Source organism: Macrotis lagotis, chromosome X (genome assembly GCF_037893015.1).
Source record: "Macrotis lagotis isolate mMagLag1 chromosome X, bilby.v1.9.chrom.fasta, whole genome shotgun sequence".
NCBI lineage: Eukaryota > Metazoa > Chordata > Mammalia > Peramelemorphia > Peramelidae > Macrotis > Macrotis lagotis.
The window spans coordinates 677,264,371-677,841,086 of NC_133666.1; the positions used below are offsets into that span (position 1 = coordinate 677,264,371).

At 38.9% G+C, this 576,716-nt stretch overlaps 1 protein-coding gene across 6 annotated transcripts; it reads right to left on the minus strand.

Annotated features, from left to right (window-relative positions):
- Window positions 1-137,364: 137,364 nt before the first annotated feature.
- On the minus strand, window positions 137,365-482,342 carry MED13L (mediator complex subunit 13L). Of its 6 annotated transcripts, none has more exons than XM_074205888.1 (31): window positions 288,956-289,029; window positions 281,718-281,918; window positions 270,470-270,496; window positions 269,160-269,243; window positions 205,777-205,922; window positions 200,528-200,722; window positions 199,964-200,152; window positions 195,870-196,032; window positions 193,034-193,147; window positions 186,780-187,511; window positions 185,879-186,101; window positions 184,722-184,827; window positions 184,330-184,454; window positions 183,137-183,236; window positions 174,352-174,572; window positions 173,812-174,017; window positions 170,238-171,160; window positions 164,787-164,966; window positions 162,660-162,883; window positions 161,788-161,980; window positions 160,894-161,326; window positions 159,790-160,009; window positions 159,018-159,206; window positions 155,791-156,014; window positions 155,423-155,565; window positions 151,742-151,900; window positions 149,912-150,088; window positions 147,048-147,202; window positions 143,498-143,659; window positions 142,413-142,525; window positions 137,365-141,751 (listed from the first exon to the last, which is right to left on the minus strand). In XM_074205888.1, exons 4-31 carry the CDS (start codon window positions 269,234-269,236, stop codon window positions 141,619-141,621), a joined length of 6,225 nt encoding a protein of 2,074 aa, XP_074061989.1. In that variant the 5' UTR covers window positions 269,237-269,243; window positions 270,470-270,496; window positions 281,718-281,918; window positions 288,956-289,029; the 3' UTR covers window positions 137,365-141,618. The 6 variants fall into 6 exon arrangements, with proteins under 6 accessions (XP_074061989.1, XP_074061988.1, XP_074061986.1 ...); XM_074205884.1 differs by lacking the exons at window positions 270,470-270,496; window positions 281,718-281,918 and adding exons at window positions 417,491-417,728; window positions 482,185-482,342 and having other exon boundaries at window positions 137,368-141,751; window positions 288,956-289,037; XM_074205883.1 differs by lacking the exons at window positions 270,470-270,496; window positions 281,718-281,918 and adding exons at window positions 417,491-417,728; window positions 482,185-482,342 and having other exon boundaries at window positions 137,368-141,751; window positions 174,352-174,569; window positions 288,956-289,040.
- Window positions 482,343-576,716: the final 94,374 nt, after the last annotated feature.

Sequence of the window (576,716 nt, forward strand, 5' to 3'; positions counted from 1 at the left end):
CCCCAGAAAAGTCTAGGAGGGCAAGCAGAAACACTTGGCTTCAGAAGGGAACCTCTTACCCAGCACCTGATAAAACAAGGACAGAGCTTAATAAAAGCCCATCAGTTGGGCCTTATTTTCAGGAATTAACCACCCCCCTTTTGGCCCCAGTGGAGGGTGATGGAGACAGGGAGACACCAGCAGAGTTAATGCATTGTTGGCCTAGACCCAGTCTCAGGCAATCTAAGATTCCACTGTAATCAGCTAAATTAGCCCATTGATAGAGCAGCTCATCAAATACCTTCCTACTAAGGATGGATTGACCTTTTCAAGGAGCCTGGGGGAAGAGGGTGGGTGATGGTGGTGGAAGGAATAAATAAGCTGTCAATCAATCAATGGATCTATGAGCACTTAGTAACTGGTTTAGGCAAAAGGGAATGAAAAGACAAAGAACAAGATGGTCCCTGCCCTGAAGGACTTACATTCCATCAGGGAGATGAGGACAGATAAGTAGTGACTTTAGCAATATTTTTGAGGGAAAATCAGAGAAGGCTTCATATGGGAAGTGGCACTTAAGCTGAGACAAAGGTGAAGAGAAAATCCATTCTCGTGCCTTTGTTATTAATTGTAGTCATAGTAGTAGTAGTTGTAGTAGAAGTAGTAGTAGTAGTAGTCATAACAGTTGGAGGAGGAGGAAGATGGAGAGGAAGAAGAGGATGAAAAAGAAGAGAAGAAAAAAGATGATGAGGAAGAGGAGAAAAGGAGGAGGAAGAGGAGGAGGAGGAGGACTAGGACAAGGAAAAGTGAAGGGGAGGGATTGTAAGCTTTGATTTCATTGGTAGAAGCTATCTCTTCTGTTGCATCTTTAGCTTAGAGTCTTAGAGAGTTGATCATGGAAATGAATTGAATTGAATCAAGGCTCCAGAGACAAGGTTTCCTGCTTCACTATCTTGCTGAGAGTCAGTCTTTCACCAAAAGTTTGTTACTGGATTTACCTTCCATTGTAATTTGGGGAAATCATTTAATCTAACCATGACTCAGTTTATACATCTAACATAAACAAAAATGCTGTTGTTTAATCCTCATTCTCAAAACAGGATCATGGCATCAGGGATGTGATACCATGATATGCAAGTGCATTGGACTTAGTGAGGGAGGGATGTCCAAAGTCACCAACCTCACTTTTTTCCTACAGAGCTATCTGAGCCCAGTAGGCAGATAAGGGTTCAGAATACTGGAGATAGTCCTGGATGCAGTGGAAAAACTTTATTAGGTCTCAGTTTGACTGAGGCAAGTCCATTCAGTGATTATGACTAGATAAGAAAAAAATGAGACAAAGAATGACCTCTTTAATCTAGTCAAAAAAACATCAATCTGGGTGGGAAAAATCTTCGTTTCCAAGGAGAAATGAAGATAATGTACTATTCAATGTGATGAACAGAAGATCTCTAAGAGCATTGACTTAAAACTATCCAACTCCTATTTGTAGCAGCTAGGGGCTGAACATGGAGTCAGACTCATCTTGCTGAATTCAAATCTGGCCTCAGATACATACTAGCTGCCTGACCCTACTAGATTCATTTCTCAAAGCCAAGTCACTTAACCCTACTTGCCTCAGTTTCCTCATTTATAAAATGAGCTGGAGAAAGAAATAACAGACTCCAATATCTTTACTAAGAAAATCTCAAATGGGGTCACAAAGAGTCAGACATGACTAAAGCAACTGAACAACTCCTACCTGAACTAATTCTAAGGCAGGTTATAGTATGGATTGATCACTTGGATTAGATGAGACTGTGATCCCTGCCAACTGTCCAGTTCCGTGATTTTATGACTGCATATCAATATCATGAGGATAGATGATATACGTTTCTAACTCCACTGTTCCCTGCCTAGAAGGACATTAAGATAATGGATTTATACCTGGAAGAGTTAACAAGCCATGTCATTGTCCAAAAAAAAAAAATGAGACCCAAAAAAAGGTTGAGTAATTTACCTAAGATCACATAGCAAGAATTGACAGGACTGGACTTCAAATCCAGGACCTCTAACTCCAAATGCAGTGCTTTATGGAAGTGAACAAAAGAGAAGCTAGAATTGGTTCCTAATCTACACTTTTGAATCTGATCTTGTCTCACAGTTATGTAATAGAAAAGATATCTGGTCCCAGTTTGTCCTTCTTCTGGATGTTGCATCCCCAGACCAGGAAATTGGGAGACTTATTGCTATTTTGCCTTTTATGGCAAACACAAGCATGATGATTATGATGATGGAGTTGGTGCTAGAATGGAGTATGGAGATGATGATAGTGAAGGTAACGTTGCTGCTGGTGATAAACATGCTGACATTGATGGTGGTGGGGATGCCAGTTATGATGATGGTGGTGGTGGTGATGATTATGGAGTTGGTGGTAAAAAGGGCTATGGAAAGGATGATAGTGAGGGCAATGATGGTGGTCATGATGACAGCGATGACACTGGTGATGTTGGGGATGACAATTATGGTGGTGGTGTCTTTTGCAGTAACACAAATAAGAAACAAAAGATACTTAAACAGTCACTGTCAAAGACCAGGACTTGTACAGAAGACAATATAGGAAGTCAGCCCAAGGTTCTCACCTCATTTGATTGTTCTCTTTTCCTTCCCCTCCCTCATCCTTAATCTTATATTGTCATAGCATTTCAAGTTGGCAAAGGTCTTAGTTACCATCTCACTCAACTTCCTAATTTTACAGATGAGGAAAATGAGCCCAGGAGAAAACATTTGATGTGCCCACAGTTGCACAGCTAGTAAATAGTAGAACTATAATCAGAATCTAGTGTATTTTCTACTTTAGCATACAGAATTAAATTCAGGTTTTTCAATCCAGTTTCATATATACAGGTTTTATACACACACACACACACACACACACACATATACATATATATATATATATATATATATATATATATATATATATATATATATATATATACACATATGATATGCCTTATTTCCCTCATCCATTCTCTGGCTCATATGAAAAGTCATCTGTATCTTGGTATCTTCCTAAACTAGGAGACTAAGGACCACTTTAGAAGAAGAATGTCTTTGATTCAATTTAATTTAATATATCAAGCATGTACTCTATTCCAGGTCCTGTTCTATGTGAACAAAAATAGTTCCTGTCTTCAAGGAGCTTATAGTCTACCTGTTTATTCTTTAATTACTCACCTTGGGCAAGTCGCTCAAGTTCATTGTCCTGCAAAAACCTAAATAAATCATTTTATTTAAAAATCAAAAGCATTTATTAAGTACTTCCAGAAAATATTGTGTTGGCCACTGAGGATATAAAGAGAAATGGTAATTTTGCAGCAAAGACACTAATAGCCTGGAAGGACCAGGAAAACCTCATGTCTCATTTGAACTTCAGGGCAACCCTATGAAGTAAGGTGCTTTAGGTAATATTAATCCTCTTTTTGCATGAAGTGAGATTCAGAGAGATGAATTGCCTGGCCTGGGTCACAGAGGCTGAGTTTGGAGTTCATCTCTATTTTTGCTACTTCTGCCCCTCTTGTAAATCTGAGCTGTTACCGCTTGTCTCATTGTATGACCTTGGCCAATTGAAATGACTTCTCTGTGCTGACAGGACAAGAGGAGCTCCCCTCTGCCCACCCTGCTGCTACTCTCTATCACAGATGCCATGACCATACGTGAGCTAAGAAGCCTTGGCCTTTGAACTCTTGCTGAGAAAATGATGATAGGAATGTGGGGTGTTTCCACCCATCCCAGGAAGTTATCTTATAAATGTCTGGAGCCTTTATCTTTGGAACCACTGGGAAGTCCCAGCAAGCAAGGGTGAAGTTTGTTTCTCTCTCCCTGGCTCCCCAAACTACTGCATCTCCTGATAGGAACAGTAATGCACCATGTCAGATGCCTTTCAGGCATAGATAAAGGCCTCTCCTCCACCTACCATCAATGGCCAAGCTGTCCACAGCACCAGTAAGTGGAGAACTGAAGCTATCTTTTTAAGTTGCTAAGAGAGAGGCCTATTATCCAAAGATAAGAAGGTCTTTCCTCTACCCCCATCAGATCTCATCTCGTGTGCTGTGGTCAGCTGTGTCTTCACAAAGGAGAAGGGCTTTGAAGTATATCATAATATACATGGAGGCATTGGAGGAGTTCAGAAGAGGAAAGACGCAATCATCACATCCAATCCCATCTCTGACAAACCTTGTGTGACTTTGGCAAGTCAGGAATTTCCCTGGGCTGTACTTTCTACATCTATAAAAGTTTCGCCTCTAAAAGTGTTTTTAGCCCTTGGTCTATAGATCTAAAAAGTTGTTAAAGCAAATCCTTTCCGGATTCCTCCTAATTTTAGGTTTCCCAATCCCCCTTAATTTCAGCTATCGCAATTCTCCCTTCATTCCAGATATCCCCATCACTTTCATTCTAGGTATTCTAATCACTTTTAATTTTAGATAGCCCAATTTCCCCTTGATTCTGGATATCCAAGGGGGCAGCTAGGTGGTGCAGTGGCTTGAGCACCGACCTTTGAGTCAGGAGGACCTGAGCTCAAGTCACTTAATAATCACCTAGCTGTGTGACCTTGGGCAAGTCACTTAATGCCATTGCCTTTCAAAAACCAAAAAAATAAATAAATTAAAAAATGTAAAATATTCTAGATATCCCAATCTCTCTTAATTCCAGATACCCCAATTTTGTCCCTTGATTCTAGGTATCCCAATCCCCATTATTCTAGCTATTCTCATTTTTTTGGCTATTCCTTGATAGACTTAACTATTTCTTGTTGTACTGCTCCATTATATATATTAGGAGTTCTTTGAGAGCAGGAGCAGTCTATTATCTTTCTTTGTGTCCCCAGCAGTGTCTGACTCCTAGTAGATGCTTAATTAATGTTTATTGGCTGACTGACAGTTTTATTCTGTTTAGCCCCAGAAGGTAAAACTCGAATCAATGGGAGAAAGTTTCTAAGAGATAAATGAAGACTGGTGAAAGTAAAGCTTATTTTGGGTTTTTTTTTCGGGGGGGGTGTTTTTGCAAGGCAATGGGTTTAAGTGACTTGCCCAAGGTCACACAGTTATGTAATTATTAAGTATCTGAGGCCAAATTTGAACTCAGGTCCTCCTGACTCCAGGACAGGTGCTCTCTCCACTGTGCCCTGGAAACTTACTAATAGTAAAATTTGCATGGGCTGCTGTGGGAGGTAGTGAGTTCTCTGATATTAGTTATCTTGAGGCAAAAGTGAAAATAATCACTTATCAGGTAAGTTATAAAGGAGACATATGGGGAAATACAAATTAAAAACCAAATAATCTTTGTCTCAAGGTGCTTATATTCTAATAGTGGAAATCAACACTTATGGATGGTGGAAATGGTATCCAGGAAAGGCACTTGGGTCCATAATGTTGTTATAGGGATGGAAACTGGGGCAACAGGAAAGTAGATCACAAACCCCCTCCAGGAACAATGGCAGAAATCAGGGTGCCAGAATTGGAGAGTAATGATGGGGGAGGCACAGTAAGACCTTTCCCATTCAACCAAGAGAGATTGTTCTGGATCTCACCCAAGGGGAAATCTCTTATGTTTCTAAAATAGCAAGCTGGAGATAGGAGCATGGTGAAGATTGTCAGCTCTTCTCAGGTCTTCTCAAAGTCTTTTCCTTTAGCAACCTGAAGTAGAATTGATCTCTTCCATATTCTCTCTCAAAGCAGAAAGCCAATTTGACTCTTGAAGAAAACTTGAACCTTGCCCACTCACAAAGAAAGGACTCAGACCTTTGGAGAGTTCTAAAAAGAGGTGGGCACTGATCCTAATGAGCTCCAAATGGGGCTGTCCCTGAGGAATCCTGAATGGAAATTCAAAAGGGAAGTCTTGATTGGAGAGTTTCCAAAGGGAAGGACTGAGAACTTAGCTCTTGTGTCTCCCCAACTCTGCTCTGACCCTTATGTGGGGCTGGGCATTCACCTCCACCATTAAGGAAAGACAGGGGTTAAAGTCCAATATAGAGGAGTTATGTGAGAAACTTGGGACAGGGGTTACAAGTCCAATATAGAGAAATTATGTGTGAAACAACTTTCAGTGTTCCAACCAGAAGATGCCATTCCTTGAAAAATCAATGTGGGCACCTTTGAATATGAGGTGGTCAAAATTTGGAATTGGAATTCAAAAGCAGACTCTCAAAGTTGAAAGAGACATCACATCATCCAGTTCAACCTAAATCTGAAAAGGAGCTTCCCTAAAACCTCCCTGTCTCCCCCCTTGAAGGTGGAGGTCAGCTGCTCTTGAATTTGTAGCCTCAGCACTTAGTTCAGGGTTTGGTACGTAAGAAATGTGAGGACGGGCTGTTTTCATTCATTCAATCATTTATCCTTTCCTTGAAAACTTCATCTTAAGGTATCCTATTCCACTTGGGAAATGCTCAGATTATTAGGAGGTGTTATTTGACATCAAGTTCACTTTGCAAATTGTATGTATTATTGCTGGTTTTGCCCTGGTGGACTAATTTAAAAACATTGAATCCCCCTCTTTCACATGGCAGCCCTTCAAATACATTCAGTCAACTCTCTTCTTTCCCCTCATGGAAACTTTTAAGTCTGAACTCATTGACCTTGGACAAAATCCTTTATTTTTCAGAGTCTCAGTTTCCCCATTTGAATAATGAGGAGTCAGTTCAACAAACATCACCTACTAAGTGCCAGAACCTAGCAACACTTAGAAAAAAATCAGTCTTTACCATAAGACTTGATAACCAATTGGTAAGCACAACATACAGAGAAGTAAATACTGAGGATACCCAGAGAACTACAAGATGGCAAAGATATGTAAGAAGGAGAGTATTAACTGAGGACATTCGGAAAGTCTTATAGAAAAGGAGGCACCCACCCTATACTTTGAAGGAAGCCAGCATCTAATGGGTATAGGTTCAAGAAAGGAACATTCCAGACTTGGCAAGCCACCTCTACAAAGGTCCAGTGGTAAGAGATGGAATGTCCAATAGGGGAGGCAGTCAGCAGGCCAGTCTAACTGGAATAGAGGTTGTGAGAAGGGTGGTAACATGAAATGAATGGGAAAGTAGTTATGGGTTAAGTCCACCATTTCTGCTACTTTATCATCTCCTTTGGGACAGCTTCTCCCCCAAAAATGGCCACCTGGAGGCCCAGCAATTGGTACTGGTAACATTATTAGTAGTGGTTCTAATATTATTTCCATAAGGAACAGAAATCCAATGAAGGCTTTTAAGTGAATATCTGGTAAGGGAACAATCAAGCTAAGAGACCAGGGCAAGGGCCGCCCTGGAAAAAGGAAAGGTCTGGGGACAATTGATTTGACTACACTTATGGGTTTGTGAAATGAAATTCATTTTCTGTACCAAATGAAAATCCTTCTTATAAATCACTGTAGCTCTTAGAGATTAATAAAGGAAATAGGCTTGATTAAGAATTCAGGCTATTGGTTGCCCTGTAGATTTATAGACTCAAAAGTCCTGTTGTGGGGGATTTGCCTCTGTCACACCTGTTCCCACAGTCAGCTGCAGCATTGGAGGGAATTGTGGGATTAACCCTGTAGATGCTGGTTGAGGTTCCAGGAGCAATGCAATGGATGAACTTGCAACCTCAAAGAGTGGGGTTGGAGGAAAGATACTTCGTCATGGTGTCTGACCTCTTTGCCTGAATAAGACAACAAGGTCCCAAAAGTCTGGGACATTCTATAGCTCTTCTCCAGATTCTAGTCAGGTGGAGAATTCTACACTTTTTGTATTTACCAGTTTAAAATCAGATACAACAGACAGTCACATAGACAGACAGACACACAGACAGAGAATGGAGAGAAAGACAGGGACAAAAATACAAAGTCAGACAGACAGAAATAGAAATGGAGACAGACAGGCAGGCAGGCAGGCAACACCAGAGAGAAGAGATAGACAAGCAGGGGCAGTGTCAGAGAGGAGAGACAAGCAGATAGAGACAGAGAGAGATGGAGACAGAGACAGAGAGCTAAGGAAAAAATTATGCTGATCCTAAAATGTCTCTCTCAACCTGCTGCATATCATTGGCTTGGCCTTTCAGAGGTCCCTGGAACATGAGAGAGTATTCTTGGACTTCCTTTTCTGTATCTGTTTTAGAGGTTAGAGGACATAGAAAAATGCTGCAATTTAGAACAGTGGAAAATATTTGGGGTGAGGAATCAGAGGAACCGACTGTCACTTCGGTCACTCCCTGGGCTTGTCACTAATCTTCTTTGGCCCTCAGTTTCCTCGTCTGTAAAATGGAATGCAAATAACCCCCATGTGAGTGATTGTGAGGTTTGGATGAGGTAATGGTTTCTGTAAACCTTAAAGTGCTGTCTAAATGCCCACCATTTTCATCTTTAAAATATGAGATTAGATAGAGGATCTCTCGCTTTTCTTCCAGCTTTAATGGTACCAAACCTACTGAATCTGGGCCAACAGTGTTATGCCAAGGTAATATGACAGGGAAACATGTTATATTTCCATCATATTATAGGATCCTCAGAAATCACATATAGGAGAGAAGTGCCCATGTTTTAGTGTTGGATTTAAAAAGTTGTAAGGATAGTGAGTAGAATCATGGCAGAGCAGATGGAAGAAAAAGTGAGAATGGGGGTTCAGAATCCCATCATCCTTTGTCATGTCTAGGTCCCTTCTGGCAGGTTGTGTCCAACTCTGGGTACCATATGCTAGGGCAGGTAATGTAAAGCTAGGGATTATCTGGGGAAGAACACCTTGGATGGCAAAGTTCCTTGAAACTGTGCCAAAGAAGATTGGTCAAAGGAAGCGAGGATGCTTTTAGACCGAAAAGAATCAAGGGGACCTTTCTTCCCCACCCCCATCCATTTTATTTCCCCTTTCACAGTCTACTAAATTGGCAACTCTTTTGGACTTGGGGCCCAATTCTCTTTGACACGGCACCTTGCTCTTGTTGCCCTCAAGGGGACTAAGAGATTGTTGTGGTCTATTCATAAGCATATTCTCCTTGTAACCTTCATGTAAGTCATTTGAATTCCTTGAGACTCAGATTCCTTATCTCTAAAATTGAGGTGTTACATTAGATAGCCATTAAGGTTCCTTTCAGCTCTGGATGATGATGATGATGATAACAATGATAATAATAATAATAATAAATAATATTTATATAGTACCATAAGGTCTGCAAAGTACCTGCTACAAACATCCCATTTCATCCCCCAATAGCCCTAAGAGGTAAGTGCTACTCTTATCTACATATGACAAATGAGGAAACTGAGGCAGGTGGAGATAAAGTGATTTGTCCAGGATCCCACTTTGTGTGAGACCAGATATGACTTCAGACCTTTTTAACTTGAAGCCCACAGTGACCTGGGCAGTGCCACTAAAGCAAGAGCCCAAAAGAGAAAAAAGAAATATCAGCACTACTAGTTATATCAGGAGAATGGCCTTTGGTTTATTTTAAAACTTTGAAAATCTACTCTTTAGCTAGGGTTTTTGTTCAGTCTAAATATGGCTACAGTTAAAAAAGAGAATTGCAATGTAAATCAGTTCATGGACATTCTAAAATGATTATTCAATGTATTTGTTCCTCCATTCTTGAGAGTTTGATGTGGCAACTATTTTTTTTTAGGTTTTTGCAAGGCAAACGGAGTTAAGTGGCTTGCCCAAGGCCACACAGCTAGGTAATTATTAAGTATCTGAGATCAGATTTGAACCTAGGTCCTCCTGACTCCAGGGCTGGTGCTTTATCCACTGTGCCACCTAGCCGCCCCTTGATGTGGCAACTATTAAGGAATCCATGTATTGGAATCCATTTTTTATGAAAGTGTTCTGATACTGACTTGGCATCATGCTTGATTTTTGTTCTCTGTTTTCTTGCATTACTAGTTTTCCAGTCCCTCTTTCTGGGATCTCCTGGCTTTTCTCATTCCTTGGTCTCTGTTAATTGACCCTCTTTGGTTTTGTTTGCTTAATCTTTTTCTGAGATCTGTCTGCCCCCAAGTTACAAGCTGTATAACTCAAATGATATATATCTCACAGTCAAAAGCCTTTGGATGATGCTGTCCCAGGCGAGTCACTCCTGCCTCAAATTCCCCTTCAAATGAACCTTGACAAGCAGGGCTAGGTCAAAGTCCTCTTTTGGCTCTGAAGAAGTTTCAGAAGAAGAGAACCGTGCCCTAATTTCTGAAAGAATCTGAGGCCCAAAATTGTCTCTGGGGGATATGTTGAAGGAGAAATTTCTGTCTAATTTTTTATATGAAAAAATATTATTTGTGAGTGTCTGGTTTTTCTGAGGGCTTTGCTTAACTCAGATTGTTCAGTATAAACCCCTCTCAGATGTAAATTCCTTCCAATTGTTCAATGTAACTCTCTTGTTAAATGTAAATTCATCAAAATAAGAGCAATCTCAGCCCATCCCTCTACCCCTCCTCCAGTTTCCTGCCTCTCAGTCTTCCAAAGTGGGTCCTTGACCCCATCTTTAACCCCCCTTTTCCTGACTCTTCTCTGCACAAAACTATAAAAGTTTGGCCCACTTTCCCCTCCATGCTGAACATGCTCAGGTCAAGCCTAATCCTCCCTTATGGCTGCTTCCCTTTCGCTCAGGTATCCTTTCCTCAACCCTCTATCCTCAAGTAACTTGTCTCTCCAGATGAAGTGAACTGCTTTCAATTTGTAGGCCTGTAAATTTTACAGAACTGTGAATAAAAAATCTTAGCTTTCATACCTCCAGGGTCAGTCATGAGTTCTTTTCTAAGAACCCTTATTTGGACTCTTTCTCTGGTGGCACTGGCCAATTTCTGGTCATCAACTCTATCCACTGGACTATATCAATGCAGGGCATTCAAAATTCTGACCCAGCACTTGCACAAATCAAGAGCAACTATGAATTCCTGGGGTTCAGGATAGTGGTCTGCTTTATTATCTTGATCTTTGTTATAGAAACTGATCCAGATAGGATCTAAACACTTGGGCTGGAAAGTATTTTATATATCATCTAGTCCCACTTCCTTATTTTATTGGTGGGGAAACTGAGGCCCAGAAATATACTATATTAAAGTTAAAAACATTTTAGTATATTTATGAAAAATAGTTTGCCTCTCAAGAACCCCTTGAAAGTGGCACAGGCACCCCGAGATCATAGTTTGAGAATCACTGGTTTACTGAACAGCAGCTTGGGGAATTAGGTAGAACACCTGACTTGAACAGAAGAAGAAGCATATCAACTGTCTGCTTTTGGCTCTGAGCAAATCACTTAATCTTGAACAGTCTTAATGTTCAGATTTGCAGAATGGGATAAGACCAACACTTCTCATGGGATGTTGGAGAATTAAGATTATTCCTGTCAGTCTGAATTCAATATACAAAAATGAGGTCAGATACTCAAAGGAGTTCATAATCTCCATCAAGAGGTTCCCTTCACAGATGCAGATCACAACCCATAATCCACTTTCCATCCTGGGGGATTGTTACACATATCCTTTCTCATATTTGCCACATTGACTCCCCCCCAAGGATTCCCTTGTCCAGTCATTGAGAAGCAGTTCAAAAGCTAAGATGGCAAATGGGACTGCCAGTTCCTGCTACTATTGCTAGTTCTATAGCTATCACTATTACTATCACACAATTATTATCACTGATACTATTATTATTACTGTTACTTCTACTGAAGATGGCAATGACTGTCTTCATTATATGTTACATATTCCCATTGGAACATGGGCAGAGATTATTCCTTTATCTATAATTGTATTCCCAGGGTCTTGCATGTGGCAATGCCTTAAAATGTTTCTTGAGTGGAATCAAATTATATTGTATGTCTTCTGTTCTAAGATCAACTCCTTTTCTAAGAGTCCCAGAACAAAAGCCCACCTAAGAGATTTGAACCCCTTTTGGAAAAATATGACTTTACAGACCTAAGAAATTCCACTTGGTATTTGCCCCAATCTCCTGACTCATGGTTGGTTCACTGACTGTGTCCCATATCTCAAATTCTCCCTCTCTCTCCTCATCACAGCCTCCTGTCTTCTCTGGATTCCTTCAAATCTACCAGGGTATTTCTCCTGATCATTCTTTTTTGACCAAAGTCACACAGCTAAGTAATTATTAAGTGTCTGACCAGTTCTCCTGATCATTTTTTTTAGGTTTTTGCAAGGCAAAAAGGATTAAATGACTTGCCCAAGGTCACACAGCTAGGTAATTATTAAGTGTCTGAGGTCGGATTTGAACCCAGGTACTCCTGACTCCAGGGCCAGTGCTTTATCCACTATGCCACCTAGCCGCCCCTCTCCTGATCATTCTTAACAGCTATGCCTTCTAAGAACTCCCCCCCACATTGAACCTGCATGTAGCCTGTATATACATAGTTATTCACATGTTGTTCCCCACATTTGACTGTGAGTTCCTTGAGAACTCTCTTTTTTTATTTCTTTACATCCCTAGGACTTCCCATAGTCTCTGTTGTACAGTAGTCATTTAATAGATGTGACTGACACGTGACCTCAGTGAGAGATTCTGTCCTCCTGGTCCTAATTTTGTAACTCTACCCTTGCAATCATCAATGACAAATAATGTTGGATTTCCTGGAAGGAAAGAAGGATGCTAATAGTTGGGCCCTTTCCCCACCTCCACCCCCAAACAAAGGAGTAGAATAACCTCCTGTGATATGACAGTAAGGGGAAAAAGGGGAGGGAGGGTAATTATAGGCATTCATTATGTTGCCTGAGCATCTTGGGGCCAAGCCCTTCTGTTCTGGTTTCAAGGTATGTCTCCGGGGAACCAAGTCTGTGGTGGACACTTCCCAATCAGTTTTATAATTTTGGAGGGGGAGCCAGAAGGGGGTTCTGGGATTTGATTAAACACAGCTGGTCCAGATCAAGGCAGAGGGAGGTCATTTGTTCCAAAAATTAGGGCTGTCTTTCATAGCAACCCCTAAATAGGAGGTGGAGGCTGAGGGGAGTGCAGGGTCAGTTAAAATGATTTCAACATCTAAGGGTCAAATTAGAAGGCAAAGCAAAATGTATAATCTATAATTCAAGAGGCAAGCAAAAGTTAGACAGCCATGTTTGAGGGAAATCATATATAAGACATGATCTATAGCCTGAGGTTTCACCGGAAAACAGACGTGGAAGATTGGCTCTAAGCGGAGGAAATGCCCTGAATCATTTTACTTTTCACAAAAGAAAAATAACTAATCTAGAGAAGTCAGAGATATCCACTGATAATTAACATTCATTTCTGCAGGGACAGTACTGTCTACCCTGGAAATGTATCTCCACTTGAGTCTTCCAGAAGGTCAATAGTCATTATGTGAAACAGAAGGTCCATGAGGTCATCTACACCCACTGTCTGGGCACACAACCACTCTACCCCCCCACCCCAACTTATAGAGAAGGTTGAAATCAGAAGCAAGTGAACTGGGTTTGAGTATTGCTGCTAACAGACTATGTGGCTCTAAGCAAATTACTTCCTGGGTCAGTTAATAAAATGAGAGGATCGTGGGTTTAATTGTGGGAAGTCATCATAAAGGTCATCTAGTCAAGCTCCATCATTTTACAGTGAAGAAGATTGACCCAAAGAGTCTATCTATAAAATGGAGGAGATGGGAGACAAGATAATAGTTAAAGGACTTTAAAGCTCTTAAGTTCTCTGTTCTAAGGCCCCTCCCACCTTTGATAGTCTCTTTTTTCTCTTTCCTTTTAAACTTTTTTCCATTTAAAAAAATTTTTCCCCCAATTTCATGCAAAGATAGTTTTCAACATTCATTCTTTTGTAAGTCTTTCTCCTTCCCTTCCCTCTCCTCTGTCCCCCATGGCAGTTAACAATCTGATATGGGTTATGCATGTACAATTCTGTTGCCCATATTTCCACATTAAGCATGTTGTAAAAGAAGAATCAGAACCAAGAGGGGGAAAAAAGATGATGAGAGAGAAAGAAATGACATAAAAGACATTTTAGAAAGAGAACATAGCACACTTTGTTCTGCATTTGGAGCATTTTCTCTGAATGTTGATGACATTTTCCATAACAATTCTCTCAGGATTTTTTAATATATTTTAATATATTTTTATTTAAATGTGTTTAATATATTTTAATACATTTTCTTTTGTCTTTCTTTCCAAATTTTTAAACAGTTTTATTTAAGTTTTGAATTCCCAGGAGAAAATGACACACAGGAATAAGCAACATTGTATAATGGTCAATTATGATAGTCTTAACTCTTCCCAGCTATGCAATGATTTTAGATAATTTCCAAAAACTCGAATAGAAAATATTATTCACACCCAGAAAAAAAATAAACTATGGATTCTGAATGCAGATCGAAGCATACTATTTTCACTTTTGGGGTTTTTTTGTTTTTTCTCCTGATTTTTCCCCTTTTCTTCTGACTGTTTTTTCACAATGTTACTAATGTGGAAATATGTTTAACATGAATGCACATGCATGTATAAGCTATATTTGATTGCATGTTGACTTGGTGAGGGGGCAAGGAAGGGAGAAAGGGAGAAAAATTTGGAACTCAAAATCTTATGAAAATGAATGTTGAAAGTTGTCTTTACATGTAATTGGAAAAAATAAAGTATTATTAAGTGATAAAGTGTTCTTCCCTCCTCCATGAGACCATAAGCATTTAGATATAAACATATGTGCACTTATGTAAAATATTTCCTTAGTACTCATTTCAAAAAAAATCAAATAAAAAGAAAAAATGAAAAAAAGTAAAAATAGCATACCTCAACCTGTATTCATTTATTATCAGTTCTTTCTCACAAAGCAGATGGCATGCTTCATCATTAGTACTTTGGTATTGTCTTGGATCATTGTATTGCTGAGAATAGCTAAGTCGTTCACAGTTCTTCATTGAACAATATTACTGTTACTGTATACAATATTCTCCTGGTTCTGTTCACTTCACTATGCATCAATTCATGTAAGTCTTTTCAGGTTTTTCTGAAATCAACATGCTTGTCATTTTTTAAAACACAAAAGTATTCCATTACAATCATGTACCACAGCTTTTTTAGCTATTCCCTAATGAATGGACATCTCTTTGATTTCCAATTTTCTTTTTTTTTTAGATTTTTTTTTCAAGGCAATGGGATTAAGTGGCTTGCCCAAGGCCACACAGATAGGTAATTAAGTGTCTGAGGTCAGATTTGAACCTAGGTACTCCTGACTCCAAGGCTGGTGCTCTATTCACTGTGCCACCTAGCCACCCTGATTTCCAGTTTTCAACCACCATAAAAAAGAGCTGCTATAAATACTTTTGTTCAAATAGGTCCTTTTAGGGATGTCTTTGGGATATAGACCTAGAGTGGTATTGCTGGATCAAAACTTGTACAAGTTTTATAACCCTTTGGACATAGATCCAGAATGGTTGGTTTAGCTCACTCCACCAACACTGTATTAGTGTTCCCGTTTTCCCACATTCCCAATTTCAACATTTTTTGTCACATTAGTCAATCTGACAGGTGTGAGGTGGTACCTCAGAGTTCTTTTAATTTGTATTTCTCCAATCAGTTGACATTCGTTGTTTTAAGCCATGCCCCCCCAACTCTGATATCCCCTGTTCTAAGGCCCTTCCACCTGTTCTAAGATCCCTCCCACTTCTGACATTCCCTGTTTTATCTACTCTATCAGACAGTTTCTCTTATTTAACTTATAAGAGATTGGAAAGGAAAGCAGGAGAGAATAATTTGTTCAGTTATAAAATTCATGAGCAAGAAAGTCTTTAAGAACTCCCTGGATCTGAAGGAATTTTATTATTCTGGCTCTTCTTGTTGTGGCTGTGTTTGCTGTCATCTCTTGATCTTTCATTTTCCATTGGCATTCAGATAGGAATAGTTCTAGGATGGCTTGCTCTCCACTAGATTTCCTTTATGTCTCATGTATGGCACACTTTTACTAAGGTAGATAAAATACCTTGGGTCTTTGTAAAATGTTAGCACATCCTCCACAGCCTAACAAAAATTATCTCCAGAGCAACTCTAGTAGCAGGCAGGAGGATATGGAGGGTAAGCATTGCATGTTTCCCACCCCCTATATGATTTAACCATCTTCTAGTTATCCTCTATATTTTGAATGCTTTTCATTCCATGTAGCTTAGGACTTATAAATATTTGATATGACTGAAATCTTTTAAATTGCTATTAAATTTTGGAACCCATGCTGGTGGATTTTCATTTTCCTCCTAGCTCTGCCTCTGACTTCTGGAATTCAAACCATAGCTCCAAATCCAGTACTTTCATCCCCCATGTGCTTTTGAGCTCCCTTTTGTCTTCCTGAATTAGATTGTGAGCTCCTTGAGGGCAGACAATATCTTTTCACTTGTGTTTGTATCCTCAGCACTTAGAACAATGTGTGGCAAATAGTAAATAATGAATAAATTCTTGTTTCCTTCCTTGCATCTTTCCTTTCTTCCTTCCTTTCTTCCTTTTTCCTACCTTCCTATTTTCTTCTTTTCTACCTTCTTTCTTTCCTTCCTTCCTCCATTCATCCTTTCTTTTTTCATCCTTCTTTCATTCTTCTTTTCTCCTTCCCTTCTTCCTTTTTCTTTCCTTCCTATTTTCTTCCTCTTTACCTTCCTTCCTCCATTCATTCTTTTTTTTTCCTTCTTCCATTTTTCCTTCCTTTCCCCCTTCCTTTCTTCCTCCATTCCTTCCTTCCTTTTTGGATTTTTCTATGGCAAAATCTACAATCCCTGGTGGAGAAGGGGAAGGAAGAGGGAAGGATTCATGTAGAAGGTCTATTTGTATGAATCAAAATCTTCTAAGGAGAGGAGAGGAAAGAGAAGCTTGAGGAGAAAGGAAGATGTTTCTAACTATGTTTGGAATGGTCACCATAGTCAATCAGTAGAAAGAAAAGAATTTCTGGGCCGAAAATGAGAGTCCAGGGAAGATAAGATAAAAGAAGTCTATAGTGAGTCCAACTGGCGTGCTTGTGAGGGGGTTTCCAAGGAGTGTCAAGCAATCTAAACTGGAATGAAGAAGGAAAGTAGTCAGGCTAAATGAAGGTTGGGGTTTGACGAGGTGTGGCTGATGATAAGAAGAAGCAAGAGAGACTAGGTTAGCTGATAGTGTAGGAACTGCCCAACCATTGGGAACTGACTGCCAGAGCAGCCTTTAGATGAACTGAAGAACAGGGAGAGATGGAGGCACTGAATGTCTCAGTGAGACTAAAAAAAAAAATATGAATTTAGAAATAATGACAGGGAAAAATAGAAGGATGGGAGATTGAGAGAGAGAGAGAGAGAGAGAGAGAGAGAGAGAGAGAGAGAGGAGTTGGATTGTGAAAGTAGAATAGGAGATAATTGAATCAATCAATAAACTTTTATATTATTTTATTATTAAGGTTATTCTAACAAACCTACTGTGTGCTAAATATTAAACTAATCTTGGAGGATACAAAGAAAGACAAAAACAAAACGATGACAACAGCAAAATAGACCAGTGGGCACCCTCAAGGATTTCACTTTCTAGAAATACTAAGTACATACAAAATATAGGCCAAGAAGTGGGAAGATAATGTTAGCAGAGAAGGTTCCAGAGCTTAGGGAATGGGACAGGTCTCCTGCAAAAAAAAAATAGTACTTAATCATCTTTTAGTGTAGCTGAAGTAGAAGCAACATGAGACTTTCTAACATGAATGCCATCCATTGTGCCTTCAATTGATTAAAGACAAATATGATTTTGCAGTTAAAATAATGGTTTAATGAGAATTCTCAGTCAAATTGTGACTGGGAAAAGACTTAGTTTTTCAAAAGTCAAGGTCTTCCACTGCATCCAGGGCCAGTTCCAGTTGTCGTGATCCGTATCTGTCCACTGGACCCAGAAGCTCAAGAGGAGAAAGTGAGGCTGGTGACCTACCACAACCTTCCCTCACCTTCCTGAAGTCATGGGCTTCTTCGAGAACGAAGGACAAGCATCATAATAACATACAAGACGAATCCTTCTCATCATGAGTCTCCTTGCTCCCTCTTCTTTCCTCCATTAAACATTCTTCTTTCCAAACTTTGATCTCATCGCTTCTTTCTGGATCCATAGACAATTCAACAGGAAAGGACTTAGAGAAAGGAAACAGCATGGTGAGATGAAAAACAACCAGCTCTGGAGTTCTGAGATCTGTGTTGGAATCCTGTTTCTCTTATGTCCTATTTGTACAACTTCTAGAATCCCTAATTTAGAGGTGGAAGGGACCTAAGAGGCTGATTCCTTTTCTCTACTGATAAGGAAGCTAAAAATGAAAGTTTGAATCTTCAAGTGTGACTACAAGTCACCCCCCCCCTTTATATTTCATTTGGCAAAATGTAACTCCTTGCTTTTAAGGAAAGAAAAAATAGCTTTAAAACTGAGGGAGAAAGTTTGGGGGGCATCCAACAGCCCTTTAAAAAATAACAATATTTTGATGAGTTAATTGTAAATGAATCAGAAACACATGGATTAATTAAATTCTCTTTATGCTCACATGGATTTAATCATTATTGGGTAGTGGAAGGAAGGGAGGTTGAAGCCCCTTGTTGAGTTTTAGCAAATCTAAAATTGCTTGAAAAATAATTCAAGACATTCTGCAAACCCCCAAATGTGGCCAAATTTCCTGATGCTGTTTTTGGAGAGACACGCATGATGGTTCTCAGCACGGTCTGAAAGTTCCAGAATCCGGAGTTGTCTCAATCTCATATTGGTTGGCAAGAAGGTTGGGATTTATATGAACTTTCAAGATTTATATATCCCTATTATAACAAATTCCTTCCCAACTGAACAGTGCCCATAGGCAACTTTTATTAATATCTTCCCTTGTTAGAAACCTCTTTTTATTCACAAATCTCCTTTTTCTTCATCACCCTTCCCCCTTTGCCGATAATTCCCTATAGAGTCTCAGGCCAATGAGTGGGGAGGGAATTTATTTTAGCATAACTGAAGTGCATTTCACTTTGGAGGGAGTTAAAAATTACTTGGGTTTTCATAGTTTTCAGGTCAAGGTAAGGTTACAACTAAAACATTTATAAGTTGGCTAGAGTTGGTTGGCGGGGGGTGAAGGAAGGAATGAATTCTATAAATGCTTATTGGTTTCATAAAAAGAAAAAAACTCAGTTGTTTTTGTCCCGAACAGATGCAGGCACCCCATCCATCAGGGCAGGCCATTTCCTTGAGGAAACGTCACTGGGATTCTGTCTTCCTCTACTCCTCTGACATCATCAGAGTGGGACGTCTGGTTAGAATAAGTAACGTCTTCCACATGTCACCCTCTGTGTGTGCCACCCCCAAATAAATTTAACTTTGGTCTCAGACGCTGGAATGTCCTAAATCAAGATCTGTCAAGGGCAGAAGAAAATAAAGGGAAAAAAATGGACAGGAGGAAGAGTTCTGGTTTCCCAGTTCATGACTCCAATCCAGTTACATCCCAGTCTGTGTCTGTGAGAGATTGTAAGGGGTGATAAGAAAAAAATTAAATTAACATGAGATTTATGGACTGGTGTAGAACTGATAGAGCACTGGCCTTGGAGTCAGGAGGACAGGAGTTCAAATCCAGTGTCAGACACAGCTGTGTGACCTTGGACAAGTCATTTAACCCTGATTGCCTCACATCCAGGGCCATCTCCAGTCATCCTGATTCATATCTGGCCACTGGACCCTGATGACTCTAGAGGAGAAAGTGAGGGTGGTCCCTCCCCCTCTTAAATCCAGTTCACTTGTATGTCATGGCATCACCTCCCTGATGTCATGGTCTTCTTTGAAAATGAAGGACAAACATTAGAGATCCTTATTTGACCCAGTACAGGTACTTTGTGGTCATGGTTTCACAATTGTGAAAGGAAGGGAAAGAGACCCAAAAAGGGCATTTTATTCTGGATGTGATTCTCACTGATAGGAGGGGAAACTAGTTGCTAACATGAAAATGATGGGGATTTGGGGCAAAAAAGAAATGAACTTTTGATAGAGGAGAGGAAATGTGGGTGTAGTCTGAAATATCCCTGAGAATTTGGGAAAGATTTCAGAGGGTTCGGGGAAAAGGTAGGTAGGATGCCATAAAATACAAGAACTGGAAAGGGGTGGAAGGGGATAGGTAGGTGGCAAAGTGGGTAGAGCACAGACCCTGGAGTCAGTAGGACCTGAGTTTAAATATGGCCCTAAGATACTTAATAATTAATTCACTTAACTCCATTGCCTTACAAAAAAAACAAAAACAACCCCCCCCCAAAAAAAAAACAGAAAGGGATGGAAGATGTTTAAGAATGGAATTCTGAACAAAGAGAAGGAAGAAATCCTAATGAGAAGAAAAAAATGATATCTATCTGAAGAGACCAATGTGAATATACAAGGCATTCATCAATGTTTATTTTAAAAGAAAAGGTACAGAATAGGAAGCAATTAGATGGTACAGTAGATAGAGCCCTGAGCTCAGTCAAAATCAGGAAGACTCATCATGATGAGTTCAAATACAATCTCATACACTCGACAGGTGTGTGACCCTGGGCATTTTAACAAACCTTCTTTGCCGCAGTTGCTCATCTGAAAAAATGAGTTGGTGAAGGAAATGGCAAACCACTCCCGTACCTTTCCCAAATGGGGTTGGAAATGACTGAAAACAACTGGACAACAATGGAAGGTAGAAGCAAAGTCAGATTCCAGAGGATTAAAATCAGAATATTTTTTAAAAATTGTCATGTGAATTGTGACTAGAGAAAGAATATAGGGCACTCCCTCCCTGAAAAAAAAAGGGGGTTTAGTTTGGTTTGGTTTTTAGCTGTATTGGGAGACAAAGGAAGATCAAAGAAGGAAGAGAACCATTCTCTGACATAGGTGGAATAATGATAACTGACTACAGAGAAAGTACCGGACTGCTCAGTTCCACTTTTGCATGTTTTCTCTGCCAAAGGATTGACCTTTAGTCTGGAATTGACATAACAAAAATGGCAAATGGGGAACTGAAACCCAGGATAAGGAAGGGTATAATAAGAGAACTTCTAGCTTTCTTTGAGAATCTGAGTCCTCTGGCCCTGAAAGATTAGAAGAAAGATATCATTGAGTCCTGAAAGAATGGTCAGCTCTATATTTGAAAGCTCCCGAAAGAGGGAGATGTACAAGATTGGGGATGAGTATATGTCCCAATTTTCCAAAGAGAAACAGAGTGGCCAAACTTGAGACCAGTGAGCTGGACTTTGATCTCTGGGAAAATTCTAAGGCAAAAGATTAGACAAAAATTAGTGAATAATGAGGAAAGGAAGAATTGGTTTCAAAGTGGTTTCTTCAAGACATACAGGACAAACTAATTTCATTTTTGATAGAATTACTAAAATAGGAGATGAGGGAAATATGTGGATACAATTAACTCTAAAATCTAGCAAAACTTTTTTTTTAGATTTTTTTTTTCAAGGCAATGGGGTTAAGTGGCTTGCCCAAGGCCACACAGCTAGGTAATTATTAAGTGTCTGAGGTCGGATTTGAACCCAGGTACTCCTGACTCCAGGGCCGGTGCTCTACCCACTGCACCATCTAGCTGCCCCCCCAAAACTTTTTTTTATTTTTATTTTTTTTTGTTTTTTTTTCCCCAAAAACTTTTGATTAAGTTTCTCACATTATTTTTTGAAAAGGATGGAGAGAAATTGAAGGCATGATAATACAATAAGATAAACTCAGAACTAGACTCAAAGAATATTTGTTAATGGTTCAATGTTAAGGAGCAGCAAGGTGGCGGAGTGAATAGACCACCAACCCTGGAGTTAGGAGGATCTGAGTTCAAATCCTGACTTAGACACTTAATAATTACGTAGCTGTGTGATCTTAGGCAAGTCCCTTAACCCCATTGCCTTACAAAAAAAAAAACAGTTCAGTTTTAATAAACCAGAAGGCAGCTAGATGGAGCAGTGCAGAGAGCACTGGCCTTGGAGCCAGATGGACAGGAGTTCAAATCCAGTCTCAGACACTTGACACTTTACTAACTGTGTGACCTTGGGCAAGTCCCTTAACTCTGACTGCCTCGAATCTAGGACCATCTCCAGCTGTCCTGATTTGTATCTGGTCACTGGATTCAGATGACTCTGGAGGAGAAAGTGAGGCTGGTGACTTCGCACAGCACCTCCTCCATCAAAATCCAATTCACATGCTTGTCATGACATCACCTCCCTGATGTCATGGTTGTCTTCAAAAGAGGACAAACATCAGATCTACAGGGGAGTGCCTTAGAGATCTATGCTTGGTCCTGTATTATTTAATATTATCATTGACTTAGATGAAAGCATGAATAAAAAGCTCATCAAATTTATGGGTAACAAAAAGCCAAAACTGTCAGTAGAGTGAACAACAGAGTCAATATATAGACAAATGTCAACATTGGGCTTAAATTTAAAAGATAAAATTCAATAAAGATAAATATAGTCTCTCTCTCTCTCTCTCTCTCTCTCTCTCTCTCTCTCTCTCTCTCTTTGGTTTTTGAAAGGCAATGGGGTTAAGTGACTTGCCCAAAGTCATTCAGCTAAGTAATTATTAAGTGTCTGAGGTTAAATTTGAACTCAGGTCCTCCTCTGCACCACCTAGCTGCCCCAAGATAAATATAGTCTTTCATTTGCTTACCAAAAGGAACTTCACAAGTATAGATAAAGATGTCAGAGACAGAGAGTAGTTCTGAAGAAGATTTGGGGATCTTAGTATGGGTCAGAGCCGTATGGAGCAGCAGTGATGGAACAGTCAAAAACTAAGGAGATCTGGGATTACATTAAGAAGGATACATAGAGGAGCAGCTAGGTGGCGTAGTGGATAAAGCACCAGCTCTGGAGTCAGGAGTACTTGAGTTCAAATCCAGCCTCAGACACTAGCCATGTGGCCTTGGGCAAGCCACTTAACCCCATTTGCCTAGCAAAAACCTAAAAAACCTAAAAAAAAAAAATTGGAAATTGAGAGACTGTCCATCAATTGGGGAAATGGCTGAACAAATTAGGTTATGTGATTGTAATGAAATATTATTGTGGCTAAAGAAATGAGAAATGGGGGCAACTAGGTGGCACAGTAGATAAGAGTACCAGCCCTGGTACCAGGAGGACCTCCGTTCAAGTCCAGCCTCAGACAATACTTACTAACTATGTGTCTTTGGGCAACTCACTTAACTTTGAAAAATCAAAACAAAAAAATAGCAAGTAGGATGATTTCAGAAAAAAACTGAAAAAATGTACATGAACCGAGGAGGAGGAGAATGAAGAGAAGCAAAGAAGAAGATGGTGACAAATAGAATGATGACTAGTGTAAGGGAGGGACAGCCTGAAAGTTGTCTTCAAGTATTGTAGGGATTTTGATACAGAGGGCAGATTAACTTTGATTCCTGATGGCAGAACTAGGAGAAATGGGGGGAAGATGCAAAGAGATCAACTGAGACTATGTGTCAAGGAAAAACTTTCTTACCAGGAGAGGAATTTCCTAACCAATGGAGGAACTGAGTGTCCTGGAAGGCAGCAGTGCTCCCTTCTTTGGGGCTCTTCAGGGAGAGTCAAGATGAATACTTGTGGTGTAGGTAATTGTAGGGGTTACTTTTGGTGTGGGCTGCCCACTGAGATCCCTCCCAACTTTCCAGTTCTGTGATTTTATGCTAGTTAGGGCCTTGTTCTAGAACTGGAAAGGACTATAGGGCTCATCTGGTCTAACCTCCTCATCATTCAGCTTTGGGAATAGAAGCAAGGGGAATTTCCATCACTTACCAAAGAACACACAGGTAGTAAGTATGAGAGGTAGGATTTGAACTCAGGTCTTCCACCTCGAGAGTCAGTGTTCTAAGAAAATCCTGATGGTTATACTCCGGCTGCGGAATGAGTTTAGATGCATCAGTGACAGGTCCTTATTAAATATCTATTATGCTAAGCAGTGAGTTAACCCTGGGGAAACAAAAAAGGACAAAATTGCAAAGACTTACGAAATATTCTCTTCCTTCGAAGAGTTGATAGTCTAATAGGGTTGAGGAAAGTAAAGCCCCAGATACTAAGATGACTTGTCTATTGAACTACCACTAGAAATCAGAAGAAATGGGACTTAAGCCAGTTTGTTTCAGTTCACTGACATCACCATATTAGGGGACAGGGGCTGGACCTGGACCATTCTCTTGATGTAGAGAACTTCCAAATGAGAGTTCTAGATATTCTCTGGTTGTTCAGGTCACCATCTCCTATGCAATGTAGAGTTTCTGAGAGTTGTCTAGAGCTCTGAGAGTTGAGGTGACTTGGCCAGAGTTACACAATTTGAACCCAGGTCTTCCTGGTTGATACCAGTTCTCTATTTCCTCCACCATGTTGCCTTTCTGCCTATAGCCTAATCACTCTAATGTCTCTCAATAATGCTTCAATTTCGACTCAAGACAACTGATATGATTAAGTAACTACTGCTCGCAAAATGACCAGGCCTCACTACTTAGGAGAATAAAAAATAATAGAAAAAGATCCAGTCCCTGCCCTCATAGAGTTCACAATCTAGTGGGGAAATAGGCTACAGGGATGAAATGACAAATGAGTAGAAAGAACTTAGCAAATCTTAAAGCAAAGTAGAAATACTTGCTATTATAACTATTTATTATTATTAACACAGAAATGGAAAATTATGCATCTTAAGTGGGTTAGAGAGGTGTCCCATAAAGTGTTCTTTGAGATCTGAGTTGAGGGAAGGGGTATTACCAGGTAAGGGATCAGGGTTTGCTTCCTGAAGAAGGTAACAATGAACTTGTGTTTTAAAGGCTGGCTGAAAAATTTAACAAAAAATGGATCAGGACAGAGGACAAGGAGGTACCATGATGAAGAAGAAAGGACACTGAACTAGGAGTCATAAGAACTAAAGTTCAAATCTTGGCTCTGCCAGTATTCATCCATGCGCCCTTGGGGGAAAAAAATGTCACTTTGCCTCTCTAGAGCTCAGTTTCCTCATATGGAAAATGGGCTGTAAAACCTTTTCAGTCATATGGAACAACATAAGCAAGGGTTTAGGGGAAAGAGATTCCCTGGCATGTTCAGAGACCCAGAGAGGAGTTAAGAACAAGAGGAAGGAACATAAGGATAGGTAGGCTAAGTGATGCAAGATTACAAAGAATCTTGAATGCCTAACAATACTTGATGGGTAATCATTTGGAACAGAGGGTATTGCCAGAGTAGCCTCCATCAACTGCTTGCCCCCCTTTACTACCAATATCAGAGGTCCACATAGTAGACATCAATAATCAGAAGGACATCTAAGTCTCTCTGGAGGACCAAAGCTTCATTTTTTTCACTTCCATTTCCCTTGTCATCATTCCTCTACAACAAAGATCCAGGACCCAGGTGCAGGATTGGGCTCTCTCTTTTACTGGAGAAGATAGCCAGTCCTATGTCTCTCTGGAGCACCTCTACCCCACACCAACCCCTCCCCACTTCCATGTCCATGATCTTCAGTTGCATTTTTGACAGTTGAATGATGTGTCCCTGACCAGCTATTCATTCACCAATCCCCCTTTCATTCTCTCTTGATTTGCTCTCCTGCCTCTTGTAAGCTTCCTTATGAGGCAGGTCTAAGCTACTACCCTTGCCAGATTGCTAATGAGTTCCATCTGGGGCTTCCAGTCACTCAAATGACAAGGACTGGACATACTAAAGGACCCAAGGAAGGTTTATTTTGACCCAAGGCAAAATGCTCCAGGAGAGAGAAGAGTTTGGGGGAGGGAAAGGAGGCAAACTATTCCCAGCATCGTGACCAAGGACATTACAGGGGGCCATGGAAGGGTCAATGCTATCCTGAAAGCCAAGTAAAGGTTGTTTACAAATACCACCAAAGGCAGATCAGTGATTGAAGGAGGACTCTGTCTTTGGCCCAGAAAATGGCAAGAATTGAGCAGTTCATTGCCCAGTCATTATATGGATGAGAAGGAAGGTCTTGGCTGAACTACTTAGGAAATTCTATGAACCTCAACTTTACTGGAGACAAAAATAACAATATTTATAACTTTTTTAGGTGATGAAGAATGGGAATCCCCATAAATTGGGGAATAGAATTATGCCATATAAATGTGATGGAATACGATTGTGCTCAACGCCTATGAATACAATGACTAACCAGAATTCCAAAGGACTAGTGATCAAATATACTAGCTACCTCTCAATACTGAGGTGAAGAAATCATAATACACAATGAAACAAAGGGTGTTTTGGGGCATGACCAATATTTTGATGGGCAGCACCTATTTCTATGTTGGGATGGTGATGTTGGGATGAGATAGAAGAAGGCAGGGTTGTCTAAAATAAATAAAAATATTTAATAATATAAACTTTGGTAACTTTACTTAAAAAAGAAGACCATTGGTTGAATGATAGCTTCAGAGTGATATAAAATAACATAAAATAATAATGTAAATAAATATTAAATAACATAACATAATAAATAATAAAGTGTATAAAATAACAATATTGTTTTAAGAATGACTTGGAGCACCTAAGTCATTTTGACTATTATAAATACACAAATTACAAATAAACACTCTATGAAGAAAAACACTAAATTATAAATAGAAGGATATAAAGAATAATTTCAAGGGTGTATACCTGTTTGTATTTAATAATAGTCTTCTTTAGGATGGTTGGGTTGGTAGGGAGGGAGAAGAGAGGGGACAAAAAAAGAGCAAAAAAATTTACATGCTAACTTTGCTATATATTTGAGGGAATAGAAAATTGTTCATGGTAGGCAAATTTGCAGTTTCATGTGTAATCATCTTTTTTAATTGTACTATGTTGTAAAAATGCGTATTTTGTTTCCTGACTTGAAAACAAAATAATTTTTTTTAAAGAGTGAAGAGATAAGAGGGAGAATGTAGGAGCATCTAAGACAGTAGAGATATAGGCTCATATCAAGACAGAAAACAGTAGGATGTTTACTTCTCAAATCATCAATATTATTGCTGCTGATGAAGTTTAATATCACATTAACTTTTATAGTTGTTAACTCCTTATTTTCAGGCTCTCCCTATCTTCTCAACTGCCTTAAAACATGCCAATGACTCTACCATCTTTTTTTGTATATTTTTTCCAATTTATTTAAGGCAATGGGGTTAAGTGCCTTGCCCAAGGTCACACAGCTAGGCAATTATTAAGTGTCTGAGGCCAAATTTGAACTCAGGTCCTCCTGACTCCAGGGCTGGTACTCTATCCACCTAGCTGCCCTTCTATCATCTTCAAAACTCCACCTCTGACTTGATTCTTCCATCCTTGATATGAGCCTATACCTGAAATCTATGTTTAATTCTCCTGATTCCAGATCAGCCTTCTGTGAACTGTAGCACCATCATTGGATTATAAGCTCCTTGAGGGCAGGGACTCTTTTTTTTTCGCTTGAATTTTTATCCCTAACAACTGTAAAGTGCCTAAGTAATACTTCTTGCTGACCTCTCACCGTGAAGAAGCAGAGAAGTGGTCCTAGTTTGGGCATAGGATTATTAAGCTGATGTTTGTCCTTCATCCTTGAAGAAGACCATGACATCAGGGAGGTAATGACATGACAAGCACATGTATTGGATTTGAGTAGGGAGGAGGGGGAACTGTGCTAAGTCACTGGTCTTACTTTCTCCTTCAGAGAAGGTCTGGGTCCTTCTGGGTCCAGTGGCCAGATAGGAATCAGGACAACTGGAAATGGCCCTGAGACAATCAGCTAGATGGTACAATGGGCAGAGTGCAAGGCCTTGAGTCAGGAAAATTTATCTTCATGAGTTTCAATCCCGTCTCAGACACTAGCTGTGTGACCCTGAACAAGTCACTTAATCCTGTTTACTTCACTTCTTCATCTGTTAAATGAACTGGAGAAGAAGATAGCCAAATTACTATCACTCTTAGAATCATTAAAAGAAGGTGATGGAAGTAGGAATGTTATTTGAGGAAAAAGATAAAAGATACATGTGACAATCTAGACAACCAGATGGACAGAGTAGTATAAAGGAAAGGGCATTAGATTTAGAGTCAGAGGGCCTGGGTTCAAATCCCAACTCTGTCACCCTCCCTATGTGACCTTGAATAAGTGACTTAATCTCTCTAAGTCTCAATTTCCTTATCAGTTAAATAAAGAGGTTGGATTTAATGATCTTTAAAATAATCTGCTTCAAGATATAAATGTAAGAGTCCGATGACCCGATGACCTGGGTTTGAATTTCAATGGTTCTGAAAAATACTGCCATGTCACTTAAACTCTCTGTGCCTCAATTTCCTCATTTGTAAAATGAGAGAATTAGGTCTATGGTACATCTCTTAAGGCTTCTATAGGTGTCCCAATGGACAGAGATCTGGAACTGGAGTCAAGAAGACCCGAGTTCAAATTCAGCGCCATAACCATATGCCCAGGGTCACCCCTGGGCATATCATTTAACTTGTCTGCCTTAGTTTCTTTGACTGTAAAACAGAAGTAATAATGGTTGTTCCCAGTGTTCTTTGAGGGTAAAATGAGATGATCTTTGTAAAGCACTTCCCAAACCTTTAACTACTGTATAAATGGTACTATTAAATCTTCTTCTTTCTTCTTTCTTTTTTTTGCAAGGCATTGGGGTTAAGTGTCTTGCCCAAGGCCACACAGCTAGGTAATGATTAAGTGTCTGAGGTCGGATTTGAACTCAGGTCCTCCTGACTCCAAGTCTGGTGCTCCATGGGGTCCCTAGCTACCCCTCTGGAGTCAGAGAAGGAAAGTTCTGAGGCCTGAGCACACCATTTAATCTCTTAAGGCCTCAGTTTCCTAATTTAATAAAGGAAGTGGATGGACTGGATGGGATGATGCTATCTACATTCCTTTACTCACAAGAGGCTTGGGAAGCTCAATCAAGATAATGCACCTTGACCTGAGTTCAAATCTCACCTCAGACACTTCAAAATTACCTAGCTGTGTGGCCTTGGGCAAGCCACTTAACCCTATTGTCTTGCAAAAACAAAAAAGATAATGCACCTAGAGAGCATACTTTAAAGTTCTTCATCTATTGTGATGATTATTATTACTGGTATTATCAGACTTGGGAACAAAGAACTATTAAATGAGGAATCCTGGTGCATTGCATAGAAAACATTACTTCCATCCAGGAAGACTGGCATTCCAAGTCTCTTCAAAATTTTATTAGCTGTGTGATTATGGGCAAATCACTTACCTTCTCTGTTTCCTCACCTATAAAACAGGGATATTCACACCCATAGAAATCAACTACCAAGAGTTGCTTTGAGACCCAAATGAAAGCACCTGTAGGGAACTTTGCAAATCTTCAAGCCCTATGTAAATGGCAGCAATTATTAGACATTATTTGCTATAATAATAAGATATGTTAGTGTCTCTACAAAAGCATAATACCAACAATAGAAAAGTAGATTCAGACATATTTATCCATATGTGTGTGCATATATTTGACATTAGGTGGCACAGTGGGTAGAGTGCTGTTCCTAGAGTTTAAATCCTACCATAGTCACTCATCAACTGTGTAACCAACCCTAAGTCACTTAATCCTATTTGCCTCAGTTTCCTTATATGTAATATGGAGATAAAAATGAGCACCTACCTCCCAGGTTTGTTGCAAAAATCAAATGAGATAATTTATGTAAAGTACTTACATGCCTTAAGGAAAATTTAAATACTGGCTATTATTCCTAGTACAAGTAATTACCACCAATAATTAACATTTCATAGTGCCTACTGTAAGGTATCTTACAGTAATTTTAGTTAAGCTTTACTAGATAGATATTCCCCCATTTTACAGATGAGGGAACTCAGATTCACAGAGCTGAAGTGGCCTAAAGGATCACAGGTATACAGTTGGAAGGGAGCTTAGAGGTCATCTATTCCATGCCCCACATTTTATAGATGAAGGAGGTTTATAGATGTTAAGTGACTAGGTCAGAAGTAGCTGAGACAGGATTCAAACCTGGATCCCTTGACTCTAACCCCAGCTCTGTAGATGGCACAGTAGATGGAGCACCAGTCCTGGAGTTAGGAGGACCTGAGTTCAAATCCAGTCTCACTCATTTGACATTTGCTAGCCATGTGATGATTGCCTCACAACAAGGGGAAAAAAGGAACCCCCCTCCCCAAATGAAGCTCTAACCCCAGCTCTCTTTCCATTTTCTTCCAATGCCCTAGGCTGGTAAGTTAAGTTTCTGATGTTGCTGTTGTTATTAGTACAGTGTCCTATCCTCTGGAAAAAATGATCTTAACCAAGAGCTTTTGTTTATGTAATGTCTTATGCACTCAATCTGTGACATGGGTGGTTGGGTAGAAATGGACGTGCTATTCTTGAACTTCAATAGATATTTTGGGAGTGAGGATTGTCCAAACCCATCTCTTCCTTTGCCTCATCACAAACCAGAGTCAATCCAAATCAACACTTACAGCATGAGGCCATCAGGGGACAGCTAGCCTGGGAAAATTGAGTTTCACATTCTCTTAAAGTCCCATTCCACCCCATCCCCACCTCAACTCCCTTTACTGACATGTCTTTGGAAAACACTCTCTAATATAAACCAGAGAGAAGATCCAGACCAATAAAAGTGGCAGCCCCAAGACTGAGTATTTGAAATGTTATATTACTGACATTCCTACCCAATGATGTCGACTCCCTCTCCTATCACCCTCCCAACTGACCCAGCAGAGAAAGATGCTACAGGAAATGACTCCATGAGTCCCTGATTCCTTGGCCTGAACCATCCTTTCCAGTCAGGATCATTCTCTCTTTCCCATTACTCTGATTTCTCTCACATGGGCAAATTATGATATGAATTGATTCAATTTCAATGTCCTTTTTGGCCTAGTAAATTCAGCCTCTTGTCCCTTGGTTTGAAATTCCTCAGGTTATCTATTCTCTGCCTTGACCATCATCCATCACCTTGATGACACCTTCTTTCCCAAAGACTTTGGTGGGTACAAACAGAAAGTACATGGAGACCACAGTGTTTGTGATGAGAAGGTCACGAGATGCGCAAGTCTTCAGTAGTAGGTGACCATACCTCTTGCTGTTTCCAACTCCATTCTTCCCAAGGACTCCCTGCCATGTATGGTAATTTGAGCCTACTCTAGCATTAGAATCACCCAGAAATATAAGCTGGTCCTCTTTTGGTACATTGAGGATTAGGGTCTCCAGGTCTTCATAAATGTTTTCTTGAACTCCTTTAACTTTCTTTAACTTCATCATTGTTCATCACGTTGGGAGCATAGGCACTAATGATGGTGGCATGGCATTTTCCTGAAAGTGGTAATCTCATTGTCATGAGTTTGTGATTCACTCCTTTTGCTAGGCATTCAAGAATGTTGACTAGTTTTGATTGCAAAACCTTCCCCAGCTTCATGGTGTTCCCATTCACTGTGACCACTCCAGAAAAACACGTATACAGCTCTGACTTCCATAAGTTGGCTTTCATTTGCTAACTTTGCTTCATTCAGGGCTGCTGTTTCGATAGTTGGATATTTGCCAGAACTAGCTCAGTATTTGGAAGGCTCCAAAAGAAAGTATGGGAGATGGGGCAGCTAGGTGGCACAGTGTCAGGCCCTGGAGTCAAGGAGGACTTGAGTTCAAATCCAGCCTCAGATACTTTGTGTGACCTTGGGCAAGTCAGGTAACCCCATTATCTTAAATAAATAAAAATTTAAATATATATGTACATATACATATATTTATATATAATATATATTTTTAAAAATAGAAAGTATGGGAGAGAAAAGGTATTAGACTGACTACCAAAGAAGGTCTACAGAACTGTTGTGCTGACCTCATTTCTATATGCCTGTGAAACCTGGAGAATCTACCAGTCATGGAAACTGAATCCCTTCCATTTAAATTGTCTTAGGAAGATTCTGAATATCAGCTCACAGGAGAAGATCCCAGACACTGAGGTTCCTACTCAATCTAAACTGCCAAGTGTTCCAACATTACTACAGAGAGTGCAAGTACGATGGGCCGGACACGTTGTTAGAATGCCAGATGTACACTTGCCAAAAATACTATTTTATGGAGAATTCACTCAGGGCAAGTGTTCATAAGGGGATCAGAAGAAGTGATACTGAGAAACCCTGAAGGTCTCATTAAAGAACTTTGGAATTGATTGTACAGGATGGGAGATGCTGGGACAAGACCACACAGCAAGGCATACCCTCATCAGTGAGGGGGCTGCACTCTGTGAGGAAGGCAGAATGGAAGCAGCTCAAAGGAAATGTGACATCCATAAATTTGGAGTCCCCACCCCAGGTGTTCCCATGGACTATTTATGACTAACCTATGGCAGAGCATTCTGAGCTCATATTGGTCTGATCAGCCACAGTCAGACACACTGTCATTTGTCTCAAACATAGTGATGTCATTTTGGTCTTCTTCGATAACAAAAGACAAGAACCAACCAACCAACCAGCCAACATAGAGACCGCTAGAGAGTTAGAAGAGAGAAAAATACAATGAAATCACCAAAGGAAGACTCAATAGACAAAGATGTAATCTAGGCCAAAACTCCTCATTTTACCAAGAAGGAAACTAAGATCCAGAGAGGGTGAGTGGTCACCCAACTGATAAGTTGTGGGAGAGGATTTGAGCCCTAAACTTCTGAGCTCTTACTCAAATAGGACATCATTTATGCCAAGATGCTTCATGTTATGTTTCTTTACTAATAGAGGTTAATGATGATAATAGTAATGATGATGATGATGATGATGATGATGACTTACATTTGTAGAATGCTTTGAGGTTTGACCAGCAGTTTAGAAATACTATCACATTTGAGGCTCCAAAGAACCCTAGGAGCAGCTAGGTGGTAAGAGTATTGGACTTATAATCAAGAAATCTCATCTTCTTGGGTTCAAATGCAGCCTCAGATACTTACTAGTTTTGTGACCCTGGATATATCCCTTAAGCCTATTTCCTTTGGTTTCCTCATCTTAAAACGAGCTGGAGAAGAGAATGGCAAACCACATCAGTATCTTTGCTAAGAAAACTCCAAATGGGGCAGATATGACTGAAATTGGGCTGGCACTGATTAAGTGACTTGCCAGGGTATTATAAATGGTAAACCTAATTTGAATTCAGATCATCCTACATCTAGGTAAAGCTATTCATCTAGGTTGCCACCTACAATCATCTTGGAAAAGGCAGAATATTGAAGTCAGGTCTGACGAGGGCTAGGAATTTCATCCTTATTCCTAGTCTCAGACAAGAAGGCTGAGTTATTTTATGATTCACCCCCCAAAAAATTGATAGTGCTCTATCTTTCCTCAGATGGTCATGGTACTAGAGAGAAGGGTCTTGGGAATGATGTGCACCATGTTTGGTGACTTCCATGAAACCCAACCTTGACTCTGATCCTGTACAGAGTAGCCTATGCCACTTGCTTCATTTTGGAAATGGATAGAATTCTGATGGTGCTTCAGAAGCTCCTTTACAGTGTGCTCTGGCCAGGTTGGTCACCCAGTTGAATGGCCTAGCTTCTAAATATAAGGGCGGTGGTGGTTCTTATTTTAATCTATGTCATTGGGCTGGAGGAAGAATCAGTTTCCCAAAGCAGACCAAGTACCTACCATGAGCAATAGAGACCAAATAATACACTGAAAGGAGATCAGGTCCAATATTTGACCCTCCCTGCTTGACTTCAGGAAGGTCAAGGTAAAATGGAAGGGTTGGGCTATACAACCCCTGAGATTTCCTACAGCTGGGAGTTCTCAGGAGCCTCGGGTCGGTCCCCATTTAGTCTAGTTTCCCAAACTATGTCACCGCCAAGGGTGATCTATGAAGGTAACAGTCCCTAACGCATATGGCTCTATTGTTCACTGTTGTTGTTCAGTTATGTCCAACTCTTTGTGACTCCATTTGGGGGTTTCCTGACAAATACTCTGGAGCGTTTGTCATTTCCTTCTCTAGTTCATTTTACAGATGAGAAAAGTGAGACAAATAGGGATAAGTGACTTACCCAGGATCATACAACTAGTAAGTATCTGAGGTCAGAATTGAACTCAGGAAGATTAGTCTTCCTGACTTCAGACCCAGCCTCTAATTTCCTCATCAGTAAAACGGGAACAATGGCAGCAGTTATCTCTCAAGCTTGTAAATGTAGATGTTAATTATTATTATCATTACTTGGTTTTGGAAGTAATTTATAGTATACGAATTAATTCATAGTAATTCAGGAAACTGGAGTTCAGCTAATCCTTCCTCCCTTCTTTTACAGATAAAGAAACTGAGGTAAGGAAGGAGAAATCATCTACCCACAGCTATTAAGTAGCAAAAATAAGATGCCACCCCAAGTTCTTTGAAGATAAACCCAATGATTTTTGCCATTTTCACAGAATAGTCATGGAGAGAATACTAGATTTGGAATTGGGAAGAGCTGTGTTCAAATTCTGAATTCAACACTTCCTGTGTTGGAGAGATTAGAAATCAACAAAATCTGCATTGGAGATCCACCCTGGACACACTTAGTCTGAGCTTTTGACCCTGAGAAAAGCACATGAACATCTCTCAGTCTCAGTTTACTCATATGCAAAACGGGAATAACAGTAGTATCTCCTTCACAAAGTGAGAATTTTATAAGATGATGTGGGCAAAGGATTTTGTAAAACTTAGAGCCATTTTGTCTTGGATCATTAGAGAAAAGTTAAAGATTAAGAGATGGAAGGGATGTTAAGGGTCATCTAATTTTACAAATGAGGAAACTGAGGCCCAGGGTAGTTAGATGCTTCCGTCAAGGACTTGTTATGGTCACTGTCAGCATAGGGAAGTCAGGCAAACATCTCTAAGCCTAGGAGATCCTCTAAGGCTTTAAATTATGAATGATTGTGGTCTATAAGGATGGCACTGGAATGCCCGCAGACCCGGGGCCACTGATATCCGCTTGGTCTTCACTTCTCCCTTCCATTCACTTTGAAACTTTTTGAGAGGAGGGGCTAGGTGGAGTCTTGGCCCTGCCACCTACAAAAAACCACTTAAAGAGGCTAAGCTCCTTGATATGTTTGATACCAAGGATGGTTTCTCTCAATGAATGAGTGAGTTTGCCTTAATGTGGAACAGTCTAAGTTCTAAATCAATCCAGTTCTGATTTTTTCTGTTCTAAGGTTCTTCCCAGCTCTGCCATTCACTGTTCTAATGGTCTTCCCAGTTGACATTTCCTCTTCCAAGACCCCTTTCAGGTCCCCCCACACACACTTCCCCCATTCAGGAAGAACTCCCAGGACCTCAAGTTAAAGCCCCTCTGTTGGTGTGATCTCAGTGGTCCCTTCAACCTGAGGAGTTTTGTTTTGTTCTCTTTTGTTTATTTGTGACATTATCTCCTTTCAGGCAGAACCCTAAGCACCCACAGTGTATGATCCCTGGTTTGGGGTGAGTATATTTTGGTTACCTTAACAAGCTGGCCTCCTCTCTCTCTCTCTCTCTCTCTCTCTCTCTCTCTCTCTCTCTCTCTCTCTCTCTTTCTCTGTCTGTCTGTCTCTGTTATCTCTCCCTTTTGCCCATTCTACAAAGACTAGAGCAGGCAATATCTCGTTATGGATCTGTCTCTGTGTGTGTGTGTGTGTGTGTGTGTGTGTCTCTCTATGTGTCTCTCTATGTCTCTCTGCCTCTCTCTCTGTCTGTCTCTCTCTCTGTCTGTCTGTCTCTCTCTCTCTCTCTCTCTCTCTCTCTCTCTCTCTCTCTCATACACACACACACACACACACACACACACACACACACACACTGACACTGCCCACCACCCACCACCCACCACCCACTGTCTACTTTGATCCAGGAAAGGCAATACCTGAGGTAGGTCTGGCTTTTATGGGCAAAGCAGCAAGGACCAGATTAAGGGAATTAGCCACAGTCTATCACACCAATAAAATGGGGTCTGCCCCACCACAGCGCTGCCTCGGGATATTGGGGGAGATTTAGCAAGGGGAAGAAGAAAAGGGGATATGAGGGGAGCTGGAGGAAGAGCTGCCCTGAGTTGGCCCAGGAACCTAATCAAAGGGATCCGCTGCTCCCAAAGTCAAAGGTGACCTATTAAGGAAACTCTTTAAACTGCCTCTCCTGACCTTTGTAGAATCTCTTCTGTCCCCTGAATGTGGTGGATTCTTGAGTGGTTATTTGCCTCCCTCTTTCCTTACCTCCTTCTCTGCCTCCATCCCTTCCTCTCTCTGCCTTGCTGCTTGCCTTCCTCCCTTTTGGCCTCCTTCTCTGTCTCCCTCCTTTCCTCCCTTTCCTCCCTCCTTCCCTTCCTCCTTCCTCTCTGCCTCCTCCCTTCCCAAGCTCCCTCTTTTCCTGCCTTCCTCCTTGTCTCCCTACCCACCTCCTTTTCTACTTCCATCCCTCTCCATCTGGACTTAGTAATTCTAAAAGCCAAGAAGGAAATTTGTTTTGTCAGAAAAGTCACATTTCTAAAATAGAAACAGAAAGGAGGAGACTGAGAGACAGAGACAGAGACAGAAAAACAGACTTCTAGAGAAAAAGAAAACAGAGACAGAGAGAAAGATGGTGCAGGATCATAGAGAAAATAGTGGGGAGATAGAGAGCACCCTAGAACCTGGGTTCTAATTCCAACAATATCCCTTAAAATCGGGCCATTCACAGAAACTCTCCTTGTCTGTTGTCTCATCTGTAGAATCATGGGTCCAGGCTAGATTGCCTCAGGTTCTTCCCAGTTCCATTTATGAGTCTTTGAGCAAGTCAAGACTGTGCTGAGACAAAGTGTCATGATGCCAGTCTTTGGAAAGCTCTAATGCCAAGGGAGGAGACACAAGATCCAACTCAACCCATACGACCCTATACAGAGTAGAGGAAGGTCATCTTAAAGGGGGAATGCATAAATTCAATTCATCTATGCTATTGTTGTTCACTTGTTTTAGTCAAATCCAACTCTTAATGACCCCATCTGGGGCTTTTCTTGGCAAAGATTCTGGAGTGGTTTGCCATTTCTTTCTCTAGTTCATTTTACAAAGGAAGAAACTGAAGCAAATAGAGTTAAGTGACTTGTCCAGGGTCACACAGGACAGGTAAGAAAGTATCTGAGACCAGATTTGAACTCAGGTCTTCCTAACTCCAGGTCTGACAATCTATCCTCTGCCCCATCTAGTGCTAGACTTCAAAGATATGAAGACAAAATTGAAATTCTCCCTTCCCTCATGGAGATTATATTCTATTCTTCTGGTCTTGTCGTATGTATATTAAGGGACAGAACCAGAATTGATATGGATGGTCCTTTGACCCCCAAAATGAACACGCTGCCTAAAAAAGTCAAACAAAGTGGATTAAAATTCTGACTCTGGCTCTTGCCAAATTAGCTGCAGATAGATCAGAAGTCCAGAGAATAAATAGATCAAAGCACCTGGAGAAAAGGAAGATGAATTCAAATTTGACCTCAGCTATTTTCTAATTGTGTGAAACTGGGCAAGTCACTTAACTTTCATCTGCCTCAGTTTCCTCATCTGTAAAACAGAACCCTGGTAGCATCTACCTTCTAAGGTTGTTGAGAAGATCAAATGAGACAATGTTTGTCAAGGGCTCTGCAAGCTTTAAAGGACCATATTCATAACCATGTGATCTTTTCCTTCCCTTTTTTCTTTGGATACTAATATCATTTTTTTTTGTTTATTTGTTTCTTTATTCGTTCATTCATTGTTTCAGCGGCAATGGGGGGTAAAGTGACTTGCTCAAGGTCACTCAGCTAATGAGTATCTGAGGCCTTGTTTGAAAGCAGGTCCTCCTGTCTCCAGGGTTAGTGCTTTCTCCACTGCCTCACCTAGCCACCCCTTCACTAGTCTCATTTTAGATAAGGATCAGTGAAAGAGTTTTCTTTCCCAGCTAGCAGAGATAACAGAAAGTCCCCAATAGCCCTCAGTTATCTCAATTCTTGAACACGCACAGGAGTTGAGAATGCAACTGTTCTGAAAACCTTCATCTTGGTTGAAAGTCCAATAAACATTAGGTCAGTCTTTTATTAAATACTCCTTGAGACTAAAAATTTTTTCTGTCTTCATTTCTGCATCCCTAGTGGTTCAATAATCCTTGCTCATGTTTGTATATCAATTTACAAGCATTATCTCCTTTGAATCTCAGGATAATCTTGAGGGAATAAGAAAAGGAAATGTTGTTTCATTTTATAGATTAAAGAAATGGAAGTTTAAAAGGATACTGGGGCCAGAGAAGGGGGGATTTGAACCCAGCTCTTGCTGAAACCCCAGTTCAACCATTATTCATTCCTCCCAATGCACCTTCTCCACCTAGCACAGAGCCCAGTACCTGGTGAACATTTGAGATTAATTTGAATAGTAATTCTAGATGCTTCAGAAGAGTCTCCTGTTTAGGTCAGGTGGTACATGTCCTCCAAATTCCCTCCCAGCTTAGTTTCTAGGATTCCAGGATACTGTAGTCAGATAGATATAATGGATCACCCATTGTGATCCATTGTACAGTCTACTTGTAAAGTCTACAATGTTGGTCAATTTATAGGCATTTGATGAGATCTTTTCTTGTTCAGAGTAATGGAGAACATCCCAAAGGGGGGAAAAGGCAATGTTCCTGCAATTGAGGAAGGTGTCAAGGTAGCACCTTCATTGATGTCATTGGTCCTCTTTGAGAAAGGAGGAACAACGCAAAAATTTGTTAAGAAATGGTATAGGTCAAAGAGCAGAAGATAACTTGGGGAGCTTTCTCTTTCCCAGAGGTTTTCAGTGATTTGTTTCTGGTCACACAGCTAAGAAGTGACAGAGATGAGATATAACAACAACAGTAATGATAATTGTATTTATTTCAGATTTTAAGGGTAACCGTTTGCTTTACATCTCATTGGATTCCCACAACAATTCTGTGATGGACTATTATTATTTCTATTTTACAAGTGAGGAAGTTGAGGTTGAGAGAGGTTTCATGACTTGCTCAGGGTCATACAGCAAAATAAGTGCTTTATTCAGGATTTGAACTCAAGTCTTCCTGCCATCAGACCCAGAGATCTATCCAGGTCTTCCTGATTACAAGTATGACACCCTATCCACTATGCTTCATTGCCTCTCATGGATAAACACTAATACTGCATGAAAAAACATGAAGGAATAAATGAATAAACACTTATCAAACATCTACTTTATACAGCGCATTGTGAAAAGTAGTGAAGATACAAATAGAAAATCAGACATTTCCCATTTTATTTGGGGAGACAACACTTTATCTGCAAGTCAGATGGAAGGTTCCATGGTCCTTAGGGTAAAGTGGCAAAAGCAAAGGATAATGCATCTTCATTAATGTCATTTCCACTGATAAAATCACATCCATTTCTGATTTTGAACCATTTGGCAATGTCAAAGATTTTGGTAACAAGAGCCATCTTTTCTCTGGTCTCTGTGACTATAACACCCGAAGGAGGTAGCTGTCCAGCAAGGTAAGGTTGCGAGCATGAGGCTGGAACCCAAGGAACCCAACTGTCTCCATCAGGGTCTGAGTGAAGATGATAGTCAAGGCAGGCATGACCTGAACTGTCCAACATAGTCTGCCTCCTGATTCTTCCCTAGGGTACCTGGCTGCCTCAGTAGACCCATGTCCCTTCAGACTCTCCAACTGACCACTCCATACCAGCTCTTCCTCCAGAGAGTAAATAGGAAAAGAGACCAGAAGGAAAGAATCAAGGTAGACAATTTGGCTTTCTTAGTAGCAGCTTGGACTTTAAAAACATTTTAAAAGAACATTTAGAGTCTTGATTTCTTGCAATTTGAGGAGATTGAACTTGGGAGTAAGAAGGTTTGATAGTCTAAGTCTGTCTTCTTTCTTCCCTCCCTTCTCTTTCTATCTCTGTATATCTATCTCCATCTCTCTCTCTCTCTCTCTCTCTCTCTCTCTCTCTCTCTCTCTCTCTCTCTCTCTCTCTTTAGGTTTTTGCAAGGCAATGGGATTAAGTGGCTTGCCCAAGGCCACAAAGCTAGGTAATTATCAAGTGTCTGAGACCAGATTTGAGCCCAGGTACTCCTGACTCCAGGGCCAGTGCTCTATCCACTGCACCACCTAGCTGCCCTATATCTCTCTTAATATCTGTCTCTCTCTGTCTTTCTGTCTCTCTGTTTCTCTCTCTCTCTCTCTCTCTCTCTCTCTCTCTCTCTCTCTCTCTCTCTCTCTCTCTCTCTCTCTCTCATCCTCTCCCTTCTGCCCATTCTACAAAGACTAGACCAGGCAATAGCTCATTATGGATCTGTCTGTCTCTCTGTGTGTCTCTCTCTCTATGTCTCTGTCTCTGTCTCTCTCTTTCTCTCTCTGTCTCTATCTCTCTGTCTCCCCCCCCCCCGTGTGTGTGTGTGTGTGTGTGTGTGTGTGTGTGTGTGTGTGTGTGTGTGTGATCCTCTCCCTTCTGCCCATTCTACAAAGACCAGAGCAGGCAATATCTCATTATGGATCAAGTCCCATCTCAGTATTTTCTTCCACAGATAATGCATATCTGTGGCCTGACAATATGCTAGCTGAAAAGGAAGAAGGGACATAAAGAATTTGTTAGTCCAGAAGAGGCTCCTCTAGGGATGAAGTCATCCTCATATTGCTAAAGGCGGGGATTGATCAAGCCATCAGATTAATTCCAATCCATCAGACCAATGAGCACACACACTCTACTAAAATCTTTTTAGGAAGGACCTTCCTTCCTGCAGGCGCCTGCCTATGTAGCCAACAGGAAAGAAAATTTGGAAATGCAGCGTATGTGTGACCAATGAGGATTGTTGACTCGGCTCCTGGTGAATCGTAGCTTTTGGGATAACTTTCTGCAGATTCCGTGAATGCAATGAGCTTTCTCACAAACAGACAAAGGGCATGTGTGACATGTTTTTGAATTAAACCTGAATTATTAACGTTTTCCCATTACTTTCTTAAGTCTAGAAAGTAACTCAAACCCTCACTGGTGGTGTTTGCCAACCTCACAGGTGTCAATGCTCACCCCTGAAATTTAACAATTGGCTCTCTCCTCTGCCAACAGGACCTCCTTCCAAAACATATCCCTGTTCCCAGGAAAAAAAAATGCAAATACTCCAGGACAATGATCCCAAAATGATGTGCACAAGGGCAATAGCAAAAGATGGTGGTAAGAGAAATAGACTTTAGGACATTGAATGCCAGCAGAGGTAGAGGGACCTGAAAACAAAGAAAAGTTAGGAGAGCTATAAGAAGAGACAACATCATAATTAGGAGAGCGTTATTGGGTCTTCTCTTTTAACTTGTTTACTTTACTAAACTCTGGAAAAGGAGAATGGTTTGCTCAAAGCCACTAAGCTGGTAAAATAGCCCACACTGGCTTTGAATCCAGTACTCTGTCTCTGGAGCTATGTTATTGTGGTTTCTGCTTCAAACACTCTTTCTCCCTAGGGAGCTGCCTGAGGGCAGGCCAGTTAAGTGCATTTGCTAGTCACTTATATAACTGCACAACTGCAGGTCTTTCATCTCCTAGCCAGGACACCGAGACATTTGTAGAAAAGACCCAGGACAAGGGGCAGCAAAGTGATGCAGTGGATAGAGCATTGGCCCTAGAGTCAGGAGGACCTGAGTGCAAATTCAACCTCAGACACTTAATAATTATCTAGCTGTGTGACCTTGGGCAAATCACTTAACCCCATTGCCTTAAATAAAGTTAAAAAAAGGCAACCACCAATATGCCAAGAGATCTGGGATATCAGTATGTATGGGCATTTCTCCTAATGGATGACAAAGACTGTCTCATTTTTTTTTTGCTTTGTATCCCCAACACCTAGTATGATGGCATATGAAAGTCACCCAAATACTGATGACCCCCGTATGGGGTCCTATAGGATGATAATCCATCCTCTATAGCTCTTATCTATTTCCTCCCATGTTTATTCCATGAAGGGGTCCCTCATGCTGCAGGATGGGGTGGGAGTCTTCCTAAAATTGTACAGTAATTTACAAAGACTTTTACCTCCATTATCTCTTTTAGACTCAAGGAAACCCCGTGGAGAAGGTGATAGAATTATCATTATCATTTTCCAAATGAGGAAACTGAAGCTTAGTGTCAGGAAGCTGGACTCAAAACCAGGTCTTCTAGTGTTCTATCAACTGTACTAAACTATCTCCAATTTAAATTTCAGATATTGTGGGAAAGAATTCAGAATATGGTATCCTCCTTCACATTTAAGAAATAATAAAGGCAGCTAGGTGGCACAGTGAATAGAGCACCAGCCCTGGAGCCAGGAGGTCCTGAGTTCAAATCCAACCTCAGACACTTGATGAGTACCTACATGTGTGACCTTGGTCAAGTCATTTAACCCCATTGCCTTGCCAAAAAATATCCAACAATAACAACAAACAAGAAATAATAGGAGATAGTAGAAAGAAAATGGATCCTTGAAAGCAAAAGCCAAGTTACCCAAATATATGGTGTGATTAGTTACGGGGTTATTTTTGTTTTATCCAGATTTGTGATTCATCAGGGAGCCCCTGGTGCTGAAACTCCTTCCACCATCCTGTATCCTATTTATGGTCCCTTCCTTAAAACCAAGTCACCTATAGGACTTTGTCCTGGTTCTGTTCTACAAATGTCTCGGTGTCCTGGCTTGGAGATGAAAGACCTGAATTGGAATCCTTAATTGGACACTTACCACCTGTGTGACCTTGGTCAAGTGTCTCTTTTGACCCTCAATCTCCTCATCTTCAAAATGAGGCAGCAGCAAGGTTTAAGACAGAGGAAACTATTCATAACATTTTTTCAATTAGAGAAAAAAAAGCAGGAGAGTGTTGGCCCATCTGTTGACCAGAGAGAATGGGTTTATGAATATAATTGTGATAAACATGAGAAATTGAGAGATGCATGAGAAGACTTGCATGATCTGATACAGAAGGAAATAAAATCAAAAGTCAAAAATGTCCACAATTCCCTTAACAATAAAAATGTAACAATGACTATTCCTTAGAGATCAGCGTAGGTGAAGGACAGAACCCTGAGATGGATGTGTCTATCTCTGGAGGGAAACTTCCTTGTAGCTTAGATGGTCTTGACACCAGAAGTGGGTTTGCCAATGGAAGGTGACTTCTGAAACAGCTTCCTGGGGGAAAAATGATCAGTGCCTGAAGAATGAGCTCAAGCCATGCCTTGGTTTGCCAGAAGATATGAACCTTGAATGAGCTGCTCAGGTAGAGATCAGAGCTGAGTAGGAGGCGAAATGCTTTCATAGTAATCCCATAAACTATTCTGTGTTTTTGTTTTAAGTATCAACCATCACTTCAGATTTATAGTCAATCAATAAATATGTATTGAATACATAATATTGTATTAAACCCTCTATGAAGCGCTAGGGATATAGAGAAAGATAAAAGACAGTCCCTGCTCTCAAGGAACTAACCATTTAATGGGAGAGAAAACACCCACAAATAGCTAAAAAATGAGTCGGTAGAGAGGCTGATGAAATTTTTGTGATTGGATGAGGAATAATGCAATCATTGCCCAAGGGGGGCCTCCTTAAATGGAGGATCTGGGAGAAGTTCTCTGACATCCACCCTCTCCAATAAGGGAGAGGGAGAGATTTCAGGTGTAGGAGGCTATTGAAAAGATCCAAATTTCATATCAGATCAACAACTGCTCCTGATAGGTGGCAAAGTGGATAGAGCATTGAGCTTGGAGCCAAGAGGATGGGAATTCAAATCCAGCCTCAGATACTTGTCACTTGCTAGCTGTATGATCCTGGGCAAATCACTTCACCCTGATTGCCTAGCATCCTGGGCTATCTCTAGTCATACTAATTGTTATCTGGCCACTGGACCCAAATGGTTCTGGAGGAGAAGGGGAGGCTGGTGACTCAGCACAGCCCCCTCCTCACTCAAATCCAATTCATGTGCTTGCATTGGCATCACCTCCCTGATGCCAATCCTGATGTCTTCTTCAAAAAGGATAAACATCATCAGGTCAATGCTTGCATTTCTTATATGGAGAAAATAAATAACAGTCTTATATTTGATTTCCATTTCTAGAAGGAACTTTATTCATCCCTTTTGGGAAGACTACAGAAGTGATCCAAAGTTGAACTTTTAAGAGATTTTCTCTGGGGCTCCAGGGTGGGGAAATAATAAGCCAAAGCACTGTGGAAGAAACTGATCCTCTCTTTTAAAGATCAAGATTCCCTTAGATTGAATTTTGTCCTTGTTTTTGAAGAAAATCAGTGACATCATAGGGTGATGGTTTGATTTCTCTGTAAACTGGATTTAAGTGAGGCAGAGGTACACAAAGTCTTCTGCCTCACTCTCTTTTCCAGTCCTCTAAGTCTAGTGGCAAGGCAAAGCCAGAATGACCAGCCAGGACTGCATATATGAATCCAGGGGTTAGAGAAGGAAAAGGAGCTTTGCATCCACCTGGGCCATAAAGAACGAAAATATCAAAAGGTGTCAGAAATCACATCAAGGTAATGGTCTAATTGACTCTAAATAATGCAATACCCTCCCTTCTCTTAAAAGTTGTGATGGACTAACAGCTCAGAATGAAGCTGTTAAATATATAGTCAATACTTTTTGATCATCTTTTTCTTCCATGCAACTATGCTTCTTTGCTACAAAGGATTCCTTTGAAGAGGGACGTAATTTGGGGAAGCATATTGCAAACTTCAAAACATTCTAGAAATGTAGAAGATAGGGGGCAACTAGGTGGCACAGTGGCTAGAGCATAGGCCCTGGAGTTCAAATCCAACCTCAGACCCTTGATACTTAGTAATTGGGTGACATTGGGCAAGTTCCATCGGCTTGCAAAAACCAAAAAAAGAAAAGAAAAAAGAATTGTAATAGATTACCCAACTATCCTGTAGGTAATGAGAATTCATAGCAAGAAGATGCCAAGAGTTCAAATCTAGCCTCAGAGATTTATTAGCAATGCGATCCTGGGAAAGTCATTTAACCCATTTGTCCTTTCCTTATCTATAAAATGATCTATAAAATGAAATGGCAAATCATTTCAGTATCTTTGCCAAGAAAACCCCAAGTGGGGTCATGAAGAATCAGACATGATTGAAAAAAAAAGACTGAAACCACAATGTTGACAGTTTATAAATCTTAAAACTATATGTTAGAGTGAGTTATTATTTTAACTTTTCCTGTCTCCTTTCCATTCTGTATCTTTGGTTGGGTTTCCGCTATAGTATCATGTCGTCTTTTCTTCTGCCTTCTTCGTGTTCGGCTGCTCATTTCCCTTCTTTTTACTGGTAGGTCTGAAAAGAGATTGGACTGCTTACTGTTTCCCATCTGCAGACAAATGGTTCAAATCAAGGATCTTTTAAAAGATTCTTACCCTTTTCAAAGGAGGCCCTCCTCTCTCCTTCTTCACCTCTCCCCTCCTCAACCCCAATGTGCTTCCTGCTGGGGAGACAAGTGCCTTTAATAAACTGTTATTTATTTGGCAAAGTTGCCCCTTTGGAGTATCTGGTTTCCTGCAAGGGAGATGAGTGTAACTTCCAGCAAGTTTCCCTCAAGGTGACTCCCACAAAGGGGCAAAGGTGACTCTATACTTTGTGGTTTCTACTTTTATTCTCTGAGAAGGGAGACAGCCTGAGGAGAGAGAACTGAGTTTTGGAATCTGAGGATCTGCCTTTGAATCCCAGTTCTTCAATTTACTGCTTAGTTGACCTTGGGTAAGTCACTCACTCTCTGACCCTTTTCTATAAAAGGATCAAGATAGCTTCTAAGAGCCATTCCAGATCCAGGGAATAGACTTTTCTGGTTTAATTGCCACCAAAACCCCACTCCCTCCAACCTTTTTTTTTAAAATTCCACCTTCAGTCTTTGGGAATTCATCTTATTTGATATCTGCCCCCCCACTTCCCCAAACCCACAGAGGATCATTTGGGGCCCACACAGACATTTCCTCCATCAAAAGCAGAAGAGAACAAGAAAACTGGAGTATGGAGAATCTCTTGGAGAGGGTCCAAGTGAATACTGGAAGGACTGGGGGCCAGGATTCTAGGAAAGGAATTCGTAGCCAGTATAGGGAGTACTCAAACTTAGGACCTCCCGAGTCAGGAAGGATACACCTCCTTCCCAGAGTTCTCAGAAGAACCACTGAGGGCCATCTTTTTCTGCATCTCTTGGCTTGGGCCCCCTTTCTGCTGTGGTCCCTCCACTGTTTACTGCCCAGCTCGATTTAAACAATTATCAACAAATTAACCTTTACAAAAGGATTTTTAACTTGAATATATCAGAAAGAGAAACTATGCAGACATTTGCCCCAACTCCTTGGGAGGCACACTATCCCATCTGTCACCTTGAATGGAGTTGACCTAATAATGCTTCTCCACTAGGTTTACATTCAAATCACTGCTGAATGACTCCTTGGTTCCTCCACTGGGGGACTGGGCATCGTGATCCTGAAGGTCACATCTCAGGGCCTCAAAGCTGGATTGTACGACTATAGACCCCATTGCAGACCCTGATCCTAAATTGTCTGGTGGGTCACTCTTCTTACTTTTCAAAACTCATGCAATTATTATTTTTAAAATCCTTCACCAAAAATGAAATAAAAAATGAAGAGCTAAGACCAATATTTTCAGGCCAATTTCAACTTCAGCTGGGTTGGGTCTAAGGCCTCCACCCTTATAACAATATCTTTTCTCTTTCTCTGTAGGATCAGACAGGAAGAGATTAAACCAAGAGAAGAGGCAGATTCTGAAGGACTAATGCCTTTTGAAAGGTCCAAGAACCAAGTTCTGCTTATACAGTCAGTCAAAGAAACTTCTCTTTGGTACCCAGCAGACCAGAACCAATTCCAGAATTCTACACATGTTCTAAGTCTATCTAGGTCTAAAATCAGCCAAACACTCTGAACATGCTTAGAAGGATGGAACTCATTGAACATCCCCCTTATAATGGCCATATGCTCTTAGCTTCATGTTGGTTCAATGTAAGAGAGGGTCCATTCTTCCTTACATGAGGAAATCTTGGGAAGTGCCCAAGTATGTCACAGGAATAATTCGGTGAACTAAAAACCACGAGAAAGAAAAGAATGAATTTAAATATGGTCTATATCTATAGACTTTTTTTTAGTTTTTTTGCAAGGCAAATGGGGTTAAGTGGCTTGCCCAAGGCCACACAGCTAGGTCATTATTAAGTGTCTGAGACCGGATTTGAACCCAGGTACTCCTGACTCCAGGGCCACCTAGCCACTCCTGTATCTCTAGACTTTTGATGGATAAGAATAGCTCACATTTCTCTTTGAACCTCAGCTTGGAATAGGAAGAAGGGGAAATAGAAGAAGAAAAAGAAGTAGAAGAACCCTAACCACAACTAGAACGAGAACGAGAACTAGAAGAAGACCAAGAACAAGAAGAACCAGAAGCAGGTGCAGGAGCGGGAGAGCATTCATAGCAAGAAACTGCCAAGAGTTCAAATCTAGCCTCAGAGACTTATTAGCGATGTGATCCTAGGAAAGTCACTTAACCCATTTGTCCTTTCCTTAGCTATAAAATGAGCTGTAAAATGAAATGGCGAATCATTTCAGTATCTTTGCCAAGAAAACCCCAAGTGGGGTCTCTCCTCAACATTTGATCTGAGAGGTGGTTGTTTCTTTTTCAGGTTGATTTTATCCATTTTCCTTCTGCAAATGTTCTTTATCTATTCCTTCCCACAATCAGACTTTTCCCATACCCAAGGGGCAGCACCTTACATAATTATATCTAAAATTAATGAGGAAAATCAATATAAGTCTCCAGCATGTTAAATGAACCCACTGAGTCAATTTGGGGAGGGCATGGACAAGAAAAACACATAAGGGGTATGCATCAATGTGTTGTAAATCGGGGGGGGGGGTGCTGATAAATGTTTAACAACTGACTCTCCAAAGAAAAAAATGCTACAGGGAGTATTTTAAGTTTACGATGCATTATTCACATTTTCTCCATCATTTTTCTTAAGTTTTTCCGGTCAACAGAACACTTCATCAAATGTTCATTTCTAATATTTGCCAGTTTCTAGGTGTAAACGCTCTCTCTGATAATTTAACAATCAACTCCCAAAAGCCAGGATGGTGCAGGATAACTGCGGTTGTGACCTTCATCCCTGGAAGAAGGATTCAAGTCTACGTGATCACAGACGCCACCTTTTAAATACACAAAATAAATATAAAATGATGTGGAGGAGAAGGTATTAGCATGTGGTACAATAAAGAAAGGTTCCAAGTAGAATGAGCTTCGGGACAAAGCATCCTTTGCATCCAGTTTAATTCAGTTCAAGATGCATATATTAATACTTACTATGTGCATCCTATCTTTCTCTCTATTGCGTTCCCATGGCTATATGTGTGCCGAAGAGGCCATCATGGGATCAACAGGAAAAGAAGTTGAGAAAGATGGCAGGAATTGGGTTCATTGATTGATTGACAATTCCAAAGCAGCTCCTAGATGGTACCTGGAACAAAAGATGGCCATCAGAGGACATTTCCAGAAGGGGCATCTGGTTTCTGGGCCACCAGGCAGAAGCCAGGCCCCAAGGGGCAACTCTATCCCTGACCCCTTTCACCTCCTCTTGTTCTGATCTTTATTGGGCCGTCTGCCAGAGAGCATCAAAGGTAAGACACAGGCCCGCGATTTGTCCGACAACAGTTCCATAAAAATGTAATTGCCCCATAACCCTGCTGTCTGCAAAACAAACCATCTTCCTGTTTCTTCTCCCATAAAAGAGTATTTGACAGGCCTGCTCCATCAGCTTATAAAACCTGGAGAGACGTGGCTTAGTCTACCCTCACAAGAAACCTCAGGGGAAAAGTCAGAGGTGGGGAGAAGCACACCTCTGACCCTGCGGCCTAAAGTCAGCTTCAAAGTCATAGTCAGAGTGCCAGGAGAGGAAGCAGGAGCTTCAGCTTCTGCAAGGTGGGGGCTAGGCACGTCCCTTGCTGAATGGGGTTCCCTTCATTTCTTCCTGATCCCAGAAAGCATCAGCTAGGAGCAACTTAAATAGTACAAATCTGCCATGTGACCCTTGGCAAGTCATTTAACCTCTCATGGGTAAAAATGGAGACAAGAATCATGCCTATGTCTCAGGGTTGTTTTGGGGTGTTTTTTGATTTGTGGATTTTTCAAAATAATTTTAGGTTTTTTGAGACATTATAAGTGAAGTGATTCGCCCAGTATCATATAACTAGTAAGTGTCTGAGGTCAAATTTGAACTCAGATCCTCCTGACTCCAGGGCCTGTGCACCATTTTCAAGACTGTTGTGAAGATCAAATAAAATAATATTTCTGAAGTATTTTGAAAACTTTAATGTGCTATGTTGATGTTTGCTGTTAATATTATTCATTGTGAAGAAGAAAATTTAGAATTATGATAAGGAAATACTTCCTTGGCATCTCATGATGAAAACTCCTCTTGGAAATTCTGCTATTCTGAATCGCTGAGGGCTGACTTTCTTGCTTGTCTCCAAACCTGAAAACCTGAAAAGTCCAACCCAATCCAATCAAAGAAATCATTTATTACTATACCTACTATAGACCAGGCACTAGGAAGACAATTAATAAAAAGAAAGATAATCCCTGCCCTCATGGAACTCACAATCTGATAAAAAACAGTTCATCCATCACTACTTGTCCATTATGAAGTGTTCTTCCTGAAGGTTTTTTGGAAATAGAAAGAATATTCCTTGTTTCAGGAATGTGAATTGCCTTGACCGTGACTATTGCCAATACATATGATACCACTGTTTTTTTAATTTCATACCCAATTTCTCTACGCATTCCCACACATTGTTCATAAATTTGGAAATGTCAACCTGTGGCCCTGAATTTGATTTGTGAGAGAATGGACCTCCAATTTGGGAGGGAAAATGTTTTGCAAATTTTGTTCTTGCTTTTACATTTAAGTAAATGTCTTTTCTTTTCTTTTCTTTTTTGTTTGGTTTTTGGTTTTTGCAAGGTAATAGGGTTAAGTGACTTGCCCAAGGTTATACGGCTAAGTAATTATTAAGTATCTGAGACTATATTTGAACTCAGTTCCTCCTGACTCCAGGGCCAGTGCTCTATCCACTATATGACCTAGTTGCCCCTAAATGTCTTTTCTAAAAAAACAAATGGAGAGACTGATTACTAAAAAGAAGCCCATCATTTGGTACCCATGAGCTATATAGCATTAAAGAGATAGTCCCCTACAAAATAATTCTCCATTTTTTTTACTTAAAAAAGTAGCAGTTATCCTTTTGGACATTCAAACCACAATGTCATTGAGGGGTGGGAGAGTAGGCTCAGGGGAGAGCCTACCTGTAAAATAGATGTCCCTTTAGTTCTAGTTCTATGGTCATATGATCTTGGCATCCCACTCCTGACTGTTGGCCCTCTCTCCATTTTAAACTTACATTTTACTTACTTATCAGATATAGATATATATTATATATAATATATATGGAATTTATATTTATCAGATATGATATATTAGATATAATATATGGTATTTATACTTACTTATCAGATATAGATATATTATATATTATATATAATATTTATGCTTACTTATCAGATATAGATATATCATTTATAATATTTGATATTTATACTTATTTATCAGATTGACATATATATGATATATATGATATTTATGCTTATCAGATATGATATATTATATATAATATATGATATTTATACTTACTTATTATATATACATTTATATGCTATATACAGTATCTATCCAGTAGAACAGCCCCTTGAAGACAGACCATTTTATTCTTGCAACCATGCAGAGGATATTCTATGTACCTAATGCTTGTTGGCATGAATTAGCCTGAAACAATATAGATTCTCCTATTACCACTAACAAAGAATAAATGAACGGATGATGCGGTTGATTCAGTGACATTAAGGAAGCAATGACCAGGACCTAAAAGCAGTGAAGGTGCTTCTCAACCTGAGATACAGTCACTCTCCATTCATCTGAAGACTGGGAAAGGACTTTTCTCAACAGTGTTTCTTGAACCATTCAATTTCCCTCATGACTTCATTAAACTTAGTCAATAAGACAAGTTATTTAAGCAAATGGATAAAGGCCATTCATTATTTAGCCTTTCCTATTTGATAAGGGCTTGCCCATTATTTATCCCTATTACCCAGAGCCCTGCATTGTTCATTACTACCATCAGAGACTCTTTGTCGATGACTCTGCACTCAGATGACCATATACCATTTCAGAAAGATTAGCTGTCCACATGTTGTAGATGAAGAGATGGAGGCATGGAGAGTTTGGTTTCCATTTTACAGATGAAGAAATATAGGCTTGGAGAGGTACTTTGGGGGGATTTTTCCCCCATTTTAAATGTAAAAGATCTAACAGACTCAAGGAGATTGGGGCAAGTGCAGATCTGCCCGCATTTTGAAATGAGAAGACTTAGACAAATGTTAAAGGACCTGCTCCAAATCACCCAGTAGGAGACCAGGTCATGGATCACACTATTTAGCACAACCCTTGAATATTACAAATGAGTAAACTGAGGACCTCTGACCTTAGGGGACTTATCTTATGTCATATATGTAGCAGAACTGAGAGTTGGACACAGGTCCCCTGATTAACATCTTGAATCCTTTAATGCTATCCGAGAGGATAACCCTCTTTTCACTGGGCCACCCAAATAGGAATTTGATGATGATTTGATACAGACTGAATCTCCATATCCATAAATGCTGCAAGTGAGAAAATTTCCTGGCATGGAGAACAGTTTCAATTTGAATCAACAAATATTAAATGTCAGCTGTGGGCAGAATCTCATATGCCAGGCCTGTGTGAGCATGCCTTCATTGATTAATGCAGTTTAGTCTATTAAGGGCTTATGAGTTAGGCTGTAACTATAGAACACAGTACAGACTCTAAGGGGACAGCTAGGTGGCACCATAATGCATAAAGCATTGGATTTGGAATCCGAAAGACTCATCATCCAGAGTTCAAATCAGACTTCAGGCGCTTACAAGCTGTGTGACCCTGGGCAAGTTATTTAACCCTAGTTGCCTCACTTTCCTCATCTGTAAATGAGCTATAGAGAGATATGGCAAATTCCAGTATGTCTGCCAAGAAAAGCCCAAATGGGTTCATAAAAAGTCAAACACAAATGAAATGACTAAATAACAATGAAGTTCACCAGGCAGGTACAAATGAAGGAAGCTGAAATTATGGGCAACAAAATAGATCGGAGGAAAAAAACCAAACTTTTTCACTTTGGGCTTCTAGGTGGCTTGGTGGATAGAGTGTAGGTTCTGACACACTATTACAGGCCAGGTCAAGATTAGGCATGCCTCAATTTACCCTCCTCCTGAGCTGCCTTGCCGTCCTATACACAACCTCTGCATAAGGGCTTCCTTTTCCCATTTAGGTGGTACAATGGATAGAATGCCAGTCCTGTTGTCAGGAAGATAAGAGTTCAAATCCAACCTCAGGCACCTATTAGCTGGGTGACCCTGATCAGATCACTTAACCTCTATCTGCCTCAATTTCCTCATCTATAAAATGGGGTGATAATAACAGCAACTACTTCCCAGAGTAATCATGGGGACCATCAGATAATATTTAGGGGCACACAGTAGGCCCTTAATAAATGTTTATTTCCTTTCTTTCAGTTCTGGAACCACTGTCAAATTAATATTGCCATTGTTATCAGAAAGCTAAGTTTATGACTCCACTCATCATCCTGCCATTTGTTATTTGGAAATATTGGGGATCCATGTTTTATAGATCTGTGATCCATAATTTAATTTAAAAATTAAATATAGTTTCAATAACAAAATATATTTTCCTCTTTTTAATCTCCTCCATATGGGGGGAGGAGGGAAAAATTTAATTTTTCTCAGCAAAACAATGATCCAAGATCATTCCAAAAGATTCATGATGGAAAATGTTACAGATATCCGGAGATGTGAAGTCTGAATGAAGATCGCAGCATACTATTTTAGTTTTCTTTGTTTTTTCATGTTTTTACCCTTTTAATCTATTTCTTCTATGGAAATATGTTTTACATAATTATATATATATGTATATATGCATATATACATATATATATATATATATATAAAACCTACATCAAATTGTTTATCATTTTAGGAAGAGGGGAGGGGAAAGAGGGATAAAAATGTGGAACTCAAAATTTTGTAAAAATGAATGTTAAAAATTATTTTTACCTACAATTGGAAAAAATATCATTAAAAAAAGAAAAAAGAAAATCCTGTAATGAATTTGCATAGACAAGCAAATAAAAATCTTACATTAGCCATGTCCAAAAAAAATCTCATTCTGCCCCACAAAACTATCCCTATCAATACATAGGTAGCATGAACCCCCATGAGATCTCTGCAAGCCTAGCTGGCTGACCAATGCATTGGTCAAAGTTCCATCTTTGTACCTTTCTAATAAATTACCAATAATCCCCCCCTGTGGCCACTTCTTCTTTGTAGGGATTTCCTTTCTTATTAGAATACATGATCTTTGAAGTCTCCCTTTGGCTTAATATTTATATCCCCAAGATTTATACATAGTAACCACATAATATATGTTTTTGCATCATTCATTTATTCATTATAAGAGATTAAATTCATTCATTCATCATTCATTCGCATCTATCACCACCTGTGCCACCCCTAACAAGTCACTTCATTTTCTAGGCCTCATTTTCTTCATTTGGAAAAGGAAAGGTTTAAACTGGATGCCCTCTAGGGTCTCTTCCAGTTATAAATATATGATCCTGTGGTTCTATGTGAATGAGAGAGCAGGAGAAGTCATGATCCAGAGAAGATTCAGTAAAACCTCATGGGGGAATGGGGGATTTTTCAATTGGATTTTAAAACTCAGTGGTATTCATCAGGCAAAAAAGGGAGCAGTCCCCCCATCCTTTCCTATCAAATTCATCATATAATTCGTTTAGAAACTGCTTTGAAATCCATAGCTGGAGCCTTCCTTAGATACCCCCCTCCCCAGTACCCCTAGCAATCTGATTGCTCCCAGGCCCACTAAGTCTTAAGTCATCCTCCGATTTGCAGCAGCTTCTATAAAGGAGGGCACCATTCAGGAATGTAAGGAAAGGGCCTGGATGGGGGACTTGAAAAGTCCAAGTATCCCTCTCTTTCTGGACAAGTCATACCCAAGATGTTTTATTTCTGAGAAAAAAAAAATGTGTCACTTGTCAATCGGCGCTTCTGCTCTTCCACCTCCCCAACACCCAGCATGGCCGCCATTTGTTATTTGGAAATATTGAGTATCCATGTTTTGTGGATCCATGATCCAGAATCTTGCCTACTTCAAGGAAATCTCAGCAGACATCCCAGCTTTAGCCTCTCAGTGGCTCCCCGCAGCCCCCAGCCCCCAGCCCCTGCCCTCTGGTCATGCTTGACTCTGTAATTCACCTGCCTTTGGAAACCTGCAAAGTCTCACCTGTCACAGCCCTGCTGATGAACGGGAGTAGAGGGGAGTCCTAAGGGGGGAGATGAGAGTCTTTCATCTGAGTGATGAACTGCCAGCTTGTCAGAACGATGGGCCATTTGTACTGTGCCGAGACACGTTGGAGTCACCGGAGCTGGGAGTGGGGAAGGCAGGAAGGAGGGGGTGGGGAAGGAGGAGAGGCTGGTCTGGATTCTTCCCATAAGAAACTGGCCAAAGATATTTCCCATCCAGAGGAAGGGGTCTGGGGTCCTGAGGGTAGGACCAGCCCCACAGCATCAGTGAACTTCACAAAACTGGTGGATATGCTATATGGAGGGCTTTGTTGGGCTGAGTTGAGATGTATGACCCACCCAGCTCAGTCAAATGAGTTGATCATTGAATATTGCAACATTAGGGCTAGAATGGACCTAGAATGGAAACTGAGGTATACAGGTAGAAAGTAGCAAAACTTGAATTGAAAATCACATCATCTGATCATTGTGTTCATATTTTCTATTGTTTTATTAAATATCTAGTATATTCAAGGTAGGGGGGTTATATAAAGATTGAAAACAGCTAGCCAGTCACTGCCCTTAAGGAACTGGGATTTTCTTAAGAATCAGAACATGCAAACAGGCAAATCAATCCATCATAATCTGAAAAAGGAAAGAATTAGGGAGAACATTGAAAGAATTCATTTGAAAGTAAGATGGAAAGGAAAAAGCCATATTCCAATTCTGTCTTGTGATAATAACGATGATCCAAAATCCAAACAATGGGGAGCATCTTTGTGACGTCATTGGCAAGTCCAAGCAGTCCACAGATTGCTCTCTTTGACTTGTGCCCTCACTAAGGTTTCCACTAGAAATGTCAAAGAGTGACTCATAGCTCGGTTCAGTGGTATTAAATTCTTGTTATTGTTCAGTCATTTTTGAGTCATGTCTGACTCTTTGTGATCCCATCTGGGCTTTTCTTGGAAAATATAAATAGAGTGGCTTACCATTTCCTTCTCTTGCTCATTTTACAGATGAGGCAACTGAGGCAAATGGGATTAAGTGACTTGTCCAGGGGTTACATAGATAGTATGACTGTCTGTAAAATATCTGAGGCCAAATTTTAACTCAAGAAGAGAAGACTTCCTAATTCTAGGTCCAGGATTACAGTTTTATAATGATGATGATGATGATGATGATGATGATGATGATGATGATGATGATGAATATTTATATAGCACTTTGAAGCTTGCAAAGTATTTTACTTGGGGGTGCTTAGGTGGCACAGTGGATAGAGCACCGACCCTGGAGTCAGGAGGACCTGAGTTCAAATCGGACCTCAGACACTTAATGACCTAGCTGTGTGGCCTTGGGCAAGTCACTTAACCCCATTGCCTTGCAAAAACTAAAAAAGAAAAAAAATGAAGGACAAAGTATTTTACTAATATAATCTCATTTGGCCTCACAAGAAGTAGATACTATTACTTTTCTTATTTTACAGATGAGAAAACTGAGACTGAGAGAGCCTATGACTTATCAAGGGGAACTCAGTAAAGTAAGTGTACTATGCAAGGTTTGAACACATCTTTATGACTCCAATTCTAGCACTCAATCCACTGACCACCTTGCCCTTATAAAGAATCTCAGGAATAATCTGACCCAGCCTTTTTACTTTATAGATAAGAAACCAGAAAGATATTTTTAAAAATGACTTAGCCTAGATTATGCAAACCATAAGCAGAAGAGCCCGACATTTGAACCTGGAGCCTCTGACTTCAAAGACAGAGCTCATTTTACTATTCCAGAACAATGAAATAAATGCTCCCCCAGTCTTGTGGCCCTGTCTCTCTCCTTTCCTTACCTTTGATTCTTTCTTGAGCTACTCTAGAAACTTCTTCAGAAAGCTTGATCCAGAAATTCTTACACTGAATGAATTCCCCTCTAAGAACTCTTTCCTACCTCAGGAACTCCCACAAGGTCTAAGGACAGCACTAGCTGTGAGACCCTAGGCAAGTCATTTAACCTCTACCTGCTTTAGTCCCCATCTAAACTACTTCCTAAGTTATAAAATGAGATGATATTTTAAAGCATTTTGATGATCTTAAAATAAAACATTAATGTCAGCTGTTGTTATTATTAAGTAAGCATAATTGGATTAGCTTGGCAGGCATCCACCTGGATATTCAGGGACTGGTCATTAAGACAAGTGGACAGATAAAACTTGTTATGTTTGGACTGATACCGTGGACACCATAAATATGATCTTTGATTCATAAACATCCTCTAAAGATCACAGTTCATTTCAAAAAGCCTTGATAAGACTATAAAGCAGTAGTGGGCGAACAGAAATAATGCTGTTTGGAAATCAAAGACAAGAATTCAAATTCAGATTTTTGCCACTTACTGGCTAGGTGACCTTTGACAAATCACTTATGCTCTTTGGGGCACCGTTTTCTCATCTGCGAAATAAGGGGTATAGTATAACCCAAATCTCCCAGGGTTTCTCTTCCCCATCCCTACCTGGTTAAGCTAACTTTATCCCCAAGACATGACAAAGCCAGAATCTGATCCATTTTGAGAATGCATCAAGGTTCAAGATTCCTGATAGCTCTGACTATATTGACAGGACTTCCTGGTCATCTAAGGACATGAATGGTTGCACCCATGTGGTATCTGGGCTTTTCCAAGTTCTTGGATATCTGCAGATCACTTGAGTCACCACACCCTTCCCTGCGGAACAGATATGTTCCCACATGGAGATGGGGGTAGGGTAGGCAGAGTGGAGGGCACAACTACTGAATGAAATATCACTCTGTCTTTGCTGCATATGCTTGCAGTGGTAGGGTTAAGCATTCCTCCTTTTGTTAACTGTTTAATGACCTGTGTCTCATTTCAACACTTGAATCTGAGCTATCAGAGTGCTAGCATCAGAGTAGCCCCCAAAAGAGGTTCAACCATCTCTCTCGGAAGATATTTCCCTCCTCTAAATCTGTGATCCTCCAGTCCTATTGCTGTTTATCTCTTACCAACAGGAAAACGAAGTAATACCAATTCAAGAAACTCTCCTACTGGCAACTGATGCTGAGGGACACAGGCCAGATAGGATTTTCTGTCTTTGACAAATAAGAAGACTTAGGCATGGAGGCCAGCTGAGTGACCTGACCAAGATTTTTTTTTCAATTAATTTTCCATCATATCTGACTCTTCATGACCCCTTTTGGGGGTTTTCTTTTCAAAGATACCATAGTGGTTTACTATTTCCTTTTCCAATTCATTTTACAGATGAGCAAACTGAGGCAGAGTTAAGTGACTTGTCCAGGGTCTCACAGCTAGTGTTTGAAGCTCGATTTGAATTCAGAAAGATGAGTACCCACTCTATCCACTGTGCCACCTAGCTGTCACGATCATGATTATACAGTCCTTTAGTGGCAGAGACTGAGAACTGGTGCTCCCTCATTCCCAAGAACACCTTCCAGAATCTTCAGAATCATAGTATCTGCATGTTGAAAGGGACCAACCAATTCCTAAAATGGGACATATACTTCTTTAGCAGATGCAGCAAATTTTAGTGCAGCCCACTTTAAGACAGACATCTAACAAGGAGGAGCCAACCTCTTCTTTCCTTTTAGTTTTTTTTATTTTTGCAAGACAATGGGGTTAAGTGGCTTGCCCAAGGCCACACAGCTAGGTAATTATTAAGTGTCTGAGGTCATATTTGAACTCAGGTCCTCCTGCCTCCAGGGCTGGTGCTCTATCCACTGTGCCACCTAGCTTCCCCAAGCCAACCACTTCTTAAGGTCCATACCACTTTGGAATAACTCTGGCTATATGACGTTTTCCCCAGCACCAGATCTAAGTTGACTTCTATGCAATTGCCATCCATTTTTTGGCTTCTGCCCTCTGGGGAAAAATAGTCCAAGTTGAATCTCTCTTCCATGTTCAAATATTTGAAGAACATCTCTCTTGTACTCCTACCCCTCTGAGTCCTCTCTTCTCCAGACTAAATATTTCCATTTCCTTCAGCTGCGTCCTATATGGTATGGAATTAGTGACCTTCACTAATCTGAATGTCCTCCTTAAATCACTCTTCAGATGACCAATGTCTTTTCTAAATTGTGGTAGCCAGAATCGAACACTTTACCCAGGTTGCTATCTGGATAGGGAAGAGGACAACAGATTCTCACCTCTTTAGTCCTTTATAGATTACCTTCTTCAAAAAAAGCTAAAGACGCCATTAGCAATCCATTGGCTTTCACAGCTCATGGCTAGAATTTGGATTTTATGAAAACCCCTAAATTTTTAAATTCCATACCGAAGACAATAGGTCTCAATGACCCAGTATAGATGTCTTAGCACACTGTTGGCCAACCTCCACAACCCATGGCCAACCCATAAGGAGTTCATGAAAACCCCTACATTTTTTAATTCCATCCCTAGGAGTATAGGTTGGAACAACCAAGGAGGGATTGAACTGCAAAGATATATTAGTGAAATTCTTGGACAGGGATGGAAGTATGCTTGGGTATCTTATTTCTGCTGGTTATATCTGTATGTGTGTGTGAGTATGTGTGTGTGTGTGAGTGTGTGTGTGTGTGTGTTTGTGTGTGTGGCCCCAGGTTAGGTCAGAGTGACCCAGGAGCAGCTGGACATTCCTTTTCTATTTTCAATCCAATGCAAATTTCAAGAACTCAGCAATTCCTTCCCTTCCAAGAAATCTCCCAACACAGCAGTTCTGCTCCTATCCCCCTCCTATCACCTTTCTCTGGCTGCCTGAGAAATTGTAAAAAAATAACCTTTTTTAAAAAATTTCCCAGAATGCAGCCCATTGTGGGGTGAGAACCTTGCATGGCAGAATATATCTCAGGAGAGAGAGCAGCTTTATCTCCTACAATCAAGTGGATGTAGCCAGACAGGGCAAATACCAGGCTTAATGATGGCAGAATTAAAAAATTCAAGAGCAATAGGGTCTTTGCCTCACTCAGACTCGCATCCACTTGGCTTGCTTTTGTAAGATACTTTGCAGAGGTCAAAGAACATCTCTTTATTCAATTAGTTAAACTGGATGAGCCTTCCCTATAAACAGAGAATCCAAATTGCAGAATCACAGACTCTGAGTTGAAAGGGATCTCAACAGCAATCTCTTTTTTAAATATAGGGAAACTAAGCCTCAATTAAATTGAGCAAAGGGTCATGGACCCAGGGTTGGAAAGGACCTTAAAGGCCATCTAAGCCAACCCTTCATTTTTCAATGATAATAATGTTTGTCCTTTTTTGAAGAAGACCACGACATCAGGAAAGTGATGCCATGACAAGCATATGACTTGGAATTGAATGACAGGAGTACTGTGATAAGTCACCAGCCTCACTTTCTCCTCCAGAGTTATCTGGGTCCAGTGACCCAATATAAATCAGAATGACTGGAGATGGCCCTGGATGCCCGGCAATCAGAGTTAAGTAACTTGCCCAAGATCACACAGCTGGTAAGTGTCAGAGTTTGGATTCAAATTCCCATCCTTCTGATTCCAATGCCAGTGCTCTATCCACTATGCCAACTAGCTGCCCCCAAAACAAAACAATACCTAACTTTTACATAGCATATATAATGTATTAGGCATTGTACTAAGCATTTTACAAATATTTTCTCATTTTATCCTAATGATCTTGGGAGTTAGGTATTGTCTCTATCTCCATGTTGTTTGTTTTTAATCTGAATATTAAATCTAGAGGGTTTTTCCTTTTCTATTTCAATCCTGGAACACGCTCTCTACTCCAGTTTTGCAGAGGGTACAAAAGGAAAGAGAATCACTACTTCCACCTCTTCCACTCTGAGTCCCCATGTTTTAACTAGAATGTTGGTGCTTGTGGATGTCCTCTGCAGAGTAATGGAATGTCCATATGGCTCCTTGACCAGTCAACTTTGCTCTCCCTAGGATATCTCTACACCAAATGAGGCTAATAATGACACTTACCTCGCAGAGCTGTTGTCAGGATGAAATGAGAGAACATTTGTAAGGCAAAAGTGCCAGGCACATAGGATATAAATTTATAAATGCTTATTCTCTCCCTTTTAAAGCTGAGAAAACTTGAACAGAGGGTAAGTGACTTTCACAGGGTCACATAGCTAGAATATGTGTCTGAGGCTAGAATTCAGGGAGATAAGCATCAGACTTGAGATTTGAACTCTTATCTAGAATCACTAGAATCTCTAGAACCAGGACTCTTTCCATGATGCTACACTGCTTTCCCAAATAATCATGAATCAATCAATCAATGAATCTATAAATATTTGTTAAGCCCCTACTATGTGCCAGCTGATGTAAACTTTGGAGAGAAGATAGAAAATTAAACAATCCCTATCTAAACAACATGCCTATAGAAAAATAGAGAATAAATAGAGAGAGAGGTGTTTATATTCTGGAAGGAGGCAACAGAGTACAGTGGAAAAGTACTAAAATTGGATGCAGGAGATGTGATTAGGAGCACTCTTTCATGTGGTTAATGTTGTTGTTCAGTCATTTTCCAGTTCTTTCCAACTTTCTATGACTCCATCTGGAATTTTTTTTTTGGCAGATATACTGGAGTGGTTTGCCATTTCCTTCAAAGGCTAGTTTTATAAATGAGGAAATTGAGGTATAAAGGGTAATATGACTTGCCCAGGGTCACACAGCTAGTAAATGTCTTGAACTGGATTTGAATCAGGTCTTCCTGACTTCAGGTCAAGCATTCTATCAATTGTGCCACTCATCAACAAAAGACTTTCTACCAAATATAAACCCGTTGCCCTCATGTGGTTAATAATGGCTTGTAATTCTTTTGAGAACTATTTGCTCACATCTTTTATCCCTCTATGTACTAGGGAATGGTTTTTCATCTTATATATCTATATTGGTTGTTCATATATCTTGAAAACTATTTCTTTATTAGAGATCTTGGATATAAACACTTTTCTCCCTAGTTGATCACTTCCCTTCTTATCCTAAAAGCATTAGCTTTGTTTGTGCAAAAGCTTTTCCATTTCATGTGTAATTCAAGTTATTTCTTCCATCTTTTATGATGGTCTCTAACCTGTAAGAATTCATTTCCTCTCCATAGCTGTGGAAAGCATGCTTGTCATCTAATTTTTATGATAAAATATTTAGTCCAGATAATTTATATCTTTTAGCAAGTCTTTGTGAATGAGCTTTTCTTGAACCGAGATATATATTCACAGATTCCTAGAATCTCATAACTGGAAGGGACCTCATAGACTAGCTCATAGGCCATGCTGTTGGCTTGCAAAGCACTCTCCATATGTTAACTCATGTGATCTTCACAACCCTGAGAGGTCAATGTTATCATTATCCTCATTTTACAGAAGAAGAAACTGAAGCACAGATAGTTAGTCACCCGCAGTCACATAGCTAATAAATATCTGAAACTCTTTGAATTCAAATCCTATATTTGACCCGAGTCCCACCTAGCCAAATATAACTCAGAAGTGTAAGATGGGTAAGAAAAAAAAAAGCTAACATTCTCAGGCTCCTGTGGCCAGACCACATCTGAAACTTTATGTTCTGTTATGGGCATCACATTTTGGGAAGGACATGGATAAGCTGAATCATGATCATCTTTAGAAAGACCAGGATGGTGAAGGGTCTTCAATTCATGTCCCATGAAGATCAGTTGAAGGAACAGCAGGTGTTTAGCCTGGGAGAAGAGAAGCTTGGAGGGGGATGAGATAACTGCCTTCAAGTATCTAAAGAGCTGTCACATGGAAGAAAGATTAGACTTGTTTCTGCTTGGCCCCAGAGGGCAGAACTAGAAGCAGTGGATTGAACAGGTAGAGGTGCAGATGGAGGTTCCATAAAAGGAAACATTTCTTGGCAATTAGAGTCATCCAAGAATGAAATCAATTTTTTGGGGAAACAATGAGTTCTCCATCACTGGAGGTCTCCAAGCAGAGACTGGATGACCACTCTTTGGGGATGTTATAGAAGGAATTTCTATAAACAACCACAACATCATGGCGGATGAGTTAGTCTATAGTTTCCTTCCAGTCATGAGATTCTAGGATTCTAGGAATATCTATCTAAGTTACAAGAAAAGTTCATCAAAAGAAGACTTGCTAGCAGGTATTCTGAGACCTATAGTTCATGAAACATAGTGGGGTTGCAGTTTGCACCAGAAGAGGTAATATTCATTTACATACATATTTTCATTGTTTTTTAGGTTTTTTACAAGGCAATGGGGTTAAGTGACTTGCCCAAGGCCATTCTTAAGTGTCTGAGGCCGCATTTGAACTCAAGTACTCCTGACTCCAAAGTTGGTGCTCTCACCGCATCACCTAGCCATCCCTCATATTTTCTTTTTTAAAAAGTGGTTATGTAGTAGTTTCCCCCAGTTATATATGAAAACAATTGTAACATTCATTTTTTTAAAATTCTGAGTTTCAAATTCTCTCCCTCTACACTCCGTTCATTGAAACGACAAATAATTTGCTATAGGTTATTCAATATACACCCATTTTCTATCCAACATTACTCTATATATTGTCTCCCCCAAAATAATAGCTCTTTGAAAGTGGGGATTGTTGCATTTTTTTCTTACCTTTCTCTCCTCACATCCTTTCTCTGCCACAGATCCAGGTACAAGGGAGGCAGATCTTATTTGTTTGAAGATTGATTGATTCCTAACTATTTAGGGGATGTGATATAATGAAAGAGCGCAAACACTGGAGAAGAAAGACCTGAGTTTCATATCTATACCTTTGATGTTTAATACCTGTGTGACCTTGAATATGTCACTTAGATTTCCTTTGCCTCATTTTCCTCATTTATATAGTTATGGGGTTGGATTAGAAAGCTTATGGGGTGTTTTTCAGCTTGAGATCTATTATACTGGTATCTTTCCAGCTTCAAATCCTATCCAAATCCAAATCCCCCAAAAAAATACTATCCAAAGAGGCAGTTCAAGAACTCTGACTAGAGTTGGAGGACTGGGGTTCAAATCCTTCCTCTGACACTTGCCACTTGCACCCCTTTGATCAAGGCACCTGACTCCTTAAGTCAAAACTTTCTCTTCTGTAAATTAAGGAGATTAGGCTAGATAGATGGTCACTGAATTCCCTTCCATCTCTAAATTTTCTTGCTCGGGCCTTCTCAAACCCATCTGCAGTTTTCTTGGTATGGATACGAGAGCAGTTTGCCATTTCCTTCTCCAGCCTTTTACAATGAGGAAACTGAGGCACACGGCCCAGGATCACACAACTACTAAGTGTCTGAGGCTGGATTTGAACTCATGAAGATGAGTCTTCTTGATTCTGGGCGCAGAGCATCTTGGGTTATGGTACTTTTAGCTTCCTGTCTCTAGGTCTCTGATCCTATTAAGGACCTAACATATGTAGGTCTATGAGAACAAATAAAAAAGCAAATTCTCCCTCTCAAGAAGCTTCCATTAAATCTTAGGGAAACGTGTCCCTATAAATATGATTGTGTGTATACTTACTATGCATGCAATGCATGCATATAAACACAATTACATGTGTGTTTCAATACACATGTGTATTCATGTAACACATGTGTCATGTGTGTGTGCCCTGTGCCTGTTGCTTCAATGCACATGTGTGCCATCATCCTAGTGTGCTGCAATGCATATGTGTGTATATAATGCATGTGTGTGTTTGCATGCACATGCATGCATGTTGTATATAACATGTGTTTAAGACATATGGGTTTATATATTTAACATGTCTATAGTAGCTTGGTGCATGCCTTATTATGCATGTAGGCTATAATCACTTGAAGCTTCACATGTATGTGCATAGTATACCTGCATGTAGATGTGTTTCAAAACCTGCATGTATATAAAACACACATATATATGTAGACACCTCCATATGTGTGTGCTCTGATACACACGTGGATGGGTGGGTGGGTGGCTGGATGGGTGAATATTGCACACACAAACATATAGGTGCACATATTGAGACATACATATTGGCATGTGTGTATGTTCTGTTTTATACATATGTGTATGCATGTGCATTGTATAATGCACATATAGACACATATTTGTGTGTGCATATTTATGTGTGTACATCTGTGTTTTGATATATTCACATGTGTATTATGACACACACGTTTATATAAATATCTTTATATGGGTGTGTATGTGTTTTGACACACCTGTGTGCATGTAATACATACTTATGTGTATGCCTATGGGAACAAATCAATATGTGTGAGCATGGACATGCATGTGTGTAACAAACATGTGTGTTGGTATATACATTTAAATGCATGTTTTATTATACACGTATGTGTATAAATATGTGTGTATACATGCATATATCAATATGCCTATTGATTGTGTGTATGTTGATAGATCCATATGTATATATGCATGTGCATGCACATTTATGTTTCCATACACATGTATGTATTACGTGTTACATATATAGGTATCTAATAAATAATATATGCATGCTTATATGCAAATTTTATATTATATATTATTACATAATACATATATATTTATATAATATGTACATATTTACATGCATATCATATATAATACACACATTATTTACATGTCATAGAATATATTATTATGTAATATATATTTATATTTATATGTATTTATTTTATATATTTATATATATTTATTATATTTATATATTATATAATACAGACATATTTATATGCAGAATATATATAATACATGTATATTTATATTATATAATATATATTTTATAGAAAGAATATATTTAAATAATATGTTATACATATTTCTATGCAGATTACATAATACATGTATGTTTATATTGTATAATATATTATTATATAATGAATATATATTTGTATATAATATATAATACACATTTCTATGCAGATTATATATAATACATGCACATTTTATATAAGATATATATTATATATATATCGAGAGAGAGAGAGAGAGAGAGAGAGAGAGAGAGAGAGAGAGAGATTTATATACCCAAGGGAAATAGAAGTAGTTTCTAGTGGGACCAGAGAGAGCATAGTAACTGAGCGCTGGGGGAATCACAAAAAGCCTGGTGTGTAGGAGAGGGCTCCTAGGTTGAGCTTCAAAGTTCCTAGGGCTTCTCCCAGATGGAGAGGAGGGGTGGGGAGCAGTGAAGGGCAGTCTGTTCAAAGGCCCCAAGTCAGGAGAGGGGATGCGGGGGGTGGAGAATGATAAGTAGACCAGTGTGGCTGGCCCAAAGCCAGACCTGGCTTGTCTCTACCTGCTCTTGTCCTTGAGGGCGAGTGTATGTTTGCCTTCGTGTGCGAGTGAATATGTGTATGTATGGGGGAGAGGAGGGAGAAAGAAGGGGGAGGATACCATGGACTTTGGTGAGCTCAGGGCTCTCTTATTTATTCCTCTCTGAATCTCAGTTATCTCCACAGGCCATCTGTGATTTATGACTTGAATGTCATTGTTTGCCAAAGAAGTTGTGATAGAGAGGGCCCACTTTGTAACTAATAAGTGGTTGGTTTTTCCCGTTCTCCTTCACTCTCTTTTTTTTCACTCCTTCCTCAAATATTGTTTTAAGATTTCAGGGCCTCCCAGAGATCCAGGAGGTGCCTGGAGGGTACATCTTTTTTTTTTCCTGTTGCAGAATACCAACTTTAACACTAAGAGAGCTTTTGTAGAATTGGGTTGGAATGAGAACAGTAGATCTCCTGGGCCCAAGAAGTAGGCCATTTGCTATCTGGAGGCGAGATGAAAAAATGTCACGTTCCCAAGTTTCCAGAACTAAAAGGTTCTGAATCACTTGGGAGGTATGCAGAGGGGTCCTCAAGGGTCCTGCTAATTCAGATGAGTTCTCTATTCAGCGGCACACCCAAACTTATTAGGAATGATCACCTGTCACAGCATACCACTGCCCAATACAGTTTCCAAAAAAAACCCAGCTTATACAATATTTTAGTTTTATACTTTGGAAGGAGCAATGATTTTTTTTTTAGGCTTTTGCAAGGCAAATGGGGTTAAGTGGCTTGCCCAAGGCCACACAGCTAGGTAATTATGAAGTGTCTGAGACCAGATTTGAACCCAGGTCCTCCTGACTCCAGGGCTGGTGCTCCATCCACTGCACCACCTAGCTGCCCCAGGAGTAATGATTTTTTTAAAATACTTATTTCTTGATGGTGAAGCCTTTTGAGAGAGAGGTGGTGGGTGCCAGGTCTGCTAAGGCATCTGTTGTCCCAAATAGAGCTAGAGAGAAAGCAAGAGGTTCATTGAATAGATCCTAGGTCAAATGTGACCTCTGACACCTCCTAGCTGGGTGAACCTGGACAAGTCCTTTAACAATTTTCTCCACTATAAAACGGGGATGACAACAGTATCTACCCCTCAGACAAAGATTGCTGTGGGGCTCAACTGAGGCAATATTTTTAAGGTACCCAGCACAGTGCCTGTCACATAGTAGGAACTCGATAAATTCTCTGGCTCTCTCTGTGCCTCTGTGTATGTGTGTCTCTGTGTCTCTGTGTCTCTGTCTCTCCTCTGTGTGCATGTCTTTGTGGATCTCTGCTTCTGTGTACCTCTCTGTCTCTATGTGTCTCTGTCTCTCTCTATGTCTCCCTGTCTCTGTCTCTCTGCGGTTCTCTGTGATTCTGTCTCTCCATGCCCCCCCCCTCTCTCTCACATACACACACACACACAGAGTCAACATTAGAAAAAGTAACGCATCTTTTTCCTCTTGATCAAAGGGGACAAAGCTATAAGGAATAAGTCGCTGTTAGAGACAGATTTAGGCTCAATAAAGCTCATACTAGGTCCGAAGCCATCCAAACATCCAAACACACAGTGGGCTTCCTTTGGTTCCTCCCCAGTGGAGGCCTTCAGGTAAAGGCTTGCACACAGTATTATAGGAGAGATTCCTGCTCAGAGATTAATCAGGTCAGAGGATCTCACAGTTGCCTTCCAACACTGAGATTCAGTGACAAATATAAATCTAAGAAATATGGCATCTCAGACTGAATGGCCAAACCCTTGTTCTTCTAAATGATAATAATAATTGGCATCTTCTTAGCTCTTTTAAGCTTACAGGTAATTTACCTCCTCTTATTTGATCCTCACATCAGCCTTATGCATTTAATATTCTAGGTGTCATCCAGGGCTGGGTACATAATAGCTGTTTGTTGATTGGCTGTTGAAATGATCCTGTTTTTACAAAGGAAAAAAAGTTGATGGCTAGAGACCTTGATTTACCCATCATCACACAGCAATATATTCATAGGTTCCTAGGATCATAGCTCTAGAAATGGAATTGACCTTGTTCAACTCCCTCATTTTATCGATGAAGAAATGGAAATGAGGGGAATTATGTAGCTTGCCCAAGGATATGCTTCAGAAGCAAAATCTGAACCCAGAACCCAAGGCTGTTTTTGCTCCATGGAAGAGGTAAAATTTACATCCAAGTTTCTTTTAATGTGAAGTCCGATACTCTGTCCACTATGACAGGTTACCTTACCTATCACTGAATGGCATTCGGGCTTCTCCTCAGAGAACAAGATCACAAACTTTCCCTGTCTGTAGTAACTCACAAGTACAGGCACCATGCACAAGATTTCCCAACCTGAGGCTTGATGGGCCCAGTGCGGTTTCCACCCATAAATTTGGTGCTAGAGTTGCAGAGCAGGCATCCCCAAGCCTCCACGGAGGTTTCAAGGAAGGCCTCTCTGATCAGATAAATCCGGCTTGATTTGAATAAACAGATGATTTTATCCCACTCTAATCTGACATTCATGTTGGCTCCATCCCTACTGGGTTTCCTGCTGCCATTCACCAGTTAGAAGAAAACACGCCTACAGTAAACGCATTCATTTCTGGCAGAACACCTATTAATATACATTCCCAACACGCCAAGAGGTCAACATTGTCAGCTTTCATTAAGCAAATTCAATAGCCTATGTATAAAATTATTTTGGAGTCTTTGAGGAGAGCTAGTGTGCATGGACATGTGTGCACACACACAAACACACACACACACACACACACACACAATCAATCTGAACAGCACTAAAGTAATTAAAACAGCTGGGATTGATTGAGATTCTGAGTGACCTTTCAGGAACTTACCTATGCTTGCCATTTAGAGAAAGAGTAATTTATGATGGAAATCAGAGAGCAGAAAACCAACATAGGAAGGAGAATTCTGATGAGGCTCCAATGACTTTACTTCAAGACCAACTTCTAAGAATATTTTGCAACTACTCAAAAAATAGGTGAGGTAAATCAAAATCACTGATCCAAGAGACCAAAGGGAGGTCAACGTCCATTGAGTCTGGAAAAAAATTCCTTCTGCAATGCATCCAATAGGTAACCACTTAGTGTGTCATCATGATTATCGACAAACATTTATTAAGCATTTACGTGTAACAATCTCTATGCTAAGTGCTAAGGATACAAAGAGAGTGAAAAAAATCACACAAGCTAATGAGAGGGACAGCACATGACTTATCACAACTCATTACCTACAAGACATAGAATAAGGAGAAGATAACCTTATTCTCTAAATAATTTTAAATTAATTATGTGAGGTGTGGTGAGGAGATGATGAAACGATCTGTCTGTGCCTTTATCTAAGCAACTAATTAAAATGTTTAACAGTACAGAGCCAAGCCTGGGTCCTTAGGACATGCCACTGGAGGAGTGTAGGATCGTCAAAACACAGGAACCTGTATTTACTGGTAGGTGTTTAGATCACTGGCTCAAGAGGGAGCATCCATGGAGATTTCATAGTATTGAAGACCGTTAGAACTTAAGATCATTTGAACCAATTTTATCATTTTTATTTGAAGAAATTGACACCTAGAGAGCTATTTCAAAATCCTTCCCACATCTGAAATTCTATGTTCTAAGTTTTTCCTGCAGCTCTGACATTCCGTGTTCTAAGTTTCCTTCCAGATCTAACATTCTACATTGCTATTATCCCTGCAGCTCTAAAATTCTATGTTCCATGTTTCCCTCCAGCTCTGATAGTCTATGTTCCAAACTTCCCTGCAGCTTTGATAGCCTAGTTTCTGTGTTTCTGTCCAGCTCTGATATTGTACGTGGTTATTCTCCCTGCAACTTTCCTTCCGGTTCTGGTATTCCATGTTGCTATTCTCACTGCTCTGACATTCCATGTTCTTCATGTCCTTCCATCTCGGACATTCTCTATTTAGCGCTTCCTTCCAGTCCTGCAGTTCTGTTATGTTATATTGCGGTCTCCCTTTAGCTCCTTCAGCTCGGATAGTCTACATTCTAAGTTTTCACGTGGCTCTGATTTTCTTTCTTCTATATTTCCTTCCAACTTAGATGTTCTCTGTTCTAAGGCCTCTGCTAGTTCTGCTCCATAATTCAATGATTCTACTCTGGCATACAAAGTTCCATTTTCCTTTGGCAGGGACAACCTATTTTCTCCCCACCCTCCCCTCCTCTCTTCTTCCCTATTTTCCACATGGAGCCTTGGGCCTGAATTTACTGTCATTGAAAGAGGGGGCAGTTACAGTCCCATTTCCTTCGATTATCAATGAAAGGTTAAGTGGCCCCAGTCTCCTCATCCTCAGAAGCCATGCACTTTTCCCTTCTACCCTGGTCCTCCACCTCTCCATTATTACCCATGAAGAGACACGGCGGCTCCCCAGGCGCTCACTCGCCTCTACCTGCCTATCTCGCTATTATAGCGTCAGCCACTCTCACCAGCTTAAAGAGGACCCAACCAATTTAAATGGCCCTGATGATGTCCCAATCTCATGGACTAGTGAGTGGGGCAAGAGACCAGAGCAATAAAAATCCATTATGTGTCCTTTGTCCCTCCTTGTCATGAACTTCTAAGAAAAAGAACTAAGAGGAGCAGTACCGAGAAGGGCTCTGTAATTGCAGCTTTGGAGCACAGCATGGGAAGATTACCTTGGCAACCAACTAATCATCATTGACAAGGGCAGAGGCAGTTTAGTCAAGATGAAGCCTTTACAAACCTCTGTCGTGTGGTAATCATAGACTAACCAACCTTCTAAAAGGCTCTTGTGCAAAATAGGAGCTGGGGGAGATGGGCTAGGGAGGGCGAGGAAGGGAGAAAGAATAAGGAAAAATTAATTTCCTCTTATTTCCTGCCTGTTCCATTGACTGAGGTCCAAGAGCAAATGATGTCTCTGCCCCTTGCACCTGGGGCCATGGGGTCTCACAGCCAGAGGAGGTGGGGGGGGGGGTTGCTCTTGGCCTGGCAGCTGGAATAGAAACATTGCCACAAAAATGACCAAAAACAGCTCAGAAAGAAATCTGATCTCCTAGGTCTACATACAAAGATTTGCCTTGAATCCATAGGCTACTTTGTGCTAAGTCTAGCAGCCAGTGTCCTTCAGAGGAGTGGCCCTCAATAATGGTTGGGGGAAATGATCCCACTTGGACATTAGGACTTGGACATCAGAGGACACTGAATCATAAAACCTTAGAATAGAAGAGTCTCCAGCCACCTTCTGAGCCATCTTTATATTGAAAGAGAGCTCCCACTGCATCAGACCCGATAGGTGGCCATCTGGCTTCGGATTTTAGCCCCCTAGCCCTTAAGGTAACTTCTTCTACCTTGGTATGATCATCATTTTTGAAGCTTTGCTTGACCTTGAGCTAACATTTTAAGGACATTCTTATTTTTTATTTTTGTTTTGTTTTTGTTTTTCTGCACTTAGTATATTCTTATATTCATTTGTACTGTCTCCCCCAATAGAATGTAAGATCCTTGAAGATAAATAGGACTTCCTCTTTCTCTTCTCAACTTTAGAATTTCTATAATAAAATATACTAACTGCTTAATAAATGCTTGCTTGATTGAACCATTTGCAGCTTGCAACTTCTACCCACATAATAGTTGTGTGACCCTGAGCAAGTCACTCACCTCTGTCTGCTGCAGTTTCCCCATCTGTAAGATGGAAGCAATGAGAGCACCCACCCCCCAAGGCTATTGTCAGAATCCAATGAGATTAAATTTATAAAGCATTTTGCACGCCTTAAAATTCTAGATAAACGCCAGTTATTATTATTCATAATTAATAATTTCTTCGTTTTGCTTTCTGGGTTCAGGCAAAAAGAATTTATCACTTCCCTACCCCAATTCTTCACGTACTTGATCCTGGCTATTATCTCCTCTTGAAAATTTGCATTTTTCCAACCCAAACATCCCCAATCTTTTCAACTGAGCCTCCCGTGTTTTGATTTGGAGTCTTAGTTTCTCTCCTTTAGACATTCTTCAGTTTTATCAATGTCCTTCCCAAACTGTTTTGTCCAGAAATGAAGACAATGCCCCCGATGGGATATGACCAGAACAGAGGTCTGTCACCAACTTGTTTCTGGAAGCCAGTCCTCTCTCGATGTAAAGTCCAACCTCTTCTTTTTGACAGGTGAGGAAACTGAGGACAAGATAAGGAAAAGGTCCTGTTCAAGATCACTCTAGTGATATTTGTCAAGAGACACATTCATATCCTGCAGACTGAGGCCTGAAAAAGACATTGAAGGACAACTCATCCAACTCCTTCATTTTACACATATGGGAAACAAAGGAACAGAGGATGTGTTGTACTCGAAGCCACTGAGGTAAGTACATGATGGGAAGATTTGAACCTTGGTCTTCTTAACCTTTAACATTCTTTCCACCATCCCAGGCTTTGTCCCAGTCCTCTTTCCATTGCAGCAAAATGTCTTGCTTTTCCTAGTCTCCAGAGGACTCTGGCTTTCATTTGTCTAGTTATCCAAAGCATCATAATGAACTATGTTGGCACCCAGAGAATGTAGCAGAAACCACCTTGAAATCAATGAGGCAGCATGGCCAGGAGGCATCCAAGGAAGACCATCCAGGAAATGTTAGAGCTGAGTCTGAGACCTGTTTTAGATTCGTACTAGTTGGATGACTCCTAGAAAGTCACTTAAACAGCTTCCACCTCAGTTTCTTCATCTGTAAAGTGAATTAGATGACTTCTAAGGTTTCTTCTTCTTGTAAATGTATGATCATGAGAAACTGAGTAACATAGATATAAAGAGCCCTGCACCTGGACATTTCAAATTGGATATCCCAGAGACATCTCACTTCACAGCATCTATCTCCCACCTCCATGTGTTTGCACTGGGAGATCCCTATGTCTGGAATGTGCTCCTTTCCCTCCTCAGCTTACCTTCTTATAATCCCTTCTTTCTTCAAAACACAGCTAGGCATCACCTTTCCTGCTTCTGTTTTCTCTCTTTAACTACTTTGTATTTTTCCTATATTTATTCTCTTCGTATTTAGTCTGCCTAAAAGTCTCTATTTCCTTATTGTCTCCCTTGTCATACAATAAAGTCCTTAAGAGTGGAGATAGTTCCATTCATCACATTTGTATTTGGTGCATGGTAAAGCCACAATTTTGGGGGGGGGGGATTGTTCAGTTTAATTCAATGAATATTGATATTGAAATCCTCTTTCCTGGTCCTGAGACCAGTAACAAGCAAACCCCCAAATAAGTCCCTGTATCTTCAAGGGGCTTACTCAACTGAGAGAATCTGCAGAGAACTGAGGCACAGTGTGTCTTCCAGACAGATCTGCACAAAGAGAGCTGGTCCCTGCAGCTGCCACAGGCTTTTCAGCTAGGTTTCCTGTTTGTCCTTCAAAAGAATAGCTTTAATGGAAGCATTTCCAAGAAAAAAAAATCATTTGTTAGTGAATGTGCTGTTCTTTATCAGCCCCTCATATCCCTAGCAGCTTGCTACTTTCACAAGATTTGGACCTGAAATGGGTCTTGGAACAAGAGCTGGGAGTGGCCTCAGAACAGGGAATATCAGATATGGAAGAGGCCTTACTAAGAACAGGGAATGTCAGAGCTGGGAAAGGCCATAGAATAGGGAATGGCAGAACTGGCAGGAATTTTAAAGATCATCCAATTCACTCAGTCTTTTTTGTAGCTGAGGAAACTGAGGTCCTTTTGCATCATCTCTTCATAGGACTTCAGCAACAAGCAGCTCTAAGAGATATCAGAATCTCAATCAATTGTAGCCTTTCATGCAATAAAGGTGGACTGGCTTCTAGGTTGTGGGTGGTCCTTTGAAATATGGCCAGATGTTCACACCTGGTCTCAGTCTTTGGAATATGGACTGACATGAGAAATCACATCTATGGGTCTTTAGGAACACCAGTCCTCCAGACCTCAGTCCCTCAGGTTTACCTCCCTAGAATCCTGGAGAGAAAATTAGCAGCCATCCCTCTGAGAAGAGAACTTGTGATTAAGAGGCCAAATTAGGGGAGCAAGCTCCAAAAGGTTGGTATATTAAAAATAAGATATGATTGATAGGAGCAGCTAGGTGGCACAGCGAATAGAGCACTGGCCCTGGAGTCAGGAGGACCTGAGTTCAAATCCAACCTCAGACACTTAATTACTTAGCTGTGTGACCTTGGGTAAGTCACTTAACCCCATTGCCTTGAAAACTAGGCAAAAAAGATATTATTGATAAAGATGTGCTTGAAGAAAGAGAGATGTTCCAAATAGCTTACAAAAGTCACTTCTAATTGGCATTAACAAAAAGAATGAACCAAACAAATTCATAAATCTGGCCCTCCCTCATTGTCTCCAATTCCCCCGGTCTGAGTAAGCTACTTTATTTATGGAGAAACCACTCAGGCATCATATGTAGCCTCACCTTCCCCTGAATTAGGGAAAAATCAGCAAGATCCCAAGACGTAAGGACAAGGTATATATCATATGCAAATATAAGGCAGAAAGCTCATCACCTGATTGAGATAAATTTCCAGGTATGCTTCTATAAGGAAACTGGATTATGGGAGTCTAATTCATTTGAGGAGTTTCTCATCCACATGGAAAAATTCCCTTGGTATCATGCAAAAGGGCCTCAGAATCTATGTGGTTATACCATAGCTGAGCAAGAATTACCTCAGAGACAGCTCCAGCCAGTGGTCACTGCCCTCTACTTGGGGCTCTCCAGCTACAGGGAACTCATCACCTCCCCATTATACTTTGCTCCATGGGCTGTTGCATTACACTCTGGAACAGCTCTAATGGCAGAATCAGCTGAGATAACATTTTTTTCACCTCCCCATTATACGTTGCCCAGTATAATAGGCTGGCCCATTATATTTTGGAACGGCTCTAATTGTCAAATCACAGGAGTTAATATTTTTTAAATGCTAAGCACAGGACTTAGCACATTATAGACACTTAAAAAAATTCTTCCTCCTCCCCCCCTGACCTTTTTGATCAAGATAATTCTACCTATTATTCTTTGTTCTGCTCTCTGGGGCCCAACAGAACTTGTCTAGATTTGAATCCTGGCCCTCTGACATGCCGGTCGTGTGATTTTTGATTTGATTATAGACCCAGTGCTGGAATGTAGTCCAACCTCCTCATCTGATCTATGAGAAAACTGAGACTCCCTTCTTTCATGGGTGAGGGTCCATTTTGGGAAAGGGTCCAGACTTGCCATCCTCAATTCCTCTCCTGGCTCTACTCCTGTCTTCCAGGGCTTCAGTGCATGCCCAAATCACAGACCTTCCCTCCTCTCTTCCTCTTTCAGTTCCTTTCTGGTTAACTCTTTGAAATCAGAAACGTTATTTTTTTCCTTTATATGTGTTTCCCCAGCAATCTGTCCTTGGCCTAGGGAAGCATTTAAATACTGGTTGTTTTGTGGAAAGAGGCACAGTCCTGGAGGGAACTGAAATGTAGATACCAATCCTGCCTCTGACACCAGCTGGGTGAGGTACAGAGGTAAGATACTCAATTGCCATCTCCTTGTCCAGAAAATGAGGATTAATGCTACTCACAATTCCAACCTTGAAGAATAAGGATCAAAAGAGATGATATATGTAAAGAGCTCTGCAAAGTTTAAATAACCCTATTTCAAACAGCAAGTGATGGCTACAGCAGAATCATAGAGTATATCAAAGGACCACCATGTACAAAGAGATGTACAAAGAAAATGAACAGCATTCAATAGGAAATCAAATAATAATTGGCCAGTTTGCATTGATTCAAATACATTTGGATGGCTTGATTCATAACTGATTAGGTGGCCAGACCTAAAAAAAATGGCAGCTAGTGATTCAATTTCTATATGGTAGAAGGTCTCCAGTGGAATAGCAGCTGGGATCTCTGTTTAGTTAACATTGTTAGATTTGGGAAAAGACATATCTGATGGGTCTTTGAGCAGAGGCTGGTTGGTCACATATGTATGTTACAGTGGGGATTCTTTTCATGTATGAATCAGAAGAAACGATCATCCCTGGGCCCCTTGCAGTCCTGATAAATCTGTGGTTCCTGTGATTCAGTCAAACAAAAAAAGGGGGAAATAGAAAGAGAGGGGGAGGAACCACGATACATGAAATATCTTTATTTTCTCTCTCTAAAATAATCAGCCAAAACCTTCCAATCTTTATGAGTGATCCCGGGCTTCTTTGGCTTAAAAGATCTCTTTTTGACTGCACAGTAGAGATGGCTACTGTCCAGGAAAGAAAGAGAATTACACATAACAAAAAAAAAAGGAGACTGTAGACCTGGAGTCTTTCTTTCCTTTATCCACATATCTCATAAAATCATAACAATGTCTTTAAGTTTCAGGGAGATAAATTTCAACACACAATTGATCACAGAATCTAGCAGCTGGAGAGACCTCAGAGGCCATATCGTCCAATTCCTATATAACCACGAATCCCTTCTATATGTCCAACAAGCAGTCATCTAGTCATTAAAGTCATTAATGGAAGGCCTCAGATGGCAGAAAGGGAGGAGAGAGTCACTGCCTCCTAAGGTAGCCCATTCCCAGACATCCCTTTAATAATACACTCTCGACTCAGTTTTACCAAGTATAAACATCAATCTCACCGTTCTGTAAAACACTGGCTCCATTCCCCATCTCCACCCCCACCTTTTCATTGCAGAAAATTTACAATGAAACTCTATGGAACTCGTCTTTTATCCAAGATTTCTCAAACCTCTTTGGCAGGGACTGGATAATATCATTGGCCATTGGAGATATCTAGTGTATAACTTCATCAAAGGCAACTCAGGACTCTTTATTTTTTCTTATCATGGGCACCAATGTTTTATTATCCATATTTGGGCTGACTTTTCAATTCAAAGATCATTCTCCTGGCAAATCAATTATTTTTATTAATGAGGAAAAAACTAAATAAATCACAATTAAGCAACACTGTCTCCTTTCTGTAATCATTCATTCTCTTCCTATTTACACTAAACAATAGCCCAATTACTCTTTGCCCTTCCTTTTTTTTTTACCAAATGGGTTAAATTTTTTTCCATTCTTACTAGTCTCACTTCATTCTTAACACTCTTTTATAAGACCATGTGATGCTTTCATTTCCATCTTCTTCCTGATCTAAACTACCCATTTCCAGCACAATATAGTTAGTTCCTTTGTGTTAGTGAGAATTAAATCCAGAATAGAATTTCCCTCCTTGGTTCTTTCACATTTTGCTGGATGAAATTCTCAATAATGCAAATACAAAAATTATTAGCTGCTCTTTTTGGCTAAGAGAAAGCCCCAGCAGATGTACAGATAAATGAAGTCTTACATCATTGCTACAACATGTCTCTGTGCCAGACTCATAATGTTTCTCAAGCTCCTCATCCATTTCCTCTTTCTTTCAAGGTGTTTTGTAGTAAAATTCTGATGATACTATTACTAGCATTTCTGCCTCCATTGATCTTCACTCAAATGCCTTTCACCATATGTCACTCCTCTCACTCATGGATTTTCTTATATGAGCATATCACTTACTAAGTGATGTTAGTCTGCCATAGTAGTTCATGTAATCCCTGCTCCTGGAGAGGCTGAGGCTGGTGTATCATTTGAGTTTGGAACTTATGAGTTCTCTAACCAGTTATCCCACTGGCTTCTGTCCTGGACTCTCTTCTTTTCTCCCTCTATACAACTTCACTTGGTGATCTCATCAACTCCCAGGGATTTAATTACCAATTCTATACTGATGATTCTTAAATATATCCTTCCTGCTCCAATCTCTCGCCTGACCTCCAATCTCACATCTCCAACTGCCTTTCAGACATCATGAAGTAGATATCCAGTAGACATCTTAAACTCAACATGTTCAAAATGGAACATATTATCTTTCCCTTTCCTCCCCCTTCCTACCTTCCTGTCACCATAGAAGTCGACACCATTTGGGGAAGTTAGGTGGCACAGTAGATAGAACGCTGGCTCTGGAATCAGGAGGACCTTAGTTCATCCAACCTCAGGGACTTAAAAATTAGCTAGCTGTGTTACCTTATGCAAGTCACTTAACCCTATTGCCTTGTAAAAATGAAAGAAAGAAAGAAAGAAAGAAAGAAAGAAAGGAAGGAAGGAAGGAAGGAAGGAAGGAAGGAAGGAAGGAAGGAAGGAAGGAAGAAAGAAAGAAAGAAAGAAAGAAAGAAGAAAGAAAGAAAAAGAAAGAGTTAACACCATTCTTCCAGGCCCTCAGGCTCCCAATTCCTCACACTTATACATATATAAATAATGCTACTCTGCCCCTTTTTTATGTATTATTTTTCTTTTGAATAAGACATTTCTTTGCAATGTCTTCAATAATGCCTGTTTGACCAAACAGATCTCCTTGCATTAGGTTCTCAGCTTCTCCTATTTTGCTGACTGTATCATGTGCCTTTGTGTGGAGACATCTGAGGTGAAGAGGAAGGGAAGAGTTATCATGTACTACTGGCTCTTCCGTGAACTTCAAGGTAACTTTCCTATTCTTTCTATGTTGCAGTCACTCCCTTGGGTTGTTGTCTATAATAACCTTCTTGTCTATAATCCATAGGCAGTTTTCTTCTTCCCCTACCCTTTAAAATTGAAAACCCCTTCCCAGAATTTAGAGTTGGAAGGGACCTAAGTGACAATCTGTTCCTACCTGGATAAGAAAAGAATTCCTACTACCAAATCCTTGACAAATAGGCATCTTGTTCCTGCAAGCTTCCTAAAGCATAAATCTTCACCATGACCATCGGTAGCTGCATGAGGAATGGACTGCAGATGGGAGAGATGAGGCAGAGTGACCAAGCAGAAGGTTACACTTAGAACTGAGTCAATTTTCCTCAAAAATTTAATTAAACAAGTAAACATAACTAACTACTTCCTCTAGGTGACATCAGACCTAGTCCCTGTGCTCAAGGAAGTAAAATTCTTCCAAGTGGAACAAAATGTACACAGATAAACTGATGCAAAGGAGTTAGAGAGGAAGAGAAATCTAACTAGGTTTTAGAGATTGAGTCAGGACAGAGACAGGTGAGGGGAGGATGATGGTTGGAGATCACACCAGAGCCTTGAAGGAAGTTAAGGACTCTATGTATCAGATAGAGGTGAAATGGGAGAACTTACCAGATGTGAGAGTCATCTTGTGCAAAGCCATGGAGGCAATAGAAATGCCAAATTAGAAGCCAAGCTGGAAAAACATACATATTTAAGCCAAGGAAACCAAAAGAAGCTGAATAGTTCGCCCAGGCTTGAATAATTACTGTGGGCCATAAATTATATTTCCCATTGGGTCCAGTCCAATTCAGAGTGTATCAGAATGTATGCACCAAAGCTCAATAAATGTTGAATTTCACCACACTTTCCCGGGAATCCTTGAATCTTTCTGTTATTTTTGATTCACATGTCTTTTCATGTCTCTCCCCCTTTGAATGATCTGACAACTGTCTTTGTTCAAGATGGCCTCACTTGACAACATATCAAAAGTTGTTTGCTGTGCTTGGAGAGGTCACTCTAATTGCCCAATCACCTCCTTAGCTTGGAGGACCACCACTACATTCAACTGGGCTTCATTGTAAATGAAACGATTCCTGAGGGATTATCCTATCTAATGAATTATTTAAAAAAAAAACAGAATTTCAGAGTTGGAAGGAACCTCAGAGATCCTCTAGAACAGAGGTTCTTAATCTGGTATCCAGGAACTTTAAAATTATGTGTTACCTATAATTTCATATATTGAGATGTTTGGGTTTCAATACAATTGGTTTCTTTTATAATATGATGAGTTTTATTTTATGCATTTAAAAATATTATTTTGGGGAGAAATCCGTAGACTTCCTCAGACTGCTGAAGGGGTCTAGGACAAAAAAAGGACCCCAGAATTCTTGTTCCAACTAAAATTTAACATTTCCTTCATTGAGGAATAAAGTCACCTAATATGATTCTGAGAAGGGATCTCTAGGTATGACCAGGCTACTAAGTGGATACATGACAAACAAAAATTTAAAAATAAGAATGTCTACTCTAGAACAATTGTACTTAAACAGGAACGTCTCTTAAGTATTTCCAACAAGCAAACGGTTGATCGGTTTCTAGTTAAAGACTCAAATGAAAAAAAATCCCCCACCTCCAGAGGTAGCCATTTCCATTACGAGACAACTCTCCTTGTGAGGAAATTTTTCCCAACATTGAGTCTCACTTAGCTGCCTTGTAACATCCATCTATCTATCCATGACTCTTACTTCGGTCCACTGGGGCCTAACAGATTTTTCTTTGCTCTACCATTGCCGCCTCACCCATCAAATTGGACCTCCAATGATCATGTACATAGAAGGATGAGCTCTGAATTCTCAAGAATACCCCAAAAATTCCCTACCGAGCTTCAACATATTCATTGTCCCTTCCCTGTCTCCCTGTCCCCCACTTTCCATCTCTTGCTCTGAAGACTATAGTCAAATCACATTATAATTATTTCTTCAAAAGACCCATCAATGAATGGTCCTATTTTTCCACTTGCTGACTTTGTGATTTCTCAGACCCTTATTCACTTCTCTGATCACCATTTTTCTGTGTTATCCCCACTTCCATTAAAATTCAAACTCTTGGGAAGCTAGATGATGTAGTGGATAGAGCACCAGCCTGGAGGAGATAGGACCTGAGTTCAAATCCCACCTCAGACACTTAATATTTACCTAGCTGTGTGACCTTGGGCAAGTCACTTAACCCAACTACCTTACAAAAAACCAAAAAAAGGAAAAAAGACTGTAAGCTCTTTGTGGTCAGGGTCTGTCTTGCATTGGTTTATCTACTTAGCATTATGCTTAACACCTTAATAAATGCTTTTTCATTCTTTCAATCCATCAATAAACATTTATTCTGTTCTACCATGTGCCAAGCCTGCTAAGTATTGATTCTGGTTTTTCTTCTACATGATAGCCTGCCATAGACATAATTCTGAGAAAGCCAGATAAGGCCTAAAGAGACTTTTTCTTGCCCCGGTTCCAGCCCATCCCTGTCCAAATCCCACAAAGATTCTCCCTTCCCTCCAACACCTTTTCCCCTTTCCCTCTTCACTACTAGACACCAAATACTCTCACTTTCCACTCTCCACACTAACTCATGAGTTTAGATTGCCAACTGCACTACTTTTCTCCAAGGCTCCTCCAGATCCTTGGCTCTAAGGTCAATATGGCCACTTCTATCACATTGATGATCATGGAGTCACAACTGGAATCTTTCCAGTAAGTTGCCAGACTACATCCATTCTGCCACCGTGCCCTAAGGACTACCAACTCTTACCATCTACCCTGGTACAAGCACTGCAATTCACCAGCTGATGCACTCTCTGGAACACTGGGCCTTTCCATCAGCCCTTTTCTTTGCAGCAGGAATGGCCCCAGTTTTTATTGGTACAACCAGTACTAAATACAATCTTTGGAACATTTTGAGTGCTTACTGAATATATTGTCATTCATTTCTTCATTCGTTCACAACCAGGTCGCATAGTCTCATTGGCAACTTGCAAAACAAATTGATTTCTGCTCTTTGGGATCCAGCTAAAGCCTTCCCTCCTCTTGTATTGAAACTTTTAAAAATATTAAAATGCCACCTCTAAGCCAGGAGATTAACCACGCGGGAGCCTCATTATCCCTGGGAGGAGATTTAGGTTCTGGTGCTGGGATACGGCCTGGTGTCTGTAACAAGAGACTCACGTGATGGCAAGTAATCAGGGTGAAAGCCTTTGGGGGCAGGGTGCTGGCAGGCAGGGATGGAGGAGGAGAAAAAACTCAGCCATTGGAGCTCAGCTCCAGGTGCCTGGGAAGAAGTTCAAACCAAATCATCTGGCCCCCTTCTTCTACTTATAGAATCCATAGTCTATATCGAGTAGTTACTCTAAAGATAGTTAGACCCATTTCAGAGATGGGGAAATTGAGGAAAAAGACTAAAAGAGAGGGAAAGTGCCATGGGTTCCCTCTGAGAAATCCAAAGCATATAAAACAGATCTAAAAAGCCCTTCCTTGCTCCAGTCCACCTCCTGTCCAAATTCTTTCCCTCCAATCCCTTTTAACCCCTCTCCCTCCTCTCCATTAGATAGCGAATACTTTCTATTTCCACTCTCAACACAAATGAGCCTAGATTACCCCTGTACTGACAGCTCAGGTCCACTCCTTTTTTCCCAAAATGGATTGACTATCTTATTTAGTGGTGTCATCAGCTCCCATGAATGTATTAATCATCTCTAGGCTGATGTCTCTCAGATCTATCTATCCTGTCATCATCTCTAGGCTGACTGATCTCCAATTTTGCATCTCTGATTGTCTTCCAGACATCTCTAACTGATTGTCCAGTAGACATCTTAAATTAGATAGATCTAAAACAGAAATTATTACTTTCTTCCCCCCGCCCCCCCAAAAAAACCCTGCCCAGGTCCTACCTTCCCAATTACTGAAGAAGACAACAGCTCCTTCTCAGTCCCTCAGATTTCCAACCTAGTAGTCAGCCTGGACTCCTCACCATCTCTCATTCCCGTCTCCCTATCCAGGCTATTTACAAATCCATTGAGTTTACCCAAGTACACCCCTTTCTCTCCTCTGACACAACCTCCCTTCTGGTACAGACCTTATCAATTTACACCTGGACCATTGCATAGCTGCCGCAGCCTCTCCCCATACCAATCCATCCTCCATTCTGCCACCAAAGTGATTTTCCTAAAATGCAGGTCCAACCATGTGCCTTCTCTACTCAAAAAGGCCCAGTGCTCCTAATCACCTCCGGGAGCAAATACAAAATGCTTCATCTGATAATCAAAGATCTTAATAATATACTCCATCCTCCCTTTCTAGGCCTGCAGTGGGCAGATGCCCAGAACTTCCTAAAGCAGACCATTCCACCTTGGGGCAGCCCTCCTCATTAGAAAGCTTTTCCTTATATCAAACTTAAATAAGTCTACTGGCATTTTCTCATACTGCTCCCACCGTTGATAGCCCTTTAAATCCTCAGAAGTTACTCTGCTGAATTCTATGAGTTTTCCCATAGCTAAACATGGTTTCTTCAAGCAATGCCCAGACAGGCTAAACTCAAGGTCATTTACCATCTTGCTCCCTTTCTCTGGTCTTTCTCCAATTTATCAATGTCCTTCCTAAAATATGATACCCAGAAGGAAACTAAAATGGTGTTTATGATTAGAAAAAGAGCATGGAATAAGACTAGCCATAGGGAATGGCCTTGGAATTCCTTTAGCTGTTGAGGATGTGCTAAAGAGTGAATGCTTGAGATCCCCTCATATAATTTATCCTGCTAACTGATAAATAATTTTTATTACACAGCATTTCAGAAGAAAATCATTAAAAATAAAGAAAGTATCTATAGTGCTTTGCTGAATTCTTGACTTCGTTAATGACTTTCTTCATTTGAGATATCACAGCATTGGAGAGCAACAAAAGTGTCCACAGTTTAATGGAGAAAAGGGAGAAAGAACTATGAATACTGACATTATCTAGGGAAGGTTTCCTGGGAGTGAGTCTTGAAGAATGCTTAAGACTTGGAGAAATTGGTGGAAATGGAGAAGGTTTTCCTCTCAAGGGAAGCAACCTGAATCAAGGTGTAGACTAGAATGGGCAGGAAACCCATCTTCTGGAAAGAAGAATGCAAAATAATGGGGAAGGAAGTCTGGACAAAGAAAGTGAGGCCAGATTTTGGAGGACATCAAAAACCAGAAGGAAGATTAAACTTGAAGCAAGCTGTTGATTTGGAGTTGAGGCTGTCACACATAAGTGTTATATTGTTGGGACCCAAAACTGGACACCAGAGAGTTTTAATGTCATTAAGACCCTTTCCATGATGTTCAACTTTCTGGGAAATAGCCTCAGATTGTAATTCACTTGTAGACTGTGGGACTGATTCTCTGCCTTATTCCTGGAGGTTATTGGGACTCCAGTAGATGATCCAATGGAATGGCAGCTCTTTGAGGGTGGAGAATACTTGTATCCATGTATCTCCAGTACCCCTATGTCTTCCACATAGCAATTTATTACTATTTGTTGAATTTATAGGTTCATAGATCTAGGGACACCAAAGGTCTTCTGGTCCAACCCTTTCATTTTCAGTTGAGGAAATGGAGACTCCAAGAGATACGTAACTTGGCAAAGGCCATACAGGTAGTTGAGTGTGAACAATGGAATATGAACCCAGTTTCATGTTCTCTTCAGGAGTCATCTGGATCTAGTAGCCAGATATAAATCAGGATACCTGGAGATGGCCCTGGATTTGAGGCAATCAGAGTGAAGTGATTTGTTCAAGGTCACACAACTAATAAGAGTCAAGAGTCTGAGACAGGATTCAAATTCCCATCCTCCTGACTCCAAGGTCAACTAGTTGGCACAGTGTGGACCACGAAGTTCAAGTCTGACCTCAGACACTTATTAGCTCTGTGATCTTGGGCATGTCACCTCACCCTGACTGCCTTGCATCCAGGACCATCTCCAGTCATCCTGATTCCTATCTGGCCACTGGACTCAGATGGCTCTGGTGGAGAAAGTGAGGTGGGTGACTTAGTACATCCCCCCAAATCCATTTAACATGCTTGTTGTGACATCACCTCCCTGATATCATGGTCTCCTTTGAAAATGAAGGGCAAACATGATGATGATGATGATATCCTAACAGGAGGTATTATGGGGCATCTCATCCTACTCCTCTTCCCCTCTCCACCCACCAAAAATCTTGTCTGAAATAAATGAAAACTCATTCACCCTCAGACTCTTTTCCAGAGAGGAGGCTCAGCAAACTTGGTACAGAATTCATCACAGTGCAGAAGGCCACTAATCCCTAGGAAACGGAAGGATTCTCTATATCCCTGCACCCATCTCTAGGGAAGTAACCCTTCAATCATCAGCCTCTGCTGTCTGGCCCAGGAATCTGACCAGCTCCCTGCAAAGAAACATGGCCCAAAGCAAGTCCATGAGGGTGGACCATGAGTCCCTTGACCTGGGATATTGCCCTGGAGGAGGAACAAGGCCAGAACAGATGATTTCAGGGTCATCATCCCATCATATTGCAACCTCGGGCCAATGTTGGGGCCAAGGCTCTAATAGCACCTTGCGTCCTATTTGTCAAGGTTATTACCTCCCAAATTATCATGTTTTGGGAAAAGCCTTGGAGCCAAAGCCCACAGATTAAGGAGTTCTGGTTGGAGTCCCAGGTCAACAACACAATAGCAATTCAACTCATCTCTCCTGCACTTCAGTTTTATAATTGGGACAATTAAGTGGTTGAAATGAAAGAGGAAAAGACTGAGTTCCACGTCATCATCAGTAATTTTGTGGTGATGGAAAGAAAGATGGGAAGGGGAATGGAAGACAGAGGCAAACACAGAGAATAAGAAAGGAGAGAACAAAAAAGAGAGAATGAGAAATAGAAAATAATGAGAGAAGAGGATGAGAAAAGAAAGAGGAGAGATGAAAGGGAATGAGAGATGAGAAGAAGGAAAGAGAAGAGAGAACAGAAGGAGATATTGAAATAGGTGAATAAGCAGGGAGAGAAGGGAGAAAGAATCATGAGAGAGGAGATTAAAGAAAAGAGAATGAATGGGGAGAATGAAAAAGAGGAGAGAGCAAGAGAGAAGAAAGAGAAAAGAGATGGAAGAAAGGAATGAGTAAAGAGAAGAAAGGATGAAAGAAAGGAGAGAATAAGAAAGGAGAGAAAGAAGAAGAGAAAAAAGGAGAGAGAAGAGACTTGGAATGGAGAGAAGAAAAGAGAATGAAAGAGGAGAGAACTTGTCTTAGAATCTTAATCCAATTACTTATTAAAAATACCCAACATGGGGGCAGTGGATAGAACACCAGGCCTGGAATCAAGATGATCTGAGTTCAAATCTGACCTCAGACACTTAATAATTACCTAACTGTGTGACCTTGAGCAAGTCATTTAACCCCACTGCCTTGCAAAAAACAAACAAAAAAAAATACCCAAATGAAGATTTGTAAAACCCTTTCCCTACATTTTCTCATATAGGTCTCACAGCAACTCTCTGAGGCAAATATAACAGAAATTATGCCCATTTAAAGATAAGGAATCTGAGGCTCAGAGAGAAAAAAAAGAGAGACTCTGGTGTCTTCCTACTAACTTGGAGACTGTAAAATCATAGACCTAGAGTTAGACAAACCCTAAGAAGTTACCTAATCCCAATTCCTGATTTTTTCAGGCAAAATTGACAAGTGAAGAGACCTGGCTAAAGTCACATAGAAAGCACCTAGGCCAAGATGGAGCTGTAGCAGGGACCCTGGGGACCAAAATGATATAGAATGGCATCATGAACTGAGGCTTGGTCAGGAATCTCTTCTCTGAGACATCCTAGAGATGGGATCATAGCAAATCCATTAAAATGCCAGGGACTCAGTGTCCCCATCTTTACAATGGGGGTGATCAAACCAAAAACACTAACCTGACAGGATAGTGTGAGGCTCAAACAAAATTTGTCCATTAAAGGGCCCTTGTAAAATTAGAAGCATCTTAAAGGCCAGTAATTATTACTTGGGGGGGGGGGGAGGGTGGAAAGAAATTTTGTAACTTAAAAAAAACTAAATAAATTTAGATAAATCAATAATCAATAAATTAAATAAATTTTTTATAAAACAAAAAGGAAAACAAAAAAATTATTACTGTGTGATCTGGGTAAGTCACCTAATATCCCTGGGTCTCCCAGATTCTTAATAATAATTGACTAACATTTATATGGGTGCTCACTCTAAGAACTTTTCAAAATTCTTTATAAATATGATCTCATTTTATCCTCCCAACAACCATGGGAGATAAATTCTACTCTTCTCCCTATTTTGCAGATGAGGAAACTGAGGTACCCCTTCCCAAAGTATTCCCATTATCTCAGTTTTCTTCTCCCACCTCTCAGGAGGTTGGGCGAGAGGGACTGAGGTCCCTTCTGCTTCTCCTTTCCACCTTCATTTTGGGGGCCTCAGTTTCCTCCACTGTAAAATAAAGGAGCTGGTGTTTGGAAAGATTCTTCACTTTGGGAGGCTCCTGGTTGCCTCGGGCAGCCTGGTGAGGCCTAGGGATCCCTTTAGGCTCAGTTTTGGGAAATAGGTCAAATAAAAGAACATGGGGATCCAAAGGAAACACATGCTATTCAGCTCCAGCAATCAGCATTGGAGAGAGAGAGAGAGAGACAGAGACAGAGACAGAGACAGAGACAGAGACAGAGACAGAGACAGAGAAATAGAGAGAGACAGAGAGACAGAAAGACAGAGAGATAGAGATAGAGACAGAGACAGAGACAGAGACAGAGAGAGACAGAGAGAGACAGAGAGAGACAGAGAGAGACAGAGAGAGAGACAGAGACAGAGAGATAGAGAGAGACAGACAGAAAGACAGACAGAGACAGAGACAGAGAGATAGAGAGAGACAGACAGAAAGACAGACAGAGACAGAGACAGAGAGATAGAGAGAGACAGAGAGACAGAGACAGAGACAGAGACAGAGACAGAGACAGAGACAGAGACAGAGACAGAGGAGAGGATCCAGGCCTGCAGTCCCAGGCCTTGACCTCTGCAGATTGCCCGGGGTGGGGGGCACCTACATCACCTGCCCCCCCCCCCACGGCAAGGCCCTGCTGAAGCCTGCTTGTTTTCGGCTTTGCGGGTTTCCTGGGGGGGGGTGAGGGGCCCCGCCCGTGGGCAGCTCTGGCCCCGCCCGCCCTTGGGCTCCGGGAAGCCCGAGCTCAGGCCGCGGCCCCAAAGCAGCCCCGGTCTCTGGCGGCACCTGCTGGCCACGGCCAAAAGGCACCGCACCTGGCGCTGGCCCCAGCACCGGTCCAAGGGCCGGGAGGGGATGCCAGCTGGGGGGGGGGGGCCTGGGGGGCTTAGACCAGGGGATGCCAGCTGTGGGGGTGCTTAGACCAGGGGATGCCAGCTGGGGGGGCTTAGACCAGGGGATGCCAGGACTGGGAGGAGGGAGACTTAGAGCAGGGAACAGCTGGGGGGGGGGGGGGGGGGGGGCTCAGAGTAGGGACTCTCAGAGCTGATAAGATTTGCTTTGTTCTTTCCCCCACCTCAGATTTCCAGTAATTCCATTCAGCAGAATGGGAAAACTGAGGCAGGTTGGGGGACATCGGGGCACAGGGTGGATCAGATTGCAGACTCATTCCTGGAGAGAAGGTCAGATGTGGAGCAAAGGTTCTCCTAGACTTGGATGGGGCCACTAGGCACCTGGACTGGAGTTAGGAAGACTTGTGTTCTGAGTTCAAATCCAGTCTCCTTCTAGCTGTGTGGCCCTTGGCAAGTGACTTCACCCTGTTTACCTCAACTCCCTCATATGTCAAATGAGCTGGAGAAGGAAATAGTAAACTCCAATATCTCTGGAGAGATAAGTAAACCTCCAATGGGGTCACAGAGAGTTGGGCACCTACCCCTGGAAGAGACCCCAAAAGCCACTGGTTCACCCTTCTCATTTTTTTCAGAAAAGGAAACTGAGGGATAGAGAGGGGAAGAGTCTTGTCTCGGGGCATACAGCAAGTAAATATCAGGGCCAAGATTTGATGGTGCATCCTCGGACTCCAAACCCAACACTGTCTTCCTTCCCTTCATCTCTGTAAACCTCAGTCTCTGCAACTGTAAAATGGGAAGAATAATACCTTTTGTACTATGAACCTCACAGGGAGATTGTAAGAAAAACTGCAGATTTTGAAGCTAGATGAATGGGAAGCTTTTTTATTTGGGATTTAGAGAAGATAATCAGGTTGAAATGACTTACCCAAGGTCACACAGCTAGTGAGTGTGTGAGACTGGATTTGAGCTCAGATTCTCCTAACTACAGGGTCAGTGCTCTATCCACTGTACTACTCACCTACTCCCCCCAAAATGTCCATTTTTATTATGAAATCTTTTTTAAAAGCATCATTTCTAGGGTGGCACAGTAGATAGAGCACCACCCCTGGAGTCAGGAGGACCCAAGTTCAAATCCTACCTCAAAATTTTAACTACTGCCTAGCTGTGGGACCTTGGGCAAGCCACTTAACCCCATTGCCTTGCAAAAAAAAAAAAGGCATCATTTCTAGGTGTGCATCCTCACTCCTCATCCAGCATGTCCATCTCAGGCATAGGACAGTAGATTGAGAACTGGACAGAGACTCAAACCCATCTTTTTTAACCCACTTATTTCAAGGAGGAGGAAACTGAAGTCCTGGGAGATAAAATTACTTGTTCAAGGTCACACAGGTTGTAGAAGAAGTGGGATCTGAACCCAGGTCCCTAGACTTCCGTGCTCTTTCCAATATCTCAGTGCTTCAGAATTGACAGAACATTTTCCTATGCCACATAGTAGCCATTCAATAAAGATTTATTGAATTAAAATAATTTCATGTGACCCTCCCAATAACCCTGAGAGGTAAGTGCTATTATTATCCTCATTTTACAAATCAGGAAATTGAGGCAAAAAGGTTAAAGAACTTGCCTGGCATCATTTGGCTAGTAAGTGATTAAGATTTGAACTCAAGACTTTTCTGAGTCTAGCACCAATATTCTATGTCCTGCACCACCCAACTACCCCATCTCATCCGTGTTCTCCCAAAAGTTTACCACCTAGGGTCCCCCCGTGTACTATTTATTTCTTCCAGTGTCATGCACTATCAGTGAGACATTCTGGCTATTATTCTTACCATGCCACTAGCCTTTCTTTACAGAAACAATCAGATAGGCCAGGGGATAGAGCTCCAGGTCTAGAGTAAAGAAACCCTGGTCTCAGACACTTAAGAGCTGTGTGACCCTAGACAGTCATTGCCTCTTTGAGTGTCGCAATTTCATCTATAAAATGGAGATAATAAGAGTGCCAACCTCCTAGTTTCTTGGAGGATCAGATGAGATAATTGTTATAATGTCTGGCACCCTGTAAGCTTTAGATAAATATTAGCTGCTATCATTATTGCTGTTGTTTCTAACACACAAATCTTGGATTGCCATCTCCCCCCCTCACTGCCCCCCATGTTCTTCTCCAAAATTCTTACACATTCAGTGTTACAGCCAACTCTTGCCCCCCCCATGGACCTCCCCATGCCCTCTGGTGAGATACTCATGCTTAGTCATTTCCAGGGAATGGGGCTACTGCAAAACCTGTGAAGGTCTGGGATTATAAAGAGCAACTTAGTTTATGATATGTCAGTTACTAATATCTGAATAACCCTAGAGCTCCAAGTCAGTGTTCTCACCTCCCTCTCTCCCTTATCTTCCCATCCTCTCTCAGTGAAGCTGCAAAGCCTTCCTATTGGTTAAGGTCTAAGTTAAGATGCCAAAAGATATCCACTTACCCACTGTGTGACTGCTGAGTCTCAGTTTCCTCCTCTGTCAGTCAAGGGAAGACTAACTGGTCTCCGAAGTCATTTCTTTCTCTGGTTCATTTTACAAATGAAGAAACAGAGGCAGACAGGGTTAAGCGACTTACTCAGGATCCCATAGCTGGTAAAGTATCTAAGTCTAATTTGAAATTAGGTCTTCCAGAGTTCAGGCCTGGCACTCCAATCACTGGCACCACCTAGCTTCCCCTTAATATACTACAATACTATAAAAAATACCACAAAATGCCTTAGGAAACAGTAATAATAACAACCCTCGCATACTTTCTACCCATGTGATCTTGGACATGTCACTTAATTTTTCGTAACCTGTTTCTGCATTTTTCAAATGAAAGGATTCTCTAGGCGATGACTCTCAAGTTCTTTTCCTCTCTCAAGCTATTCCCTTAGGAGTCACTTCACTCATAATGGCCTCAGTTTCTTCTATTGGAAAGTGAGAAGGTTGGATAGTTGAATCATGCTCCTAGCTCTGGATCTATAATATTGGAATCCCTCACCTGGTGATCAGCAGGGGTATCTATCTTCCAGAAGCCTCCTAAAATGGCAAAATCCCTCAGTCTCTCCTCAAAGTTTGAGTCCTGAAACTGTCTGGGGCTAAAAGAGATCCATATAAGCCCTTGGCAGAGCTGCCAAAGGCAGGGAAGAAGGAAGGGGGAAATAACTGGAGATCTGACTCTGGGTCATAGACATGTCTCTGTCTCTGCAACCTTTGCTCCTCTCCCATCATTCTTCCTTCCCCTCTGTCCCTGGGTTCCCATCTCCCGTTCTGGGGCACTCAAGATTAGACAAACATGCTCCTCCCCGCCCTTTTTTTGGTTTTAATTATTGTTTTGCAAAGCAAAGGGGTCAAGTGATTTGCCCAAGGTCACCCAGCAAAGTAATTATTTTTTTTCAAGGCAATGGGGTTAAGTGGCTTGCCCAAGGCCACACAGCTAGGTAATTATTAAGTGTCTGAGACCGGATTTGAACCCAGGTACTCCTGACTCCAAGGCTGGTGCTCTGCCCACTGCACCATCTAGCTGCCCTTATGGCAATTATTAAGAGTCTGAGGCCAGATTTGAACTAAGGTCTTCCTGACTCCTGGGCTGGTACTCTACCCACTGCACTACTGCACCACCTAGCTTCTCCCCCCACACACACTTTCTTCCCTTCTGATGTCAAATGAGGAGAACATTCAAGAAAAGGAGTAGGAAGACGCCAAAGACTGACCTTCTCCCAGACCTGGACTGGGTTCCAAGACCCCCCACCTCTCCATTCCTCCCCGGCCCAGTTGTTCTCCACCAGTCTTTCCTCAGACCAGATCTTCCTCAGGGAACATGTTAAGAGAAGGCAGGTTTTGGGGAGGAAGAGATGGAGTTATGGGCCTCCTCTCTTTCTTCTTCCTTGGAACATGTCAGATGTATGGAGCTGATAGAACACCCCAGAGGACTTTTCTTCTCTTTTTTCCCAGTCTGTCTCATCTCCTTACATCTTCCCTTTCCCTAATCTCTGTTGCTAGTTCCTAATTTCCAAAAATGAGTGCTTACATGATGATTTTGTTTCCTGTCTGGGGACCAGAAGGGTAGGAGAGGAAGGGAGAAAAAGGAAGATGTTCCTCCTTCTCCTAGACTCTCCCCTTCTCCCATCTTTTGGCATCTCTGGCTTCCTTTAAGACTCAGGTCTCACACCACCCTCTGCAGGAGAGTTTTCTAGCCCCCACCAACCAGATTTTCACTTCTTTCTACCCTGTGGCTACCTTTCACTTATTTGTGTACCCACTAGGTGTCATTGTTTGGCAAGGTTTGGCGGTTTGGTTCAAAGTAAGAAAAAAAAATTCCATAGGTATGTAGTCTGAACAAGTTTTTTTTTAGATCACACCCTTCTTCTCTCACATGGGCAGTATAAGAAGCATAACTTTCCCTTAGTCCAAGTCTCTACTCCACCTTCCCTCTACTGCCTTTGAAAACTAAAGCTTCCCTGAAATGCTATCTGGTATACCAATGACTCCATTAGCTTAAGGGTACCATGGTCCCAAGTCACAAAGTTCATCTATTTCCACTATTTAGAAGCTTATAAGAATCATTATTAAAATAGAAGCTATACAATTCAATCCTCAGATAGAAAATTCCAAGTGCTCTAGACAGAGGTTTCAAAATTTGAGTGATTGGGTTCTATGTGAACCAAGCTTAGTCACTGACATCAATCAATTCTTTCTCCTTCCCATGTTTTAATTAACACAAGTGAGTCACAGATCATTTAAGATGGCCATTATTTTCAAAAGACAAAGAAAAGCAGAAAATAGAAATAGCTCAAATAGAAAAACCAAATGGATAGCATCTGATTGGTAACGGGTTCTCATAAAGGAAACAGACTTTTACTGACCCTTTGGAAGAGGAATATTAGTCTTTTCTGCCTGTCCCCACCAGAACCTCTGAATCCCAAGCTGCCATATTTGGGTTCCTGACTCTCTGGCCTTGCATAAGAAAGAAAGAAAGAAAGAAAGAAAGAAAGAAAGAAAGAAAGAAAGAAAGAAAGAAAGAAAGAAAGAAAGAAAGAAAGAAAGAAAAAGAAAAGAAAAAAGAAAAGAAAAGAAAAGAAAGAAAAGAAAAGAAAAGAAAAGAAAAGAAAAGAAAAGAAAAGAAAAGAAAAGAAAAGAAACGGTGCTTTTCCTCTCTAACACACGACCATCTCAGTATTGTCCACTCCCAACCCAAAGCAGCCAAATCTTTAAACCAAACTCTTCTAAAGCTAATGCTGGTTGCTCTGACTCATTGGCCTCCCAGTTGAAGTCCAATTCAGAACTTCCCTTTGTGGTTGGGTCCATTCCAACTTATGGCTCACAATAGCCTCTCTACAGGGGGAGGGGAGAAATATTGTTTGACCAGGATTACAAAAATCTTGAAAGTCACAGTTAAAATTCAGGACCTTTTAGTCTCTCCCAAGATAAGAGAATGGGAGTTGGGGAAACCTGTACTTTTAAGGCACAACATAAAAAAATTATCTTTTTAAAAAGATTGCCACACACCTATGATCCCTGTTACTGAGAAGCTGAGGCTGGCAGATTCTGAGTTACACTAGGGCCAAAGTCAATTGGATATCCAAACTAAGTCTGATATCATTATGGGGGATTAGTGGTGGGGCAGGGTGAATGGGGGTACCAGACTGCCTAAAGAAAGGTAAATGGGGATGGCTAGGTGGCACAGTGGATAGAGTCAGGAGTACCTGAGTTCAAATCCAGCCTCAGACACTTAGTAATTACCCAGTTGTGTGGCCTTGGGCAAGCCACTTAACTCCATTGCCTTGCAAAAAAAAAAAAAAACCTAAAAAGAAAAAGAAAAAAGGAAAATTAATTTAGGTCCTAAACAAGCAGTGCAAAGCCCTCTTGCTGATTAGCATTTAGATAATGCACACGAGTTGAATAGGAAAGATGAAGAAATCAGATCTTTTAAAAAAAATTAAATTAAAATTTTAAAAGCTATAACCTTTCCTTCCTTCTTGGTACAAAGGTATTTCTCCTCTGCTTGTAATTATTTAGTCATTTTTTAGTTGTGTCCAACTTTTCATGACCCCATTTGAGTTTTCTTGGCAAAAAGCTAGAGTGGTTTGTCATTTTCTTCTCCTGCTCATTTTACAGATGAGGAAACCTAGGCAAACAGGGTTAAGTGACTTGCTCAAGGTCATTTAGTTAGTAAGTATCTGAGATCTGATTTTAAGCTAAGTTTCTCAGATTCCAGTTGCAGTACTGTATCCACTATAAAGCCACCCAGCTGCCTCTCCTGGGAGAGGATCCTAAATTTTCTTTCCTCCAATTACCAACCACTGATGTTAGTCACAGAGAACAATTCTCATCTGTTTTTCACACATGACTCCCATCAAATACTTGAAAAGAGCTCATGTGTCCCTCTATGTCTTTTTTCTTCAGGTTAAACATCCCCAGTTCCTTCAACTGATTCTTCATTATTATTATTTATTATTATTATTATTATTATTATCATTATTTTTAATTTTTTATATTTATTTAAGGGGCAATGGAATGGAGTGACTTGCCCAAGATCACACAACTAGGCAATTATTAAGTGTCTGAGACTGGATTTGAAGTCAGTTTCTCCTGACTCCAGGGCTGGTGGTCTATCCACTGTAACATCTAGCTGCCCCCCTTCAACTGATTCTTGGGCCCCCTCTTTTGCTAACTCATAAGGTTCAGAACAGAAAAAAAAATAGATGTTGAATAAAAGATAATATATGTATTTAATTCCCCTCCAATGAAGACTTACAATTATATAATCAAGGAATTTTAGAGTTGGGAGGATCTCAGTTATCCTCTTGTCTAACCAATGTCCAAGAAGGAATTCTTATTGTGCCATACCCAACCTGTGATCTAGTCTCTGCTTGAAGATTTCCAAGCAGGTGAAAGTTATTATCAATGGAGAAAAGGAATTTCTCCACTCTAAAGCTCCAATTGTTAGGAAGGAGCTCCTCATATCGAGCCTATAGATTTGCCAACCTGCCCTTACTCTCGGTTCTGCCTTCTGGGGCTAAGGAGAACCAGATTTTTTTTTCTACACAACAAGTCTTCAAAATCCTTGAAGACTGTTCCCATACCCAACACCACTGGATGTTCAGATCAAAACCTGCCCATGCCTGCTAACCCTCACAGCTAGTAAGTGCTAGAAGGAAGACTAGAAGAATATAACCCATCTTCTATTCTCTCTCTCTCTCTCTCTCTCTCTCTCTCTCTCTCTCTCTCTCTCTCTCTCTCTCTTTTCATTCTCTCTCTCTCTGTCTGATATATACATATATGGTATTATGATATTAAATAAAATGTAAAAATTATCTATTATGTGTTCTATATGCTTTATATATGATAAGTGGTATTTATATATGTTAAGAGTTTGCAGTGTGCTTTATACATATAATCTCTTGAGTCTCTTAGTAGCCCTGTGAATGATATATGCATTATAGGTATAATTATACTTATTTAATTAATGAAGAAACTGAGGCCCAAAGAGATATGATGGTCGCAGAGCTAAAAAGGAGGATAATAATAAGTGAGAAACAGGATTAAGAAGGACCATGGAAGATTCTCTTTGTCAGGAACAGGAATTTCACCGTACTTTGGTGGTTGGGTCCAAAGCAGACGAGGAACCCCAAGAAGGCTGCCAGCCTATTGGCATGTCCAACTTGTGATCATCCAGGCTCTGCTTGAGATCTCTAAGGAGCCGAAAGTTATTGCCAATGGAGAAAAGGGAATTTCACCACTCTGAAGTTCCAGTTGTTAGGAAGGAGCTCCTCATGGCAAACCTATAGATTTGCCGGCCTGCAACTTTAGCAACCCTCAATCTTGGTTGTAATTTCTGGGGCTAAGGAGAACAAGCTTTCTTCTCCAAGACAAGTTTTCTGGTTCTTTTGACATTGTAGGGATGCCAATAGAACAGACTGACTATTGCTTATCCCTTGGTTCGTCAACATGGCTCTTTAATGGCTTATACACAACTACTTAGTGCCAGAAGGAAGAAAATAAGTCTTCTGTGCTCTCTCTCTCTCTCTCTCTCTCTCTCTCTCTCTCTCTCTCTCTCTCTCTCTCTGTCTCTGTGTCTCTGTGTCTCTCTGTGTCTCTCTGTGTGTATGTGTGTGTCTCAGTCCCTGTCTCTCTCTCTCCCTCTGTGTCTCTCTCTGTCTCTGTCTCTCTTTGTCTCTCTCTGTCTCTCTGTCTGTATCTCTTTCTGTGTCTCTTTATGTCTCTTTCTCTGCTCTTTTCTGTCTCTGTGTCTGTCTCTGTCTCTGTCGCTCCCCCACCCCGTGTGTCTCTCTGTCTGTCTGTCTGTCTGTCTGTCTCTCTTTCTCTTTGACTTCAGATCCAGAGTCCTAACTACTATAACAGCTACATAAAGGTGTCATTTTCTATCTAAAGCCATTCAGGAGGCAGGTCCGAGATTCAAACCTAGACGCTGCCTCCAAATGCACGTTTCCACCCGCAGCTTTCTGCTTTCTTTCTACACCTTAATCAAAAGCCATGTCGTTATCAACCACATTATTATATTATTAACTAGACCAACTATATTATTAATAATAATCATTGCATCTTGTTAACAATAATATTGCTGACCTATATATGGGCTCTTTAAGATTTATAAAGTAATTTACAATTTTTTTCTTTTCAATCGCTCTTCAGTTGTATCTGACTCTTCGTGACTCCATTTGGATTTTGTTGGGTTTTTTGGCAGCGATACTAGAGTGCTTTGGGATTTCCTTTTCCAGTTCATTTTACAGATGAGAAAACTGAGGCAAACAAGGTGAAATGACTTTCCCCAGGATCACACAGTTAATAAGTGTCTGAGACTGAATTTGAACTCAGGTGCTCCTGTCTCCTGGCCCAGCACTCCATCCATTGCACCATTCGCTGGCCATTTGACATTTTGGGGATCATGGATTTAAAACTGGAAGGAACTTGAGAGATCATTTAGTCCAGATGTCATTTCTAGAAAAGGTTTAGTGACTTGCCCACGATCACACAGATAATCAAACTGGGGCTTGAGCCTGGGACCTCCAATTCCAAATCCAAGACTCTTCTTACAAGTTTGTCACCCTGCTTCGTGGAGGGTATTATTGGGAGTTGAGGAACCAGAGATCTGCAGGTTGTGGTCTAGACAAGTCTCTGAAGGAATTGGACTCACCTCAGACTTATTTTGTTCCAAGTATGTTTCTCTCCAAAAACAAGACTTGTTTCAGAGATTCAAAACCAAGTCTTTTGACTCCAAGTAAAATGTTTTCCACTGGACATATTTTTAACTTGCACTATTTAAATTTTCTCCATCACTTTCTTAAATCTAGAGACAATCAAAAAAACAATAAACCGAGTCCCAGTTTGTAGCTGCTGATTTCTGAAAATTGATTACAAGTGATGGCTCTGTCAGAGGGCTTGAGCTGCCTCCAGCTCACCAACATGTATATAGCTAGATAAACATGAAATAAATAATACTAATAAATAAATTCTAAATAGGTAACTAAATAAATACAAAAATGCAAAGAAAAATATGAAATAGGGGCGGCTAGGTGGCATAGTGGATAAAGCACCAGCCCTGGAGTCAGGAGTCCCTGGGTTCAAATCTGGTCTCAGACACTTAATGATTATCTAGCTGTGTGGCCTTGGGCAAGTCACTTAACCCCGTTTGCCTTGCAAAAAAAAAGAAAAATATGAAACAATTCCAGAATGGGGGGGGGGGGAGCACTAACTATACCAAGAAAGATCTGATGGAAGAAGTGTCCTCTGACCTGAAGGAAGCATTCAAGGAGAAGAGATGGGGATTCTGGTCAAGAGTGGAGCAAACTGGGATTGAGTAAAGTGAGACAAATAAAAATCAGTTGTTGAATTGGGAATATTGAATGTGACAATGTGAATTGAATCGATGTACCCTACTGGGCAGTACTATTTCTGAGAGTCTGGAAAAATGGTGCAATGCAGAAAAAGGCTATCAATGAATGATTATCCATGGAGAAACTCATCAGATTTACTACAGAAAGGCTTCGTTCTTTCCTGGGGGTCATTGCCAGTCACCCAGACTCAGGTCTTGCCACTGGACTCCAATGACTCTGGAAAAGAGAGTGAGGCAGATGGCTTTGCACAGCTCTGCCTCACTTCAGTCCAATCCACTTACAAGCTATAAGACGTCACCTTCCTGATATCATCCAGCCTCTTGAGAATGAAGGATGAACAAAAATATCCTTTTTTCTTGAACTTGGGTGGCAACCTTGGCAGTTCAGAGAATGTCAGAAAGGTTGGAATTAATTTAACTTTGCAATTGAGAAGATTGTTGAGAGAAAAAAAAGAGGAAGAGATCTGATTCTCCAGCTATACCTAGAAAGTCAGTCAGGAGGACAGCTAGTGACACAGTGGATAGAGCTCCAGCCCTGAGTTCAAATCCCCTCTCAGACACCTAATACTTAATACTTAGTTGTGTGACCCTGAGCAAGTCACTTAACCCCATTGCCTTGCAAAAAAGAAAAAGAAAAAATGTTAGCCAGGGTGTAGTCATTAGAAAGATTTGGAGTTGGGATCTGGATTCTAATTCCAGTTTTGCCTAAAGAGGCAACTTCTTCAGGAATGAGGAATCAGGAAGTATAAGGGAATGAGCAGAATGTGATATAAACTGAATTTGGAAATCAGGGAAAATTGGGGTTTGAACCCTGCCTCATATTCTGACTGTGTAACCGTGGGCAGACTCAACTGCAAAATAGATCTAAGGAGGGGACCTATCTTACTGGGCTGTTGGAAGAATCACATGAGATAATTTACATACTTAAAAGTACTTTGCCATTCTAAAACCCCCCATGTAGATGTTGGTTTTCATGAATATTGTTTACACCCGGGCTGCCTGGTTCCCTTACTCCCTTCTCTGGATCTCAGGGCTTTCTCCCTTGTAAACTTAGGATCAGATGATACAATCTCTCCCTTCAGACTCCAAGTTATAGCCTAGATTTGAGAAGGAAGCTCAAGATGGTGGACTAAGAATTGTCAGGGACTTTAGGGGTCATATGGTCCAACCCCTACATTTTTAAAAAATGTTTATTTATTTAAGGCAATCGAGTTAAGATACTTACCCAAGTCACATTTGAACTCAGGTCCTCCTGCATCCTGGGTGGATGCTCAGTCGCCACCTAGCTGCCCCCCAACCCCTACATTTTAAAACTGACAAAACTGAGCATCAGAGAGAAGCACGGGGTCACAGATTTGGAGACATTTGAGGTCATGTAATCCCACTCCCTGATCTTGTCCTAGCTGTTACTATTCAGCCAAGTCTGATTCTGCATGATTCCATTTTGGCAGATTTGGAGCGGTCTGTCATAGCCTTTTCCAGCTCATTTCACAGATGAAGAAACTGAAGTGACTTGCCCAAGGTCACACAACTGGTATCTGAACCCAGATTTGAATTCATGAATATGAGTCTTTCTAATTCTCTATCTACTGCCCCCCCCCGATTTTAAAAATGAGGAAAGAAACCCAAAGCCGGTTAAATGACTTGCCCAAAGTCATACAGGTCTTTTGATTCCAAATCCTCCTCTTGGTACTTGTTTAGGAGCTCTCTGGGTAGCCTAAGTCTTACAGGGATGATTAAACAAATTCTTTTGAGTTCAGATCAAGAGAAGGTCTACTGGCCTCTGCCCACCTAGAGATGGTCATCAAATACCAGACAAAGGGAGGTCATGTTCAAGAAGCCCCTCTGCCATTCCCCTTTTCTCCAGAGAGACCCCAAGTGCTGTGGTTTCTCATCTGCAGAGGAAGGGCTCAGCTGGCATTTCAGTTGAATATGGAGTGGCCAACATGGGAGTGGGGGGAGAAAGAAGGGGAACAAAACCTCTTTCCAAAGGGAGGAAGCAGTCAGTGATTAGTAGCATTTTACAAGCAGGAGCTCAAGTCCCAGGGAGAGCAAGGCAGCAGAGGGAATGGATGCTTCCTGGCCCCGAGCCCACTGAATTATTCAGCAGCCAAAGTGCCTGGGAGGTGCCCATTTGGCTAGTCTACAATGGAGGAGCTCTCTTCAGGGAGTGTTCTCTATCCCACTTGGCTGTAAGCTGTCCCATTCTCCATCTTTGTAAGAGAAACAAGAGTCAGTTCCAATGGCATAGTGAATAAAACTGGACTAGGAGGCAGGAAAACCTGGGCATAACTCCTACCCTGTGTCCTCTATAGCTATGTGACCTTAGCCAAGTCATTTCCCCCCACTGTACCTCAGTTTCCCCAGATTCCCTTCCAGTTCTAAATTGGTTGTTGTTGCTATTATTGGTGTTATCTGTCCATCCTTCTCAAGACGACTATGACAGGCAGATGCCATGATTTACAATTGAATTGAATTGAAGTTTAAGAGGACTATGCTTCTATCATGTCTATGAAATTCAATTAAACAACTCTTTAAGCCTCTATTATGTCCCTGGCACTGTGGCAGGTGCTAGGGAGAGCATGCTCAGAGTCACCCTTCCTAGTGGGTTATGCAGGACAGGAACAACATTCCCAGCCTGGTTTTAATCTAATATTTGAAGTCTGGGGTATTCTTTTGAAATGAAAGCAAGCATTTATTCATCCCCTATTATGCCAGGTACTTTACAAATGTTATATTTGTTGATCCTCAGAACAACCCTGAGAGTAAGTCATATTATCATCCCATTTGAGGAAACTGAGGCAAACAACTTATTTGACTAGTTGATGTCAAAGGCCAAATTAGAATTCAAATCTTCCCGATTCCTGGTCTAAAACTCTACCTGCCATGCCACCTAGCTGCCACCAGTGAGGTAGGGGCTGGTCCTTTGTGATGACTGGTTAGAGCTGAAGTTGAATCTTCATACCAAAGGCTGGATATGTCCCTCCTTTGACCCTTTTATTCATGTCTCTCTTAGGCTCATGGGGAAGGCAATAGCTGTGAGCCGTTGTGTTAGGAAGAGATCTTGGGTCCAATCTCCTCTCATGATACCATTGTCCAGGAATTCATGGCTCCTCTATTTCTTTTGTCTCTTTTTGTGAATATTCTATCCTGATCAGAGATGAATGATGAGCAAGTGAAGAGAGAATTGACCAAGTCATAATCTCCAAGTTTCCAAAGATCAGGAGATTATCCAGAAGTCCCTTCAGTAATCTCAGCTGACATCAGTTACCTGTTCATTTATTTGCTATTGGTTTGGTTGGTTGGTTTTTTGGGAGAGCCAATTGTAAGAAATTTAGCCCTGATTATAATACAAGTAGGGATTGTAGAATGATACAAATGAGTCAGATGTGGATCATAAGATTATTGATTTAGAAATGGAAGAAATCTTGGAGGCTGACTAGTCCCACAATCATAGAATTTAATAGTTGAAAGAGACTTCAATGACCATGGAGTTCAAGTCATAGAAAAATAAAGATAATCCCCTCTGTAAGATAGCTGACAAGAAAGAGGTCCTTGAGAACCTCCATGGAAAGAAGAATGGAGCTAATATTTCTGATGAGGAGGCTGAGGTTCACAGAAGCTAAAAGGACTTGCCCAGGGGCTCATAGGTAGGAAGCATCAGAAATAAGATTTGAACACAGATCTCTGGCTACATAATTCTACTCACTTTCCCCTTCACTATATGCTGCTTCAATAGAGTTTGAGGAGAGGACAGTCAAGGAGAGTTCAGACCAAAACCTCAAAGAAGATTCGGGTTGGGAGTCTATCTGCCATGTCTAGGGGAATGACACTAAGGTGTTCACGACAAAAAGTATCTTTCTCTATCACTCGGGGCAGGGGGGAGAGTTTATAGCTCACATTCTAGTAGATTCACTCCCCTCTACCAAATGCTAGTGGCACAACAGACCATCGGGAATGTCGGGGCGGGGGGGTTGGCGGCATGGAGGGAAGATGGCAAAATAAAGGCCAGAACTTAGAGCTCTCCCAAATTTCCCTCCAAATAACTTTTTAAAAAATGCCTCAAAAAGAATTCTGGGACAGCAAAGACAATCAAAGAAATGTCCATATATGACCTATATCAAATTGCTCAAGAGAATTTGGAACTCAAAATTTTAAGAAAATAAATGTTAAAATTGATTTTACATGTAATTAGAAAAATAAATTTTATGGGGCAGCTAGGTGGCGGGCGTAGTGGATAAAGCACCAGCCCTGGAGTCAGGAGTACCTGGGTTCAAATCTGGCCTCAGACACTTAGTAATTACCTAGCTGTGTGGCCTTGGGCAAGCCACTTAACCCCGTTTGCCTTGCAAAAACCTAAAAAACAGAATGAATGAATGAATGGATAAATGAATAAATAAATAAATAAATAAATAAATAAATAAATAAATAAACAAATAAACAAATAAATAAATAAATAAATAAGTGAATGAATGAATAAATAAATAGATGAAAATTTTAATAAGGCTGGAGGGGGAAAAGAATGTCCAAGCTGAACAGTAAATGGAAGTGAGAAGAAACAGATCAGAACAGATAAAAGAACGTCCAATAGTATAAAGAGCTCCAAGAGGGACACATTGAATGAACCAAGGAGTGATGAGATGATCTCACCAAGGGAAGACTGCTCTTTGGTGATCATTTTAGTTAGGGGAGATGGTTCTTCATATTCAGTGACTCCCAATTAGCCAGTGAAAAATCTACATTGTTCCTGTCTCAGAGAAGAGGTCTCTGGAAGCCTTCTGTGAAAGCACATTTCTTCCTACCTTCCCTCTCAGCATTCCCAACCAGGACTCATATTCCCCTTTCACATAAACGAATCTTGGGGGTATCTCTCAACAAAACCTCCCCAGTTAAGGGGAGTTTAGGACAGGGAATGTCAGAGCTAAAGGAAAGGGGCCATAGGGAATCATCTAATATAATAATTTCATTTTACAGGTGGAGAAAGAGTGCCAGAAAAACAAAGCAACTTGTCCCTGATTGCACAGTAACAAATGACAGAGATTCCAACCTGGAGTGCAAACCCCAGGGATCTTGCCCAAATTTCAGTGCTCTTTTTAAGTATTCTGTACTTCTTTGGCCAGTCAGAACCAGAAGAAACATCAAAGATTTCATTCAAACTCTTCATTTTACCAATATGGAAACTGAAGTCTAGAGATGGGGCATGTCATGACCTGTAAATCATTGATGAAGTCATGAAAGGAATCCAGACTCCCTGACTCCCTATCTCATGCATTTTCCATTATACTTACTAAGTAAGTATGGGCCAGGACCTTCCCAGAATTCCAGAGTTGGAAGGATCCTCAGGAGGCAACTTGATCCAACCTGTTGCCAAAACAAAATCCCTTCGACAATATGTTGAACAAAGGGTTATCCAACCTCTCCACTTGAAGCTCTCCAGGAAGAGAAGAGAAAGATGTTTCTTTCTTTGCATCCAACCTATTTCTCATCCACTTCTGCCCATTAGTCTCAGTTCTGTTCTCTGATACCAACCAGATCAAGGGTAACCCATGTTCCACCAAGTCCCTTCAAATACTTGAAGACAAACTTCATGTTTTTCCCTCTGTCTTCTCTTCCCCAGGCTAACCGACATTCCTTCCTCTCAGCCAAGTCTCCACAGACTGAATACCAGAAGGAGTGAGTGAACTTAAGCTTCTTGGAGGAAAGGTGCCAGATTCAAAAGAGGTGGGCAGGAGCATAATTGTCTAATTGAACAACCTGCAGGGATTCAGACCAGATGGACTTTCCTGAGCCTAAGAAAAGCAATGCTTTTGGGTAGACTCATTTCTTGCTAGAGTCTGTCAAAGGTAATTATACCAGTCAACCAGTTAACAGGCGCCTAATATATATTCAGGCTTTGTGTTAAATGGAGGAGAGTCAAAGAAAGTCAAAGGCCAGCCCCTGTCCTCAAGGAGGTCATGGTCAAATAAGGAGACAACCATGAAAATAACTATGTGCAAGCAAGCTATAAGCGAGATTAAATTGGGGAAAAACAATATGATTTTCAAAAACAGAAAATTGCATTTTATTCTTATTTGCAGAAAAAATTTAAAGTATAGTTTCCCCATGGAATTGGTTTCTGTTAACTTGGGTATGTCAATCGATCCATTAAAGGGAAAGCATTAAGGTTAAGGATACTAGGGAAAGGTTTCTTGGGGAAGGTAAACACATCTCGGGAACCCAGGCTTGTGTCTATGACAATGACAATTGGGAATTGTTTATGAAGTTCTGTTTCTAGTCTCTGACATCCATTTAGAATATCCTGATCTGCTCTTTTCTTTTTTTTTAGTTTTTTTTTGCAAAGCAAATGGGATTAAGTGACTTATCCAAGGCCACACAGCTAGGTCATTATTGAGTGTCTGAGGTCCAATTTGAACTCAGGTCCTCCTGACTCCAGGGCTGGTGCTCTATCCACTGTACCACCTAGCCACCCCCTAATCTGCTTTTGATGACCTATCAATGATCAATAAAATGAGATGGTGGAAACCTGACTCTGTGGAAGCAATGTGAATGCAGATCTTCTTTCCTCCTTTGGAGAAGTAGAGGACTATGACAGTTACACACATTTTTCAGACTTAATTGAAACACTTGATAGTTTGACTAAAACTGCTTGATTATTTCTTCCTTTCTTCTTTTTTTTTACCCAAGGGATGACTTGATGGGTAAGAGAGGATGAAGGGATATATTCATAAATGAAAAAATATTGCCGAGCATGTTTTAAATGACATAGTGGGGTTAGTTTTAACATGCTGAGGTTCCACATTTGACAAGGGGATAGTTTTGGGTCAATTGAAGTTCACATATTATTCACTCAGTCCAGTCTAACAAACATTTATTAAGCCTATGTTGTATGGCAGACCCTGGGGATACAGAAACAAAAATGAAACCATCCCTGCCCTCAAGAAGTTAATATTCTACTGAATATAATACAGCTTCTAAACAGAGAAGTACAAAGCATATTATTTGGAGAAAGGGAGGAATAAAAACTAATGATTGATTCAATGAATGAATGAATGAATGAATGAATGAATAAGGATTTGTTAAGGACTCACCAGCCCCAGGCACAGTCTAGGTCCTAGGACTCTAGATTGTTGCCTAACATATGCTTTAAAGGAAGCTTTCAGATTCTGAGAATCCTAAGAGACAGGGGTGAGGAGGGAAAGTATTCCAGTCATGGGGCAGTCAGTGCAAAAGTATAGAGATGGGAGATTTCAGAGTCAGAAGAGACCTGGATCCAACAGTTTAGTTTTATACATAATAGGACACTGAGTACAAGAGAGGGGAAATGACTTGCCCAAAGGCATACATCTAGTCAGTCAATTCATATTCTTTGGCATTTCCTAACTTGAAAAGTTTCATGTCATCTATAATCTCAGAAGACAAGAAAGGAATTCCACAGGCCACCATTTGGGTAAATTGGGAGAGAATAGGCATTGGTCCCCCAAGGATCCTAAAATCATTGGTTTGGGATTTGGAACTTGGAGGGACCTCAGACATCACCTTATGCAATGCCTCTATTTCATGTACAAGGATCATTGTCATGAATCTAGTTGGGACTTTGAATTTACTGCAAATGATCCAATTGAGGAAATAATAATAATAATTTGCGGACATCACACTAACTCTTTTAAAAATATTATCTCATTCAATCCTCACAACAACCCTGGGAAGTAGGTGATATTATCCCAATTTTACAGATGAGGAAACTGAGGCAGGCAGTGAGTGGTTCAGTGACTTGCACAAAATCATGCCCCTATGTCAGACTTATAGCTCAGACCTCTGACACCAAATCCAGGACTCTTTCTAATGAACCAAAACCACTGGGTAAAAAGATGGGAGGGACCATGGAGGAGGCAAGGTACCAGTCAGAAGTCTTGAGCCAAGTGCTCTTGGTTCCTGATTCCAGGCCAAAAGAGGGAGAGGCCCAAACCTTCTCACATGGTTCTGGGGTTTGTTCCCATATATTATGTCACTTGGCATGTCCAATCCACACATTAAGTGAGATAGTACATGGAAAATCCTTCGCATGTGATAAGGCCCTAGCAATATATATGGTGGATGGGGATGGAGAGGAGGACCATTCTGCTTACTTGTGGGCCCTCATCTCTGAGGCTGCTGGGTCCTTGCCTTTTGCTCAGGGGTCCTTGCCTGGTGGAGGCTTCCGAAGTTGAAAGCCAACAACCTTGAGCCCTCAGTGTTGCCCCCCAGCTCCCCTCTCCCATCCAGTCAGAGCAGTTAGTTCTCTATCTGTCCCGGGAAGGCTGGCCTCACACATTGCTTACAGTCTCCCCAAGTTGCTTTCAAATTACCACTGATTAGGGGTGTTTGGCACTCAGCCAGCTCTCTTAATGGGGTTCTAACCACCCACACCCCAGGGACAGTCTGCCAAGGGAAGGCCCTAGGAAAATTGGTAACTCCAAGGGGAGTGGAGGGGGAAACCCCAGTCTGGGTGGACCATGTGAGGACTCTGATGCCTGCTAGGATGGGGGAGAGGAGAGATAAGAAAACCTGTCCTGTGGCCCCTAGTGTCATCGCCAATCTGGGGCACACCAGTAACCTGCTGTGTCTTTGCCCTCACATACTGTACCACAGTATGGAAAAAGAGAGGGGGGCTAGTTTAGAATCTGACTCCCATCACCTCTGGGATCTGTGGGCAAATCTCCCACTTTCCCCTGTCCCAGTTTCCCTTATAAAATATGGAGGTTGTGATGTGCTCTAAGGTCCCTTCTGATTATAAATTTTGATTTTGGGGATCACCCTTTCATTCACTCTAATGATATACAGACATACTGACCTGTATGTTCCAGTCTCCAGTCTCCAGTCTCCAGGCCTTTGCACTGGCAGTACAAATGGTTACTCTCCAAGCTACCTGAAAAAGCAATGAAAGGTTTTCAGAATACAGAGATACACCAGAGGAAATTCAGATTATGTGAGGACAGGTCAAAGTACAGGTCCTCTCCACCTTCCATATGCTCCTAGAATTATTCTGAGGTTGCCTTGAACTCACCTCCCATACATCGTGGCTTCAATCTACCTGTAAAATAAAAAGTATAATAGTAGACAAGAAAGTCATTGCAGGTCCCACCCCATCCAAGGAGGCAAAGATTTGAAGGGGGCGAGTCTTCTCCTGCCTGGTGGACAGCAACCTCCGCTGGATGGAAGGACATTCAGCTTCTGGGTCCTGCTCTGTGGCCTCCTCTGTGGACAAGAGGAGTCTCGAAGGTCCCGTCCAGGTCAAACTGTCTATGAGTTTGTGAGATTTTGGCTCCATTTGACTCACTCTGTCTCAGATCAACCCAGATCTCAGTAAGAGTGGGATGATCCTTCTTTTGTGATCCTGGGTAAGTCACTTCTCTAGGGTCTCAGCTTCCTTTTCTGCAAAATAAGTGTCAAACTAGATAATCGAGGTCTACCATGTTGCTTTGGGGGAGTCTCCAGCTCTCTTTCACCTCTCTTCTCCCAAAGCATCTATCTGTTTGCAATGTAAGCATTCTCACCCTTATCTGACAGCAGGGAATAGAGTACTGACCCTAAGAGTCAAAAGAACAGAGTTTAAATCCAGCCTCAGACACTTGCAGCATAACCCTGGGCAAGTCGCTTAATCTTTGTTTGCTCCAGGTTTCTCATCCGCAAAATGAAAGCACTAACCTCTTACAGGCGTGGTAAGAATCAAAAGAGACAAAATAAACATTAAAGTTCTTATAAATGTTGGCTCCTATTAGGAATTAGTTTAAAAAGAAAACTATAAATACCCTACCCCTTAGGGAGGGATTGGGGTATCCTCATGACTTTTCCAGTGTCTCTATCTTCCCCCAGGGTGATTTCCAATGTCTCCTTTCCCACCATCCCAGATAAGGGTGGTTTCCTCTATCTTCTAAAATCCCTGCCCAAGGTGCAAGGATTCCCTGTTATAGCTCTGGTATCAGGGACTGAACTGGAAGGTTTGGGGCAAGGGCAGGGGGAAGGAACAAGAAGCCCAGGGTCCCAGGCAGAAGCAACCATTGTAAGTGAACCTCTGAGATCTCAAAGTCCCACAGGCTCCATATCCCTGAGAGCATCCCCCACCCCCACTGAGGTAGGAATGAGATAGGCACTGTTAGAGATAGCCAAGTGGTACAGATGCCCACAAGCAGGAAGACCTGAATCAAATCCTACCTCAGACACTTAGACCGGTTGTGTAGCCCTGAGCAAGTCACTTTAACCTCTGACTGTCTTCAGATGCCTAAAATGTAAAAATAATAGGACCCACTTCACAGGGTTTTTGTAAGAATCAAATGGGATATTTGTAAAACAAAAAAAGCAATTAGTGAACAGACATCAAGGATAGACCCTCCCCACCCCAAGTCATCCAATACCTCACTTTGTTTCAGGTTTTGTTTAGTCATTTTCAGTCACCTCCACCTATCTGTGACCTCATGTGGAGTTTTCTTGGCAAAGATACTAGAATGGTTTGCCACTTTCTTTTCCATCTCATTTTACAAATGAGAAAACTGAAGCAAAGAAGCTGAGTGACTTGCCTAGGGTCACACAGGTAAAAAGTATCTGAGGTTGGATTTGAACTCAGATTTTCCTGACTCTAGGTTCAGTACTCTATCCACTGTGTCACCTAGCTTCCCTTCTAATCCATCCATCCATCATCTATCTATCTATCTATCTATCTATCTATCTATCTATCTATCTATCTATCTATCATCTATCTGTCTATTTGTCTATCCATCTCTTTTTATTTTTATTTATCTATCCATCCATCCACTATCTTTTAATCTATCTATCCATTTATCCATCCATCTATCCATCTGTCTTTTTATCTATCTATCTACCTATTAATCATCTATCTTATCCATCAACTTATCTATCATCTAGCCTTCTTTTCATCTATCCATCCATCATTTATCTAGCTCTCATCTATCTTCATTCATACATCCATCTATCTATGTATCTATCTAGCTCTGTATCTATCATCTATTTATCTATCCATCTATCTATCTATCTATTTACCTCTCTAATCTATTTATGGGCAAACACATATATACAATATGTTGATTGAGCTGCATGTGTGAACATGTATTATGCATATATTTATAATATGCATTATATGCATATATTTAGACACATTGCATTAATATATATTATGTCTAATATGCACTATGTAGATTAAATATATTCTCTATCTATACTGAATATAAGCATTCAGACTCATTATTTATGTGGGGGAGGATGTGTGTGGATGTGTGAGTGCATCTAATGCCTATTCCTTTTTTTCCTTTCCCCTAGTTTGCAGATAAGGAAGACTGAGACTCAGATCAGCATCTGATGGTTAAATGGTCCAGGAACTCAGAAAGAGGAGAGAGTCATGTGGGTGGCAGAGGACTCCTCCAGGAAGTTGTTCCTAATCTTCTCCAGCTTGACCTCCCCCAAGACCCCTCATATCTCTCTTGTGTCCTTATATGAGTTCAGTGTCTTCTCAATTCCAATGGAAGCTCTTATTTGAGGTGTTTATATTCTCAGCCTCTAGACCAGTGCCTGGAAAATTATTAAGCAAACTACTGCGAGCCAGCCACTGGGGGAAACCTAGCTGATCAAAGGAAGGCCAAGGACAGTCCCTTCTCTCCAGGAGCTCACAGTTCAGTCATTGCTTATTTAACTGACCTTATTATTACAGTCAGGGCTGTCCCAGTTCTGCTGTTTAGGCTGGCCTCATCCCTCAACCTGAGCCTCAGTTTCTTATCCTGTACAATGGACAGAAGGAGACAGAGCTTGAACTTGATGATTCCTAAAATCTTTTACAATCCTAAATTCATGAACTTTGGGAAGGCTGCGTCCCCTCTCCAGGCCTTAGTGCATCCTCTTCTGAACAAAGGAGCAGGCTGTGTCAAGTGATCTCGGAGGCCCACTCTAGTCTGCAGATTCTGTGACTCTAGGATGTAATTAGACTGTCACCACATTCTGGAGCCTGTCATAGGCCCCTGGGCACCACTCAGGCCAATTAACCAATGCCCTGGGGACTCCTGGAGGATGGAGTGGGCCCTGTCGCCAGAAAGACTCTGGTGCCTCATTTCATCTAATCTGTGGGGCTGGGGGTAGGAGGGGGAACAGGCAGGATGAAGTGGTGAAAAATCTTCTCAGACTGCCCAGCGCCTTCCTTGAGCAAGATGGGAAGACCCTGGAGCTGCAACATGATGGTTACAATTCTTGAACATACTCCTTTGGCCCTTCCCTGTTGAGACTACGGTACCACATTGCTATAACATATTTTGACTATAAGTGTATTTTTGAATAAATAAGCTATGTATTATTTTAGAGACATCGCTATTAAACACCTTCTACCTGGCAGGCACAGTGCTAATCACCGGAGACAGGCATTTGTTGAAGGGGCAAAAATAGAGACTGCATTGTAGTCTTATTATATGTAGGAGATATTACATAAATCACATATATGTCTAAAATGCTTATACATAATATACATATAGTAATATTTAATAGTCCATACTATATAAAATATATACTCCATATAAAGTGTGCCCAAATGCTGGTATATAGTACATATTTAACATTGTATAAGGTGGATAGCATATAAAATATATATTACATAGTATATACAAATGCTTAAATATAGTATATATTTAACATTATATGATGGATATGAGATAAAATATATATTACATATATTGTGTGCATCTAAATGCTTATATATAGTTCATATTTAACATGCTATATAGTGGATGTTATATAAAATATATACTCTATATAAAGTGTATCCAAATGCTTGCATATAGTAGATATTTAACATTATATAGTGCATATTATAGAAAATATATTTTGCGTTTATAGTATGCATCAAAATGCTTACATAGAGTATATATTTATACTATATGCTATATACTATATACTATATAATGTGTTTAAATGTTTATATACAGTCCATCTATAGAATATATTTAATATCCATAGTACATATCATACATTATATATTACATGTATAATGTGTATCTAAATGTTAACATATAATACATATTAAATGTTACATGCAATGCATATTAGAGATAATAATATTTTATCTTGGTTTGCTAGTTTTTAAGGGTTTTGAGAAACCCAAGAATGTAGTAAATTAAATATATCCATAATTTTTCTGAAGAAAAACAAAATCAAAACCAAGAAAAATATACTTTGGAAATCAAATTTCAAAAGCTTAACAATTATCACCACAAGACAAAAGAAGAAACTCAAGAGACACAATTGTATGGTTGGTTCGTGAGGCCGGTAAGTGGAAACCCACATTTCCCCTGAGGTCACAGGCCCAAAGCAATGGGCCTGCTGACAAGGGTCTGAGGCTTAGAATCTCTCATCTGGCATTTGGAAGATGCCATTTTGGTGGAAAGATAGATCAGAGGATGAAATACAAACCAGGCAATGTTGATGATGGCAAGAAAACTGGAGCCATGGATTTGATCAAGAATAAAGCTAAGGATAACTTAAGGAGGTTGGGCAGTTGGTATGCCCTGAGGGACGGGGCATGCAAGGCCAAGATACAGACAACTGCAAGGAGGCAACAGAGTGTTGCAGTCGAGGGAGGAACGGTAATGCCTAAGACCTATGAGCAGTGAGGTTTCAAGGCTACCAAGACTTTTCTTTGCATTGCTCAGGTCCAAAGTGAGAATCTAGTGCCAAGAAGCTTCCTCTGCAGATACCGCTAGGGAAGAGAAGGATGGGAAAACTTTCATCTGGAGAACGGTTGCTGTTCAGAGTCTGCTGATTCCTCCCCCCATTCTAATTAAATTTTTTTTATTGATTTGGTTTGTTTGTCTAAGTTTCTGTCATTACCCTAATACTGAATATCCCAATAGGCAAGTCTGTTTTAAAGTAGGAAGCTTAACATTTTTTAGAGTTTTGGTCCTTTTTGGCATTCTGGTTGTCCCTGCTCAGGATAATGTCCTAAAACACATAAAATCAAATGCAGAATATGACAAAGGTAACCAATTAATATTGAAATAAACCATTAAAACATTAAAAAAAGTTTGTGGACTAGTCCAGAGGTACTTGATTGATATTTGTTGCTCAATGCATGCTGACTCAGATCCCTTTCCATCCTGGGGGCTGTGTCTTGACAGGCTCCAGGACCACTATCTCCAACAGTCAGTTGGGATCCAACCAGCTTCCTATCAAAGTGAGCTTGGGAACAAGATGTTCTGAGGCCTTTTGTTGGGACCAAGAACTTTCCAGAGTTAAGAGGCTCAGCTCCAACGTCCCTTGGGCATGATGCTCAGGTCCAGCCTCCTGCCCTCTCTCCTACACCGTGGCCTCCCTGGGGGTTGGAGAACCGGTTCCCTCCTCACTTTGATCCATGGCAGGGATGGATTCCAGATGGACACCTCCCCAGCCCCGGCTCTGGGGCATGTTTTACATGCGATTGATGGGGTGTTAATGATGTCAAAATTTTCAGACCAACTCCCAGGCTGGGCTGAGGTGGGAGGGACAAGGCAGGGAAGTGAGGACTCATCACAGTCTGATGGAAGCCAGGCACCTCAGTTGGATCCATCCCACTCAGAAGGTGGGGAAAGGGCCATGTGTTGGGGGAGGGTTGGGAGAGGCAAGGATGGGGTCAGCAGAGAAGGAGGGAATTCACCTGAGCAGTGACCAGGAGAGTCTTGGCATTCCTGGGTAGTTACAGTTCCATGAAAAATGACCCTCAGGCTGTCTGAGTTTAGAGTATGGGTTGGGGGTCCCCAGAGGAGTCAGAGGAGAGGCTGAGTAGTCTGGTTCCTGGGAATTAGGAGAGAGGCTTTTAGGTTGCTCTCCTCCACTATCTTGACCTGTGACCTAAAACCCTTTCCTGCTCTTGGACCAAGTTTCCTTTTCTATAAAACGATGGGGTTTGGACTAGGAAGAGTCTCAGGTCCCTTCCAGCACCAACATTATCCTACTGATATTTTGCAAGAGAAAGTTCAAACTCTTCACCCACAACCAAGCATATCTCAGTCATGAATCCTGAGAAGTGATTTCTCCACTGAATTAATTCTACAAGAAAAAAACCATTTATTAGGAAAGCAGAGGGTTAGTATAGATGATTATTTTATTATATTATAGATGAATATAGAATAATATAGAATATTATAGATGAAAGATCACCTCCCTGCCCTTGAATTACTTATCAGGGAAAATCAAACAGGTACAGGGAATATTATATCAGATCCTGCCTCTTCTACTTACCTCCTCATGACCTTATAACTTCTGTAAGCCTCCGTCTTCCCATCTGCAAAATGAGCAACAAAGGTAGTAGATCCTTTCTCATTCCAAAGTTCTGGTGAAAAGTGAACAATATGAAGCAACAGAAAATAATTCTCATTTTGCTTTTGTTTTAGTCATTTTTTCAGGCATGTCTGACTTTTCGTGACCCAATTTGAGATTTTCTTGGGAAAGAGCTGAGTGATTTGCCATTTCCTTCTCTAAATGCCCATTTCACAAGCCACTAAACTGACTCCCCTATGAAGATTGTATCAATCTCCATCTATTCTTCCCAGGTCTTCTGCTCTAAGGGGTTAGTGAGACTCGGTGTCTCATCTAGAAATCCTTCATTCCTAAAGAAGATCATGACATCAGGGAGGTGATTTCATGACAGGCGCAAGAATTGGATTGGAGGGATGGGGTGCTGTACTAAGTCACCAGCCTCATTTTCTCCTTCAGAACCATTTGGGTCCAATGACCAGATATGAATCAGGACGACTGGAGATGGCCCTGGATGCAAGGCAATCAGGACTAAGTGACTTGCCCAAGGTCACACAGCTAGTAAAAGTCAAGCATCTGAGGCTGAATTCAAACTCCTGTCCACCTGACTCCAAGACCAGTCTAACCACTGCACCACCTAGCTGCTTCTTGCTAGAAATTCAAAGAGGATGTTCAACCTTTAGTCATGATTAGAAAGAGACCTAAAACAAGAAGGGAGGTAGCTGCAAAATTAGTCTGTGGTTCTTGGGAGACATGTCTCCAAATCAGGCAAATGAGCACTGTTTGCTTCACTGGCTGACTAAATGTGCTGGGGCTTCCTACCTTTCCCATTTCCTACCTTTTCGCATTTCACTCACCTCCATATAGCCTACTAATCATCTACACTGGACTATTGTGTTATCCTTTAAACAGGCCCCTCCAGCTCCTGTCTCTGTGCTTTTTCATTGGTTATTCTCTCCTCCTGGAAGGCTCTGCTTCTCTCACCTCAGACTCCCAGCTATACTGGTTTTCTTCAAGACTCAACTCATATCATCCAGACTCCCCCCATGATTAGTGCCTTCCCTCTGAGATTATTTTCCATTTGCAATTTATACATATATAACACACACATATAATGCCTTGTTAAACCAATTAAATAAATTTAAGTCTGGGGGAGGGAGCATCATTATAATGGCCCCTAAGGTCTACTTTATTAGATTTATGAAGTGTTTTTTTAAATAAAAAATTATGAGTACAGTCCCAATTGCTGTGAGTCCCCAGTTAGGAAAATTCTAATATGTAGGCAGAGGTTGAGTTCTCTGTCTAAGTGTACATTTCTATCTATCTCTATTAAATCTGGATCTCTTTGAGGTTGAGGAACAAATCAGTTTACAGGAAATAGTTGAGTAAAAAACCAGAAGATTTTATTATAGTGTCTGTGGATAGATCTTAGCATAGAGCCAACAAATAGCGAGTGTGTAATAAATGCACAAAAATTGATGGGGGAATTAGGGAGGATTTCCCTAAGATTTTTCTCTTGGGACTTCCTTCAGTCTGAGTTTTCTGCTTTGAGATGCTCATTGAACAAATGACCTTTCTTGACATCTCCCTTCTCTGTCATATCAAATCCTCCCTTTGCATCTCAGAGTTGTGCTAAATCCAACAAATCCAGACCCTCAGAATCTCTCCATCTTGTTCTGAGAGTGTATTGGGTTGAATCAACCAATTAAAACAGAATGAAAACCCCAGACTTGTGCAGCTCCTAGCAATTAGTCAAATCTATCATGTAAGAGACTAGATCCCTGATCTGAGTAATTTTAATTGGTTGATTCAATCAAATATACTCTTTCTTAACTTTTCCTTGGGTAGGCTAATCTCACACACCTCATCTGTACATAGGTATTTGTCTTGTCTCCGCCATTAGAAAGTTAACTCGTTAAGGGCAGGGACTGTTTTGCCTTTCTTTGTTTCTCTAGGGTTTGGCACAGTCTTGAAGCACAGTTAGTGTTTGATAAATTCTTGATGATCTGTTGGATTTCATTTAGACATGACCAAGAAGGTGGGAAGGGAGTATAACTCCTAATGTGATGGATTCCTCATTTCCACACACACTTCTATTGCCACTGACCTCCATATTGGGAATTGGAGGATGTGGGAAGGGGTGAGAAAGGCTCATTCATTCATGGGTTCACTATGTGATCTACTAAAAGAGTTTTTTGGTTTTTTGCCATCTGCTTCATCCCCAATAGGAAGAGACTTTAGAGGACTTTAGACTATCTAGTTTTTTAATTGATATCTATTTTCCCTTCTTCTCTTCCCCTTTCACCTCTGAGGAAAAATGAAAAAAAAAAGAAAAGAAAAGAAAGCCTTTGTAACAAATATGCAGGGTTAAAGAAAACAAATTCATGCATCCATTGGACGGGTCCAAAATTGTGTTTCTTATTCTATCTCTCTGTCAAGAGGTGGGTAGAGTCCTTAATCATTAAACAGCCTCCTGGAATCCTGGTTGGCCATTGGGTCAATCAGAGTTCTTAAGGTTTTCAAAATTGTTCATTTCTACAATATTGTTATTGTATATGTTTGGGTTCTGCTCATTTCACTTTGCATTAGTTCATACAAATTTTCCCAGGTTTCTCTGAAACCAGCACAGTAGTATTTCAGAATTATATCCATATATCCTAACTTGTTAAGTCATTCTTCAATTGATGGCACCCCACTCCTTAGTGTCCAATTCTTTGCCACTACAAAAGAGCTACTATTGATATTTTTTATGCCATTGGAGATCTTCTCATTTTATAGGAAAGGAATGTGAGGTTCAGACAATTAAAGGGACTTACCTAAGATCAGATACTAGTATGTAGCAGAGTCAACAAGTTTACTATCTCTAAATCCAGGTCCCTTTTCACCATATCGTGTGAGAAAATGTAGGGAACTAAGTCTAAGTCTGGTATCTAGGTCAGGAAAGACACCCAAGAGTCATTGGAAAAAGCAGTTGATGGGATCAAATCAAATGAAAGCTACAACTCTAGTTTTAAGATTTACATGGCATTTCCCCCTAATTTAACATGTACTATATGTCTATGACTCAACTAATAAGCTAGAGATCCTATGTTTTAGATTGACTCTGAACAAATAGCTAAATGATGGGAATAAAAATGATGCCTAGCAAACAGACTCTGGGAGAAGACAAGAAGAAAGGGAGACAAAGTGTCAACAAAAAAAAATACCTGAAGTCTTTGTTCCAAGATGTCATTGTGATACAGAGAGGTTGACTATGCCTCTGGACAGGAGCAGGCTCATGGGACCAATTGTAGCTTAAATGAAGTTGGAGACATGTCCAGCATGGAACTGCCAGTATCCAGGGGAAATGGCTGGAGGAGAATCAGCTTTAGAAATCTGGATTACCAAAGACTTCCTTTGAAGAAGAGCCAGATATCAGTTGAGTCTCCTTGGGATCATAAGTTCGTCATTGGGTTAGGATTGGCCCTGCCGCCATGTTGAAAGTTGTGAATGAAGCAGAATTGGAGCCACCGGTGAGGAAGAGAATCCCAAGGATCTGAACATGCCAAGGAACTCTTGGGGCTATGCCTGCAGATTGGTTGATGGCTGCCCAGACATAGGGGAGAGCTAAGCTATGTGATAGTCAGACTAATATCTACCTTCTTTTATACAATTTCTGTTAGGTTGGTGATGAGTAAAAGAATTTCACATGTTTAAGCCATGACTGTGATGTTGCTTCCATTAGATCATGTTTATATGATAGGAATTCCTTGAACTTTAGCACAAAGATAAGAAGGAAACAGGTGGCACCATAGTGCATAGAGAGCCAGACCTGGAGTCAGGAAGACTCATCTTTTTGAGTTCAAATCTGGCCTCAGACACTTACTAGTTGCATGACCCTGGTAAAGTCACTTCACCCTGTTTGTCTCAGTTTCCCTTTATAAAAAATAAAGCTGGAGAATGAATTGGCAAACCACACCAGTATCTCTGCCAAGAAAACTCCCAATGGCATCACAGAGAGTTGAACATGACTGAAATGGCTGAAAAACAATAACAAACAAGAAAGAGAAAGAGGGAAGGCGGGAGAGAAGACAAGAAAGAGGGAAAGAAGGGAGAGAGGAATCGGCATTATTAAATGCCTTCTCAGTCAGGTGCTCTGCTAAGCTCTTTACAAATATTCCATTTCATCCCCACAATACTAAGAGGAGATCATTATTATCCCCATTTTATAGTTGAGGAAACTGAGGCAAACTGAAGTTAAGTAACCTGCCCAGGAGCACACAACCAGTAAGTATCAGAGAGTAGATATGAACTGAGGTTTTCTTAATTCCGGGCTCAACACCCATTCTATTGCACCACTTTGCTGCCTCTAAAGGTGGAATTTTCCCAGTTAAGGAAGTGGTTGGGGATAGGGGCTCATCCTGTTAGGAGGGGACTCACGCTGTTAGGAACTAATTAGGCAGTGCACTGCTATAGACTAATGAATGAAACAGGTACCCACAAAAGAGCCAGATCTCAAGGCACAGGTCACCGGGTCCCTAATAACCAGAGAGAGTTTGGCATTTTACCCTCCCCCAAGAACCCATTAATGGGGAGAAGCACAAAATTCCCCAGGTGAGAATAGGTCTACTCAGAACTTTTTTTTAAGTATGTATCTATGTATTATGATGCATACATTGTGTATGTATTTTGCTTTTGTGCATGTGTATTGTACATTCATATTGTGCATGTGTATGAGTATTGTACACACACATGCATAGACATGTGTGTTACAACATGCATGATGCACTTAGATGTTTATGTGTATATGCTGTTTTGTCCATCAGTCTTAAAGAGGGCCGTGACAAGCACATGGATTTGGATTTCAGTGAGAGGGTGCTGGCTTATGTCAACTGCCTCACTTTCTTTTCTGGAGCCATCTAGATCCAGTGGCCAGATGGGAATCAGGTCCCCCTGGATGGGAAGCAATCAGAGTTTAGTGACTTGCCCAAGGTCACACAGTAAGTGTCTAGTACCTGAGGTTAAATTTAAATTCAGGTCCTTCTGTCTCCAGGGTTGTTGCTCCACCCACTGTGTGTGTGCATATATGTAAAATTATTCTATACATACCTCTATTTAACTATTCTTTCTCTGAATGCAAATAGCATCTTTCTCCATATATCCTTTATTTTTTAGGTTAGTGGTCAACAGTTCCCCTGGATAGGTAGATATTTTTTAAATTGTTCTCACTGCCCTCATTTTATGCACAAGAAAACTGAAGCCAAGAGAGGCAGCAATTTGATGAGGATGGCAGAGCTGATATCAAAACCAATATTCAAACCCAAGCCTCCTAAAGTCTTTTTCCTTCCTTTGTCCCCTATCAGTTCCTGTGAATGCCAGACCGGCTTCTAAGACTCTTCGATTAGAAGGAAGCTGAACAGAATTCCCTTGCTTTGCATCATAACCTTCCACCCCTTGACTTGGGTCAATGCTTTGGGACGCAGCAATGGGCCTCTGTCTTAGAAGATGCTGCAGGAAGCCCCCTTCGGCACCGTGTTGCAATTTAATCATTATTTACTGATAAGAAACTAGAAAGAAAAATGGCTCAGAAGAGAATTACTGAACCCATCAATGCCTCTTCTCCCTTTTGGAGCCTATGCTTTTCCAAGGGGAAGTTTACCAGCAGATCAGAACACTGATCAGCATCCCCCTGGGGATCATCTTTGGCTGAGCCTCTAGGAACCAAAATCACTGCAACAAGGAAGAGCCTCAGAGGGAGAGCCAATCTCCCCAGCTTAAAGTTACACAGTCAGGACTGGAAATTGGGTCCCCAATCCATTGATGATTTTACATCATGGTTCCATCCATCTGCTTTGTTCAAAGAGAAACCTGCCTTTGTAAGTGTGCTTGGGGATTCTGCCCCTTCAAAGGAATATCTAGCAACCAATGCTTTGGAGGTAACTACTTTGAAAAGCCTGTTGACTCCTGCGTATCTCATCCCCAGAGGCTCAAACATAGGCAACTTGGCCAGGGAGATTGATGACCATTGCTTTGCAAATGCTCTTTAAATGGGGGTGGGGGGTTGTTACTTTTGTTTTGATGTTCTTGTTGAGTTGTATCCAACTCTCAGTGACCCTATTTGGGGTTTTCTTGGCAAAAATACTGACATTTCCTTCTCCAGATCATTTTACAGATGGGCAAAGTGATTTGCTCAGAGTCCCGCAACTAGTAAGGATCTGAGGCTGGATTTGAACTCAGTAACTTCTAGACTTCAGCCCCCCAACACCTGGTGTGATGTCTGACACCTAGTGGCCAAAATGAATATTAGGTGCTCCTAGATATCTGGAGGGACACTTTGAGGTCTTGGCATCAGAATATAAATTTTGTAAAATGAGTAGTAGAATGGAATGGCCTCTAAGAACCCTTCCAGGCCTGAGTCTAGGGGCCTGACTCTGGCATTCAAGGCCCCAGGATTTGGTGTCAAATCTTGACTCTACTGCTTACTGCCCGGCCAGCCCTAACCTGTCTCTGTAACGTGAAGGGGCTGGACCACAAGGTGAACCTCAAAGTGATTTCTCTGGGCTATCAAAAAAGTTGCTTTCATGCCAGCCTGTCCCTCTCCTGGTGTGGCCAAGAGACTGAGGGTGAGGCTGCTTCTCCCATTAGAGATTCTTGGAGGGAGCCAAGCCCAGCCTGTCCCAACTGGTCAGCCGTGGCAGCAGAGGTCCTGGAGGGCTGAGATGGGCCAGGGTCTGGGATCACAGCTCCCTGCCCCAAGCCACCAGGCAACACAAAAGCAGGTCTGTTTGGCTTGTTAATCCCTAACCAGCTGGCCGGGCATCACAGGACCCCCACATGAGTCACTCACTCAGGCCAACTCAACGCCCCATTAAACTGGAGGAGAAATAGGTCTTGTTCCCTTCTGACACCTGCTCCCCTCACCCCACCCCAACCCCAGCCTACCCACAAGGTGTTGAGCTGATGCTGCTGATAAGCCTGGAGGCTGGAACTTCTGGACCAAGGGAAAGCAAGCAGGAGCATGTGGAGGACTTCAATTTGCCATCCTAGGATGCCCCCTGGTGGACAACCTGGGACATCATAAAACAATTCAAGTTGGCCTTGACAATGGAATTCCTAAGAAAATAATTCTCTAGCTACTAGCGAAAATAAACGAGAAAATGAGATTGAAGAAGGGGGGTAAGGGATAGGGAAGGCTGCTTTCCATAGAGCTTTATGGCATTCCTGCTAAGACATTGGGAGATAGTTTTGCTCTGGGATACCAAGCACAGAAAGCTATGATATGATATATGAAACAATGTAATATGATACAATGTAATAAAATGTGATACAATGGAATGATACAATATAATATAATATGATACAAGATAATGCAACAATGTAATGAAATAGAATGCAATGTAATATATAACTAATAGAATTAATATGATATAACATGATTAATAAAGTATCATAAAAGCTAAGGTTATTATCTTATATAATGTAATATAATGATATCATATAATTACTATAATGCAACGTAAGATACATTATATTTTGCATTAAGATAAGGTAAGGTATGGGGAAGAAGGACTAGGAAGTACTTTGGAAATCATAAACTTGATGGAAGTCTATCGAAATAATGTCCTGCAGAAAGGACAAATTGTTATAAACCAGATAGGTTATAAGCAAAAAGTAGTTAATAATATGTATATATACTGGTCACTCGGGAGAGTACAGATTATCCCTGAAGGCAAAAATTAAGTCAATAATATGCAAATATGTTCAACATGATTGTACATTGGGGCGGCTAGGTGGCTCAGCGGATAGAGCACCGACCCTGGAGTCAGGAGGACCTGAGTTCAAATCTGACCTCAGACACTTAATAATTACCTAGCTGTGTGGCCTTGAGCAAGCCACTTAACCCCATTGCCTTGCAAAAACTAAAAACAAAAAAACAAAGACATGATTGTATATGAATCAGATTACCTGCTGTCTCAGAGGGGAAGGAAGGGGATGGAGGGAGAAAATTGTGGACCCCAAAATCTTACAAAAATGAATGTTGAAAGCCATCTTTAATTGTAATTGGAAAAAACAAACAAAAAAAAAAGTCAAGCCCAGGAAGGGGAGATCTGTATAACCACTGAGACACACTAAGCTTCTTATCAAAGGAAGACACTCCCCTCCCTCCCCAAATGCTCCAGGGGGCAACAATACAGATGAAAACCTACCCCTCTTCTTTGAGTATTGCTTATGGTAACTCTGTACAAACATTACAGAGAATCTCCCTCCATTCCTTTCATGTGTGAGCCTCCCCCATTCAAATGCCATAGGAGTAATTAACCTTTTTTTAAAATTGTGATAATTTGATCAACCCATAGAATCATAGGACTTTGGAAATCCTATATTCCAGACTTCTCATTCTGCAGGTGAAGGAAACTGATGCCCAGAGACCCAGGTAACAAGAGACTGATGTCGTTAATTCTGAAAACTCTAAATCCAGTTCTAATTTTATTAGTATGGCAGCGCCCTCTGCTGGTAAAGACTGGAAACCCTCCAAATGTCATCTTGTGTGATCCATTTCTAGATTTCTCCAGAAAATTTCGAAAAGTGTAATCTGGTACAAGATTTTTTTTATTATTTTATTTTAGGAGGTTTTTGCAAGGCAAATGGGGTTAAGTGGCTTACCCAAGGCCACACAGCTAGGTCATTATTAAGTGTCTGAGGCTGGATTTGAACCCAGGTACTCCTGACTCCAGGGTCCGTGTTTTATCGCCTGCGCCACCTAGCCACCCCTGATAAAAGATTTTTAAAAAGACAGAAACATAAAATTCTTGCCTAGCTGACAAGCAGGCAGCTAAGGAGCCCTCTCTCTGCTCCCATTCCTAGGGGTTTTCAGCCCCAAGTACCAAATTCTTTTACTGCAAAGAACAGGGTCCCATCATCTGGTTATTGGTACTATATATAGTAATTGGACTCTTTGGACTTTTCTTCCAGGTAAGATATATTAGATATTCAATTTATTTTCCAAATTTTCAATCTTTGAAGGCTGGGTGGCATAGCAGAGCTGAGCATCGGAGGGCTAAGTCTTTCGTATTCCATCATGGATAGTGGGTGGTAAAGATGCCCTGAGATGCGATGCCAGTCCTAGGCATTGGTCATTGCCTCTGATGTCTGGCTTCATTTCTGAACTTTTCACATGTGGATACAACCAATCCAATTCTAAAAGGGGCCTTTTCCCATGCACTCATATTTGCTTTATTGAGTAGTTATTGCAGAGATATTGAAGGCTTTGGAGGTGATTTTGGTGTGATTAGAATTCTACTTTAGAAATTCTAATATTAAGATAGAAGAAAAATGGGAAAAAACAGGGAGAAAAGTAGCCTGCTAAGAGGCTATTGCAATTGGTATGGGAGCAATAGAAATGGCCAAAATGGGGTGGAGGTGATAGATGTTTTGGTGGTAGAATCAGTAAGACCTGGCAATTGATTGGGGAAAGGGGAACAGATGAAGGTGACTGAGGTTTTGAATCTGAATCACTGTCAGGATAGAAATATGCCTATTTGAGAAATGAAGGAATATGAAAGGTAGGGTGAGGGGGGGGAGCCCCAGATTCCACCTCCTCTCATCTTCTTGCCCACAGGAGGGCCTATTGAACTTGGAGATTGAGGAGGAGGCAGACGAAGTCATGCTATTGTAGACAACTTAGTTGTGCATCTGGGAGCCAGGGACAAACCAGGTATATTGAAAAAAGAATTTCAGAATTATATCTTCTAAAACAGATTTTTTAACCTGAGGTCCATGAAATACACACACACACACACACACACACACACACACACACGTGCGCGTGCTTCACACTTCATTTGTGATTCCATGTATTTTATTTTATACATTTAATTATATTTTTCTGAGAGGAGGTCATAGGTTTCAACTGATGGCCAAAGGAGTCCATTAGACCATGAGCTCCTAGAGAGAAGAAATGATCTTTTACTGCCATATTCTCAGCACTTAGCGAAAGTATCTGACATATAGCAGGCATTTAATAAATGTGTATTGAATAATGATTTTTTTAAAAAAAGGATAAGACACCCTGTCCTTTAAGGGAAGCTCCACTATGCCTAAGGGAACTTCATGAGTGATCCATGAACAGGAAAAAAAGGTTTCCATCTAGCAGGATTTGAGAGTTTATTCCATTTGGTCTTCTGTGCTCTCTCAGTTTAAGTTTACCTTGAAATGGACTCTGAATATACTGCTGAGAAAGTATATTACAGTTTTTAGTGAGGCTCTTTGAGACCAACTGTTCTTATAATAAGCTCGTTAGGGTTGGCCTCAGACACCTGACTCTAGCTGTCTGACCTTGGGCAAGTCACTTAACTCTGATTGTCTTGCATCCAGAGCCATCTCCAGTAGTCCTGATTCATATCTGGCCACTGGACCCAGATGGTTCTGAGGGAGAAAGTGAGGCTGGGACTTAGCACAGCCACCCTTCACTCAAAATCCAATTCATGTACTTGGAGGAAACACACCAGTGGGGGCTCATAAGGCTGACTAAAAGCTAATTAAGTCATTATATAATTTATATCAACTGATAATAATGGAAAGTAGACCAGAGGGGGCTCATAAGTCTGACTAAAAGTTAATTAAGTCATTATATAATTTATATCAACTGATAATAATGGAAAGTACACCAGTGGGGGCTCATAAGCCTAACTAAAAACTAATTAAATTTCTTAACTATGTAAACTGATAATAATGGAAAGTATACCAGTTGGGGCTCCTGAGTCAAAGTATTAAGAAAACTCCCTCCACCCCACTGTTGAGGGTGATACCTAAAATTCTGAAGTTATATGTAGTAGCCACAAATTTGGGGGAACACTGCCAGACAGTACAAGTGCCAGGAAAATACATTACTTATCCATGTTGCTCCCAGTTGAATCTAAGCTCCCTGAGGGCAGACTATTACATGGTTTTGTTTCCATAGTGCTTGGCATGTTTTAGACCCTTAATAAATAAAGAATTGTGGATTGACTGATCTGAGTCAGAAGAAGAAGTGGTCCCAGGAGATAATGAATCCCCCATAAGAAGAGGTTTTTGTCAGAAGTTTGATTGTCATTGGTTTCAGATGTTAAATGGGGGTCTACATACAAGTTCAGGTACAGACCAGGTCTCTTGAGATCTTGCTCAACTCAGATTGTTTGACTGCCATTGCTAGGAATCAGACAGAGAGAAGGGGGGGAAAACCAGGTGGAGAGATACTTTGTGGTCCTCTTTAAAGACAATCACCAATTCCCCCTATTAATTTTAGGTTATCAGACCTCCTGTAGAGATCATCTCTCTTCATCTCAAATCATTTCATCTATCACATTCCAAGGTCACATTCTTTTTTTTTTTTAGATTTTGCAAGGCAGTGGGGTTAAGTGGCTTGCCCAAAGGCCACACAGCTAGGTAATTATTAAGTGTCTGAGACCGGATTTGAACCCAGGTCCTCCTGACTCCAAGGCCAGTGCTCTATCCACTGCACCACCTAGCCACCCCTCTTCTTTTTTTTTTGTTTGTTTGCTTGTTTGTTTGGGCTTTTTTAGGTTTTTGCTAGGCAATGGAGTTAAGTGGCTTGCCCAAGGCCACACAGCTAGGTAACTATTAAGTTTCTGAGACCAGATTTGAACCCAGGTACTCCTGATTCCAGGGCTGGTGCTTTATCCACTGCACCACCTAGCCGCCCCAAGGTCACATTCTGTAATCACCCTGAGGCTGTCTTTCCATCTCCACATCTTTCAGCTACATAACCTTTTCTTCACTCACACACCCATCATTTGCCTGGACTATAGTAATAAATCATCAAGCCTCCACTTTCTCCCCTCTGTATACAATTGCCAAAGGGATTTCCTCCATCCTACAAACAGTTACAAAAGTGATTTTTCTGAAGTTCCCATGTCTATGTCGGCTCAATAAACTGTGGTGGCTCCCTCTAGGATCAGTAGAAATGCCCTGAAAAGTTGGCCCCTGTCTTCTCACATAACACTCGGGTCCCTACTTGCTACTCCAGGACCAAGAAGTTTCAGCCTCCACCTCTGGGCCTCTCCAGTGGCTGGCTGTCCCTCCAAGTCAAGAATAGCTTCCCTCTCACTTCAGTCCTTAGAATTTCTGCTTTCCTTCAAGACTCCCATCAAATCCCAGTGCACAGGGGATGCTTCAGTGCTAAGTGGTTTAAATAATGATCCTTTCACTAAAATGGTATTTCAATACCCTTAGGTGGAAAGGATTCACAAGGAAGTTTAAAAGCAGCCCAGATAATAATAGATAAAAGCCACTGGGGAAAAAAAAAATTGTAAAGCAGTCAGCAAAGAGGGTCCCAGAGTCTCAGCTCCCCATCAGCCTCAAAAATGGGCCTTTTTTGATTCAAAGGGTGCAGAGCTGGGTCCCAAGGCAATTCACCCAGGGGCAAAGTCAAAGCCAACTGATGTATGTCTACTTACATACAGACAGAGGTTTAACTCACACCTTTTCAGTTTTAGCAATATATTGATCTACAACCCTTTACAATTCCTCTCTCCATTTGCATATGATACATCTCTATTTATATAAACTGTGTCCTCCATTAAATGTTAGCTCCCAGAGGGTGGGAATCATGGGGGGTTTTGTGCCCCTAATATCTAACCCAGTGTCTGGTACAAGAGAAATATTTTTTTCAATGAAAGATTTTATTTTATTTTGAGTTTTACAAATTTACTAAGGCAGTCTGTTAGTCTTTCCATTGTTTCCATGGTATGCATTGATCTCAGTTGAATGTGATAAGAGAGAAATCATATCCTTAAAGAAGAAACATAACGTATAAGAGAGAGCAAAATTACATAAGATAACGGTTTTTTCCCCTAAATTGAAGGTAATAGTCCTTGGTCTTTGTTCAAACTCCACAGTTCTTTCTCTGCATACAGATGGTATTCTCCATTGCAGAGAGCCCTAAATTGACCCTGATTGTTGCATTGATGAAATGAGAAAGTCCATCAAGGATGATGATCACCCCCATGTTGCTGTTAGAGTGTACAGTGTTTTTCTGGTTCTGCTCATCTCGCTCAGCTTCAGTTCACGCAAATCCTTCCAGTCTTCCCTGAATTCCCATATTTTTTTTGGATTAATATGAATTTAAACATTACTAAAATATTCTTGTTTAAGAGTAAACATAATACCCCTCCCCCACAAACATAGAACCTCATGAGAAATAAAGTAAAAGAAAGGAAAAAATGTGTTTCAGTCTGTGTTCTGATACCATCAGTTCTGTCTCCGGTGAATCACATTATCATAAGTCCATCGGAGAAGTTACTTCCATATTTTTCCACAGTTGCTATTGCTGATTATAATTCCATTTTTCTCTCTCCTTTCACTCTGTCCCTCTTCTAAAATGTGCTGTAGACTAACTGAGTGGTGCAGCAGACAGAGCACCAGCCCTAGACCAAGAGGTCCCAAGCCCACATGCTACCCCAGAGACCCAGCAACCACCTCACCCCCCATGGTCCTGAACAGGCCACCCAATCCCAGCACCTTGTAAAAAGTAAAAAAGAAACTGTGTTATATCTGACCATTCTCTCCTATGATCTACCTTCTCATCTATCACCCACATCCCCCCCTTCCCATTGTCCCCCTTCTCTCCTTTTTACTCTAGATGTCTATACCCTACTGAGTGTGTATGCTGTTTCCTCTCTGAGCCATTTCTGATGAAGCAAAGGTTCCCTCATTCCCCCTCCCCTTCCTCCCCTCCCAAATCATTGCAAAAGATCAGTAAAATATATATATATATATATATATATCTTTTATATGAAATATCTTAGTCTATTCCACCTTTCCTTTCTCTTACTCCCAGTACATTTCCCTTTTAGCCATTAACTCTATTTTTATACTATATTATAGCTTCAAATTCAGCTCTCTCCTGTACTTCATCTATAAAAGCTCCTTCTACCTGCTCTATTTTTTTTTTAGATTCTTCAAGGCAATGGGGTTAAGTGGCTTGCCAAAGGCCACACGGTTAGATAATTATTAAGTGTCTGAGGTCGGATTTGAACCCAGGTACTCCTGACTCCAAGGCCGGTGCTCTGTCCACTGCACCACCTAGCTGCCCTGCCTGCTCTATTAAATGAGTACGTTCATGAGTATTATCAGTATCACTTTTCTATGCAGGAATACGCACAGTTCATCATCATCAAGTCCCTCATATTTTAGCCTTCTCCTCCACTCTCTATGCTTCACCAGAGTCCTGTACTTGAAGGTCAAACTTTCTGTTCAGCTCTGGTTGTTTCAACAGGAACATTTGAAATTTCCCTGGTTCATTGGAAGTCCATCTTTTTCCCTGGAAGAGGATGTTCAGTTTTGCTGGGTAGTTGATTCTCAGTTGCATTCCAAGCTCTTTTGCCTTCCAGAATATTATATCCCAAGCCCTATGAGCCCTTAATGTAGTTTCTGCTAAATCCTGTGTGATTCTGACTGCAGCTCCAAGATATTTCAATTGTGTCCTTCTGGCTGTTTGCAATATTTTTCTCTTTGACTTGGGAGTTCTGGAACTTGGAGATAATATTCCTGGGGGTTGGGTTTTTTTTTTTTTGGATCTCTTTCTGAGGGAGATTCGTGGATTCTCTCAATTTCTATTTTGCCTTCTGCTTCTAGGATATCAGGGCAATTTTCCTGTAGGATTTCTTTAAAAAATGATGTCATGGCTCTTTTCCTGATTCATTGATTTTTAAGTTATCTTTCCTGAATCTGTTTTCCAGATCAGTTGTTTTTTTTTTCAATGAGATGCTTCACATTTTCTTCTAATTTTTCATTCTTTTGGTGTTGAAGTATTATGTCTTGATTATGTCTTGATCATAAAGTCATCAGCTTCCTTTAGCTCCATTCTACACCTGAGGGATGTTTTCCTCAGAGAGCTTTCTTATCTCTTTTTCCATCTGGCCAATTCTGCTTTTTTAAAGCATTCTTCTCCCCAATAACTTTTTGGACTGTTTTATCCATTTGACCTAAGCTGGTTTTGTTTTTATTATTTTTGCAAGGCAATGGGGTTAAGTGGCTTGCCCAAGACCACACAGCTAGGCACTTATTAAGTGTCTGAGGCCAGATTTGAAGTCAGATACTACCGACTCCAGGGCCAGTGTTCTATCCACTGCGCCACCTTAGCTGCCCCCTAAGCTGGTTTTTAACCTGTTATTTTCTTCAGCATTTTTTTTGGATCTCCTTGACTAAGCTGCTGACTTCTTTTTCATGGTTTTCCTGCATCTCTCATTTCTTTTCCCAGATTTTCTTCTATCTCCTTACTTAACTTTCAAAATCTTTTTTGAGCTCTGTCATAGCCTGAGCCCAACTTCTATATTTCTTGGAGTCTTTAGATGCAGAAGCTTGGACTTCCTCATCTTCAGATTGAGTATTTTGATCCTCATTGGGATCATACACAAAGTATTTGTCAATGGTCAGGTTCCATTTTTTCCTGCTTACCTATTTCCCCAGCCTGTGCCTGGTTTGGGGGTACTTCCTGAGCTTCTGAGTTTTATTGAGACACCCCCACAAGGATCTCAGTGTTTGAGGCTCTGACTGCTCTCCTGGTCTGTGAATGACCACAAGCATACCCCTCTGCAATGGGGCTGAGGGGGGAAGAGGTCCCTGTCCTATGGGGGGCCTAGACTGTGATCAGGATCTGAATGTGGTCAGAGCCCCAGAGTCCTGTTCCAGAGACAGAGGACAGACCTCAGAAATCTCCCTCCACACCCTTACCTTTGGTGGGCTGAGCACCCAGGGCACAGTTGCCTGGAGGTTCCTGCTGGGTGACTCCACGGGCCTGCTTCTGTTTTCTGGATTGGGCTGCCAGCTGTGCCGTGGCTGCACTGAGTGTGCTGAGTACACTGAGTGTCAGGACTACGCTCAGGGCCTGGGCTTTGCATTCATTCTGGCAGAGGTCTGAAGCAGAAGATCTGCTGATCTTCTAAATTGTGCTTGGTTCTCCCTGGGGTGCAGGTCAGGAAACTGCTTCTGCTGTCAGGAACCATGACTCCCAGGCACTTTGGGGCTGTTCCTGGGAGGCTGAAGCTTCTTCACTCTGATGGGATGCCCCCCAAGGCCATGGAACAGAGTTTTCCCACTATTTTCCAGGTTACCTTGGGTTAGAGATTTACCTCACTGGATCTTTCTGTGGGTTCTGTCTCTCGAAAATTTAGTTAGTCATAATTTTAAGATTTTTTAAAAATATTTTGGAGAGAGCACCTAAGAGAGGCTCTTCTGCCACCATCTTGGCTCCACCCCTCTACAAGATTGATGATTCTAAATTCTTAAAAAACACTTGCTGATGGATTGATTTGATCACACTCAAGTTTGATTCTGGGTTCATCCAGAAAGGTTCCTTGGGGGTGGTGGGATGGATCCTTCTTCCCATCCCACCTGCCCTGTAGCCTCCAGAAAGCTTCTGCAGAGTTGCCCCTCCCAAGACCCACTCTAGGGGCTGCTGGTCTTTTGTCCTCACTGTCACTACCAGTTGGTTCAAAAACCTCAAGGAACAGGAACCTGCAGGGATTTCAGTCTGAAGACCTCAGAGGCTGTTTCATCAAAGGTTTCATTCGACTTAAATCCCAAATCAAATAATGATTCAGTTCTACCTTAGGAATTTCAATGTCTGTGCTGTAACATGAGTTTCCCTCTACAAAGAAACTATAATATATTTTAAAGCCAACATTTCAGGGTCCCTGAGCAGGCTAGTGGGAGGATAGGGGTTAAGGGGCAAGTTTCCAGTAGCCCCACCACTCAAGTGCTAATAAATGGTATACTAAGCTATATATGGGGGTATAGAGATGCTGCCAAATATAAACATGATGCTCCTATGGGTGGTATTGTATGGTATGGTACACTCCTCTTTGAGAGAGTAGGATGCCTTCCTTTATGGAGAGTGTCCACTGGACTCTCAGCCTAGCAGGGGTGGGGGTGGGGGCAAGCAGGATCCAGGGTTTGCTAAGCCTGAGCAATCTCTCCTCTCTACCAGAAGGAGATTAGATTGACTTTTCACTTTTCTCCCAGCTCTGCGATTGACAACCTGGACCTATCCCCGCCCCCATCACCCCTGATTTTTCAGCTGCCTTTTCTGTCTGCCTTCCCTTTTTTGAATGGGAGTTCATTGAGGTTAGGAATGGCTTTTTTGGTTGCTTTTTGTATTCCCAGCCCAGTACTTGATGCTCTGCTTAATAAGTAGGCATTTAATAAATGCTCGGTGACTGACTGACTTATACCTAGCTACCACACCACAACTCTCCTTAGTCTAGGCTAGGGGATTAGAATGAAGATTCCTTCTCCAATTGTTCTCAAGAGGAAAGATAGTCTTTAATTTCCCCTTACCAGTTTAGCCCCCTCCCATCAAGAGCAATTCCAGGCAATTCAAAGAGTTGGGTGATACTCTACAACAATGTTATAGTAATAAAGGGAGAATTGAAATTGCCTCCTCCCTCCCAAATTCCAAGGCAGTTTGATGATGATGATGATGATGATGGTAGTTATAATTTCTAGCACATTAAAATATGCAAAGCATTTTCAAATGTTATATTATTTTATGTTGAAAAAGTGAAATAGAAAAACCATAGAATTTGAAATAGCTAGTAAACCTCTTCAGCCGGGAAAGTAATAAATAGGAACCACGTAAATTATACAAATTAAAATAAACCTAAATTGTACACAAGAATCCATGAGTTCTGGGAGACAGAAGATCTCAGGTCAAACCTGAAGAAATAATGCTTTAACTAACGGAAATATCTTTCAATAGTCTTTGGGATTGCAAGTGCTGAAGATCGGGGGACATGAGGGAGACTGGCTTCCCCTACATGTCTGATTCTGGGATACCTATCTGCAGTTCAAAAGGCTGCACCTTGCAAAGCCCTGGAACTCAGGGAGGTGCCCATCAGATGAGGAGTGGTTGAATAAATTACAGTATATCAGTGTAAGGGATTATTATTGTGCCATTTTTACATAATTTCTTAATGATGTTTCAGAGAAACCTGAGAAGATTTCTAGGAACCGATGCAAAGCAAAGGGAATAGACCTAGGAGAATAATATTAAAAGCACGTGACTTTGAAGGCTTAAGGACTGCGATCAATTCAATGACTAACCATGATTCCAGAGAACTGATGAAGATGCATGATACCCACCACTTTTCCTCCCCCAAACATAAAGAGGTGATAGATTCAAAATGCAGAATCAGGCACAATTTTTTGGAAATAACCAAATCAATGAATACATCTGTTTTGCTTGACTATGCATATTTATTATGAGTTCTCTTTTTCTTCCTTCCTTCCTTCCTTCCTTCCTTCCTTCCTTCCTTCCTTCCTTCCTTCCTTCCTTCCTTCCTTCCTTCCTTTCTTTTGGGAGGGAAAGAAAAATAGGAAAGCAGGAAGTAAAGAGGGAACAAACAAACAAACAAGCAAAGGAAGTATTTATTATGTGATGGCTACATGATGGGCTTTGTGGTGAGCACTTTACAAATTTTATCTCATTTGATGAAAAAAGGAGTAAAATTTAAATTTAAAAGTATTCTGCACCTTATTTCTCTCACCACATGTTTCATTCAAGTCCTTCAATGTTTTCTCAATAAATAGAAGTAGGTCCCTTTTGATCTATGATGTATCATGGTTCAGAACTCTCTCAGGAGTTAGGTCGCAGGGCAGCCCATCAGGAAAAGTGACTACTTTGCCTGTCATTGGGCATTATGACACTGTTTGGGAGCACTGGAAGAAGAGTACTCAGAGGCAATTCCAAAAAGCTGGGTTATATTTCACAACTATGTTATAGTAATAAAGGAAGAATTAAAATTGCCTCCTCCTTCCCAAATTCCAAGGCAGTTTTATTAATATTATTATTATATCATTATCATTATTATTATTCTAGTTAAAATTTCTAGCACATTTAAATATGCAAAGTATTTTTCAAATATTATTTATGCTGAAAGAGTCAAAATATAAAAACCATAGAATTTGAAAATATCAGAAAAATGACTAATGGCAAAACTCAGAAAAGACTAGTAGGTGAAAAAGAAACACAAGCTCAAAAAAAACCACTAAAAAATCATTGTCAAGGAGAAGAAAATGGAATAATGGGTTTGGAGGATAGAGAAAGAAGAAAACAAATCCAGGAAAGAGTTGGGCACCAGCAAATAACAAAGAATTAGATATTTTGGAAAACTGTACATGTTGGAAAATTGTACATGATGCCTTCCCAGAATCACAAGTGCCATGCTGCAAATAGAATTCACAGAACCCCAAGCAGGGAGAATCTCAACTTTCATTTGAACTGGCACGTCAGCCAGTTTAGAAAAATGAAAAAGTATTTCTAGTTCCCTCCAATAAGTAAGACAGCTCTTTTCAGAAAACATAGGATCATAGGATTTAGAGCTGGAAAGGAGTATAAATATATAGCTCAATCCCCTGATTTTACAGATTGTGGAAATGAGGCTCAAGGAGGCTAATTAACTGATGCATTTAGAAGCAGCCAAGTGGTATTATAGTGTAGGACCAATGGACTTCAGAATAGAACGATCTGAGTGCAAATTCATCCCCAGACATTTAGTGGCTTGGTGACCTTGAGAAAGTCACTTAAACACGTTCTGCCTCAGTTTCCTTATCTGTAAAATGGAAATAATAATAGTACCTATTTTCTAAAGCACTACAAAAATATTACATCTTATTACCCATAGTCATATTTCTAAGTTTTAAAAAAGAGCAAAGAGGGTAGAAAAAGAAATGTATAAGATAAAATACCGTGAACCTTTTAACAAAACCAATTTAAGATATAATATTATTTAATCTATATAATAAACATATAATCTAAGAATTCTAGTTGGAAATAAAATGAATATTAAGAACCAAAAAAACCTTAAGAAAAAATTAAAAATCCAGGTTTTAAAAGAAAATAAACCTATCTTTGGAGTCCTGATGAGGAAATACATAAAATATTTCTCAATTATAATTAACTAATTTCTTCTACCGAAGGTCTTCTGTATGGTAATGAAAATATATTGATTACATTACCAAATGATACAACTGGATGAGGATTAGAGGAAAAGGTACATTGGTATTACAGATGGTCTTACAATGGTAATACAGATAATTGTAGAGAAGGGGGAAATTTGGATCTCTCCCAGGAGAAAGTTTTTATCTTAGACAAAAAGAGTATATGTATAGTGGGAGAGGTATATCAGGTTTTAGAAATCTTTAGACTTGGGGGTGGCTAGGTGGTGCAGTGAATAGAGCACTGACTCTGGAGTCAGGAGTACCTGGGTTCAAATCCAGTCTCAGACACTTAATAATTACCTAGCTGTGTGGCCTTTGGCAAGCCACTTAACTGCATTTGCCTTGCAAAAACTAAAAACCAAAAAAAAAAAAAAAAAAGTCTTTAGACTTAATAGACTGAATACAAATACATCATCAAAAAGTTTACATTTCCTTTTGGTGAAATGAATAACAATTTCCCAAAGAATAGATCAGTCAAACTTAATTGTCAATGGATTGATTATTCATATATAAAAAAGAAAAAGGATCATGGAATGGGCTTTAAAAATCTGAAATCAAACAATGTGATTTCTTTCAGAAATGGAGAAAATATAAAAAAAGTGAAAGGGTGAACAGGAAAATATGGAGTTATTCTTAAAGAAAAGATGTGGGGCGACTAGATGGTGTAGTGGGTAGAGCACCGGCCCTGGAGTCACGAGTACCTGAGTTCAAATCTGATGTCAGACACTTAATAATTCCCTAGCTGTGTGGCCTTGGGCAAGTCACTTAATCCCATTGCCTTGAAAAACCTAAAAAAAAAAAAGATGTGACAAAATTAAATTCTATAGTGGATAGAATACTAGATGGAATCAGGCATGAATTCAAATTCTACCTCAGACAGAAGTTTTGACATTGGATAAGTCATTAATTTCTCTCAGCTTAAGTTTATTCATCTGAAAAATAAGAATAGAATCTACTTCAAAAGATTGTATGGGGATAAAATGAAATATTTATTAAAAAGTGTTTTGTAAACTTTATGCTACATAAATGCTAGCTATTGCAATTAATAAGGAAATTCAAAGTATGATTGATAATAATATGCTAGTTTTTGTATAGAAATACACCAAATTATACAACAGATACAATTGGAAAGGAAAAAAAGAAATAGAAAAATAGCAATTGGAGATGAACGTGCAGTGTGGCATTGAGCAATCGTTTTTAAACTTTCTGATCATCAGTAAAAATACATTTAAGCAAGCATAGCACCATAAAGTGGAATGGATGGATGGATGGATGGATGGATGGATGGATGGAAGGAAGGAAATTAAAGGATGAAACAAAATAAATTTTGAACTGAATGAGTATGGGGTTATTAACATTTAGTAAGTGGGGCAGGAGCAACATGTTCAAACCTTCACTTTAGGAAAACTAATTTAGTAGCTATGTGGAGAATGTAGTGGGGGAAGACCAATTTGGAAACTGTTGCATGATAATGATTTTCATCTAAGCAATGTTTGTATAAGGAAAGAGAAGACAAATATGAGAGATGTTGTGGAGGTAGAAATGACAAAAATTCGGGAGCTGAGCGGATATGTGGCATGGGGAAAAGTCAAGTGTTAGGATAATACCAAAATGATCATGAATCTGGGTGAATAGAAGGATGGTGGTGTCCTTTAAATAGAAAGTGTGGATTCTGAAGAAGGTTGAGTTTTTAGTGGGGCAGGGGAGATAATGAGTTTTGCACTAGACATGTTGTTTGTATATATCCTTGGGAAATCAAGTTTGAAAATATAGGCATTTGGTGATATGGTTCAGAAGAAAAATTAGACCATTATAGATTTGGGAGTCATTTGCACAGATAATGATGAAGTCACCTAGTGAGAGAGTGTAGAGAGAGAAAAGGGCCCAGGAGTACCCTCAAAGTTAGACAGGATGTTTTGGAAAGTTGAAGGAAAACCAAAAAACAACACTGAAAGGAGAAAGGAGAAAGGAGAAAGTGGTACACAATGTCAATTATGCTAGAAGTCACGGAAAAATCAGGATTAAGAAAAGGCCACAGAGTTTGATAGTTAACAGCAAATTGGTAACTTTGATGAGAACAGTTTGAGTGGATTAAGGTGTCAAGGATAATGAGGAGCTTGAGGATCTGGAAGTCTAGAAATTTAGAAAGGGAGGGTTTAAGAGAAAGATAACATAATCTGATGCCTGTTTATCCTTTTTTTTTTCCATTGAAAACTTAATAGTTTATATGCATGTGAGTGTGCACATTCTTACTTGCCAGCCATGATCCTGCACCACAGAATTCTTATGGTGGAGTTGTGACAATCATTGTTTGTTCACGGTTAAGGGGAAGATGTAGGAATGTTGTGTCTGGATCAGCTGTGTTTTTACTAAAGGGAAGGGCTAATGACCAGCACAGCTGCGGGAGACCAATGATGGAGTGGTGAAGATGTAGCTGAATTGAAAAGCAATTCTTTTTATGGGGAAGGGGAGGGTATGTCCCATTTCTCTATCCTCTTATTGGCTTATCACCTTGGTGTTTAACCATTCCTAGTTGCCATTTGGAGATCACTGCAGTATCTCTGCCAACTCCACCCACCCACCCACCCAAAACCAAACGGGATCATGAAGAGTCAGAGGTTACTGAAAAATGCACAGCTCTTACCATGTACCTATTTCTCATTTGTAAACTCCTTGGAGACAGATTTCAGATGTCTGTCTTTTTATCCTTAGAGATTTTATTGAGGGGACTACTGTTCAACTTCATGGGTGGTCATTTACAATTTATTCTAGATAGAGTTTAACCATACACAGTTATTTGTATGTTATCTGCCCCATTAACTCTTTAAGAATAGGAGTTAATCTTTGTATCCACAACACTTAGCACACTGTCTGGTTAACAGCCTTCTTGCACACTATGTGATGCAAGATTTGAACTACCCAGTTCAAGCTGAGATCCCTTCTATCTCTACAGGTCTATGACCCTTTGAAGTTCCTCCTAAAATTCTACTGCTTATTATTCTATAATAGATCTAGGCTGGGCCATTTTATAGATGAGGATGCTGAGGTCCAGAGAGAGAAAGAGAACCTAGATCTTTTCACTCCAAAGACAACACTATGTCCATGGCCAAAATATCTACAGCTTTCTTGAATCACTAAAATAAAATTGAGTTAAATCAAAATAAATAAAATCCATGATAAATTAAAATAAATTAGGAAAATTCTCTCCTGGCAATGCTTAGAAGCCAGGAAGAAAGAGCAGTTTAGCCCAGATGTGGTTACCAGTCATGAGAATGTTTGGAGAGGTCCTCAGATGGAATGAGGAAAACAGCGAGGTTCCATTTTCAGAGATGAAAATCCCAAGATAATGACAAAAATGAAATTTCTTGGAAGACTGACCTACTTTGTGGAAAGGAAGTTTAAATTAGTTGTGTCTGATTGGAAATGGGAAGCTGCTAGAATATTGGTTATCTAGAGTAGATCTTGGCATGTAAAGATGTTGGTATGTGTCTTTCTATATTTACATTTTCCTTACAAGTCTTAATAGATGTTTGGACTCTGAATGAGTCAGTTGAGGTTTATTAAAATAGCTAACTGCAGTATTTTTGCTTTTCCAATCCCATAAACCACCCCAAAAGGTGGCATTGTTCTCCATTTCTTCCAAATCAATTTTTCTTCTTCATTTTGGGGGGTTTCTTACCTGTTTCTTCATTTCTGAGTTCTAGTCATAAGTATAAATGTCAAAAAAAAATCTTAGAAAGATTAAACCTGAGCTTTTAAAAATGAGCAATGGAAGATTTGAGAGGCTCTTTTGAGTCTAGCTGAGACTTGTTTATCGTCGGAACACTAATAAATCCAGCCCAAAGCTACATATAGCAGAAAGTGTTCAAGGTATCTTCAAATGTCATTACCATTTTATGATACTAAATCCAATCTGATAACCCTGATAGCATTTCATTAGTATTAATGACATGGAATAATTACTGTTAGAGTGACCTGTATTAAAAGGGAGATGAAGAAGAGAATCATTTAACATGGAGATAACATTGTGATAAATGGAAATTATGGCTTGATGGGCTCTGAGATCATGGTGAAATGAGAAAAGAAGGCAATTTTCCCTGCTTCTCAATTTGTTTAAGTCTCAGGCAAAATAGCAGCAAAGATTCCTTGGGGTTTCTATCCTACATTCTGGCAAATAGGTTCAGGAAGTTTTTTGACATTATGAATATAGTTAAAAGAAAACCCTTCAAGCATCATTTGTCATAAGACCTGGATTACATCTGTGACACACAGTGTCAGGGACCTTCTTCCCATAATGTGCCTGGTGAGTGATTATTATTAATGATAAATGGCAGGAGTTTGGCTAAAAGAACATAAAAAGGGGAATTGACAGAAGGCAGATGGGCATAAGGGGTATTATTTGAGATCTGAGATGCTGAGACTGAAGGTCACATATCTGCATCAAATTTGCAAAGCATTAGATATATGTTCAGTCATTAATCTGTCCTAAATGAAAACTGGCATAATAATAAACTGTCATAAACAAATCAGATAACTATGAAGGACAGGAACATCGCTGTGCAAATTGTGTAGAATGAGAAGGAAACAATAGTAATAATAACAAGTTTTGCAAAGTGCTTTATAAATGTTAAGATAGATGCCAGTATTACTCCTAATTTACCGATGAGGAAACTGAGACAAGCAGCGGTTAAGTGACTTGTCCAGAGCAACACAACTATTACACTAAATACACATCTGAAGTAGGATTTGAATTCTGGTCATCCTGATGCCAAGCCCCACCAGGCATCCTATACCATCCAGGTTTCTCTAATCCACTCATTTTTAAAAATTTTTCATTCATTTAAAGGCAATGGGGTTAAGTGACTTGCCCAAGGTCACACAGCTAGGTAATTATTAAGTGGCTGAGGCTGGAGCTGAACTCAGGTCCTCCTGAGTCCAGGGCCAGTGCTCTATCCACAGGGTCACCTAGCTGCCCCATCCACTCAGTTTCAACAGATAAAAAGCCATAAGAGACCAGGTTTGCCCAAGGTCACACCAGAATTAGATAAATAGATGAGATAAATAAACCCTGGCTGATCCAGGATTGAAACAAAGATCAGCTGTCCTTCTCCAACTTCTAATCCATAGAAATAAGCCAGAGGTAAATAAGGAATTGTCTATCTGAGCATCAGCTGCTGTGGGTTGGATGTTCTAATTAATGGCCATTTTAGAGTCACACAATATGAACTTGAATGACTGGGAGGCAACAGCGCTGGACGTACTCACCCGAAGGACAGCATGGAAGACGAGAGCCGGACAGGCAATTAAGATAGCCCCACAAGAGGCGGTCACCAGTGAGGCCGAGATGGTCAACTCCCTCTGCCTCCCATCAGTAGCATCTGTCACCATTGCATCTGTGAGTCCATTAGGCTTCAGTTTCTCAAAACAGAGGTAGGACCTTGCCCTCAGGTGCTCTTCCACTCCTATGGTGTGGAGATGAACCTGGGGCTACTGAAAGCCATGCCAACTGGATAGAGATTCCCCAAACGCTAGGAAGCTGGAATGTTGAAGTCCAAGTCTTCGTCATTCCACTAGAGTTAAAAAAGATACTAGGAAAGGGTTGCTTTTTTAATTTTTCCAGCTATGGCAACTTGTGAAGATTGACTATTAAGTAATGGGGAGCTGCTACCAAAAGTGTTGAAAACTCCCTAAAAATAATAGGTCCTAAGAAGAAAATAAAAAATTGTTCTTTAAATTTGTTCTTTAAATATACATATACATATGCAGGAAGGGAAGGCATGACAAGGGAAGGCAGTGCCCTGATATTACTATTTTCAGCTCTGAGGAAGTTTGAGATTTGGCTTTATTCAGCCCAGAGGTGAAAATTCAATGGAAGTGAACTGGGGTCCTAAGGTGGAGAAAGCTGGTCAGGTTTGGGGTTAAAAGGAAGACTGTTACTTTTGAGAAATGGAGAGATTAAGAAAAAAAAAAGTCCCTGAAATTGCTTACCTCTGTGAAAAGTCTAGTTTTGTTCTAAGATCCCCCCCACACACACACTCCCCAGCCCTGGAATGTGATGAGGTCATAGAATTTTTAAGCTAGGAGACTTCTCTCAGGAATCATTTTTCTTCCTCTCCCTAAATATTCTGGCTGAGGTCACTTGGATTGCCCTTTGTTCCCCTCAGTCATCTTATAATCAGAATAGTAACTTTAATATTTAAAAATTGCTAGGGACGGGCACTAGAGTGATGGCTCTGCAGATAGCTGGAAGATTTAGATGTGAATGGGACCTCAGATGCTGACTGCCTGCCCAACTTCTATTGGATTATCCAGCTTCGCTGGGCTTCAGCGTCATCCCTGCAGAGTAAGGCACTGGGCATGATGAGTTCGGGGTTCCTTCTGGCTCTAGGCCCCAGAGCCTCCAAGAATGAAGCATTTAGATGAGGAGAGAAGACCTCCTGCTTAGGGTGGCACAGGGTGGGTGGGCTTGGAAGACTAAAGGAGGTGAAACTGGACCCTGGATCTGTATTTCAGAGTACAGGAACTCCAATCCTGACATTTTTTCTGAATTGCTTTGAGACTTGCCCTGGATGATTGAATTAGAGAAGAAAAGAGAGATGCGCTCAAAGTTTCAGTAATTCAATAATTTATTCATCTAAAAAAGTGTGTAAAAGTATATAGCTCTCATCCACAAGGTATATATGAATGACATTTAAAATGGAGGCCTTTTATTATTGTTTCTTTTTATCAAAGTCTTTTTAGTGTATTGTACCAGCGATATACTGTAGTTTTTTTTTAAATGAACTTCACATATTTTGTATTCTTTCAAATTGTCTGCTATATATAAAAGAAGCTCACTGCAAAATGCTTGAAGGAAAAAAAAAGACAAAAATTCAGAACTTCCCAGAAATGTACAGCTTTTACATTTAAAAAAGGTTCTGAAATATACATACACGCATGCGGGACAATCCCCTCCCCCCCCTCGCCCCTCAGCTCCAACCACAGTTAAGAGTTCTGATTTCTGCATGATCTCCAAAATTAGAAATTAAAAAAAAATAAAATAACTTCTTCACTCTGTAGCAAATCCAGGGCTTGTACATTTCAGATTAATTCAGTAAAAAACTCACAAGTAAAATAATGCATATTTAAGGGAAATATTATACAGACTTTCACACAGAAGTACATAATAAGATTTTTTAAAATCTATTGCCATTCATTTATTTTGCACAAAAACGTATAAATATGTCACCAGCTTTTCTTAACTTAAAAAACTTAAATAAAAACGACACCAGATGAAAACTACCCTTTGCTGCCTTTTTTTTTAATAATTTTTTTGTGGGTTTTTTTTCCTTTTTGCTTAGAATTGGGTTTCTAGGGAAAAAAAGCCCCTGCATAAAAACAGCCCATTAAAAAAAAATTCTGATGAATTCTGGGAAAAAACAACCCCAAAGTGGTAAAAGATTACAAATGTCTACTTTACAATTTGTCTTCTCACCAAGGTAAATTTTTATACAAGTTTACAATCTTCATATTTTTATGCGCTTCAAAAGGCCTTGAGAATTTTCCTTTCTGATTAAGAAAAAATAGCACTGCAATATTTTTAAAGTCAATTTTACACTGTACACATTAGATACAAATGGTTTGATATATCAGATTCTTTTTAACCTATACATTGCGGAGGTGCCCCGCCCTCCCCCCGCCCCCACCGCCCCATGGGTGCTTCAGAGAACAAAATTAGCCATTTACATGGTTACTTCTCTGCTTTCACATTCCCACCGTACAACAGACTTTTTTCTTTAATATAATTTGCTTTTAAACATTAGATTATTTCAAGAAAAATACTTTTAAAAAAAATCATAGTAATTATTACACTTTTTTTTGTTAACCAGAACATGAAAGTATTTTGGAAGAACTTTTAAAATTTGCATGATTCTTTCCACAGACCCCTAGATCTCCCTGTCTGCTGATCCAAGTGCCCTGGCATTCCACACCCCTGCCCCTGCCCCTGCCCCTCGGTGAGAAGCCCACGGCAGCCACAACACAAGTCCCTTCTATTCACAGGGCCTGGAATGGAGGTGGCATAAAATGCTTCCATTATTAACATTTCAAAAAGGCAATCATTTTTACTAAACAAAGCTCCACCACAGTGGTTCCACTTCAAGTACTAATTTAATGACAAGTTTTATTATTTCTTTGAAATAATATTCCTATGGTCCAGAAATAATCCACCATATTTGTACACAATTGGGAGAGCCAACGCGCCACATGCCCTGTGATACGCCTCGCTCTCGTGGGAGGACTAGCTGCTTGGAGAGGGTCCCTCGATCCCCCTTCTGGAACTAGAGGCCCCATGCATGCCCGCCACTATAGCCCTGAATCTGAGTCACCAATCTGTTTGCCTGAAGTCGCCCCCGGCGCTTGGATAAGAAAGGGGGTGGGCAGCACTCTGCCTAAACCCCCTTTACTTAATGGCCAAACCTGTTGTCTGGCTCAGATTGCATTTGGCTCCCTGGATTTGTTTTAACCTCTCTCCTGGTTTTGAGATCAGAGGATAGACAGGTGTGGAGACAAAATAATCCTGGGGGGGCTCCTGATTGGGTTTCATCTAGAGTACCTGGTCCTCACTAATTTAAAAATAAAAACAAAGACAACAATAGGATTTAAAATAAATAGACAAAGTTACCATGTGCCAGACCATTCCATCCACACAGACAGGGATTTCAACCAAAGCATTCATACCTATTATTAAGGCGGCAGAAACTGTTTTGTTTTGATGGGTTTTTTAATAATGTACTTGAGCTGGTTCATGGTTCATAAAGCCCCACCTTATGGAGTTCAGACCCTCACCCATCCCTAGAGACCTTAGACCCAAAAAAGCCCATGGGCCCTTACTTTTAAACAGAGACTTAAAACAGGATTGGTTCCCTAAGGAAAAGGACATCACATTCTCCGTGTTTTCCTCCTTTTAGAAAAAAAAAAAAAAGGTACACACAAAACACAAAACTTCCTGTTGACCAACCAGCAGGCCTGGGCCATCCACAACATTAATACTGGCTGACTGTCTCTGCGACCAGGAGCTCCCAGGCCAACCTGGCACGGGCCCAGCCTGGGCTCCTGGAGGCTGGTTTGGAGAAAGGACGAGGGGCCATTCGCAGAGTGTAGTTCATTTCTTGGATTGAGGTTTTGAGGAAAGAGAGGGAGGTCCGAGCCAGAAAGGAACAAGTGCTTTTCAAATTAAAGTATGTTCATGATGGCATTGTACAACTGAGTGAGCACCACAAAGTGGACAGGAAGGCAGGAGGTACGGTCCTGGGTGGCAGGGTTGCACGTGAGCCAAGACAGCGCATTGTACTGCTCCAGAACAAACCTGAGGAGGAAGCACAAGGCCAAGGGACTGAGGGGCTGGCCCTCCATCCAGCTGCAGCCTATCGTGGGGCCTCTGTGCCCCTGCACCCCCCCCCAATTCTGCCTGTCTTTGAATCTCCTGCTTCCAAATGGTCACTTGTGGAGGCTTAAGGCCAAAGTCCAATATCTGGACCATGCTGGCTGACATGATATCTGGAAATACGAGGCAGGAATGATTCATTTTTTTCCTAGAGGAAGGAATTTACCTATTATGTCAATGAAAAAATGTCCGTGGGAGGCAGAGAATTTTAGTGAGTCTCATCTTTTTCAATTTGTTGGTACATCATCAACATTTTTTATTGTATTAATTTCAAACTTAATTTAAGGGTGCTCTTTGGCTTGGGTTGTATTAAGGCGAGCCTCACCATTCAGAGCACCCCAGCTTGTGCAGTTTTAGAGACCAAGGAACACATGCCTCCTGCAAACAGAGATGCTGCTGGGTACCCATCTCACTGGGCTCATTAGAGAACTGCCAACAGTGATGCCAGGTTGGCTGTGATGCCTCTGGGGCTTCCCTGGGGCCCGGGGCTCCTCCCTCAGCTCTCCTTCCTTCCATCCTCATGGATGGCCCCAAGATAGCCACAGACCAAAGGAAGCCCAGCTCTCCCCAGAAGGGCCCTTACCTTAGGACGTCTGATGTGGTTTTAGAGTCCAGAGGGTGTGGTACACGCTGGGAGTTCCTGGCAGGGAGAAGTTCTTCCATCTGAGCTACGGAGATGTGGTGGTGCAGAGAGGCCTGGGAGATGACAAGGAAGACGGGCGGTCAGAGAGACTGGGAAGCTTTGGCAGTTCTGGTGGTGACCAGTACACAATAGACTGATACGACAGTAAACACAAGATGATCTGAGGAGAGAGAAGGCTAATGAGGGAGCTCCAGAGGTGGCACCTTCAAGGGTACCATACAGGCAGGAGCCAGGTGGCCAGAGAGCTCAGCAAACCAAAAGCGACTGACTCATCTAGAACCTGAAGAACAGGATGTGAATTTGGAGGGGCCGGCTGGACTTCCGGTTTGTATACTCTCCCGTCCCAGAGAAGACAGGAAGATGCTGGCTCTTCCTCAGCAGGGCAGGAAGGGGAGCGGGGTATCAATGAGAAACCCGGTGCACCAGTCTGGAGGAGAGATGGACACATGTGCAGGAGACAAGACCAGAAGCTGACCAGCTCTGGAGGAAAGGCAGAGAGGGCAGGGGACAAGGCTGCTGTTCAGGTTTAAGGCACGATCTTCACTCACTTCGCTATGGGACATCCCCATCTTCTGCTGCTCCCACCCTGTGGTCCAAGGACTTCCAGTTCCTTGGACTGCAGGAGGCTGGTTTGGGCCAGAACAAATTTCAGAACATGCCAGCAACCCAAGGGATATTCAAAAAAGGAACAGGGGAGAAATATGACCAGTCTGGGGACTGTGGGGCAGGCAACTCAATCTCGTTCCCACACTCATAGTAGTATAAGCCCTAGCAGAGGTGGGAGGAGAGAGCTGCCCTGCTGAGTCTGGTGGGCTTCGAGTGAAGGTCAGATAAACCCTGAGGGAGGCTCTCCAAAGGGATGCATCCCACCAACAGGAGCTACCAAAACAGTGCCAGTGAGGTCCCATCCAGGGCTGTGAGAGGAAGATAGCCCAGCCACCCGAGGGAAAGTGGGCTCAGCTGGGAAATGGAACCCCAGAGCACCCTATCAGCCCCACCCACCTGAATTCCAAGTGCAGACCCACCTTTAGGAAGAGAGGGCACTGGTTTTGGGCTTGTGGACATGAGGACCAGAACCACTGGGGAAGATTCTCAGCTTTGGCCGTTGACACAAAATAGCCCAGAGCAAGGGGCTGCTGCTTCAGCTCCTCGGGGGCTTCTCGGGAAGAAAGACGCTCCCCCTGGCTCTGAGAGAGACAAGACACAGAAGCAGAGCCATCAAGGGACAGTTTGTCTTGAAAGCCTTTTTTGCAGCATACTTACTACACTGAGCCCATTAATTGCCTTTCTGGCCCAACACCAGGTTGAAAATGAGCAAAGAATGAGCAGCCAATACCTCCTCAGAAATGCCCCCCCTTTGCGAGAGCCCCAAGCTACTGACTCAGAGATCCAATGGCAATAGATTTGTGGTCAAGAGGCATTGCATTTTGGCCTCGATGGAGGTTGTTCTCTGGTAAGCCACCCCAGACCAGCCAAAGGACTAGTGAGATCTCGGGGGGGGGGGGGTGCTGAGCCCCTTTTGCCCAGTGTCACCCAGTCAGTGGGTCCAGATTTGGAAGCAAGCTCTCTTGGCTTCTCCCCACAAGCTGCCCTCCTCATTAAGATTACTGAGACTGGATGAGAAATCTAGGTCTAGATTTCTGCTGGGGGTTCTCTTTTGGAAACACCTGCATTGACTGGTTTCTTCTTAGAAGCCATTCAGAAATTTAAAAGTCCATTTATGCTCTTCCTCCAAAAATAAAACAAATTAAGAAATTAGGACCAGATTATTAACTATTTACCCACATGATTTGGGCATACTTCATTATACATGATGCCCTCCTGGGGAGATCTCAGGAGTCATGCTTCAAGTGGCTGAGAGAAGAAACATTCTCTACGACTCATTCAAATCCATTATTGTGACAGGGACACAAAATATCTAAATTTTGACTATATGATACATGAATTCCTCATTAAGCTGCAGATCAGCAACAGGCCTGGAATCTTGGATGCCCTGAATTAGAATCCTGCCACAGGCCCTTCCTAGCTGGGTGATCTTGGATAAATCAGGTCACTTCTTGGTTTCTCAGTTTCCTCAACTATAGTGTTAAAAGCATTTGCCTTTTGTGAGGGTTAATAGAGATAATTGGAAAACTGCTTAAAGTACCATGTAAATGCTAGTCATCATCATCATCATCATCATCATCATCATCATCATGGAGGGACCAGACAGGACTAGTCTCATGACAGGGTCTCCTTCACTCTGGTCAGGTAAACTCTGACATGAATGGGTGAGCGTCACTCTCCACAGTGGGGCTGGGGCTGGTACCAGACCCCCCATCATTCTTGGCAGGGCAGGGTCAAAACCAAGTCCAGCTGGTCCCCCCACCCCAGGAGCAGCAGCAGCTTCTCCCCCCCACCCCCGCCAAGGGGAAGGTGGTCCCAGGTTAACCCACATGGTCACAGCCTGTTGGCATCCCTACCAGGGTGCTGCTTGTCCTGAGTTGTTGTCTCCTCTCTTTTAGTTTTGTGTCTTTCCTGCAAAGACTGAAGGGCTGGGAAGAAGCTGGGCCCTACTGGGAAGAAGAACCCTCCTTTCTTCCCCTTCAAGTCCTTCCTGGCCATGGGCCTAGAGCAGAGGCTTTTTAACTCAACTGACTCAAGAGCCACAGATGCAGAGGCCCAGATCCATTTCAGGAGGTCTTCAAATTTGTTTAATTTTTTTTTTTTTTGGTATTTCAGTCTAATCCACTGTAACTCCATGTATTTTATTTTGTACACTTGAAAACATGACTCAGAGAAGGGTCTGCCAAACAGGTCCCAGACACTCACAGAGAAAGGTTAAGAACCTTGGTTTAGAGAAAAACCGACACCAATCCATTAATCCTGCCTAATTTCAAGGAAAACTAAGCTGAGGAACTTTCCTACTTCTCACACTTAAAAGGCTTTTCCTGTCTATAAACTCTTAACTAGACATCAAACCAAAAAAAATAAAAGGGGGGGGAGGTCCAGGGAGGTTGTGGCTAAACAGGTGAAAGACTGAGACTAGACAACTTCTTGCTTTTAAATGGTGGCAGTCCATTAAAGGATGTGAGGAAGAAAGCTCTGACCCAAGGAGGGAAGGATCACACATTGCCAGCTGTTAGGAACGAAAATGGAACCTCAGAGGCCATTCCCCTGTTAATGGTTACACCGAATTCTAAAGCAGGTTCACCTGGAAAAGACCTGCAGGCATCCTCTTGTGATAAACATCAGCTCTTGCAGTCTGGTCAAAGACTTGGATGGATTTTTCCATTCTGGAAATGAGTGGCTCCCACTTTTTGTTCCCTAATTTTAACTAGGGGCCCGGAGACAGAACAAAGTCTTCAACACTAAACAGAAAGCACCTGCCTGGAGCTCAGCTTGGACAAACCACTGAAGCTGTTTGACTCAGTTTCCCCATCTGTAAAATGAGGCCAATAAGAGCACCTCCCTCTCAGGGCCATTGTGAGGATCAAGAGATAATAATTGTAAAGTGGTCTGCAAATCTTCAGCAAATACAACTGCAGGTTATATTATTATGTCTCATCCTGATCTGGCCCATGAACAGCAAAGATCTATATTCTGGGCACCCTGTCTTCTTTCACACCCCAAAGCTTTAACAGCACCTCTCCAGGGAGACCCTGGCCCACAGGCAAAAAGAGAGGCATGCTCTGGGGCTGAAGAAGTCAGAGCCCTTTTTTTCCTTTTAAAATATCTTTCGATGAGATTAGTGCAGGGAAACAGAATTCAACTGACTGAAATCAAAGCTCTTGAAGTGAAGTCAAAGGAAAGATTTAATTGGTCCAAGTTCAGTCCAGATGCTCCACATGCCTATGGCTCACTTTCTTAACTCTTTAAATCTTATAATATTTAGGACAAGAGAAGAGCGAGTGCCACGAGGAAGCAGGGTCCATGATCATGAAGACCGGCAGCAGCCCCTCATGGTGGTGGGAATTCTGTGGCTGCCTCCTCATCCCTGGTGCAATACCAGGTGCAGTAAGGCACACCTTCTGACTCCTCTTTGTATCATTAACCTCTCTAGAGGGCTCCCATCTGGGCCTGCTCATGAACAAAGCATTCAGCTAGTTCTGTAGGTATTAGGAAGGATGAGAAGAGCTAATTCTGTAGGAAACAGGAAGGACTGTGATAGGCAAAAACCCATGAAAGCAGCCAGCCCTTCAAAGTTCTGAGCAGGGAAGAGAACATGGCCAAACTTACTTCAAATGAATGCAACAATCAACAATTCTTTCTTGAATTAACAAAATTAACTTACATCTGAAATAAGCAGTAATGTTGGCACTAGTTTCTCAAAAGGCACTCTGGGTAAAAATAACTTGTAAACAGCATGTGCCCAGAGCTTCATTTTTGTTAAGTCAATACTATTTGCATAAAACTCCAGCACCTGCAGAGAGAACGGCTTTCTGACATGATGCTTTATCATTTACGAAACATTTATATTCCAAGTTCTATTGTCCTCTCTTCAAAATGGAGCAAAAGTTGGGCCCTTCCAAGAGATTCAACCAGACACCTGGGCAGAAGGGATGGGATGGTCAGGGTTACTGACAGCTGCCTTACCCGACTGTGCTGAAAATGGGAGCCCACGCCGATGCCAGAAGGAGAGCCTGGGGAAGGGACTGGGGAGGAATTGGGAGAGGAATGGAGGTTCCCCGTGATTAAAATCCTAATGTCATTGTCCATATCATCTGGGAACGGAAGATCGAACATATCATCTGAAAGAAGACAAAGAAAAGCCACATTACCAAGTCACCTTACTTTCGGAGGGAATCAACACTGTGTTAGGTTCTGGTTTCCACGTGGGACTCTGCTGCTGCCCATTTTTTGGCTTGGTCTCTGAAGTGAAGACTACTGGGCTAAAGAGTCCTTCAGTCTTTAATCTCCATTGACGACAGTCTACTACAGAGCCCAGTCTGAACTGGGAGATGAAGACCAAGCCCTGGTTAAAACCCATTCTTAACCAAATAAAGAGGTTTTCATGTCAGAACACCATGCGGGGAAACAGACACCAAAGGGCTTTGCATACAAGGGAATTAACCTACATAATAACTAGTTAATGGCTGCTCTGCGCAAGCTGCCAAATCAGGCTTTGAAATCCATTAACATGCAAACTCTAAAGTGCAAATGCTCCACATTATTTGGTATTTATAGAATACTCAGTCAAATACAGACAGCAACTTGAGTTACAACATGCTATATTTGATCAGGCTGTAAGTATGCAAGTTAATTGAAAACACTATGGAAAATTAATAATGGGATTCTGCACATTTGAGGACCAATATGGAAATCTGGTGGTGTTCCTAGGCTTGGCCAAACTGTCCAACCTCACCCCAAATGATTCCCATTTTATCCCCTCCTCCACCTCTGGTCATTTGGTCATAACAGAAAAACAAACTCCTATCTACCAACCAAGGACCTCACAGGTCTTGAGTATGGCAAGCACCATGCTAGGTTGGGGTATAAAACCCCAAGGAGCATCCCCTCTCTCTGTGAAGGAAGATGCCAGGCCTGGGGGTGGAGTGGGGAGAGGAAGGAAAGAGAGGAAAGGCTCCCTAGAGGAGATAAAGTGTGAGGGGAGTTGAGGGCTTCACAGCCTCAAGACAGGACATCCCCATTTTATACTTGAGGAAACTGAGGCAAGAGTCTTGAGTGGGAGACTCACAAGGAGGCAGTGGCTGAGGCTGAATTTGGGCTCAGGTCTTTCTGACTCCAGGCCAGGCATAATGAGGTAGGGAGGTGGGAAGGTGGGAAGGTGGGAGGGGGCCAGTTTTAAAAGCTGAGAGGGAAGCTTCTATGTGACCCTAGAGAGGGTGAGGAGGCCCTGGATCTGATGGACCAAGCTGGGAGATGGAGGAGGAGCCCACAGCATCAGTTTTGAAGGGGTGTCACTGATCTAGTGCAGAATCAGATAAGCCTGGAGGCCCCCCCAGGGCACATCCCCACCTCACCAGCCCCCAAAGTGTCTCCTCTCAGAGGAATGGAGCATGCAGCTCTAGAATTTGGTTACATATCAGAGCAGAGAAAGCATTTAATGAAGGCTTGTTCTTACATTCATTATTACGTAATAGTCCTCCCCACCTCCCTCCACTCCCTCTAGAATGATGGAACAGGGAAGGGTTCTGTTCAGGTGGCCTGGATTTTCATCCCAACCCCTTCCTAGGCCTCAGTTTCTTTGTAAAATTAAATTGTTGAGTCAGATGCCCAAAATGAGCTTAAGCTCTAGGTCCTGGGATCACATCCTTCCTTTCCATTCTTGTTTTGCCTCTAGTTTGCTCAAAATAGTCCCAATCTGCTTACACAGGGGACTAGGGCAAAGGAAACCACTTAACAGTTGAACACGGAAGTCCCATTTTAACACCATTTTAGAAAATACCATTCTCCATACAGGCTTCCAATTAGCATGTGAAGTACCAAGAGTCAGGTTAGGAGGTTAAATATTTGTAGGCCTGGCTTTCGGACGGGATTAAAGACCTGGGAAAGGAGTGGATGTTAACAGGATAGCCTCTCTTTCTGGGAGGCCTTGCTGAAATGCCAAATCAGAGCAAAGCAAAAGGGTTTTATTAAGAAGCCATGATTTTTAAAAGCAAATAAATACTCATGGAGGAGATTGGGGGGAGGGGGGAGAAGAGAAGTGAGAGGAGGGGGAAGGTTATTAAAGAGTGTTTTAAATCACAATTTTATACTTTTAAAATAATTTTTAAAAAGCTTCTTTCAAACACATAATAATAAAACTAAAGAACAATTAAGAGACATTAAATAGAGAATTAATTTCTTATTGACGAATTATTTACTAAGAACTATTTGAAAGTAGCACCAATAGGTTTCATTTAGCTGCTGCAATAGATGAAACACAGCAGCAGCTTGGGGTCAGGAAAGAACTCCAAGGAAGTCAGTGTCCAGGGAACTGTCCAGATCAGGCCTGCTGGGTATCTCTGGCTCCCTCCTAGTGACCATTCTGGCCTCCTTGGCTCGACTCACTTGATATTTACTCTGGATCTATTTTGTATAAATACAGAGAATATATACTCCTCCAACTGCCCCAACCTCCTCACCCCTCCATTCTAGAAGGTAAGTCCCGGGGGGCAGGGGCTGTCTGGGTTGTTGTCTGTGGACTCCCCAGAGCCTAGCCCAGCACTGACACTGAAATGAGAAGAGTGTCTTACCCTGCTTAGATCATCACCTGCTTTAGACTTATACTTTCCCCTGAAAATAGAGCATTCTCTAATGGCTCAAGATAAATAGTTATGTGATCCATGGACAGATTTCTGGGGAAAGCGTTGTGAAAATGGATGGGGAAAAATGACATCTTTCATTTTATTAACTTCTAGTGGAAATTGAACATTTCCTTCAGTTAGTTAGAAACCTCATTCTGAGTAGTGTCTCCCAAAGGGTAGAGGACACCCAAACCTGCTGGCTGAGCTCACCATTATTGGGGCTGAAGCTATCTTCATTTGGGTAGTTGGCTGGAGCCACCTGGATGGTTGAAGATGTTGGGAACACCAGGATGTGTGTACAAGAAGCATCTTGAGGTGTGTTGAGTTGAGATGACTGGAGGTTCAGTGCAGTACTTCGGCCAAAAACAGAGCCCATGGTGACAGCATCTGTAAGATAAAGAATGATGCCATTCCTCATTTTTATGCCCCTAGGCACCATGCTGCTGCTGCTCTATCTGATGAAGTTAGTTATTCAAGTAGGATACAACCCAAGACAAGAGTCGACACTGAATGACTAGACACAAACATGACCTAATCAATGAGGGGTTCCCACCTCCTCTGGTCCCTGCCATACCACAAAGCTCCTCCAACCTCCACTTAAAGGCTCCACTGTCCTGCAAGGTAGCCACACCTCCTATCAAGTCTACCTCTGCCTCTTGCAAATGTCTCCTCTTTGCTTTTTTCAATCTAGAGTGAAGCAGAATAGGCCTAATCTCATCCTTTTTCCATGTCGTGACCTTTCCAATAACTAAGCAAATGAAGCACGGGCTCCCCAAGTCTTCTCTGTTAAAAGCTAAATATCTAGGGTGGCTAGGTAGCACAGTGGATAGAGCACCAGCCCTGGAGTCAGGAGTACCTGAGTTCAAATCCAGGCTCAGTCACTTCATAATTACCTAGCTGTGTGGCCTTGGGCAAGCCACTTAACCCTATTTGCCTTGCAAAAAAAAAAAAAAAAAAAGCTAAATATCTTTCAACCAGTTTTTTTCTTGGCCCAGTCATGACAGTCTTCACCATCCTTGGCTGTCTTCCTCTGAGTCTTTATTATTTACTAAAGTTGTTCCTAAAATGCAAAGATCCGAATCTCAATGAACAAGATGGTTTAAGCTCTTTAAGCTATCCTGCTCTTTGAACAGTTTGTCCTCTAAAAAGTCCACAGCTATTTTGTTAGAAGAATAACTGACTAGCCATACTTCCCCCATCATATACTTGTGATGACGAATTTTTGAACCCAAGAGTAAGACTTGATGATTGCCTCTATTAAATTTTACCTTATTAGACTCAGCCCAAATACTTGTTTTTTTGGATCTTGACTGTCATCCTTTGTGACAGCCATCCTACTGAGATTTGAGTGTCTCATAAGCATGTCATCTTTGACTTTATCAAAGTTATTTAAAAAAACAAAAACAGTTTAGGCCCAAGCTGAAACTCCTATAACCCTTCACTGGAAATCTCTGCTTTCCAGGTAGACACAGAATTACTTAATGCCCATGAAAATGTGGCCCTTCCTGTCAAGGCAAAGGATGCTACATTTACAAGTGATCCCATCCCCTCTGGCAGATTGTCCCTTTATCATTCTTATCCTCTCATTTATCTTCAGTCTCTACTTGTCAATTTACTGTCCTATTCCCTACTGGCTTACAAACAAGCCCACTGGACTCTCTCCCCCTACCAGCATAAGAAGTAGACTATAAACATTCAGCACACCCTCTTCTCCATGTTGTTTCCTTTCTCCTTCCTTTCTCCCTTCCTTAGCTGTCCTTGATGTTCTCACCAGCCCAGTTTGTAGCGGTTTTTGCTTTGCTTAAACTTACTAGCTTTAAAAACATTTTCTTTTCCTTGCTAAAGAACTTAACCTATGAGCTTTCTGTAGCAACCTATGAATTAAAATTTAAGCCTTTTCTTACCCTCCTGAGTCACATGGATCCTTAAGGCCCCTTCCCCGAGCCCCTTCTCCTCGTTTCCTCTCCACCACAAGAATAGCAGGAGAGATTCGGTCATATGCTTTGGGCCCAGACACATTCTGGGCTAGGTGAGCTTTACCTGGCATCACCACGAAGGCCCCCTGGGGCTCCATGGCCACCAGACAGGCGCTGAGGATGGTAGGGGAGTCTGCGGCTGAGAGTCCACACATGCGGCATGCCTCCTTCAGCTGTTTGCTGATTGTCTGCAGGGAACATTCACCAAGGAGGATGCTCCAGTCTGAAACAAAAGATAACTTTTAGTTTAGTCTCACCCAGGCATTAGAAAGGGTTCCGACCTCTCTTTGGCTCATCCTCCTCCATGTGGCTGAGGGCACGCAGCTTCAGGAAAGTCCTTTGCACATGATTGGCAGACACACACACACACACACACACACACACTCTCACTCCCACTACCAGATTGTGTGACACCAACACCAAGTAAAGACAAAAAAAACTATCCTAGAGAAATTCTTTCTAAAACTATAAAGTAGTAATAATTATTATTCCATAGATTAAATGCAAGGCAGAGGGAACTTTATTTTTAAAGAGGCCAAAGGGACAGTTCCCAGCATGTTTTTTGAATATGCCATCCCACCTTAACTCTTTTACTTATCCTTCTATAAGAGGAATGATTTCCCACCCACTTAGCCCCATTCCTATATGGACTTTTCTTCCGCCCAGGGCATGGCTGGGGCCTATCTTAGATTATCTAAAGATGGACTATACAATATATATATATATAATTTGCTTTGTTTTTAAAAGAAGAAGGTAACAGTACCAAAGAATGAAAGGCATTTTACTTAGGATTGGGGGGGGGTGGGGGGTGGAGAAAGCTTGAGGTAGGCGGTCCTCAATGTTCACCTGATAGTTAATTGCTCTGATAAACAAATATGCCCCAATTTTTCTCATACAACTTCTGTTTGCTTATTGTCAATGCAAAAAAGCACCAAGGCCCTTAAGGAAGATCATTTCATTGGGATTACCAAAATTGAAAGCACTCAGTCTTCGACTTCTTTACCTTTCCAACTCGCCCAAGGCTACAAAAATTCCCCCAGAAATGCATGCATGTTACTGTCTCATAAGCCTTCTTTACATCCAAATCTCCTTTCAAAAAAAATCTACTTCTCTTTCTCAAGAGCAGGTGAAAGAAAAACTATTTTCATCTCCTAAACATACTTCAAACTGGAATACTTGAAATAAGAGTTCTGAGTATAACATGAAAAGCACATGTTAAAAACCATAGAAATGCAAACAGATGTGAATTACAGATTTCAAACCAAATAAGGAAGAGGGGAAAAAAGGCAGTCAAGGTGAGCACTTCATCACAAGCACTTTAGAGATTAAGAACACACAGGGAGGCCGGTAAGAAAAGCCTCAAAAAGACTCATTCCCACACTAAGACCGCCATCCTGTTAATACCACCCAAGAAGGGCAAAGCACTTAGACCCATTGAGGGAAGAAAACACTGTGCAAAATAATGAGATGACATTCTAATTTTGTACTTGTCTCTGGTTGAAATCACAATTCCTTTTATCTCTCAGGCTTCTAGAAGATGCCCCTATTGGCAATTCTCTTGTTGGAGAAGAGAACTGGGATGAAAGGGAATCCCACAAACAAAACAAAATGCTGCCCTGACTTTTATCACTGCCACCCTCGTCTTTGACTCTGCATCAGTTCTCTCTGTTGCCTTTCATATTCCATTGCTTACTCCTTCCAGATGAGAGTAGCAGTGTTAATAAATTAGCACATTACCAGAGCTTCTAAGAAATAAAGCTGAGTCTTCTTTGGATCTCTCTGTCTCTCTCTCTGTTCCCCACCCCCAAGATTTCAGCACCTCAAAGATCTGACTTAATCAATTTGATTATTCCCTCCACTGATTCAAAACATAACCCCCAAGTTACAACATAATTGTTGAACTGATGAATTTTTTGCATTTTGTTGTAGTTGCAAGCTTTAATGTTATAGGTAAAAAGAAAAGTACTGCTGGGCAAGCTCTCTTCTCGACAACTAATTTTGAAAATTCATCTGTAATTGTCTTAGAGAGTTGCCTCTGGCACCAAAGAGAGAAGTTACATCCAAGTTACATCACTAGGAAGGATCAGAAAGCCAGGCCTCTAGTGACTACCACAGTATCACCCAACTCTGGCCTTCTGTGGCCAAAGAAATGACTTTTAGAAAAATCTGATGATGACCTTCCTTAGGCTCTTCTTCCTTAGGCTCTTCTTGGAATGAGAGATACAATGCCCATCATAGGTTCTCTACTGGAAACCTCTTAAAAGAAGTAGAAAACTATTAACTAGTCTTCTAACTCCCAAGGCCACTTTTATGTAGCTATGAGGTGCTGGAATTATAAAATTCTTCACTGGTTTCTTATGGACCATGAATCAGGCTGAGGTGACCTAATAATGCATTGGAATGTGTATTATCAACGTAATTTCATCTGCTCACCAATGCATTATTTATAGAATTTCTCTGTAGGTGAGGAAGTCCTCTTTGGATTTTGTGTAGGATGCCCTCCATGAAACTAGAGAATACCTCTGGCAAGAACGTGTCTCCCTCTACTATGTCAAGATGGACACTGGCGTCCTTCAAGTCTCAACTAAGAGTTTATCTGAGGACTGTCTTCTCTCTTGTTTGCACCTTACTGTGGGTATATCATCTCCCTCATTAGAATGAGAACTCCCTGAGGGCAAGAGCTACACCTGTGTCTTTCTTTGAATTCCCACTGCTTATTTCTCCGTCTGGAACTTAGTGAGGTTTAACAAAAGTTGTTGACTGATAAAACAAAATATAATTTGGATTCCATTATCAAAGAATCTTAAAATATGTCCAGCATCTTATTAAAAGGAGAATAGTTCAGCCTTTGTCTTCTTTTACCAAGGCAGATATTCTCTTGATAACAATAATCAATTAATACAATGAAATCTTGTAATTAAAAAAAAAGAAATCTGCAAAGAAATTAGGATTTGAGAAAGGAAGAATGAAATGATGATTCCCCAACATTCCATTATTATTAGGCCTTGAGGCTACTAATAAATAGCACTCATTTAGAAATGCTGAAAAAAATAACAATTGGTGATACTTTCTACAGGTTTCCAAGGTACAGCAAGTTAATGAATTTAAATACCAAGCACAATGCAGCTATTAGTGTGTTTAGCAATTTTTTTTTGGGGGGGGGGGGGGGAAGTGGCAGGTTAAATCTATGCTTTCAATGAAAGAGAAGTAAAATGTCAGTTCAAAACTTCATTGACAAACTTGCCTGAGGTTTTGGGAGGCTAGGAGATTCACCCAGGATCCCAGGTCACTATCTGCCAGAGGCAGGATTGGAACATCACTTTTGTTTTCAAGGTCAGCCCACTATTTGCTAGGTCACATGAACTCCCAAACATTTGCTTAAATGGCCTCTAAATTCTAATGATGAAGAATTTGTTTTTGTTTTTTCAAGGGTTAAGTGACTTGCCCAAGGTCACACAGCTAGGCAATTATTGAGTGACTGAGTCCAGATTAGAACTCGGGTCTTTCTGAGTCCAGGGCTGATGCTCTATCCACTGTGGCACCTAGTGGTCACTAATTCTAACTAACTGGACAAGCAGTTAATTGTGACACAAGTGATATTCTGGACTGGATACACAAAGACTTAGATCTGACATGATTGGAAACTGTCCATTACCTTCTATCTTTCTGTGATGTTCCCAAACTCCCTTCTATCCTCCTTCTCTTTTCCCTGGCCTTATCTTCACAGTCTTCAAGACCTCTTTACCTTTTAACTCCCCATGGCCAAGTCTCCCAAGGCGCCCAATCACAACTCTCCATGGTAGTGATGTCATCTGAACAATTCCAATGCACCATTCCCATAACTTCTGGAGCCCAATTTTTCGTGGAGACACTTTACTCCTCCGAGATCTGGAGAAGAAGGGAGGTGGGGAAAATGAAGACTGAGCACATTATTGTGAACCATCTCCCACCAACAACACCCTCCCACCCCCACCCCCCCCCCAAAAAGCAGGAAAAAGCACAGGGTGCTAGCTGTATTTGTAACAGAGGATGGAAAGGTTTGTGCAGGAGGCAAAACAAAAGAGGATGGGCAGGATTTTAATACATGTGTCCTGGAAAAGCCAAGGCTCCTACCTGTTTGGTAAATCAATATTTACAATGCAAGTTTCCAACAGTTCGCCATGGAGGTCGGTGCAAGAGGCCAACAGCCAGCGCTGGTCATGGGACAAGCAGTAGCCAACGAAGAGCACATTGTACTTCTGGCTGGCTTCTCCAAATGTCTCTCCCAGTTCTGTCTGTTTGTCTTTGATTGGCGCCAATATAAAAGGAGGGGAATAAAGCTGGATAGGACTGGGTCTCTGAAATCAAAGTCAAAAATTAATATCAACACAAAGCAGCCTGTAATACCATGACTGGATAAACACAAAATGGTACAGATTAATATCTACAGAGATGAAGTTCTTACGTTACTATGTAAATAATGGCCCTGGCCAAGTCAAGAGGATCTCTAAGTGATACAAACTAGAAAACCAATGAAAATCAATATTTCCTTATTTAATAAAATGGCTATTTAAAATAAGGAACCTGAGAATTCAAAGCATTAACTGAATAAAATCAAATGATTTCAAGTAATTGCTTAACTGTGACAGATGGTAAATGCATAGTTGTCATCTTCACTTATATTTATTATAAATATTTATATTTTTACAAAATATAACACATATGGTTCATTCCAGGCCTAAAATGTTATTTTAACTTAAATAGCTGGGATTATATGTCAAGAGGGTAATTTTGAAATTGGGTTGCAGGCCCCTGAAGACTAAGTAGCAGATCTACTACAATCCTATTATCATTTGAAAATGACAAAAAATCTGAAATTCCCTAAGAAGGGAGAATGTAATATTTTCACGTATCACGCCTGGAAGTCCCAGACAGACAGACTTTGGTGCTGTAACCAAGTGCCCCCCCAGCCCCCCAGGCTCATCAGTTTTATTCAGAGCACAAGTCACTGCCCTTTTACCAAGAAGATGGAGCACTTTGAAAGGAAGCTTTCTGATTACTAAGGGCTCCCAATGGAATTAAGATGCAAAGTGGGGCTACATGAAAAGCTATTACATGATCTTTCTAATATGACATAGCTTCTCAGCAATCAAACTCAACGATGAGCTTCATCTGTCATCTGAGGGACCCCAAAAGGCCCAGATGTTGGGATTTGTCTGTGACTAGCAAAAAGAGGACACTTCTGATCAAAACAATGGGGAAATTGCTGTTTTTCCTAAATAGCTTTTTATTCTGTTCTTCTTAGGAAAAATTGAATGGCTATACAGGATCCACCTAGATAATGAAATTTTAGGGGACTTTTGCTTGAATTTCCTAGGTTATCTCAGACTCTTGCTGCTCATGACCTTTTCCTGGTCCCAATTCATCTCAGGGCAGTGGGAGAACAGAAGAGCAAGCTGAAGCAGAAGGAGGTGAGATCCCCAGCCATTGTTCTATGACCTCAAGTCCAATGGACTCAGGCTCTGGCAAATCCTATGGACATTCCAGATACCTCTAAATGTGGAGAAGGGAACAGTGATAGGCTCAGTGGAAGAGGGAGAAACACTGGAGAATGATTGCTGGATGGCAGGGTGAGCAGCTTTGGGGGTGGGGGAGCAGTCATAGATAGTTGTTCAGTAACTGTAGTCCTCACTGCTGGAGGACATTGGGTGGTGAGTAAAATTTGATCAGTCTCATATTTCTGATTTACAAATTCAAATGTTCCTTTGTTAGATTTGTCTAAATATGACAAGTAGATTTTTGAACAAAAGACAGTCATCAGGTGGATGAGTGAACAAAACAAAGCACCCACTAAAGCCACTAAGTTGGAGGAAGTGTCATGCAGAATGCACAGGGAGAAATAGAGAACTGACCTCACCATGCAGCTTTCTGGCTAAGGTCAAACAGATTCCAGGCTTGTTAAGAAAGGCTGGAATTAATCATTTTTTTTTCCAATAAGCCTCTGAATTCTTTTGAATAGGCCTGAATGACACGAAAGACAAGCTGCTCATCAGGAAAAGAAAAGCAAACACTAAGAACATGATTAATTGACTAAGGCCAAATTCAAGAAGTTTTTGTTTTTGAAAAATCCTTAGAACAAAATTATTTTATCAACTAGGTGTGTACTCTTGTCCAGTCTCTTAGGGGACATTCTTCCCATCTTTGTCCTCCCCTCCTGGCTTTCCCAGCTAACAGCTCCAGCTTGTCTTGACAGAGTCACTTGCCAGCTGTCTCAGCCACAAGACCACCAGCTCCTGGAGGGCAGGGGATGGACTGACTTGGCCCTTCTGTTGTAGCCTCACGTTTGGTTCAAAGCCTGGGGCTGAGTCATTCTCGAACAAATGTTCACTGCTTGACAAGTGGGCAGCAGAGGCTGAATCAAGCCTGGGGGGAGTGGGGGGAGAGTTGAGACTTTCCATGAAATGCCACCTACACTCTGAACAGAGAAACAATTGTGTTCCCCATGACCAGATTTACAATTAGAAACTGTGGCACCTCAAAGACTGATTTTCAATAGAGGGTCATCACAGAACCTAGAGCAGGAAAGGGTCTTAGTCCTCTACAGTGGAGGATGGGAGGCCCCAGGGGAATAAATGGAAAAATCAGAATTTGAACCCAGACCCCTCCCACCACCATCACACTGACATCTCAAGGATATACAGATCTTTTAAAAGTGAGACAACGTTAGCAAATATTTTGTTTTACGTGATGAATTTGGAAGTAGATACAATATTGCTGGTGAAGGTTTATTGAGCCAGGTCTGACCAGGGTATATGATTCAGTAGGAATTACATGAGGATGAGACATTCAGATGAAATAAATATCTAAGGTAAGGTAAATAGGAGCAAATATAGTCATTTTTCAAAATTTGGGCTAGATGGTCCAAGTCAGTGTGATGGTGGTGGGAGGGGTCTGGGTTCTTGTTTAACACTGCATGTGGTGGAGCAGGCTGGCCCAGGGAGAAGCACCCACCTCACAGGGGAAGGGGTGGACCCAGAGCCATCACAGCTCTGCAGACATGGGACAGAACAAATGCTCATTGAGGGAATCAGTCACAGGGAAGCCCAAGGCTTTGGAAAAGGCAAATAGAATCAACCAAAGGAATAATCCAACTTCAGATAATAAGGGACTCAATAAAGAAAGAAAAACGTGGAATCAGCAAGGTGAAGGAGACTGCTACTTCCTCTCTAAAATCTCAGCAGAATAGCAAAAAATGCCTTCCTGTTCTCTAAAATCATCACTTTTGGTTTCTGGAATCTGGCTGGCCCCAAAGAAAGCTATCATGCAGTCTGCCAACCAGAGTCTTCATCTGCCAAACCCACCTCAGGGTTCTTGAGGGTCATCTCAATGCTGGCCGCTGGGCCAAAGCCCGTGAGAGACTTGATGTGGCTCTGGGTAGGCAGCGGCCGCCGACACTGGCAGTACACTGAAAATGCCATGGACTTCAAGTGCTGAATGTAGAAAACTTGTTCATCCTTCATTGTCTGCAGCATGTACTGGCAAGGCACAATCTAGGCACACACATTAAAAAGAATTAAAATCGGAATATAGGAAAATGAAACCAGAAGGATTCTCCCTATGACTCTGGAAGAACAAGCCACTTTGGTTTGACACAGTTAACCTTGCCTGTGCCCCAGAGCAAAGCATACTTCATGATTCTTTCCAGAGGACCCCCCCCCCCAACCCATTTTCAAGTAAATTCACAGCCAGTGGTCCCAGTGCTCCTGCTGAGGACCACCCTTTCCCCAAGAGATGAAGACGGCCAATCACTGGGTACTCTGGGACTACTCTTCTTTACGGCTGCATTCTCAACTGGCTGGAGTTATGATTTCAAAATTGTTTAAATGAATATGTTCGCCTGTTTTTCTTTAACCCAAATCAGTTGGCAATACCTCCCTTTGGCTGCTCTATACTTGCTTTCTAACGAGCTTCTAGGCTCAGTCGTTTAGGACACAAAGGGAAGGTCTTTTAAAATGTGCTTGTCAAATAAGCCATTTGGGGAGCATCAATATCAGGTAGATTTTTTTTTTAAAATACCAATGGCTATCAAGATATTTACAGATTAGAACACTGAGAAAAGAAGAAAAAAATTACTTGGAGAATGAAAGAGTTTCTCATATTCTCAGGTAAGTTATCCAGCATCTCTGTGTAACAGCGCATCAGACTGAGCAACCAGAAGTTGGCCGAGGCAGATTCTTCTTCTGCCGTGTAGGTAAAGGGATCCACCATGTAGATGACCACGGCCGGTGGATAGGACTGGCTGTCAGCTGATTCCGGCTCCGTGGGAATCCCTATCCTCTCCCTCTCTGTGACACTAGAGAGATGGTCATTGTTAGAAGCACAGCCCACTAATGTTTAAAAGTTTAGCAATCTTAAAAAGAGTTTAGAGAAAACCACAACATGGAAGGTTTCAAGAGTTAAACATTACAGCAGAAAAATATTGGAAAAACATTTGTTTACGAGATTGTGATCAACAAATAAATCTCCCTTCCAAAAAGTCTTAAACCCAACCATTCATGTCTGAACTACTTTGATGGAAAGCAACACTGAAAATGAGCAGATGCAGTCAGACTAACAAAAGAGAACAAAACAAAAACCTAAAAACTCTTTCTCTGCCTGAGTCTGGGGGACATCAAAGCCTCCAGAATACAATGGATGAAATAAGCGAATGAATGGCTGAATAAATAAATAAACAAATAAATACATAAATAAATAAGCAAACAAATAAATAAGGAAGGAAGGAAGGAAGGAAGGAAGGAAGGAAGGAAGGAAGGAAGGGAGGGAGGGAGGGAGGGAGCAGGGATCAGCTAGGTAGACTGGATAGAGCACTGGCCCTGGAGTCAGGAGGACCTGAGTTCAAATCCAGCCTCAGACACTTAATAATTGCCTAGCTATGTGACCTTGAGGAAGTCACTTAACCCCATTGCCTTAAATTAAAAAAAAAAATTACAAGGCCTGTATGGGCATTGGTTTTGAACGGCTATGGGACTCACTCCCATTTGGCCAATGTGCCAGGACAGCTCAGCATTCAATAACTGCTAGAGTGAGCTCTTCTCAGGGTGAGTCTTTAGCATCCCCAGAGTGAGTTTTCAGGAGGAAACAGGAGACTTTTGTTTCAGGAAACCCTGGATATTAGTGACCCACCAAGAAGAGGAGGAGAAGCAAAGAACACTTGGATGAATTCCAGAAGGGCCCTACCTGTCTTGTCCTTCTGGTGAGGGCTGCTGGGAGCAGCTCTGTCCAGGGTCTGCCTCCCCTCCAGAGCCCAGACTCCCCTGCACCCTGTCTGCCACGCTAGCCCCGGCACTGGGCGTCTGCCCCGGGCCACCGCCACTGCTGCCAAAGCCTGAAGAGGAGGTTGCACTGCCTGGGGTCACACCAGGTCCAGAGGAGGTGGAGGATACTGGGGCACCTGAGGAGCCGGCAGCTGCAGAAGTACCACCGGAGCCACTGCTGGAGGTTCCAGCTGCTGGAGCGCCAGGGCCAGTAGCGCAAGCTTGATTTGGAGGCGCTGCCCCCGCACTCCCAGGGGCAGTCGGCGCCTGTGCTGCTGTAGCTGCTGTGGGGGAGCTTGGGTACTTGGGTGGAATCAACAGGCTACTGTCCAGCTGCAGAGTGGCCAGATAAGGTGCTGCAAGAACATTAAGAAAGATTAAGGCCAAGACCCTTGGACCACTGATCCAGTCCTGAGTTCACCCTCTACAGATGGGAGTAGAGGGCAGCAACCAGTCTGCATTCACATATGAATAAATAACAAGCGACAGCATCCTGGCAACCAGACACTGTGCTATCAAGCTGTCTGCCCCTCTACAAGGTGGAAGGTTGTTCTACAAGGTGGGGGGACTGTTAAAGGGGAAAAAATGAGAATAGTCCCTCCTAGCCCAGGTTTTGGGGAGGGGAGGAGGGTCTCCCTATGGGAGTGCTGGGAGGGTACCTATAGTTCTCTGAGCACAAAGGGCAGACACCTGGGAAAACCTGGGCCCCTCATTTGCCCACCCAGCAGCACCACACTTCTTTGCTCAGAAGTGATAGGCAGGGTGGACACCAGAACCTCTGCCGCCACCACCACCACCACGAGCCTGTCTCACTCACCGAGGTGGTGGCGGCAGACCTGGGCATAAAGTCTGAGTCTGGAATGATTGTCACTGTCCTCGCTGCTCCAGGGCCGGCTGAACCATTCACTCACGAGTTCATCTGCCAGCTTCGCTGTCGCCGTTTTCCCCACACGCATGATCCCGTCCCGGAGTCCCCTGCAGATGGGTTTGTGTTGCCCCAGCCTGCACATCTAAAGCAGAAAAAGGAGGAAGCAGTCAGTGTCTGGCTGCCTCTACCTCACACAGCATTGTCCTGAACCTGGAGGTCTGCCCAGTCCACTGAGAAGACCTCTCCCCTCCTGCTCACAGCCTCCTTGGGTCCTTTTCCTTAGACTCTGCCTACAAAGGGCCATTGGTCATTCAACATATTTTTCAGACTGGGAATACTTCCAGGCCAACATCTACCCTTGTTTTGAATCTGCCATTAACTGGCTGCTTTTCTGAGGTTTACCATTGCAATGATACTCCTTGGAGTGGAGGGGGGGGGGTGGTGGTGGATATCAACAAATTCAACATCTTTAACCTTTGAGATACCTGCTTTCCAAAATGCCAGTGGTTTGCCCTGCCCTCCCCCAGAACAAAAAATAGGAAAGAATGGGCATTTCATTTGTTTGACTACTAGAAAAAGTTATTGGCAAAGTTGGAGTAGAGAAGCTACTGAAATAATAATCCATACACAGATGAATAAGCTAAATCATATTTGTAGCCTGAATCATTCAGCCTATCTTCTCCCCAACCTGCTCAAATTTCCAGAATTTTACTGTAGCCTTCTTTCATAATAACATATCAATTCTTGTTAAGCTACAAAATTAGGGAATGTGAAGAGGAATTCTTGCTATGAAACTCATTCTCAAAACATATTTTTCTTACCTCATATACAGCGCTCAAGTCCCTGAAGAAAGTTTTGGCTCCTTCGAGCAAGGCCTCATTTTCTGGACACACCACAATGTAAGCAACATCCCGATGGCCCCCATAGGGGTCTAACAACAGCCTCTCCCAGAACGGCAAGGAGAATGGTGAAATGGTGAGAAAGTCCTTGTCGTAGCCCACCAGGAGTGTGGGGATAGGCAGGGGTTCCGGGGACTCTTCTGAACCTGAAAAGAAAGAGCAGCAGTTCACTAAGACTGGGAATTTTAGTTCCTTTCAATTGACTTCATGAAATGTTGCCTTTGGGGGAAGGAACTTGGAAGTGAGGTGGAAGTGTTTATCCGGCATCTCCTGAGTACTGGCATTCTCCTAAGCAAGTTACACACTGATTTGAACCTCACAACACTTGGGGGGGGGGGGGGGGGGGGATGACAGTCACGCCATTGTTCACCTGAGAAACCTGAAGCAAATAGAGATGGAGTGACCTACTCAGGGTCTCAGGTGAGGCCACACCTACTTTGCTGCCCAAGTGCAGTAGTTTGGAATCAAGGGATCTGGGATGGAGTTTTAGTGCTGCTCCACAGACTCTGTGACTGAGGTCAGGTCACAAACTTGTTGGGTCTTTCTCTGGGCTGCCTGCACACTTGGGGAAGGGGAGACAAATGACAATTGCTCTTTCTATAAAGAGGAGACTGAAGATATGTGGATCATTAACAAAGGACTTCACTTGGTTTGGGTGTCCCATGCTCATGCATCAAGTATTGTGAGGAAGGGGGCACCAGGAGGTATGAGCCCTCCTCCTCCCCCAAGTGTCTCTTTTATCTGGGAGGCAAGGACGAGAATGACCTCATCAAGACCAACAAGAAGTCATCCCAAATCCGGGATTAGCACCAACAAGGTTATCTGTAATATTAACTTCTTGCTATTATTGTCAACAGTGAACTATATTGGACATGTGAAAATGAGCTTATGCTGATGAAAACGATGCACATGTCAACTTACACCTGAATATTTAAAATGTCAATTTGGAAAATGGTTGGAAATAGACTTTTAACCTATTTAAAAATCTTCCATAGGAAGAATTCCAAGGAATTTTGAAACCTTTCAGTACAGAGGAAGGAAATTGAAGTTGTGAAATCTGTGAATCCTGCCTCTGACCTTCACTGACTGTGTGACCTTGGGTTAATCACTTCCTCTCCTCTGGCCTGACAACATGAGGGAGGTTGGATGGAATGACCTCTGCAGCCTTGGATGGCTTGAGATCTGTGGTTTTATTTGTCATAAATATAAAAATGCAGTATCTGATGAATTTGGAAGAGCAACTAGGTAATATCAGGGAAGATGGAGATACATTACCATAATTTCAACAGAAACTTTTGTGTCACTGGTGAATGTGACTAAAGCATAGGCATCATGATAAAATGAGCATTGCCAAGAATACACCTCTTCCATTTGGATGGATGTATCCTTGTGAACTGGCTTTTGCACTTATTGAAACCACTCTGAAAAAAACTTTTAAATTGCTGTATCCCAAAGTGCTTGATTAAGATTTCTTAAAATGAAGCCCATACAGTCCATGCTGCTTTCACTAGTTTTTGTACCATTAAGTAAAATATTTCATATTTCATCCTACATGCTTCATGGCCTACAAAACTTCCACAAATGTGCTCCAAACAGGTTCATGTGACCTGGTGGCCCTGTGGAGATCTACCAGTGGCTCCTTCCAGCTCCAGCAGCCCTCCATTGCTTCCCTCCCCCTGACCAGGAAAGGAAGCCCAGAGAGTCCAAAACAGGCAGAGGGAGGACGAGAGCTCCCCAGCATTTCTATCAAGTGCAGTAATGGAAGGGAGCTCACCTGGTCCTCACAAGCTTCTATCATGCCCATTCTACAGAGAAGGAGGTCTAAGCTTAGGGTCCATAGGGGCCTGAAGTCAGACTTCTGGGTTCCATCCCCTACTGAACATCCTCAGCCAGAAAAAACAAAAGAAGCTCACAGGTATGTTCTCTGAACCATCTACTGAATGCCGATGGGAAAACCTAAGCCCAAATATGACCCTGATCTATTTAGAAATGCCCAGTAAAGAAGGGCAGAGAAACAGTAGCAGAGACTCAAAGAGGGAAATAGTCTACCGTAAGTGCCACGTCCTGCCATCTTGTGGAACTGCTGCCAGGTCAGGGGGCCCTGCACATGCTGGATGTTCTCCCAGGTCCGGCCAGTCCGCTTCTTCTGGATGGCATCCTGGAGAAAGGGCTGCAGGGAGAGCAGCATGCGCACCACGTCCTGCGAGGAGAGCATGCTGATGTCCAGCACTAGAGGGGATGAGAATGGAAGAGAGGTCAGTGAGTGGCCAAGGACAGTGGCTGCCTGACTTTCCTCTTCCCTCAGACCTCAGGGTGGCTGGGACAAAATTGGTCCCACTTATGAGAGCTGCTGCCCTTCCCTGTTCGAGGACCCCCGAGGACCCGGTCTTGGAAATGACAAGGCCCATATGAGAACAAGACCTGGAGGTCCTAGCAAGGTACCTTGGTTCAAAGCTCAACTGCTTCCAGTTGATGCTCTCACTTCTTTTTTCTGTTTTTTTTGTGAGCAATGGGGTTATGACTTGCCATGGTCTCACTACTTACCCTGCTCCCATGCATTCATACACTAGCAAGTGCCCTGCTCCACCAGAAACTTGGTAATTCCTCTCCCAACTAACATATGGTTTTGGGGCACAGGAATAATATTTCAAAAGTCACTCTTGGCAGAAACCAAAGTTTAGTATACATTGTAGAATTTGACATTTGTCCATTCCTCTGTAAATAATCAGACTTTATCACCTATGTGGGTTATTTGAGTTTAAACACTTAGGCCATGGTCAACAGCTTTCAGAAATCTACTTTTTCTTCACTATACCACTCTCACTAAAAGTGTTTTCTAAAAAAACTTGATTCCATATTCCTAGTGTAGGGCCCATAGGAATCCGAGATAAAGGCTGTGGGGTGGAGAGCACCATCTTATTCCAGAAAATTCCAATAACTGTTTTGGGTTTTTTTTTTAAGTTTTCCCCTTCCCCATAGAAAAAGTGGACCTACCAAATTCTGTAATTTACCTTAAAATTACCAATACCTTATAATTATCCTGAAAATATAAATATTTTTATGGTTAAACATAGAAATAAAAGCAACTTTTATACAATTGAAAGGCAAAAACTCAAAACATTTTCATTCAACACAAAATGCTTAAAGACATGGAATCAGGGGCAGCTAGGTGGCATAGTGGATGAGCACCAGCCCTGGAGTGAGGAGTACCTGAGTTCAAATCCGGCCTCAGACACTTAATAATTACCTAGCTATGTGGCCCTGGGCAAGCCACTTAACCCCATTGCCTTGCAAAAGCTAAAAAAACTCAAAAAAAAAAGTTGAAATTATCAGGATAGTTTTCAAAGATCTGTGTTTGAATCCTACCTTTGCTATTCACTGACAATCACACTGATGATGATACCACCAGTCATTCACCAGTAATGTGGTGGTACCAATGATACCAAAAAAGTGAGAGAAGAGATCTATTAGGGCTATTAGAGGCAAATGTCATTATCAATGTAAAAGCTCCCTCAAGGTGTAAATATATATAAATATAAATTTATACAAATATAAATACAAAGGAAAGAAGGAATGAAGAATAAAAAATATGAATGAAGAAAGAAAAGGAAAAGAGAAAAAGAAAGGAAGAAAAGTAGGTAAAAAGAAATAAAGAAAAATGAAAGAAAAAATTAAAAAGAAAAAAAAGGAAGAAAAAAGGAAAATAAAGGCAAGAAAATAGGAAGGGGTGTGTGAAGGAAGAAAGAAGGAAAGGGAGAATGAAGGAGAAAGGAAAATGAATGAAGATAGAGAAAGAAGAGAAAAGAATAGAGGAAGAGAGAAAAAAGACACAGAATCAGAAGTATACAAAGGGAATAGCAAACAAATAGGGATGTGAAAATTGTACGGGAGAAAAAGTAGATTGGAAAGGAGAGGCGAAGGATTCCAAGTGAGGCAGCAATGAGTTTCCTCTATAAACATAATAATCCAAGAGGGAGTAGGGAGGTTCCTAACTGACTGTTATGGTGGCCTCTAGGAATCACTGGAGAATGGTCCATCCTTACCATTTCTTACACTAATGGTCACACAGCTGATGAGGGAAAGAGGGAAGGAGGGAAAACAGAGGGATGGAGGGAAAACAGAGGGATGCTTATATTGTCAATCTGCATTACATTATACTAGCTAGCCATGAAAGGTCTTCATTAGCAATGTCTTTAATACACAAAGGATTTTTCTTCTAGGAGAAAAAGATGAAAAAAGAGTGAGGACTGCTGCTGGTGACAAATGGTGTGAGAATGGCTGCTTGGACTTTTTTGTTTCTGCTTTGTACCCTAAAGAGAAGAAATTTTCTTCTCAAAGAGGCAGAACAAAAGTGGCTAATAGAGTTTGAAAAGCTCGAGAGGAATAGAGGTGAATTCTTGTCTACTCCTCCAAGGTCCAGAAGGACACTGAAGAAACCAATAGGTCCGACCGACCACTGGGCTGCCAGCAGGAACTGCTCCGCTAACAGAGCAGGGAGAAGGGTGCAAGAGTCCCTGGGCCAAGAAGGATCAGTCCTGCCGCAGTTTTGCAGAAACATAGGTCAGTCTGTTGGATTTTGAGCCCCGGCAAAACTTTATAATGTTTTATTAGAAGTCTAGGAAGTGAATATTAAGAAAGCTCTGACAGCAAATAGCCCACAGGGCTTCATTAAGAATGTGTCCTGTCAAGGGACATGTATATCATGGAAACAATGTAAAGACTAACAGACTGCCTTCTGAGGGGGGGGGGTGGGGGGAAGGAAGTAAGATTGGGGGGAAATTGTAAAACTCAAAATAAATAAAATCTTAAAAAACAAAAAAAAGAATGTGTCCTGTCCTCCTCCCTGCATGTCCTTTTGTGCCAAGGCATGAAAGGGGCAATGGCCTTGTGGACAGAGGCCAAGACCATGGACGTAACAATTTGGGCTCAAGTCACAGATTACAGATAATCTGGGTGACCACAGACAAAACACCCACCCAATCTTTCATACAGCAACTGTCAAAGACCTGAAGGGCTAGAGGAGCTAGCTATCTGCACTGGTGGAGGGAATGTGTAAACCAGAAGTCACAACAAAGCCACAGGCCTAGAACAAGCTCCTCCCTTGATGCCCCCCCCCCCCCCAGAATTGATGTTTCTGGTAGAGGCAATGCCCCACGATCTGCTGGGCCTACTAGTTAACATTACAATAATAAATCTAAATAAAGGCATAGAAGAGTCTGAGTCAACCAATTAATTAAGCATTGATATTAATTATGCACCTACATTAATTAAGCACCTAGGGTACATTAGACAAACAGGGCCCTCAGACAGACTTGTCTCCTCCTGGGAGGAGGTGGCAGCAGAAATGAGTGAAATGAAGTAGGGAGAGCGAATACCCAGTGGGATCAATCCAGGGTGCTGAGAGGAGACCCTTTAGGGAGGCCCGGGAGGAGGCCCCCACAAAGGCAGAGGAGGCCTCTCAAGCTGGGACCTGATGAAGAGCAGCTAGGACAGCTCTCACTCCAGAAAGACAGACCAGAGCCAGGCTGTGAAGCCTGCTACTTGTCAAACATTCAGACTTGGAAAGTCATTCTAGAGATAAAAGGGATTTGCTTTTTGGGCAAAGAAAGGATGTCATCCAGTCTGTACTTCAAGTAGACTATTCTGGCCACTGTGAGAAGAAGGAGCAAGGTGGGGAGATGGAAGAGGATGGGATTTTAAAAGAACAAGTAAAACAGATCAACTAGGAAATCAAAGGAAAGGCTTCTAGGACCAAGAGCAGTGGCTAGAAAGCAATTGGTCTGAAAAGACCTGGGGGGGGGGGGGGGGGGGGGGGCAGTGTTTGGCCATCCAGCTCAGGTATCAGGAGGATAGGGAGATGGCTAGTTCCATGTGCTGACTGTGTGAGGAAGGGGGCAGAAGAGCACAGCCCTCAGCAAGACTCACACAAAAGGTAGTCAATTTATTCCAATCTGTCTCAGTAGGAACTATAGGGAAGCAGATACTGGCTTGATGTGAGAAAGAACTTGGAATTCAGCTACCAAAAAGAATGGACAGCCCCCAATAGTAGCACATTCTCTACTCACCCCTAAAAGTGGTCAAGAAAAGACCAGATGACTCCCTTGGGAAATGATGGAAAGGGAGGTCTCAGTGGCCTAGGATTGTGGACTAGAATCAGATCATCAAGTCCAGCCTTCTCATTAAACAAAAGAGGAAATTGCAACAGGGTAAAGTGACTTGCCCAGGATCTCTGGAGAGGCAGGCCTAGAACTGAGGTCTTCCTGGTTCAGAGAGGAGCGTTCTGTTTCTAATTCAGGCTTCTTTGGATTTCTTCTTGATTTGCTCATTATAATGGCAAGAAGCTTCTGCTGATCCATTCTGGGACACCCACTGGGTTTTTGCTTAAGTTCGACAATATTATTTGGTGGCCATTCTCTTGGCCTCTTCAGCACTAAGACTGATTGCTGCAAGCTCTATGAGCACAGGGACTTTACCTACTTTCTCTCTCTGTACTAGTTCCACTTTGCTCTGTATTTCTGGGTGTTCAACAAGGATAAGAAGAATATGAAGAAACAAGTAAATTCCTATATAAAGAAATTATAATAAGGAAAGTTTCCCATTCAACAACAAATTTAACAATTTTTTCAACTATTAACTGTTTAAGTACATGGAGCTGGGCCCTGTGGGTCCAGAGGCAAAAAATGACAGGGCAGCTTGAAGAGCTTATAGATTTCTGGGTGGGTATGGGGCATATAAAGAAGGAGAGATCCAGATAAAGTGCCTAAGAGAAATCTGAAGAGAAGAATGCAGCCCGGGGAGAGAGAAAAGGACTGGATGCAAGCGGTGCCTGACCTGAGCTCTGAAGGAAAGGAGAGGCTTCACAGGAACTACAAGGGACGTCTTAAGAGAAGGGAATGTAGATGGGGGAGTACTGGCACATGGGGTGGGGGTGGGGGGAAGATAGTGTGAATGAGAATGGAAATACACGTGGGAATCAGGCTGCAGGATGACAGGAGGGGGCTGTACACTTGTACACTGCACACTTGAGGCCACAAGAGTCAGTCAACCTCATGAGAAGAGGAAGAAGCAGCTTCCCTATATTGAGATGACTAGACACAGTTGTAGGACAGATCCAGAGGCAGCACGGCCTGGCAGACACAGAGCTTATTTTGGAGACAGGAAGACCTAGATTCCAATCCCATCTCTGAAGCCCACATCGTATGCCTCAGCGCTTTAGGCAGCCAAGACCTGCTTGGTGGGAGCAAGGACTCTGCCAGTGAAAACAAAGGTCTATACTCTTTCCCTTATTCAGGACAAAGGATGGATTAAAGAGGAGGCAAGTGACAAGGAGGCCTGTCAGAAGAGCCTCAAATGTGAAATAATTTCATTTTAGACTTGGCTTACTTCTCTTTTTGAAAGGATTCAAACTGAATTTGTTTCAGATGCTTTTTTGACCTCTGGGATAAAGAAAGCTGACACCAGGTAACAAGCAAGAAGCCACCCCAAGCCCCCAAGACCTACCATTGCTATGTGGCCATGAGTGGACGGTAGCACTTCGAACAAGAGCTTCATCCACTCTCCCACCAGTTGGGTTGTCAACATACTGCCGCCCCTGCTCCAGCGCATTGACACACTCTGTCCACGAGTCGTTGTGATCTGCTTGTACCCTGTCATAACTCCAGTGTGTTCCAGGGAGGGGGTGGCGGTGATTGGGGGAGACACAGCCCAGGCAGCTCAGGGCTGTGAATGGCTGCGTGTGTTGATTCTGGAGGAGGAGCAAGAGACTGATGGGGGGCTCTGGGACCTTCCTGGACCCCTCCATCTGAGGGAGGAAGGCAGTCTGACACATCATTAGCCGCCGCTCAGCTGCCTGGCCCAGATCTGAGTTCTTCCCAAAGATGTCCACTTCATCCTCAATAAAAAGCCCAGAATTATAGCCCAGCTTGCGGTTCATGATGGCACTGAAGCCACAGGTGCAGCGGTACTGGTCCTCGTTGGAAGAGTCGGGGATGTAGAGTCCCACGTCCGCACCTTTGATGTTCATGTTGCAGGCACAAATGCAGCAGCTATCAAAGTTCCGATCTTTGAAGACGTTCAACACTGAGTCGGAGAGAATCAGGGTGACATATAGACTATGGGCCTCGGGGACTGGCTGGGCTGTGGCAGGCTCCACAGAGCTGAGTGGCCTCGTGGTGGAGGGTGTGGAGGCCGGCGACCCCTGCTCAGTGCCATCATACTTGACAGACCCCTGGCCACTGGCCGTGCCACCACCTCTGGGGGTCCGTGGGGTCCGAGGTGTCCGAGGTGTCGGCACAGAGAAGCGAGGGGTCGCCGGGGAGGGTAGCACACCTGCCCCACTGTTGCTGGCTGGTGCCGCACTGTTCAGCGTCACAGGTGTGTTTAAATAATCCTGGTCTGCAAGGCTGCCGACACTAGGCACATTACTGCATGAGAAAGAAGAACAACAGTCATGTGATGCTGGCTCAGGAAAAGGGATCTCCACCCAGTCACTCCCCACACCCCCTAAACTGGCTCATTAAGATCCAATACTGTCTTGGGGGGGGTGGGGGGAGTTGTAGTTGGACACAATTACTAGCAGACTATTTAGGATTATGTTTGTAATAGTAATTATAACTGATACCTATTGATCTTACTAAACTTATTTTGGTTAAAAATATTTACACTACTACCTTTCAAATAATACACAACAAAGAGCTACCAAGGTGACAGACAGTATTACATGTGTGACACAAGGGTGAATGAAGTATGCTCTGACACAAATAAAATCATCTCAGGAGGCAGCTAGGTGGTGCAATGGGGAAGGATGCTGAAAAGTTGAAAAGACCCGAGTTCAAATCCATCTTGAGACATTCCTAATTTGTTTGCCCTCAGCAAGTCACTTAGTTTCAGGTTTCCTCAGTAAAAAAGAATGAGTATGCTAATTCTTCCCCAGGGTTGTGTTGAGAATTAAATAAGATCAGATTTGTAAAGTACTTGACAAATTTCACAGTTCTACATAAATGCTAATCATCACCATCATCATCATTATTGCCATTATCATCCACGCCACCCATTTCTAACAAGAGAGAATAAGCTTTCTCTGAATTACTAACATGAAATAATGGAAAGGGCCCTGGGTATAGAGTCAAAAGACTTGGACTAGATCCTGGCTGAAGCCATTTATAATTTCTTTGATTCTGGATGAGTCCCTTAACTTCCCTCATTGGAAAAGTGATGGTGTTGGACTAGCGGTCCCTTCTAGTCCCCAAAAACAGGATCTTGGGATCCTGAATCTCCTGACCACTCTGATCCTTGGTTTCTTTGTCTGTACAATGAAGGTGTTGAGCTGGATGGCTTCCAAGGCCCCTGGCAACTCCAGAACCGTGACACTGGCAAGCTAGAGGCCATTATTCTACTGACATTTTTTCATAGGGCCATCACAAGGAAAAATCATAGAAACTTCACAGTGTGCTGAATTTAAAGCCAAGAAAGAACACAAAGGTCATCATGTCCAATTCCAACATTTTGCAGATGAAGAAAACTGGGGCCTTACATGACCTAAAGGTCATTCAGGTAATAAGCAGAGAAGGTAGGATTTGAACCAGCTCCTTTGACTCTAAACCCAGTACTTTTTTCCCTAGGACATCATATTGTTCACCCTAAACATAATGCATGCACCTATGTGCATGTACACATTTCCCTATATAATCTGCTCTGTTTGATACCAGTCAACTATGGGAAAACAAAGTCTAATGTCAGTATCTGATGGATGGCCCCCGGAGAGCTCTCTTGACAAATTTTCTTGCAAGAGCCTGTCTCTGAGAACAGAGAGTTTATTCTTTGCTTTTGAGAAGCAAGTTCTGAGTCTCATATCTGCCTTCTTGTGTGCCCTAATATAGTAAGTACTCAAATGAATACCTCTACAAAGAGCTGCCCAGGCCACTTCACCCACCTCGATAAGGAGCTCTTTAGAATTATTTTCTTGTATTGAAGCCAGCTCTGGCCAAATCCGCATTATGAGTTACAAAAATATGGGCATAGGGAAGCTGATCACATAGTGATCCTCTGACATTTCAGAAAAGGTAACATGGAAATCATTATTAGTAATCGCTACTTATTTAGGACTCACAAAAATATACCCAAAGTGATAATTATTAATTTCAAACTCAGAATTCCTGTATCCAGGACCTCATGGTGATAGACAATGCTGACAACTAGCTAATCCCAAGGAAGGGATTCTCTCTCATTAGGGTTATTTCCTCATTAAACAGCATGCTTTCTCAGGAGAAGAACAAGAATATGTGGGCAGTCACATATGACCTAATTTTGCAGGCCACAGCACTTGGAAACATAGATGGAACAACTTCAACTTGGACTGGAATAATGAATGACATGCCTGTAAATCTGACTGGAAACACCCATACAAAACAGCAGTCTTTTCAGTCATTTCAATGAAAAGCTGACTTGATCACAGACACTTAGCCAGCCATGTGATGCTTCCATCACTGGGGCAGTAGAGGTATCATTATGACCATTTTACAAATGAGAAAACTGAGAGTCTGTAGGTACTTGCCTCTGGTCTGATGGCAGGATTTGAGCTAAGACCTTCTTCCCTCCAAGTCAAGCTCTCTATCCAGCTACACCATTCAGTTATCAAATGTCTGCAACATTTTTCTCTGGCTACATAAACTGAATCCCAAGGATTCTAAAAACCTGCCCTGCTGCCCACAAACCCCCAATCACCTGCACCTTAGTCCTGAGGGTAACTGGTGACTAGGTGGGAGGGGATCAGATAATATCAAGATTTCATTGCAAAATTCCTTCTGCAAAGAACATGAAGCGCTTCTGGAAGCACCCCCTTTGTCCAACAGCAATCCAGGGCTATGGGTTCATGAGGGCATATGCTCTGATAGGCAGCTCTATGGATGAATAATATACTTTTTCTCCAGTGCATACATGAAACTTAGTTTGAATGTAATTTCCAACAGGGAACGATGTACACAACAACAAGGTGAACCTCCTGTATAACTCTTTTGTTAATAAGGCAGCAAAGTCGGAAGTGAGATGAGTCCCCCTGCCTGCTTCCCCTACATACTTGTAGCCATCCCGGACAAAGGCAGCTGTGGGTGGCAGAGGCAGCTGCTCGATCTTGGGAGGAGCTGCCCAGGAGGGCCTGAAGAGGCAGGCGTCCGGCACCTTCAGAGGCAGCAGGCACTGGCTGGGCAGCATCTTCAGTGGAGCAAACAGGGAGGACCCCACAAAAGGCTGCAAGGTGGGAACTTGGTGCACGTACGAGAAGTCCTGTGAAACCAAGGCAGGAGGGTCATATAAGCTGATTTAGGAAACCACCTGAATTCAACATTTCTTGTAAGTAAATTAGCTGAAATAAGTCTCTTAAATAGTTGAAGGAACTAAAAAAATACAGATTAAGATTTAGGTTTATTCTAAGTTAGTTTTACATAACACATCAATGTCTAAAATACTCAAATCTTTAGTGAATTCTATAACAATCTCTTTTACCCTATCACAAAAGCATCTGCCTATATAATACAGACATTTCTCATTTTAAAGTTCCTAAGAAACCCTCTTGAAATCTGTCTTGCCTGGAAAGAGTGAATAAGCATAGTGGCATTACCTTAATCTCCTCAGGCTTGGGGCTCCCTAACCCATCTTCCACTTCCATTTTGAATTCTGTGATTTGGGTGGAGACCATGCTGACCATCGGGCTCTCCATCATGCCCAACGCTGTCACCGTCTCTGAGCTGACACCATCCTTATAATTCATCACAGGAGAGAAAGCGGGATGTTGTTCCAAAGATGGAGGAGTAGGAAACATCCTTTGAAGATCTGCCACTGCTAAAGGGAGAGGACAGACAGACATTCAAAAATCCCTCTTCCTTTTTTAAGAGCATTTTCATCATGGGCTAATTACTAATTGCTCTTTTTGGCACAGAACATTATGCTGCTAATTAAATGGTGACATTACATATAACAAATATACACGTAACTGGTGAGAGTAACGATCAAGCTATTAGGATAACTATTAGCAAGAATTAATTTTGTTCTGGAACTATACAGCTATTTGTGCCTTATTATTAGGGTTGACAGTAATTAAACAATCAAAAAGCCTTCAGATCTTATTCCCTTCAATCAGCTGCAATACTACAAAGTCTAAAGGAAAAAGTTAAAAGCTTAGATGAGTAAATAGAAACTGAAATTAACAAGATGGGGATGACTAAATTTATTGTCTCTTTTGTAAAATGACTATTTCTATTTACAAGGATTCATGAAACACTTTAACTTAGGTAAGTAACATGTTAAGTGACTGATCATATTTTAGAAATAAAAATAAAAGAATTCTTCATGCCAACTTTTTTTTGGTAGGAATGAGTATTGTTCTAATTTTTTTGGCTTGTTTTTAGCAATTTTTTTTATGATTAACATTTGTTTTCCAATTATATACAATAATAATATGTAACCAGCAGTTTTTGCAAGGCTCTGAATTCTACAATTTCCCCCCCTTTCCTTCCCCCCAAGGCTGTCTGACAGTCTCTACATTGTTTCCATGCCATACATTGATGTAAATTGAATGTTATAAGAGTAAACATAAGAATAAACAAACATAACTCCCCCCCAAGAAGATGGGAAACCTTAAAAATAGAGAGAGAGGGAAAAAAAACGTACTTCAGTCTGTGTTCAGATTTCAATGGCTATCTCTGGGGTGAGCTGCTTTATCGTAAGTCCACCAGAGAAATTGCTTCAATATTTTTCCCTCAGTTGCTATTACTAGCTGTACCTCCACTCTATTCCTCCCCACTCTCATTTATTCTATTCTCTCTCTCTCCTTTCATCCTGGCCCTGTCCAAAAGTGTGTTGTATCTGAGTACCCTTTCCCTCAATCTTCCCTCTCTTCTATCACCTATTCCCCCCTTCCCTCCCCCCATTCCCCCTCATCCCATCCTTCTCCAGGACAAGACAGATTTCCTCACCCTATTAAGTGTGCTTCATGCCAACTCTTAATACTTTGTGTGGAACTATGCTTTCAAGCCTGAATATAAGTCTCAAACACTCCAAACTGCCATTCAGGACTAACTTCCTTTGATGGTTATTTCTCAGGTTTGACATTACAGCAGAACAATATCTCAGAGTTGAGATAGTAATATGGTATTGATTTATGGTGATAATGAGTAGAAATCTACAGTTTTGTAGAATTCAAGGCACTCAACATATATCTGTCCTTCATTTTCAAAGACCATGGTAAATCATGACAAGCACAAGAATTGAATTTGAGTGAGAGGGGGCTGTGCTAAGTCACCAGTCTCACTTTCTCTTCCAGAGAAGGAAGACTCCGGTCACAAAGACTGCAGATGGCCGTGGATGTGAGGTTATCAGGGTTAAACGAACTGCTTCAAAGGTCATACAGCTAGTATGTATCAAGTGTGTCTGAGGCTAGATTCAAACTCCTATCCTCCTGACTCCAAGACCAGGGCTCTATCTACCACACCACCTAGCTGCCCTAGGCACTTATCAAGCAAATTGGGAGTATCTAACAGTAAAGTTAAGAAGACTTTAGTCCAATTAGTGCCTCTTACACAGATTTACACAGCTTGCAAAGTAGGGCAATACTCAAGAATATATTCTTGAATCCTCAAGAATATATATCTCCATTTATGAAAATGGGAGTTTGGTTGTAGAGGACAAAACAAGGACTTCACTCACTAATTACGCCTTTCCTAAGATATTACTATCATAGTTGAATGAATCCAAATATAAAAGATCCTAGAATACATTAAGGCCCCTGAAAAATGGGAGGTCAAAGACATCATTCTACTTGCTTAGGGATTATCCCTTATGGGACTTTCAATTGTATACAAAGAGCAGCGACAAGCTTTGGCCACGAGGTGGTGCTTGTGGAGCAGCTGATCCATAGGCTCTGAGCACATGCTGAGAGTCACTGATTTCAGATCAGACAGATGGATTTACCAATTTCCTGGTTCCTTTCCTTTTCCCTTTCCCTATTGTTTTTGGCACAACCAGATGAGAGCAGTCTACTGGTAACCTCAGTTATTTAGACTAATTTGTGACTTCTGATGTATAAACGGACAACTAAGAAAACCCTAAGCCAAGCCAAGCCTGCAGTACAATCCCTGTCCAGGTGGTCTGGCCTGGGAGGGAGAGGCCCAGCCAGTCCCAGACCACTCTGGGCAGAGAGAGAGAGAGAGAGAGAGAGAGAGAGAGAGAGAGAGAGAGAGAGAGAGAGAGAGAGAGAGAACCGCCCAGCTGGTGCCCAGGTCTTCCAGTCCTAAGGATGCCCAGGGTTGGGATCCCAGTGCAGACACAAGTAGCAGGAGCCAATGGAAATGTCCCAGACTGTGGCCCCAGATGAGGAGCCTCCATTAGGGTTGGCATTCAGCCACTGCTTTGTAAACTTTCTAGTTCAACATAAAAGTTTTAGACTGAATTCTGTTATATACAGGCCTGAAATTCTAAAGATGAAAAGAAAATCCAATTTATTAAATTTTTAAAATTTGCTTTTCTAATTTGGGTTCTAAGACTTTTTCTTCTGTATTATGAATTGAACAAATTGGAACAGAATGGACTGATCAGACTCAAGGTCACAGATCAACCTTCTTCAGTAGTTAAAACTAAAAAAGGGGGGATATTTAAAGAATTTCTTAAGCATTAATTTTCACAAAAGAGAAAGGAAAGTATTTTAATCAACCAAAACAAAAGTGTGAATTTTTTTTATCTGCGGGCTTGTCCATGTTGGTGGACATTTACACATATACAACAATCTGGTACCTAGGACAATTCTTCCACCTTCCTCCTTCTTAGTTCCAAAATTCAAAATGTGTTAAGAGTAACAAAAGCTTAAGTGGTAAGCTGATAAAGCTAGAAAATAAAGAAATTTGGTGTCTTGAGACATCCCCATCCTCATTCTGTAGGGTCTCTCCATGCTCAGCCCAGCAAGGAGGTTTCTGGACCACCCACAGAGCAGGAGAAAGCTCCTTGAAGAATCTTTACCCACTGAATATTCAAGTAACAGAAGGAAAACACAAGTAGGTCATTCCAAAAGCACCAACAGCCCCCTAGTCTTCACCTTGAATCAAATGCAATAGTTGAATTCAATCATTATTTAAAAGGTAAAGGCACAGCATAGATGTAAAAAATCCCTACTTAATTAGTTCAATACTTAAGTCAAACAAAAAAAGAGATGTGGCTTCAAAAATCCAAAGAGCTGAGTTGGAAGGGACCTCAAAAGTCATGGAGCCTCAAATACAAAACCCCCTATGAGGATCAGCCAGCCTTGAATTCTTAGCAATTCCCTTGGGAGCTCAGAGAGGAAAGTTTTCCTTCCCATCAAATGTCTTGGTACTTCTACCTGAAGAATAATCCCAAGCCCTCTTACACATGAAACCCTTCAAGAACTTGATAACTGTTATAATGGAAGTCTTCTCTTCTCTTCTCCAGGCTAAAGTTGTGAAGTCCAATAGTTCAGGTGGGCTCCCAAGTCAGAAGATCTGGGATTAAGTCCTGCTCTTGATATTTATCTCTATTCCTGAGCAAGTCATCTGACACCTCACACTCAGCCCTGCCCCCCCCATCCCAATGTCCTCATCTGTTCAATTGGAAGAAATGGGCTCTGAGGTCCCTTCCAGGTTCACGTCAATGATCTTCAGAGCCCCAAATACAACCAAAGATTAGGTTAGGTTTTCTAGTTTCCATATGGCATTATTGATCACATAATGAGTTCACAGTCAATGAAACCCCTCATGTTTTGTTCACATGGCTGCTTTTTCAGTTTTGCAAATCTAATAGTGTAGATTTTTTGAACCCCAAGTGTAAGACTTTACATTTATCTGTACTAAATTTGATCTTTTTTGACTCACTAAAAACCTAGAACTGAAAAAGGGTCCTTAAGAGTTCATTTTAAAGATAGTGAAACAGAAACTCAAAAGAGGTTGATAAACTTGCTCCAGTGGCACAGGTGGGAGGAGAACACAGATTTCAAGTGTGGTTTTCTGCCTCAGTTCCAGGAATCTCTCCACCATGCCATACCACCTGCTTGACCTTCCCAACTTTGTGCTTTCTGCTAGTTTGATAAGTATGCCACCAATGGCTTCATCCAAGTCACAGAGAAAACTATCAAGCAATTCACAAGCACTTAGAGACTTCCTCCAGGGCTGACATTCAGTCATTTTGACTACTCTGGGCTTCTGACTTGTCAACAGATGTGTTCCAAATTCACCTACCTGTCCTCTCTCTAATCTACATCCCTTCATCCTGTCCATAAGAGTCTCATGAAAGCACTGCAGCATTCCCCAGTTCCAAGACTCTCCACACAGTGGCTGAGTGTTGAGAGAGGTGTGAGTGTGTGTGTCTGAGTCTGTTTCTGTGCGTTTTCCATATATACTGAAATGTTCTCAGTGAACTCTGCTGATCTTCTTTATGAGGTCCTCCTTGTTAAGAGTGCATTCCAGATAGGGTGCCCATATATGACATTTAGGTGACTCATTTATTGATGAGCCACATTCTCAGTTCAATTCAGACTTCCTGGGTGTTTAATTTTCCCCATTTGTCCACCAACTCTATCAACCAAGAAGCACTGAGCAAGCACCTACTGTGAGTCAAGTCCAATGCTGAGCATTGGGGTACAGACAAAAACACAAAAAAGGATACTTTCTGGAGGGAAATAACATGTCCCCAGAGAAGCAAATGCCAAAGACATTTTGAAAAGGCAGTCAATACCAAGTAAATCACTAAAACCTAAGAAGCATAAGGATCAGAATGAACTTCCTTGAGAGTCAGGCCTGAGAGGACCCTGAAGAAAGCAGGTAAGGAGGTGAAGAGAAGAAGGGGAGGGGCTGGGGGGGGGGGGGTGAATGAGTAGCCAAGAGAGGGCAGTTGTCTCTTCTTAATTTCTTCATCTTTAGAGTATCTGGTTGAATGTACATATGTACACACACACACACACACACACAGAGCTTTTTCCTTCTCCTTCCTCCTCAGGTTAAAGCCCTTTGAATTATTATTTAAAGCCCAGCCAGTCTGGGTGAGAGGTAGCATCAACCTTCCTTTCCCAGACCCATGTCCCTGAGCTCACATGAGCCTCAGGCACTTGTTTTATAAAATAGGGATGCTGTGAAGCTCAAAGTAAGTAATAGAAAGCTCTTAACTGACATTCAAGGGCTATAAAAAAAAATCTCCATAATCAATACAGCTATTAGGAGGCACTCTCTATCCCTGGCCAGGAGTCTGTCATTCTCACAGTTAAGTCAAGCCTCCAAAAGGAGGAATGAGATCATCATGCTGTACACTAGTTGATTTGAGAAAGATCTGGGGGTCAGGAAGACTCCGAGAAGCAAGTGATCTGGCCCCTCATCCTCCGAGGGCTCCTCTATGGGAAGGTCAGTGGGAGATAATTGCAGACCATCCAGAGATGGGCCAGGCACCAGAAGAGCCTTGGAAGCATCTGATGGTGATCCTAGAGAAAGCCTTAGTGTACTTGAAAGGTTCTCCCTCAGCAGAATAAGACATGTTTCCTTGGCCCCAAAAGGCAAAGCTTGGAACTCTGGGGTGGAAGAATCAGGTTTGATTGTGGGAAAAGGCTTCCTGCTAATTCTAATTCTCCACAAGGACATCACAGGGGTCCCTTTCATTGTATACTATGAAGCAAAGGCTGGACAATAACTTGCTGGGGATACTGGAAAAGGAATTGATTAGCCATTGATCAGCCTCAGACATAACTCTGGTCCTTAAGGGGTTTACACCTGAGTTGGGGCCTCTATCTTATTCAAATACTTGTCAGGAATTTCCGAAGTCGTAGGAGAGAGGTTCAAGCTCAGAGATGAAGGTTTTCATGGAGCTTCCATGAATACAAAGTAATAGATGTGCAAAGAACAGACACCAGAACATACGGGTAGAGGCCTATGTGATTAGCAATCATCCTGAAAGGTGAGGGTATGGGCATTCCAAGCCAGAATATTTCTGAACAGAGTGGACTGGTGTGGAGGCAGGGTTGGAGCAAAATGCAATTGGAGTGGGCACTCATGCAGCGGGGTGAGACGGGTAGGCATGCCTATGATTGATGGCTGGCAGGAAATGAGGAGCCCTACTTCTGCATTTGGAAGAAGGATGGATGAGTAGATGGACAGATGGATGGATGGAGGGGAGCCTGCCAGCAGGGTTGGCAGAGAGAGGAGCTCTCTCAGACTGAGCAGGAGGAATGGACAGGGACTCCAACATGTGGAAGGTAAAGGCTGGGAACACAGAAAGAAACTGGGAGATCATAAGGAGGAGGGAAGGTACCAAGGCCTCTCCAGATGTACTGAGTTTAAGGGGCTAGCAAGAATGAGGGGGACATCCCCTTATACAATTCACAAGTCAAGATGGACAAGAGGTACTCACAAAGTCCTAAGACAGACTCCACTGTCCCTAACCCCAGCATGCAGGGGACTTGCATTTGCTTCTTCGATCCTGGTGATGGATCTGTTCTGATCCATGCATCCACTCTCATCTGGTTCCCCTTGAGAGCATTAACACTACATTCAGACAAGCAGCTCAAGATACAATGGGATAAAGTTTGGAGAATCTGTTCAAGAGTGATGAAAATTAGTTTATCCTGAGACCTAGGAGAGGCCTAACTGGAGAATAAGAACCTGGTCACTCCTACAGACGTGTACAGTCTTTTTCAGACACTGGCTTTTGGCCCCTATCGCTTCTAGATCCCTCCCTCCCTTCCTCAGAGATTAGAGAATTCAAAATCCAATGATGAGATGAGAGCAAACAAGGCCAGTCTCACAAGCCAGGCTCAGATCCCTCAGCACAAGCCATGGGGACAAATGGGCATGAGACACAAAACACTTTGCTAATACCTACAAAACAATTCCTTTGCACTCCACTTTTCAGGATGGCAGGTTTTTAAATAAAGTAGGGTACACTCATCATTTGAAGGCCTAACATGAACAGCACCTGATGAAAATAAATAGGCACCTGTGGATCATCCTCAAAGCATTTCCACAGTGCTAAACTTCAGAAACCATCAAGGTTGAAAAAATCATAAAGAATCTCTGATACAGTCACTCAAACTAAAGAATTTTTTGGTGTTTTCTTAAATGTAATATTAAAAACTTGCCAGGTTAACCCCAAAGGACACAAAATACAGCTGAAAATTGCCTTGTTTTTTTTCCCCTAAAAACAAATTTCTTGACATTTAAAATAAATATAACATTTGCATTTTTCTTTGTGTGAAAAAATAACTATAAATTTATAAAATAAACATAAATTTGGACAAACTGGAACCAGTGAGTTGATAATACTGCCTTTAGAGCAGTCTGGGGCTGGCATTCTCTGACCAGAACGCAAGGTGGGCAAGGATGCAGTTCGGGGGCCGGTCAGTAGTGAGGACCCTGTCAGTCACATGTGTGGCTAGCTAGCACAGGTTAATGTCAAAAGGACAGAGATGATGACCTGAGTGAAAGGACACATTGATCTGGTCTATACCACAGGCCTTGATTTGATGCTGTTTCTTTTCATCTTTTGCAGTCCATGTTTGTACAATTCTGCAGTGCAGAGTCATAAAAAAAGAAAAATGTTTAATTAAAAAAACTCCAGTGCCTGCCTGGTGATCATTATTCATTTCCACATGTGTCAGGCTTGAGAAAGCTTTGCATATTTTACAAAGCGAGGGGATCTCCTAAACCTGTCAGCCTCCCGTCCCAGAACACTCTAGATGTCCACATTTGAGTAAATCAGCCCAGTCTTTATGGGTCCATAAAACTCTTTGACTCATCCCAGTGACATGGTGGTTTTTCCCCTCAATTTGTTCTCATTACCAGCTGAAGTTAATGAGAAGGTATTAAAGAATGATTTGCAGTGAAATGATATTTCTGCTTCAGAGTAGCCAGACAGTTCTTTGGACTTTCTTGACCCTCTTTTAATAGTCTGATTTCTTATGAATGTACTAGAAACTAATCCTGTGAACACAGAGCAAACAAATTTTACCGACAACAAAGTATCCAGATTGATAAAGGTGCTCAATGGAAACTTCTATCAAGGATATTTTCTGGAAGGATGTTTAAGAAAACTGAGCAAACTTGTGAAAATACTCTCCAAACTTTTTCAACCAATCCTCACTTCAGTATAAAGTGTCATTCTTTCTAGAAAAATGCTGTTAGACCAAGAGATATAAGACAAATATTTTGAGTGCATTAAAATGACCAAAAAAAATTGTTTGCCCTGGAGATATGAGACAAAGACTTGAAACTGTGCCTCCCTTATCTAAGATTTGGTCCTGTCATTTTTGGAAGGTCAATTGAAACAATGAGTTTTTAATTCTAAATTGTAAGAGGGAAAAAAAGAAGTGCATATAAGCCTAACATAGTAAACAAATGAAACCAAAATAAAGCTGCTCTACTCACTGGGTGGATAAGGAACTGCCATTCTCCCATCCTTCCCCAGAGGTCGGTCTTCAGTTCCTACGGTTGGGATTTTTGATGAGCGCAGTGCTGGTGATGCAGCCTGAAAAGAGATGTGTAGGGAAAAACATTTACCAAGAGGCAGAGGGGTGAGGGGCGCTTTGAGGGGCAGAGCCCTGGGCAATCCTGGATACCTCACTGACCCTCTGCTACCCCTAGGCAATTCTCTAAGGAAAATACAAGCACTCCTCACCAGATCCCTGTTGTCACCTAGACCTGCCATTGCTCTTTGTGACACCCCTTCTCTCCTCTGACACTGCCCCTTCATCACCTCCCACCAGTACTCCCTACCTTCTGACCTCCAGAAGCAAAGACAAAAGGCTCAGTGTGCTCTTGAAAGTCTCTTGTAACCTGCCCCCTTCCCAATTTTCCGGTCTTTTTATACCTTAGTCCCCAATGTGTACTATTTACTTTGTAGGCATCAGTCTCTAGGACATTTCCTCTCTCAGTTCTGGGCATTCTTTTGAGCTGTCTCCAATTTCAAAAGTACAACCCCACCACTGCACTAACCACTGACCTTCCTGACCCACCTCAAATCCTCCCTTCCAGGGGAAGCCCTCCTTGAGCCATCTCAATTCCAGGACCTTTCCTCTTTGTGATCATCTCCTTGGGATCCCATATAGGAGTTTACTTTGTATCTATTTATTTACAGGCAGTTTCCCCATTGGACTGTAAAGGCTCCTTCAGGGCAAGGATTGTCTTTTGCCTCTTTTCTGCATCCCCAGGAGGCAGCACTGTGTCTGGGTACAGTATTGATTATAAAATTATAAATAAAATATCAGAATATCAGAAGATTTCAACTTTCTAAGATGCAAATTTGTGCATGAAGGTGCTTTAAAAGACTTTCTAACAGATCAGGGTGATTCGCCACACTCCTACATCCTGTGATATTTAAGATGTCACAAGTAAACTTGAAGAATGTTCCACATTTTAAAACAAAAGGGAGAAAAAAGACAAAAGACAGAGTTCCCTTTACAAGTAGTGTGTAAAGTGATCACACCCTGAACAGACAAGAGTTATGGACCAGTCAAGCAACCAGATGATCCCCAAACCTTAACTTGACCACTTTCCAGAACAGCCTGTTGACAACATGTTTTCTGTCTGTGATATGACATAGCCTCTAGGAACAGACTCACCCCAAGCTCATCCTCATCAGAATTATCAAAGATGTTGTCCAAGTCATGGAGTGAAGGGGCCAGATCCGTCACCTGTGTAAGGCTACTGGGGCCCGCTCTGCCGGCAGCACTCTCCTGACGGAGGTCTTTAGAAAAGGAGAAGAAAACAGAGCCCACAAAGACAGGATGAGGGAGGGCCATAGAGGAACGGGAAATGAACATGGCTTTCCTTAAATTTAGAATACAATTACAGTTTACTCACCGATTGGGAAAGGAAGAGTAAAACAAAGTAAAAGAATACAAGAAAGTTGATGATAAATTTATGCTGAAAACTTGGTTGCATTAATGGAAAAGATTCTTCTCTCCCCCTATTTTACCAACTATCCAAAGAGGGCAAATAACATTTTGCATACCTGTTTTTGGAGCAGAACTGAAAATAGACATGGCATCCTTCCCGTCGGGCACAGGGGTGGAATGACCTGGTGTAGGGATTTCTTTTGTACCAAATCCATCTTCAGACTGTGTGAGAAATGGAGTCATAATAAACAGATGCCCAGCAAAACCAAGAGTATGAAATAAGAGAGCAAACATTAAAAAGCTCAGAGGGGAAGGAGAGAAATCAATCAGGATCTAGGCAGTGAAGGGACCCTGGGAATCTAGGTAATGTAACCTCTCAACCTTCATCCAAAAATACTCCCAATTTTTTCTCAATTCTCAGAGTAATTCTTTCTGAAGTGGAGACTTTGTCTAAAGCATTCTCATAAGTGTGATGGGCACACAGTCAGGAAGATGTAAGCTCAAATTGAGCCTTAAATAAGTACTAAAATGTGTTACCTTGGCCAAGTCACTTAACCTCTTTCAGGCAAACAAGGAGAATAACAGTCCCTGACTGCATAAGCTGTTGTGAGGATCAAATGAGATAATATTTGAAAAGCACTTCATAAACCTAAAAGCATTAGGTATATGTTGATTATTTTATTTGTGTGTGTGTGTGTGTGTGTATGTGTGTCTCAATGCTAGAAATTTGCATAAACCAGAGTATGCATGTGGGCACATGCTCACACGAATCTAGTTCTCTAGATATGAGTTCCACTAAACGACTACCTGAACTATACTTAATTTTGGAACTGTATCTCTAAATTTCCACATAATGGTCTAATGTTTTGGATTTTTTTACATTTCAAGAACAATAACAATAGAATTTCTCATTATTTCAAGTGACGTTCTCATTTTTTTTTTTACAAAGTCCAAGAGTAAAATAAGTCAACTGTGAGATTATTCAAATTTCAAATACTTGGAACAATTCTGAAAAATAAATATGCAAGGAATCTGGCTACAAGAGGAAATAGGTGGTATATCTGGACTCAATATTTGGGTCAACATTTTATATGGGAAGAAGCAAGATGCAAAGAACAGCAACAATATAGCATATGCTTGAGGCATTTCTATAAACTTCACATCAACAGTGTAATAATTTGAGAGAGAAACTTAAATTCTGTTTTTAAATAAATTTTGACTTATCCAGCTGAAGAAGGATAACAAACACCAATTTCACAGGTTAGCAAAGTACCTTATTCTTTTTTAGAAGATCTTTCTCCGTTCCAAGTTTGCATTTCTTGTTTACGGTGAAACTGTACTTGATGTCACCATCCTCAAAGGTATATGGGTCACTGGCATCGCCCAGAGTCTCCACAGGCTGCTGCATTCGAGGTGATGGGTCAAGGTAGCCCACCTGCCCCTGGGGTTGCTTGTCTTCCCAGATTTTAAACCGTTTATTAGGTTGTGCTAAGAGTCTAAGAAAGTAAAACAAATCAAATTACCATTCGCCTAAGAGTGGAAAGCTAAGATGCTCTCACTTATATAGGGTACAACAGAGAAGAAGAGTGTGTTAACAAATAAGGAGGCAAACAAACCAAGATGGGGCAATGGACACATGAAACCTAGTAAACATGACATACCAAGCAAATCCCTTTTGACAAATTAAAACAATTTAATGAATCTGAGTCTACTGAGATAATATGCTTAAAAAAAAGATACATTGGGAGAATAGGTGATTTCCCCAAAAAGTTCTTTGGTGGGAGAGGCATGCCCAAAGACCCCAGGCTGAGCACATGCACAGCCATTCATAGAGCAGACATGCAATATAGTGGATCATGCACAGAGGCTTCCTCAAATAGCTGAGCAACTCTCTTTTGTTTTTGCATGAACCACTTTTTCTAAGGCTGACTTCTGAAACTTTCTGTGCTTAAAAAATAACTTCTATCCCAATTCTCCCTTTGATTTTTCTTCTATCATGACTTCATGTTTTTACAAAGACATCTTGGGAAAGATTTCATGATTTCCATTTGAGCTAGAAGCCTTTCTGAGAGAATTGGAGAATTTGACTGAAGGGAAGAAAGACTTCTATTTTTAGAAAGATGACCCTCTGGTCGAATGGGAAGGATCCATGAAAGTTGGGTCACCATGCTCACCTTTTCAGTGCAGTGCTGTCTGAACTGATCTCGGTCCTGACATCATACGACTCCTCCTGGAGCTCTGGAGGCCTAAACTCTGGGTCATCACTTGGTGGCAGGCGGTAACTGTGCCATTTATCAGATGATTCATAATTCGGGGGCACAATCCCACAGTACAAGGCTGTCTCACTGACCTCAGCCATCAAAGGCAGTCTCTGGCCCACAAGAACAGTCCTGTCATCCAGGTTTGATAGCGGCTGGAGCTCAAGTCCATTGCTATAGAGGGCTGGATTCACAGGAATGGATGGTGGGTCCAAACTCTCTGCTTCCTGCCCTCTCGGCTGGGGGCTGAGGGTCGGAGGCAGAGGGGAAATGGGGGAATGGGGTGAATCCATGGGATTCAGATGCATTTGCTTGTTTGTGTTTCTGGAAGGCACAGCCAGCTGCTTATCATACTTCCTACTGCTTGGGACCTCTAAGGAGGAGTCCACCCCAGCCAAGGCCAGCTTCTGTCCTGGTGCGTCCTGCTCCATGCATAACTCTTCCCCCACAGAGGGCCTATGGTGGAATGGCATCACAGGCCGCTTTTGAAGTTTGTCTCCTTTCTCTTGTCTTTCTGTTGTTTTGTGCTTAGAAGAGGCTGGAGGTGGCAAAGATGAAGAAGACGGTGGGCCCACGGTAAACCCTGGCTGTGATATCGAAGGGGGCCGGCTGGGTCCAATAGCACAGCGCTGTTTGAAAAGCTTATGCCTAGAATGAGAAAAGAAATGAAGTCACCATACAAAGGTTTCACTCTTATAAAAGACAGTTCTTTCCGTGAAGAATAAAAGAGATGCTTTCATGGAGTAACTATTTATTTTGGTAGCTCATACTAATCATACTAGGACATTGCAAGCTTCTATTTTTCTAATTGCCCATAAAGAAAATAGATTCAGTAGAACTTAGGAGAATGAAAGGAATAAATCCTGAGCAGGATGACTAGGGAGGAGATACACATGGGCAGAAATACAAATATTGTGCTCCTACTCACTTTATTCAGAGGAATCTGATTATTTTCATAATGGTAAGAACCTCATAAAAATCTATTTATATCACATAGAATGTAAGAGAAAGGATCAAAATTTTAATGTTTGTTTAAGAAATGTTTTAATTAAAATTTTTTAAAAAATAGAAAAAAAAATCAGAACAGCACAACTCCCCAAAACCAAATCCCCCATCCCATAAGCTTTGTTGTTGCTGGATCTATAAATTGTGATTTTAAAAGTCCCTGACTTAACTAACAAAAAGCTTGGGAGGACAAAAATCTCCATGTAAATCTGTGAATCTCCAAGACCTTCTCATGAGATGTGGAATATAAAGGGAATGTTTGAGAAAGAAAGAATCAAAGCAACCTGCACCCCACAGAGGGTGAGGGGGACCCATCTGGCTTGAAGTCAAATGTTCTGAGAGGAGTGGAGGGTAAGGCAGGAGATCCAAGAGTTGGGATTTCAGGGCTCTGTGACCAATAGAAAGCCACTTGGTCTCCCAGAGTTTCAGTTCCCTAGAAATATCACAAGCCACTATATAGATGATGATCCCCCCAACTTTGAATGCCACAGATATGGGGGCTATTAGCATTCTTACTGTGGGTGAGAAGACAGAAACATCCTCTCAAGCAGGTCTAACGAGGTTGCTCCCCTCCTAACTAATTAACTTGTGGGCTCAGGGCACAGGGCCCCCCAGTGGTGAATCTGGACACAGGGTTGGGCAGTAGGTCAGTCAGATCCTACCCAGGGATAAATCATTTCAAAAAAGAAAGCCTGGCCCTAGGACTGGTATCATAGTAACCACTGAAGGTCACCAGGGTAGCATTAAATTACACAGTGCAACCTGAAAAGATGCTCTATTGGCCAATAAAACTGATTCTAGGGACATAATGGAGTGGTTTAGCAAGAGATCTGGCTGGCCATCTTGACCTATAAAGATGCTAAAATGTGGAGACCTAAGGCTGTTCCATAATGTGGTTGGATGCCTGGAAGTTGGCAGGGTGTAAAAGACCTGTCTAAAGGTGAGTGGGGGCGGGGGATCTGGGCAAAATTTTCTAGGAAAACCATGCTTCCTTTATGAAGGCATCAGAACAGAGAGAGAGAGAGAGAGAGAGAGAGAGAGAGAGACAGAGACAGAGACAGAGACAGAGACAGAGAGAGACAGAGAGAAGGGAAAAGAAAAAAACAGCTCCCCATGAAGCACTCATTCCATGGATATGGATTCTGGGTGGGCATTAGGTGGGCAGCCATAGGCCTGAGGCTTCAGGTCGAGGTGGCACTCTGGCTGCTCCCTGAGGAGGCAACAGGAATGGAAACTGGGAAACAGGCCAGCTTGACTGGAAAGAGCCAAAGGAAGTCATTGAAATCAATAAAGAGGGCTCAGAAGATCTCTGGTGCACAGACATTGAAGTTCATTGAGGGCATGGACCATGATGAGAGCAGGCGCAGGGTGGCCCACTGAAAGACTCCTGCCTGTCGTCCAGCTCTGCCCTTCTAGAGGTGTTCATCAGGCTTCCCCATTTTCCCTGTAGATTCACCTAGATGCCAGCTCCCACCAGCAGAACTATTACCATGTCAGTGCCTAGGTTACTCTTTCCCACCTCTCTCACTAAGGTGGTTCAGATAGCTCTAACTTTATTAGACTTTCCTCTGGGTCACCAATTACTTTTTTTTATTAAAAACTTGTTAAGAGTTTGCAAATTATGAAAGTCAGGAGTACTAAATATAACATAGAGAGGTACTTGAAGGGAAAATGATTCATTTTGACTATATAAAATTAAAAAGTTTTTTGTACAAAAAAGCTAATAAAGCAAAAATTAGAAGGAAAGAATTTTATAATACATTTCCTCTGATAAAGATCTAATTTCTCAACTTATCAGAGTCAAATTGATAAGAGTGTGATTCTTCCATTGATAAATAGTCAAAGAATTTGATAATATGGTTAAAATGATAAAAAAGGAAAATGACAAATGTTGGAGGGGATGTAAGAAAATAATTACAATGTAGGTGGAGTTGTGAACTGGTCTGAGCATTCTGGAGAATTATGCCAGAATGGTGATAAAATTACATGTCCTTTCAGCCAGCATTACTCTTTCCTGGTTTACGCCCCAAGAAGATGAAAAAAAAAAAAATGAAAAGGATCCTATATTTCTATCAGTTCTTTTTGTGGTGGCAAAGAATTAGAAACTTAGATGTTCATTAGTTGGTCTATAAATATGATGAAGTAGTATTGGTTATATTAAATGATGAAAGGGATGGTCTCAGAAAATCTTTTCAGAAAAAAATATGAACTGATATAAAGTGAGCAAAAACAAGAGAACAAGCTATATAGTGACAGCAAATTTAAGCAACTGTGAAAAACTTACTAATTCTGATCAACACAATGATCCACAACTCCAAATGTCTTATGATAGAAAATGCTATCCACATCCAGACAGAGACCTGAGAGGGACTCAGAGTGCAGAGTAAGGCATATTTTGTCTTTGTTTTTCTTGTGGGTTTTTTTTGAACATGGCTAATGCAGAAATATGTTCTGCATGACTTCATGTGTATAATGGGTATTATATTTCTTGACATGTCAATGGCTGAGGGAAGGAAAGAAGGGAAAAAATTTGGACCTGAAAATGTAAAAAAAAAAAAAAAGACAAAAAACGAAATGCAATAAAGCATCTATATTAGTTTTTTTGTGCAAAAACTTTTTAATTTTATTTAATCCAAAGACTATAAAAGACTTGGATCATCTTTGCTGCAGCAAATCCTTCAAGTGAAGCAAGTTAGTCCTTTATCAGAGGTCAAACAGGAGTCGCAGGTGTTTGGTAGCACACAGGAAGGCAGGGAGGACCATAAGGAAGTCACTGATGACCACAGCACAACAGTAAAGGCTCAGCTGAAAACAACTACAAGTTTAAAAGGGAAGAAGGGAAGGAAGCAGGGGGCATTTGATTTCTTGGTCCTCCTCGAGGCAAATGAAGAAACGCCGTGATACTTTTTCAGAGGGAGGGGGAGCCCCCTCTAAAGTGGCACTGGCATGTTAATCTCAGTCACTATGTAAGGTGCTAAGGATGAACTCTGAGGCAGGGGAAGATAACAGAGAAATTAGTGTAGTGAAAAAGATTAAAAAGTCATCAAATTAACTTTTTTAAAGAAACAGATTCAGTTCGAACAAAGATTATTACCAAAGAAAAAACCTTATCTTATTATATAATCTTGCTGTCTATTATATATTGTTTTCTTCTTAAGGATATGGTTTCTCTCTTAACACGTTCAATTTTGATCAGTGTATAGCATGGAAACAATGTAAAGACTATCAGACTGCCTTCTGTGGGGTGGGGAGGGAAGTGAGATTAGGAGAAAAATTGTAAAATTCAAAATAAGTAAAATTCTTTTAAAAATTAAAAAAATAGAAATAGATTCAACAGATTTTGGCTTCTTAAAAAGCCTTTGAATAGAAATTTTACAGTAAGTTCTTTAAATTGACACTGTTGATAATATTTACTCTGGCGTTACCAACTTCAACAATCCTAGCACCCTGAGAAATGGTCCATGTTTAAGTGACCACCATGTTTTAATGGCTCAGTCTAACTGGAGTACAATGCTTAGTGTTATCTAAAAAGGGGTCACAGAGCTTCCATCAATGAAAACCATCATTTGCCTAATGATTGCTCCTCATGGTAACCCTCCTACAATGAGTCCAGGGGCCTTCCAAGGGACTCTGGCCTACTCCTACATTCTCTAAGTTCACACATGTAATCTGCCTCTCTTTCCCAAGGAGGGTTTCTTGTTGCTCCATGACTTTCATTCAACACTAAAGAGAAACATTCAATAATCACTAAGCACAAGGTCCTAGGTTAAACATTGCTACAAAGCACAGCTCCCATTGGTTGTAACTCCTCACAGAAGCAGAAGATGGATGGGGTCTGAGTTATTATTAATATCATTGTTCAGATGGGGAAAATTCCACCCAAAAATCTGTCAGAGATGGTGAGTGATCTGCTGGGGCTATGAATCTGGGGAGCTTCAGAATACTGCTCAACCCAAGGTGGTGGACCCACTCTGTCACCAATCCTTGTGCCTGCATTGAACCAGGAGCCCTTCTGCTATGCTTTACAAAGACTGAGCATGTGAGAATCCTGTGATTCATATTCCCTGGGATCTGGCCATATTCTTTACAATAATGTTTGTCCTTCATTCTTGAAGAAGACCATGCCATAACAAGGAGGTGTTGCCACCACAAGCACATGAATTGAATGGGGGGGGGGGGGGGGGGCGCGCAGCGCTGTGCTTAGTCACCAGGCTCACTTTCTCTTCCAGAACTATCTGGGTCCAGTGATCAGATATGAATCAGAACAACTGGAGATGGCCCTGGATTTGAGGTAATCAGGGTTAAGTGACTTGCCCAAGGTCACACAGCTAATAAGTGTCAAATGTCTGAGGCAGGATTTGAAATCCTGTCCTGACTCCAAGGCCAAGTGTGGAAAGAGCACTACATTGACAATCAAGAAAGTTGGCTTCCCATTCTGCTTTACACATAGGCTATGTGACCTTGAACAAGTCTTTTCCATCTTCAAGCCTCAGTTTCTTCCTCTGTAATATGAAAAGTATCAGACAAGATGAAATCTAGGATCTTGACAGTGGAAGAGACTCCCCCACCCCCTCATCCTGAAACCTACAACCCATTTCAGTCTGAACAGAGAAAAGATGTGTAGAATGGAGGGAAATACAGCTCAATGAGCTGCCTCAAGGATGAAGAGGCAACAGAAGTAGCCCAGGATATGGATTCTGTATCTTCCTGCTGGTACTCAAGAGGCAGGGGGGACTTTCCAGCACCTACACTAGTCTTTCTAAGCCTCTGGAGCTCTATCACACCCTCCATCATCTCCAAACACCTCCTAACAATGTGTTCTCATTACAAAGACCTCAGCTAGAGGACATCCAGGGAAAGGATCCATGGATGAGATGGAATGGAAGAGATCAACCTGAAAGAGACTTTGAAGAAAGGAATGAGAGGATTTGGTCACAAAGGATACAGGGAAAAAGGTTCAAGACAATGGTGCTTCTTCTAACATGAAAAAATGAAAAAGCTAAGCACAGAATTCCGTGTCAGAAGTGAGGTTCACTTAAGAAGGGCAGTAGGTTGAGGAAAAAAGTATGAGTTGCCTTTTAGTCATTTTGGTTGAAATGAGGAGAGGACCTAACATATGCTGAACTGGTAACTCCTTCCCACCCTCCCGCTGTTCCAGCACCCACCTGGAACAGGAACAGCTGGCTCTTTGGGCAGGATCCACGAAACCCCAAGAAGGAGGAGGAGGAGACTCGATAGAGGCCTCTTCCTCTAGGTGAGGAGCAGAGACTTGGTTCCTCCTGCAGTGAAAACCACCAGAGACAAACCCATTAGCAGACATCCTCACTTCCCAAAAACAAAGTCTTCCACAGATGGGACGACACATCTCTGTGGGCCTCTGGAAGCATCTTGGAGACTCTCATCAGGTAAGCTAGCCCACAGTCTGACAGAAACACCTGAAGTTGCAACACAGCCAGGATGCACCTGAGCTCTGAGGGGGAGAGAGAGAGAGAGAGAGAGAGTACTGTCGCCAATCATGTGTGGGTGCTTTTCAGAAAAATCCCATAACAACATGATGCTCAGGGCCAGAGCCTGGCTCTGCGATTTCAAGGGAAGGAGAAAATGAATTCTTTCCACTAATTCAAGTCAGCATTTTCTCTCCAACCCAAAGTCTCAGAGTAGCCTAAAGGTCTGAGGCCTTCAGTGACACGCTTAATGTGTCTGAGACAGAACTTGAACTCATGTCTTGCTAGCTTTGAGGGTGGCTTTCTAGATATACTTGCTATATATGGAGCAAGCTCCTTCAAAGTTTTTGGACACGTGATGCTGGGTAAATCAGTTCTCCTTTGACTCTAATAGGAATACTCATGAAAAGGCAGAATTTTAGAATCACTTTTCAGGGATTCTTCTGGCATGTAAAGGTACTGAACAAAAAAGCATCATTTTAAGATGCAGGGGTGGGGTGGGGGCGGGGGGAGAGTTCCCCTTCATAATAATCCTAGTGACTAAGAGGTGGGGAGGGCTGTGGCAGAGCTGGCAGGAGATCCAGGTGCAAATCCTGAGGGTATCATTGATAGAACCTGTGTTAATCACTGCTGAGAACACTCAGTTCTCAAAGCCTCCCTTTCATTTGCAGTGAGAGAAGGGGGCAGCAATGATTTGGTGACTGCTATGATCCCTTTCCTCTAGAGACCTAGGGTCATAAATATACTGAGTTTCTGTAAATAAAAATAATGATATTTGACATTCCTATGTCATTTGACAGATGTACTATTTTTTAAGCTACATCTAACACTTCAATGAGTTTCAAAATGTTCCTTCACAGAGACTGAAGACCATCCTTGCCATTTTCCTGATTCCTTGAGTATTTCAACCTCTCTCATCTATATTTGGCACTTGGGAGATTGGTCAAATATGTGGTTTTATGGGTGAAAAGAATAGTGATAATAAGAATTATAAAGAAAAAAGTAAAAAAAGTAAAGAATAAAATGGTGACTAAAAATGGCCTGTAAATTAGTTCTAGGTGCACATATACCTACTGGCATTCCAACCATTTCATACAGGTAGATAAGAAAAAAATCTGAAAGATATCCGGCTCACATTTTTTATATCTGAATATAAATGAGGATTATGATAAGAATATAATTTGTAAAAACAAAGGACATTATCAAATTTTGAAAAGACAAAAAGTAGGGTTTACCTGAATAAAGAAAATCAAGCATACCAATATTAGAAATATTATTTGGAAAATTATATAAGACATAAAATAATTACCTTAGATTACTACCTTTGAGCTGTTTGTTTTTATATGAACTTTCAGGTCATCTTTGGTTTGAGGGAATTTAAACAGAAAGATTTCATCCATTATCACTTCAATTTTATCCTCCTGGCAAGCAGGAGAGTCCAGTATGGGATCAGTTCAATGCTTTGTTGACAAGAGTGGTTTTGCCTCTCTTCCAAAATTGTGATTTTATCTTATCTAAAGCACATTTTGCTAATTTCAAAATGAATACACTTAGACTTGACAGGATTATTTATTATAATTCTATTCCCAAAGTTAAGATTTGTTTAGGAGTATTGCTTAAAAGAGTAAATGACACCCATTAAATTGAAAATGAAATTGGGCAACATTTGTTTCTACAATGCAATGGTAAATTGATCATTATGCATTCTCTTTAGAGATTAGTGAATTTAAAATCAATATAGTCTTCACTTAGAGCCAATTTGATTTGGTTTTGGGATTGTTTTTTTCTTTACAAAATTTACATTGAATATAACTTTCCAAACCACAGAAGGAAATCATTCTTGGGCAGAGAGGGAGGAGCATTTATTTATCTGCCCACAGAGATAAAAAATTCCCCAGAGTCAACAGGAGCAAGGCAGCTCCCCATCACATGCTAGGGGAAGATTTCAAAGACTCTGTAGTTAGACCAAATAGGAGAAAAGCTGCCAGGTTGAGCTAATCATTTCCTGCCAATCAAAGCATAAGGTTGGTGCATAAAAAGATCCTAAAGGAAGAGAGAATTCCTCATTGCATCTATAGAATGCACATTCTTCATCAGACAAAGAAGACACCAATTCCCTGAATCCTTTATTGGACATAATAATGATGACAGTAACTAGTACCACACCCTGTGGGAAAGCACTTCATTGATTATCCCATTTTACAGATGAGGCTCACTAAGTGTCTGACACCACAATTGAATGCAGGTCCTCCTGACTCCAGGGCCAGTGCTCTATCCACTGCTCCACCTAGCTGCCCCACTTTGTCACAATCTTTAGTGGATGTCTTCCCTTTGTAAATTCTTCAACTAAGCAATTATCTTAAGAAAGAAGAATGAGATTTTTTTCAAGAATTCATCTTCAATCTGAAATTCCTATAAATAATGAACTGTTAATCTAAGGGATTCAGTCATACACCTGTTCATCATAGCTCCTGAGGTGAAAAGACAGAACATTCTGGGCAAAAGGAGGGGGAGCCTCCTGCCAGACCCTTGGTCTTGCCATCTGTGTGACACTTACTTGGGCTGCGTTCTATTGAGGATGCATTCCTTCCAGACTCTGTGGACCATGTGACTGTGGAGTTTTGGAGGAATCTCCCCCGATCTCTTTGGACTATGCATAGTAGCCATCCCCTCCTGGGCAGCTAGGGGACCGATGGAGCTTGGAGGACCTCCACTTTCACCTGGGGAAAAACAGAAGTTCTCAGTTGCCTGAGACAAAGGAGCCCCCAGGGCATCTCCTACAGTGGCCTTCTAGCAGAAAGACATACGCCAAGCCGCCCAGCCTTCACCTGTGTGTCACCCTGCACAGTGGAAACCCTCCCGACCACCTCTCTGAACCCAGAGAGTGTCAGCATAGACAAAATGGTCTTGGGGGTCCGAAGCATGTGGGGTCATCCATTTTCAGTTAAATAGTGAACTAGTCACAAGAACTGAATGAGTTTAAGAGACACCTGGGGGCTGCTCAGTTTCCAAAATGACCAAAGCAGAAGACCAAGAGAAGGGGGTCCTGAGTTCCAACAGTAAAGCAGTGAGCATGTGGCTCCTGGTTGCTTGATCTCACATCATTCCCATCATGTTGGATTGATGAAACTAACCTTATACTTTAACTGAATTGCTTCAGATAAAATTCAACTGTTTTATCAAAAAAAATTAGCTGGAAGGTTATTGTTTAATATGGAAATCACCTTAATCACTGACATCAACAGATCCTGATCTCCTATCCAGCCCCAGGAGTTTCCATCTGGATGATCTACTTGGAACATCCTCTTCAGCCACCACAGGAAGCCAGCTTCTGCCCTCCCCTCACAAACCCTGGTGCAGACTACTTTCCAGGCCAAGAGCGAACAGTAGAGGGAGCCTGACCATCACATAACCCAAAAGGGGCCTCGAACTGGAGATGGTCCTCTGCCTGGGAGCCTTTCCAAGGTCACATCTCAATGGGACCCCTTTGTGCATATGTGTCAAACTCAAACTCAGGGTGAGGCTGTCTCTACACCAAAGCCCAACAAAGGACACAAACTCTCTGCTGAGTTGGGAGTAATACAAACACCACAACTTTTGGAGAGACTGGCTGCTATTAGCCTTATCTGTCTCATAGTGACTCATCTCAGACAACTGCTAAAATCCAAATGAACAGGAAAATCTAGTATGAATCTAGTCTATTTGATATGAAAAACATAACTGATTATGCATTCAACAGGTTTGCAATAGAAAAATTTGAATTTAATTAAAATAAATTTGCCCTTCAAATTATAACACAAATTCATTGTTTTGTTGTTGTAAGTAATTGTAACAACAAAGGTGTTCTTCCCATCATATGAATACATTTTGAAAAATGTAACACAACTATTACCATCATGTGAATCATCCTTGTGCATTTTCTCAAGACCTCCTCTCCTCTTCTTCCTCTTTCTCTTAAATGCATCTCGCTGAAGGGCAGCAATTTTTTCAATTTCTTGGAAAAATATCTAGAAGCTAGATAACTGTATATGTGTGTATATGTGCATGGATTTATATATTCATACACATATACATACAGACATATATTTAAATATAAATTTAGTTATAGTTTTATTGCTTTATTTATATATGTATATATTAATTATATTTAATAATCTTCTAGAAAAGCTTATCAATTTTATCTCATGATGCCATACAGATCATTTCAATTCTACAGGTAATTGTGGCACATCTCCTGTGAAAGGTCTGAAGAAAAGGAATATGGCAGGTGACACGTGCCAGCTCCCCAAGGCACTAACAATCTGGTGGAGAGATCAAATTCCCATGAGACCAATCAAAATCCACAAAGATGGACAAAATGAACACTGTCCAAGAAAGGCTAGCTGGAGAAGATTCTTAAATTACAAAGGCTGCACAAGATGACCACCAGTCCTGTTACTGGAGACAACCACAGAGCACCATTGATGAAATTCAGGCTGCCTTTTCTAAAAGAGTTGATATGTAGGTTATGTCTTTATTCCAGAAGTGTTTTTTCATGCCCTTATACTTATTCTGTCCAGACACTTTTATTACGTAACAGGAGCAACACAAAAAATAGAAATCCTATCCAGATGAGAGGTCATGATATTTGTAAACCTCAACCAAAAGAGACCTGCCCTCCTCAATAGACCCCCTACTTGTCAGTTAGACACTCTATCAAAGCCATTAGAAGCCCAATGAACCCAATCATCTTTGACACTGTGGCCACCAAACTGTTACAACTGAAAGAGGGTTTCAGAACAGAAATGAAAGCAGAGTGAGGAACAGGAATCTGATATGTTTAAAGGCTGCATTTAGTGACCTAAGGTACAGACCCAGTATGCAAAATGAATTATTTAGGTAATTTTGCAATATTATGAAAATGTTAAATTTTTCAATTAGATAACATTTTTGGTCTTGGGTTAATCTTTATTTTAGCTAAGGTTGGTACTCATATTTTTCTTTGACAACGTGCAAACTTTGAACTAAATATAAAATAATAATTTGGTGACTGTGACATTACAGGAAATATTTTGTAGAAAGACTTTCCCTATGCTTTCTCCATTGAGATTATTTATCCTGGAAAAATATCTAGAATATCTAGACTATCTAAAATATCTATTTATCTGAATGTTGTTAGGAGAACTTTATTGTACAGTTAGATCAATATTTATATTTAATGGTTCACAGTGAAATTTCTACTTACAAAACAATATAAACTTATTGAATTGGATCTAAGGTTTTTTTATCATCAATTATACAAATTGGGTTGACCAAATTAGTCAAGAATTGTTAATATGCCCCAAATCTCACACAAAATTCACAGGGGATACATATTCTCTGTTTCAACATACCTATTATTATTTACTTATGGATATGAAAAAAAAATAGGCCTTACTGGTAGATGTGACTGCTAATGAGACAATAAATCTGGAATATTTCAAAAGGAATTAAAAAAACAAAACTCAGAATTTTATCAATATCTATGCATTAAGAATCCATGCTGGGTTCTGCCATGGCCAAAATTAGTCTTTTAAGAAATCCCAGCTCAGCTATGAAGATGGTATGACAGCAATCTATTATTGTAAATATAATTTTAACATTCAATGAAAGATCAAGACTTCTGGTGAGAAATAAGGGGTAGGGGGTATTTTAACTTTGTTGATCAAATTCTTTTCTCTTAGGAAAATGACTAAAGCATGACAAAGTAAGAGTTACAAGGGTAATGTATTAGTTGACCCAGGAGGAAAAGTGCCTTAAATTGAAATGATTTTCAAGCTTATCCATTTTAAAAACAAAACAAACAAAATGCACTTTCTCAAATTCTATGAATGCTGTGAAATCTACACCTTCCCCATTTCCTGCCCTGGAGTTCTGCCAGCATTGATATTCACTAACAATGCAGTCAATGGAGAATATTGACAAGGCTTCCTTCCTTCCCTACCCAGCTGCCCATCAACTCTAATGGCTTTAGAAAGGCAGCATGTCCTAATTCATAGAATTCTACCTAGGAATTAAGTCCAGAGCCTCTTTTTCCCAATTCTTTCCCTGGCTGCAGGAATTTGGGCTGAGACTCTGACCTCTGCAGACTTTCGTTTATATTGGCTATAAAAAGGGAAGCACGTTTTTTGCTGCCTGGCATGAGGACAAAACTTAGAACATACCAATGGGTATGTAAAACTCTGAATGCAAGAGGCATGCATATGAAACTAAGAGCAATGAAGCCTAACATTTGACTTGTTCAAGTTTGCAGATACTCATCCCAATTGATGGCAATGTAATTCTACCACCAGGGAATTACAAAAATGTCAATATGGCAGCTTCTTGACTGCTCTGAAAAATGATACTGTCCAGCAACCATGGGACTCATCTAATTTTTTATTTTGTTTTGTTTACTGATTCAAACCAGTTCTAATTATTTCATAGGGTTACTTAGTTCTGGACTTCAGTTTCCTTTACCTGTAAAATGAAGACTAATAAGGCACTGGGGTTAAGTGACTTGCCCAAGGTCACACAGCTAGGTAAGTATTAAGTGTTTGAAGGTCACATTTGAACTCTGGTCCTCTATCCACTATGCCATCTGGCTGCTCCCTCAGGTCCCCTTCTGATTTGAAATTTGATGCTTCAACATACCCATGATAGCTTGTTCAGGAGAAGTGGGTGGGGTGAGCGGCATCCCACAATGACTGGGGTCTTTCATGCTTCCAACTCCATGCTGGCCAACAGCAATGTGACCTCCAGCGTTGACAACACTCTGAGACACTGGGATGTCATTTTGAGAGATCAAAACAAAGGCCGATGGATACACCATACGAACCCCACCTAGAATGAATGACAGCAAAAATAAAATCCATACACCTTGGAAATGGTCCACACAACTACTCAGTTCACCATAACTGGGACTCATGTTCAATGGTCAAAATGTGATGCCAATCGAGTGTTCCATTAAATTACACTTTGATCCCCTCACCAGTGAGCAGGTGCTTAGCTAAGTTGCCTAGCAAGTTGATAATAGCATCTGGGAGAGAGGGACTGTCGGAGCTTCAGGCAAGAGCACTACTCAGCATGCTCCACTGTGCTGAGAGAGTCACCAAACAAGACCAGAAAGGAAGGAAGGAGGCTTCTGATGAATCTGAATTATGATTTTTAAATTAAATGAGGAGAAAAAAGTTCTTCGGGCAAAATATTTTCTCTTACCAACAATTACTTCCACCGCCACGGGGAAATCATCATCATATCCCAAGTCCTCTTCTTCCTTCCGCTCCTCTTTCTTCTTCAGCACCATTGGGTAGAAATACTGCCATTCCTCGATTAGCTTGCGGGTGGCTGGGTCTGACATCTTGTATGCCTGGCCTGTCAGCGTCCCATTTAAGCCATAGGGGCTCACCAGCACTACAAAAAGAGAAACCCGAGGCTACAGAGAAGCTATCACAACAATGACTCCTTCCTAAGTACATCCCAGCATGTGTGTGGGGATTTTAGGTCAAAGCCCAGATTTTCTCATAAGCACAAATCCCTATTTCATAATTTCTTTGGAAATGTCAGGGACCTAAAACCCTACTGTTTTCTCTTATTGATATCCTTCTCAGAGTGCTCATCTACTCATTCCAGGCAGGGATGAGGTTGGATGGTTGTTGGATGTAGTCATCATACAGATAAGATGATTTTTATGCAGGTATGTACAAACACTTGGTGGCGTTAGAGATGCTTTTCACCCCTAAAAGTCCATGACTCTGTGAGAAATTACACATCTTGTTAAACTGCCTGTTTTACACAAGTCTTCCTATTGAAGTCTTCCTTATATCGTAATAGGTTAAAATAATAATTTATCATATAATATATGGTATACAACTAATATCTTGTCTTCTTTCCTCCAATTAGCCAACAATCCATTTTTAAATGCCCACTGTGGTTCAGAAGCTAAGCTAAACATTGGTGATACAAAGAAAGAGACAAAACACTCCTTACTCTCGAGGAGCTCCCACTATAATGGGAGTGGGGGGAGAGAGGAAGGCGAGAGAGGAAGACACAAAGTCTTCATAAAAACTACATACAGCAAATGGAACATAAACCAAGTGGGCCAGCAAGAACAGCTGAGAGAAGCAGGAAAGACTTCCTGTGGACTGTGGGACTTGTCTCAAGGCATGGAAGCAGCCTCCCAACGAGACCCAGTCTGTCAGGTTCTATGAGGACAGAATGACTGATTGTGCTCAGCAAGAGACCATATATATGAACTAACTCAAGGATCCCCAGGTTAAGGAGGGAGAGGTTCACCCCTAGGATTGCTGCCAGGCATGTTTCTGACCAGAACTCTCTAATCCTAATCTCTAAAGAGGGGCAAGAATAGTGTGGGTGGAGGGAATAATAATATTTGTCCTTCCTTCTCAAAGAAGACCAGGACATCAGGGAGGTGATTTCATGACAAGCACATAAATTGGACTTGAGTGAGGGGCTGCAAAGTCACCAGCCTCACTTTTTCTTCCAGAGCCCTTGGGTCCAGTAGCCAGATATGAAGCTGGATGACTGAAGATGGCCCTGGATGTGAGGCAATCAGGGTGAAGTGACTTGTCCAAGGTAAGGTGTCTGAAGCCATATTCAAACTCCCGTCCTCCTGACTCCAAGGCCAGGGTTCGATGTCCTGTGCCACCTAGCTGCCCTTGGGTGGAGGGCGTATTCTCAGGGCCAAGATCTCAGACATGAGAAATACAGGAAATGGGCAATGCAACAGGAAAACAAAGTCTCCAAATGGTATCTCTGTGTTTTCTGAGGCTTCCTAATGACATGAATGAGCAGTATGGCATAAGTAAACCACCAAATATGAGAAAGCATGAATGTGCTTTCATAATGATGAATTGTGGTTTTATTGTAAATACTGGTAAGGTCACTGCAAAATATTTAGATCTAAAGTGACACTTTTACTCTTAAAATTTCTAAGCCGTTTTCTTCTACAATTTAAGTTGGAAGTTCCACCAAGTGCTCCTGCCACTCACACTGTGGTGATGCACAGAAAGACAAACATGGCCATTCCAGAAATCTTCTCGGGAACGGTATTCTGGAGACAAATTTTCCTGCTTCTTTCCATTTGCTTCTTTGTGGCCTTTCTTTGATTTTGCTTTTTCTTAAACAGGTAAATGACAGATAAGACCACAATTGTATTTAATGTTCTTCCTTAATGAAATGCATTTTAAAATAACTTTATTAATTCATAGAATGCTATGGGAGACAGGGTGGCAGAGTGCACAGACTTGTCTTTGCGGAAGAAGGATGAAGAGGTTTGGGAGGATGATGGGAGTAGAGTCTGCCTTGGACTTGATAGGAGGAACTGACTCACAGGAATGCCTTCACCAATTAAGTTATAGGTCTAGCCCAATAACATTCTTATAAAATCAGTTATATCATCTAAAAGCAGGAGGGTTTTACATTTTAATAGTAATTTATCTACAACACAAACTGAAATCAAGTGTGATGATGTGTGCAACTTCTCTTTAGGAGGCATATTAATTTGCAGTGGTAGTTGGGTAATATGGTGATCCCTTAAAATTATATTTTATATTACACTAAAAAATACTTGATCATCTTCAGAGCTTAAGAAGACATACAAGACTCCCTCTTAGACTTGGGACAGACCACTGAGGTCATCTAGTCCAATATTTTTATTTTACAGAAGAACCAGCACCAGAATCCATACTGCAAGCCTCTTGTGGCATCCACAGGCTGACCAGAAAAATAAGATGCAGTGAGCCAGGCTCCACCCCTTCCAAGAGTTTATATGATGATTCCAAGTTTTCAAGGTTATTTTGAACTCCTATCTCACTTTACTCTCAGGTGTCATTATTTCCCTCATTTTACAGATGAGGAAATTAAGGCCAACATAAGTTAAGTGATTTGTGTAACATCTCAGAGTCCTTCTAAGGCTAGATCAGAACCCAGGATTTCCTGACCACAAGGACCAGGGTTCCATTCAGCATGCTACCCCTGAGGTCTCTTTCTAATTTTTATGGCACATGGTGAGAACACATCTTCTGTACATTTTGCTCTACCCTAGAGTTTTGCAGAGGGGAAATTCTACCCTGGATGACTTCTAAAGCCTCTTCCGACTCCAAGACTTCATAATTCCATTGGTAAAGAACCAGGTGCTTTCTGAGGGCATCCAGAAGAGGAGTCAGAAAAACACAATGAACCAAACCAGTCGGTTTTCTGACATTAGAAAAAGGCACTATAGTTGCCTAAGACCCATGGCCACACACATCCAGTGACCCAGATGTCTGTTAGCAGTAGACCACTGAGACAGACCTGGCCAGCCCCTTTGAGGCAAGCACCAGGAGCAACCTGCAGCTAGAAGAACTGAGTCTGAATTCTTCTGTGACTTTTGGCAAGTGACTCAGCTCCTGGGAAGAGGGAAGACTGGATTCGGTGCTAAGTTCCATAGCTCATGTACCTTCTGATCTGAGAGCCACAATCCAACAACCTAGCCAAATTTTTCATTTTGACAATGATGAATTATAACTAGGTTAGTTTCCCACAAGAAATATCTGCATATCTTCTGTAATTTCTGAATTCAACTGTTATACATCTTTATTAATTTAATTCTATATGCTTAATAGAATTCCAAGAACTGTTGATCAGGTATTAATTATTCATATGACATCCTAGTACGGTGTCAATGAAGATCTTTTAGCCAATTCAACCAGAATGTTAGAAACTGTGCTTTGCTTGATTTTAAATATATTTCTGCTAAATTTCTTTGGTGGTAATATGCACAATACTAAAGAAAATGTTAGAGAGAATTATGAATTAAAAAAATTAAAAACACCTCAGAAATCAGTTAGGGGCACCTAGATGGTGCAGTGGATAGAGCACCGACCCTGGAGTGAGGAAGACCTGAGTTTAAATCTGACTTCAGACATGTAATAATAACCAAGCTGTGACCTTGGGTAGGTCACTCAACCCCATTGCCTTGCAAAAAAACAAACAAAAAAAGAAATCAGTTATAGAAGATGATCAAGTTAGTCTTTTACAAATATTAAGGCAAGGAAAAAAATTCATTAATTTTCAGTCAAGAAGGTAGTTTTTACAATTTAATATGCATTAATCTATGTTTGATCTGTTAATTCTTTTTAATTCTTATGAGGATACAAAACACTGACATTTCCAAAAGGCATCATATACCAGATGGAGGAATTACCATTGTTGAAATGAAAAATGCTGTGCTTAATAGTAATTGTGCATAATATTACAATATATCATTACTAATACCAGGTTATTTGATCATCTTCAGATCTTAAGGAGACATACATGACTCCCTGTTGGACTTGAACAAACCACTGAGGTCTAGAAAATTAAAAATAAATAAAAATAAAATTCTGTAATGAAAAATTTGTTAATTAACTCATTGGATGTAATATAAATTCTTTTTCTTCTTTGACTATGTAGGAAGTTGAACAGCAGGACGTTTTTTCTTCAAAGACAAGGTTTCCCTTTCTCCCTATTACTTCCAGGCTGGAATCTTTGACCCAGTCCATTTCAGCCTTCCTTAGGCAACCTGGTGGCCTCCCACACCTGGGGGGAGCTCCTGACGTTCATGCCAGACTTCATGTGGATAGACTCTCAAGCAGCTTAGTTAGCCCTTGGCTCAGAAAGGTCAATCTCAAGCAGTCCCTGAGGTGAGCCTCAGCTTTCCTGATACAGAGCTCACAAGAGTGTCCTTTGGCAAGGACTCCATTTTAGAGTTCACATTACATAGACAACCAAGGGTCCCCTGGAATAAAGCTCTTCTTTTTAGTCCAACAGACTATCTCCAGCAGTTTCAGATAGCTTTATGGTACCCTCGGACCAGAGCTGTGTGGAGTAGATGACAGTCCTGCTGCAATGTGATCTAGACTCAGCAAGAACAATTGCACTCCGGTTGCAGAGTGTCTCCAGAAGAGGGCTAGAATGAGGAAGGGCTACCAGACATGAGAAATGGTTACAGGAATTAAGGAGGTTGACAATGGACTTACATCAGTTCTATAAAGAAGGATGAGATCTAATCTAATCCAGAGAGAGGGAGAACTAAAATGCAAGGGGAAACTTTCTAATCATGTGAACAACTAAAAGTCAAATGAGCTTCACTCAGGAAGGTGTGGGTTCCTCCTCAGTAGAGAGGGCCAAGAAAAACCTGGGTGACCATGTGGGCAGGTAACCAAAGGATTCTGATTCAGGCCTGGAGTAGACTAGACCATCCCTGGTAGTTCTACCAGCGCTGAGCTGCTAGAAATCCCAGCAGTGGGTGCTTCAGCCACAAGTTTAATAAGTCTTCAAAATAACTGCTGGAGTACAACATCTCCTTAGGAAATAACAAACAGGACAAGACCCACCAGATCCACTTACTTCAAACCATGCCTTATCTTTAAGTTCTTAATTAGGAAATATGACTAATGCTTTGGAAGGCATTTGAGCACACTTACCTTGAAAAGGTGCAGGGGATGACTGAGCCATGTGTATATGCTCTTCATTAATCAGATAAATTGGCTGGTGCTGAGCAATCTCGACACTTGTGCATACATTACTTTCCCCATGAAGAAAAAATGTGAAGGCACAGGACAAATGCTCACTGAAAATACAAAAGAACAAAATAATCTATTAGCAAATCAAAGATTTTATGTTTAAAGTGACCTCAGAGGTCATAGAGTCCAAAAGAACAGTAAACTAAGGCCTGAAGGGGGAAGAGATTCCTGCAAAGTCAAAGATGCAACAAGTCAAAGAAGTAGCATTTGAACCCAGGTCTGAATACAGGCTGAATACAACCCTCTAGGTGGGTTCTTCTTTCAAAATGTTTGAAATTGCTTCAGGAATATTTTTATATGTTGCCTATCTAGGCTCTGTAAATGAAACTTAAATGTTGGTAGCAAGATTTGACCCTGGAATAGAGAATGTAATTGAGTCTGCAAACCAAGAAAAATGAATTCTACTCCTGTTTAGTATATCTCAATGATTATCAGGGATCACTGCCTCAGTATTCAAGCATTCATTTATCACATATTTTTTTAACATTGAGATTTTGTCTTTCCTTTTTTTTTATTTATTTACAGCAATGGGGCTAAGTGACTTGCCCAAGGTCACACAGGTAGGGAAATTTTAAGTGTCTGAGGGCATATTTGAACTCATGTCCTCCTGACTCAAGAGTTCACTCCACTATGCCACCTAGTTGACCCTTTACTGCATATTTATTTAGCATCTATTATGATCACAGCCCCATGGAAGATAGTGTTTATTACTAGCTAAATGCCAGACACAATCAATAAAGTTCTCTAAAGATGATGGTATTCTGTTCTTTTTTAATATTTGCAATCTGATTAACTTCTTCTCTATGTTCCATATAATTAGGGGAGGCTCATTCATCTTGAGCTGTCTTTAATTCCAGAATTATAAGGCTGACTTTGAAAAACTATGACAGTACACCAGAAATGAGAGCCCATTTCTCAGAACAGCCTCTAAGACTATGACTCAAATGAACACCCCCAAGCACGGAGATTCCTTCAGAAGTCATGGATGCCCACTTGGAAATGATCGGCACTAAGATGCTAACCTCAAATCTAGAAATGATTAGAGATTATTTTTCACTCTATTGTAAAACAATTCCCACATAACTAAAAAAGTTTGTTTTTTTGACCCCAAGCATCAACTTCTTTTCAAATGGAACAAGTGTAAACAGAAGCAGCAAAGTTCACTCCATGCACCTAACAGTGCAAGACAGCTCTTGGACAAACTGCAAACGCTCAACAAGAACCAACTCAATAACAATTGAGTCTTGCCACTGAGGACTGAGAATGATGGCTACATTTTATATGCTATGTTACGAGGGGGAAATGGAGACTGTCAAGTTGCTTGGCTCTGAGGATCAAAAGCTGGGCTGAGAAGAGGCCATGATCCTGAAAACTATAGAATGAGGAGAAGAGAGAAAATCACAAACAACTTCTCTTCCCTGGAAAACAAGTGGCCCTTTCTCCAGGAAGACAGGGACTCCTTATTCAGACAGCAGTGATGATGAGTTTGAGCTTACACTGGCTCGTCTGACTAGATCTTCCAGGCTGCTGCTGAGAGTTCCCAAGTCACACAAACCAATAGTAGGCCCACTGTCGGGAAACTTAGCTGTTTAACTGGTGAGACACAATACCTCTACTAGTAAGTCAATACAGATAGTCCATCCTTTGGAGGAGGGGGGGAGGCCAGGCCTCAGAAAGCAGGTGGCACTTCTGAGGGACAAGGGAGGACATGGCTGAAGTGAACCTGCAGGCAAGAGGTCCCTGGTTCAGCATCAGCTTCTGATCCCCCTGGCTCTGGGGAATCATCAAAAGAGGAATCCCTGAGTTGTCCCCATCTGTGACACAGCCTATGATACTCTAAGTGTCCCTCCAAACTCCCAGAGGCTCAACTAGGGGCTGGGGCCCTCAGGCACAACAGAGGAAAATTCATGAGGGTTAGTTGTCTGATTATAAAATGGAACCAGGAGTACTTGATGGGTCATACAAACTTACATTTTTTAAAAAATATATCCTTATGAATCATTTTTCTGTGTAAGGGATGCTTCCAAAAGCAGATACAACAAGAAACTTCTCAAGGTCCTGGGATACTTCACAATACCATATTTTGGATGAGCATAAGGAAAAACAGTAGACTATCAACATCTCTTCTGAAGATGATGAGGTGGTAGAGAAATTCTATAGAGAATCTCCATAGAGGGTCTTCACAAAATTCAACAAATTCAATTGTTCTATGGTTTCTTTTGACTTACAAACAATTGACCTTATGAAATACAGTTTAATATTCTGAGGCTTCACTGATAAGGGGATTATTGGGAAGCACAGTCAAAATTGTAGGAAAACACAGCATCAAGAAATGAAAAAGTGAAAGGCACTTCTAGACATACCATATCAATGCCTCATACCTCTACATCATGAATACTTTCTTCAAGAAGAAAGGCAGAAAAAGCCGGGCATGGTAAACTTAGAACATCACCACAAAAATGATGTTGACTACCAACTTAAGAGACAGGAAATGACTGATTATTGATGTGAAAATCATTTTTAAAATGGCCTTAAGTGAAGAGTCAAATCAACTTAATAAAAAATAAAATCAAGACCTAATCTGAAGAATGCAAATTAGAAGATAAGGGAGGCAGTTAAAATTATTCCTGAATATATAGACCTTGGCACAGAATACTATCATTCCCAAAGGAAATGACATAATGAGTCAAAAAAGATTAAGAAACTGACTCATGACTGTGTGTGAGTGTGTGTGTGTGTGTATGTGTGTTTCTAGATAGTGTGGATGTCCCAGTTGTCTACATGTTGTCTCTCATTAAACTGGGAGTTCCTTGGGAAGAGGAACTGTCTCTTTTCCTTTCTTTGAATCCTTAACACTAATACAGCACTTGGTCAATAGTATATACTTAAAAAATGCTTCCTGACTGAGACTTGCTAAGCAGAAAGGGCAGCCAAGGACATTAAGGTGAATTGTGAAAACCCATTCCCAAAACTTTCTGGAGGAAAGAAGTGGAAGAAGCACCTAGCAGCATTGCCTTAAAAAACAGCAAGGAGTAGTAGAAGGGAAAATTATAGAAAGTAGGCCAGAGGTTTATTCTGAGCATACTTAAAGATGAAAATGGAAAGAAGACAACAGATGAAAAATGAAAAAGATCTGGTGAGAGCACTATTATCATTACTAAAGCTAGACTGAAGTGTGCACTTTGTAAATATTATCTTTTTATCTACACAATATCCATGAAAGACAGGTGCTATTCCCTTTTTGCAGTTGAAGAAACTGAGGTAGACTAGGTTAAGAGATTTACCCATGATAACACTAGTGCCTGAGCCTGGATATGACTCCAGATCTTCCTGACTCTAGTTATATGACTCTATCCACTGCACCAACTAACTGCTACTACAACTCTGTCCATTATTCACAATGGAGAACCCATATTTGGAATCTAATACAGTTTGCAAAGTCCTCTGTAAGGAAGTAGGAATGAAACTAAAGTAAAGATGGGAAAAGAAGAATGACCAGAACAAGCAGATACTAAGCTTTGTGCTGGAGGCAAAAGAATTCTGATGATCTTGAGGGACGGATTTTTCAAGCTCTTGGAAAGAGGAAGATTCAAATAATCAGGGGGGAAAAAAAGAAGGGCAATCAAGAACAAATTTACTACTACAAAACTAGGCTCGTCCCATATTCATAAAAGCCTATCAAAGGTTTTCAATGGCATGTTTGATGAAAGCAGAAGCAACAAACAAATAGACTTTGACAAATAATCATATATTACAGTCATGATATGGTCTGAAATGCAAGAAAGCAAGATATCATTGGATTTAGTGTGTATTGACTCTAACAAAGCCCCTGAGTTGGCACGGGTTCTACCCTAATCAAGTATCTCACATACTTATGCTAACATCATAAAAGATCATTTCAGACAGAATGGATAATATGATTTGACAACCCTTTGATTATCTATATCAAATGAGGCATAAAACAAGATGTATATTTGTCAAAGATGTCAGCCAGTAACATCATGGAAGATGTCAACCAGTTTAGCAGTGAAGAGCTCACTGAAAAGAGTCAAGAAAAGGCTCATCTGATATTATTTTAAGTTAAATTAATTTTAAATTATAAATTATATTTATATTAAATTTTAAATTAATATAAATGGAAAAAGATGCAATTGGGAAAATAAAATAATGGTATACGGGGGGGGAGGAAGTATTAAGGCCTATAGAATGTTTAAGGTAGTGGAGAAACTAAAGATCACCAGAGCTGGAAGCTGCCAGTTGAAGAGTTCTGGATGTAGACAGGAGAACAGAAATACAAGAAGATGGCCTTTAGTAAGGAGAAAGGCTATAATTGGTTCTAAGGAAGGCAAAGAGCATGATAAGGTTGAGCAGTTTTAAGCAGCAGACAAGGGAGCTTAAAAGAGCTCCCTTTGGGCAAGTTCCCAATCACGTGCTCTAAGTGTAGGGACAGGATCTTTTTTTAGAAACTTTCTACCCAGTGCAACATTACTGAATCTACATATTAATCATTTAAGATATTTATTTGTTGTCTCCTTAAAATGGGTCATATTGGTAAATAAGTCGTTTTTAATTTTTCACCACTTTTATATCCAGCAATACTTTGTGTTATTTTTACAAGTTACATATAAAGGTCTCATTTTTATGTCTGAATCTTACATAATATACTGTTGAACTGTCATTTGAACACTACCAATAGTGTCATATGCATAAAGAGGTCACTTTATATTCTTTTAATATGATGTAACAAAACAGTCAAGTAAAACCAGTATGCTTTCTCACCTGAAAAAAAAAAGGGGGAAGGGGGTGGGGGGTTGATACCAGATAAAAGATGTGAACTTGCCCAGGGTCACAAAACTATATGTATCTGGGGTAGAATTTGAACTCAGGACTTCCTGACTCTAGGCGTGCCACTCCATGTACTCCATCACATTGCCCTCAATGACTGAACCACAATCTCTTAAAACTATTTAAAGAGCTTTGTTCCAAATGCATTCTTCAAATTGGCCATACTTGATTTCAAAAGCACAGATGTTTTTATAAAAGAGGAATAATAATTGAGCTTTCTGAAATCTCGACTGGATGCTTAACTAGATTGCAGAATCTACAAGATGAAAATCTAAGTGTGGATACAATTAAAACTCCACCAATCCCTGATGAATTGGACGGGTTAATTGGGCATTATAAGGAAGCAACTAGCTTCCAATGAAATGATCTAGAGACTGAATTTTAAGAACAATTAACAATTCAGTTCATAAACAGAAGAGAAAAGGAAAGCTATAACAAGAAACAAACCTTTCAGGAAAATGGACATCACTCCTACCTTAGGTGCAATTGAGAGGGAAAGATTCCAATACCTTTCTGTAGTGTTCATGTGAAATAGACTACTTCCATGAAGGAAAACAATAGCATTCCGAAATCAAGTGAACACTTAATGAATTCCCCTAGCTAAAGGAATGTTTAAGTAATAAAGGACCATACTAATGAAAAGCACACCTGGAAAATATTGCTTTCTGTCCTTTGGCAACTAAAGAAAGAATGTTGTCAAGGAAATTGCACATTCTTAAATACTTAATATTTCACTGTTGCTTCATTCACTCAGTCATTTATAAAGTGCCTACTATGTGCCAGAAACCAGTGAAGCCCTGGGGCAAGCAGTGGATGATGCAGTGGACAAAGGAAGACCTGAGTTCAAATTTGAACAATGGCACTTCTTAGCTGTGGGACCCTGTGTCCTTAACTGAAAAATAAGAACACTAAACTACCTTCCTGGATCAGATGAGATATTTGAAAAGCCCAAGGGCATAGCACCAGCTTCATAACAGGTGATTACAAATGGGCCTTGGAGATAGGAGGACAGGAGTTCTAATCGAGTCTCAGACACTTACTTAGCTGTGTGACTTTGTACAAGTTACTTAACTTTACTTGCCTCACATCCAGGGATATCTCCAGTTGTCCTGACCCATACCTGGCACTGGACCCAGATGACTCTGGAGAAGAAAGTGAGGCTGGGGACTTAGCACAGCCCCCCCCCCCCACTCAAATACAATTCAAGTGTTTGTCATGGCACAACCTCCTGATGTTGTGGTCTTCTTCGAGAACAAAGGACAAATATCACACTCTCCCCGCCCCCCCCCCAATTTAGTAGCAGGGAGGCAGTCAAGGAAATGCATGCGTTCAGAGGCTGGGGTCTCCAACACCTTTCTGTAGTGTTCATATGAAATACTGTCCACAGACTACTTCCATAAGGAAAACAATAACGTTCAGAAACTAAGTGAACACTTAATGAATTCCCTAGTTAAAGGAATGTTTCCTAAGGGGGGGGGGGGGGGGGGCAGGGAAGGCTACATGATCTGAGCCATTCCCAGCTGAGTAGAGAATGCATCACACTGAACATGAAGGGCTGAGACCTGGGAAAGAGAATGAGAAGAAGAGAGATAATAAGCTCACTGTTCTCTGCTCTGGATATATGTATGAACTGAATAGAACTTAGAAGAAATCTCCTGACTTTCTAGAACTTCCCAAGTCTCTCCCAAGTCTGGTTCTAGGAACTCAGTCAAAGGTTTTGAGGTCAAGTTCCCTCATCATTCAATCACTTCTGCAGAATCAAATAAATTAAAGAAACTATTCAAGTAAGAAGAAGAGTAATATTAGAGTGAGGTACATAATGAAGTTATGCTATCCAATCCAAAGGGAGTCCAAGGTAATAAGGAGATTAGAGAAAGGCACAGAATAAGCCTGATTTTCAATATCTATAAGGAAAAGGAACTATAAATAAGTATTCTGGCTGCTTTCTTTATTTTCTCAGTTTTTTTTCTTTTTTTGCACAAGTTGTTTGTTCACCATTCACTAAAAGATGTTTTGGATTTATTATGCCTATAAATTTCCATGTGCTAGTCTTTTATTTTATTGCCATTTGCTACTAGCTTGCATACAAACTGGTGATTTAATAAAATTTAATGGGGGGAAGGGGAACAACACATTAGCTTTCATTCAACTCTAAGACCTTATTAGCCTTACTCCCAAACACTAGTCTGCAAGAAGAATTCTAGCAATTTTTACTCATTTATATGATCTGGCCAGATATAATTAATTTTTTTCTGAATTAAAAAAAATCAGCTGTTTCTGAGGTTCCTCTTTAGAGCCAGTAAGAGGAAGTGCAAGGTATGATAAATGTACAAAAATGTGAAAATGGTCAATTGGCAGCAGTTAGACTATAATTCTCTTAGATAAAAGCAGAAATCTAGGTGTTTTTCCTATGTGGTCACTTAAACACCTAAAAAGAATTGTTCTTTTATGGAAAGGAAAGCAGTGTTTAAAAAAACTACTCCCAAAGTCTCTGCTGTGTTACAAATAAACTGCATACACACACAAAAAAAGTGAATAGTAGTATGCTTTACTTTGCAATCTGATTCCATCATTCTTTCTCTGGAGGTGAACAGTATTTTTCCTCATGAATCATTTGGAATTGTCTTAGATCACTATATTGCTGAGAATAGCTAAGCCATTCATAATTGATCATCAATATTGCTATTTCTATGTACACTGTTCTCCTTTCATCCAGCATCAGTTCATATAAGTCTTTCCAGGATTTTTCTGAAAGTTTCTTGCTCATCATTTCTTACAAGTCAAATGCAGTTGGTTCTTGATTATACAGCTTGGGAGCCCCTGGCATAGGATCTCCCAGCATGGCATGCCCTCATCATTGAGGGGGCTGCACTCTATGAGGAAGGCAGAATGGAAACACCCCAGAGAACCCACCCCAGGTGTTCACTTGGACTGTTGGAGCCCAACCTGTGGTAGAGCACTCCAGGTTTTTATTGGGCTGATCAGCCACAGTTGGATACACAGTCATTCGTCTCAAACAGAGAGATGCTGTTCTGGTCTTCTTTGATAACAAAAGGACAAGAACCAACCAGTCAGAAGCACAGGGTTTAATGGCTGCCAGTTTAAGGGGTTACTGAATGACTGACTCTGAGTACTATGATCTCATGTGGTGGTTGAGTCACAGGAACCTGCTCTTGAGGTTTTATGAACTGCGGGGTGGAAGCAAGCAGTTAGTTCATGGAGATGAAGGGAAAAACCCATCAGGGAACTAACTCAATGATAGTAAGTGGCTGTGACATCAAGCCTTCATGGTGGACATTATCACTTAACTCTGAACATCACCCAACCACTTCTCAGCTCCCTGCTTTTAAATGTGTGATCATCTGAAGCTGAAGGAAGGTTGTGGAATGTGCAACTTGAAAGGAATTGCACTTCCCCACTCTGGAAGGACAAAAGCCTTCTTTTGACACTTAAATATGACGGCCAATGTGCTAAGCTAATTGAGGCATTAAATGTAAGATTCAAGGACATGAAAAGTAAACAAATGGAATTAAACATCTTCACTACATGTGGAACCAGCTGATGTGCCTGATTACCTACAACATGAAATCATTTAGCTGCAGAGCAATGAGCTGAAAGCTGGGTCAACCAATCTGCTTGAAGTCTGTAAATGCAAAGATGAATTTCCCACTTTGAGTAGATATGCATTGAAATATGCATCCATGTTTGAAACAACTTACTGCAGTGAGCAAGCCTTTTCTAAACTGACCATTATGGAATCAACTGTGCTCCAGACTGACCCAGTAAACCTAGAAAAGCATCTGTGAGTAGCAACATGCTCAATACCAACTCTCATAGATCTCAGCAAAGAGAAGCAGTTTCAGCCATCACATTAGGTATGAGTTTTATCAGATAGAGCAAACTAATTTTTAATTGATGGACCATACAAAAGGTTCTCAAATGATGTTAAAATTAATCAAATAGACCTTGGCAGAATAAGATTCCCTTCTCCTGGTCTATATCTAGCTTTTGACAAATTGCTCTCCAGTTTCCACAGCAATTTTTGTCAAATGGTGAGTTATTCACAAAGCTTGGATCTTTGGGTTTCCAAAACATTAGATTATTATAATAATTTACTACTGTATATTGTTAACTCAATCTATTCCCTGGATCTACCATTGTTTCTTAACAAATAACAAGCTGTTTATTATACAGTTACAGATCCGGTACAGGTTAGGCCACCTTGTTTCACCTTTTTTCCCCCATTAATTCCCTCAATGAAATCTGTTACTATTTTTCTACCTTTATAAAATAATTTTTGGTAGTTTGGTTGGTATGGTATTGAATATATTAATTGGGGGGGGGGGGGGGTTTGCAAGGCAATGGGGTTAAGTGACATGCCCAAGGCCACACAGCTAGGTAATTAGAAAGTGTCTGAGGCCGCATTTGAACTCAGGTCCTCCTGACTCCAGGGCTGGTGCTCTATCCACTGCGCCATCTAGCTGCCCTTGAATATATTAATTTAGAAAGAACTGTCATTTTTATTATATTGGTCCATGAGTCAATATTTTTCCAATTGTTCAAATCTGACTTTCTTTGTGTTTATTTTGCAATCAAGTTCAAATAGCTCTTAGGTTTGTATTGGTAGGTAGTTTTATATTGTTTACTGTTATGTTAAATGGAATTTCTCTTTCTACCTCTTGCTGCTGGACTTTTTTGGTAATATAAAAAAATGCTGATGATTGATTTTGGTTTATTTACCTCCAACTTTTGTTAAAGTTTTTTTTTTTAATAGTTGATTCTCTCTCATTTTCTCTAAATATACCATTATCCTTGCAAGGAGGGATAAATTTATTTCCTTGTTGCCTATTCTAATTCCTTCAATTTTGTTTTTTTCTCTTAGCATTTCTAGCAAAATAATGAAGAATAATAGGATTGCAGGCATCCTTGCTTCATCTCTGATCTTACTGGGAAGGCTTCTAGCTTATTCCCATTACAGAGAATGTCTGTTGTTGGTTTTAGATAGATATTATCTATCATTTTAAGAAACACTCCATTGATTCCTACACTTTCAATTTTGTTGCCTATTTTTCCAAATAGTTTATATAGTATTGCAATGTGTTCTTTAAATGTATAAATATTCATCCATTTCACTTTTATTAGTTCAATGGTTTACTAACCATTTTACTAATCTCTCCTTTGATTTTTCAAGATTTTTTAAGTTTAACTGAGGATTTTCCATTTTTTCCCCTAGTTTTTTTAATCTGCATGTCTAATTCATTGATCTGCTCTATTTTACTGATCTACATGCTTAGAGATATAAATTTTCCCCTAAATACCATTAAAGACTGCATCGCATAAATTTTAATATGTCTCAATATAGTCATTGAGATGATTGAATGTTTTCATGATGGTCTTTTGATCCACTCATTCTATAGGATTAGATTAGTTTCCAACTAATTTTTAATCTGTTTCCACTGCCCTTTATTAAATATAATTTTTATTGCATTAATATGATCTGAAAAGGATGCATTTAATGTTTCTGCTTTTCAGATTTTCTGAGGCACAGGGTATTTTATAGGATAAAACATGGGAAATTTTTGTGTAGGCACCATGTACTGCTGATAAATTCATTTCTATTCCCATTCAGTTTTCATCACCTTTTCTAAAATTCTATTCATTTCCTGAACTTATTTCTTTTTTATGCTGTGGTTAGATTTATCCAGCTTTGAAGGAAGTCTTGCAACTAGCATGGTGTGAAGAATCTGTATCTATACCATTTGGTATATATGTTTAGTATTGGTATTACTTCATTTTTTTAATGGTGCTTTTAGCAAATTATCATTTCTCTGTTTATCTCTTTTAAATAGCTCTAGTTCTGCTTTTCCTTTGTCTAAAATCATTGCTACTCCCACTTTTTTTTTAACTTCAGATGAAATGTAATAGTTTCTTCCATCCCTTCACTTTTACTCCATGTCTCTCTACTGCAAGCGTATTTTTTTAATAAACAATTCATTGTAGGATCCTGCTTTTTAAATCTGTTAAACTTTTTTATTAATCACTAGTCAAAAAATAAGACTTCATAATTTTTCAAATTAACAGATGACAGTCCATCATTATGATAGATTAAGGATTCCAAAGAGCCTAATAAGGCAATTGAGAGGTGCTGGAATTGAAGAGAGAGAGACCTGAGAGCTGAGTTCAGACACTTATTAGCTGCATAACTTTGGACAAGTCACATAAACTCTGATCCCTAAAATAGAGATGATAATAATAGGAACTGCTTGCAAAGGATAATATGGAAACCAAATGAGATAATGTTTGTAAAGCACTTTATAAATCTTAAAAAATTATATGATTTAGTAGACATTTGTGTTAATCTAATAAAATGGTATATAAATATGGGTTCAAACATTACCTACAAAGGTGAAGATAAACAGTGGCAAAGCTTTGTCTACATTTGAAAAAATGCTGCCAATATGATCTGCTAGTCTGTGAGTTAAAGAGGAAGACTCAGATATGATTCAATTAAATCCAATGTTTCGTAAACCAGAAAATACAAACTACCTGGGAAATCTCTCTGTATTTGATAAGAATTACTGGGAAAATAGAAAAGCAATTTGATAGAAAATAATAGATTTAGATCAATATTTTTATACTGTATTCCACAAGCATTCTAAATGGAAGTGACCTGATAATAAGTTGTCATTTTATTAAGAATAATTTAGAAGAAATTTATATATAAATTGACTATATAATAACACATATTAAATATACATATATACCTTTCATAATTATGAGTAGAGAATTAATTCTTAATCAAAATGGAATAAAGGTTATTAGAAAGACAAACTTCATTCTGGTTACATGAAATTGGAAATTTCTTACAAAAACCTAAACAGATATAGGCTAAGAAATATTTACATCAAGTTTCTCTAATAGAAGAGATAAAATGTAAAAAAGAAAAATCAATGGATCTATTTTATAAGAACCAGTCATTTGGAAAATGCCCCAAATAAGTAATAATATGAGAAGTACATATCAGAGCAAAACAGATTTCACTAAAACCCTGGCATTGTTAATAAAATGTGGGAAAACAATGTCAGAGGGGCTACAGAGAGACAGACACACCAGCTCATTGTTGGTAGAACTCCAAGTTACCACAACCACTCCAGAAAGCAATTTGTAATAATGCTAAGAAACAGAATAAAATGTCTACACCTCCTGACTCAGAGATTCAAATTCTAATGAAGAAACAGCTTTTAGACTTGTGTCCCCAGAAGTCAGTTAGCATAATGCCTAGTAGTCCACATGAAGCACATTTCATAAATGCTAGGAGACTGACATATATATGTATATTTCTAAGGATATAAATCTAACTTCCACATCCCATTCTTTAGGGAAAAGCAAAAGCTTTCCTTCAAGCGTAGTTTACCAAAGCAATGTATTATCATCCTCTATTTTACATTAGATCAAAGATACATACTGGCAGAACCTGGTTACAGCCTACTCATCTACATGAAGAAATGAAAGTAGCAATACCTAAAAGAATCATTAGTAATTTTCTCTTTTCTAAAATAATGTCTAATGTTATAAGATAACAAGCACTTTGGGCAAGCATTATCAGATGCACTATTTTTTGCCTTTCTAATGGTTCAGGACTAAAATCTCCTTTGAGAGACAAGGAACATTTAAAAAGTGCTTCGAAAGAAGATATTTTAGAACAGAAGGTTCTGAAATCTTTTTATAAAAGGAAAAGGTGGGGCAGCTAGGTGGTGCAGTGGATAAAGCACAGGCCCTGGAGTCAGGAGTACCTGAGTTCAAATCTGAGCTCAGACACTTAATAATTACGTAGCTGTGTGGCCTTGGGCAAACCACTTAAATACCATTTACTATGCAAAAAAAACACCTTTCATTTTTTCAATCTACCTCTTAGAGAGTTAGCTATCATAATAAGAATAAAAAAGTGTAACAGAATTAACCAAAACATCAAAAAAGTCTGACATTATTTGCAATGTTCCCAACCTGTAGGCTCCCATCTCTGTACAGAAGGTATTGAAAGGTATCATCTCAGAACTCTTGTCTTCTTAAAAGGAAAAACCTGGTTATAATTTTGCAATATTGAGCTGATTTGTGTTGCACTTTTTTTGACCTTTGTAAGCACTTTGTGTAAGCTGTTTTTGTGGCTCTGTTTATCACACTTTGCATCAGTTCATGTTAGTCTGATATTTAAAACTTCTCTGTAGTCATTTAGGTATCTCTTAAGCACTTATCAAATACACCACTGCATAGAGGAAGAATATTCCAAGGAAAATCATATATGATTATTCCTATAGTCATTCTTTCCAATTAATGACAGTTTCATATATAGAGTGATTTTCTCTTTGCCATTAACTTCCTTGAAGTATCAGATGCCTATCAAAGGATATGGTCATTGTTTTTTCAATCTAATTCCAAACAGCTTTCAATAATGGCTGTACTAATTCAGAGAACAGTCAACAATGAAGTAGTGTGCCTGTGTGTCCATAACTGTTCCAACAATGACAGTATTCTGTCATTTTTTGTCAATTAATTGGTTGGTTAAGAGATGAAACCTGAGAGTTGCAATGATTTGAATTTCCTTTATTAACAATTTTTTTTAATGAAAACATTTATTAAGTGCTTTTTATGTACAAAGCATTGTACTAAGTGCAGGGAAAAGAAAATTTTTTTTTAGGTTTTTGCAAGGCAAATGGGGTTAAGTGGCTTACTCAAGGCCACACAGCTAGGTAATCATTAAGTGTCTGAGGCTGGATTTGAACTGAGGTACTCCTGACTCCAGAGCTGGTGCTCTAGCCACTGTGCAACCAAGCCACACCAGGGAATAGAAATTTAAAAGTAAGATCATCTCTACTCTTAAGGAGTTTCCCTTCTGACCAGCAGGTTTCAAAAGCAAGTCAAGTACAGCTCCAAGGATCCTTACAAAGTAGATGGTGATGTCTTGTCTTTGATGTCATTTTCACTAATAAAAAATGTTTTTTTAAAAATGTTTTGTGGTATGTGACCATGGGCAAGTCATTAATCCTGACTTCCTTCTTCCTATTATATTCCTTTGTAACATGAGGAGGTTGGATGCAGTGGCCTCTAAGGTACCTTTGATCCTATTTCAATTAGTTTGCCTATATATCTTGGATACTAGACCTTTTTATCAGAGGTAACTGATAAAGATTTCCACCCCATCAACTGTTTTATTTTTTATCTTAGTGATAATAATTTTGTTCAAGCAACAGCTTTTGAAGTCATGCTAACAGGATTATCTTTTCTAGCTAATCTTTTCCTTGTTTGAGTAAAAATTTACCCTCTTAGTCACAGAATTGAAAGGTACCTGATCTAGGTCACTAATTTTTTAATCTTTAACATTCAGGTTCTATATTAAGTGTGAGTTTATTTAAGTATGTAGTATAAAATGCTGACCTAAACTTAATTTCTACTTAAGAACTGCAAAGAAAATTGGAAATTAAGTAGAGGATTCAGACCTAAGGATTTTATGTTTCCTGGTTTATCCAATACTATGTTGAATTATTTCTGTTAACCCAATAGCTATGATCATTGATTCATTATATAATTTAAGGTCACAAAGTACTAGTCTCTCATAATTATTTTTTCTACCTCTGCAAAGTATCCCTTTCATAGTCCAAGTGGTAGAGCATAAAATCCCAAAATCAGTTTTGGTAATAGTTATTTTATCATATGAAATCAGAGTCCTCTCTGTTTCATCTCATGTCCACACAAAGTATACCTGATGACTTAAGGAAACATCTATGGGCTGTTCTTCTGTTTCTTCTCCTATCCTTATTTGGGAGAAAGTATTATAAGGACTTATGAGTGGGTCTCTGGAAAATGGGATAGAATAGAGGAGGAAAGGGATGGTATTAGAAAGATATAGTTACTAGAAAAATGAACAAAAAGCAGTAGAAAAACAATGTGAATTCAACAATAAAAAATTCCAGCATTATACACAGGGGAAGAGGACACTACACCTGAGGATACATAAGCCTGGGGCAATAACTGTATAATAAGGACAAATATCAATTAAAATGGGAAAATTAGAACTGATTAAATTACTTTTAGGGATAAGAACGGGAAGAGGAATGGAAAAGTAAGCATCACAGGGATTAAAAATGAGTAGAATGAAAACTCCCCAATACAAGGTGTCCTCTCTTTCCAAGTTAAGAAGGAATAAGGCGACACTACTTCTGTGAACTGAAAATGCACAAAGCTAACTCATTCAGTTCAGTGAGTTCAGTGAGGCCAGTTCTTACTGTAGGAATTCCAAACTACTTGAACAATCTGGATCTGTAGAGAAAGACTACAATGAGACAAGGATCTCCAACAACACCTGGGCTTCTGGGGACCACTAGGTGGCACCATAGAGCAGCTGGCCTCAGGCTCCCTCCCAGGCTGGATGTTATCTGCAACGTGAGTATCTGAGAGCTGTGCAAAGAGTAGGTGCTTCATGAAGGTTTGCTCTGTCCCCCATTCCCCCACACACACACACACACATCGGGCTGGCTGGTGCACGGTTCAGGTCTGCTATTTCGCTCACACTACTCTGAATATTCCATCATTTCATGAGACATAAGCAAGAATTCCTGAACAATAGCACTCCCACCACCCTACGTGGTGCTTGTGCTCCCCTGATCCCCAAGGCCTTCTTTTTTTTTTAAGATTTTTCAAGGCAATGGGGTTAAATGGCTTGCCCAAGGCCACACAGCTAGGTAATTATTAAGTATCTGAGACCAGATTTGAACCCAGGTACTCCTGACTCCAGGGCCGGTGCTTTATCCACTGCGCCACCTAGCCACCCCCATCCTCAAGGCCTCCTAATGCAGGAGCCAATCCCTTGGCTTTTACATGAAGCAGTTCATGCATGTTTCTCAGTCTTTGCTTGAAGACAGTCTATGAAGATCCTCAAGCACCGATTCATTACACTGACCTCCTCCAAGTTCTTCCAAGGTGAAGGAGAGCAAGACTGATTTATCTTCCCCACATTTTAAATTTGGCAAGGACAAAACCCTAGACCTGCCCCATCACCCCAATGTCCATTCAGTTTTGAAAGACACAAACACAAATGTTTGGAAGCTGCCCACCACCTCAAGGGCAAGATCCTCAGGTGAATATTTTAAAACCTTTCGTGGACTCATCATGCCCTTCAGACTTGCTTCATAAAGTCAGTCCAGTCCCTCTTTCCTCATTCTAGACAGACCTACCTGTTATCTGCCAGACTTAACATTCAATTGTTCATCTCTTCCCTTTTTGCACTTTCTTAAAATTATCCTAAAGTTACTTTTCTGTTTATATATCAAATTAAATACAACTTTCTAGATGAAGTTTTTCCTAATCCCTTCTCCTCCCTCAGAAGTTTTGTCCCCAAATGATGACTTGAATAAAAAGAGAATTCAAATGAGAGAAAGAAAATGATGGTGGAAGCAATTTTTCCAAAAGAGACAGTAGGTAGTAGGATTCAGAATAGCTAGGAGTCCTTGGTAAGAAATGTCATCTTTTCATCAGGACCTGAAATAAAGGGGAAAAGTTGAAGGGAAAAACTCAAAGGCAGAGTAGGAGAGATTGAGAGATTGATTTTTGAAGGGAAAACCCCTAAGAATAGGACACAAATAAGATGAACAAGATTAGAAGGTAATGTCTCTGAGTATTGACAGAAGTTACCTCTATCAATAGGTTCATATCTAAAAGAATAAACTTGTTCTTTAATGATAAGAAACCGTCAATCTATTTACGATGCAGAAGGCATTTAAGTACTTTCATCTAAGCGCTTTTTAATATTACAAGTTTCCTATCCCAACACTTTTAAATTGTGATATCTATTTGAAAAACTCTCTTGCCTAAATCAAATTGCCTTTGCTCTCTGTCCCTTTGTCATTGGGTCTCTCTTAAAATTTTTCTAGACATGACATCTCCCACCCTGTGTCTTTGAAAGTGTGGTCTCCATGATAGAGCATGCTCACATTCACCTTCCCCTCTATAACCCCCTCCACATTGATCTCCATAGCTTACTTTAAGGGGATTTTAGATGAGGTTCCTCCTCACCGAAATGTTGTTGCCATTTACCACTCTCCCCTGTCCCCCAAATCACTCTGTAAGTAGTTTGTATTTACATCTCTGGTTGTATATTTGTTCCCAAAAGAAGGTAAACTCCTATAGGATATGGTCTATACTTTTTTTTGTCCTTTTACCTGGCCTATAAGAAAATGCTTCTTAAATGGAATTGATGCTCAGAAAATCACAGGAGACAAAATCCATCAAATAAACCAGGAATAAAACCCCAGGCTTTAGACATTCAAACAAAGTACATAAGGCAACCATCTGACTAAAAGTACTCTTCTCCAAGGTTTTTAATAGCCTTTTCTTAATCCCTATTCTTTGTGGCCTCTCCACATTCTCTTCCTGGCTTCTGTGACACTATCCTCTCTTATCTATAGTCTGACTGCTCTAAGTCTCCTTTACAAGAACATCATCCATCCCCTACCCATCAAGACAAGGTGAACTTGAAGGCTCTGTCTAGAGGTCTATTCTCTCTCACCATGATCTCATTCAAATGTCTACATCCAGGCATAATTTCTATTCTGAACTCTGGATTCTCATTGCTAATTACCTGAGGACCCTGTCCAGATAGCCTATCAACATCTTCAGTTCAACACATCCAAAAAACAATTCAGTATGTCTAATACACCGTCAAAGTCTATACCTTCTCCAAACTACCTTAATTCTGTGGAGGGCACTCACAAACTGCTGAGGTCGTCCATCTATCCCCACTCCTTTCACTGTCGATACTGAATCACTTACAGTTTCTTGTCTATCCTCCCTGCACAGTAAGGGATCTCTTTCCATATTCATCTCCTTCTCACCCTTTGTATCTAGTGGAGGCCTCATCACCACTTGCCAACATTACTGAAGCAAGTCAGTACTAGGGTCTCGCCTTTCTGTATTCTACTTTCTATAAAGTACAAGTTAATATTCCAAAGAATATTGGGTATCAATCCCCTCTTCAAAACTTCTCCAAGGGGCAGCTAGGTGGTGTAGTGGATAAAGCACCAGCCTTGGAGTTAGGAGTAACTGGGTTCAAATCCGGTCTCAGACACTTAATAATTACCTAGCTGTGTGGCCTTGGGCAAGCCACTTAACACCTTTTGCCTTGCAAAAACCTAAAAAAAAAAAAAATCTCCAGTGGTTCTGACTCCTACCTAAAACATTTAAAAACCCTCTCCCCTCCTACCTATCCATCTAGATTTGTTTTATACACCTTCACATGCTCTTCTTCTGAGTCAGACTGAACTTTCCATACCAGTCCTCAAGCATTGGGTCATCTAAAGATCTCTCCCTTCTCTCTTTCATCTCTCTGTCCTTGTGTTTCTTTCCCTCCTCCATCCAAAACAAAACAAAGAAGTTTCTTGTCTTACTTTCTTGTCTTCCTAAAACAATTTGAAATATTGTGCTCCCCCTTTTGCTAAACTAGAAAGGCCAAGGAGGATAAACAATATGGAAAAAAAAAAAAAACTTGAGCTCATGTGATCAGAGTACTGCTTTAATGACAGGATAAACTTAGGATGGAGAAGACCATAAAGGAATATGGATGGCAGCTGCATTTAAGTAATCAGAGGAACTGATGGGAGGTAGGTTTCAGATTGCATTTACTCTGTTGGGTACCAGAAGGTCTGCCCAGAAGTAAAAACTCTAAGAGAAATTCTATAGCAATAAACTATATTAAAAAAATCCTTAAAAAAAATTCAGATAGCAAGAATTCTATTTTGCCCTCAGCAATTGGTGGTTTTTTATGACTTTTTTAAAAGATATATACTAATTTGAGAAATACTGGTTCCAAAATGCAATGAAAATTGCTAGGCAATTTAATAATATTATTTGGGGATGATACACCCTGTTCATTTACTAATGACTAAGTGTATTCTTAGTCTGTAATTGTCCAGGAGTTGAATCTCATAATATGGGTTAAGCTCTTATCACCTCTGGTATGGATCACTGTACAAGCCTCCTAACTGGATTCACTGCCTTCCCACTTTAACTAATACTCCAACCTGAGAAACTGATATTTCTAAAACACAGTTATTACCATACTATCCTCTTGCTCAGAACATTACAGTGGCTCCCTCTTGCCTCCAGGATAAAATACAGATTCTTCTGTTTGACCTTTAAAGGTCAAAGTCCAGCTCCATGCCATCTCTCCAGACTCATTCATGTGACACAACTGTCTCATTTGAACTAGATGATGCTGTCTGACAGTGAGTGCTGTTTCATTTCCTTGCTCTCCTCCAACACCAAGCTGCCAATTCTCTCTCCCTGCAAAACTCCCCTGTATTTACTGTGTCTGTTTCTGTGTCTATGTCTGTGTCTGAGCCTTCACTCATCTAGGCACAATTTTCCCTCCACTACAATGGGAGCTCTGAAAACCTGATACTGCTTTCTTTGTTTTTTCTGTTTACGGAGCACCAAGCAGAGTGCCTAAAACCCAGAAGATGATTAATAAATGCTTTGATAAAGAGATGGGAACGGAGGCAAAGGAGAGGAAGAATACTTATCTTCTAGACTTTGAAATGAAATTGGATGAATAAGTCAAGAGCAGACAGATCAGTACATATGTCTTATAAAAATAACATGGGTGGACAATTAATTCAGGAATGCAAAGGGGACTGGACAAGATTGACTTTGAGAAAACATGTAATACTTTGACTAATCTTAAACTTCCTCCTGGAAGATTCCCCATCCCTCTGGGTGTGGGAGAGGCAGTTCTTAAACATCACTCTTCTTCTGATGCTGAAACTCTAGAAACAAAGTTGAAGAACTGAGAATGATGTGGAGACTATGAAACTCCAAAATTCAGTCAAATCCATACAAAGGATTGACTGAGTATTCTTTATTAAAAGTTCGGCCTTTAGTCAAGATGAGTCTATCCAGAAGAGTTAGACCTCTGAACATTGCTCCTAAAGAACGAAAGCTGTATTCCATAGTAGCATCACTGGTAGAGTATATGATCAAGTGGCAATCCCAGGGCATTCATTCTCCTGGCTCTTTCATCTGTAAATGTACTTTTAATCTTTAATCAAGCTGATTTTGATTCCTTTAAGAAGATATTAAAAAAGGAGGGAATCACAGATTATTTTCCCATTACTTCTCTCATAAAACCAGTCATAAAATAACACTATCTCTTAGGCAACAACAAAGGAGTCTGACAGATTTTATAAACTGGGATGCTTACTTCAGCCTAAGGCATAAACTAACCTTTTCTACATAGCTCTCTACTACAAAATGTAAATGCTGTGTCTAGTCAAATCAAAGTATATTTTGTTTTTTGGTGAAGTTCACAGTCATTCATTTTTATTTGTCTTTCATAAATATAACCCTCACAGCAGATCTCAGATTTACTTCAAGATGAAAAAAAAGACACCAGTTCCCCTTAATATTTAGCAAGGAACAGATAAGCTCAGTATAGGGCCTCATGATATACCTGCTGTTTCCAATTCCTACCTCCAAATTCCATTAATGAGAAGTCAGCAAAAGAAGAACCCAGAAGAGAGTGAGTTTTATTCAGTGAAAAGCCCTTAGCAGATCTTGGGGAAAATACCTTTCTGTAAGCAGAAGCCTGCTGTGATCCTGTAGGGTCAGATTTTACTCTTCCCCATCCATCTCCAATAAAGGAGTTGATGCTCTAGAGTCATTCTATCTACTCATCAGTTTTCAGTGATAGAAAGTGATTTTATTGATTTATTTTGATAAATCAATGAATAAAATCACAATAGGCAAACAAATTAATTTAATTTGATAGTGTCAAGAAGGAAGTGATTATTTACCCTCACAAAGAGAGAAAGAGAGAGGATGAATAATCACTTCCTTCTTGATACAACTGAGTGGAATATTCCTTCTTAAGAGTTAATATTCTGGGGACGCTAGGTGGCGAAGTAGATAGAGCACTGGCCCTAGAGTCAGGAGTACCTGAGTTCAAATCCAGTCTCAGACACTTTCTAATGACCTAGCTATGTGGCTTTGGGCAAGGCACTTCACCCCATTGCCTTTCAAAAACCTAATAGAGTTAATATTCCTAGTGAAGTCCTCTCAGGGTTAAATATCATTAAAATAAAGACAGGCTATTACTCTTAGACTATTCTTAGAAGAGGGAGAGAGGCCTTGCATTCTCAGACAGCCTCACGATTCTATTAGGGAGAAAAATAGTGGAATACTTCCAGAGAAGAGACCTTGCGGTCTTTGTTAGCCACCTATTTGAAAATAGACTGGGAGAACAGTAGCCTGCCTTCTCTTGTTTGATAAGTACTAAACTAAGAAGATAGTAGAGTTCTTTAGAAGACTTTGCATACTCAGACATTAATTCCTTTAGATAGACAACAGGTCATTAGAAATCTTCTGATACCCTCACCATCTGGATGGTGAAGTAATATTTATGAAAACATTTTATTCTTCACTTTGTTGCAGGGTAGATTTTTTCACATAAAGATTGTAACTGAAAACCTTAACCAATCCAATTGGAAGAAAGGGGATTAAGGAGGGGGAACCATGCTAGGCCATATAATGTTGCTTGACTGTAACCTCGGGGCAGTGCCCTGATCTTCACTACCTTGGTGAGACTTGGAGTATGCCCTTTTCTCAAGAAAAGCCAAAATAAACTTACCTTTTTTCTCAGGAGTCTATATTTTTAGAGTGAATTTTTATCCCACACATTATCAAATGAAATTGTTTGCCTATTATTCACAACAAAAAGAATGAGCTCCATCTCTTTTTACCTTATGAGCATTGCTCCATTCCAGAGCTGGGGCCGATAATTCTGCAGTTTGGTCACCTCTTGAAACACTGTGATGTTCTTGGGTCCAAAAGCAGTGCATTCTATATTCAGCATTGTTGCAAACACCTCACTCATGGAGGCTCAAAAGAGGTCACTGTTTTCCCAGCATAAAAGAAAAACTGGAGCTGACATTCAGCTTGCTAGAGGGCTGTTATCAGTGACTATTTACTTTCCACACTGTTAGTTTGCTACAAAGAACCTATCCCTTGGACTGGGGCTTGGTAGAAGTGGATTTTGTTTTTGTTTTTTCAATTAGAGACACACTGCGGCCTTCAGTCAACATTAGTGCTTCTGATCCCACTCTAGGTCCCAAACAGAAGAACAAGAAATGCTGATGACTGAAAAACAGCAGAAAAATGAACAGTAGATGTTGAAAGACTTTCCTTGCAGACCTTATAAACAATTATGAAGCAAACTACTACTGTGTGCTTTGGGAAATGTTATTTAAAAATCTGAAGAGAGTAACCCTTTAAAGTCAAGGCTCTTAACCCTTTCATCATATCATAGACCCCTCTGGCAATCAGACTGGGCAAACTTTGGCCCCCTACTCAAATCATGTTCATAAAAACATAAAATAAAGAACACAACGTTACAAAGGAAATTAGTTATAATGTTGTTTTACAAAAATGTCACAACCACCCATCTCAGTATAAGAAGTTGTGCAGCAGCCAAACCAGTACAGACAACTGCCCTGAATCCTGTGTCCACAAATACCTAGCCCATTAGCAAGGCCACAGAGGAAGGCTCCCAATAAGAGCTACAGTAGGACACTCCCCGTAACTGAGAGCTCCCTCCCTCTCCTTTGATGCTTTTACTACTTTTATTTTGCCCTTTTCTGTCTTGTCATGATTAAACACTATACAAGATATAACCAATAGTCCAATACTAGGTCTTAGGATCCAGGTCAAGTTCTAAATTCCTTTCTGCTAGAAATCTATAATCCCCGGAGTAAGAATAATAAAAGGGGGAGGCGGCTTTGAGTCATTAGCTGACTATAGGAATAATGATCCTGATGTTTGTCCATTGATCTTGAAGAAGACCAAGACATCATATGATACAACGACAAGCATATGAATTGGATTTGATTGAGGGCAGCTGAGCTAAGCCACCAGTTTCACTTTTTCCTCCAGTGGCCAGTGGTCCAATGGCCAGATATGGATCAGAACGACTAGATGTGGTCCTAGATATGACACAATCGGCGTTAAGGTCACACAGTTAATGTCAAGTGTCTGGGTTGGGTTTTAACTTCCTTCTAAGCCAGTGATCTATCCACTGCACCACCTAGATGCAGAAGGAGAGAGAAGTGGATAACTGAGAAGATGGGAAGTTAACTTCAAATAATTTATGATGAAAGCACATTAGAAAAAAAAAAGTTACGGAAGAGGATACAAATATATAGATTTCTTACTAGTCCAATTAAATTTTATACACACATACTATTTTTTCAGGTTTTTGCAAGGCAAGCAGGGTTAAGTGAGTTGCCCAAGGCCACACAGCTAGGTAATTATTAAGTGTCTGAGACCGGATTTGAACCCAGGTACTCCTGGCTCCAGGGCCAGTGCTTTATCCACTAGGACACCTAGCCACCCATACATACGTACTTCTTAAAAAACCATACATATTTTTTTATTTTAACTTCTCAAACTCAACTTCGTTTTTTGCTTTTGTTTTTAGGTTTTTGCAAGGCAAATGGAGTTAAGTGGTTTGCCCAACTTGACTCCAGGGCCAGTGCTCTATCCACTGTGCCACCTAGCCACCCCAAACTTAACTTCTTATACAAGCTTTTCTTATTTTGTTTACTGAAATGTTTGTGGTCCTTTATAATTTAATTCACAATAAAAATTAAATCTCCTTAAAAGAGAATTGGTAAAAAGATACTGATTGAGAACTAAAAAAGATGAGAAAGCAAAGAAGAGAAGGAGGATCCAGGCTAATTGACTGATCAAAGTTTCAAGTACCTACTTACCATAATAATTATGAGGATCAAATAAAATAAATTTTATAAAATGGTAAAGTTTTAAGATTGTTAAAAATTCCATCTTTGTCAACACATTATCAAATGGGTTCAAACAGTTTAATTTTTCCCTTCAATGAATAAATCAAAATAATTGGATGAATAAAAATGAAAACAAGTAATTAAGTACATCATCCAGTCTGTCTATAGCAAGTTCATGAATCAAAAATAAAATTCACTAAAATTTTCTTAAATTACTTAATAATGAAATATAAAACTGCTTTAAAAATCAAATGAACATGTAAATGAAATAATATAAGTTGCCTTATATAATAAATTTATAAATTTCTTCCCATTTCTTCATTTTAAATGTGTACTTCAATCTAACCTACATTAAAGCTCTTAACCTTTTAATAGGGTTTAAGTATTTTCTATATTACTAAATACAAATTCACAACTGCTTTCTCCACTAAAGACACAAGGGGAAAAAAGTACTCATTCCAACCCCTCTACTACTTCCCAGAGTGATTGCAGGTTTAAAAAAAAAAAACCCAAATAGGCTTATATGTAATGGGCTGACTTAAAAACCTTACTAAGAATAACAACTTGACTCAATTCACAGATTTAAGTCCTATTTCCTTAATTAAACAATTCACAAACTATATTTGGATCAATAAGAGCCAATACCAATGTTAGTCTCAAATTCACTTGCTATTTAAAATGACCTTTCCAAAATCCATTGAAAACTTGTTTAATGAAAGTAGAACAAATGCTTTAATAAAATCACTCTTTCAATTTCAAAGAATAAAAATATCAAATGAATTTCCTGTTGCCCTTCTCGTTCCCAAACTTATTAAACTTAATACTGACACTGACAATACTGTTCTGGTTTTGTTTTTTGTTTTTTGTTTTTTGTTTTATTTTGGAAATCAGTATCACCACGGTAAAGAATTGGAAAAGGATCAGAAGCAAGAGAAACCTAATTTGCAAAGTGATCTGTTTACTGTGGTTCTTTTAAACACTAATACTCAAAAAGCCAAAAGAAATGTGTATGCTTCAGACAGGGTCACATCCACATTTCTGAAATGAAATTTCAAAGTATAGCAAATGAGTCAACATGCATTCTTTTCATTAATAAATAAAAACATTGTTATTACCATTTCTGCAAGACAGGCAGCATTGTAGTGACCAGAGAGTTTAACCTCAAAGTGAGACATGCAAGTTGTTTTCAGAAAAAGCTAGCATGAACTGATAAAAAGTGAAATAAACAGAAGCAGAATCATTATATACAATAAGAGCAACACTGGATGATGTTCAACTGTTAATGACTTAGTTATTCTCAGTAATACAATGATCCAAGACAAGCCAAAGGGGCTCAAGATGAAAAATGCTCCTGAAGTCTGAATACATTGTATTACTGAGAATTTTTTCACTTTTCTGTGGAAGTTTTTCTTTTTCTTGTTTGTTATTTTTTTTACAGTAATAAGTTTTTCATGGTTATACATAAAGGGGAGAGGAAGAGAACTTGGAACTCAAAATTTTTAAAAAATGTTAAAAATTGTTTTTATATGTAATTGAGAGAAAATAAAATATTAAAAAAATTTTAAAACCTCAAAGTGAGGAAGACCTGGGTTCACATTCTGCCTCTTGAGACAGGCAGGCAAATTAATTGTTCTAAGCCACTCTCAAAGGTGTTGAACTGAATTGATATAAGCAACTTCATTTGAGATTTCCTCTGTCAGGTGAGATCACAGATCAGTCAATCACTCAATAGACATTTGTTAGGCTCTACACACCAGCTACTGTGCTAATGTTAGGGATACAAAGAAAGGCAAACACAGAGTGCCCCTGCCCTCAGCTCTAATGGGGAAGACAGCTACAAATCCATCTGCAGAATAAACACTAGCAGGGGATGGGGAAGACCAGAAAAGTGGCCTTTCTCACCTAGTGCAGGTGAGAAAGCAGGAGGCAAAGCTGAGGATCAAGAAAAATCCAGGCAGGAAGAAGATAGTGCCAGGAAAAAGTACCTAGTTGAGAAATTAGGAAGTACATGGAGGGAAGCAAACTGTCAGAAAGACACAGTTAATCTGAGTTACTTCTGGGCATCCAGTATACAAGTAGATAAGCTCTGCATTCAGGGGAAAGCTGATGAGATTAAGTGAGTACAGGGAGAAAGAAAGAGAAAGAGGGTCCAGAAAGAGGATTTAGAAGAGAGGAAGTAAGGACTACTAATGCCAATGAATTTCTCAAATAGCTTAGACCATGAAAACAATGAGAGAGAAAAAAAGAGAATGATATGTTATCTTAAGTAGCTTAGGTCTATAACCACAGAGAATAAATAAATCAATGTGGAAGAAAAAAAGAATGATTCTCCAGGTACTTTTTGAGGGGTCAAAATCTGACAAAAAAAAAAAAAAAAAAAAAAAAAAAACCTTTCAACATAAGGAAATCTGGTTGCCAATCGTCAGTTACTTTTACATGAGCAAACATTAATTTTGTATTTACTTTGGGGTTTCAAATGTTTCAAATTTGTTCAAAAGGGATCTCTTTGCCATGCTTGTCTTGTCCCTATCTGCTTGCTTTCTATCTTTCTTCCTTCCTTCCTTCCTTCCTTCCTTTCTTCCTTTCTTTCGGCAAAACAACTATGTCCTTTTGACAAGTTGCCTTTTTTTTAGTCCACTTCCTGGGAGCTCCATACACATGTCCTACTTCTATACCATTTTAGATTTCTGGTCCAATCTAAATCAGAGTTGTACAAAATGATGTTAAAAGTAGGCAGCAAAAAAAAAAAGTCATCCTGGGAACCTTATTAAAAAATAATTGATGGGAAAAAATGTTTTAAGAGATCAATTGTGAATGTTTTATCTCCATATTGTCCCCACACCAATCTTTGGGAACTATTTATCTCAGACAAACTTCTAAATGTAAGTTGTGGCTGTTGTTATCATCATCATCACCATCATCATCATTATTAATAATAGTAATCATAGTAGTAGTAGTAGTAGTAATAATAATGATTGTGAACTACAGCTCAAAGGAAACATAAGATCCCCAAGTTTAGAGATTCCAACCCAGGTGTTCATTGGTACAGTATTTCAAGCTTCCACTGTCAGATACACTGTTAACTTGTTTCTAACATAGTGATGTTTTGGTTTCCTTTGATAAAAAAACAAATAAACAGATGAAATGCATAAAAACATTCAGAAGGCAAGTTAAAGGTTAATTGTAAGAAAGGAACAATATCATAAAGCATACACAACTGAAAAAACATATGTATCAATAAAATAAAATGTAAATAAAAATGTGAAATCCTGAAATCCTTCCTCATAAAAAAAGCTTTCTTATTACTCTGCTTCTATTTCTAATACCACTTACTTTTAGACCAAAACCTCATAAATAACTCAGGTACCACATTTAATGCACATTTAATAGAGGTGAGAAATATATTTAATCTCCTTTGGAATGCCATATGAATTTGAGGGCTCCTGAGGAAATCAGAAAAGGGAAAACCAGCAAAGTATGTTATATAAATAAAATAGAGAGAAAAACTGCTCTAAGAATATCATTCCAACAAAGATTACTATCAAAGTCTTAAATAATGCCCTTGAGAAATAATACTCCCACTATATAAAAAGACTCAATTTTTAAATGCTCAACTTGTGACTATACACATTCATGCAGTAAATTCCTCCCTACATATTAAGATTATCAATTTAATCAGAGAGCACATCTTCTCTTATGCATCAATTAAGCATACAATAAGGTATAGTACATAAAACTACAAGAATACATAGAAAAAATTAAAGTCATGAAAAATCTATTAATTTATTCAATGCCATGAATTTGCAATTCTTCCAATTTTAGTAAAGATCACAGTGCAGTTTAATAGGCTGGTTCAGGGACCAATTAATCCTTTTATATTTAAATCAATCACTGATTCCTCATGGAATAATTTAACTTCAATACTGCTGACTCCTATTTGATGTCCTTGGGGAGAGAATATAGTTACCACCATGTGGCACATTAATCATGTTTAGTATTAGAAAAAAGAATTGCAGTATCAGAGGAATGTAATATCAAAATAGAGCATGCTCTAAAATGAATGAACATAATCATGCTTAGGTGTACTCTCACAGGCAACTGTAATCATTTCCTTAATTCAAAAGGGCAAGTGAATTCAAGAGGCAAAAGTCCTCTCTTCATTTGAGGTTCATGGTTTGAAAAAGCAAAAACCACATCCAAAACCTGAAATAGTGGCCAAGACTCTCTAGCCCCAAACCAGAATAACAGAATAACTTCGTAATAAGGAACTGGGCAGAGAAGACAGGGAGGAAACAAACTTTAAAAGCTTGTCTTTCATTTCAAAAAGTACTGTTTTCTGGCACATGGCCACAAAGCTACAGACTTTCCTTCAACAGTTTTGAAGCCTAATTAGTCGGGTTAATTTAACATTCATGTGCAGCCCAAAGATTCTTAGCTTTGAATATGAAGCAGATCTCTCAAGCTTAAAACTATATCTTATTTGATAAAATGCTTCCAAAAAGCATTAAATGTAGCAAATAACTAAGAATAAATGTCACCACGGCAAATTTAATTTTCTTTTTTTTCTTAATTTAGGACCAGGGCAGGGACAGCTAGATAGCATAGTGGATAAGAGCACTGCCCCTGGAGTCAGGAGGACCTGAGTTCAAATGTGACATCAGACACTTCATAATAACTTAGCTGTGTGACCTTGGGCAAATCACTTAACCTCACTGCCTTAGCAAAAAAATAAAATAAAATAAATTGGGACCAGGGCAGCTAGGTGGCACAGGGGATATAACACTGGGATGGGTATCAGGAAGATTTTTCTTAGTTCAAATCAGTGGCCTCAGACACCTCCTAATAACTGTGTCACCTCATGCAAGTCACTTAACTCTACCTCCATTCATCATCTATAAAATCTTTCTGAAGAAAACCTCAAATGGAGCAGGAAGAATTGGACAGGACAACAACCAGGGAAAAGTAGAGATAATGTACTATTCTTCTTTGGATTTTCTTTATCATAAAAGGGTCAATACTATCAGTCTAGTGACAATCAGAGTTGAATACATGGAGGAATTTGAAATCAAATACATGTCACCTTATTAAAAGGAAAGGCTATAAGTAATCTCCACATGAGTGGTCCTGCTAATACTGTGGTGGTTAGGAACTCAACTAAGAAGGTATCCTTTATCATTTATGATGAGTTGCTGGTGCATTCCAAAGCAACAATCTCCAAGACAAAAATTGCTCAGTTTTGTAAATGGCCTTCAGAAAGGTGTCTAATTTGCTCCACTGAGGAAGCACCCACAGAAAACTGGAGTCTGCGACTCTGGCACTCCAATGAATGCGCACTGCTGACTCAGAAGCTCTGCCAGGAAAGAATGCAAGGGAATGGTCAGTTATATGGTCACTTCTCACCAACAAAAAGAAAGAAAATGGTTGATGGCTGAAGCTTATGGTCAGCTCTGTTGTACTAGCTGCTGTGGAAGTTTGAAAGAAACATAAGGGTAGAGGCGAGGGGAGCCAAACTGCTGAAGGTATTATGAACCCTTTTAGCAAAAAGCAATCATAATTCAAAATTAAAGCAAAGAAAGGAATTCAATAGCCTTACTACAGGAATTTTCCCACTGGCAAATTTCCTCTTACAACCTTTGAATCTTACCTTAACAACTATGACCTACAAATAATCACCAAATAGAAAAAAAAGTTAATTCTTCCTAATCCCCCAAATAGTCACATTATAAAACATTTGATTGGAATATTGGTATAATGAAGCTTTTATTTAGGGAAGAGAGAAAAGATAAATGTTCAGAATAGAACAGTTAAGTAAAGCTATCTGCATTAGAAATGTGACCAGTGGCTCAACTACCTTCAGCTCGTATATAAAGTAGCATCAATTCCAGAGTGGCACTGAGCAGTGGGGCAAAAATGTGAAGGTGATCTGTCACTGTCACACTGCATGCTCCAAGCTCTTTTCCATAGGGTCCTTGATGGCTAGCCAGGGGAAGTGGAACTTCCTATTTCATAAAGCCTCATCCACTGGGAAGCGAGCCACACCTTTTGTTATTTTTCAATTCAGGACTCGTATCAAACAAACCAATAATCTAGAACAGCATGGCTGCTTTTAATTAATAATGCCATCAAATATGAGATACTGTAGACAGATTTCTGTGTGAGACCAACAGCAGGAAACTAGGATGACCAGTCACAAGATAATACAACTGAGTTCCCTTCCTCTAGTATTTCCCCCCTCCAATCAACCCTGCTCCCTGCCAAATTATTATTCTTGAAGCACAATTTTGACCACAACATTCCCCTACTTTTTGGGGGGGATATAATGTAAACTTCTCTGTGAACATTTAAAGACTTTCACAATCTGGCTGCAGACTACCTGATCAAGCATTTTTAATGCATATGACTCATCTACATCCTCTATGTTCTAGCCAAAGAGTAGGCATCTCTATTCTTTTAACCAGGTCATCCTAATGCCTGAAAGTTCATTCTTCTCACCTCTGTCTCTTAGAATCCTTAGGTCCATGGAAGGCTCAGCTCATACATCACTGAGTATAAAATAGTTATTCTTGATTCTCTCATTTTTGTCTCTACAATCCACAATCCACTCTGCCTAATTATTGAATATACATTTTACTTTCCTGAGAACAATGTCAAGTCCTTGAAACTATTTTCATTTTTGCCTTTGTATCCTTATTGCCTAGTACACAGTAGGTATATTTAATAAATGTTTCTTGAATTGAATTGACACAAGAAAATATGCCTTTCAAATAAACAAAAAAGAAACAGAAATATTAATATCTTCCTCCCACATTTATTTGAATAAAATGCATCTGAAAAGTTTTAGATTGGCAGCTAGGTGGTGCAGGGAATAGAGCACCTACCCTGGATTCAGGAGGAACTGAGTTCAAATCTGACCTCAGACACTTGATAATTACCCAAATGTGTGGCCTTGGGCAAGTCACTTAATCCCATTACCTTGCCAAAAAAAAACCTTAAAAAAACAGTGGGAACAGGGGTTCTGTTTCTTTGCCCTTGATTTGTTTTTAAGACCATTCTAAATAAAAAAAATGTTCGAAGTTTCAGATTAAAGAATTCAGAGAGAGAGAGAGAGAGAGAGAGTGTGTATCAAGTGGTCCAAGGTGGGGTTGGGGAAGGGGGGCAAAGACCCAAACAATTCCCTGGAGGATAAATAGTGTGAAGGGTTAAAGAAAGTAAGAGGGAGGCACCAGGGGCTCCTAGAAGGTTTCAGGATCAGAAGAAGGAAATGAGAACAGGTGACAAAAGATGAACAAAAGAGTCTGGCCCAGTACCACAAGAATGGTCCAATGGTCCAAGAATGTGGCCAGTACTTGATAGCTGGATGCAGTACATTGAGTTTAATAAGGACTACTAGGAAAAACAGAAAGATGTGTTGTGTGTTTTCAAGTTGTGATTGATAGGAAAGAGGCAGAACAAAAAGAAGAGGAGTGAAGAGAAAGAGAACAAGGAGTGAAAGAGAGAAGAGCAATCACTTTATGCCAGGGAGAAGTCCATTTCTCTTGGCAAGGGCAGAACAGAGATGTGCCAGTCAAAAGAAAGACTTGGAAAAGTTGTGACGGGAAGAGGGAGCAGATTGTTTTGTCTGCCCAGAGTCATGGTAGCACAATGGGTGAAAACTGCAGAAAAGAAGACTGATGCTGAATGTGTAAAGAAAACCACCCAAAATAGAGCCAAAATTCATTGGAAACCAAGGCTTCCCACCCCTGGTGATCTTCAGGACAGGGTTAATGACCATTTAATCAATGTACTGTTTAACTTGTCCAAGTTTAGGTTGGACTCAACGGCCTTGAAGGATGCTTCCAAAGAAGATGTTGGATGCTTCTTTTTTGAATGAAACATTACTTCAGACTTTCTGAATTCCTCAATGGAAAAAAAATCATGAAATCTTTTTGGCTTAAGCCTTATATAATAATTTGCAATGAAAGAGGATATTAAAATTATTTAGAATTCCATTGTCAGGTCTAAAGTTTAATATAACTCCACCCTTCCCTCATTGTTCTTTCTGGTAATTTCAACTCTTTCCTCAGTCAGGACAGTGGGTACCACCAACTCTAAACTGTGTTAGGCTCCCATCAAGACAGGTACAAACAACTCCATCCTGCCATCACAACCTAGAATGCTGCTGTATATTCAGATGTGTCTGAGGCAACTGGCCAGCTTGCAGTCTGCTCTTTGCACTTGAAGTGAATGAGAAGGATGTATTTAGGAAACATCAGACTCTAATTTTATTCCTTCCCATTACAGAGGCTCAAACATAACCTCTGTCACAGACTACTTCTAATTTGACAAAGAAATCACTGAACTGGATTACAGAATTTCACAGGTAAGAGAAGCAACAAGACCCATGAATCCAATTCAATTTTGTTCTGGTTGGTTATTCAGTTTCTATTTGGAGGTCCACAATATAACGAAGGAAGCCCATTCTACCATTGACAAACTTTAATAGTGAGGAAGCTTTTCTTTATATCAAATCAAAATTAACTCGGGTAGAGTACAATAGTACTAACCCCAAACATGTTCAGACTACTGCAGAATTTTCTGAATGCCCTAACATGTTAGAGGGAACACAGGCAACTGAGCACACCAAGAAACTGATAGAGCTGTGAATGGATCCATCCAAACTGAGAAGATTTTTTTTTTAAATGATTGAAGTGCCAATACCTTTTGTTCCAGAGATGCAAGGACTGTATACCACAACAAGATAAAAGAGAGAAAGGTCCCACATAAAACAAAATATTCATAGCAGCACTTTTTATAATTGCTAAAAAAAACAGAAAAGAATAAGATGTCGATGGATTTTGAAAAAGCTAAAGAAATTGTGGCATATGAATTTATTAATATTATTTATGTGATAAATGAAAATAAATAATTCAGAGAATAGGAAGAATTACATTAAATTATTCAAGGAATGAACCATGAAAAAGCAAAATTGCATGCTACCTAATTATAATACCAAACTTAAATGATAAAAGAAATGAGAACAACAATTGCCTTTTCATTTTTGCAGATGCAGGGAAACATGAATGTGTGTGTGGTGTGTGTTTTATGTAAATCAGACTTTACACTGGTAAGTTTTACTCAATCATTTTTCTCTCATTTTTAAAAAATCATATAACAAGTAAGTGATGTCTCATTGGGTGGGTGATGTAAAAACAAAAGAAATAGAAAAAAAGAAAGAAAATATTGACTATTAGAAAGGAGGGAATTTCTTAAAGATATCTGGATAATTTAATGGAAAAAATGAATTTATGAAAGAAGGCAAAAATTAAGCACTTGTTCCATGGCAGATACTGCTAAGCACCAGGGATGCAAATATAAAAAAGAATCATAGTGTCTGCCCTCAAGAAACTTGCATCCCCAAAAGGGCACACAAGCAAGGAAAGGAATTTTGGTCTGATGAAGTGTCAGAACAATATGTTCACAAATTCCCATCACTTTCAGAATATTTGATGCAGGGTTTTTTATTGTCACCAAACGTTTAAAGAATAGCCACATGAAATTTTCTAGACACTATGCAAATTTCTAGGAGGCTAACCCCCTGATGATCAATATTTTGGCCATAGAAACTCATGAAGACCATCAACTAATAATCCAGACTGCACAGACCTTCTTGTCCATTTTTCATCTTGTTATAATTCTGCATCCTTCCACTGTCTCCTTCTAATGAAAAATGTGATCCTTCTCTTCAACAAGGACAACCCTTCTATTTGTATACTCAATATCATTCCCTTCCATCTTTAAAAGTATATTGTTCCCACTAGCATCCTTTCTCTCTATTCTTTCATTTCTCCCAATATACTGATTCTTTCCCTGCTGGTGACAAATATGACCAGGCTTTTCTCCATCTTAAAAGAAAACATGCAATACAGTCCACCATCTCAACTTCATCATTCACATTTGTATTTTTTTTTATCTAGATAGTTTCCAGTTGAACTCCCTGAATCTATTTAAACCCATTGCCCTTCATTTCCAAAAAATTAACAATAACATTGAAATAGTACTAGCTCTGTGGGAAATATCCTAAAAATATTATCTCATTTGATCCTCACAATAATCCTGGGAGATAGGTGCTATAATTATTCTCTTTTAGAGTGAAGAAAACTAAGCCAAGACCACATAGCAAGTGTCTGAGGTCGGATTTGAACAGAGGTCTTTACTGACTCTAAAATCAAAGAGAAATTCAAGTTGATTCAGCTGAGTAAAAGTCACGTCATGTTAGCCAACAAGATCCACGAGTTAAACAATCAAGAGGGACATACTTGAGGTTCACTTGACTACTTGGTAGTCAGATGATATGGAAATAACCTCAATAAAGGCAAGGGAAATAAAAGGAAGTATGCACAACCTCCAAAGACTGTGAAGATCAAATGATGACCATACAAAGCACAATACAAATATATAATAATGTTTCATGATACTAGCGACGTCTTGAAACCCTTTGATGATTACTTGAACAATCAACTATAAGAAATCTTATAAGACTTAGAACCCCTTATCACTATTGATAATGAAAGACAAAGCAATTTAGCAAATAAACTGATGTAAATCTTTTAACCCACTTATAGAGCATTTATGTTAACCACTATATAACCACTATAGGCTCTAAGAAAATTTATTCATTCATTTATTTGATCAATACACATATACTTTCTTAGAAGCACAACAGAAGGTACAAAATGATCAGAAGTCATGAGTTTAGAATTTTTTGGAAAGAAAATTAACATACTTGAAACAAGTAATACAAGATTCCAATATATATAGAATACTAAATATAAGAAAGTAAATTGTTAAATACCAAATAAGTGGTATAAAGTCAGGACTCCCAAAGGGAAATGACTGCAGCTTCCCTGGTGTCTAAGAAGGCAAAAGTGGCACATAGGCAAGATCTGCCCACATAATAAAAGAGAATGGGAAGCCGAGACATTGCACACGACTGTCAAAAACCTTGGATACTGTTTCACGTAGGTACAACTTCTGAAGAAAGGTCCAGTTATTCTAATGATTTCATGGCTTCATCTTTTCCACTTAAAGCTCATTGCCAAGGAAACAGGAAATTTCTCAATATCATTCCCTGAATAATGGTTGACTAAAACTGAAATGGGCCATAATGAGAACATTTGTACTCTTAGGAGGAGGGAAAAACAAGGGAAAATAACACTGTCAATCAAATAAAAGCCTCTTCCTTTCATAACACATCTACAAGTTTTTCTTTGGTGAAAATATGCTAGAAGGAAGAGGTTACAATATAAACATGTTTTATCATGAAGAACATTACTATTTTCAGTGGCATTCGAATTCTAGGAAAAGATAAAAATACTGCTGAAATTACCTTTATTTTTAGTAGTACTAAGCTACTGCCTCTTTGGAGAGTTCTCAGCTTTAGTTTGGAAGGCAATCTTTATTAAAAGCAGGAAAGGGACAAATTATTCAGAAGTCATCATAGATGAACAAATTGTTCAAGACAAGTTAAAAAAAAACTAGCTACATGGGCAGTTCTAATTTTATATGTAAAAAACAAAACAAAACAAAAGACCCTTGAAAAAAACACTTACATACTGGAACTACCTCTTTCAGACCATTTCTTTGAGTCTTCTCAAAGAAGCATTGTTTTGTCAGTCAATAAACATATATTAATGTTTAAAGGCCTATGTGTCAGATATTTTTTCTACTGCAAACATAAATATTAGGAAAAAAGTAATCAAAGTGGTTTTTGTATATACATATATATATATATATATATATATATATATATATATATATTAATGATGTTTAGTCCTATTATCACTGATCGCAGTCCTTTATTTGCATAGTAAAAAAAATACTTTCATTAAATTATTACAAATACCCAGATGAGAATTTTTGAATTTCCCAGCTATTGTATTTAAGCACTTTTGGATTTTGGACTGGTCATGTGGTATAGATATCTCTCTGTGAAGAAGCTTTGGCAGCCCCATCCTTGAGGCACATCAACATCAGGGACTCTATCTCAGACCTTCCTGACTCCAAGTCATGACTTTTGATTCCTATTAAATCTACAAAATTATAATAAATTATATTATAAATTATAAATTATAATAAACTCATTCCTCAATACTCAAACTCTCCCTTCGTCATAGTCCTCTCAGACATAATATTTTGATCACCTAGACCCTAGGTAAATCCCCTAATAAACCCCCTATTTTCATTGCCTTTAACTCATTCCCACAATGTCCCACTCTATAGCTAACTCCTTTCACTGGGTCCTCTGGAATGACTGCTTCATAAAAATACTTTACTTCATCTTAAATCTTTTCCTTTGCTACTCTTTCCATTCTCTGGCTCTCACTGAGACCTAGATCCCCACCCCCACCCCGATGAAATGGCTGTACTTTCACCTTTCCCAACTCATGAATCAAGATGAGGAATTTGGAAAATTCCTTGCTCCTCATTGCTATTCAAGATCTCCACTAATCGCCACCTCTCAGTATCCTCTCTTTCTTTGAGGCACACTCAATTCATATATAAAAACTAAATCAAAATTCTGTTTGCTATTGTCTACCAACTTCCAAGACATTCCCCTTCTTTCTTCCATGAGTTCAAGAGTTTTTCTTCTTCTCAACTGCTTGTCCTCACTCTAGGGCATAGATATCAATGTTCCCAAGTTTATCATTATTCGTAAATGAACCAATCCCAACCAATCCCAACTTCCTGAATTTAGAAACCATCTAATATGACCACAACCTATTGTCATTTTACCTCTCCCTTTACCTTCCAACTCAGACCCTGTTCACAGTATGATCTCAAATCTTAGACCTCTCAGTTTTCAGGCCATCACCCACAGACCAACTATATTTTCCTCTTGTCTCTTTATGAACCAGTTCAACTCCACACCATTTTCTCAAGATCCTTTTCTACTTATAAGCAAATTGTCCTAAAAAACCCTCAGACTTAGATCATTTCCAATAGCCACTGCCTTTGCACTTAAAAACAGGCTAATGAACAAAGGTAGGAAAAAAATCCTAAATGGTGCTGACTGGGAAAATACAAATTTATTTTTTTTGTTATCTCAACTGTACTTTCACTGTTATCAAGGCAAACCTTTTTTATCTCCTAAATTAACTCACCATACCACTCTCATTCTAAATCTAAAGATCACAATTACTTTGATTTTCATATACTATTAGTGAATTACTGACAGTACTAGTACTAGTAGACGTTACTAATGAAGTAACAAAATGCCCTGATCATGCAGTATACACATAAATCTTCATGTCTATTCATACTCTGTAATTAGTGTCATTAACACTACATATGTTCAAAATAAAGATTAAAATGAGCTTTTTCTTCATCATTATTTTCTTAAAAATCAAGCAGATTCAATTAATCTACAAAGCTAAAAGACCCTGAAAGTAATTCATTGATTACTAAAATAATTTTGAGATAATGGAAAGGGGGGGGGGGGAGACTAAAATTTAGGAGAGAATGCAAATCCATCTAGAAACTGATAGAAACAATAACTAATAAACTATTGCACAATTACAAAGGTGAGAGGTAAAGAAAGTCTGAAGGTTGGTAGAAATGGGAATAAAATGGAAAAAGAGAGATTTTAAAATATTTCATAAGACCCATGAAGTAAATACACTCTACAAAATATAGATAGCCTCATAAGACTGGGGTCATGAAAGGACAAATTACCTATGAAGGGTCACAGCAAGGGGTCAGAAATGGGATTTAAACCCAGAATTCTCTGATACAGAAGACACAGTTCTCTACTCACTATTTCATGTTGTCTTTCTATAAAAATATTATATTTTATAAATGAATTGATGTGAGATTTAAGCAAGATGGATGGCTCAAAATTAATTCTAAGGTGAAATGCTTGGGTGACAGGATGAAAGATGGTTCTAATAAGAAATAGGTTCTCTAGAGTAAGATGATGAGTTTGAGGTTCTATCAAGACCTTCAGGTCAAGCTGGCAGTTGGAAGAGTGGTTCAGAGATAGGTCAGAGTTTCAGATCTAAAACAAGAAATCATCAGGAGAGATGTTAAAGTTGAAGCAGGAGGAAAGATCAAATAGGCAAGTATGACTAATTGAGGATAACCACATGCTTTCATATAATTATACCAAGAATCAAAGTAATATTTAGTAATAATAATTCTATGGTCCAATGATCTTAAGAAGAAAAGTCGGAACTCAGCATATATCTTTTAAGGAAAAAGAAATAGCATAGCTAAACATATTGAAGATTAAGAATATAGCTAAATTAAAATTTAAAATATCATTTGAAAAGAAAATTTTAAATCAGAAAAAGTTGTGAGAAAAATTGTGCAACTTGGTTCATGAACATTTGAAGTGTTTATAGAGTGATTTGGCAGGTGAGATAAGAATCTGTGGTATCCATATGTAGAAGGGATGAATGGGGGAAGGGAGAAAGGGGAGAGGGATTCTGCCTCCTCTACTCCCTGCAATTTGTAAGCCTTCATCACAATCTGAAATGTTTTAAAGCAAGATCACAGAGCTTTCTCTGAGGCTCTCAGAAAATGAACTTGATAACATTTTATGTATTTTTTGCCACTAATTTCTAAAACCCAGAAGCAATTATTAAAAAGCAACTGCAAAAAGTAAAATAATTTTTCCCCTTCGGGCTTAGAAATCACACTTTATTTTTGTTTCCAAAGCTAACAGTTTGACATGAACTATAATTAACTATTTGTTCTGAATTCTAAATCCTACATTTTAAAATCATGAAGAACTCATTTTTTTAATGGCAATTCTATTCTGAAGCTTTGTGAGTTATTTAAAAACAAGTCCCAAGACAAGCCATCCCCCTTGTCCATGAAGCAGCTGGTTCAAGTAGCTAAAACACCAGACTTAAGAGTCAGAAAGATCTGCTCCCAGCTTTTTATTTGAGATGTGACTCTGGGTAAGTCAATCAATCTCTTGGTAGCCAGATTTCCAAATCTAACAAATGAGGAGGGTGGGCTCAATAGCTTTTGAGATTCTTTCCAGTTCTTAATCTATGATACTATTGTAGACAGAGGCAAGAGTTCACATTCTAGTCACTGTCATAGTTCTCTACTATTTCATGATGTCTCTCTCTATAAAAATATTATGGAAGTTATAAATGAATGGATGTGGGATACTGTCAAATTAGAAAGGATGGAGGGCCAGTCGACCTAACTGTGAAGTGGTTCTTTGGAACTAGTGAACTCAGAAATTCTGCAGATTCACATTTATTGAAACATTCATTGTAACCTGATGAATGTAGAGAGCTTTATCATGGCTAGACTGTTGGTTCTACAGTATATGGTCTTAGACGCATGGTTAATAGGCAACACTCACAGGTTTAGACTCCAGGAATTCCTGACCATTTTACCACCTCTTGCTCACATTTACTGGCTCATCTTTACCTCTCACTTTTAAGCACCAAAAAACATATTCCACACAATCAACCTGTGCAGATAGCACAAAAAATTGCCATATTCCTTTAATACATTATGAAACTTGGACTGAGAGAGCAAAGGTGACCTTTCTAAGATCACATGGGCTACTAAATACAGAAGACAGAATTTGAACTCAAGTATCTCCAGGTTCTACACCCTGTGCTATTCTATTAAGATATAGACATCTCACCCTCTCTGCCTTTAGGAGGAAGGAGTAGGTGCCTTTGGAATCAAGAGAACCATGTCATTATATGTGTGTGTGTGTGTGTGTGTGTGTGTGTGTGTGTGTATGATGGCTCAACTTGCCCACTGTGTTTATTAGAATGAGGGGAATGTTGTGCATGGATGAGGCATTTATACCTTGTGTGATATTATGAACACTGCTTATGTTCCTGGACAAGAACTCGAAACACTCCAAGTTAGATCTATATAGGGAATTTCTATATAGGCAAATACCAACTGAACAAAGAAAGCTTATTATTCAGATTATGACAAATTACTTTGGACAGTCAGAGCAGATGGATGAACTAGGCCTCAAAAGAAACAAGAGGAAAAGAGAGGCCTGGATGCTCTATTAATGAACTAGCATTTTCATGGAATTACATTGTTTGTAAAGCACTTTATTGATGTACTAAAGGACTGACTGAGACTCCTCTCCAACATTTTTAATGCCAGAACTGGCATGACATGTGTCAAACATGCTACTGAGCATATATGTAAAGAATTCAAAGTATGTATATTAACTTATTATCAAAGTAAGATCAGTATTAACATGAACAAAACATAATTTCTAAAACAATCCACTTCAAAAATCAAATCATGGTCCTTTCAGAGATACATTTCTCATTTATTTCTTGATAGTAACTGTTTCTGGCCAAACAACTGAACATTGTCCCTTGAATTTACTTTCCCTATTTCTTTCCAGATCAGGATTTTTGTATCCAAGTCTATCAGATCCAGTCTCAAATTTGGGGCTAGATGATGTTTCCTACAAACTATGTCTTAGCACAATGTTTAGCACATATGAAATGCTCACTAAATGTTTTCTGACTGATTAAACAAAAAGGATGTTAAAAATGACAAAAAAAGAAAGCCAGACCAATAGCATCTACCCTACATACTTCAAGAAACATACCATCTCTAAGAACAAATTAGCTATCTATGAATTACAAGTATTTATTAGAAATAGATGAAGGATTATAGATACTGTTTCTTCTGATAGAATATAAGCTCCTCAAGGGCAGAGACAGTTTGTTTTTTGAATCTGCATCTCAATATCTAGGAAAGCTATAGTTGGCAATTAATAAATATTTATTATGATTGACTATTACTGGAACAGATCTAAAATTTCAATTTTTAGACAAGCATACTTACCCCACCCTGTACTGATTTCCATAATGCAAGAGGACAGCTAATAATATATTAATTTACTGTTAAGTGCAATGATTAATCAGTTTATATAGCAATGCATAATGCATAACTCTTTATAATCTCAAATATCAATAAATAATTCCCCTAACTCAGTCACTGGTTAGCCAACAAACCTGGGCAGGCCTGTCCATGATAAATTGCTATAAAAATCCTAGAAAGACAAATCTCTATAGCCTAACTGCAATCTAGCCAGGGCCCAGTTATTATCAGTTATTTTTATCATAGGAATGCTATCAACACATTGTGGTTATATTAAAAACTTCTCAAATAATGATTAGTCAATGAAATTGACATTATGGAAAGTATGCATAAAATGGGGTACTTATTCCAAAGATCACTATCATCAACAGGTTTGCAATCCAAACTCAATGACATCTCACAGCAAAGAAGATAGTACTCAGATGGGATTAATTGGTAAGAGAAAGGATAATAAGAAAGATTTGAGGAAAAAGAAATAAGAATAAAAAAATAATAGTTACATTTACAAATAGTATCTCACCAATCCTCACCACAACCCTAAGAAGGCCCAGTGACTTGCCTAGAGTCTTTCAAGTGTTTGATGATGAATTTGAACTGAATCAGGCAAATGTCAGGAAAAAAAAAAGAAAAATAGCACAAATTAAAAATAAATGTAAAATGATTCCAAGTTTCTATATTCTCGACCTCTTTCAGAAAATTGAAGAAGAAAATTTATGCACACAATTAAATCGCCTTACTTATTCATTTCTCTAATGATAGAATTTGAATGATCTAAAAATTACACTAAAATTTAACACACTAACCCTATAGACAAAGTTTATGTGACAACAAAGAGGATTAGTCATAGAGTCAAGAAAATCCCAGTTCAAATCCTTCCTCAGAAGGAAAGCTTAGTAATTGGCCTCAGGTTCTTCCTCTGTAAAAAGGTGATTATTATCAGCACCTAGGTCATTACACTGTTAAGGTACCTCATTTGATCTGAGGTACCTTCTGTAGGGAGCTTTGCAAACCTCAGTACTAAAAAAGTATTAGCACTTATGGAAGAGGAGAAAGGATAAAAAGAGGAAAGAGTAAGGAGAGGAGGAGAAAGAGGGGAGTGGGAGTGACAGCAGGAGCAGGCAGAGTGGCAACCATCCTTTGAATATAAAGGGCCACCACTGCTGGCAACACAAACTTAATGTCACATGGATTTGAAATGATTTAATAATACACATTTTCAAGAGGATGGATAGGATCTAACTTCAAAACAGTCACTTAATATTGTCATGAATGGCAATGGAAGGAGCAAAGAAAATTGCCATTTAACCTAGAAGAATGTAAGCTCTAAGAAGGTAAGACCCAGTCCATTTTTATCTTTGACATCTATTAGTCCCTTGTATAGGGAAGGCATTGCATAGCAATTTGTTCATTCCAATTTTTTATAGTTCTGGCTTAAAAGGATAATGTAGGAAAAAGAAGAATGGCAAAGCTGTTGGAAGGAACTGAGGGTGTTTACCCTGGAGTAAAGCAATGAAAGCTTTAGCATTGAAAGGGCTGAACCAGAGGAGGAAGGAGGATCAGGTTGCCATCGTGGAATTCACAAAGCAAAACTAGAAGTGATGAGTACAAACTTTAGATGCTGAGTGGTTTCAATAGAAGGAGGAATTACTGAACTAGAGCATGCCAAAACTGTAACCTGCCTCTAAGCCAGCAAATTATCTATTATTCCTATCCAAACTGTAATGAATGTAATCGATTCATGGGCTAATTACCTTAACTATATGAAATCTAAGACCCCTTCCCTTCCTCCAATTCTGCAACTTGATTTATTGAGCCAGGATGAACTTGAGTCATTTTAAACATAAGAAGACTAAATACTGTATATAAGTGATTTTCCAAATACAGGCTTCAGTATATGAATTTTAGGGATCCAAAGTATCAATTTATGTTAAGAGCTATAGGTTTGTATTTTCTATATGCATTTTTTAATGTAAAATCCTTAACCCAGAGTAGTGAAAATCAGTACTTCTGGATCCTGGTAGATCAGACCTTCTTCATTCATTTCACCTATTTTCAAATTATGTTATTACATACAAAATTATGTTACTTATGAATTATATTATTACATACAAAAAACAAACACACATGGCTTGGAGCAGGACAAATTAAGATCCTAACACACTTACAGAGCAAATTGAGGTGGGCTCCACATAACTGCAGGTTTGGGAGAGGATGTTGCAGAAAGTCTAATATGTTCTGACATAATGGATGAAGGGTTACAACTTTTAAATAACAAACTAGGTGTATCTAAACACCTGAAGTCAGATAGCCTGCCATCAAAACTCCAATTGGTCATTTACCAATGTCTGCTGGGTCTTCTGAAGTAATTTTCTATTTCACCGACAGAGTTCCATCATAAAAGCAGCACCAACATTTCTGAATAAAGAATAAAAGACTGTGGAAATACTCCCTTCTCCCAACTATTTCCCCTAAAATTAGCAGCCGAACATTGGCACTATCATACCAGGCCTTGTAATTTCTTGGCAATATTTGTTTAGGATCTGTTCTCCTGCTCAACATACAGCATCATTGCGGGGGGGGGGGGGGGTGCCTTGAACACACACATATGTATGCGTGTGCATGTGTGTACATATGTATGAACACACGTGTATACTTATATGTGCATATTACTAAGTACATCTTGCCTCTTTTTTTAGGAGTTTTAACACAATTTATATTTATACTTAAATCATTAACTATATCATCTAGTGTAATATTTTTCATACACCTATCATTAGAGCTATTTGTCAATAAATGCTGTTTTGATATGAATATAGTCAGCAGATTAAAGTATTTCACCAATCCCAAATGAAAATGCCCCTTAAAACACAGTAACTTTAAGACCTAATATTACAGATGATTTGCTCTATGGAAGATTCTATATCTAAGCACTGGTACACAAGGCAGTAATATTTTCTGTTCAGTTCATTTTAAAAAAAAATAATAAAACTTCTGTCCCTAAAGAGCACTAACTTATCAATAAAGCTTTTTAAGCAGAAACAATTAGCAGCCCCCTCACCCAAAAGCAATAGTAGTTAGGTTGTTTCATTGAAAAATTGGCAACAGCAACAAATGTTAGATGAAAGGCATTATGTTTACAGATAAAATCTCTTTTGTGTTGCCATATACTCTAGTGTTTGCAGAATTGGAAAAGATTTTAATCAAAATAAGGTGATACACGTGCATCAAAATATTATTCTGGAAAAAATTTCACAAAACTTCAGAATTCCTCATTTGGGGAATTATTTCAATTTGCAGCAGATTTTAAAGCTTTTTTTAAAAATCAGGCTAGTAATATTGCATATACAAATATTATAATTGCTAATAAACAAGAATCAGTGAAGAGCTTTACTCCCTCCCAGGCCCAGACCCAAGTATCCCCACTAGGTGAAGCCTACTTGGAACATCCAGTCTGTTAAATGCATTTGTGAGATTTTTTTCTGTGTACTAAGAGGCAGTGACTTTTCCTATTTTCATATTCATTCTACTTTTTGTGTTAGAATTCATAGTGTTATTTACAGCAAAACTACCAATGTTTTTAAGGATGTTCTCCATCTCCTTCTTGGTCATAAACTGCTTCCCTTTCCATAGATCTGGCAGATAAACTACTCCTTGATCTAGTTTGCTTATAACATTGCTTTTTATGTCTAAATCCTGTACCCATTTGGATCTTCTCTTGGTATAGGGTATAAGGTGTTGGTCTAATCAAAGTTTTTTTTTTTCAAACTAACTTCCAATTTTCCTAACAATTTTTATCGAAGAAAGAGTTTTTATCCCACTAGCTGGACTCTTTGGGTTTATCAAACAGCAGATTACTATAATCATTTCCTGCTGTTGCACCTAACCTATTCCACTGATCCATGGCTCTGTTTCTTAGCTAATACCAGATAGTTTTGATGACTTATACTTTATAAAATAATTTTAGATCTGGTAAAGTTAAGCCTCCTCTTTGCACTCTTTTTCATTGAATCCCTGGAAATTTAGAATTAAATATGTCAGATCTAGGAAACGGAAGCAGTCTATGGCCAAGGAAGAGATGGAGAACATCATTAAAAGCAAACTAGATAATTTTGATTACATTAAATTTAAAAAGCTTTTGCACAGACAATTTTTGCAACTAGTATTTCTGACAAAGGACTCATTTCTAAAAAATACAGAGAACTGAGTCAAATTTTCAAAAAAAAAAAGTCATTCCCCAATTGACAAATGGTCAAAGGATATGCAAAGGCAATTTACAGCTGAGGAAATCAAAGCAATCCATAGTCATATGAAAAATTGCTCCAAATCATTACTTATTAGAGAATGCAAATTAAAGCATCTCTGGGATACCACCTCACACCTCTCAGACTGGCCAATATGACCAGAAAGGACAATGATCAAAGTTGGAAGAGACTGGGAAATATGGGACACTAATAATATGTTGGTGGTGGAGCTGTGAACTCATCCAACCTTTCTGATCAGCAATTTGGAATTATACCCAAAGGGCAACAAAAATATGCAAACCCTTTGATCAAGCAATACTACTATGAGATCTATACCCTGAATATTTATAGCAGCCCTGTTTGTGGCTGCAAAGAATTGGAAATTAAGTGAATATCCTTCAATTGGGGAATGGCTAAACAAACTGTGGTATATGTATGTCATGAAACACTATTGTTCTATTAGAAACCAGGAGGGATGGGAATTCAGGGAAGCCTGGAAGGATTTGCATGAACTAATACTGAGGGAGATGAGCAGAACCAGAAAAACATTGTACACCCTAAGAGCAACATGGGGGTGATGATCAACCTTAAGGGACTTAGCTCATTCCATCATTGCAACAACCAGGGACAATTTTGGACCATCTGCAATGGGGAATACCATCTGTATCAAGAGAAAAAATTATGGACTTTGAACAAAAACCAAGGATTATTACCTTCAAATTAGGGTAAAAAAAAATTATCTTATTATGCAATTTTACTATCTCATACTTTATTTTTTCTTCCTTAAGGATATGATTTCTCTGTCATCACATTCAACTGAGATCAATGTATAGCATGGAAACAATGTAAAGAATAACAAAATGCCTTCTGTGGGGGGTGGGGGGAGGGAAGCAAGAATAGGGGAAAAAATTGTAAAACTCAAAATAAATAAAATCTTTCAAAAAAATACCGATGTTTTAAAAAAGAAATAAACATATTTGTGCCTAGACAAGAGAAAGAGGCAAGTTGATGTGGGTTTGGGTTTAGCCACTTGTGTGTCCTTCAATCACTTCTGTCACCTTGTCTTCTGGGATCTTTTGTGATGACATTCAATGAAGCTGGTAAGATTGTGATCTGTACCTTGTGTATGTGTGCTGAGTCACTAACATACAACATACATCTTATAGGGCAGGTAGGCAGCCCAGTGGATAGAGCAATGGACTTGGAATTAGGAAGACTCATTCTCAAGACTTCAAATCCAGCCTCAGACACTTCTACTAAACTCTGGGCAAGTCATTTCACCCTGTTTGCCTCAGTGTCCTCATCTGTACAATGATTTGGAGAAGGAAATGCAAACCACTCCAAGAAAACCTCAAATAGGGCACAATGATTCAGATGTAAATGAAATGACTCAACAACAAAAAATCTTGGTAAGGCAAGTAAAGCAATTATTGTCCATTTTTAAAATGGTAAAACTGAGTTCAAATAGGTTAAAAACTAACTTGTCAAGATTACAGTACAAAAGGTTAGGGAGGGGCAGCTAGGTGGCATAGTGGATAAAGCACCAGCCTTGGAGTCAGGAGTACCTGGGTTCAAATCTGGTCTCAGACACTTAATAATGACTAGCTGTGTGGCCTTAGTCAAGCCACTTAACCCCATTTGCTTTGCAAAAACCTAAAAAAAAAAAAAAGGTTAGGGAGCTGGGGCCCAAATAGTCCTACTGACTTCAGGACTGTTCTTCCTACTATAAATAGCCAATAACAACTTACTACAACATCAATATCAATCCATAGACTCAAAAAATAAATTACTGAATTGAATATAATTCAGTACTATGATTTTTCTGAATATATGGTATGTATGTATGCTTTAAAAAATTGCCTCTTGGGGTGGTTAGGTGGCACAGTGGATAGAGTACCAGACCTGGAGTCAGGAGGACCCGAGTTCAAATCCAACCTCAGAAATTTAATAATTGCATAGCTGTGTGACCTTGGGCAAAGTCATTTAACCTCATTGTCTAGCCCCCTCAAAAAAATTGCCTCTTAAAACTAATGATTTCACAGGAATTGACCTAGAATCAGATGAAATAAAAGGAATTTAATGCAATAAGTTACTATCAATATTTCAACAGTAGTAATATTAATAGAAAAAGGCAGCTAGATAGTACAGTGAATAAAGCACAAGGCCTGGAATAAAGAAATCATAAGTTCGAAGCTAGCTGCAAAAAGCTGCACAGGCCTTAGTTCCCTCATCTGTAAAATGAGATTGAAAAAGAAATGGCAAACCACACCAATGAAACTTCCAAATGGGATCACAAAAAGTCATACACCCCTAAAGGACTGAACAACAGTGTAATAACAAAATAAAGACTCTTTATATTTCTCTCCCCCTTACAGATAGGGGGCACCCAGGTTCAGAAAAACCCATGACCACACAAGTCCTCTTGACCCCCACTGTAACTAGCACTCTATCCATGATCCAGTCCAGAGGACATAGCAAGGTTTCCAACACTGTAACACTCTTTCACTAGGTCACCAAGCAAACACTTCCTCCAGCACCCCTTTCAAATGGCCCAGAATTACACTCTGTCGTATATGATGGGGGGAGAAGAGAAAAGAGAAAGCTTGAATGCTGAACCTTCTGAAGAGTGCAGAATTCAAATCCCAGCCTTTCTCTCAACATCTTAAAATTATCCTTATACCAAAATACTCTGTATTAATATTCTGTTCAAATGAATCTTATGACTAGTTAAGAGTGCTTAAAGACCTGGGTGCACAATGGAAGTTCTAAATTCAGCAGAAAATTGAATTCTCAATTCTAATTTTTTCTCTGTATTCTAATACCATTTGACACATTGAATTTCTAGATAATTACAGCTTACTTTCAAAATTGATTTTTACCTTTTAAACATGAACCAAATTAAATACTGTTAGTATGAGTTTTTTTTTTAAAAAAGGGAAAATTTTTTCAAGTGTTGACAGACACAAGAACTCCTCTAATGACTTTCTCAATACGCATTTATAAATTCTTTCTCATAAGGTCTGTTAGATAGATACACAAAAGAATAATAGTGAATGGTTGGCTTAGCCCAACTCATTTAAGTGTAAAAAGAAAATCTGACAAATCTTTTTAAATTCGAGTTAAAAATTATTGTAAATCTAGCCAAGAACATGAAATTAAATGAAAAAAAATATTTTGAATTAAAAATTTGCCTAATTTTCCTTAGTACTTGCATGCTTCAGGCTGACCATGCTGGCAGAGCAGTCATTTCTTTTTTCTTGCAGGCTTCTATAGAGTGCTGTTCTTTAAATAACTGCCAAATTTTCCCCTAAGAGATTATACAGAGTTATAAACCACTCTTACAAGACTTTTTCAAGTAAGAGAAGGGAGAAGACTCTTGAACTCTAATATCTCTTTTTCTCAAATTGTAGTCTAACTTTTTTTTAAAATACTGATCCTTCCCATCCAGGGTGAACAAGCAAGGGGCTCACTCTCAGGGACACTTACATTCCATCAAAAGAGTTTCAATTCCTTCATTTTTAGCCCTACTACACTAATTTCAAACAAGGGTACAGCTTAAAATTAAATTAAATTAAAATTAGGAAACTGAATGGATTTATCAACTTTAAACTCATGAGGAGCTAGGATTACAGATGTGCACCCCCCCACACACACACACACACATGCACACCAACATAAATATTTTAAGCAATCCAACAGTTTGTCTTCTACTGATATTGCAACTTCACTATGTACTCTCAAATTTCATTTATTTATTTAACTTTATTTGCTTATTTATAATAAAAGTAAAATATGAAGATAGACATGGCCCCTTGGGAAAGCTCTAGGATCAGGCGTAAATAGCACAAGCATGAATTTAATATAATTTTGAGGAAATCTATCAGAGGAGAAACAAAAGGAGAATGGGCAACTATTAAATGGTTTCCGCTCCAGAAGGTTTGCAAACAAAGACTGGATAATCATTTGTAGATGAGATTCTTTTTTTCAGGTATGATTTAAATGGAGTCATTTTAATTCTGAAATTCCATGAATTAATATCTTAAAACTCTGGTTTTCCATTATTATTTCCTATCAAGTTTAGAAATGATTATGTGACCATTGCCATGATGTTTCTTTTTAATATTTAAACCTTTTTATAAACCAAAAGAACTAGTTTCAAGCTCAAGGCTGAACTTGACCTGATCAAGTTCAGACTCTGTAGCAACCCTTTGTTGCCACTGGCCATAAATAAAAAAATGAAGAATTATTCTGGATACAGTAAAGTGTATGCATGATTAGAATTTCAAAACAAAATGGATAAAGTCTTTCATTCTCAATAGTCAAAAGGAAAAGTTGTAGAAGTCAATCTAAAACATAAGGTGATTCAGAAAGATGAAAAGGATATTTTCGATCAGTAAATACTAATTGTGCCATTTAAGAAATGGATTTTTTTCAACACAACATCAAATGATTGCATTATCACTTTACAGTAGTCTTAAAGGGCAGTCAAGATGCATTTTAAATTCCCTATCTTTCAAAAAAAGTAACATCATCATTATTATTATTATGTTTAAATTAATGTTTAAGAATGATATTTAAATGCAATGAATTATTACCTTGGATCTCTAAGTCAAATCAATCAGAGAGAAACTCTCTCCATTGTTATAGTAACTCAGCTTTCATGTCTCTTTTGAAAATGGCTTCTTAAACTTAGACAATTAATTTGCAGGTTTACATCTTCCATACTTTAGTGGTTTTAATGTTAATCAAGCTAAGATTGCTTCTAATTACATGTTCAAATTATTTTGAAAATACTATTCCTATTGCTTGTTTGAAGGACAAATAGACTTTCTTGTCTACCATTTTGAATATTCATTACTCAATACAATCAAGCTACAACTACATTAAGGCATAAATGTGATTCAGCAAAGCAAGAAGTTTTTATATATGTTTTTGAAGCACTAGGCTTAACTAATTAACTCCACTCTGTCTTTCTAAGTTGTCAGTTTTTAACAGAGTTGTCTGTGGTTGATAGGAGAAGGAGGAGGAGGAGGAGGAGGAGGAGGAGGAGAAGGTTTCATGTCCCAATTCAGACACACATTACCTGTGACCCTGAGCAAATCACAGCTTCGCTGTACCTTACTTTCCTCATTTGTAAAATGACAAAATTTATGTAAGGCCTATAAGGTCCTTTCCAGCTACAAGATAGATCTATGATCCTAGAATTCTAAGTATTTGAAAGTGTTTAAAATAAGCAAGAAGGGTTAGATTTCTCTTTGGCCCAAAGACATCAAATTAGAAGCAGTGAGTTATGATTTATTCATTTCAGGTATGACCTTCCCTTTGTGACCCCATTTGGGGTTTTCATGACAAAACTATTGGAGTGGGTTTTTGTGGTTCTATTTTGTTTCAAAATAAAAAGCTCTATTTGATCTTGACATCAGAATAAAATCTTATAATTAAAGCTTTCAAAAAAATAGGACTGGCCTGCCACTGTAAGCAGGGGGTTCTCTCTCCCCCAAAAATGTTTAAGCATAGGTTGGATAACCACTTATGGGGGAAATTAATTATCAAGCATGGATTGTTTTAGATCGCTGCTGAGGTTCCTTCTAATTCTGAAATTCTAACAATTTAAAATTCTCTTCTTAAAAGGGATTAAAATTTTGAATGGACATTAATAGTCCAAAATACTTAATTTCACAGCTAATTAAGACTTTATCATGAAAGCTAAAACACTAGTACAAGAAGCATCTAAACAGACTCAAATCATTATTATCACAGAACAGCTTATTTTCTTATTGGATTGAATTTACAATAAATGATCAATGCATGTAAGATCTGCAGTTCCCTTGTTGTGGTTTGTGGAACTAGGAATAGCAAACAGATATTAGAGCAGCTATAAACTTTATCTTTTTTTATTTCTTCTAATCATACAGATTCCAACCATCCCACAACATGGTCAATGTTTTTCAAAAGTTGTTGTGGCCTGGGGTGGCTAAGTGGCACAGTGGATAGAGCACTGGCCCTGGAGTCAGGAGTACCTGAGTTCAAATCTGGTGTCAGACACTTAATAATTACCTAGCTGTGTGGCCTTGGACAAGTCACTGAACCCCATTGCCTTGCAAAAAAAAACTGAAGAAGAAGTTGTTGTGGCCTGAAAAATTAATCAGCCTGTGGTCAATCTGAAAATAGTAAAAATTTCAAGCACAGGTTTCTATTTAAGTTGGTGAAGAATCAAGGAAGAGAAAAGTAACATTTGTTCGTTCCTTTTTTGATTTGGCTCTGTCTTTGATTTCTGGTCTTTCCATCAAAATGCCTCAACTGCCAATCTCACCCTGATCCTTCTCAGAGCTTGAGGTCTTCTCACCCTGGAACATTCCTCACCATGCTGGGCCCCTTCTTCCAGGAGGGAGTACCTCTGAGCTCTTTTGCAGACTTGCAACACCATGCTACTGAGCCAGTCCAGAGACACTACTCTTGCCCATTCCCTAATACTTTTCAGCTTGCTATTGCATGGGATCCTCCCTCATTAGAATACAAACTCCTTAAGGGAAGAACTGTCTTTCATTTTGTTTGTTTTTGTATCCTCCATGCTTAGCACATTGCCTCTATGTAGTCCTGTCTGATTACCATTTCCTTTTCAAGCTCTTGTAATAGATGAGGAAACTGAGGCAAGCAGTTCAAATTAGAAGCAGTGAATTGTTGTTGGGTCATTTCAGTTGTGACCCCAGGGTAATGCAGTTGGGAAACATATGAAGTCAAATTTGAACTCAAAATGATAAATCTTTGTGGTTCCTAGCACAGTGCTCTAATTCATGATGGTATCGTTAATTATCCTTGATACATTGTTGTTGTTCAATAAGTGCTTGCTGCCTGTTCATATTCTATATTATTTTGCTTCATTAATTTTTAGTTATTCACCAAAATTCTACCCAAAACAAACGCATCATCCTACAAAGTAAGGTATAGTTTTCTCTATTTCATAAAGTGACTTACATGGTACCATCTACTGTCACATTACATATTAATTTAAACATTGCCTCAAGGAGAAATATCCTGAATGAGCCATCCTTGTAAAATAATCCTCTTTGAATTAACATTCATGCTATATCAAATAAGAAAGTATAGCCTGCATTATTTTTATCTTCCTTCAGTTTTATGTTATGAATTGATTTGGTCAGATTACTAAGCAGTTTCATCACTCCATATATATTATAGCTTTCACTTTGATAATGCAAAAGAATATCATTTAGAATTTGAAATCAATCCTTCCTTACACATATTTTAGATGGAGATATGATCTGAACAATTTTGAATTCTAAAAGAAAATCTTACTCTCAAGCAATGTAGCATGTCCAGGTCTGGCTAGTTGGTATAGAACAAAGGAAATCTGTCTTTTAAAGTCAGCTATGTCTGTTTAGTGACTTAAGTCACAAAATTTCATCAATGATCATCTTTTGTTGATCTGGAAAGGGAAAAAGCCTCACTCTGTCCTAAAGGTCAGCTGAGATGAGATAGGGGACAAGATACTTTCCATTTAACAGTTCTTTCTAAAGAGAAGGAATGTCATTTCATAGATCATCCACTTAGGGATGGAAATAACTCAAAGGTCAATGAGCCCAAACTCCTTTCTTTGATAGAGAAGGCTTAAGTAAGTCCCAGTGCTGTGGGTTTCTCTCTCTTTACCACTCATGAGTAGAACCCTTGAGTAAAACAAGGACATCTCTGCTAATGGACTGCTCAGCTCTGTTGTTCAGGGTGCAAGCATGTTTCTGAAGTTCATACAACCACAGGCAGCACTACTTGGAGAGGATTTGCAAAGAAAACAATTTCTTACTTTTGATTACATATTTGGATCCTTTATTAATAAGGAATAATTTTGTTAACATATATAACAGGAAAGCAGTGAGGTAACACCATGCACAAAGTGCTGGAAATGGAATCAGAAAGACCTGCTTTTCATTGAATCTTGCCTCAGACACTCACTAGATGAGTGACTATGGGCAAGTCACTTATGCTCCTGAAGTCTTGGTTTCCTCATCTGTAAAATGAGGGCATTGGACCCAATGGCCCCTTTCGAGTTTTAAATCTATGATCCTATGAAAATATTAGAACAGGGTTTATTGCAAACCAAGCACGAATGTCCCTAAAGATATCTCTATCAGTACTCAGATGCTTGACCCATGGTATGCACTCAATAAATCCTAAATGAACAGAAAATGTTAATAATGGCTTCGAGGTTTCTTCTTTGATCTTACAGTATAAGTGTATAAAACAAAGACTATTCACAATGTTTTTATAGCTCTGAATTGGATTCAAATTAAACTGACAAAATTAGCAAAAGAACGAGCTTATGGTGAACATTGCTAAGGTTCCTTCTAAATCTGAAATTCCTCCATTTTGACTGGGTTAGTAGATATTGTATATAGATCTTCATATTCTCCTAAAATTCATCCTAATTTTCCTTAGTCTAAAAATTTGAATTCATGTCAAAATTGCAAAATAAACAGGTCAAACAAAACTCAACTAATTGCAGAGGATAAAAACATACTTCAAAAAGAAGTATATCAGCACTGGTTGACACAATCAATTTTTGGCACATTTGCTTTTGTCAACAATGATGATGCAAGTATTCTCTCAAAATCAGAAGTAAAGGGGTGGCTAAGTGGCGCAGTGGATAGAGCACTGGCCTTGGAGTCAAGAGTACCTGAGTTCAAATGTGGCCTTGGGCAAGCCACTTAACCCCACTGCCTTGAAAAAGCTAAAAACAAAAAAAATCAGAAGTAAAAGAACTCCTCAAGTTGTTTACAATGAATATCATCACCACAAGAATAATATAAAACTAGTTTTGAGTTAGTGTCTTTTTTTTTGGGGGGGGGGGGTCACTGGAAAGCATTAATGTGAAATATTCAGTATAAAGGGAAGATCCTAGGACCAAAAGATTTTGATTTGATAAAGACAAGAGAGATCATCTGTCCAACCTTTCCATTTTACAGGTAAAGAAACTGAGATCCTGGGGCAGCTAGACAGCGCAGTGGACAGAGCACTGGCTTGGAGTCAGGAATACCTGGGTTCAAATCCGACCTCAGACACTTAATAATTACCTAGCTGTGTGGCCTTGGGCAAGCCACTTAAACCCCATTGCCTCGAAAAATCTAAAGAGAAATTGAGATCCTGAAGAGAATTGTGGAAAAAGGAAAAACAAAGTCAACAGATGGGAAGTGAAAAGCATAGTTGGGGGATTAGAAGCCTGATTCTATTACAGGCTGACTGTGGGATGTTGGAGAAATCAGTTAATCTCTGACCTTGAGCTCCTCCTCAGCAAAATGAGAATGTCAGAGTAAGTGATCTTGAATGTCCACAGCAATTAAACAAAGAGACTGTGATATTAAGAACAGTAGAGTAGTTTTTCAGATAAGGGTTTCTCTAAATGCAGAGGTTTCAAAAGAAAGCCTTACAGACTGGGAACAGAAGCAGGGGGTAAAGCTCCCCTTTCTTCCTCAGGAAAAGAAGCTGAGTTAGAAAGCTACAGAGTTCCCTTCTAGCTCGAGGATTCTAGGAGCTCTCTGACCATCACAATTCAAGTTACTTTAATCAGTACACATTTCCTTAAATTAAGACAAGAAATACATTTCTCTGCATTAATAATAATAATTAGATATTGAGCTTTAGGTCTGGAACTCAAGAGAAGCAAGATATTTTGTCCCAACTCTATGGTTTTAGTGTTGAATTTTCAATTTTTGATGTAGTTTCAAAAAGATTATTTGTAAACAGCCTAAGAAAATTTTGACAAGTAACAAAACAATGCCTAAGAAAATGCTAAAAAAAAAAAAAAAGGACCTCCAACTACTTATAAATGACCTATGCAAATTCATTACTGATACAGTAAGTGACTACACTCATTGGCAGGCATTTCAAAGACTAGTACTCACGAATCTAATTAGCAGCACAGCAGGGCTTTAGTTTATCCTTTTATACTGTGCCAATAAATGAATTTACAAGGAAAAAAATAGCACAAACATTATAGAGATTTCACTGGTAATAATTCACCAAAGTACTCCCAAAGGCAAGTGTTCATGGAATTCTGAATGTTTCGATATATCATAAACTACCTTTTAAAAAAAGAACTCATGACTAAAATCCATAGAAGAGAACAAGGTTTACCTCAATACATCTGTGAGCTCATCAATGTGGATGATGCAGAGGGGGTTTGGATCCACCAATGATTCAGAATGCAACTCAACTGTCTGACCACCCTGAGTCAGGGTGTTTTGTGGAAAATTTTCCCTAACTTTATGGAGGACTCACTTAACCTGATAAGGCCCCTCTCATTTTCTTCTGGTATAGGAATGATGCCAATGGACAACATTCAACAGTTTCTCCTTATTCTCACCACTTAGACAGACCAGTTACTTTTTTTCCCACTTACATCTTTGAAAATACCTTTTGTTGCCCTTTTCCTTCATAAATTCCTTAATGATAAATGTGTTACTCTCTAATCATACGCAAAATGCTTCTCTCAATCATCCTTCAAGTGAACTTTATTCTCAATTCTTTGTAGATCAAAGTTCTTCAGATTGAAATATATAAATTTTGCATTCCAGTCAAATTTAAAGATCTTTTCATATTTCAGCAAAAGATGGTTAATGAACTGAAATTTATTTTCAAGAAAGTCTTACTGCAAATGTTTATCTTGATCATTACGTTTCTTGTTGCCTAAGAAGATGAATTCCAAAAAGAAATTGAAAGAAATTCTAACCCCATACCAACAATTTCCTTTTAGTCTTCTACTATTTTTAGATACTAAAAATCATACCAAGACTAAAAAGATTTGATTCCTTCAGTAGTGAGTGACTAATGGATAGGTATTTCATACGTAATAATAGCTAAGTTAATGTTTCTAAGCCGTCTAAAAGTCATATGCTACTACATGCCATCTACTTCTCTTCACTACCCTGCAGTGGTGACAGAAGTCACAGAAGGGACTGAAGGCCATTTTCTTTTACTTTATTTCAAAGGAGTTTACAACAATGTGACCAGACAAATAGTGATGGGTCTCTCCATATCCTCAGAAGGCATATACCATCAACTTCCTAAACTATAATGCCAGTTTGTCTGGCATGGTAGACTCTGAGGAACTTGTGCTTAGTTGAGATGGCCTTTGTGACTGATGATCCTTCCATTGCTCAGTAAAGTATCTATGGAGACCTTAGTATGATTTAAACCCCAGTCAAAAAAAAAAAGATTAATGACTAGTGGTTTAATAAGTGACCCATGGTCCTATGGTACTAAGCAATGCAACTGGAAAAGAATGGATAGGGAGATAGATAGATAGATAGATAGATAGATAGATAGATAGATAGATAGATAGATAGATAGATAGATAGATGATAGATAGATAGATAGAAGGAAGAAAGGATGGATACAAACACACACACACACACACACACACACACACACACACACAGGCAAAAACACATATACCAGCTTTTTTTTAATTTTTCACCTCTTTCTCTCCAGGATCAATAGTGATGATTAAGCTGCTCTTCCCCTTATAACACAGTAATTGTAAACCACACACCAGTCTTTGCATGGACTCTGTCTATAGTTGGCATACATGTCTTCATAGCGCCTAACATATGGGTACAAACAAAGTGAATTGATATCTAGTTTTCCTAACATTTCTTTTCCACCTGAAAAGGATTCTTTCTTAGATCATTCTGCTTTGAGTCACAGACTGACTGATACATGAGAAAAGGGGGAAAAGGCACAATTATTTGAGGGAAATGCCTTTTTTTCTCCTCATTTCACAATGAGAGAAAGCAGGAAGATCAAATAAGATTTAAAAAAAAACCTTTTATTAAAAAAAACCTTACTTTATTTTTCTTTCCTTAAGGATACGATTTCTCTCACATCACATTCAACTGAGATCAGTGCATACCATGGAAACAATGTAAAGACTAACAGAGGGGTGGCTAGGTAGCACAGTGGATAAAGCACCAGCCCTGGAGTCAAGAGTACCTAAGGTCAAATCTGCTCTCAGACCCTTAATAATTGCCTGGTTGTGTGGCCTTTGGCAAGCCATTTGCCTTGCAAAAACCTAAAAAAAAAAAAAAAAAAAAAAAAAAAAAGACTAACAGAATGCCTTTTAAAAAGAAAAAGAAAGGTTGTATTATCTAGGAATGGAAGTATTATAACACAGGGCATCAGTTCTGTCTGTCAGTCATCCAACTTAAAACACACCCAAATGACACTTCCCGAAGAACCAAGAGAAATGCTATTCTGAAGCTGAGACCAAATCACGGAGAATCAAAGAAGCTTTTATACATATTAGTGAATTTGTGAACACTACAACAACATTTCTTTCTTCCTTTAATAGTCTAACTTACTTGAAAAATGACCAGTTGGATACTCATTACTCAAATCTTATTCACAGCTCCCAACCATATCTGAGTTATCAACACTGATAATAGATATCATTGCTCACAAATTCCCCAAAACACAGAAAATATTTTGACATTAATAGTAATGCTATGTTTATGAGAATCATAATACCTGAAAAGCAAATGAATTTATATGTCCCTAAGAACTAAATATGAATTAGAGATAACTCTAGATAAGGGGAATCAATTGCAGGGAAGTTGAATAAGTTAATATGGTACTCCATAAATTATTGCTTATAATATACAGTATTATCAAAAGCTCTGAAAAAGTACAAGTTAAAGTGATATATGTTGCTATCTTTGAATTATGTTCCTATACTTAAGACCATGTCTTTGATTTAAAATGTTCCAAGAGAGCTAAACCTGGTCTTGGGAAGTAATAAATCCATTCATATTTTTCTTACTTCACCACTTTGCCAAAAAGGGTCTGGAACAAAAAATAGATAAAGAACCACTATAATAGATGGACCATAGCAGCTCTGAAAGTAATGGAATTAATTACACTAACAAGATCAGGATTTCATTTTCAAAACAGAAGATTGCAATTAAAAACTGAATTATACTTCTAAAAAAGGTACAATTTATTGCTAATGAAGAGAAATAATTATTGAGATTCTTATAGTAAAGAAATAACCGTCTATTCACCTATTTAAAAAAACAAACATGTGCTTAACTCAGCCTCGGAATTAATGGGTACAGGCAGATTTCACTAAGAACAAGGAGAGATTAATTGCATCTTGATATGTTGGACCAGTCCAACACCTTGCCTTGGGCAAGCCACTTAACCACTTAACCCCCACTCCCCCACTGCCTTGCAAAAACCAAAAAAAAAAAAAAAAAAGACAGCAAATGCCTTCTGCTTAATTAATGCTTCTTGAGGACTTGATCGAGGTGTGCTTCTGGGAAATTCTAATGCTCCAATACTCCCTCCTTAAGGAAGATAATTGCATGTGATATTGTTTCAGAATGGGGACAATAAGTAAATCAGCAGCAGAAACAATATGCAATGACCGTGACTATGAAGCGATCACAAAATGTGTCAAGATTATTTGTGTCATTAGAACTGTTGTTCATAATACAGTAATGCAAGGAAGAAGTTACCCTCTATGAGATAAAATATATTTTCAAGCAAGGAATGCTGTACCTACAGTAAAAACTGGAAGTGTACAACCACTCATACTTAAATTAAAAAAACCTTTCAAATTTTTCATGTGCTACAGCTGGAAAAAATCTAAGCTTTCTAAAATGATTAAATTTACAGGGATATATTCCTTGTCAGTATATAAATGATACAAATGTTAAAAGATGGAATAATGAATTAAGAAACTACATCCTTTTTATTTATTTATTTGTTTGTTTGTTTGTTTGTTTGTTTGTTTATTTGTTTGCGGGGCAAATGGGGTCTAGTGGCTTGCCCAAGACCACACAGCTGGGTAATTATTAAGTGTCTGAGATCGATTTGAACCCAGGTACTCCTGACTCCAGGGCTGGTGCTTTATCCACTGCGCCACCTAGCTGCCCCTGAAACTACATCCTTTTAAACAATAAAGTATATTTAAACTATTTGGTGTATTCTGAAGGGATTATGAAGTCTGGGATCTACTTTTGCATTTATATTCTAAAGGTCACCATCATTTATACCAACACTGAGTAACTCCTTCCTATGATAAATGACACTGAAACATACCTAAAATTTTAGAAAGCACTTTATATCCATTATTCTTGTTGATCCTCACAACAACCTATGAGAGAAGGATTATAGCTAACACTGCCAAGATTTTACAGCTGAAGAAAATGAGAATCCTAGAGGCTAAGTGACTTTCTTGAAGGCACACACCTAGACATGTCAGTGATCCAGAGCTTAGGTCTCTGCTCACTGATCATGATGATCAGTCTGGGTTCAAACTCAGGGAGATAAGGCAAAATGACCTACACACTGCCACTGTAGAGGTTACACTTTATTTTAAAGAAACAAAGCTCACAGAATTTACAGAATTACAAAATATTTAAAAAATAGAATGGCATTTACAGAGTGATTGGGAAAGTCAAAAATATGTTACAGACAATAAAAGATGGAAAACTTCATCAAGTTGGTAAAAAATGAAGAATCAGGAGGATTTCCAAAATGAAAAGGAAATAAGGAAGAAATAGATGCAAGAAAGGAAAGCAATGAGTCAAAAATGTGTTATAGTGAAGAAATCCTGTATAGATTTGTAACAGGGAGGAGTGTCAAATTTTGGCTTGGCCTTAAGAAATAGAGAGCCCTGAAGACTGGTATAAGATGGGGGGATAGGGATAAGGGAGGGATCAGCAAATCAATCTTCAAATTCAGGCTTCTTAGTTTCATTAAGCTGGGAGAACCTGGGAAGGAAGTTAACCTCTTAGAAATCCAGTTTCCTAAGCTATAATATAAACTTCATAGGGTAAGTATGAAGATCAATGGAAAATGTCAATGAGAAAAAAATCAGAAAAGCAACATGAAGTAGTAATGACAGTCTAAAGAAACTAAAAAAAAAAAATCCTCAGTGTCATGAATTCAACAGTCAGCTTCTAGAAGCAGCACCCAAAGTTATATGAAAAAAGCTCTAAATCACTATGGAATAGAGGAATGCAAATTAAAGCAACTCTGAGGTACAAATGGAGAAATCTGGGAAACTAACATATTGTAGTTGGAGTTGTGATCAAATCCAACCATACTGGAGAATGATTTGGAAGGAAGTCAAAAGATATAGATTATGCTGATAAAATCATGGATATCCTTTGACCCAGCACAACCACTCCTAAATCTGTAGAAAAAAGAAAAACATCAAGAGGTGCAAAAATATGTAGTTGCAGCTTTGTGGTGGCAAAGAATTGGAAATTGAGGGCATATCCATCAATTGGCAAATGGCTGAGCTAGTTATAGTATATGATTGAGATTATGTCATGAAAAGCTGAGGAAGATGTTTTAGGAAAAAACTTGACTTACATGAACTGATATAAAATGAAATAAGCAGAGTCAGGAGATGATTATGAATGACTTAGCTATTCTCAGCAATACAACTATCCAAGACAATTTCAAAAGAATTAGTAAAAACGTCTAAAGAACTGGGGTAGACTGAATGCAGTTTTTATTTTATCATTTCTGGGGTTTTTGTAGTCTATTTTCTTTTTTGCAATTTGGCTAACATGGAAATGTTTTTCAAGACTGAACATTTATAATCTGGATCAAATTATTTGCCTTCTCAAGGAAGCAGGAGGGAAGAGAAAACAGAATAGAATATGGAATTTTAATAATAAAACTAAGTTTTAAAAAAAGACATGAATCCAAGTCCTATTTCATATATATATTATGGCCATATGACTCATGTTACCTTACCTCTCAGTTTCTCAGAACAAGGATAGTCACTGTAGGTGACAGGTACAATAGACTTTGGCAGAAGTAATTTCTTAACCCCAAAAAAGGGGAAAAAAAATCTTAATTTTTATTAATTTTTATGCTTGAGCTACAGAGCAATATGAAGTAAATAACAGGTAAACAAGGAGTTAATCCTATGAAGGAGGAGAAATGTACCAAGAAGTTCAGTGGCTATCAGTTTTTCAAATTTCAGATGATTGATAGTGATATTTTTCTTAAGTTCTTTGTTATTTGCCTTTGGTTGTCCTGGTCTTTCAATGATAAAGTCTCCTTTCTGTCCAAAATTGGCCTTCTTTGACTGTTTTCATAAGTAAGTTATAAGATAATCCATTTTTGAGAAACTGTTAAAGTCCTTCAAAACTGGTTTCTTAAGGTTCTGATTTTAAGAAAAATTCAATTATGAAAGTCAATGCCTAGCAGTAATTTCATGTTTGGTTGTATATAAAGGTATAATCAGAGGATAAAAGATATATCTATAGAAAATTCAAAAAATATATAAAAACTATATTGTGGCAAGAGGATATTATTGTGTAAAGGTCCTTGTTATTAAAAGTGATCAGAATAATCTATACTAAAAAATTGAAAATAGGATCAATTTTTAACCTTCTTAAACAAGACTAGAAAGATAATAACAAAAACATAAGGCAAAGTGATAATTATACTGATTTAGGTTTTAATACCACCTGCTATGCAGGAAGGATTAAAGGAAAAAAGATCTCAAACTAGTAAGGCAACAATTTTTGGTCAACACAAAGCAAATTTTTTTAGGCTAAAAGTAAAAGACAGAGTATAAATTTTAGGATTCAAATAATGACCCTCACCAATATATCAAGTACTCTTTATACAAAGTAAATCAAGCACCAATTAATTTTTAGTGCTAGAAACTGTTGTGAATTTCAATACTTTCTTGTTTATTAAATTGATGTTTTTCAGAAAGTATTTTTTAAAATACATGTGCTTTTTAAAGTTTTAAATAGTTTGCTTAAATATCTCCTAGATTTCTTCAAAAGTTTTGTTTTAAAAAATTAATAAAAACTAATGCTGAGAAAGAAATAATTAAAAAATACTTATCATTTTTATCTAAGTCTCTTTTGCACTTAGAAACTACTATACACTGTTTTTTTTCAAACAAAAAATACTTATTTCAAGCAGAAATTCTTTCAATGTTTAAAATGTCATATATTGGAAGCAAGATTGGGGAAAAATTGAAAAATTCAAAAAATAAAATGTCATATACATCAGGAAATCTTAACACAACTAATATTACTCTAATTCAGAATTCTACCAAATGATTATGCCTTTTTTAGGAACATGCTCATTGACACAACTTGACACTTTTTAACATAAAGGTATAACAAAAAGAAAAAAGTATCCACCCAATTACTGGGTCGTTCATCAATAATACATTCACATTCCACCACAATTTCTTCTAGAAAATCCAATTTAAAATATCCTCATCCCTCCAGCCATCTCCGAGCAGGATAAGGGGCTCCATTCCATTTCATAGCAGGCTCCCCCAGGAGGGCCATGGCTGCTTGTCAGTTATGGGGCAGAGCAGGTTCCTGGTGGTTTTCTGGGAGTCCTGGGGTTATACTGCCTGGTTCATGAGATCTCTTTTGAACATAAATTCTGTGACTCATGTTAACATTTTATGTTTAGTTTAAGAAAAAGGCATTCAGGAGTGGCTAGGTGGCACAGTGGATAGAGCACCGACCCTGGAGTCAGGAGTACCTGAGTTCAAATCTAGCCTCAGAAGCTTAATAATTACCTAGCTGTATGGCCTTGGGCAAGCCACTTAACCCCACTGCCTTGCAAAGAAAACTGTTCTAAAAACAAGAATTTTGCACATGTAATGAATATCTTCAACAATTTTTTTCCCATTTTAGAGCAAATAGGTGGAGGGAATTAAATGGATTTTTCCTGAATCTAGATTTTTTTCTTCTTTAATTCATCTCTCTCATACTTTCCAAAACAACCTTTTTCAACCAAAAGTCTATGTCATTACCCTCTTGAATAATCTTTGGTAGCTCACTGTTGCCTTCTCCATTTTATTGAAAGCCTGTCACACAAGGCTTCAAACCACTCATCAAGCTTATTTCACTTTACTGCCTTTGTATTCTACATTTAAGTCAAACTGGCTGATTTCCTGTTTCCTGAAAGGACAATCCATCTCCTGCCTCCTCCTATGAATTTCCTCTTTCATTTGAATTCAGATTTTAATTAGAAAGATTCTTCCTACAAATTTAGATTTGACTAAATTTAATGACAGGTACAATGAAGCAGATATAAGATGAATGGGAGCAAAAGAGGCTGATATAATTAACAATCATTTTGCTTTAACCTAGATTTTTTTAATCACAGTAAAAGAATTCAATTCATTCAAATTAAAAGAAATAAAACACTACGCATCATGAACCAATTTTTGAAGAAAAGCTTGGATAGAATATTTTCCTTCTAACAAAGTATTCCAGTTCTTCAAAGGTGGGCCCTCAGTGACTTGGTCACAGGTATCACAACATTTGACCGCACCTTCTCAGCCCAATGCAGAATAAATCCTGGGACCCTGAAATACCCTGTCGGGCCCCCAGATATTAAAGCTACTTAAGAATAATCAGTTCTTTTCCCCAACCAGCAGACAGGCCTGGCCTGCCAAGAAGGAAACATTACTAACCTTTTGTTGACTGGCTTCTCATCCTTCTCATAGGGCCGAACGAACCATTTACCAATCCTGACAAAGTTTTTATCCATCAGGCACCTACAAGCAATCAAAAGGGAGGGTTTTTTATGGCTTCAACAATAAGGTGACCACTCCTAAAACCCTTAACTACAGAAAGACTCATTGTGGAAGGAACAATGAACTAAATAGGCAAGCTGGCTCAAACCCCTCTTTTAACTACAAGGGGACTAATTGTGTTCTGTACCTTTCTGAAAGAATCTAAAGTGCCCCTAAACCCTATCATAGGGAAAACATAAATAAACATAAATAAATTTTTAAAAGTGGAGGGGGGGGGGGGGCCTTTATCATAGTAAGGAAGAAATTTTAAAAAATACCACACAGACTTCATTTCAAAAGTGAATAGGACTTGCACTTGTTCAAAATCGCTCAAAAGCATTCCAATCTATTTAGTTATGTATGAGGTTAATACAACCTGAATTATTTTTGGATTAAAATACATGTGAGATCTTATAGTGTAGATGAAACAACATGGAGAGTGATGAAGGAATAAAACTTGGAAACCATTATATATTTTAGTCATTGGCTCAAAGATTTTATTTTACCACTTCAATTGGTAAACAAGTTATTCAATATTACTATTTCAAGATTATCCAACACTGCCTTCTAGTGATACTTAAGCTTCTAAGATATTCCATTCCTTTGCAGATCTATTTAGTATCACCCAAAAGAACCATTGACTAAATAAGATCACATAAAGAATAAATTATGAATTAATATGGAAGCTCAAGAGTTTACAGAAAGGGCAACATGAGTGAAAGCGTGACTATCCTGAGAAAACAGCAAAACATAAATTAAATCTAATATGACCATACAGCACATGTGTGAAAGATGTTTGGGAGCCACCACCACACTACAACTAATAAAAGTCACAAATGCTGTTTTCTGATTTCATATCAGAAAGCTGAGGGCAGTCAAGGACACAGTAGGGAAATGGTGATAATGTGCTGATAATACAGTCTGAGATTCAGTGCACTTGGGCAAGTAGCTGTTGTGGACACTAGATCACATTTCTTTGCCTAAAAATGTCAACAAAAGGATATTATCACTACTCCACAAATCAGCAATGATCCTTGAATCTGAATTCTTAAGTTTGATGTAGTGATGAAGTTATGATATTACTGATGATATATAGATTTTTCACTTACTGACAGGTCTGTGTATTATGAGTGAATTTCTCTGAGGTGGAAGGAAGACAAGAAACAAACTATTGTGTTCAATTCAACAAACATGTATTAAGTGCTTACCATGAGCAGGGCCCTGTTCTAGGGAGACTAAGGAAGAAAAGAAGAAAAATAACCTAATTAATGCTCAAAGGAAGTTTATTCAGGAGTGGGGGGGGGGGGGGGAACAAGGGGAAGATAGGGAAAAAAACAGGAAGATTTATGGGGGGGGGGGGAAGATACAACCTATAGAATTTGATATGAACACAGGAAAAGTACAGACCTCTTTCTACAGAAATTCAAGCCCTACATCCAGCTTAAATGATAACTGGAAATTTCCAAGTGAACATCCCATAATTTTCTCTTTAAATTTCCCAAACTAACTTTGGTTACTACACATTTATTCTTTACCCCAACTTCTCGGGTTGTCAAGGAGAATATTATTCTTCCAATCACACAATTTCACAATCGCAGATTCATCTCAACTTTTCAATATAGGACACCCCTTAATTCAATCTGCTACCAAATCTAACCAATTCTACCTTGAAAATCTCCTTATTTATCATTCCAGTTCAATCCTGCATCACATTTCCCACTTCTATTACTGGACCCAAACTAGAATAGCATGTCTACCTGTCACCAATTTTCTCTAGACCTAGCTGCCAAATTAAGTAGTTTAAAGTTAAATGTGATTATTAGAGGCAGCTAGGTGGCACAATAGAGAGCCTGACCTCTGCCTCAGCTAGCTCAACCAGCCTCCCAGAGTTGTGAGAATCAAATGTGATTTTTAGAGGCAGCCAGGTGGCACAGTAGAACTGGTGTCAAGACCTGAATTCAAATTTGAGCTCAGTTATTTTGTATATGGGTGACCCTGGGTAAGTCTCCTATGTAATTCAGTTGGTCTGACTTTCCTCAATGGCAAAATGGGAGTCCTAAACAGTAAATTCCTACCAGAATTGTTATAAATATCAAATGAGATAACTTGGATAAAGTTACGTCTTATTATTTGTGACATTCTTAGAAATGCTACCACTTTGTCCAGGGCCTGACACAGAGGAGTCACTAGATAAATGTCTTTCCTTTTTCCTTCCTAAAAATGACTGTTCACTCTCTGCTCAAGAACTACCAAAACTTCCATGGGGCCCTTCCATTTAGAGCTCTTCACAATTTGCCTTCCGAAGGCTCACATGTTCCTCCTTTCATGGGTTCTCCAATCTGGCCAGATCCGACCTCTTGACATTCCACATACAGGATATTTCATTTTCTGTCTTTCTCTTCTTCTGAAGTTCTATAATCGTTCCATCTACTTCCTCTCCTCCCAATTGCTTCTCAATGCCTTAAACATCTATTCTGATTTTTGTCTCACTGCTTAAATAAAACTGCTCTCCCCAAAGGCACTTTATCTTCTGGACTCTGTCTACTGCTTCACTGCTCTACACCATGTGAGACTGGTGATCATCTGCTCCTCTCAGAGGATCACTCCTGGTTTAAGTTTTTTGGGGCATTATTTCCTAAATTATCTTGACTGGCTACCCTTCCTTGGCCTCAATGGTTGTTGATAGTCTGCAGTGGTTTTTTGTTTTTGTTTAGTAAAGAGTTTCTAAATAGTCTTTAGGGAAGGGAAAATACCAAAACTAATGCAAGGTTCATATATGATACTAAAGATATGATCATGAAAACAAGTTAAAAACCACATTCTGACAAACTTTCCAAATTTGACCTGCTAGAACAATCAGCCTAAATATTCTCCAATAGAGTCACATGTGAAGTTATTAAATCCACACAAGATTCTTTGAAAAAAATACAACTAGGGAAAATTCTTTTCAATGATGTTCTCACTATATAGAAAAGGAGAGAGGAAAGGGAGTGTATCTAGTCACTAAATCATGGGCAGCACAGACAAAAAGGAGGAAGGATTCCATAAAGAAAAGTGAAATTCTCCAAATGCTCTCTTTTGAAGATGGCACTATGCTAACTACACCTGAGTGTTAAAAGAGCCCCTCACTAATATGCATTATTAAGTTACAGATTAGACAAGCATGATAAAAAGAAAAAAATGAATAACTTCTATGTCCCAGTTCATTCAATTTACCCTAAAATAAGGGGCAGCACTAGAAGGCACTGAAAAATGAAAATGAAAACTACTATCCTTTCTCCAAGAGATTGCATTCTGCTGAGGAAATAAGAAAATAAAATACATACTTGTAAGAGAAAAAGAGCCCTAGCAAATAGGGAAATGTAGGAGGATTCCTCAAGTAGACAGCATGAGATGGATAAAAGCTAAAGATCCTAAGAACTAGAGATGAGGAGAGAGTGCTTGTCAATTGAGGAAGTGTTGGGAGAAGGAAAGGAGGAGCTTAGATGGACTGAAATGTGTGAATGGGAAAAATAAGAAATAAAATTGTGAAGAAAGGGGGTGGCAGTTTGTGATGGCTCTAAATGCCAGACTAAGGAGGATGTGTTTCATTCACAGAGGCGATAGAGAGATGCTAAAAGGAAGGATGGATGATACATGTATAGTGGGTAGCAATGAACATTTCGAATCTCAGTTTGGCAGCTGTGGAGAGAAGGAAGCCTGGAGGCTGAGGAGACAAATGATACAGCTCCCAGATCAGTGAAGGCAACCAGTAAGGTGAGCTACAGAAAGGGAGCATCTGTACAAGAAGAGATAAGGGAATAGGTACAAGATATCTTAAGAAAGAAAAACCAACAGGGCTTGGAAATATATTTGCATAAGTTATGAAACTGAATAATTAAAAAGATCATGGAATCCTCAAAAGATTATAAAATATTACATAAATGAGTGTCTTCAAGTGAAGGGGGAAGGGAAAAATTCATTCCATTTCAAACCTGATGAAATGAATACGTCATTAAAATAGAGATGTCCAGCAAATAGGTGCTGAGATGGGAGTGAAGCTCACATGCTAGAACAGGGTTAGCTATACAGTTACACAGCTTTGGTATCATCTACATCGAAATGATAATTGAATCCATAGAAGCTGATGAGAATGCAAAGAGAGGATTGTTTGAGCAAGTATAGTTGTGCATGAATCTGAGACAAGCACTGCAGTTGGGACCAGGATTTAATAGGAGAACACAGCAGGCTGGATTTCATTTGGCAATTTACACAGTACTTTCAATGATTACAAGCTACACCCCAGGCAAAAACAATCTTAACATAAACGTTCTCCCAGTAATGCTATATGAAAGTGATTTCTGGAATACTATACTCTCGTAAAGAATTCAAGTTGTGGGACAACCAAAGGACAATGAAGAGAAGCATTGGTGGTTACACATAAGCTACAACATATTTCTAACAATGACATACATTTCAATAAGTAGTGGAAAAAATAGCCTCAAGAAAATGCACGCACAAAAAAGAATGCAGAGTCCCAAAGCAAGAGGGAGAAATGGGAAATGGAGAATCAAGAAGATTGCATGAGTAACTACAAAATGTAAAAAAGACCAAGGAGATCTCAAGGGAAATTCTGTAAGAAAAGGATGGACACAGAATGGGAAAGCAATTGATACCATGGTAGGGAAATGTCCACAGCATTGGATGACAGAATCACTGTAGAACATGCCTCAAGTCTGTGAAGATGGGTATGTGCACATAAAAAAAAAAAACATATGTCAAAATGAAGTTTACAAATTATCAAATGATCATAATCTTCAAACATTTGAAGGGCTTTACTCTTTTCCTTGCTTTAGTTGAGAAACAATAAAGTATATAAATATATAAATTTTCATTAAACTTTTTTTAGTTTCCAGTTCTTTTATTTTAGTCTTAGTATTTTGAGTTTTACAATTTTCCCCTAATCTTACTTCCCTCCCCCACCCCCAATTTTCATTAAATTTGCCAAGAAAAACTAGCAACAAGTCATCTAGTCAAATATAATTACAAATTCATATTTTTAATTTTCCTAAATATATAAATCAGTGAGTAAGAATGACCTAAAGATATACTAATGAAAAATGGGTTATCTTAGGTCTAGATTTCAACTTAGAAATCTGTCAGAATCAAATCTGACATTGTTGCTAATGTTAAATGACAATTTCATTTTTAGATATAGAATTATTTTAAGAATATAATTAAGAGATTGCACATTCAGAAAAAGTCCTAAACACAATGTCTATTTTTGATATGATAGATCTGTATACGAGTCATGGACACCTAACTATAGATGTGCCCAGTACCTGTTCTAATGCATTTTCTCCTTCTATATTGTTTCTATTTATGCATCCATATTATTTTCTATTGATCAATTTCCATGGATTCAATTACCATCACTACCAGATGATCCCCAGATCTACTTAATCAGGCCTACTTCCCTCCTGATCTTTAGTCATGTCTCCAAATATCTACTGGACATTTTAAAAACATCAACATGTCCAAAACTGAACTCATTTATTTTTCCACCAAACCTCTCTTCTTCCTATTTTTCCTATGTCTGTCAAAGGCACTACTATCCTCAGGCCCGAAGACTCCAGATAATAACTTTAACTGCTGACTTTTTTACCAATACCCATTCATTTCTAATCCATTCGTAAAGTCTGTCAAGTTTCCTTTTTAACAGCTCTCATTTACACCTTCTTCTCCAACAATGTCATCACTATACAGAAAACCTTCATCTCCACATTCTAAGACTTTCTTCACAGACCAGAAGAACATGATCAATTTTTGCCCTTACTCAAACCACCAGAGGAACCCTGAAAGGTTACAGGTTTCTAATATAAAATATTCTTGATACCCTGGAATAATATAATACTCAAGAGCCCACAAGAAAGCAACTAATCCCAAGAAGACAAAAGCCAATTTCAGACATTTTGAAATCTGTAATAAAATCTGAAGCTACGAAGTAGGCTAGAAGAATAATTAAACAAAAAAGAATCCCCCCATTAAGAGCTATAACAATGACAAGGACTCTCAAGAAACTCTGAAAAGAATAACATCAAAACACCTGTAAGAAAAGCCTCAAAGAAAAACAAAACTCCTGACAAGTTCAGCCAGAATTCCCAGAAAAAGAAAAATCAAGAGTGTTTTTTCAAAAGAGTAAAAAAAATAAAACTGTAATAGCAACCAAATACAGAGTACTTGAATGAATGGGAAAAGAAATGGAGGATCTAACAGCCTGAAAGGAGAATTACATTGTTGCATTGGAGGGTAGAGAAGAAGAGAACTCCTTGAAAATTTAAAATGATGAAAAAAGAAGGTAATGATTCTACAAGACCACAAGAAATATTAAAACACAGTAAAAAGGCTAAATAAAATAGCAGAAAATATAAAGTATTGCCCAGGATTGTAAAATGATTTGGGAGAGAAAATTTATGTATCATTAGTCTACTTAAAAACTACTATAAAAATAGAACCAAATCTTAAAAGAAAACTGTCCAGAGTTCTTAGAATCAAAGAGTAAAGTAAAAATAGAACTCTGAAACTCTCTTGTCTTTCCCTAAAAGAAATCCCAAAATGTGTGTGTGTGTGTGTGTGTATATGTGTCTGTTGTGCATGCTCTCCTCCTCAATAAAACAATTACCCTCTTTCCCAAAATAATGTTGTCTCTAGCATAAAATATGTATTTCTTTACTGTGTAAAATTAAGTGCCAGTTTGGCTTCTTCAAGATATAACTATGGTGACTACCATGGAAAAATGTGTAACATGATCATGTATGTGTAATTTATGTCAGATTATTTGCTATTTTAAAGTGGTGGGGGGAGGTAGTAGGGAGGAAAAACTTTACAAAAATGAATTTTGAAAACCATTCCTACCTAAAATTGGAAAACAATATATGAAGTGGAAAAATACAATGTGCAAAAAATACTTTCCCTCATCTTTAAGACTAGGTGTCTCCCAGAGCCCTTGCTCTAGAATATATAGTAACTAATTTCTGTATTGTGAATCAACAAGTTATATTTAAAGATGTGACTTTTAAAAGACCGACAACAAAATACAAATGGGGAATACTAATTTGCGTGTTTTCAGTTTTAGCCTTTAAAATCCACACAGTGAATTTGCTTTGTTTAATTAACTCTTAGAAATTTTCCTTTAAACTGGTTGTTCCCTCCACTATTTCTCACTATTTTATGAAGAACATTATCTTTCATCATCTTTCTTTAAAATGAACTTAAGTTCCATACCAGTGTTTCCTTTGCCCACCACCTCTCCCTTGGCAAATAAGCATTTGCAGATCTTTACTGATTTGACCTCTTTGACAATAGCCAGATTTACAACCACTAAATTTCTAAGTGAAATTCTTGCCTTATAATTCTATTTTTTAATCATCTATAACTGTGAGGAAATTATTATTCTACTGCTACAAACATATTATTAATTTCTGATCCATTCACTTTTTCTTCTATTTATGTCAAGATCTCACTCCTGAACAAGTCATTCAATGAAGAGCATGACCAAATAATGTGATCAATCCGCGCTCCCTTAACTAAGTTGGACTGGGCCTCACTCACCTGGTAACTGTTTATAAATTGGACCCATCTTGCCTTAGATCCTTGGGAGCTTGTGTCTTTGATCTCTGCCTTAGAGTTTGAGGCAACCTAGCTCATGAAGGAGAAATAAAACCACAGAGACTCTGATGGGTGCCCAGACTGTTACAGGATATTCAAAACTCATGCTATTGGGGCAGCTAGGTGGGGCAGTGGATAGAGCACCAGCCCTGAAATCAGGAGAACCTGAATTCGTATCTGGCCTCAGACATTTAATAAGTATCTAGTTGTGTGACCTTGGGTAAGTCACTTAACCTCATTGCCTTGCAAAAACAAAAACAAAAACCAAAACCCGCATGCTATTGTTATTGTTGTTTAGAAGTTATTTTAGTTATATCCCACTCTTTGTAACCCCACTTGGGGTTTCGTGGCATTTTACAGATGAGATACAGTCCTGATGCTACTTAGGCTAAAAATTCTAATTTCCCACAGGATTTCTCCACCTCATTGTTAAATATTTAAATTAAATTATGGATCAATAATTTTTACCAATTAAATTATTTTCCAATTAAATATTTACCAATCAGGGTTGCCAATCACTTGTCAAGGGAGGTCCCAATAATGGGCTATCAGGAAGTCATTTGAACATTTAAGATGATACAAACCTTTTTCTTTGATTACCAAGAAAACCAATAACCATCAATTTATACATTATAGGTTAGCCTACTTAATAAATTGATTATTAATACTCAAAAACTTCATCTTAGAATTTTATTTGCAACAAATTCTTTAAGTATTTCAAGGTAAGGTAAAGCTAACCATTACCATAAAATCACTGTACTAAAGATTAAACAATTGAGAGGCAGGTTAGCTTTATCATAATGTCGAAAATTTGTCACCAAAAATACTACTATCGCCCCTCAGTGCCTCAGTGACATGGGAGGGACTATATCTAAATGGCCAAGGCCTCCCATTTTATCCAGACTATCACCATTAGTCCTGCTTCTTAATCACAAAGGGTAGACAGTTATGGAAGAGGCAGTGAGAATGATGTAATTCCCATAATTTTAATTAACATAAAGTACACATCATGCCAGCATTCAATTGATGTCATGGACTTCTTTGATTACAGAGGGCAACAATCACTTTAAGATAGTGGCAAGCTATGATTTCCATATGGATCAATATGATATGTGAAATCAGTTTGATAATAACAATATCATTTCTATAGATTCTTTCCACAGGCAGGCTCAAGCCCTGGAAAACAATGAAGTCATAGTAATTTGTTTAAATCCTGACAAGTCCTGCGTTCTTTTTCATGTGTTAAGTATAATCTGTACTGTGCCCAAGCAGAATAAAATGTTATCCCCAAGAATATACAACCACCTTAGCTATTCCCAAAGGATTTCTGCACACCTGTGTTGTCATATTTGGATGGTCACAGCTAATTTATTTGTTGTATTGTCCTTCATGATGGGCTTTTCCTAAGATCACTCTAGCCACCAAATAATTGGTTTATGATGCACCTTATCTTCTCCTTTTCCCAATTATGATCATGATCATTATCAGGTAAGGTGAAGCTTCAAGGAAGAAATAATCCTATAATTTGCAAACTGGCCACTACTTGGATTACTAGTATTCTTGCCTAAGTCAAACCTATGTTAAAGACTGGCTCATATAGTTTTGTGAGTTTTTTTCTTTTTCTTAGTCTTTGAATAAAGGAATCACCAAATGGAATAATAATTCTTAGATGATTCAGAAAAGAATTGGGGCCAGAAGAAGATATGAGTTGAAATCTGGTTTCAAGTAGATTTTTTCTCTGATAAACAAAAGCCTGTATTTTTAATACTAATACCTTATCAGTGCTTTTGTATACCTCAGAATGAAAGCACATTTTATTTTTGATGAACTGAAAATGAAGATCACTCAAAGATTAATCAGGAAGTGAACAATAACATGAGCAGATTTAATCCTAGACAAGGAATTATCAAAAAGTAAGTCAAAATATGTCAGGAAGAACATACAAGTAAAAATCATGGGTTAACTAAATGGTATGAATGAGATTTTGATGAAGTATATACAGTTCATTGTGATTGTCTATATTATCAGAATATACTGAGTACTGGGAAGATCACCTGTGACAAATAAGTGGGAGAACACAAACCAGAGTCACACAAGACAGATAAAGATCCATTCCACTGTGCAAATCAACTATAATATTAAGATTGTGGAGGGAGTTAAACTGAAGTCAGGACAGGAGGGAGAATGATGTCAGAATTTGACCTATAGTGAACATTCTCTAATCTTTACTGAGAATAAGGAAATTTGCCCTTTGTCTTTCATCACCTCTCCAGTTTTCTATGACAATGGCTTGACAGTCACATCTGCCTGGTCTTTCAGTAACCAAAAATGTGGTTCATTTTAGACTGGTGCTTCAAACTCATTTGATTGTTCAAGTACTCTCTTCCTACTTCCTACTAATCTAGGGAATAGATCCCCCTTAGTCATTTTCCCCACTATACTTTCTGTTCCAGAAATCATTCTGCTCAACAGAGAAACAGAAAGTAAATAAGAACTGAGTATCAGCAATAATTATTCCTCCATCCTATATGACCTTGGTCCTTTTCTTTCTTTGATTCTCCTCATATCCTCAATTGAGAATTTTTTGTTTGTTGGGTTTTTTGTTTTATTTGGTTGGGGTTTTTTGTTTTTAGTTTTTGTGAGTTAATTGACTTGCCCAAGGTCATACTAACAGGTAAGTATTAAATGTCTGAGGCTGGATTTGAACTCAGGTCATCCTGACTCAAGGGTTGGTGCTCTATCCTACCTTATAGTTGATTAGTTGTGGTATGCCACCTAGCTGTCCTTCATTTTAGGTTTTTGCAAGGCAAATGGGGTTAAGTGGCTTGCCCAAGGCCACACAGCTAGGTAATTATTAAGTGTCTGAGACCAGATTTGAACTCAGGTACTCCTGACTCCAGGGCAGGTGCTTTATCCACTGCGCCACCTAGCCGCCCCCAATGGAGTTTTAAAAAGAGTTTGTCTTTTCTTTTGCTGTCCCCATCAGACAGTTCATTCTAAGACATAAAGTTTCTGACACTACTGTGGAAAGAGCATGGATAACAGATGCAGAAGTCATAAACTATTAGCTAGCCATGATCAAATCTTTTTTTGTCACCAAATTACCACCTGTATTGCCTGTGGCCCCATAAGGAGTTCTTGGGACAACTTTTCCATTTCTTTCTTATTGGAACTTTCTTTTTGTCTTTAATTCTTCCCTTCCATCCCAGCTTGATTTTCCCTTAAAAAATTTAAGACATGAAAGCTTTGCTCTGAATCCTTTCAAATCTTCGCTTCCAAAATCTAGGGAACAAGTCAAACCACAAATTTTCTTCTTTTCTCTAACCACAAATTCTAACACTGAAGTAGTCTCTTCCCCATAAGGTTTCCATCATTTCCCCCCCACCAATTATTCCTAGAAAAAAATAAAATTCAGAATATTTTCCTTCATTATTTTAACAATAAAGGATGAAATCATTAAGACAGGAAAAATTTTAAAACACTTATCATGGAAAATACCATCCATTTCCAGAGATGGAACTGTGGGGTTTAAATCATGATCCAAAATTTATTTTTTTCACTTTTTTAAAAGTTGTCTTATGTATATCACTTTTTTCTCTCTAATGCTTTCTTTTGTTGAATATGATTCTTCTCTCACAACATAATCAATATGGATCTATTGTTTACATAGTTATAAATGTAAAGCCTATATCTATAGATGAACTTTCTTGGGGGGGGGGGGGGTGGATGGAATGTAAAACTCAAAATCTTGGAAAAAGAAATTGGTAGAAAATTACCACTGCATGTAGTTGGAAAAACAAATGGAAAAAAAAAAAAAATATATATATATATATATATATTTTTTTTTTTTAAAGGGGGGAGTCAAGAAAACATTAGCTCCTTTGATTATGGTAAAGAGAGGGCCCAGGCAATCTCTGAATTAAAGAAATTTCCTAGTACTGCTTTATTATGCTACTGCATTATATTTGTGATTTTTTTCATAAATTGATGTTTTCTCTTTTTATTCCAGTATCTAAAGAAGTCTAGAATAACAGTATCACTTCTCTTTCTCTCTACTACACTTTCCCCTCCCTTTCAGGTTTCTGAATTTTTTAACATGACTAAAACTTAATATGTAATATTGTTCTTTCTCTCAACTTTTATCCATTCTCCTGCATAATGAGGACAGAAAGTCAAGAATCAATCAGTAAACATTTATTAAGTGCCTACTATGTGCAAGACATTTTGCTAAGAATTGAAAATACAAAAAAAGGAAAAAGGAAGTCCCTGCCCTCTAGATGCTCACAAGCTAATGGAGAAGAAAACAAGCAAACAAATTAAAGACAGGATAATGACAGGAAATAGGAAGAAGTCAATAAAGGGAAAGTGCCAACATTTTTTAATAAAAGTTTAATATTGGTATTATCAAGAGAAGAGTCACTTTCATAAAGAGGAAGGTGATAACATTAAGAGGGAATGGAACATGTTTCCTGGACAAGATGTGATTTTAGTTGAGAAAAGTCAGCCATAGTCTTTTCAGAATGGTATCACACTATGTCTCAGAATGAACCTCGTCTGGTAGGGAATGCAAAAGACAGCAGCACAAAGTCTCCATTATAAAGGCCAAGATGAAGAAGGAAAGTGTTCCAGGGAGAGAGGAAAATCAGAAAAAAAATGCCCAGGACTGAGGGATGGACAGGCTTCTTAATGGAATAGTCAGGGTCACTGGATTTGGGACGATGCAAAGGGGAGCAAGGTCTGAAACAGGAAGGGCAGGAGGAAGGTAGATACCTTCCCTCTGCTCTTACCCTTCCAGTGCTGAGTTCTTACCTTAGGATTTTTATGTTTGTCTTCTTGCCTTAGGATCTGAAGCACACATACTTCGTAAATTTTTAGGTCACTGAGGCCAGGGAAATTTTAGTATTAATAGCTCATTACTTAGATTTTGTCTCTTAGGAGCTTACAGAAGAGTCTCCTGCTATTTGAGTTGTAGGAATTAATGATCTCCATTGTAAAGACTAAAGCTATTTCCTAGGGGAAAAAAATCAACAAATTCAACAAAGATTTGTCTTAAAGAAACTTAGAACCAAAATTATTCTAATATTCATAAGATCATCACACCTGCTCAAAGAATTCCTAGCGTGGCAAAAATTACAACAAGCTCATGATTTTCCTACGTCGGTACATGTACCTCAAATCATGGCAATAACAGTTCTCGAAAAAAATGGTAAAATGAACTACTGAATGACCTTTCTGGAAACTATCACCTGCTGCCGAATGCTTCTTTTGCCAATAGGTGGGTGTATGTGTATGTATCTATCTTGGATTATTATAACAAAAACAATAAACTAGGAATGACAGCATAAAAGTCTATTTTACTCAGAGCATAATTATGTAGAGAGATCCGCTGAAAAAAGATTTAACATGGCCCTGAGCTATTCAATAGCATGCTGTCTTGCATTTAGTAAGTAATGAATAATAAAACAATACAAATTAATTCATATTCACAAACCATTTATTAAGCTCTCACTGTGTACCAGGAATTGTGCTAACTACTATGGCTACCAAAGCCAAGAAAGGTCTTTTCCTTAAGAAGCTTCTATTTTCCTGGGGGGGGCCGCGGGGTGGAGAGAAGAGAACAAGCTAAGTTCTTGCTTACACAGATGACTTAGTAGAAAATAAAAATTGATAGGAGTTCTTTACACAGTTGTGAAAAAATAGAAAACTAAGGGGTGTCCACTTCTTAGGAAATACAAAGGAGTGTCCACTTATCAGGGCATGGTGAAACAAGTAACATTATATAAATGTGTAAAGACAGGGAAGTAGTGCAGTGGATAGAGCAAGAGACTTGAAGACAGAAAGTCCTCTTCGCATCAGTTTCTTCATGTGTAAAATGAAAATGATAATAGCTGTCTTCCAGGGTGGTTGAGAGGATAACAATGAAGTGATATTTATAAAGTGCTCTGTAAACTTTAAATTGCTCTAGAAGATCTAGCTATTTAGCCTTCAGTTATTGCATTAGTTAAATAGTTTCGGAGAAAATTGGGAATATGCATATAAATTCATTCAGAGTGAAGTAAACAGCACCAAAAAAAAATTTTCAGTATAAAAACATTACAAAAATAAACAACTTTGAAAAGCTTAAGAATGTTCATCAATGCAGGGAAATCACAACTTCAAAGGACAGATAATGAGAGATACTACCTGAGTTAGAATTTAAAAAGGTGATGAAGACTAGAAAGGTAGAATAATACTGACATGAGGTACATGGATAACGAGGCAAGAGTGTGGTAGGTTTGGATTTATTATTGGGGGGAAAGTAGAAAGGAGAGAGAATAAATACTTGTTTCTAAAAAAAAATCTCATTTTTTTAAAGTTAAAAAATATGAGTTAAGGAATGACAACTAGTACTATAAAATTTGCAAAGGATTTGAAATATGGGATTGGATTGTCTTCATCTCTGCCACTGAATAAACAGCTGTTTTAACTGCAGGTCTTACTCTTGAAATATAAAGTTATTCCTCTTAGAAGAATAGCTTATGAATAAAAAAAGCCCCATTAATTTGAAGTAAAGAGGACATTAAATTTTAATTAGTGCAAAGTATCAATCATTTAATATATGCTCATACACACACACATATACACACACACACAAATATATTCTCTTGAGCACATATGGTAAACATTAATTTATTACTGTTTAGAAGGTTAGTTGTTTCTGGACCTTCATTAATGAACAATAAGAATCATTTGACATTAGCACATCATTTGTATATAGATTATGTATTAGGGTACCCAAAAGTCTGTTCCCTTAAATAAGAAACACATCCCCTCTGATCTTTGCATTACCAATTTGTTAAGAAAACCTTTCTTGATAGATAATCAGCCTACCCTACCACAAAATCCAAATTAGTGACATTCAAATGGATGACATTTTACTATTCTGACAAATGTTCAATAAGCAAATGCAACTGTTTTTAGCTGGTGCAAAAAACAACCCTTAAAAAAAAATCTTGATAGTTTTTTATCCTTCCACCCTGGCCTCACTGTCTTGGAGTTTGTCTAGAAATCTATATGCCTTTTCCCTCATCCTTCTCCAAGTGATCATGGCCATGTTTGCTTTGCCAAAGTTTGAGTCTTCCACTAGAAAGAAGGAAAACTCTTGTGAGGCAGGAGTGTTGAGAGTCAAGGTCAAGACTGGCTCCAGGGTAAGCTACCTTCAAATAAACTAAGTAGCCACCTTATTAAATTAAATGGACTAGCAATAAGATTCAAGCATCCAAGTCATATCTGTGTTGAAATTAAACTATTGGGGTGGCTAGGTGGCGCAGTGGATAAAGCACCGGCCCTGGAGTCAGGAGTACCTGGGTTCAAATCGGTCTCAGACACTTAATAATTACCTAGCTGTGTGGCCTTGGGCAAGCCACTTAACCCCATTTGCCTTACAAACAAACAAAAAAAAACAAACAAAAAATTAAACTATTATTAGATGGTGCAAAAAATGACTAACACCAATCAACAGTGAGAAGAAAAGCAATGATAATATGTGGATTTCACATTTTTGTAAACCATTTGCTCATTGTAATGAATTTTTTTTTGAATAGATCACTGCAATGACCCAATTTTCTTGATGTAAGCAAGTTCAGCCTTTTTTGGGGGGGTGGGATAGAAATATATATATATATATATATACACACACACATATATATATACATACACACACAAACATATGTATTTGTGTATGTTTGTATATATAAAAATATAAAACATGCACAGACATATAAACACACAAACATATATGTATTTATGTGTATATGTTTGTATATATAAAAAATATAAAATAACTACTACTAAGAGGTGAGAGCTCCTTTGAACTTCAATAATAATTAATTTTTCTAACTTTGAAGATACACATCAAAATAATCCAGAAAGAAAAGTTCAGTTTAAGTCATTCCTGAATCTTATTCGTAGTTTCTCAGGTCTCTTTCTACTCCATCTATATATACTTTGCACTCTCTATGCTCCCTCCCCCACTAGAAACTCCAATTGCTTTTGGCCAGACCCACAGAGAGCACTTGATAAATGCTTTTTCAATTTTTCAATTGATTAAGTGGCCTTCATTTTGAAGAGGAGGTAACTGAGGCTCAGAGGAAGTGGGTACCATGGGCAGCAAGGACAGGAGGGGAGGCTGAAGTGCCATTCTTAGCTGATGCAGCACAGTACCACCTGGTGGTGGAGACCTGAAGGAGCTAAGGCCTGTAAAATGTGGGGCTCAATCCCCAAGCATGTAGTATGCACCTGCTGAAAGGTCCTAAATGCTAAATGCTAGGGACACTAAGGCATAAACGTGCAGCTGTGCCTGCCTCTCTCCCTCTCTCTCCTATGTCATATGTTGTGGAGATACATGGACAGACACAGACTACAACAAAAGAGCCAGAAGTGGCCTCATTATAGACCATGGAAGGGTTCGCTCTTCCAAAATAAGTCTTGACCCCAAGTCTTAGTCAGCAGCTGGAGCTCCTGGGGTCCTTTCATTTTCACCGTTCCCATACAGAGGTGTCCACATTCTATTGTAAGAGGCTTATTATCAAACTGACCCTTTTAAAACAGAGACTGATATTACATAAACCCTTTTCCTGATTTTCTGTCTTGGGAATACAGACATACAATCTATACACACAAAATATACAGAAAATAAGCTACAAAATTTGCACAAATCTATGTGGATGGGTTGGGGGCTGGGGGAAGGGGCGAGAAATGAAGAAGGGGACAATGAGAGAAACTTCAGTTGTAGCAAAGCAGACAGGAAGTCAGGAAGAATGGGAACCTTTATGGCTAAAAGACCCTGGGCAAGTCCCTGAGCCTCTCTCTATCTAGCCTGATCAAAGCTAGAGTGTTCTATTGATCAAATGATTAACAAATAGGTACAGAACCCATAATATATTTTAAGGGAAATGGAACTAGCAATTAAAGTGGGAATTAAAATAAGATTACTGTGGAAGGTAGTGGAAGTAAGAAGGAAACATATGAAATGGAGAGGAGACTCAGTTAAGCACCTGGATGACCCAAGCTTTGTGTCAATCACTTCACAAGGATCCTGGAAGACAGGTACTATAATTGATCTCCCTCTACAGTTAAGGAAACTGAGGCAGACAGAAGTGAAATGGCTCACCCAGAGTCACACAGCCTCTAAGTATTTGATGCCTAAGTTAAACTCAGTTTCCTGCTTCCAGACTAGGGGTTCCATGAACTGAGCCTGGTAGTCTTTTAATGAAGTTCTGAAGAAATTAGAGGTTCAAATAGAAGTGGAGAGAAAAGTACCCCAGAGAAGGGGGGGGAAGACTGCAGTCACAGAGACAGAAGAGTCATTTACAAGGAACAGCAGTGGGTCAGTTAGGGTAAATCCAAAAACTTGACTGTACCATAAGTCTGGAAAGGAAGGTTTAAGCCAGTGGTGAACCTTTAAAAACTAAAGAGAATATCTGCATCTGTTCTTAAAGGCAAGTGGGCCCCAGGAGCAGAATACCACCAGACCTGTTCTTGACTGAATTATTATCAATTTGATATCTAAGTGAAGAATGAAGAAAATAAGGAAAAGGAGAAAAGCTAGAAGATTGCATGGCTCTCATGGAGGCTGAATCTAATACACAGGATTGTGAGAGAGTTATAGAAAGTATAAGGCTGGGATGGTGAGGACCTCAACAAAAAAAGTGAAAGCTGGAAGAGTGGGGGATTTGGAAATGTGATTTACAATTAAATCCTTAATTTTTTTAAATTTTTTAAATTTTCTTTTTCCAACAGTATAAACATGTTAAACAGTACAACACAAATATGAATTTTTGATAATAATAATATTAAGGATGTTTAAATTATTTGGCCATCTCAGCTCCTTTCTCCCAAAAGAGAAAACAGGTTAAGTCAATAATAAAATTAAATTATTTATCCAAGGATATTCATGATTGCTAAAGAGCTGGATAAATTTGATCTGTAGTGCAACATGACAAACTACATTTTTAAAAGGAGATAATATTTGCTAATATTTTCACATATTAAAAAATTCAATTACAAAATAACCACAAATTTCTATTAATGAAAAATACTTCTTTATAAATATTTAATTTGGCATGGGATTATAGGAATTTTATATTTTCTGTCTTTTTTCCTAAAATCCTTAAGAAGCACGTAAGTTCTGTTGGAGAAACACAAGACTAATTTATATTTGTCAGAATTAAGAAATCACAGCAGTATCAATAAAATTCATGTCTATAGTCCCAAATTTATTTTTTTGAGGGAGAGGGCAATTCTTCCAAAGCTTTACTAAATATAATACAATCAAAAGATTACCTACTGTCAGCTAAATCAGAAGGCCATAAACTTTGGATCAAGGGGGCACCAATCAATAGCAGAAGAGGTAATAGAAATTCAAAGGACACAATACGCCTTTTTTTTCCTCCAAGGGAAAAAAAAAGAAAACTGGAAAAGTTATTTTTCTGTTTCTTTGTGACTTTACTGAAATAAAACTACGTGTGATAAGTTTACAAATATTCAGTAGAGTTACCAAGATTATTGGGCCTATTACCAAAAGTTCCTATAAATCACTCAAATAGATCTCACAATCTTTCAGTTACCTAAGGGCACCACAAAGGAAGGAAGCAGGGACAGAAATGTAGAAAGCCTTGCAAAAAAGAGATTTTTCCTTACCTACCACACATTTCAACTGCTATTATCTAATCCCCAGGCTTGATCAAATGCTCTGGTTCTACCCTCTATTGCTCTTTCTACAGAACAAAATTTTTGAAAAACACTGATTCAATTTCAACTTTTTTTTCTACTTTTAAAACCAAGCCTCTACACTATCATCTGAATTTTTTTCTCCTGTTCATAATGAAGTTTAATGAACTTGAAAAATTTACCTGCAGCCCCTGAGTCCTTTATTTTTACTTTTAATTAAGTGTTCAAGAAGAAGGAAAAAAAATTATTTCTGAAAATTCCTGTGTTTCACCCTGTAGCTCCATGCCACTTAAAATTAAGTTCCATAAGACATTCTCCTTTTCGAGGAAATTTTGGCTTATGGCTGTTTTTAACAAAATCTTTTAATATGATATAAATATATCAAATGTATCTTTAAAAAATTGTTCTAAAGAATAGTAATTCAGTGAAGTGATTTTATCAGGAGTTTCTATGAAGATCTTATGTCCAGGAGCAGTAGAACAGTTATCAATCTCCTGTTTCTGCAGGGAAGACAATTCTCAACAATGCTTCAAGTAATTCACTCTAGTGGTGCTTTGAAACAAAAGGATGGTTCTGGTAGATGTTCTGTAAATTCCAGATATCATCGCTACTCTCATAATCAAGAGAGGTAACAGCTCATTTAAAGAAAAAAATCTGTTTGCATTTGAACATACAACATTGAACATTTTCTAGTTCATAGGGTTAGGGCACTGTGGCCATGGAGGGACCAAGCAGCTTTTTACTAGAAATGCTAACGTGAACATCTAAACCCCTGATTCCCAATGCTCTCAGCAAAGCAATGTCCTATGACTTGTGTTTGCTGCACTTCTACTACCACACAAATACACATACCTGGATAAGTCAAGGCATGGTAGTGAGGAGGAGGGACTGGAAAGTAGAACAGAAGAGTAGCAGGACAATTGAGAAGGAGCCACCCCCAAAGACCTGTTTTCACATGGGACATGGACATCTTTGGAACTAATGGCTCTCAAAGAAATTTTTCCATTTCATCTTTCTCCTTGTTTGAATAAAACCTTTTTCTCTAATGTTGTTAAATATATAATTATAAATGCAGTCCAAGAATATGGGGGTATGATGTGTTCACTGGGTAAAGGATCCAAGTCAAAAGGATGGTAAAAGTCACCCAAGTTTAACTGGGGCCCTGAGAATTTATGACAAAAAAGTTTACACAAGCAATTTAGAAAGGGAATTTGTGGAGAATTTCAGTATATCCCATACTAAAACTAATGATCACATTTGAGAATCTCAACATCATAACTAATCTAAATGCTCCTACGCTGATGCCAAAATACAAAATCCAATAGGGCTTCTCTTACCTTTCTAATAGGTTGTGGATTGCTTTGAAGAGCAGGGTCCTACATTCATAGGAAAGGCCATTCTCCCATAGTCCTTCCTCCACTACTATAAAACAAAACAAAACACAGACCGACTATTAAGCAGGACATCCAGATAAACAGAAAGAGGAAAATTTGAAAGAAATTCTTCTTTAATATGGTAATAATGGTCTTTTCCACATTCCTCATTATGATCTAAATTATATTACACAAAATATACATACATTTCACTTTAAAATTTGATAGTATTTTTAATACCAAAACAAAAATCTATTTCTATAGCCCTAAATGAGAATAGTTAATGCCATTAAATCATTTTAGCTGTGCCCTAAAAATTATATTTAAATAGTTATCTTCTGAAATTCTCAAATCATCTTTCTGATCCCTATGAATAAAATATGGCAGAAAAGAGAAGAATGACTTCACAAAAGTGAGAATAAATATTTGGGATAAGAAATTAGAAAGAGAAGAAATATGTTTTAAATTTGATTTTTTTTAATTGTCACACTGAATAAAAATTAGTAAACTGGTGACATTGCTGCATTAAGAGTCATTGATTTTTATTGCCATAAGGTACTAATAAGATCATCTGATTCCCCTCTTCCACATTTTGCCAAGATGTTGATTCCTAGGGGAGGGAAGGCAACTAATTCAAAGTAAGAAGATGCATTGGTAGAAGAGACAAGACCAGAAGGCAGTTTTAAGCCAGGGCAATTTCAACTATAACATACTCTGTGGATAAAGTGGCGGCCTAGGAGTTATAGAAGAACTGAGTTCTCTAATCTCACCTCTGAAACTCCCACATAAAAGTCTCTTCACCTAAGTATGAATTTTCTCTTAAATGATGACAACAACAAAAATTAAATCACATAGGGTTAAGAGAATGAAAGAAAATAAAACAGGATAATACCCTTTGTAAATCACAAAATGTTATGTAAAGTCAGTCCTTTTGAGTTCCATCAAAAAAAAGAAAATACATTAAATTCCTATAAAACAATGCAACATAATCAGGAGAGTGATTAAGGGACTGAGGGTAAGAACATGCCCTATTCACAATCTCCATAACTTGGCCTGGAGAAATTCACAGAATTACATTTTATAGAACTGTCTAATACTTCCATAAATACCAGTCTCATACTAGTAATTATCACGTTTTATCTTTATTAATATCTGTTAAACAAAATTACACAAATACAAGGTTACCTTTGAGATTTTATATTGAACTACAAGTATGAGAGGTAATAAAGGAATCTAGCAAGTCACGGTGTCTAATGCATTCCTAAAAATCTTCATTCTTTTACAAAGGTATAACAAGTACAAAAAGCCCCAGAGCAAGAAGTCTTTTTTACAAATTATATTACTTCAATTCATGATAGCAAGGATAAAATCTACATTTACAGAATAAACTCAATTTCCTCTCACCTTTTCTTATCTCAGAAAAAAAAATCACTCAGAAGACAACATAGTATTGTAACAGAATAAAAATGCATCTTAAAATGATGAGGAATGTGTTAAATTGTTTTCATTATGCTGTTGTAGACTCAAATATATATCAGAATCTTTTCTAATAAAATTAGTTGAAGAAATTATAAATGCTTGAAGGATTATATAGTCATATATACACATACAGTCATGGGCTTTTCTCCTACCAGAGTGAAGACCTAATCTTCAATAAATCAAAGAGCTGAAATCCGCAAGAATCAACTAGTTCATTGGCAAAACTCTAGTTTCTGTCTTCCCTGAGTTAAAAGCTCCTTCTCCAAAAGCCCTTCATGGTCCCTCCTTCTACTAGCATCTCCCTCCCAGGTTTCTCCTACAATGTTGTTTTCATACCCATGGGGGTACACAAGAGGATTTCTGGAGGAGGAAGCACCTGGGAGACTGTGAGGGCAGGTCAGAGTCCATGGGGAAGAGAAGAGACATAGGGGGACTACTTGTGAAAAGGCATAGGGATACGAGGCATCCTAGCAGGGCAGTCTGGGTGCTTCTGGGGGAAAGCGGCCAAAACAGCAGGTAGACTACATGTTCTAGAACTTGAAGTGTCAGGTGGAGGAGTTTAAAAGGAAGAAGGTGAGAAAGATTTTTGAGAAGGGAGAATACATGGACAGCTCTGGGACACTAGAATCTGAGTAGCTAGATTCTGGGCATGTTCTTTAAAGGCAACCTGAGCTTACTTATAAAAGGACGCATCCAAACCTTTAAGGTTCCTTCATCTGAAGGATACGAGGTGCCATCTTTGTTAGCGGAATATCAGTTTGGCAATTATCAAGAAGATGAATTACTTCAAAATTTCGGGATAAGGCCTAATAGTGGTGGTGGGATACATGAGGTTGATACTAAATATTTGATGACTGACACAAAAAAGGGGGATGTGGCAGCACCCCACAGGGAGGAAGAGGGGTAAAACTGTGGAAAAAGGATTCATAAAAGATAATTTCTTATATAATCTTCAGGGCAACCTCGATGAGAGCCTTTTCCACTAGTGGTGAGAATAAATGTCAGATTCAGGGCCTGAGGAGTAGACAGAAGGCAACAGTATAGTTACTTTCAAGGCGTTTGGCTACGAAAGTGAAAATAGATACAGAATGGCATAAGGGACTGGAAGAGTCAGAGGAAGTGCCGTTACTGTTGGTGTTGTTGTTCTTGTTTTAATTGATGGACGGTGAAGAAATGGGCATATTTTGTAGGTAGTAGGAAAAAGGCAGTGAATAAGGTGAGACTGAACGGTAAAGGGGACATATTCTCAGAGGGGGTGGGAAGATTAGCCCTGCCAAGGAAACTCCACCTCTTTGATAAAGGTAGAAGCAAGTGATGAAAAGGAATTATGAGACTTGAAGTAAGAGGAAAGGAAACATGCTAGAGATGGCCTTTATTTTTCTCTAAAAGTAAAAGGAGCTGGGGAAAAAATTGTATGGGAAGGGTGAGAAGGATGGCTTATAATATCTGCTGTGGAAAGGATGATAAGAGAATAAACTATAGATGGAAAACAAATTTGTGTGCAGGCCCCAATTGAGTTTAGATAACAAATTTATAAAGAACTTCAATGAGGCAGAACTTTCACACTGTGAAACACTCTAAATACTATTTGAATACATGTCCATAAGTTTCTCTAACAGTCCCAGGGTCAGGCTAATTCATTTTTTTTTTGTTTTTAGTTTTTAATTGAGATCTTTTTAATTAAGACCTGGAATCAAAGTAATACCACAACACAATTTTCCTCACCCAAAAAAAATATATAAATTACACACACACACACACACAGACACACACACACGCACGCACTTTTTGGTGGAGAAAGGAATACGAATGAGGGAAGTTATATGTTCATCCATAAAAACAACAAAATCACATAACAGATTTACTTGAATAAAATAATACTGAGTAAATTTAAATTGGGGTGAGCGGGGGGGGGGGGAGAATATGGCTTATTTCTTAGAGTCAAAAAGATCTAAGTTCAATTCCTTTTTCTGACACCTTGACACTAGGCAAGTTAACTTAAATTCTCCCCACCCCCAGTAAAGTTTCTAAGAAGGTGAAGTTTCCAGATCAGGATTTTTCCCTACATATGTTTGGACCCAAAATAAATAAACAGTGAAAGAAATCAAACAACATGATAGTTTATTCTTCAGGAAATAACTGCACTTTAAAAGGTTAAATAGTATCTTCACAAATAAATCTTATTCATCTTGTGCAAGTAATTTACATCTTATAGCTAAAGGGATAAGAACAATTTTAGGTTTCAGGCAAATAAATTTGACAAAAGGGAAACATAGCATTATACTGCATTAGCTTCTTCAATAATTGTCATAATTATTAATCAATGTTATAATTTAGTATTGTAAAATAATTATAATAAATCTCAGTAGCAATATAATTTCTATTAAATTAACATACACCAAATAACACAATTTCATCAGCACATGAAATACCCTTTGCAAAACACAAAGTAAGGGAAACATTCTGAGGATTAAAGCTTTATCTTGCCACTGTTCTTGCTTTGGTATTTGATGTGAAGGAGAAAAATAAAAACTAGCAGCAAATTTTTGTTGAATGAAAATCACTTTAAAGTACTACTCAATGCCACAATTTGAAGAGGAAATAAAATTATGAAGCCATTTAAGTTAATATGGACTAAGTATCAGGCCCAAAGGTAGAAGAATTACAGAAAAATTATTCAACCAAATCATAAAATACTGTTTATTTAATGAAGTTTATACCTCTAATGAAATTATCAATCATTAATAACTTAAATAAATGAATATATATGTATGTAAATTCTGAATCAAAAAGACACAGAGCTGTACTATGAAAAGACAAATATAAAAATCCAAGTCTTTGTTTTGAAGAGTTTACTTTAGGGGTATATATCTGCTGCATATTTCTCCTTGTACATATCTATGTTTTATATGTGCATGTGTATACAGATAAGTAGATAAGAGTCTATGATCTCATTAACTCTAATAGATTCAGATATGTCCATAACTATTAATATATAAATATATATGCATAATATGTATTCATATATAAATATAAATATTTTTATATTTATTTGGGGTTTATATTAATATGTAGATCTATAGATAAATATATACTGGAATACATATAAACACAACACAGACATACAGATGAGATGTCCATTAACTATGGGTTGTGGCTGAAGAGCGAAGACATGGATAGATAGACATATTGCTGAGATCTGAGATCAGCATAGGAGACCACACAGAGGGCTCAGGAGGACAGAACCAAGAATGCTCATTCCTTCCAGAAACCGTTTCCCCAGTTGTTCAATCCTAGATGTCCTCCCTAAATTAAGAAAACACTTTGTGTTTCTCTATACATAAATTGTCTCCTACTGGAAAGGTGCTTAAAGGTGCTTCCTCAAGCCAGAAGATAATTCCTGCACACAGTAGAAGCTTAATACACCATTTCATTTGTGAAGACTACACCGACTTCAGATTAAGACCCTCAATTCTAGAGTATAGGGTACTTGAAAATAAGGCAGCAGCAGCATCGAATTAAAAAACTGAAGATTAAACCATAAAACATGAAATAATCATTCAGTGGAGTTTGTTTAATAGGCACCATCCCTTTTGTTAGGAATACAGGGTGTTGGTCCTCACAGCATATGGAGGGGAGCCCTTAGGGAATCCATTACAAATGGGGAATGGCTCAGTCAATCACAAGACTGGAAGAGTTTTCCTAATCCCATTCCAGGGATAGCAAACCCCAAACTGGTTCTCAACCTATGATCTTGACCTAATGAGTTTGCACAATTAGGTAATTGAATATTAACCCACACACCCCCTGTGATGATTGGGGTTCATTAGCATATCATGCATTGTATGACTGGGGGGGATCACATTAGGGGCATGTCAAGGAATGGGTGGACCCCTTAGATTGTAACTCAAACTCTGAGAGCCTATGAACATCCAAGAGGGAGAGGAAAGAGTTTCTGAAGACCATAAATTACCTGAGGTTCCAAGACCAATTCCTGCCTCACACCTAGGTGAGGTACCTGTACCTTGTAAGGTGTATCTAGCAAGGTTCATGAATAAAATGTGCAATTTTCACTCACTCTAGCAGGTTTTTCCTTTTACAACACTTTTTAACTGCTGGATTCCAGTTTGATTCAGCAAACTCTAAGAAAAAATTCAAAATGTTCTGAAATGCTATACCACAGACTGGGGAATTGGGAAAAAAAAGGCACAGAGCATACCTATAAGGAACTGAAAAGATTTTAAAGATATGTATTAAAAATATCACCCAAAATTGGAAAATGTTTGAAGGTACCTTTCAGTTTGAAATTCCCATCATACAAAACATAACTGCAAAAAAGAAGTCAAAGCAGTCTGAAAAATTTAAGATTGGAGCCATCATTTTCAGATTTAACTGGTTCAAATGTTGGGGTTTTTGTTTTGTTTTCTGGTTGTGGGAAGAATATAAAATAATAGGATTCATAGTTGCTGGGGGATTATTTTTAAAATGGTAAATTTGTTCTTGACAATTAAACTTGCTCCATCTCAGAAAACATTTACATTGCAATCACTGAAAAGGGCCTCAAAAGCCTGTGATCTCACCAAATCACTATTTATCTCTTAAATCAAGTAAAATGGAGTACTCACTTGGGTAAGATTAGAGAAGACTGGGAAGTTAAACAGAGCAAAAGATAGAAAGACAAACTTCTCTTCATGTACATGTTCTGTGGTTATAGTGAGCTTTCACTAAACATTTACAACTCATTTAACTTAAAGAAGAGCAAAAGCAAACTGAAAGTGAATTAGGTCATTATCTGTACAATTAATTCCATGGCAACCCTGAGAAGGCACGAGATTCAGTTCTTTAAATTCCTCCATCACAGATCCTACCACAAACCTCAGAACAAATAGATTGCTATCTCTTCTATTCTTGTGGATAACTGCCTCCCAGCAAGTGGGGGGGGGGGGGGGGGGGGAGGAGAGAACAAAACAAATGGCTGTCAAATTCAAGTCCCCTTAAGTGACAGTACACAAGTCTACATTTATTTCTTTTTCAGTGATTAATAATAACTGGTCATCATTTTACAAGTAGGTAGGATCTTTATCCACTTTTTCCAACCTGAAACCTGTCAGATCACTCACTGAATTTGTGCATTTCTGAACAAAGAATTTCCAAGTCTATCAAAACCATTTTTCTCTTTCACAGTTCAACTCGATGCTCTTAAATTCTTTCATGACCATTCAAATTTACTTCATTTTTATATCTTCCAAATTATTGCCATTTTCATTTCTAATCTATGGGAAGTCAAGTCTAGTCAAGTCATTAAGCATTTATTAAGTGCTGTAGAGGGAGGGGAGCAATCCGTTAATATTAACCTTTATTAAGCATCTGCAATCAAATTGAGGGAACACAAAGGACAATCCCTGTTGTCAAGGAGCTCAATACACACAAGTAATTAGTAACCTAAGAGGGAAAGCACTAAAAATTAGGAGGATCTGGAAAGCCTTCTAAAAGATGGTATGATTTAAGCTGAGACTTGAAGGTAACTAGGAAGGCAAAAATGAGGAGGGAAAAAGTTTCAAGCATGGGGGGCAGTCAATGAAAATGCTTAGGAAATAGCATGTTGTACCCAAGGAACAGCAAGGAGACTAGTGTCACTGAATCATAGAATAAACAGGGAAAGGTATAAGAAAACTGGTAAGTAGAAAGGAGACATGTTATGAGCCAAGCAAAGGATCTTATATGATACTGGAAGTAAGAGGAAAACATTTGTTGTAGTTATTGTCTGTGAAGAGCACCAAGACATCAGGGAAGTGGTGCCATAACATGCAACTAATTTGGATTTAAGTAGGAAAGAAAGGGTCAAAAGAGGAGCGGCAGAGAGAAGAGTTGGGATACCACAGTAACTTTCTCCTCCAGAGCTATCTGGATCTGGTAGAAAACATTTACAGGCAGGGGAAAGGAAGGACTTTTTAATAATATTTCTACTGAAGTTTTAGGACTCAAGAACGGGCCAAAGAGAAAATACCTGGAGGCATGAGACAATGTGCTTATGAGAATGAGCAATGAGTGACTGGTGAGAAGAGATCTTGGAAATAATGTAGACTCAAATGGACAAACAACCTTGAAGGTGCCATAGTTGACCTACAGCAAATGTCACCTTAACAAAAAAATGGCAATAGCCAAAAAACATACTAATATACTTTTTATGTAAAAAAAAGGGGTTTTTTTGCTTTGGTTCAAGTGTCTGGATATCAATTTAGAAATGAAAAACAAAATGTGACTACATTCTTCATAACATTACAGCAATGCCACTTACAGACTACAAAGGAAGTCAAAGACAAAAGGACATAGCAATATTATGGGGAAAAAAGAATTTGAAACAAACGTGGCTACCCATGAAGTAGAAGAATGACTGAAAAAAAACTAGAGTGTTTGAATCTAAGTGATTACCACACAATTAGAAAAAGAAGAAGGAATAAAGAATCTGGAGAATCCAGAGGAACGTAAAGATTTATAACAACTGATCAAAAATGAAACCATCAGAATCAAAAGAATATGTACAGTATAAATGGAAAGATCAGTAAAAGGAGGTTGATTCCAAATAACTGGGAAACAAAACTAGCAACTGAGAAATAATCAAATACCACTCCACCTCCCCATGGCAAACAAACTGAGAACAGCTACGAATGAATTGTGTGGATACAGTCAGATGCAATTACTGTATCAGATGCTTTTACTTAATTGGTACTCTATATCACAGGGAAGGATTCAGTGGAAGGGGAGGCTGGGGGTGGGGGTGGGGTGGGGGTTCAAGAAGAAACTGTGCTGGGTCTAATCTAGACAGAAGAAGGGAGCTGTTGTGGCAACAGATGCTGTGATCAAAGGGAGATTCATAAGCCATGAGTGATTCTTCCTCTTAACTTTCAGTGCAGTCATGCAAAAGATCTTTTTCATGACCCAGCCAACGAATGTGAGTGTGTCAAAGTAGAAGGTTGTTCCCAAACACTACTAGGGGTGGAAAGAAATTCTAATCCCAGGAGTGTGAAGGTGGGTGTTTAAATATTTTTTTCTTATTTTGCTAATTGGGAAAGTCCTGACTGATTGCTTTACATTTAAAACCCAGGCAAATCAAGTTTAGAGGGGCTGAGATTTCTAGTCTGCACTGTTATGGAGAGCCTAAGCCAAAGAGGATGCTTTTCAATTTGCAAATGGAAAAATATGTTAATCTGGTGGACTACATATGTAATACAAAAATGTTACAAGATTAAATTTTCTCTTTGGAGGGGTTGAGTGGGGGTGGAGATATGGGGATGAGTATGGGAATAAAATATTAATATCCTATCTAAAGATAGTGTAAGAATCTGTTAAAAATCAACAAGAAAAAATAAAAGTCATGAGTCTCTCATCTGCACATACAAAGTACTAATAGAAAGATGTGACATAAGAAAAATTCAAGAGACAATTTCTGAATAACTGGATGAATCAGGGTAAAAAAATAAATGATTTTATTAATTATGGCTAAAAGATAATTAATAAAATGATAGTCATTTGACTTTCTCTTCTAAGCCCAAAACAAATCATGAAAGCCAAACAATTGCTTATATACCCTTGGAAGAGTGTTTGTTCCCAAAATCAAATCTGACTGGTTAATAATTATTGAGAGAATGAATATTATGATATGAAGTGGGCTTATTCTTAAGAGAGGCTAGGATGTAACCCAAGGACAAAGAGAGACTCATCTCACAACAAACTACTCCTGCACAATAAACAATGGAGGGGTAAGAATTATACTTTACAGATTACATGATCTGTGTAGGATATAAATTTGAGAGACTGGTCTGTGACTGAGGATATTGGGGGGGGGGAGAGAGAAATAAACCTGATTCCCCACCCCATATTATTATGGAAGAGAAAAAATCATTTCTCTCAGAGACAATCAAAACAAAACATTGTTAAAGTCTTCTTTTGCTCTTGTTACTACTAGAACCACTCAGCTAAAGTACTGTCTGACCACATCAACCGGGAAGATCATGAGATGGGGGAAATGATGCCATGGATTTGATTGAGGGGGTGCTGAGATAAGTCATCAGCCTCCCAGGCCCCTAGGTGGTGCAGTGGATAGAGCACTGGCCCTGTAGTCAGGTCAAATCTAAATCAAACACTTGACACTAGCTGTGTGTCCTTGAGCGAGTCAAATCCAGGGCCATCATCTCCAATCGTCCTGAATCTGGAGGAGAAAGTGAGGCTGGTGTACAGCATTCCTTCATGTGCTTTTCCAGGACAAGCAGCAGCAGCAGCATCTATCACCATCATCAGCCTCACTTTCTCCTTCTGAGTCTTCCAGGTTCAGTGGCCAGATATGAATCAAGGTAGTTAGAGATGGAGCAGTTAAGTGACTCACTGGATAAAGAACTGAAACTGGAATCGGTAGGCTGGAGTCAATTCCAGTCTCAGATACTAAGCTGTATGTCCCAAATACAATCAATAACCTCCAAAACATATCTTTCTCATCTCTCAAGGAGCTATGCTTGCTAGTGCTTGCCACCTCTAGGCACTTAAACACTAGTAAACAGATAAACAAATCAAGAAAAAAGCTTAATATTATGTCTGAACAATTATGAAGAAAAAATGTGCTCCTAAAGGAAATATTCTTAATGGTCTAAGAGATTAAAAAAATGAATATAATGGTTAACAGTAAAAGTTTTCAATTTAAATTTTCCATTAAATATTCTTTACAAATCAAGTTATTAAAATGAATTCAGGTAAGCTTAAAGAAATAGAGAGATGGAATGTAGGATACAGCATTTAAATGACTAAAATATAGTGATGGTGTCCCCTAAAAAAAAAAACTTCACAAAATTGTAATACAACTCTTTCAATTGTATAACTAGCCTCCTTGCAGAATTAATAAGCTTCTTTGAAAGAAAACCATGTAAAAGGTTCAGGAAAAAAAGTCAACATGGCAAAATATCAAAGTGGCTTCAAACTTCAATGGATGTATGTTTCCCAGCAGCGATCTTGGAAAGATAGCCATCCAATTCAACAACTGGAACTGACACACTTTACTTGAAGTTTTATAAAAAGAAAAAGGAGGGAGAGAAGGGAGGATGAAACAAGGAAGGGAGGGGCACCAGATTCTGAACCCTTCAAGAAATTCAGCTTCCTCCGCTTTTAGAATTCAGGTCACACTGCCGAATGCAGTTTAAAAGTGGAATTACTTTCAAAGAATACATATTTCCTCTGAGCTATGCTACATATTTCCTTTTAATGTATCATATTGCAGCAACAGCTGAAATGAACGTCTAGACATCAAAAAACACTCCTTACTCCCACCTACTGCTTTTTTTACCTCAGGCATCAAAACTAATGAAACCTATTATCTGAACACTGAATTCAGTAACCACATTGGCCACTGCAAATATAAGAAGGGGGGAGGGTGGGGTATGGAGAACTCTCAGGGAGAGGACTACTTATTCAGCCATTTAAAATCATTGAAAATCATTTTTTTGCTGTACACTGCAAAAACATTGATAGATTAAAGGAAGGCACATGGGACAAGGAGATTACTTCCCAGGAAGAATACAATGTCAAGCAGCTAAAGATAGGCCTGTGTTGGAAATCCATTCCATGGTTTGTTTATTGTTTCTCATTCATATTCCTGCCAAAAATTATAAATCTCTACTTCTAATTATTAAAGAATTATATGATATAAATATGGTTCCACTCTAAAGTTTTATTACTAGAATTATAAAAAGCAATTTTTATTAAGTATCTTTTTAAAACATTTCAAAGAAGTTTTTTCTTAAAAAATGAATTTCAAAAATACCAAAAAAAAAGGGTAACTGCATCAATTCTGTAAAACTGTGCTATACTCATAAGAAACCAATTATATACAGACCTATTGATCAGTCAGACTGCCATCGATCACCTTGTAAAATCTGTGTTGAACTCATTTAGAACTAAATGGACTTATTACTTATACCAAATTCAACCTACTTAGAGCTCTAATTTCCTACCATGGCTTGGAGAGAGGCAATTTGGTGATATTGGTATTACTTACAAATTCTGTATAGAAAATGGATTTTTAACCTTCCCCATGTCATTTCATCAATCAACCAGGACTCATAAGATCAGATACACATCAAAATGGTCCATTTGTTTTGACCTATTTACAGCTATAAGTGATTTGAAGTACTGATAATATTCAGCACACACAGAAGCACAGTTGCAGCTCACAATTTTAACAGCATAATGTCTTTTTAAGGTATCTTTAACAGCATGAGTCCTCTTTTGGATAGAAGATAATCAGAATTTTAATGAAGGTTTTCACCCAGAATAATGTAGCAGTTGACATGACCCAAGTTATCATTTCAAGAGAACTCAGTTCTCACAGAAAGCCTATAAACTTTAAATTGAAGTAGGCAATAAAACTAAACAGGTCACATCTAGATAAATCAAAAAGACAATTCAAAAGAGACACTGTTATGTTATTTTAATTGTACAATAAAAAAGAAGTTTAATACAAAAAGAAGCATAATACAATAGTTATCAATGACTTCTGAAAAACAAAAGGACATTTTTACTTTTAGAAACCATTTGAGCTCTATAACCACCACTATTTATAAAAAGAAAGAAAAAGTTGCCACTGACATTTCTATAGGTAGTCCCATTTTCGAGAAATTCACAAGGAGTCAAGATTCCTTACAATTCTAGAAGCCCAAGAAAGAACTGGGTATAAGGAAGGGGAAGGCAAATTCATTAGAATGTTTGAATGCAATGCTTGAGAATTTTTTAGACACCAAAGGCAGCTAGAAGTGCTAAAGCTCTAAACCTGCAGCAGACAGTTCTATGTTCAAATGTGAGCCCTAACATTGACAAGCTGAGTTGTAGAACATTTGATAAGTCACTTCATCTCTATTTGCCTCCATTTCCTTCCCTGTAAAAATGCAGAAAATAATAGCACCCCCAGAAATACAAAGTTCTCTGAACAGTGGCTGAGGCATGGGTAAGTGTCATCACTCCCAAAGTGAATTTTAACAAAGTCACTCTGATATTGATTTTAAATGACATAACATTTTGGCATTTGATAATTATGTTCTTCCCTCCAAAATCAGTGTTTCCTTCCATCTTAGTGTTTAAAAAAAAAAAGACTTATTTTTAAATGACTTAAAAATGGCAACCAGTGTGGTACAGGGCAAAACCCCTGACTTTGCTTTTCTTCTTCCTCTCCTCACTCTCATGTCAATAAGGACTCTGCAGCTGGAAGGCTCTGGAATGCAGCTGTCTCATTAGCACGTCTCCCTGGCCCAATCTGGCCCCACCAGCCCGGCCTTTCCAGACTAGCTGCAACAGTCTTAAAGAGCATTTTATAGGCGACTTATCCTAGCTGAGGGCGCTCTGCAGCATGACTGGAAGAACATGGAAACACGATTCATTAGACACGCCTGGAGTGATAACAATGGAGTGGCTTCTTGCTGCCTTTCCTTTCTTACATAGGGCTGAGACAAATGCATTCTTGTTATATACAACAAACACATTTATGGTGAGAAAAAACTCTGTAATCACTCTGTAATCACCTTTGATTAAGAGATGAGTGATAAGCTAAAATAGCAAATATGGCAAAAGAAAACACCAATAATAGCAAGATCTGCAAGAACCAAGAATTATGGCAGCAAAGAAAGGCCTTCAGACAAGACATCAAGCCAAGCCCTGAACACCTATGGCCCACTAAGGTTGGCCCATTACATGAAATGTATTTGAGGAATATGTCTAATGTGCTCCTTGGCTCTCAGAACTGGAAAAGCTCACAAAAGGTGGCCCTTCAAGGGCAGCAAAGCACTGAACAGTCAACCTACCCTAGGAGATTATCCCCTTTTCAAAGATGTGGAAACAGACTCCAGCAATCACACAGCTGGAAATCCTCAGAGAAATGCGTAAAACCCAAGTCCTTACTCCAAGATAGAAGGGTAAGAAAAGGAAGAATAAGAGATGGAAAATTAAAGAGAGGGCCTTTTTGCCTTTTTTCAAAAGGCTCCAGGATTTCTTTCCTTCCCTCAACTTCTTTTAACCATTAAGCTTGCTATATATTTTTCAATAAAAGTAGTATTAATCTCCCTAAAAGCACTATAAGTACCCATTTCCAATGCAAATTTATCTGTTTGCCTATATATAGATACAGACATAAATTTTCTGTAAGGCACAAAATCTGCTTTCTATTTTTAAATTATTTGATATTTTATTCAGAGAAAATGTGAATTTGATTAAAAACAGGAATGTTAAACAATACTTATTTTGTACCCTTCTATCCTTTCACCCAACTCTTAGAATACTGGCTGGTGAAGTTTAGCGTTGTAATGTAAAAAACTTCATTTATACTTGAAATCAACCCATACACTTCATTACAAAAGAACTCTGCTCCAGTCCCAATGAGTGCTAGGTTACTTCTATGTGTTACTTGCGTCAGATTGGTTGCGTGGAGACTAGGAATTCACAAAAAAAGATGAAAACAATAAATGAAACTTTATTGCATTTTATATGGAAAATATTTTTAAAGTAATAGAATTATATAATTTTTAAAGTGGTTACAGTTTTTCTTCACTTTCTTTTTTTAAAACCCCAGTATGAATGTAACATAGAACTTTTAAATCCAGAATGAATTCCAGAACCAACAAAGCAATCATCACAAAGCCAGACTAGTCCAAACAAGAAGATGCTACAGATCACAGCATCTCCAAGAAGAGAAACACCACAGCCCTGATACAATCCTTTGACATCCCTAACAGATTTTGACATCCCTAACAGGTACCAGGTACCAGATAGTCTTAGCAGGAAGATGTCCAGAACAGGGGCTCTTCTGCCTCTTCAAGGCAGCCCAGTTCCTTCTGCCCAGTTCACAATGCAAGACTGGGTTGGGTTCTTTTCTTCCTTAGATGAAGTCACTTCTATGCTGTGCTGAAAGGAGAGGCAGAGAGACAGACTGAGACAGACCAAAAGAGGGAGGGAGGGAGGGAGGGAGGGAGGGAGGGAGAGAGAGAGAGAGAGAGAGAGAGAGAGAGAGAGAGAGAGAGAGAGAGAGAGAGAGAGAACCCTTCCTTCAAGAGGAGCTCTTTATTGGCAAACACAAGGTTAGAGTACTTTAAACCTTCCAAAGTATCAGGTAGAAATAAGAGGCTCCAGGGTATTCATGTCTCATAAGAGAAATCTAACAATTTTACTTAGTCAATTTATCTAAGAAAAGGATGCTTGAAGAAGAGATTTTGGGGGGTTTTATAAGGGTTTCATGGGGCAGTTCAAAAATATTAGGTTACGATAGTCTGTCAAATGTATTTTTAAGTTCAAGTGAATGTTACTAAGAATAATCACTGAAATAAAAAAATATTTTAATAAACAATTTCTAGACTATATAATTTCTAAGCCTCTTCTACCCCAAATCTAATAATATTCTATAAGATCCTAACGTGTTCCAAGTGAACAACTAGATTGTGCCACAATATTTCTACCAACATCTTGTGGAAGGTAAAGACTTTGAATAGAATATGACTTTTTTCTGAAAGTATTCTGGAAACATCTGGAACCATTTCTGGAATTCTTTCTGCATGTCAGTGATTTAAGAATTATATAATGTCATGTCCACAAAATGATACAACCAGAAAATTTTGAAAACAATGGAAGTAAAGTCAATTCCCAATTTACAAACACCCCTTCTCAAAGAACCCATGCATGACCCTTCCTGAGAGGAAACTGAAAGGAAAAAAGTTCTAGCTTAAGCAATAATTAGGTGGGTGACATTAAGTCAAGACCTCTCTGGATTTCTATCTCCCTCTTTAGGGAATGGAATAATAGGACCATTCTAGTTCTTTACAAAGAAATTCTGTCAAATCATTTAAGAGAATCTATAGCTTTTGTGGTTTTCTTAGCAAAGATCCTGGAATGGTTTGCCAATTCCTTCTCCAGCTTATTTTGCAGATGGGGAAGCTGAGACAAACATAGTTAAATGACTTTTTCAGGGTCACACAGCTATTAAATGTCTGATGCCAGATATGAATTCAGGAAGAAGAGTGTGCTTGGCTTCATACTCAGGGTTCTATCCACTGTATCAAATATGATGAATGGGTTCAACTTGGTACAGTGAAGGCCCAAGTCTCTCTTTCCTTTCATGAAATACGACAATTAAAATTTTCTTTTTATTTAAACAAAGAAGAGACTGTTTTGGGGAAGCTAGGTGGCGCAGTGGATAGAGTACCAAGTACCAGCCCTGGAGTCAAGAGTACCTGAGTTCAAATCCAGCCTCAAACACTTAATAATTACCTAGCTGTGTGGCCTTGGGCAAGCCACTTAACCCTATTGCCTTGAAAAATCTTAAAAAAAAAAAAGAGAGAGACTTTTTTCTTTTTTCTTCTTCCTTCTTCCTTAGCCTTCTCCTCCTCCTCCTTCATTTTAGTTTTTGCAAGGCAACAGGGCTAAGTGGCTTGCCCAAGGCTACACAGCTAGATAATTATTAAGTGTCTTGAGACGGGATTGAACCCAGGTCCTCCTGACTCCAGGATCAGTGCTGTATCCACTGAACCACCTAACTACCCCTAAAAACTTCTTGGAGGACTGAAGGAGGTGTGAAAAAATAGTATGCTTAGCAATGAGTTTTCTAGATCAAAGTCAATGAACTTTCTTCATATAATTACTTTTCAAAAGGACTGGCTCAATTCACAGGACCAGCAACAGTGTGCCTGTCTTTCCACAACCTTTCCAACAGAAATAATATTAGTCACCTTCACCAATTGGCTGGTTGCAAGATGAAATCTCAGAGTTGTTCTTACTTTCATTGCTCTTGTTGCTAATTATCTGAATAATGTCATCTTTCATACAGTGTTGGTAGTTCCAAAATCTCTTTTTACTAACTCTTTGTGTCCCTTGATGATTTATCCACCAGGAAATGACACTTGCCCCTATGTATTTGTTTTAAGTTCTTATATATCTTTATGTCACACCCTTAAAGATATTTGTAGTAAATGTTGTTTTTCTTCCCTCCAATCAATATATTTATACATTTTTAATGGAAAATGATTTGGACAGAATCAGTACCAGTGCAGAACATAATCCCTCCAGTGAGATCATGAAGGCACTAAAAAATGGGGCAAATGAGATTTTTGAGAGCTGGTTAGGGAATAAAACTATTTCTGTAGGGGAAAAGTATTCCCAAAACTGACTTATAAATAAGCTTTTGAAATACAACCATTTCACAAGGTAGAGACTATTGCACTAACAATTTAGTATCCACCTGATAATAGCTGCTAGACTGCAGAACAGGTACAACCTCTGAAATTCTATCTGAATTGAAAAATAATAGCTCTGGCCAATTGGGTCATGTAAGATGACAAGTTTCTCTTTTCTAAATTTGATTCTTGATAAATTACTTTGAGTTTTTACACCTATGTTCTGCCAATAAAAGTCTGAACTGATAAATAAAGTTTTACTTATACTGATACTTCAACTATCTGTGAATTTATTTTGGCACAGGAGCTCTTTCCATCTAACACAGTTACTACCAAGAGCTTTATACCTCTGCAGATGGCTTCTGTTAATTGTAATGGTAAAAGAAATTCAGCCCTGTTTGTCAACTTTCTCCAAATTAAACCTGGTCTTCATACAAGGAATAAATGATATGTACCCAGAATTATGATATTATTGATCTTGGCCATTAAAGCTTAAGGAGCAGCCAGCAAAACATATATTCATTACCATAGTGAGATAATCAACCAATGATTTAGTATTTTGTATTTGATGACTTTTTGTAATGAACTGAGCCACATTTCTCCATCTCTGAATTAAGTCCAAAAGTTTTTTGTTGAGTTAAGCTTAAAAATTCTATTTCCCTATAAATCATTTTCAAAGAAAGAAAATTGTTATCTCTGTACCACTGGTTGACATTATACAATGAGAAGAACTTGTTATCCTTGAAGAGTGTCTTTTCTGATTGGCCTGATATTATATCATATGATATTTCAATGAGGAGATGGATTAAGAATCATCTTGGTTCCTCCCCACTGCCTTAAAAGATTCCTCAGAGACTGCTGAATCTCACTGCTGCTTCCAATGAGCACCTTATGGCCTGGGCCCCCTGTGTACAGCATTGTGACAACAGCTCTCAGTGTGTTTACACTGAGAGATCACAAGACTTTAAGATAGGATTGGTAAAATGATATTGGTAATGTCTTTTGATTCAGGCATAAATTGGATTTAAGTGAGGCAGAAGTCTCACTCTCAGCTCCAAGGTCATCACAGTTCAGTGGCAAGACAGAATCAAGACATCTGGTGATAGGAGTGGTTAACCTTGGCATCATTGATGAATAACCAAGTTCCAAGCATTCTACAACACCAGCTTCAGCTGCCTTAATAGCTGTTGGAAAGAATTGTTCTCATTCACCCATTCTACCCGATAAAGTCTTCACAAGCTTAGATTAGGCACCCCCCTCAACTCACTAATGGATTTGAGATCTCTCAGTTACCCTCAACCTATTTTAGCCCATCTATCAATATGATTTACCAGTGTGTGGCCACTGGACTTCTTGGAGTAATAGGTAAGAGTTAATTGGCTAAGGTAGACATCCAAAGTGAAAAGCAGCCCTCACATCCTACAGTCCAGCACCTTCCATGTCATCCCTTCCGCTTTAAAGAGCACAAATAGTTTGTTCCCTGGGACACTTCATGGTGGACTCACTTATTCCTCAATAATTACCACACTTCCCATCAATTTTATAATTCAGAACTTGATTGACATAGTTCAAACTACTTCCTCCACACTACCCAGATCCTCCAATCTCCAACATTAAAGCTACCCTACCTTCCACTGTGCTCTTTGGAAAGTTTGCTCCACAGGCAACAAGCTAGATTTCATCTTAAAAGTTTTTTTCTTTCCCACACATTCCCTCTTCTGGCTCTCACTAAGTTGTGGTTCCCCTCCCTTTTCCAGATCTGGTTGTACTTTTACTAATTCATCTAGACTTGCTGGTCATGGTAAGATAGTTAGATTCATCCTTGCTCCCCAATGAAAATTGTAGCTTCTCCCTTTATGACCATTCAATATACTTTTCTCCTTTGAAATTCATTCAATTCATATTTATTACTCAAGAAGCTTTTACTAGGAATCCTTAATTCTCCTATCATACCTCTGAGATTATCCTAAATTTTTCACATATATATCTTATTTGTACATAATTGCCTCCATGTCATTTTCCCCACCAAATGTGAGCTCCTTGAGAGCAAGCATTGTTTGTGCCTTTCTTTGTATTCTTAATATGTAGTAGGTGCTCAATGAATGTTAGTTAATTGCCAGACTGATGAAGATTTATAAAGAAAGCTCCACAACATTCACTTTGGGATTTAGTAACCCATTAGCACACAAAGCAAAGTTATCCATAACTAGGACTGAATCACTTCTTCTGGCTACAAAATTTGAGAGGAATTATAACCTTATAGCTCAACAATGAGCATACTAACCCAATCTTAAAAGTCCTTAGAGATAAGCAAAACAGCATTTATAAAAAAAAAAAAAAGCCACAACTCAGCATAACATTTTCTATAATGCTAAAATTTTAGCTGGGGGGGAGGGGGGGGAGAGAGAAAGAGTTCCTCAAAATTACTTGGTTTTTTACTGTCATTAAAGGTGGTTAGGTGGCGTAGTGGATAAAACACCAGCAGATAAAACACCAGCCTTGGAGTCAGGAGTACCTGGGTTCAAATCCAGTCTCAGACACTTAATAATTACCTAGCTGGGTGGCCTTGGGCAAACCACTTAACCCCATTTGCCTTGCAAAAACCTAAAAAGGCATATAAAATTTTAGTACTTAAAAAGGAATTTAAAGATCACTCAATCCAGTTCCCTCAGGTCAGGGGAAAAGTGAAATGTCCTTTAGACCAAGTCAACATAGTAACAACATAATTCCTGGTCCTCAGTAAGAGTATTCTTTAATTCACGATGCCAATATGTTCTAGGAAAGTTTTAAATACATTCACATTTAAGTTATTTTAATGAAAATAGACTCAGTTCACTTTAAGCCCTAAAACATTTTTTGCAGGTTCTATGAGACTAAAATAAATAACGTTGTATAGATTATTTTAGCAGTATTATACTTAGCAAGACCAAAATGAATAGAGAGAATAACAAAACAAGGAAAACTGACACAGTTTAAATTAGATATTTTGGGATATGTTCTCAAATAAAAGATCTCACTAAGATGATCTTAAAACATCAGAATTTGAAGGAACCTTAAGTAACTTAATTCAATCTTCTCATTTCTATTTCCAAAGTACAACACAAGACTTCTTATAATTTCACTGACAATCTAAATCCCAAACCCTGATGCAAAAATTTGAATTTGAATCATTTTAGGATTCTATCTGTGGAATGTTTCCTTCTTATTTCTGGGACTTAGTTTCCTTCCATGTTTAATGAAGAAATTAAACTGAATGATCAGGTGCTTCTAGTTCTAACCTTCCACCAGATTCCAGTTTATTTCCTGGTTATCAGAAGGGCCTAAATTCTACACAATGAAGACTAATCACTTCTAATAAGCAAATGAGTGCCACCCTCCCATCTTAGCACTAGCCTGAGTGCATTTTAACCTCTCAAAGTTAAGTACTGCACCAGTCTTTCTCTCATATCTAAACATACCCACCACATACACAAAGATGTCATAGAGTCAAAAGTTTGTAAGATTTATCATAAGCCTTTCTTAAAAGTACAGAAGAATAGAGACTTTTTTACTTTCCCCCGGAACATTAACATAAAGAGGGTTTTGTTGGCCAGTATTGTTTGTTCATTTGAAACTTTCAGGTCATTTTTAGATCCTGACTTTTTGTGTTTTCCTACCTGAAAATTGAGAGAGAAAAAAAAAACAGAAGTTAGAAAATTTAGAATCAAAGTCCAATTTCCATGTGGCAAAATTCAATAGCGTAAAATACTCTTTGTCTAACCATATAAAACACATATACTAACTTTTTTACAACTGGAAATGAAAATTCAATTATAACTGAAACAAGCCACATATTAGGCAAAGTTGCTTTAAAAAGGTAGGTTAGTTGAGAAACTTCATTGGAGTAGTTCTTTTGAGCTGACAAAACAAAGACTCACAACTCACAACCATTGTGACTCCTTCAGCCTGAAAGGTTCCTTTCTTTCCACCCCTCAATTAGTCATAGGCTGTCTTAATTTTTTTCCCTGAATTGCTTTGTCTTTTTGAAGGTGAACTAAATTAGTCAAAGAAATACAATACATGAACTAATTTGGAAACAGATTTTGGCCTGCCCGAACTAGACATTATTATTATTATTATTATTATTATTATTATTATTATTATTATTATTATTATTATTATTATTATTATTTGCCAAGGGAGAAACAAAATATGAATTCAACTCCTCACATGATCAGGAAGTCACAGCCCAGGCCAGCCTACCTCCAGGGCAGCTGCCAAACTTCAAAGTTCCATCTTAGCATAGAATCAAATCTTTTGTCAACAGGATTTCAGTGACTCATCTATCTTGATCATTCACTGACCTTCCAGGAAATGGATCCAGTTTTCCTAAACTCACAAAAAAAGGTCTCCTTAATGTTTCTCTTACTGAGTTTACAAATAACTGGTCCCTTGAAAATTTTTTTAATGTTTTTTAAATTTTTAAATTCATTCAGTTTTAAGAAAAAATAGTCATTTAAAAATTGTCAAAGGAATATTGATTCTCTTAGATAATTTATAATTGATTTCAAAATTCATCATCAGATTCTCTAGTCTCAAAAATCCTTTTCCTATACTTTTACAATCATCTGAGGATTTGATTTTTATTAAAAGAATTGTTTTTGTTCATTGAAAAAGACTTTTATAAATGAGCAGAAAAGTTGAATTCATCCAAAGACCTGAAAGGATCACTGCTTCTGAAACTTTAATATGCATTCTTCTTCCCAAAAGAAAGACTACTTATTTGATGAGAATGTGATAACAGATGAATCAATTTAACTGCCAACTTCCTAAGCTGTAACTGTATGAGCACTGATAATTTCCTGCTACAAAATTACACAGTAAACAATGGAAGCAATAATAACATTAATTAAACAACTGTTTGCAATAGTTTGACAAGGTATTAAATTCGTGGTATACTTTAAAAAGTTTTTACAAACTAAGCTTTCTATCAATTTTTTTTTTCAGTTGGATTTAAGGAGCCAAGAGATGATGCTAAGAATAAGTCCATCAATCAACAAGTGTTTATGAAACACCTACTCTGTGCCAGACAGAGCTGGATTCTAGGTGTGCAAGTAAAGAGGCTGATGTAATCCCTAATCCTAGGAAGTTGGAGGAAGGATGGCAAAACAAGGAGAGAGAGAGAGAGAGACAGAGAGAGAGACAGAGAGAGACAGAGAGAGACAGAGAGAGACAGAGAATATAGTTAATTTGGCCTAAATATAAAAATCAATAGGGGAAGGAGCAGGGAACCAGGCTAGCCTTCATGGAGAAGGCTGCACTTGAGCAGGAAGTAGCTGAAGGGATGGGGGCGGGGGGGGGGGGGGTGGCATGGAGAGGCTTCATTGCAAGGCTTTCCAATTAAACTGAGGAGCTTAGATTTGATCCCAGAGACAGAAGGAGGTGCTAGAGTCGAGAAGGGGAGTCCCAGGAACAGAGCAGCACTTCACAAAAACCATTGAGGGTACCTTCTACTGCTGCTTTGTTTCTTTCCCTTGCTCCTCCAATCCCTCCACCACCACCCCCGTGTTGAGAATGAGAATTCAGAGCTTGTACCCCTCCTCACTTTCCTCCATTTCCATTAATGACTAATTATTTAACCAGTTGAGCATCATCTAGTGGTTTCCCCACCTTGACAAACATTCCCATACTCCTTGTTTACAAGGAGTATGTTTCTAGAATGCTTCACACAACAAGCTGAGGGCCCACTACAAGCCCTTCCATCCTCTAATTTCCTGGCCCTCAATGTAAGCCTATCCTTTCTTTCATCTCTGACAGGCTCTTCCAGACCTTTCCTTCCTTAAGCCACTGACACCACTCTTTATATCTCCCTCTCTTTTAAGTTTGGTTCTCCTCCTAAAGCTACACTTCACTCACTTTCTTTATTCTAACTCCTCTCCCTGCCAAGGACCAATCCTTCTACTTTTGCCCTTGATCTCATTCCAGACCTACTCACTTACCCCTTCCCTCCCTGTCTAATGTTCAATAACTTTTTTTAACTATTGGATCATTCCATGATTCAAACAAATCTGCCTAGATCACTTGATATTTTATAAAATTATAATAAACATACCCACAACCAAGAAATGACTTTACCATTATAACAAGCAAACAACCCTAAAGAGAAAGATAAAACCACAACATCCTCTCTCCTTTTCAAAGTTAAGAGATTCTGAATATAGAACATCATGAACCCTGTCAGGTTCTGTTTGCGGATGGCTATATTTTTGCTAACCAACTTCTTTTCTCCCTTTGTTAAACTTTGAGATAGCTCAATGGAGAAGATGGAAATAAAGATATATTTGGAAGTGAGAGTGGTTTAAAAATAAAATAGAGAACTAAAAACCCAATCATTCCCCCATGTTTGTTGAGCACCCTTATCTCTCATCATTCTCACATAGAACCCCTACCCCACATACTCACCACCTCCATTTTCTCAAATCCTGAATCTTCTCCATGTCTAGCTTGGTCATTCTGCTCAAACTCATCTCTACCGTGCTGTCTGCAAGGTTACCAAGATCATCTTCATTTCAAAACCAAGTGACCTTTCCTTGATCCTGACCCTTCCAGACCTCTTAAGCTTGAAACCCAGATCTGCCTACCCCTTGTGTCCCCTCCTCACCAGTTTTGAAGTTGCACTCTTGGTTCTTTTCCCAGTTCATTGGACAAGGAAAGCTCATTGTCCATGATCCTATCTTCTAAGGTTATTGTCCTGAATCATCAACCATGGGCCTAGATACACAGTCTGTGTTCAAGAGCTTCTTTTCTCTTTTTTTCTCTCTTCTGTTCTCTTTCTCCCCTCTTTTCCTTCTAGTAATCTCCTTAGCTCTGATGGATTCAAATATGTATCTATATACATGACATACAGCACTGAGCCCAGAGTGGGGAAGGAAGGTTCAAGTTCAAGTCCAACCTCAGACATTAACAAGTTAGCCCTTAACAAATCCCTCAGTTTCCTCACCTATAAAATAGGGATATTAATAACCCTTATTATTCAGGAGTGCTGTAAAAATCAATGACATATTTAGAATGCATTCAAGAAAACCTTCAAGCAATATATAAATGCTAATGTACATGAAAATGATGTGACTGGGGGTGGCTAGGTGGCACAGTGGATAAAGCACAGGCCCTGGAGTCAGGAATACCTGGGTTCAAATCCGGTCTCAGACACTTAATATTAATAATTACCTAGCTGTGTGGCCTTGTGCAAGCCACTTAACCCCATTTGCCTTGCAAAAACCTAAAAAAAATAAAAATAAAAATAAAAAAGATGTGAATGTACTCAGATATCTAGAGATCCAGGTCACCTCTCTCCTCTGTCCTCAGGTCATCTTCGCCTAGACATCCCATGGGGATCTCAGAATGAACAAAACTAGAGCTCATTCTCTTTCCCAGAAAACCACTTCTTCCAAATTTACTCCAAATCACTCTATTAACAATTTAGCCCCCAGCCTCTAGTCCCCAGTCATTTCTCATGTACTACACATTCTATCTCCCCAGTATATCTTGTATTCATTTCTTTCTCCATTCACATACACAGTACTTCAAATTCACACCACCAGGGGCCAGCTAGATGGTACAGTGAGTGGATAGAGAAGTGGTCCTGGAGTCAGAAGGATCTGAGTTCAAATGTGACCCCAGACACTTAATAAAACCTAGCTGTGTAACCTTGGACAAGTTACTTAACCCCACTGCCTTGCAAAAATAAAATAAAAATAAAAAAACTAACAAATTCACACCATGATCAAGTGAAGTTCAAGGCTGGTGACCTCATACAAACATCCATTTTTAATCTTTTCAGAGACATGTCACAGTGGAAAAACCAACACTGGGTCTGGCTCTGTGGACTTGGGCAAATCACTATTCTGCCTCTCTTAGTTTTCTTATCTGTTATATTGGAATTGAATTACACCTAAATCCCAGGGTTGTAATGAGCACCAGATAATAGTGAAAAAGTACTTGGTACAGTGTATGGTGTATGTTAGATATCATCACTGATATCTCCACTGTAAAGTGCAGGTCATAGTTTTTCAAATATAAAATACATACAAATCCCTCTGTTCATTCACAGACTGGTTCTTGTCTTTCTTTTCAGACCTTTCACTTTATTCCCACTAAAGTATTCTCTGTTAAAGACAAACTGAACCTGGGGCAGCTAGGTGGCGCAGTGGATAGAGCACTGGCCCTAGAATCAGGAGTACCTGAGTTCAAATCCAACCTCAGACACTTAACAATTACCTAGCTGTGTGACCTTGGGCAAACCCCATTTGCCTTTCCAAAACCTAAAAACAAAACAAACAAATAAAAAAACTGATTCAGTCGCTGTCATCCCATCTTCCTTTCTTTTGAATGTCTTGGAATCCTTAAGCTTTTCCCTGGGCTGAAATTACTCTGTTCGTACTTGGTTATACTAGAAAAGTGTAGTGTTCTCCATAGACAATTAGTAAATGCAGGTTGAATTGATTCATATTATCAGGTATAGCCATTTAAATTTTATAACTCAATATGACATACTAGAGAAAACACTTTCTTAGAAGTCTGAAGATTTCTGGTTATGTTCTACTAATAACTAAATAAGTGACAGAGCATAATTTATATTCTCTGGGCTTATTTCTTCAATTTAAAGGGTAATTTCTGCAATTTGGGGTAAGACTAACGACTTCTAAGATGCCTTTCAGTTGCAACTTTTTATGAATCTTTTATTTCAAATAAAATTCAGCAAAACATGAAATTTTAAACTTTAGTAACCCCTCACAAAGAGCTATTAGATGATCATGTTAAATCATTTCATATATTATGGATATAAATATGTATGCATGCATACACACACACACACACACACACACACACCTGTGATAGCAGTTGGTCTTATAGAAAGGATAAACAATACTGTAAGGAAACCCAAGGATCAAAGGAATCTAGAAGGCTAGCTATTAACTGATTATGCTAGATGATAAAAGGTGAATTTTACCCTCTTCTTTCGATGACAATAGCAATGGTGTTCATTACCAAGATTAAAAGTGTCCCTTGTCTCAATGCAATTCTGATTCACAACTGACTCAGACAGAAAGGGGTAGTAGACTATATTACTAACACCACTGCCAGCAGTATCTTAGTTATTCCAGGAAGGCCTCTGACTAAACCCATTACTGTTTGGCTTCTCAGAACTGGCTGTAAGAGCACAGCTGGAGATCAAGATGTCAATAAAATTTATCTAGACTCAACAACTCTATTTCTAGTCAATTCAATTGCTGGACTAAATAGCCCTATCAAAAGCTAAGAAAAACGAAATTAAATGATGCTTATTAATGTAGGATTTTGAATACAAACCTACAAAGAAATCCTATAAAATTACTATTAGAAAATTTATCTAAATGAAGAACTTTATAAGAACATTAGGTGGCAGCAGAAGTACATAGTTTCATTCCTTTATATATACATACATATGTATGTGTATATATATACATATATATATATATATATCCATAAAACTCACATATAAATGAGGTCATCTAGGCTTGCACATATTATGCTTCATGCTAAGAAAGTTGGAAAACAGTGAAAATACAACATCAAGAATTCACACTAGCAATGTAAATTATTCTGATTGTATACTTTAGTACAAAGCAACATGTTAAAATATTCCTTGTAAAGTTAGCTCTACCTTTGTTCCATTCTCTTATCACACACTGGTATACTGATATTGTTCACAAAGAGAAAATAGAGACAGATAGATTTTTCCCTCCCAAGACTAATCAAAAATCCTTTAGAAATACCAAATTACATGACAATATACAAGAAAAACCTACATGAACTGATGCTGAGTGAAGTGAGCAGAAACAGAAGAACATTATACATACTATTAGCAATAATGGATGATAATCAATCATGATGGACTTTTTCAATTCAACAGTACAATAATCAAAGACAATTCTAAAAGATTTATGATGGAAAATACCATCCATTTCCAAAGAAAGAACTATGGCACTTATATGCAGACCAAAGTTTAATTGTCTTCAATTTTCAAAAGTTGTCTTATTTTTTCTAATTTTTTTTCACTGTTTCAATTTGATTCATCTTTCACAACATATTTAATATGGATTTATATTTAACATAACTATACATGTACAACCTATATTAGATTGCACAGGAGGAGGGGAGAGGAAAGATAGGAAGGAAGGGGAAAAGGTGAAACTCAAAACTAGCAAAAATGATTGTTGAAAACTATTTTGCCATGCAGTTAGAAAAATAAATTTTAAAAAAATTAAACAAAATAAAAGGAAATTTCAGGTTACTAATCTGTCAAGGGCTTTATACGGATTATAAAAAAATATATCTACAATTTCAGCAACTAGACAGAATGACACATTGAAAATAGAATTCATTTAAATGCAAAGCAAATTTTAGGCAAATATTTGAAATAGGACATTTGAAGATTTTAGTCTAGCTAAATGAAATAAATTATGATCCTATCAAAAAAATTACATTAAGTTTTTTCCTCGATCAATCAGCAATGTGTTCTTGTGCTTTTTATGTGCCAGACACTGCACTTCATTCTCGGCAAATAACAAATATACAGGTAAATAGACAAAAATTGTAGGGACCAATTATTTTTAACTAAATATATGATTTTATGGTATGAAAATTCCCTACCAGGGAATACTTCCTGCCAATACAAATCATATAGCTTGGCACACAATAAGCACTTTATAAAGCCTTTTGGTATTCACTCAATCGGAAGTAAACTGGAGATAAACTTTGATATAGAGTCTGGAGATTTCAGGTGACTGGTCCAAAGTCAAAAAGGCAATCTATACCCAAGGCTTCCTAAGTCCAAGGACACTGCTATATCCACCACCAAAGGTAAATGAGGCTGGGAAGGGGTAGTAATCTGAAATCAATTGGTTGGGTTTTTCCCTTCTAGCTGCAGATTAGCTTGACATCAGACTGGAAAGGAGACATTACTTACTCTCCACAACTCTAAGGAAAGATATTTCCCCCTGCAAAGCAAGATCAAAATGTGATATGAATAAATCAATGATGTGAAAATCAGAAGAGAAGGAGACCACAAATTGAACATTGAAACTACACACTGAATATAGGGGATAGAAAGAGGAAAAACAAAGTCTTCTGTCCTAAGGAGCTAAAAATGAGGATAGGAGCACCATCAATTCAGTCAATAACATACATGATGAAAGGTGGAAAGGCATAAGAAAGAGAGCACCAAAATGACACGAGAGATGTTGGGAAGGTAGGGACCACTCTCATCTTAGCATGGGGGAGATGGAGAAAATTCAGGGAAATCACAGGCAACACCTGAAGCTGACCCAGGAGGATTATAATAGGCAGGAGGAGATGCCCCAGTGAAATGTCATCCATAAATATAGGAGCAGACAGATCTAATTCAGGTAAAAATAATCTGTTGTCCTTTCCACAACCAGGTATCTGGGTAACACAAGTCACTACTTAAAAATTTCTACTGTTTCCAATGAGGCAAAATCTTCATCTATCAATTGCAGATGTATGGAGGTGTGCAGAGGGGCAAAAACAAAAAATTTATGTGCCTTTTCCCAAGTCACACAAAGGGTTGGGAGTGGGAGTGGGAGGAATAACATCATTGCCTATTTCAAATGCTCAAGTTCTATTTTGCAGCATACTTACAAAATAATTTTTGCAGTTACTCTGCTTTAATTTCATCCTGCATTATTTATATGTCCCACAAGGTATCATGTACCATGACACTGTCTTCTATTAAGGACATTTTATCAAACACATATTACTGGGCAGTTAGATGGTGCAGTGGATAGAGCACTGTCTCTAGAGTCAGGAGGACCTGAGTTCAAATCTTGCCTCAGTCACTTATGTGTCAATACCACATTCCTTCCAGAAGGAATGCAGAATACTCTGGTTGACTCATGCTTGGGCAACCAGTCTCTTCCATGTACACTCTAAGTCTCATCACTGTGCCTTTGAAGGGGTTATACACACACACACACACACACACACACACACACACACAAACACACACAAGTTCCCTGCTATTTTACTTCAGTGAATCCTAAGTTTCCTTGGAAGTTCACCTTTGACATGAGGCCTTCTTCTATTTTATCTCCCCCCCCAAATCTATTTCTATATTCATTCTGCACAAGCCAACACATGCCCACAGTCCATATGTTTTCTAAAAGCCCTGCCGACTTAGCACATGTACTGGCCCATGCTCTTGATGAAGACCATTTAACTGATTTAGGTAAGATTTGCAGAGTCCAACCCATAAGAGCCAAGATTTTCATCAGATTTTGGCAGAGACCTAGCATAACCAAGTATTTTAAATTTTCCATCTTTTTTTTTTTTTTTTTTTTTTGCTTTTTCTACTGGAGATGCCCAAAGATAATCCCTCATCTCTCCATGTCACAGAACAGCAATTTGCTGATCTCGGCTTGAATAATTTCACAAGGCCACTGGAGGAGGCAAGGAAGCAACACTCTTCAGAGCAATGGCTACAGTGTTGTTCTGAAGAGTTGGAGAAATGTTCAGATTGTTAGTGATCGTTTCAAGTGTTTTAAAAAGACCTCTCCAGTGCTTCCCCATCCCTCTGCTGACTGGCCCCAGGCTGCCCTCCCCAAGGGAGTAGTGAAGGGACTCAGCACTGACAGAGTGCTGCCAATGGACTGATATAAATAGAATTTCCTTGGAAGAGCAGTTTAAGAATACTTTTCAAAGCTACAGAAAAGCTTGATTTGAAGGTTCTTTGCATAAGACACATCAACATTGACCTCTTATCACTAATTATATCTTTTCCCAAAAATTATTAAATGCTATAACTAGTTGATAATTTAGCTAAAGAAAATATTTAGCTAAGATGTAGTTCAAAGAAGTATGCTTGTTTTCATAGAGTTGCTGTAGAAAGAGAGTTTGCTGTCACTGAAATGTCCCACTGAGTATAATTCTCTTCATTGTGGGGATGCAGAAAAGGATGTGCAATACCAGAAGGCATTCCCAGCATATATGTACATTTAACAACTCCCATATTACATGAACTTTATAATTGGACACTTCCTTACACGTGCTGGATAGTTGATTGCATGGAAAGAAACTAATGGAACTTCTCGTGATAACCAGTCATGTTTTTATCCCATTCTCTAGGTCCATCAGAACCCAGAAATATCTGAAAATGGAGAGCATTTCATAATTCAAAATAATTCTTTAACCAAAGTATTAGAAGGCATCTGTCATCATTAGATTGTGAAATGCTAGTACTATAACTCAAGGTACAAGTTCATGTGAAAGTGAGTCATCATTCTTTCATTATGTGACTACAATGAGATATAGAAAGAGGCAATTAAAGGAATCCAAAAAATTAAGGGTTTCATGAAGTTCTTGGTGCTTAGGTAACCTATAGCCATCCTAGACTGCTATAATTTTGACAATAAAAATTAAATTCATTTTTATATAACTACAAATTATCTTCATTCAACAAGATTTTATCAAGCACCTATATATTAGGTAATAAGAGCACAAGGACAAAAAGGGAAACAGTCCCTAGGACTGTACCAGCGTTCACACCCCCCACCCCTGACACACATACCCCTAATATATAAAGTATTTATCCCCTGAAGAGGGAGACTGGAAGAGGTCAGAAGCTAAAGAGAACAAGTTGTGACTACAAGAAAGCAGCACATCCCCAAGGATAGAAGACAGTACACACACACAAAGGCAGGGAAAAGAGGCAATACAAATACAAAAATGCAAATATCTCCTAGTAATTTGAGAAAAGAGAATAGTGACATCAAAAGAGATTTAGTAAAGAGGTGATTCCCAAAGTCATACATTACAAGAAGGCAAGACCCCTGAAAACTTGAATTAAAGCAGGGACTGACAGGAGGACATGTGAAAGAGTGGTCTGGGCTAATGAAAAAATGAAGTATATAGCATGATATCAATGACCATCTGAATAGGAATGGGTAAAAAAACAAACCTAAAAGAACCAGCTACTTAGGAGGAAGGGAGAGAGGGAGATACCTAAGCAACTAAAGGGACCAGAGATGAATTACAAAGGAAGTAGAACTGAGGATGTTTAAGGCATGAGGTCCAATCCCTGCAAAAGTTTTATGAGGAGAGGCAAAAGGCTGTGTATGAGGAGTAGCAATACAAATTCACATTAAAACAATGAATTATATTCCCCCATTAAACAAAAATCACATAAGGGAAGAAGAAACAAAACACAAAAACTATTTGCTCAGAGATTTTACAGAATGATTGCTTAACAAAATTAGACATATTAGTTTTTATCCCCAGTATAAAACCATTTGCTAACTAGAAAAAATTTGTATTGAATGTGAAGGCTGTCCTGTATTTCTTATATTTAAGACATCCAGTATGGATTTTCCATTATTCAATGATCTCTAATGCCTCTTTGGGATCTATAACTATGAATCAATATTTTAATTTATTTACTTGAGAAACATGGCATGCATGACCTAATGAATAGTAAGAGATGGTCATCAGACATACTTGTGCACAAGTTCACTTCTGATGCAGCCTAGATGTGACCCTGTTCATGACACCGAAACAACAAGGGAACCAGGGACCTAAGATGCAGAAAAGGTGCTGATCTTCACTGGTCTAGGAGTTCTCATTGGAAGTTCCTAACACAAATGAATTCACATCATTTTTCTGTTGTTTAGTCATTAGCTGACTCAACTCTCACAGATCTCATTTGGGTTTTCTTGGCAAAGATCCTAGAATGGTTTGTCATTTCTTTCTCATTTACAGATGAGAAAATTGAGGCAGCATGTTCGTCCTTGACAAACAGACGAATTGGATTTTTGAGTGAGAGGTGCTATTCTCAAGTGACTAGTCTCACTTTCTCTTCAGAGCCATCTGGGCCCAGTGACCAGATATGATCAGGATGACTGGAGATGGTCCTGGATGGGAGGTGAAGTGACTTGCCCAAGGTCAAGTGTCTGACTCCAAAGTCAGTGCTCTGTCCATTGTGCTACAAGGCTGACTGATTTTGGCATTAAAAGGAACCTCAAAGGTCATAGAGTTCAATGCCCATGTGTTTCATGTGAGAAAACTGAGACCCTGAGAGGACCAGGGATTTGTGAAAGTCCTGAGAGATCTGAGAGATTTGATCTATTTAGTGTGTGGATTAGCCTCTCTTCTCCCCACACAAACGGGGGGGGGGGGGGGGGGACAAAAAGTGGGAGAAGGAAAGGCATACTGCTGCCACCACTCAAAATTCCAAAGAGGACTGTCAATGAACTCTCTGCACCCCCCCCACCCCATTCAGGCTGATGCCAGTCACACTATTAGAAGAGTGCAACAGGTCTAATCAGTTGTGACTTTCCTGTGAGAAATCTGGTCTTCTTAGTCTCTCCTTCATCTCTTCTCCATCTGCCCCTCACATGAGCAGGTTCTCAAGTAGGTCTGACCCTCAGTTTGGTCCTTCCTTTGGGACTGCCCCTAATGCTGCCATATCCTTTCTTCCAGTTTTCAATCATGCTATTATTGTTTTCTAGATCCTTTTAGCTCAGTACTAAGTGCAAGGCACCCAGAAAGCTGTTGATAAATGTTTGCTGGTGGTGATAAAATATCCTGGACCACTGGCATCCTTTTGTGGCTTCCAGGGCCAAAGAACTAACTTCCAAGTGACTCCTGATGACTAACCTCTGTCCTTCATAAGGCAGGTTCTTAGAAAGCAGTCTTTTGCAGGACTGTACTCCAAGCACAGGCTGCACTCTCTTGGCACAGCCCTAGAGAGCTTAAGGTTCACCTCCACATAGAAGCCCAGGTCACATTATCCCATTATAATACTTCCTTCAGAGTCTTACAATACACATATGCATTTCAGGAAGGAACCCCATGGGTTTCAATTATGCTATTAAAAAAGACTTGACTACACACTGATATTTTTAAATTGACAACTCCAGTCATTCTCTGTAAGGGGTAGATCTCCCCCAAGCAGTATAATCTCCTTTTTGTGCAGGTGGTATTAAACCAGACTATCTACTGAAAAATGCAAACTGAAACTATACTTTTGAATTCACAGAAAGGGCCTAATTATGGGAATCATCTCTGAAGCTGGCTGCTTCAAAGTTATGATACACATAAGCTGGCCTAACCAGAAAGCCCCGTTTTTTCTCAACTTAGACTAGATTCCTATTTAGAATCAAATTCAAATTTCTACTGTTATTTGTTTCATGAAGTAGCAGAGACATAATGCAATCAGATATGTTGTTATTTAATCATAATACATGAATACAATAGCAACCCTCCTTTGCTTTTGAGAGGGGGAAGATAAGAGAGTAAATGACACAATAAAGAAAAGTATATCCAGCAAACAGGTTTTTCTAAGTGAAAAGTTATCTTTATCAGTATATCAGACTACAAAGGAGTCTGATATCTAGCAACAAGTTGGTAGTCAAAGAGAGGGGAGAAAAGTGAAGAACAAAAATACATCTCATTCTAATAACATATTCAATAACAAATTGGAAAGATGGGAGATTTCCCTCTTTCAGTGGTTCTTAAACTAGGGTACATGAAACCATGGAAAGATTTCAGAGTATGACCTAAAACAGGAAATCAATTTCCTTTCTATTCTCACTAACCTCTAGATGAAACTTAGTGTTTCCCTCAATGTGAGTGTGAATCCATAAGGGTCTAGAGCACAAAAAAATTAAGAACCCCTGACTGAGAATTGACAGAAGAAGCAGCTTAAGATCAATGTGACTGAAAAAATAAAAATAAAAAGCACTACTGCTAAAGAAAAAGTGTATCAATCAGAAGCTTAGTTTTGTTTTATTATTTTAAGTATTAAATATTAAATATGCCCAGAGATAACATGACCCAGGTGGACCACAACCACTTAAGATACCGGACCAGGGCTGTTAGCAGGACAAGTCTGCATTAATATCCCCTCTTATTCTATACAGGGGTAGGAGGGAGGGAGGAGAGCAGGTGCTCTTCCCTCTTATTTGCCCTATTGCTTTTCTTTACAAATCCATTCCCTAATAAGGTGCCAGATAGAGGGGAAGTTAGTAACACTGATCCTGAGCAGTTCTTTCTTATTTTAAGATTTTTTTCAGGAAGCATAAGACAATATATTAAAATCCAATCAGCCATTTATTTGTTTAGCTGATTTCTAGCAATGAAATAGGCAATCGAGAGAGAAGATCCAGAGTATTGAGCTTTCTTCCTACAAATTCAAAGTTAATGACATCAAAGAAATATCTGGTAAAGGATTCAAGAAGCCAACCAGCAAGAGTCAGCTATTCAGTTTCTCCCACAAATAAACAGACCCTCCATTCTCAGGACCAGCACACATAATAAATATGGACTTTTTTTTAAAAAAGAATAAACAGTGGAATACTGCTCTTTACTATGTCTGCCCTGCAAACCTAGGTTGAAGTCCAAAGGAAAGTCATTACTTCTAAAAAAGCTGGCAACAAAGAAATCCAGAAGCTGGGTTGTCCCTACGCCAGTACCTCTGCCTGCCTTCGCCCCCTGGTGGTCATAGAATTCAAAGGGGCCAACATACACATGACCTTGCACCAGCAACTAAAAATTAAAAGTATCCTTTTTATTTAAAGAAAATTCTTCGATGATGCAAAAACATGGCAGAGTCAAAGCAGAGGCCTTAAGGTGATTGTGCTCAGAAGTTGTTCTTTTAATACTGCCACAGGGCCCGGAGGATGCCAGAAAGCATTTTAACCAAGAGAAAATACAGATATGGCAGAGATTTAAATTTTAATCCATTCATAAATATAATATAGTAAAACTTCTTTCTTGTTACTTTCAAAAATAAATAGGTCTAGGAATAATGATGGTTGCTGTTTTGGTTTTTTTAATACTGGCACAGCAGTTACTGATTTTGCCTACAATCATCATGCTCATATCTTATTTCTGGTTATTAATATCTTACTCATTTTAATCAAATTGAAAGGGTTTTAAAAAAAACCTACATGGGAGTGATGATCAACATTGATGGACTTGCTCGTTCCATCAGTGCAACTATCAGGGACAATTCTGGGCTGTCTGCAATGGAGAATACTATCTGTATCCAGATAAAGAACCTTGGAGTTCCCTTTAATTTAGAAAATTTAGAAAAAAAACATATCTTATTGTCTAATCTTGCTATCTCTTATAATTTTTGTTTCTTTCTTAAGGATATGATTTCTCTCTCATCACACTCACTTTGGATCAATGTACAACATGGAAACAAAGTAAAGGCTGACAAATTGCTTTCTGTGGAGGGAGTGGGGGAGGGAAGTAAGATTGGGAGAAAAATTGTAAAGCTCAAATAAAATCTTTAATAAAAAAAAAAAACTTTCTCCGTCCATGACTGTACATTGATGAAGATATGCACATTGCTGTCTGCAAAGGATCAGAGGTGGCATTATGTCTGTGAATCTGCTACTGATACATCAGCTGAGCAGCATCCATCTATTTAATTTGATAATAAGTTTCCCTGTTTTTAAATTAAACCTTGAACTGTACACCTGAAATGATTCTCAAGAGTAAAGTATGAGAAATGTGACATATCCTATTTCTGATTTTAAAACTGCAGCAAGGAATAAAAGAAAGGGCTAGAAGGGTCTTTAAAAACTAAGGTATACTTTATTAAGATGGAAATTCACTTGGTCCCATGCAAATGCTAATACTTCTATTTAGACATATGGGTTCAGTTAGCCACTTCAATTCCCTCCAACACACCCTGCCCTGAGGTTTCACCTCCTGCTTTCAATTCAGTTTCTTCCATTCTCTACCAATTTCTTCCCTAGCCTCTTGGTTATCCAGCAACCTTTTCTGTGAGTATGTACAAGAAGGAACAGAAACTGTAATAGAAAAGTGTAATAGAAATGTGAAGAAGGGAGGGTTTTGGAGGGAAAAAATAATGAGTTCAGCTTTTGACATGTTGAGTTTGAGAAGCCTAAGGGACTGGAGCTCAGGAGAAAATCTAGGACAGAATGGATCTGGGAATCATCTGCATAGAGATGATAATTGCACTCCCTTCTCAACTCTTCTTAGAAATCCTCACTTCCCTCAAGGTTCAAGTCTAAAGCCACATCCTCCTAAAACAAACAAACACACACACACACACACACACACACACACACACACACAATAATAAGAATGGAAATTTTGCAGAATCGTCAGATGAGTCAGCAGATGACAAAAATTTTAGAAATTCAGAAATATATATATATATATATGCAACAGTATACTTCTCTACAAAATAAGGGTCAAAAATTTTATGTGGATTTTTCAGATCACGAGGACACTGCATCCCTAATCCCTGCAATATGTAAAGGAAATACATCTATAGACATATGTCCTCCTGAGCTCAGTCCTATATCAAAACGTCTATTAGATATTTTTACCCAGAAGTCCCAAAGGTACCTCAAACTTAATACATCTAAAAAAAAACCTCATATTCTTCCTCATCCCAGTATTCTAAGGTTCAAAACTGTACTACTCTTACCCTTAAATGCCACATTCTCCCCTAATTTCATGTAACCTATCAGTTGTCAAATCTTATCAATCTTATCAATAGTCAACATTTCCAGAACAATTATATTTTACTCCTCTTAATACACTATGGTCAAATTGGCTTTCCTGCTGATCCTGGCCAGAGGAATTCTATCTCATATCTCCTTACCTCTGTATAAACAGTCTTCCATGTTTGTTCCTTATCCTATCTGCCTCATAAAATCTTTAAATGCCTTCAAAGCTGTGCTCAAATGATACCTACATAACCCTTTCCAGGTCTCCAAATCCAGTCATGACTTTTAATCAAAATTAAATGGTATTTATATTATATATGACAAGGAAACTTTATGAACTACCACAGTTAATACTAAATTATCAGGGTAATACTTTATCCACCTTAATAAAATAATAACAAAATTCATTTGGGGAAAAACCTCTAGATTACAATATCAAGGGAAATAGTGAAAAGAAATACAAATAAGGGAAAAGCACTTCCAGACCCTAAACTTTATTATAAAGCAGAAGTCATAAAACCATCTGGTATTGATTTAAAAAAAAAAAAAGTAGAGAGATAGACCAGTGAAAAAGACCAAACAAGGAAGAATCAATAAACAATGGAACTCAATAATTGAGTGTTCAAGATAATGGAAAACAAATTATTTAGAAAGGAATTCCTTATTTGATTAAAAAAAAAGCCATCTGGCAGAAATCCGGTTTAAACTAACACCTTATGTCATATTTCACAATACTTTCTAAATAAATATATAACATTAATAATAAAGATTACATTTTCTTAAATTTGGAAAGAAATCAATATATACTCTCACAGCAATGTGTAGAAGATATACTTAACCAAACAAGGAAAAGAGGAAATTACATAAAATAAAATAGATAATTTTATTACACGAAGCTGAGAAGCTTTAGTACAAATAAAATTAAAATATATAGGAAAATAAAGGAAAAATTAAATAAGGAATAAAATCTTTGATAAGAGTTTGGTATCCAAGATATATCCAAGAAATTTACAGAGATTTATCAAACCAAAAGTCATTCCCAAATAGATAGTTAGTCAAAGGATGTGAACAAACAGATCTCAAAAGAAGAATTATAAACTATTAACCACAAGCAAAAATATCCCGAATCCCTAATAATAAGATAAATGCAAATCAAAACAACCCTGGGGTTTCATTTCACATCCTGAAAATTGGCAAAGATGACAAAATGTGAGAATAGTTGATGCTGGATGGGCTATGGGAAGATAGATACACTGGGGAATTGTTGGTGGAGCTTGAATTGGTATAGCAATTTGGAATTATGCAAATAAAGTGACTAAATTATCCATCTCCTTTGAACCAGAGATTTTATTAGTGGCTTTATACCCCAAGGAGGTTATTGAGAAGAAAAGTCCCCATATACACCAAATGTTTAAAGCACAACTTCTCAAAATAGCAAAGAACAAGAAACAAAGAAGATGTCCACTAACTGAAAAATGACTAAACAATTTGTGGTATATGAATGTAAAGGGAATATTAATGTTGAAAATGATAGAATACTGAAAAACCTGGAAAGATCCAAATGCATTGATAGGGGTCAAGTGACTAAGAAAATAATACTCACACATGCTACAACATGACAGAATAAACACATGCCATGAATGAATGAATGAATGAATAAATAAATAAATAAATGAATGAATGAATGAGTGAATGAATGAATGAATGAATGAATAAATAGATGAGCTTAGCAGTACTGTTGGAAATTAAAAAACAGCCTGGCTTGAGAAAATAAAGATAAAGAAATATTCCTATACTACTTCTAAGCAGGAGTTCCATAAATATTGCACGTTTAATGTATTTTCACTTTTTCAATGTATTAAATTGGTTAAATTGACTTTTTCTTCTCTTTTTGTCTATTTTCTTATGGTTTTATATATATATAAGATGATTCTCTAGTAGGAAGAGGGGGAAGGATACTGAGAGGAAATTCTGGGGATATCAAAAAAATTAATAAAATGGAAAGTCCATTAAACTGTGCTTTAGCAATTAGTAAGCACATAATAAAAACTTTATTTTTATAATGCAACAGAAACTACCCAACATTGGAGGATTGAACCAACAGAAATACAAAGGATCTTTATCAAACTATATTAAGCAAAATTTGGAAGGTCTAAATAACTGGAAAATTCAGTTTTTATATTTGAGTCAGATTCAGCAGAAATAACAATTCCCATCAATCAACTTAATATAATACTAACAAAAATAACAAAACAAAATCCAATGAAATTTATCTGGAAAACAAGTGGGGAAGAACATGAAGAAGCACTAATGAATAAAAGAAGTTGATCAAGGTAGTCCTGAACTAGAGCAAAACTACTTGGCAATAGGGAAAACTTAGATATATTTCTCAAGGAATTAAAGACTAATTACCGGACAAGTTATTAAATATAGATGCATTTGACAGATCACCAGAAATGAAAAACTAGGGAATGGATTTTGTAAATGCACTTGTGGAAAACTGGTTGAGAATTTTGAAGAAAAGAGACCCAAATATTATACCAAGTATTCATTTTATTTTTTCTTTATTTTATATTTATTTATTCTTTTTGTACAAATATTGTTTTTATACATTAATAAAATATTCTTGTTTAAGAGAATACCCCCTCCCTCACTTGAGTGATAAAGGGGAGAGAAAAAAACTAAAATTAAAATAAAAAAATAATAATAGTAATAATTGTAGGTATGGCCAGGTGATGCAAAGGATGAAGCACCAGCCCTAGAGCCAGGAGTACCCGAGCACATATCTGGCCCCATACACCCAACAATAACCCAGCCATGTGTCATGCAAGCCACCCCAACCCCAATGCCCTGCAAAAACCCAAAGAGAGAGAGAGAGAGAGAGAGAGAGAGAGAGAGAGAGAGAGAGAGAGACCCAAAATAAAATTAAATAGTAATAAATAGTAATAATAGTAGGGGTGGCTGGGTGGTGGACAGATCATTGGCCCTTGAGCCAGGAGCACCCGGGTCCAAATCCGGCCTAAGACACCCAAAGATCACCCTGCTATGCAGCTCCAGGCAGGCCACCCAGCCCCATTTGCCCCACACCCCCCCCCAATAATAATAATAATAAAAAATGTGCTTCAGTCTTTGTTCCCATTCCAACAACTCTGTCCCGGGTGGATCACATTCTTTATGGTAAGTCCATTGCAAAAGTTGCTTCCATATTTTTCCACCATTGCTGATCGCAACTCCCTCCTTTTGTATTTCTCCACTACCATGTACTACATTTTCTCTCTCCTTTCACTCTGACTCTGCTGTAGGGTAGCTGAGTGGTGCAAGCGGACAGATCCCTGGTCCTGGGGCCAAGAGGCCCTGAGCCCCCAAGCCCCCGAGCCCCCAAGCCCCCATACCACCCCTTAGGCCCAGCATCCACCTGGCCCTGTGGTCCCGGACAGGCCATCCAATCCCAGCCCCTTGCAAGAAGTAAAAAAGAAAATGTTTTATATCTGCCCATTCTCCCCCTATGGTCCATCCTCTCCTCCATCACTGACATTACCCCCCTTTCCCCCTGTCCCCCCCTTCTTACTCCAGATGCCTATACCCCATTGAGTATATATGCTGTTTCCTCTCCTAACCACTTCTGATGAGAGTGAAGATTCCCTTATTCCCCCTCGCCTTCCCCCCTTCCATATCATTGCAATAGCTCATTGTAATAAAGAAAAATCTTATTATATGAAATACCTTGGCCTATTCCCCCTCTCTTTTTTCTTTTTCCCATTACATTTCCCTTTTTTTTCTATTGACTCCATTTTTGCACCATATTTTATCTTCAAATTCGGCTTTCTCCTGTGCTTCAACTATAAAAGCTCCCTCTACCTGCACTATTAACTGAGAAGGTTCATGAGTATTATCAGTGTCATTTTTCTATGCAGGAATACATGCAGTTCATCATCATCATTAAGTCCCTCATATTTTCCCCTTCTCCTCCACTCTCTATGCTTCACCTGAGTCCTGTATCTGAAGATCAAACCTTCTGTTCAGCTCTGACCATTCCAACAGGAACATTTGAAATTCCCCTGGTTCATTGAAAGTCCATCTTTTTCCCCTGGAAAAGGACATTCAGCCTTGCTGGGTAGTTGATTCTCAGTTGCATTCTAAGCTCTTTTGCCTTCTGGTATATTATATTCCAAGCCCTACGAGCTTCCAGTGTAGTTGCTGCTAAGTCCTGTGTGATCCTGACTGCAGTTCCACGATATTTGAACTGTGTCCTTCTGGCTGCTTGTAATATTTTCTCTTTGACTTGGGAGTTCTGGAACTTGACTGTAATATTCCTAGGGGTTGGTTTTTTGGGATCTCTTTCTCGGGGGGATCAGTGGATTCTCTCCATTTCTATTTTGCCCTCTGCTTCTAGAATGTCAGGGCAATTTTCCTGTAGTAATTCTTTGAAAATGATGTCAAGGCTCTTTTCCTGATCTTTTCTAAGTCTGTTTTCCATATCAGTTGTTTTTTCAATGAGATGTTTCGCATTTTCTTCTAATTTTTCATTTTTTTGGTTTTGAAGTAATGAATACTGGTTTCTCGTAAATTCATCAATCTCCCTGAGTTCCATTCTTTTGTCTGAAGGATTTGTTCTCCTCAGAGAGTTTTTTTATCTCTTTTCCATCTGGCCAATTTTTCTTTTTAAAGCATTCTTCTCCTCAATAACTTTTTGAACTGTTTTATCCATTTGACCTAAGCTGGTTTTTAGCATGCTATTTTCTTCAGTATTTTTTTGGATTTCCTTAACTAAGCTGCTGACTTCATTTTCATGTTTTTCCTGCATCTCTCTCCTTTCTTTTCCCAGTTTTTCTTCTAACTCCCTCATTTGATTTTCAAAGTCTTTTTTGAGCTCTGTCATAGCCTGAGCCCAATTTCTGTTTTTCTTGGAGTCTTTAGATGTAGGAGCTTGTACTTCCTCATCTTCAGACTGAGTATTTTGATCCTTCTTGGGCTCATTTGCAAAATATTTCTCAATGGTGTTCCTCTTATTTCTCTGCTTGCTCATTTTTCCCAGCCTGGGCCTGGTTTTGGGGTGCTTCCTGAGCTTTTGGGAGACTCCCATAAGGGTCTCAGTGTGTGAGGCTCTATCCTCCCTCCTGGTCTGTAAGTGACCATATGCACCCCCCTCTGAATGTGGTCAGAACCCCAGAGTCCTGTTCCAGGGGCAGAGGACAGAGCTCTACTCTGCAGTCTCTTTCTCTTCACTCCCCTCCCTAGGTTCAATGGGCTCATGCCCTGGGGGCTCCTGCTTACTGGCTCTGCCTGCTTCTGTTCCTGGATCTGGGCTACAGAAAGACCACATTGCTTGCTGTGTGCCCTGAGGGCTGGGCTTCAAGTGCTCTGCTGCTCTGGCTGAGGTCCCCTGCTGTTCTCCCACTTTGTGCCCAGTGCTTCCCGGGGTACAGCTCAGGAGACTCCCCTGCTGCTGTGAGCCCTGGCTCCCAGCACCCTGGGGCTGCCTCCGGGAGGCTGAAGTCCTTTCACTCTGGTGGGCCACCAGTCTGGCGGGCCGCCCCTCCGACCCCAGGAAGCAGAGCCTTTCTGCTCTTTTCCAGGTTACCTTGAGTAGGAGAACTACCTCACTGGGTTCTGTCTCTCGAAAGTTTAGTTAGAGTCCTTACTTTGGAAGTTTTATAAGAGAGCTTCTAAGAGATGTTGCTCTCTTGTCCTCATCTTGGCTCCGCCTCCCCCCAAGTATTTATTTTAACTGTATAAAAGTTAAATTTAAATTTATTTTTAAATTTTGAGAAGACTCAACTATGAAACTCAAACAAAAGAATTTTTTAGGGAAAAGACAGAAGTGTTTGATTATATATATTATAGATGTACATATACATAAAAATTGAAAGATAAAATATTTATAGCATGTTTTTATGGCATATATTTATAGCATAATAAATATTTATGGGGAAATATTTATAGCAAATATGACAAATTACTAAAATTGATGTTCAAAAATATGAAAGAAATTATTAAAAAGTGACAGTGATAATGAGAATATGAAAAGATAATTTTCAAAGGAGAAACAAACTGTCAAAAATTACTTGAAAATTCAACCTCAGAGATAAAAGTAATTTTAATTAAAACAACATTGAAGTGCAATGTCTCATTACACTAGCAGAAATAATAAAAAGCAATGAAAGTGAGTGCTAGCTAAATTACAGGTAACAGGCATGCTCATTTTTGAAGAGTAATTTGGCAAGGACCAAGTGAGAGTTTTAACCACAAAATTCCAAAGTTGAGAATTGCTCTGAAACTTAATAAAAAACAAACTGCCTAATCAAACATTTTCATAGTATGTAGTTTTCTTAAACACTTTTATACATCCAATTGCAAAAACTGGAGTTGACCTAATGTCCCCCAAATTGTAGAACATTAAAATAACAGAATACAATTATACAATTAAGAAGTTTGAAAAAATGCAAAAAAGATACAAAAGAATATTCTATCAAATAATGCAACATGAAAAGAAAGAACTGTAATAATATAGCATATATTCATTAAAACATGATATGAAAAAAAGCGAATGAAAATCAATACAACTAAAGAATCCTGTGGTAGCTCAGTGAGTGAACCAGTAGATAGAAAACTAGCCCTGGGATCAGGAAGAACTAATTTCAAACCTCAGACACTTGAGACTTAACCCCACTGACTTGTAAAAAGCCCCCCTCCCCTGCCACTAAAAAAAAACAAACAAACAGTTGGTCATTAAGAGGGAACAACTGAAAAACTTGTGGCACAGTGGCACAGTAGATAGAGCACTAGTCCTGGAGTCAGGAGGACCTGAGTTCAAATATGGTCTCAGTAACTTGATAATTACCTAGCTATGTGACCTTGGGCAAGTCACTTAACCCCCACTACGGGGGGGGGGGGGGGGGGGGGGGGGGGGGGAGAGAGAGAGAGAGAGAGAGAGAGAGAGAGAGAGAGAGAGAGAGAGAGAAATTTCATAAATTGTAATTAATGGATTAAAATATAAAGTTCAAAACAAGTCAGTTGAATTGACATTCAATTTTACTTTGTTAATTAAAATTTTAATTTCTAAAGAAAGTAAATGGTTTTTACCATTTCTCTGGCACTAGCCAGTTTAAAATACATATAGATTGGTGGTACATAACAATCTGGCACTCAACCACATGCATTCATTTTCCTTTGTAATATTTGTATTAGTCAATACTAGCATCTTCTGGTCGGACTTTATAAAATAACATATCCACAAATATAAAAAACAGAAGTTGTAGGAAAAAAGGTTATATTAAGTTTCACTCTTTTGCAGTTTCCCTTTCACTTTTCCAGAGTTTGTTACTAAAACTGGCAAGCTCCAACAAAATCCATCTCCCATTGCAGAATTAACTAATCCTTTATGAGAAGAAAAACTGTGTTAGGAATAAAAAGAAATAAGAAATTGAGAACCATTAACTTCTATTGATCCAAAATAGAAGGTGAGGAGCCATCGAAGGCTCCAGCACCTGAAGGAACATGAATCACAGAATTTTAAAACAGAAGCTTCAAGCAGACAGAGGCTCAGCCAAAGGCAAGACAGCTTCCCGTCAGTCACATTTGCCAAAAAGAGAAGACACTAGTTTTCTACCCCAACTTCAGTCAATATATTGACATTTACAAAAAGGCCTGTAAATTTATAATAGGGAACCAGTGACCTGTGCAGCTTGCCAAATCATGATTTACATTTCCTAAAAGGTGTCTACTAATTGCAAAATGCACAAGAAGCATCAAGAAAGTAGAATTAGTGGCTCTGCACAGCATTAATTTTAAATGTCTCAAACGCAGAGTGCATCTGAAATATAGCCCAAGAATGACCCAGCGGGTAAAAATTCCATTTCAAGTTGTGGTTACTAGATAACAAATCAATGAATTTTAGCAACAACTGGTGCACTGATATAATAGGAAAAAATAATAATGATGTGTATTGTAAGTCAATGATGAAGAAAACATGCAAATTATAAAATAATTTTTAATTCACTGGGATATTACCTTGTCAAAGACAATAAGTATAATATAGGAATCATGGGAGGTTTCTAGTGTTAACTTAACACTACACAATTATGGAAATTTTGAGGATAATGAGGAAGGATGGAAGGGTATTCAGAAGTGCAAAAAGCATATAAGCAAGTGACTATTTGTAGAGAGGAAATGGTTACAGAAAAGAAGACCAATGAATTATTTATCAGGAGGGTTTTTAAAAAACAACTATTAAACATACTGACAGGAAATTCATGGCCTGGTGCAAAGTATGCTAGACCTGAAGTCAAGAGAATTCCAGTAGTAGGTGGAGGAAACCTCTTCTCAAAGGCCACCATCAACCATAACCGCAACCAAAAGCCTTAAAGGTCCTTAACTTTAGAATCACATGCAAAAGGGATCTAGGACAAGCACAAAAAAGGCAAGTACCCCTGTACCAATGGTCAGTCACCTAGTCTCTGCTCAAAGGAAAGAAAGAGAACACTAAATAAAAGTAGGGATAAAGTCATGGAACTGAACAACTTCTTCTGAGGTCAAGAGTTAAGCTACTGTACTAGAGTATAGACTGCAGGAGACAGCCAAAATATCTTACAGTCATTTTTAATCTAAAACACTGTCCACTACTTTCAATTTCATTTCATTTCACTTCAGTGAATGTGTTCCCGATTATATTCCAGTATCAACCAATCCACTTATGAACAACTTTAATTGTTTTTCCTTACACAAAACCTAAATCTGTCTCCCTACTTCTGATTCCTGACTCTGACTGGAGGATTAGCTTTCAAGACTTCCTGGAAATGTGACCCTGGAAAATTGAGCAAACCTATTTAAGCCTCAGCATCCTCACCAATGAAAGTGAAATAAGAATATTTGCAATGAAATACAGTGGACCACAAGGACAGTTCACCTCTGGTAATGTATGACTCAACCTTCTAGGGACAAAGACAACCAGAAGTTGAAAAAAATGAAGTCATAGATCCAAAAAAAAAAAAAAAACCAAACCAAACAAAACAAAACAAACGTAAAAACTCTCTGCCCGCACAGGACTGCTGTGAGAAAATACTTTGGTAAACCCTGATGTGTCATTAAAATGCATTTGTCATTATTATTTTTGCTAATAATAATGAAATTTTGTCAGCAAGATGCAAATTTTTGCAGAACTTTTAAAAGTATAGCATAAATTATCTGAAATCCATTATATTCTATTATACAGCAACTGTCATCAGCTGAGATTATAGAAAATTTCCTTTTATTTTTTTGATTTGTAGTTCTGTTGACTTAAGGGCTTTCAAACTGATTTTTTTCTACTCCTTTCAGAGATATGAAGGGGGGAGGGAGTAGGTCCCCATTCTATCTATGACGGATAAGGGGTCAGTACTTATAAGAAAAGATTTATCTTACACTGAGATTACTGAAGGTAAGATATAATTGGCCACTTTCTAATGAAATAAGTTCAGTGCATTTCATTAGGCTATTGATACTGAATATCCAGATCCATAAAATTAGTAAATGGAAACTGTTCAAGCTAAGCCAACATTCATAATTTCAACTGCATCACTGCCAGACAGTTATTTCATTGTTCTCACCTAGTTCTAGTTTTCTTTGATTACTTATTCTTATATTATCAGATTAATGATAAATATGAAAATAAATGGTAAACATAAATCTATTGTTATTACTGTCAGATAAACTTATAGCTACTTTATTAAGTTTGGGAAATGTATCAGATCAATATATTAGCCATATTAGCTGTTACTATTAGGTTTGCTGATTTTAAGGACACATTTAATCCAAAATTCAAGCAGTGAAGGTTCTCAAACAATGACTCTCACCTGAACATCAAAATTATAAAATTATCTATTACATAACTGATACATAGAAAAATTGCTCAATGAATGGTCATTTTAGTAATATCAAGCAAAGTGTGAAACATTCATTTATTTTTGCAAAAAAATGTCATTCACCTGAGTAGGATCAATACAAAGTTAAACAAAAGTATTCCCTTATTGGCAAGATTCTCCAAACCTATTGGACATTTAACTAAAAAGAGCTATACTTCTCCCATAACTTTGTTCATGTTGCTCAAAATGGTCTCCCCCATTCTTCACCTAATTAGACCCTACTTACTCTCTACAGTACATTCATTTTCCAATGACATATTAATCTAATATGCACAAGACTTTCCCTCTCAAAAAACACAGCATTAAGGGCAACTAGATGGCTAGGTAGATAGAACATGGGCCCTGGAGTCAGGAGGAGTGCAAATTCAACCTCAGACAATTATCTAGTTGGGTGACCTTGGGCAAGTCACTTAGACCCATTGCATTGGAAAACAAACAAGAAAAAATTGTAATTTTGTCAACAAGACACTAAACTCATCCTCTTTGATCCAACAGCAGCAGGGAGGCCAAATACCAACAATATAATGAGAAACCTGGTAGTGGGCTAGAAACCCAAATACTCTCTTCAGTTGAAAACTAGTTCAAAAATCAACCTATGTGAACATAATGGAATATAGTATTATGCTGCAAGAAATGGTGAACATAAAGAATTGAGACAACCACAGGAAGATTCACAAGAATTCCAAGTCATTTTAATGCTCCGGACCTAAAGGACAGAAAAGAAAATCTACTTCCCTCATCTATATACAAAGATGGAAGACAAGGCATATGAAAGGACTTGTACAACAACTGCCATATCAGCTGATTCATCAACAAAATATATACCAAAATGGTCACCTATGGCTATAAATTCAGTAACAATTTTATCGTATATGAGTTATCCAGACACTCCTCTAATTTCATTCTCTCAACTTGGTGGAAGAGCATATTCTGATGAATCTGACCCAGCAGGAATAGTTTGGAATACAGGTCACCTGATGGTCTCCATGGTGGTCCAAAGACTAGCCACAGCTTGGAGTAAAGAGGTCCAGCGCCAGATGGGCTGTCACCTCCCAAGTGGCATTTCCCTCTCAGAAATCTGCTACTGGAGGAATACTGGCACATACAAAATCAGTTGGTGAGGTACTAAGGTGACTCCTATTCTGGGATAAAACAAAATGACTGTTATTTAATGACTCATGTCCAATGTGCCATTTTACAATCATTTTAGCACCACTGTTTGGCTTCCTTGGTAAACTGAAAATGGCAGTGATCCCTGACTCCTGCCTCCCTTCCACTAAAATCCACCTGTTTAACACAACTATTCATTTAGTGGTTCTGGATGGCTGGATGTCACAGACTTCAGAGAACCAGGAATTCAGACGAATTAAAATTGCAGAAGATACAAAGGAGAACTACTGTGTCTGAGCTGGAATTCATGTATGCTTTAAGCATACATGTATGCAAAGCACTTGACAAACATTAACTCATTTCATCCTCACAAGAAGCCTGAGAGGTAGATGCTGTTACCATCCCCATTTTAACAGATGAAGAAATAGAGGAAGGAAGAGGCAAAGGGACTTGGGCAGGGTGAGTCTGGAGTCTTTAACTTTAACTACAGCACATGTAGCTGTCTCAATAGGACTTCCATTGACCAAAGAGGAAGTGCATAGGAATGGCAACAGGCCAGGAAAAGTAAGGCCCCAGGAGAGATGCAGAATTGGGGTTAATCTTGAAAGCGAAATTGAATAACTGGAGAATTAAAGAGTTTTGAATTTAGAAGAAACACGAGCATCATCTAGGCCAACCTGTACCCAAGCAACCTAGACAACAAGACCTGGAAGACCTGAATTCAAATCCTGTTCAGAGGATCTGAGTTCACATGTGACCTAGCTGTGTGACCTTGGACAAGTCACTTGAACCCATTGCCTTAAAGAAAATTTAAAAAGGGGGCTGGGTTAAGTCACCACCCTCACTTTCTCCTCTAAAATCATCTGGATCTAGTAACCAAAAATGAATCAGGATGACTAGAGAAGTCTCTGGATGTGAAACATTTGGGGTTAAGTGACTTGTTCAGGGTCACATAGCTAGTCAGTATCAAGTGGTCAGACTGCATTGAAATTCAGGTCCTCCTGACTCCAAGGACAGAGCTCTATCTACTGTGCCACCTAGTTATCCCTATTGCATATATCCAAATCCTGTACATAAGAAGTCAGTTTAAAAAAAACAATTTTACATTTTTGCCTATTAAGCAGTATCTTCAATCAATATTTATATTTTTAAGAGGCAAATACATGCTAGATAGAGAGTATTTATATGAAGCTGGGCAAAATACAGTAATCCCTATCCTTGATGAGCTTACATTCTCTCACATTATTTTCAGGTCAGTTTTCTAGTCTTTTCAGACCTATTTGAATTCTGCCTATGCTCTCCAACTTATTGCCTACTCGTTCTAGTTTACATCATAGGCAAATGTGAAAAAGCATGCCCTCTATACCCTTTCTCTAAGTAAAAGTTAAAAATATTAAATAGAATAGCAAAAAATATATAAAATATGTTCTAGATGTTTCAATGATGCCATAACCTGGACACCACCATCCAAACTGACAGGGCATTATTAATTACTCCCTGTTCCAGGTATTACACAGATCCAACTCATCCTGGAAGCTATACTATATATCTCTTTACCATCTCAGCAAAAGAAAGACTTAAGTATTTTGTTTAAATATTGATATGCTATAACATCACCTCCCATCAACTGCCAAAAAAAGAAATTAAAGTGTGACATATGTGACCTAGACAAGGTCAGATTAGTTCACCGAGATCAATGCTTTTTTAACTGGACATCAGCTAACCACATCATTAATATCATCATCACAATTTTCCCAGAAATAAAATTCCATTTAACCTGTGCATTATAGCGATGCAAATTCAGGACATGTTTCCTTTTCATTGTTTCATTGTGTAGAGAACCTTTAAACCATCCCTGACAATTGGGGTCAGTAATCAAATGAATGAAAGAATCAGTATTTACTAAGTAAGCAACACTGAGTTCTGCTCTGACAGACACATCCTTTTCCTCAAAGATCTTGTACTCTAATGAGGGAAATAATACTTAGGAGATATCAGCTTCAAGTCAGATGCAAAAGTCACAACAGAAAAATAAAAAATGGCAATACTCTTCTTCAGTGTCTTTTCCATTAATGACAGAAAGACACAAACTTTCCTCGTCTTTGTTCTTCTTAGTGTCATTTTCATTTCCTCTGTAATGGAGCCAAAGGATTTACAGAGAGAAGCAATTGTTCTGATAACTCTTGTCAATCTTTTCCACTTTTTTTCTGTTTGTAGGATATTTTCTTCTTCAATCCTTGAAGGGTCACTGGGATTTCTTTACTTTGTTCTCATTTACCAACCTTTCTATAAATCAGTTTTACTCTTCACTGATTCTCTCTGCTGTACTCCATGTCTCAGAATCAACTCCAGTTCAAAAGATTGCAAATATAAGTTATATTATAACCTAGCCCAGCCTTTGGCAATTGAACAGTTGCTTTCTGGGCTCTTTCAATCTCTGTGATAGCCTTTACATCAGTTGAACTTCTGTATGAATTATTGATGTCATTTCTATTGTCCAGGATGCTATAATAAGACTGCCAAAAGTGTTAATGTAATCTTAGCCTGAATTAAAGGAAGCATAGATAAGAAGGTGGTAGACCCACTTCCTTCTGGTCCTGATTGGCTGATCCTGGGTTCAAGTTCAGTTAATACAGTTAATAGCTCACAATGGAAGGTCAAAGAATCCAGTGTCCAGAGAGGAATAGCTGGGTTGTTTCTTGTCCTTTGTTATCAAAGAAGACCAAAATGATGTCACTATGCTTGAGATAAATCACAGTGTGTATGACTAAGACTGATCAGACCAATACAAGCTCAGAATGCTCTGCCACAGGTCAGGCACAAATAGTTCATGTGAACATCTGGGGTGGGTCCTCTAAACTTTTGGATGTCACATTCCTTTGAGCTGCTGCTTCCATTCTGTCTTTCTCCTAGAACAAAGCCTCCTCACTGGTGAGAGCACTGCAGGCTGGGCGGTCCTGTGCCAGGGTCTCTCATGCTGTACAATCAATTCTAAAGTTCTTCAAGGAAACCTTCAGGGTGTCCTGATATCACTTCTAACCCCCATGTGAGCGCATACATTGTTTTGCTTTTTTTGACAAGTGTATGTCTGGCATTCTAACGATGTGTCCAGTCCATCATAGTTGCACTCCTTGTAGTAATGTAAATGCTTGTAGTAGTAAATTCTAGTCACTTTAGTTCAAGAAAGGACCTCAGGGTTTGGGATCTTCTCCTACTGGGTGATGAAGAATCTTCCTAAGACAATTTAAATGGAAACAATTCAGTTTCCTGACATGGTGTTAGTAGACTGTTTCAGTCTAAAATCTCTTTTCTCCTATACTTTCTTTGGGAGCCTCCCGAATACTGAGTTAGCTCTGGCAGTGTCAACCTCATTGTCAATATGAACATTCTTGGAAAGGAGTAAGTGAACTTTTCTAGAGTTCTCAACACTTCTTCATCCACATATGGATAATATGGTGCTGGCTGATGGAGCACCTGGGTTTTCTTGCAGTTCATTGTTAGCATAAGCAGCAGAGAATCAATCCATCCTTTGTTGCATCTTACCTTCAGAGGCTGCATTGAGGGCACAACCATCTGCAAACAGAAGATCATGTACCTACACCCTCCACTTGGTCTTGGCTTGTAGACATTGAGGCCATGCTCATCCTCATTGAAGGTGTTTGATAACATGGTTGAAAACATCATGCTATAAAGTATGAAGCAAGGAATAATTAGAAGAAAGGAATAATCAGAAAGTGAAAAATCTTGAGTTCATGCCATATGAGAATCAGTTGAGGAAACTGTTGATGTTCAGCCAAGTGAAGAGAAATTTTAGGGAAAACATAATAATGGTTCAAAACCTTCAGTATCTACAAGTCCTTGAAGGGCTGTCAGGAAGAAATAGGTGAAAGATTAAGAGGAGATTTTGTAAATACCTGCTAACAATTACAGTTCTCTAAAGGTGGGATGGGCTATTTAAGAAGATAGTGGGTGGGGTGGCTAGGTGGTGCAGTGGATAGAGCACAGACCTTGGAGTCAAGAGTACATGGGTTCAAATCCTGCCTCAGACACTTAATAATAATTACCTAACTATGTGGCCTTGGACAAGCCACTTAACCCTATTTGCCTTGCAAAAACATAAAAAAAAAAAGATAGTGGGTTCCACAGTAGTACACGTTTTCAAGCAGAAGCCAAATGAACATTTGTCATGGAGGTTATGGTAAAGGTTCCGCAGAAAACCTCTCATTTTGAAAGGTCACTCCACCTGCACTTGTGGTTCCTTCCTTTGATTAGCTAGCTTCTCTCAGAACTTTCATTTTGAGGAATGGTTCCAAGACAGTCATCTTCATTTCTCTCTGGACACCACTAGATGCAACCCTCTTTCTTTACCAAGTATCTCTTAGTGAGTGTCTGTCACTCTCTCTCTCTCTCTCCATATTGTTCTTTTTATGTATTATTCTACCATTGAAATGTAAGTTCCTTAAGGGCAAGGACTGCCAACTTTCAGTTTGTATTTATATTCCCAGGGCTTAGCATAAAATATAAACATTTAATAAATTTTTTTTATTATTAATGACTTTACTAGGATTCTTTGGGAGGTATAGCTGAAAGTTCAACCATTCACAACTTGAGCCAAAAATCAGTTTGTGATTTTTTTCTCTTTCACCATGAAAAGCTTGTATACTAAGAGAAATAAATTATCGATCTCAGTTGCAAACAAATTCAAAATGCAGTGCATCTATTATATATCTAACATTTTTCCATTGTTATAAAATGTGAGGACTATAGGTTGTTTGGCTTCCACAGAATTTTAACAGAAGATTGTTAGCTTGAAAAACATATACATTACAAAAGACCTGTGGTATTGCCTACATGCAATCACTGACCTGAGTGAGGTCACTCACTGAACAATAAACCAACTTGGGGGGGGGGGGTCTAGGGTCCCTGTCCTTCTCAAGTCTGCTTAGTTAGGTCCAACCATCATTAGACTGTCATCACAACCCAACATCAGTTAACTAAAGCTGATGGTATTGCAGACCACAAATCAGAACAGAAAGGATTGCTAGTCACAAATTCTAATGAAGGATAAATTCAAATTTAGGGGGGAAAAGTGGGGTCTACTTGTGCACCTTTGTACCAAACATTATCACTGTCATTAGATTCAGCACTGGTCTTCACTCTTGCCCCCAGACATAACTGGGTGGCTAAAGATTTTTTTTTTTTAAATCATAGTTTATACCCCATTTCCCCATGTATAAGATGCACCTAATTTGTTACCGTATTTCCCCATGTATAAGATGCACCAAAATTTGGGGGGTCCAAAATTTGAAAAAACAATGTATTACATAAAGTTATTGAACTCAAGTTTACTTCATCATAAAATTCATACAACTCCTCATCACTCTCAAAACTTCCATCCTCTGTGTTTGGTGGCAAATCACTGTTAGGAGAGGCCCTGACCACTTTTCTGCCTGTGCTTGACCACAAGCACTCTCCCTGGGCAAGTCTGGTGCATGGACACGGGCTTAGTCCATTCCATTTTGTGAACCTGAAACACTAATTGTGCCCTCCTTGGAAATTAGTCACTTTAATAAATTTCTATTTTATTTCCTGCCTTGCTTTCACAAGTCTGAATGTTGATTCCTCATAGGCAGATCCAAAGTCAAGTAGCCAGCGGCTACAACTATAATGGCAATGAATGAGAAACAATGAGCGCAAAGACAAATGCAAAAAAAGTGGGAAATGCAAGTAAAAAATATCTACAACCACTGTATAAGACACTCCCAGTTTATAGAACCCAAATTTTTCAGAAAAGGGTATGTCTCATACATGTGGAAATCCAGTATCACTACTTGATAATCACTATTTGAACAAACCACACATTAATACACCCGATTTTTTAAAAGAATATCATCATGGTCCATCCCACATGATTCATCAGTAAAAATTATAAAGCAGTCTGAACTACATTTCTCCAGTTCATTTTACAAATAAAGAAACCAAATAGGATGAAGTGACTTACCTAGGGTCACACAGTAAATAAGTGTCTGAGGTCAGATTTGAAATCATGTCTTCCTTTCCCAGTACCCTCTCCATTGTGCTACTTGAGCTGCCAAAGAACCTGAAACAACTGAAACTTTGGCCTAGGAAAGGAACTTCCTGTAACTTAATTCCTCAAACTGGCTGAATACATTGACTCACAAAGGGGATTTCTCTAGATATCCATATATTCACTTGTGGTGAATCGAGAAATTTGCCTGGTCTTGAAAGTATGTTTCTTAAGCCATAAAAAATTGTTTTGTTTTATTCTTTTTTACATTCAAAGAAAAATTTCCTTTGGTCCAAACAACTTTTATCTGGAAGGTAGAAAGGCAAGGCAAATGGGGTTAAGTGGCTTGCCCAAGGCCACACAGCTGGGTAATTATTATTAAGTGCCTGAGGTCAGATTTGAACTCAGGTATTCCTAATTCTAGGTCTGGTGCTCTATCCACTGCACCACCTAGCCACCCTGAAAGATATGTTCTTTTACCATCTTAGGTCATGTCAACAAATTTGTCAACATTAAGGGAAGAGATTCATCCAATTTTCCTTTGCAAATGAAGACTTCCAACAATAAATCACTGAACTCCAGCAAAGTTTCCATTACATGTTAATCATCTAAAGATATGAGGTTTCAACAGATAATCACTTTTCTTTCATTATTAAATTGATCAATCCATAACACATCAGCCCCATATCATGGGGAATCTATCAGGATATAGTACGATCAAATCATTGGAATTTCCAATGATTTGAAGGTCATAAAAGGAATGTTAGACATTCTAGATAAGTTTAAGTTTCCAAAGAGGGTGCTAGTTTCACAAAAATGAGCTACTGAGGCAAGGAAGAAAATATTAGAATTTCCATTTTTTATCTAAAAGCTTAAATGTCCTTATATTACATATAACATCTCCTCATTTACTGGTTTCTTTCAGTATGAAATGCACTTAATATATTTAACCATATTCTATAAGCTAGTTTCAATTAAAACTCGACAAATAAACTGCAGATTGAAAAGAAAATATCTATTATGCGACACCAAGAAGACAGTAAGAAAACAGCAATTCCTATTACAAATAATCATACTACCAAAACAAGAAAATAATAACCTAACCCAGGATGTTCTAACTAGGATCTGTGAATTTAGTGGTGGTGGGTTTTTTTAAAATATTTTGATTAGTTTATTTCAACATATTGTTCAGATACTTATTAATCATGTGACCCTTAGAGAAATCATTTAACTTCACACTTTGGATGTCCATGTCCCACCCCCCACCCCCAGGGTTGTTGTGAGAATCAAATGAGATGATTGTAAAGTGCTATAGAAAGTGTAGCTACTACCAATTATTATAAATTGGTTTCCTTCCTAATTCTACAGATTTTATTATGTACAATGATTTACATTAAATCATCAATGATAATCCTCACTTCCTTGGGCAGCTTGTGATATTTGCATGAAATTAAAATTTTAATTTGTTGCTGAAAACAGTATGTGTGCCATTTTTAGCCTCTTTAAACATCATATATACCAAAAATTTTATAAGACTTTAGTTTCATTTATTAAAAACCTAAAAATGCAAAAACTTTCCAACTGGTTGACATGAGTTATTTATTAACAACATAGAACATGATATTTACTAGCAAAAATAAGTTATCCCTCAGTAATGGATAAAATTGAAAATGAACAGTATAAAATGGTCAAAGGATATGCAAATGCAATTTACAGATGAGATCAAAGCAATCCATAACCATATGAAAAAGTGCTCTAAATCATTATTAGAGAAATGCAAATTGAAGCTTCTCTGAGGTACCACTTCACACCTCTCAGATTGGCCAATATGACCAGGAAGGATAATGATCATTGTTGGAAGGGTTGTGGGAAATCTGGGACACTATTACACTGTTGGTGGAGCTGTGAACTCATCCAACCCTTCTGGAGAGCTATTTGGAACTATGCCCAAAGGGCAACAAAAATGTGCACACTCTTTGACCCAGCAATACCACTACTGGGTCTATACCCTGAAGAGATGATGAAAAAAGGGTAAAAATATTACTTGTACAAAAATATTTATAGAAGCACTGTTTGTGGTGGCAAAGAATTGGAAATCAAGTAAATGTCCTTCAATTGGGGAATGGCTTAGGAAACTGTTGGTATATGTATGTCATGGAACACTATTGTTCTATTAGAAACCAGGAGGGATGGGAATTCAGGGAAGCCTGGAGGGATTTGCATGAACTGATGCTAACAGCAACATGGGAGTGATGTTCAACCTTGAAGGACTTGCTCATTCCATCAGTGCAACAATCGGGAACAATTTTGGGCTGTCTGCAAAGGAGAATGCCATCTGTATCCAGATAAGGAGATGTGGAGTTTGAACAAAGTGCAAGGACTATTCCCTTTAATTTAGGGGAAAAAACAGATATCTTATTGTCTGATCTTGTCACCTCTTAGACTTCTCTTCTCTTCTTTAAGGATATGATTTCTCTCTATCACACCCAATTTGGATCAAGGTACAACATGGAAACAAAGTAAAGATTGACAGGTTGCTTTCCATGGGGGGGGGGGGGGGAGAAGCAAGATTGGGGGGGAAATTGTAAAACTCAAATAATATTTTTAACAAAAAAAAAAAAAGAAAATAAACAGTATAGCCAATGAAACACCACATTCATTTAAATCTCTATGACTTTGGGAGGAATAGTTTTCAGGTGGAAACATCACTCATCTGGTAACATGGTTATCCAGTATTCTTATTAAATGAGTTATTTTAGTCATAAAATTGTTATTGCCATTTTTAAATAACATTTAAAATTGCTTTTAAAATATTTTATCTATACATCATTATTTTAAAATTTCTTTTTTTGTGTGTCTATTTTATAATGGAGTATAAATGGGCAAGGATAAGAACTGGAACTTTGATTTAACAGGCTGATGAGCAAGTGACCTTTTCTGACCTGAATCAATTTGCTATGCCTTAGATGGAATGCCTTTCCCAAACCTGGATATTGGTGTTCTACTTAGAACAGACACTGGATAAGTTTGAGTCCAACTCAAGCCCCAATCTTCAAGCTCAAATGATCTAACAGCCTTGCTCTCTCCAATTGCAGAGATGGATAGGAATGCATAAGAAACAGAGTCAAAGATATTTCTTTTTTAAATTAACATGCTTTCTTGCTTTATTAGTGATTAAAAGCATCGTCAGGAAAGAGACTGCTTTGTTTTTCTCCATACTCCATAAGAATTTTCAAAATGTGTTATTAACTCTTATAGTCATTAGTATCCTTAATCTCAGAGAATGGATATTCAGATGGGGAAGAAAAATAGTACAAATCTGAATAAAGTTTAGTATATATCTTTTATAGTATGTGTGTGTGTGTGTGTGTGTGTGTGTGTGTGTGTGTGTGTGTGTATATATATATTTAATCCAAATATCAAAATCAAATGACAAAAGAGGATTCATAAAGAAAATAAAGTGCAGAAAGAAAAAAATTAGCTTAAACAAGATTTTTCTGCATAAAATAATGCTGGTAGGAATCATCCAGTTCAAACCCCTTTATCAATTAATAATTTCTACACATCACATTATACATAAACATATTCTCCAAATTAGCCCCAATGGGACCAAAAGATCTGGGTTCTACTCTGTGTGGCCTATGTGATCTGTGAGTCACTGAGCACTCCCTCCCCACCTAACTCCCATCTAAGTTTTGTCATTGATAAACTATTGAACTGCAAGATCTGAGTTTAGATCTCAAATTGGTGACTTCCAGCTCTAAAGCTATGATCCCTCAATTGTTTAGTTAACGATCATTCATGGTTACATTACTCTACCAAAGGCTATGAGCAAGGAGTTTTATATTAAAAGATGGCAGAAGGCCACTTGAGTTGATGTAGTTAAATGCATGATCTATGATTATAACTTTCCTTTGCTTAAGAGGAATTTAAGTGCTTCTGAAGAATATTAAAGAGCAAATTGATGTTTTATTATGAGCTGCAAAGGTTATATACTGCATACTTCAAATGAAAGTCAAATTTAGATCAAGTGATAGTCACATTTATTTTAAATGGAAGGTATCAACATATTCAAAAGACTCATACTAATATCCAACACAGAAAAAAGGCCTTAAAATAAAAAGGCCCTAAGGTTACTAAATAATGTTACATTCTGACTACACTTTATATAATAGGCATTAAATCATACTTCAGTAAATGATAAGAGTATGATTGCTTCCTTTTTAAAAGCAGAATAAATGGATTCCTTTTTTTCAAGTAGAATTCCAAACAAGTTAAAAAACTAGGAAATGAAAATTCTAAAGATTTATATATTTTTACTACAAAATAATTCACCGAAAATTATAAATATTCTATTTCCTTTTGGATAGGTGACTTGCATAATAATGACTTTTTCTTAACAATTAGGCTATTTTCTACAAAATTTCCCATTTTTAAATACAGTATACTTTTCCAATTAATCTTCTGAACAAAGGTTATGTTTTGAAAACCTAAATATAAGATCCTATTATTTATTTCTTCTATATTGGACCTGGAAGAAAGTTCTCACTTTGCAGATAATTAAAATAATATCTAAAGAAGAACCTTACATGAAAAGAAACCAGTATTATTTCTCTTCACCAGGACTCAAAACCAAATACTCTAATTTTAAATTCACTATTCATTGCACTCATATCAATAACTTAAATAAAAGACTCTACTTAAAACAGAACAATTAAAATAGCAAAAAAACCAGCAAAAACTGAGGCTAATTCTTGCCAAAGTTTCAGGATAAATAAAAGGTCTTATAAAATTGAAATAAATAAAAAGATCAAGATTGACTTCCAATTCATTTTGTTTGATTCTAAATTGCCTCTAAATAACAATATAAAAAAAAGCAATTTAAAAAATTTGACAAATATGGATCAACTAACAAATATTTTCTAAAATACTTCTTTTTTTGTTTTTGTTGTTTAGGTTTTTGCAAGGGAATGGGGTTAAGTGGCTTGCCCAAGGCCACACAGCTAGGTAATTATTAAGTGTCTGAGACCGGATTTGAACCTGGGTACTCCTGACTCCAAGGCCAGTGCTTTATCCACTATGCCACCTAACCGTCCCCCACTATGCCACCTAGCCACCCCTAAAATACTTCTTTAAAGTGAAAACATATATTTTAAGATATTTTTGACTCCCCAAACCTCAATTTTCTTGGAATCACAAAATCTCAAAGTTACCTCGGAAGCCAATGTAGAAATCCATTTTCCAGCACAAGCTACATGGAGACAAATAGTTTTGTTCCTTATCTCTAGAGGCAGCCCAGCCCAACTGGGTTCTAAGGGTTTGCCAAGTTTGTTTATTTTAAACCTGAATTAGTTTCTTGCAGTTTCCCTCCACTGTTCCTAGCTCTGTCTTCTGGGGCTATGCAAAACAAAAATCCCTTTTCCTTATGACAGCCCTGTAGATTCTTGAAGACAGCTATCCTGTTCCACTAAGTCTTTTTTCTTTAAGCAGACTGCCCAGATCCTCATGTGGGATGAACTGAAGCTGTTCACTGGCCTACTCTGTACTACTGGACTTGTTTGTTGTCTTCTTGCACTTTCCAAAAGCCCCTTTCAAAGGACTTGGCAGAGAAGAAACTTAAGTACTTCCATTTAATGTCTCTATAGTCTCTCTTTCTCTGTTATTACTTAATATATATATATATATGTATATGTATATGTATATACATATATATATTCCTTCCCTCCCCCCACCAAAGAGATGGTTATCATTAAACCCAAATAGGTGTATATTATATGTGTGTACACACACACACACACACACACACACACACACACAGACCAATTTATTCTATTTATCAGCCCTTTCTCTTTACACAGTGTCTTTCTATAATAGTCAAAAGGACTTTATCACTCAATGTCATTCTTAAAAACAATACAGTTATTACTGTATGCAATGTTCTTTTGGTTCTGCTGATTTAGCTACTCATTATTTTGTGCAAATCTTTCCATCTTTTTCTAAGACCATTAAACTCATTATTTCTTGCAAGTCACTTCACCCCACTGTCTTGAAACAAAACAAGAACCCACAAAAAAAAAACACATAACCATATACAATTTTCTCTTAATAAGTAATCAGTTCCCATGGGTACAATTATCATCTCTGTGCAGATAACCCCCAAATCTATATTACATATCTGGTCCTAAACTCCAGGTGCATCACCAATTACATCTTGGATATTTCCAAATGGCTGTCCTAAAGTAGGAGTCAGAAAATTATGATCCCGGGGTCAAATTCTACTAGCTATCTCTTTTTGTAAGATAACAAAAATGATTTTACATTAAATAAAACATAAAAACTATTCTTAGCTCCCAGGCCATAGAAAACCAGGCAGCTCCAGGCAGTTTGCAAACATCTTTACTAAAGTACTTCAAATGGAAAATAGAACTTTTTCCTAAATTTTAACTCTTTTCCTTCCTAACTTCCTTATGTCAGTAAAGGACATCATCATCCTTCAAAGGGATTCACAACTATTCATCATCTCTTACCCCACATATATTATCCATTCAACAAATAGCAAAGTCCTAGTGGTTCTCCTTTCAGATCACCTATCTTCACTTCCTTCTTTATACTAACACAACCACAAATGAAGTTCATGACTTTGTGACTGCCAGTCTCGATTACTGAAAGATCATCTTAATTAGTCTTCCTGCTTCAGGGCTCTCTCTTCTCCAGTTCATCTCCACATAGCTAGTAAAATAATATTCCTTAAAGTTCAAGTCTGAATATGTTACTTTGTCCCTCAAAAAGTGTTCCTGGTTCCCAATTCCCTCTACTAAGTATTGAGAGGTCTTCTTGGGAGCTTTAATTCTCTGGTGCTTTGTTCCAATCTCCTTTAAGGAACTCACAGTGAAATTTAAAGTTCCAATTATGCTTTCACCATACCTCGAATACTTTCCTTCCTAATCTCCATCTCTTGAAATCAGTATCACCATTTATATTCAGCTAAAAAGCTTCTGGGTCATGAAGCCAAAATGCTCTCCTCAGCTAGAGCTTCAATTTTCTCCTTTCTAACTTTACATTAAACCTTCTTCTTTGCTTCTGGACCAAGCAGAACAAATCTCATCCTTCTTTCATTATGACGTTTAAACAATTACCTGTTCAAATTATGTTAGAGAGTGGCACCAAATATATGGATAATGAAAAGATTCATGAAAAATGAAAAAAAAAATTTATTGAACATTTGTTTTGTGCTACAGGGGACAGTAATGGAACATGTAATTTAGGTTCAGCAATATGTCCAGCCAACCTACCATGTATCTATTCTGATGACACTTAAAGCTCAAAGCTTTGCATAAAGTAAAAACTTAAATACATTAAATTCATTTCATTCATCTATGCCCACATATACCATATTATATTTTGTTGAGGAACTCTGATCCAAGATAAAGCAGACAATTTTTTTAAAAAGTGTTATTTCTCCAAACAACTCCGATTTTGCTTCTGATCCATTGAAAAATCAAGTTTTTCTTAGTATCATAGATCACAAGATCTACAGCTGGAAGAAATCTTAATGAAGGAACGGTAATGAATCACTGAGTCCACAAATCTCATTTACAGCCAAGAAAACCAAGAACCAGGAAAACTGAGTGACTTGATTAAGACCACACAAATTGCTGAGCTAGTATCTGAGCCTGGATCTAGACATCAAACCCAGTGCTCATATTTTTTTGCCACAATGCTTTTCCAGTTTTATATATATATACATACATACATACACACACACACACACACACACACACACACACACACACACAAATCTAAAGAATGGAGTTTCATTTTTAATTTTGTGATGATCGCCAAAGAATATATCTACTTTGCCCATTAACCCTATCATTGTACTTATTCATTATTTTTTTTTTGGCAAGGCAATGGGCTTAAGTGGCTTGGCCAAGGTCACACAGCTAGGCAATTATTAAGTGTCTGAGGTTGGATTTGAACTCAGGTATTCCTGACTCCAAGGCTGATGCTCTATCCAATATGTCACCTAGCTGCCCCCCTCATTCATTTTTTTAATAGGAAAATATATCATTGAAATCAGATTGATTTTACTTAATAAAAACCCCTTCCATGTCTTCCTTTTAAAGGTAAACTTTACCTTCAGACCACTAACAAATCCAGAATGACAAAGACAAGAATTTACCACATTAAAATGTATTGAGCTATATTGCAGGCCACAAAAAATATTAAAACTACTTGCAACCAGATAATTTTTTTTCTATCTTTGGAGCATGCAGAATATATGTTGATACAAAAATTTCTTTACATGACTGGAGTACACAGAATATGTCACTGGAAACCTAAAAAAAGATAGAATGAATGCACAAAACAGTTCCAATGATACCATAAATTTAATCTCAGAGCAATCACTTCTGAAAAGCAGATCAAAATATAACTGCAGACAAAATGTAAAGCAGAATGTAGAACTAAAATTTCAACTATCATTACAATTCTTTGTATTCTTATTGTTGCTATTCATCCTGTTCTCTCATCTTTTTTAACTGACTTGGGTTAAGTTACTACTTATAGAAATATGCTATTGTTAATATTAATAATTATCTCATTCATCTCATATTTTTCAGTAGTGTTCAGCTGGAAGTTGTCTTGAGATTAAATATAATTATTTAATATACTGTGGATATTAAATGAGGTGGATAAAAAGGTTGCTTTGTTGTATTAAAATAAAAATATGAGAATATAAATTACTATGCTTCAGGCTCCCTGAAAGCATACTCAGAACAATTCCATGCAAACTGGACATTAAGAATTGACACACCTTCCTACATTATTTGGATCTTCTTGGTTATGTCCCCCATATTCTGAAATGTTTCTTTCTATGTAGGTTGCAAATTAATATCTGGTTTAATGATCTTTTTAGAGATTCAAGTTCTTTGAGGGGGGGGGTTTGGAGGACAATAGGATTAAGTGACTTGCCCAAGGTCTCACAGCTAGGTAATTATTAAGTGCCTGAAGCTGGATTTGAATTCAGTTCTTTCTGACTCCCAGGCCCAGTGTTCCAACCACTGCGCCACCTAGATGCTATCTGATTTCACGCAAATGTCACCTATCATCATCATCATCATCATCATCATCATCATCATTTGAAAAAGTCATCATCTTGTCCAAACTGAGGATTCCTATATCCTTATTTGACATTCTTCCTCCCATCTCTCCCTAAGGAAAAAGGTTGTTTTTATTGTTGATGTCACCATCTGTCTTTACCTGTTTCAGCTCATTCTAGAATCTGGCACAACTAAAAAAAAATTCTCAAAGGACTATTTTTCCATTTGTATTCTTGTTAAGTTACTTATTCTTAACATCATAATGAGCATTATAATGAGCAATTCTCTATATGGTCCACAGAAAGTTCCCCTTTCTCATAAGTAATGTGAAGGTGCTTTCATTTGTGCCTTATAACTTCCATTCTTAAGAGCTTCTCATCCCTTTGAAATCAATTTTTCCTTCAAAATATTAAGGTCAGTAGGATTTCCTGGATGAAAAAGGAAACTAATTGTCTTTTTAAGGAGCAACATAATGAAACATATTCACAACCCTTGAAGAAAATCTCTGACTTATTATTGCCTTCTTAAAGAGAGTAAACTTAACTAGATACATTTAACCTTTATTTTGTGACTGAGAGGAAACTGCATGGTATGATGGATACTAAATACAAATCAGAGAAAGGAACTGGCTTCTAATTCCCACTCTAGCTTCACTTAGGACAAGCTTCTTTCTATAAATGAAAGAGCCCTGGCTTCTAATGGCCACTACTATTCTAATTCTGTGGTCCTACAATCATTATGATCAATTAACATGAGCAATTCACAGATCACACTGGTCAGTACTTAGGAGTCATTTTTAAAGCTGCCTTCTTTTACTGGAGGTTTTTCCTGTCCTCACTTACGTTGTCATTTGAAGTTGCTATTTGTGAATCCAAATGAAAAAGTTTCTCCTAGTGCTTATAACTGTCTGCTTCTCATCTGAAAACAAAGAATTAAAAAAGATGCTGCCAAGACATACATTATTACACTTAATGATTACCTAGCTGTGTGGCCTTGGGCAAGCCACTTAACCCCATTTGCCTTACAAAAACCTAAAAAAAAAAAGACATACATTATTACTGACACTAAGACTAAATGGAATCAAATGTCATTTACCTGGCACATACCCTATTTCCCAGAAAATAGGACCAGGTTTTATAGTAAATTTTGCTCCAAAAGACACATTAGAGTTCATTTTCAGGGAGATATCTTATTTTTTTCCCATGTACAAAAAGCTAGATTTATTCAAATACAGTCATAACATCTTCTGGAACATAGTCATAACTCTCCAAACCCCAAATTCTGGACTAGGTTTCTTGCAACTCCATTTCCTATAGAACCATTGGCTCCAATCTGATGTGCAGCAATAGAGCACTCCTTCAATAAGCACCTCTTGTTCACGGAACCGGATGGTAGTAAATTGACACTGCAGGTGATTTTGGCCCATGAATTCTCCACCCTGATTTCTCTCCATTCTGTTTTCAGTGTACTTCTATGGGAACTATCAAGAGTGTATTCTTCTCTCTTCAACACAGTTCTTATCTTTAGCCTGGTAAGTGCCTACTTCAGTAGTAGGCTAGCAGACCTCTTTAACCACCAAAACAAGTGGCAGCATTAAATGGACCCATTTCTTTTTTGCTTTTGTTTTGTTTTTTAGGTTTTTGCAAGGCAAATGGAGTTAAGTGGCTTGCCCAAGGCCACACAGCTAGGTAATTATTGAGTGTCTGAGACTGGATTTGAACCCAGGTACTCCTGACTCCAGGGCCGGTGCTTTATTCACTGTGCCACCTAGCCGCCCGACCCATTTCTTTTTAACTGCTTTTTTGGTTTCAAGTACATAAATTCCTGAAACAATCTTATCTTTCATGGGATGATATTTTGCACATCTGAGGCATTACTCTATTGATATTTACAAATACCAAATTATAATTTAGTCAATTAGGCAAGTATTAAAGTCAATAATATTATTTCTTTATATTTACTCTTAACTGGAGTTTGTTCTAGAATAGGATTTACATGAGAATCCTAGGTCTTATTTTTGGGTAAACATGGCAATCCCAGGTATTAAGAGAGAAGGGCCTTACATTCTAAGAAAAGAGGAAGTTTAGAAACCAGCAGTAGTCTTATTTTGGGGGAAACACTAGAATTCAACTAGAATCAACACTAGAATTCAAGTACAGTTTTCTTGACTCAGGAATTGGTCCTTGTTTACTATGTCATGCTACTTCGTTGGCAGAACACATGTTTACCCTGAAAATTATTTGTTGTATTTCAATTTTTAACCCTAAATTCAGTTCAATAATTCTCTTCCTCTTTTGCTAGTTTATGTTATTAAGTGGGGCAGCTTGGAGGCACAATAAATAGAGCACTGAGTCTGGATTCAGGAAGGCTTATGAAGTCAAAGACACTCTTCCTGAGTTCAAATCTGGCCTCAGATACTTCTAGCTAGATGACCCCTAGGCAAGTCACTTCACCATGTTTGTCTGCTTCTCATCTGTAAAATGAACTGGAGAAAACATGGTTTTTCCCTTTTTTATTCTGATTCTTCTTTCACAGTATGACCAAAACGGAAATGTGTAACGCAATTGTACATGTATTACCTATATCAAATTCCTAGGTATCCTAGATGAGGGGAGGTAAGAGTTAGAGGTAGAAAACTTTACAATTATCTTTACATTTAATTGGAAAATGAATTATTGGGGGAGGGGGCTGAAGAAGAAAATGGCAGGCTGCACCCAGTATCTTTACTAAGAAAATCCCAAAAGGGGTCATGGAGATTCAGTCAAGACTGAAAAAACTAAACAACAAAAATGTTCTTAAATTTATAAGATTTTATAGGAAAAAAAAATAAGTATATTCTCTCATCTCTATAACTCTTTCTGTGATTTATTTTTGAGGATATTAAATCTCCATTGACACTTATTCCTTTTGCTCATTCTCCCAAAATTACTATCTTCATTAGATTTGTTAAAGATGCATTTCTTATTTTTAAAAATTTCTCTGTATGCTAGATTATCATACAATTTTGTAAAGCATCAATGGATCTGAGTATAAGCAGAATCCCTCATTTGCTCTAGAAAATACATTCAGTCATCAAATTCTAAAATGTTCACCAATTCAGTTCTACACTTTCCATTATATGCATTTGTTAGGACTTTTCCAGCCCCAGGAACAATAAAATTTACTATTGTCTTTATTTTCTTGTAACCACTAATTTTATTAATTTTATACTATATCATTTGGCATATGAATGCCTAATTTTAACATTGATCCATTAACTATAGCTCCTGGAAGTGTAATATAGTCTCCTTGTTTATCTTTAATAATGTAGACTTTAACTGATTTACCTTTATCTGATAACAAGTGCTTATTTTGAGTGGTTCATCTAATATATAGTCAATTTTCCTCCAGCTTCTCATTTTGATTTCATACATCTACTTTTTTATGTTTTTTAAACATAGATTTATTTCCCAAACAGAACTCATTGATTAATATTAAAGATAATTTAGCTGCCTAAACTAAATAGCTAATCATGTTACAAAAGCAGTTAACTGCTGGGTGGGGGGGGGGGGGGGGATTTCTCGATTTCTCTGAATAATGCACATGGATTTGGTGACCTCTGTTTTAGCAGACCTGAAAGGTCTTTTATATTTTGTTTCATGACTTGTCTTCAGGCTCTGGAGTAGAGAAGTTCACATGCTCTTTCACTAGCAAGGTCAGAGCAAGCAGAACAGGAGCAACAAGTGTGGATGGCTTTTGACTGACATCATGAATCTCATTATATACTTTATCTTTTCCCCAAATCACATTCATCTTCTAAAATGAGTTTGCCACCATAGCTCTAATCACTCAATTTCACAACCTGGCTTCCCTGCTCTCAATTCTATTGTCACCATATCTCTGGAACAGGTCCCTGTTTACAACCAACATTCAAAGAGAGACCACCTTTGTACAGGCCTTATCACCTCTTACCTGGGAAAGTGCAATAGTCTCCTAACAAATCTCTGCCCCAAATCTTTCCCTATTCTGTTGCATCCTCTACACAACTGCCAGATTAGATTCCTACCCTGCAGGTTTGATCATGTCACACTTTTACCCAACAGACTCCAATGGCTTCCTACCAACTCTAGGATCAAATATTATTTCATCTTTTAGCACATTCTGCTTCATATTTAATTTTATAATGTATGTATTAGCACAACATAACTTCCAAATGAACAAATACCCCTATTTTCAGTGTTTTAACATTAGGTGCCCAAAAAAAGAGGGGAGGGGAGGGGAGGGAGAGGGAGAGGGAGAGGGAGAGGGAGAGGGAGAGGGAGAGGGAGAGGGAGAGGGAGAGGGAGAGGGAGAGGAAAAGAGGAAGAGAATGGAGAGAAGGAGGGGAGGGGAGGAGAGGAGAGGAGGTGCAAGCAAGGGCAAGGTAGGGCAGGGCAGGGCAGGGAAGAAAACTAGAAAAAGATGTTATTTATTCCCCAATTGGCATATATAGAGTGGCAACTTATGAACAAGGCACTAACACTAAGTGGTGAGAGAAACAAATCCCAGGAGGTTTTAGAGAACATAAGACAATCAATTTTCTTCCTTCCATTGAGTCTTAAAACAGCACCACAGTAAAGGATCATTTGCCAACATTTGACTTTTGATTCTATCCACTTGTCTTTTTTTCTCCTTCTAGCTCTTTTATCAAGCACAATGACATCATATTTCAGGACTCAGAACAAGTGTGGAATCATCCAACAATAGGGAGCAGACAAGTGCTATGCTAGTGACAAGTGGCAGGATTCACTCCAACAAACAATGATTAAAACGCATTTCAAAACTCTAAGGATATCAGTTCTCTCAGACCAAAGAGTCAGTCACTGCTACTTTCAAAGATTTTGACGAGTCATGGTCATAAATAAGTATGACACAAGGCAGAAGGATCCAAAGCAAATAAGATATCCAAGTTGTTAGGAGAGGGAGAGATTATTTAAACCTAGAGATGAAAAGCCATACTGCAGCAAATAGTGTCAGATCCGGAGTCAGGAAAACTCATTCTCCTAAGTTCAGATATGGCCTCAGACGCTCAATGGCTGTGGTAACCCCTAGGTAAGTCACTGAACCCTGTTTGCTTCAGTTCCTCATCTGTAAAATGAGCAGAAGGAAATGGCAAAGCACTCCAGCTCCTTATCCAAGACAACTCTTAAGCGATCCAAATAAATTAGAAAATAACTATTAAACAGTAAAGTAGAAGTTGTCCAGAACAAGCAAGATTTTTAAGTCCTTCATTTAAAGTAAACCTCAAGGGGCAGCTAAGTGGCATAGTGGATAAAGCACCGGCCCTGGAGTCAGGAGTACCTGGGTTCAAATCCGGTCTCAGACACTTAAGAATTACCTAGCTGTCACTTAACCCCCTTTACCTTACAAAAACCTGAAAAAAAAATTAAAAAAAAATAAAGTAAACCTCATTCTCAGAAATGAGAGAATAACGTGTAAAACAAGAAGGTTGGCAGACCATTACAGTGAAAATCCCTGAAGTCTAGTGCAATGCAGCTTCACAAAATCCTAAACGAGACCTTATCAGGTAGCTAGGTCACAGCATATTTTCACACACACACACACACACACACACACACACACACACACACACACACCACAACATATGGCATCAGTACTTTTGCAACCTCACTTTCAGTATCTCCAAAGAAAAGCAACCCACTCCCTCCAAGACAACTTATTCCTTTACTAACAAATAATTCTAACTACTAACAATTTTTTCTTGACTTGGAGCCTAAATCTGGTTCTCAAAAAATTGCGCCTTTTGTTTCTGGCTTTTATCTCTGAAACCGAACAAAATAAGTACATTCCCTGTCCTTCTGATAGTCCTTCAAATATATAATTTGTGAGACTTTTTTCCAGACCAAATCAAATAAAAAAGAATTTATTAACTATTTCTGTCTTGCCAGGCCCTGTGCTGGACCTAAGTGGCACAAACAGACCTGCCTAATCATGTGATTAGAAAAATGAGAACTTTTTTGATGAACTCATTGAATACAAAAATCTCAGAAGACAAGGTCAGGTGTAGAGTAACAAGGTAAATCCACAAGATAGAAACAAAAAGAAACAAAAGGGAAAGTTTCTTGAAATAATAGTGAATAATTCTTAGAGATTTTTTCTAACTGTATTGAAACTCAATTGAAATTCATCATTTTAATGTGAAATTCATGCAGGGTTCATCACAATCCTGCCTGTGCTTCTTAGATACTCTCTAATTTATCAGAGTCATAGAATTAGAAGTATAAAGCTGGAAGAGTGATTGTGGAAGACACCTAATCCAATGCTTGCAGTTTAAAAATGAGAAAACTGAGGCCACAAAGACATTAAGTGATTTGTACAGTCACAGAGACAGTAAGCAACACCAGAGTTAAAATAGCACCCAGTTTCTCTTCCTCCAAAGGAATCACTATGAAACACTGCCTCCACAATATTCCCAATGCAGCCTGACCAAAGCAGAATAACTATTATCTCCTTGTCCCCAGACACTGGGATTCTCAGTGCAACCTTTGCATTTTGGACTATCATAGCAGAGTGTTGATTTGTACTGAACAAGCACATCATTAAAACTCCCAGTATCCTTTTCAAACTATTGCTTAGCTATGCTTTCCCAACTTGGAGGGCTAGCTGTAAAATGAGGATAACAATAGTATCTACTTCCCTCAACTGCATCCAGTGACATAATGTTTGTAAAGCACTTTGAAAACTTACAGCAGACATTATCATCATCATCATCATCATCATCATCATCATCATTATTATTATTATTATTGTGAAATTGATTGTTTTGATCCCAAATAAGTTCATCATCAGCATCATCATCATCATCATCATCATCATTATTATTATTGTGAAATTGGTTTGATCCCAAATATAAGTTTTCACATCCATTCCTAGCTTATTTCTCTAACTCATTTTATTATAGGTTTTCTAAAATCTGTAACTTGACTTAGTTGGATGAAAAAAAAGATATTTTCATTTTGCAAAAATAATGAAGGACATAGTGTGATGGAAAGAAGTTAGGATAGTTAGGGGGAAAGAGTCAAGGAAGGAGCACACTCCTTTATAAAGCTAAGGCACAAGTGTGAAAATATATCAAGCCCAAACTCCTGACCTGAGTTCAAATATGACTGTTAAAACAAAACCTTCCACGAGACATTACAATATGATAAGAATTGCTTCAATCAGCCCAAAATTCAGTCTGTTTCTTAAACTTGTATACCATCTTGTTAATTTAGACATTAGGGTTTTTTTAATGGTATATCTGAAAGATTAGGAAACCCAAGTGTGTTTAAAAAATAGGAATATTTATACTTTTAAAAGGAGAAAAATCCCAGTTCTACTTCACAATGAAAATCACCAATTTATGGAGGAAAATGTAATAAGAATGAAATTGTAAGGCAAGACTGAACAGAGACCAGCAAAGCCCTAAGGGCAGTTTATGAGACACACTTGCCAACTCCTATTAAGCCTCATTTAGGAAAGATTATCATTATAGGCTACAATCTAACCTCTCTACATCACTGCTTCAGCGACAATTCCAATGCACTGAGTGAATAAACAGAAGACTTCAACAAATGCACTTAATGAGAAGTATCTGAACAAATTGAGAAGGGAAACTAAATACCTAAAAAGTTAGATCCTTCTAATAAGACTACTGCAATCTTTAATTAGTAAAATGTAATTCAGTAAGTTAAAAATGGTAGGTCTAGAATACAGATATGTTACTATGTTCACTTTTTAAATTTCTTTGTTTTATCTTTCTCATGCCTTTTTCTTCTTAGTTCTAATTCCTCTTTTACAACATGACTAAAATGAAAATGTTAAAACACAATTGCTGTACATGTGCAACTTTTACCAGATTGTTGGGATTGTGGTAGAAAAATGTAGAACTCATAAACTTGCAAAAGGATTAATATTGAAAACTATCTCTACATGTAATTCAAAAATAAATAAAAGCAACAGTAAAAAAATGCAGCTATGTTGAAAAATCAATTATTCAATTATAAAAAGCAGATTTTGTGCCAATAGGACAATTTTAAATAACAGCAGATTAGTGACCCATTCCAAATCAAATAGACTCAAAAATGCCATTGCCATAAGGTTTTCCAGGGAATAATGAAAGAAATATTTTGTAGAAAATACTCAGAATGACAGGAAAAGAACTAAATAAATCTTTTGCATTAGGTAATAGCAGAAGAAATTAAGCCTATCTTAGTATGTATGCAAAGCTAAAGCATTATTAAATACCTGACCCTCAGTCTTTCAATGAGGGGTGAACTATCAATGACTAAACAAATGCCCACTACTCACGACTGCTGACTTGGACATAAATAAAGGACATAATGTCTAGAACTAAGAAAACAATGGAAAAATTACAAAGTCTTGGAAAGAAATTCAAGTTCTTACAATATCTAGTACCAAGTACTTGATAAATATTTGTCAACTCTCTTAAGAGATATATACACAAATGTTTTATCACTTTAGAACATAAAGAAGGAAGGAATTCTTAAGATAAAAATAGATTTTGCATCTTAAAACTGACATCAGAGAATAATAGTCCCTAGACTTTTGGATTTCAGCTTAATATATAGGAATAAAGGCTTCTGGCCAGACATGGAATTTTACAAAGATAGGGGATAATATGTTTGCCTAAAGTCATGCAAATCAAATCACAAAGGTTTTAAACAAGAAAATCCATCAAGTTAGATAGTAAAGAATGGGTAAAAAGCAGTAGGAAGAACAAGAGTAAACATACAGTGGTACACAAGAAACAAGAATTTAAGAACAGAGCCATTATAACTACAGGTTTTCAAAGTCTGTAAAAGAATAAACAAGGTATGGCTTAAAATGAAAATAAACTAATATAAACGATTCCGGTTTTTATGTAGCAACCCTTGCCTTTCTAAGAAGAAACTGTTATGCCCACATTTTTTCATCTTTCTGAGTTCAAATCTGACCTCAGGCACTTACTACGTGACCCTAGGCAAGCCATTTAAAAATCTCTCTGTGCCTCAGTTTCCTCAAAATTAGAAGGGTTGGATAAAGGAAATGGTAACCATACTCGTGTATTTGGAGTTATGGAGAGTTGAACACAATTGAACATCAATAAATAATTTCATAACATAGCATAATGATACCAATTTATTTAAATATTTAATTAGCTGTTAATGTTCATATAACACTATATTAATGCTATATTACATATTATAGTGTTGTTATTATTCAGTTGTATATTTGATAATGTAAAAAATTATATTTTATGACAAGTGGGCTTGAGGCTTTTTTGGCAAAACATTTTTAAAAAGTTATTGATGATGACATTGATAATCCTTTTTTTCCAAAACTAAATGAGATAGAGCAGAGCAAAAATAATAATTTGAAACAAATGCTATGAATGATAACACAAAATGAATCACATTGTTTGACAATCTTCATCCACTTCATCTATAATAAGATTTTTAACTATTTGTTTGAAAATGCTGTCATATGACAAGTCTTATAATAGACATAATACCATTTTTGTTTGGATGAAGTAAAATGAAATGTATCATCTTTATCAATGATAAATAAAGCTATCAGGATCATCAAAATGTAATGGTATTTATCTATTATGGAGACTATTCAAGTAAATAATAAGCAAGTTTCACTTTCTCATTTCATTTGCAGTTTTCCTGAAAACTAGGAAACAGAAATACAGAAGCATGTAAATTTATAATCAGTAATTTTATTTTATAAATTTAGTCACTGTCTATGAAAGTATGATTGAGAACCCTGCATTGAATAATTTAAAAGTACTTTGTTTTAAAAGTACATCTATCTGCCAGATATACAAGAGATCTTACAATTCACAAAGGCAGTCCAGCATAAGATCTTCTTCCCATGCAGTCCTAGCATTTTCCATTTAAATCATCTATCCAACAAAAACACTTTGATGGATAAACCCAGGAGCTATAATTTAGCAATAATAACCACATAATGGTCTGATAAATGGGGTCCATAATTAGTGTTATAGTCTGGACAACAGATATCTGGTTATTTTTTTTTCCAGTAAGGATTAATTAGGTCCAACTCTTAGGAATGATTATAGATCCCTTTCAGAATATTCAGCAATACTCCAGTTTGATGTAACTAATACAATAGCATAAAGGAAAAGGAGCATATGGAAGAATTCATTATTTATAGGCAATGCCTTGACTTGGATTCTGTACTATCTCTCCTCCATTATAAAGTGCAAACATCTTTGATAAGCATATTATCTCCCTGTTTACTGCCTAGTTTGATATTAATAGCCAGAGGAAAAAATAGTTAATTTTATTTACACACACACACACACACACACATACACACACATGCACACACACATGCAACGGGCATATCATGTTGGAGGAAAACCTTTTAAGACAGCACTTTCCCTTTTTTCTTTTTTATAACAGTTATAATATTTTTTCATGTTTTTGGTATCTTCTACTCATTCAGATACCATAAAAAAAAAAAATCAATCCTCCCAATGCCCTCAAACCTGTCACCTCCAGCATGAACCTCTCTTCCTTTCTATAGCCATTTTCACTTCCTCTTGTCATAGTAGAATTCATATGTGGAAATATCACTGTCATAGATAGTGAAATAATTTTTTTAATATTAGTCATACTTGTTGGATCTGTTCCTTTGTTTTTCTTCCTTCATTCTGAAGTTTTATCATTGAGCACACTCAATGTGGATGTTTAATTGGATGATACTGTGCTCTGGACTCAAGAAGCTGGGGACCAAAGCCCGCCTCAGAGGTATTTCATCTTGTCATTTCTGCACTCCCATATCTGCTGTGTATATCTATGTATCTGTGATGGATCTAAAATATACCACACCAGAAACACTGCCACAGCTCATTCCCTCCTGAACAGACTGCAGCTCAGACAGTCCCTCCAGTCAGCTGCCACAGGGCTTTCTCTGAAGTTCAAGTCTGGTCAGTGAGCTCCAGCAGCTGCCCATTACCCAGATCAACCAAGAACTCCCCTGGTGCATATGGGAAGCTCTTCAGGCCCTGGCTTTTCTACCAGATAGGATGGTGTGCGGGCACTCTCTGTCATCATCCCAGTGCCTCTACTCTGGATCTCTGCAGACCTTTCCTAGCCCTCCCCAATCCCAGCTGCCAGACCACCCTGAGGATGACCTTCTCTCCACTTTATCCCTTCTCCCCTGGCTCAGGGAGAATCCAAACTTATCTTCGTCCCCCTTCCTGCAACCTCTGTCATAGGCTTCTACCAGGAGCAGACACCATCTGTTTTCAGAGTTCTCAACAACCAAACTCCTCAAGCTTATACTGCTAGGGGATCTGAAAGAAGCACCCAACCTCACAGGACCCAGTCAGCTCCTCATGTCTAAGAACTCAGGAGTTTCCTGGTCTACCCCCCAGAATACACAAACACCCATTTTCTCTAAAGAAGGACTTTATTAAATAGCAAAACAGCATACTCCAAAAATAGTTTTAGTATACAGAATAGCCTCGCAAATTATGAGCAAATCATAGGGGTTGTAGAGAGGTGAATATCACGCTAGGAAATCTGGAATCGGTTACTGATCCAAATGTTCCACTTGAGCACAAGCAGAGTGAAGTGCCTAAGAACTCTGCTCACCTCTGGCAACCACTCTCCCAAAGAAGGAACAACTGCCTGGGAACAGATATTCATAATGCAGGGGCCCCAAGAGGGCTTTTCTTTTTTTTAAGGTTAAAAAAATGCTTTTCTCTTTGACAGAAATCAATGAATAGCCTCTTGAACACAGCAAGAAGACAAAGTCAGTTCTCTCTACAATGCCAGTCACTACAGAATCACAGAGCATTAACAAAAGTGTCACATTACACTCCCCTGCACTAGATTTATTAGCTTTTTTTTTCACGACTACAATAATCCGCACAACATTATTGCCTCCAATGTACTATGTTTTACACAACATACTTAACTGACTATGAAACCCCTGCCACATTTCACAGCTGCTTCTGTAAAGACCTATACAGAAGTATTCAATGTGAAGGGAGAAATGAACTATGAGTCAACAAGACCATTTTTACATTTCTAAAGCACATTTTGCTTTTATGAGTAATTTATAGACAGCTGAGAATTCATGTAAAAAATATGAAACAGGAGGGAAATAATCTATCTAGTTCAAAAAGCAAATGGTTCAAAAGTACTCAATTTATGCAAACTGAAAAATAAATGATGGAAACTGCCATTAATAAATATTACTATGATTTCTTCAAATTTCTCCAAAGAGTTAAACTACAATATCACACATCAGATTATAAAGTAGAAAATTTGTCCCCACAGTTCTTTGCTGATAAAGTGGAAAGATATTTCACTTTTCTTAATTTTTGAGACTTACTGAGTTTCTCACAACATTATTTTCTCTTGAACATGGAATTTATGATAAATTATTGCTCTGAAGTAGATTTCAACTTCATTCTCATTTGAGTTAAAATATGAAATTGACGTACTATATCAAAGCTCAGAATTCAAGTGAATTCCTTGGTGTTGCAAAACATGTGCTTTACATTAAGAGCCTCAGTCCTATTTTTTCAGGAAGCTGCCCAAAATACAGTCCGATGGGCCACAAGTCAAACAATCCAATACTTCTCTTTAATGAATTCATTAAACCAAGCATCCCCTCTTGAGTTCAAGGTTTCACTTTTTATTTCCAGAACACACTAAAACACCCATCTCCAAGGACTTTTCATCACACCTTTATAAGTTCAGATTGATCTAATCAGAAAACTACCAAAACCTAGAGCTCATTGAAAGCTCCCCAACTCTAATCATGCCCTTTAAAGAGCCTTTCTCTGGGTTCAGAGAGCTTGTTAATGCTTTAAAAGCATCACATTGAGAAACATCAAGTGTTTAACATGGGTCATAAAGATGAACTTGAAAAATAAACTTTTTTTAATCTCTTAAATACAATAAGTTCTATGAAATTGTAATTTTAATCCTGTGTTAATTAGTACTAACAGAAATTAACAGGCTCAAATGGATATTTTAACTCACATGGACTGCTGTTCCAACATCAAAATATTTCAGGGAAAAATACACACACACACACACACACACACACATCCTTTCTCTGTCTCATTTTTCTTACTCAAATCTTAAATTTTTTTACATGAAACTTTACCATTGGTAACTAAATGTAAAATACAGGAAACTTTGACACCCATATAGGTTGAAAAAGTTAATTTTCTTTAAAGGACAATAGAACTGGGCGGGGGGTGGGGGGGGTGGCCACACTTGATAGGACAATGGCCCATGTTAGCAAAAAACATACATTTGAGTTTTTTAGAAGTTCCTTTCAAAAACCACACCCACCAGGGCTCACAACATTCCCAAGTGCTCCTAAACCAGATTAAGATGTAATTGGGAAATCATAAACCAAACAAAATAAAACTCCAATAAAATACAAATAACATTATATTTTAAAATTAAGTCAATATTTGGTCTACAGGGATTCTTATGTGAGGAATTCATTTCTATTTGAATTTGACATCACTGGCTTAACCAGGCTGTCATCTCCAATTCCTCACTTTCTCTGTCAGCTCCACTCAACCTTCACAACATTGTTCCTGTTATTCCTTTCTCTCCTATGACATGTCACACTATCCTGGTATAGGGCCTCATCATCTCATGCCTGGACTACTGCAATAGTCTCTGGTTGGTCTCATTGCCTCAAGTCTCTTCCCCTTTCAATTCAACTTTTCTTCAGTAGTCAAAGCGATTTTCCTACAAGAACAAGCCCAATCTGGTGCTCCTCTGTCCCAAAGCTCTAAAGTCCAGTAGCTCATTATTCCAAAAAGAAATGCAAAATTTTCTGATTACTAAAACCTGAAAAAAAGGATTCCTGCATTATAAAGTAGACAGCAGGATCTGAGAAGAATTCTTCAGTTGGGGGTGATGGGAGGGAGGAAGAATCCCTCCATATCCCCAGGTGACCCATTATTCTGGAAATAGCTCTGAATATTATAAAGTTTTTCAATATATCAAGCTGAAACATGGCTCCTTGCAAGTATTACCTACTACTCCAAATTCTGTGTTCTGGAGCAAATTATTCTTCCAGATTAACAACTCTCACAACAAATGTTCCCCCATATATTTTTCCAAGTTAAACATTCTCTGTTCCTTCAATTCTCCTAACTTTACATTTTACATTAATCCCTCCTTTCAAACACTTCCTAAAACATAAAGCCTAGATTTGTATGCAAATATCCAGAGATGATCTTCATACAGGAAAGAGCTGTATTCTGCTTCCTTAAAGTGTTGCTTCTCAATGCATACATCGCATCAAATAAAATTCAGAAAAATCTTGTTCAGATAAACTGCTAACAAGCTATGCCTCTCCATCTTGTAATTGGTGGTTTGAACTCAAGTTAAAGATTTTACATTTATTCTTATTAAATTTCATCTTATGTGATTGAGCTATAGACTGTCAACCACTTTTTGAATCAGCCATCAAATGTTTTAATTCCCAGTATTCTATACCTGAAAAATCTATTGAGTATTCTATCTATGCTTTTATCCACATTACTAACAATTCAGAAGTAAGCACAGAAGACCCAGGGCACACTCCATTGGAGATTTTCCAATACAGAATAATCATGGGTTTAGAGCTGGAAAGGAGCCCAATAGAGACCAATAAGTCTAACAATCGTACAATCACAACTTTGGTCCAGCTATACCCCAAATCTACCTCATCCTCTGGATTGTCTTCCCCATTAGATTGAGCTTCTTGAGAGCCGGATTATCTTTTGTCTTTCCTTGTCTCCCCAGAGCTCAGCAGTGGGCCTGGACCACAGGAGGTGGCCAACTGACTAATACACATGTGAGCACTCAGCCTGGTCGATAGGCTCACTGACTAAAATCTACTTCAATTCAATTTACATCATTCCTCCACATGACAAAGAGAAATAAACCTAGTGAAATAGTTAGACAGGCTTGGCCTGCTATCAGTGGAGTCAGGAGCTGGTTGCTTGGAATCACACTAAGCTTTTTAAGATTATTCCTTTAAGAATAAGTTCAAAGATGTTATGAAGAATCAAGGTCAAGTTCTGTTGTCTAAAATTGAGTGCTACCATTTTCCCCCTTTTAATAAAATCTCCCATTCTCTATTCCAATAGTATCTCCACATAATATCTATCCAATAGTATTTTCTACAACCTTTGAAATATCTCTGACAGTGGGTGATCATACCAGTTAATTCTTCCTAGATCAGGTGATCTGATCTCACTGTGGCCTCTCTCTTATTATCTTCAATTGTCTTGGGAATCAACTTGCTATAAACTTGTGCTCTGTCTTCTCCAATCTGAATATGAGTCTTTTTGGTAGAGAAAAGTGAAGCAAGGAACTAAGCAGCAATTCCTTTTTTTCCCCCATAAGTTACCATCATTCCATCAGAGCAAAAAACTCTTCTCTTCCTCTCTTCCCCAATATATCTTTTCTTTCTTTTGTCCTTAGTTTCCCTCAGTTTCAATTCCCTCTGAATTTCAGCAAATCTGATTCTATGGAGTGGGGGGAGGCAACGGGGGTAAAATAATACAGCTGGAAAGCATCAAGTATCTGGAGTAGGATGTCCAGAGCCAGTATTCAACCCACTACACCACCTAATTTTCCCCTCCTGAGCTTATCCTTAAAGGACTATGCCAGGTCTTGCCTCCCTCCTTTTAAAATCAGAATTGCATAATGAGATCCCTATCCATCTCTTTCTTTAGATTCTCTTTTATCTTGAGTATATCCCATATATGGATGTTTTTAAGTTCCCTATCCAAACTAACATTCTACTCTAGGATCCTACAATTTCTATACCTACAACTCTCAGAGAGTGAGAAATGATGATTATGGTAAGGACACTGATGCACTTTATGACCTTCTAATTGCCAAATCCAAAGGCCAAATTCTCCTTGAGGACTGAAGCTTTTGTTGCTATAGATCACCTCCTCCAAAATGATCTCTTTTCTCTAGGTATCTGGAACACTACTGTCTCCTGGTTTTCCTCCTATTTATCTGATTCATCCTTCTCAGAAATTTCTTTATTGATCCTCATTCAGGTCATATCTACTCACTAGGTGAGCCCCACATCAGGCTCTTTTTTCCTTCTATGACTATACTATTTCTCTTGGTAATCTTATCAGCTCCAGTGGATTTAATTATCACCTCAAATCTCTAATTCCTAAATTTACTCAAATCTGCAGACTCTGATTGGATATCTCTCCTAAAACATCCTGTAGACATCATCAACACAGTGTTCCAAAGTTGAACTCATCTTTTATTACAAAGCTTCCTCACTCCTGAACTATATATGCTTACAATAAATAGTTATTTATATAGGCCTTGCCAAATGAAAGAATTTATAGACATCCCATGCATCCAGGTTCACAATTCTAAGTATCATTTTCAAATTTTTTATACAGAAACTGAGACTGAAACACAAAAGGAACTGGAGATAACTTGAAAAGAAATGCTTTGTATTCACAATTAACCAGATTAGTGCATTTTGATTCAACAAAGAATGCTTGCTGCACCTGAAATGTCTGTACAGTCTTAAAGACATCTTTTAAGTTTATCAGTTGTTATAAATTAATTTTGATAAAGTTGATATCACTGTTATCAATTCAATGTCCTTTAATTATATGGACTGCAAGCAGTCAGACTAGGGCAAAGTATGTGAAAGTTTAATGAATTTCCAACTTGACTGGGTGCTTACTCATGCATACATTGAAATTACCCCCCAAGCAAGCATACCTGGTGGGCAGGGCAGACACCCTGGAGGCATGCAAAATTATATTAATCTCTTAATTATTTTTTTCCAAAACATTGAACTGCAGATTTTCTAAACCCCCTGTGAAAAAGATTACAGGGTAGAATTCTCTATGATGACTTTGCTATTTCTATAGGGCTTACCAAATGAAAGAATTTATAGACATTACCTCATGTGATCATTAAAGAGCAGGTAATTCAGATATGAATACCCATGCCCCCCTTTTACAGATGAGACAAGAAGTGAATGGATTAGCCTATAACAGAAGTAAATGCTGAAGGAGGGACCATCACCAGATCACCCTGATCCAAAAATACAGGCTTTTTTCCCCCAATGCATACTGCATCTTTAAATATCAGGCCAAAAACATTTATTGACTGCCTAAATGCATGAGGCAGTGAAAACCTGAGTGCCCATAGTCCCTGGACAGATGATCTTCAAGGCCCATGGAAGGTTGCTACAAGGATTGGAAACTAAGTCTAACTTCAAGAGTTCAGTTCTAAGCACTCACTACTCCAGGACACTGCTACTCCCAAAGATAAGCAGCAAACACTAGCTGAATGGTGACTTCATTCAAAATAAATACCTCGCAGTACTTCACACTGCACTATCTAGACAGTAAAACAAAGCCTTTCAGAATGAACTTGGGTGCTCTCTACTGGGTCCTCCAGAGTGTTTTTCAATTGTAACCAAATCCATTACGATTTAAACCATAGCTTCCACTCATCACCTATTGCCTGTTGTCTTAGGAGCTACTCGGGACCATGAATAAAATATTTTAAAGAACTAGAAATTATAGAAATTATAAGTCATATTTGACACTGCTGTAGCTGGGAGCAGGCAGCACAATCCTGTGTGCCGTTCTTTCCTAAAGATTTTGAAGTGGTCCAGAATGTTTCTGAAAATACCTTTAGAGTACTTTTAAATGATGATAGCTTAATGAAAATCTTGTTAAAAGTCAGATGAAAAATTTGAATGTTATGTTCTAAACTTCTAAAGTTTTATGCTTCAATAAGCAAAAAAAAAAAAAAAAAGTCTTTCCACAAAATGCAAAAGATTTAGTTGAAAGGTTCATTTTTCTTGCTATCTAAGGAAGAGACAGTGCAAGAGTTTTTTCCCTAATGCCCCCTTATATACTATGTACTCATTCTATGCAGTCATTTCTTCTACACTTCAACTAAGAACCTTTCTAGGCATTCCACAGGCTAAGAGTTTCACAGGTGTCTAGAGTAATGAGGGGATATAGATCACTCCCTCCGATTTAACAAGATTTTGCTTGTTATTTTTTGAATTTTCCATTTTAAAGAGGTTAACCCAAATTCAACCTGGAAACAATTTACCCACATAATCTTTCCCCTTTATTGGAAAAATATCTGTTTAACAAGGGAGAAATGAGGCACGTAAATATAGTATGTAACACTTTTCATCTCAGTGTTGTCAAGCACTATATGCCATTTAATGAGAAAATACATTGGTTTTTATATGCTAGAAGGAGATCAAATAAATTCTACAAGGCATGAAAATCATTATTATCCACTTAAAAAGAGGATTCATTTTGAAGTTCCCTAGTTGGTCTATTTGTTAGTCACACACCAAATGAAACTGTGGACTGCTGGATCTTAAATGAAGTGAGTGTAGGAATATGGAAAAATTACTCTCATCACATCTTATTACATAATAAGATAAAAAACCCTAAAGGCAGACTTACACAAAAGAAAACAAAACACCTTAAGTAATATGTAATCAGATTTCCAACTCTCAGGTGAGTTGAAAGGAAAAATAAGACTTTCATTCTTCTAACACTGGCAACACATTTTAAAATTCTAAAAAATGCCTATGTAAGACTACAATAAATGTAACACCAGTCCAGAGGAATCCTAAAACTGCAACCTGATAAATAAATTACATTTAACTTGAAAATTACAAATAGCTCCTCTTCACAATGGGTCATTTTCTTTTGAAATCTGAACAATAATATTGTTTTGTTGAGAGCATTGATTTTAATGTAACATAGTTGATTAGGGAACTTAAGCACATTTTTCAAGAAATAGTTTCCTTTTACATAAAATCAGCATTTTATGTAAAAGGAAACTAATATCAAAATTAGTGCTATTTGTATTATATCAAACATCAAATATATGTATTAAGATAAGTCATCAAACATTCAAAAATAATACCCTAATAAGTCAGTAATGAGGGAAAATACTTCCAGAATCACTTTTGGATGGTGTTTTACTGGGAAGTCTTCTCTACAGGAGATGGAGATGTTGGGACCCAACTCCTTCCTCAGACCCTCACTGCTGTATTGCCCTGAAATGACTTAAACTCTTTCACATTTCAGTTTCAACTCCCTTGTCTGGAAAAAGGAGATATTGTGGAGCCAGCTCTGTTCAAACCACTCCCTAGAGTCACTCTTGGCCTTTGCCTGGAGACCTCTGATAATGCATACCCATTCTACTTGGGAGCAGTTCTAATTGTAAAGAGAGATGTGACTGGCTTCTTCAGGCCGAAATCTATTGCCGTAAGTAAGCTTCCCAGTTTCTAGTTCCAACTTCTAAATAACCACAATGTTACAAAATTAATTTCTGCTTCTCCTAAGGTCTAGAGCTTACCTCATTCTAGGCTAAATATTAACAGAAAAAAGCATTTTTTAAAAGTTCTCAAAGGGCAGGTAGGTGGCGCAGTGGATAAAGCACCAACCCTGGAGTCAGGAGTACATGGGTTCAAATCCGGTCTCAGACACTTATTAACTACCTAGCCATGTGGCCTTGGGCAAGCCATTTAACCACCCCATTGCCTTGCAAAAACCTATGATATATATATATATATAAAATCTTTATCTTTAAAGAAAAGGGGGAGAGGGGAAATTTTTATTTAATTTGGAGCATAAGAATACACTTGGAGACAGTCTACAGTCAAATAAGTTAGAGCACAAGACTTCCCAACTGCACTAGGTTTATTCCATCAGTTCTGATATGCCATTTAGGTTTGTCCAGACACCACCCCCACCCCGCCCCCACCCCCATGTGCTCTAGGAATTAGATTATCTGAGTAGGAAGACAGCTGGTGTAGAAGGAGCCAGAGTCCACATGACTACTGAGAGTTTACACACATTAGAAAAGCAACATGCACTCTCCAAGTGAATAAATGTTCCCTTTAAAAAAAAAAAGAAAGAACAAAAAAGGCATATAATAATATAATATATATTATGTGCCAAGCACTGGGTTACAAATACAGATGGGTTGAGAGCCTGCATGTGCTGTTATATGGACAGATAACACCCTTCAGTCCAGGAAGAAAAATACATAAAGCTGATAATCAAACAAAGATAAAATTCTCTACCAATCAGAAAAGTATAATTCAAAATAATCTTAAGATACTACACCTCAGACCTAATAATAATTAGCAAACCAGGTTCCAACTCAAGTTTGCATAGGTGCAGGGGGATATGGGCAATATGAGAAGAATTACACAGATGCTTTGAGAGATTTCATTTGCTGTGACAAACAACTGGAATCAGTGTAAGCACCCACTGGTCAGATGCCAGAGTCCTAGAATGAAATCCATCAGCTGTATATCTGGGCATTAACTGCAGGTGTGTGCAACCCAAGAGATGGACAGTCCAAGAAGGGAGCTCGAAGGTCCATCTCTCCTTCCACTTCCACTTCAATCTCCTTCCCGGGCTGCCTTGCACAGTAGGCCCTTGGAAGAGGTCCAGCTTTTCTGTCCAGGCTGGCAGCTACCCTAAGGTTTGTCATTTACCAACACCACCAGCAGGACCAGGCTGCTCAGCTTGTGCCTTTTTTGTCTGGAGCCTCCTCCAACATCTCCTACATCTCTGAGCTTGAACAGAATGTGGTCAGCATCTTTCCTTCCAGGAAAAAAATCCTGCCTTCTGGCCCAGCAATCTCTCTTTTGGTGGCTGCTATGTACACTGACAATCTCTATTCAGAAAACTCAGCATGACAGGTTGCACAAAGCTAATGCTATCTTCAAACACACTTGAGTTTTCCTCAAATATCTTCCTTAGGGAAAAACCTCATCTGAGAGGACTATTAAGTCCTAAGTTTTAGAAGTACTAAGTTGTGTCACCCTGGAGAGTTATCACAAGATAACAATCTTCTGCCTCCTAAGAATTCTCTGCCTAGGAAGAAAATCCCTTGGTGAAAATTTCCAATTTCTATCGTCATTAAGAGACCTACAACAGTTTTAGCCCAGCATTTCCTACAGATCAGGAAAATATTTCCCATTTGGTTAAACAGTAACCAATGTGGAAATTTGGAGTAAAATACTGATTCTCTAATAGATAACTCTACTTTTGATAACTTAGGCCTCCCACTCTTCTGTCTTTAATTACTTTCCATTTCTTTGGAAAAATAAAGGACAAAGGGAGTATAACATGTAAATTAAATCTTCTACTAGGTAAAAAAAAAAAATCATTGAGAATTATTACTGGAAATTTCCTCAGATATAAGCTAGTCCAAACTCCACTGGCTCCTTATTATTTCCAGCATCAAATATAAAGTCCTCAAATATAAAGTTAGATTTCAACAGTCCTTTCTGACCTGTCCTCCTCCTCCTCCTCTCTTTCCAGTTCTCTTCTTCCTGACTTACTACCACATATGCTTTTTAGTTTATTTTCCCCAATTACACATAAAAACCATTTTTAGCATTCACTTTTAAAAAGTCCTAATCTCTCTAGCTGTGTGGCCTTGGGCAAGCCACTTAACCCCGTTTGCCTTGCAAAAAAAACCTAAAAAAAAAAGTCCCAATCTCTCTCCTTCCATTCCTCCTCTATGCACCTCCTTGAGAAGGCAAGCAATTTGATATGGGCTATATGTGTGTAGTCATGCAAAACATACTTCCACATTAGTCATGTTAGTCATATTAGTCATGTTGTGAAAGAAAACACCAACTGAAAAAAAATAAAATAAAAAAGATAAAATATAATGAAAGCCATGAAAAATAGTTTTAAAAACATGCTTTCATCAGCATTCAGGCTCCATCAGTTCCTTCTCGGGAGGAGTACAGCATTTTTTTTTTTACCATAAGTCTTTTGGATGTCTTGGATCTTTGCACTGCTAAAAATAGATAAGTCATTCACAGTTTTGTCTCCCCAATATTTAGCAGAGTGCTTAATGAATGACTGGTAATGACTTATTTCCATTATTTTATATATGAAAAATGTTTTATAAATATATACATATACTATACATATATATATATATATATATAGTATATGTATAAATATATATGTTATATATGAAAAAACAGGTTAAGTAAAATGTCTCAGGTCAAATAACTTAGCCAGGAGTAGTTGGAACTCAAGCCTCTAGTTATGCCACTAGTGTTCTGTTCATTAGCCAACAAATAAAGAATTTTCCCCCCAAAAATCTACAATTCTAAGTTTGGTTAGTTCTAACACAAAAATAAATGTAAGAGGCAGGATACTACTAATTATATAATTATATAATTCATGAGTGGTTAGCGCTTGCGCGTGCGCGCGCGCACACACACACACACACACGCAGAGCAAGGACTTAAACCAATCCTGTGCATGTGCACAGAAAAGCAGCCTGCCTCTCATTCCTAATAGCCCAGTGACTTTGGCCTTTACACAGACATTCAAGGGCAATAATCATCTATCCAGTACTGAGGAGCAGAATGGTCCAGGCAGAGATCAGAGATCATTCTGGTCCTGGTTGCACGCGCAACAAAAAGAAAAGTCTAGAAATAAAAAATTTCTCCTACTCTTATTAATACTTATTTATGTTCATATTAACAAATGTGCAAAAATTAAAATTATATCAAGAACAAGGTTAAAAACAAGTTTTCTTCAAAACTAAATCAAATCTTATAAACAAAATGACTTTTATTCAATTGTAAGCTGTAAATTTGAAAATTTAAAGATTTAGAAAATAAAACAAGCTTTTTGAAACAGATGTTACTGGCTGACTCTGGTTAAGTCCAAATCTCTGTACTTTAGGCAACTCTAGAAATTTTCACCACCACATCAGAGTAAATACAAGTATCAAAGGAAATAGTGGGAGAGTGATGGGTGAAAATGGAGGTAAAGTGTCTCCTCTTTTGTCCATTTTTTTAATGCTTCAATTTCTTCTCAGGAATGTTTCCCCATTCTAAAATCATTTATTTCCAAATATCTAAATACTTCACAATATAAGAAAAAAATTGAGACTTTACATTTCTAATAAAATGTCAGCCTGTTAGCAGATAACACAATTATCCTAATTTTATATGATTATAAAATACTAATCCTTTGCAAAAAAAGTAACCTTCCATTCATGGCAGTAGAATTCAGGCACTTAACAGTAAACAGTATAATGGGGCTAAGAGAACAATGAGTCCACATAAGCTAATGTCATGTTTTTACCAAAGCAAAACATGTTACAGTGCACCAGTATGCCAATTTTTTTTTTAAGGATTTAGATAAGATGTAAAGTCTAAATAGTCAAAGCAAACAATTTCACAATAAATGAATGAACACAGAGGGGTCAATTAGCTCCAGTGATTCCCCACTGCTAGCCTGGGCTTAGCACTGAAAGCATTCAGGAAAGGTTTCTAAATTGGAAAAGACTCTGAGATATATAACGGAAAGCAAATGAAGTAAAACACTTTAAATGATTCACATAGCAAATGTGGATGAATTCATCTTCATTTCCCAAAGCATGAAAAATTCTATTGCCATTAAACAGTTGGGTTTTTTTTAAATATTCTATTCCTAGAGTTGGAAACAACATTTGGAAATGACCAATAACTTCCATCACATGAAAAAGCTAAGAGAACATCCATTGTATAACATACTTCAGTCCCCATTTTTCTTCAACAATTGGCTTCAATAGTATAAAAATGAAAGTTTAATGAGACTTTTTCCTTGCCAAGTCACTATATGTGAATCAGCACAAAATAAATAATAAATAAAACAGTAATAAAAATTATCACAAATATAGTAACAATATTTCCCATCAAAAAAATTATCAAGTATTCTATAAATGGACAAGGCCTTCTTTTAAGTGCAAAATGTTTGGGATCGGGCACGCGCTTGCGCGTGTGTGTGTGTGTGTGTGTGTGTGCTAAAAAAGTCTAGAAATACAAAATCTTTCTCCTACTCTTATTAATACTTATTTTTATTTATATTTAACAAATGTGTAAAAATTAAAATTATATCAAAAACAAGGTTAAAAACAAGTTTTCTTCAAAACTAAGTCAAATCTTACAAACAAAATGACTTTTATTCACTTGTAAGCTGTAAATTTGAAAATTTAAAGTTTTAGAAAATAAAACAAGTTTTATGAAACAGATGTTACTGGTTGTGCCTTTTAATAAATTCAAGTCACATTCATAGAAGACAATATAGCCATCTGATGAGTTCAGCATCAATGGAATGAGCCAAATTCACACAACAGCATCTTACAAAAATAATCAGTGGTTTAAAGCAGTGCATGTGCAAAATTCCTGAAATAACATATATATATAATTCACTGCCAAACTCTGATGAATTCAAAATCTGCAAAGGCAAGAAACATCATCATAGTCATGCAATCCATATTCAACAAGGCTATGTTCAGAAAGTTTCATTACCATCTTCAAAAAATAAATAATCAAGGAAATTTAGCTAATCCTTTAGTGGAGGGACAGGAAAGGAAGGGTTACAGATAGTCTTCATTTTTAACAGAAAAGCTTGAATCTTGAAAAACTGACAAAAAAATACTAAAATAACTCACAAATCATTTAAGACAAGGCTAGAGTTTATTAGGTGGCAATATGAACCCAAGTCTGACCATGGAATTCTCCAGTTCAATAACTACGAATAGCTCCAAATTGACTCCAAAATCAAAGTTATTCATAACATAGATATATCACGGATATCATTAGACCCATTCACATTCTACAGTGCTTTATACAGGACCTGCCCCATTTCCCACTTTGGCACCTTTGCCCGCCCTCAATGCCACCTCTTAGAATGCCTAGTTTTCTTCCAAACTTAGCTCTGGTGCCCTTTCTACATGAGGCAGTTTTGTCCAGCACAAAAGAGCAGAAAACCTGCTTGTGATCTTGGGCAAATCACTTTATCTCCCCTAGTCTCCATAACCCTCTGTACAGGCAGCTAGGTGGCATAGAAAGTCAGGCCTGGAATGGGGAAGAGCTGAATTTAAAATCTTGTTTTTAACTCTTTTGCCTCAGTTTCCTCACCTGTAAAATGAGATGGAGAAAGAAATGTCAAACCACTCCGATAAGAAAATCCCAAATGGGGTCACAAAGAGCTAGACATGACTGGAAAAAAAGAACTACTGAAGTGAAACCTCCCTGTGGCTAGAACTTCTTTCTCTTCTCCCTAGCTTCCCCATAATTACTTTCTATTTGCTTAATGCATATGTAAGTTTGTTTTGTTTGTCTAAGGTAGTGCAATATATTGGATGGAAAGTCATCCACTTTGAATCTCTCAGTGTAGAGGGCAACTCTCCAAAGGACAGAAGTCAGTGGCAGAGCAGGAATCTTTCAATTTTTACTAGGAAAGAAGTCTACTGGTGAGTATCCCAGGGATTAATGTTTGGCCCTAGGCAATTTTACATTTTTCACAATGACTTGGATAAAACTGTTAAAAGCTTAACATCCTGAGCCAAATTTAGTGAAATGTGAATTGACAAAAAATCTGACATTTAAAAAATTGACTTCACCAATACACTATGGATGAGATGTGGCAAAAGAACAGTTCATGTAAAAGAAGGCCATGAGTTAAATGACTGTTGCCCAGAAAAAAGGCACCCAGTAAGTGGGTGCCAAGATCTGTTATTCACCTATTACTTAGACTCACTAAAGTAATAATCAATGGAGAATCAGAAGACCTAAGAGATGGTGTCCCGTGAATTGGGAATATTTTTTGAGAAACACTGATCATCAAGCAAGGAAAGACAAGAATAAAAAAGAATCGTGATTGGTGCTACATGGGATACCTTTCAGATAGGTTAAGAGATTAAGGGTATTCTGTAATGCTTGAATTAAACTACAAACTTTCAAAAGTGAATGATACTAGAATTTGAGAATGGTGACCAACTCTTATCCTTGATACTATATATTCCATTTTTTAAGTATTGGACAACCTAGGCATTATAAATAGTTATCCTCTCATTGGTAACATATCATTCTCCTTAAAAGGTCCTGAATACAGACAAGAATCATGGGATTGTGATGTCATTTTCATTTACAAAAGGAAAACTTACATGAGTGAGATAAAGAATCCATCAAAAAACGAAATCTTGAAATATTAACAATTTCACACTAATTCCACAGCAATGCCAGCCTATATTGATTGTTTTTATTACTGTTATTATAACTGAATAATTGACAAGTCCCAGACAACCTCTCTCCCATCTCCCCTATAGATGAAGCATCCAGGCTTGGAAAGTCCCTCACTCCCAATCCTCACTACTTCCTATCAGACCCAACTTGCATGCCACTTGCTGCTTTAAGTCTTTCCTGCCCCGCCCCCATGGTAAAGCTCTCCCTTCCTTCCTTCCTTTCCCTGGCAGTGAAATATCTGTGAAATACTTCCCACAATTCTTGGCCCGTGGTAAATGCTTTAAAAATGCTTGTTTCCTTGCTTCTTCCTCTACATTCCTCTGAGTTCTTCCAATAAAACATGGGGCCATTAAGGGCAGGGGTATTCTAGGTGAGCATTTTCCCTGAGGAAAAGCCTGTGGAGCTTTCTGAATTTCCCCATCCCACACCTTCCTTCCCCAGGAAACACTGCCAGATTTGGTCCTCACCTCTCAATCCTTCTGCCTCTCTGGGCCATGGGCTCCAGCAGTCTTCTCCCCATTTCCCACTAGCACCAAGGTTTTGTGTCTTCTTTTAACTTTGGTATCTTCCTTCAGCTTCCTTTGGTCTTTGCTTTAACTTTGTTAAAAAAAAAAAAAAGCTCTTATCTCACTTGCATTTACATCCTCAGGACTTACTTCAGGGCCCAGAACATGGGAAATATTTAAGAAATGCTTGTTAACTGAGTGACTGGGGGGGGGGGGGGGGGTGGAGGGAGAATGGTGTGATACTCCCACAGCACTTATATAATAACAGCTGACATTTAAAGAGAGATTCAAGATTTACAAAGTACAGGAGGTCTCTTTTGATCCTCCCAATGGTCTAATAAGGGAGGTGTGACTGAAATCTCCATTTAACAGATGAGCAAACTGTGGATCAACTTGCCTATCACTATAGAGTTACATAAAGGGCAACTGGAATCCAGGGATTACCAGCTGCATATAAATGGGTCATGATCTCAATTAGGAACAAATTATTACAATCTATTTTAAACACCAACTTTTAATATTTTTTTTTACCATTATTCATTTTTCTTTAAGGCATGGGGTTACAGAATTAGGCTCTTTTCCTGGGAGAAAAGAAAAGAAAGGCACTAGGATGTGGACAGGAGGACACAATAAAAACCAATGGCTTCTTTGGGATATTCAGAAACCAAGGAAGAAACTGTTCCATGCACCAAGCTCAGAAGGGATAGGTAAAGACTACTGATGTCACATGGAAAATTCTTACAGGGATCACAAAGCACTTTTTTAAAAAATTACTCTTCAGTTCATCTTTTAAATTATTTATCTTGATTTGGGTCTTCTGCATTTTCAAAAACCCTGAACCATTCTGACAGGAATTTTATTTTCCCTAGGATGCACAAGAATAATTCCCTTATTAATCTATTTTAAAGGTGTCTAAAAAGCATCCCTACCAGAAAAAGTCTCTCAAAAGCTTTTTCCAAGTTCTAGAAGCACTCTGTTCTGATACCAAGAGAAAGAAAATAATTTAAAATTTTCTGCTTTGGGACTTAAATGATATCAAGTCCCTAAAACCTCTTTTTGGCAACAGCACTAGAAAACAGAAAAAAAAATTTTTTTAGCTGACCCAAGAGCAAATTCCCCTAATTGATAATCAAGTCCCAGATTTTACTTCCTTCCCTCCCCACCTTCTCTTCCTTTTTATATCCCTTTAAAAATCAGGCACAAAGACTCTCTTCTCTTCTCAGGGTAGCAAGACAGTGAAGAGAACACTGGGCCTGGATTAAAGAAGAGCTGAGTTCAAATCCAGAGTCAAATACTTCCTCACTGAAAGACCCTAAGCAAAATCATCTCCGTCTACTCAGTTTACACAATCTATAAAAATAGGGAGAATAAAAGCCCCTACCTTCCAGAGTTGTTGGGAAGATCAAATGAGGTACTACTGATAAGCATTAAGGATGGCTCACGCTCTCTCCCCTTTCAGGACACCATTTGACCACGACACCTTCCAATCCAAGGCTGCCTTCTGTCTCTGGAAGCTATGCCTTCTCCTCTAGTGCTTTCCAGAGTTTTCTGGCATATAAATAAATGCTCCTTGACTGACTGAAATTCCTCTCTTGGATACAACTTTTTCTCTCCTTCTCAGCTCCCCTCTCAGACCATATTTTCTGTGCTTACTGAGATTCCAATCACCCAAAGCTAAACAATCACACAGGGCAGAGAAAATCAAATACATTCACATTCTTCTTCTGGGATATTATGCCCCATTTAAGGAAGCACAAGACTCCAATAAACTTTTGGCAGGATAACCCACTTCTGACTCCCTCTGCTCACAGCCCATTCAAGCCCATAGTCCACTTTAAAGTTAAACTGCTTTCTGAGCCTTTTAAGTTTTTACATTAAATAATATTCTAGCTTGTCAAGACTGTCCTCCAGTTAGTCTTGTGTTATCTCAATTTACTTAACCTTCCTGGGCTTCAAAATGCTCAGGTGTAAAAGGAGATAAGATGAGCTAATCAGCAAAATTCTAGATCAAGGTCTTTTGCCCAAAAACTGAGAGAAGTGTAAGGAGCCTCAGGGCCACTGCATAGCCCTGTAGAGATTTACCAGAGATGCCACACTGGCATCAGGTTCTCAATGATTGTTCTGTGTCCAATGATTCCACATAAAAGACAAGAAAAGCAAAGGATATTCCCTGTAGGAGCAGGAAGGTGATGGGATCCCTGATACATTATTACTCTATTAGAAACTAAGTAGAATACTGTTGATAAAAATTATCATTACTATTACCACAACATTTATACAGAGCTGTAAAGTTTGTAAAGTGCTTTTTACAAATATTATCTCATTTCGTCCTCCTAACAGCTTGGAAGGTAGATGCAAGTATTGCATCTGCCTCATTTTACAGACAAGATAAACAGAGATCAAATGACTTGCCCAAGTTCATTCAGCTAAATAAAGTGTGGGAAGTAGGATTTAAACTCAGGACTGGTCTTCCCAACACCAGATCCAGCACTCTGAGTCATTCTACTCTGGGAAAGGTAATGAGGTATCATGGAAAAACTGCTGGACTTTGAGACTGGAAGATCTGGGTTTGAATCTTATCCTAATCTTATTAGCTGTGTTATTCTAAAAAAGTCATTTACAATCTCTTGATATCAGTTTCCTCACATATACAAAATGAGGAGTATTGTGAAGTTCAAATGAGATATGTATAAACTTTAAAATGCTATACAAAAGAAAAGGTTATTCTTATTATTACAGAATCACAAATCCAGAAAATTGGAAAGGATCCCAGTGACTGTGGATCACTTAAGCCAACATGCAACTGAGAGGAAGCCCCCCTCTAACAAATCTGACAATCAGGTGTGAAGAGGATGCTCGTCCTTCTGCAGCTAGACATTCAAACTTGTTAGCAAAGCTAACATGCATTTTGTTCTCAGGAGTCCCCTTCACCTCAGAGCCTTTCTATATCCCCAAGTTCTCTCTTCTCTGGACTTGAAAACTTTGTGTCCTGCAACTAATGAATTCAAAGTAGTTCTGAACCCAAAATTCTCTAGACCACAACTTTCCATCTTCTGCACAAGAAGAGATGAGTTTCTTTAGCAAAGGCTTTGATAAAATCAGCATTCCCTTCTTTCAGGTTAGAAATCCTATCTATTTAAAAAAGAGAGAGAGTATGGTTAACCTAACATGCTTTGTGTTCCATCACACTGGAAGTCTTCAAGCAAAGGTTTGATGGAAGAGTGGGGTCTTGTTCAGGTGTATGTCAAAATAAACGATCTAGGAGGCCAATCCTAAATGTGATTTATGGTTATTTCACTCTGTGTGATGAAAGAAAGTGAAAAACATTACCACCACCTTAGCCCTCATTATCATTAGTGTCCTCTGGTGAGAGACAGAATAGAAAAAGGGAAAAGTAAAAGTTTATTTGGATTTTAGCAAAGCATTTGGAAAAAAAAATCAAAATATAACAAAATCCTACTGTGAGCCTGAAGAGTGAAGAAAGACAACCCATATTGTTTAAGAGATCCTCTTAGACACTTGATCTCTGGATGCCCCCAAAGGAGATCACAAAGGAGGGTCCACAAGTCAATGAATTTATCCAAAAATCTAAAGGAATTGTACAAGACTGGGTGGAGGGTTAATACCATTTGACTAGGCTCCCATTTGCCAGCTCCTGAGCAGAATTGCTCATCAGCATGGCTGGAAGCTTCTTCACCTTTTCCTATACCAATGAAACCATAGATTTAGACTAAGCATATCTAGAGAACCACATTCACTCCCAGACACTACATTTCCAATTGTAGGAAGGACACTGATAAAATGTATAGTCCCCAAGAAGGGCAACCAACCCTGATGGCAAAGGGCCGTGAGTTCATTCTGTATGAAAAGGGGCTTGAGGGGACCTCTCCATCCCACAGAAAAGGCTGAGGAGCCAAGAATAGTGATCTGAAGGGATCTAAAGGTTCATAATGTGAGAGTTTGGTTTATTTCATTGGGGTCCCAAAAAGAACAAGAAAAAATAGATGGAAATGACAAAGAGACAAATTCAGCCTGGGTCTCAGGGCTCAGTCTAACACTCAAGAACAGGAACAGAAGGGCCTGCCTGGAAGTATAAAGTGAGATTCTCCTGATTAAAGCTTTTAGGCTGAGGGTAGAGGCCACCCAACAGACCTCCTAGATAGAGTATAATAACCCTAAATGGTTCATAAAGTGCCCAGAGCTTTAAAATTCTGGAATTCTGATGTTGATTCTGTGCTTTCTGGAATATAACTCCATGTGCAGACACTATATTTCCTTATAATAAGGCTGCCTATTCCAACACTAGGAAATTGCTGGACAAATATTTTAATCTAACAAGATGCTTTAAAGTACTTTCCTCAATAACAGGAAAGGGGCCTTTTGCTAAACATGGTTTAAAAGTATGTAACTGTAACCATTTGGGTTTTCAGAGTGGTTCAAAATTTGTTCAGCTCAACTTAAAACATCGATCTAATAATATTGACCTCACTCAGATAAATGGGACTCTAAACACTGATATGAAAGAACTAAATGACCTTCTTGAACAAAGGTAAAATTCCCAACAATGTTAAGAATAAATGTTATTCCCATTAAGTTTTAAAGGGAAACCTATCATAGCTGAAAATCTGAGAACTAGAGCCAACCATACTCAGAAACACATTCTGCCAAGGACTTGTTCTGCCTATTTTAGATGTAATTGTGTGTGTGTACACATGGACTACCTCAACCACAGAAGCTCTGAATGGACCTCAAACTATATTCAGTCCAAATCATCTCTGAATAATAATACCCTAAGACTGCTGTTGCATGTCATTACTGCTTGAAGAATACAGAAGAAATCTCAGAATTTGACAGTATCTCAAAATTCTTCTAATCAAATCAAACAGAGCTCAAAAAGAATCCTTTCTATAACACAATGATGTCAGAATCTGCCAGCATTAAGAAAAGAACACCACAAGTGTCATCCCAGAGGTCTGCAAAGCCCCTAGCCAGAACCCAATTAAAATATGATTGGGAGATGTAGAAAAAGATAATTTGAATTTGTGGTTTTCTAAATCAAATCTTTGGCCGCCAAAAACCATTTCTATTTGAGTCTGATGTCACTGAAATATGGGCATGAAGGGGTGGCAATAATTATAATAATGGCATCTGCTAGAAGTGCAAGAAAAGGTCAGAACCTGCCAAGTTTGACAAATTGAAATATTTTACCAGTCTTCTATTCTAAGGAGAGGACAGATGCTGGAGTCATGCTGACCACATCCTGGGAAGGGAAAAAGAGGCTCAAAGTCTTTCTGCCTCAAACAGAATGGGGCTTTTTTGGTTGTTCTCTTGATCCCTTTTCCTAATTTCTTGTTTTGTTTTGATTTTTGACTTGAGCCATTTAGGGGACCTTCCCATCTAAAATGCCTGTGCACCTCATTTACAGTTTCAAGTCTGATCTCAGGCTTCCCAGGTACATGACCTAGGCAAGTCATTCTACTTCTTTTATTTCTAAAAGTAATCTCCCAGATTACTGGTTCACTCTCTCCTCTCAAATAACCATTTGCAGTCATGTCATATAGTGTGAATGGAGTGCTGAAGTTAGAGTCAGAAATATCTGAGTTTGTATGACTCTGGACAAATAACAACCTCTATATGCCTCAGTTTCCTCATCTGCAACAAGTTCATAAAAAGAGAACCTACCTAAAATTGTGGTAAGGATAACTAAGATGATACTTGTAAAATGTTTTTCAAACCTTAAAAAAAACATAAATCCTAAGTGATATCAATATTTTCACCAGGTATTTACATACCATACCCAGAGAATGGTAAAATCCATAAGGGCACACGCAAGTTTTATTTGGTACTTCTCAGAGTAAGTACTTAATAGATGTGTGCAGTTCAGTTACCAATCAACTCACAAAAGGTTAAAAAGTGAAAAAGTCAAATAGGAAAATATACTAATTGTCCTTATGTTCGTGTATAATAAAGAGCATTTTTCTTCTGAACACAAACAACCAAGTTACTATATTTGAAAACTTTTCTTTAGTTGACCCTCACACATTATTTATTTTTAAACAAGACTTTGAATCACAAATTATGTTTACTGTCCATAACAAGTCTTAAAATAGGCTCACAGAGCAAGGATCAGTTTAGATAAAAAGATCTTCAAAAATAAAATGGGTGTGACCAAAGCTTTACACACTACCTTACAGAATAATGCTTAAAAATACAGAAGTGAATTGCCTAGAGGCATTTTTCTCCTCCAAAATATACCTCATAGCCCAGTACCTCCAGACTCTGGGATCTCATGGGTTCAATTTTTGTAAGTGGATCCTCCTTTTCCCGCAAAATTATAACATTTGGATTCAATTTGCCCCCACCCAAAATTATCTTCAGAAAAACCTAAGAATATAGAATGTATAAATTGTTCATAAATATTGAGATTAAAGATCACATTTAGAGTGGAGAAGGTTTAGCCAGTAAACCCTCTCATTTTACAGATAAGAAAACTGATACTCAGAAAATGACTTGGCAAGTAGTATTTGAGTTCACAGCTTCCTAGTAGAAAACTCAATCTCTCTGCACAAACCTCAGCCTTCTCGCAGCCTTCTCAGGGCCAAAAGATACCTAGATGGTATAGAAGTACTTGAAATAATCATGTATATGTTAAGTATAGAAAAGCCTTTATTTTTCCCCAGAATATAGAATGCATAAATAACCCACAGTAGTACCTAAACAATCTATAATACTCCTCTCTCTCAACTGAATCTCTCCTTACTCTGGAACCACAGAGATCTCCCAGAGTCACAGCAACAAAGGTTTGGACAGTCATAAGAAGGCAAATTCACTTGATATTTTTCAAAAAATTCAATAACATTTATTTAGGACTATTAACAGGTGCTCAGTGTACCAAATTCTGGGGATACGAATCATAAAAAGAAAGGTAAGTCCCTTCCCTCAAGGAGTTGTGTGGGAAAATCTGGAAAACAGTTAAGGAATTATGTTTCTGGAATCACACCAAATAGAGTAACTAACAGAATGGGGTTACCAAGAAAGGTTCTGAGGATTATGTTGTTTGGTCCTTTCAGTTGTCTTCAACCCTTTATGAACCTATTTGGGGTTTTCTGAGTAGAGATACTAGAGTGGTTTCCTATTTTCATCTCAGTTCATTTTACAGGTGAGGGAAAACAGGTCCATGTCACTTGCCCAGGGTCACCCAGCTAGTAAGTTTTGAGGTCAGCTTTAAACACACAAAGATGAGCCCAGTGTTCTACCTCCTTTATGCCACCTAGCTACCCATAAAGAAATGCTTAACAAGTTTATTGCTCCACCAACCAAGGGAAATGAGAAGATGCTAAGTATCAAAAGTTGAATCAAAGTACGTGATGATGATATTTCAGGGGATCATCTTATTCTGTGAAAGCACTATATTCTGTGATAGAGAAAAAGGAATTATCACCCCCCTCATCAACCCAAAAGTGTTCCACATAAACATTACAATATAATAATGATAATTTGAACTCTCTAGATTTAGAAAGATACTGCCTAACTGATGGTATTTGGAAAAGGCAAATTCCTAAGTCTTGTGACACCCATATTATGTCTTAGAACCCTATTTACTACTGCAAAAAGGGAAGGGAGATGGATTGAGAGCATCACACCATCACATATACTCTTAAGTGTCAAGGCCTGGATACAGACACACCAAAATGGCTCTGCTCACTACCATTTCTTACCCTAGGAGCTTACCAATTCTGGGGCTGAGGACATTGGGGATGACCAGGTGGTTCATAGAGGGGATAGTCAGAGTGCAACTCCACTGTCTCTTTTCTCAAACTTGATTTCAAATAAGGGAAAGTTCCAAATAAATGTTCACCAGTTAATCTGGGAAAACCCCTAAATCAACTTTCCAACCTTTTTCAAGCAGTCCCTTGGAACTGATTGACTTAAGGGTTCAGTGAATAACAACATAATGGGACCTTCTCTCAGAATGCCTAGATCTTATTAGCATCATGGCCATCTATAACAATATATTGAATACTCCAAAGAAATCATTAACTAGCAAAATGACAACAACATAGCATGGTTTTATTTTTAGGTTTTTTGCAAGGCAAATAGGGTTAAGTGGCTTGCCCAAGACCACACATCTAGGCTGGATTTGAACTCAGGTACTCCTGACTCCAGGGCCAGTGCTCTATCCACCTAGCCGCCCCTACATAGCATTTTTAAATACCCTTCAAATTCTAAAAACAGATTAACACTTATCAATCTAAAATTGATCTCTATTCTGTTCAAGATTGAAAATCTAAAAATTTTAGTGATATCACATCAACAGGGTATCACTGTGTTGGGAATCAAAGATTTCATCTACCTATTCAACATAATTGAAGTTAATCTTGGAGAAAGAAAAGAGAATAAAACTGGATTAATTAAATTAATTAAAATCAAACTTTTTTATCATGGATAATAAAAATAGTATTTATATAGTACTACAGGCTATTTTATTTAATCCTCAAAACAATTCCAAAAAGTAGGTAGCATTTTATAGAAAAGAGAGTGAAGTGTCTAAGGTAGATATCACATAAAATTTCACAAAACAAAACTACATATATTTAATTTTACAAGACTGTATATGTACAATCTTTACCAGATTGCTAGCTGCCATGAGGTTGGGGGAGGAAGAAAGGGTGGTAGAAAAATGTGGAAATCAAAATCTTGCAAACGGATGATGGTGGAAACTATCTTTGTGTGTAATTAAAAAATAATAACTTTTATTACTCATGTGTATATTTTAATGGAAGCTAAATGTATTTACTCATTAATGATCATTCTGTACATTTCTTTGCATATTTGTATTTTATATCATTCTTTTGTAAAAACTTATTTGGTCTAAACAGATTGTTATTCTGACAGTTTCTATTTCTAGTGGACATTAGTCATCAGAAATTAAAACGGGCTAATTGGCATGACTTAGGGAGGGTTCTGATATGCATTACAGGATAGGTTGGCTTTTCATCATTTTTAAGAAACTAAAGCAGTCTCACTAAATTCTCTAGACCAATGAGAGACATATTTCAAGCTTCTTCCACATCCCTGAGGATTTATCACTTAAATTTATATGAAACCCCTGAGGTCATGGGAGGCTATAAACATAATTTTATATGCTTCTTTAAGTGTTGCACATACTCCGGGACATTCCTTTGAGAATTTCATTATTTGATTAAGAATCAAGATGCTTCAACAGCAATGGTGGCATTTCACCAATCCTGGCTCTTCCGGAACCATGCCATCATCCTCCTGGACTTTTGATCTCTCATCCCAAACTACTGTGTGTGAGTAGGTATACTCTTTTCTTATTCTTCCCAAATCTCCTTAGTCTGCCACCCCTTCCCAGCACTGAGGAAGTGATCACCAAGAATCTCCCAAAACAGGATCCTAGATAGACCTGCTTCTAAGGTCCTAGATTAAATTGTCATCTCAAATAATGCACAACCCCAAAGCTCCAGTTAATCTCTGAACATTTATCTCCTCACTGCTCCCTTATGCAGAAGGTAGGAGAGTTGCCTCCTAACAGGACACTGTTTCTGAGGCCCACATCTATCTCCCCACAAAAAAAAAATACTTTATATTTACTTTATATATACTTATCTGGGCACCTGTGATACACTCCTGGAGGACAGGAACTGTTTGCTTTGTCTCTATATCTAATACAAGCACACAGAGTAATAGTTATTAAAAGATATATGCCTGAGCTTCATTCATTCAAGAACTCCACCAAAATCAGACCATTCTCTGAATTATTTTTATCAAACCTCTCCAAAATACATCTATTTTTAACTTTAGAAGTTTCTAAATATTTTGATTAAAAAAAAAACCAAACCAACCAACTCTAACAAATTACATTTAGGAAGCTAAAAAATAAAAAAATTGAAAAAAAATTGGGATGCCATTCCTATCCCTATTTACTTAATGAAAGAGATCTGGCACTGTCCCAAAAGACCAAACCATAGTGTACTGCAATAGATGGGAAAAAGCCCAAGTCTCAGGATTATGGCTCATTACCAAATAAAATGTGAAGACTGTTAACAGAAGTACCCCAGCTGATTTCCAATCACCACAACTGCATTGAGGCATTCAGTAAGATGGTATTTAGGAGATCACAATCTTCAAGGGAATATTTCAGGCTACATTATATAAGTTGGAGTGCACATCTGGGCCCTTTAGCTAAAAGGGGAAGTGAATTGCTTTGAAATGCTGCCACATTTGCATTTATTTTCCTAAAGGAAAAAAAAAACCATAGTAGATTGGTGGGATGAGAATTCTTTCTTCCCCCTTAAACTGCTCTCTGCTAAGGTCCCTAGACTACCCTTGAAATCTATCAAATTTAAAATAAAAACCTTAAAGGTAACAGAACTCAAAACAAAAGTGAACTTAAACCTATAAAACTCCTATGTGTTTAGATGCACTTTTATGTTAGAATCATGCAGCTGGCATTAGAAAAAGCCTCTATAAAGTCAACAAATAGACACATCCTGAAGAGAGATTTACAAATCACTTCTTATAGAATTTTAGAGTTAACCTGAAGTCCTTTATAATCCTCTGAACTTTACTGGATGCATTCAAAAGCATCTGTGACATAAAAAAGTTCAGAACCTCTGGTTTACAACTTGAAGGGATAGTAGAGATTTTCTAATTTGAAACTCTCACTTTAGAGAAGAGGAAACTAAGGACCCTATTAAGTAATTTGTCCAATAGAGACAGCTAGAAAGTGAAAGAGCCAAGGCTTTGAACACTAGTCCTTTGACCCCCAAAATCAGGCTCAGATGTGCACATTAAGTAATCATTATAAAATAATGTGAGTAAGAGAAAGCAAATTCCATTCTGGTCAGAATGTGATGCTTGAAAGTCTCACAAATATAAGGAGGATCAAAGAATATATCCCCAGTTTCTAAACTAGGTTATCATAAAGACTAAGGAATTTAATTTGACTTTTTTTTATTAAATGACATGGGGAGCTGGTAGTTGATGGGGGGAAGTAAAGAGCAGCAAGTGAAAACACAAAAGTATTCTAAAAAAGACAGAAGAAAGTCCTAATTAGGAGGCTAGATAAATGTCACAATGAAGGAAAATGGGAAAAGGCACAATTTGTATAGTGGAGCTGAGAAGAAAGCCATTGGATGTTCCCTCTGAAAAGAAAAAGAGTACTTGGTCTTATGGTCCAAAGTAACTGTAGCCTAAGGGAAAATTTAAGCAGCTATTAGTTGACCTGGTGATAAGAATGAAGAAAAACTGGTCAGAATGCATTTGCCTGAGGAGAGCTAGGTAGTGCAGTGGACAAAGTACCAGAGTGCTCAGAATCCAGAGGACCTGAGTTCAAATTTGACCTCAAACACATAATAATTACTTGGGCAAGTGCCTTGAAATACCCCCCCCCAAAAAATGCATTTGCCTGGGAATTGTAAATCTATCTAAAGAGTTTTAAATTAGAAAGGAGGGAGGTTTTTTTAATGCTACATATTATACATGCACATACATATGTGTATATATAAACACATATGCATATATATCATATTATGTATACATTGTTATTCTATCATTTGATTCATGTCTAAAACTTTGTGACCTTATTTGGAAATTTTTCTTGGCACAGATACAGGGTGATTTGCCATTTCCTTCTATAGCTCCTTTGATAGATGAGGAAAATGAGGCAAACAGGGTGAAGTGACTTGCCCAGGGTTACAAGCTAGTGTCTAAGGTCAAATTTGAACTCAGGGAGATGAGTTTTTCAGATTTCAAAACTAGTGCACTATGTCACCATTCAGCAGCCCAATGTATACACATACTTGCATACAAAATATATCACACATACATATCACATACATACATACATACACACACACACACACACACCTACTAGATATGTGAACTACTAGATATCATTTAAATATCAAAGGGATAAAATTCAAGAAAAAGGTTTTGGAAAGCTTCACAGAGGGCACTGGAGTGAGGAAGATCAATTGGACATCAGGAGATCAACTGTACTGTCAGGAGAACACACTACCAGATTACCTGACAAATTTCATTCTGAAGGAAGACTCCCAAGCCCAGCATCAAGGCCAGATGGAGCAGCCCTGAGGAGGATTTCAATATGCTGGATGATTCTCTCTGCCAAAAGCAGCTGATTTGTTTACCTGACTTGGTGATAATTTCATAATCAAAACATGAAAGAAAGAGATAAGCACCTATTCTGGATCTGATTCTCACCAACAAGGAGGAATTGGTTGCTAGACGGAAATGAAACAAACAAGATCTGCCAAAGGGGGGGGGGGGGGGGAGAAAATATGGAATGGCCTGGAAGTGTGTTTGGGACCATGTCACATGATTGAAAGACAAATGTTGAACAGATCAAACACCACCTCCCTCAATAAAAGGGAAGAAAATTCAGTCTGCAATCCAGGGAATCCATGGAGTTGGCTATTATTTCTGACAAAAATGTAAAATATCTTATGAGGATGATAAAAAATCTTAATGATCAGGAACAGGCTGAAATATAATTATCTCATTTCCACGAAGAAGTTTACTAGATAGGAAGAGCCACTAAATACTCTACTTTAGGGCAAGCATTTGACCAAGTATTTCATACTATGCTGCTGAAAAAAAAAACCCAATAAGTGGACATAGCACTATTTAAATGCTTGAAATCAAAAAAACTGTTTCATCATTCAAGATTGGCTTGAAATAAGAAGTTCTTCAATGGAATGCCATATCTGGCCCTGTTTACTTGACTTGGTGATAATTTCATAATCAAAACATGAAAGTACCGGCTTTATCAATGACTTTTCATTCTTACCAAATTTCTGGGTAACAAAGCTGTGAACAGTAGTTAACACTAGGTGACAGAATCAAGATACAAAATGATCATGACAGTCTGGAACACTGCGCAAGATCAAAATAAGATTACATTTTGTAAATGTAGTAAAGGAGTAAGGTTTTGCACTCAAGTCCAAAGAAGCAATTTCCCAAGTATAAATAATAAGGGAAATGTAGCGAGAGAATAATTGTAGGTGAAAATATCTAGAATTCTTAATGGAATACAATTTCAATGAAGGATTCATAAAACATTCAAAACATCTGGCTAAATCACTAAGAAAGGTCTACTGGGGGTGGGGGTGGGGCAGCTAGGTGGAGCAGTGGATAGAGTGCCGGCCCTGGAGTCAGGAGTACCTGAGTTCAAATTCGGCCTCAGGCAATTAATAATTACCTAGCTGTGTGACCTTGGGCAAGCCACTTAACACCCCCATTGCCTTGCAAAAAAAAAAAAAAAAGAAAGGTCTCTATCCAAGCTCAGGAGATCAATGTTGTTTTTTGATAAGGCCACATATAGAGCTGTAGATTCAGTTTAGGCTATATAAGGACACTGATGATAAGATGTAAAATGTCCAGAGGAAGGCTATTAGGGTAGTTAAGGGGCTCAAGATGATCTCATAAGAGGTTAGGACCTGGGGAGAAGCATGGAGAAAAGATTATATTGAATGGAATATTGTCCAACTTTAAAAGTCTATGTTCCTTACCAACATATTGTTATTAAAGAATGAAGACCATAATGAAACCATGAGGTTGATATTCATTCTCCTACTAAAGATAAAATATGGATCTTTAAAATGAGACTTCTTGTACTGTATTTTATTATAACATGTGATGGTGAAAAGTGCACCAGATCTGGAGTCGGAAGATTGGAATTCCAGCCTCAGTTCTGCCACTTACCTAGGGAACTCAAGGTAAGTTATTATCTATCAAATGTGGAGGCTAGAGAAGATGGCTACCTAGCGACCCCTAAGCCATAATTTTAATATTAACATTTGTCTGGGGTCGGCTAGGTGGCAGTGGATAGAGCACCGGCCCTGGAGTCAGGAGGACCTGAGTTCAAATCCAAGCCTCAGACACTTAATAATTACCTAGCTGTGTGGCCTTGGGCAAGCCACTTAACCCCATTGCCTTGCAAAATCTAAAAAAAACAAAACAAAACAAAAAAACCCCCACACATTTGTCTGATCTCTACAAATTAGCACTTACCACTTAAAGCAATTATTATTTCTATTGTGCATTCTGGCTCATTTGAGTAGTTTATGAAAAGCTGCATTTATATTATTGACTAATTCTTCAATATCTATAAACATCATATGAGAGTGGTAAGATCTATGAGAGCAAAGATTCATTAATAGTGAATAAAAACAGCTATTTTATTATAGATTTAAAAAAAGACTTCAGAAAGATTTTTATTAAAGACATATAAAACTCATTTTCTCAGAGGAATGTGCCATATGACAATATATTTTAAGAAAAAGTTTTGTTCCATGCAGTTAATTCTCATGAACTGGATATATCTTCCTACTTTAAAAATAATCTCCTCTAAATTCAAAGGCTGATAAAACACAAATCCTTATGATAATTAAGTTATATTTATAAATGTGTTATCAACACTGCTTTCACATCTGAACCAAAGTGACTAAGGTATAACAACTGTTCTTCAGAAAATATCCAATAAAATATTTCTTTAAATAGCCTAGAGCATCACCAGAAATAAATGACTCTATAATTCCCCTCAATATTTCTTCACTCCAGAAAAAGTTAGCCAGATTTTAAATAATTCAACAAATTTGACATTAATGTATTAATTTCAAAATGGGCTAACTTTAAAATCAAGGATTATTAGAGTATGAATATGAATTAGAGTAACACATCATTGACTTAAAACTAATCCCATAAAACACTAACTTCTGATGAGTAATGTAAATCAGGTAAAACAGGTAGGTGGCACAGTGGATAGAGCACCAGCTCTGGAGACAGGAGTACCTGACTTCAAATCTGGCCTCAGACATTTAATTACCTAGCTTGGGCAAGTCACTTAAACCTGTAGCCTTGGGAAAAAAAATGTACTGACATGTCTCATGAGTTTGAATAGAAGTCTATCATTTAAGAACATAACATTATGGTCTCACCAGAAAAAAAAAGTCATCAAAGAAATGAAGAAAAAGAAAGAAAATGGCTTCGCAAATGACTGATAACACATGGACTCCATATAGCTCCACTCTCACCAACTCAGGGAAAAAGGAGGAGGCACTCATGACATGGAGAACTTGTGACAAGACACAAGCAAGTGTATCAAGTCAACAAATGTATGATCTATGAACAGTGATTCATCCCATAAAATAAGAGATCTAAAATACTAGTACAAATCAAAAGTGGTATCTAAAAAAAAACTGTAATCCTTTTGAATGAAAATTTTAAAAAACTCCTATATAAGCTTAGAAATTGAAACTGGGTCGCTATGGCAATTCCATGATGAGTCATCATTAGAACAACCAACAGTTGTTTCTATGGCAATCAAAGGTGGTTTCACTAAAATGTAAAAAGTAACCAAAATACTCATTACTTTCTCAACAGCAGCACGTAAAAACATGTGTCTTGTAAAAAAAAAAAAAGAGTCATTTGGAAACTAGGGAAAAACATATTGTTCCCAGAATTGCATGGCCCAATGAACTGCAATTTAGACTTTGGTTTCCACTCACTCCCCTTCAAGAACAAAGGCAATAGCTCACACTCCCAAACCTCAATCCAAAGAAAGCAGATACCTTTCCTCTAGCTTGCAAATCAAGATCTATTTGGATTTCTCATTTACTTCAAAACTGTGTTAACATTCATTCAAGATCAGTGAACCCCTAAACTACCAACTATCAAAAGCAAACTATCAAGTATCAAAAGCAAAGAGTCTTTGCAAACAACAACATTAACATCATTTTACCTGTTCTTCTTTTGGAATGAAAAAAATTCAGTCTGACATTTTGTAGTTTCTCCACATTTTTAATCAATCTACTAACACCTTCAACTTGATTATATAGTATCATAGCTATCAACTAAATAGCCCTTCCATTGCAAAAGTAACTTCTGGCAAAGATCTATTCCCTTTACAATTACAAAAGGTCAGAAGCTCCTTTGGAATTTTTATTTATGATAACAGTATTTAAGGTTCGCATGCAAACCATTTTTCTCCAAACTCTAACAGTCAAATGCTGTTTCAAATAATGGTTTTGTTATAAGCAGACAGTGGGAGGTAGGGGTAGGGGTGTCAGTGTCAGGACAAGACCTTGAAAAAAATTCTTCAACAGGCTAAAAATTAAGGAGTTTAATTTACAACAGTTTCAATAACCCTAAGATTTCTATACTAATAGTAAGTTAGTGCTGAGTAGAAAGTTTTCACACTTTTTAAAATCAATAAGTCTGCATAAATAATAACAACCAAATATGATATATTATTTCCAATGTGTTTGTTGCCACGGAGACAACCAAAAACTAAACTCTTGGATCCTCTGACTCATACTATTATGCAATGGCTATTCTTACAATCAAGATCAATTTAAAAATCAGTAAAATCACTTGTAAAAAATATAAAATATAAAGTTACAAATAACTTTTTATTTAAGGGTACACATGAAAAACTCATATTAGCAAAATCATACTACCTCAGATCACCTGACACCTATCTGAAAGATGTTAACACTAGTAATACCTAGTCTTTAGCCATGTCTGTTCCTTCTTCTTCCATTTTTAATCTTCTGTAGATGAAGGAAAAACCTTTCACCTCCAACAATTCATTCTAAGCCTCCTCTCTGATGAAGAATGGCCTAAAGAGTTCTATACCCAAAACTATTACTATTTAATTGTGTGAATGCTGAAGTGTTTGTATATTTTAAAACTTGGATGTAAAAAATACCTGAAAAAAAGTAGAAAAACCTGAGCATATATATATAGAAAAATTATCTGAAGGAATACCAGTTGGTGAAAGAACACCAATAACCAGCTACTGGCCCCATACCTATTTTCATCAATTAAAAAAAAATCTAAAGTGTGATCTATGCATAAATTGATTAAAAAATTAAAAAAGGGGAAAAGCACACCTTCAAAAGCAATATTATACATCACCTTTCAAGAAAGCAATTTGGAATTATGTACAAAGGGCAATAAAACTGCCTATCCTTTGATCCAGCAATACCACTACTGGGTGTAAAATCCAACATGTACAAAAATATTCAAAGCAGGTTTTTCGTAGTGGCAAAGAATTGGAAATTGAGGGGATCCCCATCAATTGGGAAATGGCTGAACAAATTGTGGTATATGTATATGATGGACTATTGTTCTAAAGAAATCTTGAAGGGGTAGACTTCAAAAAAAGCCTGGAAAGGTGTACAGTAACTGATGCTGGGTGGAATGAGCAGAACCAGAAGAACACTATACATAGTAACCATTAACCATGATGGACTTGTTCATATCAGCAGCACAATAATCAAAAACAATTGTAAAGACTTATCATAAGTATCACATTCAGAGAATGAACTGCAGAGTTCAAATGAAGACCAAACTTAATATCTTTAATTTTTAAAAGTTGTCTTGAGCAGATAGGTGGTGCAGTGGATAGAACCTGGAGTCAGGAAGACCTGAGTTCAAATCCAGCCTCAGACACTTAATAGTAAGGTCACACACCTAGCTGTTGAGCAAGTCACTTAAATCCATTGCCTTGCAACACCCCCCCCCCCAAAAGGTTATCATATGTATTATGTCACTTTTTTTCTCTCTGTTTTCTTGCTTCCATCAGAACCTCTGATATGTGGCAACAAGGCAAGAAAGTCACAGGCTCTTCCATGTTGGAATCATGGACTCCTAAATGCTCACGTTCTTAAGGACTTCCTGAAGGATTTCGGATCCCCTCATAGACTCAAGGCTCTTAATTCAAAACAATGGAAGAAGCTGTCAAACTCAGAAGCTGAAGAACAAGTTCACATCAACAAAAAAACATCAAGTTGAGATGAATTAGAGAAGGTAACATTATAACCAGAGCATGTGTATTTATGATTAAAATATGGAGCTAAGGAAATAGTAAAAAGTTAATGAAGATAAGTACAAATATTCATCTCAAGCTTATTTCTTTCTATTTTTTTTTAAGGTTTTTGCAAGGCAAATGGGGTTAAGTGGCTTGCCCAAGGCCACACAGCTAGGTAATTATTAAGTGTCTGAGACCGATTTGAACCCAGGTACTCCTGACTCCAGGGCCGGTGCTTTATCCACTGCACCACCTAGCTGCCCCAAAAGCTTATTTCTTTCAAAGAAATTCTTTTCTAAAGAGTTATGATTTGATATTTTGTTTGCTTGAATTTAGCTAGTTAAGTAAAAGATATATATACATTGATTTATATCACATCATATCCTCTTCTCATCAACTGCCTTTCTACTACTTAGAGACCTTGCCCCAAGGACTAACTCTTTAATCTTTAAAAATCTTTTATCTTTGTAAATTTCTCTCTTTGGATCCACTATTTCAGGCTAGTCCCAACTAGACTTTATTTTGCTACTGTATTTACCAGATCTGTCTCATGCTGCCTCTAATAAGAGAAATTCTCAGAAAACAAGAAGTTTACTTTAGCCACATCAAAGAGGATATTCAGCTCTAGTAGGTGACTCTCCAGCCCTATCTCCTGGTGGAAAGAGGCCCTGTCCTGGGACATCAGTTAAGTCTTCAAGGGCCCTAAACTCTCCCCAGGCTGGTTCTCTATACCATCATGTGAAAAGAAAAGCTCATGTTTGATCCACCAGAAAGCAGAGCAAGGCTGCTAAAGTCTTAAAACCTTGGAGCAATCAAATCTAAAGGAAGGAAGAGGGTTATAGAAAAAAAAGGCAGGGGGGGGGGGGGGGGAGAGAAGTATTACCCAGAGCTAACTTTACAAACATACCAATAATACCAATACCCCAACACTCCCAGTTCTCTGGTTCTGGTAACCTTAATCAAACTACTTGGATCCCAAAGGAGATAGATCTCCCACAAATTCAGGGAAATAGTGAACTAAATACTAAAATGGAATTCAGAGCATTCAGGATTCTATTAGTTATCTAACCTCACTGATAAAACAGTTTTTGGTAATATTGGCCTTTAGTAAGTGCATAATAAATGTTTGTTGGTTGATTTTGATAAAAGTTGAGCAATACTGATAGGCTTTTCTGATGAAACATTTGGCAGGCCATTTAAGTTTCTAATTTAATGTAATTTCCTTTTTATGGGCCCAGAGATGTGCACTGAATGAAACTAAATCTAAAGTAATGTGTAAACACACATATATACAAATCAAATATGAAACAAAGATAATTTGAGAGCTGGGATTGACTTATTGATTTATCTAAAAAGTATTCCACTAGTTCAAGTCATCTCAATAAAAGTGAAATAAGCACTTTAAGTTCAAGATTTACCACCAGTGACAACTTTTTCCCATGTCTAACCATGCTTTTAAAAAGCCCAGGTATTTGTGGTTCAAAGCAATAGACACAGAAAGAGTTTTCCCTGAAATGCCATCAACCACTTGCCCTATCCAATGTTTACAACAAAACATGTTTTTTATCCCTAGCTTCACTTTATGTTGACCCAGCAATATTTACAGTTCAGCACACTAGGTACTTTCTGATGTTTTCTAGAAATTCAGCCCTCAGCAAATAGCTTCCTCTTTATGACATCGTCATTTCTTTCATGACATAAGTACTAGACTTGTGAGAACAGGATATTGAAAAGTTGTAAAAGACTCTCTAACCTCGCATTTCTCTTCCAAATGAACCCATGACAGAAAAACTATTTAATATACAACATTACCTATATTACATCCAGCTCTGATGCTAACTCTAAAATCATATTCCCATAATTTCTCACTTTTCCCCCCTAGAGATTTAGAAAAGAAAGACAAAAAGAACTCAACCATTAGAGTGATGGGAGACAGCTCAGTAAAATATAACAGGAAATGGGAGTCTAGTTGGGCAAGACTTGAAAACTGTCTAAAGAGGAATTATGTAAAATAAGGCAAGAAGGGCAGTTTACAACAGGATAAGGAGTTTGCACTTTTTCAACAAGCAAGGCATGGCTGCTGAAGGCTATTCATCAGAGAAGGGAAGTGGCCTGCATCAGTCCTCTATAGAGATTCTTGGCAAGTAAAGAAAAGATGGATTAGAAAGGGAAGAGAGAGGAAGCAGGAAGACAAGTAGGAGCTTGGAAAAGTCCTTGCAAGGATTGAGAACCTGACCTAAGGCAATAACCTTATGAATGAAGAGAATGGGAATAGATGCCAGAGATGTGGAGAGATTCTCCAAAGTTTTGCCAATAGCTTGGACAAGATGGGAAAAGGAAGAGTCAAAGATGATTCACATAAAGAACTTAAGTAATTAGTCTTGACAAAAATCAAGCAAGTTTTAAGGGTAATGAATAAGCTTCATTTTAGTACCAGGCAGTTGGTGATGTGGAAGTAGAATTGATTAAGAACAGCTCAAAAGATTTTGGGGGTCATTTTTTGCAAGATGATAACCAAACTCTTGGCAGAATGTAGAGAGAATTGGGTCCAGTACTGAGCCCTAAGGCATACTCATACTTAGGAGGTGAACAGGAGATAAGAAATCAATCAATCAGCATTTATTAAATGCTTATTCTAGGTCAAGTTAAGTCAGGTTGAGTACTGGGAATACAAAGATAGGTTTAAACCAGGCCCAGAACTGAAGAAACTTCTGTTATCCTGGAGAAAGCATTATGTAAATAATAAGTTACATATAAGATACAGGCATTTCTCAGATATATTTGGGATTTGGTTCTAAGCCATCTAAATAAGTGAACACTGCAATAAAGCAAATCACAAAAAATTTTTTGTCTCCCAATATATATAAAAATGTTTACACTGTAGTATTAAATGTGCAATAGCATTGTCTAAAAGAAAAATGGAAATATCTTAATCAAAAAATGTTTTATTGTTAAAAAAAAATGCTATCACCTGAACCTTACTTTTTTTGCTGGAGGCTAGTCTTGCCTCAGTGTGCTCAGGGTGGTGGTCAATGAAGGTTGAAGAGGTTATGCTAATTTCTCAAAATAAAGGGAACTGACTGACTTTTCCTTTCTCTTGAACACTTAGAGGTCATTGTAGGATTATTAGTTGACCTAATTTCAAAATTGTTGTGTATCAGGGAATAGGGAGATCTGAGTAGAGGGAGAGAGATTGGGATGGTCTGCCAGTGGAGAAGTAAGAACACAATATATAATCTTTTATTTCCTATACAAGAATTACCAAAATGTGACAGAGACATGTTGGAAAAATGACTCCAATATACTTGCACAACAAACCTTCAATTTGAAGGAAAAAAAAAAACAAAAATCCACATTATCCATGAAGCACAATGAAGTAAAGCACAATGAAATGAGGTATGCCTATAGATGAAGAGGAGATGAAGGAAGGAAGGCTCTAACAGCAGTGGAAACTGAAAAGTAGTCAGGGGGGAAAAAAGAACAAGGGTACAATCTGGATCAAAAGGAGAGAATGTCTAATACAAGGAAGAACTTAACACTCAAAAACTGCAGAAATCAGAAGAGAAGGAATACTAAGAAAATGAACTGGATTGCAAATGGTTCTATTCTAACAACTTCCCTTTCATTTTTAGAATATATGTGTATTCAAGGAAAGAAAAATGAAAGAGGAAATTGCTTTCTGTCATTAATTCAAAAATAGAACATCAAGTTCAAGTATTAATGTACTTCATTAAAATAATTTATTGGCAAACTGCTAGATTCAATTGGCAGATGCCTTAATCTGTTCATTGGTTTTCAGTAAAATACACAACTCACATTTCTATTCATTTTAATACAAATATTGAGATAACTGAATATTAAGATAATGAAGTTAAAATACATTAAGACTGCAAATTAAAAGTCATCCAAAGTTAAGCTTTCTTAAGTCAGAATACTATATTCCAAGACATCTGACATCTAAGTCAAAGGAAGACAACTTCATCTTATTTTCTGACCTTTATCAATATGAACTGAGATGACTTTGTGCTTCATGTTCTTATACTTTGTACAATTTCATGAATATTTCACTTCAAAGTCACATTTTATACGATTTTATTTTTAATGTTTATCAATAAATTTCCTTTAGGGCCGGCTAGGTGGCATAGTGGATAAAGCACTGGCCTTGAGAGTCAGGAGTACCTGGGTTCAAATCTGGTCTCAGACATTAATAATTACCTAGCTGTGTGGCCTTGGGCAAGCCACTTAACCCCATTTGCCTTGCAAAAACCTTAAAAAAACAAAACAAAACAAAAACCTAAAAATACAAAACAAGACCCTAGTCTCATAAAGAACAATCTCTTTCTATAATACGCATATGTAGTGCTTGTCACTTACATCACACACACACACACACACACACACACACACACACACACTCTCTCTCACACTAATTAGAAGAGGTAAAAGCTTTATCGATTATTCTCCAAAATCAAGACTGGTCATGTCATTTCATCTCAAAACATCCTGCAGAGCCTCTAGTATGAATCACAGTGGCCATATCGCTTTCCAATGAAACATCGGCTTCACAATAGCTCCTTGGCTACCAAGGGCTGGAGAGGGAGGTTTGGGTCAGTCTATTTAGCTATTAACATGATTGTATAAACAAACCAAAGGAACCTGAGGAAGAAAATACAAAAAGAATTCTTATATTTTCCATACAATACTTATAATAAGGTCAAGAAAACTTAAGATTCAAATTTGACAAATGATCTATTTGCTACCCAATCCAAAAACTGGATTGCAAAGTAGATGGAAGAAATTCCTCACAGCAACTTTTCTCCCTCTCTAAGGTTTCTTCCCAGCCACTAAACTCTTTTCCTCTCCTCAGGTACTCGTGGGAAATAACCAAGCATGGCTTGGTGTGACAGCAGGTCAGAAAATCCCAAGAGCTCAGGATTTACCCAGCCAGCTCCCAGATGACCTGCTTGCAGCAGTGAGTTTAGAAAAGCTGCCTTGCACTCAAGGCATTTTTATCCCCAGAATGGCAAAGGTTAGACTTTAAAGATTGCAAAATTCAGTATGCATTTACCAAATGAGTTACTTGGGAAAAGAGATCATAATAATTATTTAATCTTGTGAAAACAAAGGATAGAAAACTGTGTTGCTCAGCTATTTAAATGAGAGATGCTCAATTACTGTGATATTAAACTAGGCAGACTTGATAAGTCTGCCTATTTAAGTCCCTCTAGTGTTCAATGAGCTAAATCAACACAGGCTATAAGCTACCTGTTAAAATACAGAATAGTTAACAAACTATCTCAGTTCCAAACAATCATAATGAATTTACTAACAAGACAGGTTTACACACAGACACACACACACACACACACACACACACACACACACACACACACAGACACACACATACACAAATTTATGTCTCTCAATAAATCATGTCATATAAAACAAATCTAAAATAAAGAATTAGGAACTTCATTGTTCTTCATTTTATAAAAATTATTTCAACTCAACTCAAAAAAAAATTAAGTGCATGCTATAAGCAAAGCAAAATTACATATACTCAGATTAATTCAATTTCCAGAGAAACATTCCCACCCAGACCTACTTGTTTTCGACAGTAATATTTCCCCCAAAAAAATTACATCTCATTTTTTGGTACTGTCTTTTCTATGTTCCCAAATGTCCATCATATCTGTCTCATTTTCTCCTGTTCCCCACTGTCAAGACTTCATGAACTCTCACCTGGATCCTTGTAATAGCATTTGAATTGATTTTCTTGCCTACAGTCCCCTCCACCAGTTTAGCCTCTAATCTGTGTCCAAAACAGTCATCCTAAAAGTCATTATCCTGATCACAGTATCACAAATGTTCTTTGGCTCCCCAGTACCTACTGAATCATCTCCACTGGAGAAGCAGTGTCTTCCCAATCTACCTGTTCCCCTTATTTCCCATGATTTGCCTTCATGCTCCCCACCAGTTAAAGACTGGCTGATCCCTGAGTAGTCCCCATTTTCCCATCTCCAATATTTCACCAGGAAAGCTTTTCTCCAGCAGCTACACTAGAGCTGAACTTTTAAGGATGGACAAATGAAATCTTTACCTTGAAACATTCTCTCTGATCCTCTCTGGCACGCAATCTTAAGTAATTTTTCTGTCTTCTGAATATGTTGGTTTGGATTAGCTATTTAATTTAAATAGCTAGAAACCTCAGTGAAAACAGGGATTACTATACTATTACTACAATAGTAGTCATTAAATAAATATAGTAGTCATTAAATAAATATTTGATGGATAAAAATGTTGAGGACAGTAGCAAACTAACAAAATATTCCTTTACTACAACATTCTCTACAGGCATTAACATTTAAGTGTCCTCAACAGAGGATATTTTTTAAAGGGTTGTTACATATACATGCAAATTGCTTTATAACAATATCTCAAAATTATTTTCAACCATGGTTTAAACAAAAGGTTTCTTTAATTTTATTAGAGAGTTAAAGGGTCATCTTGAACATGTTACTCAATTTTTTTTTCTACAGCACAACATTTAATTTAGGCATTTGACCCAGGAAAACTATTTCTAACTGCTAAGGTCCAAGAGTTGAAATCATTTATGATTAATTTTTCTGGCTGTCTGAATATGGGCATCTGTTCTGGATATTGCAAAGTGGAAACAATCCACAACATCAACACTACAGCTAAACTCAATCACAAAAGAGAAAAGAAAATGCTAACTTATTCTTGGTCAGGAAGGTCTGATTCACAAATGATGAAAGGGCAGGATTCTTCCTTCATTCTCTAGAAAGAATGACTGAATTACAAGTTTTGGGTGATATGAGTTGGAAGAACTAGAAAATTTCAGACAACTATTGGGGGATGAGAAGAAAGTGTGGAAAAATTGAGCTCTGCATGGTCTCTAAAATCTTCACTACTTAGAAGTCATCCACTGAATTTGCAAAAATAAATTTTCAACAATATTATCACTGTATTAAATATTTTCGAGTCAAAATCCACCAAAAGAAAGCTTTAAGTGTTTTTTTCTTAAAGACAACAAAACTAAGGAGGGGAAAGGGAAGCCATCTGAGATGTCACTGAAAGCACTTATCCAAATTGTATTTTCTCTCATCTCATTATGTAGTCTGTAACCATGCTATTGAAAACAGAATGTAATTCATTCAGAACTCCAGGGTAAAAGACTCAAAGCTCAATGGAAGCTATCTATCAATCTGACTTTAGAAAACTCTCTTAGAGACCTCAGTCAAATAATATAGAAATATAAACATGGGCGCAGGATTGGCAATTTTCTAACATATGTAGGACAGTCAAGGTGATTCAATTCATGATGTATTTATAAGTTCATAGGACCCTTGTCTCATAAATAATGTCAAGTATTATTTGACATTACATGACATGGCACAGGCGGGCCACTGGGGTGCCATCCAATAAAACGAAAATTAGGGGATGCACGCAATAATTAATAATTTAATTTAATTTCCTTTTCATAGTCATCTGATACATAACTAAAAATTGAATAAGCACACAGACTTCACCCCAACTACAAATTCCTTAAGTCTACTGCTGTTCAGCAAGCATTAACCAATGGTCTATTCTGTGCCTACAGAATTTGGCTTATTTTAAGGACAGGAGATAAAAAAATGAAAGAAGACACACAACCACCCATGTCATCACCACAAAAACAAGATGCTTAGATTCCTAATGTATTGTTTTAGTTTTTTGAGGCTTCAAAGACAGACTCTTAAGAAGTTATAATTACTGAAAAAGAACAGTGTGACACATGAACTGTTTTCATAAAAACAGCAGTGAAACAGATATCAGTGAATCTCTGATCTCCAGTCCAAGCTTGGCATCTTGGGCCCTTAAATCATCCCAAAGTGGTCCACCTAGAATCGGGGTCATGCTGCAGGAACCATCTCGGCTCTCTCCTGAATCATCTGGCACCTGAAATCTCACTCATCCTACCAGTAGCCTGCTTACCCATTCCATCATCTATTTCTTCACTGCTGGAAAACCTAGTCTTCAGATTCCTCAGACACCACACTATCCCAAGGTCAAAATCACACAGCATCACATTTACTATTTGCTCAACAATTTGTGAGTAAATGACAAATGTCAAACAAGACGATGCTTAACTCTTAGAATTCCATTCACATGACGATGAATAAATCAGAAAAGACATCTACTATCCTGGTCTACATTTTTCTCACTGTAAAAGCTGAACAACTTCTGAACATAAATGAAATGCAAGGAGGAACTAAAGTACTCTTCCTTTTTTAACATCTATTGAAAATAATATATCTTATTTCCTGGGACAAGGTTAATGTTTGGAGGGTGGAGGTGCGTGAGATGAGAAGTATGCTATCTTGTAGAAGACACACTCATTCTAACTTCTTGCCCAAGGGATAATAGCCTGCTTAGCCAAACTGCCTCATCGACTGTAGTACAAATGAAGCCATTATCTATCTTGCACATTATATTTAACAAGGCAAACCACCTCACCAAGAGATGCCCAAGAACATAGGACCTTCATTTTAACATATACAGCCAAAAAAAAAGTTTATTAGAAACAATATTTTTCTCCAATTTTAGATCATTATTTTTTATTATAGCAAGTCAGCTCTGCTATATAATTATTAAGGACAAAATATTTTCCCCTACAATGCATTATTGTATTAATGTTATGTTGTCACAGCTAACAAAAATTATGAACTAATTGAATGTTTATTTGGTTATTGCAGAACTCCTTTAGAAGTTCAACCCTAAATGAGGCTCAAGAGGGTAAAAAAGCTGTATTCTATTGGACTCATTGCCAAATTACAATTTAAGTCATGATCAAGAGAGTTGAATTAACATAAGGAGTTCATTTTATAAATATCATGTTTATAAGACACAAGTATGTGTGGGAAAGCATTCAAAAACATTGAAGTAGCAAGAGCTTCAGACTGATAAAATTTCCCAGCACTTACATAAAGAGTGATATTACAATGCAGTCCCCAGACAGAAGCAACAGAATTAAATTTCATTGTTTTGAAGTGGTAAAAATTTTATCCTGATTAAAACCTCATTCCAACCGTTTCCTTTAAAGCTTCCTATTTCCAATAAGAACCATAAAGCTTCTAGTTATGCAGGAGGTTCATCATTTTCACTTTCTATGGATATAGAGAAAATCTCTATGACCAAATTACTAGTAAAGATTTAAAATTTTCTTCTGGGGCGGCTGGGTGGCGTAGTGGATAAAGCACAGGCCCTGGAGTCAGGAGTACCTGGGTTCAAATACGGTCTCAGACACTTAATAATTACCTAGCTGTGTGGCCTTGGGCAAGCCACTTAACCCCATTTGCCTTGCAAAAAAAACCTAAAAAAATAAAAAATAAAAAAATAAAAAACATAAAATTTTCTTCTTAGATAACTTAGCCATCACATTCCAAATCATGCTGCGATGTACTTCTGGAATAAGTGACCAGGACCTTATGAATAACAAAACAAAATACAATGACTAAAACCATTTTAATACTGGCTGAACTAACAAGAAAAAAAGTTCTAAACTTGAAAATTACTTCAGAAATACATAGTTTATGTAATTAAATGCTAATTCTATTATTGCTAAAGGCCAGTATTGAAAGAGGACATACTCATGCCAAGTTTTCAATCATAAAATGTCTTTCTATCATATTAGGTCACCCTCCTCTGTAGTCATTTGATCTCTGCCTGCTCTGGAAACACAGAATCAATTTATTATATAAAACTACCTGTTGCCAAAAGTATTCCAATAGCAATGACTATCTAGTAATGTATACTATTCACAAATAAAAGTGTTCATATTCAGTAATTTAGGAAGATTTTTTTTTAATTAGTAAGTATCAAGTGACTGAGGTCATATTTGAACTCAGGTCCTCCTGACTCCAGGGTCAGTGCTCTATTCACTAAACCATCTAACTGTCCCTCAAAAAATTTTTGAAAGAGAAAACACTGAGTATAAAGCTGACCTCAAAACAAAGAATGTCTAGTGTGATCCTGGGCAAGTAACTAAATCTCTCGCTACACTAAGCAACAGAAAACGAGTTTATCAGTAGAGTTTTCTTTTCTGAAGTTCTCTGCACAAAAGACATTACAGGTCACAGTGCTGGACTGGGAGTCCAGGTTCAGAGCTAACACTTGAGTTCACTAATACAGTTGTGGCAGCCCCTGATAGGTCATTACTATGGGTTTCCCTTCATTTATCCAGTAAGTATGGATTTGTACAATCTCCAAACCCATAACCCTAAATATTTCTAACATGTTACCTATTTTTGGAAACTGCATGGTATCATCATTCACTGGGTGGCAGCACAACCTAACTGTAACCAACTTAAAATTAATTTTAAACAAGCAAAACTCTAAGCCTCCACTGTTATTTTGTAGCCCCCCAAGCTGCTAAAGTAATGTTAAGCATCTGTTTCGGTGGGAATCCTAAATGATGAACTAAAAGGGAACCTGAAGACCACCAGTCCAAGTGTCTTCCTGCACATGAGGAACTGAGGTCCAGCAGTGCTCTCCCACAGCTCCTTCTCATGGGCAGAGACACAAAAGCCAGACTATATCCTGGGATTCCAATCAAAGAATGAATACATACATACATACATACATACATACATACATACATACATACTGCCACTCCAATGTTCAAGAGAATTTGAATGTGATGAATTCTAAAACTAGACTGAATATATTTGATGATTTTTCAGTTCTCAAGAGCTTAAGATACACAAATAAAAAGTAATTGCTTTAGAACATCATACAAATGGCTGAATTGGCAATAACCATATAAGTACAAATGAGAGGAGGAGGAGTAAAGTAATAAAGAATGGTTACTGAATACACAACAGCAGCTCTGATAGTTACTGCCCTATTATTTAAAAGGGAGAAAATTCTCTATAATTATAAAATATAAGTAAACACTGACATATTTTTATAGAAAGTGCTAATAATTATACCTTAGAATTAGAGACAAACACATTTCAACATAAGCAAACATTTTTTTCAGAATATGGAAAAACTGACATCTGATTTTGAAGATAATAAAAAAAACTTTCCAAGGTGGAAAGAGTCCTATCTTTATTTTGGGATATTTTCTTAAAATGTTATGTAATAATACAACTAGAACAAGTGGAATTATAAATAGATTTAACAGAATTTTTTGTTAAGAGGTCTTTAACTTGTAGAATGCTAAATAACAATTTATTTTATTTAGAATTAAGAGAGAAATGATTATTAGACAATTCTCATAGCCAAATTAACTTCAACAGTAAATGCTTAATGCTGGTAAGTTTTGAGAATGTTGAAAGCTAGTGACAATGGGTGGCCCTTTAGAAAAAAAGTTGTCTAAAATATTAGAGACTCAAATACTCAATTAAAAGTAAAAATAGTTTTCTATTAAAAATCAGTTCTAGGGATGGCAAGGGAGCACAAAGGGAAAAGCAACAGCCCTGAGTCAAGAGTACCTGAGTTCAAATTCAGCCTCAGACACTTAATAAATATCTAGCTGTATGACCTTGGGCAAGTCACTTAACCTGGACCTGGAAGACCTGAATCCAAATCCTGTTCAGAGGATCTGAGTTCAAATGTGGCCTCAGACACTTAATAACTGCCTAGCTGAGGGGCAGCTAGATGGCGCAGTGAATAGAGTACCAGCTTTGGAGTCAGGAGTCCCTGGGTTCAAATTCAACCTCAGACACTTAATAATTACCTAGCTGTGTGGCCTTGGGCAAGCCACTTAACCCATTGCCTTGAAAAATCTAAAAGAAAATAAAAAATTGCCTAGCTGTGTAACCTTGGGCTAGTCACTTAAACCCATCACCTGCCCCCCCCCAAAAAAATCAGTTCTAAAAAAAAAGTTCTCTAATTTAAAGCTAGAAGAGAACATCTAGTCCAAGGACCATATTCTGAGGGTGGCTTAGGAGATAGATAGCTGGGTCCAGAGTTATGATGACCCAATTCAATCTCAGATACTTAAAAGCATGTAATCTCTAAGCTTTCCCACCTTTGTAACAGGAAGTATGAGATGAGATAATATTTGTAGAGTGCTTAGTTAGCCCTGGACTAGAACCATACCAGGTGCTTATGGAGGATTACCCCTCCCCCATGTCCATGTTCATTCTTCCTCAGTGAATAAAGAAGGTGAAACCCAGAGAGAAGCAGGATTTGGCCCCTGACTGCACAGCTATTAAATAAGGGCTAGGGAGGCTTTGATTCCCATATCAGCACTCCTGTACCCTGACGGAATAAAGACCCTCCTACTTATACCATGACCTTAAGATGAAAGTTGACAGGGATAAATGGCTAAGAAAAGAAGCCTCCTAAGTACAAGATAGGGAGGTAAGACAAGAGTACAGACATATTAGTTTACAGCCCCTGTGATGCAACCAAGAAAAATCAATGAGCACCAAGGTTCTGTTAAGAGAAGAACGACCTCAGGAATGATGGAGTCCTGGCCCTTCTGTCAAGACCAGAACATATGCAGAATCCTATGTTCAATTGTAACAGCTATATTTTAAGAAGGAAATCAGGGGGTGGTTAGATGATGGCAGTGGATAGAATACTGGCCCTGGAGTCAGGAGTACCTGAGTTCAAATCCAGCCTCAGACACTTACTAATGACCTAGCTGTGTGGCCCTGGGCAAGCCACTTAACTCCATTTGCCTTGCAAAAACTAAAAAAAAAAGAAAAAAAATCAAAGAGTTGGAGACTGTCCAGGGGAATGCTACTAGGATCTTAAGGGAAGATAAGGATCTATTGAAAGAAATGGGGATGTTTAACCTGAAGTATGAAAAACTGTCATATGAAAGGACTAGTAGGTATACTTGGGCCTCCAGGACAGCACAGGGGTCAATCTGGGCTGGAGGGTAGGCAACAAGCCAGCACAAGAGCCTTCCCCAAGTGGAATGGGGTATAGGGTCCTCACCATCCCCACAAAACATTCAAAAAATCTTTAAAATTTGAAACCCAAAATATTTCACATAGACTATATGGTCATCTTTTTTTGTTGCTGGGTTTTTTTTTAGGTTTTTTGCAAGGCAAATGGGGTTAAGTGGCTTGCCCAGGGCCACACAGCTAGGTCATTATTAAGTGTCTGAGCCCGGATTTGAACCCAGGTACTCCTGACTCCAAGGCTGGTGCTTTATCCACTATGCCACCTAGCTGCCCCTGGTCATCTTTCTAAGTTAAGCATCAGCCCCTCCTTCCATGAGTCTCCTCTGTTAAATGTGGAAATTGGAGGAAACTAAGGAAATATTTTCAGACCTAGCTAATGGAGGAATTCATTTTTGATTGCCTCTGAATTTCTTTTTTTGCATTCTTTATTACAGAATCCCTAATAAAAGAAGACAACAGCACACATAAAGTTCAGGGGGGAAAGTGGAAGAGATTCTGATTCTGACACCCCTTAGCAGAACACTAGACTTTTCCTAGCCTCTTTTTTACATCACTAAATCAGAAAAGACAACATTTGCACTGAGCCCTCATTAATCATCATGGGCCTCTCTGTCTAAGAAGTTGGATTGCACTGTGAGATTCAAGCCAGGCCTCTGACCCTCTGCCCAACTGCAACTTGGGAAGGCTCTGCAGTTCTTGTCCAAGGGACTGAACTTTACCACTTGGAGTAGTTCCTGGACCACAAGGTCTCAACACTGGACTAAAAAACAATCAGAAAAGTTCCACACCGATGACCAGGGAGTGAAGACTGCCCAGGCTTTAGAAGTCTGCAGTCTTATCAACTTTAAGGTTTCTTGTATGACAGAGGCCAAGAAGAGATGAGTGACAGTGACCAGCCTCCCTACACAGAACCAGAGTGCCAAATATATGGACAAACTGTTTGAATTATTAGCAATGCTAGTTTAAAATTACTATCATTAAAATTAGTTTTGACAATCATTAAATCATTTTGAATATGGAAATTAACATAGTTTTAAGGTCTTTTTGAAAGGTTCACTACTTCACAGTGATTCATAAAATCAAAAATCCTGACATTATTCATGCAAATTTTCTTCAAACTAATTTGCATTTATTTAACACATTTAAGTCACTTTGACTATCAGAGATAATGTCTAAACATACCCAACAAAGAGCAAAATAAACAAATAAATAAATGGATGAATGGATAGATAAGATGATAGATAAATAAATGAGTGGATAAATGTAGTTTGCTGGTTTGATTTCCTCATTTTCCCCTCAAGCAGCATTTTAAGAAATACAGTCTTTTAATGATTATTTAATTTTCATGTAACTAGAATCTAAATCCTTTACATACCACACAGCAAGCTCACTATAAATGATCTCATTTTTCATAGGAAAAAAACTAATTACATGGTTCAATAAGTTGCCTGTGGTAAAACAACGATTTTATTTACATTCAAAAGGTGGACCATAGCTTGGTCTAGACACTCTAGCTAATTCCAAGCACATTTAGCTTTAGAGTTCTCTCTAATTCATTAGTTGTACTTCTTTCTTGCCTATAGAAGAAAAATTCTCTTCATTATGATCCTGCCAAGATTTCGTAATTCAAGTTTATTACTTATCAAATTCTTTATATTGACTTTCTTTGAAGCACATAATTACATATTAAATCTAATCTTATTTCAGTAACTGTACATTAGAATCATTTAGATAATAGACAATGGAAGCTATCACTGTTTTACAAATGAGCAAATTCATTTTTTTCAAAAATGAGAACTGTAAAATAAAGCAACAGATACTGCAATTATCAGATACATCAAAAAATATCAAAGTCCTAAATGATTTAAAACCTAAATTTTAGAAACTTTGCAACATCAAAACAGACTTTTGGATTTTTTTTAATTACCTTGAGTACTAGTTTTTAATGACAATTTTTTTTAGAATAATGATTTACAAGGGTATCTTAAGTCTGCAAACATGAAAGGTGCATTTTGGTAACAAAGTAAATTCTGATTTTATCACAAAGCAATGAAATCTACAAAATATTGTGAAATAGATGTGGGTGTGTGAAATGTTACAGATCAGTGATGCATAGTATTATACAATTTACAAGTAATTTTTTAAAGATTCTTACACATTTCCCTGTTTGAGGAATACTAAACAGATTCACATGATGAAAAAAAGTGCTACTCCTGTTTCCAATTTAACCAGGGAATTCATTTCAATGAATCATACATTGGCCATACTAATGAAAGAAAAGAAAAAACCTAATGGGAAGAAAGGAAAGCAGGAGGCAAATTTCCTCTTTTAAAAGAAATTAAACTAAAATAAATGACATTTTGCCAATGGTTCTACTCCTGTCAATATTATGGATAAAAAGATTGTCATTTTTACAGGAAGCAATTTTTTTAAAAACTCAAATGAGAACAGGGTTTCATTTAATAAGGATATTGTAAAGAGTTCATGTCATTCAGTCTAAGGAAATTACAGAACACTAACTAACATCCCCCAGCATACACCTCATAGTGCCATTTACCTAAAGATTGTGGAGATTACCTGTAGTTACAGATAATCCATAGTCACCTTTACTCTTACACTAAATGTAAGGGATTGAACCGGTTGGGTTATTTTTTTTCCTTTACCATTTTAATATGCAAGTTTACCTTTTCTAAATTCTCCATTTTGTTTGTTTTGTCCATTGCTCTTGCTTTTAAATCCCTTTCTTGACTGAAAATGTGTTCTCAGGTCTTATGAAACTGATTCATGAAGCAGATGGTTCAAGCTAGTTTTTTAATAGGCTTGAAATAAAATTCTTTCTTGCCAAAATGCAATGCTATCCAAATAAAGCTGCTTCAAACTCATGGCTGGACAATAGGTCATACTCCCACCATACCAGACACACACAGGCACACACACACACACACACACACACACACACCACAAGAGTCCCTCAAAACCTATCTTTTCTCTTCTTCCAGGTGACTTCAGGTCAAGTCACTATTAGTGGTATGGTTGTCTTATGCTTTTATTTTACACTGACATCAGAGTTAAAGTCATTTTCAATATTTCTCCAAGGTAATGGTTTTTATGATAGTTTAATAGGGGAGAGAAAAATGCCCACTACAAGGGATCTGAATTCATCATAATCTAATGATTGCTAACTGCCCAAAAATTGGCTGCCAAGAGACCCAGAATGATTTCTAGGTTAGTATATTTCTTCAATCTTGTGGTATGAGTGTACACCTTTCAGTATTAACTACAGATTATCATCACAGAGCCTGATAAGCTGGTGCTTATATGCAGGAATGACAGGCCCCACAGATGGACAATGAACAGAGCCCAAGATTCACCAAGAAGGTAAGAGGGGTCAGAATCACACTTGGGAAAATGCTTGAAGCATTCATTGATCCCAAGCTGCTTCCTAACACAGAAACCTTTGTAACACCAATAATCCCCTGGGCATGCTATGTGATCTTAAAGCATGGAACACCATGATCTTTGAGGGATCCAAACTTTGGAAGGCCCAAAGGGCAGAGACAAGTAGAAGCAGGCTGCAGACCATAAACAACAATGAGCAGCATTCAAGAAGTACCATAAAAAACATGCTCAGCAAAATGTAAGACTGAGGGAGACTATCAGCTGGTTAGAGTAAGGAGCCTTTCACTCCTCTGATCAAGTCAGGCCTCAGGACATTGGTAAAGCTCCCCACACACAAAGCCAGGAATACAGAAGGCATTATATAAATGCTTCTTCCTATTCCCCCTTGCCCCAGACTATGGATCCAAAAAGAGAAAAGAAACCACCAAGGTGTTCAGAGCTTTACATCTTGTTGGGGGAAGAACCAATCCAGAAAAACAGACCTAAGAGAGGGATGCTACTGAGGAGAGGATCAGGGGCCTGGTATAATGCAGAAAAAAAAGAGTGCTAAGCCAAGAAAAGTGGGGTGGAGAAGGGAGACCTGGAAGGCCAAAAAGAGGAGTCTGGAACTCATAAGAGAGTAACCAAACACAGCCAAGCAACCAATAAGCATTTCTTAAATTCCTAATCTGTGCCAAGGAATAATGTCTTGATTTCAATTATTTTAAATTTTAGAGAAGAAACATTATACCTATGGAAAAAGTTTAGCTAAGAGAACAGTAAAATAACTAAAATGAGAAATGGTAAAAAAAAAAAAAAGGCAAAAGGAGGAAGAAGCTGAGGCAGGGAGTAGTTCAGAAGCATTGGACTTGAAGGCCTCCAGGTCAAGTCCTTTTTTACAAATAGGATGAGCACCAGCACTAGAGAATGAGAGTCACCTGACATAATTAGAAGGAGCAGAGTTCCAAGTTTCCCTCCTTCATTGGGTATGTCACTTTGCCTACAAAGCCCTCACTTTAAGTCCTCTATAAAAGGAAAGCATGTGAAGTTTCAACTGGAAGACCCTCTCCTACTTTCAAAATGTTAGAATTCTGTGCTATTTCATTAAGCTGTAAAAAAAGATATAAAATTAAATTGAGATAAAGGAGAAATTCAGCTCTAAAAAGGTGATTAATTATTATTCAAGGTTTGACTACTAAGCATAAGCACAAAACGTCATCCAGGAGGATGCAATCACTCTTTGTCCATGAATCCAAAGTGCCTAACTAAAAGGAGGCACCCCAAAGATGTTTTGATCCAAATGGCACTGGTATATTCTCTGGGGGTTCTTTGGCCTTATCTTTGAAGCTGTTGATCAATCCCTCAACAGCAGCATTTCCCTTTAGGAACTGTTACAATGTTAAGGGAGGATGAAACATTTTTAAGGAATGCAAGAACAGGCAAAGAAACAAAGGTGCTAGAGACCACACTCTAGCAAGTTTTCTTGACATTCAAGGACTCTACAAAAAAGGAAAAAAGTTTTCCATTTAAGTCAATGAAATAAGCACTAAACAGTAAGGTAAAACAATACAAAAATCAAACAAAAGTCTTGCACTCATGATGACAAAATATGATGAATGACTCCATTAATTCACAAATGTAAAACTAGTCTCACCAAATACAGTTGTTTCTGTTCATTTCTGTAAAAACCACACCAGTTTAATCATTCAGTCCATTCAGTTCACATATTTCCCTTTTCCTTATTCCTGAGGATCTTCTGTGCTCAAAGTGAGACTGCAAAAATTGCCCTTCCTTTCTTTTGGTGATTTCCCTTCATATTGCTTCAGTATCGCCCATAATTTAAAAAAAAAAACATAATCAAAATAATTTTATCTTCACATGGAATACAACATGATAACGTCTCTTCTCAAAGCACAAGGAAAGTTATTTGTAATCAATCTCACTAAGAAAGAAAAGATATAGGAAAAATAATTCCTCTATAGGGGATGCCTTGGCTTAGATTCCTATAGAAAGACCCAGAGATGCACCTAACACCAAATTTGTGACTTTCCTCCAAAAGAAGAAACTTCCTCTGGCAACTGAGGTTTTATCTTAAAGAGAAATCAGTCAAATACACCAAACTGTAGAGAACAAGATGGACCCCCTCCCCAACCAATTTAATATGCCATTGGGAAATAGTAAGCATAAAACAATAGCATATAGATTATGGAAATAGGCAGTTTTCCAACAATTTGGCCCTCAGGAATCCCTTGATAGAACTGGCCTGGAGCCCAGGCAGCCCACCCAGCCAGCCTATGTCAGAGACAACACTTAAGTCTCCCTGACTCTTAAGACCATCTCTCTCTTCAATAAGGATACAATCCCTCAAGACATTACTAGATTTATATGTATTAATATTTTTTTTAAAATCTCAAATTTAAATTTAAACTCCAACCTCTTTCTCAAATTAGAAAGAAGTGAAATAAATACAGAACTAACAACAGTCCTAAATTTTATTTCACTTCCCTTGCTTCAGAAAGTAAACAGATTTATCCCATGTTTGTCTCACAAAATTATGTCTTAGATGCTAGAAATTGAAGACCAGATCAAAATGAAAATAGAAAAGATCTTAGACAAGTCACTTCACTCTAATGTCTTAAATAATATTTATATACATGCATAGAAGAAAATGAGAAGATGTCAAAGTCCCACAAAACGTTAATAAAAATGCATTTCCAAAAGAATCACAGAATTTAGGGTGGCTAGGTGGCATAGTGGTGTCAGGAGTAGCTGGGTTCAAATCTGATCTCATACACTTTTAAAAAATAAAGAAGGGGAGGCTAGGTGGCGCAGTGGATAAAGTACTGGCCCTGGAGTCAGGGGTACCTGGGTTCAAATCCGGTCTCAGACACTTAATAATTACCTAGCTGTGTGGCCTTGGGCAAGCCACTTAACCCCGTTTGCCTTGCAAAAACATAAAAAAAAAGAATCACAGAATTTAAGAACTGAGACAAACCTCATCTACTTGAACCCACATACAAAAAAGAATTTCAACTGTGTTGTATGTGACTGTTCACCCATCCTCTGGGCACTAGATACTAAAATGTAAATCTCAGCAGTACCTTGAAAGAAGAATTACTTTAAACATAACTGATCCAGTAGGTCTCAAAATTCAAATTTTAATTAATTCATTTCTGTCCACATAAAACAGTTTTTATGCAAGAGTCCTGATATTTCACCAGTTAGACTTGCAAATAAGCAACCGGGTATGGATGAGGGTTGCTGTGATTTTGATTAAAAATATTAAAGATACTCATATGTCATAATGGAAGGGAAAGAAAAGGGGAAAAGAGGGGAGAAGAAGAGGAGGAGGAAGAATAATTGGATGAAGAAAACAAGAGGGAGAAAAGGGGGGAAAAAGGAACAGGGGGATGGAGAGAGGAGCAGGAACAGGAATAAAAAGCAGGGATAAGGATAAGAGGAGAGAGAGAAAAGGGAACAGGAGAGGAAAGAAGAAAGTAGGAGTGGAAAATAAAGTGGACAAAACGGGTATCAAGTACAGTTTAGTCTTGTGTAGTTTACTGCCCTCTGGCTGCTATGATGGGACACAGTCTGGAAGAAAAAAAAAAGGAAAGAGGGTGAGATCTAAATAATATCCATTAAAGAGGTATTATCAAGGGGACCTATAAACCAGTGTAGAAGAAGAATTAGAGGAGGGGACAGGAGGGAAGGAGAAGAGAGGAGAGGAGAAAGAGAAGAGGCAGTTCAAGTCTCCACATCCTGCTGTTTCTGTTTCTCCTTGAATGCCATCTTTCCTGAGCCTTGTTTTTCTAAGAATGCTGCCATCCCACTGATACAGACTCTCCTTATCCTTTGCTATGGTTCAGATGGTTTGCATCAAGGCTTCGACCTTGAAAGAACCTTAGAGGTCCCGCAGGGCCACAGCAAAATACAGACAAGTCAGGAGTAGTTGTCAAAGTGATAACCTCGGGGCAGCCAGGTGGTAGAAGTGGATAGAGCATCAATCTGGAAGTCAGGAGTATCTGAGTTCAAATCTGGTCTCAGACACTTAATAATTAACTAGCTGTGTGACCTTGAGCAATTCACTTAGCCATATTGCCTTGCCAAAAGAAAAAAGATAAAAGAAAAAAACCAAAGTGATCACCTCCCCCATTCAGTAACATCCAGTGCTCCCTATTTCCTCTAGGATCAAATATCAGTTCCTCTATCTGATTTTTAAAGAACTTTGTGAACTGATCCCTTCCTGCTAATATTCCCCCCATTAAGGACACCCTGCTATCTCCTGGCTGCCCCTCTGCCTGGAACTCTGTCTCCATCTCTATTCCAGACTTCCCTACTTTCACCTTGTCTATAAATCTTCCCCTCATTGTTTATATGAGCAAGAGTTAACTTATCTTTCGTTGTACCCCCACTATTTTCACAGGGCATAGTATACACTTAACAAATGTTCATTGATTGTGATTAAAGAAATAAAAAATACACATGACTTAAATAAAAACTAAACATTTTCTATTAAACTAGTAGTAAATTGGAGGTTAAAAGGAAAAGCAATTTAGGCTAATTGGAACTGTGTGTTAATTTTGTCATATCAAATTATAAAAAGACTTATTTATTTTTATCTCTGTGACAACAGCCAACAGTGAAGCTATGCAAAAATAAAAAGGAGAAAGCATGATATTCAAAAGACTACTTTAATAATTTATTTTCATTTTTATTAACAGAATTTCAAAATAATACATTCAAAGACCCTGTGGAATGAATTACTCAGGACTTTTATTATTACTGCCCTATATTAAACTGTAATTTAATGGCTATGAGAGGCCAATTCCAATTTTGTCTGAATCTTTTTTTTTAAACAAACTTTTTTTCATCCAATCTGAACCCTGGAAATGACTTCCTATATCATTTCAGAAAGGAACCTTTGTAAAGCTAAAAGAATGAGAATTACATTGGATATGAAGTGTTAAGTGACTAATTCATGGTCAAAACTAGTATCAAAGTCCAGCCATTATTCTGGTCTAGTCATTTATGACTAGCAAATAAGTGAACTATAAATACACAAATAAATAGACATGAATAAATGAGGGAATTAGCACTCAACTAGCACTATAGCACTCAACCTCTCAATAAGAGTTAAGAACCAAGTAAAATGTTCAAATTTTCTGAACCTTAACTGTCATTGGACAAGGTGAAGTAAATTAGCTTCATTTAATCTGATCACTCATTCATAAACCACTAAACTTGAAATCTAAAATTTGCTTTATGGAACAGCTAACATTCAAAGATGGCCAAAACAAGATTGGTATCCATGGCCAGCACGGCACAAAGTAAATGACACAAATGGTACCAAATGATCATAAAAAAGAAAAACACTTACTGTGTAACTCATGATGTATCACATCAACTAAGTTTGGTTCATCTCCCCACCAGAATATCCATAATTCTTTGCAATCTGGTTTGACATCCCGGCGCCATACACACAGTAGATTGGCTTGCAGGCAGCGAATGAAACTTAACAGGATTGGATCATCCTGGGCAGGAGCTGAAATGATGGGACCACAGTCCCCGTGCCCTCCAAAATTGTACCTACGCCATTTGATTCCTGTGAGCTCAGCCTAAAAAAGGAAAGAGAAATAAATTAATTTCCAACTGCCTTTTTAAAAAATGTATCACAGTAACACTTCAATTACTCAATAGGCTTAAATCACATTCAGACACACACAGACACAAAGGATTAAAATGGTCATCAGCATCACACCACAAGGGGAGAATATTTACAAACACACACACACACACACACACACAAACACACGATGTATGTGTTTAGAAGGATAAATAGTTTCAATTTAAGAAAAGAAGAGAAATGTTTTCTACAAATATATTTCAAAATGTCTTTTAAGTCAGAGTAAATCAATTTGAAGTGATTTCCAAGTAAACCTATTTGTCTAAATAATCATACTTTTGGTTCACTATATGTGATTATTATATCCTAAAAACTCCCTAAGTGAGTAAAAATATGATTAACTCACCAAAAGAAGAAATCTAGTAGCCAGGTTGGCAACAGCACTTAAGAATATAAACATCTTTGCAAAATGCTAAGGATAGCAAAAGCATTTTAAGTAAAACTGATGTTTTGTCTTTTGTTCTCAAAGGTCCTGTGAATTGGATTTGATGGGGGTGGGGTGGATGACCACTTTCTCCTCTGTAGTCATCTGGGTCTGGTGGCCAGATAAGAATCAGGATGATGGGAGATGGCTCTGGATACAAGGTAATAAGGGTGAAATGACTTGCCTGAGGTCACATAGCTGCATATTGGATAGAGTATCAGCCCTGGAGTCAAGAGGACCTGAGTTCAAATCCATCCTCAGACTAGCTGTGTGTAAGCCAAGGCTAACTGACTAAACTACTGGACTCTTCCAGGCAGGACCCTATCCATTGTTCCACCTAGTAGTCTGAGTTGCTGTTCTGCCCTTAGAGAATTTCATCAATCATTCTGTACTCCAGTCATCTGACACAGGGTAATGTAGAGGTTGGGAGCATGCTTTCCTGAGTGGTGTGATGCCAATCATGAAAGTACCATGGGCCTTCTCCCCAAAGGCTAAAATGTAGCTCCCTTAAATGGACCTTGGTCCTTTGCCTCTGTTTTAGTTGTTTGTGTTAAGGGATTGTTGTAGACACTGATCCTATGGGTTTCAAAAGGTCAAGAGAGTGAAACTTCTACTTGTAAATTAATATTACTATTATTATCATCATTACAATCATTGGGGTACAGGTCATTTCAGTTGCACCAACTCTTCAGGATTCCATTTGGGTTTTCATGGCAAAGATTTAGAAAGATTTACCATTTCCTTCTCTAGTGCCACCTAGTTACCCTAAAGGTATAGTATAGAATTCAAATTCAAATTCCAATATTCAAAAGAATTCAAATTCCAAATATAGGACTAAGCTAAAGCAATTTACTCTTTTATTTAAAGTCAAACTTGTGTTGCCTCTTTAATCTTGAAGTTTGAAATACTACAAAGAAATTAAAATGAAATTGTGTAATGATTTAGCTTACACAGCTATATTTAAGAGGTTTTGGGGTGGCTAGGTAGAGCAGTGGATAGAGCACTGGCCCTGGAGTCAGGAGGACCTGAGTTCAATTCTAGCCTCAGACACTCAGACAAATCTACCTAAGTCATTAGATGAACCTGGTCCTTAAATGAAACAGTAAACAGAAATATGGAAAAATTAGCCACATTGATTGTTTAACAATGACAGGTCAAGCAATGTGTCAAGTCGTGGGGATCAATCAAAACAAAACAAGTAGCTCAGATTAGGGTGGGAGAGGGGGGCCAGAGTTAAGTAGGAACAAAATAAATACAAAGTGCTTTGTAGCAGGGGAGGAGGGGAGAGCACCAACAACTGGGGAAGGAGTGGACTATAAAGGGTCTCTTAATGACTTCTGAGCTGGATTTAGAGGAAAGGGAGAGAGTCTTTCTATGCCATTTGTAGATTTACAAAGAGGGAAATACTTGAAATAAATGAGTAATGTAGACAAAAACTAAACAGTCAACCAACAATAAACAGTCAGGCCAACAAGCACTTAGGAAGTGTCTCCTACCAACCAAGCAAGCAGGCAAGAAAGCAAGCAAAGACTAGACACAGCTCTGGGAACACAAAAGGCTCTTCAGGAGCTTACAAATCTGATGGAGGAGATACCAGGAAGACACATGCATACAGAGCCAGTCATATATTCCCTCGATGGATAAATAACTAACAGAGAGGCAGTACGAGAGGAGTTGGGAAAGATTTCCTGTTGAAGGTGGTATTTTAGTGGGAACTTACTAAAAAGTAAGTTGATTGGCAAACAGAGGGCAAAGAGCATTTCAGACATGAAGGACATTCAGAGAGAACACCTGGAAGTGACAACTAGGTGGTCCAGTGATACCCTCGTTGGTAACAAGCAAGTCAGGAGGAAGGGAGAGCTTTGGAGGAGGAGAAGGAGTTCAAAGTGGGATACAATCAGTTTAAGATATCTATGATATATGTGATGTCCAAGTGGTTATTGAAAAGATGAGACTGGAGTTCAGGAGAGATCAGGTCTGGATATCATATATTTGAGTCTATTCAAGCTGATAAGATCACTCACCAAACTGAATAGTATAGAGAGAGAAGAGAAGAGGATCCAAGACACAGTCCTTGAAGAACACTCACAGAGAATGACAATGACTTAGACCAGGGGTAAGGAATCTTTCTGCCAAGGGTCATTTGGATATTTATAACATTATTTGTGGACCCTACAAAATTATCAGTTTAAAAATTAGCCACCTATATTTGTTCAAACATTTAATTAATTCACCCTTAAAAAGTTTCTAAATTTATTGACTTGAGTTCCACCTGCGGTTGCAATGGCAGTGCCAGACTAAATGATTTTCCCCACAATGATGCAACAAAAGAGATGAGAGACGTATGTAATGGTTAGATAGGTAGGAAAGAGAAGAAAAGAGAAAAAAGAATAATTACCGTATCAAAGATAATAAATAGGTCAAGAAGGGAAATCAACTTGATGATTGAAAAGCTATAGGTAACTGTAGAGAGAACACAATGCCCAGGCATTTCCTGGAATGGAAGCAAAAAACAAATTTCTGATGGATAAGAGGAATTTGTTGTCTTCTTGTCTCAGAATTTCTGAGAATTTTAGCTTAATCATACTGGCTTTCTCCCACTTTGAACTGCTCAGAACAATGAGTAAATATGAGTAAACAAGATAACTTCTGTTTATCCCCAGATTGGGAATAAACAGAAGTTATCTTCAACAATACAAATTTAATTCAGATTTATTTATATCAGTGTTTTAATGGCCTGTCTTTTGCAAAGAAGATGCGACTGACTTGCAATAATGAAGTCAAAAAGCTTTTTCCATTAGTGGCAATTAATCTGCATTGACCCATGGATGCTCTCTCACCCAGTATCCTTGTGACCAACAGTCTGTACAGTACAGTAGCCATAAAAGAGAGAAAATTTAACTAATTGTTGTTAGTGTTATTAATAAATAGCATTTATAGTAGCACTTCAAAGTTTGGAAAGTACTTTAGAAACACTACCTTATTTTACACTCACACCAATACAGGTAGGTACTGTTATTATCATATCCATTCAACAGAGTCAGAGCTAGGAGGTGTCTGAGGACTTCCTGACTCCAGGCCTCTACTGAGGCACAAGTCACCTCTAGGTCTATATAAGATATGAAACTCCTGATTTGCCTGTATTTTGCTGTGGTCTGGGTGACCTCTAAGTTTCTAACCACCTGACCCATAGACAATTGTTTCTCTGATCCATAGACAATTATTTATTTGTCTAAGTCTCAATTTCTCCATCTTTCCCACAAACTGGCTGAAAAAAATCTTTTGGGTCTCAACCATATGAAATGGTTCTGATTCTATGAGCTTAATTTTAGTGCTCAGGATCTGAGCCTAACTTTCCAGTATCCAAGTTCCTGCAGAACAGAATATGCTGCCTTGCTTTATTCTCTTCTGCACAAAACTCCACCAAGGCCAGGCAATTCTCTTGGTACACCTGCTAGCTACAGGACAACATATATTCACATTCCCTGGCAACACTCACTGTTTTGGCCACATTCTCTTGAGGACCCCTGAAAGAAATTGTCTGGTTCTTCAGTAATGGAAAATATCAGTCTCCTTCCCCCATGTAACTTTTACCAGAAGCTCAAACAGTCCTCAAACTAAATGCCAAGTTGAAGTTCTGACTGCGGAGTCCTACCCCCACCAGAGTCACCTAGTAAGCCTGTGAGAGGTCCTGGGACCATTGGCTCACAAGGTGGGGCTCTGATCTCCAGGTAGCTGCCATCACAGCATTATTTCAAAGCTGGAGAAGGCTGGCCACTGCTAAGCAAATGAAAGGCCAAACTCCAAAAGTAGCATTCAGATTTCAGTCTTACCTGCCGCCTAATTTAATTGGTATATGTTACCTCTATACAAGTCAAATCCTAGCAATTAAACTGTAATCTCTTTCAGAGAAGAACTGATCTCTATAATCCCAGATATCAACATAGAGTAGGTACTCAATAAGCATGTGTTGTTTGCTAGGGTTGCCATCTACAAGCAAATGAATCAGAAATCAGAAAAAAAATTAAATATTGCTACAAAGCATACACCTGGTGTTTAGTGCAGCCTCAAATAAAGATGATTAACAACACAAGAGATACATATTTCATATTAGAAAGTAGACAATATTTCAAAATGATTTATTTGTTAACTTTCCAGTTATATCAGCGAGTGGATAATGATTTGGATAATGATTAACAATATTAACTTGGAAGAAAAAAGATTGTGAAATCACTGGAAGGTGAATGATGAGGAGGGGGAAGGGAGGAGAGAAGAAAAGGTTAAGAGAGAATATCATTTAACCTCTCTGGGCCCCAGGTTTCTTACTTGAGATAGTCGATTTTATATTTTCCTTTCAAGGAAAAATCATATCCTATTAAAACTATTTCTAGGGGTGGCTAGATGGTACAGTGGAGCACGGGCCCTGGAGTCAGGAGGACCTGAGTTCAAATCCAGCCTCAGACACTTAATGATTACCTAGCTGTGTGGCCTTGGACAAGCCACTTAACCCCATTGCCTTACAAAAAATAAAAATAAAAAAATTTTTTAAAAAACCCACACATTTGTCTGATCTCTACAAATTATTACGTACCACTTAAAGCAATTATTGTTTCTATTATGCATTCTGGCTCATTTAAGTAGTTTATGAAAAGCTGCATTTATATTGACAAAAAAAAACTATTTCTACTACCAATATTTAATTTTTTTTTCCTTCTGCCAAATGAATAGGAATGGTGAGGAATATTTAGAAAGAATGTGCCAGGTAAAAAAAAATAATTAAAAACCTGTATACTACCCAGAAACTTTTATTTCATAAATACTTTCATAATATTCCTGAAAAGAATCAAAGGCACTGAAAAACATTGTAGAAAACAAAATTACATTTTAATTTAATGGATAAGAAAAGATTCATTATTGATATGGCATCATGGTGAATAAGTGATCTAACTATATAGTCAGATCATTAACTTGTATATAATTGAGGGGAAAAAATCAAATATTTGATAATGAAAAATGAATAACTGACAAGAAAAATGAGAGGCACCAATTTTAATTATTTACATATTAGTTTAATCCCTGTAGATCAGTCACTATAATGCAAAAAGCCAGAAAAAGTCAGAAAAGTAACATAGTCAAGAAAAACTTGGGATATTTAACAAGTGGAGCAGTCAAAGACAACATCGATTTAGAATAAACTAATTTGCAAAATTTTCCCCAAAAAAGAATTGTAGGATCATAGGACCTAGAGCTGGAAAGCACCTTGGTGGTCGCCTAGTCATTTGACAAATTTCCAGAATAACATGGCTTCTTCAAGATCATAAAAAAGTGATTATAAAAATCTATGAGAGGGGCTGGCTAGGTGGCACAGTGGATAGAACACAGGTCCTGGAGTAAGGAGTACCTGAGTTCAAATCCAGCTTCAGACACTTAATAACTGCCTAGATGTGTGGCCTTGGGCAAGTCACTTAACCCCATTGCCTTAAATTTAAAAAAAATACTCTATGAGGGGATAAGTGGAGTAAAACCAGCTTTTAAAAAGAAAATCAACAAAAAAAAGCAAAATGAACTTGTGGGCATTTAAGAATAGAAATAGGAAGACAACGGAAGAAATATGAAAAAGATCTGAAAAATATTTTGACACATTTTCAACCTTCAAGAACAATATAAGTACCACACTTGACCTCTTAATATTGCAGTCCCAGGTGGCCTTGCAGATAAACGAGAAATGGCACTTAATAGAAAAGCTTGGAAAAGCAGCCAAATTGGACCACGAATACATAAAATGAAATCTATGCTGGAAGCTGCACAATTATGAGAGCATAAAAGAGTGAATTCAGGAGATAAGTGCAGAAGGAATAGATACCAAAGGCATGGTGATAATCTCATGCCTTATTACTGAAAAAAAGGCAGCTGAGAACATAGTATGCCTCTCCCCCTTCCTATACAAAATCTTCATGAGATTCATCAAGATGTGCATTGAGGGCATGCTCAATGGAGCCAGGGATCAGGCTTTTGCAAGTGATGCCTTACCAGGCATCACTGGGCTTATTTGTCAAATATATCATGTTTTTTAAAAATTGATTTGGAATATGAAAAATTTCTCTAAATAATTAATTTTTAGAGAAATGGAAATTAAAGCTTCTCTGAGGTAACCACCTCACAACTCTCAGATTGGCCAATATGACCAGAAAGGATAATGATCATTGTTGGAAAGGTTGTGGGAAATCTAGGACACTGTTACACTGTTGGTGGAGCTGTGAACTCATCTAACCCTTCTGGAGAGCTATTTGGAACTATGCTCAAAGGGCAATAGGAATGTGCATATACTTTGACCCAGCAATATCACTACTGGGTCTATACCCTGAAGAGATGATGAAAGAGGGTAAAAACATCACTTGTACAAGAATATTCATGGAGCCCTGTTTATGGTGGCAAAGAATTGGAAATCAAGTAAATGTCCTTCAATTGGGAAATGGCTTGGCAAACTGTTGGTATATTGTTCTATTAGAAACCAAGAGGGATGGGAAGGGATTTCAGGGAAGCCTGGAGGGATTTGCATGAACTGATGCTGAGTGAGATGAGCAGAACCAGAAAAATACTGTACACCCTAACAGCGATATGGGAGTGATGTTCAACCTTGAAGGACTTGCTCATTCCATCAGGGCAACAATCGGGAGCAATTTTGGGCTGTCTGCAAAGGAGAGTGCCATCTGTATCCAAATAAGGAGCTGTGGAGTTTGAACAAAGTTCAAGGACTATTCCCTTTAATTTAGGGGAAAAAAACAGATTATCTTATTGTCTAATCTTGTTACCTCTTAGACTTCTTGTCTCTTCTTTAAGGATATGATTTCTCTCTCATCACACTTAATTTGGATCAATGTACAACATGGAAACAAAGTAAAGACTGACAGATTGCTTTCCGTGGGGGTGGGGAGAGTAAGATGGGGGGGTTGTAAAACTCAAATTATATCTTCATTTTTTTTTTTAGGTTTTTGCAAGGAAAATGGAGTTAAGTGGCTTGCCCAAGGCCACACAGCTAGGTAATTATTAAGTGTCTGAGGCCAGATTTGAACTCATACTCGTGACTCCAGGGCTGGTACTCTATCCTCTGCACCACCTACTAGAGGAGAGTAAATTAGATAACTGAAAAATTGCCAAATTCCATCCTTGACCACAATTTCTCCCAGAAATAAAGGTCTATGTTTTAATATCAACATTCTACTAGTGTTCTTACATAGCCAAGAAATACAGCAGAACAATTTTCAAAGAATTGAAAATTAATCACATAAACAGCAATAAAGAGTTATGTGTGTAGGCATATAGGATTTAAGCAACTTCCAATGAGGAAATTTTAAAAAAATTGAAAAAAATTATTGGGAAATGTTTGATAAGAAGAGAAAATGAAGTACTCATTAGCAAGGGTTAGAAATAGCAGGTAAAGAGCACTGGTATTCTCATGTTCTCACTCCGCCCCCAAAATAAACCATAGGCCCAGTATAGAACCATTACAGCTGATGAAAAAATATTCCCCCCCCTTTCCCTAAAACAAAGATAAAGTCCATATAAATTAACATCAGAGAATGTTAATCTTGAAAGTTTATTTAGTTTCTCTCCCCACACTAAATTTGTGCCTGGGCCCATAATGAGATCCCCTCCTGCTTTATACAGTGTGGAAGGTATCCCTCACCATCTCAGTCTGCCTCTGCAGCATTATTTCAGCCTAGCTATGTGGGGTAAGGAGCAAGGAGAGGATGTATCCCAAAGGCTATGGAGAGAATTGATAGGAGTGTCTAGGTGATGCAGTGGGTAGAGCACTAGCCCTGGAGTCAGGAGTACCTAAATTCAAATCCAGCCTCAGATACTTAAAAATTACCTAGCTGTGTGTGTGTGTGTGGGGGGGGGGGGGGGGGGGGGGCACCTTGGGCAAGCCCATTTGCCTTGTAAAAAAAAAACCCTTAAAAAAGAAACCTCATTCCCATTCCCAAATCACTGCAAAAAGCAGCAAATGCTGATTCAATCTAGCCAGCAAAGGAAAAGATGAAATCCAAAATAGGAACTAAGGCAGAGTGAGAGCTGCAGCAGGCCTGAAAGAAAATAAGACTAAAGACTGGCCAGGATAAATACTCATCACTCCAAACTACTTAGATTAGGGTCCAAAATGGTTCACATCAAATTACTTCAGATGTTTGAAAGGAGACTGGGGCAGCTCTATAACTTAGCCCAGAGTTGCCCAACAGTAAAGACAAAGTTAAAAGTGAGTGGTTGAGATATGTAGAAAAGGACTGAAGGCAAAAAAAATTATTTTTATGAGAAAAAAACCCAGAGAAAAAGGTCAATAAAAGCATAAATCCAGAGGTGGGATTGTCCTTAATTCTCGAAGAAGACCACAACATCAGGGAGGTGATGTCATGACAAGCACATGAATTGGATTTGAGTGAGGGGGTGCACACTAAGTCACCAGTCTCACTCTCTACTCCAGAGCCAACTGGGGCTAATAGCCAGATATGAATCAGGATGACCTGAGATGAGCCTGACTGGGAGATCAGGTGAGGGAACTTGCCCAAGGTCACACAGCTAGTAAGTATTAAGTATTTGAGGCTGGATTCAAATTCTTATCCTCCGGATTCCAAGGCCAAGCCATGTAGTATTAAACATAAATGAGACTATGAACATTACAGGAAAAAAAGAAAAAGAATCAATTCTTAATTAAATACGGGATCCTTAGGAATCTCAAGAAAAAAAAATGTATGGAACAATAACAACCGGAAATGACAGATTTCTTGGAGAAATTAAAATCATAAAAGAAATAAGTAATATCATTTTACATATCACAAAAAATGTGATACAACTCTGGCAGATTTTTAAAAAATAAGTCAGTCACTAAACTTGAAAATAGGAGGCATGCAGACATCTTATAAATAACAGATCTCTCAGAAAATGTGATAAATCAAAAACTCTGATCACCATTATATGGAAATTAATTTTTTTTAAAAATCCTTACAAAATAGCTTATAACAATTTGTCCAAGAAATCATCCACTATTGTCAAGTTGGATTTATACCAGGGATATTATGATGGCTCATCATAAGAAAACAGTAAAGAAAATCAAATTTAAAATAAAAAAATTCCAAAATTCACTTTATAGCTTACAGATAAAGCCTGTGACAAATTGTAGCACTTATAATTTAGAAAGAAAACCCTATGAAGTATAAAATGATTAAAGGTATCTATCTAAAACCAAACGTTAGTGTTATATATGATAGAGAAAAACTAAAAAGCTTCTCAATACATATAAATAAAAGCAAGGATGCTCCCTTTACCTGGTATTTTATATAGTTATAGAAATGCTAAAGGTAGCCACACGATAAGTGAAAAAGTAAAGACAGAAAGACAGGCAAAAAGATAAAATTTCCCCTATTTACCAAAAATATGACAATTAACTTTGAAAAAAATCTTAGGGAATCAGTAAAGAAACTAATGTAGATAATAGTTTCAATATGTAAGCCATAAAATAAATATTTCTCTATGGTAATAATAAGCTCAAGGGCAAAGACTAGCCTTCTTCAAAGTAACTATGAAAGTTATAAGAGATCTGGGAGTTTACATTGACTATTGATATAAAATGAATGAATGAAGAAGCATTGGTGAAGCATAGTACTGAATAGCAGGGATATAATTACCAAATAAACTCTGAAGAATAACAAAATTATTTAAATAAAAAGCTAAATAGCTCAGAGATGTACAGCACTCCTCACTGAGCTGTGCCAATATAATAAAAATGAGAATACTTAGATTGCCCAGAAGAATCAGAAATAGAGGAACTCAAACATCATTGTCCAAGTTAAGATGTCCACCTTGGATATTAACTGTTGGGACGAGAATATAATCTAGAAGATAGGTTGACACCAATATCTGAAAAAAAGCTACCTAACATATAGACAGCCCTTCAGAACTGCACAATTCTTTGTGATTCTTACTCTCTTTCACTAGTGATATCAAAGCCAAATAAAAACAACTATACATAAAAATCCCAGTAGGTTAATGTTGACTTAAAAAAAAAACCACATCTTAACATTATTTTTGTTTTGCAAAATGTTTCCCAATAACATTTTATCTGTATTAGACTTGTAACACAGGTTACACTTTTGGCAACTCTCTCTCTTAAACCAAAAACAAATTCAAAGTGAATGTGAACTGAATATTAAAAATTTGGATTTTAAGTTGTTACCTTTCATAACTCTGCCTAGACCAGAGCATAAATTCTTAACAAAACCAAAGGTTACAAGTGATTCAAAAAAGATAAAGCAAGGTAATTTCAATTACATAAATTGAAAAGCGTTTAAGGAACAAAATTGAAAAAACTAAGATAAAAAATGGTTGAGGAGCAAAACATCTTTGTATCAAATATCTGAGAAGTGCTTAACAGCAAAACATATAAACAACTAAAGGAACATATAAAACCCATGGGTCATTGTCCAACAAACATAAGATTAAAAAATAAAAGTATACAGTTCTCAAAAGAAAAATTTTAACAACCTTACTAGAAACTCTTCCAAGTTACTAGTAATAAAGAAATGCAAAAGAACTCAGGGGTTGGTTTTACCTCACACCCAGCAAATTGGCAAAAATGACAAAAGATAGGCATACTATTGCATTATTGATGAATCCATGAAATGATCCAACCAATCTGCAAACAATATGGTATTATGCAAAGAGAGTGACCAAAATGCTTATGCTTAGACACAGATTTTGCTGCCAGAAATATCCCCCTAGGAGGTCAATGACAAAAGAAAAGACCCATATACACCAAAATATTTATAGTAGTAATTTCTGTACTAGCAAAGAATTGAAACCAAAGCAGATACTTATCGTTTGGGAATGACTAAGCAAAGTACTATTTTATATTAAAATGGAATTTGGTGTTATTAGAATGGAGTAGAGAGAACTGATGCATAGTAAATAGAACACAGGAAAAAATACAAAAATGTAAAGAAAAAGAAGAATGTAGGGCCCACCTTCTCTGGAGATCCTGCATGGTGATCATAACAATTCTGCTCCTTTATTATCTGAATTCTTCCCCACCACACTAGGGTTGTTTAACTATCATAGCATAACCTAAGCCCAGCCTCCTTCCCAAAAAACCCCATGATCAAGCAATAATATCCCCCAAACTCCTGCCTTAGTGGAATTCATTTGATCATCAGGTTTTGGACATGCCTAATCCCTTTGACTTAAGGATTGGGGAGAGTGAGGAATAGCCAGACCCCATTTTGTTTCCTTTAAGTTTGTCCCTACAGCCTGAGCTGTTTTCCCTTGCATATCTTCACTTCTTTCCAGTAATTTGATTTACAGCTTCTTTAATAGTAATATCTTAGAGGAAAAGGGAGATAATACTTCCTCTCTCTGATCTAGCATTCTAAGTATGTATTCTGTTTGAGGTACCACAGTTTGAGGATTTTGAAAAGTTTGAGACCATCCAGAAAGGAGCAAGCAGGATAAGGAAGAACCTTAAAAGTCAATGCCAGGTGATGAATAGCTGAAGGAATTAGGCATGATTAGCCTGAAGGGAGAGGGGGTTCTGGTGGTTACCTTCAAATATTTGAAGGACTGTCATGTAGAAGAGACTTCTGCTCAACCCCAGGCAGTAGAAACCAGGGCAATGAGTTGCATAGAGGAAATTTTAGGCTTATTATGAGGGAAAATGGTGATTGGAGGTGGTCAAAAATTCCCTGGCCTACCTTTTCATGTAAAGGAATTCTCAATGGAAGTCATCAAGCAATGTGTGATCACTTCATAAATGTTAGCTAGCCACACTGGAGATTCTTTTCACATATGTGTTGGCCTAGACAGTCACTTGTCCCAGCTTCTCAGCTCTCCTGTCCACCCTTCACAGCTGCCAAATGACCTTCCTAAAATATACATCAGATCATGACATGAATGCAAACTCCTCAGTTTGGCCTAGAAAGTCCTTTATGATTTGGCTCCCACTGGCTTTTCCAGACCTTCTGTTCCTGGGGCATTGTCTGCCCCCTTCATTCACTCCTATGTGCAGGCCCTCTGGTTCCTGGCTAAAACCCAAGTGTGGCCCCCAATCTCTTGTGTCTATGAGTGCTTCCTCACTCCCCTCATCCCAGAAATTTTAGCTCCCCTTCAAAGTCAACTGAAGTAGCATCCTTCCTTCTCTAATTCCTTTTTACTTTCCTGTGAACATGTTATATCTCCTCAATAAAATGTAAGTTACCCATAGATGAGATCTTTCATTTGTGTCTGTGAACACAATACAAACAAAATGGTTTCCTATAAAAATGATCACTAGCTGGCACAGTGGATAGACCTCCACACATGTAATCATTAAGATACATCTGGCCTCAGACATTGTGTGATCCTGGACAAGTCACTTCACCCTTCCTCATCTGTAAATTGAGGAGAAAGAAATGGCAAACCACTCCATCTCTTTGACAAGAAAACCCCAAATGGGGTCACCAAGAGTCATAATTCAATAATACCACAAACAAGCATTTAAATGGAATCTATCTTTTACCCTTAATGGTACATGGAACCTTACAGAAAACAACCAGATATTAAGACAAAAATCTTACAACTAAATGTAGGAAAGCTATTAAATGTATCCTTTTTCAGACCATAAGGCAATAAAAATTATGCTTAATAAAGGGACATTGAAACAATTGATTAAAAGCCAATCAGGGGGGCAGCTAGGTGGTACAGTGGATAGAGCACCAGCCCTGGAGTCAGGAGTACCTGAGTTCAAATCCAACCCCAGGTACTTAATAAATAATTACCTAGCTGTGTGGCCTTGGCAAGCCACATTGCCTTGCAAAACAAACAAACAAACAAACAAAAAAAATCTAATCAGAAACTAAATAATCTAATCCTAAAGAATGAGTGGATCAAAGAACAAATGATAGAAACAACCAGTACTTTCACTAAAGAGATTAACAATGAGACAACATTCCAAAATGTGTGGGATTCAGCTGAAGCAGAACATGGGAGAAAATTTCTATTTATAAATGTGCACAAAGAAAGAGTAGATAAATGAATTGAAATACAACTAAAAAAATCTAGAAAAAGATCAAATTTTAAATCCAAAAATGGAAATTTTTGAAAATCAAGAAATTAGTGAAATTAAAAATAAAAAACCTCGACTGAACTAATAAATAACACTAGAAATGGGTTGGAGGGAGACTATAAAATAGATAATTTATATTAAAAAAAAAGGTGAAAATAAAATGACTAGTATTAAAAATGAAGTCAATTCACTAAGCAATGAAGATGAAATTAAAGCAATTAGTGAGTTATTTTACTTAATTATATGTCTGATAATCTAAGTGAAGTGGATGAATATTTAAAATTATGTAAACTGCCTAGATTAATAGAGAAATCAGAATTCTTCAATAACCTTATTTTAGAAAAATGACTTCCCTAAAAACACTAGAAATTGGGGTGGCTAGGTGGCACAGTGGATAAAGCATTAGCCCTGGAGTCAGGAGTACCCGGGTTCAAATCTGGTCTCAGACACTTAATAATTACCCAGCTGTGTGGCCATGGGCAAGCCACTTAACCCCATTTGCCTTGCAAAACACTTAAAAAACTAGAAATTGTAAGTTAATGAAGTCTTTCTTGAAATGATCAGTCATATCCATCTAAAACCACAACAAGCATTATCCATAATTGAGATAAACTTGAAGCTTTCCCAATAAGATCAGGAGTGAAGCAAGGGGGTCCATTATCATCACTATTATACAAGATTGTACCAGAAATATTAGCTATAATAGGCAATGAGGAAACAAAACTATCACTCTGTTGATGAAGGTATACTAAGGGAACCCTAGAGAATCTAGCTTAAAAAAAAAAGGCCAAATGACAATTCTAACTATGGTGTGGCACTAGGTAAATTAACAATCACTGCCAAAGAATCATTTTAGAAGAGTGAGAAAATAGTAACAAAATTCATCTGAAAGAACAAAAGTTCAAGAATATCAAGGAAATCAATAAAATAAAAGTAGTCTAGCAGTGTTCAATTTCATATTATAGTACAAAGAAATAATCATCAAAACAATCAGTTTAGTAACCTAAGAAATGAGTGATAAATAGAAGAGATTAAGCTCACAATACACAAAAATAAATGATCATAGTAATCTAATATTTGATAAACTCCAAAATCCAAAGTTTTGAAGCAAAAACTCACTACTTAAAAAAAATCCTAACTGGGAAAACTGGAAAGAAACCATGTATACACCCATGTATACACTCATACTTTAATACCAAGAAAAGATCAAAATGGAGAAATGATTTAATGATTTAAACATAAGGCAAATTAAGGAAATATGGAAAGGCACACCAATCAGATCTATGGATAAGGGAAAGAGTTTATGTCCAAACAAGAGATAGAGGGGATTATGATGGGAAATAAAAATAATTTTGATTATATGAAATTAAGGTTTTACACAAACGAAACCCAATGTAGAGGCAGCTAGGTGGCGCAGTGCCCTGGAGTCAGGAGTACCTGGGTTCAAATCTGGTCTCAGACACTTATTACCTAGCTGTGTGGCCTTGGGCAAGCCACTTAAGCCCATTTGCCTTGCAAAAACAAAAAACAAAAAAACAAAAAACCAATGTAGGTCTAGTTAGAAGGAAACTGCAGAGTTTAGCTGATGAAGGCCTTTCTCAAATAAAAAAGGCAAATGAGCCAAATTAATAAAGAGCCATTCCCCAGTTGATAAATGGTCAAAGGTTATGAATAGGCAGTTGTCAGAAGAAATCACAATTATCAATATTCTCATAAAAATGTCTATTAAAAACAACTAAGATAGCACCTCAGATTGGCTAAAATGACAAAAGAAATAAGAAAAATAAATAAATGAGGACAGGATCTATATTTAGGTCTTAGGGGATGCCCATTAATTAAGGAAAGGCTGAACAAGTTGTGGCATATGATTGTGATGCAATGGCATTTTGCTATAAGTAAGCAGAACCAGGAGAACATTGCACATTGTAATAACAATACTGTAAGGAGGATCAACTGTGAAAGATTGAGATGCTCCAATCAAGACAATGATTCAAGACAATTCCAAAGGACCCAAGATGAAAAATGCCATCTTATCTCTAGAGAGAGAGAACAAAAAAAAAAAAAAAAAAAAAAAAAAAAAAATACTGAAAACTTAAACTGAAAGCATACTTTCTTATTTTGATTTCGTTTTGATTTTTTTTTTTGGCAAGGCAATGGGATGAAGTGATTTGCCAAGGTCACACAACTAGGTAATTATAAGTGTCTGAAGCTGAATTTGAACTCAGGTCCTCCTGACCCCATGGCTGGTGCTCTACCCACTGTTTAATTTTGTTTTCTTTTGCAACATGGAAATATGCTTTGCATAACCTAACACATATAATCTAAATCATTTTTTTGCCTTCTTAAAAAGGGGAGAGGCTGAAAAAGAATTTGGAACTTTGGAACACTTTTTAAATAAATGAAAAAATTGTATGCAATTGAGAAATATTTAATGAAATAGAAATTTTGTAAAAGCATCAATAAATGCCTATTGAATTGAATTTACTAAGGTTAGATACTAGATTTTACTGATGAAGTTTTGAGAAATAAGTTTATTCAGTTAATAGAATAAAGACTTCATTCTATCTTACAACTATGAGTTAGGGGGAGGGGACAAGAGGGAACTCCAATATGCTTAAGAAACATAAAAACCACTTTCTCACCTGGGGAGGAATTTTAAAAAGTGACAGTCACAAAAAGGCCAAGACTGTGCCTTCTGGATACCCAAATGGGAAACAACCCAATAGAAGTAGGTAGAAAAACAGTCATTCAAAAATAGATACTGCATACTATACTACTAAGGGTATTCAACAGCTGCTGAGGATCTCCAGCAGATTCCCTACCCTATAAAGGAAATTATAGCAAACAGTTCCTAAGAGCATCTGTGCTTTTGGTGATAGTGGTCAAGGCAGCAGCAATAAGAAACTAATGCAGTAATAATAAACTGAGGCCAGTTGACATAAGAGTTTTGCAATAATGAAATTTTGCTTAGTTCAATACTAAGAACAATCTCAGAAAAGTAGTAACTAAGAATCAAAGAATTGGCAGTTTGTAGCTAACATGGAGCCCAGAGAAGATGCTAAGAAGATATAGGGGGAAAATTAGAGTATCTCAGCTGAAGAGCCTCAAAACCTGGGGTCAAGGTCCCTCACTTTCCCACATATATGAAATGACCAAACTGCTGCTTTGTTATGACTTTCAACAATTATAAAATGACAGACTGGAGTCTAACTGCTGAGAAAGATCATTCAAGTCCCAGAGCATCTCTCAAATTGAACTTCATTCCCTCTTCCTTAATAGGGTTGCAGCAGCTTCCTAAGTGATCTCCCTATCTCAATTCCCACAGATGGGACCATGTCACTCCCTCCTCAGTGACAATACCTACTACCACCTCAAGGATAAAATAATGTGCTCTGTAAAAACCCTTAGTAACCCCTCCTCACACTCCACCTCCCAATTCTCTGCTTCTGACCAGGCAAACCTTCTTCATCTCTACCTCCGCGAGTCTCTCTCAGTTTTCTTTTAAGAGTTCACTCTCTTCTAGAATTTATATGAAGCCTTTCTGGATTATCCCCATCAGTCTCCCAGAATACACTGTACTAATATCTTGACATATTTCTCCTATACATACTTACAAAACTACTCAACAACTACTTTTCATGTACTGTACTCATTGGAATACAGACTCTTTTCTAGGCTACTTTCTTTACATTTCTATCCTCAGTCCATACCACATGTCAGAGCCATAATAAATAGTACATAAATACTTGTTGAATGTAGACAATATAGAATAAAGATAAATTAGGTGTGGAAATAAAAGGAGAGAAGAAGAATGTCAGGGAAACACTTAAAATGCTTAGAAAAAAGCAGCTAGGTGGCACAGTGGATAGAGCACCAACCTTGGAGTCAGGAAGACCTGAGTTCAAATTTGACCTCAGTTATGTGTTTGACCTTAGGCAAGTCACTTCACCCCATTGCCTTGCCAGAAGAAAGGAAGGAAGGAAGGAAGGAAGGAAGGAAGGAAGGAAGGAAGGAAGGAAGGAAAGCAGATAGGGACAAGACAAGCAGGGCACTTATTTTGTTCTCATATTAAATCAACTTTTAAAAAAGTAAACAAATTCAGTTTCATTCACAATACTCTTTTCTGTTATTTGTATATAGAAATAGTTGTTTTATGAAGCGCAAAAAGGAACATTTAAAAACAAATGTAATAAAAAACTCACATAATCAATACCCAGATGTTCTATACAATCTTTTTTTTTAATGGATCAAATCTTTACTGAAAAGCTTTCCAAATGGTCCATTTGCTTTTGTGCACTAGAGTAATTCCACTGAATATCAGAACACTACAGGAAACCCTCATTGAATTGCACAGAGATCCAAAAAGGACAAGGTCAGTCATCTTGTATAGTTTGACAATTCAATGCAGTCCTGAAGCCTGACCATCAGCCTATGAACCTGAGGCAGGCCAGGACCCTGAACAAGAAGTCAGGGTGAAAATAGAGGAAGAGAAAAAGATTGAACTGAGCAGATAACATTTGGAAAATTCCATAGGACTTTCAAAGGCCCTAAACTGACTGTGGCCACCAAAGCACATCCCTTTACCATCAACATTTTCTCAGAGGGACTGAATGTGGGAATGTGGGAATATGACTGTGTCACAGAACACAAAAATCTCAGCTCTCAGAAGAATTACACAATCTCAAGGTCAATGAAAGCAGAAACAGAGGGGAGAGAAGAAGAGTAGTAAGGAAAAGTGTGCTGCTGCTGTTGTTGATATTGATGATGTTCAGTCATGTGGGACCTATTCTGACCCTATTTGAGGTTCTCTTAGTAAAGAGCCTGGAGTGATTTGCCATTTCCTTCTCAAGCTCATTTAACAGATGAAGAAAATGGGGAAAAAAGAAACCTAAGTACACTTGAGAAGGCCCTTCCTTTTTCCAGAGTAGAATAGGCTACATTGTGAGAGCATATATGACAAGCAGTGGGGCTGCTCATGTTGGTAACCATAGCTCTGGGATGAAATTCTCCAGACTTTGCCTCTCTCCCCAGACTCTGGAAAACATAATACACTCATTTTCAGGATTTCCTTAATTGTAGATAGGGTATTTCAAATTTCACCTCTAGACTTAGTGAACCATTCTACTTTGATTCAGCTCTAATTGTTAGAATCATTTTCTTGATCAAACCTAAATTTGTCTCTAGGTTAACTACACCAACCCCCCCCCCCTTTTCCCTTCCCTTCCCCGCCTTCCAGGCCACTGCTCCTGACTCTGCTCTCTAGGATCAAATAGAAAAAAAGGTTTAAAATCTTTGAAGGCAGTTACTACTTCTCCCCAGTCTTCTCTGCTCCAGGATAAACATGGCCAACATGGAATGAATTCAAGGCCCTTTGCCATTCAGGCTACTCTCTTCTAGATTCTCTCAAGCTTATCAACATCCTTCTTTAGCTACTGTGCCTAGAAACACTGAACTCCTTATGAGATCAGACAAGAGTGATGTGCAGCTATTCTGGGAAGCCAGGCCTTCTCTTCATGCAGCCCAAAGTTACATTAGTTTGTGGGACTGCTGCATCACATTGTTGTACTTGTAATGAGCTTGCAGGCTACTCAATATTTCTTTCCATTCCTTTTTTTTTTCTCAGAACTGCTGTTTGTGCATACCTCCTCCATCCTATAATTGTGAGGTTGGATGGTTGTTTTTTACTCAAGTTTTACTGAGTTTTTACCTTGTTAAATTTAACTAAATGTTTTTGCCTATCAAGATTTCAATTTCCTAATTCATATATTGCCAATTCTCTCTCAAAGTATGACACCATTTAAAAATTTGATAAGAAAATCATTCTGCTTGTCTTTATCCAAGTCATTGATAAAAATGTTAAACAGCACATGGCTATGCATAGATGCCTCCATACTCCACTGGAAATATCCTGCCACATTGACACTGAGAGCCAGGCAACTTAATTGTAATCTCATCTAATTCAAAACACTTCATCTCCACAAGAACAGCAAGAGACACTTGATCAAAAGTTCTGTCTGGCATGACCTGTTTTTGTTTTAGATGTGCTGGCTCTCTATAATCACCATCTCCCATGCTAGATGTTCACCAAGCATCTCTTTATATTCTGTTCTACAATCTTCCCAGGAAGATTCATGGTTTTTCAAACTTTTCAATATGTTCTCTTTTTGTTCTGAAAAATGGAGAACTATTTGCCTTTCTCCAACCTCATGGCACCTCTCTCATTTTTACATGATCTTTCAAGTATCACTAAACAGCCTAGTAATTACATCAGTCAATTCTTTCAAAACCTATTAAGATAGTCCATCTGGGTCCTCATTTAGAGAAGCTAGGTGCTTTCTTTCTATGTAGCATTACTTATTTTGGTTATCAATTCCTTGTTAGTCATTTCTATTCTGTCATTTATAAAAAATTGGACTGGAAAAAGTTCTGCCTTCACTCCCTTCCCTCCCAGCTGCCTTCTCCTCATCCACTAAGTAAAGGTCTTATCCCTTGATGTTCCCTTTCTACTAATAGGACAAACAAACAAACAAAAGTCTTTTGGAGCGTCCTTAGCTTCCCTTGACAGTTTCAGATAATTCTGAGGATCTAGCTTTTCTCACTATTACAGGACTAAGCCACACTCTATTCTTTTCCTGTCATCTAGCCTTGCTTCTGTCTTCTATTTATTGAGTAAATTGGTTGGCTGGATGAGTTCCCTCTGCATTGGAATTGTTTGTTTTGGTGTGTTCAAAATCATTCCAAGACTTTCCTGGCTTGGGGTCCTTGAATTTTACTCCATAGGATCCCTTTTTACTTTACACACTTTGAAATCTACTTTCCCTAGCTAGAAAGTATGGTTGTCACTTTCCCAAGAGCCAGTTCCTCTCTATTAGATTAGGATTAGGATCAGATTAGGAGTTCCCCTCTGCTCCTTGGCCTTTTGAAGAATGTAATTATCACTAAAGCAAGTCAAGAAGTTATTGTCTATTCTGCTTTTGGCAGAGAAAACTCCAATAGATGTCTGGATAACTAAAAAAGAACCCCACCCCTTCCTGCATTTGTCTCCTGTAAATTTATCAGTGTCCCAATTGCTATTCTTCCTTCTTTCTAGCTATTCACATAGTAAAATATAAGTCTAACTTGTGTTATATGCAATCAGTCTTCTTCCCTTTTGAGTTTAAAATCCTTTTAATTAGATTTCTAAGACACCCCCCCCAGAAAATACATTCTTATTTATTTATTTATTTATTTATTTACTTATTTATTTATTTATTTATTTATTTGTTTATTTGGTTTTTGCAGGGCAAAGGCCACACAGCTAGCTAATTATTAGAAAAAAACACAATCTGTCTTTCTGTTCTTAAGTTTCTTGTCTAAGATTTCATAATCACTAGAAATGCTTTTTGAGGGCTGCTAATGATAGTTGTCATCCACTGTGATAAGACTTGAGAGGTTCTGTCTTATGTTTTGGCTCTATACCAAGAAGCATAGATCTACTATTATCAGGTCAACAAAGAGCTGTCTAGCACCTCAAGAAGAGAAACACATCACCATTTAGGACTACTCTTCTTCCTCTGTCCCTTATTAAATAATTACTTCGGAGCTTCTGTGGATATTCCAAATCCTGCTAGGAGGAAAAGCAGTTGATTACTCCTAAGGACCTAGTTTTTAAGCTCTAAAGTTGTGGAGTCCCTTTCCTTCCTTTTGCTCCTCTGTTACACACTGCAAATATCTGTCATCTGGATATATACAGGTAAAAGTCTGCCCTCCTTTCCTTAAGAAGCCTATTTTACCATGAAAACCTTGCTTGTATTCCTTTAGAACTAATAGTCTGTAAATTGGGAAAATGTACTACCAGTCCATATACCTTCTTCCAGGAGGAAAATCAGCCTACAGGCTGGACACTGATGAAGAGATACTCAGCTGTGAATATGAACATACATGGCAGTGTCCCAACACAGGGCATAATGGTGAGATTTTCAGCCTTATTTCAAAAGATATTTACTGGATCTATTCATAGGTATTTATAGAGCTAGTTAAACCCTAAGAACCTGGTTAAATATTTTACGTGACTTTTAATTTTATTTCAATTTTATTTATTTTTTTTAGGTTTTTTGCAAGTGACTTGCCCAAGGTCACACAGCTAAGTAATTAAGTGTCTGAGGCTAGGACTTGCCCAAGGTCACCCAACTAGGTAATTATTAAGTGTCTGAGGCCGAATTTGAACTCAGGTCCTCCTGACTCCAGGGTCAGTGCTCTATCCACTGTGCCACCTAGCCGCCCCTCTCATTTTTAGTTTTAAAAAGTTAAGATTTTATACAACCAATTTGCCCCCTTCTCCATTATACTGTTTACTCAAACTCAATCCCTATCTGTTCTTACTTAACCTGCTTCCCAATGGAAGGAGCCAGAGACAGACACCCCTGAACTACTGCTCCTTGTTGCCAGCCTGGGTCCTACCAGATTCATCAAGGGAGCTATTACCATGAGGAGGGGCAAAAGAACAGAGATGGTCTTGCTGGCTCAAAATAAACAATAAATGCTTTTTCATTCATTCATCCTTCTTGAATCTGTCTCTTCCAGGTTTTACCCCCTAATCCCCTTTGATCTTGTTTGATCCTCATTTGATCCTCATCCTTCAGAAGACTTAAACATCTACAGGAGTCATCCCTCTTCTTCCCTAAGCTTTGGCTACACATCTCCAGATGCCTGCTGGACACATCTCAAACTCAACAAACTGAGACTAAAACTCATCTTTTATAAAACTGGTTCTCTCTCCCCCTTATTATCATAAGGTCAACACCACCCTCCCAGTCCCACAGGTTGATCTTCCCTCCTGCCAATTTTACCTTCACAACTTTTCCCAAATACACCCCTTCTCTCTTCTGATAGCATCACCACTCGCTGCATCTCCATCACAGATACAAGTGCATAACAGTGAGTCCGTCTTCAGTCTCTCCCCACTCCAATTCATCCTCCATTCAGTCCCCACAATGGTTTTCCTAAAGCATAGGTCCAACCATGTCACTTCTCCAGCAATAACTATAGTTAATTCCAGAATAAAACCCCAAATCCTCTTGTTGGCATTCAAAGTCTTCCATAATCTAATTCCTTTGACCTCATTTTAGTCTGTCCTACTTATCTCCCTCACCCACCACATACTCTTCAATCCAGGGATGCAGGTTCCCTATTGTGCCACAAACAGAATAACCCATCTCTCTAAGCTCCAAGCATTTCTCATTTCTGTCTGTGCCTCCCCTAGTTTCCTTTCAGGGCCTATAATAATCCCCCACCCCCCCACACACACACACACATTCCTGTACATGGCTTGTTTAAGTCCATCTGCCAGGTCCCTGAAAGAAAATCCATGTATGGGCCTTTTTCTTCATCTCCAACACTTGACACAGCCTGGCACAAAGTGGGCACAAATCTGAAACCTATCTATCATCCATCTCTATATATAATGTTTGCTCTTGGATTATTCTAGATCTCACCCTCATTTCCAGTCAGGTTCTCCATTGCCCTTCATGTCACAGCCATCACCAGATCCTGTGGAACCCTGGCACTTTTAGGCCACCTTCAAACCACATCTACTTCCCCTCACTCCTGAAGGGGTTATCCAGCTTGTAGGGACTAGTATTAGCAGCACTTCGCACCATGACTGATAGATAAGGCGTAGTCATTCATTCATTCATTCATTCATTCATTCATTCATTCATTCTACTCCCTTCCTATGTATCCTCCTCACAGCTACCAAATTCCTCAAGCCCAAATGTAAGCCTATCACTCACCTCTTCAAGAAGTCCCAGTGGCTCCCAGACCTTGAGAATGAATTGTGAGCTCCTCTGTTCTAAATTCAAGCCTTCCATCTGCTGACTCTGAGTGATCTTTTCCAAATGATTATCTATCAGTCACCTTCATATAACCCACCACCCCAGATCAAACTGTCTTACTGTTCCCCATACATGATATTTGATTTCTCACCAGCGTGCTTTTGCACAGATTGTCCTCCATTCTCTTCTCTCTCCACCCCCTCTTCACTTCCTCACAGTTCAAGTGCCCAAATCCTTCAAAAGTTTTTCCCAATCTCTGCTGTGGTAAGTAAGCTCTCACCCCCAAATCACTGTGTAATGTGTTATTTATCTGTGACTCTCTGGAGGCAGCATTCTCCAGGTGAATGTAAACCAACTCCTCAAGGACACAGACTGCCTCATTTTGGTCCTTAGATCCCAATGCCAGGCAGAGTGCCAGGCAGTGGCAGCTGTTACTTGACATAGCAAAAACAAAAGACAGCAGACAGAGAGCAGACCCCATGGTACAATGAGACCCCAAAATTAATCACAGATAAAAGGATAAAGTCTCTAGCACTTTAGAGAGGATTTGTGGACTGCCATGGGCAAGGATGAACACAGGACAAGAATGAATCTGAGTATCTCTGGTCTGTGTCAGTGCAGATGAACCAGTACACTAATGAGACAAGAATCCATAATGGCGAAAGACATTATGAGTACAATGTCATAAGTTCAATTAATAAAAAGGCATATGTTTAAATGATTCTCTTACTTGAACACTGTGAATTTATTATTTTAGATGCCTGTCTGCTTATTAAGCTAGGAATAGGATCAAGTGGCTCAAACAACTGAATAAAATATATGTATTCTTTGTTAAAACTTAAGTGCACAGGTTAAAAATGAAATGTTAGGACTCATATGTAAGATTCCATGAATCTAAAACGATGACTATGAAATGAAGTTTCCTAAAATGACAGCTTCTATGTGCTTTTGGTACAAACACTCCAGAAACTTGGATACTGTTACATTAAATCTCCCCAAAAGATATCAAACACAGAGTATAACAATTAAAATACAAAATACCTAAAAAGAAAAAATTATACATGAAAATCAAAGTTCTTTTGGTTTACAAATTCAATCTATTCATTTTTAAGATGAGGAAACCAAGACTCAAAAAGGGATCTATCTTGGCCACTCTAAGAGCCCACCTAAGCTCTTGCTCACTTCCACTTCCAGTGCATTTGTTATAGAAATATATAAGAAAAATTACTATCTGGCCAATATAACTTAAGTGAAAATTTTCCAATCTGTTATTATAATTGTTCTAATTAAATAATATAAATTATGACATTTATTTGTTACCTAATTATGTTATAATTATTCTGAAATATTACCATACCTATAATTGAAATATTGCCATACATTTAAGAGCAAATCTACCTGTTGATTCAACTTCTTAAAGACAAACACCAAAGTTGCTAAGGAAATAAACTTAGCTGATGCTCTTTTTTAATTCATAGGATAAAATACTTACTAATCCCTAGCCCCAAATGAGAATCACACCTTCATTCAATTAAAAGCTCTAAGCTACTGCACACTAACTCAAGGTCAGCGCTATCTTTCCAAGAAATAGTAGTCAAATTCATCACCCTATCTATCAATGCAAAAACAGCCAAGTATGATCTTCACAATCTCAGTAAGTTTAGAAGTGTACTTACCAAGTCCCAGTGACTTTGGTTCCTCACTTTTTTCAATCTCTGCTGATCAATAAGTTGAAAAGCAGAGTACAACAGCAAAACTCCATACTCTTAACAGCCTAGTTCTGGATTTATATCCCAAGTTAAATATTTATGCTACACTTCTACTAACTTAAATACACATTTCAGCTTTAATTTAAATAAGAGATAGCAATCTAGAATATAATTTCTTTTTTATAGCCAAAATCAATAATCATTCACCACTACATTTTCCCGACAATCATGGAAAACATGTTCAGATATGACACAATTTCATTTTTTATTTATTCTAAAGTAACTAGGTGATCTTGAACAAATTACTTATCCTTTAGGAATCTCAGTTTCTTCAGCTATAAAATAAGTAGGTTGGACAAATTAAATTATATAGTCTCTCTCCCACTCTAGCATTCTATGATTCTAAGCACTGAAAACTCAAATAAAATAAGTGCATCTGCTTTATCTCCGAATCAACCTAAGAAAATACTGACACAATCCATACTCTCAACTTGGAAAGTCATGTATAAAGTGCTGAATTAATGTTGTTGTTCATTTCAACTTCCCAAGTTCCACTGTACATGGAGTCAGGGTCTTCAATCCCAATGAATGCACTTCATCCAGAACAGGTAACTTGAACTCCTCCAAATAGCAAAACATCTTTCCCTCCTTAAGGAGGGAAACAGAATAGTACAGTGGCACCTGTCAAGTCAGAGAACCTTAGATTCAAACCTTGAGTCATTCTGCTCCAGTATCAGTTCCCTAGTTCTCACCCCCACCCCATACAAAAATCACTGCTGTAAAAGAAACTAGAAACAAATTAAAAACTAAGAAACTGTTAGTTCTTGCTGTCACCCATTATCAGTCCTTCTTTATTGCTAACACTATTCTCATTTCTTATTCCTCCTTTATTGCCTGCCCTTCTATCTTCAACAGAAGTCTTTTAAAATCTCAATTGGCTGCTGACCCCACAAACTAATTCCCTCTCAGAATCACCTATTTGTGGCTTCAGAATTTCATCTTTGAAAACTTCCTCCTGAATAGGGTTCCCTTAAAGAAGTTTTGCTTGGGGGGGGGGGCCCTATCCATTCTTTCTCTGAACCCTTCAAAGTCTGCTCTCTGAAAATCTAGCATGCCTCTCAGTCAGACAATATCTTGCCTGCCCTCACCTTCTGTCTGTCACAAAGGAAGACAGAATGGCTTCTTAAAATGAAAAGGAGTAGAAGTGTAGAGCTAGCAACATCCTTAGAAGTCATCCTGCCCAACCTCCACTGAACTGAAGCCCAGAAAGAAGTAATAGTGCTAAGGTCACAGAGGTAGGAGGCAGAAAGGCTAGGGAGTGAAACGATAACCACCAAAATCCACTGCTCTAGCCATCATTTTCAATTGAACAACCAGTTTCTCTTGGCTGCTAAAAGTCAGTTCCCAAACAGAAATTTCCATCAATGCTCTTCTACTTTACATTATCATGAAGATGAGTTAAGAAACTATTAGCTGTTCTGCTTGTAACAGAGAGAGAATTCCAGCAACTATCTAGATAACTGGCTCACAGCATAGTATAATGGAATGAGAGATGCAACTAGAGTCAGAAAACTCAGCCACAGATACTCCCTGAATCGAGGGAAAAGAAATGATGGACTCAATTGCCTTTAAGGTAATCTCTTTTCAGCTCTCGATCTAATTCCAGGAATCCTGCTTATGATCTATGTTCAGGATTCCTCATCTAGTGCCTTTTTCACTCCAAATGACAGTATCATTTCTCTTAATGCTGCCAATTCCTAGATTCCAAATGTTAACACCACTTAATATACAGTGTTTTCCAGTTTCCAATGTCTTCCCTCTCCCTTGTTACTTTTAAATAAAGATGACCTTACAGAGTCATCAATTCTATGCTACTAGTGATCCCAGAAGGTCACAATTCTGGAAATGAATCCCCATGTGTGATCTTGCTTCTTTGCGCCTTTGTTCAAGCTACTCCCAAGAATACCTAGAAGAACCTGTTGAGTTCTTACCTCTCTTTAAAGCACAACATGCATCCTATCTCCTCCAAGAAGTTCCTTAATTCTGCTTCTGGCCTCAACAACTTTCAACCCCAAGTTTTTACATCCCACTACTTCCCCCTACAACCTGCAACTTTTGGTCCCATACAATAGTTTGGTTTGCAACCCTAATGTACTTAACAAGGAAAGTCTATGGATCATAGCTACTCTTGTCTATAGAAAGGCCCCACACAGCTCAGATCATGAACTCCAAGAAATAGTAAAAGAACATGGAACAGGAGAAGGTAAGGGGGCAGCTCTAAGATGTAAGAAAAAGGAAACAAAGAAAAGAGGGAGAAAAATTTATCAGACCAAGAAAAATCATCCCTTAATTTACAAGTTGTGAGACTGATTTTCTTTAAAGGCTGGGAAACTGTCTCTGAAGGCAATAGCAGCATCATTTCAATAAGCCTACAGCCCCCCATGGGCATTGCTTTGAAGAATACCACCCATTGGATCTCTAAGTCCTGGCATGTTGATTTAAAAAAAATGTTTCATCACTCTTTAAATTGCACAAAGTGTTCAATTTTTAAAATTCTCCAAAAAGGTTGATAAAAAGAAAAAGCAGAGCTCTATTGACAGTTGCCACTGACAGTCAGAAGGCAGAGTACAAGATTTATTACTGAGGTGGACAGCTTTTTTAATTTGCAGATTCAGAATCAAACTCAGCATTGTGTACCTTTGAGTATAACCACTATTCAAGTGAAAGCTTTGAGGTTCTTTGGCACAGGGAACAGAGATGGTGACGGATCAAAGGATGAGAAATTCAGTGCAAATAAGGGTTGGTTCATGTATTTCACAGGCAGATTATCTTTGGATAAAAACATGTAAAGTACAAGTATTAGAACCAATGAGATGGAAACTAAAAAAGAAAAATGATTCCCTATTTCAAAGATATTTCAGAGTTCAACAACTTGATCATTTGCATTAAAAAAAAGAAAGCAAGTAGCACTTCAGGCCCATTTAGTTCATTCAGTTCTTCAAAAAGTTATCAAGAGGGTACTAGGCCTTTCCAAACTTATCTGTGATTATCACTCTAAAGAATCCAGGCTAAATGTTATGTTTCAAAAGAAAAAGTTCCTTTTTTTCTTGATTTGTTAAAGGAAAAATAAGGCATGAATTAATAAGAGCATACAATATAATTTTTTGTTAAGGAAAATTTTCTGTGCTTGGTTTTGTTGACCTTTCTGATAAAATATCTTCACATGATGCTACTGTCCAAAATAATCATAATCATATTCTATAGTTCATTAATTGAATAAGGTGTTTGTTATAGAGACAACATATATATATATATATATATATATATATACACACACACACATACATGTGAATTTATAGCAATACAGTAAATATGCAATCAATTGCATAAATGCATGTGTATCTATACTCACTATGGTTGGCTTTTATTTACCTTTGGGTCATTCCTCTAAAATGGTGCTCTATGACTCACCACTATATAACAAGAAAAGAGATTGTGATGAAAAGATTGGGGTTTTTTTATTCCTATAACAGTCATCTCACCACCAACAATCAAAGGACAAATATGGAAAGAAAAAAATCTTTTACAATGAACAAAATGTTTCAAATATTTTGGCACTGTTATCAAGACACAAGAAACTTATACAGAAAAAACCTCAATATAACTGACAGAAGAACTATGAAAAGGAAAACAAGAATATATATTTTAACATTGTATATTATTAACTGCAACTTTAAATGATAGGTTAGCTATGGTATGCAGGTATATCAAAAACCATAAAATTTGATTCTGGAAAAAAAAAAGAAATAGATCAGTGGAATTAAAGAAAGTATTTTTATGGGGCGGCTAGGTGGCATAGTGGATAAAGCACTGGCCTTGGAGTCAGGAGTACCTGGGTTCAAATCCAGTCTCAGACACTTAATAATTACCTAGCTGAGTAGCCTTGGGCAAGCCACTTAACCCCATTTGCCTTGCAAAAACCTAAAAAAAAAGTATTTTTTAAGAGTTTACTACAATGTGCCAGACACTATGCAAATAAGACAAAATACCATGAAATATAATTCAATGATATGCTTTTTTTTAAATCACTCAAAAAACCCCAACAGCAATTGGAGCCACTGTGCAATTAAAAACTAAGAATATTAAGAAATGTAAATTATTTAATACTATAAGTTTACTGGAAATGATTTAAATTATTTTTAATCATTTTTAAACTAGGAGTAAAAGGAATATATCTGATTCAACTATGAAGAAGAACAAGGATGTTTTGATCTGTGAGGGCAATAAAACCGTGAGGGAACACAAAACTGATGGGTTAAATTATATGAAAATATTTTGCAGTATCTTAAAATTAAACAAAAAATTAGGGGAATCATTTAAATAAATATATCAAATAAAAAAATCTGACAGGCTCGCTCTGTAAAGAATTGACAGTTTGTATAAAATTGCAAATACTTACCTTCCAATGATGTAACTGTTAGTAATTAACATACAGAGATGATCCAACTTAATAAGCAAACAAAAACAAATCAAAACAAGCTTAGCTATCATATTATACCCATTTCTAAAATGGCAATAATATTAATATATGATACAAATACAAACGAGCTAGAAGGAAACAGACACTCTTGCACTCTACTGTTGACTGCAGACTTGTACATCATGAAAAGCAATGTGGCAAAATGCAGCAAGAATCACTCAAATGATTACATAAAATTCTATCCCAAAAACATCATAAAAGGGATTTAACTGAACAAAAATAGTCAGAACTAATCGATGTATGATAGCAAAATATTAAAAACAATCTAAATGTCCAATAATCTCAAAATAATAGTTGAACATGTTATGCTAAATCAATAGAATGGAATGGAGAGAGGGAGAGGGAGAGGAGGAAGGGACATGTGACTTCATTAAGTGTAGATTATTCTTAGTGTGGGCTCCATCTATCAATGAAAATCTATTAGTTTATAATTTCAATTCTCCTTTTTTGGGGGGGGGTGTTGCAAGGCAATGGGGTTAAATGACTTGCCCAAGGTCACATAGATAGGTAATTATTAAGAGTGTGAGGCTGCATTTGAACTCAGGTCCTCCTGACTCCAGGGCCAGTGCTCTATCCACTGTGCCATCAACTCCCAAAGAATTAATTATGACACAGAGAGGAAGTAAACTTAACAGAAGTCAGAGACAAGATTTGAACTCAAGTCCTCCAGATACCCTGACTAGTCCTCAAGCCACTGTGCTGACTGACTCTAAAGGAATATTATAGTCCTGTAAAAATATCAAGCCAGGAAAAATACTAACTACATGAAGGACGGTCTTGTAAAAGAGTCAAAAAGATAAAAAGATAAAGAAAAGGAGAGGGAATGGAGTAAAGAACAATGTCTACAGAGTGTAATCTAGTGACCTTGACTTTGACAGTTGTTCAAATTCTAGAATATAGTTATTAAAGGAATGGTTAGCAAACATAGTAAATCAAAAAAGTATTTTAGTACAATGGCTAGTATATGGCAAACACTAAGTACTAAGAATAGCACCCCCTTGGGGCAGCTAGGTGGCCCAGTGGATAAAGCATCAGCCCTGGAGTCAGGAGGACCTGAGTTCAAATCCAACCTCAGATATTTAATACTTAGTTATGTGAGCTTGGGTAAGTCACTTAACACCATTGCCTTGAAAAAATAAAACAAAATAACAACAAAAAAAAATACCACCCCCTCCTCATAAATAGCACAAACCAGGACCTGCGCTCAAAGACTCCACTTTCCAAAAGGGAAGTAAACATGAAAATAAACCAGGTACATACGGGATGAATGCAAAATATATGGCAAGGCAATCTTAGAGAATAAGCTAACAGCTAAAATGAGTAAAAAAAGGCATTCTGGAGGGCAGAATTTGAGCTAAGTCAGTAGACAAAAAGACAGGATAAGTTCACAGTCAGTACAAGGACAAAGAAAGGGACACAGTGATATGGTTGAGGAATAGCAAGGGGAAAAGTATAACTAGATCACAGAGAATGTAGAGAAGAGTCACATATAAGAACACCAGAAAAGGCTCAGGTTACAAAGAACTTTCTGTGCCAAACAGAACACTTTATATTTGATCCTGTACATACTAGGGAGGAGGCTTGGGAAAGGAAATGATGAGTAGGTTGGCGATATGGCCAGACCTACAGAAATGTCAATTTGGCAACTATGTGGAGAGAGGGAGGTCAAGATGAGTGGGAGAGCAAACAAGAAACAGCAACGCCAAGGAAACAAGGAAAGGGGCCAAGGGCCTCCACAGTTTCAAGTCACACACCAGGCAGAATTGACTGCATCCACTGATCATGCCTGTTTCTGAGGAGATGAAGCTACAGTGGGAGTCTCCACTAAGGCAAGTACCCAATCGAGAGGTCATGGGATCTGAGAGCTAAAAGGTCACCTAAGGAAAGAGGAAAGGTAAAATAGCCCAAGGCCTCAGAAACAAGACATGTCAAAACTCCTAAGTGAAGCTACTAGGTCTGAGAGTGGCCAACACCTTTTCCAGACTGGACAAAGTAAGAAGATCCAGACTCAAAAATTAACAGAAAATGTACAGGTTATGCCTGATTAACATAATTTCCTTCTCTGGCATGGTTATTGAACTGGTAGATCAGAGGACTCTTGGAAACATGGTTTTTCTAGATCTGAGCAAAAATCTAAGCTTGTCTGTCATTTTCTATCCTTCCTCCCTGTCATAGCCAAACTCCCAGAAAAAGTAGATACTTCATTGCCTCTTCTTGTTTCTTCTCTCACTTTTCAACTGCTTCCAATTTGATTTTCTCACACTTTTTCTCCAAAGTTACCACCAATTTCTTAAACTGCTTTAAAAAAAAATAGAACAGTCTTTTTTCTGCCTCACTTGAATTGGCATTTTTCACAGCATCATCCCCACCCTTCTCAATCCTCCCTTGGCTTCATGGAAGCATTGCTTCCTTTTGGGCTCAAATCAAGAGAATATTCTTTAGACATTTTCTCCAAACATTGATAGTTTTTTTTCTCCCCATCTCCTCAAATAGTTTATACATTTTGTATTTACTTTTTTTGTAGGCTCCCAGCAGAGACATTTTGGTATGAATTCTCAGTACCTAATAAATGCTTAGAGAAGGCACATTGTTTGCTATTCTTCCAGTAAAGGTGGAAATACAAAAACTGGATAAAGTTAGGGTTAGATTCTAAAGTGGTTGACTTGATAGTAGTCATTAATGGGTAGGTGTGATCCTAGAAGAAAATCTCTATTTTCTTAGAGATTTTAGAACATTTAGAAGGGTTCTAGGGATCTGGAGTTGACCTTGCACTACTCAACATTGTTATCAATAATGCAAAAGAAAGCAGAGTGAGCATACTTTCCACATTTGAAGAGAATAGTAGCTAATATAATGGATGATTCTGAATTTAATTTTGATGGACTAGAATATTGGACCATGAAGAGTCACCCAGGATGGGCAGGCACAAATGGCTTGGGAATTGTATTTTTAGAGGGGACACTCACATCAATGAGAGCTCACATTCATTTGAGTTTAAGAAGGATGGCCAAATATAAGATAATGAAATTTAATAATGTAAAGTCTGACCCTGAGTTTCTAAAAGTCGACTTAACTAGAAAAAGTTGGAGGAAATACTGCTAAAAACTATCTGGGGAAAAAAAAACTATCTGAGATTAAATCAACTATAGAGTCAAGAATGTGTTTAATTTTTTTGCTAGTTTTTGTTTTTGGGGATGTCAACAATGTTTGAATAGGGCATTTTTGCAATGTATTCTCATCTGTATATTGCATTCTAATTTGCTATTGATTTTTAGAAAATCAAAAGAATTTCTTAGTTGGAAAGGAACTCAGTTGTCATCTAGCTGACCATACCTGAATAAGAATTGTTTCTACAACCATCCAAGGCGACCCATTCAAATTCTAGATTGTACTTATTAGGAAAAATTAATAACAGTGAAGTCCTTATTGTATGAAAAGCACTTTAGCAAATCTTAGTCTCATTTGCCACTCATCACAATTCTACATGATCTCTTTTATTACCAACATTACCATTTAAAGATGAGGAAATGAAGGGGGAGAGGGAGTATTAAGTGACTTGTCCAGATCACATAGCTATTAATTGCTTAAAGAAGGATCCCAATATAGGTCTTTCTAATGCCAAATTCAGCACTCTCTCAACCACTAATCTAGTGGTGTCAAACTCAAATAGCAATGAGGGTCGCTAAATTCTATAAAAGGATCTCTGCTGGCCACATGTTGACCTGGAGAGAAATATGCTAGCATTATGGCTTGCTGTATTCTTATTTATTTTGTTAGCTATTTCCCAATTCTATTTTAAACTGGTTTGAGCTGCTCTCCAGAGGGCTGAGCCACTGCCTTTGTCTGAACTGACACCTCCATATTAAACCACATTTTCTTTATTTCTACTCAAGAATTCCTCCCTCTGCTCTCTGGGTTAGTGGACAAAGGGCAAGCCTTAGGAGTCTGAAAGAGAGAGGTAACTATGGTCAAATAGATTAGCCAATTAGGCTCTCTGAACCTCAGTTTCCTCATTTATAAAATTATGATAACCTCTGTAGTCCCTTCCAAGCTAAGTCATTAGCCCTTAAAGCATTTGAAGGCAGTGCTGGGGGGTTGCTTCACCAGACTCTATAATCACAGATCTGTGTCCCTTCTCAAGATGTTCTCTGACTCATTAGCATCTTCCCAGAAATGTGCTTCCCAGAAACAGGCACAAAGGGAGTCTTGGCCTGGGCCTCCCTAAGCCTCCAAATGAAGATTCTGGGTCTGACACCACAGCTCTGACTCAATAGTAAGCCTGCACTTGGCCACAAAAGGAAGATCCATCTCAGTGGATTTTAAGACAAAGAGTTTACAATTATCTTTATTAACTACAGTTTACTAGTCTCACCTATTCAGGCCTTTGTGGAACCTACATAATCAGGTCTGACTATATGCACCTAATCAAAAGGGTCTGATAACTTTCAAATCTGTAAGTTTATTAAGGAGAGGCATGGAGAAAAGCATAATGAGTGTAAACAGGTTACAACATTTAACCAAAGAGGAACTTCACAAAGGAAGATGAGTAAAAAGAGGCCATCTGGGCACATATGATAAGAGGAGAAGATGAGTTGGTCATGTAGATGACAGAGAGCAGAAGTGATGCCACACTGGTGCTCTTGTAGACCCCTGAGGGGAACTCAGAAGAAAAAGAAAAAGAATCAACAAGGCTAGGTAGGAAGAGACAGATTTTTATCTCCACCATGGCAGGAACTTCAAATAAATAAAATCCCAGCTCCATTTGAGACTAAGCAAACAGAAAGTCAAGTCTTATGAATTCCCCTATTTGTGTCCTCAAGAAGAACCTATGAACTATCCTTCCATTTTGCTACAACTTATTATGTCTCCTGATTTCATTTATTACAAATCCATCACTAGCTGATATTCTTCAGTTCTCTGAATAACTAGAATTTTTGTATGGGTTTAAGGGTTTTATATAATGTTTCATATGACCTCAACAACCCTGAAATAAAAACTGTTATTATCCCCACTTTATAGATGAGGGACCTGAGGTTGAAAGAGCTTATAGTATTAAGTGTCTGAAGTGGGATTTGAATCACACAAGAGATAGAGGCAATTACAAAAGATAAAATAAGTAACTCTGACTACATGTAACCAAAAAACTTCTATGCAAAGTTAATGAATCTAAGATAAGAAGAAAAATATTTGAATGTGATTTGAATTTTCTAATAGAGGTTTGGCAACTAAGTACATATATAAAAAATGCTTGTATCAATTTTTTCATATATATTTGTTTGTTTACATTTATATTTTACATTTATATTTAATAATCTATTGTATTATGCTTATTTGTGTTTTGTATTTGTTTCTTATAAAATACTTTATATGTATATACACACTACACATGTACACACACACACACACACACACACACACAATAGTCATTGCTCCAATAGAATGGTCAAAGGATATGACCAAACAGTTTTCAAAAGAAAAACTGTAAAATATTCACAGTAACATGAAAGAATCCTCGAAATCACTAGTAAATCAAAACCCCACACCTTGAATATCAAAGATGACCAAAAAATAGAAATAATCAATGGTGGATGTGTGGTAGACAAAGATGTATTAGGCACACTAATTTGGCAGAGCTGTGAAATGGTAGCAATTTAGAATTATGCAAATAAGCTAACTGAAATGTCCACACCCTTTGAAGCAGAGACCAAGGAAGTCAATGAGAAAATCCTCAAGTATACCAAAATATTTATAGTAGCACTCTTTGTTAAAGCAAAAGGCTGGACAAAGTAAATGTTCATCAATTGGAGAGTGGCTAAACAATCTGTAGTATGTGAATATCACAGCTAGGTCTGTGTCTATTAAGTGTCTGACATTATGTATGTGGTAAATACAGAAGTGTAAAAAGATATAGGGGCAGCTCCAGGTGGTGTGATGAATAGAGCACCAGGCTTGGAGTCAGAAAGACTCACCCCTCTAAGTTCAAATCTGGACTCAGTCTTCTACTAATGCCAGTTTGCCTCGGTTTCCTCACCTGCAAGCTAGAAAAGGAAAGGAAAACCACTACTACAGTATCATGACCAAGAAAACCCCAAATGAGGTCATAGTCAGACACTACTGAAAAACTACTAAACAATAAAAAGATACACACAAATTGATGGAGAGTGAAGTTGAGTAGAGTTGAAAATCTATATATCCAATGACTATAACAATGTAAATGAAATATAGGGGCAGCTAGGTGGCACAGTGGATAGAGCACAGGCCTTGGAGTCAGGAGTATCTGAGTTCAAATCTGACCTCAGACACTTAATAATTACCTAGCTGTGTGGCCTCGGGCAAGCCACTTAACCCCATTGCCTTGCAAAAACTAAAAAAACAAAACCAAAAAAACATAGGCCAAGTGCCCATACACAATGTAAATGAAATATAACCACACACTAAAATATTAAAAGCGAATGAAACACAATTATAAAAACCAAGAAGGATCCAAATGAAATGAGAGGACACTCCCAATCCACCCCTTAGTCTCTAGGCTCATGTGTTAAATATTACATGTTTTAGGATTTTTTTCAATGTATTCAAAGTTGTGCTGATTTTTCTCTCTTTTCTTTTTTTTGAATCTTCAAAAAAACCCTGTTATATAAAATGGCTGTCTGGAAAAGACAAAAGAAGGAATACTGGAGAAAACTATGATGATGTAAAACAAGTTGGCAATAAAAATGTATTAAAAATAAGTTAAAAGTATATCATGAATAAAATTTAATTTAAAAAGGTAAACTATGGCAATTCTCTGTGCAAGATATTTATTAACAGGACAGGCAGTCTGATAGTAAAAGGATGGATGACTAGTGGGTTTAATTGGGTCAAAGACCCAAAGTGAAAGCTGATAGTTTTTTAACCCAAATGTGTCTGCCTTCTGATTGGCCTGAACAATCCATCATCTGGACCCCACCCCCACCCCCCATGAAAGCAACCCTGCCAGGTAGGTAGACTACTCTTCAGATTTGAATAATCACCTCTTCTCTGTCTCCAGCAATCCTGGCTAGAAAAATAAAGGCTATCTCTCACTGCCAGGCAATTTGACTTCCCCATTGAAAACCATGGGAAAAGAAACAACCCCAGAGGAAAACTAGGGAAAGCTGGTTCTCTGTCTAAGGGGTAAAGAGGGTCTCACTGGGAAGGGGGACCAACCCAGACTGGTTAAGGAGCCTTGGTTAAGAACTTGGGAGCTGGGAGTGATGATGTGACTCAGTCGTGCCCTTCAGAATAAGGAAAAGGATAGATGATAAGCTTATACAGGTTATTAAATAATACAGCACAATAATTTTCCTTGGGTAAGAATTTGTTTTAATATGATTAATGGTACTGAAAGGGTCTAGGGGAAAATAAATATACTAATAAACTCAGGGTAGTTTGTATAGCAGTTTCCAAATCTTCTGAAAAACAATTTGGAATTATGCAAGAATAGTTACTAAAGAGTTCTTACCCTCTGACACAATCAATGAGATGGATATTGGTCACATATTCCAAGGAGGTCAAAGATGGAAAGAAATTTTTTTATACATAAGCCAAAAATTTATAGCAGTGCTTTGGTGATTGGGGGGGGGGGGTTGAGGAGGAGAAATAAAAACATTAATGTGTACCTGTCAATTAATAGAATAGAATGCAAAGAAATATGATTAGATCCATATGATGCAGGGAGGGGAAGAGGAAAAGATTTAAACAAAATATATATAATGCTAATTTTTCTTAATAAGTTAAAAGGCAGAGCTAAACTTCCATGAAAAGCAATGAAAAATCTTGGCCTAGAGAAAAGTGATCAGGGAATGGAACTATGAAAAGGAACATGGCATATAAGCTTTAGACAGTTGATTTTTCTTAACTGTTTGATGCAATGCTATTAGAGAGGATGATATTAGGGACAGTGAATGATTAGTAAGTAAACAAGGTACCAAAATCAAAGGATACTAAAATAAAATTTAAAAAAATGAAAAATATAACAGTCAAAAATATAAAATAAAAGGGTGTGAAAAAAATGATATATTATTTAAGATTCTCTCCTCTTTCTTTGCCACTCTCCTGCCATCACCACAGAAGAAATGGAGAGATGCTCCCACAGGACTGAGAGACTATTTACTTATTTTTGTTTTTGTGGGTATGGTTTTCCATTAAGATAGTTAAGGAATTAACTTTCATTAAAAATGGCAGAGAAGCAGGGGAAAAACCTGGACTGAGAGCAAGTGTAGCAAGACTAAGTGGGGTCTTGGACAGGAATTGAACCAGGGCCAAGGGCCTTCTCGTAATGTTTGGAATTGCAGCTTGGCCTGTCTAGCATTATAGTTTTTGTAAACTTTTATCTTAAGAAGTACAACTGCTTAAGAGAAAGAATCCTTGGAGATGAGACAAAGATAAAGAGTCATTACACATCAACAGGATGGTAGCTACCCAGAAGAAGGCCACAGGAATGCTATATTATCAGGAATCAAGCCAGCATGGTGAAACCATGGCCAAGACAACAGAAATTTTCACCCCAAAGCTTGAACAAGAAATGTGTCATAGGGGCGGCTAGGTGGTGCAGTGGATAGAGCACTGACCCTGGAGTCAGGAGTACCTGAGTTCAAAACCAGCCTCAGACACTTAAAAGACATAGACATAGCTGTGTGGCCTTGGGCAAGCCTCTTAACCCCATTGCCTTGCAAAAAAAAAAAAGAGAGAGAGAGAGAGAAAAGAAAAGAAATTTGTCATACAATGTAGTAACTGGATCTACAATGATGGTAAACAACAACAGAGGGAGAAGATCCTAAACTATTTTTTGAGTGATTCCAACTCAAAATCTTCATTTCCTATTGTCTTTAGGATAAAATAAAAACTCCTACCATATCTGGCTCATATTACTCATCTTCCAGGACTGAACCTTGGGGGATACCCAGAGTTTCCACAAAAGAATATTGAAAAGAGCAGTCAAAAGGACCACAGTAGGCATTAGCTATTAAGGGAAGGAAGAGAATTGTTCTATACTTTAATGCTAGTTCCCTATAAGTGCTAGTCACAGGTAGAAAGAAATATCAGCATTTCTAAGCTTCTATGTTATTCCTTATGCTAGTCACAATGATGAGGTCTGGGAACAAAAGTCATGGCCTAAAGAGTTTTATCACCTAATAGTCAAGTTAGGTGATGCAGAGCCTTCTCATAGTTAAGTAGATTGAACCCAGATTTAGTGTGAACCATATTCAAAGATTTTTCTAGCTTGGGAGAATGTACTAGAGCTTGCCTATTAATGACATAGCTTTCAAAAGCAATTTCAAAAGCTTTCTCTTCCATACCACAATGAGATATCAAAATAGATCCTTGTAGAATCCTTGTTAAATCGGAAAATCATATTAGTCTTAATTCATTAAGGCACAATGGATAACATTCCCAGGGGGGTAAAAATATATATATAATAAATATAAGGACTACCCATCAGTTGGGAGCTGATGTAATTCCCAAGAGCTGGAGAAGAACCCTAAATCTGACCCCCAAAAAATTGCTGAGAATATTGGAAGGTAACTGACAGAAATTATATTTAGTCAGCTGAAACCATATAGCATTCAAAATTGAAAACAAAAAACACTCTGAATATGAAAGGTAACATCACTTTCAAAAACTAAAGAAAAAAATTTTACTACTCTAGCTAGGGGGAAGGATTCTTAACCAAATACACAATAAAAGATTATCACCCAAGGAAAAAAAATTTTAATTATATAAATTTGAAAAACTTTGTGGAAACAAAATCAATACAACTTCCACCAGAAGGAAAAACAATGACTGAGGACAAAAATATTTGCATCAAATGCTAGTACAAAAGTACTAAGATATAAAGGATATTAATATAATATTAAGGAACCATTCCTAATCGATAAAATATATGAGTAATTCATAAAAACTTATAAAGAACCATCCAGAAATGATAAGTAATGAAAGGATATAAATACTTCTCATATGAAGAATTGTCAATGAATGACTATCATGTGAAAGAGGTCCAAATCACAAATAAGAAGGGAAAAAGAAAATCAACACAAGTCTTGAGTCATCTTAGCAAATGGGAAAAAACTAAATACAAAAGAGAAATATATCTGCTCATGAAATTAACTAAGTAATGTGTGAATTGGTCTGGCCATTCAAGAAAGCAAAAAAAGTGATGAAAATATCCATGATTCAACTCAAAGATTCCACCACTAGAGATCAAAGTCAGAAAGAATCGTTCTATAATACACCATCACAGTCACAGTCACACTTTTTGTGGTAGTAAAGTACTAGAAGTAAAAGACATCCATTGATTGGAGAATGGCTCAACAATTTAATGGTAGCTCAATGTACGAACCTTGCCTCCCTTCACTGCATAAGTATGAACAAAAGTATAGAATACTGCTTAAACTATAGACATCATTGATGTGTTTATTCATTTTATTGAATTGCTTTTTTTCTCTTTCTCCTTTCATTTTTATTTGAAGAGATTACTCCCTGAATGTTTGTTTTAAAGGGGCAGGGGTGGGGGAAGGATACATTTGAAAATTAAAATATTTTTAAAATACTAAAAAATATTTTAAGTAAAATTGTCTTCAAAATATAGAAAATTATCAAGTGAAAGGGAAAAAATGATTCTGAGGAATTCAGAAAATTAAAAGCCAAATTTAAAATAAATTTTATAGGTAAAATTGCTATATCTATTATGCTTTGACTATAAACACAATAAGGAATTAAGGTAGCACAGTAGATAAGAGTGTTGGGTATAGAGACAGAAAATCACATCTTTATGAATTCAAATCTGGCCTCAGACACATCCTTAGACCCTGGGCAAATTATTCAACCCTGTGTACCTCAGCTGGATAAGGAAATTGCAAACAGTTCTAGTATCTCTGCCAAGAAAATCCCAAATGGGGTCAAACATGATTGAAAAACGACTTAACAACAAGGGAATTATAGTTTGGCTTTTTATTCTCCAAGTAAAACCTAGCTTAAGAAATCATTAAAAAAAAAGAGTCATCTAATTAGGTAGTTGACACCAGACAAGGAAAAAGGAGAGTGAAATAGAAATAAGTGCCCATTCCTTAGAAGCCTCTGATAAACACCATGATTCCTTGAAGAGAGATCTAAATGCCAGCTATGGCCCCAGAGTAAGACTTGGAGGAGGATGAGTTTCTCTTCCTCACCAATTGTAGCTGAGAGACAGATTTAACTAAAGAAAGGTAAGAGCTGGGAAAAATGTTCTCCTACTTCCCTGGGTCTGATCTCACTGACATGGACATTCCTTCACACTACTAAGACCAGAGCCCATCCCTGGCTGCCAGTCTCTACAATGCTTGGCAGGAATCAACCAGCATTTATTTAGGATTGACTATGGGTCAGGTACTGGTCTTATATATGTCTTGTAGGTTCATCACAAAAGTCTCTGACAGTAAGAATACCCATGGGACCCACAGTCTAATTTGTAAGTCGTTTTCTATCCCTTTTATCACTCCATCTTCTTTTCTGTTACACATCTCCTTGATGAGACACCTTCCTGCAGTTCTTCAAAGATGACCATTTTTGTGTTGCCTAGCTGACCCACTCTCCCTTTCCCTCTGAGGAACTTGGCAGCATTTGCAGCACACCAGGACCTGCAGCCTTACAAACCATTTACAGAATGTGGGTATTAAAAGATGAATATCTGATTCTAAAAGAAGTCTGAAGCCATTAAAAGAGCTGTTACAGCTGATTCTGATAGGCTGCCCAGTCAACTGCATAATGTGATCGAAACAAGAGGTATTTTTCATCTATGTAGTTTACTCTGCAGAGGAGGTTAAGTCCAACTGTTCTGAGGGATTAAAGAGTTTATCCAACAGGCTCTTCAAAGTTAAACTGCAGGGGCGGGGAACCTCTTGCCCATGGAGGTTATTGTCTGCCGCTGCCAAGGCAACTGCTGGCAAGGGACTAGAAATTCAATAAATCTAGGTGCTTTTTTAGGGGTGAATTAATTAAATTTTTGACTAAATTTAGCCCTCAAATGATGTTATAAATATCTGAATGGCCCTTGGCAGAAAAAAGGTTCCCTACCCCTGGTTTAAAGGTTTGAGGCAACTAGCACAACAAATCAAAGGCTTTTTGTTTCAGTAATCACAAATAAGCTATAGATAAACATATACTTTTTCAAACTCTCAGTCAATTGTGTGATGACAAAGATATATATATTCTACTGATGAACATCATTTGTAAAAGCCATTGTTCATTACCAAGTACCCTCACTGGAGTTGCCCTTAGTGCATCTATACATTATCCTCATATTTTTAATATAGATGGGAAAGGAGACATACCAATTCAGTAGTTGTGACATCCTCTAATTTACTTTGTTTTCATTATCAATTATATCTAAAATGCTTTTCATAACTTTAGTATTTACCCCTCTTTCAGACAAAGATCTTGTCACTTAATCCCTAAATGTCCTCAAGGTGGGACCATCTTGAATCAGAATCCTTTGCGACTATATTTGACCCTAAAGTAGCCTGTGATTTTTATCACCCCGGTTCAGACCATTCTCCCCATCTTAACAGGAACTGGTATGTGCAGTTCATGGAACCAGTCTCATTGAGAGTAAGGGATATAAAGGAAGGACTCTGAAGGCCTAGAGTTCAAGACTGGCTGGCTCTGCTATTTCCTAGTTTTATGGCCATGTATCAATTCTCAGGGTCTTGGTTTCCTCATTTTAAAAAGTAACAATATTTGTACTATTTCACAATGTGATGTTGAGGAAAGCTTTACAAACCGCCCTACACTTCTTTCAATCCACTAACTAGCAGGTTTTATCTAAATACTGAATTTACCCAGAAAAGTTGAGCAATGCAATGTTTTGATTTACTGAAAACTCTACAAATAAAAGAGATTCCATGCACACCTGGTTAAAAAAGGATCTGTTTTTCTTAAAGACTATCACAGTTTTATTAAAATGTAAACTTTCTAGGGTAGACAGGTGGCAAAGTGGATAGAGCACTGACCCTGGAGTCAGGAGGACCCTGAGTTCAACCAAAAAGAAAAAACAACTTTCTTTTACTGACTCAGCAGGCAGTTGTACAGTTGGCAGGGTTTATCATTTGTGATTGTCATAGGATATAATGGAAAGAACCTTACAGATCACTGAACCAAGTTCCCTCATTTGCAAATAAGGACACTGTGGCCAGGACTGTAGTGAGGTATCAACTTTATCTAGGTAATACAAGAGTTGACTTAACATCATAGTTAATACACAAAGCTAAAACTGGAGGTGATGGCTGATGTACAGATGTTACTCCTCAGCACATCCATAGTTTTGTTCAGGGCACCAAACCCCATCTATAAAGCACCAGTTTTGAGCTTCTTAAGCAAACAGAAGCAATTGAACTTAGCAATTAGTCAACAAAAATAACTGGCACAATAAGAAAGTACCAGCTATTGGAGACAAAGAGAGCTCCTTTCTTGCCCTACCCCTTAAAACCCAAAGTGAGCATACCTTGACCCTGGGGCTCTTCCTCTTCAGTTTGAACCTGACTTGTTCTCCCTAAACAATCTCTCCTCCTCTCAGTCTTGAGCTACCTGAAGACCACAGGCCCAACAAGGTATGCTGCCCAGAGTTGAAATTTTCCTCTCTGGCTGGCTCAGATGCAAATGCATTTATATTTAAAGGCTTATTTAAGGATTGCACTGTCACTTGATGTGCCACTTGGCCCAGGTTACAGAACTACCAAGTCACAGCACTGTGCAAGACATCAAAACATTGTTTTTGAAGTAAACTTTGGATTACAGCTTTACATCTTACTTTTTTCCCTCTGCTCTAAGTATAGTACAGAGCAGAAAACAATCCAGATGTTTGAGATTTCTGGTTGATTGGAATTTAGGCAGAGTTTTACAAATATTTTCCAAAGAATTGATTTAAAACATCCTCTATCCCTCTCTCCATGGAGACAGAATGTGTGGTGAATCATGTTTGTGATACAAGCTCCAATAGAACTCACTTATTGTTGAGTTCTAATTTAAAAATTAATGCTCCAAAGATCCTTTGATATCTTCATGTGAATGTCACTCCTGGTACAAAAGCATGAGCAGTGAAATTTGAGATGGGGGATTCAGTTCAAATTCCAGCTAGGTCATATGGGCAAAGCAATTCCCTGGGCCTCAGTTTCCACCTATGGGAACTGGACTCAATGGCCTCCAAGGTCCCCTTCTAGCACTAAATTTATGATCCTACAAACATGCTCATTGTGCTTACGGATCAAAAGAAACAGAATTTTAAAATGCTTCATATAGAAAATGTAACAATCTAGGAATCAGGTGAAGGGGATACTAAACATTAAGAATGACTGATGAGTTGAGAAGAATAAGCATAAAACCAAGTTCTCCACAGAATATATTTCAATTTAGTATTGCTTAAGTATTTATTTTGAAATCGTATTCAAACAGCAAAAAGCCCTGTTGGGTCCTCTATTCATAATAAAAATCTGAGCCCCATCTTCCTAGAAAAATAAATTTTCTTGAATACTCTAGGAAATATAACTATGTAAATGTCCCTACAGTTATTTCAGCTGCTGATGTAGAGAAATGTATTGGGGTGCAACAATGGTCCAAGATTTCAAAAGCCTAACAGTGGGAATTTCCCTATCTTCTAGTTATGATTTATTTAGAAAAAATTTTAAAACATTACATCAAAGCATAAGTTTCTAATTTGAAGCATGTCCAAGTTGATATTATGATATTTTTATGTCATGGAATGGTTCATAAAATAAATGTGCTGTGACAATATCATTAATAGTTCTTTGATTTTGTCAGAACTCATTCCTAAAAAAAATCTTACTCAAGAGAAATAAATCAGTCATTTAAATGTCCAACAAGATATTGTTACTAAAATTCCAATACAAGGAAAAGCACTTGGATAACAAACACACACACACACACACACACACACACACACACACCCCTAAGAACCTAGCCCCAATAGACAAATGGTCAATGAATATAAACAGTTTAAACAGTTTTCAAAAGAACTGACAAGTATCCAGAGGAGAGAAATGCTCCAAATTAATAAGAAAAATTATTGACTGTCTGGCCTAACTCTAGCTGTTGGCAGCCGCTCACATTTTAGCATTCTGTTAATTCAGGGTCAATGTTGGCCTGAAACAAGTCACTCAAAAATCATTGATCATGTAACAAGAGGTTTATTCTGCCCAACACAGCAGTATGTGACAAGGAACCAGTGACTCTTAGTGTCTCTGGCCTCCACTCCCTTTATCAACCAGATGAAGCACATAATGGGCTCAAGAATCCATCAGATCAGATAAGTTTAGGCTGTCCTTGGCTGGGTCCTTTTATGCTCTTATGCTCTAAGGTGACCAGGAAGTTGTGTCAAGGAAACCAGAGCTGATCAGTTCCCTGGGACAGTTTTGCATCCTTTTAAGGAAAGTTAATCCCTGGCAATGGGGGGGGGGGGGGGGGGGAGAGAAACTGGGCCTACTCCATGTTGTGATTGGGAGGAAAAAAGCTGTGTCAGAAAAATGCTGGTAAATAATAGTCCTACCATACCACAGTTACAGAAAAACCCAAGTGGATGAAGGATAATACATATGAAGTTAGATGACCAATCAATAGAGATTAGGTATCGGTGTGAGTTGGATACTGCAAATGTAAAGTAAGTTGGACCATGAATTGACTAAGAGGAAGAAAGTAGGCTAGATTGCTTTGGCAAATTGCCCAGGTCCTTTTAATGACCCCAAAGTCTTTCTGAAACAAAGACCCATCTTTTTTAATACTAATATTCTACTAATGGTGTTGTATAGCTGGTCTAAGTGGTCTTCAGTATGGCTGAGAATCTCTGTTCAATCTTCAAAAAATTGAAAATGAGTGCTACAGAGAAGACAACATAGTAGAACAAAGTGAACACGAACATGCTCTTAACACATTACATGCAAGGAAATAAAGGAATGCCACAGTAAAGGATGCTAACAAAATGTATGAAGCAAAAAGACAAAAGTAGTCACGTGGCAAAAGCAAAAATTGATCAAGTTAGGGCCTCTGTGTCCCACTGAAAGTTCCTGTGATGTCACAGGATGGTGACCTCCCTAGCAACAAATCAAGGGAGGACATGAAAGACTAATCACCCAGGACAGACTAGTGGCACTATTTACTATGATCTGCATCCTAGAAGAAATAATATCAAAGGGCCCTAATGGAATATGTTTGGACCATAAGGAACAACAAAATGAGGAAACTAGAGAGCCATGGGGAAGCCTTTAGAAAGAGAAAACCAGGATGATGTAGTTCAAAACAACACAAAAAGGCAAATGAACATTCATTAAAAACAATGATCCAGGGGCGGCTAGGTGGCACTGTGGATAGAGCACCGGGCCTTGGAGTCAGGGGGAACTGAGTTCAATTCCAACCTCAGACACTTAATAATTACCTAGCTGTGTGGCCTTGGGCAAGCCACTTAACCTTGCAAAAAAAAAGCCTAAGGAAAAAAAAACAAACAATGATCCATACTGAGCAAATGAAAGGCATCTCCTTCCAGATAAAGAAGGAACTATAGGTGTGAAATATTGCAAATGTGGTTCAACACTGGCACTGTGTAGTAACTGTTTTTCTTTGCAATAAGAAAGGGTTCTATTGAGGGAGAAAAGATAGCAAAAGAAATCAGGAAATGTCTGTTTATTTTTAAATGAATAAGCTTTCAAAAAACTTCAGGCTTAAGGATATTATTAGGAAGAAATTAGTTTAATATTGGAGGAAATTGTTGTTCATATTGATATAATTTTAAATTCTCATAACAAAATAGTAACATCTGTCTGAACTGCTTACTGGGAGAACAGTTATACATACATACATACATACATACATACATGTGTCTACACACACACACACACACACACCCCTGAAATAGAAAAATCATTAACAATGACTTTGCAAAGCTTTTGGACTCAACCATTCGTTTTTAATAGGAAAATACAAATTTTTCTCCTCTGCTTAAAAAAGTACATTCAAATCTCCATACATTAGAAATTTATGTGTATATGATCTTTATTTGCATGAAAAATTTGTATTTGTATGAAAAAAATAAAAATCTGATATTCTAGACTATAAATCTCACTTATATTCATTTAAAGAATTTAAAAAATGTGAAATCAACAATCTTAAATTTCTATGTAGAATAATCTGGGTGGGCAACTATAGGTGGTGCAATGAATACAGCACCAGCCCTGGAGTCAGGAGGACCTGAGCTCAAATCTAACCTCAGACATTTAATACTTACCTAGCTGCGTGACTTTGGGCAAGTCACTTAACCCCATTGCCTTGAAAAAAAGATAAATCTATTAATAGACTATTAAATTTAGAGCTGGAAGTGGCCTTAGAGGCTATGGAGTCAACACCCTTATTTTACTAATGAAGAAACTGAGGCCCAAGGAAGTTAAATGACTTGCCCAAGGTCAAACAAGTAATAGCCATTTAATATTCTTGATTTTTTTCATTCAACTGATTCTCCAAAAATCCTGTGTTAGATTGTCTCCTGATTTTATTTCCTATTTTCTATATTCTCAATTAAGATTCATATTCTGTCAATTTCTGAAATATTTCTTATTTATATCATATTAGCATTTGGGATCATATTGCATTATTTTCAAAAAGTTTTCTATCAGCATCATTTCACAATTCTGTACTAGCTCACTAAACCTGTGCATTCTCCATTTTTATAAATATTATTGGACAATGCAATAAATTTAGAAAATGAATGACAAAAAAAAACACGAAACAACTGATATTGGAAGTGATAAGCCCTGTCACCTGATAGAACCACAATTCCCTCTTCAGCTCCCATAGAAAATATCTTTTTTCCTTAAAATATAAATTTTATTAATGAAAATAACCCAACTGTTGGAAGGAATAATTGCTTAATAACAGATAATGTGGCATAAAAAGGTAGGCTTTGGATCAAAAAATCTTGGTCTCAAGTTCTGCCTTTAATACATATTGTCTCCATGGCTTTGGCCAAGTCTTTTAACTTATCCACAATGCTTTTTTTTTTAATTTGTTACCATATTTTCTCATGTATAAGACATATCTTAATTTTGGGTCCCAGAATTTGAAAAAAAAGTATTAAAGTTATTGAACTCATCATAAAATACATACAACTCCTTATCACTGTCAAAATTCCCACTTGGGCTCTGGCTGCTCTCCTGGCTGTGGTTGACCACAAGCACTCTCCCTGGGCAAGTCTAGTGCATGGATGCTTGCTTAGTCCATTCTGTTTCATGAACCTGAACCACTTCTTGTGTCCTTCTTTGACATCAGTCACATCTTTTACATCAGGAATTCATCTGACCACCTGCTGAACTACCTTTGTGGACACAGGAATTCCAGTGGCTCTTGGCTCTTCAATCCATCTCTTCAATTCCCTCTCTAACTCAGGCCATTTGGCTGACTCGCTTCTCATGGTCTTCTTCTGCCCTGAGATTTTCAGTTGGATGGTTTTCTCAGTTGGAGGAAGACCAAATTGATGTTCAACAGAACGATTTCCATTCCATTTTTTTAGGCTTTTTTTTTGCAAGGCAATGGGGTTAAGTGGCTTGCCCAAGCCCATACAGCTAGGTCATTATTAAGTGTCTGAGACCAGATTTGAACTCAGGTACTCCTGACTCCAAGGTCGGCATTCTATCTACTGAGCCACCTAGCCACCCCTCCAATCACTTTTGCAAACTGGATCACATTGAACTTGAATTCAGCACTAAACAACAATCTTCTCTGCGCCATTTTTGGACAAAGTGGAAAAACATAACCTAATATATGAGTAAACAAATGAGTGCAAAGACAAACAAGCACAAAAAAGTGGAAAATGCAAGTAAAACTATCTACAACCACCGCATAAGATGCTCCCAGTTTTTAGACTCCAAATTTTTCAGAAAAGATTACATCTTATACGTAGGGAAATTTGGTAACATTCAATTCATTTAACAACATTCTGCAAAAGGATCCACAGGTTTATCTAAGCTGACAAAGGGATCCATGATACAAAAATGGTTAAGAACCCCTACTATAAGACAATCAGTTACAAAATAGCCTGAGATACCCACAGCAGTGAAATTACAGATTGGGACTTAAAAAAACAATTTAATCATGGTTGAGTCAGACCAGTATGATGAAAATAACCACAATGTATAATTCGATTTACAGATTTAATTCTATGCTAAACTACAAAGGACTTACTTCATCATAAAGACAAAATAATAAAATTTCTTTGGATAACAAAAGTATAAAAGTCTCAAGGAAAATAAAATTTTAAGGTAATAAAAGAGGCATAGTACATTCCTATCACAAACTGTAATGCAGTAATTGTCAAAATTACTTGGTACTTATTAAGAAGTAGAAAAACATATCCATGGAATAGATTAGATAAGCAAGAATCAAAAACATTCAAAATCCTTGGGATGGTGTTTCTTATTCCCACAGGTTGAAGGAGTTGCAGGCCATTTTGTAACAGACTGTCTCACAGGAGGGGTTCTTAACCATTTTTGTATCATGGGACCCCTTTTTAACAGCCCAGCTAAACCTATGAATACCTTTGAAAAATGTTTTTAAATGAATAAAATACACAGGATTACAAAGGAAACCAAGTATATTGAAAAAAGTGAACAAGAACTACTACAGCAGCAGGTTAAAATAAAATGAGTTTAGAACTTGCACAATATGCTGTGTAACATCAAGTACTAGACGAATTCATAATCTAGAGCCTTTAAAAAAAGTGAATTGGAAGATTTTGACCTCTATGACCAGAGGAAAGACTGTTAGGAAAACAGGATAGAAGGCATTATAAGAGACAACATAAGCAATATTGACACTGGCATGGGGGAAAGGGGGTGGAGACAGAAGCTTAATACCAAATACTGAGAAAAGTCATATATCCAAGATATACAACAAATTTTAAAATATAGAAGACCGAAGAACCACTCCCTAATCAGTCAGAAGACATATTTTGGAAAACAAAGGTTAAAAATTATAAGTGGGCAGCTAGGTGGCACAGTGGATAAAGCACTGGCCTTGGAGTCAGGAGGACCTGAGTTCAAATCCGACCTCAGACACTTAATAATTACATAGCCGTGTGGCCTTGGGCAAGCCACTTAACCCCACTGCCTTGCAAAAAAAAAAAAAAAAGAAGAAATTATAAGTGCAAATTCAAACTCTGAGATTTCACCTTAGATCTAGAAAACTGTCAAAAATGTCAAAAGATAAAATACTGTTGGTGGAACTGTGAACTGGTTCAACCATTTTGTAATTATGAATGAAAAGACTTTTCATGCACTTTGGCTAAGAAATCCCATCATTGGACATATACTCCCAAGGAGTTTAATGAAAAAGAAAAGGTTCCAAATATACGAACAGTTATAGCAACACTTTGAAACTGGAAATAAAGTGAAAATCCATCAAACAGCAAATAGTTGAATAAATTGTCCTATAGAAATTTCACAGAATAATACTGTGCTATGAGAAACAAGAAATAATGGGAAATTCAGAGAAATACTATCCAAGAAGCAAAGTAAGCAAGACCAAGAGAACAATGTATTCAATTCTACATTAATGTAGATAAAAAGAAAACTAAAACAAAGCATAAATAATTAGAATGACCAATCTTTGACCTCAGAGTATTTCTTTCAGTAAAGGGAAATGGAACTTCAGGTGTCAAATGTTACAGTCACTTCATCTCAAGGGTTTTTTTTTTTAATTACAAAGGAAGTCTGGGCTCATTGAGTGGTGAGGAGTCATCAATAAATTTGGGAATCATGATATAAAAGCAAAGGCATCAATAAAATTTATTAAGATAAAATAAATCATTTCATTATGCCACTGGGGGGGCTGGGGGAGGAAGAGGAGCCTTTCCCCTTCCTCATTAAAAATCTATTGGCTGCCCATTTCCACTAAAGAGAAGAAACCTCTCCATGAAGAATCCTTGCCTGAATACACACCACTCCACACAGACCGCTACTTAAAATATCTCAAAGGGTTGATTTTAAGATTTGTCTATTGAGAAAAGAGAATGGTTTCCCTTGCCACATATTTTTAGAAGCTGGCATACTAAATGGTATAAGAACATCAAAACAGAATAACAAAATATAGTTCACAGTCCCACACTCAATTTAGAAGACAGAAAGAATTATAAAATATGCAAGACCAAAATTTGATTTTATCTAAAGTTAGATATCTTCATCTAATATCTTGGGTGATTCTAAAACTCCTTTACGGCAAATCTCTATCAATTCAGTAGCACTTAAAATTCAAAGAACACTCCATGAACTGCCAAGGGATCAATAATTTAAATTGTCAAATATTAGCCACAGCTTGAGTTTCCAATCACTGTGCCAAACACTGTCCAGGGTGGTAAGATTATAGACTTCAATAAAATCACTAGGGCTATTGAAGGAGTCAATCAACAGTGAAGCAACCCTAAAGAACACTGGAATGTCATAAACTCATAGGATCACAAAATTAAAGCCAGAGATGCCAAGTGTAACCCTCTTACTTTACAGGTGAGGAAACTGAGGCTCAAAGAGGTTAAGGTGCTTGGGGGGGGGGGGGACACAGGTAGCATTCAAAATCAAGTCTTCTTGACTAAGTCCAGGGCTTCATTTGATGAATGTGTTTTGTTTCTGTTTTTTTTTAACCAGTTCCTTTTCTTAATGCTGGCTTTTTTCATAGGGCTGCTAGGTGGCGCAGTGAATAGAGCACCAGCCCTAGAGTCAGGAGTACCTGAATTCAAATCCTGCCTCAGACACATTACCTAGCTGTGTGGCCTTGGGCAAGCCACTTAACCCCATTGCCTTGCAAAAAAAAAAAATTTTTTAAAAGTACTGGCTTTTTCCCTCCTTGGACAAAATAACATAAGAATTAAATTATTTGCCCTTTCCAACTTCCTTCACAAAAGAAAAGAAGTAGCATATCACAACTTCTTGATCAAAGCTGCCACCAAGATATAAAGTTTAAAGGTTGGTCTTTTAAAAAAAAATCTGTAGGACGTTTTAGATACTGATAGAAAATTCAAGAGAAAAATATTTAGCTGGACCTATGAGACTGCACTAATATGAGCTTTCCAATTATGTAGAATTGCTGCCCACCTAGCTTCTCATTCTGTGGCAATCTCTTCTATATCTTTCTGTATAGAGGGATACATCCACCTAACATCTTGCTCTATGTCATTTGATATTCTCTGGGGATCACTGAAGCACACAAGCCATTCATTTGTTCTTCAATCTCATTACATGACATATCTACCACATTTTCTATTCATAATTTCTGATGGCATGCTTTATATGCCAAGTCTTCCTACTGAATTCTGGGCCCAGTTCACTGTTTTCCATATGTATTATCTGTCCAAGACAAAGGTATGAAAAGGTCAATTCAATAGCCATCATCCACTTATCATTTCTATATGGATATTTAAGTCAAACTGTTTTGAGTAAAAACAAATGTTCCAAAGGTTCACCCAGGTTAAATATCTTGATACAACCCAAAATCATCCACAACAACATTTATAATTCTTCATCTATAAGAAAATCTACTTTCAGTTGTACTCTCTACTGAATAACAGTAGCTACCATTTTATGCTTTATTTGATTTAATAATCAGAGAGTTGAACAAAGCTCTTTCTTTAACTGCATCTTTCAATGAATCTTGCTCAATTAACACAAGGTTAAGAAATAACTTGTTGCCTCTAAAAGTACATGAAATTTTCTCTACCCAATCAATTCCCCTTTTATAGTCAGCACAGGAGGATCTTATATTCTCTTTCTCTTTCAGTCAATTGTATGTGGACTGCTGAGGAATATAGTTCCTAAGAGCCTGTGTATTATTTCTAAGACCTTTATCAAGGGTTCCCTCAAAAGATGTATAGACTTTTCTTCAAGTTGTTTTGATATAGGTGAGAATAGAGGCATATGGCTCAATTAAAAAAAAAACTTCTATTTTATCAATCACCTTTTTCTCAGATTGCTTTTTTTAACCCCTAAGCATCTGGCATTTTTTCCAGTTATTTTGAGAATCAGTTCCTCACAGGCTCACTCAAATACCTGGAGAACAAATCCCTCCCTCTCCCCCCCAAACTGGGTCATCTTTCTATGTCTATTTGGGTCACTATTTTTCCTGTGTTCTTTACTGCCCTGACAATTTCCTCTTACCAAAAACCCACCCTTGTTTAGTAACCACTTTCTAAGTTCCAGACACTATGCCTGGAATGTGGCTGTGACAGCAATATTAGAACACCAAAGAAGAAAGCAGGAGAGCATTTTAGACTGGTAGACAGGCATGCAGAGACCTGGAGAGGGAGATGTGAGGAACATGAGGATGGCACTGGAAAGCCCAGAAAGGAATGAATTCAGAGCATATATATGTATATATACGCATACACACACACAATCTAAGAACCACTGGAGCTTAGAACAGAGCACACAGTATATGGACAACCCAAGCCAGGCTTTAGGAAAACCACATGCAGCACATCTGGTGATGCTATTGCTCCTGATAGAGAAAAAAAATGTTATAAAAGCTTTTACAGATCTTTTTCATTTTTGTGCTTTTGTAGTTCCAATTTCATCCTTAAATACTCTGGAAATTATCAGTCAACAAGTTTTTCTTGAGTGCTAAACCCTAGAGATAGAAAGAAAAGCAAAAACAGTCCCTGCCCTCAAGGAGCTCCCATTCTAATGGGGGGAAACAATATTTAAATCACTAGATACAAACAAAACACATACAGGGCAAAAAGAAGACAATCTCTGAAAGGAAGGAACAGCAGCTGGAAAAAGCAGGAATACTTCCTCAAAGGTGAAGATTCAAGCTGTGTCTTGAAGAAAGTCACAGAAACCCACCCAGGGCCCAGTATTCCTGGCATGGTGACAGCCTGTGCAAAAGACATGTAGAGTTGAGAGGGAGTTGTCAAAGTGACTGGTTTATAAAAATAACCAATATTATTATGGGGCAGGCACTCTGCTAAGCACTCATTTGGTCATCTCAGCAGACCTGGGAGGGAGGCTGTCATATATCTGTAAATATTCCCTATTTACAGAGAGGCAAACTGAGGCAAATAAGGGTTAAGTAACTTGCCCGGGATCACAAAAGTCTTCTTGACTCCAGGCCAGGTGCTCCATCTACTTTCAACAACTTATAAATCGTGTAGAGGGGAGTAAAATGGAAGAATGGAAGGTAAAATTCTTATACCATATCAGTTAATAAACAATTAAGCCCCTACTATGAGCTAGGCAGCTTACAAAATGCAGGGGTACAAATAAGAAAGAATATGCCCCTGGCCCCAAGAAGTATATCAAATGGGGGAAGGCAGAACACAAAAGAAAAAAGAAGAGGGTAGGGAAAGAAGGGAGAATCCAACAATGGGAAATGAAGAAGGGAGTCCTTTGCTCAGTCCTCCAAATCTGAAGGGGTCAGAGGGTTCTGATGAGGTGTGATGAGTTTCCTGGAGACATGATCTCAGTGGAGTCAAGGAGTGAAGTTCAGTCCCAGTCAAATCCTATTCTTCATGACTCCATTGGAGGTTTTCTTGGCAAAAATCCTGGAATGGTTTGTCACTTCTTTCTCTAGCCCACTTTACATATGAGGAAATTGAGGCAAATATAGTTAAGTGACTTGCACAGAGTCACACAGCTAGTAGGTATCTGAGGCCAGATTTGAACTCAGGAAGATGAGCCTTCCAGATTCCAGGCCCAGCACTCAAGCCACTATGCCACTTAGGTACAAGGAGTACTGTTAGGAGCTGGCTGACCTGGAAGCCCTGTTTAAATAGAGGCTTTAGAAGGAGTTTACTTGATCCTGCAACTACTAGAATTCATTAAAAAAGGAGGGAGTGAGGGGTGAAAAGATCAGGTCTCCATTTTTGAAAAATCACATTGGTAGCTGAATCAAAGTTGAATTGCAGTAGGGAAAAGCATAAGACAAATTTAGAGGGCTAATGCAATGGCGCAGGTGTGAATAATACCTGAACCAGGATTTGTAGCTATGCTAATAGGAAGAGAGGGATGTACAGACAAGAGATGTGGTGATGGTAGAAATGGCATAGATGTGGCCAGGTAAAACCAAAGTTGGAAGCCTGGGGGTCTGGAAGGATGGTAGAATCCTCAAAAATAACAGGAAGGTTTAAAGGAGGGAGAGCTTTGGTGGGGAAGAGATGAATTCCTCCACTTCTACTCAACAGCAAATGAAAAGAGGAAGCAGATGGTAGCCATAGTCCAAGAATGTCTGGCAAGATGAAATCAGTGATAAGAAAAGGGATTTATGAATACAGGACAACAGTGTAGAATAGAATTGATTCACCTATGATTCCAGAGAAAATGAAAGGGCAACTAGGACAGGGAAGATGCTCTAGGAAAGAATATATAGGGGATGGAAATCATAGTGAGGATGAAGGACAGAGCTAGGTTATAAGGCATAAGCAAAGATGAAATAATAAGCTTTTGACCAAATAAAGGAATTTCAGAGTCAGTTCAGATTTCCTGCCAAGTTTTCAATTAATTTGTTTTTCCCTCTGTTTTTTCTTGCAGCTTTATGTAATATTGTTCATAATCTTCCACTATCCTTCTCCATAAGATTTTACAAATGAGTTCATATCCTAAGCCAGTGTTACAATTGGCTTCTATCTCTTCTCTTGGAAAGGAAATCAAGTGTTTTTACTGCTGAGGTCGTTTCTAGATTCTCACTGTAGTATGTGATTTATATCAGTTAAACTCCCTTAGGAGATAGTGTTAGTTATGTCAGTATCTATTCCTTTATCCAGTTCCTAATTTGGGGAATCATTTCCTTAAAATAGGTCAAGTTGGACTGTTGATTCTATATTATATCTTCTCATTTTATTCTTTCTTCTAAAGCATCATTGATTTTTCTTTGCTCTAACAAGTAAATGATCTAACTGCAAAGACATGTGCAGCCATTTCCAACAAGATATGATTTTATTTTTTTGTGATGCTAATTGGAGCTCACTAAATTTTCTAACATAGAGTAGCCCTCTTCTATCTTCCTAGTCACCCGGGTTCATATCTAGGATTCCTCAATCTCACTCACACCACCCAATCGGTTGCCAAATCATGTTTTTCTATTTCATAATTTATATGTCTCCTTTGTTCACATATCCACCACCCAAATCAGGCCTTCATCCTCAATCACATATCCACCACCCTAATCAGGCCTTCATCCTCACTTATTAATCACATATCCACCATCCTAATCAGGCCTTCATCCTCACATATTATTATAAACCTTCTAATTGTCATCCTTGCCTCAAGTCTCTTATCACTTCAATTCATCCTCCACAGAGCTGCCAAAGTGATTTCCCTAAATTATAATGACTCCATTGGCTCTCTGTCATCTCTAAGATTAAATACAAGCTCATCTTTTTTCACCACCTGGCCCCTCACTATTTTTCCAGTCGTCCTATACTTTATGACATGATACACCAACTCCCTGAATCTGCCCCAACTGGGATGTTCTCTTTCCTTACTTCCACCTCTAGGTTGCCTTGACTTCTTTCAAGACTCAGCTCATGTGATAAAATGTGCAGAGTTGGTTTTGACTTCTGAGAATCAAGAGCATAGAACTCCTATGGATACAGAGAAATAATATAGTAATATGTTCTTGTGTAGGAAGGAAGGAAGGAAGGAAGGAAGGAAGGAAGGAAGGAAGGAAGGCTGAATCCCAGGGAAGGTTGATGGATATTACATTCTTGCAAAGGCATAGTTAACAGGAGGCCTCAGCTAAAGTGGAGGATAAAGGGGAGGAATGGGTTCAATCTTGAGTGGCTGGGATATCATTAACAGACATGACCATGTGAGGATGAGGGCTAAGGATGAACTCAGTTTGAGTTGGAACTGTTCAGTCCAAGATGCTGATCAAATGTCTGAGTAATGATGTCTGGTAGACTAGCTCCGGTTCAGGAGGGAGTTGCTACAGAGCCCAAGGGCAAGATAATAGAGCAGAAGAATCTAGAGATGGGAGAGGACAGTTTCAGTGTTAGTACTCAAACCTGAGGAGCAGGGAGGAAGTCAGTAGACAAGTGAAGGAACCAGGTCAGTCAACAGGGCAGGCTAAGTCATAAAAGCCACAGGAAGAGAGGACATCCAGTAACACATGTCTTATGCAGTCAATGCTTAACTTTGTTAGAAATAAAGGAAAGTTCATTGGCTAGGGAAGTGGAGGCATCTATTCAGAAATGACTGGTATGAAAACAAAAAGCCTCAATGAACCTTTTTTTTTTTAAAGAGCAATCATGGGACATTTGAGCTTGTGTGGAGGTACTAAAAAAAAGAACTAACAAAGGTTAAAAACAAGACAAAAAAAAAAGAAGAGCATCCATCAACAGGACAAACTCTTAAAAGACAGGAGAGAATTGATGAAGGGGCACAAAACCCCAGATAAACAGTCAATAATCTTCTTAAACTCTTGAATAGTGACAGAAGGCAACCACACATTTCTATCACACCTTCAGACTTACAAAGCTCTTTAATATCAGAGAGCTCACTGCCACTGAGACTCTGTTACACTGAAAAGAAACATTAATTCATAGGAAATGCCTTCTTATGTTAAACTAAAAACTACCTCTCATAACAACTTGCAACCTCTCACCTCCAAAAATTCAAGTTAGTCTCTATAGGGCTAAGAAGGGTAAGTCTGAGAATTCCTAATGAGAGATTAGTTATTGTTGGTGAATGTAAAGTGTCAAAAATAAATACATCAATAATTTTGTTAAAAGCTTAAAAATAAAACTTATAAAGTGATGTATTAGTTCAGAAGTCAATTTAAAAAAACCCTTACTCCTCTTTTGTTGTCATCTTTGTGGTTCAATCATTTCAATCATGCCCAACTCTTCATAACCCCATTTGGCATTTTCTTAGCAAAGATACTGGAACTTCTCCAGCTCATTTTACAGATGAAGGAAACTGAGGTACACAGGGTTCAATGACTTGCCCAGGGTCTCACACCTAGGCTCTGAGGCCTGACTCTACCCAGTTGCCCCTACCCCTCTTGTAGGAATGTATATGTCCAATAGATTCAAAATAGCCAAAAATTTCACCCACTTCTGATTTATTCAACAACTACTACGTGGAAGGCACAAGATGATGAACAGAATGCTGACTTACTGAGAGACCTTGGCATAAATTCTGCCTCAGTTGTTTCTGAGCCATGTGATCTTATACAAGTCACTTGACTCATCCATAAAATAAAGGAAATGGAATTCAAATGATCCTTCCAGCTCTAACATCCTGTAATTCTTTTTCTGTGTCTTCTTCCTTCATCCCTTCCTCCTTTGACCTCTGCCAGTAGTACTTTTACTATTTCCTATATTCTACATATAGTAGTGTGTGAATGAGTAAGTGCCTGTGCAGACCCCACCAGGTAAAAATAGTCAAGGACTTGGGAGAAGGGAACCTAATGTGAGAGCTTAACATAGCACCTTTTACAGAATCATTCAGTAAATGTTTTCTGAATTAAATGTCTACTGAATTTGAACACTGGAGAAGTTTTAATTTATGGTCAGTATACCTATGGAATTGAGAGGGCTCTCCCATTTATATAATTTGCTGAAAGAACATATATAGTTATGTATATTTATCACATTATAGTATTGCACAGTATATTTATCTAAAAGTCATACCAAGTATCAGGAAAATGATACTTATGAGCCTAGGATTTAAACAAAATCATTTAAATTTATATAAAATCATTTAGGTTCTAACATAGACCTGTGATATAGGAATGGAACTTATCTGCAAGTAAACATAAGATCATAGAACTTTGAGCAAAAAGGGAGTCAAGATTTCATCTAGTCTAATGCTTTCATTTAAGAGATAAATGGATTGAAACCCAGAAGTAACTTATGAGGAGCATCAAAGGGAAATATTTTTGCACAAAATTTAGAAGGTAAAAAGCTAGTGTATCTAAATCTTACACATCTTAATTACTAGCTCCCAAATGAAGCTCTAATAAACCTAATAACCTCTTTCTATATCTAAAACCCATAGAACATTCCCATTTTTTAAAAAAAAATAAAGTTTTTGTGTAGTAACAAGAGATTACAATAAATTAAAACTGTTGAGTGTGCTCTTATAAATAACTTCCTGTGTCAGTAGTCATTTTAATTGCTCTCTAAATAGTTTTGTCAGAGTTCAGTGCTACTAAAAATTTTTTAAATGCAATGAAAAGGTCTTCAAGTTTTGCTGTGAACACTAAGAATTTTCTATGTTGGGCATTGTCTTCCGAGACAATAATCTATAACACACAAAATTAGCCTAATTGTTATAATAAAAAAAAGACGAAAAAGCTGTCAGATAAAGAACAAATGACTAAATGTTTATCTAAAATCTTCAGTTGTTAATAAAGACTCATAGCCTGCCTTTATTGACAATAAAAGCCAAAATATTAGGATAAAGAAAAGGCAAATATATATGAAAGAAAATGTTAATACATTCATCTTAGAAGATGCCACTTTTATTTAACAGTAATAGACTTTCACTGTGTGTGTGAAATAAGTCCAAAATGCAGGCAGCTGTCAGCCAGAGCCCTGTCAAGGCTTCATAGCACTATAAAGATAGTTTTAACTAGAGTCCTCCTACAATTCCCTTAAAATGAGAAAGCAATTACTCAAAAAGGAAACTAAATTGTGGAAACACAAACAATACTTTGTTTTCCTGAATACATTCCTGTAATCTTCCCCCGAAATTAAGTAAATTCTTCAGAAAACAATAAATAGAACAAATACATTTCCAAAAATGTTCTTCTCAACAAATATTCTGTTCTATCCATTGAAAATAGAAATAGCTTGGTATTTAAAAAAAAACAAACCTTGAATAAGAGTCAAGATACCTGATTTCTAGCAGTCCTACTATAGTCACTATGTAACCATGTAACACTGGGAGAGATCACATGACCCTCCCCCACCTCAATTTCCCAGCCCCTTTTAAATGAGAAATGAAGCTTTTGGATTAGATAGAGCTCTTCTTGTTTTAACATTTTTAGGTATACTGAACAATCTATCTTTTAAGTGAATTATTTTACCTAACTTCCATATTATTACTTAATGAAACAATCACTAAATTACTAAACGTTAAGCAGTTACTTTGAAATCTTTTCAAAGTAAAAAGACTTATAAGTATGCTATATTTGTATAAAAACCTATAAGCAATTATGTAGTGTAGTTCAAACTAAATTGTACCATCCAAAGTATGATAGCTAACTAAGCTGACATATCCAAGTGCTCTCATATAAAACAAAATAAAGGGACTCATTTAACTGTCCCGTTTAACCTTTATTTTATGCTGATATTAGCAAAAGGATCTCCCCTCCATAAATAAGCTTCCCCCCTATCAATATAAAGGGAGCAGTCTAAGTAACAGAGGGGAAAAAAATGGACTATCATTCAGAACATCATCTAAATGTCATTATGAAGTCAAACAATTTTTTTAGACTTTAGAAAAAAATGTTCTTGGGGTTTTAAAGTTTTTAGATTCATTAAATCTCTAGCAACTCTTAGGCAACAAATGTATCCACTTAACAATATCCCAGAGGCATATTTTTAAGGCTACATGATTACCTCACTATAGCACAGTAAATGTAATTTCTGAAAATAGGAATGTTTATGCAATGGTCAAATAGAAATGCTGCTGAAGAAACCCCACACGGGGCAAACAGTTGATAAAACAGCTTTGCATCTATGCCACATTTTAAACAAATGATCAGCACTAAGTGAGCAATGTGCCAGAGATCCTTTTGAAGCATTACTAAGAAATAGATGCAATGAAGGTTTCAACCTTGACAGAAATGCACAAGCTTCACTTGATCTTCTTTCTTATTGGTTGCCTTTTGTGAGATAAGTAGGCCACCCACCTCCAGAAAAAGAAATCCATACCACAAATAGCTTAAAGGTAAGGAATGTTAAGTAATATTTTCCACTATCTCAGCCCCACCCCCTAAAAAACATTTTAGAAACTATTTAATCTTGGAATCTTTAAACTTTTAGAGATAAGATGACAATAATTTTTTTAAATTAACTGTAATGATAAATATAAAGAATACACAGTACAAAACTGAGCTTTTAATCCCAATTTAAAAACTTGAGAAAGAAAGGTCCTTGTTATATAGACATGACACTTTAAATACATGTCTTAATTGATAATAATCTAGCAGCTAAAACTAGAGGAGAGATGATATTCTTTCAGGTATACTGGTAAAAAAGCTTTTAATTTACATTATTTTAAACTGCAATTAGTAAATAAGTGAACAAAAAATGAGTGTTTTCTGTATTAAGAAAAATGCAATCTATTATAATTTACTGTAATATATTTATATAACTTTGAAATACCAAAAGATTTTCTAAACTAGTCAAGTAGGTGTTCATGAAATCCATCTAAAGATAAACAAATAAAAACATAAGACAGCAATAGCTCCTTTCCACCAGATCTCGATCTCTCTCTCTCTCTCTCTCTCTCTCTCTCTCTCTCCTCTCTCTCTCTCTCTCTCTCACACACACACACACACACATACACACACACACACACACACACACGGACACACACACACGGACACACACACACGGACACACACACACGGACACACACACACGGACACACACACACGGACACAGACTTACACAATTCTCTCCCAATGAGTATTTCCAAATAACAATACAGTTTGAAAAGTCCATAGTTACCAACATATGGATCTCTGGATATAGTATATTCTCTTTAAATTATGAACTCGTCACACGTACAAATGGCTCTTTAAAATGGTCCAGTAAACTGCTACACCATGCCTGTTAAATTGCTGTCTATTATGTACTTAAAAAATATTTACTAGCAATTGGAGGTTAATATAGTACTCTTATTGAGTGGCAATTATTGCTATTAAACATATACAAATACCATAACACCCTGAACTAGCACAAGAAGTTGCTAAATAGAAAACATGCATTAGCAAATTAGGAATGTTGGCATGAAGGAGAATGAACTAGTATGGAAGACATATGAAATAAATACCAAAAATAAAAATCATAACAAATGTGCACCTGAATATGAAAAAAATATGCCAACCAATATAAGATCACTGAAAACATTCCCTTCCCCCCAAATTCATTTGAGATAACTTATATTTGGTTTGAAGCAATGTTTCAAAATTTCAAAAGCTGTAGAATAAGACAGATATAAACTACCATTTTGAAAAAATTAAAAAGAGGCATGGGGTCAACAGATTGTTTTAAAAGCTTCATTAATGAACCTTGATAAGAAATTGTCTTCTATTCGCTATGGAAAGGACCTAAGGCAATTATATGTTCATATTTGGAAAGAGAATTTTCTAAGCAAATAATCTGATGTGTAGTGCAGTACCTGCCTAAGAATTACATCACTCTGAACATCTCAAAAGAGCATACAATTGAACTAAAGATACAATCACTAGTCTCCATAATGGTTCAATATAAAACAATACTCAAAATGCACTTCAGCTCTGAGGTCTGGAAATTCTAAATTGAGTCTGTCCAAGGATACACATTCATACAACCTAAGCATCAATCGTTACACTTGCCAAAGGGGGCAGCTTTCACACAGATAAGTGAGTTATCATCCTCACCCAGAAATGTGATGGACCACATGAGAACACTATTTGGGTCACAAAGGCACAGTCAAGCATGAACTGCATGCAGTAGCTACAACTCTCACAGCAGGGTCTATAAGAAACATACAGGGCTACAACCCTGATCAAATAGACAATCATGTTTTTAATACAGAAAATAATACCAAGGAAGGAGAGATGGGAACCTAAGCAATAGGATGCACTACAACATGTTGAAACATGACAAGCAGAGAATAAAATCCTTAAAGTGCTAGTAGAAACCTTAATCCACCCACATTGCATAATAAACTTTTGCTAAGACATAATGAACACCTATAGTTAATGCAGAGTGGGCGGGTTGATACTACAATGCAGAATCTTAACTCTCTAATCTCTGGTTTGTGTTTCAGTATAAACTGCAGTCACTTGATGACAAGCCCAGATCTTACATCCAGAACACTATTCAGAAATCACACTGCCCCAAAGGGTAACAGAGAAAGCACGCTTTGTCTGTTTTGTAGTCAATAAGAGAAGTTTTAGTCGAGGCACGTGAAAATTCAAAGTTCGGTCCAGCGAGTGTGTGATGTGTCAGCAATCTTCAGAAGCATTCTGTGGGGGCAATGTTTAACCACTGCAAACCTAATAATGTGTCAAGGATTCCATTAGAAATTCTACTTTTAGAATCCAAAAAACTTGACCACAGGAACCGACAGTACAAGTCAACTGATTTTGCAAGAGCTGTGACACTTGTTCCAATCACTCTCTACCCAAAGAAATCCGGCCATAGACCTCATCAATTTAGCGTATTTGCCTATTTCCGTGGTTCAGCTGGGATATTTTGTTTAAAGAACTCTTAAAAACCTGATAAATGTAGAAGCACAGCACATACGGGGGTAAAAGTCTGCAAAACTGTAGTTTTCTATAAAGCCTCTCTCCAGGGCTTGAATGCCTTGGCTCTGAGCATTCATCCGTCAGGCTTTTGCGAAGACTAAATGGGGCTGCAGAGGAGAGGGGCTGGCTACATCCTGGCGGCCGCGCCACCCTGGAGGTCGGCCGGCATCAGCGTGGTGCCGGGTAGGGAAGCGGTGTCACACAGTCATCCGGCACAGACAAAAGCCGAGAGCCGTGCCACGGGGCAGTTTGTGGGCTCGCTCTCCGCCGGCAGCCGGCTGCGGGGGGGCTCGTGTCCGAGCGCCCCCGGGGAACTCAGGCAGAGCCGCGATCGACTTGCCAGTCTCGGGAGGTCCGTCCCCGGCCGGGGGCCGGCCGGCGTGCCCGGGAGGAAAGGGGCCGCACGCGCCGGCCGACCGAGGCTCCCGCATGCCCAGGGAGCCGTCAGTGAACCGGCCCGGGCGCTGCGCCGCGGGGGTCCAGGAGCCGGGCCGGCGCTGCCCGGAAAAGACCTCCCGCACAACCCGGGGTCTGGACTCTGGGCTCAGCCGAGGGCGGGACGTGGGGATCAGCTGAGCCCGGCGGGGAGGCTTCCTCCCGGGGAGACCCTGGGCCAGCTGTCACCGGGCCGGCGCTCGGCCGCGCGCGGCTGCTCCCGGGGTCTGGCTGGGCTCGGGGCGCAGAGGCGCGAGCCCGGGGGGGCGCAGAGGCGCGAGCCCGGGGGGCCGCGGCGCTCAGCACTCAGAGCCGGCTCCCAGCCGCGGCGGCCGCGTTCCCCGCCCGGCTGCCCGCAGCCTTCTCCCGGGCGCCGGAGCCCCGAAGCGCCGCTCGCCGGGCTCCCCTCGGGACTTGACCCGGCCCCCCCCGCCCCCCGCATAGCTCCACAGCCCGAGTCCGCGCACAAAGCCCGCGCCGAGCCCCGCGCCCCGCAATCATTAGCATACGCGCAGCCCCGTCCGGGGGAGCCGGCCCAGGCCCGGGGGCCCGGCGCGGTGCCCGCGAAAAGTTGTGGGCCCGGGGAGGGGGCCCCGAGGCCGAGCCCCCCGGGCGCCGGCCCAGGACGCCGGGCTGAGGCTCCCTCGGGCTCCCAAGGAAGCGGACAAGAGGCGCCGGCTCAGCCCCGAGCGGCGGCATGAAAGGGCAGGAGCGGCCCGGCCCGGCCCGGCCCCGCTCCCAGGCTCCCCGTGCGGAGCCCCGGGCCGCCGCCGCCGCCGCCGATCTCAAAGAGCAAAACAAACACTGGCCGCGCTCCAGCCCGAGGGGAGGGGCGGCCGCGGCACCCCCCGCCGGCCCGGCCCGGGGCCCGACTCACCAGCGAGAAGAGGTTGGAGTGGCAGTCCTCCAGGCTGGCCCCGTTCGCCACCCAGTTCGCTGCCGCAGTCATGATCCTCCGCGAGCCCGGCTGCCAGAGCGGGGCATGTCTGACCGAGTCCGAAGCGAGCCGGGCGGGGAGAGCGGCGGCGGCGGCGAGCGCCGGGCCGAGGGCGAGGCGGCGGCGGCGGCGGGGGGCGCCCGTCTCGGTCCCGCTGCGCTCGGCCTGGGTCCCGGCGGCGCCCGGGGCGGGGCGGCTCCGGGCCCCCGGGCGGGAGGCCCGGGCGAGGGCGATCCGACGGCCCGCGGGGCTCCTCCGGGGCCGGGCCGCCCCCCGCGCTGGCTGCCCGCGGGGACGCGGGCGCGCGGGCCGAGGCTCGTGCGCGGGCCGCCCGGGGCCTCGGCGGCCGTCCCGGGGCCGGAGGGGCCGGATGGGCCGGAGCGGCCGGAGCGGCCGGAGCGGCCGGAGCCGCCGGAGCCGCCGGAGCCGCCGGAGCCGCCGGAGCCGCCGGAGCCGCCGGAGCCGCGGCGGCGGAGGAGGACGAGGAGGCTGCGGCGGCGGCCGCCGCTGCTGCTGCGGCGGGGCTGCAGGGGGGCGCTGTCCGCCCGCCGCCCGGCCCGGCCCGGCCCCCTCCCGGGGCTGGCTGGCTGCGCGGGGCCGGCTGCGCTCGGCCGCCCCCGAGGCGGATCCCAGCCCCCGCCGCCGCCGCCGCCTTGTTTATCTCCAGTCACGGAATCCCAGCGCGAGCCGAGCGGAGCCGAGCCGAGCGGAGGGGAGGGGCGAGGAGGAGGAGGAGGAGGAAGAGGAGGAGGAAGAGGAGGAGGACGGAGGGGCCGCGCGCGGCCGGGGGCGCGCGCCGAGAGGGCCGCGGGCGCGCGCCGGGGCCCCCGGGGACGCGCGCGGGGCTGAGGCTGGGGCTGGAGTGTGAGAGCAGGCGACTCGCCCCGCCGCCGCCGCCGCCGCCCGGGCCGTGCTGGCCGTGCTGGCCGTGCTGGCCGGCCTCCGCCGCCGCCGCCGCCGCCTCGCCCTCCTCGGCCCTCGCCGCCGCGGACTCGCCAGGGGTGCCGCCGGGAAGCCGCAGCGGCCGCAGCAGCAGCAGCAGCAGCACCGGCAGCGGCGGCGGCCCCGTCCCCTCCTTCCTCTTCCTCCCCCCACCCCCCTCCCTCCCTCCTCCCCAATCAGGCTCGGGCTCCGCCGCCGCCGCCTCCTCCCTCCTCCCCGGGCTCGCTGGCTCTCTCGCCTCTGACAGCAATGGCGGCCGCCGACCGCGGGGCCCGGCTCGCCATTGGCCGGCGCGGCGTCACGTGGGCGGCGCGAGGGGAGGGCGGGGGCGGGGCGGAGGCGAGCGGGGGAGGGGGGAGGAGGAGAGCCGGCCCGGAGCCCGAGCCGGAGCCGGAGCCGGGGCCGGGGCCGGGGCCGGGGCCGGGGCCGGGGCCGGGGGGGCCCGAGCCCGGGGCCCGAGCCGGAGCCGGAGCCCGAGCCGGAGCCGGAGCCGGGGTCGGAGCCGGGGTCGGAGCCAGGACCGGAGCCCGAGCCGGAGCCGGGGCCGGAGCCCGAGCCCGAGCCCGAGCCGGAGCCCGAGCCGGAGCCGGAGCCCGAGCCCGAGTCCGAGCCCCAGCCAGCCCGGCTCCGCCGGCTTGGGCGCGGGGCCGAGGGAGAGGCCTGGACGACCGCTGCGGCCGGAGCGCTGGCTCGTCGGGGCTTGGGTGCGAATCCCGCCCCTGCCCCTCAAAGGCGCCCTCCTCCCCCCCAACCCCGCGGGCTTCCTCCGGTGGCCCAGAGTTCGAATCCAGCCTCACCCTGGATAACTACCTGGCTGTGTGACCTTGGGCAAGTCACTTCACCCCGACTGCCCCACTGGGCCAAATGACTGGGCACAGCCCCCCCCATTCCAGTCCAAACCCCGTGCTGCTCAGGGCATCACCACCCTGACCTTGTATATTTTTGGAGAACGGAGAACAAAAACATTCTTAGAGGAAGGCTCTTTTTGGGGGGTGCCTCAGTTTCCTAGCCTGAAAAAGGCAGACATTGGACTTAGATGGGCCTCCCTGACCCCTTCCTAGTCAGCCTCTGAATCCTCATTTCAGAAGGTAAATTCCTTAAGGGCAGGGATTCCTTTTTGCTTTTTTATGCCCTGCACCTAGGCCATCCACAGGTGATTAATAAATGCTCATTCAGTGACTGATGGGTTGGCCACTTAGGATCTTGGATTTAGAACTTTACATAGAGAAAAATGAGGAAACTGAGGTACACAAAGAGAAAGCAATTGAGATAGCATCTGAAGCCAGACCTTCCCAACTCCAAGTCTATTCACTGCCCCCATAGAGTTGATCTGATCCCTCACACATCACCCTTCTACAAATTAACTTTCTTTTCCCAGCCTCACTGAAAGGGAGCCTGGAAGAGAATGAAGCTTCCAGAAGGTACCATACTTCTGACTTCAAACCTCCCCATCCTTGGTGGTTCAATTAAGCCATCTCCTAAGTGATCCACATTTATGATTTAGGGGCTGCATGGAATACAAATGAAGACTCCTCAACTCCTCCAAAAAGAAATCAGTGGCCCACTTTTATTTGGGTATTAATGACTTGTCAACATATGTATATTTACTTTTCCAAAGAGTAATTAATTAGTGCTGGTGGCACTGAGACATCCAAAGTTCCGAGGTTTGTGTAACAGTTGGTAAAACAAGGGGCTTGGATCCCATGGTTTCTAATGACCCTGCTGACATTCTTGGACATTATGATTCCTAATAGATGGGATCTACCAATAAAAAGCCCATAGTTTTGTACTTCCCTGGGAGGAAGCCAAGGAGAAGAACCACAGCATCCTCCAAGAGGAAACAGTGAGAGCTGGAAACCAGGCCTTCCTTCTTCCCCTGCTGGTGACCCTGAATGAATCATCAATTCTCTTTATGACTCAGTTTCTACTCTTGTAAAATGAGCATGAAGAGAGTTCTCAAGGTTGCAGTAAAACTTAGCCAAAGCGAGTCACTCCTGCCTGGATGAGACACAGAAGTTCCATTCTCTGCTGCTTATTCTGGAAAACAACTGGTTTGTTATTACCTCTACATAGAGAGTGAGGGGGGAAATAGGCTGGGGAAGAGAGAGAAGAAGCAAAACAGAAGCAGATTGTCCTAAATGCTGGGATGTTGGTGGAACGGCAAAGTATCAGGGTGCCAGAGCATCAGAGGAAAGCTCAGAAGGGACCAGCTGGTGAGGCTTGAAGTTTGAAGACATACTCAAATCAGACCCAACCTCTGACACTTTTCTGGCTTTTTGACCCTGCCACCTGTCAGTTTTCCCATCTGTAATAATGGGGATAATGCTCCTTTTGAGCTGACATTCCCTCAAGGTTGTTGTTTAGGTCAGGTATGATAAACTATAAAGTAAATGAGACAACCTAGTGAAGTGGAAAGATTGGTGTTGAATTAGGTCAAAAATCTGAGTTCCAGGCCTTTTGTGCGACAGACTAGATAAGTCACCTCTCTGGGCCTCAGTTTCTTCTTTATAATAAGGGGTCTGAAACAGATGACTTCTGAAATCCCTCCCACACAGCCCCCTCCCCAGTTGTAAATCTGTGCCCCAGTGATTGTTTTCTAATATCACCCCTGAATGTTTGAAGGACAACATGGTAGAGGCAAGAGGACCACTTTCTAGTCCTGACTCTGTTCATAAAAGAGAGACACACTGTGCAACCTTGGACAAGTCCTTCAGTCCCTTTAAAGGCTTCAGTTTCTCCCCCTCTCCCCTATAAAACTAAAGGCCACAAATGATTCTAACAAGTGTCTGTGAAGCTCCTACTAAGTGCCAGACCCTATGTGAAGCACAGGGCATACAAAACAGTTCCTGCCCTCAATGAATTTACATTCTAATGCACCGCTATAGGTGTGTGTGTGTGTGTGTGTGTGTGTGTGTATGGATAGATAGATAGATGGATAGATATATAGAGAGAGAAAGATGGAGAGAAAGAGAGAGAGATGATAGATATGACACAGGCAAAGCCAATGTGAGGTAATCTAGTATAGGCACAGGCAGCAAGGGAAATGATACCCCTAGAAGGTGGCACTTGAACTTGGTCTTCAAAGAAACAACCAAAGCTTCAGGTGTGCAGGGAAGAGCTTGAGTCAAGTAACTTTGAAGGGGACTGGACTATGTAGCTACCGGAGTTCCTCTAACTCTTCAGTTCTATGATTCATTCTGACTTGAACTATTTGACTCCTTCTTCTTGCTAATTCAATTAATATGTTCTGAGCACCCACAGAGGGAATGGCCTTCTGCTAGTTAAGGAATAAGGCTGTTCTGCTCTATTTACTCAGTTGCTCACTCACTGGCTAACAGCATCTTCCTTAAGTATCAGAAATCTCCCGATTGCTCCTTCCCCTCTCTCAACACAAAACAGAAAATACAATAAAAGCCAATAGACCTTATTGCTGGCCTGAAGCAGGTGCCTAACTGCAAGCCTATTATAGAGTCACTTGAAACTCTTGGGTGCTTTTTGTTAGATTAAGATCAAGTCTAAACTTCAACAAAATACATTAAAGTAATACTACAAGTGATTTAAGAGGGGTGTGTGTGTGTGTGCGCACGCGCGTGTGTTTATAAGCTTCACTGACTAATAAGGGGTCTGTTGGTATTTTATTTGACAATTGGTTGTCATGCATAATCATAATCATGGGCTTATTCTTTTGAACACATATGCCATAGTGGGAAATGAGTAACTTGGGCAACCCCACCAAGAAAAGATAAGAATAGCGGAAATTCATTGGTGTAGGGATCCAGGGAGAAACTTCTTCCTCTATCTACCTAGCTCTAGACCTGCACTACAGGTCCAAGTCTTGGAAAGTGGCCTAGGATAGGGAGAAGTTGTAGGATGAACTGAAGTCTCCCAGCCTCAAAGGTCCACTCTCTACCCATTACCCTATCCTGCCTCTTCCTGAATGCTAGAGGAGCTAAAATTTGTTTTTCTCTTGATATCAATGGTTCTTGCTGAATAGATAAAAGTACTTCTGCTTGCTCCCATTCCTCCATTCATGTAGCATTATCTAAATACGGTCATGCTTCGGACCACAGAGAGGCAAAAAGCATCACTTAACATGAAATTCTCTTCTCAGAGGCTGTGACCCCAAGAACAGTTGCCTACTTTCAACTCCAAGAAACAAGTAACCTGTCTGGATTTGCTGTAAGCAGCTCTAGCTTTATAGTTTAACAAAACCACTTTTAAGAGACAACAAGAGGGTTCACAGAGTGGATTCTATAACTTTTCCTCTCCAGTGGTGTGTAAGTGTGAATTTAGAGCTCATAAAAGAAAGGCTTCTCATATTGCCTGGAGCTGGGCACTGCACAGAAAGCTGTTGTGCCAACTTCCCACACAGGGCTCTGCCAGCATACCTCTCCCCCCTTTTTTCCTCCTTTTTTTTTTTTGTCTTTTGTGAACTAGGTTTAAGCCAGGTCTTCGAGTGTTAGATTTTTTTGTTTTGTTGTTCTTTTTTTTTTTCTTTCTTTCTTTTTTATAATGAAGACAAGTACCTTTTCACTCATGCCCTAAATCTGGAACTTGGGCAGAGGTCTCTGCAGGTGAGAAAGCAACTGATCCAGCTCTTCAGGCCTGGCCGATGGTGCTCCTGGGGAAGATAACACCCAAAGGCTGTAACATTAGCCAAAAAGGCATCATCCCCTAGAGAGAGAATCCAACACCTCTGCCCAGTGGGTGTTCTCCAAGCCCTCTGGAGGTCTGAGAAGGTCCTTTATTGTTCCTGAGCACAGGTGTTATTCTGGACAGTAGCTCAATTGCTTCTGAGCCTTAGGTTCTGCAAACTCACTGTTCTGTGACAGATCATTTTATTTAAAAGTATCCACAGTGAGAGACACTCGGGAAGAGTAAGTTCATTGCTGTGGATAAAATTGAAGTGCATGTTGGTCTTGCAGAATGAGACTGGTGAGACCTATATTATCCATTAATATTTTTTCCCTTTGTTCCCAAAGTCTTCAGTGGCTCCCTATTCTCTCCATGATAAACTACAATCTCCTCAGCCTGGAATTTAATCCATAGTCTGACTCTTACTTTTTTTTAGCCCCATTATTTGCCTGACTACCATACCATAAGAAGGTCCAGCTCATTATCCACTATCTAGCTTGCTACTGGCTACCACCCCAGCAACTACCCAGTAGTGCCACACATACAGACCCTCCTTACTTCTCCTTTTCCCAGCTCTATTAGATTTTGTCTCCCCCCGCCACTAGGATATAGCTCCTTGAGAGTTGAGACCAGCTTGTTTTCTTATTTCTGTATGCCTAACATTTAGCATTCAGTGCTTGTTACTGAGTAAATTTTTAATAAAGGCTTATCTATGTTATTTGACATTATTCCCTTTCACACCCTCTCGCCACTCACAGTGCAATGGTCCTCTTTCAGGTTCTCATCTGTGTCATACCTGGACTATTGCCATACAGCCTTCTAATTAGTCTCCCTGCCTCAGGTCTCTCCTCTCTCTAGTCTATCCTCCATACAACTGCCAAATCAGCATTACTCAAACATAGATCTGACCATGCCGAACACTGCTCCAGAAGTTCCAGTGCCTCCCAGTTGACGCAATACAAGATAAAATACAAACTCCCTTGGCTTTTAAAGCCTATCAGAATCTAACAAGTCTATCTTTTTAGCCTTTTTTGCATATTGTACCTGTCCACGAGCTCTTCATTCCAGACACACTAGTTTAACTGTTGGTACCTAGTTTTCCCATTTTCCATCTCTATATATTTGTGCAGACCCTCCATTGACCTAGAAATGTGATCCCTTCTCCCCTCTATCTTTTATCAGCCCCAACTCTTTTCAAGGCTTAAATCAGGTACCACCTCCTAAATGAGACCAGTTCTAGTGCCCTTTCTATCCTGTCCTAACCTTTTTGCTGACCTCTATCTCCAGATGCCTTTTAGACAACTCAAACTGAATATCTGGTAGACATCTTAAACTCAACAAGTCCCCAAAAAAAGTATCCCCTTTGGGGCTGCTAGGTGGTGCAGTGGATAGAGCATCAGCCCTGGAGTCAGGAGGACCTGAGTTCAAATCTGGCCTCAGACACTTAATAATGACCTAGCTGTGTGGTCTTGGGCAAGCCACTTAACTCCATTTGCCTTGCAAAAAAAAAAATCTTAAAAAAAATGTATCCCCTTTTCTCCTAAACCTTCCCCTACCTTGCACTCCCAATCTCCTATTACCATTGGGGCACCTTCCACCCAATACTTGAGGCCCCTGACTAAGTCTGATCTTCATCACCTTCTCATATTCAATCTTTTGCAGAAGCCTGTTGATTTCCCCTTTTTCAACCTCTCTCAAGTCTCTCTCTCTCTCTCTCTCTCTCTCTCTCTCTCTCTCTCTCTCTCTCTCTCTCCTGACACCATTACTGTCTGTGGGTCTGCCTGCCTCAAGGTTCTCCCCACTCCAGTTCATCCTCCATTTGACCATCAACATAAGCTGTGAGGAAGCACAGTTCCAATCATGTCACCTCCATAATTAATAAACTCCCTATCACCTCCAGGTTCAAATACAAAACCCTCTGGTCTTCAGAGCTGTTCATAACCTGGTTCCCTCCCCTAAACCTTTCCAGTCTTCTTGCTTGGATCCAGTGATCCTTACCAGTCCACTAACAAGACTTCATTTTCTCTGTCCTCAGTGTCTGGAATAATCTCCCTCTTTGTTTCTCTGGTGACTCTCAAATCCCAGTGAAAATCCCACCATCTACAGGAAACTAATTCCAAACCCTTTTAAATCTAGTGCCTTCCTGCTGATCATCAGTCTATACCTTGCTTTATCTCTCTCTTGTTGTCTCCTCCTATTAGATTGGGAACTCATGGAAGGCAGGAACACTGCCTTTTGTCTTTTTTTCCTATCACAAATCTTTAGCAGAGCACCTGAAATGCAGATGTTGTTAGACCTTTATTTTCAAAGAAGATCATGACATCAGGGAGGTGATGCCATGGCATGCAGGTGAATTGTATTTGAGTGAGGGAGTGCTATGCTAAATCACCAACCTCACTTTCTCCTCCCAAAGTCATCTGGGTTCAGTGGCCAAATAATGCATCAGGACTACTGGAGATGGCCCTGGATGGGAGGCAGAGTCAAGTGACTTGCCCAAGGTCACACAACTCTTGTCAAGTGTCTGAAGCCAGATTTGAACTCAGTCTTCCTGACTTTAACTCCATTGTAACTCAGAGCAACTAAACTGAAGTCATCCATTAGCCAAAGTGACTTGTCTAAGGTCACATAGATAGTGTCAGGTGAGATTTGAATCTGGAGATTCTCTAACTCTAGGCACAGGGCTTTTTCCCCCCTTTCTGCTGTACCAATGGGAAAGACAGTAAATGGACCTATGGCTACCAGTCCCTTCTCTAAGATAGGATAATAACTTTTACACTATCTAACTAGAGGGTTGAAATGAGGGAAGTTATTTCAAAATCCTTAAAACACTATAGAAACCAGTTCTAGTTTTATGATCATTAGCATTACTGGGACTCTAATGTGTGATAATTGATTTTAACATAATAACTACAGTTTTCAAACTTTGAAACAGTGGTAGATCGCTATTGTTGATTATAGATAAACAGTGCCCAGCACTTAAGAAATCCTTATTGAATTGGATTGAATAGAACAGAAATACAGTACCTCCTACAGTCTGACTCCATTGTTGTCTACCCAGATCAATCCCCCAAGGAAATAAATTGCATTTCATTCTTGATATGTTGTTTACCTTATAGTCTCTTGATCTTACTTTGCTTATTTTTTTTGTTATTGTAGATTCCTTGGTAGCCTGCCTCCCACTTAATCAAAACAGCTTCTGTAAATGTTAGCAAGTTGAGTTTGGGGGATTTGCTATGGTCTCTTCACATTGGTTACTGAACATTAAAAGTTCCTTCTCTTTCTACTGAAAATCTTCAATAAATATTGCCCTTGCTCATGGCTGATGGGGGGGAGGGAGAAGCCTTTCAAATGATTTTCCAATGAACAGACTTTATTTCATGTGAACTGTGCCAATAACTCAAAGCACATTTTGAATACTTCTTTGTGATTTTATGAAGAGGTCACTGTTTATATAACATGTGCATCTTGGACAAGCCAGTTCATTATAATCTAATCAGTCACTTTTCAGATGAAACAAAAGCAAAAACTCTCTTTTCTCAATTCCAATGGGACCAGCTAGGACATGCCCCCAGCAACACATCCCTTCCAACCACTGCCAACCCTTCAGGTTAGGACTGTTTCCTAGCAGTGGGGGATGGTAGGATTGAAAGAAGGGCAGAATTCCCACTAAACTACCTAACAATAATACCACTGCCTAAGACTTACAATCTTTACTACCAAGTAATCAGATCATAGCAGATCTTTAATGAGGCTAAGGCAAGAGGGGCTGTGATCCAGGGCCTTATATTTACAGGGTGCAAAAGGCAGCTACAATCCTTGGGGAGAGCTGCCAACAGCTTTTAACACTTGGTTAGCCCCAAGAATTAGGTAGAAGCTATCATATGCTTCCTCCTGAAGATGATGCTTCCAGGTGACCTCCTCCTTGGTGTGTGATCCCCAGATATCCCTAACAGTCCCTTCCTAGACTTCCAGGGTTTCCATCCCTGGCCCCAGCATCCCAATTTATACATCCCAAGTGTGTACGTGGCGGGGGGATGAGTAGTTGTGTCTGTCTAGCAGGAGATTTTGAGATGGATTTGCTGAACTATATTCCCCAACTTCCCTGGTAGAATATAAACTAGTAGGTGATATTCTTTCTTATCCTGTGTCTCTAGAGATTAACCCACTGGCTTACAGGAAGAAGGCAATTAATGTTTGCTGAATGAATAAATACAACCTTAGGGAAATTTTCATCCAACCAATTCGTTTTGCAGATGAAAAAACAATCTGGAAGGAGAGAAAAGACTTGTTGTCCAAGACTGAGATTGGATCCTAGGTCTTCTTCCTCCCCTACCCAAATGCTCTTTAACCATCCAACACCATGGAATAGAGTTACCTACTCTTCCACAAACTTCTCTCTTACCAGGAGTGGACTGACCTTCTTCACTTCAAGCTACTTCCAGCAAGGATTTGAACCCAGGTCCTATGATGTCAAAGATATCATCCTGTCACATTGGTCTCTTAAGATCCCCTTCAGCTCTTGATCCCCATTATATTGACTCCATTTTGAAAAAAGAGGGATAAGCTTCTGACCTCCAGTGACTCAGAGTAATACCATAAAAGAAGAAGAAGAATCCACGCAGCTACGGACTGGGAGTCCCAAGGTTCAGAAGTGGGATAGGGATAACATTCCCAGACTCTTGAAGGCCAACTATGTGATAATCTGTCTCCAAAAGGCAGAATTGACAAGCACTCTGGGGAGAAGTCAGTTAAACCTGCCCTTGCGACAGCTTCCCAAACTGGTGAGAAAAGCCATTTGGACTAGCTCAGACAGGACATTGTCCATCCAGAATGACTTCTCCATTGCCTTTAATAAATATAAAAGTCTCACTTGTCAGAGAGGAGAGCTCAGTAATCAAGAGCACATAGCAGCTACAGTTTCGGCTGCATTCAAGCCTGGGAGGTCTAAGAGAAAGAACAAAAGATGATTGGGGAGAAAAAATGTAACTGAACTGGATTTTTTTTAAAAAATGAAAGTGTTACAATTAGCTAATTGGGCCCAGTTCTCCTGGCAATGTATCTTCCTATTCCCCACTGTGCTCAGAACTCTCCTTGACTTCAAAGGAAAGTGGGGTGCCTGGAGAATTGGAACCCATGTTTATCAAGTGCTTTGAACATGTAAAGTGCTATTTAAATGCTAAGTATTATTATTATTATTTTAAATTTTAAATATTTTCTGTGGGGAGTTTTAATGGGTTTGTGGGTCTCATTGAATGCCGCAGGGCAGCCTGTCTCCTAAATCTTACCATGATTCAGATTTGGGTGAGCAAGGAAGGAAATATAACATACCTTTTCGGGGAAAGCAAACCCCAATCCACCACCTTGTCCTTGTAAATTGTATTTTCCAGGAAGATGAACACTGTCAATCAGATGCTGTCAGTTTATGGGAGAACATGTCTCCAGAGCTAATTGAAATACGGGATCTTTCCAGGCACACTTGATAGAGTTATCACGTTACAGATTTTCTTTGACTGTGCATCTCGATTCATTCCTTTGTACCGTTTCCAGACTTCTTCATAAAACAGAAATTAGACACGTTCTTGACACTGGGATTTCATGAAGAAGCAATCAAATCCAAATTACTTGGAGGAAGGAAAAGACTATAAAACGACAAAGCAAGATTGAAAGGAAGGAACTTCCTCGAGTGCCCCGGTTCATAAATTAATTTGGTTATTGGGTCATGTTCTGCAAGAGAGATTCACCAAAATTTAAAAGATTTTGAGCTGGAAAGGGTCCTGAGGGATCATCATGGTCTCCCACATTTTGCAGATGAGGAAATTGCAAGGTTAAATGACTTGTCTTAGGTTACCCAGTAAAGAGCATTCCTGGGATTTGAATCCAGGTCTTCTCACACTAATTCAAAGGCTCTTTCTAAAATATTACTTCCCTAAAAAGATATAGGTCAGCTCCATCTAATGCTGGCCCTGAGGTTTGATCTCAGACAGGGGTAAATGCTTGGCAAATCACACCTTAGAAATACAGAAGCACAGAACTGAGAAAGACCTTAGTACAACAATATCAGAGCTGGGAGAGGCCTTAGGAGGTTAACTAGCAGAAGAGACAGACCTATGAGTCCAAACTTTTCTTTTCCCACCCTCTTACTTTCCAGAATGATCAATGGATGGAAAATGACTTGCCCAAGGTCTCAGATCTAGGGTAGGACATTTAAGCTTCCCAGTTCCAGATATAGAGTTCTTCCCAATATACTTTGAAGGCTGGCTTATTCTGCCCCCTGAACCCTGAACCCCAATCAAAGATTAAAAAACAAGGGAGGAAAAATCTGTCCTTTTGTGGGCTCCGGCATCTTAGGCAGAACTATAGCTCTCTAAGAAGCGTTTTAAACTTTCATTTACTTCTCATCTTTTCCATCAATGGCACGTTTACCTGAACTGACTTCACTTAAACAATGAAATTCAACCAGACACAGATTCAGCTAATGTCACTTAGCTTGGTTACCATATTTTAGAGGGTTTTTTTAAGTTTTATATAAAACTTGAGGTGAGAAGCCTGAAAGGAAAAAAAATTTGGTATCAAATTAAGAAGCAGCTCAGACCCAAATTGACACCCCTATTCAAACAGGAGTGACACTTCAGTTTATTATAATAACCACAGAGTCATGTTTTAAAATTGTAAATATAATATACTGGCTAATTCCATGGTGGTGGGGTGGGCCAAGGTAAGGGTTCATTAATAAACATCTGGGTCCAAAAGTCTTTTACTTCATCAATGAAGGCTGTCTCTCTACCGTTGCCTTAGATGATCTTCTTCCTATTTAGGCATGGTGCAAGGAAAAGAGCAGTGGGTTTGGCATTAGAGGACTTGGCATTCTGCCACTTACATATAAGCCTGGGACACCTTGGGCAAATCACTTGAACCTTGTAGTCTGCAATTTTGTTATCCATAAAAGGAGGTGGGTTGGACTATCTGTCCTCTAAGGTCACTTTCACTTCTAGACCTGTGATCCATTGAGTGATCTCACATAAGTTCATATCTGGCAGCCACCTTTCTGGGATGGCTTCTCTGAAATAACTGGGCTGGTTTTTTGATGTCTGCTATCTGGAACGTATTCAGAATCTTTCCAGGTTTATAGGATGTGCCAGAACTCAATTATCAATGGGCCAGCCTCTGAGTAACTAGGGCCACCACCATGCCATGATGAGGACTTTGGAGTCTAGAATACTCTTTCAAATACTTTTTTTTTAGACAAATCTTTTGATTTTCCTAGTTAGGAATTAATTTTTCCCACCCCTGAACAGCAACTTTCCCACCCTCTATAATAATGACAGAGCCATGTTTCAAAATCATAGAGATAATAGTCTAATTGATTTCATGGTCTTCGGGTGGGCCAAGGCAAAAGTCTGGGTATGAGAGTATCTTAGGTATGAGAGGATAAGGAACTTGGCATCCTAATCTCATTCATTTTACAGATTAAGAAACTGAAGCTCAGGGGGGGTGATGCAATGTATCCAAGTCCACAGGAAATAAACATTTAAAACCATATTTGAATTCAATCTATTAGAAATTATAGCAGTTCTAAACTCCAGAATTCTGATGGGGGAAAAAAAAGATAGTTCAACTGTTCTCTAGGGACCTAACTGGCCAGTTAAGTAAGAGTCAAGAAAGTGAACTCAGAAGTGGAATTATCTATCTTATCACGTTCTGCTTCATTTATCTGGATGAGATGATATCCAAGATGTATGGAAAATGGAGAGGTCAGTGGAAAGGAACCAGATTGAATAGAGTTAACTTGACTCTTGTTGGGGGAAGTAGTCCAGTGTACTGGAAAGAGTACTAAATATGGAGTCCAGAAGCCTTGGGTTCAAATTCCAACTCTACTACTTATAAGCTATGTGACCCTGGGTGATTCACTTTCTCTCTCCAGGTCCTAATTCCCTCATCTACAAAAAGAGATGGTTAGACATGATAAGCTCAAGATCACTTTCAGCTTTAAAATTTTATGACTTTAATTAGCCTAAATAATGGAAGGGAATACAAAAGCAACTCTCTTCAACAATTCTTTTTAGGCATAGCTTCCTTTTCATAGAGGAGGAGATGTTAAGGGATGGGTAGAGCCCTAGATCAGAATCAGGATGACTTGGAATCAAATCCTACTTCAGGGATTGAGTGATTATGGACAGGAGATTTAAAATGAGTCGAGATCCCCCATCTGTAAGATGAAAATTCAGATTATAATGACACCTACCCCACTGCTTGTTTTGAGGGTCAAAGGAGATAGTGCTTCTAAAGTGTTCTTCAAATCTAAAAGCACTATCTGAATGTTGGTGGTTGTTGTTATCATTATTCTACAAATTGGTTTGAATGAGTGAGGTTTAACTGTAGTGATAATAAATAATGATAATTATAAGCACCATCAGTTGAAATGAACACAAAGTAATTATCATCATAATCCATATCCCCTGCTAGCTGCTGGAGGACACAGCTAGCAATTCTCATTGGCAGCCATTGCCAGAGGGGAACTGAACAATATTTTAAAGGCCAGCGACTGGGGTCCCTGGGATTAAAAGAAAAGAGGCACTGGCCCCTGAAATCCTTCAATCACTCATGTGCCTATGGGTGGTTTTATTTTCCCTTTTTTACATTTGAATGTCTTTATCCTTTGATTGGTGGTAGAGATTTTAATTAAGATCTCAATAAGATAAAAAACATTTATTAAGCCCAAAGATGCAAACCAAACAGTCCCTGCCCTCAAGGCACTTCTCTTCTACTGGGGGAAAGAGGAGGCTGGTAAGACATATATGTAGTTAATTAAATGCAAAGTCTTGCATTTTCCTGACCAATGATTTCATTAGCTTGGGAAACTGTCAGGGCAAGGACTCTCTCTACTAATATGGATAGGAAACTTCTTGGTAAATTATACTCTCAAGGAGTAGCCTTGGGCATTAGGAGATTAAGTGATTTGCTCAGGATCATATACCCAATGTGTGCCAGAGGAGGAAACTAAACCCAAGTCATAGAGTCCTACATTGAGAACCAGAGAGAGTCCTACATTCTGAGAACCAGAACTCATCAAGTCTGACTACCCCTCATTTCATAGAAAAAGAAACTAGGGAAGTTGGCCAGAGTCAAGCAGGTAGTTTAAAAAGTCATTGTTGTTCATAAGCACCAGTGACATCTGGAAGGTGGTGCCATGACTTGCAAGTGACTTGGATTTAATTGAGGGAGGGCTGTGCAAAGTCACCAGCCTCATTTTCTCCTGCAGAGTCATCAGGGCCCAGTGACCAGACATGGATCAGGACAACTAGAAATGGCCCCAGATGCAGTGGGAGACTTTGGTCATTTTGAGTTAAGGACTTTAACATTTATGATGTTTTGGCCTTCATTCTCAAAGAAGACTATGACATCAGGGAGGTGATACCATGACTTGTAAGTGAATTGGATTGAGGGGAGGGGTATTCTGTGCTAAGTCCCCAGTCTCACTTTCTCCTCCAGAGCCATCTGGGTCCAGTGGCCAGATGGGGATCAGATGACCAGAGAAGGCCCTAGATACAGTGAGAGACCCTGGCCTTTTTTTTTTTTTGAGCTTAGGTCTTTTTCAGGTCTCAGTTTGTCTAAGATAATACACATTCAGTGATTAAGTAAGAAAGAATAAGAAAAATGTCATAGCTGGCATTTGAACCCCATTTCTCTGATTCTATAACTGATGGTCTCATACTTATATCATACTAACTCTTTATCTAAACCCAGATCATATAAAGTTACACATATATACTTATGTATAAGACAAATACACATATGCATTTGCACAGTTATACAAATACAGATTTGCAAATTTGCAGAAATTTATAGTTATGCAAATATAGATATACAAAGTTAAATAAATAGATACATATGTAAAGTTATATAAAAGCATATATCCAAAGTTGCACATATAGAGATATTTAAAGTTATACAAATAGACACATATATAAAGTTATACAAATACATATATATATATATGCATATATAGACACAAATTTATGCAAATAAAAATATACAAAATAACACAAATACTGACCAGATTTGGATATATACAAAGAGAGAGATAGATGATAAAGATATATAAATATATAGATCCATCTACAATCTTATACAAAATAAAGAAGGAACAATCATTCACAGGGGCAGCTAGGTAGCACAATGGATTGACTACTAGGTCTGGAGTCAGGAAGACCTGAGTTCAAATCCAATCTCAGATGCTAACTAGCTCTGAGAACCTGGGTAAACCCAGTTTGCCTCCTTTTCCTCCTCTATAAAATGAGCTGGAGAAGGAAATGGCAAACTACTCCAGTATCTCTGCCAGTGAAACCCCAAATGGGGTCACAAAGAGTCATACAAGATTAAACAACAGCAACAACAAACCATTAACAACCCTGGGGAAAAGTCAAGGTCTCCTGTGGGAAGTGAACTGGTTTTAGAAAGATACTGAAGGTTCTGAAATGCAGAAGTGAGAAGGGAGTGCATTCCAAACACTGAAGATCTAGAGGCCTGAAAATATCTCTAGAGATAATCCTAGGTCACATTTCTATATTGCACTGTAGTTACAGAACACTTTCACACCCAATGTCTCATTTTATCTTATAAGGAAAGAAGGAGAACATCAGGAAACTGAGGGTCAAGAGGAAAATGCATCCCAAACCCAGGTCTTCTTCTGCTGTACCAGACTGGTGGCCATACAGTCAGTATTCTGTTCTGTTGTTAATATTCTACTCATCTATAGCCAGAAAATGGGAGAAAGTGGCGCAGAAGCTGGAGAGCCATCTGTCAGGTTTACTGGAGTAGGGATTCCTGGCCTGGGTGGGGGAGGTGGACTAGATAACTCAATTTTTTTCAATGATTCTGCAGAGCTCCTTTTCCATTAGGACACCTAGAAATACATCCCCAAATGAAAACCAACCTATACCTAAAACTTAGATTAGACCCTTAAAAGGTACAAACAAAATGTTGGCCACCTAGTAGGTGCTTAATAAATATTGATTAAGAAGAGTTGTCATTTATGGATCACATTAAACTTTGCAAAACATTTTCTATTATTTCATTTGACCTGCACAGTAACACTTTGAAGAAAGTAACATAATTATTCTGAGAAATAAAACTAGGGTGGAGTGATGGGAGCTTTGCTCCAGAGTGCCAAATTTGAAGAGCCTACTGCTAAAATTTGAAGTCCTTCAGCATAAGAGCAAAAGATAATAAATTAAAATAGGAAGCTGCCAGATAGAAGAGTGGATTTAGCTCCAAATCCACCCTCACACCTGGTGGCCTCCTAGGCAATCGCTCCATACATATTGCCACAGTTAATCTACAATTAGGGGTACCTTTTATGTCACTTTTTCTAGGGATTTTTGTTAGATTTAGCCAGGCTACAAGTATAGAGTTCTAAGAACAAAAACTCTTGTTGTAGCACTAGATATTATTTTCTTTCTTTCTTTTTCTTTTTCTTTTTTTTTGCAAGGCAATGGGCTTAAATGACGTGTCCAAAGCCACACAGCTAGGGAATTATTAAATGACTGAGGGCAGATTTGATCTCAGGTCCTCCTGACTCCCGAACTGGTGCTCTATCCACCTAGCTGCCCCCTAGATATTATTTTCAACCCCATTTTATAGATGAACAAACTGAGATTCATAGCTATTTAGTGACTTGCCCAAGGTCACATGACTACTAAACATCAGTAATAGGAGTCAAACCTGGCTCTTGATCCCAAAATGCATTTCTTGAGGAGTCTTTCTTAAAGAACTATAGACTCCCAAGTGAGACAAAGCATTATATAAGGAGAGTCAAAGGGCATAGAGAACTGATGGACCTGAAGTCAGGAAAGCCCTGATTTAAAACCCTGCCCCTGACTTTTTTAACTGGGTGATTATGGGTATATGAATTCACTTCCCTCTGCCTTAGGCAACTGTCTAAGTTTATGAGCTCTGTTTAGTTTTAGAGTTTTGCATCTGTGTCTAGTGGAGGGCAATCCCACACTGGGACTCCCTATCTGGCTTCTTGATCAATTGGCTTTGTTGCCTGGACAGGATTCTTATCTGTAAAATGGAAACAATGCTACTTGGCAGGATTTTTGTGAGGCTCAAAAGAGATGATATTTAGAAAGTGTGCTGGCAAGGTTCAAAGCTGAAACAAATAAATTATTATTATTATTATTATTATTATTATTATTTAACTCATTAGCAAGGATTAGTTTATCTGATCCTTGCCTTTTTTTTGTCACTTACCAGAAGGCAAGATACCTGGGGGAATGAGACATTAGAGTAGAATTTCCTGGCTGGATGAGGGAGAAGGAAAAGATGGTGTTTTCCTCAGTTGCCAAGAAACCACAGAGGTAAGGTAGCCTGTGGGCAAGGTGCAACAGCTACTATGATGTTTGTCCTTCCTTCTCAAAGAAGGCTATGAAGTCAGGGAGGTGATGCTCTGACAAGTCAATGAATTGGACTTGAGTGAGGGGTTGCTGTGTCAAGTCACCAGCCTCACTTTCTCCTCCAGAACCATCTGGATCCAGTGATCACATTTCAATCAGGACAACAGGAGATAGCCCTGGATGTGAGGTGGTCAGGGTTAAGTGCCTTAGCCAAGGCCACACCAGTGCTCCATTCACTGTGCCCTCTAGCTTTCCTACCACAGTTTTAAAAAATTAGTAATTGTGATTAAGTGACTTGCGCAGGGTCAAGCTAATAAGTGTCTGAAATCAGATTTGAACTCAGATTCTCCTGACTCCAGGGCTAGTACTGTATCCACTGTCCTACCTACTTGCTATTTAGGAAGATGTGGGAATTCTGTCCTAAAAAAAAGAGGACATTAAAATATAGAAGGCAAGATAGGGGCACTGCAGGTATTATTATGATTCTCATTTTATAGATGAGGAAAGCAAGGTAAAATGTTTTCTATAGAGTCCCACAACTAGGTGCTTTCTTTGTAATTTAGCTCACAACTTTCTACCACCTCTTCATGACAATTACATCCATCACTACTACCATCATCATTTATGTTTTTATTCATCCTATAAGTCTTACAGCTATATTATCTAACTGACCACTATTAACACTATTTATAGAAGAAAAATTGAAAGACATGATTTGCTCAGGTAAAGTAAAAAATTAGCTGAAGTTAATAAAATGAATATGGATCATAATTTTAGAGAGCTGGAAGAGACCTCGTAGGTCTCTTCATTTTACAGGTGAAGAAACTGAGGCACAAGGATATCAAAATACTTTTCTGGGGTCTCAAAACTGGTAAGTAACTGAGTTAGGATTCAAATCAGATCTTCCTGACTTTGGGTCAGTGCTCTCTACCCCACTACTCCACATGGCTTTGATATTTTTTGAATAAGATCAGAGTGGAATAGAATGAGTCAGGGAGGTAGGAAGGAATGGATGAGGGCAAAAAGAAGGAAGAGCTTGAAAGCATTAAGATTCCTAAAGGCAGGGAGCAGGGAGACCAGAAGACTAGAAGGGGCAATGATATTATCTTTGACCTGAAAATTAGGAAGCTCCAGTGATGAGTGATGGATCATGGGACCCCATCTCCCTGAAAATGACCAATCATGTAATCCCCAGAATGGGCCATGTGGAATGCAAAGCCCTTGGGGAAAAAAAGGTCTCCATCTTTCTAAATTGGCCTGTAAATCTCGGTATAGTTTTCAGGGTTTAAGAATTTTATTTTATCTGGATTAAAGTCATGTTCTGCTTTGGCATCAGGAGGCGTTTATGACTGTTAAAACAGGAATTGAAAAATATAGTCCTGGAACCAACTCAGCTATACTCACTCCTGCCAAACTCACAGGGGTTGGCTAAGGGGGCCAGGCAGAAGTTGTTTTTTTTTTCCCCTCCTTCTCCCCTGGCAGCTATGGTATTTCTTGATAAAGCTGGAATGAGCCATATCCAACAGTAAGTCCAATTGCTTTGGAGGACTGTGACACAAAGAAAGCCTTTATCTCCAATAAGGTGGCCTTAGCTTCTCACTTCTCTCTCTCTCTCTCTCTCTCTCTCTCTCTCTCTCTCTCTCTCTCTCTCTCTCCTTCTCCCTCTCTCTCCCTCTCCCTCTCCCTCTCCCTCTCCCTCTCCTTCTCCCTCTCTCTTTTCTCTCTCCCTTAGCTCCTTTCCCCCTCTCTGTCTCATTCTTCTCTCCCATTCCATTCCATCTGACACCCTAAGCCCCTTTGAAGCACATCCTTTTTATATTAGTTTAAAGTGTTCTCACAATGTCATATGTTCTGTTTCCTAACTTTCATCCCACCTAGATGGGTGCTGGCATAATATTTTTGGTTAATCGAGATTGGGTGGCAGTATCACTTCTAGGTATGAAAATGAATTTTGCATGTTGTACTCTTCTTGGTGTGGGATTTTAAAATCATGGCATCTTTTCTTTGCCTTTTCAAATCAGTCTCGTTTCCTTTTTCCTTTTTAATGACAGTTCACATTTTCTTTAGGACCTGGTACTTTTCAATGCCCTATTATCCATGAAGTAATCCTAAAATGATGCTTGTTGTGTCCATTTTATGGATGAAAAAACTTATGGCTGAAGAGAGGCACAAGAGACCTCAAGTGATTTACCCAAACTGTGGATCAGGGGTGGGGCCAGATGACTTATTTGATTCCCCATTCCTAAAACTTGTCCCCTTAATGTTTATAAAATACTTCACCTTTCTGGACTTACTTATTTTATATCTATTTCTATCTAGGTATATATATATATATATATATATATATATATATATATATATATATATATATATATGTTGTTTCTCCCCCCAGAATGTAAGCTCCTTGTGGACAGGAACTATTTCATTTCATTTTATTTTTTGCCTTTATATCTCTGATATTCAAATATAAGCAGGTGATTAATAGATCAATATTTTGATTGCTTGATCTTTAAAATGAAGTGGTTGCGCTAGACAACCTCTGCCACCATTTCCACGATTCTCTTCATTACTATTTTGGTAGGAACATAAAAAAAAAGACTATGAGATACAATCACTAGTCAACAGATTTTTTTACTTGTAATGCAAAAGAAATATATAAGCAGAGATAGCCAGAGAGAAAGACAGAGAAACAGAGATAGACAATGAGAGAAACAGAGACAGTCAGAGAGACCCAGAAAGACAGAGACAGCTACAGACACAGAGTCAGAGACATGAAAAGACACAGAGATAGACAGAAAGAGAGATACAGAAAGATACAGAAAGACACACACACACAGAGAGAGAGAGAGAGAGAGAGAGAGAGAGACTGAGAAAGACTTCTGAGGATGAAGATTTATTTCCATACACATGGTAGACTCCATTAATGCTGTCTCAGAAGTCTGAGTTGTATACCACTTAATGTGGTAGGTAGCAAAGGATGAAGAGATCTCAAATTTCTCTCTTCCACCAAAGATAATACAATGAAACTGGAAGCCTGTAACATGTAAAAATACACCCAAAAATGAAAGGAAGGGACATTTGTACAAACTGAGTTGTGTCTACAGAATTAGAATGAACAGTTGGAATAATTTTAGTGCTTAAAAATGTGAAACACTGAATAATTTCTCCATAAAGTAGGATGCTATTTCCCCCCCAAAAAAGGCAAAAGGAAACTTAGGGATCTGTAGAGTGGGGGAGATGAGAACATTTCTAAGTGATCTCTCTCTAAGACCTCCTCCCAGTTCTGACATTCTTGACCCCAAAGGTCTCTACCAATGCTGACATTCTTTATTCTAAACTTTTTTTTTGCACTGATAGTCCCCATTTTAAAGCCATTCTAGCTCTGATGTTCTGTGTTCCAAGTCTTCTTCCTTCATTGTTTCTCCAAACTAAATCATCCTCCAGAGCTAGCTGCCAATGGGATTTCCTAAAGTGAAAGTCAGACCTTATATTGCTTCCCCTCCCCCTGTAAATTCTAGTGACTCCCTATTAGTTCTAGGACCCAATAGAGAGCCTTTAGCTTTTTTTAAAATTTGAAGTCCTCTCATCCCTGACATCCACTGTTCTAGAACCCCTCCCAGTCCTGACATTCCCTGTTCTAGAACCCCCTCTCAGCTCTGACCTTTCAGGATCATTTTTTTTTTGTCTAAGGCCCCTTCCAGCTATAAAAATGAATGGATGTATGAACAAATGAATGCATGAATGAAATCTAGTTTTTATGCAATAATTCTTCTAAAATTCATGTATTTTACAACCTTATCAACCTGAAACTGTCATGACCTGTCCTTCTAATTCTATAGGTTTCCTGACTGGGGGAGGGGGCGGGGGAAGGGGAGCATTGAGATGAGCAGGTCAGGAAAGGAGGGATTACATTTTCCTCTCCTCTTTGAATTAAGACTGAGGTGACTCTTTCCCCATCTCCTTTTCATTGTTTTGTCCTCTATCTCTTTTCCTTTGTCTTTTCTTGGATCATTTGGATTCTGTGACCACGTGGACATTTTTCTCTTGGTCCTTGCTGGGGTATTTTGTTCCTGGATGTTTCTGGGAGGCAAACTGCCCCTGTGACCGACCTCACGTGGGTAGACAACACACACCCCACTTTGTATCTGCAGAGCAGAGGGGGCTGTGGCTGCTTTAGTCACAGCAATCCAGTGGTGGCTGAGAATTTATGAGATGAAGGGGAACTGCTTTGAAGAAAGACCCCTTGTCTGGGTTTTTTTTTCCTTGCCATTTTAATGGTGTGTGGAGGTGGAGGGAAGTGGGGGAGGGGAGGCAAAGGAGGAGGGGGCCCAGAAGAAGAGGGCTGGAGCTTTGGGTTTGGGTTAGAGAAAGAAAAGAGCTGAGGTTCTGTTGGAGAGGAGTGAAAACTGAACAGGCCACCCACCTCCAGGCAGGCACTCACCACAGGAATCCAGAGCTTTCAGGGGGTCATGTTCAATCATTCCTGGGGAGATGGGAAAAAGGCCTTCCAAGAATCCTCCCTGCCTTTCCCTTACAATGACAATAAGAGTCAGAGATAATTGGGAGTAGAAGGCTGTGTTAGTGTCAGGCGATACAATTTAATTGGCAAGACTAATTATTTATTTGGTTTCAAGGGAGGCATCTTGCCTTCATTAAAATCATTAGTGTCCAACAGTCAATGAAAATGTTTTGGAAATTCACTGGTATCTTTGAAAGAGGCTCATCTTCAATGGAACCAACTGATGATCAAGTATCAAGTGCCTACTATGTGCCAGGTTACATACTAGGCCTTGGATGTAACCAGATCAAACTCAAGCAACCCCCATCCTCAAGGACTTGCAGAAGTGGGGGTGGGAGGGGCAGCTAGTGGATGGAGCACTGGTCCTGGAATCAGGAGAACCTGAATTCAAATCCAGCCTCAGATACTTAAGAATTACCTGACTGTGTGACCTTGGGCAAGTCACTTAACCCCACTGCCCTGCAAAAACCAAAACAAAAAATAAAAAGAAGTGGGGAGTGGGGAGTATGTAGAGAACTTAATATAGATAAATTGCAGGAGGGAGAGAACATCGGGAGCTAAAGGTATCAGGAAAGACTTTGAAGAAGAAGCATCACCCTGATGACCTGTGTCTTTGGGGAAAACAAAATGGTGGCAAGAAAGCATAAGATACCACCTGTGTAAAGGTGGGAAATAGAGCAATGATGAATATTTTCAGTCACATCAGCTTAGGAAGAATGCCCCCCCCCCAGTCAAGGAAAGGTGATGACTTATATTGTTGGAGGGAATGATCATAAATAGGAAATTCTAGATGTCTGCAATAAGAAAGAAATCCATTTCATAGCCAAGATCCAGGTTCAGTCAACATTTTCTTGTATGATGCCTGTAATCAAGGTATAAGGTCTTAAGTTAACCAACTGTTCCACTTCACATTAGAAATAGTTTTTTAAACCCCACCAATTCATGAATGTGCTAATTGTTCATTCCCCTGTGCACAGGTATTAGCTTGTGTTTTTGTCTTTAACCAAAACATCTTTTGCCGTGCCAAAACATCTGAATAACAAGAGAAAAATTCACTTAATCATCTAGATGGCTTGCCTTTACACCATGAAGCCAAATCCTCACTTAGAGTGAAACTGAGGAGTCTGGGCAGAGTTCTAGGTCAATTTTTTAGTTGCTGCTACATTGATGGAGCACTGTGGAAACACAGCCAGAGTCCACCCCTTAAGAGAGGAATTGCTGGAAATTCTTTAATGTGGGGTTTCTACTCACTCAGGAAAGGAGCATGTGGTCTCTGGTTGCCAGATCCTATTTGTATTAGTAGCAGCCCAGGTATGCAAAGCAATTGGTTTTGCCTTTTATCTTCCCTCATGAGTCAACTATGGTAATTACCTAAAGCTAAAGCCAAAAATACGACTTAAAGCTAAACAGAAATACATGCAATTATATTTCTCTTTTAAGATAAGAAAAAAGGTAATTCTAGATTTTTCCAGGTAATTATTGTTATTATTTATCATTTTCTAAGCATTAGTGGGAAACTAAGAACCTTAGAAGCTACCAGAGAAAGCCTAAAAGCTTAGACTGAAGCCATATTTACTCTAGATCAATTTGGGGCAGAAGGGAAGGCTGTGCACCCCCCACCCCCAACATATACACACTCCATTTTCATTGCCACTTTCCCCAAGGTGCTTACAAACACTTCAAAAATAAGCAAGCTAAGCCCTGAAGTTTGAATCTGGAAAAAGAATCTCTTAATAATTAGTTAAAATTTGGGATGTTAAAAGGGACCTGAGAGATAGCAGAGAGCAGCAAACTTCAGGTCCTAGTTTGCCATTCCAATCACTCAACACATATTTATAGTATTTAGTGGTTACTGGGGGGGGGGGGGGGGGGCTTGGGGGGGGGATAAAGAAAGACAAAATCAATCCCCAATTTCTTTCAGAGAAGCAGCTGCTGTGGCACAAAGTATTCTTGTTTATACTTTTTTGTTGTTGCTTACATTTTTCTCAAAGAAGACCAAGATGTTAGGGAGGGGATGCCAAGAATTAGATTTATGTGAGGTTGAGGGGAGGGTGTGAGATAGGGGGAGGGGGGACTATGTAAAGTCCCCAGCCTCACTTGCTCCTTGGAGTCCTATGGTTCAGGATGACCGGATATGGCTCCTCATGCAGTGGGAGACCTTGACCTTTTTTGAGCTAAGGTCTTTAACAGGTCTCAATTTGACTGAGCCTCTTCTCATACAGTGATTCAGGCTAGGTGAGAAAGTTTAGGCAAAGAGGCAAAAGACTGGCCATTTTTACCCCCTAGAAAAATTTAATCAAAATGGGAGAGAGAAGACCCTCAGGGTCTGTCAGTGATTAAGGCTGGTAAGAAAGAAATGAAGCAAAAAATAGCCTCTTTTGCATAATCAAAAAAAAAAATCAGTCTTGGAGGGAAAGCCCCTCAGGGTCTCTGTCCAAATAGAAACAATTGCTATTTACATATACTCAGAGCCAATCAAGGCTCCAACAATGACCAAGCAGAAAGTATTTGTTAGAAAGTATTTGTTAGAAAGCTTACAATGTGTATGACATCTCTGTAAAATGAAGGGGTCGGATTAGATGAGTGCTGAGGTTTCTAATGAATCTCACTCAGTGATGCTCAGAAAAGGCAAATGATTTACCCAAGGTCCCATGGTATGTTTGTGGCAGTCCCAACATTTGAAGACAGATTTCTCGACTCATATAGAGTCAGAGTTCTGTCCTTTAGATCACACCAAACTTTGAATAAATTTATGGTAATATTAAGGTAAAATGAAAGGAAAGAAGAGATGAGGAGAGGGAGAGGGAGAGGGAGAGGAGAAAATCAGATAGGCAGAGACAAAGAGATCAAATATCATTTCTAAAATAAAACAAAAAGAGAGTAAGGACAAGTTCTGTTCTTTCCCATCCCCAGCAGCCCTTCATCCTTACTCTTGGGAATAAAACTTCTACTTTACCCAGGACTTCAAGTCACTACAAGTACCTACTTTTAAAAGGGATTATGGAGGAAATCCTCTTTTATTACCACTTGCTGCTTTTGGCAATTTAAGATATTAGCCTGATGAGGAATTACAGCTCCCCAATAAAATATCTCAACTTTGGTTGAGCTTAATTGTTCCAATAGCTAGTAATGGCATTATGCTTATGTGATAGGACATCCCTCAGCCAGCGGAGCCCATCTGGAAAATCACTTCCCTGTTAATGTTTGAAGAATGGCACAGAAGGCATCAATTTCTTCCCTTCCATCCCAGAGTCAATCTGGAGACAGTAAGCTCATAAAACAACTAAAAATAGCTTCAGTTAAAATAAAATAAAATGTGGGGAACAGGGTAATGAGTTTTGACCCAGAGGGCCTGGGTTTGAATCTTACTCTATTTTTTACTGTTTTTTGGAGAATCATTTCTTGGCTCTTCCTCCACAAAAAAAAAAAATCAAATTGAGTTGTCAAAGTAAATAGTCACAGGACCAGATTGAATTCAGCAAGCTCTGAGTTCAAATGTGACCTCAGATTCTTAATACTTGAGTGACTCTGGGTAAGTCATTTAATCCATTTGCCTTAGTTTTTCCCATCTGTAAAAAGGATAATTACAAAAGGGCAAATAAGATAAAAATCATAAGCTTCTTAGTGTTATCTAATATATAGTAAGTTCCATATGAATGTTAGCTGTTATCATTATTATTTATTATGTCAGAGAATTACCTCTAATCAATAATCAATAAATATTTGTTAAGCACAGTGTTAAGTGCTGAAGATAGAAACTTGAAAAAAAAGAGTCCCTGCCCTCAGGGAGCTTACAATCTAATGGGGAAAGACAACACACAAAAAGAAGCTGGAGAAGGGACCTAAGAGTGGTAAAGGGAAGTCTGAGATCTCCCGGAGTGGTACAACAAGGTGAGAAATGAGGTGTTCTGAACTAAACTCTCCTTTAAAGGGAGTTCCTGGCTCCACCATTAAATGGTCAGAAAGCAGTGATGAAGTGGATGGGAAGTTTTCCTCATTAGGAATGTCATCCTGAAATGTTGATTCTGCCTTCCAACTCCAAGGATGTAAAGACCTTAAAGGCAGGACCTGTTTCAGTTTTTTGTCTTTCAGTCCTTGAACTCAATGCAACAAAGAGCTGAGTTCAAGTACTGCTGCTGATACCTGGTAACTAAGCTAGTAATGACCCTGAGCAAGTCACTGAATTCCTCCATGCTCTAGGAAATTTTTAAGTTTTGGAGAAGGGACTGATCTGCCATGGTAGAAGCAATGACCTCACTTGGGAATGTCTTATACCACTGAAATCTCATCTAGTCTCTACCATGCCTCTGTTCCAGGCACAGCACTATAACAGACTCTTAATAATACTTGGCAATTAAGAATTATGAATCAGTGAATGAATGAATGATAAAGCATTTAGCCCTATGTGCCAGAAACTACACTGAATTCTGGGGATTCAAATACAAAATTATAAAACTAAGACAGAGTCTACCCTCAAGGAGCATGCATTCTTGGGGGGGGGGGGGGAATGACCAGAAAGTTCTATGGAGGTCTGATTCCAAGCCAGCTAAATCAAACAAACAAAATAAATCTTATTTATCAGAAACCTGGGATCCAAGTGGGAAGGACTGAGGACAGATGGAGGGAAGGCACTTCAGACATAACAAGTGCTGAATAAATGCTTGACAAGCTGCTGACTATCAGAGTGACCTTAAAGTACAGGTCCAACCAGTGGCTCTCTAGGAACAAATGTAAAATACTCTCTGACTTTTAAGCCCTTTCAAAATCTGGTCTTTTCTGCCTTTCCAGCCTTATTTCGCTTTATTTCCCACTCCCCCTACAATTATCAATCCCATGACAGGGCTTCTTTGCTGATCTTCACACAGCATTTTCCACCTCCCAACACTGATCATCTTCATTGGATTTACCTCATACTGGTAACTCTTTCCCTCCTCATGTCCTCCTCCTCCTCCCAATTTCCCTGGCTTCTTTCAAGTTTCAGCTAAAGTCTCATCTTCTGCAAGATTCCTTTCCCAGTCCCTCTTAATAATACCGATGCCTTCCCTCTGATATTGCATCACATTATTCTTTGTTGGTTGATTTTCAAAGATGATCATGACATCAGGGAGGTGATGCTATGATGTGGACGTGAATTGGATTTGAGTGAGGGGTCCTGTGCTTAGTCAGTAGTCTCACTTTCTCCTCCAAAGCCATCTGGGTCCAGTGACTGTATATGAATCTGGAGATAGCCTTGAATTCCTCACATTACATCATTTCACATCTCATCACATCATATATATCATACTATAATATACATTGTGTTATTATATTATATTACATTACCTTATATTATAGTATAGTATCATATATTATCATATATTATCATATATTATATTATATTATATTATATTATATTACCTTATATTACACTACAGTAACCTAGGCAATATTTTATCATACAACATTATACCATATTATATTGTATTATCATATAGTATGGCACATATAGCATAGCATAGTAGATAATATCATATTATACTGTACTATATTATACCACAGTGTACCATATGATGCTATATTATATTACTTCTATCACATTACTTTCCTATTAATTAAATCACCTTATATATTATAGAATAGCATAATAGAGTATACTATACCATATTATATTATACTATATTATTTTAAATTACCTCATGCTATAACACAATATACTCTATGATACCATATTATGATATGATATTATTATGTTATGTTATATTATGTTGTTATGTTATATATTATCATATTATTCTATATTTTGTTATATTAGGTATTTGATGTTATATTATATTATAGCCTTCCCCAATTTATTCCTGATAGATCTTGTCTGTATTTAGATCATCTCCCCCATTAGACTGGGTGTTCCAGGAGAGCAGGGACTGTTCCTTGCCTTTTCTTTGTGTATACTGGCACATAGGAGATGCTTAATAAATGCTCATTGAATGATTGATTGAACTTCTATATGTCTGGTCAGTTTTGGGGGCCCCAGCTTCCTAATTTATAACATGACAGGGTTAGATTCACTGATATCATAAAATCTCTTCCTGATTTCAATCATATACAGTTGAATCTTCCACATTGCAACTTTCTTATTGTGGTTTTCATATCTTCTGGATGCATATAAGAAATTATATGGGAATGGGGGGGGTTTGTGGAAACCTGAGACAACATGGGAAGGCCAGTAGATAATGCAGAAAAAGTTTAGACACTCAGAAATGCATAACATATGTGTGTGTGTGTGTGTAGTATCTTTCTATTTCTTTTAATTTCATAATAATTCGGACTTCTTTGGCAAAAGGGAGGTTCAAAAAATTTTACCTGGATTTTCTAGATCTTGGAGTTCTCATTGGTTCTCTTCAAAAAACAAAGGATAGGGGTGGCTAGGTGGCACAGTGGATAGGGCATCAGCCCTAAAATCAGGAGGCTCTGAGTTCAGATCCAGCCTCAGACACTTCATAATTGCCTAGCTATGTGACCTCAGGCAAGTCACTTAACCCCACTGTCTTGCAAAAATCTAAAACAAAAACAAAAAACAAAGGATAAACAACTGTGTGTGTGTGTGTGTGTGTATAATATCTAAAACACGCATGTACTTCTATCCCTCTACAACACATATTGACACATATACTACACATGCATGTAAATCACATATACAAATATCCATATATACATGTATATATAACAACAAAATGTCTTATATATAACACATGCACATATATATATGTATTTAGTATTTACATCATCATCTTCATGATGTTTTAAGATTTACAAAGCGCTTTAGATTTGTCATCTTATTTAATCCGCACAACCCTGGATACTCTAATTTCCTAGGAGTCAATGTAAAGGCTTTAAAGACAGGAACACTGATGTCATTCTGTAGCCAGCATCTAATCCAGTGTCTGTCACTCAAATCCAATTCATGTGCTTGTCATGGCATCACTTCCTTGATGTCCTGATGGTTTTTGAGAATAAAAGACTAAACATTATTATTATCATTATTATTATTATTATTTACAAAGCGTTGGTTCTTTCTGGTGTAATCAATTTCCAATCACAAAGGACTTGGAGATTGCCTTATAGCTGATGAAGTCAGTCAACCCCTTGCATTGTTCTATGTCTTGATGTCACATCATGATGTCATTGGTCCTCATTGAAAATGAATGATGGGAAAAAAAAGAAAATGAATGATGGAAAAAAAAAGAAAATGAATGATGGTAATGGCTAGGTGGTGCAGTGGATAGAGCACCAGCCCTGGAGCCAGGAGTGCCTGAGTTCAAATCCATCCTCAGACACTTAATAATGACCTAGCTGTGTGGCTTTGGGCAAGTCACTTGCAAAAACTTGAAAAAAATTAAAAAAAATGAATGATGGACAATAATTAACAACTATCCCTCTATGACATTTTACTTATAGAAATGCATTCTAATGGAAATAACGTGCTTACAATAGCATATGTCAGGACCATTTGTTAGAAGTGTCTAATTGCCCTAAGACTGAAGTGTAGGACCTCAGTCTTAAGCTGTCAACTAAATAAGCTAACTCTGTAACCTAGTATGGAATGAAGTCAATCAGTAAAGTTTGCCTGAAAGACTGCTGCATTCCTTCTAAACCATGTCTTCTTTTCCCACAAAATTCTGTAGGTAAGAGGTCAGCTAGGAGGACAGTGGAGAGGGCAATGCTTCCATGGCTGACCTGGCATTCTGTAATAATTACTGCTTTAATACAACACCTGCCAAATACTTCCCAGTGGACACATGGACCCAGCAGGTAGAAACAGGTGCAAAGTGACTTCTGCCTTTGACGTCAGTGGCAGTAGTATGATTGAATTCATCATTAGTGCAAATTAAAATTCATCAGAGTGGATCTCTCTTTATTGTGCCAATTACCATTTCCAAAGTTGACAAGGGTCTCTCTTTTTCTCTCTCCCTTTTCATTTTGCTCTGTTGTAAGATCTGATTGTGCAGTTAATGAGTAGATAATAAGACCAGTTAACTGATGGCTAATTATTTATATTTGTACTTACCCCTTCTGGGTCTACTTGGTTTTCACAAGTTAATGTATTCTGGTGTGTTCAGTTTGAGAATTGATTAAGCGCCACAGTGGTTATTGGTAAAGGCACGAGTAACTTGTACCATGTAACCAGACCTGGTGAAATCCTACCCATCAGTAATGATCTAGCTGATTTGTCACTCATTGGGAAGTCTTTCTAGTGTCTCCTTTCCTCCATCAGAAGTGTGCTTTCTTTCCTCAGACCTGATATGATGCTCCATAATTTCTTTATTATTTTCTCATATTAAATTATTCCACAATTTCATTTCCATAATTCAATAAATATTGCACCTTCCCCCAAAAGGAGCAAACAGCCCCCCCCCAAGAAGAGAAGCCTTCATTCTCCATCATAGAGGTTATTGTTTATATATTGTCTTCCCCTTCTGAGGACAAGAATCATATCTTCAATGTTTTTGGATTGTACTTGTTTGTCATTTCATACTTTTTAAAGATTGAGAGTTTTGATTTCATTTGTACAGGTAAGAAAACTTTCAGGTTAGAAAACTCTCCTTATCAATGCAAGCTGACATTTTCTCTACAATTTATGTAATCCTAGAGAATTGCCTAGAATATTGATGTCCAATTCAGCTAGAAACAGGGGCTACTAGACCATATGACTGTCATTTTTGAATTGAATTAGAAAAATACATAATTAACATCTGTATAGTGTGATATTTTTGTTTATTTTGTTAAATAGTTCCCAATCACAATTTATTCTGGTTAGGAGTCAGTGGGTGGTAGTGTAGGCCACAAAGATGCCCTCAGGCTCCATGCTTGATACCTCTGACTTAGAAAACTGAGAGGATAAGTGATTTTCTCAGGATTCTATCCAGTCTATGTTAGAGATGAGCTTGAACCCTTCTCTAGTTACTAGGTCAGCTTGCATGTTGTTTAATGAGAGACTGTTGAATGATTGGATGGACAGAAGCACAGGAAGATAGATGGGAAGAGGAATGGATGAAAGAGTAGAAGAAATAAAATGTCTCTCATGCCCCAACTTTCTTTTCTAGAAAGATTGGAGGAATCCAATTTTATTAAAAAATATATACTTTATTAGGGGTGGCTAGGTGGTGCAGTGGATAGAGTACCAGCCCTGGAGTCCTGGAGTCAGGAGTACCTGAGTTCAAATCCGACCTCAGACACTTAATAATTACCTAGCTGTGTGGCCTTGGACAAGTCACTTAACCCAGTTTGCCTTGCAAATACATACATATATATATATATACACACATATACACTTTATTTCTAATCTCTCTCTACTTTCACTTGTTAGGTAGGAAATTCTCTGCTTTTAGGAAGATTGCCAGTAGCAGAAGATGGCTATTGTTCACATTGTGAGCCATATCAGCTGATAGGCTTATTGAGGAAAGGTAAAAATAATATATCTCACATCTATATATTTAAAATTTTCAAAGAGCCTTATGTATAACCATGATGTCATTTGATTTTCAGGTGAACCCTTTGAGATATTCTATTATTATTATCCTTGCTTTACAGATAAGAAAATGGAGACTTAGAAGGATAAGTAAGGATTTGAACTCAGTGCTCTGCCCCCTACACCATGTAGGAAGGAAGGAACCTATCTCTGTGATGATCCTCTCAGAGACAGTTCTTTTTTTGTCCATAAGTGTCTAGTACATAATAAATTAACACTTAAAAAATTTATTCATCTTTCTGACTATCCATTATCTTTTATCCATCTATCTGTCTTGTTTGTTTATCTCTCTATCTCTCTTTTTTTTAGGTTTTTGCAAGGCAATGGGGTTTAGTGGCTTGCCCAAGGCCACACAGCTAGGTAATTATTAAGTGTCTGAGACCAGATTTGAACCTAGGTACTCCTGACTCCAAAGCTGGTGCTTTATCCACTACGCCACTCATCTGTCTACCTGTTCATCCATCCCTCTGTTTTGTCTGTCTCTTTCTGTGGATCTATCCATTCATTCTTCTGATTCTGTCTTTCTGTCCATCTCTTCATCCATCTATCCATCTATCCTTCTGGCTCTCTATCTATCATCCATCTATCTATCTATCTATCTATCTATCTATCTATCTATCTATCTATCTGTTTGTCTTTCTGTCTGCCTGCCTGTCTATCTATCTATCCTTCTGTCTAAATTCCTTTGGCCCATCCATCTTTCTTAGGGCTATACTTATATTACAATCCTGATTTTATTGGAGTGAGAATAAATTCATTACTGGCTGATACTTCAGAGTTGACATCTGTGGGATAATGAAAATTGAGTATTTTTTCATACCTATGGAATTTCCCCTTTCCTTACTCAAAACAGAAATTCAGGGATAAGACAGCCTGGTGCAAAGGGCAGTAGCCCACAAATACATCAGGTGAACTAAGGACATGATTTATTTTCTAACCAATCACATTGCTCTCTTAGTTTTCATCATTTCTAGATGCTCAAGCCAAGGACAAATTACAGTTAAACATGACATAAATTGCCCCCAAATCATGTTCTCTGAACTGAGTAATACTTTTTCCAAGAAAAGATGGTAAAGACTTGCTAGAAGTTCAGGCAGCCAGAAAATGTGGAAATATCTTTGGGAATGGCTTCAAGAAGAAAAGAAGAAATGACTCATATTCAGCTTGTATTATTTTGTTTGTTGTTTATCTTATTTTGCTTTCTCTTTATTTTTGGTCTGGACCAGTGAATTCATTCAGTCAAACACCATTTATTTCATTGGGGAGGAGGGGTAGAGAACTCTCGGTGTAGAAACTCCCTCCAGCAATGCAGATCACTATCTAATCTACAATTTAAGAGTTTTAAGAGATTTGCCTCCTGGGAGGACTTCGAGTTTTCCAACAACTCATTACTCACAATAATCTTGTGAAATAGGTAGAAGATTCCTTATCCCCACCCCCACCCCTCCACATTACACTCAAGACCTCAGTTCTGAAGGAGATACCTCAGTACAGTGAAAAGTGTGACAGGAGCCATGGATTTGAGGCCTAGTTCTGCCACTTACCATTTGTGTAACCTTGGGGAAGTTGGGTGACCTCTCTAGACCTAAATTTCTTCCTCTGTAAATGGAGGGGATTGAATTAGATTGTCAGTGAGGTTCCTTTCAGTTCTAGATGTAGATCTGTGACCTGAATGAAGGGACTGGCCTGGCATCACAAAACTAGGAAGCATCTGAGATCCTGGAACCCAGATCTTCTGGCTTCCACCCTAGCTGTTCGGGTCCAGGCATGACTCAGACCAATCCAGTGGTTTATGCTTAAATTCTGAATTGGAATAAAATGAGACACTTTTAGACTTGCATTGGAATGGGGTTGATGGAGGAAATCAATCAAGTCAGTCCACTCCACTTAAAGTAAGTGATGAGTTACCTTAAGGAGGTGAGAGCAAATCTTAATCAACCAATCAATCAAACACTTTAGATTAAATGTGAAATATCTTTGGATGAACTGCAATGATTATGACAAGAGAAGTGTTCCCATTGGCTGAGAAAACTAAGTCCTGTGGGTTGTCTATAAATTAGAAGACCAGTTCAGGACCCAAGTTATTCAAGCATCTGGCAGAGATTTAGAGTCCAATGATCAGGGAAGGAGGGAGGGAACATTCCAAGCTAACCCCCCCTGAGAAGGAGTGCCTGGTGGAAAGCAGAACACCAGTTTTGGCCTTGGGCTTCTCCCCACCTCCCTCAGCCAGGGGAGGACATTGAAAGCTTCAAAGATTTTGGATGAATTTGGAGTTTTCATTTTTCCATTGCTGTTCTAGTATTTTCTCCTGGGACAACAGATCAAATGGGAAGCCAAGAACTCACTGGAGGCAGAGTCCTAGTTCAAAGAGCCATGCCTAAATGAGACTTCCTGAGCACCCCCAAAAGAGCAAAAAGGACTCATAGCTGTCAGGAACTGAGTATTACCCTTTTACCACACAATCCTCTCTCTCCCTAAGTTTGTAAGCTTGAGCCCACTTCCCCTCAGAATCTATATGTTTGGGTGGAAGATTGTGTTCCAGACTTTCTGGTGAAATATTTTGGGGGCAGCTAGGAAATGCAGTGGATAAGAGTGCTGGTTCTGGAGGCAAAATGACCTGAGTTCAAATTCAGCCTCAGATACTTGTAGTTGTATGACCCAGGGTAAGTCACTTAACCCTTTTGCCTCAGTTTCCACATTTGTAAAATGAGCTGGAGAAGAAAATGACAACTCACTCCAACAACTTTGCCAAGAAAACGTCACATAGCATCAAGAAGAGCCAGACAGGACTGAAATGACTGAACGTGGAGCAGCGATCAGAGCATTGTACTAGTTTGGAAGATCTGAACTTAATTTTTACCTCAGGAACTTTCTGTGTGCCCATGGGCAAATCACTTCACCTCTTTCTCCCTCAGTTACCTCAATTGTAAAATGGAGATAATTATAAATAACTATAAGAACCTACTTTAAGGGAGTTGCTATGAGGCTCAAATGAAATAATGTTTATTGGGAGCTATGTAAATCTCTAAGTGCCATAAGAATATATATACTGTTGTTTATTAACTCTGCTGTGGTCTGGGAGTTAAAAGATCTATCTTGTAGTTTTCTTTTTACCAAACTATAATCTGACCATCAGTAAGTCAGTTTAACAAACCCAATTCAATTCAACAGACTCTGAGCTTACCCTATGTGTAGGTGTAGGGTAAAAGGCAGTGAGGCATAGTGGATGAAGGACCCTCCTTTCTACCTCTTAGAATCCCTGTCTTCCTTCAAGACCCAGCTCAAGGGTCATCTTCTTCAGAAGGTCTTATTGTCCTCTAGGTGCTGAAGACTTAGCCTTCAAGAAAATGTTCCATGAATTCTGCATGTATCTTGTATGTATTATATATTGTTTACTCCATTAGAATCTAAGCTCCTCGAGGACAGGGAATGCTTTTGATTTTTTTCTGTATTCTGAGCTCTTAGCACCATATTTGACTAAGAGAATAAAAGACCAATAATGCTTATTAATGACCAACTGCAAGAGCTGGCTTCAGGTTAGGAGAGCCTGACTCCAAGTCCTGCCTAGCACACATGGTTTTGTGGCCATAGGCAAGTCACCTAACTCCCCGAGCCTCTAGGAAGCTCTCTAAGAACAGTGGTCTCAGAGCAGGTAGTGAGCTGTTGGGGATCCCCTCAAAAGTTCCCTAAGGGCAACTCACTGGTCCAGTGGATAGAGCACTGGCTTTGGAGTTAGGAGAGGAGTTTGAATCCAGCCTCAGAAACTTGACTCCGATTAGGTGTGTGACCTTGGACAAGGACTTAAATCTAATTGCCTCACATGCAGGACCCTCTCCAGTAGTCTGGATTTCTATAGGACCGCTGAACCCAGATGACTGTGGAGGAGAAAGTGAGGCTGGTGACTTGGCCCAGCACCCCCCCACACAAATCCAATTGTCCATGGCATCACCTCCCTGATATTGTGGTCTTCTTCAAAAATGAAGGACAAATATTATGTGGGGGAAGTCACAGATCAATTAAAAAACCAAACAAATCAGTGCAGGATACTATACTAATCTCTGTGAAAAAAAGTAAACAATGGTGGCAGCTTCAAGTCTAATGGTGGTTTCAACATGCACACCAATGAATATGATACTAAATAGAATATTGCAGGTACAGAGGAACCTTTGTTCAGAAGATGACTCTCCCACTCTAGCCACCATACCCCCTAACCGGAGTGTAAGGTGGGGTTCAGAGAGAACTAGAACACTGGTTTGAGAACTATTTATCCACCTTTGGTGTCTTTCGCCCAACTCTCAACTCCATGAAAACTGTAGTTAGGGAAGTGTCTACCCCAAGCATGTGAAAACTTCCTTGCATGCACACACACACACGCACACACGCACACACGCACAAACACACACTCACAGGGAGGGCCGATAAGAACAATTTGTTCCAAGGGCCATGAAGGTGGCCACAGCACTTGCTCTGGAGGCCTTAGAGTCTGGTCAGACATCAAAGGAACCAAGGTCATCCACTATATCCTAATCCTTAACTGGTATTCCTCATTTTTGTCTTGCCATTGGACTTTAATGACTCAGGGAGAGAGAGGCTGATGACCTTGTACAGCTGGGCCTCACTTAAATCCAATTCATTTGCAAGACAAAAACAGACTGATTTCATTGGGTTCTCTTTGAAAATGAAAGTCAAACACCAATATACCCATAACACACATAGAAAATGTCCAATATAATACATAGATCCAATATAATATGTATATACATAAACTATACAATATAGCACAACACCAATATACCCATAACATGCATAGAAATTATCCAATGTGGGGGCGGCTAGGTGGCGTAGTGGATAAAGCACCAGCCCTGAAGTCAGGAGTACCTGGGTTCAAATCCGATCTCAGACACTTAATAATTACCCAGCTGTGTGGCCTTGGGTGAGCCACTTAACCCCGTTTGCCTTGCAAAAACCTAAAAAAAAATATCTAATATAATATATAGATCCATATATAATATGGATATACGTAAACTATACAATATAGTACAATGCCAATATACCCATAACACACATAGAAAATATCCAATACATAGATAATATGTATATACATAAACTTTACAATATAGTACATGCATAAATAAAACATAACACATATCTGTACACATATATGAATTAGTATACACAACACAGAGACATGTATATATTACAAGGACTTAACTCTAATTGCCTCAGATGAAGGGACCCTCTCCAGTAGTCTGGATAATATGTTACAATAAATATTTACATATTATACACACAATACAGATATATGAATAAGTGTATATAACACAGAGACATGTATATATTTCAACAAATATTTACATACCATACACACAATATACACATGCACACATGAATATATCAGAATATACATATTGTATAATGCATTTACAACACATATATGACCATATATAGATCCATTTATATCTGGTACTCCCATTATCATCATAGCAAGTGTTAGAATTAATATATATATATATATATATTATTTATATAAATAAACAAATATACATATGATGATTCTTTAAGTTTTACAAAATAGGGGGCAGCTAGGTGGCACAGTGGACAAAGCACCTGTTCTGGTATCAGGAGGGCCTGAATTCAAATCTGACCTCAGACACTAAATAATTGCCTATCTGTGTGACCTTGGGCAAGTTCATTGCCTTAAATAAATAAAAAAAATTTTAAAAGATTTACAAAATACTTTCTATATACTATCTCATTTCATAGGCACAACAACCCTGGATATTCTGGTTTCCAAGGGATCCACAGAAGCTCTTTGAAGGCAGGAACACTGATGTCATTCTGTAGCCATCAGCTTTCTAGTCCAGTCTTGGCCATGGAAGGCATTTACGCAGTGCTGACTCTTGTGGACTTGCCAGTGCAATCAGTTCCCAATCACAAAGGACTCTGGAGATCTCCTTCTGCGAAAGCTGATGAAGCCAGCCAGCGTCTTGCATGGTTCCACGTCTTGAGCAACACCAGTTGAATCTACTGTTGAGATAAACCTCAGAAATGGAGTGCAGCTTCCGAGGCAGAGCTCTGAATTTCCGATCAACTCTTCAGTGGTAATGACATATAAACAAGCATTAGTCACTTTCTTCTTGAAGTTATCCTATTTCCTGAACACTCGTGCATAGGGCAGGCACCATCATCCATGACCCTCTCCTTTCTTGGCTAGAAGGAGTTTATCCTTTTTTGCACTCCGTTACAAAGACACTCCCCCCTTACCCCCTCTACCCCCTGAACTAGGGCAGGTCATATTTCAAACTGCATCACTGAGGTATCAGAAGCCAGTAAAAAGGGGGCATTTACTGCCATATTTATTTTGACTGGCAAAACAGGTCGAGGCTGTAAAAGGACTGGCTCACTCAACTGCAGGCATCCTAGCTCAGCTTTGGGTTCACTCCTCCCCCCCTCTCCCCTTACTGTTTAGTGCATTCCAGAACTGCTGCCAACTTTCCTTGTAGATTTTTTTTATTTCCTTACATATATGTTGCATTCCATCTGTTCAATGTACTCTCTGTGCCACTTGCTGTCGGGGGCGGGCAGACTCCGAGATGGCACGGCATGCATTGACTTGTACGGAGTAAAATTGGACATGAGGTAGATGAGGAAAAAGTTTGGAAGAGAGAGGGAACCATGGTCGCCTTCTAGTTCGCTGGTGTGATCTGGAGGTTTGGGGCCATAGAGACTGATGGTGTATCTCTGGCCATGTTCTTTCAATAGACTAGACAGAATAGAGTCTGATCACAGTATTCATTTCTTGGGTTTCCTTAGGAAGGAGTCTGACTCTCTGGTGTAAGGAGTTGTTACTGGATTGTTAGCTCCTTGGATCTTCTATTTTCTTTTTCTTTCTTTCTTTCTCTCTTTCTTTCTTTCTTTCTTTCTCTCTCTCTCTCTCTCTCTCTTTCTTGCTTTCTTTCTTTCTTTCCTTCTTTCTTTCTTTCTTTTTTGCAAGGCAATGGGGTTAAATGACTTGGCCAATGCCACGCAGATAATTATTAAGTGTCTGAGGCTGGATCTGAACTCAGGTACTCCTGACTCCTGGGCCAGTGCTCTACCCACTGTACCACCTAGTCTCCCTGGGGTCTTCTATTTTCATCTAGCTACTCCCAGTCCCTGATTCAGGACTCCACATAGAACAGTTACTTAAATGTTTGCTGAAGGAATGAATGGAGCAGAGAAAATAACTATAGTTAATATTTATATAATACTCTATGCCAGGCTCAGTTAATATCTCCTTTGATCTTCATGATGACTCTGAAAGACAGGTAGTATTATGATCCCCCAGTTTACCATTGTTGAGGAAACCGAAGCAAACAAAGGCTAACTTGATATAACACATAAATGTCTGAGGTTAGACTTGAACTCAGACAATCCTGATTGATGCTTTGACTGGATAAAGACAGTGGAAGAATGAATAGATTGCAGAAATGTAGAAAGTGAATTAAAGAAATGAATGAGTAAATGGAGGAAATGGAGTAATAAATGAGTAGGTGAATGAATAAATGAATGGATAGATAACTGTGATGAATGAGTGAATTAATGGAAGCCTGAGGTGAGTCAATTATTGAATGAATATGTGAATGAATGGATAAATGAAGAGAGGGAATAGTTTGTATTAATGATTGAATGAGCAGAGAGAAGAAGAAAATGATAACTCTAGGTATTAAGAACTCAAATAATTTCTCTAGTGTTCTAAGGTTTGCAAAATATTTTCTTCATGGTGATCCCACATCATTTTCCTTTATGTCTTTGTAGTCATTTTGGAAATCGGTAAACAGTCATTTATTTTCCATGAATCTGGCTAGTATAAAAAATATGTTTTTATATATTTTCTGTAAATACTCATACATGTCCCTGATATCTTCACCAAAGGCCTCTAAGCACCTAACACAACTATGTATAACTTTGTTTCCCTTGATACTACCACAGAGTGTTGGGCCCATAAATGAATGAATAAATGAATAAAAATGAATAAATGAATTAATGAATAGAAACACACATAACTAAATAAATAGATGAACAAATAAGTTACTAGATAGACAAATAGATAAATGAAAAAATAGATAAGTAAATAAATGTGTTAATGAGTGAATGAATAAATGGATGAATGGAGTCAATGAAATAAAATTTGTAAAAGTTTTATTATCTTCTCCATTTTCCAGATGAGGACATCTGAACTTTGAGAAGTTAAAAGACTTGTTCGTGATCATATGATTTTCTTCAAGTCATAAGAGTCTGAATTAGGATTTGAATCCACTTCTTCCTCACTCTAGAGTCACCAACCATTCCATACTGGAGGGAAGAGAAAATTGATGAGGGTATGCAATATGAAAGCCTTGTGACACATTACCAGAACAGGTCAAATGGAAAGGGAAAACAAAAGGTGAGGTGATTCTTTCTCACCCACAATGGCAAGGACTTCAGGAAACCATCAAGAAGAAAGAGAACCAACTAAAGTGATTTTTATATTTCTCTCAAGAGAACTAAGTGTTAGCCACATCATTTATATAGGGAACAGAAATATTTTGTGAGTGGGATTCCTATTCTATTGACTGGAGGGGGGAAAAAAGGTCACATCTGCCTAATATTGATCCATATACTCAGTTCAGTTCAAGGTTCTGCCAATTCAGTGAAAACCTAATCAATCAGTCTTCTTACATTTTGATCCATCCATATCTATATATGATCCAGTGACAATGGCCTCCTTGCTGTTCTTCATATATGACATTCTATCTCCTGACTTTGCATTTTCAGTGATTGTCCCCTCCACCCATTTCTAGAATTTTCTTCCTTTTTATGTCCATTTCTAACTTCCTTTCCTCTCCTCTTCTTTGGCTTCTAAAATCTGACCTATAAGAAATCTTCCCCCCCCCCAAAAAAAAGAAATCTTTCCTAGTTCCTAGCATTAAGCTAGAGACTCTGTGGAATATCTTCAATTCATCCAGCCTATATCTAATTTGTAGGCAGTATTTTTTTCATGTTATCTCTTCATTAGATTGTAAGCTCCTTGAGGACAGGGACTAGCTTTTGATTGGGGGGGGGGGGGTTATCCCATTACCTAGCTCACATTTGCTGTTACTGTTCAGTTGTTTCATATGTATCTGACTCTCTGTGACTCCATTTGGTGTTTTTTTGGCAAAGTTACTGAAGTGGTTTACTATTTCTGACTCCAGATCATTTGACAGATGAGGAAATTGAGGCAAACAGGATTAAGTGAATTGCCCAGATAATAAGTGTCTCGGGTCACATTTGAACTCAGGTCTTCCTGCCTCCAGGTCTGGTGTTCTATCCATTGTGTCAGTTAGCTGCCCTCCTGACTTATACTTATTGACCTGAGGGATAAGAAATATAATAAATATTTAGTGTGGCCAGTGGATGCTGTGGATGCTGAGAAAACAGAGACAAAAAATGAAGTGGTCACTCCCTTCAAGGAGCTTCCATCCTATTAAGAATAACACAGTTCTTGGGGCAGCTAGGTGGTGCAGTGGATATAGCACCAGCCCTGGAGTCAGGAGGACCTGAGTTCAAATCTGGCCTCAGACACTTAATAATTACCTAGCTGTGTGGCCTTGGGCAAGTCACTTAACCCCATTGCCTTGCAAAAATCTAAAAAAAAAAGAATAACACAGTTCCTTGGTAGCCTCTATGTTAGGAAAAGTGTTAATGAAATGATTTTCCCTATACTTGCCTACAAGTCATTACAGCACAACATGAGAAAAAGCTCACATTCCAGCTGTAATCAAGTTTGAGTTCTCTGGCATTTTGTGATCTATCGTAAGAAGGTGAGGCCAGAGGTTAAAAAAACAAGCATACTGTGCCAAGAAAGGGATTTATTTGTCTGACTGTTCCTTAGATCCAACAAAGAGAATAAATAGCTCATCTCTGTTAAGAAATGGAATTATCTACCTGAATTGGGAGAGATGACATAGCCTAGGAAAAAGAAGGTCCATGCCTATTCCTAATAAGAACCAGCCACATGTGGAATAAAATGTGTGAGCTGTGTAATCCCAGTTGGCCAGTTGCAAGAACAGGGAGGAGAAAGGAGTAGGGGGAACATGCCTTCAGATGTGATTCAGGAAGTCCTGGAATCCTTCCTGACCCTCTGGGTTGGAATTTCTGACTCTGCCTTCTGCTTTGAGTCAGAATAGGAAACCATATCCTCACCGCATGTTCCTTTTTATAGAAATAAACTTTATTGCCAACTTCCTCTAGTGCACAAAATCATTCCTCATCATCTTTAAACAATACGCCAATCATCGGATGGACGGGAGGGGAAATTGACCTGCTTGCTCTGAACATAACGCAGGCCTCGTCCAGAAGAAAAACAACGGGAATCAAGTTTGGCTTGCGTACCCATCTTGGGAAATACAACATGTTCTTACAGGTTTAAAAGCATCTGGCTCATCTTCATTGCTTCTCTCTTTCTCCCACTTCTCTTAACTTGGACCACATCCCTCTGCTTCTGCCTTGGCCAAGAAGCATTTGCCAGTGTTACCAAGTGGATAATAATGGATAACTTGTAAAATCAGTTGTATGCCAGTGAAGAGAAGACATGCATTGATGTTTCTATTTTTTAAGCATAGACAATTAGGGACACCATTTTATATCAAGAACACAATAAAGCAAAGAAAAGCAAAATAGGAAACGTGATCATTATGCAATGACCACTATTGACCTCAGAGGCCTAATGGTGAGACATATTTCTGAGAGGTGGTAAACTATAGAAGCAGAATGAGCTGTCCATTCTTAGACATAGCCAATATGTTGTCTGTCTGTCTTTCTTTCTTTCTTTCTTTCTTTCTTTCTTTCTTTCTTTCTTTCTTTCTTTCTTTTCTTTTTTCTTTCTTTCGTGATTTTTGCAAGGCAAAGGGGGGAAGGGTTAGGCGATTTGCCCAAGGTCACACAGCTAGGCAATTATGAAGTATCTGAAGCTGGATTTGAACTCATGTACTCTTGACTCCAGACTGATGCTCTATCCACTATTTCTTTTTTACAAGGGAGTGAGGGGGGATCATTGGGAAATAACAGTAATGTTAAAAAGAAGTGTAAATTTTGGTAGTGTTTATACCTACTATTGTAGAGGCTAAGGTTGGTGATTTACTAGAACATTAGACTATAAGCTCCATGGAGGGCAAGGACTGTTTTGTGTCTCTTTTTGTATCCTCACAATTCCTTTCACATACCCTTTATACTACACAACAGAGCCATTGTACTGACTTCATTGCTTTATGCCTGTGAAACCTGGATAATCTTCCAGAGTCATTTCAGGAAACTGAATCGCCTCCATTTCAATTGTCTTAGGAAGATTCTGACGATCACCTGGCAGGAGAAGATCCCAGACAGTCCTTTCTCGAGCTAAACTGCCAAGCATTATAATCATATTACAGAGAACACAACTACGATGGGGCTGGCCACCACTGTTAGAATGCCAGACGTACACTTGCCAAAAAGACTATTTTATGAGAACTCACACAGGGCAAGGCTCATAAGGGGGTCAGCAAAAGCAATACCGGGAGACCCTGAAAGTTTCTTTTAAGAACTTTAGAACTGATTGGACACTGTCACAGGATGGCCCAGCATGGCCTACCCTCATCAGAAGAGGGTACTGGGCAGAATGGAAGCAACTCAAAGGAAACTTGAGGTAAGTATCTTTAGAGCAAACACCCCAGGGGTTCCCATGGACTATTTGTGCCCAACCAGTGGTGGAGCACCCCAAGTTCCTGTTGGTCTGATCAGCCACAGGTGGACATACTGTCATTTGTTTCAAACATAGCATTGTCATTTTGGTCTTCTCTGATGAAGAAGGACAAGAGCCAACCAGTCAACCAACCAACCAGTTACATAATAGATGATTAATGAAAGTTGATTGATTGGTTGATTGGAAGTTCTGAACTGCAGTGGGTTAAGTCAATTTTAAGTGAGTTAAGTGGGTTAAGTTATATTATGAGAGCCAGGTATTACCAGGCTTTTTAAGGAGGGGTAAACTGGAGCAGATTGGTCAAAGCTATCATGCCAATTAGTAATGGTTTTGGACCCACTTCCAGTCTCAGCAAAACAAATGAAAGAAAACAAAACACAATTCATTTCTGAAAAGCAAACAAAACTTTACTTACAGAGCAGTAAGTGATATCGGAGTAGAGATTATTATAGATTTGGAGTGGAAAAGTTCCTAAAGGTTATCTTATTCAACCCTCTTATTTTAGAGATGAAGAAAAGGCATGAGGGACCTTACGTGATTTGGCCAAAGACACATAGCTTATAGGTGGAGGGGTTGGGATTTGAATATGGGTTTGGGGATCTCACTCCATTGCTTTTTCTAAAGTACTACAATGCCTCCAGGGGACTGATAAGAAAACATATTTCCCTTCTCTTCTAAGAGAGCTAGGAGGTAAAGGCTGCAGGATGATGGATATGCTTTCAGGCCTGGTCGATGGGCCGGTCTGTTTGGCCTAACTGTTTCTCTTTATTACAAGGGAGTGTTTGCCATGAGGAGGATTGTTGGGAAGAGAGAGTGACATTAAAAAAGGAATGCAAATGAGTTTGGAATATGTAACACAGGATTCTTGCCATACAAATGCACTTTAGGAGAGGAATCTGGCTATTTGGTTTGCTTATTACCTATGGGTCTCTTGATGTTGGCTGTGAACTAAAGAGAATGTTTCTCAATCTGATATTTTGTTCCTTAGCAGGGTGTTTCCTTGTGCTCTCCGAGGCCATGGTACTCAGAGGACATTTGGGTCCATTAATATGATGTAAGCAGTTTGGTATTCCCTCATTTAAAAAAAAAAAAGTCTTGTTTTTAATTTTTTAGGGAATGGAACCATGAAGTTGGAAATGGTACTTATAATTAGGAGTCTGTTTCTTGCCAGGTTCTAAGAGTTCCAGAGAGTGCACAGTTTTAGGTTTACAGTACTACATTTTGGCTCAGGGAAAATGCATCTCCTTGTTGCCAAAATGTGTCATAAACTAAAAAATATGTTAAAAATATACATGGACTGATAATGTCGGCAATTTACCCATAATTTAGAGAGAGTGACATCAAGGATGCTTGGCTATGTTGTCTTGAGAACAGGAGGAGTCAGAGGATATGGGATCAAATCCACTTTGGATACATATTTGTGTGTCGGACCACAGGCAAGTCACAAAGTAAGGCTGCCTCAGTTTTTTTTATCTATAATGTGGGGACATTGGAGCAAATGGATCTGATTCTATAATGTTAACAAAATTTTTGTTAATGTATCTCATTCCCTTCTTTCTCAGAAGAGGAGAGATGAATTAGACAATAATATAATTAGGAGAATTTAGAACTAGTTGGATAATTGGACTCAAAGGATTAATGGTTCAATGTTGATGTGGCAAGAGGCCTGTAGTAGAGATCCCAAGGGACCTAGCCTGACCATACACTGTTCAATTTTTATCAATGATTTGGACAAATGCATAGATAATAAACTTATCAAATTAACAGATGATTCCAATTTGAAAGAGCTTTCTAATACAGTGTATGACAGAGTCAGGATTAAAAGGAGTTCTGACAGGTCAAAGCATTAAGTTGAATCTCAACAAGATAAAATTCATAAGGGATTAAATATAGAATTTTTCACTGGGATACACAAATCAGCTTCAGAAGTATAAGATAAGGGAGGCAGAAGAGAAAAAGATCTAGGATTTTTAATGGACTGCAAGCTCAGTAGCATTATAATGGAGTAGCCAAGAACAATTTATTTTTTTGGTAAAAGCATTTATTTATTTATTTATTCTTAGCATATGTTTAAAAAAAGTTTTCAGTTCCAAATTCTTTCTCCCTCCAGATCCTCCCTTGCTCATTGAGAAGGCAAAGCAATATGATAACAATTTTACATGTGAAATCATGCAAAACATATTTTGTATTAGCCATGATGCAAAAAAAAGACAAAGAAAGAGAAAATAATCCAATAATTTCTAAGTATGGAAGTATAATATACTGTCCCTCAATATCTTGCTTTCATGAGACCTCATCTGTGCATTGTGTTCCATTTTGGGAAGCATGTGTATAATAAGAATAATGATAAACTGGATAGTGTCCAAAAGGGGAAAACCAGGATGGTGAAAGACCTGGTTTTCCCTTCTTGACTGTTCTGTTTGATTCTAGAAGGAAGAACCAGGAGCAGGGCATGAAAGTTGGACAGGGAGGTTTAGCATCAATTATAATAAAAACTCTAGCAAGGAGAGCTGGCCTAAGATGAACCCGGCCACCATAAGAGATGGTGGAGTCCCTTGCTTGGAGGGTCTACAGGCATAAACTTGCCTGGTATGCTCTAGAGGGAATGTCTTTAAACCGGATGACTACCTACCTATGTCTCTTCAAACTCAAATTCTGTGATAGTTTGATTTTATGAAGTTAGGCTCCTCTGACCTCATGTGAACATGGCCATCATGTTCTCTCCCTTCAGATAGCAGGATGGGGTATTTATTTATTTTTTGACAATTTGGGAACTTGTTTTACTTAATTATAGGTGGTGTAATGAGTTTTGTTTATCTTCTTTTTTCAGTTGGGGAATGGAAGTCGAGGTGGCAGGAAGTAAATGTGGAATTGAAAACAACATTAAATTTAATTTAAGAAAAAAAAGATTCTAGGAGTATCTAGGAGATTGGGTGGGTGGGTGTTCCTTATTTTATAACTTTATAGCTAGGTGGCAATGAATAGAGCAATGGCCTTAGATTTGGGAGGACAGGAGTTTGAATCTGGCCTCAAACAACTGACACTAGTTGTGTGACTTTGGACAAGTCACTTAACCCTGACTGCCTTGTATCCAGGGCCATCTCCAGTCATCCTGATTCATATCTAGCCACTGGACCCAGATGACTCTGAAGGAGAAAGTAAGGCTGGAGACTTAGCATAGCACTCCCTCATTCAAATCTAATTCATGTGCTTGAACAAAAGACAACCATTACCATCATAACTTAGGAACCCTCACTTTGAGTGATTCCACCCAAGTGTCATGGTCTTCTCTGGGGAGCATAGGACAAACATCACCAATTGACTTAAAGTTAATCAGCTAGACTTAGTTTTAGTTAGTGGTTGGTTTTGCTTTTTTGTTGCTTTTAAAATTTTTTTTATATATAAATATTTTATTTATTTTTCAATTATTTGCAATAGTAGTTTCTAACAATCATTTTTTTGGTGAGGTTTTGAATTTTATAATTTTCCCTTCCCTTCCTTTCCTCCCCCCTCCCCCTACAGAAGGCAATCTGATAATCTTTACATTTGTTTCCATGATATGCATCAAAATTGAATGTGTTGAGAGAAAAAAAACAGATCCTTAAGAAAGAAAGAAATATTAGGTAGCAAAATGATGTCAATATATAAAATGACTTTTTGAAAATTGAAGATAATCTTTCATCTTTGTTTAAACTCCACAATGCCTTCTTTGTTTACAGATGGTATTCTCTCATCATAGATCCCCTAAAATTGTCTCTGAATATTGCACTAATGGTGTGAGCAAGTCTATCAAGGTTGATCGTCACCCCATGCTGTTGTTAAGATGTACAGTGTTCTGGTTCTGCTCATGTTTTGTTTTTTTTTAATTATGGTATTTGTGGCAGGACGATACTTGTGATGTAATCTCCCAAAAGTGCATAGAGTCCAAGGGAAAGTAAAGGGGATATCACACCTCCTGGTTGTCCTTCTGGGAGGAGTCCTGAGGATGTTCTGCTGCAGGGGGGGATCCTTGTAAAGTCTTGAATCTGCCCTTCTTCAGTATATCCAATCAGTTCTCATGCACACACTGCTCAGTTGATTTGGATAACTATGGGTAGTTCAAAATCCTCCTTGGAGGCCATAAGGTCCTCCTCCAGCAAGGGAGAGAGGGAAAAGAACCTGAGAGAAAGGCTCATCTCTTCACTTCCAAGAAATTCTCTCTCAAGACCTTGGCCAGACAGCTTCTACACTAAACTTCCAGGGGCTCAAATCTCCAGATTCCAAACGGGTTACTGATCTGACAGATGAATCAAAGGGTGAGGCCAATCCAAGTATAATTCCTATACAACCTCACTTGTTCATCTAGTAGATAGTTCCCAAAGATCTCAAAACTGAGCCTGATCGATCTAATAGATGTGTTTTGACCTTGTTCAAACCTACTTCTCACCTCTTATTGACTGATTGATTGTTCTCACCTGATAAAGGTCTCAGATTAGTATTGTGCTGATGATATTTGTCCTTGTTCTCAAAGAAGACCATGATATCAGGGAGGTGATACCATGACAAGCACAAGAATTTGATTTGAGTGACAGAATTTCTGTGCTCAGTCACCAGCCTCCTTATCTCCTCCTGAGCCATCTGGGTCAAGTGGCCAGATATGGTTCAGGAGGACTGGAGAAGGACCTGAATTTGAAGCAATTGGGGTTGTGATTTGCCCACACACCCAGTGTTTTAAGGGCAGATTTGAACTAGATCTTCCTGACTTCAGAGCTGGTGTTCTATCCACCATGGTACCACCTAGTCGCCCCCACCCTGGCTTCTTTCAAATCCTCCATTTTCTACAAGAAGCTTTTCCTGATGCCCTTTAATGTCAGTGCCTTCCCTTTGTTAATCATCTCTAATTTCTTTCGTCTGTATCTTGTTTGGACATAACTGTTTGCGTGTTGGCTCCCCCATTAGACTGGGAGCCCTTCCTCTAAGTTTCTTGAGAGCAGGAACTGTCTTGCTCTTATTATTCCTGATTCTTATTACAAATCATGTCATGGAGTAAGCACTTAATAAATATTGATTGACTGGCTGCTCAGGGTCACACATCTAGTAAGTGTCAGAGACGTCATCTGTACCCAGGTCCCCTTGATTCTAAACCCAACACACTCTATCCATCTCAAAAACAACAAAAATCTGAGGATGTCCACTTAGTGAGGACAGTTTGCTTCCTGTCACGGTTTCTTCAAGCATTATATTTTTCAAGTAGTAAATACCTTTTGCAAAAGATGTGAAGAAGATACTTACTTGACATCAATTTTTAAAAATATCTCAAGCTACTTAAATCTACTTAAGTAAAGCATCTAGAGAATTACACTTGTGTTTTTTAATGCTGTTTTGAGTCTCAAGTACAATAAAATACTTGTAAATCATATACTTTCCACTTTTTTGTGTCTGACTGGGTAAATTATAAATGGCACAAGCAATTTTGAAGAATGCAGGCTCCAAACTGTATTCAGATTGAGCCTTGTACCAAATGGCATCACCCGACTGAATTAAAAACTACTTGGTAACTAACTGCATCTTGGCTGTCCAATGGAGAGAACATCCTTTTCAAAGGCTTCAGTAGAGCTGCCAGGAGCTTTTTTAAAGCAGGATAGAAATTTGTTTTAAGAATATTATTGGGGGGCAGCTAGGTAGCTTAGTGGATAAAGCACTGGCCTTGGAGTCAGGAGTACCTGGGTTCAAATCTGGTCTCAGACACTTAATAATTACCTAGCTGTGTGGCCTTGGGCAAGTCACTTAACCCCAATGCCTTGCAAAAAAACCTAAAAAAAAGAACATTATTGAAGAATAATATCTTCCTTTCACTCAAAGAAAAAGTTCTGGGTCTCTTGTGAAGATGAGATTTTTTTTCAACTTTGCTTTTTTTTTCAAACCAGTGAAGAGTCATAAAAGCTCATAGAATCATAGAATCACCATCTAATTCAATCTCCCATTTAACAGAGGAGGAAACTGAGAACCAAGGTCAAATAACTTGTCTGAGGTTTTCCCAATTTTAATGCCACTCTCTATCTACTAGACCAAGTTGCCTCTTTATCCTCCATATTAAGAGACATTTTACTAAATTTTTTTGGATTGAATTGGAATATGAAAAAGAAATAAAATGTAGTCTCTAATTAAGACACTAACAACCTAAACTAAACCATTTTAAAGACTGTGCAGATTACAAAGTCATTCCCTGTTCTAAGATTTTAACTCTGTCATTCCTTGTTCCAAGATCCTCCCAACTCTGGCATTCCCTGTTCTAAGACCCCTCCCAGCTTGGACATTCTCTGTTCTAAGACCCTTCCCAGCTCTGATAGTCCCTGTTCTAAGACCCCTTCTGAGTGTTGACATTCCCTTTTCTAAGGTCCTTCCTAGCTCTGACATTCCCTGTTCTAAGATTCCTCTCAGCTCTGACATTCCCTGTTCTAAGATGCCTCCCAGTTCTAAAACTCTATGATGTCGTACCTTCTAGAATTTCCCTATGAAGGTGACAGTGGTGGGCCACTAAGACTCTTCCTTCCAAGGCTAGCCCTTGGTGCTCCTGTTTCTGTGTCTAGTTTGCCCAGAGAACTGCAAACAGAGGGGCCTTGCTGATCTGAGAATCTCAGGTTCCGCTCCACTACCCCCAGAAGCCTGGAGTCAGCTCTAAGATTCCGCAGCAGCCCCCAGGCCAGCCCCAGCCCTCCCCTCATCCTTCTCCTGCCATGTCTGCATGAGACGTCACATGGGTTTCTCTCCTCCGGTGTCAATACAGCCAGAGCATGCTAGCTTCCCATCAGGTTACGGTATATTTCTTTCTGTCACAGTGACACCATATGCTGCTGATGCAACACATTCTCCCTGGCTGGAATAAGAACGTTTTTCATAATACTTATTAATCCTGGATCTTAATCACATTCATCATATCGATGCTCCATGTAGGCCAGGATATTTAAATGAAGGGAAATGAAAAGATCTGAAAAGACAAGCTTAGAATTACTAAGATGCTGACAAAGCAATAGCAGAGATTGAGGGAAGCAGTGACCTGGCAGAGAAAAGAAGGAAAAGCTTAAAGCTAAATAAAATGATAATTCAATTATATTCATTTCTTTTTTCCTTTTAGGTTTTTTTTTTGCAAGGTAAATGGGGTTAAGTGGCTTGCCCAAGGTCACACAGCTAGGTAATTATTAAACATCTGAGGCTGGATTTGAACTCAGGTCCTCCTGACTCCAGGGCCCGTGCTCTATCCACTGCACCAACCTAGTTGCCCCCTAATTAAATGCATTTCAAGAAATATTTATCTTGTTGCAGCTAGGTGGCACAGTGGATAGAGAACCAGCCCTGGAGTCAGGAGGACCTGAGTTCAAATCTGGCCTCAGACACTTAATAATTATCTAGTTGTGTGGCCTTGGGCAAGCCACTTTAACCCTATTACTTACCAAAAGAAGAAAGAAGAAGAAGCATTTATCTTTAAGTACCTCCTAAGTCACCAGGCACAATGGTACCCACTGTACAGAGACAAAACAAATTACAGGTCATTCCTTCAAGATTACAGTCTACCAGGGCAGTGGTATCAAACTCAAATAGAAATGTGGAGGAGAATAATCACTAATGGACCTCTGTGACACCACATCTAACACCACAGTACTAGGGTAAATAAGAACAGAGATGAATAAATATAAACTTGGAGTAACCATGAGATCCAGTAAATAGGAAGCCCTGAGTTCAAATTTGACCTCAAATTCTTACTAGCTGTATGACCCTGGGCAAGTCACTCTACCCTCTTTGCTTCAGTTTGCTCATCTGTAAAATCAGTTGGAGAAGGAAATGACAAAAAATTTCAGTATCTTCAACAAGAAAAACCTCAAATAGGGTCACAGAGGGTCAAACATGACTGGATAACAACTACAAGGTGTGAGGAGGGAGAGACTTTCTGTAGGAGAGGAGAATTGAGCTTAGCTCTAAAGGATTCGAAAGAAGGTAGAAATTCTAAGAGACAGAGGTGAAGGAGAAGTATGTTCAAAAGTACAGAGAGAGAGGAGTTCCAGAAATAATAAGTAAGGTTTAAGGTTTGTTTGACTGGAAGTGTGTGTGTGTGTGTGTGTGTGTGTGTGTGTGTGTGTGTGTGTGTATGTGTGTATGTGTGTATGTGTGTTTGTGTGTAAGGTTTTTGAGAAGGGAAGTAACAAGTTCTTTAGGGAGATCATTTTGGTAGCTTCGTGAAACTTGGATAGAAGTGTGGAGAGCCTGGAAATTAGAATTTTAATTAGGAAGTTATTGTAATAGTCAAGATGGAAAGAGAAGAGAGCTTGAAACTGGAGGAAAGAAGACCCAGTGAGAGAAAAGACAAGGTTCCGCAAAACTTGCAAATACTTGGGTTTGGAGGCAGGTGATGTTGGTAAGATAACAGGGTCTGTTTAACAGGAAGGTATCTGGGAAAGGATAGGAGACTCAAAGTGAGGAGGCAGGAGCTTTCCCTATGTGATCTTGGATAATTCATTAACAATGGATTTTTGTTTCCTCATCTTTCACTTTTGGCATTTAGTTCAATGGAAGAAGAGATGACTTTCATGTCAAAAGATGCTGGCTCAAATCTTGGTTTTGCTATTTAGCTGTGGGCTGGGCGGCTAGGTAGTGCAGTGGATAAAGCACCTGCCCTGGAGTCAGGAGTACCTGGGTTCAAATCTGACCTCAGACACTTAATAATTACCTAGCTGTGTGGCCTTGGGCAAGCCACTTAACCCCCATTTGCCTTGCAAAAAAAAAGAAACCTAAAAAAAAATATGCTATGGGCTTATTGTGGTAGAACTTTGACTGTGGGCAAGTTACTTGTATGGGACTCAGTTTCTTCTATAAAACGAGAGGATTGGATAAAGTGAGATCTAAGATCCCTTCCTGCTCTGAAATGATGTCATGTGATCTTTTAGATTCCTTTTGGCTTTGATCCTTAGGAGCCTTTCCTATATGGTAGTCATTCTCAGAAAGATGAAAGGCTCAAAATGGGGAAAATAGATTTAAATATGACAAAATGACTTCAGAATATTTTTTTATTTCACACTTAAATGAATCTTTCATTCTGACCAGGATTGATATTGATCTTATATGGTGGCTAACACTTTAAAGGTTGAAAGAAATGGAAAGACTTCTCTCATTTAAAAGCAATTTTCTTCCTTGTGTCATCATAACATGTGTTTCTTATTTGAATAACCTCTTTTATTGGACATTCGAGGAATTCAATTCCAGGGCCAGTGTGGCACAAAAAAAAAGAAGACTGACAGATTTGTTGTTCTAGGACTGCAATGTCAGAACCATACCAGTTCTCTAGAGATCCATCAGTCCTTTCAAATCCCAACTGGTGGTCTTAGGGTCACAAGGCTGAGTTCTAGGCTTGAACCTACCATTAGCTTGCTATGTGACAAAGAATGTTTTCTTTCTCTGGGGTTCAATTTCCTTTCCTGTAAATTGAGGAGGTTCAATTAGATGATCTCAAATTTTTCTTCCGACTCTGGCATCCTCTGTTAAAAGGTTTTCCCAGTTCTTATGTTCTATTTTCTAAGGCCTCCTAGTTCTAATATTTGTGTTCTTGGGTCCCTCCCAGCTTTAACATTCCTTATTCTAAGGTCCCTCTATTCTAAGGCCCTCCCTAGTTCTGACATTCCCTATTCTAAGACCACATCCACGTTTAACTGTTTGAGATGCTGCTGCTGATGCTGCTGAGCATTCACATGGAATTATATGATTCATTTTACCCTGTCCATATTTAATTTTCACATTGTCATTTGCATGTTGACTCTCCCATTAGACTATGAGACCCTGGAGGGCAGGGAAATCATTAGTCTTCTTTATATTACCAACACATATTACTGGTCCAGAATAGGTGACTAATAAATGTTTATTGACTAATTGCACTACCTCTTCAATAACATCAAAATATCATTTGGACTTGATGAGTAGAAATTTCTTATCCTATTGTACCTAAGGAAGATTAGAGATGAAAGGCTAGAAATTTAAATCCAAATGTCTGAAAGAAACAAAACTTGGACACTCCTAGATTTCCTCAAGGCAACTAATACAGCATAAAAACATCAAAAAGATATCTTTGGAAGTGTAGGTTCTAGCATCCTGAAATCAAAGATGATTGGAAAGAACATGACTGAAGCAATAAAAACCTGGGTAATATCAGTTTTAATGCATACCTTTGGAACCATAGCAGTACAAGAATGAATTCAGAAAGAATCCAACAAATCCCACTCCATATTAATGAAACCCAGGACCTATCCTTAGTTTTAAAAAAACAATCCTTCTTTTCCAAAAAGAGGAAGGGTATTGATAATACTTTCTCAGAGTACATGAAAATAGATTTTTTTAAAAATTCTAGAGAAATACTTTGAGGACAAGAAGATAGCTACCACTCTACTGAGCAATAGGACACTCCATTGTATTTCTTAAATGTAACAGAAGTTTGTTACTTCCTCATGGAATCTAAGAAAATGCTACCCCAGAGTGGAATCAAAAGACCCTTCCTGGGTGACATCCCCATGAACTCAATGAAATGTCAACAAAGAAGCATCAAACAAAAGACTACCGTGTAGGTTTGTTTGTGGAAATGAAGAGATTTATGATGGCAATTCGGGACCAGACCATTGACACCATAAATTACAGAAGGATTATCCCTAATGAAACCAGACTTAGTGACCAGGGTAGATTAAGCAAGGAAACCACAGAAACCATGCAACACATTGCTGTAGGTCATTAAAATTTAGCACCCACTGAATGTCCAACATGTGACTAGAATTATAAGGAAAGAGCTTGTTATCGTTTAAAGACTGCAGCCTCCATACTACCAACAGAAACCTGGAAATATTTAAAAAACTCAAGCAAGAAACTATATTAAAACCGATCCGTTATCAAGATTTAGGTTGCCCAGTGAATAGAGCACTGTGTTTGTAGTCAGAAAGACTCATCTTCCTGAGCTCAAATCTGAACTTAGATACTTACTAGTTGTGTGACCATGGACCAGTCACTGAACCCTGGTTGCTTCCTCATGTCATGGTCTTCTTTGAGGATGAAGGAACAACATCTGTAAGATGAGTTGGAGAAGGAGATGGCAAACCACTCCAGTTTCTTTGTTAAGAAAACTCCAAACAGGATCACAAAGAGATATGATTGAAAAGACTGAACAAAAACAAATTGCAGACTAAGTTGATGTCTATTCAAAATTGCCCAAACAAAACATTGATCCATAAAACTTAAGAATAATGTACCAGTTTACTTGTCATTTCCAAATTACATGGAACAAAATGCTTTCAAATTATAGAGACCTGATAGAAGACATCAAAATCATATGGGAACAATTTCCATTGCCCTAGAGTTCTCCAAAATCCTGCCAAGGATGCTTTCAGGGAGCCTTTGGAGGATGGGTTTGCATCCTAATATCTTTTTTCATTTACAATTATGAGCAGTAGTTATTTAAAGACATCTGACAATAAAAATTTGAAGAACACTAATCTAAAAGGTCAACAGCAGGATAGGTATTTGTCCCTGGACTACTTCTGAGTCCTATGGAATAAGATCAGAGAAATGAGAAGATAACAATAATTATAGTTGACATTTATGGTATGTTTTAAGATTTGCAAAACACTTTCCCTTATCTCATTTGATAATGGATCTTGTTTGATGAGAAGATAGTAGAATATAGGAGGGACAAACACTAATTCTGGAGTCAGAGGACCTGGGTTCAAATTTTGCCTTTGGTGCTTACTATTTGTGTTATCTTTATCAGGAGCAGTTAGGGGACTCAGTGGGTAGAGTGTTGAGTCTCAAGTAATGAACACTCATTTTCCTGAGTTCAAATCTTACTGTAGACACTTACTAGCTATGTGACTTGACTTAAACAAATCATTTAACCCTGTTTGCTTCAGTTTCCCCATTTGGAAAATGAGCTGGAGAAGGAAGTGGCAAAACCACTTCAGTATCTTTGCCAAGAAAACCCCAAATGGGAACATGATTGAAAAAAAACTGAGCAGTAACAATATCTTGGTCAAGTAGTTTCCCTTCTCTAGGTTTTGTATTCCTCAACTGTAAAATGAAGGAGTTGGACTAGGGGTTCTTGCCAGCTTTAGTTCTGTGGTTCGGGCATCAATTCTAGGAGGCAGGTTGTATTGTGTTGATGATGATGATGATGATGATGATGATGATGATGATATTTATGATGTTTGTCCTTCATTCCCAAAGAAGACCATGCCATCAGGGAGGTGACAGGCAAGTGAACTGGATTTGAATGAGGGGGTCCCGTGCTAGGTCACCAGCCTCACTTTCTCCTCCAAAGATATCTGGATCAGTGACCACATATGAAGCAGGATGACTAGAGAAGGCTCTGGATGAGAGGTAATCAAGTGAGTTCTCCAGGGTCTCACAGCTAGTAAGAATTAGAGTCTGAGATCAGATTTGAAATCAGGTCTTCCTAAATTGAGGACTGGTGCTCTATTTACTGTATCATCTAGCTGCCACTGGTATTGTTATACTCATATATATATTATAGATGAGGAAACTGAGTTGAAGTAATTATGTCCATTTTCCCCCTGGCTATCCTCTATGAATGAAATTCTCTTCCTCCTCATTTCTGTTTCCTGTATTTCCTGGACTCCTTCAAGTGTCAGCTAAAATCTTTTTTTTGCCAGATGCCTTTCCCTATTCCCATTAATTAAAATGGTTTCCTCTGATGATTACTTCTAAATCTGTGGATATCTTGTTTGTATATAGTTGCTTGCATGTAATCTCTGTCATTAGATTGTAAACTGCCTGAGGGCAGGGGTTGTCTTTTACTTTTCTTTGTTTCCTCAGCATTTAAGACAGTGTCTAGAATAGAGGAGACACTTGTCCAAGGTCACTGAGTCAATAAATGTATGAGTCTGGATCTGAATCCAGGTATCCTGGACTTTACCACCAACACTCTATCTAACATACCTTTTTTTGATTATCTGATCAGTCTCCTTTTCTGACCCATCATTTTCTGAATGATACTGTACTATCTTACCTCATGTCTAATATGAACAACCATGAGCTACATGCAGCCCACTCATGCACCATATGTGTCCAGATGTTGTCCCTATAAGTATATTTGAAGTTATGTATCATTGTTGGGAAAATTGGGGGAGGGGAGACAGAGGAGATGGGGGAACCTCTGGACTGATGAGTTCATTGTGGGTGTTTTTCAGAGCAAAAATTTCCTTCATTGATAAAAACAGTAAACTTTTATTAATCATCTACCATATACTATGAAAAGTGTTGGGAATAGAAAGGAATTACAAAGACTCTTGAGGAACTCTAATGGAAGAGAAAATATGTAACTAAGCTATATACAAGAAAAAATAGGAAATAGTCCATAGAGAAGAGGGCTCTAGTAGTTAGGGGGATTGGAAATGCAGACATTTAGCTGGGACTGGAAAGAAATGAGGGAAGCTAGGAGGCTTCCAGGGAGAACATTCCAGACACCAGGACAGCCAGAGACAATGACCAGAATTGAAAGATAGAGTGCCTTGGTCTAGAATAGCAAGATCCTTGAGGAAAGGATGGTCATACTGTGTTTTTGACAGCTGAGTGGAAGATGGATGGGAGTGAGGAGAGACCTGGGAAAAGCAAAGACTATTTCAAAGTGAGGTAAATGAGGGTCTCAACTAAGGTGATGACAGTGTCAGAGAGGAGAAAATTTAACATCCACAGATTCAGACATTAGATTGGATATGGAGATGAGAGTGAGGATTCAAGGAGAGAGTTGATACCTGGTCTGTAATATAGAGTCTCAGAAAGTCATTGGGGATACTGAAATCTTAGTAGCCAAGTTAGTTTAGAGGTAGAGCTTGGTCTTTGATTCTTAAATTGTCTCTAATCACCTTGCCACATTATTTGGGGGAGAAGACTGTCATTAAAAGGATGGGTTCTGGGGCAGCTAGGTGGGGCAGTGGATAGAGCACTGCTCCTGGAATCAGGAGCACCTGAATTCAAATTGGACCTCAGACACTTAATAATTATCTAGCTGTGTGACCTTGGGTAAATCCACTTAATTCCACTGCCTTGCAAAAACAAAACAATAAAAAAGGATGGGTTCTGGAGTTAAGGAGCAGCTTGGAAAAGTCTCAGAGTCAATTAAAGCACCTCTGAGATACCACCTCACACCTCTCAGACTGGCCAATATGACCAGAAAGGACAATGATCAATGTTGGGAGGAATGCAGGAAATCTGGGACATTAATACATTGTTGGTGGAGTTGTGAATTCATCCAACCTTTCTGGAGATTAATTTGGAAATGTGCATCCCCTTTGATCCAGCAATACCACTACTGGGTCTATACTCTGAAGAGATGATGAAAAAGAGTAAAAACATCTTGTACAAAAATATTCATAGCAGCCCTGTTTGTGGTGACAAAGAATTGGAAATTAAGTGAATATCCTTCAATTGAGGAATGGTTTAACAAACTGTGGTATATGCATATCATGGAACACTATTGTTCCATTAGAAACCAGGAGGGAGGGGGCAGCTAGGAGGTGCAGTGGATAAGAGCACCAGCCTTGAAGTCAGGAGGACCTGAGTTCAAATCTGACCTCATACCCTTAATAATTACCTAGCTGTGTGGCCTTGGGCAAACCACTTAACCCCATTGCCTTGCAAAACCCTAAAAAAAAAAAAGAAAGAAAGAAACCAGGAGGGATGGAAATTCAGGGAATCCTGGAAGGATTTTCATGAACTGATGCTGAGTGAAATGAGCAGAACCAGAAAAACACTGTACACCCTAACAGCAACATGGGGGTGATGATCAACTTTGATGGACTTGCTCATTCCATCAGTGCAACAGAAACAATTTGGGGCTATCTGTGATGGAGAATACCATCTGTACCCAGAGAAAGAATTGTGGACTTTGAACAAAGACCAAAGACTATTACCTTCAAATTAGAGAAAAAAAAACCCATTACCTTATTTTGTAATTTTATTATCTCATAATTTATTTTTCTTCTGTAAGAATATGATTTCTCTGTCATCACATTCAACTGAGATCAATGTATACCATGGAAACAATGAAAAAAAGTCTCAGGGTCACATTGGTTCTTAAATTCTGTTCCAATAGAACTTAATTTTGACTAGTTTCACAAATCTGGAAGAGTTTTCAATACGGCCCAAGTGAAAGATGGTAGGCACATGGAAAATAAGCAAAGGTTCAGCAGCAGCAGACTTCCCCCAGGTGACAGATAATTTGGCTGTGACATCATATGAACAGGATGGGTGGGGGAATTTAGAGATGAAATTATTACTGCTAAAGGAAACTTCTTCAATATTCACTTGATAATTTCTATTATAACTTTCACAAAGCAATAACTTGAGAGACAGAGAGGTCACACAAAGGTTAAAGACAGAACTGGATTTGAATTCTGTCTCTGATACTTACTGAGTAACCGTGAGCAAATCATTTAACTTCCTACAGCCTCAGTTTCCTCATTTGTGGGATAATAATATTATCTGTCTCAGTGTTGTGAAGATCAAATGAGATAAGTGGTAAAGCACTTTGAGAAACTTAAAACACCATAAATGTATTATTATTATTAGTATTAGTAGTAGTATTAGTAGTAGTAGTAGTAGTAGTAGTAGTAGTAGTAGTAGTAGTAGTAGTATTCCATTTTGGCCATATTTAGCTTCATAAGTATGAACAACCCACTCAACCTTCTATATTCCAGATGACTTTCTTACAGTCTAAATTACAGAGGAATTGCTACCTGAATCAATGAAGGGAATTTCCACAGCAGGAGACCCTTATGCTAATGAAATTAGGTCTAGACCAAAACAAGACAATACAAAAAAATTCACTTTTCTGAAGTAACTTCAGGTTTATAAACTGCTTTCCTTTGGGGCAGTGTGGTTGTAAAGTGTTTAGAACACTGGCCCTAGAGTCAGAAGGACCTAAGTTCAAATCCGGCCTCAGACATTTAATAATTTCCTAGCTGTGTGACCTTGGGCAAGTCACTCACAACTACCCAGTGAGACAGGTATTATCATCTCGTTCTTTGAAATGAAAAAACTGAGGCTCAGAAAGGTCCTTTGACTTTCCCAGAATTACATTCCCAGATGCAACCCATATTCAACTGTCAATAAGGTACCTAATGCTTTCTTCTTGGTGGCTACAAAATTCTGCAAAACTTCATATCAGAGCAACATGAATCTACCCACAATCAAAGTATGGTCTGAGAAGATAAGGGAGGTGATGATATAAAGCTAACTGTCATCTCAGATTAAAATATCTCTGGTCCTCCCCTGCTCTTCCCCTTGCAAAACCACCACTGCTCACTGAGTATGGTAGGGATTTCTTGGAATATTGGATACTCTTTTACAGTTGCATTGACAAGAAATGAAAATAAAAACAAAAACTATGGAAGTCAGAAGTCATGGACTCCATATTTTCCCCTCAGTTGCACTCTATTTGAGTTAATGGAACCTGGCTGTTATTTAACATAGATGGAAGTTTCCCACTTCCATGCCTTTGTATAAGCTATTTTCCTGTCCCTTGCTCCCTTTAAGGCTAAACTCAGGTGCCATCTTCTATTTCTTTCATATTCTCTCAGTCATTAGAACTCTGTCTCCACCCCCCCCCCAATTAGTTTACTTTTACTATATATGTGTATGTGTGTATATATATATATATATATATATATATATAATATATACATATGATGATGACGATGATTCATTCTCAAAGAAGACCAGGACATCAGAAAGGGGATGCCATGACAAGCATGAGAATTGAATTTGAGCAAGAGGTGGTTGTACTAAGTCACCAGTCTCACTTCCTTCTCCAGAGTCATTGGGTCTAGAGACTAGATCTGGACTGGAGATGGTCCTGAATGTGAGACAAGTGACTTTCCCAAGATCACACAGCTAGCAAGTATTAAATGAGGCAACTAGGTAATGTAGTGGATAGATCGCCAGCCCTGAAGTTAGGAATATCTGAATTCAAATCTGGTCTCAGACATCTGTATATATGGGGAGAGAGTATATATATTGCATGAGTATATGCTTCCTCTCCCTGCCCCAGCCCCTGTCTTCCCTTGGTCAGAGGACCTGTAAGCTGTCCCAGGTAGAATATGAGTTTCCTGAAGGCAGAGATGATTTCATTTCTGTCTTTATTTTCCCAGTGCCTTCTACAAGGTGTGGACATATTAGAGATTTAATAAATGCTAGCCAATTGATTGATTGATTGATATTTACAATCTTGTGGTTTAGTGGAAAGAGTTTGGTGCCAAGAGACATTTGGGTTTGAATCTGAGCTCTAAGTTTACCAGCTGTGTGATCTTAGGCAAGTTGCTTCTTTTTTAAGCTTGTTTCCTACTGTGAAGAAAATGATGACATCATCATAGTGCAATAGCAATGGAGGGTGTTTTCTCTGTGAAATGCTCTGTTAACCAATATAATATATAAGAGAGATTACAGGGGATGTGTTGAGCCAATAACTTCAAGGATTTTTATAACACATTTCAAGGGTATTCATTTTCATATAAATGATGTATATACTTATAAATATACAAATTAGAAATACATGTGAATCATAAACAAATGATGATATATTTTTAAATGTTCATTTTTTTGTTTTGTTTTTTACATCTCTTTACATGTCCCCATGAACTTCCCTGCCTTCTCCCCACAAAGTCATCTAGGAGCAAACCAACTGGATAGAGCTGATTGTTAAATTTCCATGGTGGGTGTTCACATCTTAGAAATTGGCCAATGCTCCAAATTAGTACCTGATATTGTCTTTGTTCAATTGTCTATATTTGAGAAAGTTATGGAGAAAATGTTAATAAGGCAAATTAAACCTAAAAGAGTAGCCAAATTTTTAGGAGAGTCAGCTATTAAATATTTGCATCCCTGTGTGTCCCTAGAGCATTTTTTTTCTTTAAAGGGAAACAAATTCAGCAAACCATCCTTATTTAAAAGATTGGGGGTTATGTGTAATGAACCATACCCATGGAGCCCTATCTCTACAAAGGAGTAGGGGTAGAAGGTCTTCTCTTTTCAAAATTCATCTTTGGGGGGAACAATTCTACAAAATTGTTTTATGGTTGTTGCTTTTTCCATTTATATTGTTACTATCGTTGTATATATTATTTTCCTGCTTTTTCTCACTTCATTTTTCATCAGTTCATAGAAGTCTTTCAATGCTTCTCTAAATTCATCTTGTTCATTGTGTCTTATAGCATAGTAATATTCTCTTACATTCATTTAGTACAATTTGGCTAGCTGTTCCGTATCATTGGACATGTACTTTGTTTCTATTTCTTTGCTACTGGAAAAATAGATGCTGTTTTAAAATATTTTGGCATATATGAACCTTTATTTTTTGTCAAAAACCTCCTTGGTTTGTAACAGTGGAGTCTTTTGGTCAAAAGGTATGAACATGAGTGGCTAGGTGGTGCAATGGATAAAGCACTGGCCCTGGAGTCAGGAGTACCTGGGTTCAAATCCGGTCTCAGACACTTAATAATTACCTAGCTGTGTGGCCTTGGGCAAGCCACTTAACCCCATTCGCCTTGCAAAAATCTAAAAAAAGGTATGAACATTTTAGTCACTTTATTTGTAATTCAATTTACAAATTGCTTTCTAGAATGGTTATACCTATTCAGAGCTCCATTTGTAAATCCACAGTGTGCCTGCTTTTGCACAACTTCTCCAACATGAACTATTGCCATTTGTAGACATGTGAGTAATTAATATTGTTGTAATTCAATTCAATAAACATTGATTAAGTGTCTACTATGTGCTAGTCATTGGGCTAAGCACTGGAACTATTATGAAAAAAGACCAAAGCTAGTCCCTGTCCTCAAGGGGCTTACAATCTAGCAGAGGCAACATGGAAACAAATAAATATAAAATATAGACAAAATAAAAAGGAAATAATTTTAAAAGGGAAAGCAATAGAATTAAGATGGATTAGGTAGGGGGGCTCGGGCTAGGTGGTGCAGTGGATAGAGCACCTGCCCTGGAGTCAGGAGTACCTGAGTTCAAATCAGATCTCAGATACTTAATAATTATCTAGCTTATGTGGCCTTGGGCAAACCACTTAACCCCATTTACCTTGCAAAAACCTAAGAAAACAAAAGAAAACACAAAATGGACTGGGAAAGTTTTCCTGTAAAAGGTGGTTTGTTAGCATTGAAAGAGTGAGCAAGAACATAAAGCACAATGGGAATGAGATCACAGTGGTCATGGCAACTCCTACCTCCAGAATGGCCAGTATTGCATACCTTTGTCCTCTCTTGAGGGTCCTGCTGACACTGGTTGTGGGGTGTGGCATTAGTATTGGTCAGGTTGGTCTGGCCCTACAGAGGATGCAGGTTCTACACTAGATGGGCAGCTCAGCTGGATTGGATTCTCCTTGGCTAGTTGAGCCCCTCTATTGCTGGGCTGGGTCAGTTAGATTGCTCCCTCACTGGATTCTGCTGTTGTAGTGAAGGGTAGATTCTACTGTAGATCCCTGCTTTAATGGGGCTGGACCTCTGGCCATTCTCACTTTTTGATGCTTACAAGGTCATAATTTGGTCTGTTCATCCACCTAAGATGAAGAGATACTACATACAACAGAGGCAGAAATAGAGGTGTTCAAAGCCACATGGTAGCCAGATGGGAGTGAGAAGGCGGCTGGTGGAAGGGAACAGACTGCTATCACTTTTGCCTCTACTGCCTTCTCACCTCTATTGTATCCTTTCCCTATCCTTTACAGCAATTTTCACTTAGGGAAGAGAGAAATTTCAAACCTTTTGTATGCACACTCCCTGGGGCTCATCAGTTAATTAGAAGGCTTTTTTTTTTTTGTCTCAGTAAACTAATAGGAAACACTTTAAGATACCATCAGGGAAAGGGCCCTTTCTCCAAGTATCTCCATAAGTAGGCTCTCCAAATCTCCAAGGGGGGGCAGCTTCACACAGAACCAATGTATCTGCTCTGATGTTTGGACCTTCATTGTTACATCATCAGGGGTTGGGTCACTTTCTGAAAAACCTAGTTCAGTGGTTCGTATATAATAGGTATTAAATAAATGCTAGATCATTCTCTATTTAGAAGGTCTACTTCAAAAATAATTTCTGAATTATAAATCTCAGGGACTAAGCATTCTGCCAGGGTGGACAGAGCTCCGGACCTAGAAGCAAAAAGACATGAGCTTCAACCTTTCTTCTGAGTTTACTAGCTGTAAGCTCACTTGCAAAAAACTGAGAGGATAATATAGTACTATATAATAATATATTCTGCTGGAGTCAAAGGCTCTGCTCCCTTTTCTTTCTTTTTTTTTGGGGGGGGGCAATTAGGGTTAAGGGACTTGTCACACAGTTAAGTGTGAGAATGAACTCAGATCCTTCTGACAGCAGGGTCAGTGGTCCTCTCTCTGAAACACCTAGCTCCCCCTCAGAGATTTTTGTTTCAAATCTCAACTCTTCATCTTTGGACCTTCCTGGGTCTCAGTTATGAGTAAACCATTAAGTTTTATAAAAATGGAAGAGATAATTCCTAAAAAAAATTTGGAACTCAGATTTTTACTAACTCAAATTGCCTTCTTGAGCACAGTGATCTGCAAATTTTTTAACATTGTAAACCCCTCTCATTAAAATAACTCCAAGAATACCCCTCTAATGTGCCTATCTATTTATAAATGATATACAGGTTCTAATGCTAATGATTATGTATATTATATAACCTCTACAAAACAGAAGCTTAAAAAAGGATGAGATAAAGATGAAATTACATTTGACCCCAGAACCACTGGAGTTTATTCACTTATTCACTTAGTTTATTCACTATTCACTTAGTTTATTCACTTATTCACTTTACACATAAAGACAATTTTTAGCATTCATTTTTTAAAAATAAAATTGAGTTCCAAATTTTTTCCTCTTCTTCCTTCTCTCCTTCATGAGACAATAACTTGCTATAGCAGCATTACATTTTAGGAAAATCACTTTGACAACTGAATGGAGAAGAGATTGGTATGGGAAGAAGTTAGAGGTAGGGAGACCAATTATTTCAATAGTTTGGGTGAGTGGCCACGAGAGTCATAATTAGAATAGTGGTTGTGTGAAAAGAGAGGAAGGGATGGATGTAGAGGTGGAAATGGCCAGATTTGGCAATGACTGACCACTGTAGGGGTGGTGGAGAGTGAAGATTGAAGATAACACAGAGATTGTAAATTTATGTGACTGGAAGGTAGTATGTATGCTCAACAGCAAAATGGAAGTTTGGAAGGGGGAATAGTTTGAGGGAGAATTATAAAATAATAATAGCTATGTGTGATTACAACTCATCCATGCCTGTTGATCCTGAGACTCAGTTTGCTTCCACACCAAATAAAAAGGAGGGAGGAACATAGAGTGTCTGCTTCTATCCTCTGAAAGCAGGGAGGTATTCTGGGGGAGGGAGAAGGTATTCTAAGAAGAAGGGTGGGTTTCAATGGGTGGATAACTATATTTGGTATAGTGATTTAAAAAAAGTTGATGGGTTGTGCTAGGTGGCACAGTGGATAGAGCACTGTCCCTGGAGTCAGGAGTACCTGAATTCAAATGTGGCCTCAGACACTTAATAATGACCTAGCTGTGTGGCCTTGGGCAAGCCACTTAACCCCATTGCCTTGCAAAAAAACTAAAAAAAAAGAAAAGAAAAAAAGTTGAACTGACATTTTGCTATTTGTAAATAGAAAAGATGAATAAGTGCCTTAATTTTGGTAATTTGGATACAATATTATTCATTGGATTTGATTGGATTCTATAAAGCTTTTTTCATTACATTGATCAGAATAGCTAGCTCTTCCACAGCTGATTAGCATTACAATATTGTTGCTACTTTGTACAATATTCTGGTTCTGCTCATTCCACTTTTTATCAAATTATGTAAGTCTTTCCAAGGTTTTTTGACTTTTTAATTTTTAGTTTGGTTTTGGTTTTGGTGGTATAGCTGTAATAAGTATTTGAACCCGTGATTAGCTGAGGAAAATCACTACCATTGTTGCTGGTAGCTTGAGTAACAGAGAATAGGAATTAAGGAAGTGTTGGAAGTATAAGAACAACTATGGTTGTACCCCTAATTATCTTCCAGAGGGGAGAAAACAGGTCATATCTCCCTTTCTGAATAGCTGATCATATGCACCTTGGACCAAACCAAGGAGGACTTCCCATTCCCACTTTGAATAACTCAACCTTAGATGCTTTCTTTGCAGAGAATTGTTCCTGTATCTGGACCTGATGATGTTTATCCTTCATTCTCAAAGAAGATTATAACATAAAGAAGGTGATGCTAAGCAAGTGAATTGGATGGGGCAGTGCTTTGCTAAGTCACCAGTTTCACTTTCTTCTCTGTAGCCAGATATAAATCAGGGTGACTGGAGATGACTTTGGTTATGAGGCAATCAAGGTTAAATGACCTGCCCAAGGTCACACAGCTAGTTAAGTATCAACAATCTGACACCAGATTTGAGCTTGGACTTAATGGCTGTTGCTCTATCCACTTCATCACCTGGCTGCCCTCATTGGTCTATATGCATTTCAAAACAACACCTTATTGGGCAGATAGTCTTTAACTGTCTCCTTTCCTCAGAACATCTCATTTCTTACCTGGCAGTGCAACTTTGGGACAGCTCTGACTTCACCAGAATGCCCCAGGAAGCTCATTATTGGAATAATCTCATTATGCTGAAAGATCTTATCAGCTTTGTTAATCATTCCCATCACCATTCCCTGCCCCTCTGATAGGAGGCTTGGAACCAATAACTCCAAATCTACCATTTAAGGAGTGAGCTCAGCCCAGAACATCTCAGAGGTCTCTACCACGCCCCTGCTTCAGGTACTTTCCTGAAAGTACTCCCACTCTTCAGATTACTTTTCTGAGTTGTATTCCTGAATTAGATTGCAAGCTCCTTGAGGACAGAGACTGTCTTTTTTTTTGGGGGGGGGGGGGGGGGCTTGGTATACCCAATATTTAGTTCAGTGCTTATCACATAGTAAGGACTTTGTTATTGTTCAGCTGTGGTTTCTGATTTTTGTGACCCCCATTTTAGGTTTTCTGGGCAAAGATGCTGAAGTGTTTTGCCATTTCTGACTTCAGTTCATTGTATAAAATGAGCAAAGTGAAGCAAACAGGGTTAAGTGACTTGCCTAGGACCACAGAGCTAGCAGGAATCTGAGGTCAGATTTGATCTCAAGAAAAAAAAAGGTGCTTAATAAATGTTTTTGTTATACCATGTGGACATCTTTCTTATAAAAAATCCTTCTTGCCTCTTTGTATTGATGTGACTAACACTCTGTACATGCCCCTAAAAAAAAAAGAGGGAACAGACACATCACAGAATGATCTGAGTCCTGAGAGCACAGAAGGGGTGGGGGTGGGGGTGGAGGAGCAAATGTGAACAAAGCTGACATTCCTACTGTCCGATGACAACATTCCTAGAGAACAGAGTCAGGCCTGCAGGTCCACCCCTATCCGATCATTCCTTTCTGATGAGTTGGCTAGACAATTAGGCAACTGAATCTCCACTAACCCACCAGAGAGTGGAAACTGGGATAAGGGGCAGTTGGGGGTGGCCCCGGTGTCTATCAGAATAGGCTTTCCTTAACTATGTCCATGGCTTAGCAGAACTTGTTTTCTTAGAGACTGGATAATAACATACCCGGGAGATACTAATGGATCATAGATTTAGAACTGAAAATAACCACACAGGCCAGTGTCCAGCCTCCTCATTCAACACTTAAAGTGTCTACCACCCATGTAGATTATATATGATCCCTTGAGTTATCTAAATGTGACCTTAGGAGACATGGAGTTATCTTAGGACTCTTACCCATCTCTGAAGGAGGTTGTGATTCCTGCCTTGAAACAGATGGTATAGATTTGAGGAGGGTACCTTACCAAAATGCTGCCTATCTATTCTCCTAAGTGTTGTTGCATCCTTAGTTAAGAATAAAATTACTTTCTTAGCCACTGTCCTTTAAAAGTAGGATGGTGGAACTTAATCTATATGCTCCTTCCTTCCAAATGCATTATTTTTTTGTTGTTCAGTTGTTTTCAGTCATCTCTGACTCTCCATGATCCTATTTGGGACTTTCTTGGCAACAATATTGTAGTGATTTGTCATATCCTTCTCCAGCTCAGTTTACAGATGAGGAAACTGAGGTAGAGTGAAATGATTTGTCTGTGGTAGGCAGTAGAAAGTTGTCTTCCTGATTCCAGGTCTGACATCCTATCCATTGAACCACTCAGTTGCCTGAATACTACTTACACAGACACACTCACACCTTTATCATTATCTGTCCATCATTCTTTTTTTTTAGGTTTTTTTTTTTGCAAGGCAATGGGATTAAGTGTCTGAGGCCAGATTTGAACCCAAGTACTCGACTCCAAGGCCAGTGCTCTATTCACTGCTCCACCTAGCCTCCTCCCCTCCATCATTCTTGAAGAAGACTATGATGTTGGACAAAAAAAAACATTTTATGTTTAATCTATTTCCTCTGCACTTACATTACTGACCCTGCCCTCCCCCTCCACATACAACATTTCCAAGCTATGAGATGAGGTCAAGGTACTTTCAGTAAAGTACCTTGCTCCTTTTTGGCAAGGAATCAGTAAATCCCTTTCTCCAGGCAAAGGACAAAGTCCCCATCAACAAAACAATGGATCTCTGCCTTAGCCAGAAAGAATTGTCTTTGTGCCAACACCCCTCATATACATATCTCTAATTACTTCATCTCGGCTCTCTTACTGCTCCATCCATACCTAATTTACATACTCCTTACTGGATGTGCCTGAAGGACCTCAAGGCAAATACAATCAAACAAAAAAAGGTGCTCTTTTATAGAGCAGCCTGCTCTGGGGGAGTGATCCCCCCAAATAATCTCCCATTCCCCTATGCCCTTCTTTACTACTTATATCCTTAAGGCTTATCTTCCTTGAAGCAAGCCCATTCAAAATTGGTAGTGTCTTATACTTTCCCTTATTTACCATTCCCTTATTACTATTCCCTTATTGTTCATTCTCACAGTTTGCTTAGGGATAGTGGCTTCCAACTGCTTTCTCTCTCTCTCTCTCTCTCTCTCTCTCTCTCTCCTTTAACTTCTGCTAACCACAGCAATACTTAAATAAACCTTTTTGTCCCTAAAATTTCTTCTATTTCAGAGTTGGTCTTTTACATGAATTCTTTCATGTTCTGCCTGAACCTTTAGCCTGCTATATGTCCCCCCAGTGCCACCATGGGGAGGTGGTGCCATGACAAGTGAACTGGATTTGAGTGAGGGTATGCTGTGCTAAGTCACCAGTCTCTCTTTCTCCTCCTGAGTCATCTAGGTCCAGTGGTCAGATATAGTTCAAGATGACTAGAGATAGCCCTGGATGGAAGGTAATGAGAGTTAAGCGTCTTGCCCAAGATCATATACTTTGTATATGAGGTCACATTTGAACTCAAATCCTCCTGATTCCAAGGCTGGTACTCTATCCTCTGCACTACCAAAGAATCCAAATTCAGTCATTGTTTTTTTACAATTCCAAAGAATTGCTTCCTATCTTTGAAGGAAATACAGCAAGTTTAATTGCTTTTGTCATTACATTTGTTATTAAAGCTAAGTTCATAATAAATAACTTTAAATAACAATATATTGTTGACTGGTTGATAACTCCTTCCCACCTAAAACTTACCCCCTCCCCCCAAAAAAGAGAGAAATGGAAATAGTGCAAGAAAGCGAGAAGTTCATATTGTTGTCACCGGAAGAAGTTTAGGCCACCGAAAAGGTGAAAGAATAAGCTCTCTGGGATATTAAAACTTCTTAGGATTTTATTAGGAAATATAGCAAAGTAAACAAATTAAAAAAACCTTTTCTCTTGGAACAGTCAACAAGCATTTTAGGACAGGATGAATAACAAAAGGCTAGGCATGGTTGCTTGGTAGACAGAGTCAGACAGACAGAGACTGGCAGATAAAGAGAAGAAGGAAGACAGGGGGAGCTGACTGTGTGTGTGTGTGTGTGTGTGTGTGTGTGTGTGTGAGAGAGAGAGAGAGAGAGAGAGAGAGAGAGAGAGAGAGAGAGAGAGAGAGATAGAAGGCAGTTATGAGGTTCATGAAGTTTGGCTTAGTCTGGCCATGCGGCACTAGGGTCCAGGGTGGACCACCAGGGCCTAGCATGGGAACAAATGGTCTAGGAAGGAAAGAGAGATGCAGACATGTTACAAAGTAGAAGAAATAAGGAAGGAGAAGACAAGTTAGGGCAATGCTTCCTGTTAAATATCCTTCTGTGGTAGGTTGGGCAAGTGTTGGTGTTTGGAGAGTGGTTTTGCATCTTGGGCCAGTTACTGGTCCTTCCTATCCCAAGGTGCTCAACCCTCAAGTTCTACATGTCACTTCCTTTCATGCCAGCATCTGCAGGAAGGTGAGATGGAGAGGAAATTCTTCTCTCTTTATGTGACCAGAATCCAGGTAGAGGGTTGGAAGCTGGGGGTTGGGAATGAGGAGGCAGAGGACAAATTTTACATTAAACAATGAAACAATAGGAGTTAATTGACATGTCAAGAGCAAAGACCCTCCACCCATTTAACAAGATTTAACTATTACAGAATTTGTTTCTGACTATAAATTTTTACATTCATAATTCTCTACATTAATATGATTTTGGGGGACAAATTGAATCCATTCCTGTGATTCTGAGAGCTGAATGAGAATCTGCAAGAAAGTAAGATACTAGAAGAACACAAGCATCATCTCTTGCTAAAAGACAGACAGCAAGAGAGAGAGAGATTTGTGAAGCACTGTGTTAAATTCTAGGGAGGCAAATAATTTGATTTACATAGGAGGCCCAGGCCAAGCCTTTCTTCATTCCTCACTAGGCTATACTGCTGACTCATCTCCAGAGGATTTCCTCTACCATATTCCTTCCCAGGGTAGCTTCAAGTGCCCTCCCTCGGTATTCAAACATTGGCTGGGAAAAATTAGATCTTAAATCCCCTCCACCTGGGAGATTTTTCTATTTTTCTGAAATTATCTTCCATTCTAAATCCACTATTTCTTCAAAACTTCACATTTCTATTTAATTGAAGTGAAAGAGAGAGATGAATTGGTAGTCAGGGAGAGTCTGTATTTATTTTTTATATGTAGAGTGTAACCTCCTTGAGGTCAGGAAGTATTTCATTTTTATCTTTTATCTTCAGTACCTAGCATTTTGGAGATAATTACTAAATATTTCCTGATTGGTTGACTTGGTTTTAAGTCCTAGCTCTTCTAAATACTGTATGTTTGACATTAGGGAAAGTCATTTAGCTCTTTGGGGACCTCAGTTTCCTCAGTTATAAAATGAGGTATTTGCACTCTTAGGTCCCCTCTGACTTTGAGTAAAGGATCTGATGATAGATTGATTGAAAATGCAGCTGTGTTGCTTCTATTTTCCTTTCTATTTTAGTCTTTATGTAGGGGATAGTGCATCATTAATTGACAGAGAGGATTGTATTCAGAAATGAAGGTGATGTCAAAACATAAGATAGTAATAAAAAAATTTTAATTGAAAAATAGGAAAATAAATGATAGTTGCAAATAACAAGAGTAAATGGTTTACATTCCCAATAAAGAAAAGAAGTAAGCATTTGAGAGGCAGCCTGGTCTACTCGATAAAATTATGCATTCTTCCCTGTTCTGTAAATTGGCATTGGCTCTCTATCATCTAAGGAGGTTTAAAGAGAATGTTGTACTGACCACCAGCAAAATGGGAAATGAACTTATTTACAAGAGAGTGAAGTTGACATTTCAACTCTAATTCATACTAGTTTGTGTGGTATTGGACAATTTAATCTGTCTGGGTATCAGTTTCTTCATTTGTAAAACTGGGATAAGAATAAAGAATATTTGCCCTGCTTGTCTCCCAGGTTTTTTGGCAAGTCTTAAAACACTAGACGGATATGATTTGTTATTACTTTGGATCATAGGATCATATAATTCCGAGGGGAAAAGCAAATTAGATATCATTTGATCCAATTCTTTCATTTCATACCAGCCAAGAAAGGTTAAGTAACTTGTTTGCTAGGATTCGGATCCAACATAATAAAGACAAAAAAACAGAGGCTTTGGAGAGTCAGAACACCTGAGTTGGAGTCTTGCCTCCCTAACATTCACAACCTGTGTGACCTTGGTCAAATCACTTAAACTCATTTGACCTTGGTGTCCTCAGTATCTAGGATCCAAAAAAATAAAAACTAGTTCTCATTTTACTGCTAATAAAATTTAAACTCCTCCTAAACTAAAGATCTTATAAGCCCTTCCATCAACTTTTCCCCTTTGTTTTGTATTTAGAGGAACTAGGTTCAAATTCCATTTCTGGTATCTTCCACATGTGTCATTAGGCCAATCACTTAACCTCACTGACCTCAGTTTCCTCATTTGTAAAATGAAAGGGTGGGATAAAATGGTATCCAGTTCCATATCTATGGTCTTATCATCTCTCATTTCCCTCTGTTCAAGGGCAAATGATTGCCTCCCCATCCTTCACCTTTGCTGCTTGCTCCCACTTTCCCATCTTTGCCCTCCTGCCTGAGGGGCTTCAGGGAATACCTTGGATTTGATGGCCTGAGAATCCCCCAATTCTGAGAATTCCAGGAAGCTGAAACCTGAGATGGCATCCAATTAGATCAAATGATGAAACATAGGAAATATGACTCCCCCCCCCCCCCGATAATTTTGTTAGATTTTGGACCTTTCTCCAGAAGATGCCTGGCTAGTTGTAAAAAGAAGGAATTTCTGAACAATTGGAACTGACCCAGCATTGGAGGACTGTTGGTTGTAAGCTACAAAGTGGAGAGTTCTATTGAGGTATATATTACACTGAATGGACCCTGGGGCCCCCTTTGAGTTTCTAGGATTCTAAGAATAGGTTTCTCCCTTTTTCCTAATCCACATCCATTACTTTCTGCCAGATCCAATTCACAATTTGCTGCTAATTAGAAGTTTTATTTAGTTACTCCTCCTCAACCATCCATCTACTTAGCACTTTCATCAAGAAGAATAGAGAACTTGACCTTGGCTTAGCATGGGCTAAAGCCAACTGATCTAGCCAGCTACAGTCTCCAACAGAATAGCTTCTGGGTATGGAGATAAAAAGAGAAATTTATCATCAGAGGATGCTTATTAATGGGAGTTATGTGTTGGCCTCTGTAAATGAAGAGAGCACGACTGACTCAACATAATAACACCTTTTGTTCATCTACTACTTTGTACTTTTTCAAAGTGAATTTTCATCTATTATCTCATTAGATCCTCATGACAAGTCTGTGAGTTTGACAGGGCAGGTATTCAGTCTCATCTGATAAATGAGGAAACTGAGGCAAGGGAAAATCAAAGTAAAACTTGTCTGAGTTTCCTAGGCTAATTAGTGTCAGAAGCAGGGTTAGAATCTGGTTATTTTGTGATTAGTTTGGTTTATTTCACCATTTAATCAGTATTTCTTAAGCACTTAGTTAATATGACTATTATGGGCCAGACTTATGAAGTAAAAAGGGAGATAGTCCCTGCCCTCAAGAAGCTTTCATCCTACTAAAAAGAGGGACACATTTTAATTCAATTTAATTGAATAAACATTTATGAAATGCCTACTGTGAGCCAGGCATTATAGCTACAAATAATAGCTAATATAGAGATTAAATAAAAACAGGGTAATTTGAGAAAGTATACAAACTAAACAGATAAGGAGAAGTTTTTCTACCTGAACTGAGCTTTGAAGGAAGCTAAGAATTCTAATAGGTGGAAATAAGGAGGGGGAACATTCCTAAATAGCCTGGACAAAGGCATGGAGGTGGGAAATAGTATCCCATATTCAAATAAGAGCTGATAGCTCAGTTTTACCCAAACACAAAGTATAGGAAGGGAGCAGTGTGCAATATATTTGGAAAGCCAGCCAGGAGACAGAGTATGAAGGGTTTAACATGCTAAAACATGAAGCAAATATTTTAATCTTGAGACCACAGGGAACAACTGAAGATCTTGAGCAAGTGAATAATATGGGTCAATTCCATGATTATGTGGGCAACTAAATGTGGTTTTCTTTCTACTACTCATATCTCAAGGAGGTAGCAGTGTGATATGATTGTTTTGCTTTCTATAATATAAGCTTCTTGAAGGCAGGAACTGTTTCATCTTTATCAGTATATGTTATAATAAATTTTTTTGATGGTCCACATGGATACTGAGAGATATTTTTGAGTTGACAGTCTCATCCTGTACTCCTCAAAATATAATCTTGTGAGGGTGGATCTGCGTCAGAAGATGGAATCAAGGTTTTCTTGCTTTGCCAATTTATTCATTCAATTAGGAAAACCATTGAGTTCTTGTTATGGATTCATTCTGTGAGTAGACACTATGGGTGAAACAGTCACCTTTTTGAAACTTCCAGTTTAAGTAGGGCAAAATGGACATTCACTCATGTAATGCTACAAGAATGATGCAATCGGGGTGGCTAGGTGGTGCAGTGGATAGGGCAAGGGCCCTGGAGTCAGGAGGACCTGAGTTCAAATCTGACCTCAGACACTTAATAATGACTTAGCCGTGTGGCCTTGGGCAAGCCACTTAACCCTATTGCCTTGTTAAAAAAAAAGAATGATGCAATCACATCACTGTGACAATTCACTGGATAACCTTAGACCTCACTTGCTCTCTCTTGATCAAAGTTTGCTTCTCTGTCAAATGAGAAGAGTGGACTAAATGATCTTCCATCCCTGACACGATGCTATCTACACATACAAAGTTACAAAGTGGGGGCAGCCAGGTGGTGCAGCGGATAGAGCAAGGCCCCTGGAGTCAGGAGTACCTGAGTTCAAATCCGGTCTCAGACACTTAATAATTACCTAGCCGTGTGGCCTTGGGCAAGCCACTTAACCCCATTTGCCTTGCAAAAACCTAAAAAAACAGTTACAAAATAACACAAATAAGTTTATTTCAACCAAATCTGTAATGATGATGTTTGATCCTGGAGGTCCCATTTTAGAAGAGTGATTGAATGTAGGATGTTCAGAGAAGGAGGACCACATGAGAATCAGTTGAAAGAAATAGGGATGTTTAGCCTGAGTAGGCGGCTACTAACAGGTGCTTGAAAGGTTGCAGCATTAGACAAATATTAGCCTTGCTCTGTTTGTCTCCTGAGGGTAGAATCAGGAACAATGAATCAAAGTTACAAAGAAGCACATTTAGCCTTGACAAGGAAAAGCTCCCTAACAAAGAAAGCTGTCCACAAATGAAATGAATGAAGTACCTCTAGAGATTTTTGTGCAATCTGCTTTCCCCATAGTTAGTCCTTTAACTTGATAGATAAAAGATAAAAATCAGCACCAAATTTGAAAAAAAAATGAACATGAGATCATTTAAAACAGCTAGCATCACATTAATCTATTTTTTTTTTGCAAGGCAAATGGGGTTAAGTGGCTTGCCCAAGGCCACACGGCTAGGTAATTATTAAGTGTCTGAGACCGGATTTGAACCCAGGTACTCCTGACTCCAAGGCCGGTGCTTTATCTACTACACCACCTAGCCGCCCCACATTAATCTATTTTTAAAAACTATTGACATTGAAAAATGAAAAATAAACAAAAGAACCGACATTGCCATAGACTATCATCACTTAAAGAGAAATTTTAGCCAATATCATCGTTAGAGATATAGTTGATAACTATTAACTATCCAAGGTGAGTCAGACCCTATGCTAAAAACCGGGGGAATATAAATAGTAAAAAAGAAAAGGTAGTTCTGCCCCCAAGGAGCTTACCATCTAATTGGAGAAGACAACCCATAAAAAGGAAACTGTATAGAATGGTCCCAGTGCAGGAACATGGTAGAAAGACAGATGTTTAAGAATTGTGCAGCCAGGTAATAAATGAGATGGGCTGGGCTGGGCTCTCTTCTTAAATGGAAGTGTTGTAATGTGTTGCTCCTTTCTCCAATCAGAAAAGTAGAGGATGATGATGATGTAGAAAGATGAGATTATTTCAAGAATGAATTTCCTGGCATCATTTCTAGAAACTCAAAGGGCTCAGATTGATGCCTGAGCAGACTTGCTACAAAAGCAAAATCTTACAAATTAGAACTTTCCAAAACAGGATGAACTGTTTTAGAAGATGGTTCAGGGGAAGCTAGGTGGCACAGTAGATAGAGCACTGGTCCTGAGTTCAAATGTGACCTCCGACACATAAAAATTACGTAGCTGTGTGATCTTGGGAAGCCACTTTAACTCTATTGCCTTGCAAAAATAAAAAAAAAAATGATGTTCCTTCCCTTATTGGAAATCTTAAAACAAATGTGGAATGAGTCAATTAATGACCAGGACCCTGTAAAGGAATTTCTGTTTGGTTTCTGAGATCCCTTCTCATATCTGAAACTCTCTGCCCTGAGTTTGCCACTAACAAGAGACATGATCTTGGGCAAGTCATTTCTCTTGGCCTCAGTTTGTTCATCTGGAAAAATGGGAATAATAATATACTACTTCCCTCTCAGGATTGTTTGAAAGTATGTGGAAATGTCAAATCCTTTGTAAACTGTAAAGCCCTGTGTAAATGCCAGCTGCTACCATGATCACCATCATTATTATTATCATTATATCCCTGCCCTGCCTGCTGCTGTGGTATGGTCGTTGAAGTCTCTGGGAGCTCTGAGGGCCCACAGGTGGCTGTATTTCCATACCAGTCAGAGTAGCATTCTCTCTGCCTTTCTTACCTAGCTGACATATGGGTTGTCAAGCTTAATTAATTAGCACTTATAACATGTTTGCTGGTGCTCTGGTGAAACATAGAATACAATTCCATAGAGTATCATATAAGTAAGTGGGAGAGATGAAGAGGCTGGGGTGTGTGTGTGTGTGTGTGTGTGTGTATGTGTGTATACAGTTCCCATTTGCAAACTTCCCCCAATGGGAGATTGGTCGATATTAGGATTATGACAGTGAAAATGTCATGCTTATTAAGCTTAATGAGATATTTGCTGGTAAGTCCCACTCTTAATTTTGTCAACAGGAGGCCTGATGGGTGGGGGCCATTATGTCATTATCAGGAGAGTGCTAGCCCATGGAACATCCCGGGAAGACCCTTATTAAAGGATGTATCCATTGTAAGAGGTCTGTCTCCCATCATCCTGATCCATATTTGGTCACTGGTCCCAGATGACTCTGGAGGAGAAAGTGCTAGCAACTCTTCACTTGTTTGTCATGGCATCCAACCTGATGTCAAGGTCCTCTTTGAGAAAATAATTCATTGTAATGACACAGGATTCTTGGCATAAACTAGATGTCCTCTGAGGCTCATAGATTTAAAGATGGAAGAGATCTTAAACCCCTCTCTTTTTACAGATGAGGAAACTGAGTCCCAGGGAGTTTAAAGGACTTGCTCAAAGTCACACAGGTAGTAAGCATCAGAGATGGAATCTGAACCCAGGTGCTCTGACTTCACAGCTATCAGTCTTTCCAGGGAGGCACATTTCCCGCCCCCCCCCCCCTTACCTTTCAGCTCTGAGAATGGAGATTTTTGTGGCATTTTGAGGGGGAAGACATTGACCATGTCAATGACCTCTGGAAAAGTGTAGCCAGGTTTGAGGAAGGATTGAGGGACAGGGAAGGTTGTGGTTTTTTAGAATTTATGTCATCATAACAGACTTAGGATCTTGGAGATCATCCATCACTTTATAGATAAGAACCAAATTTGACCAGATTGACAGAGCTGATCATAAGATCACCAATTTAGAGTCAAAGATCATCGAGTCCCAGCACTTTGATTTAGACATGAGAAACTGAGTTTCCGAGAGTCTATCACATAGAGTCAGGAGGAAATTTGAATTCAGAGCCTTTACATTAGGAGGCAACATGGTAAAAGTCAATTGGACTTAAAGTCTAAAGGCCTAGGTTTGGGTCCAGTCTATGATTGACTTTAGGCAGATCTCTTGTTTTGTTTTTGTTTTTGCAAGGCAATGGGGTTAAGTAACTTGCCCAAGGTCACGCAGCTAGGTAAATATTAACTGTCTGAATATGGATTTGAACTCAAATCCTCCAGACTCCAGGACAGGTGCTCTATCAATTGCTCCATCTAGCTGCCCCTAGGCAGATCTCTTAATAGGACTTAGTTTACTCATAGGTAATGAGGATAAAAATGCCTACCCTATTGTGTTAGTGGGAAATGTTTTATCAGAGAGGCAGCATGGCTTGATGGGAAGAACCTGGGGCTTGGAAATATGTAGCTTCTCTTGATGTCTCTGTATGACCTTGGGCAGCTTGTCTGCCATCTCTGGGCCTTAATTTTCACAACTGTAAAGTCTAGCTCTGAAATTCTGGATTCTAAGCTCCCTTTCACTTCTGATATTCTATGTTCAAAACTTCCTCCCATTTCTAATGTTCTCTTAACTAAGATCTTTGCCAAACTTGACACCCCCCTGTTCTAGGGCCCCTCCCATTTCTGACATCCCCTCCCAATTAATATTACCTATTCTAAGGTCTCTCCCAGCTCTGACATCCTGTTCTAAGGCTCCTCCCAACTGTCCTTACCTATTCTAAGGTCCCTCCCAATTCTGACATTCTCTATTCTAAGGCCCCTCTAAGCTCTGACATTACCTAAGGTAAAGTCCCTCCCAGTTCTGATATCCCCCAGGCTGACATCCCCTGTTCTAGGGCTCCTCTCAGCCCTGACATCTCCTGTTGTAGGGTACCCCCTCCCCACTGACATCCCCTGTTCTAGCTCACTCCCTTTCTTTTCTTTCTTTGGAGAGAGAATTCCTTTGAGCTCTAGTAAGTTAATATGAGAACTATAGGGGGTGGGAGGCAGGAATTCATTTTGATTTTCCCCCTGCTTTGGGCTGGGGGAGAACTCCAGGGAGCAAGAGACCAGCCTTGTGTCGGAGCCTCTGGAAGAGTCTGGGGGGGGGGGGTGCATTCCTTAGCCTGGCTCTGAACTTTCCACTCCACCAGAGACTCTAATTACTGGAACCAGTGGATTAAGTCCACAACCTACTTTCCAGGCCTTTTGGCTGCCCCAGGGCACCACTTGCCCTCCCCCCCAGCTCTGCTCCCCAAATTGCCTCCAGAGGCACCAAAAACTTGCCCGCCTGCTCCTCCTCCCCCATGGGCCTCTATTTCCCATCTCCCAGCCTTTGCCCTGGCTGGTTCTCCCACCTGAGCTGCTCTCCCTGCTTCCCCTTCACCTCCTGCTATTCCTAGCTGCCTTATCTTTATCCAAAAGGGCCTCTTCTCAGTGCTCAGGTTAGCCTCCTTCTGCTCCATATTTATCTAAAAGTACATAACCACCTCAAGAGCTGCATCTTAAATAACCTCCTTAGAAGGGGAGCTCCTGCAGGGCCAGCAATCTCCTGCTTGCTTTCTATTCCCAGCTCTTAGGGATTAGGGGAGCCAGGAGGCCCTGAGTTCAAATTCAGCCTCAGATATTTACTGGATGTGGACCACTGGACAAGTCCCTCCCTCATCAGGAGAAGCAAACAGCAAACCACTCCAGCATCTCTGCCAAGAAACCCCCCCCCCCCCAAGGGGTTATGAAACCCTGAAATAGCCAAACAAAAGTCCTCCTTTCCATTCTTCTTTCCTTCCTTCCATTTTACCTCCCTTCCTCTCTCCCTTTCTTTTTTCTTTGCTCCCTTACATTCCTTCCTTCTTTCCATTTTCTTCCTTCCTTCCTTCCCTTATTCCCTTTCTTCCTTCCTCTTTCCTTCCCTCCCTTCTTCCCTTCCATTCTTTCTTTCTTCCATTTTTCCTTTCTTCCATTTTTCCTCCCTCCCTTCCCTCATTCTCTCCCTCCTTCCCTTCCCTCCCTCCTTCCCTTCCTTCCTTTCTTACTTTCCATCTTTCCATTTTTATTTATTCTTCTTCCTTTCATTTTTCCTCTTTCTCTTTCTCCCTTCCATTTTTTAATTCCTTCTATTTTTCCTTCCTCCCTTTCCCATTCCCTCCCTCTTTCCCTTCCTCCTCCCCTTCCTTCCTTCTTTCTTTTCTTCCATTTTCTTCCCTTCCATCTTCTTCCATTTTTTCCTCCCTTACTCCTTCCCTTCCTCCCTTTCTCCCTTCCTGTCTTCCTTTTTATCCCTTCCTTCCATTTTCTCCCTTCCTCCCTTCCTTCTTTCCTTCTTCCTCTATCCTTCCTCCCTCCCTCCCTCCTTCCCTCCCTTCCTCCCTCCCTCCCTCCCTCCCTTCCTTCCTTCCTTCCTTCCTTCCTTCCTTCCTTCCTTCCTTCCTTCCTTCCTTCCTTCCTCCTTTCTCACATTAAAGACACAGGCATTTAATAAATGTTTTAGTCAATGTTTAAGCACCTACTGTATACCAACCATCATATAAGTAACTCAGTTTAGAAAGTAAAAAATGAGACAATTTCCATTTTTGAGGAGCTTGTGAGAGTAAGGGGTACAGTAAATATTAAGTAATTTGCCAGGGGAACACTTTTGATACCATAAAGCCTTATAAAAATGCAAGCTCCCATCATTTTTCAATTGCTGCTTTGAACTTCAGAGGCAGAGACCGAGGACTCTTTTGAGCAGTTGATTCAGATTGCAGAGTTGCAGAATTGGGCCTGCCTCCATCTCCTCCCATCTGGAGCCTGTCTCTGACCTAGTCCATTTTCTCGCTAGACAGCAGATTGCATCCTGATCTGTGGCCAGCCAGCTTACAGATGTGAGCCAAGGGTCATGAGGGAAACCAGGTGAGAGTGAATGGTTCAGTTCAGTCAGGCCCCACTGAGGGGAAGAAAAAAAGCTCTCCAAATGCATGGGCCATTCATTCAATCATCTACAGCATCATAGACTATATAGCTCTAAAGACATCATCTAGTGTTCTTTTACAGATGAGGAAACCAAGACTCCGGACATTGTGATTTGCCCAAGGTCATGGTTGTAATAAGTGATCCATTGGTTCTGACAATACTTATTAGACCTGGGTGTTGTGGGGTACACAAAGAATAAGGCATGTTCCTTGTTCAGAGATGATAAGAAATGTAAACACAGAAAAGTAATAATGAGCAGAGTGTGATAAGAGCCTCAAAGAGGTCCAAAGACATTTCTATGGCCAAGAGAGATCATTTCTGGCTTCCACAGTTCTGGGAAGTAGGGGGCAGGGAGGCAGAGATAGCAATTGATGCACAGTCCTTACCCAAATTATTATAATAATGCCAACTAAAATTGCCTGTTGTGGTTTGCAGACATACTAAATTCACCACAGTCTTACAAAGTTGATAGGCTAGAGAATTGGACTTGCAATCAGGAAGACTCATCTTCATGAGTTCAAATCTGACCTCGGACACTCACTAGCTGTGTCACCCTAGGCAAGTCACTTAACCTCTCTTTGCTTCATCTGTCAAATGAGCTGGAGAAGAAAATGGCAATCACACCAGTATCTCTGCCAAGAAAAGTCCAAATGGTCACAGAAAGTTGGAAATGACGGAAAACCACTGAACAATAACAAAGGGCAGGTATCATTCGGTCCATTTCTCAGATGAGGAGACTGAGTAAGGTCTAGAGATGTAAGTTATTTGCTCTGGGCTCACACACACACACACACAAACACACAGACACACAGACACACAGACACACACACACACACACACACACACACACACAAACACACACAGCAGGAACTGAGCCCATCTATCCAACCTCTTGATTTATGACCAGGTTTAGCCCTCTGCATAGTTGCCAGACTGTCCTGCTACCGTTCCCCTCAGGGTTCCTATACTCATCCTGGTTTCTTACATTTTCTCTTTTCATCCCTATTTTGATCTGGACAGCCTACCCAACCCTTAAAATTTTTAATCCCCACCCCCACCCCCTCCAAGGCCCTTCCAGGTCTCCCTGAAGAGATTTTCCCCTCATATAATCTCAAAGAACTTTGTAGTTACTCAAATCCCCAGGATTTGGGGTTGGAAGAGAATTTTGAGGTCACCTAACCCATCCCCTTCCTTTTTCAGATGAAGAAACTGTGGTCCAGAGAGAACAGTGACTAGCTCAAAGTTATAGCAGGTACCAAATAGGAGAGGCAAACTTTGAACCCAGGTTTCCTGTTTCCTCTACATCTGGATTATTAGGCATTTATCCTGTGCTAGTGAGTGGGTTTTATCTCTTCTTAGAAACAGGAGACATTTATTATGGTGGAAAGGGGCTAGATGGGGGGGGGGTGAGGGCAGGCAGAAGATCTGGGTTCTAGACTGATCCACTCTAAATCTAGTCGTGCCTTGCTTTTCTCAGCTATTACAATGAGGGGTTCAGCCCCCCAGATGGCCTCTGAGGTTCAAGATCTGCTATCAGATCATGGTCAGGATGTCTGCTAGGTATGCTACTCGCAGTTAAGGAATCTGCTTTATTTATCTCTGCAACCTCTCTCCCTTCTCCTTCCTTCTGCTTGGAGGAAGATAAAGAACTGCTCTCATCTCCTGGCCCTCAGATCCCCCAAAGGAAGATAAATCAACCCTGCTAAGCCCCTCTAATCAGAGAGAATCTTGACTTAAGAGCTGGAAGGCACCTCAGAGATGATTGAGTCCAACTTTCTCATTTTATAACTGGAGAAACTGAGGCCCAGAGAAGTGTGACCCAAGGTCCCACAGGTAGGAGCCCAGATTCAAATATAGGTCCTCTGCCTTCAGCCCCAATTTATTTCCTACTGATCACCAGACAACCCATCCTAGGATACTGTCCATGGACAAATGGCAACCTTGCTTTTTCCTCACTCCTTTGAGGAATGGCACTTGCCCCCCACCTGCTAAGAGGAAAAGAGAAGTCTCTGGAACAATTCATTGTACATAATAGGTATCCCAGGGGCACATGGCACATGGGGAGGGGGGAAGGGGAGGAGAAGGAGGGGAGAGAAGGGGGTGCCACTTTAGACACACCTGCCACAGACACTTAACAAAAGTCATTCTACCTGAACCATCTTCTCTCAGATCCATCTCACCCTGGTCAGACCCCAATCCCTGCATCTGTCCTCTTTCAATAACCTCCTAACCAGTCAGCTGCTCAGAGGTAGCTGGTGGCTTAGCGGATCATGTGTTGGACCTGGAGTAACAGACCTGAGTTCAAATATGGCCTCAGATATTTGCCAGCTGTATGACCCTAAAGAAGTCACTCAGCTTCATTTCATTATCTGTAAAATGAGGGTAATAATGTCATCTACCTCCCAGTCTTCTTGTATATAAAGTAGTGTCTGATGCATAGCACGCTCTTAATAAATATTTGTTTCTTTCCTTTCTTCCTTCCTTCCTTGCATCTCCCTGCTTCAACGTTCTCCTCTCTCTAATCTATTCTCATAGCTGCCAGGGTGATTTTCCAAACCACAGGTCTGAAGTCTCCACAGATCCAATGGTTCCCTATTGCCATTTGGATAGAAGACAAAATTCTTCCTGTTCCCTATTCCATGCTTTTTAGCCCGGGGTCTGTATAAACTGGATCCCCACCTCCAATTCTTAGAAATTCCTGAGCTACCACCAGAGCAGACTCTTTCTATGCTCCCCATCGGCACATTGAAATGATTTTGCAGAAGTAGATAGGTTTCAATAGTGAGAATAAGTAGTTCCCCTAAAGTGAATTCACCCTGCATATTTCCATTGGGCTAGAACCAGTGACCATATTTTACATAATTATAATTTGGAATATATGAATTTGAATTCATATGTTAGGGTTAATTTGCACTCATCTGGACCCAACCATGTTGTCTATTTTCTTCTATAGGTAGATGTTATATTTTCTAATAGAATGTAAGCTTTTTGAGGGCAGGGACTCTTTCATTTTTCCTCTTTTACTTCAAGCTGATCCACAGCAGGCAAGACCTCAACATTGACTTCAGTTGAATGAATGAATGACCTTCATCTCCGAGTAGGATCATAGATTTAGGGGTGGAGATAGGGTTTTTTATTTTGTGTGCTGGACCTCTTAACCACTCTGCTGAAACATTTGGAAGTCTTATTGGAGTTATATTTTTATTTTTTTTGTTTTTGTTTTTTTGTTTTTTTTTAGATTTTTCAAGGCAATGAGGCTAAGTGGCTTGCCCAATGACACATGGCTAGGTAATTATTCAATGTCTGAGGTCAGATTTGAACCCAGGTACTCCTAACTCCAAGGCTGGTGCTCTATTCACTGGGCCACCTAGCCACCCCAAAAATGTTTATAGAAGCTCTTTTTTTTGGGAGGGGGGGTGTTTGTTTGTTTGTTTGTTTTGCAAGGCAATGGGGTTAAGTGGCTTGCCCAAGGCCACACAGCTAGGTAATTATTAAGTGTCTGAGGCTGGATTTGAACTCAGGTACTCTTGACTACAGGGCCAGTGCTCTATCCACTGCAACACCTAGCTGCCCCTTGGAGTTATATTTTTAAATACATAGGGTTACAAAAGAAATTCTTTCTATTCAAATACAATTTTCAAAATCTTTTTATTGATTTATTAGCGATAGAAACTTTTTGTTTATTACCAGTCTGCATTCAGATACCATCTGCTCTCTCTTTGGGATGGATAACATTCTTTATCATAAGTCCATCAGAGAAATTGCTTCATTATTTTTTTTCCCACAGTTGCTATCAAAATCTTTTTAAAAAACAGTTTTGCTGAACTCAGGTGAAGGATCCCTTAATCCTTAATCTCAGAATACTGTCAAAGCAAGGTTTGCTAAAAAAAAAGCCCCTGAACCTCTCCACTTGAAAGGGGAGCCTTGAAACCTGCCCCCCACCCCAAACCTTCTCTGCCTTGGTCATGTCAGAGAGGAAGGAAAGAAGTTGACTTGGCTTCAAATCCCATGACTTTGGGAAAATTCCAACATCTCTGTGGACCTCAGTTTCCTCAGGTCTCAAATAAAGGGGGCTCTGGGCTAAGGGAGATGTAAGACCCCTTACATCCCATGCTGCTAGAATGGAGCCCTCTGGGCCTGGATGCTCCAGGGCCGCATGGCCCCCAGGGCTGCCAGGTCCCCAGGGCCTCCTCCCCTCTTTCAATTATTCATCAGGTCTCTAGTGGATGTCCATATTTTCCACTTCTCCCTTCTATTTCTCTGCAGAGTTCTTAATTACCTCCCAAGCTGCCGCCACCCAGCAGCTTATCTACGTTATGACTGCTTGACAGGGCTGTAAAACCAGAGATAAACCAAGGCAGGAGGGCCGGCCTCCTTATCAGACCCTGGCTTCAATAATTAACTGGGGAGGGGACATGGAAACAGATAGGAGTTGGAGCCTCTGGCCTGGGGAGAGGGGGCTGGAAATTCTCTCAGAGCAACCTCTTGGACCTTGGGCCTTATCACAATTCACTTTCTTATTCACCTCATGCTTCCTCCTCTTGGCTACCTCCCTTTTCCTCTCTTATTTCATGGAGCTGCTTCCCCTAAGGAGTTTCTCTCCTGGACTTTATCCCCCTTGTCTTCAATCATCAGAACCCCCTCCCCACAGTTTAATCCCTTTACTCTGTAGGCCTACAATTTAATTCTCTCAGCTTTATGCTAAACTTAGGTCAAGACAGTCAGAGGGAGAATAAAGATGGTTAGGGGAAAAAAAATCACTCACCTTGGAGGCTGGAACTGAACAGATAGGGTAAGAAAAGAAGCAGATTAGGCCCTAAGGGCCTGGGTTACTTGGCCTTGCCTGCTCGATGTTGTTCAGTCATGTTTAATTCTTCATGACCCCCATCTGGGCTTCTCTTGGCAGAGATCCTGGAGTGGTTTGCCATTTCCTTCTCCAGCTTATTTGATAGGTGAGAAGACTAAGGGAAACAGGGTGAACTGACTTGCCCAAGGTCACATAATAAGTGGTTTGCTATTTCCTTCTCCAGCTCATTTGATAGATGAGGAAACCGAGGCAAACAGGGTGAACTGACTTGCTCAAGGTCACATAATAAGTGATTTGCCATTTGTTTCTTCGACTCATTTGACAGATGAGAAAACTAAGGCAAATTAGAGTTAAGTGCTTGCCCAGGGTCACACTGTTAAGAAGTATCTGAAGCCAAATCTGAGTTCATGTCTTCCTGGCAGATTTGAATAGCTCCATTTTGTCAACAAGTCATCATAATGCCTTAACATGCAATGGAAATTGCTTCTGTTTTTTCCCCTCCTTTTCAATAATGTATTTTAAAATTAACTGCCAGTAAAACAGATGAGAACTACAGAAAAAAACAAACAAACCCCCAGCTGCCCCACCTATCTCCCTGGGGAATTACATTTGATTTCATTTGTATTTACCTCTTTTTCTGTACTACATTAACAATTTTATTTTTGTGGGACAATGGGATTAAGTGACTTGCCCAAGGTCAAATAACTAGTAAATATCAAGTGTCTGAGGCTGGATTTGAACTCAGGGGCTCCTGACTCCAAGGGTTGGTATTGTATCCACTGCTCCATCTAGCTGTCCCTCATTAATATTTATTAAGCATGCACCATGAGACATTGTGCTGAGTGTTTACAATTATGAGGAAGACCCTTTGCAAACCTTGAAGCACTATACCTAATGCTTGTTGAGGTAGCTGGGTAATGAAGAGACAATAGGCATTTATCAAGCACCTGCTAGAAACTAAGACCAGTCCTGCACTGCCCCAGCGTTGCCCTCTTATTTTAGTGCCTTCCCTCTGTTAATAATTTTCTTGGTGGTACAGAGCTTAGTAGTATAAAAGACTCATCTTCCTGAGTTTAAATCTGACCTCGGACACGTACTGTGTGACCTTGGACAAGTCATTTAATCCTGTTTGCCTCAGTTTCTTTCTCTGTAAAAATGAGCTAGAGAAGGAAAGGGCAAATCATTCTGGTTATGAAGTCAGCTAAAGGTTAGGGTGGACCATGAAAGAATTCATTTAAAGACTGATGGACCCAGATGAAATTTTAGGGACAAAATATTCATTTAAGTCTTGTGATCAGCAAAAGTTCAGGCAAATCATCAGGGTACAAGCAGTAAGGAAGGGTAATAAGGGGCATAAGAGTTTATTTGGGGGACAAGCTCCTCCAGAGCAAGCTGCCCTCCACAAGGATGACAAACAACTCAACTGAGAAGTGAACTTTTTAAGGGGCAGGAAGATGAGGTAATTTAGGGATATATATTTATCGGGGCAGTAACTCAGAGAGCAGAGATGAGGTAACTAGGGATTTATAGATGAGGGGTGATAGGTCAAAGACTTAATCCTTTCTGGCTAAGGCAGGGATCCATTATTTTGTTGATTAGGCCTTGTTTTGTGTCTGGGAGCAGGTATTTTCTGGGGAGTGCTCACCAGGGAGGGACAAGGCACTTTACTAAAAGTTCATTGATCTCATCTCATAGCTTAGACAAATAGGAGTGTGGGTGGGATTAATGTTAATGTAAGGTACATGGTCAGTACAGAGGAAACAAATTATAGAACATATTTTTCTTAACATTACCCCTTCTTCACTATCTCTGCCAAGGAAACTCCAAATGGGATCACCAATTTTGGATATGACTGAAACAACTGAATAATGACCAATTTATTCTATATATACTTTATTATATATATATATATAATTGTCTCCCTCTCCCTTCATTAGAGTATAAGCTTCTTGAGAGCAGGGACAGTCTTTTGCCTTTTGTATCCCAAGCACTTAGATTGTGCTTTTAATAAATGTTTATTAAATTGAATTGATGACTTCAAAGGCAGGAAGACTTGAGTTCCAATCTGACCTCTTAGAGACAAGTCACTTAACCTCTCTATGATCTAGGTTGCTCTTTAAATTGAGTTGGTAGAAGGAATTCTGCACATTGATGAAATTATAGAACAAATATCGGAAAGGTCAAAAGGTGGCCCACAGGAGAAGGAACACAGCAATATGAATGGAGGGGGGGTCATGGCAAATTCTGTGAAAATAAAATGGAATGGGTTTTGAGCAAACCCACTACATGAGATGTCTGAGCCAGGTCATCAAGAGACTTTACCTTTCTTTCTATCAGAAAAACAATTGATTAAAAAAAATTCAATTCAATTCCACATGTACCCTTTCTGGCCAACACTGAGATACAAATGAAAAATTTCTAGATTAGAGATTTCAAGCTGAAAGGTTTTTACCAAACCTTGGTAAAGATTTTTACAGATGAGGAAATTGAAGCACAGGGAGATAAAGGGATTTGTCCAAAATCACACAGGGGCAAAGCTTGAACTCAGGTCTTTGGACCCTAATTTTTTTCTCTTTTACCTATGCCCTAAAGGACCCCATTCTCTTAAGTCAGGAACAAGTCTGGACCAATTCAGAATCTCAGGTTGAAGTCTGACAACTTAGAAGAATAAAAATGTTTTTCTTTCTACTTTTTGGAAGAGCAGAAGATGAGGAGTTTTAGACTCTTTAGAATTCAGAAGTTTAGGACTTTAAAACCATAGTTTCTTTCAAAACTCAAATAATTTTGCTATCTTTCCTATAAAAATTATTTCCTGGCATTACTTTTCTGTTTCCCCACTAAAATAATCTTATTTAAGAACATGCTATCCTCCTTGAGGGCAGGGACTTTCATTTTGTCTGGCACTTTTAAGTTATGGACACTTAATAAAATTTGTCCATTGACTGGACCTGGAATATTAGTATTGGGGAGTAGGAGAGAATTGTCAATGTAAAAATGCTATCCAATGGATGTGGACCAGAAACTCAGTATAATGCAGTCTTAGAGAGTTCCCTAGGACTACTGAAAAGTGCAGTGATTTCCCCATTTACATGGCTCACAAAAGTGGATCTTGAACTCACATTTTTCCAACTACTAAAATCACTCCTCTATCCAAAACACTTTCTTATTCCTAGCAAATTCTTATAGTTTTTCTGCCCAGAAATTGATTTATAGTGAATGACAATCCAAGAGACCATCCCCTATATCTGGCATCTCTGACTTGAGAAGCCTTCTTTTCCTTCAAGGTTCAATTGAGGTACTTATTTGTTTGTTCTTCATTTTCTTTTTTTATTCCTTCAAATTCTATTTTTTTCCAATTACAAGTAAAACTAGTTTTTAGCATTCATTTTTTTTTGTGAGATTTGGAAGAGCATATTTTTCTCCCTCCTTCCCTTCCCTCCCCCTTTTCTATGACAGTGAATAGTCTGATATGCATCCTTCATTTTCAAAAAGGACCATTGACATCATGGAGTGATGTCTCCAACTCAGTGTGAATTGAAGTGAGGAAGAATTGTACAAAGTCATCAGCCTTCCTCTCTCTTCCAGAGACATTGAAATTCAGTGGCAAGGCAAAAGAGAAGATGACTGTTGGCCTTGGATGTATTGGATGACCTCAGGGTCTTCCACGTCTGACCAAGATCTCCACAGTGCTGCCTACTCTGTGACTCCTTCCTTGGTTCTTCCCAGTTACCGCTGCTCCAATCCACTTCAGATTTTTCTAGAGCACATTGTCTAGATTTCTCTTTGACTCCTTCACTCTCTGGCCTGAATGATACTTTCCTCCATCCATTATCTCCTTGGTAGAATGTAAGCTTCTTAGGAGGGGAGCAGGGGCTAGCTTAGTCTAGAGTTAAATCCCTGTCATAGAACAGGGTCTTAAAAAGATATTTGTTACGGGCGGCTAGGTGGTGCAGTGGATAGACCACCGGTTCTGGAGTCAGGAGTACCTGGGTTCAGATCCAGCCTCAGGCACTTAATAATGACCTAGCTGTGTGACCTTGGACAAGTCACTTAAGCCCATTGCCTTGCAAAAAAAAAACTAAAAAAAGATATTTGTTCATAATTGAATGCCATAAGAAATTTTGAATATGAAGAAAAAAGGGAAGAATGAGAAGACATATGAAATAATATACAGTATAGTGAGAAAAAATAGAAAAACCATATGTCCAATGAGTACATTGCAGTGTAAATGAAAAGGACGACAACAACAATGACAACCAAACCCAGAAATTGAATTCTTATAATTATAATGAATAAGCTTGGACCAAAAAAAGAGAAGTAAAAACTCCCTTTTCCTAAGGATGTGGACTATACTATATTTTTGTCAGATTGGAGATGAGAGGCAGTTTGAAAAGAAATGGACCTGAGGTTAGCGTTCAAGTAAAATGTGACACTTATTTCCTCTATGATGTTGGGCAAGACATTTAACCTTCCTGTGCCTCAGTTTTCTCATCTGTAAAATGAGGACATTAGACCCAATAGCCTCTGAGACACCACCTAGCTTTTAATCTAATGATTCTAGGCTATATTGGTCAGCTAGCTAAACTTTCTTTTAAATTACTTGTTTCAAGAGTTAGTTCATCTAAGGAGGGGAAGAAAGGGGGAGGGAGGGATATGTTTGGGAATGGTTTTAAAACTACCATATCAATGGGAGTCTTTTGAAAGTCATTATATAAATTTTACAAAATCAAGCATGTTACATTAAAAATAGTTGGATTTGAACCAGCTGAAGAGAAAGGCATTCTGGTCAGTGAATACTCCAAATTATAGAAAATTTTAAAAGTCCAATTTAATTGATTTTGAAATTATAGAACATTTTAAAAGAAGTCCAATTTAATTGATTTTGAGTATCTATTCTTTGCACAGAATATCCCAAATTGGGTCACTAAGAGTGGGATATGACAGAAAAGGCCGACAATACTAAAAACAATCTATTGTTAGTATAGTGGATTAAAGAGATGTCTTTCTATCAGGACTTAATTGAATTTAGGAAACCTTTAAAAATTTATTTATTTATTTATTTATATTTATTTATTTATTTTTTTCGAACTTATGGAATTTTAAGAGGGTTGCACAAAAGAATCACAGACCAAGGATGCACTGATTAGTGTGAACAAGGAAGCCTGTGAGATGGTAGCATTATTTGAATTTAGACACTGCATATTTCCATTGGGCTGGAACCAATGACCATATTTTACATAATTATAACTTAGAGTAGTGTGATTCAAATACATTTGGTCGCTTCAGGGGATCTGTTTGTTATTCACACTAATTAGGACTTAGTTGTGGGTCTTTCATGTAACAAGGGAGGCATCAGTGAAGCCTCCTTGGGAGTAGAAGCACAAAGGAGGAGGGACAATCAGGGGAGGATGTGACCAACTTTGTCACTTGAATCCTGGACCCACCAGTCTTTAGGCTTGGTGGAAGGAAGAGAAGGGGAGGGCAGATAAAAGAGAGGAATCTCCCATCCCAGGGTCTGCACACTCAGCTCCTCTGAGCTGTTCATCATGGCTATTTCTGGTCCTTGCATGGATGGCTGGGTCAGAATCACCTTCACAACTTAGTAGCTTATGATGGACACCCACCATCATGGCCTTCCTAGGCAGAGGTTAAGTTCTCCCTCAAGTGAGTTTCTTCTGTTTTCCCAGTTTTGATGTCACTAGCAGGGACATTAGGCATGAGACAAGGTGAGAGATCTGAGAAACCTGGCTGAAACATAGTCGGATGTGGAATTATCCAGCAAAGAAGAAGACTGAATCCTGCTCAAATCCAGAACAGAGACAGTTTGCTGCAGGCTCTTAATTCTAGCTCCAGTAATAGTCACAACACAAGTCCTAGAGGTGTACTTTAATGAATTTTGGTTTTGTTCAGTTGTTTTCAGTCATGTCTCACTTCATGACCCTATTTGGGATTTTCTTGGCAAAATTACTGGAATGGTTTGCCAGCTCATTTTACAGAGGAGGAAACTGAGGCAAACAGGTTTAAGTGACTTGCCCAGGGCTCACAGCTAAGAGGAGTATGAGGATGAATTTGAAGCCATGAAGATGCATCTTCCTGACTCTAGGTACAGGATTCCAGGTCTACTACACTGGCTAGTGGCCCATTTTATTGAATAAATAATGAATTTAGATTTGGAAGAGACCTAAAAGCCTTCTTATTTAAAGGTGAAGAAACTGGGACCCAGGGTGGTTAAGTATCCAGATAGTGTCAGATAGAGAAATAAAACTTGGTCTCGACATTCTTTCCGCTGTTCTTTAGTCATTAATTCACAGAATGAATTTAGCAAGACAATGTCCAAAAGGAGTCAAGGTTATGCAACCCTGATTCTAGAAATCTGGGTTCTAATCCCAGGTTTGATATTTAGGAACTTGGATTTGAGAACTCCTTTCAATCCATTGAACATCATTTTTTTTAGTTTTTTTTTTTTGCAAGGCAATGGGGTTAAGTGACTTGCCCAAGGCCACACAGCTAGCTAATTATTAAGTGTCTGAGGTCAGACTTGAACTCAGGTCCTCCTGACTGCAAGGCCAGTGCTCTATCCACTGTGCCACCTAGCCACCCCTGAACATCATTTTTGACCTAAGATACTTGGAGAATCTATGGGCAATACTGAGCCAAATGCTTTGTAAGCCTCAACATCCTCTACAATTGGAGTTAATAGTAGAGATTCTCTAGTCCAACCATTGCAAACTACAGATAAAGAAACTGAGATCTAAAGGTTAACATGGTTTCTTAACTAATTAACCAATCAAGTGAATAATAAAGCATTTTTCACTTTTCTTCTATGTGAAGGAGAGATTAATACCTGGGTGATCTACCTCCATAGGCAATACTGAGCCAAATGCTTTGTAAGCCATAAAACTCCCTATAATTGGAGTTAAGAGTAGAGATTCTCTAGTTCAGTCTTTGCAATCTACAGATAAAGAAACTGAAAGTTTGGTAACCACTTAACCAATCAACTAATCAAATAAATAAAAAAAGCATTGTGTCCACAGTGGGTCAGGAAGAGACTAGACATGAAGAAAGGACTGTGATAAAAAGGGAGGGACTAGAATCCAGGTTTTCCCCATTTGCCTTCAGGGGATCATATTAGGAATCTCTGAAATAGAGGTTGAAGTGCGACCCTTCCCCATTGGGGACCATCCTCAATATTTTAAAATAACAACACGACCGGTCAGGAAAATTGTGTCAAGGCCTCGGCTATTCCCTTTCCAAAGGTGGGATGCTGGTTACAACTGGATCAGTCGAGTTTCCCTAAAAATGGGTTCAGTTCCAAAGACTCAACCCAGGAGAATGTAATTTTAGATTGGCTGCTGAAATCAGAGACTTTAGGTAGCCCTCCTCAGCTAGCCAGACCGGCGAAATCTGCATTTCCTAATGCACTTCCGAACCAATAAGAGTATAGTATGCAAAGCAGGCCCTCTATTAGCGCCTGTTGATTGGAGGAAATGCCTCATGTAACAATGCCACTACCCATCTCATCTCAGAACTACTTTCCTGCCTTCAAGAAAATTTTTGTCAAAGTTTCAAATACATGTGTGTGTGTGTGTGTGTGTGTGTGTGTGTGTGTGTGTGTGTGTGTGTGTGTTAATTTTTATCAGCTGGTCCTGGTTTCCTGTGTTTCCTGTCCTAGTTTAAAAAAAAAGAACTATTCGTGGACAGTTTGTGCCCAAGAGTTTGAGGAATGAGAGCATTTTGTCCCCTATGTGATTTTCTGTTTTTTTTCTCTGTTTTCAAACTCTGGATTCCAAAATCCTGAACATCAATTACCCAGAAAAACTGTGAATACCAAGCTAGGGTTAGACTGATGTCACAAACCACGAGACTGGAGTGGTTTCCAGGAAGCTGTTGTTCATCAAAAGTCCATTGACTCAGCTGCTGTACTGGGCTAGAAATGAGCACTGGATTGAAAAGTCCCAGGATCTGGGTTCAAATCCTGCCTCTGACACTTGCTTTGAGCAAGCCATTTTCTCAACCACCCTCAATTTCCTAATCTCGTACAACAGAAGGGGCTGACTGGGATATAAAGGAAAGAACATCAGAACTGGGTTCAAATTCTTGCTTTGTTAGTTAACTCCTACTTCGATGAACTTGTCTAAGTCACTTCCTTTTCCACTTGTTTAGGTCTCAGTTCATCTGAAAAGATGAGAAAGTTATGCTGGGTGGCTATTTGAATAAGTCACTTCCTTTTCCACTTCTTTAGGTCTTAGTTCATCTGAAAAGATGAGAAAGTTATGCTGGGTGGCCACCAAAACTCCTTCCAGTTCAGAAAATCATGTGGTAATTTGCTATTTATTGGCTGTATAGGATCCTACTCATTCTGAGAGAAATAAAAGAACCAAAGTTCTTTATTCTGCAAAAGGGGAAAAAAGCCTGGGTGTGGGGAGAAAGCAACATGATCATCATTTTTCAACTGCCATATAAAAAGAGGAAGGAGGTTTCTGATTCATCCTAGTGGGCAGAATGAAGGTGGTCTGGTGTCAGTTAGAGACAGACAGATTCGAGCTCAAAATGAGGGACAATTGCTTTAAGACTGCCCTGGGGAAGGAGGGAGTTTCAGGTCATTGAAGTATTCAAAAAGATACTGCATGATGCTTTATTGAAGTTGTTATAGGATGGATTTGGGTCTTGGTAGGAGCTGGTCAGAATGCTCTCTTTAAAGGTTTGGAGATCTGTGAAGTAACGGTTTCTAGTTTGGGACCCCCCCCCCCCTTTATTCATGCACAATATGTCTTTGAAAAAATTTTTGATAGTTTATTTTTTTGTTTTTTATATCACATATTCCAATATCTCTCTCTTCTCCCCCACCCAAAGAGACATCCCTTCTAACAAAGAATGAAAACAAAAACAGCTTGATAAATTACCACAGCAATAAAGTCCAAAAGTATATAAAGTGTGGCAGAGTGTAATTCCCCAACTCTGAAAAGAAGGGTGAGAGATGTATTCTTATATCTTTCCTTCCAGGACATTCATAGTCATTATTTAATTACATATATGTAATATATGTTTATATATAAAATATATAATATTCTGTTTATATAAGATATAAAATTTATATAACACAACAGATATTTTATATATAATATATAGTATTCCATTTACATAACATAATATTTATATAACATAATAGA

Excerpts from the sequence above, each read along its gene's own strand:
- MED13L (XM_074205882.1), bottom strand. The coding sequence starts at position 482,256 with ATGACTGCGGCAGCGAACTGGGTGGCGAACGGGGCCAGCCTGGAGGAC. Across the intron at positions 171,161-173,811 it reads TTTGTCCGGGATGGCTACAA|TAATGTGCCTAGTGTCGGCA; the intron begins GTATGTAGGGGA and ends TTTCTCATGCAG. Across the intron at positions 143,660-147,047 it reads CCCATTTTCAGCACAGTCGG|AGCCAGGGGGAGCGTCTTTC; the intron begins GTAAGGCAGCTG and ends TGTCTCTCTCAG.